Here is a 576716-nt window from a genome sequence, read left to right as displayed (position 1 = left end):
ACTCAAAATGTTTTACATCATTCTGCTGTGCTCTTTAGTCTTGAGTCACAACATAAATCTGGCTAAAAGCCCCAACAGCAGCCATGCCACAACTTCAATATTAAACTGTCTTGAAATTTCTTCTGCAAGATTAATTAGTCTGATGCCCATAATCTTCAGTCTCAGGCAAAGTCTCTGGACATGAGCAAAATGCAGAAAAACTTTCTGCCAAGGCGTAACACAAATTATCTGGAGTCCAGCAGCCAATGTAGTCCTTCTTCCCACCAGAAACCTCCTGAGTCTGGTCTTTCCAGCTTTCCGGTCTTCTGAGCTCAGACCAGAAACTTTCATACAGAAAATAGAGTAAGATGTTCCAGCTCTGCTTCTTCCACCAGCATTTCTGAACCTTTCCTAACTCTTCCTCTTTCCACAAGCCAGTTACAAAGGGTTCTTGAAGAACATGGTCAGGCAAAGTTACAGCAATGACCCCACTTTTCTGGTACTGGTTTTTGTGCTCGTTTCTTCTTTCATTGTTGAAACAAAATACTCATACTCAACACCCAGTGTTGAAAGGGAAAGGTATACTTAGCTCACAGTTTGCAGAGGTTTCAGTCCATGGTTGGCTGGCTCCAAGGCAAATTGGCACATGACAGAGGGGCAACGGGTCATGGCTGGAGATCACAGCAAAGGCAACAAGAGACCCTAACAAAGTCTTCCTGTCCATTTTGTTATTCAGACTACTCAGGGTGGGTAGTACTCAAGTCCTTAATTTTTGTACCCTCAGGCCTAGTCTCAGCATGAGTCAATCACACACTCCAGATTCAGCCACCACTGAGGAAGTATGAGTCTTTGGGGGAACATCTAAACACAAGCCATAACAAATGCCAACTGATTTGTAATTGTCATTTTTTAAAATGCCACATACCTGAAGGTGCAATATTAAGTTAGGCAACAGGTGGTGAAACAGAGCTCAGCTTGAAATTGAAACAAAAAATGGATATAATCATTATTACTAAATTATAAACATAGAATGATAATTAAAAGTAACCATTGAGGCAAATCTTAATGCCATATGCTAGCATATTTGTTTGTGAACGTCCCAATACCCGACAGCATATCCTATTGTAGCTAAGTGAAGTTTTAGTCATTAAGTGTTCCAACTGTATCTTTCTTTGATAATTTTGCTGCTTTTTTCCAGAAAAAAAGTGACTATAGAACTTAAACTAACACATTGTTTGAGATTTTATGCTAAAATAAATCTCCCCTGACATGGATTTATAGTTTGGACTATGGTATATTTTAATCTCATAATTTGGATATGTTTTGCTATTTTTATTTTATTATATTTTTATCAGTACTTGTTTTCAGTACATGTAGTTTACAGTCATCTTGGGGAGTGGGTACATGTACATAATATACTTGTTCATTTATCAATCCCCTTCCCTTTTTGTTCTAAAAATTTAAAGTGTCAAATGACATAAATTTCAAATATCCCTTAAAGCCATTTCGGTGTTTTTCTTATTATTGATGATGAGTAAAAATCATCTTTGCAGCTAGCAGTATAAGGGCTTCACTGTCTCATTTACCCCGGATAAGAGTTTGTTTCATTTCTATATTTTATAGGCAATAATGCAGCTGTGCCAGGCATTTGCCAATTGTTACTCTCTTTTTTGTGCACATAGGAACTGATTATGATTTAACACACCAACACTCAGGCAATTTCTCTAACCCACAAATCCCCACAAAAAATCAACACTAGACATTTCTTAGCATTTGAATACAAGTTGATGCCTTTTCAAATATTCCAGGAGAATTTTTTATTTGCTTAACTGTATTCTGAGCTCATGATAGTGCAATAGAACCTGGAACAGAGACCTTTATTCTCTACATACTAAGGGACATACAGCATGATATTTGCATGCTAAACACACTAAAAATATCAAACAGTCTATGAATCGGAAACCTTGGTATTATTGCCCTCACTCTCTCTCTCTGTCCTTGTAACTCAAGGGAGAATTAACAAATGAAAATAAGTAAGAGTAAAGTTATTATAAAAACAATTCAACTCTACTTCTGTTTTAAAACTATGATTTATTATATTTTGCAAATATTATACTTGGAGACTATTATGCTGGTGAGAGGTCATGTTACAAACAGGCAGAGTTGCAAGTGTTGGGATTGGCTATCCAGGTCAAAACTACATTCAGCAGCAGACTAAGCAAGTACTTTGTAACATCAAAAAGGGGAGGAAATTTCCATGGCACCTTGGTTCCCACCAAGATGATGAACTAACTATTCTCCTGGGCTTGAAATTTCAACTGTGAAGAAACTATACAAAAGTCAGGGAAAGGTAAAGTCCAGAAAATGAGCTTTAAAATAAAAATAAATGAAAGCAAACCAAAGCACTTAACACATTTGGGAAGTTGAAAAGTTGTGTTGAACTAACTGATATGGATGACAAAAGGATTGGGGGAGAGTGGGGCCTGCAAGAGAGTAGATGGAGTGGAAAAACTATGATTGGTCAGAAAAAGGGTTTGTAACAGTTTTCATCCACCACTTGACCATGCCACTTGCATATTACCTTTAGAAAGTCTTTTTGTCTTAATTGCAGAAATCAGCTGTATCAGACTATATTTCTAGCACAGATACTTTTTAGGTAATGGCAAAATAAAAGCATGTAAGGAAACAAGCTAATGGAAATAGGTATGAAATAATTGGTTCTCCATGGGTGCTTATTCCTCTATAACTCCCCTCACCTTAGAAATGGAGCCAGCTGCCTCTTCCTATGAATCTGTTGTCAAGGGTTTAAAGATTTAAAATCTTTTCAGATTATTTTTCTCATGAGGTGATAACCAATAGTAGGGATCAAAATTGATTTTGTACTATACAGGGCTTTATGCCATATCCTTAAATTCAGCAAGACTAACACAAGTGGCCTGGTTGTGTGTGCTTCTTTGATGTACATAATCAAATAGAGCAGCAGCTGGGGATTTAGCTCAGTGGTTTTGCCACCTGCTGTGTAAGCGCAAGGACTACCTGAGTTCAATCCCCAGTACAAGAAAACAAAACACAAAACAAACAAACAAACAAAAAACAGAGCAACAGATCTACTCCTAGGGAAAAAAGAATTTTCCAGCTTAGAAACAACCTGGTTATTTGAGGTGTACCATCCATCAAAAGAAAGAAATGGGATAAAATGTACTTTTTAAACATAGAATTATTACAATAGACAGCAATAATTTAGAATACATATATCAAAATATTCAAAAAGAGATAAGAAAACATATGGACATTATGATAAATATAAGCTAAAAACATAAATAAAATAATCTTAGGTAATATTAGATATAACATATACTCCTTGAAATAAATAATGGGTATTTTAATTGAAATAAGGAATACATAGTATAAGTGTGCAGAGAAAGCCAGCTTAGATGAAAAATAACAAGTTTAAAGAATGGATTGAAGTGCTCTTCCAGGGACATTAGAAAAGAATGAGCGAATGGTTCTTTCTACACACACACACACGCACACACACACACACACACACACACGGTGCCATCCCTCTATCTATCTCTCTATCTCTATCATCTCTATCTATGGAAGATTATTGCCTTAAAGATATCAAAATCTGCAGATGCTCAAGTTCCTTATATAAAAAAGCATTATATTTTCATATAAGCTATGTACATCCTTCCATATTATGTAAATCAACTCTACATTACTTATTACATCTAACACAGGTAAATGTATATAGATAGTGGTGGTACTGTATTGCTTAGGAGAAAATGCAAGAGGAAACATCTGTACATTTTTAGCAGAGATGCATAGTGTTCCAAAATATTTCCAAACTCATTTAGTTGAATCCATGAATCCAAAACCTATGGATATATATGGTTGAATATATGTGTGTATGTGTGTATGTGCGTGCATGTGTATGCATGTGTGTAAATTGAGAGATAGCAAGGAAGACAAAATTATTATTTTATGCCATTATTTCATGAGGCATCATACAGAAAGAGAAAATTAAAATTGGATATCACGGATGAAAAAACAATGGATAAAAAGCCAGATAAAAAAGAACAGATTCAACAGTAAAAAGGAGAAAAGGGGGAAATCTTTACTTAGATATATAATGGGACATTTTTAAACATCAGAGAAATTAGGAGACTTGAAATGTTCTGAAAGAAATGGCAGGTTATCACTAAAGAACAAGTCTAAATGAATGAAAAAGTAATGGTAATAACAACATTAGGAGAAATGAACTTTAGATGGTGATGGAAATGTTTATGGCCTGAATGGTGTGATGGTTTTATGCTTAAATCCAAATTCATCAAGTTGTATACACTATGTATGTAGATTTTTTTGCATATCAATCTTATCTCAATAAAATAGCATCAAAAATAAAAGAATCAGAGTGAAATCAAAGTTTCTCATAGTGACCCTACAAGTTAAAAAGTGGAATTATTTTGGGTTGCAGAAAAATGACTTTTTAAGCAATTTTTATATCAAGTGTGAGACTACAATAAATATATTTTCATAATAAGACTAAATTTTCTGCATGAAGTAAAAAATTTATAGGAGAAAATGCCTGTGATATAGTAATTAGTGGTGTTCAAATATTTTGATGCATTTTAATGTTGTTCATAAAAAAGGTAAGAACAAAGTAAGAAAAATGAAAATAATACATATGATGAAAAATACATATGAAATAACATTAAATGCAAAAAACTTTTGGTAGCTGGGGATGGATGGAGAAAAGGGAGAACATAAAAAGACTATTTGTCTTGATAGGAGGGAGGATAGAAAATATTGCATTTAAGACAGTAGTTACAGAAAACAAATATGAATATTGATTCTTAATAGCAAATTCCTAAGACATAAAAATAAAATCACCAATATTTAAATCAAAATTTATCTTTCAATAGAAAAGAAGGAAAGTAAGACAATAAGAAGAAATACTAGGTTATAAATAGGGTATATAAAATGTGAATAAATCCCTATAATTTTAATAGCAAAAAGTACTAAATCACCTATTAAGGCAAATACATGTAGATATAATTTTTAATGTCTTCTTTTCTTTCTTCATTTTTCTTTTTCTTTTTGGTACTGGGAATGGAACTCAGGATATTGAGCTTTCCAGGCATGACACCACTGGGCTACATTCCCTGCCCTGTCTTGTTTTCTTTAGAGAAGTTTTATGCTCACAAACACAAAAAAATCCCTGAGCAAAACCACAGAGACTTTCTATACACCTACTGCCCCTACATACAACCTCTGCCTTATAAACCTCCTCTACCAGAATTGTTCATTTGTTAGAATACTCTGGTCCATAATGACAGATTGTTACCATCCAAAGTCAACAGTTTATTTTAGGGTTCACTCTTGGTGTCATACATTCCACACCTTTGGACAAATATCTGGTGTTAGGTATTCATTATGATCCAATTATCATTTTATTGTACTGAAAATCTTTTGTTCTTTTCCTATTCATCCCTTTCTCCATCCTAACACCTAACAATCACTTTCATTTTCATTTCTCCATGGTTTTTCCTTTTTCAGGAAATAATAGAAAACATATAGTCCATATACTTTTAGATTGGCCTTTGACTTAATATTAAGCATTTAATATTCTTCCGTGTATTTTTGTGCTTGATAGTTGTGAATTCTAATTGAGATATATCAACTTGACTGCAATAAGAAATGGCTAGAAGATAAGTAAAGTACAATTCTTAGTATGTCTGTGGATGTCTGACAGGCAGGCCAGTAAACTGAGTGAGACCCACCCTGTTTGTGGATAACACCAAACAATAGAATTGTAGCCTGGCTGATGTTTTAAAAATGTCCTAGTTTTTCATTTGGTTCATTGGCTGGAATATGAATTTAAAAATGCCCACTATAAATGAGCTGGAGATACATGATATTCTTTGGTTTACTGTTGATAAAAATATACAAAGGGTCACAGAAATGGTAATGCTGAAGTGAATTTGCCAAGTAAAACACTCCTCCCCATGAAGAAGGTCCTGATAATGCTGATTTCAGGAGATCTGATATATCATTGTGGACTTTCAATAAGAGTCAGGTATAAGGATGTAAGATGATCAATGAAATTTTAGTTAATATTTGATTCACAGCAGATACAGTAGGTTCATGAATCCCTCTTGTGGTCATTCTCTCAATTCCAGAAGGCATAATTGGAATAGATACACTTAGTACTTGGCAGAATCCTCATATTGGTTTACTAACCTGTAGTGTGAGGGCTACTATGGTGGAAAAGACCAAATAGATACCATTAAAGTAACCTATACCTGGAAAAATATAAATCAAATACAATATTGCATTCATGGAGGGATTATAGACATTAGTGCCACCATAAAGGACTTGAAAGATTCAGGGGTGGTGATTCCCACCAAATCCCAATTTAACTCTCCTATTTGGCCTGTGAAGATGGCTGGATCTTGGAGAACAATGGATTATGATAAGCTTAATCAAGTGCTTAATCCAATTGAAGCTGTTGTACCAGATGTGGTTTCCTTGCTTGAACAGATAAACACATCTCCAGATACCCTCTGTGTAATTACTAATCTGGAAAATGCCTTTTTCCCCATAATCCTATGCCCCTATCCATAATGCCCAACAGAAGTAATTTCCTCTCAGCTGGCAATGCCAGCCATAGACCTTTACTCTTCTACCTTAGCAGTATATCAGCTCCCCACTCCTGTGTCACAACTTAGTTCATAGGGAGCTTCATTATCTTTCCCTACCACAAGGCATCACACTGACTGATTGCATTGAGATTATACTGATTGACTCAAGTGAGCAAGAGATAGCAACCACTCTGGGCTTGTTGGCAAAGTGCTTGCAGAGGATGGGAAGAAAATCCAACTAAAACTTCAAGGGCCTATACCTCAGTGAAATCTCTAGGAACCCAGTGGTGTGAACCATGAAGAAATATCCCTTCTAAGGTGAAGGATAAAATGTTGTATTTTGCCCCTTCTAAACAAAGAAAGAGGTGCAATACCAAGTGGACCTATTTGATTTGGGGAGGCAACACATTCTTCACATGGGTGTGTTACTCAATGACTTAGGAAACTTCTAGTTTTGAGTGAAGCACCAAAAACAAGACACTGCAACAGGTCCAGGCAGCTGTATAGACTGCTCTGCCAACTGGGCCATATGATCCAATAGATATAATTGTTATTTATATCTCAGTGGCAAATAGGGATGCTGTTCAGAGCCTGTACCAGGTTTCCATAGATTAACAGCTGTTAAGGATTTTATGTAGATGTTACCAAAATAATATATATTAAGCCTAATGCCAAATTCATAGTTAATTAGTAAATAAAAAAGATAAAACCTGCATAATTGTTACTGCAAACATCCATGTTCAGGTTTTAGTGTACATGTCAGTTGTCAATTCCTTTAGAACAATACCAAAGAGCATTATTTCTGGATCACATAATAAGTTATTTTGTTTAAGAAAAACAAACTGCTAATTGTCTTGCAAAGTGGATGTACCAATTTGCATTCCCATGAGCAATGAGTAAGGATACATATTGCCCCACATCCTCACTGGCATTTGGCATGTCCAGCATTCTGAATTTTGATCATTCTACATGTCTACTCATATAATTTTAAAAATAAAAATGTAGCTTAAAAATAGTTTGAGCATTATGTAAAAATAAAACAGAAATACTAAAAGCAAGATGGACAATAAAATATCAAAGATATATTAAAGGAAGTTGGAGTGGCAATATTAATGACACAAATAGGTTTTTAATGTAAAATATTTCAAAAGATAAAAATGATATTTTATAAAGAAGGAGAAAGAAAAAACAAAAGTATATGTGTACTTTGATGACTAAAATCATAGACTCAAAATATATCAAACAACTGCTGGTGGAATTTCATAGAAAAAGGTGGCATTAGATAACATGTTTGGAGGGAATAAAATTGCAAGAATAAAATAAAGAGATATGATGAAAATAAAACATCTACAATTAATAGGTTTAGTTTAGTTATTACATTTCTCCAATTGTAGATTAGCTAAGAGAAAAACAAAAAGTAAATCTCTATTGAATTAAGAATGAAAAGAAATAGCATATATTAAGCCTAATGCTTGACTCAAAGTAATTAATTAGTAAATAAAAGCAAAGATAAAACTTGTGTAATAATTACTTAGAGTTGTTTGTGGGAGTTGCAATGACTAAAGAAGATTTCTAATAGTTTGTCCTTACACTAACAAGGTCATCCTTGAAACAGAGAGCCCAGGGGATGTTAAGAGTTTCCTTCACATCTCAGTAGCAGTTAATGGAGAAATGCCCTATATCTCTTCAGAAAAGTTATCTCTAATTTTGTCTATCTCATTTTTGTGATATCCCCCAACTACACTGAGCTATGATTGTAAAATATAAAATTGCATATATTTAAAGTATACAGTATGTTTTTCGGCATAAGTATATCTTATATAATGATTTCTACTAGCATATTCATCATGTCATCATTCCTTTTTTTCATTTTTTAACAGAAAATAGTAAAGTATCTTGTGTTACTGCTGAATTTCACTATTGCCAATAGAAACTAGAGACTATGGAGCAGTACAGTATTACTACAATTGCCAAACTGCCACTTAAATGACAACTCTTGAATCTCAGAGCACAGTGGGGCCAGTAGAGCAGCAGCACCAGCAGCACAATTGATCACCATAGACCTTCTATTTCAGAATCTGCTTGTAACAGGATTTCTCCGTGATCTACAGGTACCTTAGATTTCAAAAAGCAATTGTGATCTGCTGAGTTTCTGACCTCAGGAAGCAGATATTCAAGGCTGTGGAAGTAACCCAGGAGGGGAAAGATTGTTCTGAACTAGCAGAGTGATGGTGGGGATGGGAAGAGGCAAAAGAATCTGAAAATATTTTGAACTTACATTTCATGGGGCTTGATAAATGGTTAGAGTTAGAGTTAGGAGAACAATGAATAGGAACTAACAAATAAATTTTAAAAAATCTGTCTTCTAACAACATTTCAATTTTCTTTTTGCCCTCCCCAAAGAGAATGTTAGCTATTAAACTTCAGAGTAGAGGATAATGTGAGGTCATGGTTCATCAAATAAATTTTTTTTTTTCATGATGAGCAAACAAGTCAAAAGATGAGCTTCCATATAACATCAAGCTCCCCCCCCCGTCACTTTACTCCTTTTGCAATCATTTTTATTCATGGAGATAGGTAGACAATGCACTTCAGGTGGCCTACCTTTCAGCCTTCTACCCACAGAAAGGCCTAATTTGGATTACAATCACTATGTTCTCTAGAAGTTGAAACTTTTTTTCTCCCCATTCAATTCTATTAGGTCTATCTTCACTTGCGTCTTCTTGTCCCTAAGAAGATAAAATATTAATGATCAGAATGATCATTAGATCTGGGATTAGATGGAAAAAAGAGCATTGATCTCTTAATTGCATATCTGTTCTCAAGCAGTAAACTCTGACTACCTCTAGGCAAAATGACTTCTCAACAACTAGCGATTCTAAGAAAAGTTTACTGCCTAGCTGTCTGTTAATAGCAATCAGGGTGATATTTCTCCCCTATAGGTCATTATTTTCTCTATATATCTTCCTCTATACTCTGTGTTAAAAGAGGTGCTTTCTGCATCTGGCCATGACTGTCTAGCTGGCTTTGTACCATCCTCCCACTATAAACAAAAGAACATGCCCATGGCAGGAACAATAGCTTTTAGATTGTGAACAATAGACAGTTCTTAAGCATGAAGAGAAAAGAAAAAAAAAAGTAACAAGATAAGCCCTTTGATAAGTAACAGGATAATCCCAATAGTGCATATGTTTCTTAATTTATAGTGGGACTACATTCTGATAAATAGATAACAAATTGAAATCATTATGAGTCAAAAATGCATTTTAAGGGTTGGAAGTGTGGCTGAAAGTCAATATGCTTGCCTAGCATTCATGAGGTCCTTGGTTCAGTGCCCAGAACCCCCCACCCCATACACATATACACATGAAGAAAATAGATTTGATATAACTAACCTATTAAGCAATAATTTAGCAACACTACAGAACTTTGCCTTTCAAACATCTGACTTACTGGGAACTGCAGTTGGCTGCCACTTGACACAGTATTTTACTGTATATAGCCCAAGAAAAAATCAAAATTCAAAGTATAATTTCACTGAATGCATATCACTTTTGTTGCCTTTCAAACATCTGACTTACTGGGAACTGCAGTTGGCTGCCACTTGACACAGTATTTTACTGAATATAGCCCAAGAAAAAAATCAAAATTCAAAGTATAATTTCACTGAATGCATATCACTTTCGTATCATCAATGGATCAAAACATTTGAAAAAAAATTCTAAGTTGCACCATTGTAAGTTGAAGACTGTCTATATTACTACTAGAAGCACTTTTTACTCTAAGTACAAATAAATGGAATTCAAACAGTATATAATAGTCTTACAATAAAATTTCATACCTACAATATCATCCTTATTCAAAGAAGACTAACCACTTTCCCAGTGAGACTTAGTTGTGGCACGCATATTCACTGTTAAGACTTCATTCAATATTTTACTAAAAGTCTTAGCCAGGGCAACCATACATATGGATGGGAAATGAGAAAGTAGAACTGTCCTTGTTTTCCAATAATATTTAAAAAATAGAAATTCTACTTTACAGAGAAAATACTAAAATTCTACAAAAAAATACACCAAAATTAATAAGTGAATTGATAAGTAAATGATATGATCCCAGGATTCAAAGTCAATATAAAGTTTCAATTGAATTTAAATACACTTGCAAGAGATAATTGAAATTTCAACCTAAAATGTATCAACAACAGCATTAAAAATCATGATGAGTTGGGCATGGTAAAATCTTTACACTAAAATCTACAAAACACTGTTGAGAGAAATTTAAAATGACAAGAATAAATAGAGATATGTGCTACAATCGAAGACTGGGAAACTTAAAAACTCCAAATTAGACAATAGATTCATACAAATTTCATTAAACCAATTTTAGAAATTGACAAGCTGATACTAAAATTTATATGGACATGCAGAAAACAAAGAACAGGGAAAATTACTTTGAAAAAGAGAAAAATTGTTAAAGGATTAACATTATCTCTATGCAATTACATTAATAATGCTATACCATAAATTGATGAAACTGTGATAGTTGATTGAGTGTGTCAATTTGAGTAAGAAACACCCAACTAAGTTGGTTCAGCATGGTTTTGGGTGTGGAAGACCCACCCTAATGAGTATTGTCGCCAAAATGGTACAAAAGGAAAATGAAGAAAGAAGGTCTGCTTCTGTTTCTTTGGAGTAGCTTATCTTTGCCTTGACCTTGGATGTTGTCTCCTGGCTGCTAGAGCAGACTCTTAAGCCTTCCTGCTCAGACTCTTCAGCCTCCACCACAGACCTTTCGGCCTCTTTAAATGGACTTGCACTGGACACTATGTGCTCAGCTGGCCTTCAACTGCATCTTTTGATCCCCAGTGAGCAGACAGACTTTCTGCACTCTTCTACACCTGACTCTGTGGGAGGCCACTGTAAGCCAATCTTGTAAATTCTTCTATATTTATATATGTTGTATTAAATTTGTTTCTCTAGTAAGCACTGACTGATACAGACTTTTCTTTTTCTGAGTTGTTCAGTAATAAATTCATCATACGGCTCTCCTGAACTTCTATTTTATGTTATTTCTAAGATTCTTTAATATACTAAAGAGAACTATAAAGTTAATAGAAATTTTAAAAAAGGTTTTCAGAGGAGGTAAGATGAAGTCATTGGTTTAGAAAGAAAAGTGTGTGTTTAAAGCTTCTGAAGAGTGTAGGAAGAGTTTGGTATACATATGCCAAGGAGGTAAAAATTCAAAAGAGAAATGCTAGGAAGGAGGAAAGTAGAGATCAATATATTTGGAATTAAAAACAAAATCAAAAAGGCAATTTAAAATGGACTTCAAGGTAAATAGGAGTAAAGTAACTTATATAAACTAATGTTAATGTGTATTTCTTCTTAGTTCCATGAAAAGGCAAATATATAATACTGCACTTAATACATCCCACATGTAAGACAAAATAAAAACAGAGACATAGTCTTTCTACAGAGATAACTTCCATAAAACTTCCAGAACATTAATACTCCTCTCTTTGATGTAATGGCCTTCCTTTATTTTTTTTTTCCAGTTTGTGCATAAGTAGTGGGCCAAGCCTCTCTTACTTGTAAGTAATTGCAAATCATTTAGTTTTGCCTGAGATTTCAAACTCAAGCACAAAGCAAGTGTCCATTTTCCTGATGGTGACATTGAATTTGCCTTTAATTGCCCTAAGGTATTGCCAAACACTGGGTGATCTATTAGGAGAAAATTCCAATTTAATTTGATTTTGTTCTTATTCTCAAAAATAAATCATCAAATGTACAGTAAAGTGAAATTTATTTATTTTGTCTTTGACATTTGATGCACACACTATTACTGGTATGAAAAAAATGTTCTCAACTTCCAAAATTATCAAATAATTTGAAAACTGATAGAACTAAGGGCAAAGACATGAATGATTCAGATTTTTACTTAAGAAATAGAACTAATAGTCTTTGATTGCTAAAAAATAAAATGTTTAAGAGGGGTTAGTTCAGTCTCAATCTACTTAGAAGCCAAAATAAAAGAGATATCATAATATCTAAGTGTAAAATAAAAGCCCCACCATACCTATACATTCCAGTGAATTAAAAGCCAAACTGTTCTATAATTCTTAAAATTCTTCTTCAATACTATTAATGTAAAATAAAAAGAGATTTGATTAATACTATTAATGTACAATACTATTAATGTAAAATAAGGGATTTAATTAATACTATTAATGTAAATTGAAAGAGGGATGCTTTATAAAGAGATTTTTTTCAAGGACATTGGTTGTTGTACTTGGAAACCCACACCTTCACTCATTTGCCTCTGCCACAGTCTTAGGGAAAGGTGGAAGGATTGGCTAAGCCCTTGGAAGTTAAAGGCAGGAGATTTCTCTGATGTGCTAGTTCTGCTCTTTGAGATGCCTCAGAGTTTCTCAAGAACAAGCCACAGGCCAAACTACATTTCCCATGATTTCTAAGCAATTATCTTCCCAATTTGTATGAACAATAAGAACTGAGGAAAAATTTTAGAATAGAACACATAAATTCAGGCACCAGTCTCTACTTACCCACCTCACCTGCTTCAATTGAGGCTTCATAGGCATGATACCTACACGGTTACAAAGAGCCTCATGTGTAGAAGGCTCCATGGTTGCAGAACGCTTTGATGTTACTACCTTGAAATTTATAGTAATTTTACCTTTGAACTTGTATTCTCAAGGTGAAGTCCAGTGAGACACAGAAGGGTGCATGTAAACAGAAGAGATAAACACATCCTTTGCCTCCATGTTCCCATAGTGTTTGCCTTGTCTTAGCATCACAGAAGTCAAGTGGGTTTGATGTATAGGAGGCCAACAAAAATCAAAGTGAGTACAATAAAAGTATATTATGGAAGCCACTGGCTTCCACAGTGTGTTGATGTAATGTATACTTAAGGAAGAAGAGAAATAAAAGCAATTGAGTTAGTTTTGCCAGTGTTTTCACTGTTCTAGTAAGATCAAAATACATATGTATTTATTAAATATAAAACACAAATTATTTATCTTTGTTGACTCCACATTTATTCACATTTGTATTTTAAGATATTGCACAGTATTGTAAAGAATGATAAACCTCATGGTAATAATTTCACCTTTCAATTTTTCTTAATTTAGAATTACAAATGAAAAGCTGTAACAACTTGAGAGACTGTGGAAGAAAAACACTTTATAACTGATATCTGAATGAAAGTTTTTTCTGAATTTTGAAAAAGAGGTTCAGTATTTTCACTTCGCCCCAGAGATCACATATCTAGCTCTATTCAGATATTTCTCAATTATTGGCTATATCTGTTCTGTCATTTGTATTTGTACAATAAAGCCCTCTCTTTGCAGATCCTTCAAGGAGGCCCAGTTCCAAAATGTTCCTTGGTGGACCTACAGAAGACCCTTTTGGCGACTTCTGGAGTGTCTCTCCTGTAGGACTCCAGCCTCTGTTCAGACCAGGATCACAGATCTGGTAACACTGTAATTAACGAGTACTTGTCCTTGGAATTGAAAGCCAATCACAACTAAACCCAATGACGAGTTCAAAATGGAAAAGTATGAATGAGTTGGCTTTGTGTTAAAAGATGAGTAATTTTCGCCGCCTGCTGCGCAAGCTCAAGGACCCGAGTTAGATCCCCGGTACCAAAAACAAAACAAAAAAAAGATGAGTAATTTTATGTTGAGTTGCAAAACAGCCACACCTCTTAGACCATGATATTAATGCTACCAGCAAAAAATTATCAATTTCCCTTTCAAAAAGGGAAAGACTGTCAAAAATGTAAGACTAGTCTCAGAAATTGTCTGAAAGAGATATATAACACAGAAGCCATGTCCTATAAGTGAGAGCATTGCTGCTGGAGGATGGGTAGAAAAAAGTCCATAAAGAAGCTGGAGTCATACTAGTAAGAGATTTTAGTGTGAAACTAACACTGTGCAATGATTGTATTTTATATTTCACATTTATTATTCCTCAGAGAGATCTCCTTGAAAGATAAGAGTGTAGAAAATAAGGTGATTCATATCTTCATGTCTTAAATTGTTTCTTTCTAAATTCAGATTAATTTCTGGCAGAGAACATCCAGGGCTACATGCAGTGGATTAACAGCAACTATGACCATGAAAAAGCAATGTGAGAGGAATCCTGCACCAATGAATCCAAGGGTCAATTCTCCAGTACCTTTTTAGTAATTAGCTAATACACTTTGAAGTAGCTGGTGGTCACTTTGAGGGAAATCATTTCCAGGAATTAAGCCAATGGCAATCATTGACACTGGAGTCAGAGCCACAAAAACCTCCACACTCCAGCGCAGGATAGAAGCTAATTTAAAGTTGATAATCTATTTGTTTCTGAAATAGTGATTGTGCTATTTTCTTAAGGCTTAGGAATTGATAGAGGTGAATGTACAGACAGTGATATCTTATATTTCAATTTCAAAAAAAATATTCTTAGAGAAATACACTACCTTTTGCATTCATAATAGCAATATTTTTGAATAATTTAATTCTTTCAATATTTGAAAATGTTTTCACATTCAATGGCTTATATATTATTTATAATTAAATTAGGTAGAATTAAAGTTGATGTGATACTGTGAAATTTTTACTATTCACTTTCTGGGAAATATTTAGATAAAGTATTTTCAGACCATGTATATATGTCTTTATAATTCACACTTGGAAAACTATTTCAGAAACAATAAAAACATTTATAAATAATCAGGAATTTAAGAACCATTATTCACAAAGTACAAACAGTTCCAAAAGCAAATCAAGAACTGATGATCAAAACATTTATTATTATTCCACTAATTTCTTTACTAGGCTTAAACCAAAAATGGAAAAATTATAAAAATGTCATTAATAGAAATCATTAATGTGAAGTGTTAACATAAAACAAATTTATATCTTTATATATTTCCTAATTCAAACATCATAGACATAGAATCTCAACTCTATTTTTCTTTTAAAAAATACTAAAAGCAATATGAGATGGACTTAATAAAATAAAGTGGATAAGTAGAAAAAGCAGTGCAAATTTTATTTAAACAGATGAGAAAAATTGTAAAGATTAAAATTACATTACTGAAAACGAGACTTTCATTTATTCATGTACTACAACAAATAATCATTCACAATCAGCAGCATTGTCAGGCATTTCTGTAGACTTGTGAATACAAGTTTCACAAAATAGACAAAAATCCCTGTTCTCATAGAATTTATATTCATTTGTGGGACAAAAACAAAATATAAATAATTAAAATATAAAATATGCTACATGCTACAAAAGCACAAAAGGTGAAGTTATGGAGTGCAGTGAGAAAAAGATATACAAAGTAACAAAAAATATGTGATGCTTTACTGGATAGTTACAGAAGATTTGACAGCAAGTCATGCAGCTCTGTGAAGAGAAAGCTTACAAGTATAAGAAAGGACAGGAGAGACTGATGTGGGGCCATGCTCAGCAGAGTCAGTGAGCAGCAGAGGAGCTGATGAGCCTCAGCTGAGGGTGCAGAGGAAACAGGATGGCAGCCTGTGGAGAGTGAGGCAATAAAGGACATTATGCAGAGTTTGTCTTCTGCTCAAAATCAGCAAAGAGCTATTAGAGAGTTTCAAACAAGGAACTAGTAATATCTGACCTACATTTTAATGTGATTGCTCTGACTGTGGATTTTAAGGATAGTATTAAAATCGTAAGACCAACTGGTTAGAAGTTTCCAGCAAAAATGTAGTCAAGAGAATGTACCAGCTCCCCCCGAGAAATGTAAACATTATGTACTACACACGCATACTAGTAAAGAAAATGACCTGAAAAAGAAAAACAGGAGCAAATAGAGTAGAGTGGAATCACAGTAAGAAATGTTAAGTCATCCCTCCCGCTGCTCCTGGCCCAGAGGTAGGGGCTTCTGAGCCGCTGTCCCACTGCTCCTGGTCCAGAGGAAGGGGCTTGTGGGCCACCATCCCTACCCCCGCTCCCGGCCACTGCCTCACCTCTCCCAGCACAGAGGAGGTGATCCATGTGGGCACAAATAGCACCCCCCACACACCCCCAGGCGAAATTAGAAAACACGTAAATAAGTCTCAAAACCAGACTTCCAGATCACCTACAGCAACCCCAAAGGGAAATGAGATGGAACCCTCTGATACTCAACCACCAGGACCCCCTCAACTGGCAACAAAAGAGGATCTGGAAAAAATGACATCAGAAATAATTTCTCAGATAACAGATATTGTGCTCCTAGTGCAAGACATGATTAATAAATCTAGAGAGGAGCTGAGGAACATGATGGAATCCCAACATAAGAAACAAATGGAATCCATAAAACAGATGCAAATAAATTTCCAGGAGATAAAAATCTCCATTGAAAGTCTACACTGCAGAATGAGCCAATGTGAGGACAGAATTTCAGATATAGAAGATAAGATTGCAATTAATGACCAGGGAAAGAAAAATTGCTTCAAAATTATAAGGGAACATAAGAAATCAATCCAGCAGCTGCTAGATGATGCAAAGAAGAATAACATAAGACTGATTGGAGTCAATGAAGAAACAGGACAGTGCAGATGAGATAAAAAAACTGTTCACAGAAGTAATGGCAGAAAACTTCCCAAGCAGGGGAAAAGAACTTGACATACAGATAAGTGAGGCATATAGGACTTCAATTAGGCTTGATCAAAAAAATCTACACATAGGCATATAACTGTTAAGATTCCAGAAACTCAACAGAAGAAGAAAGTTCTACAAACAGTTAGAGTAAAGAAACAAATCACGTGCAAAGGAAAGCCCATCAGAATCACAGCAGACTTCTCAACACAAATCATCAGGCAAGAAGAGCTTGGAGTGACATATTCCAAGCTCTAAAAGAAAACAGCCTCCAACCAAGATTGATGTAACCTGCAAAACTATCCTTCAAAATTGATGGAGATATAAGATACTTTCATGATGAAGAGCACCTTAGGAACTTCGTGAATAGCAAACCAGCACTCCAAAGAATTTTACACAATATCCTAGGAAAAGACATTGAGGATCAGAACCCCAGGAAGAAAAGCAGAATGAACCCATCTGGCATGACAAGAAATTAAATGGAAAGGGGGAGAACCCAACAAAAAGAAAAAGTCATGGCAATGACAAGTCAATATGTTTCAGTTATGACCATCAACATTAATGGTCTCAATTCACCAATCAAAAGAAATAGACAAGCAGAGTGGGTCAGGAAGCAAAATCCAACAATATGCTGCATACAAAAAACACACTTAGTTCAAAATGAAACTCATAGACTGAAAGTTAAAGGGTGGAAAACAATACTCCATGTGACAGGAACCCAAGAAAAAGCAGGAGTAGCTATCCTCTTTGCAGATCAAGTAGATTTCAAACTAACACTGATTAAGAGAGATGAAGGACACTACATCCACGTAAAGGGAAGAATTCAAGAGGAAGAGATGACAATCATAAATGTCTATGCACCAAACACTAGTGCACCCAACTATATAAAACAAATACTAATGGACATGAAAAGTCATATATGCACTAATACAATTGTAGTGGGGGACCTCAAGACCCCACTGTCACAAAGGGATAGATCAACTAGTCTAAAAATAAGTAATGAAATACTAGAACTCAATTGAACTATTGAACAAATGAACTTAACAGATGTTTACAGAGTCTTCCACTCAACAAAATCAGAATACACATTCTTCTCAGCTGCACATGGGTCATTCTTCAAAAGCACACACTCACACATAGAACATGTTTAAGTAAGTGCAAAGGATTTGACCTTATCCCCTGTATATTATCAGACTATAGGGAATGAAATTGGAGATCCATAGCAAAAGAAACTTGAAAAATTTCATAAATACGTGGAAATTGAACAATACACTTCTGAATAGCCAATGGGTCACAGAGCAAATTAAAGAAGAAATCAGACAGTTCCTTCAATTAAATACCAATGACAATACAACATATCGGAATCTATGGGACAGAATGAAAGCAGTCTTAAGAGGGAAATTCATAGCAGTGAATACACATATTTGGAAAACAGAACGAGCACAATTAAACAACCTGATGCTGAACCTCAAGCTTCTAGAAAAAGAAGAGCAGGACAAACCCAAAGCTCATACAAGGGAGGAAATTATAAAGATCCGAGGAGAAATCAATGCAATGGAGACTAAGAGAACAATACAAAAAATCAATGAAGCCAAGAGTTGGTTCTTCAAAAGAATCAACAAAATTGACAAACACTTAGCCAACCTTATCAGAAAAAGGAAAGAAAAGGCCCAAATTCATGCCATTAGGAATGAAAAGGGTGAAATTACAATAGATCCAGCAGAAATCCAGATGATCATAAATACCTACTTCCAGAACCTATATGCCAATAAGATGGAAAACACAGAAGAAATGGACCGATTCCTAGATACATATGAATTACCAAAGTTGAACAAAGAAGACCTAAAAATTCTAAACAACCTAATATCCACCAATGAAATTGAAAACATAATTAAAAACTTATCAACTAAGAAAAGCCCAGGTCCTGTTGGCTTCACTGCTGAATTCTACAAGACATTTAGAGAGGAACTACTGCCACTACTGTTTAAAATCTTCAATGAAATTGAAAGGGAAGCAGTACTCCCAAATTCATTCCTGGAAGCAAGCATCAGCTTGATCCCCAAAGCAGAGACAGACCCAACCGAAAAGGAGAACCATAGGCCAATTTTACTAATGAACAATAGATGCAAAAATCCTTAATAAGATACTGGCAAATAGAATGCAGAAGATCATCAAGAAGATCATACACCCTGATCAAGTGGGATTCATCTCAGGGATGCAGGGATGGTTGAACATACACAAATCAATCAATGTAATACACTATATCAATAGAGCCAAGGACAAAAACCATATGATTGTCTCCATAGATACAGAAAATACATTAGATAAAATCCAACATCCATTTATGATAAAAACCCTACAAAAAATTGGAATAGATGGTCTCTACCTAATCTGATAAAAGCCATCTATGAAAAACCAACAGCCAATATCATACTAAATGGTCAAAAACTGAAATCCTTCACACTAAAATCAGGAACAAGACAAGGATGTCCACTATCACCACTCTTGTTCAATATAGTTCTGGAATCATTAGCCACAGCAATTAGACAAGAGAAAGAAATAAAAGGAATAAAGATAGGAAATGTAGCACTCAAATTGTCATTATTTGCAGATGACATGATACTGTATATAGACGACCCCCAAAACTCCATCAAAAGTCTTGTAGACTTAATAACCAAATTCAGCCAAGTAGCTGGTTACAAGGTCAACACACAAAAATCAATAGCTCTCCTCTACATGAATGACAGACTCACTGAGAGAGAAATAGGGCAAATAATTCCTTTCACAATAGCAACCAAAAAGCTGAAATATCTAGGAATCAACCTAACGAAAGAAATCAAAGAGCTCTTCACTGAAAGCTATAGCACTCTGAAAAGACAGATTGAAGATATATCAGAAAATGGACAGACATCCCCTGCTCCTGGGAAGGAAGGATTAATATAGTGAAAATGGCCATACTTCCAAAACTTCTATATAGATTCAATGCAATTCCAATTGAGATCCCAGCAGCATACTTCATGGACCTTGAGAAAGCAATCCAAAAATTCATTTGGAACAAGAAGAGACCCAGAATAGCAAAAGCAATTCTAGGTAACAGAGACATGGCAGGAAATATCACAATCCCCAACTTGCAACTATACTACAAAGTACTGTGATAAAAACAGCATGGTACTGGCAAAGAAACAGACCTGAGGACCAGTGGAACAGAGTAGAAGATGCAGAAACAACACCAGACAAACTCAGCTATCTTATCTTTGATAAAGGAGCCAAACACCCTCACTGGAGAAAAGATAGCCTCTTTAATAAATGGTTTTGGAAAAACTGGGTTTCAACTTGCCAAAGATTAAAACTAGACCTATATCTCTGGCCATGCACTAAACTAAAATTGAAATGGATTAAAGATCTAAATATTAAAATAGAAACTCTGAACCAGTTGGAAAGAGGTTAGGTAGAACTCTTGAAGACATCGGTATAGGAAAAGATTTTATGAACAAAACCTCAGCTGCCAGTGAACTAGCACAATCAAGAAGTGGGATCTTTTCTTATTAAAAAGCTTCTGCACAGCAAGAGAAACCACCAGAAGTGTGAAGAGACAACCCACAGTGTGGGAAATAATCTTCACCTGCTTTTCCTCAGAAAAAGGTCTACTATTTAGAATTTATAAAGAACTTAAAAAGATCAGACCTCCCAAATTTAAAGACCCAATCTGAAAATGGGCATCTGATATGAACAGACATTTCTCAGACAAAGAAGTAGAAATACCAAATAAATACACGAAAAAATGTTCAACATCATTGGTCATTCGAGAGATGCAAATGAAAACAATGCTGAGATTCCACCTCACTCCAGAAATAATGGCTGCTGTCATGAAATCAACCAATAACAAATGCTGGCAGGGCTGTGGGGAAAGAGGAACCCTCCTCCACTGCCGGTGGCAGTGTAGTCTGGTGCAACCACTGTGGAAATCAGCATGGAGATACCTCAAAGAACTAGGAGTGGAAGTTCCATTTGACCCTGCTATTCCACTGCTGGGGATCTTCCCCAAACAATTAAAAGAATCACACCACAGTGATATATGTGCACCCATGTTCATAGCAGCACATTTTGTGATAGCTAAAACTTGGAAACAGCACAAATGCACATCAACTGGAGACTGGATAAAGAAAATGCGGGTTTTTTTTAATAAAATAGAGTACTACTCAGCCATAAAAAATGAGAAATTATAGACATTTATAGCTAAGTGGATGCACATTGAGGGGATATTCTTAAGTGAAATAAATAGGACACACATGTGTAAATACCGAATAGTTTCTCTGGTGTGAGAAACTGAAAGTGTAAATAAGGGCTAAAATATATAATAGGTAATGTGAAATAGGAAGAAAAGGGGCAAAGGGGAAGGAAGTGGGAGGGATAGGATAAAGGATAGAAGGGAATGGGATTAATATGAGAAAATGGAAAAATCAGAACAAAATCTTTATAAATAGGGAGGAATGGAGTGGTTGAAGGGAGGGCTGGGCAAGGGTGAAAAATAAGAACCAAGAGAGATTATGTAAAGGTGCAAATTTCCAATGATGAATGTCATCATATTGTATACCTAAAATGTACCAATAATTAGAATGAATAATCGATAATGCAAAATAGGAAGAAAAAGTCCAAAGGGGTAGGGGTAGTGAGAGGCGCAGGGGAAAAGAAAGAAGGGAAAGGAAAAATGATAAGAAATGGAAATAAAGTTTTTGTATCTAGGGAAGGGTGGAGGGGGTGAAGGGAGGGCTAGGAATGGGGAAAAAATAAGAACCAAGATGCATTATGTAAAGGTACAATTCCCAATGAGAAATGTAATTGTGTTGTATACCTACAATGTACCAATAAAAGAATTTAACAACAACAACAAAAAAGAAATGTTAAGTAAGTAATGAATAGAAGCCTAATATAGTTTTTTGTTTTGTTTTGTTTTGTTTTGTTTTGGTACCGGGGATTGAACTCGGGTCCTTCTGCTTGTGAGGCAGGTGGTGGAACCACTGAGCTAAATCCCGGCCCGATATAGTTTTTAAAGACACATTGCCAAAATTTTCTGATTGTTAGGGCAATCGTGATGTGTCATGTGGTCAGAGATGGGGCACTGAATGGTGCTTGCATTATGGGGTGCTATACTCCTCAGTGGATTAACTCACTGATAAATTTATAGCTAAATGTATTGTTGGGAGGATCGGCATGATTGGGGGAGTGGGTCACTGGAGGCTAGCCTGGAGGTATTCCCTCTGCCTCTGCCTCTGCCTCTCTCCCTCCTCTGGCTCCTTTCTACCATACAGTTTCTGCTTTGGAGCCAGCCAACCATGAAAACTGTAAGTGAAATAAATCACTCTACTTTAAGTTTTGAGTATAGCATATTTTGTCCCAGAGATGAGAAAGTAACTAATACACCAATGTTGTCTAAAGTATGATAAAAAGACAAGAGTTAAAAAAAGTCTCCTGTTCTTTGTTTGTGTCCCTGGAGTATTAGAATTGCTACTGATTGACATTTAAGATAGGGTGAGAAAGTTTTCTAGGTTGACAAGAACATCGGTTCAGTTTGGGACATATTATATTTGAAATGTATATTATGAATTCAAATAGAATTACCAAGTAGGAAATGAAGTATTTTAATCTAGAATTTAAGGGACATTTAACAGTTTCCCACAATGAATTATTTATTGTGCAAAAAATAAAATATATGAAACAAAATTTTCTTCACCAATGTTCACTCCAGTGAATTCCATTAAGTTTTCCTTTTTGGTCATCTATAAAAGTTAATGCTCTAATCTGCACATTAATCCTGAGATACCATTTCTGAAAGAAGCTATGGCATTATAATCTAAGAATATTGCTTTTCTTAATACAACTGTTTGAAAATTTAGAAAAAAAGCACAGTGTGAGCAGGATTAATTCACATCAAAAATTTGTACAAACTTTGTAACAATTTGGTTATTAGGTTAAAAAAAAGAAAATGTGACTAGTAGTAGGGTAGAATGGCTCTAAACTACTTTATCCTCTTACAGTAACTTGAATTAGGAAGTTTATTTTTCCAATATGTGAAAATTAAGTTTTATTTATATATAGAAAGATATGCAAACTATATTGCTGATTAAAACAGATTATACAATGTCTTGGAGTGAAATATTTTGATAAAAATACAGGTATGTATGCACATGTGTGTACATAAGAGGAAGTTGAATATTTCTTTGTTATTATCTTACAATTATGTTAATTCTGAAAATCATCTCAAAGCCCACATAGATTTATTTAACTGACCTTTTCAAAGACAACACTAAAGTTACCAGATTCATCTCAGCACTGTTAGCTATAAGGCTGCAGAATGTGGTCTGTATCACCACCCCACTACATTTATTTTCTGTATAAACATAAAGTTAGAAATTTGGATATAATCACAAATTTCTAATGAACTACATTAAGGAAACCTCAAAAGAAAATACAGAACCTTGCCAAGAAGAGTAACCGGAAGTTTATTACCAGGGTAAAATCTGCTTTTAGCTTTGAATTTACTGATCTATCCTCAGAAAGAGCAAAGCAGCAAGCAGCCTGACCTACAGAATCGGAGTCTATATGACAGAGAGGCTTGGTGCCACTTGAGCTGGCATGACACTATAGCCTGGACATTGGGTTCTGTTGAACTTATAAGACATCACAGACCATCAATAACATACAAGACTGTTACGTAACGGTGACAGATCAAGATAACAGCAGAACCACTTTGTAATCATGTCTGAATATAAATCAAACAGCATCATCACTGAAGATGAACAAATATTTCCTATATTCATAAATATGAGACCCAGAGGGACCATCATCAAAGCCACACAAATGACTAAATATCACCTACTTTCACTAATATGCTACACTTATTTACCAAATGAAGCTTTTTCTATGCCCTAGTTTTTTTCCTCCTAGATAAAATTTAAGATACAATTCCTCATGGAATACATTCTCCTTCGCTTCATTGAACAATAAATCCAGTTATTTCAGTTATAGTTGTATATCTGATGATCTTTGGCCTGAAAGCAATGATATTTTTAGTCCCACTTGAGTAAAAACAAAGAAATCTGGAGACAAAAGCAAGTAGTGGGAAGCATCAAGGTATATTTCTCTTCCCTCATTTGGCAAATATGCTTTAGTTTTCTAGAGAAAATGTAAAGTCAGTCTGATTATTTGTACTAACATTTTAATACTCTACCCAAAGAGGGAAAATTGTGAGGTCAAAGGAACTGAGGAGTGGGCAAGAGTACACTCTTAATAACAGAAAATGGTTATGAGGAGTCAGTGCAGCACATGTTTTATAGGGATCTTGGAGGGTGTCTCAAAAAGGAAATAAAAGCCTCATGGTAAGCCAACATCTATATGTCTAGAGACACAGAAGGAACCAAATGTAAAGGGGGAAATGTAGAAAGAGCAAGTAGAAGATTTTCCTATTTCCCTCTATATCTTTTTTTCAGTCCATGCCACTCAAAAGCAAAATGGAGATTATAAGATACAGAAGAGAGAAGTATAAATAAAATGACTAGACCTACCACCTACTCCAGTACAGGTTCCTTGCATTACAGTCCTAACAAATTCATAAGACAAGAAAACCATTTATATTGTGTGATGTTTTGGATCTTAAATGCCCTCTCAAATGTCTGTATACTAAATGCTTGATCACCAACCAGTGGTGCTAATGGGAGTTAGTGGGGTCTTTTGAAGGTGGGGCATAGTCAGAGGAAGCAACTATGTATCCACTTAAAGTGAATGTTGAGACCTCAGTCTCTCTCTCTCTCCCTCTCTCTGCTTCATGGTTACCATGAAGTGAACAGTTTCCTCCATCACATACTCCCTACCATGATGTACCGACTTGGAAGAGGCCCAAAAGTAACAGTCAAATTACCAGAGACTGAAACCTTTGAAATCATGAATGAAAATAAATCTTTCATCTTTATAAGCTGAATTTTTGGGGCACTGTGACATAGTGACAGAAAGTTAACAAATAGTTATGAAAGTGAGATCTAAAAATTTACTATACTACAATAAATTTCTTTTAGATGACAAAAAAGGAGAAAAACCTGCCCAAAATATTACTAAATCTTGGACAATTATATTAAAATAGCATAATTCAAGGCAATGATGGAATAAAAACAATTATGCTTCTAATTTATTCAGTTCAGATTGCTTGATGTATTCATTCTGCTAAATAAAAAATTATCTTTCGCTTTGTATAATGAAGGGTCAAATGCTTTCAAATCTCTTTTTCTTTTGGTCTACCTATAGTTTTTTTCAATAATAACATACTTTTTAATAAATAATAAACTTTATGGTGAAGATTTCTAGCAAAATATTATATATGTAACATTTTAAGAAGTTTCCCATTTTAAGAATGATGGTCACTACCAGACGCTGAAAAGTGAAACAGAATAGACAGTGAGCTCTGCTTTCTGAGGGCTCAAACCCATACTCTGTTACTTAGTAGTTCTAAGACTTTGGGAAAAGTACTTGAAATCTGTATGTTTCAGTTTCCTTTTATGTAAAAGATATGTGGTTATAATAGTACTTTAATGAAGTATTAACATGAGGATTATGTGAATAATGAATTTCTATGTTCAGGATAGTGTTTTATTAGAGAGTATTCCATACTTTTTTCAGAAACACTGGTAGAGTAGATAATGCTGTAAAATTATAGTGCAACTAACTCTAAACAGGTTTATATCCAGGTAGCTGTTGAGAAGTCTCCTACTGACCTAGGATATGGGATAATATTTAAAGTTTTTGTAGCACCAGGAATCAAACTTAGGACTTTACACTTGTGACACAGGTGCGTGCCACTAAGCTAAATCCCAGCCCACAAAGCAATTGATTCTATTGGTTTTCAAAGAATTTTTATAATTTATATCATTTAAAGAGATTAGCAAATAATTAAGGAGCTGAAAAAGTAACCCACCCAATAAAAATTAGTTTCTCTGCAGAAGACAATGTCAATAGAAGAATAAGACAAGTCATAGACTCAGAGAAAACTATTTTCAAAAGATAGATCTGATGAAATACTGTTACACAAAACATACAAGACCTCCTCACACTCATGAGTAAGAAAGTCAACTCATAAGGATAATAGGCAAATGACAGGAAAAACATCTTAGCAATAAATATATATATATATATTTACAAATATATGTATATACATATATATATATACATAAATGTTGAAAGCATATGAAAAGATTCTTCATTACAGAATGTCATTAAGGAAATGAAAATTAAACCAAGACATCCTATTATACATCAATTAAAATGTCCAAAATCCAGAATACTGACAACCCTAAGTGCTGACACGGAAACTGTGCAGCACAAATCGTCATCCTTTGTTAATGAGAATGGAAAATTGGACAGACATTTTGGAAGACAGTTAATAGCTCCTTAAGTAGCTTAACATATTTTCTCATATGATTAAACAGTCATGATTAATAGTATTTATCCAAGAAATCTGAAAATTCAGATTCACCCAAAATGTAAACATGGATTTTTGTAAGAACTTTATGGATAATTGTCCAAACTTGGAAGCGACCAACATATATTCACTGGATATAGATTTTAAGTTGGTAATATTTTCTTTCAGAGTGTTGTTGTTTTCTGAGTTATATTATCTAAGTTTATAAGTCAGCTATGTCTTTTGCACTGAAATTGTCTTTCTCTTTTACTGCTTTTACAATGTTTATAATTATCTTTGGATTTCAATAGTTTTGCCCATGTGGATTTTTCCTCTTTAGAATTTGCTAAAAATATTGAGTAAGTGTTAATACCTTTCATCAGTTTTAGAAAGTTTCAGATACTATTTCTTTGGAAGTTACTTCTATCATATTGCTTTTGTGCTACTGGGACCCTAACTATAGATATATATCACCACTTTCAAGTATAATATACTCTTAAACTCATCTATTTGAGTTTTCATATTTCTATGCTACTGCTTCATTACACTTAAGGATTTTAAGTGACTAATTCTCTCTTCTGGTTTGTCCAATGTGCGACTAATACTATCCCCTGAATTCTGAATTTTAAGTATTGTAAATTTTTGCACTTTTATAAATTTTTCATAGATTCTTCATGAATTGTCTAGTATAATTCCCATCATTCCGTCCATTTTCTCCCTTTCTCCATTTTACTATGTCATATCGAATCTTAGTTATTTTTAACTCTTATCTTCTCACTGTTCTAGTTGAATAATCAAAGTTTCTATTGTTTTTTATTGTTATATGAAATGTCATATACTCTTGCACCAACATATAATCAACAGATTTCTTCTACTTTTCACTATGAATGTTTCAATGCACTAGTAAGTAGTTATTTGTATTGATGGTTACATGGATCTCAGAAGGAATGAGTTAGGTCGAGATGAAATTGTAATTTTTTTTTTAATATTTTAGAATTTTACCAAGGCCTTAACACTAAGTTATATCCCTAGCCCTTTTTTTTGAAATTTTAAGACAGAGTCCCCCTAAGACCATAAATTCCTCAGGCTGGGCTCAAATTTGCAATCTTCCTGACTCAGCCTCCGAGTATTGGGATTATAGACATGTACCACCATGCCGATTTGAATTACAGTTTTTTAAATCATCTTTAATGTCTCTCTTTTTGCTCCTTTCCTAGGATATAAACCTCCATAACTTGCACTGACATATCTGTGATTCATTGCTTCCTTATCCTAACAGACTAGAAAATGTATAGTATCACTCTTGAGGGTTATTTTTTTTCCACTTTAAGCTTAGCTCCTTAAACTCTACCCTATAAAAGTTCAAAAGTTAAAAATCTACTGAAAGAGAAACTGTTATAATTTTGAGGCTGTTCAAGTTTATTAATTTAATTATTCTTATATTTATAAATTATTATTTTATACCTTCCAACAGTATTTTCAAAGCAATAGCACCTACATAAAAAAAATATTACCTGCCTGCCATATCTATGTTCATCAAGGTTCTGCAGAGATAGAGAACCAAAAAGGATACATACATACACACACATTGGAGTCAGAGGAACAATCTTGACTTTGGCCCACAATTTGAATCTCATAAATCCATTTCCTATGCATCTCTCTTAATGCAGCAAAGCATAAAGTAGTAAAAAGTTGGAGGGCATTCTGTACATGACTATGGACTCTGGGTTGGAAAAATGACATATATTTTCATTCCTATACCCAGAAATAAATAATTATTACTGTTATTTCACACAATATATAATTGTGATGCATGTAATAGACAGAGATATTTCAAAAGGTATCATGTCAAGTGGCAACATGTTGATCTGAGAATCAAATAAAACTGGCAGTGAAAATAGGAAGAAAATGAATATCTTGAGTCAGTATATAAAATATTTTCACTTGACATATAGTCTTTACATGAAGTATTTTGAAACTCAGAAATAAATTATGTATAGTTTACTATTTGACAAGTTAACCAACCTTTAAAATGGAGACCTGATGCTAAAAGATATAATTTCTACTGTCTAAAACTCTGCCTTGTCAAAAGATGAACAAAAAGAGGGAGGGAATTAAGTTGCATCTTGAATTTATTAGGCCCAAATATTTCTTTAATAACTAATGGGTAATAAAAGGAAGAGCAGATATTAACTGCCCTTTTGTGTCTTTCATCAGAGCTGAATTTTTAAAAAAATGAAAATATTCTTCATCTTTTTCTATCCATAGTAAAATAAAATCAGCTATTTGACAGCACATTAAGTTGAGTAACAACCATGAATTCTCTAAGATTCTGAAGTAAAATGAAAATCATTAAGATTTGAAATTAGAAGAAAACAATGCTACCTGTGCCTAGGCTAGGAATGTCACCAATACGTAGGCCATAGCCAAACATTTGACCTTTGAACTTTCAATTAGTCAAAATGAAAATGACCATATGCATGACTTTAAAAAGGAACTACCATGATCCCATATTCCAGCATACAGATTCTAAGTAATTTATACTATTCAGTATTCACAATAACACATACAATGATAGGAACTGCCAGGGGCATGATATTTAGCAAAATTCTGAGGCCGTGTTTGGTCCATTTCAGAAAACAGTACCACAGTTATTCCATCATTCCTGTGTTGGAAGGAAATAAAATTCATGCCAGATAATTCAAATGAAATTAATGCTAACACTATTTTAGAGGGCTGTGACAGTGTTAAAGCAATGTGTAAAAGGAGTGGAGGCAACCAGTGACAAACAGAAATTCTGAGTCTAGACATATAGGAATGAAATAGTATTACCTTGTCTTCTGTAAGAGCTGAGTCTACAGAGGTGGGATTGTTGATAGAACCAACAGAGAAGGACTGAGGAGATATTTTTGAGGCATTGAAGCAAGAAAGGATCTAAGAAGAAGCACCTTTCTTTCTTCCTGCAGGTACATAGCATTAACCTAGAATTAGCAAGCCAATGAAATGTTATAGAAATGACTTTTCAAAGCAAACAAAAACCCCCACAAAATCTTAATTTTTGATTTTTCCAAATCATATGACAGAATCACTCCCACTTTGGCTGATTCCAGTGAAATAATGCGATACCACTGAATGGTAGTTAGAATGGGATACACATGATTACCTCTCCCAAGATGAGTTGGATCCAGTACACCACTAAATTAAACCCAAACAAAAGTCAGTTATAGAGTATAGAGGACACGGTCTACAGAAGATGTACAGCAAAGCGAAGACCAGTGAGCGGAGAATGGATTCAGGAGTGGAGGGAGGAAAGGAGGGAGTCAAATAAAAAGCAACCACTTAATTCACAAAGTGTATATCTTGGGAAAAATTTCCTTATATTTAAGCAACCCATATTTAAGCAAGGACTCAAGTATAAGTCTGATACAACATAGAACATTCTTCCCTACATTTCTCTACTCTAGAGTAATAATGCCTGGGTAAGGAAATATTACCATACAGGCAACCACCAATTTCATAAGAAAAACTTTAGCCCAAGCCCAAATTGAAGCAAATATTCAGATGAACATTGGAAAACTGGACATTTACATTTACATTTACTTGGGAGGACAGTTTCTAGATAGGCTTGCAAAGACAAAATGCATATTAGTTTTAGAAAGTGAGACTATTAATCATTGACTTTTTCTGAATGGAATTGGTAGTTGAGATAGGTTTCAGTAATGTTCAGTAGCAGAATAGTGAAGAAGGGATTTATTTTTCTATTTTCAGAAAGGTTATTCAGAGACCAAAAAGGAAAACTTAATCCTTCATAAATCATCTCCTGGACAATATTTTTAAAGATGAATTCGAACATTCAAATGGACCAAATTGCAATTAGACACATTTTTTTCCTTAGATTCTTTTATTGGTATATTTTAGGTATACAATACATTTATCATTGAGTACTTGTACCTTTACATGATGTATCTTGATTCTTATTTTTTCCCCATTTCCTGTCCTCTCTTCACCCCATCCACCTTTCCCTATTTACAAAGACTTTGTTTCCATTTTCTTCTTTTCTCATAATTTTTCCTTTCCCTTCTTTCCTTTCTCCTACCCCTCCCAATTCCCCTAACACCTTTGGATCTTTTCCTCCTATTTCCCATTATCAATTATTCATTTTAATCATTATTTACACTTTCAGTTTCTCACACCAGAGAAACTATTTGATATTTACATATCTGTGTCCTATTTATTTCACATAAGAGTATGGCCTCAATATGCATCCATTTAGCTATAAAAGTCTCTAGTTTCTCATTCTTTATGGCTGAGTAGTACTTAATTTGTAAAAAAAAAAAAAAAAAAAATCTTCTTTATTCAGTTTCCAGGTAATGGGCACTTTGGCTGTTTCTAAGGTTTCGGTATTACAAACTGTGCCGTTATAAACATAGGTGCACATTGTTTTAATTCTTTTGGGAAGATACTCAGCAGGGGAGTAGCTGGGTCAAATGGGACTTCTAGTCCTAGTTCTTTGCATTATCTCCACACTGCTTTCCATAGTGGTTGCCCCAGTCAGCACTCCCACCAACAATGGAGGTTCCTTTCTCCCCACATCCCCACCAGCATTTGTTATTGGTTGATTTCTTGATAGCAGCCGTTCTTTCTGGGGTGAGGTGGAATCCTGTTGTTGTTTTCATCTGCATCTCTGGAATGACCAGTAATGTTGAACATTTTTTCATGTGTTTATTTGCTTCCTTTACTTCTTTGTCTGAGAAATGTCTGTTCCTTTCAGAAGCCCATTATTAAATTGGGTCTTTAAATTTCGGGGGTCTTATTTTTTTCAGTTCTTTCATAATTTATTTATTTTTATTTTTTTGGTACCAGGGATTGAACTCAGGTCTTTGCACTTTCTAGGCATGCTGCAGAACCACTGAGCTAAATCCCTGGCCCTTTTTCAGTTCTTTGTATATTCTAGATAGTAGTCCTTTTTCTGAGGTACTGCTGCTAAATTTTTTTCCCACATTGTAGGTTGTCTCATAGCTTTGTTGGTGGTTTCTCTTGCAGTACAGAAGCTTTTTAATAAGATGAGATCCCAGTTATTGATTCTTTGTGCTAGCTCCCATGCTACTGAGGATTTGTTCATAAAGTCTTTTCCTATGCCAATGTCTTCAAGAGTTGTATCTAATTTATCTTCCAGCAAGTTTAGTATTTCTGTTTTAATATTTGGATCTTTAATCCACCTCGATCTTAATTTAGTGCGTTGTGATAGATATGGGTCTAGTTTTAATCTTTGGCAGGTTGAAATCCAGTTTTTCCAACACCATTTATTAAAGAGGCTATCTTTCTTCCAGTGCAGATGGTTGGCTCCTTTATCAAAGATGAGGTGGCTGAGTATGTCTGGAGTTGTTTCTGCATTTTTTTTTTTGTACGGGGAATCAAACTCAGGTCCTTGTGTTTGCGCAGCAGGTGGCAAAACCACTGAGCCAAATCCCCGGCCCATGTTTCTGCATTTTTAATTCCACTGATCCCCGGGTCTGTTTCTTTGCCAGTACCGTGCTGTTTTTATCACAATAGCTTTGTAGTATAGTTTCAAGTTGGGGATTGTGATACTCCCTGCCATGTGTCTGTTGCCTAGTATTGCTTTTGCTATTCTAGGTCTCTTATGGTTCCAAATGAATTTTTGGATTGTTTTCTCTAGTTCTGTGAAATATATTGTTGGAATTTCAATCAGGATTGCATTGAATCTGTGTTACAGTTTTGGAAGTATGGCCTTTTTCACTATATTGGTTCTTCCTACCCAGAAGCAAGGGATATCTTTCCATTTTCTTATGTCCTTTTTCTTATATCTCTTTTTTCAGAGTGTTGTAGTTTTCAGTAGATACATTTTTTATTATCCTTGAAAAATTAAGACTTGGTAGTCTTGAATATCATAGCTCCTAAATATATTTTTTGTATGAAATTTTCATCAAAAATTAAAGAATTCTATTCACTGAAAGTGCATTACAAGTCAGGTGCTTTTTATAATTAATATATTCTAGAAAGTTAATATGGGTATTTTTCTATCTCAGATTTGAATAGAGATACCAAATGCTATAAAGAAACCAATCTGTGACATGTACTCCCAAATTCTAAAGTGAGGATTTACAAGATTTATCTTTGAAACCTATCTTAAATTGGTTTTAGAATTGTTTTCTAATACCTAATCAGGAATACAAATAAGTTGAGTTTGAAGAGGTTGGAGCAGTAGATTACTTTAGTAAGTATTATTATAAATTTCTTTCTCCTTGGCACAAAAGATTCCCCTCTCCCCTGAAATTGGGATGAAGAGATTTTCAGAAATTATACCAAGAGTTTTCTGTGAATTACTTGGCTTTTAGGGGTGGAGGGATGTGGCAATGATGTTAATCAAGAAAGTCTCTTCAGAAATATAAAATTGAGAACACTGTTCTATTAGTCTGAGGCATGAAAGAAGAAAGAAAATGGCAATAGGAGAAAGCTATGTTTTCCACCAACAGTAGGAGAAAATAATGCATGAATATTTCTCATGGGTGAGAGTAATGGCCAAATTGGTTGGAAACTCTTAGATACTGCCTAAGCAGAGATGTAAGGCAATGTAATCTCAATGGAGAAGATGGACTGCTAGATGCCCAGGGAGTGAGAGAAGAATGTAAGCAACCAGATAGAAAAAAGAAAACAAAACATCACCTGCACCTTCAAAAGGACAGTCCAAGGCCACTAAGACCCCAATAAAACATGATCGGCATTGAACCTCCACAAACTTCAGAAATCTTGATACTAAACCAGGATAAAACCTGGCAAGTGAGATAACTTGTTTCTTAATTATCCTTACTATACTCCAACTTTAGTACACTCAAACAACAGAGAGGCCAGAAAACAAGGCTAGTGTCGAGTTAACTTGCAATAAGGAAAAAATACACAAATATAATAAAATTCACAAAGACCCTTTCCAACTGTGTTCTTTATAAATAAAATAGCAAAATCAAAGATTTTAGGTAAAAAGAAGAAGGGAGATAAATCTTCTTAAATGGGAAGGGGATCAAGAGATGGAGGAGGGCTGAGAGAAAAGGATGAAAAAGGAATTAAGATGTTTTATATACATGTTGGAACTGCATTCAAGGAATGTAAACATTATGTATTGCAAATATATAGTAATAAAAAATTTAAAATCTCAGTGTTAAAAACAAAAAAAAATAGAGAAAACAGAATGGGAGAGAAATTTTGAAGATTGTCCTGTTACTTTTGGGGGGAAAAATCCAAACATATTCATCTCTAAGGGTGCAAGTTGAGCACCTTCAATTCAGAATTTTGAAATTCAAAATACTTCAAAATTCAAATCTTTTTAAATTAAATGCTCCAGAAACTCCAAATTTTGAAAACTTTCTGGTTCTAATCACTTCTAATAAAGAAAAATCAACTGACATTTCATGGATAAAACTGACTATAAGTCTCAAAATGACTTTAGCATCAAAATAATAAAAAAGACGCAAAGCACAAATCAGAAAATAAGATAGATATGTGACTTCATTAGTATTAAGAAGGCAACAATACAAACAGGCATCACCTAATGATGGGATTACATTCTGAGAAAAGCATCATCAGGCAATTTTTATAGACATCCAAACATCACAGCATGTCCACAAACTGAGATACAGTTTCACCACTCTACGTGGTATCTTGATGCAATCAGAAAGTGTGGTAAACACAAGGTGTACAAGGCTGCTGCTGGGAAAATATAGTATATTATTTTACAGTAGTTTTTTCTTAATAAGCCAGAAGAAAATATTCAAAAATAATAAAATCTATAATAAATATATAAACCAGATACATCACCATTTATTCTGAAGTATTATATAATACACATAATTATATACACTGTACTTTTATACTATTGAGAGTATAGCAGGTTTTTTTACTCCCACACATTTTGACATACACATGAGTAATATATTGCACTTAATGTTTTGACAGCTAAAATATCATTAGGCAACAGGGATTTTTCAACTCCATTATATCCTTAAAGGACCACTCTCATATATATGATTTTCCATTGACTAAAACTTCGTTATGCAACATGTGACTGTTATGATATTTGTTACTTACATTATCTCTTAAAATAAAAATAACTTCTATAAATTGAAAGAAAAAAGAATCCACCAAATCCAAAAAATGCAAAAGTGATATGAACAGGTACTTAAAAGAAAAAGAAATATGAGAGCATCATATTTTTAAAATTTTCAATCTTCCAGTAAGCTGGAAAATAAAAATTAAAACCTTTGGAATTGGATATGCAGTAGAAAAGCCTGAAAAAATACTAGTAAGAAACTAAGCAAAATAATCACATACATATAATACTGCTGATGGGATGTATATTAGTACAACTCTGCAAATCTATTTAAAATTATGTAGCATTTTTATAGTGCTATTTCGATTTCAGCCATCTGGAAATGTGAATCTCTGAATTTGTATGCTTTATGTTTAGATTTACCATTTGCATGTCATTTGGTCTATGAGGAGCAGACTCAATGATGCCAGTAGGTTTGTTTGTCCTCTTTGCTTCTCATTCAGTCCAGCTCTCCTCTCTTAGCCCTGCCCAATGTTTTTCTTCAAAGTCAAGGAGGCAGCATCTATGAAAACTGAACATACTTCTTGTGACATTTTGATATAAAAAAAATATATTTGGTTCCTGCCTTTGGTTCCTAACACACCTCTTTTTGGAAATTTTTGGAATCTCCAAGGTAGTAAGGATGCCTTTGTATGAAAGAAATAGTGACTAGGAGCTCTTGAATAGCCTCCAGATGGAGGGTAGTTGCTGAGGTGAAAATTTTAGAATGTTGAAACTTTTAGTTCTATCCTCTCAAACTCTGGAGAGAAAGGAAGGGCTGAAGACTTAGTTGATCACCAATGGCTAATGAGTCTGTCAACTATGCCTACATAATGAAGCCTACATTCAAAGAGAAGTGGTTTTGAGTTTGAGTATGGTGAACTGTGGAGTTCTTGGATTGTTGTGCACCTAGAGAAAGCATGGAAGCTCAGGGTCCCTAGTAGGTTGCCCTGTGTGTCTCTTCCTTCTGACTTCTTTAAATGCCCTTTAAAATAAACTTGAAAATGTAAGTAGAGCAAGTTCTTTACATCACTCTAACAAATTAATCAAAATGAAAGAGAAGTTCTTGACTTTCCATTTTTACCCCACACCAGTTGAAGGATAGAATAGCTTGGCTAGTAGCTTTTATGCCCCACCCTTCTCACTTCCCTTTGCTACCCCACAATGGAATGTGATAACTTGCTTCCATGTCCCCCTGGATATTTAGCCTCCATTCTTCTCCAGTCTGCTCCAGCACTAATACAGCTCTACTGTCAGTGCTGTGTCCCTCTCTTCCTTCTGCCATGTTAGAAACTGTTTTTTCCTTTTATAGAAGGGGGAGGGGCACCCTAGCATGGTTAAGATAAGGGATGGAAAGATCTGGGTCCCTTGTAAATATCCTCAATTCCCACAACTAGCCTGCTAGAAGATTCCTTGGTTTCAGCCCTGTGCCCTCATTGGATTGCTGCCATGATAGCTGAGACTGTCCTTGAGTCCTGCACCAATCAGGGGTCTGTACTTGGACCAGTCACAGGCCTGTAGCTACTATATAAATAGCACTCCCCAGACACTTTTTGTGTTAGTCTAGAAGGGCTTCCTCCAGTGTACCGATCCTGCTGTGCTGTATCATAAATCTTTTTAAAATAATGACTTGTTTGGGAGGTTCTCTAAACCTGTTCATGATTTATTGGTCCAGTAAGTCTACTCAGGATTCTTATCCTGAGTAATGGGGACAGAGCATAAACACTAGAGCTGTTAGTACTGAAGAGCTCCGGAGACCAGCAGCCAAGGAAGATTAACAGCAGAAGCCAGAACCCTGCAGGGTTGACCTACAGTGTCCTGCACAAGCCAGCACCAGCCAGCACCAGCCAGCAGTGGCAGTGACCAGCAGCTAGGTGTACCAGCTGTTGACATCTAGCATTATCTGGTGTCATCTAGTGACATCAGGAGTACTAACGTAGCTGCAGTTTGCTGACTCATAGTTTCTGTTTGAATGAAGTAAAAGAACCCCAGGTTGACTGGCAACAAAACCAGGACAGGAGATCATAAGAATCCCAACTTAGAGCAGGTTGAAAAGAAACAGAGGTAAAACAATCTGGAGATTGAAGTTGCTGTCTGAAATGGTGACAGTCTTGTGGAACTGAGCTCTTAACCTGTGAGGCCTGATGCTATCTCCAGGTAGATAGTGTGAAAATTGTGCTAAATTGTAGGACATTCAGCTTGTGTCCACTGGAAATTCAATCACTTGGTGTTTGGGGAAAGAAATGCTACACATTTCTGACACTTCTGGTGTCAGAAGTGTAAATTATAACACAATGAGTAAAACATTTTGGTTTCTTCCCTATTTTTAATAGCTCCATAGACTTCTACACTAAAACCCCTTTGCAATTCTACTACAAAAGATGAACATGCCTGGCTTCTCTCAATTTTCAACTTTTTCAGCCATATGATGAGTAATTTTTCTCTGATCTTTTCTTTTTATTAATTTCTCTAGCATTTCCCATAATATTTAAGATAAACTCCTATAATAAACTTCATATTCCATAATACTTCTAGTTTTGCGACCCTGATTAAACACAAAATAACATAAATTAAATGGATTTGCTGAATCAGAAATTGAGTACATATTCTGTAGTATTTCTTGTCAAGAAACTCCTTCAAATTTTTGTGTGTTTTTAAATTTTATTTGGCATATTTTAATAAGGCTTAATTCGAAAGGGGCAAAGGGGAAGGGGAAGTGGGAGGGGTAGGGGAAAAAAAGAAGAGAATGGAATTAATATGAGAAAATGAAAAAATGGAAACAAAGTCTTTGTAAATAGGGAGGAACGGAGGGGTTGAAGGGAGGGCAGGGGAAGGGGGAAAAAATAAGAACCAAGAGAGGATGTAAAGGTGCATATCTCCAATGATGAAAGTCATTATATTGCACACCTAAAATGTACCAATAAAAGGATACACAAAAATAAAAATTAAAAAAAGACTTAATTCAGGCCCCCAAATTAATCAAATATAAAATAGATAAATAACGATATAACATTTTTACAGCCTCCACATCAAAAGAGTCCAATTTTAGGAACCATGATATTGACATTAAAATTCATCAAAGTATAATGGTTCAGTGTAGAAAAGACAAATTATCTTTCCAATTTAAACAATATTTTAATCTGGGGAAACATATGTACATATTCATTAATGTGATAAGGAAAAACAGAATGGTCATCACTAAATTCAAGACAGTAGTTAACTCTGGAGAAGAAAGAGTAGAATAAAAACAATAAAAAACTGGCAAGTAGGTATTAGGAGTTGAATTGTATCTCCTGACATTTCATTGAAATTCTAAGTGCCAGTACCTCAGAATAAGATCTTGGAGATAGAGTCTTTATAGAGGCAGTAAAGTCAAAGTGAGTTATTAGGATGGATCCTAATACCAAAAGACTGACTTCCTTATAAAAGATGAAAATTTGTACAAAAGTGACACACACATAGAGTGAAAAAAAAAAGTGAAGATGACGAGAACACGACCATTTATAAGCTAAAGAGAAAGGCCTGGAAAACATTCTTCCCTCACAGCTTAAGCAAAGAACCAACCCTGCCAACACTGAGATCTGAGATGGCTAGCCTCTGAAACTGTAAGATAAGAAATTTCTATTATATAAGCCACAGTTTGTGGTGCAGTGTTATGGCAACTCTTCCAAACCGATGCAGGACCCAAATGGTGTTCATTTTATTATTATTTCCTGAATTTTACTCTCATATAGTCATATAATTATAAATAGTGCATACATAATAAATACTGAACAGAAATAAACACTGAATAGAATGTTGAGAAATATGATGATTAATTTTGTGCATCATTTTGACTGGAGATGCCCAGGTATTTGTTTAATCATTATTCTGGGTGTTTCTGGATAGAATTCACATGTGAATCAGTAGACTGAGTAAAGCAGACTTTCCACCCCAATCCTCCATATCCAATCTCATGAAGGCCTGCATAGAATAAAAAGGATTAGCACAAGAATTCGCTCTCTCTGTCTGTATTTGAGCTACTACCTCAGTCATTTCCTGCCTTTGGTCTCAGACTTAGGATGGAAATATACCATCCTCTATCTTCGAACTCTAGCTTGCTAACTAAAAATTTTGAAACTTAGTGTCCATAACTGCATAAATTTAAAAAATCTGATTATTCGGAGAACCCAGACTAATAATGTATTTATGGTAATATTGTATGTTTGACAAATCATTTCCAAAGCTAAACTGAACTCATTAAGCAAGTACACAAATACATTTTTTTAAAATTTCTATTTCTACTTTTTTCCTTTGTAAGATCTCTCTCCCATCCCATCTAGCACTGAGGAACTCTCTGGCCAAAGACAGAAGTCAAGAATTTGGCTAGCAGTTATTTCAAATCTTGGCTAATCATCAAAAGCATCTACAAAGTATTTTTAAAAATAGGGATGAGGGCTTCCTAAGTTTGCAAAATGTTGTTAGACAAACCTGGAAATTCTGCTCATGTTTTAGAACTATCCTCACCTTGACAAATTTCCTAACACCTTTTCTGAGATTCTATAAGATTTAAGAGATGTGATAAAAAAATATGATGAATGTTTAATTTTTAAAATTTATTACATTAAAAGATACATTGCAATTATTGCCTCTCAAAGCACTCCTCACACATCCAAGCCACTTATCCCATCATTCTTGCCACTTTTCTAAGCAGTTCTGCAAGTCTTTTCTCATGAGTGTCTTCAGTTGCCCTGTTCTGACTGCCTCAGTGTCCTCATTTGACTCAGAAGTTTACCTTTCATGGTGATTTTGACTTTGGGAAAGAGCTACAGGTCACACGGTGCCAGTAAATAAGGTAGACAATACACAGGCTAATATTTTTATATGTGCCTTCCTGTTGGCTAGCATTTGGCAGCAGCATTCATTATGCTTTGTATCAAATCTCATAGACACTCTCAAAGCAGAACCTGCAAAATTGCTTCAGAAAGTGGCAAGAATGATGGGAGAAGTGTGAAGCGAGAGGGAGTATTTTGAGAGGGGATTACTGGCAATGTGTCTTTTCATAAAATTTTTAAATTTAAACATTCACTGCATTCACCAAATATTTTCACTACACTTTGTATTACTCAATTTCCTACATATAAAATTCTGTTATCATAGTTATCTATTTAATGCTTCTGTCAGATAATAGGTTAATATTTCTTGATATCAGAATTCATATCTGGGTAAAACATTTCCCCAAATAATAAACACAATACTTTGCATAGACTGTTTATGAAAATAAATTCATTGGATTTATAGATCAGAAAACAAAATACTGGTAAATTTTTTAATAATAGTACCAAATAAATCTTACAATGTGAATATGGAGAGAAAAAAATGCAGGCTAAAAATATGTTCCTAAAATGTGTTTAGTATGTACTAAATATCAAGAATTTGTACAACCCTGTAGAATCTTAACCAGTGTATACTGATTTTAAAATGTTGAATAAGTAAATTTATACCTCCCTGTAAATCACTGATTATCATCGAAGAGGAATACTACCTATAATTTTTGTTGTGTACTCTGGGTGCCCCAGACCTTGCTCTAGGTACCTATATTCTCTTAATTTTATCTAATTCTCACAACTCTGAAAGACAGGACTTTTAATTTATTATACCTTATAGATGCAGAAACTAAGGGCGAGAAAATATTTAATCCTACAGAACTGTGTGTGGTCTTTGGTACAATCATGCAAGAACCACTGTGACAGGTGAAGATATAGATTTATTTTGCCTAGCCTAAATCCAAAGTATGTCCAGGGACCTGTATTAGTCACTAAAAGGTCAGTAGATTAGCCTTCAATTAGATACCCATTTGGAGCTCAATTCATTATTTGAAAATTTCATTCACCATAAAGATAGTTTGGGATTGCCTTCTGTGTATGTAATACTGTGCTAACCATTCTGTGGAAAGAGCTATTATGCATATATTAGCATTAACTACTTTTATGCATTCATTATTTGAAAAGATTGCCTTTATCATCTTATACATTCATCTGTGAAATGGAAAACATTATTTTAACTCACCATATATGATCATTGTGATAAATAGCTTTAAAGCAATTTAAAAGCACTTAAAAACATGAAGTCCTAGAAGAAAGAAATATAAACCCTCTTAAATAATACCTGTAGTGCTGGCTCCAAATTAGAATAGGCATATCTGCTTAAAAGGCATTTTTTTAAAATTATAATTGTCTTTTAATTTAAAATGAACTTGTTAGCTTACAGCTGGCATGAAAACCGTTTCACATCAAAATGAATGAGTATTTTTCCCCAAAGAATGCTTGATAAAATCTATTTAATTATGCAATCTTTACTTTCCATTATTGGGTAACTGAAATTACTAATGATAGGGTTTAAATAAGCAAGTTCAATTACTACTAACATACACAACTCATTATTCCAAATGTAATCAACATGGTCATTAAACAACCATAAACAGAATACTTATCAATGTGAATTATGATATACATGATAAGCAGTCCATCAGATAGGCTTTTAGTGAAATTTATATTTTGCATTTTATGTATTTATGTACTTCATTTGCTACATATTTATATGAAAATATACCATTTATGCACATTCACCTTTGTCACTTTTGTTTTCAAATTTATAAACAAAAGCTAAAAGGACGTTACAGTTTTAAATTAGAAATATCAACAATAACTACATTTATTTTGCACTGGAACCTGTTGACTAAATATAGTTGGCAGTGCTTTTTATGTCTGATTTGACATTATTTCTATCATTATTATTACTTTACTTTTTAAAAGAGGTATGATATTAGCATTATCATTCAGATGAATAGAGATGTCTTTAAATGAATTATACACTAAATTCTATAGATCAGTAGATCTATAGTCATTCTATAGATCCTTAATCTGCCAGTTTCATAGAAGATAGTAGTATTGGCAGTGGTTTATATGGATAGTAAGGTGGGATGGAGAGGGAAAGTAAAAGTTGAAACAATGGTAACACTCATCTAACACAGGGATCCTCAAGTCAAACCCAGAGAACTACACAGCATTACACACATGGGTTTAAAGACATTGGGATAAACAATCAACCAATGAATTTGAAATTGCAACCATTTTAATTTCTAATTTATGGAGAATGAAACTGATTCTATAAATTATTTAAATATAATTTTTCTCAAAGCTATCTACTTTGTCTAGATAATAAATATTCAAAGGTTTACTTGGTGCTACATTGACTATAAGGATAAGGAAAGACAAGCGCATCAAAATGCTGAACAGACATTATGGATACAAATGATGTGGAAAAAGTTTTCAGAAAGTGAGAGGCTGAGTAAGAGATTCTAGACCACAGTTATCTCTTTATGAAGTCTTGATGATTGCTTATTAATTTTGTCCAACATTTTTCTATTTCCCCATGGCTGCAATCTTCCTTTTACATGTGTAAAATTACTTTAGTAAACAGTGATAAAGCAGAACTATATTCTGGAATAGATCTTTGACGTAATGAAAAGTCAAACTGCAAAGCAATGAAATTTGTCATCATCATGGGTAGAGTGTAAAGATGCTTTTCAACATATTACAATTTTTTTAAGTACCTCCATTGCCACTACTACCTAGAAGTTAAGTCTTGAACTATAGGGAGAAAAGATGAGGCTTAGTCCATTGGACAAATAAGCTTATAGACTGGTTCCTGAAACATACTTAGAAACCAGCTGTAATGAGAAAAATATCCCAGGAACAAATCCATATGAAGGACATTGGACTGGATGAATTATCCCAGTTTAAAGTTTCCCATTTCAATTCCCTTCAGTTTGCCAAGTTTTCAAGTAAATTCAGTTAGAAATAGAAAGCTAAGCCCAATATCAGAAAGAAGTCTAAGGAAAATATAGAACAGCCCCCACATCTTGCAATTCATAAAGCAATACAACAGACAGAACTTTTCTAAAGTTTATGGTGAGCAAAAGAAAACTCACAGGAAAAAAATAAGACAATGGTCAAAGCCTTACTAGTTAATTCAAGTAGCAACTTACCAGAATGAACTTGCAAAATATGTAAGCATTCCGCATAGAATCCTAGAGAGATCTGGAGAAGAAACTAAAATTGAGATGTTTTTGTAACCAAGCATGTGACTTGCACCTTAGTGACTCATTGTGTAGCATTCTGAAATCAACAGTGGGGAATAATTGTTACATCCAAGCTTGTGATCTAACATAACCATGTAGCACATGGTACAATTTCAAAGATTCCTTGTCATGAACTACAAATCATATCAGTGTTGCCAAGGTTACAATTCGACGTAATCATTACTGGAGTTTAATTTTCCAAATATGAGCTAATAGATGTCATGGCTCTTGTCAATGGATGTCCTAAGACTGACATGATAATCACCTTTTAAGTGTAATAACTTAGAAAGGAGGCCAACTTCTTTGGTCAGCCAAGCATGGAATCTAAGTTTGTTTTGAGATTATCAAAATTTAAGAAATAGAGAAATAGATAGCATATACTGCTAATTTTATCAAACTTGCTTTTTGGTCCTTTAATATTCAAAATATTTTAAATTTTAGTACTCAATAATTTGAACTGTATTAGATTTTGACTGTAGCAGCTGAGACTCCATACCTCTATTAAAATTTCATTTATTTTTAATCAAAACTTTAGTAAAAGAAAATAATCAAATAAAACCAACATGGCACACTCCCGTATTAGATTGAAATCTGCTAAGTAAGGGGTCGTCATCTGGTCCTACTTATGAGAAATAAGGATTAAGTAGATCTCTGAGACTCTCCAGTTTCTATTTGTTATCATTACAAATTAACTGCTGGAATATCATTAAGGCTGAAATTGTAATTACACAGAGAGGATACCAGGATTTAGGTTAACCTCAACTTCTTTTGTTACTTCAGCTCAAAGCAGCTCATAGGAATTCAAAATGGCTTGACAGCTGGGTTAATTTCCTCTTATGCTTATAACTACTTTGAATAGCAAGGCAGGCTGTGACAGAGATCAACAAAAATTAGTGAAGAGAACCTCAATTTTACATATGTGGGTTGCATTTTCTTCTCAAGGATACAAAATGAAAATTGCCAGATACACATGATGAAGTAAAAGTATGAAATAATTTGGAAAGGAAAAAAAATCTTTAGAGATATTATCTAATAATTCTCTTTAGTGGTATTTTCTCTGTTGTATAAGTGGAAAATCCAGATACTGAAGAAATTTGACTAACATTACTTACATATTAAACAAGAAAATGCAGTTTAAACCTAGGGCTCTTTACTTTAGAACCCATTCATTTCTACTGACCCACAGTGCTTTATGTTTTAGAGTGTGTATCTCTTCCAAATATTTTCCCGGCCCTTATCCTTTGAACCAACCCTTTGCTATATACTTTTGTTTTATTGAGTTTTTTGTTTTGTTTTATGAATTTGAGCAAAAATGGAATTTAATTTTATAACCTTGTTATGTTCAGTTTAGTTCACACTTAAAAAGAGAATTCTACATAAACAAGCACATTGTTTTCATAAATTGAAATAATTAGCATTAATGAGATTTAGTTACAGGACTCACTCAGCTGATTAACTCAACTAAGATAACCTAAAAAGAAGGGATGGTGGGGAGGAAGCTAATTTTACTTTATAATACTCCTGGCTTCATGCTTCATCTAAAAGAAAAATAAGAAAAAACAAAAAAGAAAGAAAAGCATAGCTATGAAGCCAAAGCAGAAATTCTGGATTCTGGATTTTTCTTCAAGAGAGGCAATTATGGTAATTACATTAAATTCCCTGTTCTATCCCTCCTCTTTGTTTTTCACCAGGACTGAAAAAAATAGATTCATCTGCCCTAAAGGTAGACATTATTAGTTGCTCACTTGCATCAAGGAAAGTCTGCCTCATTAACAGAAGCCTCCCCCATGCTGTGGCTAGTCATGGTTATTCATTAAGCAGAAAACTTCATTAAATCAGCATTTCAACCTTTTCTTTTTACCTTTACATTCAAAATTTATGAAATGAGCTTGTGTAACTCCTTCACCTTTGAAGAATTTGCGCAATTGGTTAGTTCATTAAATGCTATCCAATCTAGGTATGTACAGTATCTTTTCATCAACTCCATGGCAAGGATCATTCACTTAAAATTATATTACCACACATTTATCTTGGGTTTGAAAGCAGTACATTGATTATCACAGGTATTTTAAAAGTAAAGAGGATAACTTCTGATTAGTTTTAAGTTTCTAAAGACATATTTCTTTCTTAGAATCAATGGATGCCTAAATATGCTTAGCTTTACTTTACTTTTTATTTTGTTTCCTAAGAAATATTACCTAAAACAAAAAAGATAAAATGGCCTTGGGAATGTCTTAGAAATAGCTCAAGAACAGAATTTCCTGAATTTTGAAGTAAATATTTGAATTGGAATCTGGTTTCCAAAGTCTTTCAAAGAATGATTTAATGGGGCATTTAAAGTAAATTATTTAAATACTATATGAGTTATACTTAAGAGAACCACATCTCAACCTTTCATTGGCTGATTTTGTTTCAATAAAAAAAACAAAGATTCTGGAAATAATTTCAAGAATTTACTAAGTAATATAAACCATCAAGTTAACCTTTCATCACATATTTTTGCTTAGTGTTAGTAATTTACTTTTTTCATTTTGAAATTTTTGTGTGTGGGAAAAACTAGATAGAAGCAATTATATAGATATGGAACCTTTTAGAGATATACCATAATATGATATGCTTATGAAAACAATTCAGAGGAAAGACCAGAGGTAATAAAATTGTTCATACTATGTCAGAATTGTACAATAGTTCCTGCTGTGTTTCTTGATGGCTGTAGTAACTTGGCCTACTTAATTGTACACTCTAGATTTCACTACTCTTCTCACTATAAAAATATAATTCACAATTAGAAGCTTAAATAAAGTAAATTATATAATATTTGTGCAAAGTATAAAATGTATGTATGTAAATAGTAGCTACCTTGGTTGCTATAAACACATATTCAGTTTACCTCTAAATATCTGTTCTCTAACTTTTCTTAAAAAGTATCTTGTTGTAAGGAACAGTGGCACACTCCCATAGTCTGTGCTACCAGGGAGGCTACACCTTAGCGAGACCCTATTTCCAAATAAAAGGGCTTGAGCTGTAGCTCAGTAATAGCACATTTGCTGAGTGTGTATATGATCCTGGATTCAAACTCCAGAACCACAGAGGAAAGTAAAAGCCTCTTGTCTACTCTCAAGTTCTGTTTTCCCTTTGCCTGACACATTCACAAGCCTTAGCATGCCTGTTCAAAACACGAGCTTCCCTTTACTCATCATTATTTTTTTCCCCTCAGATTCTTTTATTGGTACATTTTAGGTATACAGTACATTTACATTTATCATTGGGTACTTGTACCTGTACATGATGTACCTTTTTTCTTATTTTTTTCCTATTTCCTGTCCTCCCTTCACCCCCTCCACCCTTCCCTATTTACAGAGACTTTGTTTCCATTTTTTCCTTTTCTCATAATTTTTCATTTCCCTTCTTTCTTTTCTCCTACCCCTCCCACTTCCCCTACCCCTTTGGACCTTTTCTTCCTATTTCCCATTACCAATTATTCATTTTAATCATTATTTACACTTTCAGTTTCTCACACCAGAGAAACTATTTGGTATTTACACATGTGTATCCTATTTATTTCACTTAAGAATATGTCCTCAATATGCATCCACTTAGCTATAAATGTCTCTAGTTTCTCATTCTTTATGGCTGAGTAGTACTCCATTTTATAAAAAAAAAATCTTTACCCATTATTTTGGAATAGATTTTCATTTTTTATCAAGAATTGTTTTTTCTAATAAATATTTTAACATTCCCCAAAGTTAAATTTCTCTTTACTCCTTCCCAAAAGACCACCTTGGCTAAGATACACTTGTAAAGCAATTCATGTTTCCATTGGAATCATGATCATTTCCTTGGCAATAGAAAGAAACCAGAATCTTTGTAATATGTGAGTCAGTATACAGTAGGTGGGAACAAGTTATGTGCATGTGCATAAAACTATTACAATTTATTAAGAAAATGGAGACAGAAGATGATTTATTTTAAAAGCAGGTCAGCAACAGTGTAAACTGTGACAACAGAGTCTGAAATACATTTATCTTGCTGGAGATCAACAAACTAATGGTAACAGTGTGCTACCATATACCTAGTTAAACTGCTCTGCTTTTGGAAAAAATCAAATGATCTTGGAAAGTTATGAAATTTCTACTAAAAACAAGGGCCAAGAGGAGGCCTACTTAGCTTGTTTCCCTCTTTTTTCCTATACTTGTGAACATAAGAAAAAAAATGTCATTGCTTGAAAAAAAGTTGTCAGGCATCACTCTTTTCAGTAATAGGTGTTGTCTTTTTTAAATGTGTGCTTGGAAGAACTGACAGAATGATTTTCCTGATATTGTTGTGCACATGACGTCCTGGCCTTGTCTAAAACAGACTTGGTTCTATTTCCTCAGTTAAAATTCATAGGATCAGAAAATGAAGAAAATTTAAAAAGGAGTGTTATAAAAACAATCAAACAGTTCCTGGAATACCCTGGTATTTCTATGGCCTGATAAAAATGAAGAAAGACTTTATATAAAAAATTGTCAATGAAGGACCCTAGTTAGCAAGACAGACTCCATATTGTTGCTTGACCCACCTGCCTGCCCTTTAGATGAACTCAGAAGGAGGAAGCTTAAAAACCTCCTCCCCCTAGAAAGTCTCTTTAGAAATAACAATCAACTATTGTTTTACAAATGTTTTAACAGCAGGACGTTCTGCTTCTGTACCTTTTGCTTGCTTTACTAGTTCTATCCCATAGGGGGGCCTAGAAACTGTTGGCCTCAAAGGTGTATAAAACATGTTTGTCAACCCCCAGTCGAGGCTCGAGTCCGATGCTCGGCTCAGGTCCCGGCCGGTAATCAATTCCTGTGTGGATTTAATATCGGTCTCTGGTTGGTTCTCTCTCACTGGGTGCAACAGTCAACAGTTATGAAACATAAAAGCTCTGTTGAGGTGCAATTGATAGACAAAGAACTGCACATACATGGATTGTGCAATCTGATGAGTTTGGATATGTGCATATATCCTCAGTACCATCATCACAATCAAAGTAACAGACATATCCAGCACCTCCCAGGGTTTCCTTTTTCTCCTCAACCTGTTCCACTCTTCTGAACCCTAGAATCATTCATCCAACTGCACATTCACGAACTCCCCTTAGATTTCTAACAAGCATCTGTCTGATTAGCACATGTACAGACTGGACTTCTGATCGCCTCAGCCCCTCGATTCATTACTGCCTCTAACCCTTTACCCTTTCCATCAAATAAAAAGCTTACTGTAATCATCTCTTTGTTATTCCAAAAACACTGCAATTTTTCTTTCATATACCACACATAATTTATCCATCCATCTTACGGTTTTCATTTTCAAAGTATATCCAAAATTCAAAAGTTACTGTATCTACTGTTCTCACCCTGATCCTACTCATCTGATATATTTCAGCATTTTTCTCACTGATCACAGGTGCCCCTTCACGTATTCTTAATACAGTAACCAGAATAATCTTACTAAAATGAAACTGATATCACATTACTCTCTGTACTCATTATTCTGAAGCCTTCTCATATTGCTTGAATAAAAGTTGAAGCCCTTTCAGGCCCCCTACATAAGCTGACCCTAAACCTTCTTGTCCTCATCTTTTACCCTTCATTTCTTTACTCCATTCCAGCTACACTGTTCCAAATACTGCAGCCGTATTTCTGCCCCAGGTCTCTCATTTTGCTTTTCCTGCTGCCTTGATACCTCCTTATCACACACACACACACACACACACACACACACACACACACATACACACAACACATAAGCTTGGTTTGTTTCTCACCTGTTTCTAGTCTTTACTTAGATATTCCTTTCACATTAAGGGCTTCACTGACTATGCTATTAAATACAAAGCCTCCAAGTAAGATCATCATTCTGTAGCGTTTAACACACTTTAACTTACAAGGTATTTTATTTATTACTGATCTACTATTACTAAAGTTGTTTTCTTTGTACTAGAATATAAATTTAATGAAAACAAGGCTGTTATTGTTTTATTTCTTGAGTAACAGACTTTAATCTAGACTTTCACTTGACTTGAAAGAAATCTAATTTTAAGAGTGTGTACAGAAAATTCAGAAAGAATTTTCTAATAAGAGTTTCTTCATATGACCCTTGCTACACCAAATTTTTAAAAATATGGTAAAGGAAAGGTATTTAAGTAACAAAGTAATATGAGGTCATGGTTTAGAGGATTTTCTTATAAGGGTGAGAAGAGGATAGAAACTAGACAAGAATAAGACTAGAGAGAGAAAAACAAATGGATATCTTGTCACTTGCAATCGAAATAGCATCTCATTCAGATTTCTCCTCTAAATACTTGAGACCCATAAATTTCCCAGTTTCTACTGAGTTACAAAGGAAAGAATTTAATTTCTTTTCCCTGAGTGGTTATATATCATATGACTTTATGTAGGATCCCAAATGTCAGAAAAATAGGGTATATATACAGTTTATGAGTTCTACCTATTTCACATAAAGAATTCAGTCCTAATCAATCTGGAAAGAGAAAACTCCCAAAGGGATAATTTATCACTTAGTAAAACTTACATTTTCTAGCATTTTTGCCACATGGTGTTACATCCTTTCTCAGAGGTTTCACATCTTTTAAATGAAAATAAATGACAATCTTTAATTCAAATTTGTTACCAATGTCAGTTTTTAAAATGAGTATTTTAAAAATATATTCACTATTTCCTTTAAGAAAAGTGTTTATAAGGGCTTTTGACTAAGTGTACAGAGATTCAAAAAATGGCAAAGTATTTTCCTTTCTGATTATCTGAGTTTATGTCATGAAAATCCCAGAATGAAATTACTTTAGAAAATGATATCCATAGATACACAAGTGTTAGTTATCAATTTAGATTTCTTATTCTTGCAAAAGTCTGATTTATCTTCCATATGACCTTCATTCCTGCTGCAAAGCTATTGCCTCTCTGATGATGTAGGGCAATATTTAGTATCTGAATATCTATGGAAATTTTTAAAAAATTGCTCCAAATCCAATCTGTAAAAAGTATTAAACATTTATGCTATTTACTATCCACTTTCTATGGGGGATCTTTCCTTTTATGGGATTAATTTTATAAATTAAAGATTTATTATATTTTGTTTTATTTATGTGAAGCCACTTATTTAAGTATTTTCATTTAAGGCATTTATCTTTCCCTTGCATCCATTTTAATAGCAGCAAAAAATATTATTTAGAGGTAAGTGAACATATGGTCGACAGAATAATATATGTTATGATTTTGTGGTGAGGACTGCTGGAGTTCTGAAAAGTTTAGAAGATGTTAATAAGTTATTAGTTTTAAAGCACTTAACATAGATGCTAGTGAACAGAAAACATTCTAAGTGTTCACGCTACTGAAGTAACTATTAAATTCTGGCAATATAGGACAGGGCCAATGTGTTTTACTACTTCTAGGGGATTTCCAGATAAAAAATATAAAGGTAATTTCAAATTGTTTCCCACATTTGAGAACATTTCTCATGTGGTGAGAATATGCACACTTCAGCTCAGATGTTCTAAGTTAATTTTGTCTGCGATCTATGAAATTAGAATTAAAGACAGCAAAAGAAGCTAGCTCCCAAACATTGCTGAAGAAATATTTGATAAAATTGATGTGGTTCTTAACAATTTAGGTAATAAAAACATTCCTATTTGATGTATTTTAATTACTAAACCACTGGTTACAATGTGCTACTTTCTTTTAAATTTTCATAATGGATACCCTCAACACACACATACACATATATGGGTTTAAATCTCAGCCTTAAGACTTCACTCCAAACTAGTTCAGGCATTAAAATAAAGTATAAATTAAAAAAAGTATAAATGTCAAGAATGGCTTTACATGATTAAAGAATTTGTTCTATTATTTCTGAGCTCTTAATAGCAACTAAAAGTAACTCATGAGATTCTACATCCAGGAATTACAGTAATAGGCCCAGATCTTCCATAATGTAGCTGTCTCCTAGATGGTTGTCAGTATCCTCATCCACAAATTGAGAAATACTGAGTAGAATAGTTGAGGTAGTCAACAGATATTTAATGGCTGTTGTGTGTCAGATATTGTGCCAGTTGCTGAGGATAGAAAAAGATAATAGTATTAAGAGTCTACTCCAAACACAGATATGTCAACAAAATCATTTAATTCAGAAAGATGATGGCTATAAGGCAAGTCAAAAGATCTATAGGAACAATGGATACATGCTAAGCAACAGATTTTGGTTTTATTGGGAATGAATTATTTGCCAAACAAGCAGAAAAATTAGTGGAAAGAAAAAAAACAGGAGAAAAAAATGAAAAAAAAAAAAAGAAAGAAGGAAAGCAGGGAGATAGAATAGAAAGGATTACAGTTTTTAGAGAGAAGATGATGTATAAAATATATTGGAGGCATGAGAAGTTCATTTTATTTGGGATGTTTCTAGGGATAAAAAATGAATTTTGAGGAACGCAGAAAGCAATTCTGTGCAAGAAAAGAAAGACACAGGAACCAATATGTTTTCTATTCCTGTATGTAGAAGTTTTTGAAGAAAATGAAAAAATCAGACCATGAAGTGATATTTGCAAATTCTAGGATTTTTAATGATAGAAATATACTAATAATAGAGGTTGATGAAATAGAAAATTTGGAGAAATGAGAGAGAAGACTATTAAAGAGGTCCAAATGATAGGATTATTTAGTAAGAACTAATTAGTAAAAACATAATATTTTTCGGTCTTACTAGTCACTATTTTGAATGTGTCAAAATAACTAATTTATTCAATACAAAAAAACCTACAGAGGTCTTCATTATTATTGTCATTTCCATTTTACAGATTAACAAACTGAGGTAGGTAGGTTAATACAAGGGCCTAGGATATACATTGAGCCACTTTGGCTGCTAAATCTGTAGTCTGAACCACTATACTTAACTCTGCTAAATACAATACTATAATGATACAAAACAATGTAAAAGAAGGTGAAAGAAGAAAGTAAAAGTGGTTATCTACTAGGTATTCTCTAGGAATACATTCAAAAGATTATGGAGTTTGACATCAGATTTCTGACTTGAGGTGGTACCACTGAAAAAGACAAAATAGAAGCCATACTTAGTAGAAGATAGTGAGATAAGGTCTGACTATCTACAGATATATCTGTAAATATCTATAGATATATATTCAATATATGTAATTTATTTATATTAGAGATATATAGGCAAACAAACAGCTGTCAGGTTCAGGAAAGTCAACTAATTTTGTCTAGGTCTAAGTGTGAAATAAAAGCTAAATTGTCAAGGGGCCAATCGCAGCCTATTCCACCTGCTAGATTCTGTTTAAAATTCTCTTCTGGAAATTGACTGCACTATTTTTACTAATTTCACAAACTCGTTATTCTGATAAATCTCACCAAGACCATGAGTTTCATCATATGGCTTTGGGGGTCGGGTTTACTATTTCTTACCTTTACTTTTGATCCATTAAGTCCACAAGCTTGTTAAAGGCTCAAATGTAACACTTATATTGTTTCTATCTAAACCAACAATAAAATATGTAGTGTGATAAAACAATAGGATTAATATTAAATTAGAAAAAAAATTATTTCAGTAAAAAAATTTCCATTAATTCTTAAAATATTCCCCTTAATTTTTAACACATTTATCCTACTGTTCTTGTCACTTTCTGAAGCAAATTTGAAAATCCTCTTTTGTGATTGTCTTTAGTTGAGCTACTGGCTGCCTCAAGTTCTGAATTAATTAAAAATGTTTAACATCCCAGCTAGACATTGTGGCACACATCTGTAATCCCAGCACTCTAGGAGCCTGAAGTAGGAGGATCTCAAGTTTGAGCCCAGCACAAACCATTCAACAACTAGGGAGACACAAACTTAAAATTAAAGCAAACAAACAAAAAATTGCCAATTTTTGTGGGGGTTTTTGGTTTGTTTTGTTTTGTTTGTTTTTTAAGACAAGGTCTCGTGAAGTTGTCCAGGCTGGATTACATTTTGCGGTTCTGATTTAGCCTTCCCAGAGTGTTGGGATTACAGGATTACAGATGTGTAACGCCTTGCCTAGCTTTGCTAGTGCTTGAATTTTTAAAGGGATTTATATTTTGAATATTTAGTACATAAGACTTACTGCTTTAACAAAGCTTTTGTCCTTGCTTCTGATTTCCCATACATGTTTCCAATTTGGGTTTCTGCTTCAATCTAGGAATAGAACCTACCACGATTTTACCAATTTCAGGGCTACATATTGACATCTATGCCTGAAAAGCACTGTGATTAGAGCCATAGTATCTATTAGACCACACCATCATATTATCTATATACTGGGTTACCCATCATTGTAGAATACAGGAGAATTTCATTCTAAACTTGCAAATGATTATACTTTGTCTGGACAATAACTAGAGAACAATGTAACACAGACACACTGTGCTTGTCAGCTACACTAAGCAAATACCACTCTCTGCTCAGATAGTAGGTCAGCACCCATAACTACTTTTCCAACTATTAAGTGCATTTTATTTAGGTGCTGGTTTTGATCTTTCTTTCTTTGCTGCATTTATATCTTATGGAATCCCTAGGTGTGACAGGTGTAAGTGATGGTTTTCATGGGAAGGGACAAAATACAGTACTTTTTAAAATCAATTCAGTATTTTTTCAATAATAGTGGAGAAATGTGGTTATTAGGAAGAATAGACTTTGCAGAGGTTTATGTTATTTCTCTATAAACACTGATATTATAAAGGTGCATTAAAAATCAGACTGAAGGAATATAGTGTTGTTACTTTTTCTAATCTTTCACACTGGGAAATTATGTGTGAAGAAGAACATTGAGGAAAACAAGCTTCCACATCAAACTTCTCAGATTTAAAAGATCAGCTTTCCTTCATTTTTGTCATTCATTTGGACCTTCTGAGATGAACTCATATAGAGCTTGCCCTTCTTTGCACAAGGTTACCAACAGGATAAGACATTTTCACTGTATTACTTTCCTCATTCTATCCAATATAATGCTTTCAATTTAACTACTCCCTGTTTTTCCAGCATTCATGCTTCCTCCTTGCCTAGTGCAAATATCTATGGCTCTTCTTTGAAAAAGGCTCCAGGAAGTAGACTTGTAAAGGTCTAATAGACTCAACAGATACGGTACTCAATGTTAAATGCCACACTGACATTAAAAAATTCATCTTGGATTCCATATAGAAAAGAAATTCATGCCACTTAGAGTTCAGAAAAGCATATCAACCTGCTCTAAGAGGATGCGAAATCTGTCTACTTCCCAGTAGCATTTTGAAATTTCAAAGAATAAAGAATACAGCATATTCTGTGATCAATTATGTTGAATGTTCTTGTTTTGAACAAAAAACAGTTTTCAACTCTCTCTGCATATGTCCATAATTTAGTTTACAGATATATTTAATGCCCCAAATCTCTGTTTTTATAGATATTTATCAAATAATATTGAATTAGAGCACAAAGAAGAAACCTTGAAGTAACAATGTACCCATCCAGTTGTGGGATTACAAAATATAGACTTGGTATTCTAATTGTCATTTTACTCTGCCATACTCTATCTGATTTTAGAAAAGGAGCTGATATACTAAATAATTCTCTTTTTCATATGACAATTACTCCCAAGAAAATGAGACTGCTTTTAAAAAGCTTATGTCATATTCACCTTTTTAAGAATACAAAGGAGAAATAACATATCTTTGTCATTGACTTTAGGTATACTCGACAAATATTTGTTGAAAAATCAACTAAAATGATATTAAACAGTCCAAATTTGCAGATTTCTTCACTGCTTTAAATACTATGTTGAAATCCTTTCCTCTTTTATTTTTTCTCTCGTCAGTTTATCCTACAAAGCCATACTCTTTGAAGGTTGTTGTGATTTTCATTGCACTTGTTTCTTTTAGTTTAGTCTTAAGTTCTTTTTGAGTGTTCACAAGCATAGACAATATTTCTTTAGGAAGACCTTGACCAGGGAAAAGAGGTTCAAGTGTGTTGTTCAAGTTAGACACAATGAAGAGGTAAAACCAAAATGCTTCATATAGAAGAAATTTATTAAAAACTTGCATTTTCCAGAGCAGCCAGGAGTGTTGACAGGAGGCTGATGAGAATTCTGGCGCCAGCAAGGCACTCCAACACTGAGTGCATAGCAAGAGAGGGAGGACCTGTGGGGCTCCTTTACTAAGGTTCACAGGCCTTACCCCTAGGCTTCCCTACAGTGGTTGTGTTCTGGCTGCTTTAAAGAAAACATGCACATGTGGAAGGAAACTTACTCACTTGACCTGGTGTGGCCTATTTGATTCATTATGATCAACAGCTGAGGTGTGAGTGAGGTTGGAATCATGGGGTGATGATCAAGTGAATCGATTTTATCATAAGTATATAGGGAGGGGAAGCTTGAACCAAGTCAAAGATAATGAGAAATACTGACCTCAGGACTAATAATGGATGTCAAGTAAACACTACTTTAAACAAATTCATGGCAAAGATGTTTATATTTTAATGCAGCTTGTGACAAGCTAGAGGCATACAAACATTCTTTGACTCAGTAAGATTCATTGAGTCTCTACTCTATGACAGGTGGACGGTGCTTAAACACAGTACTGAAAGGCTGTTACCTGAGTTCAAGATACAGATTTCTCATGCTCTATTTTTCATAGCATATAATTCTGTTGTATAAGCTAATATATAATCTAAGTCAGTTATATGTTATGCACCCATGTGCACCCTATCCCATGCATCATGGCAAAAATACAGTGGAAAAACTGCACTATACTATAGGATGATCCCAATAAATATATTTGACTTATTGATCTGTTATTTTATCTATCTATGTACAGATATCTATACATAAGACAGTAACTTCTATTTTAGTAAGTTCCACATTCTTAATATACACCACACATGTTTTTATATGAATAATCCAAATTCATATCATTTACTCTCTGAACTTTATAGTGACTAACAGGGAAAGCCACAATCCCCATTGGATTTTAGGATACTTATGCTGGGCCAAGTTAGAGCCAAACACATCCCTGGAGATGTCTTTTTCTTTCACAGTTCAACTCATAAAGTCTATAAATGCTATTGTGGCTGTAACCCTACCTTGAATGGGAAGCAGGCTTTATTTGAAAGATTTACTCTTGGCATATATGATGGTTTTATAGCCATGCACACCATTTACTGACCTGACATTGAAGTTGTAATTTTTCTTTGGAAAAAAAATTAAAACCTGCTTTGGTGATTTGATGAATGAAACAGATGCTTATATACAGCAGCATGACTTGTTACAGGGATAATTAGAAAGATTTCTGAAAGGAAAACCCCAACAGGATAGCCCTTGCCCATGGGTCTGCTTTCTTGATTCTTTTACTCCTGAATATTCTTTTAGGGCTCCTGATCTCCATGATGACACCTTTTAAAAAAACCTATTATCAAAAACACTTGAAGTAAAGCCATGCTTCTCCTACAGGAGATTACTTTTTTACAGAAGTCAAAATCTCAAGCTAAAGGCATCAACTGCCTAGGTAGGATTTCAAGCATGTCAAATGTACCAATTAGCCTCTTAAAGAAATTTTGTGAAAGAAACCTTTTCCTTTACTTACATCGTGGAAGAAAGTGAGAATAGAAATAATACGACTAAGGCTTCGAGTTTCTTGAAGGCTAAGACCTTTTAATGTAATACCCCCTGGCATAGATTGACCTCAGCTATTAAAAGCAATAGTGCAGAAATGGACAGTGCAAATTGGTGCTTCCAGATAGCTTTTTTGTACAATGTTTCTTTTGTTCTACCTAGAGATTCTTTGTCTGTTCTGCTAATTCTTTAACAGCACCCTCAATCAGGGTTTGGCATGCGCTTGAGGTGGATGAACTCTAATCCAGCCATTGGTTCAAAGATTCTTTGTCTTTATTGATCCTTTATCTCACATCTTTCTATGTTTCTACTAACTTTTCACTTATTCCAGGAAACATAATTCAGGAGAAGAAATAAAAGTTATTCATGTTAAAAATTTTAAGTTCATCATTAGGGCTACAAAAGCTATTTTTTTCTAAAAGTCTAACAACACAACTGAAGAAATTAAAACCTGAAGAACTATTATTTGGTGAAAGTCAAAGGACTCCTTATTGAATAATTAGCTAGTTATTTTACTCAATTATTTACATAAGACAATTCCAGTTGGGGTTTCACCTCTTTTCCTGTTGAAGTGATCCACTATTGTCCAAGCCAAGTCAATAATTCATCCATTTCCTAGTAGAAAGTCTCAACACACTGGTTGGTTATTATTACTTGTGAAATGAAGAAAACTATAGTTAATACATCCTGCAGAAAGCTAAGCCACATGTTATTTCCATGGGACCAACATATATGAAAACATAGTGAAATAGCATGAAGTTTAGAAACTACAAAACTGAATACATTTTCACCTCCTACAGTACTTAGAATAGTATTTTTTCTTCTCAGTACTGGGGATTGCACTCAGGATCTTGTGCTTGCCAGGAAGGTGCCGTGTCACTGAACAACATTCCCGGCCCTAGAATACTACTAATACCAAACAAAATGGTAGACAAAATTAGAAGTGATTTGAGAGTAAAGAGTTATTAGACAGTACCAATCCCAGAAATATATAAACCCTACCTTGATCCAGTTATCTTTTTCTTTATATTTCATTTAAGAAATAAATACATAAGAAACATTACCAAATGGGATTTTTTTAAACCTAGAATGATACCCAAGCTTTTTATGTAATTTTCAAAATTAGGAAATTACCTAGTCCATTGGAATTCCCTTTTGTCTCAATTATAAATCTAAATTTAGGGATGTGGCCATCCACAGATTGGCCCAGTAGAAGAGAGAAGAAGGGAATGCCAGATGGCTGGCTGGATCAGCTTACATACGTACAAGAGCCATACTCTTACTCCTCTCAGTGAGAAAGAAATCAAAAGACAGAGTTTCTCATTGTGCAAATCAAAGGCTTAACCATGATAGGAGGAGGAGGAGGAGGAGGAGGAGGAGAAAAAGAGGAAGAAGAGGAGGAAAAAGCATATATGTAGTAATATTATCATGCAGTATCTCTGCGCAATAGTTTAACACAGGTACATAAGGTTCGTGAACTTCAATCAAAACCTACTTCTCTGTGATACATAGGGAAGTGTGATGCAACCATGCAGATGGTTCAGGAGGAACTAATACCCTTCCAAATGCCTGTGAGCAATTTCTTTCTTTCAAGACTAAAATTCACATTTTTCTTCCTATAAATTTATTAGAAAATCACATGTACTCAAATCATGTACTTATTTCTTAAAGACATGAATCATAGTCTCAATTTTCAACCTCTTGATTTAATGGAAAGACTTAAGAATCACCTAGAAATACTTAAATGAGTGATTCAATATAAAATACATGTTCTGGTGCAAACTTCATTTGAAAAAGAAAAATTCATTCTATATAAAATGTTCTTGTCATGGAGAAATGCATAGTGGACGTAGTTAGTATATGGGTTTAGTTTACATTTATAGGTCTGTCTCTACACTATGCACACTAGAACTAGAAATTCATTCTCCCAGGTCTAACCTCTGCTCCCAGAAGAATAGTTTGCAGGCAACAAAATGAGGTGAATCTGTCTGTATAGTTTTTATTTTTAGTATAGGTCAAACAGTGACCCCAAAGATCCTATAATGCCAAAAATATTATGAAAGAGTTCAGGGTCTAATTATTTACATTTCAACAAGAAATATGTTTCACTTTGATATATTGCCATTGGTTCGGTGCAAATGATCTGCTTTCAGACAACGACATTTCAAAAGGCTGGAGAGCAATTAGCTTGAAAACTTGGAACATTTATCTCCAGGTTTCATGCTTCTGCTACATGAAGTCTTGCTTTCGTAGAATTTTGTCCACTTGTTTCTATTGAATTACAAAGTCCATAAAGGCTTAAGAAACAAGAACACAGATTGTGAGGTATAGCTTTTGCTTTAAATAGAAGTCAGTTTATTTTTAGTCTATTCTATAGGATTAGATTTGGGATGAAATATTCATATTTCTACATTGCCCTCATTAAATCATTTTAATCAGCAAACAATACATTTTGAAAATCACTTTCTATTCAAATACCACACTGCAAGAGAGACAGCATATTAATATGAAATCAACATGGAAACCAAGCATGTAATGTTTATTAAACTTTTAAAATTTTGAGTCTTATTATTATTTTCCCTCAACTATTCTGAATATCAGATTAACCTCAAAATGTATTATAAACCTTCCCATGTAAGTTTTCTAAATCAGGCAAGTATGTCTACATAAAGTATTAATAATCTGTTAAATACCATATGCTAGCTTCAAATTCTGCAAGTTGAATCCTGACTCCCACCTCTACCTACATATGTAATCATGGAAAATTATCTTAATTTTTTGTGCTTTAGTTTGCTCATTTGAAGAAAAACTAGACAAAAATATAATGCCTACCTCAAACAACTGTTACAAATTGTATTTAGGTTTATGTATGTAAAAGGCTTAGAATTTTTATGATATGAAATAAACTAATTTTCACAGTTAAAATATATCCTATACATTATGAAGAAGGGATTCTTTTCATATTTTTTTTATCTTATGAAGTATATGTGACTTAGCTTATAGGATATTATTTCAGAATGTGCAAGTTAGTATCTCATCAAAAGTCAAAGTGAGTCATGCAGAACATAATCTGTTTTTAGAGAAACAGAGGTTACTGTAGACAGACATCTCAGCCTCATTTTTTAATTCAGCAATTGAGTCCTTTCAGAAAAAATTTGTCTCAGTTTTCCAAAAGTTTATTATTTTTAAATTGAGTGCAATTATATGAATCTTTCTTATGGTTTTAATCTAACCAAAAGTGTCTTCATTTGAAAAGTTACATTGCAAGTTTATATGACTGTCTTTTACGACCTGATAGACAATGTGGAATTAAACAACCTTTAGGAACAAGAAAAGGAACTGAAGAATTTTCTCCGGTATGAAATGCATACATCAGAGCATCAGTATTTATTTTCACTATTAAATATCAATATTATATTTTGAGAATTCAAATATCAATATTCTGATAAAATTTAGCTTAAATGTTCTGTAAGCTTTGATATCATTTTGATATGTATAAATCTATGTAACTTTTCATTAAATGTATAACAAATAAATTAGGTTTTGTAATTACAACGCAGATATTTTGTCCAAAAATTAAAATATATTATGTAAAAACTCTGAATTAGATTTAGATTACATTGTAATAAAGATGCACACATAGCTAATGAGACAATATGACATTTATATTTTCATTTGGCATTATAAGGGTTTTTTGCAAGCCTTACACAATTATCAAGTTCTGTGTAGAATTTTACAACTTAAATGAATGTATTTTGTAAAGACATGACTTATGCCAAGCTTGATGTTTAGGTAGACCTTTTAGCTTACTTATGTTTATCCCAACTTCTCTGTTATTGAATTTAGATGACACACGATGAGCTACATGAAGATATTCCTGAAATCAAATTACTTTTGCTCATCTTTGCAAATTTGCCTCACATCTATGATTAAGGTGGTAAGGGTCTTTTTCTAACTTTCTGTGTTCACCAAAAAGGGAAAAGCTTATTGTTTCCCTTCTCGGTCATGAACAAAACTATTGCACACAGAATACATTTCCTAAAGGAAAGAAAGCAGTTCCCATAGGAATAAAACATAGTAAAATCAGCTACCAATGAGAATAAACCTTAGTGACACATCCCAATTATACTGTAGGAAGTCACTTTCACTTTGCTGAGGGCAAATGGTGTTCCTTTCAATAGACTAGAATACCATTCTTTTTTTTTTTTTTTTTTTTTTTTTTTTTAGAATACCATTCTTAACAGTAATATCTGTTAGTCATTCACCTTATAATTTCAATTTGGTTCTTGCATTGAATGCAACTTTATTTCATCCCCACTTCCCATTTATGAAATCCTTCTGGCAAATAGGATTAGCTCTTATATTTCATCTTAAACAAGTAACTTTCCTCCTGTATGTTTAGATCCTGTAATTCTTACTTTCAGTCCAACATACCCTTGTTCATCAGTCCAGGCTTCAACTATTACTGAGCTCTTTGTATTTAGGGTATATTAAAGTTAGGCAAAGCTGTCAGCTGAAACCTGATGGAGATGTCTAGAAAATAGGCCATAGAATAACAATATAAATTAGAAATGAAAAGCAAAATTGAAAGACACATCTCTTTGTCAAGTGTAGATTTCAGTATTTCCCCTAGAATCAGCATGAAAACAGAATATGATGAAATGTTTAAAAGCATAGACTGTTGATAGATCAATCCATCTAAATGAATACTAAGTGACTGTCAACATTCCAAATTTTCTACAGTATAAGCATTTTACAGATTTAGAAACCATAATAAGAATGTATTTAATGATAATTCGTAACTAACACAAGCTATCTAAAACAAAATTAAATAGAAATTGAAGAAGGAATTGTGTTCTTGATGGGACTAAGACAAAGTGCCCGAAAACAACTTTGGCAACATAAGTATTTCCAATTTCCTCTCTCCCACCATAAACCCTTTATCTTTACTCACCCACTTTCAACTCTTGTTAACCTATATAAAATAGTTACTGTTTCCACCTTGAATACAATACTGCATCTAACATCTGACTTACAGTCAAGGGAGAAAACAGGAACTAACTTGAATCATTTATATTTTTAAAAATAAAATAAGTAAAATTCATGCAAATAGAAATTCACAAATACTAATTTTAATTTTATTAATATTAGTTTGTAAAATTTGATGAGATTTGATAACGTGAACTCTTTATACAACTTGTCTCATAATATTCTATTAAATTCTAAATATTTTACACTTTGATTATGTTTTTATTTGATAATGTCTACTCTTTGCACAACTCATTTGTCTCATAATATTCTATTAAATTCTGAACATTTTAAGACTTGATTATAATGTTTTTAAGGAATTTATTTTTTGTATGTTGCCTGCTTTTATGTATGAAGTATGCTTTTTAAAAATGCCATTTGTCTTGAAAATAAAGTTAGAGTGAGAGAGATCAATTTGGTGAGGAAGTTTCCCTATATATAAATTAAAAATTGAGAAAAAAGACTCTATACAAATAGTCCTAAATAGAAGTGGTGTACAACTATAAATCTAAGTTATTCAAAGTGTTAGGAAGTAATCAAAATATGTTTTCCCTGGTAAATATCTGCTAGGCAATAAATTATCAAAGGGATAAATTATCAAATGGGAGATTAAAATATAGGACTAAATGATTTTGGGGGATGACTTCAACCCTAAAAGAGTTTGAACTAGCAATTGAGAAGACAATTAAGAAAAAAAAGTATTTATTAGAAGTTATTCTATATATACTTTCTCTGAGTTTAATTTGAAGAGAACGAATAAAAATTTCACATAGATGTCTCTCATATCACTGAATGAATTATTGGAACAACACTGAGCTCTTTTTCCTTTGATCCTGTACTTAAAGACACTTGTCTAAACAATACAGATTGTTGGAAATACATTCACTCTCTGTTTTTTGCCAGTGGTACAATGGGAATAGAACCACCTCCAAACAGCTTCAGAGTCTGACATAAACGTCCCATTTATTTATTTATTTATTGCCCTTATCACATAGATAAACAAACAATTAGGGTATAAGTTAGATCCTTTTCAAAATGGTGAAAACAGACAGTATAGTGTCAAGTAAACATCCATAGTGTTTACTGCTGTGGCAGCCTGTCACTGTTCTTACAAGATGCCTTGGAAAGAAGGCAGAAGCTGCATGCACGGGAACCTCCTACTCACTATGCTGGAGATGCTCTATTGCTCAAGTGCAGGGACTGAAAAAAATTTAAGTAGTCATTTGTTATCTCATATTATGGGACTAACACAAAATAAAAGCATTATTTTCTTAGACAAAATGCTAATAAGATTGTCTGCTAATGAAGTTTTACTCCCACTAATGGAAACAGAGGCCAACATAATGTAAAATCACTATGAATCAAAATTGCTAATGTGGCTGCTCTTATAATGTGGCAAAGATATTGAATACAAAACAAAGATATCTAAAGTATGTTTGTGTGTGTGTGTATGTGTGTGTGTGCAAAAGAGATAGAAAAAAGAGAGTTGATGGAGGAAATCTTGATTTGTTATTTCAATTCCACCAAAAATAGAGAATCCAAAGTAATTAAAAAAGAAAGATGATCTTGCTAAATATACAGAAGAATGAAAAGCAGATTCAGTGGAAAAGAATCTCTTCATATCATTATCATAGAATTTATTATAGTAAAAATTAATTTTTATTTTTTTAAAGGTTCCAGAAAAGATGTAAAATAAAAAAATACATAAAAGATTTGATAAAAAAAAGCATACAGGCTGTCCCTGTTAATAAGAACTAAAAGTATTATGCATAGAAAGAAATTCTTATGAGATGATATATTATGTCTTTGAACATATCAGTTTTTTTTGTCATGATGAAACCTGAATTCATTCATCTTCTTATTAATATATTTACATCAATTTATTATTGAGAAAATCTGATAACTGGAAAGTCCTATAATGGGATTTATTAATTTTGTACTCTGTTTTGATCCACTACTTATTTAACAACATGACCTATCAAGAAAAAATAATTACTTTGCACCTGTCAATATAGTGTTATAAATTATGTGGGAAAATCATCTATTCAAAAAGTACTTAGGGACTACTGACTGATAACATAATCACTTCAAGAGGTAGGTATTCATTCTGAAAAATAAAACCTAATTACTCGCCATCATGATAAAAATAGGCCATTAAAATTTGCTTTTGATGAATCTGAGTCTGTTGATTTATTAAGAAGAGGCTGCAGAGATCAACTGGCCGGCACAGTACTGAACCCGCAGGATGAAACCTCTACACATGTCTTCACAGCATCAGATGATGACCCCATTCTTGCTTTTTGTGTAATTTCTGGGGGGTTTTTTGTTTTGTTTTGTTTGTTTTGTTTTGGTACCGAGGCTCGAACTCAGGTCCTTGCGCTTGTTTTGATGGGCTCCATCGCTAGTATTTTTTAAAAGAAAAGATGTAAGAACAGATCAATTGTGACTCTTCAAATGTTTAAAAACATTTTTATACTTCCAATTCAATTTCCAGCTTCAGTAGGCAAAGAATACAGTATTAGTACATGACTGATCATCTCACCGAGTCCCCAGCATTGGAAGGCTGAGACAGGAAGATCACTACAAATTTCAGGGCAGTCTGATGTACACACAGTGAGACACTGTTTCAAAAAAATCATCTCAGAATTTCAAAATTTTAAGTTATTCTTTACTTGCTCCTATTATTATAGATAATTCTGTGATATATTGATTTCTTTTTTATGACTGCTTTTTTCTTGAATTTTTTTCTTGATTTATCTTCAGTGCTTAAAATTCTACACTGATGGACCTTAGTGAGAAATGCATGTGTATATAGACACACACATGTGAAACAACACACATATCACAATATATATGTACATAATTATTTATTTTTTTCCAAATTAAATGAGCCCGCATGATTCTCTGACTAAACCTAAGATTCTGGTCCTTCAGTCTGAAAAACATTCTTGCATTTGTTGCCAATTTTACCCCTTCTGTTTCATCTGTTGTCTTATTGTGTAACTATTAGTAATTACATATTGATGCATGAATATTAATGCTCCATTTTATTATCTCTCTCATCAACTTTGTATTTTTATCTACTATCTAAGAATTTCCTTCACATAAATATGGTATCATGCTTCACCTTCATCTCCTACAGTAAACAGTCCCTTCAGGAATGAAGCTCCTGTATTTATCTGGATGAATCATTTTTCTTTACATTCATCTTCCACTTCATCACCATGACTGCTATAGATTGCAATTGCTTTGACTTTCCCGTTAATCACTTTTCTTTCAATATCAAGCTTTGAAATGTTTCTAGAAATCTCTTTCCCCTCTGTAGTTTTCTTTGACTTTATAGGTTTGTATCTCTGCTGCCATTTCAGTGGTGTTGCAGGAGAGAACTAAATTTTAAAGAATACATGAGAATTTGACAAAGTAAGAAAGGAAAAGATGGTATCTTAAAGAAGGAAAGAAGTTTAGAAAAATTAGAAAACTGGGGGCTGGGGGAAAACCCATCAGAATGTCGGTGATACCAATCATTAATCTTGTGGATTGGACAGAATGAAAAAGGAAAGAAGGAAGTGTTTCCCTTTTATTAAAAGTGCTCCAGCCTTCACCATAACCTGTGGACAGTGGTCTCCAGTCTCTTCAGTCTTCTAGGACAGAGTCGCACTGGTGACCCTACAATGAATTTCTGGACCCTCCACCTTTGACTGCTATAGGATCCTCTTACATTCCAGTGCACAGATTGCCATGTTGGATATTTCTGCCTTGATCCAGTAACCCTATGTAATCAATCCCTTTGTATAAACATGCATATATTTTATATCAATTCTGTTCCTCTGGAGAGCCCTAATAAAACACCTTTACAAACATATCAAACAAATATTGAATAACAGGAATAAATCATATCAAAATTATTGGGCAATCCAATCTTTCCTCCTACTATTCCAACTATTAGGAGTTTGTGTGTGCATATTTCTTAGATGATTGTAATGTAACAGGAGCTAGGATTCCAGAAAGACAAAAGAAATTCATGTAAGGGTCCATTCACACTCACTTGCTTCTTACATATATGCTTGTAGTTTTCTCCAGTTGGAAACAGAATTGTAGACATCAACACGTGGGAAAAAATGAGTGTCCACACTGCTCTCTGGAGGACTTCACAGCAAGCCAGAGGATATTAAAAGGCTTGCATACATCATGATTTCTTTTAGCCAATTTTTTCTTGTTTTATGCATTGTGAACATAAATGCATATGAATTAATACAGAATAATTTACTGTACCAAAAATTACACTTGACATTTCAGTATATGTAATATCTGTAAAATTATTTCCTAGGTAGTCTATTGTAACAGACAACTAATTCTATCAGACAATTAATGCTCAGAGTTTTAAATTACTGTCTAATTTTAAAGTGAAAAGATGAACTTCATTTCCTGCTGCTGACATTTCAACACATTCAAGAAATCCAGGCAGGTATGAAGTAAATATCTACAGCTATCATAACCTTAAGATTTAAAATTCTGTAACACTGGATAAAAGACAAAAACCAAAGTTGAAACAAGATATCAATAAACACTAAGTACAGATTTTATTACACTCTTTCTATTTCACTTTGACAACTCATCTCTGTAACAGAAATAACTACTGATAATTGATCCATCTAATCAGATCCCAAAATGATTCTAATATTGGATAGATCTCCTATACTCAGCTTATAGATGAAAAAGTATCATAATAAGAATGTTAAATATAGCTCTGTGGTAGAGTGCTGGGCTAGCTTGCACAGGGTCCTACTGAGAAGCCCCAGTACCAAAATCATAAAACAAAAACACAGAAGAAGGAGAAGAGAAAGAGGAAGAAGAAAAGGAAGAGAAAGAAAAAGAAGAAGGAGGAGGAGGAGACTACAACAAAGAATGCTACCAATTCCTGACTTTAGAATTACAGTACTTTATGTAATGTCACATTGCTTCCCAAATTTTTAAAACCCTCTAGCTAAGGTCTTTGAGTGTTTTTGTAGGTACTTTGATTTATATAATAAATGAGATATGAATGATTGACCAATACATGTAATAATCATACTCTTTAATAGCTACAAATGTACAAATAGAGGCAAAATAAACCCTTCTAGATTCTATATTCATGAAAAATTTTCAATTTTGAATACATATTTCTCTAGACAAACAAAAATATATGTTTCTCTGTGATTTCCATTTTCCATTTGCTTACTCTAGTCTTATTTCTATATTTCCCTACAACCAAACCCAATATTTCTTGAAGCCCAGTTCAAATACCTTATAATGCTTTCTGCTAATCTACCCAGGTTTTAAAATTATCTATTATTTATCCCTTCTACAGTGTCCTATAGCATTTTACTTCTACCTCTTTTACGTAAAAGATTAATTTCTATATGGTAGATAATGCTTCAGTTTCAGGGTTCTTAGACTTTTAACCTACATACCACTATCTCTCCATTTCTTTTAATCACAGGAAAATCCAGAGTATAACATTTTGGTGAACAGTTTGTATTTGCTAAATCTTGGAAACAGCCCAAATGCCCATCAACTGGTGACTGGATAAAGAAGATGTGGTTTTGTTTTTTTTTATAAAATAGAGTACTACTCACCCATAAAGAATGATAACCTAGAGACATTTATAGTTAAATGGATGGACATTTTCTTAAGTGAAATAAATAGGACACATATGGGTAAACAGTGAAACGTTTCTCTGGTGTGAGAAACTGAAAGAGTAAATTAGGACCAAAAAGTATAATAGATAATCTGAAACAGGAAGAAAAAGCTCAATGGAGAAGGGGAAGTAGGGATGGGTAAAGTGGCAGATGGGAAAGAAAAAAATATGAGAAAAGAAGGAAAAACAAGAAACAAAGCTTTTGTAAACAGGGAGGGATGGAGGGGTGGAAGGGAGGGAAGGGGAATGGAAAAGAAACAAGAACCAAGATATGTCACAGACAGGTATAAATTCCCAATGATGGGGAATGAGATCATAATGTATACCTAAAATGTACCAATAAACTTAATAAAAAACAAAAGAAAAAATATTTTGCTGAAAAACAATAATGGAAAAAATATGCTTGAAGATTCCTAAAACATAAGATTTCTCCACTGCATGTGATTTTGGCAGACAACAGCAACAAATGTGTCAGTTAATTTTTATCAGCCCTCCTGGTGGGATAGTGAAAAGAAAAACCGATAGCATAAGAAGTAACAAAACAGATGAAGGAAGCTCTAGAAAATTCAAAACAGAAATAATTTCCCAGATAACTACAGAGATGGTGAGCAGAGTGAAAGACAAGATGAGAGGCTCTAGAACAGAAACAGATAAAAAACAGATGAGTCAGAAACATGTTGAAAGCCATGAATGCCAGCATTAAGAAAGAAATGGAAACCATAATCTCCCAATATAAGAAAGAAATGGAATACATGAAATAGATTCAAACAGATATCCAGGAGATTAAAAATTCCATTGAAAGTATCCACAGCAGATTAAAGGAATCTGAAGATAGAATATCAGATATAGAAGACAGGATTATGGTTAATGACCATGAAAACAGAGATTTCTTAAAAACAGTAAGGGACCACGAGAAATCAACCCAGCAGCTGCTAGATGATGCAAAGAAGAATAACATAAGACTCATAGGAGTCCATGATAAAAACAGGAGAAAGTACAAAACTGACATAAAAAAACTGTTCACAGAAGTAATAGTAGAAAACTTCCCAGACAGAGGTAGAGAAGTGGACATACAGATAAGTGAGGCATATAGAACTCCAACTAGCCATGATCAAAAAAAAATCTACATCTAGACATATAATAGTCAAGATCCCAGAAACCCAACAGAAGAAAAAAAGCCTACAAACAGTTGGAGAAAAGAAACAAATCACCTATAAAGGAAAGCCCATCAGAATCACAGCAGACTTCTCAACACAAACCCTCAAATCAAGGAGAGCCTGGAGTGAAGTATTTCAAGCCCTAAAAGAAAATAACTTTCAGCCTAGACTGTTGTATCCTGCAAAATTATATTTCAAAATCGATGAAGAAATTATATACTCCCACGACAAAGAACACCTGAGAAATTTCCTGAACACCAAACCAGCACTCTGAACAATTCTAAACAATATCCTAGAAAAAGTCACAACTCCATGAGGCCCAACAGAGGGAAGCAACCAGGCAAGGCAATAAACTAAAGGGAAAGGGGAAAAAAAATTTTTAAAGAGCCAACAACAGTAAAACATCATGACAAGAATGAGTCAATATCTATCAATTATAACCATCAATGTTAATGTCCTCAATTTACCAATCAAAAGAAATAGACTGGCAGAATGGATTAAGCAGCAAAATCCATCATTATGCTGTATACAAGAAACACATCTTAACTGAAAAATAAATTCCTAGACTGAAAGTAAAAGGATGGAAAACAGTTCTCCATGTGACAAGAACCCAGAAAACAGCAGGGGTAGCAAACTTATTTGCAGACAAAGTAGATTTGAAACCAAAACTAATTAAGAGAGACAAAGATGGTCACTACATCCTTGTGAAGGAAACAATCCAAGAGGAAGAGATGACAATCATAAATATATATGTACCAAAAACAAATGTGCCCAACTATACAAAACAAATATTAATGGGCATGAAAAACCAAATAAGCACTAATGCAAATGTAGTGGGGGACCTGAATACCCCACTATCACAAGTAGACAGATCATCCAGACAAAAAGTCAATAATGAAATTCTAGAAGTGGACCAAGCTATTGAACAAATGGACTTAATAGATGTTTCCAGAGTGTTCCACCTCTCAAAATCAGAATATACATTCTTTTCAGCTGCATATGGATCATTCTCCAAAATAGACCATATGCTAGCTCATAGCACATATTTAAGTAAATGTGAAAGAATTGAAGTTACTCCCTGTATATTATCATACCATAGTGCAATAAAATTGGAGATAAATAGCATAACAAACAGCAGAACTCCCACAAACACATAGAAATTGAGTAATACTCTCCTGAACAACCACTGGGTCACAGAGGAAATTAAAGAAGAAATGAGAGAGTTTTTACAAGTAAATGATAATACCAGTAAGACATACAGGAATCTATGGGACACAATGAAAGCAGTTATACGAGGGAAATTCATAGCAGAAAAGGCCCATATTAAGAAAACAGAGAGAACTTGATAAGTTAATACTGAACCTCAAGCTCCTAGAAAAAGAAGAGTATGACAAACCCAAAGTTCATACAAGAGAGGAAATTATAAAGATCAGAGCAAAAATCCATGCAATGGAAATGAAGAGAATGATACAAATATCAATGAATCAAAATGTTGTTTTTTTTTAAAGAATAAATAAAATTGATAACCCTTAGCCAACCTTATCAAGAAAAAGGAAAGGAAAGGCTCAATTCCATGCAATTAAGAAAGAAAAAGGTGAAGTCAAAACAGATCCAGCAGAAATCCAGAGGATCATCAATACCTACTTTGAGAACCTGTACTCTAATAAAATGGAAAACACAGAAGAAATCCACAGATTCCTAGATACATACAAATTGCCAGTTAATTGAAGAAGATATAGAAATTCTAAATACCCTTACAATGAGTGAAATTGAAAATGTAATAAAATATTTACCAACAAAGAAAAGCCCCAGTCCTGAGGGCTTCACTGCTGAGTTCTACAAGACATTTAAAGAACTATCACCATTACTCTTTAAACTCATCAATGAAATTGAAAGGGAAGCAATGCTTCCAAATTCATTCCTGGAAGCAAGTGTGACTTTGATTCCAAAACCAGGGAAAGACCCAACCAAAAAAGAGAATTACTGGTCAATCTCCCTAATGAACATAGATGCAAAAATCCTCAATAAGATACTGGCAAACAGAATAGAGAGGATCATCAAGAAGATCATACACCCTGACCAAATCGGATTTATCCCAGGGATGCAGGGATGGTTCAACATCCATAAATCAATAAATGTAATACACTATTTTAATACAACCAAGGACAAATCCATATGATCATTTCCATAGATGCAGAAAAGGCATTCAACAAAATCCAACACCCATTCATGATACAAACCCTACAGAAAATTGGTATAGAAGGTCTTTATCTTAACCTGATTAAGGCTATTTATGAAAAACCAACAGCCAACATCATACTAAATGGTCAAAAACTGAAAACCTTCATGGTAAAATCAGGAACAAGACAAGGATGCCCACTATCACCATTCCTTTTCAATATAGTTCTGGAAACATTAGCCACAGCAATTAGAAAAGAGAAAGAAATAAAAGGAATAAAGACAGGAAAGGAAGAAGTTAAACTGTCATTATTTGCTGATGATATGATACTTTACATAAAAGAAAAAAAAACTCAGCCAAAAGACTACTAGACTTAACTGACAGATTCAGTAGAGTAACTGGATACAAGTTCAACACTCAAAAAACAATAGCCTTCTTATACACAAATAGCAGACTCATTGAGAGGGACATTAGGGAAACAATTCCTTTTACAATAACATCCAAAAAAATGAAATATCTAGGTATTAATCTAACAAAGGAAGTAAAAGACCTCTACACTGAAAACCACAGCACTCTGAAAAAAGAGATCAAAGAGGATATAAGAAAATGGAAAGACATCCCTTGTTCCTGGGTAGGAAGAACCCATATAGTGAACATGGCCATACTTCCAAAACTGCTATATAGATTTAAAGCAATGTCAATTGAAATCCCAACAATATATTTCACAGAACTGGAGAAAACAATCCAAAAATTCATTTGGAAACAGAAGAGACTTAGGATAGCAAAAGCAATTCTAGGCAAGAGACATGGCAGTGAGTATCACAATCCCTAACTTGAAACTATATTACAAATCTACTGTGATAAAAACAGCATGGCACTGCCAAAGAAACAGACCCAAGGATCAGTGGAATAGATTAGAAGATGCAGAAACAATTCCAGACATACTCAGCCGCCTCATCTTTGACAAAGGAGCCAACCACCCTCATTGGAGGAAAGATAGCCTCTTTAGTAAATGGTGTTGGAAAAACTGGATTTCAATTTGCCAAAGATTAAAACTAGTCCCCTATCTTTCACCATGCACTAAACTAAGATTGAAGTGGATTAAAGATCTAAATATTAAAACAGAAACCAAACTTGCTTGAAGATAAGTTAGGGAGAACTCTTGAAGATATTGGCATAGGAAGACTATGAACAAATCATCAGTAGCATGGGAACTAGCAGAGAGAATCAACCACTGGGATCTTATCTTATTAATAAGCTTCTGTACTACAAGAGAAACCACCATCAGAGCTAAGAGACAACCTACAATGTGGGAAAAAATTTTAACAGCTCTTCCTCAGACAAAGGACTACTATCTAGAATATATAAAGAACTCAAAAAAAATCAGACCCCCCACAAAGACCCAGTTCAAAGATGGGCACTTGAAATGAATAGACATTTCTCAGACAAATAAGTAAAAGCAGCAAATAAACATAAGAAAAAATGTTCAACATCACTGATCATTCGAGAGATGCAGAAGAAAACCACACTGAGATTCCACCTTATCCCAGAAAGAATGGCTGCTATCAAGAAATCAACCAATAATAAATGCTGGAGGGGTTGTGGGGAGAAAGGAACCCTTCTCCATTGTTGGTGGGAGTGCAGACTGGTGCAATCACTGTGGAAATCAGTATGGAGATACCTCAAAGGACTAGGACTAGAGATCCCATTTGACCCAGCTATTCCCCTGCTGGGCATCTTCCCAAAAGAATTAAAAGAATCATACCACAGAAATATATGTGTTCCCATGTTTATGGCGGCACCAGTGTATAATAGCTAAAGCTTGGAAACAGCCCAAGTGCCCATCAACTGGAAATTGAATAAGGAAGATGTGGGGTTTTTTATAAAATGGAGTATTACTCAGCCATAAGAATGAGAAACTAGAGACATTTATAGCTAAATGGATGCATATTGAGGCCATATTCTTCAGTGAAATAAATAGGACACACATGTGTAAATACCAAATAGTTTCTGTAGTGTGAGAAATTGAAAGTGTAAGTAAGAATTAAAATGATTAAAATGAATAATTGATAATTTGAAAAAGGAAGAAATGATCCAAAAGGGTAGGGGAAATGGGAGGGGAAGGGGAAAGGAATGAAGGGAAAGGAAAAATTATGAGAAAAGGAAAAAAGGGAAACAAAGTCTATGTAAATAGGGAAGGGTGGAGGGAGTGAAGTGTGCACAGGTAATGGGGAAAAAATAAGAACCAAGATACATCATGTACAGGTACAAGCACCCAATGATAAATGTAAATGTATTGTATACCTAAAATGTACCAATAAAATAATTTTAAGCAAAAAAAAAAAAAAGAAGAAGAAGCTGGGAGGAAGGGAAAGAGTAGGAGATGTAACTAGAATTAAGATTCATTATGTACATATACCAACTCCCCACAATAGATGTAATCATTATGCACTGCAAACACATAGTAATAAAAATGAAAATTAACAAACAGAGATTTTGACCTGTGGAAGTATAGAGACTGCATGGACATTTTTTAAGCTCCTGAGAGAAGTCCGACTGGAACTTGTAGAATAGGTGGACTCTCCAAAAACAACTTTCTCTGGCTTTCTAAATTACTTTAAAAACAAACTAAGGCCAAAGCATTTGAGATGAATCTATGAATCTGAAGGATATTTATTGTTATACATTTCCCTGTGCACAACTGATTATAATTGTTTGCTTTCAGTTACAACACCTGCGTAAGTTCTGCCACAAAATGATTGCTCTCTTAACTATTCTTGAATGAGCATGAAAACCTAGAAGAAGTTTTATATTTTATTATCATCTTTATTGTTATTTCATTTTAAAGGATTGGTTGTAAAATATCTGACACAATCCCTCTCCTCTAGAAAGACTTTGTTTTTTATTAAGGAACTGCCAGAATGATGATTAGTTTTTCAGTCATTTCTCAAAATTGCAAAGATTAAGAAAAAGAAGGAGAGGATCTATAAGTCTAAGCTAAAAACATCTCAAGAAACCCAAGTTAAATTGTGCAAAATAGATCTCTACACTTATCAGGAGTTTTATTATGCTGATATTCACTGTGAATCTTCAAGAGTAGGATTTAAGTGCATTTCTCAAAGATATTTAACCTTCAAACTTTTCTTTGTCAAGAACTATCTTGGGGCAATTATTCTAAACATCCTATGAAAGACTGTCTTCTACCATTAATTACCTTAAATGTTCATTAACATGGAACAGAACCCACAGATGTTTCAAAATTGAGATTCTAATATTGCAAATATAATGTAAATATGTGGAATTTTATGTTAACCACCACATGGAGCTTTCACATCTACTTTTTCTTTTTGTTGCTGTTTACTCTGTTAGCTGTCCTTTTTTCTCACAGGGATTCTCTGCCATTTGTTCTTATGGTGACAAAACAAGGCAATGGCTGCCTATTTCTCCAGTATTCACTAGAAAAAGGTGATGCTCAGATTCTTCTACTTTTGAATTTTCAGCTTTAAAATTGGGTCAAGTTAAATGGAAGGGGCAAGAAAGAAATTGAAATTGACTAAGTATGTTCAATTCATGTACCAACTTCCCATACTAAGCCCCATCATATTGTAATACTAACATGCACTAATAAAATATAATTTGAAAAACAAAGAATCTGATGTTCAGGAATAAACATAGCTAAGGTTCTAATCCACTTTGAAGTTGTCTTGTTGAATAAGTTATTCAGTTTCTTAAACTATCTTTTTTTATATCTGCAAAAGAAGCATTATATTATCTACTTTGAGAAGGTGATATTAATTTCTGATGGAAAGATTTATTTCTAAAAGAGTATCAGGGATATAGTAAATATACTATGCATTTAAGTTAATTTCCCTTCAGGCTACCAGTAAAATTTACGCATAAAAATATTTTTGGTTTTTCGTGGGGATGTAATGGTTAAGGTTTGGCTTGTATTTACAAGCTACAAAACCAATATATTGACTCTGTATTCAAAAGAACAACTGGGTTCAGCATCAAATATATATAACTTAGAAGTTGTCATGCATGCTACAAGGAAAAGCTGAACAGACTAAAAATTGATGAATTTTTTTAAATTCCTCAAAAAATGAAAGTCACAAAACACACTGTCACTCCAGAACCTGGAGAGACATCCAAACACAGAGAATCACTGTTGAGAACAGATTACCAGGAGGAAAAAATGCTAGAACAATAAATTAGCAGAAACACAAATGTAACTTTGATTTAATAGTTAGAGATGAAATAAGGATTGGCAGAATGAGCAATTCCTGGAGGATGAAGTCTTTTTGTGGTAGGGAAGTATGCTTTCATTAGTTTTACATCCAGTGATTTCACCAGATTCTCAGGGTGACTAGAGAGCTAGGTAAAAGTTCTGTTTCTGTGAAGGAGACAGAAACAGTAAACCTTTTCAATGAGTATCCAGAGTTCTCACCATACAGAAAGCCAACTCAGCATGGGAAGCAGAGCCATTATCTGACCTGGGAGAGGGGAATGCCCAACTCAAGGGGCTTCTAGTCTTCCTAAATCAGCAGAACAAGGAAGAAAGTAGAGAAACACATGCTAAGGTTACAGACTAGAGACACAAGTAACCAAAAGACTGTTTTAATCACAAGATCATAAACTCTTTCGCACTGTATCGCCCCTTATCATAATATCAAAGAGCTCCAGTAAAGTAACATTAGATTATAGCAGAAAGACTTAGAGGAGTCAGAATGCACTTAAGGAAGAGTTTGTAGAGAAATTCAATGATATCATGGGAAACAAACAAAAATACTTTAGTACCTACAACTACAGCAAACATTAAGCAGACCATCTACTAATCAGTTCATAAAACCATACAGATAGGTTATATACCTCAATTCTTATAAAATACATCATATAGAGAGGAGGTCAAAAGACAAAAAAAACTGAGCACAATGGACAAAACTAGTAACAAAACAACACTCACATATCTCACAGTTATATTTTTAACTACCAGACAGGGAATTAAAAGTTATCATGATTTGTACATTACAGGATTTAACGGGAAGATACGACATACAACGAACCAAGAGTTCTATATAGTATCCTATGAAAAAAAAATAAATGCTATAAATCAAAGGGAAGAAAGGCTTTGATGGACTATCAACAAACTGCAGTCATTAAATGAAAGATTCTGTAAACTTCAAGGTGCATCAAGAGAAATATCTTGAAGTATGAAAAGTGTAATAGAATAACCAAGAATAGTGAGACAGTTACAAAAGATGAAACATGGGCATAATCAAAAGGTCAAAAGAGGTAAGAGAAAATAGAATAAAAGAAGTATTTTAAGAAATAATGTTTCAAGTTTTTTTAGAAAGAGTTTCCCAGACCATAAACCTATGAACTGAAGGTACATCAATTAAGAAAAATACCCCAAAGCAAGGAGGAATATAACATTTAAATTACAGAAAAACAAAGACAATGAGAAAATTATGACAGCAGCTATAGAAAAAAATGCATATACATAAACAGGTATAAAATTTACATTAAATTTTTTGTCAGAAACAATACAGGTATAAAAAGAAAGGAGTAAAAAATTAAAGCGTTGAAAGTAAAAAATAAAACTACAAACATTGAGCCTTATGTCTAATAAAACTATCTTGCAAAGTGAAACAGTAATTAAATTTCCTCAGATTAAAAGAAACTGTGAATTCATTGCTAGGAGACCTCTTCTAAACGATGTAAAACTAGACTTTTTCAGGAAAAAGGAAAAGCTGCAGGTCAGAAAATTAGACCTATATAAAAAAGAAAGGATGTCATAGAAGAAATAAATGGAGACCAAATAATATTTATATGTTTTATTCTTATTTTATCTCATATTGAACTGTTTAAAGCCATAATAATAAAAATGCACTAGATGCTTATATAATTCAGATAAGTCAAATGAATAAAAGCAATGTTCTATTGGACAGGAGGAAGTAATTGATAATGCTTTGTAATCTGTACCTGTACTTCCTGTAAAATGTTACACTATTATTCAAAAATTTACTCAAGTAGTAAATGTATATTGCAAATGCTACATGAAACACTAATTTTAAAGTACTATACTTCATATGTTATGAAGAGAAATAAATAAAAATGCAGGTAACAAATAGACAAAAATGTTACTTATACAGTATACACAAGTCCCAATAATAATCTTTTTAGATAAGAGGAAATAAGGACATAGATTTTTTTGTAAAATGAAAGAGAAACAAGAGATGAAGGGAGGTAGGAGAGATGAGAGGTGAAAGGGATGAAAAAATATATAAGATGTGTTATGTACACACACTAACTCCCCATGAAGAGTTTAATCATTAGTATAATCATTGGCAAATAAGCACCAATAAAAATAAAAACTTTAAAAAATAATCACTTTAAATGTGAAAGATATTAAAGCACCAATTAAAATACAGAGGCTCAGAATGCAAACAAAACAAGACCTCATTGTATGTCATCTAAAAGGAACTCATTTTTTAAAGCCACAGGTAGGTTAAAACTAAAAGGATAGGGCAAGTGCAGTGATATATATCTGTAATCCCACCTAGTAAAGGGATTCAGACAGGAAGATTGCAAATCCAAGGGCAGCCTGGGAAACAGAAGGAGACCTTGCCTACAATAAAACAAAACAAGATAAAAAACTTAATAGATGGGCAATGATATATCATGCTAAAAGTAATACAAAGTTGACATGCCTATATTAATCAAACAAATATAACCTCAGAACAAAGGAAAATAGTAGGGATAAGGGATATAAGATAATGCTCATGGGATCAATTCTTCAAATAGAGGAAAAAATTTTGAACTTGTACACATCTCGCATAAATCTACTAAAATATGTGAGGGGAAGATAGGTAAAGGTATTGCTAGAGTTGGAAATTTCTTCTCCTGTCTTTTAGCTATTGACCATTCAAGGAAACAGAACATCATAAAGGATATCATTGGTTGGACAGCACCATCAATCAACTTACTCAAATTGATAGTTAGAAAAATACTGGATCCAGCAAGAGCATAATATAAATTCTTCTCAAGTTCGCACAGCACACTTACCAAAACAGACATTCCATGTCATAACACAAATCTGATTAACTTTAAAAGGAATCATGCAAAGTATGCACTCAAATCATAATATAATTGGAATAGAAAAAATAACAGAAAGAATCAGAAATATCCACAAGAATTTTGGTTATTAAGTGATATATTTCTAAAAATCATGAGTAAAAGCTCTCAACAGAAAACATGTACTAGTGTTCGTATTTAACCAAATGAAGATGTAATTTGAAATCTGTAGAATGCAGTCAAAACTGCTTCAGACACTATCATGGCATTTAAAACATGTATTAGAGAACAGAAATCTAAAATAAATAATTTAAACTTTAAGAAACTATAAAAAAAGAATAACTTAAAACTAAGGTCAGTAGAATAAAATATTTTAAAACTAAAGCATAAGTCAGTGAAACTGAAAATAGGAAACTAAAAGCTGATTCTTAAAGAAGTTAGACATTGTCAGCATTTAGCTATGTTAATCACAGAAGACATAAAAGAGAAAGTATCAACATCAAAAGGGAAAAATGAGTCATTATTACTGGTACCATCCATATTAAAATGACAACATAGGGGCCAGGGATTTAGCTCAGTGGTTCTTCCACCTGCCTCGCAAGCGCAAGGTCCCAAGTTCAATCCCTGGTACAAAAAATGGGCCATATTCTAGAAACTGACCTTGCAACTTTCCACAAAATTAAACTTGTTCAAAACACTAACCATAAAGTCAATTATACAAAATTTCTAAAACAAAGCAAAGGAGAATATGTAATCAAACTTATATTTATTTCTTTTTATTTTTTTGGCAGCGGGGATTGAACTCGGGTCCTTGCGTTTGTGCAGCAGGTGGCAAAACCACTGAGCTAAAGCCCTGGCCCTCAAACTTATATTTATCAATGAGTTTTTACATAAAATACCAAAATCATAATCAATGTAAGCAAAATGGATACATTAGACTTGTATTAAAAGTAAATCATCTTCTCTAGTAAAGACACTATTGAGAAAATGAAGACTGAAGAAAATATTTACAAACTATAGAGTTGATAAAATGCTTGGATCTAAACATGCAAAAACACTTAAAATAAGTAAACATAAAGTCACTCAAGAAATGGTCAAAAGATCTGAACAGACACATCACCAAAGAGTATGAACAGATGGTGGAAAGTATAAGTAATACAAATATGCTCAGTGAGCATCATCGGTCACAAAGGAACTGCAAATTTAAACAACACTGCATACTTGTATGCATCCATTAAAATGGCTAATTTCTAACAGGCTGACATGAAATTATTGTTCATAATACAGAGGAACAGAAATACTCAATTTTTTGCTGGTGGGACTGCAAAATGGTATAACCATTATGAATATGGTTTGACAGTTTTTTACAAAGTTAAACACAGTCTTACCATATAACTTAGCAATTGCTCTCCTAAATTTTTACCCAAATTACTTCAAAATGTGTCCATACAAGAATTGTGTACAGATGTTTGTTATAACATTTTCACAGCAGCTAAAAGTGGAAGTCACTGAGTTGTCCTTCAACATATAAATGGTTGAAAAACATGAGGTGCATTCATATAATGGAATAATAATCAGCAATAAAATGAATGAGCTGGCAAGCCAGGAAAATGCAGGGATAAATATTAAATTAATACTAGTAAGCAAAATAATCCAGTCAAAAGGCTGTATATTTTGGAAATGAATAGTCTTTAAGGTTAAGGCAAAACCATCTGTGCATAAACATTACAATGTAGTTGATAAAGTTTTCCATAAGGCACTACTGGTTACCTCTTCTGATACTGTTCTGCAAGTATACTGGAATTGAGCAATTAAATAAATGCCAGCTTCTTACTGTTAGAGAGGAAATGCACAGCAAAGCAAATCCAAGTGATAGTGAATTAGAGGTATATATATAATCCCACATTGGTTAGTAATGATAGTCTCATATATAAATATTTATATACAGTTATCACACACAAACACACACACAGTTTTCTGTATTTTGTCAGCCAAGAGCACGTAAAGTAAATGATTTATTATTTGTAAAAAATATATATAGTACTAGAAAATCTGAATGTTTAATAGCAATCTTCAGTCAATGAAACGAGGCTCTTCAGAAAAAAGTTTGATGCTCATACTGGGATAGATTATATATAAGATGACCTTGGGATAACCCATAGTAACACAAAGCAAGAAATTGTGAAAGGGAAAAAACAACTTAGGGGAGAGAGGAAGGGAAAGAGGAAAAAGAGAGAGAGACAGAGGAAAGGAGAAGATGAGAGGAAGATATATGAGGAGGGAGGGAAGAGGAAGAGAAAAGAAAACATAGATATGAGCTTCTAGTAAGAAAAGCTGAAATAATTTGGAAAACAGAATAAAGAATTACTAGATTTTTAATGCACAATATAAAATAAACATTCATGAATCCATATTGAAATAAATGACTGAATTCCTTAATAAACAGATGAGAAGAAACATTCTAGAAAGAATTCCAAATAAATTAGAGAGAAACTTCACTCTCAAAAAAGTTAGCATAATTATACACTCCTTAGGTGTGTGTTGAGCAAAGTAGCTCTTTCCAAAGAATAAGACATGGAAAGAAAAGATGCCTAGCAAACACTATCTTAGGTAGGTGATCAAGGCCAACATCAAAAGTCATAAACTAGGCGTGGGGATTTAGCACAGTGGTTTCGTTGCCTGCTGCGCAAATGCAAAGACCCAAGTTCTTTCCTGGTACAAAGAAAAAAATAAGTCATAAACCATTCCTATATTCTTCCTTTGTACAATGTCACTAAAATAGCATTTTATCTCTGTTGCTTTCCTCTCAATAGGCAGTAATTCCAATCCTATCTTCCTATAAAATATCAGTAGTAATCTAACTCTCAAAGGGATCGAAAAAGGAAAGTCTGAAAAACTGCCACAGCCAAAAGGAGTCTAATGAGATACAAAACCCAAAATTAATATGACATCCCCATGGGATCCTGGAGCACTAATAGAAAAAGACATCAGGTAAAAACAAAGGAAACTTGAAAAAAACAATAGTAATGCATCTATACTGGTTTATTATTTACAAGTATTCATGTAAAATGTAAATAGGGGAAACTAGGTGAAATGTGTTAAGCTTAAAGATTGTTCCAACAATTTTTAATTGTTCTAATAATTTATTTATAAAGCAGTAAAGAAGACTTTATATAGACTATTGCATTAGGAATACTGCAATAAAGGAATCAGGCTCAACTCCAAACAAAACTAGTATTAAGTGAGGATACATAGCCAAAGAACAAAATTAAGGAGATCACTAGGTGAAAAATTAATAATGAGAGACATCAACGATAGAGAAATCCCTGCTACATCCACTTAACAGATTCTTGCTGAAAGCAGGTTGATTAGCTATCAAAGAGTGGGGGATTCTCTCCCAACTGACTGAGCTGGACTGTGTAAAACTGGATTCAACAAGGATGGCCACAGATGGCTGGGGAAAGATGGACATAGAAAGACAAGGTCAAGGCTTAATCTAGGAAAGAGTTCAGAGACATCTGACTAAACTTTGGCCAAGGACAAAGTTTTTGTCAGGAATTTATGAGAACATTTGTTACACTTTTCCCATTTTCTTTTTTTTTTGTTTTTGGAAATCTAAAACTATTCTAAAAATTTAAGTCTATTGGGAAAAAAACATTAAAGGAAAAAATAAAAATAGCTATCCAAAGATGGAATGGAAAACTTGTAAGAATGGGATTTATTTTATGAACTTCTTAATTAGAGATTAGATGGCATAATAGGATTATCCAGAGATTAGCACAGATGACCACCCACAACAAATGGTAAGAGAATTTAAGCTTTCTTATGATAACTGATCCCATCTGACCCAAAGTTTCTTAGACTGAACATTGTCTCATTTTGAAATATTCAGAAAGAGGAAATTGTTTCTAGTTCATGCTATAGGTTTTCCAAAAATAATTATGATGGTAATCATATGAATATTCATTTCTATAAAGTTTTTTTTGCACACATTAGATTCAATTTATCTTCAAGAGCTGGAATAGTTGCCATTTTAGTGAATATCATCAGTATAATTCAGGCTCAAAGTATGTAAGTATGATATTCTATAATTATCCAGAGAATATGATATTTATAACTTTGTTTACAAATAAATTTTCACTTTTAAATTTTAAATGGTCACCTTATAAGCAATCAAATTTATAAATTGGAAACAGTTACCATAATATTTGTCATGGACACCTGATAAAAATTACCACAGAAGAAAATGGGACACAGGAATTTTCCTATTAATCACAATACTACCAAAAATTTATTGATAAACCTGAGATAAAGAACCACAGGTTTTATCTTAACCACAGGGTAGTGTTTGCAATTAATCAAGCAGCCATTAGAATCTCCACAGGGAATGATTCGAAATTAGGAAAACAAATTTGGTCAATTGTGTTGATTTTTAAGGGACTGTTGTCGTTGAAATATAAAATATTTCCAACAGAATATTGATTTTTGTACTCAAAATTATTACAAACTTTTAAAAACTAGTAATTCTTAAGTTGAAAGCAATGCTTACATGAATACTTATTAGTAGTTAGATAAGAAAAATAACAGAATAATATTAGCCCTTCTTGGCCAGACCAGGACCACTTGAAAGAAGGCATCAAAGTCATGGCATGCTATTTGTGCCCAAAATCCTCTTATAAAGACAAATATGTTGAATTTGGGCCTATTCTAATAACATTATTTTAATTTTATTTCTTCTTTAAGAACCATGTTTTCAATTATGATTACATTCTAAAATACTGAGGGTTAGGAGGTTTAGGACTCCATATAAAGTTTTGGGGAGTTACACTTTAGGCCATGGTATTTTATCACTTATTTTTATGTTAAGTATGAGTCTATAACATGTCCACATTCCTAACTAGAATAAAGCCTCTGTGACACATTCCTAACTAGAATAAAGCCTCTGTGACAGTATGCTTCCATATTTTCATCACTGAGGTATCTCAATTACTGAGACTACTACCCAACACTTAATAGGTACATAAATATTTCCATATGTTGAATAACATTTTAGTGGTATCAAATATTTATTGAATACTTAGAGCATACAAAGTTTTTAACATGAACTATATAAAAAATTGCATTTTATAGGCACTATTATTAAAATCTCCATTACAAAATTCCAGAAATTTAAGCTTAGTGAACCGAGACATTTGTCCAATATACCATACATCACAAGATTTAAAGTTGAAAAATTAATCTGTGTGGTTACATGATTATTACAGTTAGCCTCCATAATGTGATGTTTTTCATTAAATAAAGTAGTGCTCTTTGATTCACAATAAAGTAAAACGATAGAGAAAAATATATGTTCATTTAAAAAGCACTTATTATATGTCTATCTTAAATGCTACCATCATTAAAACAAAAATGGGTTGGGATAGACAGAATAGCGACCCTACAAATATATCCATCCATGGAATTAGCAACTGTTTATAGTGTATTATCTTACATGGCAAAAGGGACACTGCAGATATGAATAAGAATATGGAATTTAGATGAGGAGAACACCCTGTGTTATGTAGGTGGGCCCAGTTAACCAGATCAGCTCTTTAAAGTGGAAAAAAAAGAGGTAGAAAGGTGGGTCTTCACAGGCATGAAAGATAAGGACTTAACTTGTTGGGTTTCTCAAAATGGAGAAGGAGAGCAATACAAGGCCAGAAGTGCAGTCAGGCTCTAGAAATCTGAAACAGTGGAAAACAGCATTCTCCCCCAGGTTCTCTGGAAAAGAGTTACCAACATCTTAATTAGTCCAATGAGACCTGTATCTTTCCATCTAAGGAATTATAAAATAATAAATGTTAATATTTTATTTTTCCATTGTTTATTTGTATATTTTAGGTATAAAATACAGTTACATTGATCATTGGGATCTTGTACCTTTACATGATGCATCTTGGTTCTTATTTATTCCCCTTCCCCTGCCCTCTCTTCACCCCTTCCACACATCCCTATTTCCAAAGACTTTGTTTCCATTTTTTTCTCATATTTTTTCTTTTCCCTTCTTTCCTTTCCCCTACTCCTCCCACTCCCCCTACTCCTTTAGTTTTTCTTCCTATTACACAATATCAATTATACATTGTTTTAATTACAATATCAAAATTTAGAGGACATTACTACAGATTTTACAGAATTTAATAAGATATAGGAAGCATATTACAAAAATCTTTTTTGAAATAAAATTGACAACTTCTAAGAAGTACCTTGGAAGACAAATTAATGAAACTGACTCTGGAGAAAATAAAAAATTTGAATACCACCTATTAAAGAAAGTACATTCCGAGCTTGAAAACTTACCTACATGACAACAACAGGCTGATATACATTTTAACTGATGAATTATATCAAACATTTCAAGCAGAAAAATGAAGGAACACTTCTCCCCTCACTTTAGGAAATCAACATTGTGCTAATACTAAAACTTGATAAAGATAATAGAAGAAAAAAGTATGAACATAGATAGAAATTTGTTTATGAAAACAAACTATTAAAAGGCAGATCTGGTAGTAGGTAAAAAGTGGTTTTATTATAGGGATGGCAGTGTTGGTTCAGCATTGGATGATGCACCTCCATAAGTCAACATTTTAACAGAGGAAAGGAAGAAGCCATATGATCCTGTCACTAGTTGTAGAAAAAGTATTGGACTAAATTCTACAGCTGTTCATGGTAAAAGCTATCAGGAGACTAGAAGAACAGAACCTTCTCAACAGATAAGACATGTACTCCATACTTCCATCAAAAATGCCTTATATGAATGGAAAAGATACTATGCTTTCTCCCTAAGGTGGGGAACAAGGGCAGATAGGCCTACTCTTCATCTGTCTGTTAAACTTTGAAACATAAGCCCAAATCAAAATAGTATGGCAATAAAAAGAAACAATTAGCATAGGATTGGCAAGGTAGAAGTAAAATCTTTATATGTAAGATGAAATGATCATCTACAGAGAAAATACTAATAAATCTCTAGAGACCCTAGAACTTGTATCTGAATTTAGCAGGATTAGGAAACAAGTTATATATAAAATTCAGGTCTATGTATACTTGCTATAAATAAAGAATTGGATATTGAAATTTGAAAGTTATGTAGAAGTACAAAGGACCCAGAAAAGTAAAAAGAAAAAAAAAAACAGTGTTGGAAGACATTTAGCACCTAATTTTAAGACTTCCTCTAAAGCTACAGTAATCAAGGCAGTGTTAGCAAAAGGAAAGCCATATAGATCATTGGAATAAAACAGAGAATCTAGAAACAGAACCACACATATATGGTCCACTGAGTTTTGAAAGATTATTTAACATTAACATTTTATAGAACATAAACTCAACTCAAGGGGAGAGGAAAAGACAGTGTTTTCAGGAAAAGGTACTGAATACCTGTTATCCATATGTAAAAAATTAATCTCAACCCTTTATTTCCATACGTAAAAATAACTTGAAAGGAGCTATGAACCTAAATATGAAAGGCTAAAAGTACAAAACTTTAAGAAGAAATTATAAGGGAAAATGTTCATGAATTTAGGGTAGGCAAGAATTTCCTAGGATACAAAAAACATGATGTAAAAAAGAAAGAAATTGATAAATGAGATTCCATCATAATTTAGAACTTTAAATGACATCATTAAGAAAATGAAAAGTAGTCCTTAAACAGACCATATTTATAACACATATAACCTATGACCAGAATATATAAAGAATGCTTACAGATCATTAATAGATAACCCAATTAAAAAGACACAAGAAGATGATAAATAGCTCGTACTGCACAAGGAAAGGTGTCCAACTCTAGAATCAGAAAAATACTAATCAGTACAATGACAATATAGTATTATACACTCATTAGGGAAACGAAGTTAAAAGTTTTAAAAGAACAAATGTCAGCCTAGGTGTGAACTAGTTAGAACTTCCTTTTTTTTTTGTATTAAATTATTTTATTGGTACATTGTAGGTATACAACACAATTACATTTCTCATTGGGAATTGTACCTTTACATAATGCATCTTGGTTCTTATTTTTTCCCCATTCCTAGCCCTCCCTTCACGTCCTCCACCCTTCCCTATTTACAAAGACTTTATTTACATTTTTTCCTTTTCTCATCATTTTTCCTTTCCCTTCTTCCCTTTCCCCTGACCCTCCCACTACCCCTACCCCTTTGGACCTTTTCTTCCTATTTTACATTATCAATTATTCATTCTAATCATTGGTACATTTTAGGTATACAATATAATGACATACATCATTGGAAATTTGCAACTTTACATAGTCTCTCTTGGTTCTTATTTTTCACCCTTGCCCAGCCCTCCCTTCAACTCCTCCATTCCTCCCTATTTACAAAGATTTTGTTCCTATTTTTCCATTTTCTCATATTAATCCCATTTCCTTCTATCCTTTCCCCTAGCCCTCCCACTTCCTTCCCCTTTGCCCCTTTTCTTCCTATTTCACATTAACTATTATACATTTAGTCCTTATTTACACTTTCAGTTTCTCACACCAGAGAAACTATTCGGTATTTACACATCTGTGTCCTATTTATTTCACTTAAGAGATACTTCAAAGAACTAGGACTGGAAGTCCCATTTGACCCTGCTATTCCACTGCTGGGGATCTTCCCCAAAGAATTAAAAGAATCATACAACAGTGATATATGTGCACCCATGTTCATAGCGGCACATTTTGTGATAGCTAAAACTTGGAAACAGCCAAAATGTCCATCAACTGGAGACTGGATAAAGAAAATGTTTTTTTTATAAAATGAAGAACTACTCAGCCATAAAATATGAGAAATTAGAGACATTTATAGCTAAGTGTATGCACATTGAGGCGATACTCTTAGAACTTTCTAATACTGCTAATGTGAATGTAAAATGATAAAATCAATTTGGAAAACAATATAGAAATTTCTTGTATTACTGTTAAAACCAACAGTTCTGCTCTTAAGTTTTTACTTAAGAGGAATGAAAACACATGTTCACAATAGATTTCTACATACAAGTTGACTATCCCTGATCTGAAATTCTTGGGATCAAAAGAGTTTCAGATTTTGGTTTGAAATCCAATTGATCTGTAAAGAGGACATACTCCTGCTTTTCGAGGGGTTCCTGTCACATGGAGTATTGTTTTCTACCCTTTCATTTTCAGTCTATGAGTTTCTTTTTGAATTAAGTGTGTCTCTTGTATGCAGTGTATTGTTGGATCTTGCTTCTTGACCCATTCTGCGAGTCTATTTCTTTTGATTGGTGAATTCAGACCATTAACATTGATGGTTTTAACTGATATGTATTGACTTATCATTGTCATGACTTTTTCTTTTTGTTGGATTCTCCCCTACTTGGATTTAATTTTTTGTCGTGCCCAATGGATTCATTCTGCTGGACTTTCTGGGGTTGTGATCCTTGTTGTCTTTTCCTAGGATATTGCCTAAAATTTTTTGGAGTCCTGGTTTGGTATTCATGAAGTTCCAAAGGTGCTCTTTGTCATGAAAGTATCTTATTTCTCCATCAATTTTGAAAGATAGTTTTGCAGGGTACATCAATCTGGGTTGGGGACTATTTTCCTTTAGGGCTTTAAATGCATCACTCCAAGTTCTTCTTCCTTGAAGGTTTGCATTGAGAAATCTGCTGTGATTCTTATGGACTTTCCTTTGTATGTGATTTGTTTCTTTTCTCTAACTGCTTGTAGAACTTTGTTCTTCTGTTGGGTTTCTAGAATCTTAACAATTATATGCCTATGTGTAGATTTTTTTTTTGTTCAAGGCTAGTTGGTGTCCTATATGCCTCACTTATCTGTATGTCAAGTTCTTTTCCACTGCTTGGGAAGTCTTCTGTCATCACTTCTGTGTACAGTATTTTATGTCATCTTCACTCTCTCCTATTTCTTCATTGACTCTGATCAGTCTTATGTTATTCTTCTCTGCACCATTTAGCACCTGCTGGATTGATTTCTCATGGTTCCATACTATTTTAGTAACATTTTTCTTTTCCTGGTCACTAATTGCAATCTTATCTTCTGTATCTGAAATTCTGTCCTCATGTTGGCTTATTCTCCTGCGTAAACTTTCAATGGAGTTTATAATATCCTGGAAATCTGTTTGCATCTGTTTTATGGATTCCATTTGTTTCCTATGTTGAGATTCCATCATGTTCCTCAGCTCATCCATTTTTTTAATCTGTGTTCTCTCTAGATTTATTAATCATGTCTTGCACTATGGGCACAATCTCTGCTGTTATCTGAGAAATTATTTCTGATTTCATTTTTTTCTAGATACTGTTTGTTGCCAGTTCAGGGAGTCCAGGTTGTTGAGTATCAGGTTGTTTTATCTCATTTCCCTTTGAGGTTGCTTTAGGTGATCTAGAAGTCTGGTTTTGAGACTTGTTTACATGTCTTCTCATTTCAATGGCAGGGGGATTGTGTGCTCCTGGTCCCAGTGTGGCTCATCTCCTAGATGCTGGGAGGGCTGTACTCCTCCACACTGGGGGGTAGAGGGGTTATGGTGGCCCAAAAGGCTCAACTCCTCAGTGCTGGGGGTGGTGGTAAGGTGGCCCGAAAGGCTCAGCTCCTTGGCCCTGGGGCCCTCTGCTCCTTATATCTAGGATAGGAGGATTTTTATCCTGAATAGGTTTTGAATTTCCTGAGTTGGTTTTTTATCATCTATTGAGATGATCACATAGTTTTTATTTCTAACTCTAATATTATTTTTTACTTGTATATTTATTTATACAATTGCAATGGGAAAATTTTGCAGAAATATACTCTATGAGAAATGAGATTTCAGACTATCTTATTTATTTATAAATAAGATTTCTATACCTTATTTCTTATTATTTTGTTAAAATTTGTGTTTCAAATGCTTAGTTTTTGAAAGCATATTTATTTTCTGAAACATGAGCACAGAGAACAATATTACTGTAGTAAAAATTTGAGGAGATGAAACAAACTTCATGAAGGAAATAAATTTTAAGAATGAAACAGAATCATTAAAAACAGACATTTTCATTTGGTAAAAATAGCTATTGATTGTTATTTCCAAATCACTTTGCTAAGTAATTTATAGGGATTTAATTTTATTTAACATTTTCTGGAAGTCTTTGAGAGAGGTAATACTAAACATATTGTACAGATAAGAAAACCAAGGCTCAAATTCTTCTGTAAAATATACCTTGTAAGTTTTTTAATCAAGATTTGATCTTTGACAGGCCATGTACAGCATTAGGATGAATTCAAAGAAGGAAGGAAGGAAGGAAGAAAGGAAGGAAGGAAGGAGAGAGAAAGGGTGGGGGAAGGAATGTAAAAGAAAGGAGAGGAGAAGCATTTAAGGGAGGAATGGAATGAAATAAAGGCAAAATTTACATGCAACCAGTGGTGACAATAAGCTAAATTAGTGAATTCAATTTGGTACTAAATACTCATTTAATTTAGTACTGAATATCATGTATCCAGTATCCAGTTGATATAAGACTCTTCAAACTCATGAGAACTAGGGTAAACATGAGGGAAACAGGTTTGGAATTTATGTGTACTTCAGAAATTTGAGCCTTTCTATTTGTATTTCAATACCAAATATGAATATTCCCTACAAATATATACAGATTCATCATAAAATATTTCCAAATTTGTACTTGAAAAGATATGTACTTTTTGGAAATTTCATAGATCTGTCTTCATTTCCCCTTCATATATATATATATATATATATATATATATATATATATATCCATATATATATATCCATATATATATCCATATATATCCATATATAGAGAGAGATATATATATCCATATATATTCATATATATGGATAGTGATTGTAACCATAGAGATATTTTAAGTTGGAATTTAAATGAATTTAAAATATCTTGTATGTATACCACATACATAACCTTTTCCCAATTATTGAACAAACATTTATCAATTTCCAGGTGATATAAATGCCCTACTTTTAAAAGCTAATTGACATTTCCATATTTTGAATGATGTTAGGCAAATCATGTTGACAGTGTTTACTCTTTTTCTAGTAACTAAAATAATGTGTTTGTATATGTCTGTGTATATATATTTCAAACTAGGCATTCAATTAATCAGTCCTTTCTGCTGAACTTTTCTAACAAAACTTTCACTGTAGCAAATGACACATACATCTTTCTTTGATACCATTTCCAAACGGATACCAGTGACATTCACTCTTAAGCTGGCTCTCTTTATTTTTGCTACTGAAGCCTTATAGTTTTTGAAACATTTTTATCTCATCAGATCATGGTTGTAGTATCCCATTTAACTAAGGGATTGCCAACTTGAAGACTAAAAATAGCTCCTGGGAATAGTTACAGTATTCATTCATCAGTGGACCAAGATAATTAAGTCATCCATCAATGCTGATCCTCACTTGGATGTGTGATGTTTCCTTGTTGTGCTGACCTTGGTGTGTCTGGTGGTCAGAAAAAGTCTGTGATGGATATGTGAGCAGTCATAACTACCTTGAGGCTTGAACAGCCTGTGCTCAAACTGAGGAGAACAGTATATTTATCCATCTGTTTTCAATGATTTTGACTTTTTGCCACGATATGCCACTTCAGTCCCTATATTCAAACTGAATTAGTTGTTTTCTCCTGGTTTTACAATACTTCTTTCCAATTACCCCTCTATGGTCCTTAGTATCATGTAGTACAAATGTTTCACCTACACTACTGTGATTCTTCAGTGTAATTATAATTTAGTTTTGTTTTTCCTGCACCAACCCTACTGACTGCCACATAAAAATAAATTTTAAAAAACTAGATTTTAAAAAACTAAAATAATTTATTTCAACATCATTTGGTACTGGTATTACTAGGATAATATTATCCAAAAGCAAATAAAAAAATAAATTTATTGAGTACCAACCATGTGTCATAAAATATCTCTGAAAAAGTGTTATCTCACCATATGTATATGCTGTAAACTTGTATATATTTAGACTATGGCTTTTTAAAGAAGATCATTTTGGGAAAATATTTCAATTTTTGTCAGTTTAATCGCTAAAAAGTAAAAGGTTTCACAGGGTTGCTCTGAAAATAAACTGAAGAAAATATTTTAAAATATCTGTGTTGTGTCAACGGTTATATATTCATAAAGATTATTTTTTGACCAAATTTTAATTCTCAATCTTCTAGTCCTCTCTGTGAATTTCCTGGTAAAATTCTGTTTTAGTAAGAATCCTACCAAGTCAGTTTAGCAAGAATTATATATAAGTAATCAGGTATTCATCCACTACCATCTCCCTTCCTCTCTTGATGGCTGATTCACTCTGACCTGTCTTCAGGGTTGGTAAAGTGAAAAGGCCCCTATACCTCTGATGATTCCTCTCAGTGATTTTCTGTGACCTGAACCTCACTCTACTCCTTGGCTGTAATTTCTGAGTTGTCCATGTTGTATACAAAACTAAGCGCAGTTTTATACTGAGGGTTCTTTTCCCCATTGTAATAGCTTTGAATAATATCCAGCCTTTTTGTTTGATACTACAACAAAATGAAGCTATTTTTATCATGACTTTCACTATTTTTAATACTGTCAGATTAAAATTTTTCTCTTGATTGATTTATATACACTTGATAGAGCTGACCACTTACTCCTCCGTAAAACACTTGGTTTGGTTTTCTCCATACGCCATCTGGCCCCTCTTTTTAAAGTTAATTTTCCTGTATCTCCTCACATCCCTGACCTCCTAAAACTTGTGATAGTTTTTACCTCAACTCTCCTTTCTAACTGTACTTATTATTGAGAGGATGCCATTCAATTTTATGCCTAAAAATTTCATCTGAAGCTAAAAATTCCTAAACCATTATTTCTAGCTCAGTCCTCTTCTCTAAATACAGATTCATATATCTATCTACTCAGCATAGACATTTGGGTATATAAAAAGAATAACAAACTTAGTATGTCCAAAACTAAACTCTTATCTCTCCCTAACCCACCCTGTTCTTTCTACCTACAAACTTCTCAGCCTTAATTAATGACAACTATATTTTTCCAGGTAAATTATACAATTTCCAAACTATCTCTTCTCTCACACCCACGTGAAATTCATTAGAATATCATATTGACTCTGTGATCAAAACACATAATTTATCTGATGCCTTCCATTGCCATCTGTGATCCCTCCATTGCCATATCCTCGTCCAAACTACAATCATCTTTTGCATCAATTATAAAACAGCTTTATCACTGCCTTTTCTGCTTCAATCATTTCCCTAACAATTTCCTGCTTGAAGGTATTTTTATCTTATAAATTTAAAAAGTGGAAAATCTTTACAACAATCTTCAAGCCCTATGTGATCTACACCTCCCATATCATTACCACTGTGATCTCGTTGACCTCATCTTCTACTCCATCCCAGTGTCCTCCTCCACTTCTTTCCTATGACTTCTCAATCACATCATCCATATTTCTGCCTTTGAACCTTTCCATTTTCTGTTCCCTCTTCTTGAATACTCTGTCCCCATCTTTCCACAAGGCTCATTTTCTTACCTGAACACATCTTTATGTAAATGCCAACTTTTTGATAATACTTCTCTTTATTATTTAAAATGGAAATTCTCAACATCCCATGAGCCTTCTGTACTTTCTTGTTCCCTAAACCACTTATCACATACTAAAATTCTATTTATTCATTTATTAATCAACTCTATCACCAAAACATAAGCTCTATACAAGGAAGTGTATAGCCCTGCTTTATTAGTGATTCCTTCCTAGTGGATAGTATAGTGCCTGACATGTAAAAGACACTTAAGTAATACATCAAATAAACAACCTATAAATATAAATATACTGTGCAAGTAAATACTAATCACCTGTTTTTTTGGCAAGGTATTTGTCTCATACCTTTTTGGTAGATGAAAATATTTGAGATCTGTCTATGTGAGTCTCTGTTGAATAATGTTAAACTATAAACATATTTTGTTGAATTATTTGAAATAATTTATATAATGCTATGTTTTGTAAAATTATTATAAGACAAAAAACAAATATTAGTTACAAGTATTAACTATCATGAAAGGAATAAGCAACATTAGTGGGCACAATCCCCCTAAAGTTATTATAATAATTTATCAAATAACTGAATTGAGGAATTCAACCTGAATAGATAGATAAAATTTATAACTGTGGTAATATATCATAATAATTTCATCATGATTTTTTGTTTGAAAATTAGTTGACTAAGGTAGTTAGCATATGTAATAGCTAAGTTTGTATGATTTGTGTTGAGCTCATCCAAATTGTATGTTTCATTTTTTTCACTAAGTTCTCTAGTATCTATAAATGGTACTAATAATTACACTTTCTTTGATAAAAATTATAACCCTTTTTAAGCATTTAATTTTGTTTACATTTATTGAAAAACCATAAGAATCTTCCCATATATCCAAATCCAGCTACCTTCTTAGAATTGTACTTTTGTCACAATAATGAACAAATGTTGATAAATTTATTATTAACAGAAAATCTTAATTTTATCTAGATTTCCAGGTTTTTTTTCTGGAGTAATTTTTCATTTCCAGTATCCCATTCAGGATGCAACATACTATTTAGTACTTAATATTCCCTTAGTCTCTTCTTGGCCATGACAGTTTCTCACACTTTCCTTGTTTTTGAATACCTTGGCAGTTTTGATTAATATTAAGAGTTTTAAAATATATTCTTCAATTTCTCCTAGTTTTCTTAAATAACAAATAATAATTGGACATATTATTGTGCTATAATTTAATATTTCAATATAAGTACATAATTCATGCTGATCAAATAATCATAATTATAATTTCTATTTCCTTATCATTTTTAATGTTTGGATTCTGTATTAGGTTTCATGTTACTTGGACACAACATTCACCATCCATAACTTAAAAGAGGATAGGTATAATTTAATTCACTTTTTCAAGACATCCCATACATGGTCAATATGGGTATATATACCCAGAATGGTATAAATACATCGCATGTTTTTGAAGAATTTACATACTGTTCTTCATAGTGATTATAATAATTTACATTTCTGCCAGCATTTTCAGTTTTTTTTTTACTCTTGGCAGTATGTTTATTTAATGTATTTTGATAGTAACTATTGATAGATGGAATTAGACCTCATTGTTATTTTGATTTGCATTTTCTGATGGCTAGTAATGTTAAGTGGTTTCTCACTGATTCATTGGTCAATTCTGTTCTTATATAATCTATATTAAAAGCATTTAATTGATATTTTGTTTTATTGTTATTGTTTCTTTGGTTTGTCAAATATTCTGGATGACAATCTTTTGCCATATGAATAGTTTTGAAAATTTTTCCTACTCTAACTTTTCTTCAGTCAATTTTTTTAATTAATTAAAGTTTTTACATGTGCAGAAACTTCTTAGTTGGACATAATTTCACGTCTGTTTTTGTTTTTGTTATCTGTGGTTTTGGTGAATTATCCTAAAAATCATTACCGGTGTTGTTGCTGTCTTGAAGTGTTTTGGGTATATTTTCTTCCAGCATTTTCATAATTTCATGTGGTCTTTGATCCACAATGAGTTGATCATTTTGCATAGGGAAAGATGAGCCAATTTACATTTTTTACATGTAAATATCCAGTTTCCCCAATAATGCTTATCAGAAAGGTGTCATTTTTGGTACCTTTGTTGGGAATCAGAAAACTAAAGATTCAGTGATTCATTTCTGGAATCTCCATTCTAGTCATCTAAGTGTTAGTTTAAAGCCAAAACTATACATAGTTATCATAGCCCTACAGTACTTCATGAGATCATGTTTTGTTATGCCTCTAATTTTATTCTTCTTGCTTAAGATTACTTTATTTGGGGTCTTTTGTACTTCCATTTGAATTTTAGGATTGTTTTTTCTGCATCTGTTAAAAATGCCAGGGCTGGGGATTTAGCTCAGTGGTTCTGCTGCCTGCCTCGCAAGCTCAAGGACCCAAGTTCGATCCCCAGCACCAAAAAAAAAAAAAAAAAAAAAGAATGCCACTGGTATTTTGATGGTGATTGCATTGAATCTGTAAGTCACTTGAGTATATTTTAATATTTTAAACTAATGAACATGAGAGGTGTTTCCATTTTCTGCATCTGTCTTTTGTTATTTCTTTCATTAGTGTCTTGTAATTTTCATTATAGAAGTTATCTATTTCCTTGGATAAATTTAGTCCTAAGCAGTTTATTTTTGGGAGATATTGTGAATCAAATTTCTGAAAGATTTCTTTTTTTAGCAAGGTCATTATTGATCTATAAAAATACTCATTTTTGTATGTTATTTTTTAATGCTGCAACTCTACCAAGTTCATTTGTCAATTCTAATGGTCTTTTGATGGACCCTTGCTTTTTACACATAAAATTATGTTAGAAATTCATGAAATAATTTGACATCCTTCCTATTTGCATGATTTTTTTTTACTTTTTCTTGTTCAATTGCTTAGGCTCAGACTTCTAATCATATGTTAAGAATGGGGAAAGTGAATAGCCTTGTCTTATTTCAGTTCTTAAAGAAAATATTTTTAACTTTTACTAATTCAGTACAATGTTGCCTGAGGGTTTGTCACATATAAACATTATTATTTTAATGTCAGTTCTCCCTTTGAGTCCAATTCATTCAGAATCTATATATGAAATGATACTGAATCTATTCCAGTATTCGTATGATTTTTGCCTCTGTTTGCATCTATATTTATTAGGAATGTTGGTCTGTGGTTTTCTTGTTCCTGTGTCCTTGTCTAGTGCCATAATGTTGACATTTAAAAAATGAGTTTAGAAGAGTTATTTCCCTTTTAATTTTTGGAGTGGTTTGAGAAGATTTGGTGTTAGTTCTTTAAAAATTTTATACAATTTGCCACTGAGGCCAACCATTCCTGGGCTTTTCATTCTTGGCAAATTTTATATTAATAATTAATATTGCTATTCATTATTTGTCTACTCAAGTTTCCTGTGTGTTCACGGTTCAACTTTGGTAGGTTATGTGTCTGGAAATGTATTTGTCCCTATTGAACCCTAATTCTAGAATCTATTTTTACAGAATCTATATGTAGTTTTTTGAAATTTTGGTTGAGACTACATTGAATTTATGTATCAAATTTGAAAGATTTGATCTCTTTATAACATTTCGTCTTCTTATACATGAGTATGAGATATCTCTCCCTTTGTTTCAATCTTGAATTTATTTGATCAATGACTTACAGTTTTCTGAACACAGATTCTGCACATACAGATTTATAAGATTTATATGGAACTCCTTTTAGAACAAATTATCTGACTTTATAAATTCACTTTATAAATATAAATTTACAGGAAATGTTCACATATTCATTTTTATTTTGATATTTATTAGAAACCACCTCTATCTTATTTATCCTTATTATTATATTTTAACACACATTTATATGTAAATTAACTGCAGAAAAGTAAAGTCTTTACAGAAATACATAGCAGTAAGTATTTCTAACTGGAGTTTAAGAAACATTAGAATAGTAGTGAAGAGACTTGAAGACTTGGGGAGAGGTAGAGAGAAGCCACAGTTATTGCTTACCCACTTAGTAGAGGGACACCTAACCTAATTATTTCTCAGGTTATGATGATGATTGTATGAGATCTATGAAAGCACTTTTTCAATCTTAACCTTTCATTATACACAAAGAATAAATAAGCAACTCAGTAATCAAACTAGAAACAATTTTAGTATTTGAAAAACTTACTTATTTAATGGAAAATGTGGTAAGTGTAAATTTTAGGGAAAACCAAACATTACATATTAAGATGAAGACCACACCCAGACTACCTCATTGTGCTGTAAACAACTTCCAAAATTATCTCCTTAGTTTTTACCAGACATAATAATGAGTTTGAATACTAACTAAAAATATGCACTTATAAGCAGTTAGTGTGAAGAACAGCTGGTGTAGCCTTAAAATAGTATATTATATGCATTAGTCCTCATAAATATTTTAAAACTCTCATTAAAAGGGAAAAAGGATGACTTGATCCCACAATTCTATTTTAATAATTGCAGCATATCTGTGGCAGTATATTTCATAAATATATAATAAAATTCTGTACAACAAATAGGAAATTGAACCATAGTACATTTTTCACTTTAGAGTTATCGTGATCAACAATGATCCATAGCCAATTACTGTCACAATTGGTAATAAATCATTTACTCTCATATCGTAAGAACTTACGAAAGAGTTGGGTCCACAGTGGCAAGGCTTTTATTTCACCTTATGCTTTTATCATCTACAATATGTAAGCCTGTGAGCCTCTCATATACTTAATACATATTTCAATGCATGACTGCACCTAAAATCTATTGCCAGAAGCTCAAAACTTCAATAAAATTATCTTTACTCAAAAAATATTGAAATGACCAAAACAAAACCATCAAATACAATATATTATTTTCAACACCAGATAACTTTCACTTTTAATCACCTAAAGAGAAGCAAATTCTAGAAAGCAGACATTACTGTTTATTTTTATTTACATGCATCGGGTTGAGTGACCTCTGAATCTCATTACTCACATAAGCAGACATTCCTCCTTGGCAAGGAGAGGCTAGAAATCAGGAAATTTGTCTTCTATTTATCAGCAAACACATTAGATATCCTCTCATGGAGTTTTATATTATAAGCCTTATTATACTCTCAAATATGTAAATTGAATTGAATCTAAAGATATATTCTCTCTTTGGAAAAGAAAATGTAAGATAAAATATTGGAGAGAGATTAAGGGAATTTACAATTTTGTAAGGCCAGGTTGAAGAGTGGATTAAAAATAGAACTCTAAAAAATATAAACACAAACTTTACATGAATAGAAAAAAGTTAAACTATAGAAAACTTTGATCATGGTTATAGTACAGTACTGTCATTTTACAGTTCTACTGCATATCATTAAAATTCAGAAATACTGGACTACCTACCACTCACGCCTCTTAAAGAAATATTCAGGCCATATGAGATGGCAATGTTTTATGTTTCTCCATATGATCAATACATGCAATACAAAAATGTTAAGAGTTTAAACACAAAGTAATTTTGGAATAGATTATGGAAGATATTCTGAACTTTGAAATTCACTTTTTACCTTTATTATGTTTAATATTGCCATTAATAGCTAACATGTGTGGAGTATTTACCATGTCAGGCACTATGCTAACTAGTATGTGTGAATGAATTCATTTAACACTAACAAAGACATTACTGAGGTTGATGAACTTATTTTCACCAATTCATACTTAGGGAAAACATATTTAAAGAGATTAAGGAACTTGGTCAAAGACTTACATTTTGTATATTTGAACCCATGACTGGGACACAGGTCAGACCAAATTAACCCATTTGTTTAACCATTATTCTTATTTTTATTAAAAGTCAACATTTTTACATTTTACAATTTTCAGGTACTGAAGTAGGTGATTGAGAAATAAGAATTAATAAGTTAGTCTCCTTTACTTGAGTTTATAACCTAGAAAAGAATCTCCAAAGCAGTACAAGATGCCATAATTCATTACTTATGATGATAAAGTTGTGAACTCCTTAAAATAGGAAAACACACTACATAGTTAAACAATATTAAGACAGTAACTTCAAGGATTATAAGTATTATTTTTAGAGGGAGAAAGGGCCAACAAGAAATCCTGAAAATTTTGAATACAACCCAGATGTACAAAAAGAGAAAGGTTTTTAAACTTTCTTTTCCACTTTATAGCAGGAGGATTAATAGGAAAGAAAGCCTGCTCTATTTGTGAAAGTTGGCAGAGATTTTATATGTTGGTTGCCATAAAAGGGTATAAAAATAGGAACATGATGAAAGATGTAAGGCAGATGTTCCACTAAAATTAAATAAGCACGTTCAGTTTTCAAAATGATATGGCATGGCTTAAGGGTAAACAATTTTGGAGAAGTACATTCTCCTGTTTCACTTTTAAGAAGCATAGGTGGTTTGGACTCAAGATTTGTGTTTCTCTGACAGGCAAAAGTAGCAGAAAACAACTAGGTATATAAGAACAAAAATCCTCACTTAGGAATAAATCCTCACTTATGCATAGATACCATATCTGCTGACTATAATATTGTCTATTGATGCTTCTGTGTACTCAAATGAGGCTTTTTAGGCAACTTCTTAAGTTACATGTTTATGATTCCTGTGATATCTATGATATTATTTTGACCACAGCATGGAGGACTTGACCAAATCAAGCCTCTTTAATACCAGCAATTGCAGTAGCACTGAAGCAAAAGGCTACACTCCTGTAGTCCTTCTGAATGACCAATTTATCTAAGTTAATCACAGAGGTGCTATTTCTTCTCTAAGTTTAACCTTGTTAATATTAGTAGGATATTTGTCTATCTTCCTATTTGTGCTGCAAGCTTTATAACACTGTCTGATGTCCTTTTGACTCAAGTATTACAAGATAAACAGAGTCATCACAGGGCTTTTTTCAGCTATTGGATACAAGAGTGGAGCATGGGTATGCCTGGTAATGGTAAAATGTTTAGGACTTACTTTTTCTGGTATTCTTTAAATATTTGTGAGAAAGATGAAGGCATTTCAGTGAAATCTTGAGACATAATTGTCCAGATGTATTGTTGACTGTCTCATATATATTGTCTACCATGGTACACAAGGTGTATAAAGAAGGCTGAGCTAAATCAACCATAGTGAAACATACAGCATCAGGTGGCAAGGCAGAATAGCACTAGTGTATGAAATGATGGGGAAATGCAGGATAACAACTTACATCATGACCTAGAGATACTGAACAAAGCAATATCTTTGGCTATTAAGTGTTATTAGCAAGGAAAACATAAGAAATAAACAATTGATCTCTGTACATTAGGTAAAAACAGGGTAGGTCACAGGTTGGCAAATTTTCTATAAAGGGCAACCAAAACATAAGAAATAAACAATTGATCTCTGTAAATTAGGTAAAACAGGCTAGGTCACAGGTTGACAAAATTTCTATAAAGGCCGAATTGAAAATATTTTGTGTTTGCAGGTTTTAAAGTCTGTTGCAGCTACTCGACTTTGCCATTGTAGTCTGAAAGTAGCCACAGACAATATTTAAGAAAATAGGCATAGTTATACCCTAAAGAAACTTCATAAACAGGCATTTGGCTGGTTATAGACTGGTCCATAGTTTACCCATTTCTGCTTCTCTGTGAATGACTTCTTGAGCTTTTGAGCTGTAACTCATTTTAAAATATTATTCCCATTTTAGAGATACGAAAAGTCTGATAGTTAATCTAATTTCTCCAGTTTCAAATAAATGGATTATTATAGCCAGGATTTTAACTTAGGTTTTCTGTGTTTTTAATCAGTTTTCTCTATTTTTTCCTTAAGAAAAATATAGCTGTGAAATCGTAGCTAAAAGAAGTTTATGGGTCTACCTCTTTCTTGTGGCACTGAAAAGGATAGTCCCATAAGAAGATAGCAATCAATTTTACTCTATTCAATACACACTTAAAGAATAGCAACTGTATGACACACTCTGAATATACAGAAGCATTGACATGACCCCTCTGGTAGTCTAGAAACAAATAGAAAAGTTAGAGGAAACACAAATACAACAGTAAATGCCACAAGAACAAATAATATGTTCTGATACTTTCAGTGTGGGAAAAGTAAAACATCTTGCCTATTGCTACATCAGTGTGCTATTATTCAATGCAATATTAAACTGCAGTTACCTATGACATATGAATGCTAGAAATTTTGCTAGTTTATCCCTGTATATATGATGTGAGAGAGTTGATTTAAATTTTCATAAAATATTTTTCCATATTTGCTATGTGACTTCTGGTTCTAAACCATGACTGTATGATTCAAAAACAGTATGTACAACTTACAAATCTGATGAAAAATTATCAAAAATAATAAATTATAAATATGTTTTACTCATCAAAGTTATATCAGACCAAAGTCCACTTTCATGGTTAGCTTTCAAAGCAATATTTATCTATTATCAATAAAAAGTTCCCAATTAGATTAAAATAACATACTTAATGCCCTATATTTTCTGATTTTATGTTTAACATAAAGAAATCAATCATGTCATCCCTATCTAGAGACAAACCATAATGTAATTTAGCATTAAAATGTTAATCTTTGTAGTTAGTACATGGGCTATAAACTATTATATTATAATTCATTTTGTGTTAAATAGAAAATAGCTCTGTGAGGAAAAATTAAAGTTAACCAAATGACACCTAAAATTGAAATTCATCAGAATACTAATAAATGAGGTTATCCATACATTTGAAACAGTAAATTTGAGTAAACAGTAAATGTACTTGATATTATAATTTACCAATATTAATAATATGTATAGCTTACAAACCCAATGGAAAATTATTAAAAACTAATAAATTATTAACATGGCTTACCTCATCAAAGATATATCAGACCAAAATACACAATCATGGCTAGTTTTCAAAGCACCATCTATAAATTACTAATAATCTATTATTACAATATAACAATGAAAAAACCTAGCAATTACATTGTACATGGTTAGGACAATATGCTGTTAATAGAAAACTTAATTAAATAAAAATTTTTGAGGAAGAAACCATGAGAGGAGACAAGCAGAGAAAAACTGATAGAGAACCAAATAGTCACCTGGGTGGGAGACAAGGCTATTTCTAATCTGATCAGTTTCTTTTTTTAAAAGACTTTTGAAACCTTGACTAGTTCTTCAGAATTATGCAGTGTTTCAGAGAAGTTATAGACTTCCTAAATTCCACTTATGTCCCCAAGTGAAAAAGGTAGGTTACAAAAGCTGAAAATTCCTAGAGTCTCCTTAGTTGAAGATGCTTAAAATCCCACTCCACTTCTCAGTACAGGAAGAAAATTGGGTTTCTGGACATCTGACAATGATTTGTGGTTCTCAATATAAACACTACAGAATGTTGTCCTTTCTGGGCTGGCACCAGAATTTTTTTAATTTGCCTCTTATTTTGCTATGCATTGCATGCATACATGAACACTGAATCATTAAAACAAACAATAAAAATATACCAGATTTATTACTTACCAATACTACTCATATATGGATTATTTTAGACAATATAACATGCAAGTTATTTATATTTTCATTAAGAATGTTCATTAAAATTTTAAAAAACAATATTCTGAATATTATGTACCTCAATGAAACTTCTGAAATTTATAGCATAGAAGATTTGTTATTATTCTGCTTGTAGTTTTGTTTGTTTGCCATGGAAAGAGCTTTATATCTCTAAAGAACATTTTTGTGAATTCATACTTAAATTTTAGAATTCTTAAATACTTAATTAAAGAGGATATGTAATTAATCCACAAGTTATTGATATTGTTCAATCTTTTCCTCATTAATGAAAATACATTTTTCAATGTATGGAATAATGTATAGAAATATGCTACCACATTATTGTAGATGACATCTCCCTAATTCAAATTGGATTTAGGATTATATAGATAATATTTATAATATGCTGCATAGATATATTATCTGTATATTATTTAACAATGAAAATATTACATTGGTAATTTGATATCAATTTATATATGTAAATTATATAATCAATGTGTAGTGCACATGTATATTGTAAAATCAATATGTATTAATTATATATTCAATATGTGAAATCAACATAGAATTAATATCACTACTTCTACCATATCATAATACATAGCATACTTACATGCATGACTGATGTAGACATATGCATATTGAATACTTGTAAATCAAAGAAGAGTAATACTATTTATGGAATTACTCTTATAAAAAGGTAATCACCACATATTGATTAAGGGAATGATTCAGCAGCAAGAGTTAACAATAATAAACTTACATAGACCAAATACTGGCATGCTCATCTTCATAAAAGAAACACTAATTACATGAGAAATACAATAAACACCAATACCCCACTGTCACAAATGGGCAGATTAACTAGACTAAAAAATTCAGAGTTGAACTAAATGTTCAAACAAATGGAGTTAATAAATATCTACATAGTGTTCCACCCAATAACAGAATGTGCAGCCTTAAAAGCAGCACACGAGACTTTCCACAAAATAAGCTACATACTAGGTTACAAAGCATGCTTAAGTAAATGCAAAAAATTTGAAATTATCCCATGCATATTATCAGATCATATTGCAATGAAACTAGAAATCAGTTGTAACTGAGAAAGCAGAAACTGTGCAAACACATGGAAATTAAACAATAAGCTCTTTAATAATCAATAAGTCACAGATGAAACTAAGTAAGAAAGGAGACAGTGCCTACAATCAAAAGTTAACACCAGTACTACATACTGGAATTGATGGGACACAATGAAAGCAGTCATAAGTTGGAATTTTATAGTTATGAATCCCCACATCAGAAAAATAGAGTAAGCTCAAATAAACATATGATCCACCTCAAGGTCCTAGAATTGAGATGGCAAACCTTTTAGAGACCAATTGCACAAACCGCAACCCAAAACCCACTTATTTATAACAAAATGCCGACACTGCAATTAAAGTTAAATATTTGATACTCAGCTGCAAGGTCAACTTGGCTCATATGCCAACAGAGAGAGCTCTGCATGCCTGATGTGGCACGTGTGCCATAGGTTCGACACCACTCCCCTAGAAAAACAAGAACAATCCAAATTCAAAACTAGTATGAGGAAGGAAGTTCTAAAAATTAGAACAGAAATTACTGAAATTGAGACTCAAAAGTTAATATAAAATAATCAATGAATTAAAGACTTATTTTTTGAAAAAAAAAAGCAAAAAGACAGCAATCCATTCAATTAGAAATGAAAATGTGATATAACAAAAGATTTTTCTAAAATCCAGAAAATCATTGTTAACTACTTTAAGGACCTATGCTCTAAAAAAATAGAAGATTAAGAAGAAATGGACATATTCCGAGACACATATGAACTACAAAAGCTGAACCAAGGGGATATAAAAATTCTGAATAATCCAATATCAGTCAATGAAAATTGAAGAATTTAAAAAACCTTACCCAATAAGAAAAGCCCAGATTCACTGCCAAATTCCATAAGAACTTTAGGGAAGATCTAATGCCAATACTCCTCAAACTTTTTATGTAACTGAAAGAAAAAAGTGCTCCCAAAGTCATTCCTGATAGCAAGCATTATCCTGATTTCAAAACCAGAGAAGAATCCACCTAAAAAAAAAACAAAAAAACTAAAAGCCAATCTCTTTAATGAACATAAATGAAAAAATCTTCAATAAGGATCTGTTAAAGAGAATGCCACAAATCACAAAGGAGATCATACATCATCTCCAAGTAGGTTTTAGTGCTAAGCAAAGTAAATCATACACACAAGCTTACATGCCACCTTCTCTTTTATGAGAAACATAATATATGAATAAAGTGCAAAATAAGATAGATACTAGGAAAAAAGTTATTGCAATCCTCCATGGCCAATGTATCTGAAATTTTACCTTTATCTAGTATAATTGTCTTATGTGTCTTGTAAGTTTTATGTCTGTTAGTTTGGCTGTTAATCTTTGTTTATGGTAATTACCTTGGTGAAGACATAAAAAATGAATAAATCTGATGCTTGGAAAAAAGAAAAAAGGGAGAAGAGGAAGAGAAGGGGAAAATAAGAAGTAAGATGTGTTATATATATGTACCAATTCTCCAGAAGGAATATAATCATTTTGTACTGCAAAAATGTACTGATACAAATAAACAAATAAATAAACTTTAAAAAAAGTAACCAGAATGAACTGTGAATTTATTCATTTGGTCAGTCTGCCATAATGAATATAACTTAAATAAACATTTATTATTCCAAAATATACTGTAATATTCATCATTTCTCACATGAAATGCTACATAGCCCCTATTATCAGATCTATCTAAATCATTCTGACAAGATTAAGAACATTGTTAATTTATAGGATCAAGTCTTTAGGATGAAGCTCAAAATCCATAGATTAACAACAAAAAGTAGTTCTCATATCATATTTGCTTTCCTCATTTTATATTAATACCCACTATTTGCATTTTCATATCTGTACTATCCTATGTGTTTTTTCTGCCTAGAATTCTCTATCTTACTTTTGAACTAAGTGCATATATTGTTAAAGTTTGGATTCCATGTCAAGGACCAAGTTCATCTTTGTAATTGCTTTTTTGTCAGAGCTCACCAGAACATGTTTTGAATAAACTAATGAATGAACTTTGCCATAATCTCCCCCCCAAAAATTTCTTCACTGAATTAATGCCTATGTCTTGTGCCAGCATCTTGAGTGTACATTTACCATAACTATGACATTGTACTTTCATGTTTTTCTGTGTTGATGACTAAATTTTGAGACTACTAAGTAGGGTGTGCTCATGAAAATTCATATAAAGAAAGAATGAAGAAGGAAGATAACCAGGATTTACTTTTACAGTGGGTTTAGTAAAGAAGACACAGAAACACTGTATGTATTTGCCAATGTTATTACTGTTTAAATGTTGACTCTCTAAAATTTTAACTGTTTGATCTACACTTACAAACCTTCTGAGGCTTATCTCTTCACAAGAAAAGTCCTTTGCTTATAATTCAGTCTTCAAATGCTGCACAGAATGAGTCCCTAAGGGCTTGATAGTGATTCTTACACATTGTGTTTTAATTTATCAGAAAAAAGGCCAGTCATCAGTTATTTTCTAAGATCTACCCCAATTGATTTTACTGTATACCAAACCTTGATAACCACTGAGTTGGAAGAAAGGATGAAGGCAAAATTGCAACCAAAAATGTCACATCAAGATATCCACATTCTCTTCTCAAATGTTGTAATTTCATGTGTTCTTAGCTAGCAAAGAAACAAAATTTTCATCTCATGCCTGATGGATCAGATTACTAAAACTGTTGAGAAATTTACAAATATGAACTCACTTAATACTTAAAACAATGTAATTGATTATGAATTATCATTCAAATAATGCAGCAGAGAAAAATGACTCTCAGTAAAGGTTAAGCAACTTTTCCTTGTGGTATTGTTTCATTCCTGGAGTAAAAGAAGTCAAGGTCGTATTTTTTTCTGTTTAAAGGCCAGATATGCTAAAAAAAAAAAAAAAAAAAAAAAAAAAAGATACTGCTTTCTTCACTATAAGACTCAGTAATATCTAGACAGTCAGTAATGGATGATGTGGCGCTCCTAATTCCAAGTTTCTGCATTAACACATAAATACGGGGTTTCCCAGACCTCTCACTTCCTATCTGAGGTCCCACCTCCTGCAGAGATGAACTTGGACAAATATCAAAGATTAATATTCTCTCTACTTTCTTCAGCTCTTTCTTTTCCTTTGCTCATATAATAGGGGCTAATTTTCAAGATGAGTTTTGGCATTGTTAAGGCCTTCTTTTTTTACATATTATTAATTTTATTGGTACAATTTTTAGGTATACAGTATAATGACACTCATCACTGGAAATTTGCACCTTTACATACTCTACCTTGGTTCTTATTATTTTCCCCATTCCCCTGCCCTCCCTTCAACCCCTCCACCCCTCCCTATTTGCAGAGAATTTGTTTCCATTTTTTTCATTTTCTCATATTAATTCCATTTCCTTCTTTCCTTTCCCCTACCCCTCCCACGTTCCCTTTGCCCCCTTTCTTGCTATTTCACATTATCTATTTTACCTTTTAGTCCTTATTTACACTTTCAGTTTCTCACACCAGAGAAACTATTCAGTATTTACACATATGTTTCCTGTAATGGGCATCTGAAAAGAGACATTTCTCAGACAAAGAAGTAGAAATACCAAATAAACATATGAAAACATGTTCAACATCACTGGTCATTCGAGAGATGCAAATGAAAACAATGCTGAGATTTCACCTCACCCCAGAAAGAATGGCTGCTATCATTAAATCAACCAATAACAAATGCTGGTGGGGCTGTGGAGAAAGAGGAACACTGCTCCACTGCTGGTGGGAGTGTAGACTGGTGCAACCACTGTGAAAATCAGTATGGAGATACCTCAAAGAACTAAGATCGGAAGTCCCATTTGACCCAGCTATTCCCCTGCTGGGTATCTTTCCAAAAGAATTAAAAGATTCATACTACATGGTTTTGAAATTGACAGCATATCTGAAATAAGGAAACTAATGGGGAGAGTCCAATTGGAAGTTCAACGGAAGAGTCCAATTTGAGAGTCCAATTATTTAATTTCTCTTTCTGAAAATTATGTGCCTAGTTTTTTTTTTATATGTATCAAACATTCTTAACAGCAGAGAACATGTTGTTTAAATTCAAAACTATTGCCTTCATATTACTCATCTTGATTATAGGAATGTTTTTGGTAAGTGTTTGGGTATATTGGAAAATTTCTTGACTTGCTCATTTAGTATGCTCATATCAAATGAAACTAGCATCTAATTCATTTCTGGTTAGTCTTTAAAAATGTCAGAAATGTTGACTGTTCTGAATGGCTACATTCCATTGAGGACTTGGATAACAACAATCTACATTTATTAATTGGTCAAATGGTATGAGGTACATCTTTCATAACTGCAAAAGTTTTAAGCAAGCAGCTAAAAAAAATCAGCATGTTTTAGAAGAGCTCAATGATTAAAGTGCAAGGCAATCAAACTGATTTTGTGAGCACTAAGTTCTAAGAAGCCTTAATGTATCACCAGTAATTTCAAATTGCTACGAGAAGAAGGCACTATACAAAAAGTAAGTAATATTTATGACTAGAAAGCAAATTTCAGTAGGAAATTAAGGTAGGATATTAGGCCTTTAAATAAGCTGCTAACAAAATAATTTGCCTCAACTAAATTCCAGCGTAGAAAAATATGTTCTTTTGACATGGAATGTTTTTAATTTTCTAGAATTGCGGAGAGGAATTTAAGTGCAATCAACAAAAGAAACTCCATCCTCTATTCTTTATATTGTTTCCATCAGTTCCTTTAATAAACATTGAATAGATATTTGATGATTATGTATTTGAAGAGGTAAGGGAGACAAGGACAAATAATTAGACTGCTTAGGACATCTATAGGTTTCTGTCACACCAGAAATCATGGAATGCCAACAATATGAAAATGCCTGGTCTTCTCTTGGTAGAGAGTAAGGAAATTATATCTATTTACAACGTCCCTCAAGTAAAATATCTCACCAATTAGGAATAAGAGCACATCATCTATTTTCTCATCTCTCCCTAGTTACATCTGTTGAGTATTTCTATTTTTGTAGGTACTTTTCCCAAAATATATGACCATTTTCATCTAATTCCTGAGAGATTATTAAAAATGTGATGAGGAAGAAAAGGACATTTGAACTGCTGTCACCTTAGATCAAATCACACCATTGATTGCCATAATCTTCAGAATGTATTTCTGCTTCTGTTTCACATGAGACCCTCATCTCCATGCAGTGGTCAAAGTGATCTCAATCAAAACCTTGCCATTTTTCTTTGAAAAACAAAACAGAAACATCTATTTCTCTCCATCATCTTTAAATACAATCACAGTCTTTAAAATATCATGCATTGCTTGGTTAATGCTAACAGTTCTAGGTCGCTTTCAAAACTCCTTACACAATAAGCAGACACCAGTCTATGTACTTAGAGATGTCCTACATTGTATGTTCTAGTGTGTTTCCAAAATATGGGAAGCTCTTCCAAGAATGCTCATTGAATTCCAGTGTATTCCTACACTTCAGCAAACATCAACTCAAAGTATGTATGTTCAATCTCACCCTGAAAAGCACTCCTAATTTCTACAAGCTACACTATTTGCTCAAGAGATAAGGACACAAAAGGAAGAACTCTCTCACCATGCTTTCCAGCCACTCCTCTTATTTTTGGTTAAGCTAAAAGAATAGCTTGTCCATTTCCTCATAAAGGGCCATCAATCAGCTCTGCTAGAATATGGAAATACTAACTGCCTTTTGTTTTATACTTTAGGTTATAAATCAATAGGAAACTTCCTTAACATTTTTCAACAGTAATGGGTTACCTAAATTTTTTCATCCAGCACAATCTTGTAGTTGGTCAGGAAAAGCAACATATCAAGTGATATATTAATCACCCCAAATAAAAATAATTTTCTTTATATCATAATTCATTTTGCCTCACAAAGCAAGATTTGAATCCAAATTCTGACTATTCCATTTACAGATTGTATGATTTGGGGCAAGTTTTGTTTATCAATACTGACTGATAAAGATGCAAACTGTAAATTGGAGATTTAACTTAAATTCTAAGGAATATTGTGGAGATGAAATAGTATCAGTCTTTTAAAGTTTCTAGCCCTTCAATGCTAATAATAATAGCAAAAATGTTCTAATTATTGAATGTTTATTATGTATAGTACACAGGATTTTATATGTTAATGCATAAATTAGAAATTTACTGTCATTTAAACTTTCTTTTACATTTGCACATATGTGGTTAATTGAAGAGTAGAGGGAATTTGTTTTCAAAACCACACAGGAAGATTTTCTGTACCCTCTGGTTGGGGATACTTTTCTACCTGACAGGTAAGAATTATCTTTTCAAAATGAGGACCCTTGGAAAAATAATTTAAGAAAAATACTCTCCAGTAATTATTAAATGTCACTATAAATAATTTTATGAAAAAAGTTCTATTATCCTCATTGTACAGGTTATATAAGCTTTAAGCTCAGAGTAAGTCTTTTGAATGATTATAGATACCAGATGAAAGACACAAGTCATAAGCTTGTGTTTTTTATTTCTAAATCCTTATCAGTTTTGAATATTTTTTGTGAAACCTGGACACTAGTGTAGATTGTCTCGTCTCTACAAAATTATATATTTTAGAAATGAATTATGGTTGAGCTATCAAAAAAGTAAGATATGTGGCTTCTCATTATAGTAATCTGCTCATTGATCATTGTCCAGAGTCAAGGAAACTGTGATTTCTAACTCAGACCATATTTTTTTTCTTACCAGAAGCACAGGGCTGCCACCTATCAGTAACAAAAGAATTTACAGGTTTCCTAATTGCAACAACATTGTAGAAAAAGAAATGCTTTTCACTGTTTGCTTTCGGACTAAATTTCTACAAATACTTTGAAATGTTGAAACTTTCAACATACATCCAAAGTGTAGAATCTCTAAGAATCAGATGTAGAGGACATCTAACTAAACCAAACCCTAGAGAAAATATTTTGGAAGCAAGAAAGTTTGTAGTATATTGTGCAATGGGAAATAGTTCGATGTTTAAGAATCCTGTAGTGTACAGAACAAATTCTGGCATGGTGAATGCTAGGACAGGATACAAGATTATGAAGTGCTAATATATTTGAAAATAAATTTGTTGGAGGCCACAAGGAATTCAACCAAAGTCTCATGTTCTAATGTTTCTTAGCTTTATGAAGATTTAGAAAATACTTTTCCTCTTAACTTTATGTTGTAATCTATCTTTTCAGAAAACATATATTGAAAAAATACTCAGGGAATAATATAAAGATAGATTAAGATGTGCAATATTTGACTACTGTCCTAAAGGAATTTAGTGATAACCTAAGAAAACATAGACTAAAAGGAATGAAAAGTACAATAAAAGAAATTGTAGTTTACAAATAAATGTGAAATCAGAAACAAAAGCAAATAAAGTTTGCATCCTATGATTTTGAAATCTCACCTCTTCTAGCATCATTTCATGAAAATTATCTGTATAATTATATGGTGAGATCCATGAGGCATTGAGAAATCTGAAACATTTGGGAGAGCTAATTAAGTCTACACATTAGATTCTCATTCTTATGTCACTTGGACTTGACTTTTTGAGACATTCCAAAGTTCAGTCATTCAGTATTAATTACTATGACCTGCTCACATCATGTTCTGAGAAAGTAATTTACATAGGAACATTTTTCATTTTAGAAAAATGATTTTAAAGGCAACAATATGTCAAACATTTTCACATCTCTTCCTTCCAATCAGTTGCTTTATGTGCCATCTAATGTTGATGGATTCCTAGTCCCCCTGCTTTTGCCCTCTGAAGAATATAATTTGTAGGCTCCCTCCTCCTTATTACCTTCCTACTATCATTTTTTTAAAGCTCTAAATTGTCTCAGATATTTTACTTGAATCTGTTATATTTCTTTCTTTCCAAATGGATACTCAGATCTACTCTTATGTTTTCTAGTTCTTTTATCCCCCATTTTTCCTTTTCTTAGGCCCTCCTTCATTTTCCATTAGTACAAGAGTAAAATTACTCTTTATATTTTCTACTATAACCTTTTATAAAAAGACAGCAGCCTTGGAGAATGACTAAATTTTTATGTGAAATCCTCAGCAAAAAAAGACTGAGGAAAAACTGGTGTGGTAATCTAGTTTCAAGAGACCCATGGGCCCTAAAGAGACAGAAACTCCATAGTAAGATCAATGAACATGAAGAGTCAGAAGGCCAGTGAATATTCTGAAGCCATTAGTGGCAAACAAGTCAGAGTTTCATTGTCAGCTAAACTAGTAATGATGATCTGGCCCAAGAACTGGATCCAGGGAAAGGCTAGATAATGCATTATTACTAAAGTATATTTGGAAAACTTACAAATTAAACTATATCCATTGTGTATACTGCCTTTTGCTTTAATGCACATTATGATTCTGCTCTGAGATGTGTCATACGGGTGACTACATACATTAATTGTTTTTATTACTATAGATTTAATAAAAAATATAAAAATTTGCCCTTGTAATTCAAGAAAGTTACATTAAAATGATTTTATGCAATTTTCTTTCAAAATATGAGATCAGATAATGTATGTGTCATCATAATAAAGTCATGAAGGCTTATTATATTCATGAAATTTTAGAATATCTGAACCAAGTTTTAAATAAAAGTATACATACTTACTTATGTGCACATGTTTCAAGGGCAAATATGTGGCGCTTATACACACTTGAGAAACTTGCTGAAGCTAGGTAGTTCGTTATATTATTTCGGTTTTCTTACAGTTTTGATCTTTCAGTAAAAGTAGGAAGACAGAAAGAAGGAAAGAAGGAGCAAAGGAGACAATGTCTTTTGCCTCTACATTACTTCAGTCTCAAAGGCCCATCAGGTGAGTCGACTTGGCAAATATCAAGCATTGATCTGAATACCTGCCCCAGGAAGGAGCTAACAGACAGCCTTCAAACTAGAACACATGGTCAAGAAGTTAATCAACCAGGAAACCAGTGAAGAGATTAGCAAAATATGAACAGTGAAGATGTATATACCACTCACTGTAGCTGAAAGAAGATAATGGTAGCATGATAAAAATTTTCACTGTAATGAAAATTAGGAAAACTTCATTTTCCAACACAAGTGTAGAGATCTTTGTTTTTCACAATTACAAGATGAAAGAAACATAAGTCTTATTGCAATTTCTACAAAACTTACAATAAAAGCCATTATATTCCTTTTGTTAATTTATTTACAGAATTTGTAATCTTCAGATAACTGGAGTAAATAGTGGATAATGGAAAACTATTACTATGTCATCACTACAGGAGATATAATCAAAGATTTAATTAATAATGGACTAACTACTACATATATAATGTGCTTCGTATTCACAAAGACTAAAGAAAAAATAGTGAAGTAGAATGACTTTGGTTTTTAATACCATTACTCATTCTTAGCTCTGCTTATTCTCAGAAGATGCATGTTGAAATACTTAGAGGTGTCTGAAACTTATTGCAAACAAGAATAACAAAGAAACAAATATTTTAAAATTCTCTATCATTTCTGAAAATTTTGTGAGGCTTTTGTTCTAAAATATCTATTCAAGGGTGCTTGTATAATGAATAGCTTTCAAAGCCAGTGGTTATACAGTATTTTCTTCTAGAGGACAGAGTAGGAGGATTTGCTTGTTTCTAGTGGTATTTTAAAATATTTGTATTTCTAAATTTAAAATGTATTATTGTATTTTAAATGTAGAAGTTTAAACCAAAATTTATAATTTTAGGTATTTAATACTGTACTTAAATCTAATTGATGGACGTGAACATGTTCATTGTACTATTCCTTTATGTTCCATTTATGTTTTAAAATACTATGTTAAGACTTCATGGAAATAAAAGTAATGTTTTCAAGGGATTAACTTGGTATTTATATATAAATTAATATTAAAAATTGAATGAGATTAAGTTCTAGTTCAATCCATCTATATTTTGTTTTCTTGTTTTATTTTCTTGTGCGCTTTTCAAATGACTTATATGTACCCAAATCACTTTAAATTATGCTTATGATCTCTGATTTGTCAAGAGCTGAAGTATTTTTGTTTCTTTCTATACTATTTTTCTGTTCCCCAATGGTGCTTAAAGGCAGCTCTTCTTAAAATGCTCCCCCCACTGCTATTTAAACTACTTTTTATGTTACTCCAAATTAAATCTGTTATTTCTAGTCTATCAGTTTTCCACCTTGAATCACCTTTCTACCCTTAAGACTCCCATCTGCTATTTATTCTAAACCCAGTATTTAAATTTGCCTTTTTGTTCTATCATGGCCTCCTCAGGTGCCTTAGAAGCTCCATTCATAAACATTTCAGTATTGATCTCTGCCTACCAGAGAAATCTTGGCTATTCTGCGCAGAATCCAGAGCTAAGCATCCTTCCTCCCCACAGATTTGCTATAAATCATATAAGGACTAGAATTTTAAAGAGCTTCCCAGGCATTAGTAAAAGTTAATTCCCAAATAACACATGAAAAGTCTCTAAGATGTACATAAAATGGAGAGTAGATGAGAGTATTAATTTAAAAAATCCTTGGGTTGGGAACCAACAGAACTGGAAGCAGTCTATCTGTGGCCCTAAGATACAATGCATCTTGATCAAAATATTACTTTACTCAACTATAAAATGAGAAAACTGTACTGAATAGAATCTATGGTCAACTTCAGCTTAATTTGAAAATAACTTTTGTTTTATGTTTATTCTCTACCCTCTAACTATTCAGAATATAGAAACTAAACCTAGAATAAAATAAATGTTACTCAATAGAACTTCACTCAGAATTATCTACTTTTACATTATTAGTGTATAGTATTCTAATTTGTGTTTTGTGTGAGTATAAGCAGGTATAAACAGATTTATTATCAAATTTGGCTCATAAAGTACAATGATATATTGACATAATAATCAATGGTCATTTTTCTGTTTTTAAATATTACATAACATGTATGATATTACATAATGTAGATGTGATAATGCATGTTTATCAAATTTGATGATATATATTTTTAGATTTTAAATAACATTCTAAAGAAATATCTTCATAAGTATACAATACTACCTCTTCCTTCATGGACTAGAGATTTTATCTAAGCAAAGTCATCCCAAATTCAACTCAAATAAAGGTTTTCTTATTTTGTATAGCAAAACATAATACAAGTTTCCTTTGGAAGTATCTTTCCTTTAAGAAACAGTACACTGGTAATTCCACTTATTCTTGGAAAGCAGATAAAATTTTATGTGATTTGAAATAGCATTTTCTCTTTAAATTTTTAAACTAATTATCATATAATTTTTATAATATCATATATTCTTTTCAGTAGAGCCACTTTTTAATTTTCTTTCAGGAAACATTTCTCTACTGTTTCTGAAAATTTTGTGAGGCTTTTTTCTAGAACATCTATTCAAGGCTACTTGTATAATGAACAGTCTTCAAAGACTGGTTTTATCTTCCTCCAGAGCAGAGAGGAGTAGTTTTTTGCTTGTTTCTAGTGGTTTTTTTTTTCCTATGAAGTATAAAAAAGAAAATGTTTGTCTCAAGGGTAATGTTTAGCATATTTACTTTTAAACCATATTATAAAACACTTGGCTTCCACCCTTGACATTCTCCAGCTGTGATTCAGCATCTACCTGGACTTGGGAGACAGGAAGATGGTTGATTGTGTGTCCTGAGTAATAAAGTACTTTTTCCTTGATCAAAATGTTTACTCTCTTTTCTGTCAGGATCCAAAAAACAGTATAGAGTAAATCCTCAGAGCCTTCACGGTCTTAACTGCTGTCATACAATAAATAAATAAATAAATAAATAAATACATACATACATACATACATACATACATACATACAAACAAACTGATGGGCTTGGGGTACAGCTCATTTGGAGAATAAATAGCATGATAGCATACCTGAGATCCTGGGTTCAGTGGAAAGAATGAAAGAAGAAGAGAGAGAAAGAGCCAGGCAAAGAAAGGAGGAGAGGAGAAAGAGCAAGGAAGAGGAATGGAAGGAAGGGAGGGAGGGAGGGGAGGAGGGAGGAATAAAAAAAAGGAAGGAAAGAAAAGGGAGGCCAGGAAAGAAGAAAAAGGAAGCAAGAAGAGAGAGAGAGAGAGAGAGAGAGAGAGAGAGAGAGAGAGAGAGAGAGAGAGAGACAAGAAAAATAAAGAGTAAAGGGAAAAAACAGTAGGAAATAATAGAATGAATAGTAATGTTTTTGAAGAAAAATTATTAAGTGTAATTTTTAAAATTGTAAGGAACAAATTATTAGCCTTGGAAAAATATCCATTTGTATTGATTTATAACATCATGTTCTTGTTGACAACCAGAAAAATAGTTCTCGTTGATAATAAATTTCCCAGGAATAGCCATATAATCATTGTGGATGCCAAAAATACTTTCCTATATGTTTTATGAGTTATTATATAGGTTCTGTAAGGTTAAAAATAAAAGCTAATGTAGGTAGAAAACTCTCAATTAACTTTCAACAAATAATCAACAAGTTTAAATTCAAAGAAACAATTAAATATTTTTAGCTACACATAATTCCTTCAACATATTATAGAGATGACTTTTGTTTTTAGTACAGAGGAATAAACCTTTCCTTGAAAGACTATTTCTCCTACATTAAACTATTATCACCCTTCTTAGGAAGGTGATTCTGAATATAAAGAACTTGATGTAATTCCTCCTCTTCTTCCTCCTTCTCTTCCCCTTCCCTCTCTCCTCTTCCTCTTTCTTCCCCTCTCTTCCTCCTCTTTCTTCCTTCTCTCCCTCTCTTCTTTCTTCCCCCTCTCTGTGTCTCTGTCTCTCTCTGTCTCTGTCCTATCATGCAATATCTATCTATCTATCTATCTATCTATCTATCTATCTATCTATCTATAGCCATCCATCTGGTTTTAACTTCAAATACACAAAAATCTGAAATGCTACAAAATCTGAAATGTTTTGAATGCTCATATCATATAATTAGAAAATCCACACATAACCTTAAGGGACAGGATGCAGTCAAAACATAAGTAGTGTAAAAATATATAATAAGATATACTTTAAGTTTATATGTTTAAGGTCCACAAAAGATACATAAGCTTTGTGTTTAGATTTGGATCCAATTCCCAAAACATCTTATTATATATGCAAAAATATCCCCCAAAATTTAAAAATTCTAAACATTTCAGGTCTCAAACATTTATATCCATAGGCTGCTCATTCCCCCGTCATTTACAGTATTCCAATTTTTCAGAGTAAATCATATAAAATGTATAAATTGCTACATTGCCAGTTTACTTGGAATTAGATTCCTCTTTCTCATTAATCTAAACTCTGTCCTGTATAATTTAAAGCCTCACAATCACACTGTCTATGAAATATTTTCCTTGGAATTAAGCATGTGTAAGATGCTTATGAAGGTGACCTCTTCATCCTGGGCCAGAGCATTGATATCCAACAAGCAAAAATTGTGGGTTCACTTTTTGTAGCAACCTATGTATGGCTTGATTGAACTTTAAAGACCATCTGTTTTAGTCTTTCAGTGAAAGCTAATTAAGCTCAATCTTTTGAGCTTAAGTGATTTGTAAAATTCACAAATGGACTATTTTAGTATTATCTCCACTATTCAATACAACAGTTGATGGAAAAGTAATACTCCAATAATCAAGCAAATTCTTGGAAAAATTCAAGGAATGTCAGTTCCATGAAAACTATAAAGAAGTAACAAGCAGCAACTGGCATGATCATCAAATTTGAAAAATAACTTTATGTTAATAATGTATAGAGCCTTTATGAAGTAAAAGAAATCCAAATGACCAGTAAAATGTCATAAAACACAATATGTGAAAACTATGACAATCTCAACACATACAGTTTAGTATTTTGTTAGGAAATATAATAAATTTTAAATGATTTAAGAAACACAAACATAATAAATGGGAAAATTAAAACCAGTTACTTTCCTACTATCTAAGAATAACTATTGTTATTTTTAGTATATATTATCATTTTAATTTGTTTATATGTATTGCTTTATTTATATTTTTGTTTAAATTTTTATAATATATAGATGCACATGTTCTTACATGTCTGTCTGTATGTATATGTATGTATGGTATATGGTGTATTGTATTTGGGCCTTTTTTCCCTTTGCAATCAAAAACACTATTTGGTGTAATCAAAGATTATTTTACTCAAAACATGTAAAAGCATAGAGAGGAAATTTGCCAATGACGTTCTCCACAGGAAAAAAATCTTAAAATTTGTATGGAACCACAAAAGACCTTGAAGAGTTGAAGCAATAGTGAGCAAAAAGACAAAGCTTGATGCATCACATGACCTAATTTCAAAATATACTGCAAAGCTATAGCAACTAAAAGAGCATGGTACTGGCATAAAAACAGACATATCAACAAAGGAACAGAATACAGAGCCCATAAATAAGTCTACTAATTTACAGCTAACTGATTTTTGGCAAAGTTGTCAATAGCATAGAATGGGGAAATAACAGTGTCTTTTTCAAATGGTGTGTAGAAAACTTCATGTCCATAAGTAGAAGAATACCCCTCAGACCTTTGTATCTCAGCATATACAAAAATCAATGCAAAATAATGACAAATGTAAGAGTCCTAATTATGGAATTTCTAGATGAAAACATATGAACAATTTCATAGTCAATATAAGGTAGTGTAAAATGATCTGAGTAGACATTTCTCAAAAGGAAACATGCAAATGGCCAACAGGTACATAGAAAAGGTTTAATATCATTAATCATCACGTAAATGTAAACCAAAATCAAATGAGATACCATTTCACTATAGTTAGAATGGTTATTATCAAGAAGACAAAAGATAGTATGTGTTTGGAAGACTGGAGGAAAAGGAACTCTTTTACACTGTTGGTTTAGTGTACATTAGTATACCCATTATAAAAACACTGTGGAGGGTCTTCAAAAGATTAAAAATAGAACTGCTGTATAGTTGAGCGATCCCAAACTGAAGAAGAATTGAGCATGTGAAACCGACATCTGCAGTACCATATTTATTGCAGCACTTCTCACATTAGCTAAGAAATGGAAACAATCTAAGTGTCTATCACCAGACTATCAAAGAAAATGTGATACATACACACATAGGAGTACTATTCAGCCTTAAAAATATCAATGAAATCCTGCCATCTGTGACAATATCAATGATCCTAGAGGAAATAAGCCAGCTGCAGAAAGACAAATACCATATGATTTTACTTATATGGGGATTTTTTAAAAAGTTGATTAGAAGTAGTGAATAGGATGGTGGTTATCAGAAACTGTGGTGGTTAGTAGGGAGAAAAAGATAGGAACCTATTGGTCAGAGGATACACAATTACAGTTTGATAAGAGTATCAAGAGATCTACTGTTCAGCAATACTATAGTTGGAGATGCTATACTGTTTTTGAAAATTGTGATTAGATTATATATGCTATCACAATAAAATTATATCCATTTGATGTATTTACCTAGATTTAAACATATATATATATATATATATATATATACACATACACATATACAGTACACATACATTAGGAACAGTTTAAGTAATGAAGAGAAGCAATTGATTAAGCAAAGGAGAATATTAAGAGAAATGTGTTTGATTTTCATGGATGATATTGCTTCCTTGGATTTTATTGTAAGATACACTATACATAATTCTCCTTAATGATATTTTATACTTGATAGTTCTGTTTTTACATTTGTGTGATGGAATTAACTAAACTCAATTTCTAAATTTTGGCTTATTTATCAGTATTCCTGAAAATTATTTTTAATAATATTTTGTGTGTAATTTAGTTCAAACTTCTCCTTTTTCTAACTTAGGTAGGGCTATATGTGACTCCAAAAATTGAGGGCACTGGAAATCTTTGTGCATATTTCTCTATTCCCTTTTTAGTAACCAGCTCCTAGTGCATTGGGGAAGAGGAAAAGGCAAGCAGGAAAAAAAATTCTGCTTGTCAGGTTTAGATGGAAGTCTGTCCCTCATTGAGCAGTTCTTTGCTTAAGGACTCCTATTTATTATTCATCAACAGCTTCTCTAGGTCAACAAAGAGCATCAAAAGGCAGCTACAATTGGTCACTTGTCTAGTTTCTACAAAACATGCCAACTCAGCTACTTTCACATATTCCCTCTGGATTAGCTTCACTATGCTATCAACCACAAGTCATTTAGTCAGATTCCACTAAGATTTGTGGCAGCAAACACCACAAAGTAGTAGAAAAACTGTCTTGGCATCACAGTATATAGATTCAAAAGTTCACATGGTTAATCAGTAGTGGAGAAATTCACTTTGAAAACTCTGCGCCTCAGTTTTCTCAACTATGAAAAAGAAATAATAGCAATGTTTTTCAGTATTAGACAGGGTTATCTAAACTGCCTTATTAAATACACCTTTGAGTAAGGGCTCAAATTCAATAAACATTCATTTTAATTTAATACAGTAGCCCAGGGAAGGATTCAAGGCTGTGGACCATGTTTCTCACTCTGAAGATCAGGAAATTTGTCCTCTCTAACCTGTAGTCGTGATGATGCTCTGACCCATACTTTAGGGCCCGCCTTTGATATACTAACTGTCAAAGGCAAAAATGACTGAGGAGAATCCACATTAAGTTCTTTAAGGCTTTACCCTAGAAGAAGCACATATCCTTTCGTCCAACATTCTGTTGGCTAGAACTTGTAACAAGGCCACACCATCTTTTTTTTTTTTAATTTCTTTAGTAGACAATTTATTTTGATAAACTTGCTCAATAACTAAAATACAAGTGAAGAAAATTATGTTCATTTTATACAGTTGTATTAACAATTTGTTTTGAAATTATTAATTGAAAAATGTTATAACCAATTAGAAAACAATTCTTAATATAGCTGGGATAATACACAGACCTTGATCACAAACTTTAAAATTTCATGAGAAGATACAACTAAAAGTTCTGTGTAGAAAGTTTTCCCTACACAGGCCACTTTTTTCCTTCATATATTTTTATCCTTCAAAATTTTTCTGAATGACAGCTGTTTTGAATTGTGAATGTAAAATTAATTTTTAAAAGAAGATCAAAGTGGGTTGATAAAAGTTACTACAATCAGAGTAACTTCGGCCACACCATCTTTAAGGATGCCTGGGAAATGGCACACATAAATTGTTTAAAGTATTAAGTAAGATATACACATATATTTGTTACCAGTAGAGCATGGAACAGGTAAGTACTCAATAAAAATAGATGTTGTTATTCCCTGTGACTTAGTTATTCATCTTAAACACTCTCTGTCTTAGTAGTGCACACAAGATGTCAGTCTAAAATTGCAACAGCGGGAATGATACTAAATAGAGAAGATAAAATCATGGGCCTTTGCTTTATGAATTCCAAAAATAATTTTAAAAAACCAGTGGAATTTGATATTCATATATTCATTCTCTAAAAGTAATTTCAGCATCTTTTAAAATAAAGTCTTGCTGGTAATTGAGAGAACTTATGGAAGTTATTCATATCCTTAAAGCAGTGAAACTTCCCACTTGTAACCCATGCAGCAACATGCGGTCTTACATTTAAGATCCTTGCTTTTGATAGTTGCATTTGGCGACTCTTTCCTGAATGTGCAAGATTAATTGACACTGATCACTTTCCCTTAATAGTGAATTAAAGGGGTTTGGGAATAACCCTGCTGGGGTTTCCACCCTTTTTCTATGACCTTCAACAGAGTTGAAGCCAACTGGTTTCAAACTCTTTCATTAATGAGCTGATGTTTCCATTTTGCATGTATTGTTGCAAACTCATCATGAAACTTCTTCCTGACAATTTTCAAGTTAATGGACTTCAAATTACTATTCAGCAAGGTGTATACATTTACAAATCACCAGGTAGCCAACATTATCACTTATATTTGATTAATAAATTCATATTCCCAAATAAAATATGTAAGCACACTAATTACATTACTTGTTAGCTGGAGCTAGTAATTGTCTCCCCACTGAGCAGCTCCCTTCTTTTAATAATTCTTTTTCTTGACAGAAAACAATTCTTCAAAAATTATCCAGCACTATGTAACAGTTACAAAGTTATGCTGAAAGAATCTGCTTCACCAGCTTCTATGACTCTAAATTTTTCAGAATAAGACTTTTTCTGAGTTCTTGGTTTTCATATCATGAATTTTTGGAAGTGCTTATGATAGACATGCTATTTTCCAAGAGCCATACAGCAGATATCAAGTTAGAAGTTTATATTCTCTCACTGAATATATTTTCACTTCTTTTCTTTCATCCAACAGCTTTCTTCACTTGTTAATAATTTAACATATGTTTGAGTTACCTGAAAAGTTTGATTTTCCAATGATACATTATTTTCTCTCTTCCTAAGTGGTATGAAATTATTCAAATTGTAGCAAAAGAATATTATAGAAACTTGAAAACTCAGAAGATGAATCATTATCACCTTCATTCAGAAAACTTAATCAGATACTTACTATTAGACATTCAGACACTCTGCTTGATGCAGAAAAGCTAAAAAAAAGAGAGTAGCAAGGATGTTCCACATAGAAGAAATCTTCTGTTATAAATGATACTGTGACCCAAAGATTGTGTTGTCTCAGTTTTTGAAAGATCTTTGTACATATTTAGAGAGAGACAGAGAGAGAAAGAGAGGGAGAGGGTCAGGAAGATTCAGAAGGGAGCTGGTGAGGCCAGCTCGGGTGGCCATGGCCAAGCAGGACAACTGCTGTTCTGGCTGCTGCTCATCAGGGACTCAGGAGTAGACAAGACCTTCCTGCTGTTCTGCCTCACCCACAAGTTCCACCCCTTGTACATCTCTACCATAGGTGTTGACTTTAAGATGAAGACCATAGAGGTAGATGGCATCAAAGTGCAGATACAAATTTGGGACACAGCGACCAGGAAAGATACAGTATCAGACTGTAGCAGTACCACAGATGGGCCCAGAGAATATTTTAGTCTACAACATTAGAAGTGAGCACTCTTGCAAGCACCCCAGTGATGTGGATGAGTATGTGTCAGGTGTCAAGAAGATCTTTAAATTGTAAAGTGCTACGACCCATGTGGCTGAAGGGTTCATGGATTTAAAAATGACAGTGAGAGATTAAGAAAGAAAGACAAAGAGATTTAATAAGGTATAGATGGGGCAAGGTGGGGCTCTTAACTCCTGATGGGAGGAAAAGACCACCAAGCAAATGGCCACATGTTTATTTATAGCGGTAGAAATCAAGGTATCTAAAAGGGGCTGGTCTATAATCAGAGCCAGGAGAGTAGCTAAGGTCTGCAGGACATCATGCTTGGTTTTCTGGCACATGTGTGGGAAGGAAGACAGTCCTCTTCTCTGGCAGGCCTTGCTCCACCATGCCCTCTTGTTGCCTGTTCTCCTGCCACAGGGCCATGCCTGATGAAGAGCAGAAAGGGTAGTGGGAAGTGAGCAAGGTCAGCAGTTGGCTAAGGAGTACAGCATGGTTTTCTATGAATCAAGTACCTGTGCCAACCTCAATATTAAATGTCTTTCATGTGTTTGGTGGAGCTGGTGCCCAAAAGAAGGAACTGAATGTTCTCCTGACTTGTGCCTGCAATGAGTTGGCCTTGGCAGAGGAGGAGGAAGAGGAGAAGGGCAAACTGAAAGCCCAGTGAACATGGGAAATCTACTGCTGCTGAAGGTCCTGAGAAGGGCACCCCTCACAATTCCCCTTCCCTCAGGAATCCAGTGAGCAGACTGGTGAATCTTTGTCCTCTGCTATCCTCTCCTCTGATGACCTGTTGAAAATCAGTATCTGTTCCTCTCCCCTGCTTGGCTCTGAGAGCAGCTACACTGTCATCTCAGAACCACCTCTGTCCTCAGACCTTATACCCAGCAGTGACATCTTTCATCCTGTTTCCCCACAGGCCTGCTGTGACCCCACAATTTTCTGCTATCAAAGTGGAGATTGCTAAAAGGTTCCTTCTTTCTCAGTGAAAAAAGGGGGAGGATGAAGAGAAAGATGGGGAAGGAGAGGGAGAATGAAAGACAGGAAAAGAGAGAGAAAGAGAGAGGGAAGGGAGACTACTTGTCTTTCTAGAACAGAACTCTCAAAAGGTAAAGAGAACTATGTCTTGAGAAAGTTTTCCCCAAACAGATCCCTGTGGAAAAGCAACTGTTGACCAAGGTCATCATACTCTGTGACACGTTCCTGTCCATCTCCCTGTAGAAGAGGAAGAAGGAGAGGAAGAAGGGGAGGGGGAGGGGGGAGGGGAGGAAGCAGAAGAAAGAAGAAGAGAAAGAAGAAAAAGCAGAAGAAGGAGGAGGAGGAGAAGAGGAGGAAGTTTCTCTTCTCTGTATATAAATGCCCTTCTATCCCTATAGATTTATTATAAAATTTAAATGTGAAATAAGATTATATGTAATAATATGGTTCAAGCTGTGTTCAATACCATGGGGATTTAATATTATTAAAATATTTCACAAAGATAAAGATTTTATGAATTCAGGAGAGAAAGTAGCAGTAAATCAAAAAACTTGCATATCTTGAAAAACTGGAGAATGAAAAATAGCTAATCCCGCTTCATGTAATTCCTCTTAATATAAGACTGGAAGTGGTCATTTCATATTTCTGACTTATTATTCCCTTTACTTTAGAGTTTATTACAACAGTCTCCATAGCTAGTATTAATTGAATAAGTTTTAAGTAAAACTATTATGTAAATATACATAAAATAATTACAAAAATTGGCAAAACTCTTAAGAATTTAGCTAGATGAACACTCAAATTAAAAGGAAAACAAGCAAAGAAATAAAAGCCATATAACCAACCCTCAGATAAAAAATTTAGTGACTTAGACATCCATTTAGTGTTAACCTTGAAGGTAGACATAACCTCTCTTTCAAGAAAACCAGTTACCTGATTTCTGACAGTGTAAGCTACTTCTGCCCTTTTGAGTTTTATGTACATGGAAACATATATATATATATATGTGTGTGTGTGTGTGTGTGTGTGTGTGTGTGTGAATATTCTATATTTTATATGTACTTTCTATTTTGAAGGACATTTATATTGTTCTAGCTTAGAGATAATTCAACTAGTGCAGTTACTGAAATTCTTATACACAGTATATACTTTGGTAATCACTTGTCCTATCATTTTTTGCTTTTAGAGTATACAATGCCAGATTTGCTGGATTATTGTGCATACATATGTCTATGTTTAGTGGATACCAGCAAAACTTGCACCTAAATGATGTTCTTTCCTATCAATAGCACATGAGAATTTCTCTTCCTGTAAATCTTGCCAATATGCGATAATGTCAGTCTTCTATTTTCAACTGTTCTGGTGGGCTTGAAGTAGAGTCACTTTGTGGTTTTAACTTGCATTTCCTTGATGACAAAGGATGTAGAGTAAAGCTAATGTAAGTGTTGCCTTGTGAGCAGCCAAATGTATGTTACCTGAGAGCCTGTTAGAAATGAAGATTCTCAAGTCTCATCTTAGATTTACCAAACCACCAGGTTTGCTTTTAAAAAATTCCTCCTTGATTCACACACATTAATGTTTGAGGGGCAGTGAAGTACTGCACCTCCTGATTACACTTGCCAATGAGTTAAAAGCATGTTTAATAAATATTATTAAGCCCAGTTTCTTTATGGAGACCTAGAAAGATGCGAGGAGGGTTACTTCAAATTTTACAGCAAGAAAAAGCCATTCAAAATCCCACTTTACAACTTTTTTGAATTAAAGAATTAAATAATTGAAGACTAACCAGATACCCAAAATGTGGAGAAAGAAAGGTGCCTATAGGATATGAGCACTTGTTTTTCTGAGGCAGGCAAAACCAGACAGTGGTAAAAAGAATTCAGATAAAATATTAATAAATTTCTGAGGCCTAGTCTTCATTGGCAAGAGACTGCAATGCCTGTGGTAACTATTATGGCATCTGCTAGGAACTAAAGCACAATACTGAATAGAAATTCACCATAAATATGTTTGCTGTTGGAATATTGTATACACTCTATATCAGACTGAGGAAGTTCTCTTTTGTTCCTAATTTGTTAATTTGTTCTTGTTTTCATATTAATAATGGTTGATTCTTATGTATAATTGATTTATGTCTGAAATACTATACATAATTGTTATACAGTCAGTTATAGCATTTTCAAAAGTTAAATGATGATTATTTTTGGGTTACAACCATAAAACACTGTTATCATTTTTATATATTATTACATCTGTTAGTGAGAAATATTTCTTTATAATTTTCTTTACTAATGATAACATTGTCCAGGTTTATTATGGTTATGAAAGCCTCAAAAAACAAGGTGGGAGTGTCATTTGCTTTTCTCTCGAGAATTTTTATATTCCATAATTTTTTGTAAGAGTTTATCATTTCAGCCAATTCCCATCAAAGATCTCTTTTGAAAAGGCTTTGAAAATAAATTTAATAAATGTAAAATATTCAGATTTTTTTTCTTTGTTTTGTCATTACTGAGAAGTCATGTTTCAATGAGGTTTTTCTCTATTTCAAAAAGTCATCAAGACCATTTGTTTAAAGTTATTAATAATATTCTCTTATCTATGTAATGTCTGTGCTTTCTGTTGAACATTTCCTTTTTTATTCCTGATGGTGGAAATTTTTGTGTTATACTATTTTATGTCTCTTTTGGCTTTACTGAGTATCGATCAATTTTGTTAATCTTCCTAAAGTATCATTGGGGTCCTTTTAGGTTCTGTCTATTTATCTTCTGTTTCCTTCAGTTCAGTTCCTAATTTTCTTATTTTATACTTTAGAAACTTTAATTTACTATTGTTTTACTACTTTTAGGAGATGAAATTTCACATGATTGATTTAAGTTTTTCTCGTTTTATCTCTTATACATTCAAAATACCACATTTTTTTAGTGGTTTCAGCAGCCCCTAGTTTTGATGTATGAAATCTTAATTATCCATCATTTCAAATTGTTCTCTCATTTTCATTTTTATTCATTTCACCACCTGGAAGAATTCAAAGCATATTGTTTCATTTCAAAGAAGTTAAGGACTTTCTGATTACTTATATGTTCTTGATTCTTCCCTAATTCCATTATTAGTAGGAGAAAAAATTATGAATTTTTTGAGAATTATTTCCATAATTTAGCATATGATCAATTTTGGTAAATGTTTTGCTGCTTACTTAAAAATAAATTAAAATTTATTATTTTATATTATATATACACAAAATGATGTATATGTATATGTCACTTATGTGGAGTTTATTTTTTTCAGCTCTGTGAGGATGGATATATTTTATATATGTGTAAATACAGCCAGGAGTTACATGTTGCTACTTAAGACTTGAAATGTGACTAATTAAACTGAAGAAGTATAATTTTATTTTAAAATATGTGAATTAAATATAGTTGTAGTCAATATAAATACAAATACATGTATGTTAATAAGTATATTTATAAAGTAAATAAAGCATAATTACCAGCTGCTTTTAGTATTTTGATGTTTTACTTTATCCTTTTACTTTCAAATTTTCTGTGTCTTTATATTCTTGGACTTACTAATCAAAATTATTTAATCCTCTTGACACCTAATCTTAGTATACGGATACCTATATATCTATTTCCATCACTCTTTAAAATTTTTTCTCTCTACTTTTCACTTATATCAAATTTTCTCTTGGCATGGCTTATAATTTTTTTATTAATTTTAAATCATGGTAGAGAAAATTAGCTAAAGATGAGATTATGTTATCATCTATGAAAGAAGATTTATATAATTTTTTATAATTCTTGCAGACTGAAGAGTTCTTCCCCTTAATTCAATAAAGAACTGAGCTGAAGAAAGTTTCACATCAAATGTTTTTAAAGATTAATCTAACTCTGTCTCATCTCCGTTCCCAAAGCTAGCTAGACCTTCAGGATTTTTAAGTGAAAGACTTGTGCCTTTACCATGACTTCATCCTCTCACAAAAGAAAACTAATTGTGCCCTTCATGTGTTTTTCTCTTATTTTCCAGCCTCCTTCACATATGCATAGATTGTGATTTCAGCACAAGGCTTGAGTAAAATACAAAACACATGTATGAGAGAATGGATGTCTCAAATTCTTACCCTCTGCTGTTGCAGAACATCAGAAACTTGCCTGAACTCTCCTGAAGGCAGTGGGCCTCTCCTTGGGATGAAGAGTAGTTTCAACTTCTTAGTAACACTTAAAAGTGTGAAACATTTTCAAGTAAAAAGTCAAAACTTTGAGACTCCCTTGTCAAAAATTCTGAGCCTAATTCTAAATGATTCTTAGCTCTCTGCTGAAATTCATCTCATGGATTTTTCATTTAATCAGTGCCTTCCAGTAGTTCTCTGCAGGAACCTTGAGATTCCAAAACTCTTTATCCTATACATAAATGAACATAGTCTTTGTTATCTCTCTTCCTAGATGATTATTTGCCTACAATGTGAGGGGGTAAAGTAAAATCATCTTGTTGCCTTAAATTTATTCCAAAATATCTGTATCCTGTCTAATTACTACAAATACAAATCCTTACCAAAATATTTTATATTCAAGGTGATAAAAGAGAAAATTAAGCTAAAGCATAAAAACTGCTTAACGTAATAATTGTTAATATTTTACCTAGTTATTCATTTATACTAGCAGATCAAAACTAATAGTATCTATTATAAAGATGGACTATTTGGTGATTTGCTACGTGTAAATGGCAAATCACAATTAGCATCATCAAAGGAAAAAATAACACTAGTTGACCAGTCAACCCAAAATATTTTAATGACTTTCCCAAACGTAGTTTGTTCTTGAATATTTTCTCTCTCTACTTATTATACCAGAGAAACTATTCAGTATTTACACATGTGTCCTATTTATTTCACTTAAGAGTATTGCCTTAATGTGCATCCATTTAGCTATAAATGTCTCTAGTTTCTCATTTTTTATGGCTGAGTAATACTCCATTTTATTTAAAAAACCACATTTTCTTTATCCAGTCTCCAGTCGATGAGCAATTGGGTTGCTTCCAAGTTTTAGCTATCATGAATTGTGCTGCTATGAACATGGGTGCACATATATCTCTGTGGTATGATTCTTTTAATTCTTGGGGAAGATGCTCAGCAGGGGAATAGCTGGGTCAAATGGGACTTCCAGTCCTAGTTCTTTGAGGTAACTCCATACTGATTTCCACAGTGGTTGCACCAGTCTACACTCCCACCAGCAGTGGAGCAGGGTTCCTCTTTCCCCACAGCCCCACAGGCATTTGTTATTGGTTGACTTCTTGATAGCAGCCATTCTTTCTGGGGTGAGGTGAATCTTGTTGTTTTCATTTGCATCTCTCGATTGACCAGTAATGTTGAACATGTTTTCATATGTTTATTTGCTATTTCTACTTCTTTGTCTGAGAAATATCTGTACATTTCAGATGCCCATTTTTGGATTGGGTCTTTAAATTTAGGAGGTTTGATTTTTCAAGCTCTTTATAGATTCTAGAAAGTAGGCCTTTGTCTGAGGAACAGCAGGTGAAAAATTTTCCGACATGGTGGGTTGTCTCTTCACTCTGTTGGTGGTTTTTCTTGCTGTGCAGAAGCTTTTTAATAAGAAGAGATCCCACTTGTTGATTGTACTGCTTCACAGGCAACTGAGATTCATAAAAATCTTTTCCTATACCAATGTCTTCAAGAGTTCTTCCTAACTTCACTTCCAGCCAGTTTAGTATTTCTGTTTTGTTGGGTTTTTTTTTTGTACCGGGGATCGAACTCGGGTCCTTGCGCTTGCACAGCAGGTGGCAAAACCACTCAGCTAAATCCCCAGGCCTAGTGATTCTGTTCTAATATTTAGATCTTTAATCCATTTTGACTTTAGTGCATGTTGAGAGATATAGGTCTAGTTTTAATCTTTGACAAGTTGAAACCCAATTTTTCCATCACCATTTATTAAAGAGGCTATCTTTCCTCCAGTGAGAGTGTTTGGCTTCTTTGTCAAAGATGAGGTGGCTGAATGTGTCTGTAGTTGTTCCTGCATTTTCTAATCTGTTCCAAAGTTCCTCAGGTCTGTTTCTTTGCCAGTAAAATTCTGTTTTTGTCCCAATAGCTTTGTAGTATAGTTTCAAGTTAGGGATTGTGATACCCCCTGTCATGTCTCTGTTGCCTAGAATTACTTTTGGTATTCTGGGTCTCTTCTTGTTCCAAATGAATTTTTGGATTGTTTTCTCAAGGTCTGCGAAATATGCTGCTAGTATTTCAATCGGGATTGCATTGAATCTACATAGCGGTTTTGGAAGTATGGCCATTTTCACCATATTCATTCTTCCTACCCAGAATCAAGAAATGTCTTTCCATTTTCTGATATCCTCTTCAATCTCTTTTTTCAGAGTGCTATAGTTTTCAGAGAAGAGGTCTTTCATTTCTTTTGTTAGATTGATTCCTAGGTATTTCTTTTTTTTTTTTTTTTGGATACTATTGTGAAAGGAATTGATTGGCCCATTCCTCTCTCAGTGAGTCTATTTTTCTTCGACAGAAAAACTATTGATTTTTGTGTGTTGACCTTTTAACCAGCTACTTTTCTGAAGTTGGTTATTAAGTCTAGAACATTTTTGGTGGAGTTCTCGGGGTCTTCTATATAGAGTATCATGTCATCTGCAAATAATGACAATTTGACTTCTTCATTTCCTATCTTTATTCCTTTTATTTCTTTCTCCTGTCTAATTGCTGTGGATAATGTTTCCAAAACTATATTGAACAGGAGTGGTGATAGTGGACATCCTTGTCTTTTTCCTGATTTTATGGTGAAGGTTTTCAGTTTTTGACCATTTAGTATCATGTTGGCTGTTGGTTTTTCATAGATGGCTTTTATCAGATTGAGGTAGGGAGTGTGTATTCCAATTTTTTGGAGAGCTTTTATCATAAATACATGTTGGCTTTTGTCCAGTGCTTTTTCTGGATCTGTTGAGATGATCAAATGATTTGTTGTCCTTGGTTCTATTAATATAGTGTATTACATTTATTGATTTGCATACGGTGAACCATCCCTGCAGGCCTGTGATGAATCCCACTTGGTCAGGTTGTATGGTCTTCTTAATGATCTTCTGCATTCTATTTGACAGTATCTTGTTAAGGATTTTTGCATCTATGTTCATTGGTGAGATTGGCCTATAGTTATCTTTTTTGGTTCAGTCTTTTTCTGCTTTGGGGATCAAGGTGATGCTTGCTTCCAGCAATGAATTCAGGAGTATTGCTTCCCTTTCAATTTCATTGGAGAATTTAAACAGTAATGGCAGTAGTTCCTCTCTAAATGTCTTGTAGAATTCAGCAGTGAAGCCATTAGGACCCAGGATTTTCTTAGTTGGTAAGTTTTAAATTTTGTTTTCAATTTCATTGATTCATATTGGGTCAGTTAGAATATTTAGATCTTCTTCGTTCAACTTTGGTAATTCATATGTATCTAGGAATCTGTCCATTTCTTCTATGTTGTCTATCTTATTGGCGTATAGGTTCTGGAAGTAAGTATTGATGATCCTCTGGATTTCTGCTGGGTCTGTTGTAATTTCACCCTTTTCATTCTTAGTTGCATGGATTTGGGCCTTTTCTTTCCTTTTTTGATTAGGTTGGCTAATGGTTTGTCAATTTTGTTTATTCTTTTGAAAAAAAACAACTCTGCTTCACTGATTTTTTTTATCGTTCTCTTAGTCTCCATTACATTGATTTCTGCTCTGATCTTTATAATTTCCTCCCTTGTATGAGCTCTGGGTTTGCCCTGCTCTCCTTTTACTAGAAGCTTGAGGTTCAGCATCAGGTTATTTAATTGGGCCCACTCTGTTTTCCTAATAGGAATATTCACTGCTATCAATTTCCCTCATAAGACTGCTTTCCTTGTGTCACATAGATTCTGATATGTTGTATTGGCATTTTCATTTAATTGTAAGAACTCTTATTTCTCCTTTAATTTTCTCTGTGACCCACTGGTTATTCTGAAGTGTGTTTTTCAGTTTCCATGTGTTTATGAAATGTTTGTGGTTTCTTTTGCTATTGATCTCTAATTTCATTGCACTACGGTCTGATAATATACAGGGGATAACTTCAATTACTTTGCACTTACTTAAATATGTTCTATGAGTGAGTGTATATTCTATTTTAGAGAATTACCCATGTACAGCTGGAAAGAGTGTGTATTCTGATTTTGTGGGGTAGAACACTGTAAACATCTGTTAAGTTCATTTGTTCAAGAGTTTGATTGAGTTCTACTATTTTGCTGCTCATTTTTTGTCTAGTTGATCTATCCATTTGTGACAGTGGGATACTGTGGTCCCCCACTACTATTGTATTAGTGCTTATTTGCTTTTTCATGTCCATTAATATTTGTTTTATATAGTTGGGCACACTAATGTTTGGTGCATGTGTATTTATGGTTGTCATCTCTTCCTTTTGGATTGTTCCCTTTACAAGGATATAGTGTTCTTCTTTGTCTCTCTTAATCAGTGCTGGTTTGAAATCCACTTGATCTGCAAAGAGGATAGCTACTCCTGCTTCTTTTCAGGTTCTTGTTGCATGGAGTATTGTTTTCTACCCTTTAACTTTCAGTCTATGAGGCTTTTTTTGAATTAAGTGTGTTTCCTGTATGAAGCATATTGTTGGATCTTGCTTCTTGACCCATTCTGCCAGTCTATTTCTTTTTCATTGGTGAATTGAGACAATTAACATTGATGGCTATAAATGATGTATGACTTTCTCTTTTTGTTGGATTCTCCCTCTTTGTGTTTAATTTCTTGTCGTGCCTGATGGATTCATTCTGGTGGGCTTCCTGGGGTTGTGATCCTCATTGTCTTTTCCTAGGACATTGTTTAAAAATTTTGGGGGTGTTGGTTTGGTATTCATGAAGTTCCTAAGGTGATCTTTGTCATGAAAGTATCTTAATTCTCCATCAATTTTGAAAGATAGTTTTGCAGGTAGATCAATTTGAGTTGGAAGATTTTTTCCTTTAGGGATTCAAATATGTCACTCCATGGTCTCCTTGCCTTGTGGGTTTGTATAGAGAAGTCTGGTGTGATTTTGATGGGCTTTTCTTTGTATGTCTGATTTGTTTCTTTTCTCTAACTGCTTATAGAATTTTGTTCTTCTCTCTAGTTTCTGGAATCTTAACAATTATATGCCTATGTATAGATTTGGTTTTTTTGATCAAGGCTAGTTGGAGTCCTATATGCCTCACTTATCTGTATGTCAAGTTCTTTTCCCCTGCTTGAGAAGTTTTCTGCCATCACTTCTATGAACATTTTTTTATGTTGTCTGCACTCTCTCCTGTTTCTTCATTGACTGATCAGACTGATGTTATTCTTTTTTGCATCATCTAGAAGCTGCTGGATTTATTTCTCCTTTCCCTTACATTTTTAAAGAAATTTTTCTTTTCCTAATTGCAATTCTTTCTTCTATATCTGAAATTCTGTCCTCGCATTGGCTCATTCTGCTGCAAAAACTTTCAATGGAGTTTTTAATCTCCGGGAAATCTGTTTGTGTCTGTTTTATTGATTCCATCTGTTTCCTATGTTGGGATTCCATCATGTTACCCAGCTCCTCTATTTTTTTATCTGTGTCCACTTCAGATTTATTAATCATGTCTTGTACTATGGGCACAATCTCTGGTATTATACGAGAAATTATTTCTGATTTTTTTTTCCAGGTCCTCTTTTGTTGCCAGTTCAGGTCATCCAGGTGGTTGAGTATCAGATTGTTCCATCTTGTTGCCCTTTGGGTTTCCTTAGGTGATCTGGAAGTCTGGTTTTTACACTTATTTACACGTCTTCTCATTTGAACAGTTGCAGCCTGCTGTGCTTTTGTTGAGGAGACTTTTTGCTCACCCAGTGGTCTTCAATTCTCAGCAAGCCAGGAGCAGCCTTTACTCTGGTGCTCACCAATTTCTGGGTTCAGAGTGGTGGCCTTCAGGACCCCTGAGCTGACCTGTTGTCTGGGCGAGCTTTTGGCTGAGGGATTTGCACACTTGGGATGGTATCTAGGTCTGCTTCTTGCTGGGGGCCCTATGTAGCTATTGTTTGAGAGGACCTTTGGCTGGGAGCTGTGCACACCAGTTCCTGTTGTCTGTGCAGGCTTCTGACTAGGGTCTCCATGCACTTATCCATGGTATTGTGGCAAGCCTCTGGCTGTTGCTTGTGTGCCTGTGTAGCTGTTTTTGAGGTGGGTCCTTGGCTGTGGATGATGGTATGGTAGGCCTCTGGCTGAAGCTTGTGGGCCTGTGAAGCTCTTTTCTGGGGGGGGCCTTTGGCTTGGGCAGGTGTACCCAAACCTCTGGGGTCAGGAAGGGGCCCTGGCTGGGTAAAACACTAACAGCAGTTGAACCTGTATTAAAGAGTGCTCTTTGTACTATTCTTAAATATTTCCTTTAAGGTTGAAATGCTTTTATAACCGAAACAGCAATTATTAACATTACTGAGTACTTGGTGTATGACAAAGTAATTAGTCATTATAATAACTTTCTTAGGCCCTCATTTTACCTTCTTTTTACCCATAAAGACATCAAGTTTGGGGAGTTATTGAGTAAAAAATGACTTGTAAATATTAAAATCATGGTAGACTAGAATTTGTTAAATTTCAACATTATTACTTACAATTTTTTTTATTGAATTATATAACTCAATTGCTTTAAAGTATTTGTTTCAAGAGCACACAAACATGCATGCACAAGCAAACACACACATACAATTCTCTTATGCATTCTTATTCAATTGGTATGAGAAAATCTGCAGTTTAAATAAAAAGACCCTGAGATACCAAATGCTTCAACTAGTCTGTCATCTATTTATTGTCTTTTCTTTCACCTGCTTCACTATGAATTCTCTATTTCATCACCAAAGTCAGTAAGCCAAGAATTTCTCTTGTTCTAAATTTCACTTCACTGGTATTTTAGTGAGTCCTTGTGAGGAAGCAGTCATGAAGAGTCCCCACAAAAACATGAATAGAAAGAAAACTCTTCACATGACTTAAGATCATTCTTGTTCAGTTCAACAGTGTTCTCCCATCTATTTTAGAATAAAATGTAATTGAAAAATACCGTCTTTCTGCTTTGTATCTCTGTGACTTTGACAGAAATCAATGTTTGTGTTAAGGTGAAATATTTTAGGAGAAAGAAAAGTTAGGAAATAATTTCTTTTTTGAAATTCAAAGAAACCATTTTTTAGAAATGTATAAAGCACAAGAAAAATATATTAACCTCATAATGCTAATCTGTAAGCAAGTAATAAATCCAAAACCAAACTTAAAATAATTTTCAATGTCTTTCCTAACTACAATGAGAAATTACCTTGAAGAAATTGCTATTTGGATATGTTGAACATCATGTCACAATATTCTGATATTAGTCATCTAACTCTCAGATATTTTCCATGTCTCAATAATTAATTCAAATTCATTTCTCCCTATTGAAACCCTCATACATATGAATAAATAATAACCTATCACTACTTCCTCTAAATATAACACAAAGTAACAATGATTCAATAAGTCTTTAGTATAATATGATTTTAAAAATAAGGCCTAGAGCCTAGTCTCCAGAATCAGGACTTTGGGAAACATGCTGGACTACAATGTTACATTACCTCTTTCAAGCACTGATAAAAATTTATGTTTTAGACCTTTTCTTTCTATTTCACAGCATCAATTATACATGTTGATCCTTATTTACACTTTCAGTTTCTCACACTAGAGAAACTATTCAGTATTTACACATGTATGTCCTATTTATTTCACTTAAAAGTATCACCTCAATGTTCATCCACTTAGCTATAAATGTCTCTAGTTTCTCATTCTTTATGTCTGAGTAGTACTCTATTTTATAAAGAAACCACATCTTCTTTATCCGGTCTCCAGTTGATGGGCAATTGGGCTGTTTCCAAGTTTTAGCTATTACAAACTGTGCCTCTACAAACATGGGTGAGTATATATCACTGTGGTATGATTCTTTTAATTCTTTTGGAAAGATACCCACTAGAGTAATAGCTGGGTCAAGTGGAACCTCTAGTCCTAGCTGTTTGAGGTATCTCCATATGGATTTCCACAGTGGTTGCACCAGTCTGCACTGCCACCAACAATGAAGAAGTGTTCCTTTATCCCCACAACTCCACCAGCATTTGTTATTGGTTGATTTCTTGATAACAGCCATTCTTCGTGGAGTGAGGTGGAATCTCAGTGTGGTTTTCATTTGCATCTCTTGAATGACCAGTGATGTTGAACATTTTTTCATACGTTTATTTGCTGCTTTTTCTTCTTTGTCTGAGAAATGTCCATTCATTTCAGATGGAGGAGTAAGGGAAAGGAAAGAAGGGAAAAGAAAAAAGAAGAAGGGAAAAGAGAAAAGGAAAAAAATGAAAACAAAGTATTTGTAAATAGGGAAGGGTGGAGGGGGTAAAGGGAGGACAGGGGAATGGGGAAAAAATAAGAACCAAGATGCAACTTGTAAAGGTACAAGATCCCAATGATGAATGTAACTGTATTGTATACCTAAAATGTTTCAATAAACTTAATGGAAAAAAGAAAGAAAGATTTATGTTTTACTTTCTGCATTATTTTTTCAGCTTTATACTCAAGGCAAATAGCTCTAAATGCCTTATGTGATTATGAAGTTTTATGATTTCAAATGTTTTTCTTTTAATTGACATTTGCTTTATATTTTTTATGCGCTTGCATTTTCATGGGGTTTTTTTCTGTGTTTTCTGTGATACAACTTACTGGCTATTTAAATATACATAATGAGTTTCTTTTTATTAGAAAATGTATCTTATTATGTATAATTAGTATTATAATCATTTGTCCTCTATATTTTATATTGTCCACTTATTGCAATCTACTTTTTAATTCCTCCTTATTCTTCAAGGATTCACAATATGATAATTAAGTAAATCAAATAATTTCCAAAAATGCATATAAGTACACTATGTATAGCTTCATTTTTAGCCCAGTATGTGCACATTACAAAGTCTAATAAACAGCAATCTAACTCCAGAGGTCTTGATAAACACAGTGGCTCTTTGCAGCTGGTTTCTTTAAAAGAGCCTCACTGCAGATTCACGATGAATCCACTCAGACAAGTTCATAAATTCCGCTTCAGGAACTTCTCTCTCTTTCATAAGTATGCCATGCACAGGAACAGCTACAAATTCTCGCATTCTTTCTCTCTTTGCCTCCACAGGCTGTATCACACTCTCAGTACACAAATTCATCCATACCACATGACAAGTACCTTTGATTCACATTGTTTATATGCTTCCTTTCTCCTTCCCACTGGACTACTCAAACACGTTGCACTTCTAACATGTGCTGACAGACATTTGTGCTCTCTCCCATTTTCCTGAGAAGCCTAGTTCCTGGTGGAAGACTGAGCTGCTTCTAAATATTTACTGCTCTCCTGAATGGAGGAATATATTTTTTGACCAGCTGAGCACAGGTTTGGTTGTGTGCTTTTCCAAGCCAATGAAATATCTACAAATGTGATATATTTCATTTTGGGGCAGAAGTTTTAAGAGCCACTGTGAAAAGTGGTTTGCTATTTCTTCTTTAACCACCACAGGTAGTGTTTTCATGATAAGCACTTAGCATCAGTGGGAAATAAACCTTCCAATTATAGGATATTAAAATTTTGGGGTTAGCAGTTTATGGAACGTAAGCAAGAACTGCTTTATCAATATATTCATCTTCTTCTCTGAATAATGATGAAGAAAGTACCAGTTTTTCCAGATATTGGGAGAGTTAACTGTGTTTCAAAGTTTAAGACTAATATGAAGAAAATAATAGGAGATATATGATCCTGATAGAGAAAATTCAGAAAGCTTCATGGAGGTTGTGCTTAAGTCAAGTAAGCTAATAGAGAACACTGAGCATGAAGTAAATGGAAAAACTTTCCACATTTGGCAAAATAATGACAGGGATAATTAGCATTTTAGGATTTGACGTTTGAAATAATGAAAATTAACCTTATGATACACTGCTGGGTATGTTTTGTAAACATTTTTTGTTGCATTACATTTTAAAGAAGAAAATTTCAAAAGATAGAAAGGAATGTGTTAGTTTTCTGTTACTGCTATAAACTTTGTCACAGATTTAGTGGCTTAAAACACAGCAAAAGTATTGTCTTATAATTCTGTAGATCAGAAATTCAAGAAGGATCTGAATAGGCTTAAATCAAGTTATTATGAAGGGATACAGCCCTTTCTAGGGGATTCAGAAGATTTATTTTCTTACATTTTCTAGGTTATGGAAATCTTCTACATCCTAGGACTCATGGTCTCTTCCTCAGTATTCAAAGTTAACCATTTTTGGCTGAATTCTTTGCACTCTGCCATCTTACTGACTTTCTCTGATTGCTTTTCCATTTCTAAGGACCTATTTGATTACACAGGGCCACTTGACTAATACAAGATTATGTCCCAATTGAAGGTCAGCCAACTGACTATAATCATTCCATTTGTAACCTTAATTCCTCTTTGTAATATAAATTCACATATTAAAAGAGTCCAGAAATAAGGCTGTGATTGTGGAGGGTGTTATTCTGACTACTAAAGGAGGTACTGCTTTCTAGTAAATTCTGAGGTTATAGTGTAAGCAGCCCTCAGGAGACATGAGCATGATGGATCTTCTCAGGAAGATCCATTGCTCTAGGAGGTGGGCTCTTTAATTCCATAGAAGGCACAGCACAAACTATGCTTTATTACTTACATATATTTAGAGTAAAATGAATTTCTTTTTTTTTTTTTTTTTTGGTACCGGGGATCGAACTCGGTTCCTTGTGTTTGCGAGGCAGGCGGTGGAACCACTGAGCTAAATCCCCAGCCCCTAGTAAAATGAATTTCTGATAATGGTTTTAGCAGAATCTTTGCCCATGTCACAGTCAATGACTATCAATGCTTTGTTATTTATAGATTTTTACCTTCAAAGCATCTACATGTCTAAGAGCCATGTCTCCACAGGCATGATTACTTCATGCAGGAAGATTGTACAGTACATGGTTACCAGTACTCTTAGACTCCTCTAGCCAACTGAAATACAAAATCTTCCTTTTAACTTCTACCTCACCTTTGGAAGAGATATGTAGGTCTAGAAAATGAAGAATGAAAGAAATCAGAGGATGAAAAAATTAAAAATGTGTCCAGAACTATTAAATATTGTTACTGTTGGCCATTTCTGAAAATACTTGTAACACTAAAATATTATTGGCCAGCATTAATTACAGTTTTCAGAATTAATCCAGAAACATGGAAGTGAGTTAACATGCAAATGACTTTGTTGTATTTGCATTAGGAAAGTAGTTTAACAAACTCAAGACAAAACACTGTGCCTTGATTCTATTCCAGAGGGTTTTACTTCACTATCAACTTGTTTTATTAGAAGTAGAGGTGCTCAGTTTTACAACACACACAAAACACCACAAACGTTATTCTCATAAGGTATGTTTTGATGGGAGTTTTATTAAAATGGGCAGATTACAGAATGACTTACAAGAACATAAGATGAATCATAGAGCAAGATGGACACATACACAGCAAAAACCAGCTAAAAGTCTATGATGCAAATAAAGACTCTTAAAAATTCTTGGTGGGAGGTTCCAGATTAGCTGTTTTTTAATCAGTCACATGAAAAAGAAAAGAGTAAAATTAGAAAACTATCTGTCAAATGTTTAGAAACAAGCTACATCTAGATCAGTGGAACAAGGCAACTGGACTGATTTCAATTAATTCCTAAATAAAACTGAAATATGTCCTGTGCATTAGCGCAGAGGTCTCCCTTGACCATTGTAAATACTCCCACTTTATTCACACAGACAACTTTAGGATCCTGTCGATCTATCTTCTATTACACCTTTACAGACAGTTACATCTTTCTTCAGATATCGTGTGCAATATAATTTATAGCACTCCAGACCAAATCTAACTGCTTCATATACAATGCAACCATCTGTTTGATTTATACTGTTTTTCTCTAGGATCCTGCTGGCCACTTTCAATAGAGCTATAGTAGATTTCAAGCCATGGGGAACTTTTTTATAGTAACTCCCAAATTTATTTACATCTTTTGATGTTTGCTGCAGAATATTCATATATTTACTATTAGAATTTTACAGAAGTTATTTTTGTTCAAGCTAAATTTTTGTTGCATCTAAGCGAGTACATTAAAGGATTTCTTTTTCTCAATCTTGCCTTTATTACACATTAAATCTTCTATCCAAAATCAACTTCAAGTCACAGTTGCACGCATTGAGGAGAAATTAGTGAAAGGTTCTAGGTATATTTGTTCTCTATGATTAAAAAAAAAGGTGGAAAATTAATTGAAGAAGAGCTTTTGATTTAAAAAATTTAAAGAAAATAAAAGTTAAAAATATCTGAAAGGACAACAAGAATAGCATGTATTTTATTCATTCTTCTTTTGCCACTATTCCAAAATTTCAGAAAATAATGTTTCATTACTTTTTTTATTACTTAAATTATTTTATTGGTACATTTTAGTTATACAACACATTTACATTTTTCATTGGGAACTTGTGTCTTTACATGATGCATCTTGGTTCTTATTTTTGCCCCATTCCTAGCCCTCCCTTCACCTCATTCACCCTTCTCTATTTACAAAGACTGTTTCCATTTTCTCCATTTCTCATAATTTTTCCTTTCTCTTCTTTCCTTTCCCCTGCCCCTCCCACTACCCCTATCCCTTTGGACATTTTCTTCCTATTTTGTAGTATCATTCTAAACATTGGTACATTTTAGGTGTGCAATATAATGACATTCATCATTGGAAATTTGCACCTTTACATAATCTCCCTTGATTCTTATTTTTCCCCCTTTCCCTGCCCACCCTTCAACCTCCTCCATCCCTCCCTATTTACAAAGACTTTGTTTTCATTTTTCCATTTTCTCATATTAATTCCATTCCCTTCTTTATTTTCCTCTACCCCTCCCACTTCCCCTTCCCCTTTGCTGCTTTTCTTCCTATTTCAAATAATATACATTTTAGTCCTTATTTCGGCTTTCAGTTTCTCACACTAGAGAAACTATTCAGTATTTATACATGTGTGTCCTATTTATTTCACTTGAGTATAGCCTCAATGTGCATCCATTTAGATATAACTGTCTCTAATTTCTCATATTTTATGGCTGAGTAGTTCTCCATTTTATTAAAAAAAATGCATTTTCTTTATCCAGTCTCGTTGATAGGCAATTGGGCTGTTTCCAAGTTTTAGCTATTACAAATTGTGCTGCTATGAACATGGGTGCACATATATCACTGTGGTATGATTCTTTTAATTCTTTGGGGAAGATACCCAGAAGGGGAATAGCAGGGGCAAATGGGACTTCCAGTCCTAGTTCTTTGAGGTAACTCCATACTGATTTCCACAGTGGTTCCACCAGTCTACACTCCCAAGAGTAGTGGAGCAGGGTTCCTCTTTCCCCACAGCCCCAGCAGCATTTGTTCTTGGTTGATTTCATGATAGCACCCATTCTTTCTGGAGTGAGGTGGAATCTCAGCTTTGTTTTCAATGCATCTCTCCGTGCTTGCTTCGGCAGCACATATACTAAAATTGCATCTCTCCAATGACCAGTGAGTTTGAATATTTTTCTCATGTATCTATTTGCTCTTCTTACTTCTTTGTCTGAGAAAAGTCTGTACATTTCAGATGCCCATTTTTGGATTGGGTCTTTAAATTTGGGAGGTCTGATGTTTTTAAGTTCTTTATAGATTCGAAATAAAAAACTTTTGTCTGAGGAACAGCAGGTGAAAATTTTTCCCACATTATGGGTTGTCTCTTCACACTGTTCATGGTTTCTCTTGCTGTGCTGAAGCTTTTTAATAAGAAGAGATCCCACTTGTTGATTGTTTGTGCTAGTTCACAGGCAACTTAGGTTTTGTTCATAAAATCTTTTCCTACACCAATGTCTTTAAGAGTTCTACCTAACCTCTGTTCTAGGTGGTTCAGCGTTTCTATTTTAAGATATAGATCTTTCATCCATTTCAATTTTAGTTTAGTGCATGGCAAGAGATATAGGTCTAGTTTTAATCTTTGGCAAGTTGAAACCCAATTTTTCCATAACCATTTATTAAAGAGGCTATCTTTCCTCCAGTGAGGATGTTTGGCTCCTTTATCAAAGATGAGATGGCTGAGTGTGTCTGGCATTCTTTCTCTTTCTTCTAATCTGTTCCACTGGTCCTCAGGTCTATTTTTTTGCCAGTAAAATGCTGTTTTTATCACTTTAGCTTTGTAGTATAGTTGCAAGTTGGGGATTGTGGTACCCCCTGCCATGAATCTGTTACCTAGAATTGCTTTTGCTATTCTGGGTCTCTTCTTGTTCCAAATGAATTTTTGGATTGTTTTCTCAAGGTCCATGAAGTATGCTGCTGGGATCTCATTTGGAATTACATTAAATCTATATAGCAGTTTTGGAAGTATGGCTATTTTCACTATATTGATCCTTCCTACCCCAGATCAGGGGATGTCTGTCCATTTTCTGATATCATCTTCAATCTCTCTTTTCAGAGTGCCATAGTTTTCAGAGAAGAGGTCTTTGATTTCTTTCATTAGGTTGATTCCTAGGTATTTCAGTTTTTTGGATGCTATTGTGAAAGGAATTATTTGCCGTATTTCTCTCTCATTGAGTCTGTTATTTGTGTAGAGGAAAGCTATTGATTTTTGTGTGTTGACCTTGTATCCAGCTACATTACTGAGTTTGGTTATTAAATCTAGAAGATTTAATGGAGTTCTTGGGGTCTTCTATATAGAGTATCATGTCATCTGCAAATAATGACAATTTGACTTCTTCATTTCCTATCTTTATTCCTTTTATTTCTTTCTCTTGTCTAATTGCCATGGCTAATATTTCCAAAACTATATCAAACAAGAGTGGTGATAGTGGACATCCTTGTCTTGTTCCTGATTTTAGTGTAAAGGATTTCAATTTTTGAGCATTTAGTATGATACTGGCTGTTGGTTTTTCATAGGTGACTTTTATCAGTTTGAGATAGAGACCATCTATTCCAATTTTTTGTAGGGTTTTTATCATAAATGCATGTTGGATTTTGTCAAATGCTTTTTCTGCATCTATGGAGATAATCCTATGGTTTTCTTGTCCTTGGCTTTATTAATATGGTTTATTAAATTGATAGATTTGAGTATGTTGAACCTTCCCTGCACCCCTGGGATGAATCCCACTTGATCAGGGTGTATGATCTTCTTAATTATCTTCTGCATTCTATCTGCCAGTATTTTATTAAGGATTTTTTCATCTATGTTCATTAGTGAGATTGGCCTATAGTTCTCCTTTTCAGCTGGGTCTTTCTCTGCCTTGAGGATCAAGGTGATGCTTGCTTCCAGGAATGAATTTGGGAGTATTGTTTCCCTTTCTATTTCATTGAAGAGTTTAAAGAGTAGTGGCAGTAGTTCCTCTCTAAATGTCTTGTAGAATTCAGCAGTGAAGCCATCAGGACCCGGGCTTTTCTTAGTTGGTAAGTGTTTAATTACATTTTCAATTTCATTGGTTGATATTGGGTTGTTTAGAATTTTTAAGTCTTCTTCGTTCAACTTTGGTAATTCATATGTATCTAGGAATCTGTCCATTTCTTCTGTGTTTTCCATCTTATTGGCGTATAGGTTCTGAAAATAGGTATTGATGATCCTCTGGATTTCTGTTGGGTCTATTGTAATTTCACCCTTTTCATGCCTAATTGCATGGATTTTGGCCTTTTTTTTTTCCTTTTTCTGATCAGGTTGGCTAAGGGTTTGTCAATTTTGTTGATTCTTTCAAAGAACCAACTCTTGGCTTCATTAATTTTTTGCATCATTCTCTTAGTCTCAGTTGCACTGATTTCTCCTCTGATCTTTGTAATTTCCTCCCTTGTATGAGCTTTGGGTTTGTCCTGCTCTTCTTTTTCTAGAAGCTTGAGGTTCAGCATCAGGTTATTTAATTGGCTCATTCTGTTTTCCTAATATGCATATTCACTGCTATGAATTTCCCTCGTAAGACTGCTTTCATTGTGTTCCATAGATTTTGATATGTTGCATTGTCATTGTCATTTAGTTGAAGGAACTGTCTGATTTCTTCTTTAATTTCTCTGTGACCGGTTGTTTATTTAGAAGTGTGTTGTTCAATTTCCACATGTTTATGAAATTTTTCCAGTTTCTTTTGCTGTGGATCTCCAATTTCATCACACTATGGTCTGATAATATACAGGGAAAACTTCAATTTCTTTGCACTTATTTCAACAGATTCTATGTGTGAGTATGTGGTCTATTTTGGAGAATAACCCATGTGTAGCTGAGAAGAATGTGTATTCTGATTTTGTTGGGTGGAACACTCTGTAAACATCTGTTAAATTCATTTGTTCAAGAATTCAATTGAGTTTTAGTATTTCATTACTTATTTTTTGTATAGTTGATCTATTTGTGACAGTGAGGTGTTGAGGTCCCCCACTACAATTGTATTAGTGCATAAATGACTTTTCATGTCTGTTAGTATTTGTTTTATATAGTTGGGCACACTAGTGTTTGGTGCATAGATATTTATGATTGTCGTCTCTTCCTCTTGGATTGTTCCCTTTACAAGGATGTAGTGTCCTTCTTCATCTCAATCAGTGTTGGTTTGAAATCTACTTGATCTTCAAAGAGGATAGCTATTCCTGCTTTTTGGGGGGTTCCCGTGGCATGGAGTATTGTTTTCCACCCTTTAACTTTCAGTCTATGAGTTTCCTTTTGAATTAAGTGTGTTTCTTGTATGCAGCATATTGTTGGATTTTGCTTCTTGACCCATTCTTCCAGTCTATTTCTTTTGATTGGTGAATTGCAACCATTAACATTGATGGTTATAACTGAAACGTCTTGACTTATCATTGTCATGACTTTTTCTTTTTGTTGGGTGTTGTGCCAAGCAAGCCAAACGCTGGGACCAATGACAAAGTCAAACTGAAAGGAGTTTATTCACCTGCATGGACTCCACTCCCTAAGTGAAGTAAAAGCCCTGAGTCCAGGAAGAGCACAGTTTATATAGGGTGTTTTAGCAGCATAACTTTTATAGGTGTTATTTTAAGAAGAGAAGTTCAAGGGTAGGTTAACATGTTTTTGACTAGTTGCAAAAGTATTTTTCACAACTCAGTTATCTTGCTATCTTGTTAGGTTGGGGCCATTTGCAGTAAAGGGAGGCACCAGGTACTACCTCTTTCTGTGAAGTGGTGAAGCAAGTTTACAGAAGCAGAACAAGCAGTTACAAAAACATCTATTTTATAAGGGGAGGGGCATGAGGGGAGTTCATCTACAGGCCAAGATGGCATTTCTTGGGTTTATCCTGGTCTCACAATCCCCATTGGTTTTTGTACAGAATCAAACCTTTGATTCATCATCTCATCTCTACATCTCATTTTTATATAATCTCCTTTTTTTTTTTCCTTGAAGCAATGGTTCATACACCTGGATTAACAACATGATTTTTACATTGTCTGTTTGTTTGGACACATACCTGGTTATAACCTTTAGTATGCAGAAACACAATAACAAACACACAACCAAAATTATGACTAAACAAAACTCATGCAGATTAAGTGATTGTGTCAGCTGAATCTAAACATTACCAACAAAGTCTAATTGTCTTTGGGGTAATATTACCAATGTTTTAGAAAATAATGACTTAAAAATAATAATCATAACAAATGTTGAATTACGGGTCAATATAGCAAACATCATTTGCCCCTTTTTAGTCTTACTTTTTTGTCACCTGGTTGACTGATGATCTTTTATTTGTCCTCTGGTGTGTCTTCAGGAGCCGCTTTAATGGCGCCAGAGCCTTAGATGAATGTCTCTTTACCAGTACCAGATCTCTAGGCTGAAATTTATGATGAATAACCTCAGGTTGAGGGGCTGGCCTGGCCTCCCGAACTCGATTCTGCAGCTCCTGTTGAATTACGGGGAGGGCTTTTAAAGAATTCAACAAAGTATGATTTTTACATTCTGATACATTTTCCAAATTTACCCTCAGCAGTAAGGGAGATGGTCTCCCAAACATGATTTCATAAGGAGTTAACTTTTTATATAAGGAGTGCACCTAGCCCACAAGAGGACTAACGGGAGGAGGTCTGGCCAGCTTCCTCCAGTTTCCAAAATAAACTTAGTTAAAGTTTTTTTTTAAGGTACAGTTCATCCTTTCCACTTGCCCTGAACTTTGTGGCTGATAGGCACAATGAAGTTTCCAGTCAATGTTGAGGGCCTTGGCCACCAATTGGGATACCTTGGCCTGGAAGGCTGGGCCACTGTTGGACCCCAGAGCATGGAGAAGGTCAAATCAGGGGATGAGCTCCTGTAATAACTTTTTACTAACAATTGTAGCTCTCTCTCCTTTAGTTGGGAAAGCTTTTACCCATCCAGAGTAAGTATTTACCCAAACCAACAGGTACTTATATCCGTGGCTGGGCTTGACTTCAGTAAAATCCAATTCCCAAATTTCCCCAGGATGCTCACCTTGGCATCAGGTTCCCTCGTCTCTGAGCATTGTCTTGGCATTTACCTGGGTGCATGTCTGGCATCGGGCACAAACATCCTGGACCATGGCAGCCAGCTTAGTGGTTAAGAACCTGGAACTTATCAATTGTCTGAGTTTCTTTTTTTCTAGGTGAGTAAACTGGTGTATCTGTTGAATTAGCTGTTGGCCAAGAGCTTGAGGCAAGCAGACTCAGCCATCAGGACGGCTGCACCATCCATTTTTATCTTGTATAGCTCCCACCTGGTCATTTTTTTTTTTTCTGATGAATAATGTGGCTTAGCGGGCAGCTCAGGAAAAGTTTTAAGAGGCAGGGTAGGGGCCATCCCCACTGGTTTTCTGGCAGCCAGTTTAGAAGCTAGATCAGCCTTTTGATTTTTTTTATGGCCTCCAGTGTGTCAGGCCTCTGATGACCCTTGCAGTGTATTATAGCCACTGATTTAGGCTTCCATACTGCTTCTAGCAGAGCTAAAATCTCATGTTTGTTTTTAATGTCTTTCCCTCCTGATGTAAGCAGGCCCTGTTGTTTATATATCTCTCCATGAACATGTACAGTTGTAAAGGCATACCAACTATCCATGTAGATGTTGACAACCTTCCCTTCACCCAGGTTTAAGGCCTGAGTAAGAGCCATCAGCTCTGCTAGTTGGGGTGAAGTTCCAGATCCCAGAGCAGCAGCCCATCTTGTCACTCATTGGCCATCCACCACTGCCTCGCCCGCATACCTGACTCCTTGCTCGATGAAACTGCTTCCATCTGTGAAGAATGTCTCCTCAGGGTCTTTTAGGGCCACATCCTGCAAATCAGGTCTGGTCGAGGTTATGTCCTGGAGGGTCTCTTGGCATTCATGTAGTGGGGTCATCAGGTCTGAGGCAGGCAGCAGGGTTGTGGAGTTTAAGGTAGTGGCCTCTGTAAACTTGATCTGGGGCTGGTAAATCAGGAGCACCTGGTACTGAGTCAGTCTGGCATTTGATATCCATTGCTCAGAGCCTCCTCGAAACATGGAGGAGGCTGCATGTGGTGTGCTGATCATGAGCAACTGACCCAAGCTTAGCTTGTCTGCCTCCTTTACAAGGAGGTCTGTTGCCGCAATGGCTCTGAGGCAGGGTGTCCAGCCAGCAGTCACAGGATCAAGTCTGTTGGATAAGTATGTCACAGGTCTTTTCCAGGGTCCTAAGGTTTGAGTAAGGACCCCTTTTTTCACTTTATTTTTCTCAGCCACAAACAATTGGAAAGATTTTTCAATATCTGGGAGGGTCAAAGCTGGTGCCTGAACAGGGGCTTGTTTCAGGGTCTCAAATGCCCTCTGCTCAGTCTCTGTCCACACTAAGGGTGTGTTTCCTCCAGCTGTGGCTGCATACAGGGCCTTTGTGATCTCTGAAAACCCTATAATCCAGAGTTGGCAGTAACCAGCAGTTCCCAAAAACTCTCACACCTGTCTCTTTGTGGTGGGTGTTGGGATCTGTAATATAGCTTGTTTCCATCTCTGAGACAGTCATCAGGTGCCCCTGTCAATCTCATACCCCAGGTAAGTGACCCAGGAGGCACAGATCTGGGCCTTTTTGGCTGACAATCGATATCCCAATTTTTGTAACAATCTCAACAAGTCCTTAGTACCTGCCATACAGGTGTCCTGATCATCAGCCACTACTAGGTCATCTGCATACTGGAGAAGGGTCACTTCAGGATGAGATGCTCTGAACAGAGCCAAGTCCTTATTTAGAGCCTCATCAAACAGGGTGGGAGCATTTTTAAACCCTTGTGGCAATCTCATCCAGGTCAGCTGTCCTGAGTACCTTCCTTTGGGATCCACCCATTTGAAGGCAAAAAGGGGCTGACTCACCTCGGCCAATGGCAGACTGAAGAAGCCATCTTTGAGGTCCAGTACAGTGTAGACTTGTTCCAGGGGCAGGAGGCTCAGAAGGGTGTAGGGATCTGGCACAGTGGGGTGTACAGTCTCAATTCTTTTGTTTACCTCTCTGAGGTCTTGGACAGGCCTGTAGTCAGAAGTACCAGGCTTTTGGACAGGCAGAAGTGGGGTGTTCCAAGGCGATTGACACGGCTTTAAGATTCCAGCATCTAGGAATTTGGTTGATGTGTGTCCAAATCTTTTCTCTTGCTGCCTTTCTGATGGGATACTGTCGGACAGAAACAGGCTGGGCATTGGACTTTAGATTTACCACAATAGGAACTTGGCCAGCTAACCCAAGGGGATTAGTCTTACCCCACAAAAGAGGAAACTCCATTTGTAGGTCACCAATCAGCCCAGCTGACTTGTCCTCTGGCTCTGAGAGCATCAGGTATTTGGAGGCCAATGGGCAAGTCACCATAACTTTGACAGTCCCCTATGGGATGCCTAGTTTCAGGTCTTCCTTTTCCTCTGTAAAGGTAATTGTTGCACCCAATTTCCTTAGCAGGTCCCTACCAAGCAAGGGGTTTGGACATTCTGGAATCACCAGAAAGGAGTGGGTCACTTGCCTGTGACCCAAGTCTACCATTCAACCAGTTGTCCATTTATAACCTTGAGCGCCCCTGCTGGTAGCCCCTTGTACCAAAGTCTCTTGTGTTGTCAATTTTCCCAAAGGTTTAGTCAGTACCAAATGGGCCACTCCAGTATCTACCAGGAAATTAGTCAGTGTGTCCCCGATTTTTAATTTTACCATGGGCTTGTGGGGGCTCAGTTTGAATGAGCCCTGATTTTCCTATTTCATATCTTTGAAGGTCAGGACTTCCTGTGTCTTTTTCTGGTCCTGTCCCTCTTTATTCTTCTTGAGGGGGCACTCATTTTTCTAATGTCCAGTCTGTTTGCAATAGGCACATTGGTCTCTTCCAAGCTTAGGCCGTGGGGGTCTTTCCGGCTTAGGTCTCCCTGTCTGTTTACTTGTCTCAGTTTTTGAGAGTGGAAATAGTAACTTTTTTAGCCGCTTGGCAATTGTCTCTTCTGGGGAGTCCCAGTTATCAAAAACCTTTTGAGCTATATTCAGGAGATTGGACCTGTTTTGTCCCTCAAATCTTTTCAATCTCTGAAGTATTTTGTCTAATATATGGGGCTGACTGTGACACAAAGGCCAGATTTATTGCAGCTGTGTTTTCTGGAGCATCAGGATTAATTGGTGTATAGACCTGATAGGCCTCTAGGAGACGCTACAGGAAAGCTGCGAGAGACTCCCTCTTATCCTGTTTTACCTCACTCACCTTAGTCAGATTTGTCAGCTTCCTAGCCACTTGGCGGAGTCCTGGCAAAAGGTGCTGGCGGTAACTGGCCAGATCTCTCCTACCTACATCATCCATTTTGGGGACCCAGTCCAGTTGGTGGGTCAGCACCTCACCCTCTGTTCTCTGCAGATAAGCCAGAGTGCTGGGACCGAGGTCTGGGTTTAGTTTTAGGGCCACCTTAACAGCCTCTTGGAAAATCCAGTCCTGCTCCTCCGTAGTGAAGAGGGTGTGGAGCAGCTGTTGGCAGTCATCCTATAAGGGCTGATGAGTATGGAAAACAGACTCTAGAAGATGAATTAAAGCCTGGAGTTTTTCTGAAAAAGGAGCAACTTGGTTTTTTTTCAATTATAAAGGTCACTAGTAGTGAAAGGAACATAGATGAATCCCCCACCTGGTTTAACTTGTTTCAAAGGAAGGACAGTGGACGTTACCTGGCTGGTTGTCCCTTGTGACTCATAAGTTTGTCCCGATCAAGTATGAGGGGGAGACGGGGGTCAGATGGTGCAGGTGAGGCAGAGGGATTAGAAGGGGCAGAAGCAGAAGGGGAGTCAGGATCTTTTTCAGATTTTTCATCCTGGGCCCGATATGGGGCCAGATGTGGTTGGAAGTCATCCTCATCCCACAAAGCCTGGAAAACCTTAGGTTTTGAAAGGGACTTAGTGTCAAAAAAACATCCCTCAAGTCTCGGGAAGTCTGCCATCAGAGGAAATGATGATGGACCTTATCTTTACTAAACCTATATGATCTAATTCCCAGACAGGCAAGGAAAGGGGAGTCTTTTACCAGGTCCATTTACATATTAATATAAGGGAACTGATCAGGGTGACAGGGCCCTCCCTTTTCTGTAACCCGATTCCAAACCTGTTGGGTAGTCTGAATGTTAAAATTTCCCCCACTTGGCCATCCCACCCCGAACGATGGCCACTCTAATTGGCACAGGGTCTGGAGTTTTTCTTTTGAGAACTTGATGCCAAATTTATCTGCTTTCTGCGAAGTATAAATTTGACACAATTGGGGGAGGGGTGATGGGGTAGATTGTCCGGATCCCATGGCTTGCTGTAGAACAAAACTGAAAGCAAAAGGCACACAGAGCAAGCTGACAGACAACAGACAACAGATACACAGAAATTTAGACAAACTATACCCACAAATATTTAGACAAACCAGATCCCAGGATAAACTGACCAGAAGGCTTCCCATCTTCATGATGAAGCCCTGGGCAGGGGAATTACTGTCATGTTTGACTTCTCTTTCGCCCTCTTTTAGATCCACTGACTGATGACTAAGAATCATAAGATTCTTACCTGACCTCCAGAGGTTTTCCAGATAAACTCCCCTCAGTATGGCTGAAATAACCCAAATCCTCCACTTGAGACCCGAGCCACCAGGACCCTGATCAAATGATCAGGGTGGCCTTCCTGGGCCTCTCTTGGGCTGTGGTGGTCTGAAACAGGGACCCGTCTGCCGGGCAGAAGTCACTGAGTGATGGTGATCTCACTGTGGCCTCCAAGAATGTTGTGCCAAGAGAGCCGATAAATCACCAAACACTGGGACCAACAACAAAGTCAAACTGAAAGGAGTTTATTCACCTGCATGGACTCCACTCCCTAAGCAAAGTGAAGCCCTGAGTCCAGGAACAGCACAGTTTATATAGGGTGTTATAGCAGCATAGCTTTTATAGGTGTTATTTTAAGAAGAGAAGTTCAAGGTAGGTTAACATGTTTTTGACTAGTTGCAAAGGTATTTTTCACAACACAGCTATCTTGCTGTCTTGTCAGATTGGGGCAATTTACAGTAAGGGGAGGCACCAGGCACTATCTCTTTCCGAGAAGCAATGAAGCAAGTTTACAGAAGCAGAACAAGCAGTTACAAAAACATCTATTTTATGAGGGGAGTTCATCTACAGGTCAAGATGGCTTTTCTTGAGTTTATCCTGGTCTCACAGTGGGTTCTCCCCCTTTACATTTAATTTCTTGTCACACCCGGTGGGTTCATTCTGCTTTGCTTCCTGGGGTTGTGGTCCTCATTGTCTGTTCCTAGGATATTGTGTAAAATTTTTTGGAGTGCTGGTTTGGTATTCATGAAGTTCCTAAGGTGCTCTTTGTCATGAAAGTATCTTATTTCTTCATCAATTTTGAAAGATAGTTTTGCAATGTACATCAATCTGGGTTGGAGGCTGTTTTCTTTTAGGGCTTGGAATACATCACTCCAAGCTCTTCTTGCCTTGAAGGTTTGTGTTGAGAAGTATGCTGTGATTCTGATGGGCTTTTCTTTGTATGCGATTTGTTTCTTTTCTCTAACAGCTTGTAGAACTTTGTTCTTCTGTTGAGTTTCTGGAATCTTAGCAATTATATGCCTATGTGTAGATTTTTTTTTTGATCAAGGCTATTTGGAGTTCTATATGCCTCCCTTATCTGTATGTCAAGTTCTTTTCCCCCATTTGGGAAGTTTTCTGCCATCTCTTTTGTGAAGAGTTTTTTTTTTATGTCATCTGCACTTTCTCCTGTTTCTTCTTTGACTCCAATCAGTCTTATGTTATTCTTCTTTGCATCGTCTAGCAGCTGCTGGATTGATTTCTCATGGTCCCTTACAATTTTGAAGCAATTTTTCTTTTCCTGATTACTAATTGCAATCTTATGTTCTATATCTGAAATTCTGTCCTCACATTGGCTCATTCTGTTGCATAGACTTTCAGTGGAGTTTTTGATCTCCTGGAAATCTATTTGCATCTGTTTTATGGATTCCATTTGTTTCCTATGTAGGGATTCCATCATGTTTCTGAGCTCCTCTCTAGATTTATTAATCATGTCTTGCACTATGAGCACAATCTCTGCTGTTATGTGAGAAATTATTTCTGATTTCATTTTTTCCAGATCCTCTTTGTTGCCAGTGCAAGGTGTCCAGGTGGTTGAATATCAGAGTGTTCTATCTCATTTCCCTTTGGGGTTGTTGTAGGTGATCTGGAAGTCTGGTTTTAAGACTTATTTTTGTTTGTTCTCATTTCAATCCAGGGATTGTGGTGCTGTTGGCGCCTGTGTGGTTCACCTCCTCTGATCTGGGAGTGGTGGGACAGCAGCTCAGAAGCCCCTTCCTCTGGGTGGGGAGCAGTGGGATGGTGGCTCAGAAGCCCCTACCTCTTGGCCCAGAGCAGCAGGATGGATGGGTGCCAGGAAGACCCTTGCTCTGGCATTTCATTGCTTTCCCAGATCATTGTGTTTCTAATACTTGCCTTTTTTGGCCTCAGAATTCATTTAAGCCAAAAGGGAGAAAAGTAATGATTGAATAACAAAGAAAAGTATATTTTAATTAGATAGGTATAGTTACTATACATTTTGGATTATACATATAAACAATAAACTAACAATTTGAAGACCACAAAAATAATCAAAAGGAAGAAAATTATAGACATATATCTTCTATAGAAAGGAAGCTGCTGTTTCCTCCCTTATTTTTTCTCAATAGTGCTCAGTTGATTATGGAAATAAAATTGCTGCTTTCTTTTAGGAAAAGGAAGTAACAGGAGGCCTTAAAAAGGGAGAGATCAGTGGAACACAGATTTGAAAAGGTCACATACACAGAAACAGAGGCAGCTTTTTTAGACTTTCCAATTCCACATCAGTAAATATTGTCTCTTCATGGGCAGAGAGCCAATATCATCTTGAATCTTTGAGATATTTGAATACAGACTACACACCACTTAGGAAGAGTTTATGAGTTGTCTTTCTTGGTTTTGTCCTTTGAATATCTCCTGTGGAAATCAATATATCACTATTTAGTTTACCCAAAAGACTGCAGCCTACTTGTGACATGAAACTTTACTTGGCCCTGACAAAATTTTACCCCTGGAAACAATTATTTGTAGATTAATAAGTTCTCTTAGGAAAAGATTAGACACATGAGTACCTAATACTTTGCTCATGTAGAACTGAACAGAATCTGTTTGAGATATACTCCAGATTTTCACAGTTGTGAAAATATAACATGGAACATAAATCAATATTTTTGAGCTGCTAATAAAATATTCAAGGTATTATATAGGAAGCCCTATTCTGTAAATAAGGAATGAACTGCTAACATAGACCTGAGGCAGGAAGTTATTCTTTCTAAAAGAAGGGAATAAAATGTTCCATCAGTCATAACACCATTATGCTAAATGTGAAAACAAACAAAAATTGCTCAGATTAGGAAAATATCCTTATGTTTGAAAGTATCACCATATCAGTGTATCAGGGATAAAATGAGCAATCATTCATTAATAGAAATAATCAATCTCATTGAATTTTTTTTCATTATAAAGTCTTATACCAACCCTTTTACATATTATATCCAAAGTTATTAATACTAGTTTAAGTTAGAATCCTAACAAATATATTGAGATGTGAGTAGGAAAACCATGTTAATAATCATCAGAGGAGAGATGTAACTGGCATGATGTTTACAACCACAGACTCATCAATCTCCTGGTTAGAAATCCACTTCTGTCATATTCACTGCTCCTATGTCAATGGAAATTACAGCATTAAGAAAAGCTCCCAGCATTATTATGTACCAGACTTTGCACTGGTTACTTTTAAAATATTATGTACAATCCACAAAAATGCTTTGCTCATGTGGCTTTCTTCACATATTATGCCTTCCACACTTCCTTTTATTCATATATCACATTATCTAAATTTCAAAGGCAAACTAAATACCATAACAACTGGAATTTAGTAGCTCTGCTCACTGTGACACATTCTAGACTGAGGCATAATTAATTGATCTATCCTTCTAACATGCTACCATAATACACTTTACATAATCCTTTTTTTGTGTATTCATATACCCATAACATAAAGGAAATACAAACTTTTCATCTGTGTCTTGCACAGATTTCTGTCTTATGGTTCATTCTCCTATTTTTCTAGAATTTCAATATGCCCTGAAAATCTTTAGCTGATTGAAGATAAGACTACAGATGGAAAATTCCATATAAAATATACCTGAGAAATGCTAATTGTGGAACTATATATGGTTCACAATTGTTCCAAGTTTAAAAGAAAAAAATAAACATATTTCTCAATAAATGCCCTGGAGATAGCAATGCTTATAAGTGGAACACCAGCAGCAGAAAGAATTGGATACTGTTTTTCAGATAGGGAAGAGCTGCTTTATCATTGAAATAATTAGTTATTTAGCAAATGAATGTTTGCAAATTCCCTGAAACTAAAATATGAAAGCATGAAAGCCAAGAAAAAAACTTATAAACTGATTCAAGCACCTGTGAACAAAAAGAGATCAGCAAGTCTCTGCTAATCAGAGTGGGATTGGAAAATGAAAATGAGAATAAGAACTTTTCATGTAATGCCAGGTTACTCAAATGCTTTAGAAAATAACTTGTTGGTTATAATCACTGCTTTTTTCTTAAATCTTGTTTGTCTATATTCCAACAGAAACAACACTTCAAGTGTTTACCAAAATAGAAATAGACAGTTCTACTTAAGATTGGTCAGTGCTGGGAAAATTGATCTATTTATCCTTTTTTTTTCCCAACTTTTTTTTTGTTCTGCTTTGAGTCAAACACAATTTTTAGGTTCTGGAGATATAGCAGCTATTAAAACAAAGTCTTGTCCATGCAGAATTTTTAGTGTAATGGAAGGGAATAGACAAGGGAGATTTTATATAGATATATAGATATATAGATATATAGATATATATATATATATCTGAAATGGAGCAGGTAGGGGCATCAAGAGGGTGCTGTTTTTTTATAAGGTAATTATAGGTGTCCATACTCATGGAGTGATATTTGAGAAATGATCGAAAGTGGGAGGGCATAAGCCATGCAGAGGCTGTCAGAAATTTGTACAGTCACAAGTTCTAAAGCCAAGCAGTCTGACTCCAGAAAGAATGCTCCTGGTCAGTCCCATAAACTCCTTTGTACAACCTTCAGAAGGCTAAATGAGATAATACACAAAGGGCATTTATCATAGGGCTTTCAAAAATGTTTAATTATTACTGGAAAAACTATCAATACTTACATAGATATAAAACTTTTACTTTTCAAAAAGTGAATAGTGGCACGCTTCATTCAGCTTTGGAAACACAGAAGAACAGCAAAATTGTGATTTACTACTAACCCCCCAAAATACTATGACAAAATTTAACAGCATTTGGGAAGAATATACTGGCAACATAAAAAGAATTTTTCTATGAACTTAAAGATCAAAAGAAAAGCCCAAGAACAGAAGCACTAATATAATTTCCTAAGCAGTCATTAATGAATATTTTTGTAGGTTTACTGCTAAAGGAATTTATCCAACTGTATTTTACCATAAAACTTTTGGAAAAATGTAAATAAATTCTCTATCTCATAAAATTTCCCCTTAATTGTTGAATCTACACATTTTGGAATGACACATGCCCATCAATGTCCTCAATACATTCTCAGAGCCAAGTGGCAGATGTATCATGCTGATTAGAATGCCGCTGTGGCTGTCTGACTGCACTTCATGACCATATTTGCAACACCCCATCAGTTACAAAATGCTCTATTGGCTTGGCCTCTTCTGGCAGTGGTCAAGTGGTTGCTCCTGAATTCACACTTATAAAGTAGCCAGGCAGCAATTCTGACTATGATGCCATAACTCATAGCCAAGCTCAGATGAGATCAGAGGTACTATATTTTCAGGAACATAACAGACTAGTTCAAGTAAGTGTTCATTTTGTTATTGCATAGAGGAAATTATGCATTGTGATGGTGACTATCTTCTAGAAATTGACTCTGTGTCAACATATTCAGGTAGATGGCTCTCAGCAGCTTGTGACCATCGAACATACAGTCACCATGAATTATTCAGTATCCCTTCTCCATATACTTAAGCAATACCTTTAGTTTCCCTAGAGCAATTTCCCTTCTGGCCAACTCAAAAGAGTCCATAGTATGAGTGTGTTAGTCCTGATTTGCAATATTTTCTTTTTCCATTATACTATTTTAAGACCCGTATCAACCTCTCTCAAGGTTTCTCATTCTCTACACTTCAGAGAAAGTTAGAGATTTCAGAAATTTTCCCAAGTTACAGTCTCTATCCTTTGTTCTGAAAACCTAAATATTCACCTTGCCTACATTATTCCTCAGTGAATTCTCTAACAATAGAAGTATAAATGAATATAAGTTGTCACATTTAATCCACATGTGCACAAAACAGCACTGCACAATAAACTACTGTTATTTCCTTTTAATATGAGACTGAAGGTCATAAAGGTTAAGATAATTAACTGATTTAAAAACTTTTATTCATTATTCTAGGCCCACAGTTCTTCCTTATTGATACATCAGAACATTAAGAAATCAATAATGATTAAAAGCATTCAATAGTCTTACCTTATGCTAAGGCTGCTCTAGGTGCAAGTCAGAAGTGATTTCACTTTTTGTCAGTATGGCCAAGATTTTTATTTTTCCATAACCTGCTTCAAATGGTCTGGGATTTTCTTTCTCTCATGTGTTCATAGGCATTTTTGGGATAGACATAATTACCAACAATGTAAACTATCCCACTTTCAATTATTGTATGCTGCTGCTTATAAAATACCACATCAACTATTGTTACAATTTGATTCTGGGAGCATAGAAAAGGGAATTAAAGCAATGCTGAATCTTGATTCTTAATCATTTGAATTAATTTGAGGTCCAGTTGCTCAAAATGATGGTCAGCAGAGCCATTGTGTACAAAATGATTCTGAAGTTGCAAAATATTATCACTAGCAATTTTGTACTTCATAGAGTAATAATATTTATATTTTAGTAAATATCTGAAAATGTCCTGACTGATATGCTCTGCAGATAAAATGTACCAAAATAAAAATAGTCATATTTATGTTTGTGTTAAAATGGCTCTCAGAATTTAAAACTTAGTTTCCTTTTCATAAAAATATTTTGAAAACCTCCTTTCTTGCTTGAAATAAAATGTACTGCTAATATAAAATACCTCTATAAAAACAAATGCAGTGCATTCTGTAACACATTATGTGTTCTACTAGTTCCAGTGTTCTAGAAGCAGAATCTGGGGACAGTGACTCAGGCATATAAAATATATTGAGGGAAGGGCTGGGGATACATCTCAGTAGTTTCACCGCCTGCAGTGCAAGTGCAAGGACCCAAGTTCGATCCCCAGTACCAAAAACCAAAAACCAAAGCAAAACAAAATCAAACAAACAAACAAACAAACTGTATATATATATATACACACACACACACACACACACACACACACACACACACATATTGAGGGACTGCTTTCAGGGAAAACAGAGAGAGGGATTCAGGTCAGGGCAGCAACAGGAGCTAAATGAGAATATGCTCTTCTCTCTGGAGTCCAACTTCAAGCCTACATTATAAGAATAGATATAGAAAATATAGAATATACACAAAATGGAGTACTACTCTGCCACAAAGGATACTCTTGAGGCATTTGTAGGTAAAGAGATGTACTTCAAAACAATAATATGAAGTGAAGTAAATCAGTCGCCCAAGTTTAAACATAGCATTATTTTTCTTATATAAGAAATCCAAAATATAGACAAAGGGCAAAATAAAGGAAAGATAATAAAAAGCAGGGAGATCTTTTTCACATGGGAAGGGGAGCAAGAGATGGAGAGGCTGAGGGAAGGAAGGAAAAAGGGATTTTTTTAAAAAAGAAAAAGTCAAAGGAAAAATAGAAATAAAGAGTTTTCAAACAGGAAGGGAATCAAGAAATGGAGAATGGATATAGGGATGGGAGGGAAAGGCAACAAAAAAAGAGTTAATATGTGCTATGTACATGTACAATCTTGCCACTATAAATGTAAGCATTATGTATTACAAACATGAACTAATAAAAACAACACATCATAATAAAATAGAATGTGATCATCAGTATTCTTAATTTTAAAATACACCTTTGAGTTTTAAGGGGTACAATAAAAATAATACAAAGTGTATTAATAGTCATTCTAGTTCCAGTTACATATTAAAACAATACATATTAAAAGAATACCTAGGATTATGCCTCCAACACTTTCCCAAATACTTCAACACTTCTCCTTTTCCACTTTTCCAACACTTTTCCAAATGCATCCAAAATAATGCTTATTTATTTCCTTTTTGAGGCAAAGGAAAGCACTATTTTGGATGCACTGGATAAATAAAATATATTACTAAAATCCATTTTATCTATTTCTTTTTACATTTTTCCATATGATTTTTGTTAGACAACAGTGCTCTGGAACAATGTTCTTCAATAGAGCATTTATGTAATGATGGAAATACGCAACACCTACACTGGCCACTGCAGTAGCCACTTCCACACATAACCAGTGAGGCCATGAAAAGAAGCTAATGAGATAGGAAAACAGAAATTTTTATTTTAATTTATTTAAATATAAATTTAAACAGCTACATGTAGGTAGTGGCTACCATAAAGGACAGTGCAATCAGTCATAACTCTGCAGGACTGATCACAACTCAAGGTCAAGAGAATTTGGATTTTTTGACCCTCCATAGCAGCCCATCATTGGCTGAGGACTTTTATAACTTGACAGACATTTGAGGTTTTATTCATGAAATCTTTTCCTACATCAATGTCTTTGAATTTTAATTTTAATTTTGAATTTTGAATTTCAGCCAAAGCCAATTCTCTGATGGAACATAATGAATTAGCATTCAACTTGTATAGCCACGTGGGCGTGAGGATAAAAGCCTGGTAAAGGGAAAATAGGCAGCATGGCATTCATTTAGGAAGAAACTCATAATAAAATAATACATACTTCAGTAGATAAATTCTTATGTATAACACCACTAGAAAATATAGAATATTTAGACATCAGCATGTATTCACTGAATTATTATAAATGTAACAGGTACTGATGTAGGAAGACAAAGGTGAATTATTGTGTGGGAGTTCAAATAAAGCAAATGTGGTGCTTTAAGTAACATGATTTTCTAAAACAGCCAAATCTTGCTGAAATACTGAACTTAATAAAAGATACTCTTTAAATAAGATAATAATTAGATTTTTAAAAATTTAGTCTATAAAAATGTTTTTTGAATAAAACAGGTTCTAGGATTAGATAATTATAAATACAGCTTTCACCTTCAGAATATTCAAAAAGGTATTTGAAAACTGTGAAGAATATTAATGCTTTCATCATATTGGGATTGTCTCTCCACATTGATGATTAGCAATCTCAGCTCACTCACCAATGCCAGTATCCCCCCTCTCACAGCCATTAGGATGGACAAAATTCCCCCACTAGAAATTTCCAATCTTTTCTGAAATTTTTGAAATGTTCCCAAGGTACAGTACAATTCCGTTGTGAATATTGGTATAGGCAAAATAATCTTAGGTAAGTGAATTGAATGAAATGTTTCACAAACTCCACTTAAATGTCAAGGACTCTCTAGAAAACCTGGCTAGTCCATGCACTTATACACACAAACACACATACATAACACACACACACACACACACACACACACATTGAAGAGGTTGGTGAGGTGTAGGAAAAGTACAGAACTAATGTAAAAATAAAAAAGCTCCAAAAATGCTACATAGCAGAATAAGTAGATGTATATTGTTTTATCACTGTAAATAAAATATGAAATCCTATTTATTGTTCTGTTATACTTTCATGTCTGTATAACACAATTGTATAATTCATGGCTGTGAAAATTCCATATATTATTAAAAAAGAGTGCCAATTAGAACATAATGATATTCTAATGTTAAGGTCAGAACTACAGAAAAAGACAAAATTAAGAGAATGATAAAAACGAAAATAAATTTCAACAGAGAAATGCCTCTCCTTTTCTTATTACCCTGTTGGCATTTAGATTGGCCCTTCATTTAAGATTATAATAAAAAAATCCTTCTTATATTCAATGTTCATGCTAGTTTTAAAAAATACTGTACATGAAAGCTCTCAGGTCTTAGAGTAAAAAATAACCTGGTTTTTCTCTTTATATGTTATAAAGAATAAAATTTGATCAACTCTCATATTCTCTACTCGAGTATTCCTGAAAGAAAACAGTGAGCAAATAGGACAGCCATGGAATGAAAACAAGATTGTCATCTCATTAGGCAGATGAATGAAGAAAAATGTAATGGAATATGTACATCATACCTAACAGCTTTCAAAGACTACTTATCCTTGCCCTAAAACCTGAACATGCTGAAAAGGGCTTTAGCTACTGTATAAATTATTTTTCTTTCTTAAGATGCAATAAGGATGCAGAGGCATCTCAGCAAGCAGAAGTATCCAGAGAAAGCTAAACTTATGGAGAAATAATTGCTACTGATAAGTATAATAACTACAACCCTGAGAAAAAGATAACCACCATTAAAATTACCTCCTTTTCTTATACTCTGAACTTCATCTTTCCCTGCATCTTCCTAGCATACACTTCTAAAATTTTACGCATTCTGTCACAACCATTTAAGTTTTCCTCTGCCTCTTCTTTCAATTTTTCCTACATATCTTTCCATTTGGATCCTAGAAATACTGAAGGGTGTTTCTTTAGTTACTACAGAGAGAAAAACTAAAAAATATGCATCATACCAAATGTAAATTATATAAATTGTCTGGATGGTGACAAAAGTCCTTCAAAGTTTGCTGTGCCCTGAAGTGCCTTCTTCTCACTATTCCACTCAACTTTGTGTGTTCAATGTTTCCAAATTCATAAAAAGACAACTGCAAGTACAGTGCAGGAGTATTCTAGATCCTCTTTTAGTTATGAAGTTACTGTTAAATTGACTTACTATTTTGTTCCCAAATTACAGTGATACCATGTCATTTTATTATTCTTTGTTTTTTAAACATAGCAAACTGGAATAGCCTGATTTGTCAGTTGTCTTCAAGAGTCTTCACTTTTCCTCACTGCTGTGGAGGCGGATCAATATAGCTTACTTATTCAAATGAAATACTGATGCTCAATTGGGGCATAAGCAGGAAATTACGTGGACTTTTCAGGAGAACTCCAGAAAGTTTGGAATAGAACGGCCTATACCAGATGTCAGCCTAAAGCATGGGATCCTAAGCATCACTTCTCAGGACCCATGTGTAGAAGTTCTCACGGGTTTTCTTCAAATTTGGATAACATTTAAGTGCCACAAAGAGCCCCATATCATGACTTTCTTCATGGTCGCCTTCCATGCTTTTACCAGGATGTCTTCTTATATTGCTTTTTTCCTTTTTACTCGGCCCAAGCTTGCTCTCCACAGCCAGTTTTTCCTTCACTCTTCACTTTTAGTTTCTTAAATAAACTTGGCCACTGATTTTTGTTCATTTTGTTCAATTCTTTTTGCAAGATGAGAATCTGGAATCTAACTCCAGAGAGGCAAACAACCCAGAATCTGGTAATATTTAATTGGCAAGACATTTTTAGAAGGTGCTACCTGCTAAAATAGAAGACAGCTGTTCAAGAGGAGGGTATATTCTAAGACCAACATTTAAAATTTAGAGGCAAATATTATAAATATACGTCTTAATTCACCTGTTTTATTCCCCAAAATGATTTCTATAATTCTGAAGTAATGTAGGCTATTAAAATGTTATAATATAGTAAGTTTAGGAAAATACTGTTTAAGCTTGCCTTAGAATAGTTTTAACTTACTTGTAGACAAATTTTAATCATACTATGTTACTTTGGAGTTAGTCTAAAGACGTCATCCTCCCCAGTTCTCATAGTGTCTGAAAAATTTCATAAAAATCTCCTAAACTTCCTAAACAAGAGTAGGCTCTTATTTTCCTTAGTTTCACCAGGACTCCCAAGAGACTCTGTTACTGTAAGTGTAATCTTAGAACCTGTTGTCAATTCCACATTCACTAAATCTTAGTGTGTTTATCTATGCTGTTTTTCTTTACCTGGAATAGCCTTGGGACTCCTAAATACCAAACAAAACCCTAAAAGTTAATTTGAAGATCAAACCAATCTTGCTTTTTCTTTATGGTTAATACCAAATAAGGGAAATAATTTCATTTTAATAATTGGAAACCAACAAAAGTAATAATTTTTGTTTTGTTTTGTTTACCTCATGCATACCTAGTTTCAAAATATGAAGAGCAAAATCCCTGAAAGATTCAAAAATCAAAGTTTAAATATGAAGCTATACCTTCTCTGCTTTTCTTTGTAAAATTCTCTGCTTTCTTTTCTTTTTTGAGAATATACAAGTCATGGTGTTTGTAAAACAGTTCAGCTGGTGTTTGTCTGTGGTTCCTAAACAATAATTCCTAAATCCTTGGAACTTTTCAAATGACAACTATCTTTGTTATTCTGGTTTAGTTCTTTACCGTACCCTTATCTTTGCTAAGGAAGTGACTCAGGATATGGACCCATGGACTGGTCATGCCAAGAAGATAAACTATTTGCTTAGAGGATGGCCCTTTAGAACCACTCGATATCAAGTCACTTTTCTTACCTACATAATGATTCCCAAGTCAAAACCTTAGAGAAAGCTCAGAGGAACTTCCTGGTTAGTGAACAGCAAGTACTATGTGTGTGGTTCCATAGGGAAAGCTCTTCATTCTGAACATTCCCACACTTTTTGTCTTATGTGACTACATTTGGCTAGTCCTAATTTGTATACTTCATAATAAAACTGTCATTATAAGTTAGTGGTTTTTTGAGTCCTATGAGTCATTCCAGTGAATTATTAAACCCAAGAGGATCATTCATGAGAGACTGAATTTGTAGCCAGTTAGTGGTTTTGGAAATGGAGACCTGATTCCTTAACTCATCTGGGGGAAACACCTGGTGGTTAGGGCAAGCAGTGAAGTGCTAGACAATGAGTAGTGCGAAAATACTCATCCTTCTCCACAAATCTGATTTTTCTACCTTTATATTGCTTCTTGACTCTCTCATAATTGTGGTTTGCATGACACTTTGACTGGAGAGACTCATTTGTAGTATTATACACTCCTTTTTTTTTGAGCCAAAAAGTTCCAGAACTCACATTCTATCCTTTGTTATCAGAAACAAACTTCAGGGATTACTGTCAAATTTTTGATAAATTTTGACTAGAAATAGACTAAGAGCATGTAAGGAGTTATTCATATACATTTCAGTGGTGAAAGATTTGTCCTGTACTCCACCCCACAAAGTTCAAGCTCCAAAACCTGTACCTGCACTTTTAGTCATTCAATTTTTATTCCCAGTATTTTGTAAATAAAAGCAAATTTCCTGTTTTTCCAAGTGAAAATGAATTTATTCAGCCTATCAAAAACCCACCATGTAATCTAAAATTGCTACTGTTTGCAGACAGTCAAGCATTTTCTACATCAGTAAATTTTTAATACTCTTGGCTCTAAATTTAAACCTTCTTCCTTTGGGAGATAGAGTTATGCACAAATGTGCCTTCTGGGATGAGCCACCTATTTCCGTGTGCTCAACTGAGTCAAAGTAGAATACTTCTCTTATCAATGGAAAAAGTGGGAAATCAAAACTTGTGATTTAACAAAACACAAAGGAATAACACCTTAGTCCATTCTATATGTCCCAAAATTTAATTCAAAGAGTTTTGTGAGTGTTTGAATGTCCAAATAGATCCTAAGACAAAGTCCAATTGAAATGCGAATATATAGGTGCTTTGGTCAAGTAGCTAGAAAAAGACAAACATGTACTTCTGATCTAACATGTACTTCAACACACATGACTTTTGAGATTTGTTTCTCATAATTAAATGCTTCCATCTCTCAGTATTCTTGGGTTAGAATTGAGAGGGAGGGGGGAGAGAAAGAAAGAGAGACAGAGGCAGAAGAGGGAGAGAAATGTAATTGACCTAGCTTGGGTCACAAGAACATTCTGGATTCAATGAAAAGTGAACAAGCAGATGGCTTACTTGATACCTATATGGCACCTTCTCATTACCAGAGACTTTAATGTGGGAACTCAACATGATACAAGCTAGCAGGCAAAAATTATGAATGCTACTGCACAAAGACTTACATCATAATGCATTTATTATTGTTATAATTTACTAATTTTTTATAAGAAAATTGGAAATGTTTATGATTTAATTGAGAATGTTTTACACTCCTGGACACAGTGAAGGACCCATGACAGATGATTAATAAATCACCAATGATGCCTGGTGCAGTGCCTCATGGCTATGATCCCAGAACTCAGGAAGACTAAAACAGGATGATTCCAAGCTGAAACCCAGCCTGTGCAACTTATCAAATTAGCAAGATTCTGTATAATTTTTTTTAAAAGTCTGGGAAAGCACCTCAGTACTAAGACCATGGGTTCAATTCCCAGAATTGCAAAAAGTAAAATAAATAATTTATGCTAGATCATTATTAAAATGAGATAATATTTAAATCTTTGCTCATGGTGCAGGCTTTGGTGATGATTATGAAAGAAAAAAAGAATCTGGAAAATAAAGAAAATTAGTAACACAACATTTGCAGTGCAAAACATATACTAAGAACAGTTGTGATTTAATGGAAAAGGACCCCAGCAACAAGGCAAGAGACTGAAATTCAATTCCTGGGCCAGTCTTAAATACAGGATTTTCATATCTATCAAGTTGTTCTGTGAACTTCAGTTCTTTATTGTAAATGAATGAGATAAGAAAAGAGATTTCAAATTATACTTACTGAATTAAATCCTGATAGAACACAATTTGTGTTGTCTGTGTATGATAATTTCAGTAATTTAATAATAACAGTGTTTAAGGAACATGGAAATCGAAGACATTTGTAAGGAATAATTTTTATGTTACATATATCTTGTACTTCAAAAAGCATTTTTAGTCATATTTTATATTATTCTCATACACATTCCATCAAAACTTATTTAAGCATTCAAGTGAATATATTAGTTTATGCAACTGAGTAGTCCTTCAGACATAGCTTAGATGCAGGTAGGTATAATAAAACAGTATTGATAAGTTAATTCTCTTCAGAGTGACATGATCACTATAGCTGATCCTGCCTACCACCCTGAAGGCTCATAACATGATAAAAAAAATTGTTAAAACCAACCTTCCAGGGTATGAGTCTAAATGAGGTCTCGCCCATGAACTAGCCACAGCTGCCTAAAAGAATACATTGATTTTAAACCATTCTACTTGCTACTTCTCTAATACTCCAAAAATACATAAAAGAGACTCAGAAACTTCAGAAAATTCCAGGTATCAATTACAGAATTCAACTTAATGGAAAGGCTTATTCATTCGACAAATGTTTAATGACCACTGACATGGGCTAGACACTAATAGCCACTGGGCCTACAGCACAAAATAATCAACAATGTCTTTAGCTTTCATACAGATCAGGTTGCTTGGGTGGGGAGATAGATAATTTAATGTGAGAACAGTTTTTTATTTCTATTCTTCAGGATTTTAGAGAGAGCACAAATGCATTGAGGTTGAGTTTCACATTCTATGTCGCATTTCCTACATTTCAAATTCACAGGCTATGCTAAATGTGATACTAAATATATGTAGTACTGAAACGTAGATCAACTTCAAAATGGAGAATGAGGCTAAATACAGTTAAAATACTTATATTTCTACTTATATTTCTAGCTGTATTAAGAAGTTATTAAAATGATAGTTGATTGAAAGCACTTTAAATATCTACATAGACACTATAATGTACTTTAAACTGTTAAGTGTATAATCTAAATTATTTTTCTTATTATATTTAATACTATTTATTCTGCATAATTTTATGTTTGGGCTTTTTTGCCATATACAACTATATATCTTATAGACAACAGTGCAATGATTTTATAATTAAAGTATCATCTTTAATATGTTTTATCTTGTCCAGGGAATTCTTAAGCAGGAAAACAAAAAAGACAAATAAGGTTGTTGTTTATATCAGGAACTTCCTAGGAAACAATTCAATGAATATGAAATTGCTCAACTTTTAAATAGACAATATAGAAAAAGTGTTTATATTCTGGCCTAATGTCCAAGACTACTTAAACTCCCACAACATCCATCTTCCTCTGTCCATTGATCCTTGATTATGACACAAACCATATGCAAATCAAGACCTGAAAGGTCTACCTAAACTGGACTCCACACCTTTATAACTGCTCTGACTTTGACCTTCCTACTTAGAGATGTTAATGGAGTTGTATCCTGCCTTAGAGAAGGATAAACTTGAGACATTTGTCGGAAAATGGTTGTGCCTTGAGACCATAATGTTAAGTGAAATAAATCAGATATACTAGTTTAAATATTACATGGTTTCTCTCATATGAGAAATCTAAAATATAAATAAAGAGAAAAATTACAGTTAGATAATAGGAAGTAGGGAGATAGATCTTTTGCTAAAGGGAAGGGGACCAAGAGATAGAGGGAGAAAGGAGGGGGGAGAAGGGGATGAAAAAAGAAGAATTAAGATGTGTTATGTACACGTACCAACTCCCCAAGAGGAATATAATCATTATGTATTGCACAAATGCACTAATGAAAATTTTAAAAGATAGTGATCTCCCTTACCACTTTTTCTTCACAAAGTGGTTTAGGTGGTATGTTTTTGGAACTGGAATTCAACAGTTTGACTACTGTGGTTTTAACATGGAAAATCTACAGGCAACTGTTGAATGAATGGATGAATGATTTACAGATTCTTTCAAATTCCAAATAGGTCACATTACGTAATATTGTACTTCAACTACAAAAATTCTGTAGCAAATTATTAAGAATCATCTCAATAAAGGTCTTCAGGTTATATATCATTTTCAAATGATTTCTACTGCCTTCTTAGAGAATATTTTAAATAATTCTGAAGATGGAAGTACATTTAGTATAGAAAAAAAGGCAAATAATTTGCCAAAAAAGAATGGAAATAAACATGACCAATTCAACTATCCATTGATACTTGATGAGAAACACTATATCTAAGACTACAGATTTAGATTCTTTATCAAGTGTTTTCTGATTAAGTGTATAAAGTCAATTTTCAAAAACGCTCAAAATCTTCTATGCGTTTTCATACATCATCAACTGTGAGTACAAAAACCTTTGTAGAAATTTATGCAAAATAAAGAAGTATCAGAAACTCAACCTAATATCCAAGGAATATTTACTTTAAATGGTTTGTCCTATTTAAATAAATACAAGTAATGGCTTGTCTTACTACCTCCTTACAGGAATTGTCTTCCTAAAATGCAAGCTAATGTGTGTGTTTAAATTCTAATTTCCCATGATTACATCTATCAAATTCAAGGATTGGAACTCAAGATTTAGAGTTTCAGTCTAGGGTTTGTTTGCCATGAACAGAATAATAGCATTGGTTACTCTGTCTTACAGAGAGAAATAATGTAAATAGATAATGCCTTAGGGTCACAAACATTATATATTTGATTTGTCAGAGTCCTGATATCCCATGAGTCTCATGTGTAAAGAAAAGATGAAATCAGTGAATGGCTGACAAAATCAGTGGCAATCTTTCAATTCCAGCTCCAGTCTTTGCTTTTAAGAGAAAAAGGCCTTTTCCTTACACACAAAGAGGGGAAACCCACAATTGCATCCTAAGGCAAAATATTCATACAGACAAGAATAGTTCAGTTGGAAATTAAGGACAAATGGTAGTTTGGTGATTTGGGGCTTGCTCCTACTGGCCATTTAGACAAAATAGATTGTGAAGTTCTTTGCAGACAACAAAGCCCTATAAAACTGCCAGCCCATTAATCATGGGTGATTTTAATTACTGTGATATTGATTAGTATAGCAACTATGCAAAATCTAAACAAGACAGTGTGCTTTCCTGAGCTTGCTTTTTTTTTTTGCTCCTCTCAGTTTCATGAACAGCTGGCTCAACCAAAGCCTACTTTAAGATAAAAAAGAAAAAGAGTAAACATGAATAAAGTAAAGTTGAAGGTTGTGTAGGGCTAGAATGAGAAGTTATTGAAGACAATGGAATTTTGATTTCTTTTACAAAAGTTGGAATCCTCAAAGAATATTCTGCTAAATATTATGCCTCCAGGAAATTATTCTGTCAGTTTCTTATAGAAAATGCATGATTGTTTAGTCCCCAGGTTAAATACTATATTTATAGTAATTTTAAAAGGTATATATTATTTATGCTTTTGAAGTACCTATATAATCATGTACTGTAGGGCCTATCCTCTCTTCTTTGGTGGAAATACTATCTTCCTATACCTGATTTAAATTCATGCAAATGACAGAAAAAATAGTTCCGTGACCTACAGGGAAATAATTTGTATGATAAAATCTTATCAGACTCACAGTTTTAGGTATGCTACAACTGAGGTGTGCAGAAAACCATAGCTTCTTTTCTATAATTGATTCTACAGTCTCCACAAGCCCTTATCTTGCTATATAGTAATAAAAAAATTAAATTTAAACTTGAACAATTCAAACTTCTCATTTATGACCTTAATTTCACTACAATATTCTCTTAGTTTATTTGAGATTTAGGGTAAATGCTAAGAATTTCAAATTTAATTCCCTTACCTACATGGCCCCCCAAGATGACCACTTCATGCCTAGGGTGAGAATCTTAATAGTTCTCCTAGAGGGTAAGAGAGGCCGATGACAGTTCTGGCAAGATGATTAGATAGATGTTCTTACTGGTGAGTTTCCACTCTCTTCCCAAGCAGAAAGTTTAAGCTGCCAGGGCTCAATATTTTGGCCCCTTAATTAATGCATTTTTAGAATGATGCTTCAAGCCCTAATTAGTATTAAACTGGTACTAGATGATGAATTTTCTACTTTTATTCTTTTGATCATGAAACTTATGTACATCATAACCTCCTCATCTTGAACCAAGGCTAAAGTCTATCTATCACTCTGCTGAGTATCTGTGGTGCTCCACAGTAACATAAAAAAGTCTCTGTGAGCTATGAGAAGCCAAGGCCCTGTCTCAGGCTCTCAGACCAGGTTTTTTTCCTTCATAATTACAAACCAGTCCAGTTTCTTCTCCATGATCAAGTGTCCCTTCTCACAGAGATGGTGCCTCGCAGAGGCTTTACTATAGACAAAGTTTCTCATGACTGTAGTGAGATAGGATTGGGAAATAGGAGCACTGATAAGATTTTCCTCCACCTTTCTTCATCCTCCTCTTCTCTCTGAAGGATTATACATTCCAAACAAACTTAGCACTATACTCAAATGCATGTGAAAAGTTTAAAAATAGTCCCTCATCTTTCTTGCTAACATTTTTATGCCAAACCACGTTAAAGTATCTCATTTAATTCTCCTAGCAAAATTATATATATCAATAGTTTATCCATGAGTGGTTTCAAAGGCTTGGGAAGGTTAAATCATTTCTGCAATGCCACCTAGCTAGGTGATTACTACTATGTAGTGAAGCAGTTATTCAAATCTAAGGATATCTGACTCCAGATCCTTAAATGCCAGGACCAAATGGAAGAGGACAAAGAAATGACTCACTAATGTGTATATCCCCATGAATACACACACACACACACACACACACACACACACACACACCACATCTTATAGTCAGGAAAATAAAACAAATTCAAGGTAAGGAAAACAATAAAATTGAAATTTAAAGAGTCCATGATTGGTGCTACAACAATTATCTGTGGTTGGAATTTATAATGTATGTATTGAGACAATAACAGAAGATCTATAAGCAAGTACTGGAAATTAATGCTGTTAAAGTTTCTAAGTAAACGATTCTCACATGTAGGCATAAATAAATCTCTAAATCTTGAATTAAAAATCAATATGTCACTGTGTACTTGAAACATCTAGTGTGACTTTTGTTGCTTATAATAAATTGTAATTACTAAATTATAAAGTACTGGAAGTAGTTCCAGGGAAAGCCCTTTAACATGGATTTCTAGGATTGACTGTGTAAACTGATTTGAAGGGAGTGATTACTTCAACACCAAGGGAAAATGGATTACAGTGGCCCATGAAGAATGGTCATTCACAGCATGCACTTTCTTATCACAGAGTGGGATTGAGTGTTCAAGTGGCTACTGCAAATGAACACCAGGATGGCTCGCAGGAATGCCAGAGACTGTGTGGTGAGCTGGCTGATTGTGATTAACCTGGATTGCACATAGAAAGAAAAATAGCTCAAGGCCTTAAATACCTAGCTGTACCACCTTATTTCTTTCTATATTCTGCTTCTTCAACTTGCCACCACCAATAGATGTAATGTTTTTTGAGTTCTTTAAAAGAGTATTCTATCTCTTATAACCACTGACTGAAATAAAAAATCAGACACAGAAACTAACTCAAGAAGTTACAGAATTAAGGAAAGAAGGGAAAGGAAAAATTATGAGAAAAGAGAAAAATAGAAACAAAGTCTGTGTAAATTGGGAAGGGTGGAGGGGGTGAAGGGCACATAGGTAATGGGGAAAAAATAAGAACCAAGATACATCATGTACAGGTACAAGCACCCAATGAGAAATGTAAATGTAAACATATTGTATACCTAAAATATACCAACAAAAGAATATAAGCAAAAAAAAAAGTAATCTGAATTCATGACCTTGCCACATCTCTTCTTGTATGGAAGTCAGGGCTCTGATGGAGAAAGAGTGAGACTCTTAGAATTTTAATGGGAATTTTTGGGGTGATCTGGAATTGATATGTATTAATCCCCCCAATCTTACTGATGTTATAAAATGGAGATAATAATTATGTTGTCTTTATGTTATTATTACAAATATTAAATTAATTTACAGACATTTGCATGAGTATCTGAAATAGTATTATAAAAGTGTTAGCAAATTAAAAGGACTCAGACGCTGGAAGAAACAAATTGTATGTTTATGTGAAACTTGGACTCAATGGCATTCTGAATTAAATAAAATATTGAAATTACTTCTATAATAGAAGAACTCTAACCACTTAGGAAGACAAGAATGTTGAAGTATGCTTTTCTTCTGTAATCAATTTATCCAACTCCATCTATATCACCCTGGGGAAGGGAGACACTAAATAAATACCTATTTTATGCTCCCTCAAAAGGATTCAAAGTTACTTACCAAGACTGGTATTCATTTTACATTAAGGAAAGAGAACAATCTTGACTTTTCAAGGATTACTTACACAGTGGCTTCCAGCTAACAATAACACCTGAGGGCTCTATGTTACTGAGGTTCACCAAACAGAATAAGAGTGTATATGGGGCAGGTGACAGTTTGGCTGAAACTCAGTTTTCACAGCAGGTCTGTAAAACAGTGCTCTATTTATTTCTATCACTCTTGATTATACAATTTAAACAGAGATACTTGGCATCCAACAGAATTTCTGTAGCAGTTCTTTCACTTGTACAATGAGCACAATATTGCTAGTAAGACCTAGGACCTAGGCAAAAACTCTAATTCGATATTTTATCCATGAAGAACCAAAATTATTAGTGTCAACAAGAGTCTTAATGGATGCTAAGGGTCCATCTGGTCTCCATTTCAGTAAAAGAAGATAGATTGGTATTGAGAAGATGAGAGATAGATCTCTGAGAATGAGAATAAATTATTTTAAACTTCATCAGGTTGTAAATACAGTTGTGGTTGTTGCTCCCTTTATATCTTTCTTCCAGCTTGTATGCATTCTACTGAAAAGTGTTAATCAGTTTTCAATGGGCAAACAATTTTTTTTTAATTCTCTATCTTAATAAGTAGATGCAGTTTACTTTCACATCAGAAAATATTGCTTTTCACCTGCATATACTGGCTTTAATACTCTCAATCAACTCATTATACTACAAATGGAATGTTTGTCTATTGTACTGATAACATTGTGTTGATTGAATCTGGATAGATAGATGTATGGAGGGAGGGAGAAAAGGAGGGAGGCTAAACCTCACCAAAGCTTAGATTGTAATGTTGGATAATGATCTGCGAATGTTGAGGTAACTTTCCAAATTAAAAAAAAAAAACTATATTATTTTGCACAAGTAATACTATCTCCTTCCTAACTTCACAAATATAGAGTGGCAGGCTTATTGACAATGTTGGGAGTTGGCATTATGTGAATTTGAAACCAAGTTTAATGACATCCCTTGTGCTTCTTATCCTGCCAACAATTGTGTGGTCATCTACACCTTATACTAAATTTCTTTCCACTAAAAAATATAAAAGTGCTTTCTATTACTAAATTGAACCATAATAGATACTAAATTAGCTTCATATCACTGCTGTAACAAACTACTAAGTAAATCAAAACAAAACTTATTATTATAGTACAGCTCTGGAGGACAGAGATTTGAAATGGACTTCATTGGACCAAAATCAAGAAATCCACTTCAACATCAAGACATTCCTGTCTAAAGACCCTAGAGGAAACTGCTTCTTGACTTTTTACCTCCTAGAGACTTCCTACATTCCTTGGTTAATATTCCCTTTTCATCATCAAGGTTAGCAGGGAACATTCCAGATTATATCACTCAGACGATAACTATATCACTCAGACATAACTCTCCTGCTTCTCTCTTTCACTTATAAGAATACTGGAATTATATTAGAACTACCCAAATAAGACAAGAAAATCTTTCCAGTTAAGTGTCAGTTGATAAGCAAACATAATTCCATTTGCAACCTTAATTCCCCTTGGCCAATAGAACATATTCACAGGCTACAAAGATGAGAACATAACATGTTTTAAGAACTATATTTTATAGGCTAGAGATATCTTTTGTTTCCTCTTGTCCTCCTGTTTCCATGAAGAAATTCCACTCAGTAATCTTCTTGCCCTCTCCCTGACTCTTCAGATTCCTAACAGTAACTTTTATTGAACACAGAATGTTTTAGTGAGCATATGGGGCTCTACTCATATTCATTTAGACATCTCTAGAGTACAGAGAATATGCATGGCATTGCTTCTACAAGATGGTACCTGTCAGGGCAGAAAGCTGTCTCTTACTCTTGAAGTGGATAGACCAATACCAAATATTAACTGAATTTTTTGCAACATCTCTAACATACCTGGACCAACAGCCTTTATCAGTAATTATTATATCTTCAATTGTCTGACTCCAGTGGCTACATCTCTATCTGTTCTCACTTCTGGAAAGAAAATGAGGGTGAAGTAGATTAATTTCATAATGTAATAAAAGAAAATAATACTTGTCACATAGGTTTTATGTATACATTCTATGAAATACTTAACTTTTCAATGCCTCTTTATCCACCTTTTTAAAGTGTAGATTAATTTTTAAAGTATTTAGAGACAACTTCAAGGTAATTCCATAGGAAAAAAGAATGCTATTCCACCAAATAAATTTTGGATAGTCTTTCACTGTAAATTTTTTTCCTTCTCATTGAAAACTATTTTCTGCATTAATTTCTTTAAGTGAGCCTTGATCACAGTCAACATCAAAACAATTTCTGATGTTCACAACTTTGTTTTCATTTTTCTTTTTTCATCTTTATGCTTCTTCTAACAATCCATATGCAGGCTATTTATCCTGTCCTCCTAAGAATTCCTCCTAATATTACTTCCTACTGCTCTCCAGGCTAAGTCAGAATCTCCCTGAAGTCTTCTATCATTCTCAGAGTAAAAGAAAAATCTTGTGGTCTCTTTCTCAGGTAATGAAGTGTCTTGTGGGCTGGGATTTTTGTGATCTTTTTCCTCAGTAACTATTTCCTCTTCCAAAACACTGTTTTGGAAAAATCTCTCTGTTTCAATTACATAGATCTCTCATCTTACATCTTACTGTCACAATCAAAAAGGAGCATGTGAACCCAATAGGCTGCTTCACTTCACTCACCAGAGTGGCAGAGTGGTGAGTTTCCTAGGGTTTTCAAACTCTACTAGTCTTCAAGTCAGGGAGTATCTTCTTCCTTTTAACTTTTCCTTTGTAGTGTAGAATATTTCTTTCAAATTAATAGCAATGTTATGCATTGCTTTAGATACCTCAGGTATGTACTTAGTAACCTGCTTTTATCAAATTTCTCTTTCCTTTATTTTGGTTTATCATATCACTTCATTTCATAAGTGGAAAGTTCACACACCCTTAATCATAATGCATAATATTTTAAATTTCTTATCCCCACTGATCCTTTGTTGTAACTGATGTACAAAATACTCTGTACAATATTTAGGACTTTTTCCTGAAGCAAGCTCTTCTTTCTCACCAATTTTCTTATCATTTACCTTTCCTGTACCTCTTCATCATCAAATTCTAGAAATCAAAATCTCTTCTGGAATCTGTCATCAGTGACAAAGAATAATTGTAAATCTAGGAACTTCTGTCCACCTGTGGCTCAATCTGAGGCTTCATCTGAACCCATTACGGTTATCTTTAGAATCAAATTCTTCATCCTTACTGTTACCCAACACCTTCCTAAATGTGCTACCCACAGACTCTCAGTAGTTCTTCTGACTGCCTTTGCTCCCAAGTGGATTTTGCCTCTGCTTCATTTTCACTGCAGGACTTAACATCATGGGTATTGGCATGTTCTCAGAATCCCTATCCACATTTTTTAGATCATTATGAATCAGCATCTTCTGCCCTTCTTTTGCTTTCTGGCATGCTTTAAGGGAGCCAAACACTTCTGATTGTCTTCAGCCCACTTGTGTTTAGCATTCACAGCTAATAGATCACTACCAGAAAGTGTGAGATCAATTTTCACACTTTTTGAGTGTCTTCCGTGGACAAGACCATTGGCAGTTTCTCAAGAGATGTGAGGCTCTTGAATCAGACTTCTCTTTCTCTGAAGTTTCTCCTATCTTTGTGACGCTATAGAAACTGCCTTTGTTTAAGCCAGTCTTGTGAGTATTTGCATTGTGACTTCAGGATTTCTTACATTTTAGTGGCAACAGATTAGAAATAGGCTTTTTACTTTTCTACTCTGAACTGATAGGGAAAATCACCTCGTTACTGTGTCTTTCAGAAGTGGACTGACTTTCTTGAAGCTGAATGTGGTTTGGACAGTTACATTCTTTCCATGATGGCATGGAGTCAGCTTCTTTGATGAGGATTAGCATATAAAGCCAGGTTTTCCATGAAAATGCTACTAGAATCTTCACATTTCAAGGAATTCTGATCTTTATTAAAATTATTATAGGCAGCACTCTCAAAGATTTTTTTTCACTTATTCCTTTCCAGAGAAACATTTTACTTCCTGAAAAGCCTGGAAATTCAGCTTTAAATTGTTTTGTTTGTTTCTGTTTACCAATGGTATTCTCCTTCTAAAAGAGAAGCCCACATCTCCCCAAAATGAAGTATGTGATTTTGAATACACCATTATGTAGAGGTTATGGGAAGACTTGAGGCTCCTAGAAATTCTGTCATACCTGCTACAGCTCGTGGTCTCTAGTATAATTTTGTTTTGTTTTGTTTTGTTTGGAACTTCCAGATCACTGCTGTGTCAAGTGAGCTAAAATGAGAACCACATGAAGATAAGATAGATTTTTATCATGCTGCTACACTTTTTCAGATTTTATGCCTTCCCTGATGCTGGAATCAGAAATTTACAACTAATCAGCTTTATTCCACGACTGAGGGATAAAGGTATGGCTTTTTTAACTCTAATACAGTGATCAGAAAATTCATCAAAAGCAAGGGAAAGCCTGTCTTAATTTTTGATAGTTTTCTTGTACATAGATTTTTGCATTTGTGAAAATTCTTTACTATTTTGATCTTACAATTTGCTTTACAATGATTTTATCTGTATCTCTTGAATTTACTCACAATCATTTCTCTTAGTACTATGATCACTAGCATGGCAAGAGATTTTTTTATAACTAAACCTGTTAAAGAATAAGTTTTATAACAACTAATTTGAGACCACCCCTTTCAACTTCAAAGAGATCACTTTCAGATTCTATAATCCAGGACACCTTCATTCTTTGTAAGTTTTCCTCTTTTGCAATCATTACTTAATTCATCTTGAGAATCAATATCATCACAGTACATGTGGTTATTTCTTGGCAGTTTCTAATCCAGAAATCAGGAAAAGCACACTTTTTAAGTTTCTGAGTATAAGAACTAGGCATAGGGGGTAATTTAGAAGGATAATGAAATAATGAGGTGTTTCTTGTACAGTTTGATGATATGTTAAGTGCAGACTCCTTAATACCTTGGACTCGGTCAGAAACCCAGCAGAATCCTCATTCTTCTGAACATTTATTCAAGGGAGGGTCATGAAATTCGGAAAACTCTTATTCTTTCTTACTTATAAGGTCATTTGCTTATGCCAATTCTTAAGCAAGACCGGTTATAGAAATGATATTTGCATACTTCTCTTCCCATCTTCTTGAGGTTGTGGCAGTATTCTGATAGATATATTTATGGTATCTGCATCTATGTTGCTTTTTAAGGAGAAGAACAAAAAAACTCTTCCAAATTTACAACCCAACCCTTGTGTCCTGGTATTTTTGTCTCTAGCAGGCACAGATTTCATATAAAAATCAACTTCTTTATCTTTTCCAACAAGTTGATGTTGCCTCTTACTGGCTTTTTTTCCCCATTGCTTTTACTTCTTCTCTTTTTTGTAATAATCTGTGCAAAAAAATTCTTTGCTCACCAAATTTTTAGGGTTCCACATTTTCTTGTTGTTTTATTTAAAAATAGACATGTATTTATTTCAAATCTCCTGTCCTCTGACATTGACATGTGCTAAGACTGTCAGTGAGTTTCCAATGTCATTTTTCTGAGAAGTTATCCCATCAGAAATATCTCCAAATCTGCTGAACTGATTATATAACTCTGTCATGGAAATGGCCTTGCCAATGCCACTCCCAAAACGATGCTTTATTTTTTTTTATTGGCATTCATAAAGACTACGAATAAACTCAGTGTATTCTAATGAAAAACAGTAATTTTGCATTGTTATGGTTTATATCTAGATGTCCCCCTAAAGTTTTATTAGGATATGATACTTATCAGTGGATTAGACCACTGATGAATTTTTAGCTAAATGCAATTTGGAAGGTGATGCCTGGCTGAAGGAGCTGGGTCACTCAGGGAATGGCCTGGAAGGATATATCTCGCTCACTCCTCCCTTGACCCCTCTCTCTGCTTCCTTTCTGCCATGCCATGAACTGTTTCTCCTCTGCCATGCCCCTGTGCTATGCTGCTCTACCTTGGAAACAGTGGACTAAGTTCTGAAACCTCGACAAGCTGTAAATCACAATGACCTTCCCTCCTTATAATTGTGGGTATCAGGTATTGTGTCTCAGTGATTATAAAATAATTAAAGATACATGTCAACTCCTAGAGCTAGTTCCACACACCATAATTTCTCCGGTCACTAAATTTTAAAGTAAGAAATTCATATTTAGTACCTTATATTCAGTAAACATCTCCTTTCGGGTTTTCTCGCTGACAAATACCTTATAATCTTTTAATGTGTAATAATGAAGAATCCCATGAGATTAGCCAGTGTTCAAGATTTTCCAAATACAGATACACACATTTAAATTCACATGCTAGTCTCATATTAGATCACTTTAATTTAAATTGATCTGGTAAATATTAAATTAATTTAAACATATGGAAATTTCTCCATCAACAAATTCTGCACACTGATCACCAAAATGTTTAGAATCATAAATTCAAAGGTTAGATAGACATTAAGGTTCCCTAAGGTAACAAGCATTATTTTATTAAATGTCCATGAAAAGAAGTTGGCATACATTTATTTTGTAAAACTATTGCATAGTTTTATTGATGAACACCTATAGATACTGCTTCTGAAATACAGTGTAAGCCCCGGGATCTAGGGGCAGAATTTATGACAATTACTTATATTAGTTTTCTATTAATATATAAAATATGATCACAAATTTAGTAGCTTGAATGAACAAATATTTATGATCTGACAGTTTATGTGGGTCCTAAGTCAAGTGCTCTCTGGGTTTTCTGCTTAAGATCTAGCCAGGTTAAAACAAAGGTACTAGCCAAGGCTGCACTTTCATTTGAGACTCACATCTCTTTTCAGAGCTGATCTAGCTTATCCCAGGATTCAATTCCGTATGGTTGGAGAATAGAGGTGTCATTCTTTTGCAGGCTGACAATCTCTCTCAGCTTCTAGAGACCAACCTTAGGTCTTTCCATAAAGCCCTTTCACACCAAGATAGCTTACTGCTTCAAAACCAACAGATTAATACACTCAAGTCTATCAAGCTAGAAACTCATATGTCATAACATAATTAGAGTTTACATTCTAGAGGGAGGACTGCACAGGATACACACACACACACACACACACACACACAACAAGTGAGAGGAATGCTTGAGATCATATTAGAACGCTGCTTATCACTATAGCCTAAAGTTACCTATTTTATCTTTTAAAGTAGCCTTGCTCTTCAAAATACTGCTTGTGGATAAACACTGTGGATGGGCTGAGGTTTCTATGGTGCAGAAACAATTTAGCTCTATTTAGAGGAAATCTGCCCATTTTTCCAGAGAATTTTTCCCCCCTCTAAAAAAGTACTGCTATTTAATTTGTCTCCTAACAATGGCAGGAATTTCTTTTTTTACAGAAACAATCTGTGAAATGTCATTTAGGATTACTTTAAACTACCAAAATGAAGCTATTTCAATGATGATTTAGAGTCCTAGAACATAAATTTTAAGTCAATGGATTGTGTAGAATTTGTTATATTTTTCTGGCTACCTTCCAAATACTAGGATTCAAGGAGTCTTTTAGATGAAAATATGCTACCAAATTTTTTGTTTGTTTTTCTGATTTCAGAATTGCAAAATATTTTAGGTGAAGAAGATCCTATTAATTCTTCATATATTTTCTGATCTTAAATATATTCAGCCAAAAAAATTAAGAATGGAACTTTACAACCTTAAATAATATGAAAACCTGTCCAAATCAATTTCTGTATGTATCTTTTATAGACTTCTTTTATTCCAAACATATACTCTGATGTCTGAAACACATAGATATAGTATTTAGAGAATTATGTTCGGATTGGAGAAAAATTAATGCTAACCCACCAAGACACAATGAACCATGACAAAATAATCTCTTCTTTTTTTATTAAACTAGGTGGCTTCTTTCCATAGGAATAAAATCATTAACAAAAGGGATTTGAGTACTTTTTGAAATATATAATATATTGTAAAATATATTATTAGTTCAGAATTTATTTTGTATTTTGTGAAGTAGAGAAATATGATTTATGTCATCTATTATGGATAAAAGAACTTTCACCCTATTCCTGGGAGGAAAGCAAACAGTCATTGTTATGAAGTTAAAATAATACAAAGCAGCATAGAACAGGTCTTATGTGTGAGATATTTGGTAAGTTGAATCAGAATCAGAATTTCTTTTTCTTTACTTAGGTATGTAACCATGTAAAATATTTTCATTTAAGAAGACTGATATATATGTTAATACTGGAGACTTGGATACAATCTAGTGTGGGTAGAATAGAAATGAAATGGGAGAGGAAAACTTGGACATCAATAGATTTGTGATTCATTTGGCAGGTAGAGAGCAAACAAAGTAAGTAGGGCCATAAAATAGATTATTTAATTTAATTACAAGTGTTTCTCTGCATTACAGTATCAAGACCATACACTTACACATCTCTAAATAAAGGCTTAATTCTTTATTCCTAAATTAGAAATTAAGGATATATTTAATTCTGAATTTATAAATGAGGAAGTTCATTCTATAACTTGAGCGCTTCCTAGATCAGATGGATTCACATACTATTGCACTGTTATTCTTCTTTGCCTCCCTTGCCACAAATTTCAATAGGATTCATGTCTTTATAAGAAGAGTCACCAGAATGGATGTTCACAAAGAAAATACTACATGAGGACACAACAAGAAAATAATTATTTGCAAGTCAAGCAAAGAGGACTGAGGAGAAACAAAACTTGGTGCTCCTCAACTTTTACTATCAGCCATAAGAACTGTGAGAAAATAAATTTATGTTATTTTAGTCATTCAGTTATTTTTTATGACAGCCCAAGTAGTCACATATCTTGTTAAAATTATTTACCTAGTGCATTTAACAAAGCCTTCATTCTTGAAAGGCCTGTGCCATTAGCATCCTTGCTACCATTGAGTTTCATAGTTTTCTATTGACTTTAATGATCACAGAACATGATAGTACTTGGAGACACTTTAAGGAATCTCTTGTATTCCACACATACTTTCTGACCCCATTATATGGTAGCAGCCAAATGTTCCTTTAGTAATAAGGATCCATCACCCCAGCCATTATAGTAACTATACTTTTAATCTGTTCACTCAGAAGAATGAATGTTCAAAGTAACCTATGGCAGTGCTAACTTGTAGTTGAAAGGAATAAGTGCTATGTCCTCTTGTTGATACACTCTTATTTGCAGACCTCTACACAAGAATAGAATGTCATGAGGGTGAGAAGCTAAATATTGCTAGTGGCTCATTTTTGGTAATGATGAGAAATACTACTCCCACATGAATTAAGATTCCTGGACCTGTGAAATCTGGCTATAAAGAAGTAATAGCATATGCTTGATGCATACAAAGAGAATATAAAACCTTTTACAGGACACTTCACTAGTCCTGCAAGGTATTGCTACCTAGGTAGTGCTGTAACTGTGTCTTTGAAAAGCCATTCCTTATTCAGTCAAGCCAGCTATTTTGGAACATAATAAGACATATTAATTTCATGAATTGGGCCCATTGTTACATTTCATTTGCTGACACATTAGCTTCTTTATTGGGAGCAATGCTCTTACAGTGTCAAGAATTAATACATTCTGTAAGTCTGCAAATAGTAGTTTTGGCAGAAGTATTGTTTGAAGAGAAATAAAATCAATATTCAAGGTAAATATCTATACCAACTAGAACAAATCACTGCCCCTTCCATGATGGAAGCAATCCAATAAACTCAGCTTGCTGTGGGGTAGCTGGCTAATCATACCAAGGAACTGCCCCATACTGGGGATTCAATGTTGTCCCTTCTACTGACAGAAAGACACTTAACAGTGGAAAGGTATTTCTTGGTAAATAAAAGTCTACCTTGTTGCAGCTCAGTATAAACTTCATCTCTGCTACCATGAATTATTTTTCATGAGTCCACTGATCATGGAGAGCCTGGCTCAGAAAGGAGAATTACTGGTATCCTCAGAATGTGTCAACTTCTCTACTTAATTATCCAAGTTTCTGATCATTCAGAAACCATTACCCACACTCCACTGATTCATTCTTCTATCTCTAGCCAGCCCTCTTTTCAAGCAAAATGAGTATCAAGATAGCTGCTCAAAATTCTACCAATTCTGAGGATTTCCTTTAACCAGTAACCTCTAGAGATGTCCCATTTCTGCAGCCAAATCCCATTTTCATATGGTTCTTGCATATTATGTCCCCATAAGACCATAGGTATGGGCTGAGAGAGCATAGGTAATGAAGCAGAGTAGGGGCTACAGGCATTTATATCCATTTATATCCTTTTATATAATTTCTTTATGTAGGCTATTTGTGCCTTCAGGGGATAATCAAGCCTAAGTTTATTTATACTACTTTTATTTCATAATGGTATACTGTTGTGTATGCCCAAAACCATGTTTTATGGCTCCTCAGGTCAGACAATTGTTGCTTCAGCAGGGGCACTTCAAGTCACATGATAACTTAGTGGTTAATTCTTAAGCATTTACCCTCTATCACTGTGTGTGTGTGTGTGTGTGTGTGTGTGTGTGTGTCATCTGTCAGTTCATCCATCTTATTGTATTCATTTTCTAGAAAGTTTTGACTCATGCAATCAAGTAAATTCCATATACCTTTATTATGACTTGTCTAACTAGTGGACCCCATTGACTCTTCGGGTGTCCTCAAATTAGTGTCACTTCAGAGTCAATGACTTAGGCTTAATTATCTGCACTGATTGCATTCAGAGATGTCAGTTCCATGGCAACAGATTTATTTTAATTTCTGATCTGAGAAAAGTAGGCGTAGTTATTCAATAATGCTTAGGCTTTCTCCATACATTTGTTTCTCAGTATCATGATAAACATGAGCACTCTGGATGCTCTCAGCTTGGGTGAATAGATATTAACATGATTAGATAGACACTAAGCTTTTAATCTCCCTAAGCCTTTTACTACCTTTATTTATAGTAAACCAAGACAGTTATGGCATGTAGTAGAGACAACTTTTATGGCTATATTTAATTCAGTCAACCAAATAGTTAAAGTACATTCTTACCCATCAAACTGAAACACTGATCCAGAATCTCTAAAAAGTAGATCTATATCAATAAATCTAGTCTTATTCACTTTTATACCTCCCCATCATGAAACCACACCCTTTACATCTATCACCACTTATATCCTCCAGGTTTCTGTCATTATAGATTGGAAATACATGTGGTCCTTTTCGGGCATAACAAACTTGATAACTCATTTTTTGGGGTAGGGGCTGCTAGGATTTGTGTTGTAATTATTTGTGCAAAGAGGTGGCAGTAGGATCAGCAGTGCCTTAAAAGACATCTGCAAGAGATGAGGCTGTAAAACATCCACCAAGTTAAGAAGGGCTAGCCATCTCAGACAGGGGTAGTAGGGACATTTCTACATGCCAAGAAGACTTAGCAGAATTTAAGGCTTTGACTTATCTCTTTTCATTAGGATCCCTCATACATCATCATCCCAATAACTAGTATTTGATTCCTTTCCAATAAATGCCCTCACCTTTTACACCTTGCAGGATTCAACATATGTTATGATTCAACCACTCACAAGAGAAAACTCTAGGTTTTGTTTTCAGATATCTCATCCCTCCAGCAACAAGAAATAAAGATCTGTTTAGGATATAGGGTAAAAATGCTTCTGGGCTATTTATGCAGAGTTTGTGCTAAGAATTTGAAGCCCTGTGCTCTTTCTTTTTCTATCTTTCTCCAGAACATTTCGAAGCAATCAGTCATTTCTATAGTACTTAGTACAACTAAAATGTTCTATACTGTGAAGTCAGGTCACTTAGAACCCTGATTCTTATAATTATTTCATTAAGAATATCCAACTAAGCTAGTAGTGCATGCGTACAATCCCAGCACTCTGAGAGGCCGAGGCAGAATGATCACAAGTTTGAGCACAATCTGAGCAACTTACTGACTTAGTGAGATCTTGTTTTAAAATAAAAAATAAAAAAAGACCTTAGGATATAGCTCAGTGCAAAGAGCCTAAGTTCAATCCTCAATACCAGAAAAAAAAAAAAAACTATTGGTGGTATTTTGTATATTTCTGTTGTTACATTAAGCCATGGACTGCCAGTTGTGTCTTCACTAATGGAAAAGGAGTCACTAGTGTTCTCAATTTTGAGAATCAATTCTTGAAAAATCAAACCAATTCAGAAAATTTACCTTTAAGATCTAGACCACAATTTTGTACCAAAATTGCTTTAGGTTCTACAGTAAAACAGAACTAATAGGATATATATGTGTGTGTGTGTATGTGTGTATGTATATGTGTGTATATATATATATATATATATATATATTAGATAAGATAGCTACGCAGATATATATGTGAGATAAAGGTATGCAAAGAGAGTAAAAGGAGATTTAGTTCAAGGAATTTCTTACATCACTATGGGATCTAGCTAGGCAAGTCCAGAACCCATTGGGAATCCCATGAGAAAGTTCAAGCTCAAAATACTCAAGCAGTCCCTGAAGATCCAGGCTTTGGGTAGAATTTAATCCATCTCAGCAAAACATCAGTTCTGTTTTAAGGATTTTCAATTTATGCATCCGGCCCATCGAGATGAATGAGGCCCAGTCTTAGTCAACTGTAAATATTAACCATATCTATGAAATACTCTACCACATCACTTAGATTAGTGTTCAGTTGAATAACTGGCATTATGGTTTAGATTTTAAATGTTCCCCAAAGGCTCATTTACTAAAGGCTTGGTAACCAGCCTGTGGGACTATTGGGAGATGAGAGAATATTTTGGAGGTGGGACCTATCTAGTAGACAGAAATCTGGCCATTGGTGGTGTGCCATGGAAGAGGATGCTGAGATCTCATCCCTTCCTTCTCTATGCTTCTAGACTGTGGGAGATAAGCAGTTTCCTCCATTGTGTGCTCACCACCATGATGCACTGCTTTATCATAGGACTAAAGGTAACAGCAATCATGGGGGTGAAGCCTCTAGAAACATGAGCCAAATAAGTCTTTTCTCCTTATAAATTTATTGTTTCAGGTATTTTGTCCCAGTGGCAGAAAGCTAACATGACTGGAGACCATAATCTAGCTGAGTTGACTCAGAACTGACCATCAGAGTGTCAAATGTATGCTAACTACTATGATATATACAATGAGAATCACTGCAAGAACAGAGCTGTATTCATCAAAAAATGTACTCTCCCAAATGGGGATTTCTATTATGGGCAACATTTCTATTTTAGAAATTGAGTTTATAAAGAAAACCAATTTGACAGAGTGAGGAAAATGTCCTCACATAACTTATGACCTTAAGATCTCTTAAGACTTTCTTCAGGTGACCTTCTCTGATACTTACTTGACTATAGAATTTATATGAGTACTGGTTTTTCTAGTCAATCAAAAGTATTGTTATCACATTTAACTACTCTATGTATATTATATTTTTATTCACTATCCAGTAGCTAAGGTCCTTAAATGGAGAAAATATAAGTGTTTAGGCTCTAACCCCAGGTCCTATCATGGTTGAGAGATAGGATAGGCTGATTGCTATGAAGTAAGAGGCTTGATCTGTACTAATTCAAGACATGTTTTTAACATTTAAAATTACAGGAAACTCATAAGTAGCAGACATGAATTATGTTAGTCTGAAAAGAGGAATTAAAACACACTTCACTCTGTTCCTATCCCGTAACTTCTTTGACCTTTTAGTATAAACCATTTTCTCTGAGAATGGGCTAACATATACCACTGCCTATTAAGGGCTATAGAGAGACTTCTAAACTCCACTTCTAGTGCCTCTTGCTAAAAATGTCATTACTAATCCAAAGAGCTCAACTAACGGAGTTTAAAATGACAAAGTCTTTTATAGAGTAATAAAATCTTTTAAGATGTACTTCAGGGGCTTCTAATTCTCCCAGTGACATAGTAGATATAATGAACAGAAAAATTACCTTTGCAGCTGTTGATGTGTCAGGAACAATAATGAACTCTCAGCACTGCAGAGCACCAAAATAGCATCTGGTATTTTGATTCACCCAATTTAATCACATGGAGTTTGAACACTTAACATTATACAGTTTTTGTTTATTGTTGCACATGATTTTATAAGATTATGTGAAATCCTATCAAACATACCCTTAGCGTGGGCCCATTCTCCTCAGTACAGGAGCTCTCACATTTAAAATACAAGGGGGGGGCTCTCATTTATAGCCTCAGTGAGATGCTTAGCTTTATACAAAGGACTGTAAAAGAAAGATATCAGACAGTGGTTTTTCAAAATGTTTGAGGGTATGGTGTTTTCTATCATAATACATTGAATAAAATTAATCATTTTCTTGCTCCTGACTTTCACACCTGTAGATGTTATCTTGATAATATCTCCAGGAATTTATTGATAGAGCATGATGCTTTTTCTCAACACAATAGATTTTAAATCAGAATCTAAGAATCCTTTTTAGTAAATAAATCACAGTCTTTTCAATTTTTTTTTAACAGAGACAATAAAAATCAATTTATAAAATGTATATTCCAATAGAAATTTTCTGGAAATAATGAAAATCCATTTTGTTTTCTGGTTTCCTCATTTTAATATTTCTGTGTCTTGCTTCCACAACACCAAGAACTGTGTAACAGAGCTGGCTTTGAAATCATGAATTTCAGTAAGGTCTATTAGTCATTATTTAATATCAAATAACTCTCATTACATTCTTATGTTTAATGTACAGAAAATAATCACAGGTTAAAGTAAATGCTTATTATTTGAATTGCCATTTATTATATTGAAAATATTAAAGGTATTTTTGTTTTCTATGCTAGCACTGCACTAAGTATAGAGGATGAAAACCAACATTGTTCCTGATCTAAAAGATTATGATGCCTTTGAGTAAAGGGAATGAGTAAAAGGATGGAAATCTTTCTTTACCAACACATCTTCCAAAAAGGAATCCTCATTTGCTTAAGATTATCAAGCACAGACAGTTTTCATAGAAGATACTTTCAAAAAGATCACAAAATTTCATTTTAAATACAAAAGGTATCTTTATGAAGACAAATATAAGTGAAATAAATAGGACACACATGTGTAAATACCAAATAGTTTCTCTGGTGTGAAAAACTGAAAGTCTAAATAAAAATCAAAATGTATAATTGATACTGTGAAATAGGAAGAAAATGTCTAAAGGAGTAGGGGAAATGGGAGGGGTAGGGGAAAGGAAAGAAGGGAAAAGAAAAAAATACAAGAAAAGGAAAAACATAGAAACAAAGTATTTGTAAACAGGGAAGGGTGGAGGGAGTGAAGGAAGGGGAGGGGAATGGGGAAAAAAAGAACCAAGATACATAGTGCAAAGGTACAAGATCCCAATGATGAATGTAACTGTATTGTATACCTAAAATATACCAATAAACTAAATGGAAAAAATGTAATTGTTAATAAATGATTTAAGAATAGATATAAAATGTTACTAAATTTTTAAAAAATAATCTGCCTTCTTCTTACTATTATGCTCAATGTCCACCTATGCCACAATAAAAGCTAAAGCCAGAATATGTTTGTCTCTTGCAGTTCATTGTTTTTCCCTAATCTCCTGGTTCTGAAGATAATGTTCTATAGTGATTTGCTGGTATTTTTGTGTGTCCACTGCTCTCTTGGTAGTGCTCATGGTACATGCCCAAAGGTAAAGGTTTATTTTTAAATGTATCTGTCCTTAAGATGTAGCTGCTGTGCCATTTGCTGCTTCTTGTCAAGATTTACTGATCTGGAATAATTTTGTTAAGGAGAAATAGAATAATTTGATACCTAAATAAGGTAGTTTCTGGGCCGCCAGAGGATATCTTAAATATCTATTCTTTTCATATTTAGGGGAAAGATTATTTTCTCTGGATAAAAAGGAGCTCAAAATGATCAAAAATACTTTCAGTTGTTTGTAGGGCAGAAGGAACAACAGTTAACTAAAAAAGGATGTGACCTTCCTGTGGTCATGACAAGAGGAAATAGGCTTCAAAATACAACAGGAGAGATTCAGGTTTCCACATGAAGGGAAATTTACTAACAAAGATAAGAGACTGCTCTTCCTGACTCTCTATCACCCCTGAATAATTACTTTTTAATCTTTCTCAGTGGATTACAAATGAATATGAACATAATATATAGGATATTTTAAAACTTCATATAGATTAGTATAAATCCCTCACCCCCACACAAACTAAGGAATTGATGTACTTTATTTTGAGGTAAGAGAGCATCTGGTTAACATGCCATCTCAAAACACATACCCAGCAAAGTAATAACTTTAAGAGAAATATATGCAATGATCAACATGCATAGCCATTTCTTTCAGAACTCAGTAAGTTTTATAAGAAAGACTCAAGCTGCTTTCCTGACTTAATGTAGAAAAAAATAGAACTTTAATAAAATACTTTTTGCCTATGGCTAGAAATCCAAGAATACTGATCATCTGATCACCATAAATTTTGCAGAACTGCAAAGTCAAAATCATTTGTCTCATTGTAGCACTACAACATGCAAAAACTAGAAGGCATAAAATAGAATAAAAATTGGAATCAAGGATGCCCAGAGAAATGGGTCTGACCTGCCAGGCGTCTCTCAAATACTTTACTGCTTCACAACAGAAGTAATTTGCTCCATCATTTAGGATGCAGCCTGTTAGAAGGGGCTGATTTGTAATGCTACATCATCTTAGACTAGAGGACTAGGTAGAGCCTGAGGCCTAGCATTAAAAGATAGAAGCTCTAAGAGCCATACAATATTAGTGTGCACTTTCTCTGTAAGATATCTGGCTTGGTTCCTAGACCAAGTTCTGACAACAAATTCAACTAGCCAGCTAATAACCATGGTAAATCCTAGAAAAAGTGATAAAATCCTTAATTTCTCTGAAAAGATGTCTTTCCCTAGATTTCCATAATTGTACCAATAGGAACTGTCCAATTCATGTGATAAATTTAAAAGATATATCTCTACACTCATTGAGACAAGACCACGGAGGACAAAAGAAAGTGTGTATTCTCCTACCAGTCAGGACTTGGCCAAAGCAGAGAAAGAATAAGGACTATTTCTACTTGTGAAGAAATTAGTCATTATTTTTGTCAAGCAAAATTTCAAATATTCTCTACAATGGTGCCATTTTATTATAGACAATCTCCAAAACTGTTCACCAATGGACCACTTCTCCTAATGTTCATGGTCTTGGGAAGTCCCTTTTGTATTTAATCTGAGTTGTTCCTGTGACTGCTTTAGCTAAGATCATGCACTGGAATTGATGAGTGACAGCATGGAGCCTATCCCTTAGGAAGAACTCTCCAGAAAGCCCTGAACCACCAAATGACACAGCTATCTAGACCACTGTGAGAATATGTGTGAAGAGACCCTGTAAACAGTGAGAGGATCTGCTGCAAGAAAAGTGAGAAAGCCAGCTATTCTAGCACACCAGAACAGTGTCCAGAGGCTGCTGGCCCCTGCTCTTGCACTACAACAACAAGAAGGAAAACACGTGACAGGCACAGAGTCATAAAAGAACAAAGTGGTTGTTGTAAGCTGTTACTGTTGAGTTGTTTTGTAAGCAGCAACAGATAACTGAAATAAAAGTTCTCACTGTTGTTTGTTTTTACACTTCTTACTCAATGTTGTTATTGTGGTTAGTCCATTTTTCTTCCCATTAAATATGGAAAGTCTTAGAATTAGTTTAAGTTAATTCACTAGGCATAGACTATGGACTATGTGAAGCCACATTTAGAAGAGATTGATTATCGCTTCTTGGCCTTTTGGCTAAGATCAAGTGTAGAAGAGATTGATTACAATGCTCATCACCCATTAGTATGGGATCCAGAGGTGAGTGCAGGATTTACACATGAGCTGGGTTATAAAGCAAAGCATTGGTGGAATTAAGTGGAGCAGTTGTCACATGCTAGAAACAACTTGTGGAGAGAAGTCATAGTAGAGAAGAGAGAAATGAAAGCTGGATAGTAAGACTTCCTTGTGAAGTAAAAGAAGATAAATCACCAGAATGGGATCAGAGAAGGCAGGGGTTCTACCCGAAGGAGTCTTGCTGGAGAGGTATCTGTTGATCACCGGAGGATTTGTGTTTGTGTGTGTGTATCTGTAGCTATAACGTGGTCACAAGATAGTCACAAGAAGAGGGATCTTAACTTTGACTTTACTTTTTAAATACTATAAGTATTTTCCAAAATGTGCTCCATGACACCTTAGTCTCACATCCTGGCCCATACTGTACATAATAAGATTGAGAAACAATACAGAGTATTAAGATTGGGAAACAAAGCATAGTATATGCATTTCTTAGAAATCCCCAACAAACATCACAACATTAAAAAATAAGAAACTCTGCAGTAAATGAGCCCATTTAACATGTGTTAGTCTAAGATTATTCAATTTGTTCAGCAGATATTAACATCCCAGAAGATCAGTTTATTAACATGCTGAGAGGAGATTGTTCTATTGAATAGTTCCCATGAAATTGTTGTGCTCTTTACTACAACATCAAAGTTCTATATTTGACTCCAATTACTTTTACACATTTTTCACTTACTCTAAGCCTACAAAAAATGTAGTGGCTAGTGGCCCAATCACACTGGTTCATTCTCATACCTTTTTATGTTACCATGCTCTTCTTGTGGCCAATAACAGTCTTTCTTTATAAATCCTTTAATTGAGTTCAAAATTCTACTTCCTCAGTAATAACTCTTCCTTTCCCTATTCAGAATGTGATGTTTTTGTCTCTACATTTCTGTAAGATTGTTTGTCTCTTTTTAGCACTACTTTAACATTGATATTATTTTTTTTAACATACAAAACCTTTGTAGGCAGTATTAAAATTTATCTTCTTACATTATGGTGCTTAGCAGAGGAAGTCAAAAATAGATTAAATGAATCATAGAAAGTTATATTTAGGAATTTGCTAAATAGGAGCAGTGCACAAATATGGTGTAAGAAAGAAATCTTATATGGTGAAGATATAATGATATGCAGCTATATCCAAGTATGGAAGCTTTCAATGGTTTCATATGAGATTTTTAAAAATTCAATGGCATGGGCTCCTCAAGGTTAATCAACATGTTCACTGCTACTCCTTTGATATGATTCAGAATCACCTCTTCATATTGCACTTTTCAAAAAAGAAAAGTTGGGAATGACATTTTGTATGTTTTTAAATGTCAGAAATTTTTCTTTGCCACCTTTACCTCTCATACTCTTTATTTCATAATCTCTTTTAAAAAATAATGAGGCAGCTGGGCTTCCTATGTAACTCATCCCTTCCTACAAATATAATGAAAAAATTTCCCCTCAAAACTAATGGGGAATCTCACATTGATTTGCATGCAAAAGTGAAATGGTAATTTTTAAGCCTGCGGGCATAGTTGTAGCAGGATGATACGGAAAAAAAAGTCTTTGTAAGTAGTCTTGGACCAAATTCATAAAGCCACGCACCACTTACCAGCATTAGCATAGGTATATTTCTCCCTAAACCTACTTTCCTATTCAAGATTGAGAATAATAATACATATTTGGTTATATGTATTAAATTATACATATATAAAGAGCTTTACATATAGTGTACCTTATGGCAGATATTTTTGAAGTATGAAAGCTTATAGTCTCAATACTTTATGACATAAACCCACCACAAATGGAGCCTAGGTTTACGTGGAAGAATCAGATATTTGTTTCCTTATTAAATAATCATTTCTTAATAACATGTCTACAGTGTGCCAGAGTCCTACTATGAATGAGAAATGAATACATATATTTTTGTATTCTAAAGACATAGACAGATCAGATACTTATCAAATTATCAAAATAGCCAGATGCATGTAATAATAGAGTTAGAGTAATATTAGAATACAAAACCCTGGTAGCTCTTGGGGTCCTAGAGTACTGCATTTCTCTACTTATTTTCTGAATTAATTGAGAAATATGATGAAGAATAAAATAAAGGCAAATGGAGAACCTATTTTCTGATACTGACTAAATGTGTGGTTGTTGCATTTAGTTCAATATAAAGACAAAATCAACTTATGGACTCCTACATTTAGAACAAATTTAGTCAGTTATGAAAGCTGCGAGACATCATAATACTATGCTCTTGAATCTGTTCAGAGCAGTGAGGATTGCAAGCTCTCAGCTGACAGACCAAGAAACAGAGAAGGAAAGAAAACATGGAACTTGCAAACCAAGGTTACTGTTTCAAAATTTATCAGGGACAAAAATCTTTCACATTCCTGGGGTACAATGAGTAAACAAAAAAAGAAATAAGAACAATTTACTAGACGCTATGATTTATATCTAGATGCCCCCCCCCAAACCTCATATGATCATAGGTAAGGCTTTTGGGAAGTGATTGAATCATGGAGGTGTGATATTTATCAGTGGATTAGTCCACTGATGAGTTTATAGCTAAGTGTGATTTGAGAAATGCAGCCTGGTTGGGGGCATTCAGTCACTGGAGGTATGGCTTGGAAGGATCTATCTCCTTTCCTCCTCTCTTGATTCTGCTCTCTGCTTCCTGACTGCCATACCATAAGCAAGCCTCCTATACCATAACCCTCTGCCATGCCTCCCTGCCTTGGAGGCAGCCAACTATGGACTGAAAGCTCTACAAACTCTAAGCCAAAATAAACCTTTCCTCTTTATGGGGAAAGCTGTGATTATCAGGCATTGTATTCCAGCAATGAAAAAGTAACTAAAAGATTTTGCTACCAGCGAAGTGTGGTCATTGTTGTGACACAACCTGACCACATGGTTCAGAAGCCTTTGGAACTGGTTTATGGGAGGAGTTTGGAAAGGTTTGGAGATGCTGTTTGGAGGAGTCCTGGAATGCTATACGCTGAGCTTGATGGGAGATTGCAGTCAGAACTCAGAAGACTAGAAGGTGGACAGAAATGCAGCTGGTAAAGATCAGACTCAAGAGGTTTTTGTTGGGAAGAAGCTCTACGGTGGCAATTGGATTCCAAGCCAATTGTGTTATGCTTTGACAGAAAATGTGTCTGCATTTTGCTTATGTCCTGAAACTTTGCAGGAGACTGAGATTAAGGATGAAAGACTAATTAACCTTGCAGAGGAAATTTTAGGGAAGCACTAATATTGAAGCTGTGGCATGGGTATTATTGGGAGCTATTTGTCAGATCTATGTTGAGAATAAAGAGCATATGGCATGGCTAAATGATTTTTAAAGTTTTGAGCTTGACCCAAAAGGAAACCCCAGTAAAGTTGAGGCCTGTAAATATGAAGAAGCAGAGTTTGGTTGCTGAAAAGATTAATACTAGAAAGAAGCCAAGTACTTTGGACTAGAACAATAGGAAAGAATGCCTTGAGACAATGTGAGGAAACAAGCCTCCTCCTTTTGCCAGATCATACTGCAAAGGTGAAAGACTTTGCTTTGAGAAGAGACTCCCAGGGTACCATGCTCTAGAATGGCAGCAGCCTAGGGAATGGGAATTGATACCCTAGGATTCAGTTCTCCATACTCAATCATCCAGACCCTCAGAGTTCTCTACAACCACCAGTAGATGAAAAAAGGCTCAGCTACTGCTCCAGCTAGCACAAGGCCTTGGCATCCTTCATGTTGAGCTGGTTTGAGGTCTGTGCAGAATGCAAAATGGTGGGGTCAGGGAGGCTTCCACCTATATTTCAAAAGAAGGCTTAGGAAGGTAGGCAGTGTAGTCTTGAGAGGGCAGTGGGTGAAGCTGTGAAGGTGAAGCCAAAGTGCAGTAGAGACCCCAGGATGGTGGAAAATTTAGGAAGGTGGAACATCTGAGGAAAGCTCTGAGGAATGACCAAAGCCAGCCACAGAGAGGGCATGAAGGCTGCAACCACCACTGGCAATGATAAAGGGACAGGGCTGCCCAAGCCCTTTAGAGTTCACATCTTGCCACAGATTATCCCAGGTGCTGGACATAAAACAGTGGGTTTTAATGTTTGCTCTGCTGAATTTTAGCCTTGCTTTAATCTCATTCTTTTCTCTTCCCTGATTTTTACCTTTTGGGATGGAAATGTTTATGTTATCTTATTGTATGTTGGAAGGCTGAAGAGTCAACCCTAGAAGGCTGAAAGCCTGGAGACAGATGTCCAAAGATGATGGCAAAGACTGGGGCTCCTTCAAAGAAGCAAAGTAAGACTTCCTTTCTCTTTCTTTTTTTTTACTCCATCCAACCTACAAGCCGATTAGTTGATGCCTCCCACACCAAGGATGGGTCTTCCTTCTTCAGTAAGTCTACCCTCTGCACACACCCAGAATTGTGCTAAACCAATCAGCTAGACTTTTGTTATTTAAGCTGAATACTAGAGTTAACTGTCACATTAGACTTTATATTAGAATGAGAAGAATGTTCTCCTTAGAAGTAATTAATTTACTAGGATAACCATGCATCTGTGTTTGCCAGCATTTTTCTTATTTATAACTGTTTTCCCAGTGCAATTATGAAATTTGTACCTTTTCATTCTCAGAATAATTCAAGTTTCCATGACAAATTAAGTGGTAGTCGTAACATTGAAGAATAAGGCAGATTTTCCTGGAAGAAGAAGTTGGAGCATGATCTTTTCGAATTAATAAGAATTATTGAGACTAAGCAAGAAGTAATGGGGTCCAGGAGATGGTGAAGCAATAAAAGAGGGAGAAAGTAGAAGCCTCAATAAAATACAGTAATATCTTGGTTCACAAATGCTTCTGTTTTTGAACAATTAAATTCTAGAACAGAAGCATTAGGCAAAATTTTGCTTCTACTCATGAGTTCTGCATTGGGTGATAAACCAGACTGGAGCCATCTATCCCACACAAACATGAATGTGGATATCTTCCTCAGAATTGTGGAACGAATTAAATTTGTGAACCAAGGTACGGCTGTACAGAGAAATGACTGGATTAAAGGAGGGGAAGGGGAGAAGAAAGAAGGGAAAGGAAAAATTATGAGAAAAGAAAAAAATGGAAACAAAGTCTATGTAAATAGGGAAGGGTGGAGGGGACAAAGGGCGCACAGGTAATGGGGAAAAAAATAAGAACCAAGATGCATCATGTACAGGTACAAGCACCCAATAATAAATGTAAACGTATTGTATACCTAAAATGTACCAATAAAAGAATTTAAGTAAAAAGAAAAGGAGAAATTGTTGTGCATAAATTACAAAGATGCATAAGCTGCTAGGATACTAACTATAAAACACATTGTTAATGAAGAGATTGAATTCAAGTTCCTACTGAGAAGGGAAGGGAAGGTGGTTTCTGTGGCTAGTTACATTTTTTAATGACATATATTAAAATATCATTTATTTTCTTTGCAGAATTTCACTCTCTGTTTTATAAGGAACTCTAAAAATTATAGTTAAATATGTCCATATCACCATCATTTTCTCCTACAATTTTACAAATATATCTAATTTTACTAATATATTTATTTTTGCTATTTCATACTTCTAGAATACATATATAGTGTATATATATTTTTTCCCTGGGGGTAGAAATAAGTAGGATATCTATAATATATATATATATATATATGTATGTATCTTGTTTCCCAGGTATACTGAAGGAATTTTTTAAGATTCTTAAACCATACAGTCATATACACAGTCATATATTTAACATTGTTTGAAGGATTTCTATTTCTTTGAGAATAATTTTAAAGCTCATAGTGAATTTAAACATGATATACTCAATTGAACAGCTTATTAAATCTTATATAAGATCTTCTCATAGAAAGAATACAAATACTTGAGGAAATGTGTTCACATTTTAAAACAAAATGTCATGTTTATATAACTTGCAATATTTATTTTTGGAATATTTAGGAGTGATCATAAAATTTGGTGAGATTTTTCTATATTTGACTCTTACAGAATTTTCCATGAAAATCAAAAAACAAGACAAAATGTAATCCTTATTACCAGGAGAATTATGTTTTTCAATAAAATATAATATTTATTTACCAAGTGGCACTATTTCCTACTGTAATTATATTTAATAAAAACAGAACTGAGAGATCACTTCTGATTATTATAGCTTCTGCACTATCTCAGTTAATGTCCTTTGAGCCCTGTTGATCTCCCAGGTGTTCAACATATGCTATCATTTTATTACCCATATGTCTCTGTGAGATACATCTTAAATTTAGGCATGAGAAATTTAATACTTAGAAATGAATAATATGTATCTAAAACCATACCAGCAATAATTAATAGTGCTTGATTTAAAATCCAAATCTGTTTGCTGTGAAATCCAATGGTCTTTTTACTACATCACTTTACCTCATTGGTATTATGGTTTTATTAGACCCATACAGGAAATAATTATAGTATTTATTATAACAACTATCTAAATTTTAGTTGTTTTCAAATTAATTTATAAGATAGTCATATTTGGCAGGAGGCTTCAAGTGATGACTTCATGAAAACTACATTATAATCAGTTTTGCACCTGATTTTCATAACTTTTTGTTCTCAAAATCTTACTCCCTCACTGTAAATTTGAGGTTGAGGAAAGAAGTAAAAGAAAGATTAATTTCCACTGTTTCTTCTCTATTGCCCTATAGAATTGTTCTTCATGTATTCCAGTGTCTCCATAGTTGTTTTCATTAGTAAATCACATTTATTTAAAATATTGTGAAATTGTTCATTTTCATCTCATTTCAGCAAATTGATCATTTCACTGAAAGTTTAAAGAAAAAGCACTTCAGATTTAATTGTCTAGTAGCACTTCTGAAACTACTCCAAAGTTCATATTAACCTATTTATACTTTGTGACTAACTTTGTAGAAGTTTCTAGTCCATTTCTATATGAAAATCTTTATGAAAAGTTCTTGAGTCAAAATATTTCTGCATATTTTGACACAGACATCTATGTAATTCAGAGCACAATAACAATTTAGATAACATGCATTGATTCCAAGATCAGACTCAGACAATAACAAATATAAGAGGCTATAATTCTTGAACTAGAGAGAAAGAATCGTAGAGAGAGGATGGAAAACAAATTTGCAGGACTGGGAATAGTAGATCAGTATTATTTTATTTATTCATGGACAGAGTCCCTGGAATTCCAGAGAAGTAAACTGTTAGCAAGAGAATTTTTGTTATCTATCTATTTATTTATTTATTTTTGGTATCAGGGATCGAACTTGGGACCTTGAGCTTGCAAGGCAGGCGACAGAACCACTGAGCTAAAGCCCCGGCCCTACTATCTCCTATTTTAAACAAAATGTCTTTATGTTTAACCTAGATTTCTCCTGGTATATATTAATCTAGACTTTTGTTTCTTTCCAGTTTTCTTCATAATATTTTAGAAAATGCAATCAATAATTGATTATTCTGAAGATTTTTTCCTTTATTCTTTCACAGTCAAATCATTTTAGCCATTTGGGGGGGAAGTGGATTGAGATAGGGTCTTGCTGTGCAGTTCAGTCTGGCCTTGAACTCACTATGCAGCCCAGGCTGGCCTTAAACTCATGGCAATCCTCCTGCCTCAGCCTCTGTAGTGCAGGGATTACACGTGTGCACCACCATGCCCAGCTTGTTCTAGCATTTTGTAGAGGGACTATTTTACAAATTCTAATGATCTTGAGGTTCCATTCTGAACTATAATTATCCCTACCAGTTACATGACGAGAAGCTGTACTTGGGATGAAATTAGAATCCCACTGAAAACTAAAAGATTAACTCCTAGTTCTAACATAGTTAACTTCAGCATAATCCATAAAAATGAAACAAATTTTTTGTTATGGTCATAATGACAGTCAAATCCAAAACATGGACAATGGCTAATGGCCTTTGCCTAAAATTTTCTCTGAGAGCTCTAAGTAAAAAGAATCAAAGTCATCACACTTTTAAAAATCTATTTTATATTATTTATGTATTTGTATTGTTCCTTGTATTTCTTGCTCTTCAGTTAGCCATGAAATTAAATACCCATGAGTGCAAAGTAGAATAAAAATGTGTAGAATAATGGATAGAAATTAACAGGGAGCACTGCCAAACATCAGAAAATATTTCCTTGTTGGAGAATGTGTTGGAGGATATGTGAGACCTGGAAGGAAATAAGAGATCATTGATATGACTGTGGCTGAAAAAGTACTTAGAGTCCCAATGCCATAGTTCCCCCTCCTGCAGTACCTATTCAGGAAAAGGTACTTGGGGCTTCTAATTTTATGGAACATAGAATTCCTCCAGAAACTTTTTGAAAAACTTCTAATTTTGGAATGCAAAATAAATTTTGCAAAATTTTCTTATACTCAACCATGTTGAGAGGAAGATTTTGGCAGCTCCAAGTTCAGTAAAACAACTGCCAAATGGATTTTGAATATTTTCTTTCTTCTCATTTCTCTTACCAATATTTGTTATCTTCTTTTCTTCTTGCACCTTTGAAATCCATCTGCTCTATTTCTTCCATTTAAAGAACTTTCCCAAACTAACAATATTAGTGTCAACTGATTTTGATAAGGCAATAATTATGTGAGCAACCAAAATATATTAAAAGGAAATTAGACAGATGTTCTAAATATATTGGAATATATCAAAGTAGACGGGGTTTTTTCTGTAAAAAACAGAAACTTTTGGTTTATTCTGTTTTAAAAAATGCTTGTGTATGTAAGTCTTTTTCTTTTCTATGTGCTTTAAAAGATGGGATTATCTGAGAAGTAACTATATTGACAGATTAAGAATTTTTTCCTTTCTGCTTCTGAAACTACTGAACTGACAATGCTTCCATTTGCTTGTGTGGATGTTTTAAATTTTAATGCTTTGAGTGAAATATCATTTGTAACATTACTGTACTTGACAAACTTCTCCCAACTGAGATTATTCCAATCATTATACTTTTAAGTTTCAGTCTCTAATAAAGCAATACATGTTGCTTTCTCATGAATTAGCAAAGGTGCCATTAATAATAGTGTTCAATTAATCCTAAAATATTCAATTTGTCTCATATCCAAAATCTTAATAGTTCATTCTTAAATATGAATAACATTAGGTAGCATTGTAATAATTACCATATAAACTCAAAGTGGGATGCTAGCTTATATTAGTTTAAATTATAACACTAAAGAAACTCAGAGGTTTTTCTACACATCTGAAAAGAAAATATAAAACTCATTAAAAGGAATAACAATAAGAGCTTAGTTAGTGTTAGAGGGTAGATGGTTAATTGGGTTAATAAGGAAAGTTCCTATGTGCCAATTTATACAACTTCAGGGGAAACTATTTACATTGCAATCTATGTGAATAGCCTCAGAAGTTCCACCTTCATTCTTTTCATTGAAAAGTATATCATATTCACTATCTTTTTTTCTTCCACTTCTATTCATTTGACTTTGAGCTAAGCTTCAAGAATACAGTTATGAAAAAGACACAATTTCTCTGCTGTCCTCTACTGTCCTGTAAATTATCAACTATTATAAAGGGAATCTTATGTTATTACTAAGAACATGGTAGTTAGTAATTAGGTTCTCCCAACATTTAATGTGGGAGTTGAGTTCTTTATCCTAATGATGCCTTGTAACATTACTTGGCTGCCAACTACCAAGTTCAAAGTTTTGATAGAATGTGTCAGACAGACATGATCTGCCAGCATGCTTCATTCCTCCCTACTGATTAATCTCAAAGATAAAATGAACAGTTAAAGCCACAGGATTCCCCAAGTCCAAAAGTGAACAAACCTCCAAAGGTAAAACAGCTTTCAAATGTGTTTCAAAATCCACTTTCAGCTGTCCCTTAAAAGTTATGAGACATGACTCTCATTGCCTAAACTTTGAGAATTCATCATTGCTTTAGTGACATTTATTTTTTACTTTCAATTTTGTTACCCTCTGTCTCCTTTCTATTTGTCCCTTGTTTCCAAATAATAGCTTTCTTCAAACTCAGATAGGTACCTGAGGTGTGGTGAGCAGCAACAGAGTCCTGGTAGAGGTTCCTCTTGTCTAAGGATAAATGCGCATAGAGGGCACAAAATAGCTCTGCACATCAGTACTCTCAACAGCTAATCTGGAGCTCATTTCTTTGAAACTGTCCCCTTGACATCAAATAACAATAATTTTCACCACTGATGATTTATCCTAGGGATATAATAAATCTCTTATTCTCTAAGTTTAGAACCTGCTAAGAGTAACAAGCAGAAGGGCAGCTATCAATAACATGTGCTTGAGTAGTAGCCTAGTTATAAATTCATCTAAATCTCTACTGAGGCATTATTCAAAAGGGACCTATAGGTGAGATAACTCAAAGGCAAAGCATTTGACTGAAAAATGGATCTGTAGAGCTTTATGAAATCAGAGTCAGATAGTCCTCTGTGTCTCATACTATACCTTCTTGGTTTAATGAAAGATAAATATGAGTATTTCCATGTCATCCTGGAGAGATCAACTTTCCTACTCCCCTTTAATGTCTAGGGCTGCCAACAACTCTATTCCTTTGAAACCATCAACAATGACTATATTATGCCTTTATTCCTATTTTCAAAAGTTATCTTTTTAAAGTCACCTTTAAAAATGATATCCATATTCTAACCCTATATAAACAGTTATGTTACCCTTTTTAAACATATATCCCATCCCTCTCCACCTCAAAAAATATTCCTACCATATTTTAGAGAATCCACTATCATTTGCCACTCCCCCCCAAAAATCCTCTATAGATTGAGCATTTTCTCCCAATGTTTTCATTGCCTTTGTTCTGTAATAGAAACCTGGTTCTCTCAGAAGACTTTTCCTCCTTGTCAGCATTCGGAAATGAAGAATGTCCACACTTCTATCATGTAGAAACCAGGCAGGTATACTTCATAGTCTACCTTGACTTGCAGACCATTCTTCTTCCATCCTCTCCAAAAACCACAAACTTTGAATCTTATGTCATAAGACCATGATGCTCACTACTCCTTTTTATTGTATTTATCTATAAACTTCAGTTGTCACTTCTTGTGTTTAGATGATTTTTAGATTCTAACACATTAACAATTTCTATAATGCTACTTCTGTCATACTTTTGATGCCTACTGTATTAAAATGTATCTAGGCACTTGTTTTACTCAGTTATATTAAAGTCAACAGAACTGCAGATGACAGTCAAACAATGAGAGTCGGTTACTTCCAGTTCCTAACAGAGAAAGGACATACCGCTTTATGCAGGGCCACATGGAAAACATACCAAGGTCAGTTAGGAAGACGTAAAGAACAAGATGAATACATATTATCAGAGTCTTTATTGGAATTTTCATGGGAAGGAATGGTCAACGCAAGGTAGGTAGACTTGGTCAGTTTAAGATTGAATAGCTTGAACATTTCAGTGGAAATATTTCAGAGATTAATTTCAGATTGGACTTTCAAGGTGATCCTATAGCCCCTGCATGGCCAGTGCTTTGCCATACGGTGATCTAGGACAGGGGAAATATTGGCTTTTTGTATGATTGTTTGAGAAAGGAGGTGCTTTGAGGTTTGCAATCTGTATTGGATATTTTGTACATGCTGTCAGGGAAGTTTGCTATCTTTAAAAATTAACCCTGGAAGGCCCAGTGTCTCCCTGAATATGCAAACCTCCAGGATGTCAAAGCATCATAAAATACTGTATAGAAAATCAAGCATGATTAATACACTAACAATACCTACTTTTCAGATCCTTCCAACAGTCTGGCATCTTGGGTCTTTTGTGTACCAGAGAATGGTTTTGCTTACTGAGTTTAGGTTTCTACCTCAATCTAGCTACTCTGTAGAGCATATCTCCTAACCTCTCATAGGTAGGTGGACACAAGTGACTAAATTCAGCCCATTGAACTTTAACTGAATACGTTTGCCACTCCAGGTCTGACTTCAAAATTTTTTAAACTGTACACCATTGTTTCTTACCCAGTCAGAGGTAATATTCAGATGGTCCTTTGGAAAACTCAGAGGTCAATATTTGAATGGAACTTGGGATCCTGAGTCACAATCCCCCTTTTGTTTTCTGGCACAGTGCTAAATTAGAAAGAAACTTTACTTGACAAATCCACTCAGGTAACTTCATTTGATTTTGTTCTAGTATATAGTACATCTACTACACTGATATACTTGGCCTCCTCTAATCTACAGATTTTACTCTTTATGGAGCCAAAGATCATAAACTAAGCCTAGACATTTTATTGTGAAAGGTCACAATTTCCCCCATAATCCCAAATCCAAGTAGCCCATTCTCTTGCTACCATCTCCTATATTATAGCTCAGCCCTTTTAATATAGGAACCATCTAGATGTTGATACTTATAGATCTTGATATCTTTATACTGTCTATTTGTAAGCCACATCCTACATTCATTTTGCTTCCTAAGCTGCTTAAATTTCACCATTGACCATTAAAATCACTTTCTTGCACATACTAATTCTACTGTCTTTCATTTACTCCTTTTAGTTGCTTAACAAAATCCCTCCTGCAGATGCATGTATCAATCCACACTAGACAACTGTGCTGTTTTACTTGAATACAGTCTGTAGAAAACATACCTACATGCAAATATCACTTTAAATTCACAATTATATATTTTAAAACATTATTCTATACTGTGATATAACTGTGTTATGTTTGTCTAATCTCCTCTTTTGGCTTCTAAGCAAGTACTTCACACTTTTTCTTTCAATCTCCAAAATTTCTCCCCACAGTCACTCTCAGCTGATAATTTTGTTTCTAGTTTTGTTTCCATACATTCTTAATATCACATCTACCTCATTTTTCCTTCATCTGTATCCAAGTACTCTGCCTTCCCCAAGGGTATTTTAGATGATCCAGATCATAGGTAAGGTCAGTACTTCCAGCTGAAATTCTATCTCATCCTTGCTCAGCTGTTTAAAGCCATCACTCCCACAAATTTTCCTCATTATACCTAATCAGACTCTAATGGATCACTTTCAGCATCAAACAGTATAATTTCTACTCCTCTCTCCCTTCAAAATCAATCTTCTGATTATATTTCTTCTTCATTCAACTCTGCATTTTTAGGGTTTCATATCACAAAGGCTGTGAAAAAATTTATCTATACTTAATTTCTTCTAAATAGGTACTTGTTTTCAAAATCCATCTAATTTAGACTTTTCCTCCTAACACTGTACTAGAACTTTTATTGTTCAAGGTAGGCAATAATCGCTGATTGGCTTTATTCAATGATTTTTGAATGATTTTTTCAATGATTTGTTACCATTTATCACTCCTTCACAAAACTTTCTTTACTTTCTTTCCTAAACTTCATACTTCCTCCTTTTTGTTTGTTTTTCCTATTGGCTGCCTCTGTCATATCAGCTTGTTTCTTCTTGTTCTGCAAATTTTAATATCATTATGCTCCAGGTCTCAGCACCTGAACAATTTGGCTTCTATTTTTATGTCAATTTTCTTATTGATCTTACCCAATATTATGGTTGGAATATCACCAGATGTGGCTTGTGTTTAGATGTCCCCCAAAGCCTCATGTGGGCTGTGGTGGGGCCTTCTTTTCCAGAGGTAGCCAAATCTGGAATGGGTGATGCTGGGATTAAGAGCATGTGATTTACTAAACCACTACATGTGAGTGATTGATTTGGCACCGGCCTAATCCCGTAGACTACATGGGGCAAAGGGGGCAGAAAGATACAATTAATATTTTCCCTTTGGTTTTGCTGTCTTCTGCTGCCATGAATTGTTGCCACTCTGCTACTCTGCCTTGGAGCCAGCCCACTGTGGACTGAACCTCTACAAACTGTAATCCAAATAAACTTTTCCCTCTTTAACTTTGGGTGTCGGGTATTTCGTCTCAGCAATAGAGAAAAGTAACTAACACATCACCTAAGAATTATATTCAGGTCAGAGTTCTCCTTAATCTTCAGTTTATATGTATAAAGGGTAAAAATAAAAATAGCTTTGTCATCTCCATCTGGAGAACTAATAGGCTTCTCTAACTTAACATGTTCAAAATTATATTTTTTATCTCCCTCCTAAAACATCCTTATACTGTGAGTTCTCCCTTTAAGTAACTGGTAACACCATAATTTCAGTTATTATATTTAAAAGTCAATAAAAGTCTTTGTAAATAGGGATGGGTGGCAGGGTTGGGGGGAGGGCAGGGGAAGGGGCAAAAAAATAAGAACCAATATATATCATGTAAAGGTACAGATTCCCAATGACAAATGTCATCATATTGTGTACCTAAAATGTACCAATAAAATTAAGGAAAAAATTAATAAAATCAAGAGAACACAAAGAAGTTTTTTTTTTACTTTCCACATCCAAAATTTCATCAATATCTTTATTCCAAATTCATCTAGGATGTGATCACAGATCTACTATTATCTCTCAGCAGAATCAATGTAACAACCTCCTAAATTATCTGCCTGTTCCTGTTCTTGTGTGCCACAATCTATGTCTAACACAAAGCCATAACTTCCCATGTCACTCAATAAAACAAATTCCTTACAGAAGCATACAAAATCCCAGGAAAGTTTGTGTCCCTTCTTTTAGTTCTCTTAGCTCCTTGCTTACTGCTCTCCTTATTGTTCAAACTCCTCTATCTACACTATCCATGCTGTTCCTCTTGTCTGCCAGCCCACTCCAGAAATTAACTTTGTATATACTGTTCTCTACAAATAAAGGGCTTTGTTCCTAGATATCGATGTGACTCATGTTTTTTCTTATTCTTGGTCATTGTTTAAATATCCCCTTTCAGGGAAGCTACTGCAAATGCCATATTTTAAATTGCAGGCCCATCTCAATCATTACTCCATCTTTTCCTGCCCCTATTTTTCTCTATAGTGCTTTAACCATATGGCTTATCTTATACATTATCAATATAGTTGACTTGTTTTATATTTCACTGAGTTTCGCTGATTTCCCCTCCCTAAAGTCTCCACCAGAATATAAGCACTTTGAGGACAGAGCCTTTAATATGTCATTCTCTGTCATATCTCCAGGGCCTGGTATATTATCTGATACTATGTGTTGAATGTTATTTGTTCCCATTGAAAGCTTTAGTGGAATTCAATGCCATTGTAATGGTATTGAGTGTTGGGGATTTTAAGAAGCAATTATATAAATAATGAGAAACTAGAGACATTTATATCTAAATGGATGCATATTGAGGCGATACTCTTAAGTGAAATAAAGAAGATACACATGCGTAAATACTGAATAGTTTCTCTAGTGTGAGAAATTGAAAGTGTAAATAAAGATGAAAATGATTAAAATGAATAAATGATAATTTGAAATAAGAAAAGGTCCAAGGGTTTGGGGATGGTGGAAGGGGAAGGGGAAAGGGAAGAAGGGAAAGGAAAAATTATGAGAAAAAAAATGGAATCAATCTCTGAGTAAATAGGGAAGAGTGGAGGAGGTAAAGGGTGCACAAGTAATGGGAGAAAAAATAAGAACTAAGATACATCATGTTCTGGTACAAACACCCAATGATAAATGTAAATGTATTTTATATCTAAAATATACCCATAAATATATATATATATATATATATATATAAAAGAAGCAATTATATTATAAGGGTTCCACCTTCGTGGATGGCTTAATGCTGTTATCACAAGAATGGTTTAGTTTTCTCAAAAGAGAAACAAGCCTGCCTCAGCCCCATTTCCTCTCTAACTGCCTTGTTGCCTCCCACAAAGGAGTGTAAGAAACCACCAAATGCCTATTAAATGGTGGCACCTTCCTCTTGAACTTCCTAGACACCAAAACTATGAAAAATAATTTTTTTCTTTATAAGTTACTCAGTCTTGAGTATCCTTTTAGAATAGCAAAGTATAGATTAAGATCCCTGGTATGCAGTAGATACTAAATTAATATATACTGAATAGGTCCTGAGTCACACAGAACATGCCGAATCAGCCTGCTGCACAAAGGAAGGTCTGTGTACACCCTACTGAGGTCCTGAGTTGCACGGAAGATACTGAATCACCCCGCTGCAGACAGGCAGCCACCTGGTTCCACACTACAAAGACGTAGAGGACACCAGACCACCAGACCAAGGTACTGAGTCCTGCTGTTCCCGCCCCAGAGGTAGGGGCTTCTGAGCCATCCTCCCAGTGCTCCTAGTCCAGAGGACTGGGCTACCCGGTCACCATCCGTCCCGCTGCTCCCAGCCCAGAGGAAAGGGCTTTTGGGCCACCTTCTGTCCTGCTGCTCCTGGCCCAGAGGAAGGGGCTTCCCGGCCACCATCCCTCCTGCTGCTCCCAGCCCACAGGAAAGGGCTTTTGGGTCACCATCCATACGGCTGCTCGAGGCCCCTGGCCCACCTCACCCAGCTCAGAGGAGGTAATCTGTGCAGGCGCTAACAGCCCCCTGACCCAGTTGAAATGAGAAAACACGTAAATAAGTCTCAAAACCAGACTTCCAGATCACCTACAGCAACCACAAAGGGAAATGAGATGGAACACTCTGATACTCAACCACCTGGACCCAATGAACTGGCAACAAAAGGGGATCTGAAAAAAAGGAAATCAGAAATAATTTCTCAGATAACAGGAGAAATTGTGCCCCTAGTGCAAGACATGATTAATAAATCTAGAGAGGAGCTCAGGAACATGATGGAATCCCAACATAAGAAACAAATGGAATCCATAAAACAGATGCAAATAGATTTCCAGGACATGAAAAACTCCACTGAAAGTCTGCACAGCAGAATGAACCAATGTGAGGACAGAATTTCAGATATAGAAGATAAGATTGCAATTAGTGACCAGGAAAAGAAAACTTGCTTCAAAATTCTAAGGGAACATGAGAAATCAATCCAGCAGCTGCTAGATGATGCAAAGAAGAATAACATAAGACTGATTGGGCTCAAGGAAGAAACAGGAGAGAGTGGAGATGACATAAAAAATCTCTTCACAGAAATAATGGCAGAAAACTTCCCAAGCAGGGGAAAAGAGCTTGACATACAGATAAGTCAGGCATATAGGACTCCAAATAGCCTTGATCAAAAACAATCTACACATAGGCATATAATTGTTAAGATTCCAGAAACAAAACAGAAGAACAAAGTTCTACAAGCAGTCAGAGAAAAGAAACAAATCACAAACAAAGGAAAGCCCATCAGAATCACAGCAGACTTCTCAACACAAACCATCAAGGCAAGAAGAGCTTGGAGTGACATATTCCAACCCCTAAAAGAAAACAGCCTCCAACCCAGATTGATGTATCCTGCAAAACTATCTTTCAAAATGGATGGAGAAATAAGATACTGTCATGACAGAGAGCACCTTAGGAACTTCGTGAATACCAAATCAGCACTCCAAAGAATTTTACACAATATCCTAGGAAAAGACAATGAGGATCACAACCCCAGGAAACAAAGCAGAATGAACCCATCTGGCCTGACAAGAAATTAAATGTAAACAGGGAGAATGCAACAAAAAGAAAAAGTCATGGCAATGGCAAGTCAATACGTTTCAGTTATAACCATCTCAACTCACCAATCAAAAGAAATAGACTGGCAGAATGGGTCAAGAAGCAAAATCCAACAATATTCTGCATACAAGAAACACACTTAATTCAAAAGGAAACTCATAGACTGAAAGTTAAAGGGTGGAAAACAATACTCCATGCGACAGGAATCCAAAAAAAAGCAGGAGTAGCTATCCTCTTTGCAGATCAAGTGGATTTCAAACCAACACTGATTAAGAGAGATGAAGAAGGACACTACATCCTTGTAAAGGGAAGAATCCAAGAGGAAGAGATGACAATCATAAATATCTATACACCAAACACTAGTGCACCCAACTATATAAAACAAATACTAATGGACAAGAAAAGTCATATATGCACTAATACAATTGTAGTGGGGGACCTCAACACCCCACTGTCACAAATAGATAGATCAACTAGACTAAAAATAAGTAATGAAATACTAGAACTCAATCAAACTCTTGCACAAATGAACTTAACAGATGTTTACAGAGTCTTCCACCCCACAAAATCAAAATACACATTATTCTCAGCTTCACATGGGTCATTCTCCAAAATAGACCACATATTCACACATAGAACATGTTTAAGCAAGTGCAAAGGAATTGAAGTTATCCCCTGTACATTATCAGACCATAGTGCAATGAAATTGGAGATCCATAGCAAAAGAAACTGGAAAAATTTCATAAACACATGGAAATTGAACAACACACTTCTGAATAACCAATGTGTCACAGAGGAAAGTAAAGAAAAAATCAGACAGTTCTTTCAATTAAATGACAATGACAATACAACATATCGGAAACTATGGGTCACAATGAAAGCTGTCTTACGAGGGAAATTCATAGCAGTGAATATGCATATTAGGAAAACAGAATGAGCCCAATTAAACAACCTGATGCTGAACCTCAAGCTTCTAGAAAACGAAGAGCAGGACAACCCCAAAGCTCATACAAGGGAGGAAATTATAAAGATCAGAGGAAAAATCAATGCAATGGAGGCTAAGAGAACGATAGAAAAAAATCAATGAAGCCAAGAGTTGTTTCTTTGAAAGAATCAAAAAAATTGACAAACCTTTAGCCAACTTTGTCAGAAAAAGAAAAGAAAAGGCCCAAATCCATGCAATTAGAAATGAAAAGGGTGAAATTACAACAGACCCAGCAAAAATCCAGAGGATCATCAATACCTACTTCCAGAACCTATATGCCAATAAGTTGGACAACACAGAAGCAATGGACAGATTCTGAGATACATATGAATTACCAAAGTTGAACGAAAAAGACCTAAAAATTCTGAACAACCCAATATCAACCAATGAAATTGAAAAGGTAATTAAAAACTTATCAACTAAGATAGCCCAGGCCCTGATGGCTTCACTGCTGAATTCTACAAGACATTTAGAGAGGAACTGCTACCACTACTGTTTAAACTCTTCAATGGAAATGAAATGGAAGCAATACTCCCAAATTCATTCCTGGAAGCAAGCATCCCCTTGATCCCCAAGGTAGAGAAAGACCCAACTGAGAAAGAGAACTATAGGCCAATCTCACTAATGAACATAGATGCAAAAATCCTTAATAAGATCATGGCAAACAGAATGCAGAAGATCATCAAGAAGATCATACACCCTAATCAAGTGAGATTCATCCCAGGGATGCAGGGATGGTTCAATATATGCAAATCAATCAATGTAATACACTATATCAATAGAGCCAAGGACAAAAACCATATGATTATCTCCATAGATGCAGAAAAAGCATTTGACAAAATCCAATATGTATTTATGATAAAAACCCTACAAAAAATTGGAATAGATGGTCTCTACCTCAAACCGATAGAAGCCATCTATGAAAAACCAACAGCCAATATCATACTAAATAGTCAAAAACTGAATCCTTCACACTCAAATCAGGAACAAGACAAGGATGTCCACTATCACCACTCTTGTTCAATATAGTTCTGGAAACATTAGCCATGGCAATTAAACAAGAGAAAGAAATAAAAGGAATAAAGATAGGTAATGAAGAAGTCAAATTGTCATTATTTGTAGATGACATGATACTCTATATAGAAGACCCCAAGAACTCCACCCAAAGTCTTCTAGACTTAATAACCAAATTCAGTCAAGTAGCTGGTTACAAGGTCAACACACAAAAATCATTAGCTTTCCTCTACACCAATGACAGACTCACTGAGAAAGAAATAGGGCAAATAATTCCTTTCACAATAGCATCCAAAAAATTGAAATACCTAGGAATCATCATAAGGAAAGAAATCAAAGACCTCTTCTCTGAAAACTATGGCACTCTGAAAAGAGAGATTGAAGATCATATCAGAAAATGGACAGACATCCCCTGCTCCTGGGTAGGAAAGATTAATATAGTGATAACAGCCATACTTCCAAAACTGCTATATAGATTTAATGCAATTCCAATTGAGATCCCAGCAGCATACTTCTTAGACCTCGAGAAAACAATTCAAAAATTCATTTGGAACAAGAAGAGACCCAGAATAGCAAAAGCAATTCTAGGTAACAGAGACATGGCAGGGGGTATCACAATTCCCAACCTGCAACTATACTACAAAACTACTGTGATAAAAACAGCATGGTACTGGCAAAGAAACAGACTTGAGGACCAGTGGGACAGATTAGAAGATGCAGAAACAACGCTAGACACACTCAGCCATTTCATCTTTGACAAAGGAGCCAAACACCCTCACTGGAGGAACGATAGCCTCTTTAATAAATGGTGCTGGAAAAATTGGGCTTCAACTTGCCAAAGATTAAAACTAGACCTGTATCTCTCACCATGCACTAAACTAAAATCAAAAGGGATTAAAGATCTAAATATTAAAATAGAAACGCTGAACCAGTTGGAACAGGGGTTAGGTAGAACCCTTGAAGACATCAGTGTAGGAAAAGATTTTATGAACAAAACCTCAGTTGCCTGTGAACTAGCACAAACAATCAACAAGTGGGATCTCTTCTTATTAAAAGTCTTCTGCACAGCAAGAGAAACCACCAGCAGTGTGAAGAGACAACCCACAATGTGGGAAAATATCTTCACCTGCTCTTCTTCAGACAAACTTCTACTATCTCGAATCTATAAAGAACTTAAAAAGATCAGACCTACCAAATTTAAAGACCCAATCAAAAAATGGGCAGCTGAAATGAACAGACATTTCTCAGATAAAGAAGTAGAAATAGCAAATAAATACATGAAAAAATGTTCAACATCACTGGTCATTTGAGAGATACAAATGAAAACAATGCTGAGATTCCACTTCACTCCAGAAAGAATGGCTGCTATCATGAAATCAACCAATAACAAATGCTGGCGGGGCTGTGGGGAAAGAGGAGCCCTGCTCCACTGCTGGTGGGAGTGTAGACTGGTGCAAGCACTGTGGAAATCAGTATGGAGATACTTCAAAGAACTAGGACTGGAAGTCCCATTTGACCCCACTATTCCACTGCTGGGGATCTTCCCCAAAGAATTAAAAGAATCATACCACAGTGATATATGTGTATCCTTGTTCATAGCAGCACAGTTTGTAATAGCTAAAACTTGGAAACAGCCCAAATGCCCATCAACTGGAGACTGGATAAAGAAAATGTGTTTTTTTAATAAAATGGAGTACTACTCAGCCATGAAAAATGAGAAATTAGAGACATTTATAGCTAAGTGGATACACATGAAGGTGATACTCTTAAGTGAAATAAATAGGACACACATGTGTAAATACCAAATAGTTTCTCTGGTGTGAGAAACTGAAAGTGTAAACAAAGGCTAAATGTATAATAGGTAATGTGAAATAGGAAGAAAAGGGGCAAAGGGGAAGGAAGTGGGAGGGCTAGGGGAAAGGATAGAAGGGAATGGGATTAATATGAGAAAATGAAAAAATGGAAACAAAATCTTTGTAAATAGGGAGGACTGGAGGGGTTGAAGGGAGGGCTGGGCAAGGTGAAAAATAAGAACCAAGAGAGACTATGTAAAGGTGCAAATTTCCAATGATGAATGTCATTATATTGTATACCTAAAATATACCAATAATTAGAATGAATAATCAATAATATAAAATAGAAAGAAAAGGTCCAAAGGGGTAGGGGTAGTGGGAGGGTCAGGGGAAAGGAAAGAAGGGAAAGGAAAAATGATGAGAAATGGAAAAAATGGAAACAAAGTCTTTGTAAATAGGGAAGGGTGGAGGGGGTGAAGGGAGGGCTAGGAATGGGGAAAGAATAAGAACCAAGATGCATTATGTAAAGGTACAATTCTCAATGAGAAATGTAATTGTGTTGTATACCTACAATGTACCAATAAAAGAATTTAATACAAAAAATATATATATATGGAATAAATATATGTAAGTTAGAAGTATAAAAGAATCAAGCACTTTTCCCTCTTTCAGACATCCAGAGGTCTTTTATCTTTCTTTTCTGCATCTTATAATTAATTATTATATGAAACATCTTATATTAATAATTAACATCTCATTAGGAATTGTAATCAACTTCTGTTGCCATGACATTTTTCTCTCCAATGCTCAGTGGCACCTGTAAACTTCAAAAATGTACCTCCTTAAACTGATGTCAGGTGATGCAAGAATGTTAATGTCTTCCCAGCCCCTCTTTCAATCATCTCTTCTGCCTCTCCCCATGCACTTGCTAACATTTGTATCCTGTACAGTATAACTGAAAGAAAAATGGAAAGGTGCATTATATTTAAACCCAGTTATACACACATAGTTTTCCCATTGCTGGATAAGACTGTCCAGGCTTACAGCTCTAGCTATTATCCACTTGGCTGATTTAGTCTTCTCTTTCAGCCACATAAAAATGCCACTTGCTATTCACTTAATTGAAGATGGAGTGATGTCAGCATCTAGTAAATAAGACAGAAAAATAACACAGCATTTGTGATTCATGTGATTATATTAATGCTCATTCTCTCTTGTAACCTCTCTAAGTCTCTCTCAGCACGATCTGTTTAACAACAGACTATAGTTGCCCAAATACTGAGCCCATTATATTATTGCATTTCTGCTTTCATTCTAGACTATTTGTTCTGAAAATGTCTATCTATTCAATTGACTCTTCTACAAAAATATTATTGATATCAAAGCCACATCAGAAATTTTCAGTGAGGTGCAGCATAATCTCCCAACAGTCTAGAGAAAAGATATATAATGTCATAGTAGAATATCATTCAAGTACTTTGGCCCATTAAGTTGCAATTGATGCTTAATTAATGTGCTTTTTCTTGAAGTGCGTCTCTTCACAGCACTGGATGGCAATATGCCAAGGAGATGGAGATATGATGGGTGAGAGTTCAACTTGCAATTACTAATAGGAGAAAGGCTAACTGGAGTTCAAAAGGAATTTTATATTGTATACAGTCATATCTCAAGCGATAGATATTCATTAATCGGCTTTGAAGTTTCTTATCTACTTACACCCAATCTTATATTCTCATTGCTATTTTTAACTAACTTAAAGAAACAGAAAATAATAGTATTTGGATTTATAAAAATGTAAATCATCTACCCAGAATAGAAAAAGATCAACACATACTATTCACATTTAAAAATGAGAAAGAAGAGAGAAAAAAGCACTCGTAGTGCTGGCTTATTTTGGTGTATCAGTGTCTTCAGGTTTCAATGGTTGCACTATTGATGGGCCTAGTTGTGATTACAAATCTTCTTCAATTTCTTTTAAATGGGAAACTCGATTTCTACGAACTGTTTGGAAGATATTCCCACAATGACGTTTACACAATAGTGCAGACTCAGCACCTAAAAAGTTTCCGTTCTTCAGGTTCTGTGTCCCTCTTTTTTTCAGGGAGCATAGAGGATTCAGGTATGAGACTATTGGATTTGAGTTCCAATTTTGACCTAACCAGATCATTTATTCTGGGAAAGTTTTTTAACTGGGTCCTTATTTTTTCTTCTGAAAAATGAGATTAGCAATGGTATGTCTCAGAGGATGGTTGTAGGTCAACAACATGGCTCAGAGCTTAAGCACTGAGTTCATAGTAAATGGCAGATTATTATTATCTGTCTTATTATTTCTATTTCCTTGTTTTCTATCTTGATTAATAACAATGATCATCTTTCAAATTACTCAAGTTAACCATTGCAGGGTCGTACTTAATTCCTCTCCCCTGAAAAGAATTTAATTACAAAGCACTATTTCAACCACAATAAGGACTCTCTTATTGGCCTTTCCCTTTTTATTCCCTCTGTCTTTATAGCAGCACCTACCTAAATGATATATTTTCTAGATTACTGAAGTAGACTCAACTGTTTTACCTCTATCTGTCATACTGTCTTCTAACTTACCTTGCTAAAAGTCAATAAAGATCAAATCTTTTTCATTTCCTAAAATGTTAAATATTTCCTATTTTCTATAGAAAAGTTCCATACTTTTAGAGTGATACTCCAGTTTTCCCAACTTAGTAGTAAGCTACTCTTCCAAGCTTTATGATCTGGTATGAACTCTCTGTCTTCAGAGTGGGATTCAATATAAACTTTTTTACACAGATGCTTCTTTATCTACCAAAATCTTCCAAATTCTTTAAGTCATATCCCAAATTTTCTTTAGGAAACACCTTTTAATCCAAACTAATTACTTTGTTCTTTCTTTTCTCCTTCCACAAATCCCCATTATGAAACCATGTACCCATTGTGCTTCTCATACATTAGTTTGCATTTCTGACTCTACATTCAAGTATAAGCTTTTTAAGAACAAAAGGTGTATCCTATTCAGGTTTTATCTTTAGCAATTTTCATAGTACTTATTATGAAGATACTCAGTGTTTGTTGAATGAAACAACTAAATCAAACCCCAGAAATATTAAGAGTATCTATTTGTTAATCATTCTGCTAAAGAATAAAACACAAGCCTGAAAATAAGATTTCCCTTTCTTTCTTTCTTTCCTTCCTTCCTTCCTTCCTTTCTTTTTGTATGTGTGTGTGTGGTACTGGGGATTGAACTCAGGACCTTGCGCTTGTGAGGCAGGCTTGTTGCCACTGAGATAAATCCCCAGCCCAAGATTTCTCTTTCTTAAAGACCTTATTGCAAATTAAACTCAATATAGGAATTCTCTGAAAAGCAATCCAGTTATGTTAGATTCTTGCATTCTGAGATTATACCATCCAAATATGCCTGGGAGTTGAAAAAATTTCAGGGAAAATCATGAGGAGGAAAATGAGTCTATATAAAATCTAGCAGAGAAAGAAATCCAGTTGTGTGAAGAATTGGCTTGTATGTTTTTCAATTTCAGACCTTGAGGACTCTGAGAATCCACCAACAGTCTTCAAGTGCCCTACATCCAAGTTCTAGAAGGAATTGGAAAACCTGTAGAGAATCTCAATCAGAAAACACTTTCCAGATTTAAACCAAGATTTTCAGAGGAAAGTCACTGTCTTAGTTACTTTTGATGTTGCAAAGACAAAATACCTAACACCCAAAGTTAAAGGAGGAAAGTGTATCCAGATCACAGTTTGTAGAGGTTTCAGTCCATAATTGGCTGGCTCCAAAGGAGGGTTGCATGGAGTGGTATCACAGAGGAGAAAAACCAGTTGATGGTGTGAAAGACAGAAGGCAGGAGGCAGCAGAATCAGCAAGCAACAATGATATGAGCCCTTTTTCTGTGCTTTTCTATCTAGGCTACACAGTATTAAATCAGGTAGCACCCACACCCAGGGTGGACCTTCTGATTAACCACACCTAGAATTATGCCAAACCAATTAGTGGACCAACTCAGTAATCACATTCCCTTCATCCCAGCATCACACACTCTGGATCCAGCCCATCTGTAAAGCCCCACCTAGGACTCCATGCAGTTTTGGGGGGACATCTAGACACAAGCCATAATAGCCACCTAAACATTTATCCAGTTTTCATGGCACTTCTATCACATTTGTTTATTTGTTTGTTTAACCATTGGAAAGGACAAAAAACATGTGGTATTTATTCATTATGCCATTGCATAATTAATTTTGAAAATGCAATGAGCTGAGTGTGGTAGCAAATACCTGTAATCCTAGCACTTGGGAAATTGAAGTCAGAGGATTGCCATGAGTATGAGGCCAGCCTGGGCTACATAGTGAGCTCAAGGCCAGCCTGAACTACATCCTGACAAGCTGTCTTTAAAAATGCAATAAAAATGAAATAAGGCTAATTCTTATTCATTTTTGCTAATGGAAATAAGCTATAGAAAAAGTATATCACCAAAAAATCATTTGCGTTTGCTTTGAAGTTAATCATACTTTTCTACAGCTAATTTACCTTCCTAATGACATATTTCTTAGGCTATTACTAAAATGAGATTGTGTCCTAAAATAACTTCCTTTTGAATTGCTCATAATATAAAAACTCATGGGCAAATTCACTCTTACTATGTATACTAAAACAATACGTGTAATTTTCAGCATATAATCCCTAACATGGTATATCTTGTGGGAAAATGAGAGATTTAGAGCCCACTTTCCAAGAGAGTTAAATACTTTCCTGCTATATGTATATTAATAAGATGTCTCTCCCCTTCAAAACCAAGTACCACACATTAACTTTATCACACAGAGGTACTTAATTATTTCTGATCTTAGACCTGCTAATTACTAGAAAATACCCTTGGGGCATTCAGCTTCTTTGTAAAATGGAATGATAAGGGCTTGGGCTTTCCCTTGTGATGTATGTGTAATTCTTGAAGTCTTTCCATAGAGCTCCATGTCTTGAGAATACAGCAAGAAAATTAGACTAGGCAACCTCCAAGGTCCATTTCTGAAGCCAACAATACTAAATTCCATGACATACTGCCTTAAATGAACATTCAATTTTGTTGTGTGCTTGTCTGTTTTTTCATAATGAGTTCCTTGAGATAACCTTCAGAGGCTGAATTTAGAGTTTCTGATCCCATATTAAATCTCCAAAAACCTTTTTTATAGCAAAAAGTATCACACACCTACAACATTCAAAATACACCTGAAAGATGGGATCAAAATCTTATGTGCCTTGGAGACACCTGGTTTGTTATTATGGGAGGTGTCCTCTCGTCTCTAGTACTCCCTTTTAAGAAAGTCATTGCTTCATTTTGTAGGCTACGTGTGCATGAGTTTTCCTGTAGCTAATGAAAGATTTTTTACTTTCCTGCCTCTGGTTGTATTCAGAATAACTTTACTTTAGCTACTGAACCTCTTAGGTTACATTCATTTATGTAAGATGGCAGGTTTATTCTATTCACACTGACCAAGCTATACACTTCCATGGCACAATGGACATGGGTACCTGTTCCTGCTCTGAAATTTGATGGCCATTTAAAGCAGAGTAAATGTTATAAAAATTGAAAACAGAGGCTTAGGCAGAAAAGCTTTTTCTGTGGAATATTAGGTAGGACACAGACAGGCAGAGGGAGAGAGATAGTTCCAAGAGAGTGAATTAGGAAAGTTAATTACATGAAATAAACATGGAAAATTGTTTTTTGAAGGAATATTGTATTGAATACTTTGTCAAATTGATTGTATATTTTAGTTTTTTAAAATGTTTCTGTTCTGTGCTGTGTGTACATGTATGTATGAGTGTGAGAGAATGTTTTAACAAGTTGATTGGCCTAGATTTTATTTTCTTAGGTTGGAACAGCTTATATCATTGTTGGAACACGATCCATGGGCAGATGTATTGTGAATTTTTCAGAAGGTACTTATATAAAACTGAATTTTGAAAAAATTATTTGTTCTATTCATCCTCTTTCCCTTTCCACACAGAAGCTTGTATCTCTCCAGTGTGATATCACTCTATAAAATGTTTAATTTACAAGGAGTCAAGTTGGAAGCATGAAAGCACACTATCCCCTTATTTTGTGTGCATAGGTACATATATGTGCTTGTATGTTTGAGTGTGTGTCTGTTACTATCTGCTTGCAGCAATTTACCACCCATACTTTGAGCTTCATAAGCTAATAAGAAAGTGGTATATGTAAGTACATTTGTAGTCTCACTAAATATTAATTGTATGTTACAGTCCACTTCTTTTGGATCCCCAATGTTCTATTTTGTTACTTTAATTCCTGACCAAGGGAGTACATGGGTAGTTCAATAAAATCAAAGAAATTAGCTTCAAAATGACAAAAATCAGTCAAGGACTTTCCATCCTACATGAAATTTCACTAAAAAATTCCTTCAATGTATTTCAAATACTACATTATACTAATCTATCTATTCCATGGTTTTTCAGGAAAATATGAAAGTAGACATAATATTTTATAGAATATTTAGCTAAGACAGCATACACAGTCTCAGGAAATGATGAGTGCTATATTTTCCATATGGTTTACATGGTCCTTTAAAATTCCATATGTTGGAAGCTTGATCTTCATGGTGGCAATATTAAAAATTGGTGGGAGCTTTAAGAGGAAGGATCTAGTGGAATGTCACTTGGTCATTAGGTGTAATGACCTTGCAAGGGCTACAGGTAGTACTCAGGGCACCCTGGTTATTTCCCAAGAGAAGACTGTTACAAAAGAGAGAGTTTATCCTTTCCCCACTTTTTGTTTCCTGCCTCACACGTATATTCTTTTACCACCCTGATGCCATCCACCATAAGGTGGAAGTCACACTAACAGGCTTACCGGATCTTGAACATTTAACTTCCAAACTCTGAGCCAAATAAATTGTTTTTCTTTATACATTACACAGCTTCAGATATGTTTTCATAGTAATGCAAAGCGGACTAATACAAAATGACAGACAAAAAATCAGGACATGTAATATTTTCTTTAGCTTTATCTGATGTATCTGAGTTCCTGGTAATCTCACCCAATGTTTAAATTCTAGATCAAAACAGTAGATGACACATTTATTTATTTACCTAGCCATCTGCTTTAAAAATTGAGTTCTTACTGTAACCTAATTAATTTTTAAAACTTAGAGCCCTAGCAAAAAACACAACAAAAGAAGTATTTCTATCAACAATAACAACAAACAAACTGATACATGAGTGCATAATAACAGAGTAAAAATATTATTGGACATTACTAGTGGCCCTTTGATCAGTCAAAAGGAGTTTGGGCTTTGCACTATCCGTTTCTAACCTTTGCTAACAATATTTTTGCAATTAGGCTTCAATTTATTCATCTTTAAGCTTGGCATTATAATATTTATTTCAGAGTGTTATTGTGAAGTTAATAAACCAGTGTATGTAAATCTTCTATCATATTGCTAGGAACAGGGCAGCTTCCAAATAATCAACTTATATAAATATCATTACTATTTTATTAGTAGTAGTATTATTTTCTTATTAGCATAATTTAGACTTTTTCCTATTTCTTTGACAGTAATGAATCAGCCTTCTCCTTCTGTCATTAGCCTTCCTGACTCAGTGGTCAGCATTTTCCATTAGGAAATTCTTCATTCTATAAATGAAGCCATTTATCAAAACTCACCAAATTTCTTCCTCGTACATAAGAAGAGGCCATGTTTGAATAGTCTCTGTCCATTGAAATGTGCACTCATGCGGTGACAAAGAAATCAGTACAACAAGAACTAATGATCTAGTTCCATTAACAATTTCTCATTTGGGTGGTAAGTGACCTGAGACGAAGAAAGTGCAATTTTGCCTGCCAATACAGTAAAAAATGGTTCCCATTACAGTTCTATAGAGATTATAATCAATGCTACCTTTTATTGGCTCAATTGAACTACACTGTGGCCAATTAAGTCCTTGTTTTGATGACATAATGTAAAATGAAAGAGTCTAGTATGTTTCTTCACTTGTGCAAAACCAGTTTGTGTACAACGACTTTAATTTTAATACCTTTTTGTGGCAGGAGGTTATCTTCTTCACCTGACTAATAGACCTACTTAACCAAAACATTTTGATCTCTCCATTAAAATAATGTTTAAAAGTTTTAAATCTTTACAAAAGAAAATGACTATCCTTCTGCCAATGCCTAAGAAAAGATTTTGCTTATTACTTTTTACAAATGTATGTTAGAATTTTGTTTTTATGGAAATTGATAACTTAGAGATTTCATTCGTAACATATTTTATTACGGATTATTGAGAGCTTCAAAAACTGTCACATCCCTTTATTATCCAGCAAGTTGAATCATTAATCATCTATGCAATGTTTGGTCTGATATTGTTATTTGAATCTAATTATGAAAAAGCATGATTTTCCTTTTGGAAGAATAATCATCTATACATTATATAAGTGTGTAGGCTACAACTTTTGATTTAAGATCATTTTCACAAACATTTGAGCTTTCTCTTATGATTACCATGTTTTCAAATTGAAGCACAATTTTACTTTTGAAAGATATGCACTGTTGGATGCTCTAAACATAGTTAATTTGATGTAATTTAAATTGGTGATGTTTTGTAAACTTCTATATCATCAGAAAGCTGACATAGTGTTGAAAGGGGGATATGTCACTAAATTATTCAGATAAGTCCATTTTTTATCCTGAACTTACTCAGAAGCTGGAATAAGAGTCCCATTTCTCTTAGGCCCCTTTCCAATTATTTAAATTTATTTTGTTAGAAACATTACTGAACACTTAGTTTGTAACAGACAACATATTCAAAGCTAGATACATGTTGATTAATAAGACATAATAATTTCTTTGAAATTTTTCACAGTCCAACCTTATTATACAAAATTAAGGCATTTTTTTCCTTTTGCTGGAGATAGCTGAAGGGCAGGGGTAGGTATGTAATTGGATAAGAAGTGCTTTGACTCACTTGAATAACTGTAAAGTTTCCATCATTAATGTGCACAATGTGGCAATTTTTTCCAGCAAAATTTTTGTCTGCTTTGCAGGATCATAGCCAAACCCTTCTATAAGAAGCTCTGTTAGGTAATTGATTGCCAGAATCCTATTTAATTGCAGACAAGGGAAATTTTTTTGGTCTAGGGAAGAAACTGAGAAATTGATGAAGTAAGAATAAAAATACTTTCAAAAACTATTTTGCCTCATAAAGAGATTTGTGAATTTAAATACCTTTTATTACTTGTTTAAAACTGTAAAGAGTAGTAAAAACACATGTTATTTTTGGTAGTATAAGTTGGTGCTTCATTTGATTACTTTAAATAATTATAAGGAACTCTCTAGTTGTAAAGAGATTCTAGATAAAATTATATTGAAAAAAAACAGAAGTGAACAAGATGCCAACCCAAATAAAAGTGAAAAGGTCCTTGATTGTTTTTTTTTTTTGTTTTTTTTTTTTTTTTTTTTTACAATACTCTAGATCAGAAAGTCTAAAGTTTTATTTCTAGCCCAAAGAAAAAAGTTTTCAAAGTGGAAAGGGTAGAATAAGCTGCCTTTGGTCAGGACAAATTAAATACAAGATGGGTGAAAATAGTTTAGGGAGGCTTCTAGATTTAATAAGTGAATTCAAACCTCCTGGCCCATTCTATATTCTTGTCAGTGCCACTAAGATTCATCAGAGCAAGAGTTACAGCATGTGTGACTGCTCATTAAAAAATAACCTTCGGCTAGAAAGACACCCCACTCAGCAAAATTAACCAGATTGCCCTTGAGAATGATCATATATTTCTGTCTTTTGGTACATTAACTAGGATTCCTGGCAGAGATATAGGGGTCAGAGAGAACTTGGTAAGTATGAGAAGAAAGATTTAAGCAACTTGAACCTGGTATCGGTAGAATTTCCTTTGATAAAAAAATAAATTGTTCATTTTGTTTTGTATTAAAAGTTGGCAATTTTACACTTTACCCGAACAAATAAATCTGTCACTTTATTTCCAATTCAGAGGTCAATATGAAGTGCTTTCAAAACTTTCTAAGTAGAAATACAGCATAATGATGAAGTGTGAAATGTCTGGAACCAGTACAGGAGTTCAAAATCTAACTCCTCCTTTTTCTATGTTACCCGAGGGAGTTAAAAAACAGTTTCTTCAAGTGGGAAAATTGATTCAATTACGATAATTTCCAAGATCTATGAAAATCTAAGAGTTTTGCTTTCAAGTTGATAAATTAAAGTTCCACATTTTCCTTAGGTGCTCTCAGAAGACATAAGACTCCTGAATCAGTGAGAAAGGACTCTATTGTTCACTGCCCAGCAGGTATCATGAGGTGTTTGTTCCCACAGTTATCCTCACCCTCCAAGTGCTTTCAGTGAAATGTAGTGATAGGTTCCAAGAATTTCTGTGTACATAAGCGACTGTGTCAAAGCTGAGGAACTCTAAACTTTAGAAAGTCCTCAACTTAGTAAAGTACATCCTAGCAAACCCAACAGATATTTGCCTAAATAGAGAAATTTTCTTCATTTCCTGAACAACAAACAAATTTTCCATTTCCTGTAGGAAAGATAATACCTCCACCTCCTAATGATATTTTATATACAAACATGCATGGAAATATAATCTGAAACAAGTGTTAAAAGACATGCAGAAATTAGAGAGAATAAGAACAAACTATCTTCCAACAACAATAATCCAGTGGCAGCTATTTCCATAAACTTAGTCAAAAGATTAAACTAGTTGGCTATGAAACATCTAGAAGAGTACGTGACAGAGATAATTACTTGTAAATAACACTAGTATAACAAAGGCCAAATTTGTCTTCATATCCCTTCGAGACACTGGGAAATATAGAATACTATTAAACATTTCCAAAATTGCATATACTATTGGATTTCTGATAAATAGATTGTTACTACAATATCATTTCTTGTATTTCTTCTCCTCAGAGCTCAACTACTTTACACAATCTTTCAAACTGACCGTGACTATACAACAGTGACTTTAATAATAAAAACAATGGAAAGATATATACAGTTCTAGGCCTCATTTGAAGAATTTTACATACATTAATATATTTCATAGTCTTAACAGTTTGAGATAAGTATGGGATTATTCTCACTTTCCAAATGATGAAACTGAATCATAACGAAGATCAGTGACTTCACTTCAGTCATACTATTGTTGATGTTAACTAGAATATTTTTCAGATATATCCAATATAAGTTTATTGGTTTAATATTTTTTCTCTCCATTTCCACATTGCATTCTTTGGAAGAAAATCACAATGTATATCCCATACCTAACAAGTGTAGGGTTATTCTCCACTTCCTTAGATGTTACTTATATAAATTATTTAGAATCTTTCATATGGACATCATCTATTCTCCCTCATTTATTTATTTATTCAAAAATTTACATCAGTCCGTTGTCATAGATACACTTTGCACTTTGATTTGTAATCCAGCATCACTTTATTTATTGTGTTTCTCAGATTGTTCCAGTTCTGGTGTGTAGGAGTTCTTTCCATTAATTCCTCTATCACTTTGCTACACTCTTATCAATGTGTTGGGTTTTAAAAGCACTTTCTTACTTTACATAACTACAAAATATCCCAGCCTTATCTTCAGCGTTTCTTTCCCAATCATATAATCAGCCAAAGAGTACATGTTTCCTTTCTTGGAAAATGCTGTTATAAACCTGGATTTGGGTGTTAGGTGTGCTTGTTAATGTGTTATGGCTTTCCAGGCTTTTCTTAGTTTACAGAAAAAGAAGATCATACATATCTCTTTTTTTTATTAATTTTATTGGTACATTTAAGATATAACATATAATGACATCATTGGAAATTTGCAGGTGTGCCTCTCGCTGGGGCCCCTATGTGGCTGTTGTCTGGGAGAGCCTTTGGTTGGGGACTATGCACCCCAGTTCTTGTTGTCTGCACAGGCTCTGTCTAGGGTCTCCACGCACTTACCAGTGGTATCAGGCAAGCCTCTCGTATTGCTTGTGTGCCTGTACGGCTCTCCAGGCGGGTCCCTGGCTGTGGCCAATGGTATGGCAGGTCTCTGGCTGAAACCTGTGGGCCCGTGCAGTTCCTCTCTGCACGGACCCTAGGACTGCGTGGGTGTGCCAGAGCCTCTGGGATCGGGGTGGACCCAGACTGGGATCTGCCTGCAGCTTCAACGGTATAGGACACACAGCTGCTCCCCAGAATCTGCACACACTCACCAATGGAATGGCGGACCTCTCGATCATATATATTTCTGATAGTTATCTGTACTTATAATTACCAAAGTATGAATTCATACTGATTCAATGCTAATAAATTATTCTTCAATGGTAATAATTATTACATGGGTCACCGTAGCCTCACTTGACTTGTCTGTAACCTCTCACTCCAAAGGTCAGCAACCTGGCTGCTATAGTCTAACACCAATTCACTTAAAAGGATATATATTATTAAATATTTAGTACATAAATGGTGGTTTAATAATCATCAAAACCTTTAACCCTTGGGAAATTATCAGCTAGAGGACAGAACTTATGTCTTCTAAAATGCATTTGCCTTTGTTCTTACAGATTCCATAAATTTCCAAAGTTTCTCAACTAGTTTTGAGGTTTATCATGGATTTGTAATATATTTAAATTCATCATACTCTGTCTTCCATTTTGAAAACCACTCATCTTCTTAGACATGGTAATAGTATGCTGTAATCCCAGTATTCAGGAAGCTGAGGCAGGAGTATATTGAGTTCAAGGCCACTTAGACTTGTTTTTGTAAAAAACAAAAGGAGATTCATCTGTATCATTACATCAATTTAGCTTACTTCTCTTAATGGCTAATGGTTGAAAAATATTTCAGTGGGTAGATACAATTCAGTTTGTTCATTCTTGCATTCATTCACAATCTAAAGGCAAAAGTATTCAGTCTTTCACCATTAAATATTATATCAGATGAAGAGTTTTCAAAGTACTAGTTGAAGGTTTTTTGGGTACATTATTCCAAGTTTCCTGAAACTGTTCATCAAATATGAACAATGAATTTTGTCAAATGTTTTTTCTCTATTAATTTGATCAAATACTTTTTTGTCTATTAATATGGTGAATTATGTTGATTGATATTTAATATATTTACAAGCTAGAATCTTTGTAATAAACTCACCTTGATCAGGACATACACACACACACACAGTGGGATTAAATTAGCTAAACATTTCATAAAATTGTTGTATATATTGTCAAGAGAGATACAACTCTGTACTTTTATATTCTTATACTATTTTTATCTGGTTGGATTATCAGAGTAATATTGATCTTAGATTAAGAAGTATTTCAGTCCTGTAAATTTTCTGGATGACTTCTTTTGAAAACTGATGGTAGAGACATTTTGATCTGTCTTGTAACAGAAGTGAAGAGAAGAAAATCTTATACTACAATAAAGTTTCCATAATAGGCAACAAATGCTTTACCTGTTTTATCTTGAATGAGCCTTGGTATTTTGAATCTTTTAAAGAATTTTTCCATTTTAAGTAAGTTGTCAAATTTTTCATCACATTTCCCTATTATCTATTTAATATATATGTATATTAAATATCACCACCCTCTTTCTTCATATTAAAAATTTATATCTTATATCTTTTTTCTCTGATCAGTCTGGGTAAAATTTATAAATTTATTTGGTCTTCCAAAAGAGTCAGTTCTTAGTTTATACTTATTGTGGATTTAATTTGTGCTTTTTTGTGTTCTTAAGACTGATATATGAGTTTGGAGACTTTTTCTTTCCAAATATCAACAGTGTATGCTGCAAGTTTTCCTCTAAGTACAACTTCAGTGGCATCCCACTATTTGTATCCAGACATTTCATTTACACTTAATATGAAATGCAAGCTATTTGTCTGAGTTCTTCTATGACAAATGTATTTTTTAGCAATATTACTTAATTTTAAAGTATTTAGGAATTGTCAGCACCGTTCTCATCCATATATATCTTGATTTCCCTTCCCATGTGAAAAAGTTCTATCTTCCTACTTTCTAATTTTGCTCTTTATTTATGGATTGGATTTCTCAGATAAGAGAAATTATGCAATATTTAACCTTGTGTATCTGATTTATTTTAATTAATATTTTGGTTTCAGGGTGCATCTTATTTTCTTACAAATAACTCAAGTTTATCCTTCTTTATGGCAGAATAGTAACACATTTTCTTTATCAATTCATCTGTTGATGGACATATAGGCCTTTTCCAAGATTTAGCTATTATGAATTGAGCTGCTAAGAGCATGGGTATGAATGTATCACTGTAATATGATGTCTTTAACTCTATTGGGAAAATACCTAGAAAGCGAATAGTTGGGTCAAGTGGAATTTCTAAGTGAATTCTTAACTACAGACTTAGTCAATAAGTTGATACAGGTATCTTCTTATGTTGCTTACATCTCTAGGTAATATGCTATTTACTATATCTTAATGAAATGTGGAATGGAATTCTAACCATTAAAATGTCCTTTACTACTGTCCCATCATCATTATTAGTGGATAGGCTGCAATTGATTGATAGTGATATTATGATATATTTTCTTTTTTCCATTGCTTTGTGTGCTTAGTAATTTTTTATTGGTTGTGAGAATTTTTGAATGTCAGCTTGTTAAAGGTTTAGTATTTTTGTAATTGTGAAAGTATCCTTAAACTTTATTTTACAACATACTTAAATTACCTGTAAACAGTTTGCAGTTTTGGGGTCTTGCTTTTAATCTTTTTTATTTGGACTAAGGAAATGTTTATTTTAGGACAATATTTTTCTATAACCTGACTAAGCCAGAACTTTAATGTAATACTCCAAATGAAGAATTTTTTATTTTTATGTGTTTGTGATGCACAACAATTATATTTATATTGAGAAATTGGTGTATATACATATTACATCTTACACACTTTTACTTCTACTTCCCCCATTCATTCCATACCTAAATCCCACTGCCATCTCTACAAAGCCTACCTCCCCTTTTCTTTATTTTTATTAATTTTATTAGTACAGTTTAGGTATACAATATAATGATATTCATCATTGAAAATTTGCACCTTTACATAATCTCTTTTGGTTCTTAATTTTTCCCCATTCCCCTGCCTTCCCTTCAATCCTTCCACCCCTTCCTATTTACAAAGACTTTGTTTTCATTTTCTCATATTAATTCCATTCCCTTCTTTTCTTTCCCCTAACCCTCTCATTTCCCCTTCCCCTTTGCCCCTTTTCTTCCTATTTCACATTATCTATTATATCTTTTAGTGCTTATTTACACTTTCAGTTTCTCACACTAGAGAAACTATTCAGTATTTACACATGTCCTATTTATTTCACTTAGGAGTATCACCTCAATGTCCATCCATTTAGCAATAAATGTCTCTAATTTCTCATTTTTTCCTTAAATTCTTTTATTGGTACATTTTAGGTAAACAACACATTTACATTTATCATTGGGTGCTTGTACCTGTACATGATGTATCTTGGTTCTCATTTTTTCCCCATTACCTGTGCACCCTTCACCCCCTCCACCCTTCCCTATTTACATAGACTTTGTTTCCATTTTTTTTCTTTTCTCATAATTTTTCCTTTCCCTCCTTTCCTTTCCCCTTCCCCTCCCATCATCCCTATCCCTTTGGACCTTTTCTTCCTATTTCAAATTATCAATTATTCATTTTAATCATTTTAATTCTTATTTACACTTTAGGTTTCTCACACTAGAGAAAGTATTTGGTATTTACACATGTGTGTTCTATTTATTTAACTTATGAGTATGGCCTCAATATGCATCAATTTAGCTATAAATGTCATTCTTTATGGCTGAGTAGTACTCCATTTTATTTTTTAAAAAAACACATTTTCTTTATCCAGTCTCCAGTTGATGGGCAATTGGGCTGCTTCCAAGTTTTAGCTATTACAAATTGTGCTGCTATGAACATGGGTACACATATATCACTGTGGTATGATTCTTTTGATTCTTTGGGGAAGATAGCTCTTTGAGCTATCTCCATACTGATTTCCACAATGGTTGCACTGCTACCTCCCTTTTTCCTAACTAAAGTATGTGCAGTATGTGGTTTCTCATTCTAGGTGGTAGAAAGAGAACTATTTCTAGCGCAACTTTGAGTGGTTTCCTCACATGCATAACTGATAAATTCTCAATTTAAAACCTAAGGGTGACCTTCTGCACATATCTCGAGGTCCCCCCCCCACTGCCCCGTTTACACTCCCCATTTTTTTTGCTTGTTTGTTATGTTCTTTTTTCTTTTTTTCTTTTTTGTACCAGGGATCAGACTCAGGACCTTGTGCTTGCAAGGCAGGTGGCAGAACCACTGAGCTAAATCCCTGGCACAGCACTCCCCATCTTGAACCTCTGCTTTAAATATTCTAGTAACTTTGACCTTCCTAGTCTCTTAGTTTCATCTTCTTGACCAGACTTAGCCTGATTTCCTCTGCTGTGGCCATGGCTTTCTCTTCAAGTGGTAAGTAGGAAAATGTTTAGCCTGTTAGTTTCTCATCTACCTCTTAAGGTTTATTGCCCTTTACTGACTGATTCCTGGTATCTTTATATTTGTCATTATACATGTTTTGGAGTTTTAGTTGTTCTTAGTGGGAAAGTATATTTAGACCATAATGGCTAGAAGTATAAGTAATAAATATTTTTAAATATTTCATAATGAAATGTTTCTTTGAAATCTGCAAATTCTACAAAACATTGTTTTCTCAAGTTTCAAAACAGCCCACTTGCTTTTTATGCAATAAAATATGAAATATTAGTTCATCTATAGTCACATTTAGACTCAAAGAAAAAGATTTACAAAATTATCTGAAAAAACTTAAAATGCTCCTGTCCTCTCCCACAATAAATATATATATATATATATGAACATATTTTATCTGGATACTTCAATTTAAAATAATATATTGCCATATATTGGATATTCGGTAGGGTAATCTAGCTAGTATAGTTTAGAAGTTGGTAAAAGCAAAAAATAATGACACTTTTTGGAACTGTTATTTGGAAAATAGTTAATTTTCTCAAAAAATATGTTATTTAAGTTAACATATAAGGGATTTTGTACTATTTTCATAAATTAATATATATGTAACATTTTAGAATCTTGCAGTTTTGGTCTTTATTAGACTGAATATCACTAGCTATAACCTGCAAAAACAAAAGCTCTTTAAAAATCTTTAATTGTTTTTAAGAGTGTTCAGGGTTCTGAGATCTCAAAGTTTAAGAATTCACTATTAGACAAGTGAAAACTGTTTTTGAGTTCTTTTCCTTAAAGCTATTAAAAGTAAAGTAGGCAGTTTAGCTTTAATTGGCCTTTTTCCTCTCAAGAATGTTATAGCAATAGACATGTGTATGCACTAGACTGGGTTACAGAATTCAGTCATCTAAATATTCAATTACATACAATAATATATGACTAAAAAAGGCAAAATTCAGTAATACTACACATAAAAGAGGTTTAGCCAAGGTATTTTATATGTTATCTTTGCTTTACATTATATATTTAGAGTTAAATATAATCTCTATGTGAACTCTGACTATAATATTATTACTTTTTGTTCCCTAATTCTAAGAGGGGAAAAAATATAACAATGTTCAGGAAGTGAAAATTTATGAAATAAATTCATATTAACTTGCAGTTTACCATTCTACCCTGGAACAATGTTGGACTATCAGCAAGACCTATAAAACTATACTCCATTGATTCAGGAAGTATTTACTTAGTATCATGTATGGTGATAAAAATAGGAAGGCAGAGTTCTTGCATTTATGGAATTTTAAATCTCATGGACTTTCCAAAAAGATATATTGGAAATAACATAATGTAGTATAGTACATGGAATTAAGAATAGACAAGAAGAAAGTTTGAAATTTAGATAAATATTTAAAATCTAACAAGAATAAACTCTCATTTAATCAGTCTTTAGGAATCAGTACTATAAAAAGAAGTTATGTCTTTTATGACTTTAAAGTGTTACACACAATAAAATTTGTAAAATTGGCCAACTGGGATTTGACCTCTTTTAGTTTATAAGAAGTGTAAAACCTAGGAAACATTCCCATCTCATCTTTTAAATTTAAATAATTGTTCTCTGCTTCTATAAACATTCCCTGCAATATTTATTGAAAGTTAGAATTGATATTTAAACCACATCTTAAATATTTAAGAAAAAGAAAATTAAAAATGTAAGAAGCAAAATGGTTATTTTCACTATAGATCACAGCTCAGGTCAGTGTATTTATTATACCAGTTAGCTAATCAGGAAGAAAAGTAAGTGCTCTTGTCAGCAAAGGCAAGAGAATGAGTTCTACATTTTATTGTTTTGTCAGTTTCTCTGGATTTAAAATAGAGAAGATGCCATTGTCCTCATAGGGCTATCTTTAGCTCACTCAAATGATTTATTCCTTTCCTCCTTAGGAAACAGAATACATCAGGTAATCCCCTTGGGGAATTTAAAGAAACGAGACGGTGTATATTTAATTTTATTTTTCATCTCTGTACCCTGAAAGTTAAGAATTAGTTCCATCTCACCTTCTAGACTAATAGGCTCGTGAATGACACTCACTTTTTGTTAATGACACTTATGTATTTTAATGGCATAAGGAAGAGATTTTTTTTTTAAATTAGCCAACCATTTTTTATATTATACAGAGCCTATTTATTTCATTTCCTTGGATATATCTTTCATTTTAATGATAACGTAGTTTGGATGCTAAGTATTTCAGCCTCTAATTATCTAATATTTCTTATGAAATTAATATCACTCTTTCACATTGGTATTAGTTCCAATGTTCTCATTTTTTTTTGTATTTTATGCCAAGTCCCTGTCACTTAATAGTTTTATTGTGAAATGATAGCTAATGTACACAATCTAATCAAACACAACGCATGTATTTGTTGATTTTACTGAATTATTAGACACTATATTTGTTTGTTTATAAATTTTTTAATACACAAATGTGGGTCTTGAAAATTAAATTATCCCAGAAATTTATTCCATATGAAAGGTATCTTTATTTTATATTGAAAGTAATTTCATAGTATGAAACAAGGAAAATACTCTAAGACTGTGAGAAGATGAAGTTAGATGAGCGGATTTATAGAGGGTGACTAGATTGAAATTTTTTCATCATAGAATTATAAAAAATTCTAACTGAGGAAAATGTTTTAGAGAATATAGATTTATTTCAACTTCCATGTTCTGCAAATAAGGTAATTAAGATTCAGAAAAATTAAATGACTTGCTCACTAACATATAGCTAGTCTTTCACAGGCTTAATATTAGAATCTAGTTTCTATGAAAATTTTAGCTTTTTAGTAAATTGATTGCCTAATTCAAATGAAGAAATTTTTTCATTTCATTTAATTAAAAATTTAGAGATGTGGATAACATTTAGAGAATTTTTTAAACAAATTTGTTAATTAGGTATGAATGTACAGTATAAAACTAGATCATAAAATTAAGGTATGGCCTGATGATAAGAAGTTGTCCAAATTGAAGAGAATACCACTGCTAAAGACAAATAAAAATATCACATTGTCAATTGAATATATTGAAATTGGAATTTTTCATCTTATTGGCAAGTACATGTAATCAAAATGACTAAAGCATCATTTATTTACAGAAAATACTAACGTTTAACATGCTAGAGAATCTTAGACTTAATGGACATCAGCAAGCTATTTAGCTACATGCCACTACTAAGATGTGTGCAACAAATTTTACATATTAATCAACTTATTAACTAAATGCTATCCATGAAATAAAGTCATGGAAAGTGTGACTGCAGAGTCCATGATCTCAATGATATAATACACTGAAATATCACCACTTGTAGGGAGGCAAGTGGCACTCAATCACTTGATGTCTCTTTGGAATGAGAGGTTTTTAAATTAGGAAATAAGAATTAAATGTACTGTAAATGAAAAATAATGCTTATAGTCACTGAATGAAAGTCATTCTCTCAGTGGGTTTTAAAGATTATCAATAAGTAGTGCATTCCAGAATGAGGATTAGTGTTAGGGAAAAAAAGAGAACTTCCCTTATCATTCCTAGGGATCTTTTTCCTCCCTAGGGATTGAGAGTAGTCACCCCACCCCCAGGTGAAGGGGAGGGCTTAGAAAACAAATTTTTAAAGAAATACTGCAACTAAAAATGCCTTCCAGAAAGAAGACATGTCTCTCATCATATCTTTTTTGTGTTAAATGCTATTTATAACCTGTAGATTCCCAAAGTACTGTCTCATCCCAAAACTTTTCCCTAAGGAGTAAATTCAACTGCAAATTCAGCCTCTGCAACTGGATTGCAAACATAACAAGCTCAAAACTGAAGCCTTATTTCCTTATACTCAGACACCCCTCTCACAGCCTTTTCCCATTACAGTAAATACAATTACCTTTCTTCCAGTTTCTCCAGTTAATATAATCACAATCATGCTTTACTTTTTCTCACATTTCACATCAAATCTGTTAGAAAATTTTTATAATTTTTCTCTAAAAATTCAGTCAGAATCTACTTCTTCCCATCTCTTGTGCAACTCTTACTTCCCACTCTCAGCCTTTATCAAATCTTATCAAAATGATAGCAGTGCTCCTCATTCTACATTGTCATTGCACTCACCCCTGCCCAGTCTTTCTTTGATTTATCTGCAGCAACTAAAATAAAATTTTAAAAAACGTATGCATACCACTTCTTTCCTCAAAACTCTATAGACTTACACTCTTACTAAGTGTAAAATTTAAAAACCTTACAATAGCTTAATGCTCTGGCTTGTTTTGCAGCCATCTCTGACCCAGGACATTAGCCCAATCTGCTTTGGACCTCTCTGCCCCATTTTTCTTTTTCTTACTTCTTTCCTGTTTGTTGTCTCTTGTATATGCCTCTCATGCTGCCATTGCACTTCCCTTGTGTCTGCTTCTTCTGATACCTGGATAATCTATCTCTTTACCTTACTTTCTTTTAATCTACTCCCAAGTCTTTCTCTTTTTGGTCCAGGGACCATTTTAAACCTATATAAAATTGCAGTGTTTTCATCCCATTGCATGTTATATCCTTTTCATCCTTTTTTATTTTTTCTAGATCCTTTATTAATGTATAATATATTATTTTAAAATATTTTATTCATTGCTTTGTTTTGCCAATTAAGACATATTCTCCAGGAAGACAGACTGTGTCTGCATTATCTATTCCTGTAACTAAGATTGACAGATAAAATATAGAACATTCAAATAAGCCTTAATTTGTGATGAAAATGGATAGTTTCATTGTAATAGTCTTGGAAATATTATACACTTCTGCCAATAAACTATTTATATTTAAATGACATTCAAGTTTAGTCATTTATATTTTTAATTGCTAAATCTGGCATCTCTACACCATAATGTTTCCAAGTAATGAGAACAAACAGTAATTGTCATAGTGTTAGTGATCAATAAATATTTACTGAGTGATTTAAGAAAGGAATATGCAGCCAGCAGAGATAGAACACCATTATTGTTCTTGGCAGTAACAAACACATTGTTAGGAGTTTAGAGGAGTACATGAATCAAAACAATGAACCCTACCTCTATCCCAGAGAAGTCTAAAGACAATGTTTGGTTGAAGTAACTAGAAACTGTGTGCAGAATAGTCAAGAATAGTCAAATAGATGCACTCCGTTTCCTCTATCTTCCAGGGCAAGCAAGAAATTCTTAGGGGAAGCTAATGTGGCTTGAATCATCTAGAAGGTACCAAGGATGGGAGGGTTGTCTGCTACAATAAGAGAATCACAGTAATAAAACTATATGGATGGCCCACTGTAGAAGGGGTATGAGAAGAAATTCATAGCAATATATTTACCAGACAGCATATCACCAAGGTAGAAAATTGGAAAATCTCATGTTCTCCTTGACAGAGCCAGTATCTGAAGGCCTGCCATGACAGTGGATATGTCTAATAGTATAACACTATGGATCATTCCTATATTGTCTCTCTTTCTCTAAGCTTTTTGACCTTATGTCAAACCTAAAGGACAGGAAACAAAACAGGAAGGAACTCAAGGAAGTTTAAAGAACTCATAGCTCCATTTCCATGTTACAAATTCCTTGGTTACAAATCAAAGTAAAGATAAAATAAGAGAAAACACTACAAGATGAATGTAACCCCAAAATTTTAAATATAACTGGATTACTACACTTGTGAAATTGAGTGACAGTTTAAAAAAAGAAATAAGATCACGATTATATATTATTCCTAAATGAGATTGTTATAATGGAGTGTCTAGAAACATGAAAATAGCCCAATATTTTGTTATATGAATCAATAAGCAAGAATATGGCTGTAGGAAGATATAATTTTCTGCATGCCATTAGATTTCATGTATTTGTATTAGTTAATAACTTTAGGAATAATGAATGTGGAAAAGAGAGATGTTAAAGACAAAGTAGCAAAGAATTTTAAAAAAGGAAAAATTTTAAAAAGAACATATCTGTATAAGAAAATTAAATTTAAATTCAAATACTGTATCTTACTACTATCAGAGAATAAGTTTTACAAAACATCATATTGGCATTTATGAGGTCTAAAAATAATTATAATTCAGACTAACTGATCTCACAAAATTGTTATAATAGCAGAATAAGGTAATTATATTTTAAGAAAAAATAGAAGAGACATCATAAAGATATACACAGTTAATTGTTAGAAGACCTGTATAAGGGGCTGGGGACATAGCTCAGCAGTGCAGCACCTACCTCCTGGCAAGCAAGAGGCCCTGAGTTCGATTCCCAGTACCAAAAAAAAAAAGAAGACATGTACAGAGGATGAATATTTTTCAAAAAAAAAATAAGAAACTTACCCAAGGTAAATAAGACATATTATGAAGATGTGAGATTTTAAATGTATAATTAGTAATAAAAATGATCTTAATAGGTAATGTAGAAAGGAATAACATCTCAAGTGAAAGTAAAAGCATAAAGCAGATGTTATTAAAAGTCTAAAAAGTATCAGTTTTCAGAAAATGAACAAATGGTAAATATATCATAATTAAACTATGAGGAAAAGAAGAAAAATCACCAAGAAGCAAATATTTACCCAATGTGAATTTAAATCATAGTGTTAAATGAGTTTTAAAGGTGGTCCTGGAGGAAAAATACACTGCCAGGAAAAAAAATTTGAGAGACTAACAAAAGCATAAAGTATTCATTTAAGGTCCATAAGCATGCATAAGATCGTGGGTTAAATCTGAGATGGTTACATAATTTAATCAAACATATTGTATATGAGTTGCATAAGTTAATCATGAAATAGAAATACTTCCTTGATTAAATTTGAATTTAAAGGACTGTGATCTATAGCTGTTTCTTGGGCAGTAGGAAAGTTTGTTCTCAATAATTTTAGACTGCCAAAGCTTAAAAAAAGAATGCACATACTGTTTTTTCAACATCAGATTCATCTTGATTGTCTGTACATATGGTCAGTTTTCCTGAATAAGCTGAAGTGACCGGCTAGTGGATAATGGGTATAAAATAACTAAATAAGTAAAAAATCATTAAAATAAGAAGCATTAAATGGTTAAATCATAAATATGAGGAACCTGAGGCAGAAAGTATGTTTGATGGTGAAATAATCATTGAGTTCAAAACCTTCTCAAACAATGACAGAGTTTTTCAGACCGTACAGCACAGAACCAGCTTTCTCATTGCCAGAAAGCTAGGAGTTTAGAAAACCCTGCTGTCACTGTAGTATATTCCTCAAAGGCCATTGAACAGAAAGAGGCATAAGGAGTGAATAAAAAGTTCTACAGCAAAGTTGTAGATATGAATAGAGTACATAGACAAGTCAAAAGGAATGCACTGGCTCAGAAAGATGTTCCTAAGCTCTTAGAAGCTGTAGATGATTTTGTATGATCATTATTAAATTATATTCAATAAAATCAGGTGTAAATGGGAGCATATATAAAATAAATTAATATTTTGTACTTAATCTAAAGATTGAAGAGTTTCAAGAACATATATATAGTAATGCTCTCACAAAATGGTTGAAAAAGTGGATGAGATCATTTTCCTGGAAGAAATATCCTGGAGTCTGAATCTAGCCAGGAGGTTCTACTTTGAAAATTGTGGGTAGAATATTGAAGGAAGAAAAAGAGATGAAATTTTCAAAAGAAAAATAATTAAACATATCCCAGAGAGAATCAAGTTTGGAACTGAATAAATGCTAAACTATGTGTAAGTACATACAGAAAGTATGGTGCCAGGGGGTCAATAAGGGAGACTGAAAACACCCAACATAGCATAATGTGAGTCATAGTATGTAGGGAGTGATGGGGAGCCAGGCATTTCAAAATGTGAGAATTTTTAAGGAATACTGGGGATTTCCTTTTATCGGGACACTGGTCAGGTCAAAATTTCCACAGCCAACATAGACTTCAAAAGTAACCATAAAAATAGAATGTGATTGCTTTACAATTTTCTTTTTTTAATTAGTACATGTTTGCAGTACATAAAGATTACATTTATCATGAGAGAGTTGGTACATGTTTATAACACATCTTAATTCTTTTTTCATCCCCTTCTTCTCCCATTCCTGCCTGGTCCCTCCTAGTCTTGCTCCCCTTCTCATTTGCAAAAGCTCTCTCTCCATTTTGTCTTCAATTCTCTTTATTCTGCCACTAAGAAGGATAAATTTGAGGCCTTTGAAGGCAAATGGATGCATCTCAAGATTATAATAAGTTAAATAAATTAGGCACAAATTTAAAAATCACAGTCTTTCTTATATAAAAAACTCCAAATATAAGTAAAAAGCAAAACGAAAGATAACAGGAAGTAAAGAGATTTCTTTTTCAAAATGAGAAGGGGATCAAGACATGGAGGAAAGAGAGAGAGGGGGAAGGGAAAAGGGATGAAAAATTACACAAAATATAATTTTCTGCAATTAGTGTCATATATCCTAATATGAGGAAGTAATACTACAGTTTAAACTCAATAAAGGTGAGAATTCAATAGACAGAATGAAAACATACCCAAAAAATGTGCAGAACCTAGAGCATAAGAAAGCAAATTAAAAAGTAGACTACATGTATCTTTTCATTATTTATATTGGTTTTCTCCAATTCTTCTGAAAGGAGGTATCGCTTACCTCTTCAAGAAACTTTTTTTATATACGTAAGTTAATGTATCCAGAACTAGCATTTCTTTCTGAGCACAAAATGTATTTTAGTCAAATAAAAATGCTTACGTTCAGTCTTTAAGAAGTTCCAAATTAAATACTTTGAATATTTTTGTAGTTGTTGTATGAACAACATTCAACTAATACATCTGGGCTCCTCCTGTGTGATAAGCGAACTTCAAAGTTTTGGGAATAAGCCAATGAGCAAAACAGATAAAAATTACTTTTCTTTATACAGCTTATATTATAATAAAAAAGAATTAATAAGTAAAATATTCCTTACAATTGATGGGGAGAAGTGAAGTGAAGAAAATTAAAGCAAGAAAGAGGATAAGAGAGAGGGTAAAATTTAAATAGAAAGTCAAGAAAGTCCTCAAAGACATATGAGGCACTGGCAAAAAGACTGCTGAATGTGGAGGAATTAACCAAGATAATTATTGGGGAAAGAGTTTCTGGTGAAAATAGCAAGAACAAAGACCCCAAGGTAGGAATCTACCTGGTACATAATGAGGACAGAAAGGAAGCCAGGGTAGCTGGAGCACATGATGTGGGCCTTGTAAACAAAAAAAGAATTTTGTACAGAGTGCTGACATTATTCACAGTGGAAGAATATTTGATCTTCTGACAAAGTACAACTAAGCTAGACTTCTTTCTCACCTCTTTTGGTGTTTTTGAGAAAAACTTATATGTTTTCTGTTTTTATTTTATTTTTTATTTTTATTAAATTATTTTATTGGTACATTGTAGGTATACAACACAATTACATTTCTCATTGGGAATTGTAACTTTACATAATGCATCTTGGTTCTTATTTTTTCCCCATTCCTAGCCCTCCCTTCATGCCCTTCACCCTTCCCTATTTACAAAGACTTTATTTCCATTTTTTCCATTTCTCATCATTTTTCCTTTCCCTTCTTTCCTTTCCCCCGACCCTCCCACTACCCCTACCCCTTTGGACCTTTTCTTCCTATTTTACTTTATCCATTATTCATTCTAATCATTGGTACATTTTAGGTATACAATATAATGACATTCATCATTGGAAATTTGCACCTTTACATAGTCTCTCTTGGTTCTTAGTTTTCACCCTTGCCCAGCCCTCCCTTCAACCACTCCATTCCTCCCCATTTACAAAGATTTTGTTCCTATTTTTCCATTTTCTCATATTAATCCCATTCCCTTCTATCCTTTCCCCTAGCCCTCCCACTTCCTTCCCCTTTGCCCCTTTTCTTCCTAGTTCACATTATTTATTATACATTTAGTCCTTATTTACACTTTCAGTTTCTCACACCAGAGAAACTATTCGGTATTTATTCATGTGTGTCCTATTTATTTCACTTAAGAGTATCACCTCAATGTGCATCCACTTAGCTATAAATGTCTCCAATTTCTCATTTTTTATGGCTGAGTAGTACTCCATTTTATTAAAAAAACCACATTTTCTTTATCTAGTCTCCAGTTGATGGGCATTTGGGCTGTTTCCAAGTTTTAGCTATTACAAACTGTGCTGCTATGAACATGGGCACACATATATCACTATGGTATGATTCTTTTAATTCTTTGGGGAAGACCCCCAGCAGTGGAATAGTGGGGTCAAATGGGACTTCCAGTCCTAGCTCTTTGAGGTATCTCCATACTGATTTCCACAGTGGTTGCACCAGTCTACACTCCCACCAGCAGTGGAGCAGGGTTCCTCTTTCCCCACAGCCCTGCCAGCATTTATTATAAGATGGACAACACAGAAGAAATGGACAGATTCCTAGATACATATGAATTACCAAAGTTGAACGAAGAAGACCTAAAAATTCTGAATAACCCAATATCAACCAATGAAATTGAAAAGGTAATTAAAAACTTATCAACTAAGAAAAGCCCGGGCCCTGATGGCTTCACTGCTGAATTCTACAAGACATTTAGAGAGGAACTGCTGCCACTACTGTTTAAACTCTTCAATGAAATTGAAAGGGAAACAATACTCCCAAATTCATTCCTGGAAGCAAGCATCACCTTGATCCTCAAAGCAGAGAAAGACCCAACTGAAAAAGAGAACTATAGGCCAATCTCACTAATGAACATAGATGCAAAAATCCTTAATAAGATAATGGCAAACAGAATGCAGAAGATCATCAAGAAGATCATACACCCTGATCAAGTGGGATTCTGTTTTTAAATGGAGCATTATACATAACAAAAATAGAGGGAACGAGCACAAAACTTGGAATTTCTTACATTTTTTCTCATCCAAGAAATAAAATAGGTATATGAAAACTTCAAAACAAAGAGATTTATGTTTCAAATAATATAATAAAAATCCAAGAAATGTTCAGAAAATATGACCACTAGAAAGTATAGTCACTCTCCTATTTAACATTCGTTGTATTCATGTTAAAGATCAGAAGAAAACATATCCCTCAGTTCAATTCTCCACATATTTGATAATATTTTGTCCTATTTTACATCAAACTATACTTCATTTGAGACATCACTGCCAATTTTAACAAATTTAAATTTTTCCTCAAATTAATCAGTTTATAAAATTTCTATTACTCATTTGGAGAATTTTTGAGAGACATTCTAATAATTTTCATTACAGAATATATTCATTTACATTAGATACAAATATTCATGGGGGGATGATTATGTCTATGGCTACTCTATTTTCCCCAAATCAATACAGGATCAGCCTTCCAAAAAGTTAGAAATTAATCTCAAAATATAGTAAAGTGATTACTAATACAAAACTTACAACTTATATTTGCTTCCCCTCTACCAACTGTCCCCATAATTCACAATATGCTTATAAACTGGATAAAGCTTGTTTCAGATTCTTTCTAGGATTTCCATAAAATAGTCTAATTCTCATTCCCCACACAAGTCTAATTCTCCCTTTTCTAGAGAATGTAAGACAAGTTATACATTGACCAGATGTATAGCAATTGGCTTTTAAGCATTTGACCAAAGAGCACAAATTTAACAATAGCAAATATCTCTGGTTACTTTAAATCATTAAAAAAAATTCCTTCATTTAAATGGTTTCAAAAGAAATCTAGTGCTAAAGGTAGTTTGTTGATTATGCTTATTCAAAAAGAAGTAAAAAAAGATTAATGCAATTTGTTAAATTGCCAATTTATTTTTGCAACACTCTGAGACTGCATAGAGAGAGGGAGAGAAGGTGTAGTAGTGTTCACTAACTCATAAGTAACTTTCTCACCCTCCGTAAGTGAGCATTTGCAGTGGAATGAGGAGACCAAGTCTTAGTTTAAAAACTAGGAATGCTTCATTTATGACATTATTTTACAACTTTTTTGATCTTTATTTTTTGTTGGTACTTGTTTTTAAAAAATAAAATGAAAGTAAACTGTTGGAGTCTAATCAGGCTGTCAGCATTAGCCTCCACAGTTTGTTAATACACTTGCTTTTGATTTTTCAAAACATCCTGAAATTTCGGTGGACTAACTTGGGCTTACATAGAGTGTATCTAGCATGTTAAGCTAAAATTTCAAAATAATATTTTCCTTTGTCCAGAAATAAAATTGACAAAGTGTTTTTTAAAAAGATATTTTTTGTAGAGGAGTCACTTACTCAAAGGTATCCACATCTGGGTGTCTGTAATCACAGCACTCTGAGAAGTTGAGGCAGGAAGAAAACCGTAAGCCCTGCCTTGGAAACCTAGTGAATTAGCAAGACCTTGTCTCAAAATAAAAAAATTAAAAAGGATGGGAATGTAGTTCTGTATGAGAGCTCTGAATTCAATCTCTAATACAGAAAAAAAAAAAGTACCCAGAATATCCAACCTGTGGTTGGTACCTGAAAACCTGAAAAATCTCTGGGTAAAATAACTCACATGGATGACTTTACAGAAAAAGTGGAATTGAAGGAATAAGATCACAGGAACTACTGTAAAAGTCCCACAAATATTTATCACTTTCATCAGAATAAAGAAACCATCATAAAGAAAACATTTATGGAATACATGTCTTATATAGTAGTGACTGGCAGTTGTGTAAGTTTTCTATTGCTGTGAAAAATTACTGATATAGGAGAAATATAACTCCCAACCTTCTAGATTTAGATATGCCAAATTCATGTCCCCTGAAATTGAAGAATGAAATCCAAAGGACAAAGAAGGTTAAGAGTAGGAAAAGGTTTATTGAGAGATAGCTCCTGAGAGATAGGAGGGGTCCCAGAAGTGAGTTACTCTTTGTCAGGGTAATTTATATAGCAAAATCACAATGTGGGTACAACATGGGACAAATTCTAATAAACCAATAGGCTTGCAAGTATACCTGCTTAGCTAATATTGGTCCAATGGGAAAGTAGGTCATGTAGCAAGGGTACATGGAAAGAACAAAGACATTTTAGGGAAGGGATGTGTCCAGATGTTCTGGTCACCCACCTGGGCAGCTGATACCTATTTGGACTTCCTGGACCAGGTGGTGAAAATTACAGAATAATTCCAAATTACTGCTTATCCCTAATGGAGGCATGTGGACCTGGCACTGCATCTTTATGTTAAGGCCTGGTCTTCTTTAGATGTGACTCCAGCCACAATTCTGATGTCTCTATTTTTATGCTGACTTACTTGAGAGCCCAGTTCCTCTCTGACTGTATATTAATTTCTGTCTAACTTAGCTGTCTGTAATATTGCCTGAGATAATCAACTTGTAGGAGAAAATATTTATTTTGTTTCACAGTTTCAGAAATTTCAGTCCAGGGTCACTTTGCTCCATTGCTTCTCGGCCTGTCATAAGGCAAAACATCATGGTGGATTGCATGGTGGAGCAAAGTGTCTCACTTATTGGTGGACAGGAGGCAGAGAGAGGGCCATTGAGAAGGGGGTTAGTGATAAAATATACCCTTCAGGGCATGCACCCAGTGACTGACTAATTCCAACTAGGCCCCAGCTCCTAAAACAACATTCAGCGAGAACTCATCAATTTAAAGTTAAGGTCTTTCATGATCTAATCACTTCTCAAAGCTCCACCTCTGGACATTGCTGCATTGGGAATTAAGATTTCAACATATGAACTTTTAGGGACATTTTAGATTCAAACCATAACAGTGATGTTCAGTCAACTTTTATTTATCATCTCTTAAGTTTATTTTAAGAAAGATTAAAATGATTTGTGAATTGGTTTTACCCTATTTTAGTTAATATGATTATGAGTCTAAAACTAATGTGTCACTTGATAGTCAATTGACAGCGTAGATATCCTATAAATATGGATTAAATGAATGAAACTAATTAATCCACCTCCATTTCAACACACAATGCTCTTCTGAATTTACAACTGGAAGGTTCTAACTGCTTCCAGAAAAAAACATGTTGAAACAAAGCACAAACCATTGGATCACTTGACAAGATTCAGCTTCCTCACTCCTAACAGACACAGAGTATAATTCTACAAGGCATTGTGACTTCCCTTCAGCTTCCTGTGTCTCTTCATGGGTGTCATTTCCAAAACCTTTATTCACACTTTACCTTTTCCTTTATCTCTCTTCTTTAATCACAGTTTACCATTTCCTTCTTTTTCTAATGTATCCCAGCACTATGACTCAATACTAATCTCTGCTATATTCAAACTATCAACATTGTAAAAAAAATCATAAAGATGTGAAAAGACATATAATCAATTAAAATTCTACCTGCAAGCTAATCATGATCAGAGAGGATGTAATGTTGACTACTCTACAGGAATTAAAATCTTTATATATTTTCTAAAGAAACTTTGAACATTAAGTCTATCTTCCATATCCCAACTGCCTCATTTGGGCCATATCTTTTAACAGGTGTGATCTCAGGGAACACAAACTAATTGCAATTTGGCCAGAAATAATTAAAATGACAATTACTCCCCACTTATCCTCCAATATATAATGTATTTTTAATTGATTTTGGATTATCCATAGCACTGATTTTCCCTTGAGTAGATAATGGGGAGGTAGGCTTTTGTGGCAACATAGAAAAGAAAGTAGTTTATATTTAGATACAGGCTGAATTATCTGCAGAAAGTTAAATTTTCTCTTTTGTCTGTTCATCATGACATAGATTTGTCCTTTGTCCCCTCAAGTAAGCAACTCCTAATTCCTACATAAAGACAGCAATTTGATTTTTTTTTAACTTGCAAAGATTTAGGCACAGATAAATTATAGAATTTTATTTGAGTTACCACAACTATCCTGCTATCCATCCTAGGATCTTTCTTTCTCTCCTCTTGGACTTTATCCTGCCTTTTTACATCATACTAAAGTGAGGAGTACAGATATACATTCCTGCCAATAAGGAGATGGCACTTGCTCTGTATCTGATCTCATTGTGTTTCTCCATTCCAAGAGAAGAAATTCAGGCAAATCTTTAACTCTACAATTCTTTATGGTACAGAGGATTGAACAAAAGTCCTTCCTACTCACCTCTACCCCAGCTCTTTTCATTTTTAATTTGAGACAAAGTTCATGAGTTGCTAACTGCCAAATTTTGATCCTCCTACCTCAGCCTCCCAGAGTGCTAGGATTGCAGTTTATTTTTTATAATTTCTTTGCTCTTAAATTCCTCCCTATAATACACTTTTAAATCCCTTATTTTCATCAAAATAAATATACATGAAATTCTGCTGTTTATCAACTATCATAGTCCCAAACCCATTTTAAATATATTAAGAAAGTCATTCTTAGCTTTATTCATAGTATAGAAAACAAAACAAAACAAAACAAAAAACAGCCAGAAAGAAACAAGAACAACTCTGGATGACAGGAAAATCTTTTCTGTTCAATCTAATAAATTCCTATATTCTTTTAGACAAGGACCTTGGGTCATTATATTTTCTTGTTCAGAGAGCTGTATTAGTGCAGCCTTGAAGAGGGGAAATAAATCAGTTAACCAAACAGATATTTAATCTCTTTCTAGGTTCAGAGGAAGAAAATAGGGAGGAGATTAGGATTCATGGTTATTTCACTGAAAAGATTTGGCGAGATAACTGTAATTTCCTAGGGATGGTACCATTTAAGTATTTTTTGATGAAAATAGTTAAGTTTATTAATGAAAGGTGGATAAAAATACCTTCTAATTTTAGAGGCAAATTAGTGTCTTCATTAAATCTCTGATTTTAGGTATTCGTCTAGCAAAAATTACATTAGAAAAAATAATATTCTTTTCAGTTTATAATTTTTTCTTATTAATTTACTACCCTTCTACCTCCCCACAAGGGGAGAGCTGATGTTGTATCTTTCATTGTGTCATTGGAATTTGCACTTATGTTGGAGTCCATGAAAACACTTTAAAGCAATGGGAGAATTTTGGTTCTTCTAGGAGGAATGTCTACATTTATGTCGTACATACCCTGGTAATTAGGGTAAAAGCAGTGTGGCAAACTCACAAAGAAGCTCAGAGCAGTAACAGCCTGAAAGGAGGAGAGGGAGGCCTGTAAGAGACTGCTTTTTCTAGGCCTCTTTTTCAGATGTTAAACTGACGGATGTGGAACATGTGGTCATTTTCACAGCAGGCCACACTTGCCAGTTATTCCCCTGTTACTGACTCCATGAATCAAATTAATGAGAGGAAGTAGAGTTTAGAATTTCATTAAATGTCACTGAACAGTACTTCTGAGTGTGCCTTATTACACATTTAAACTGTGCTGAGAGCCACTTCCTTTTCCTTCACTAAAGAAAGAATACCACCTCCTTTTTGTTCCATTTAATCCTCCTGCTATTTACTCTTTTACTAATATGTCATTTTAAAGTCTGTAATCTTTTTCAATGCTTCACTCATCCCCTATTGAATTTATTACTCAAAAATCAATGGAGAAATTTACAAAGTTGAAGAATTTTGGCACTTTGTATATGTGAAAATTTTTTTGATAGCATTGACATTTGACAGAAAAAATTATACATTTCCTTATTAGTAAACCAGCAATGTTTTAACCTACTTTCCATCACTAATACTGCTTTGCTTTTGAGAAATGCTGCCATCCAATGAAATTTAAGCAAGCCAGCCTGTCTTTTAAGATTTTTTTTCCTTTCACTCATGAAATGATAATACTAAAGCTGATTGCCTAGTTGACTTCATTATTAGATAACCCCAAAATGTCAAACAGTACTATTTAAATTGGGTTAGCAAAGCAGAATTATTTGTCCCACACAGGAAAATTGTGAACTACTATAAAATCAATGAAAAGAAGAAAAGAAGCTTATAGGAATTTAGCAGCTTGAAATTAATAATCAGGTTTTAGCTCTTGTTTTTATCTTTTTTCTTTTTTTTCCCCACTTAATTTCCATTTGTGAACTGCAAACCAATACATTCAAAAAGAGCAATTAAACTCTCTGGACACCGTGAACTTTCCTGAGTTGGGGTATAACACTGTGGGCAATTAGGTGGGTCGATGTAGGTTATTCGAAATATAGTCAGCTTCCTTCTATTTTTTTCCAAGACATAGTCAGTGCACAAAGCTAATTACTAATGTTGCTTGGCTGGGTATTTGCTCATTTATTTGTAGTTGTTTTTAAATTCACTTAAGGTACATTTATATCCTTACTAGCTTCACTTGAAAAATTGAATTTGGTCCCTTTTCAGCCTATTCACATATAGGTAAGGCAAATTTCATGTAAACAGACTTTAAACTAGAATCTTATCATTGCTGCTATACTACTACTAAAGTTATGAGACTTTTCAAAAGAAAAAAATTAATAAAAAAACAGTGCTCATTAAAGAGTAAAGTTTTATCAGACATATTCTATTTCAAGTGAGTCTAAAAATGCCCACACTGTAACTGACTCAGCTAATAATATAAAGTAAATCAGGGAAACCTCAGTTTAGTGCGTGTGCAATAAGTAAGTGCAATTCTGCACCAATATCATCTTCATACAATAGAAATTGCTAAGGTCGCAAAGAAGTTGGCAAGAGAAAAAGCCTTAAAAATGTGGCTTCACAGTAACCATAAATTTTCCAAGGGAGCTTTTTTATAGTTATTTTTCTTTTGCCATAGCTCCCAAATGCTGAACATTCTTTTATAATCACAAAATTAAGGAAAATTGCAATGTGAATTTTAGCATTTTAAGTTCTTTAGGATGTGAAGTAACTAATTTTCCAAAGATATTCAATGATTTTGGTGGGGTAGATAAGGGAGTAGACTTCAATTCAAATGTTACTCTCCTGTGCAAGTCAGTTTCTCTCTTCTCTGGGCTTTAATACTTTTCTCAAAACTTTTTAAAAGTGTTTGTACTATAGAATTGTTATGAATTTGTCTTCACCACAAGATAGCTGCTCAGATCTTTAAGTCATCAGTATTAATTTTTTTAATTTCCAGAGCCTGATTCCATGTGTAGTACTTATTTAAACATAGTGCAATCTATATAAATCTATATTATATATATATATGTGTGTGTATAAAATATATATACACACATATATATATATTATTATGAATTCATAACCCAACAGAAATTCCCAGAAAATGCTTTATTTTTTCCAATTATACACACACACATAAATATGGGTTACATAGGATTATAAGGTAAGGATTATTTTTTAAATTAATCTCTAAGGTAGTTAAATTTATCAAAAGATGAATTCATGTAGTAATTCATGTAGTAATACAGTGATTCAACAAAGCCAACATAAAAACATCAAGGTAACTGTCCATAATCAGGGTAAATTTTTCTTTCTCATATCTAAAGTGTTCATCCTTCTGAAACAAAAAATATTCAAAATGTTAACTATTATCCTTTATATCAATGTTAAAAATATATCAAAATTTATTTCTACGTATATGAAAGATAATTCACAATAGAGACTTTTGAGTTTTGGTTCATAAAAATAAGGGTTGTGAACTAGGCTTTTACAGAATAAATCATACATTTACTTTTCAAACATGTTGAAGGTACAAATTATTGCAAATAATTCCAAGTACATATAATAGTTTTGAAAATTGTAAAGTACCACAGCACTGAGTGCTCAAAAATATGACAGAAAGCTTAAGTTTTAAGTTTTTTTAAGTTTTAAGTCCTGGCCCTGGAAATGAACAAATAAAGTTCCATATACCAAATCCCAAGGAATAATTCAGTGATGAGTTGATCTATAACTTCAACTCACTTCACATGCATTACTATAGATCTTTCACTGAAAATGTAGCATATAAACCTGAGTTACTACAGTTGTGAGGTCTTTTTTCATGAAAGTAATGGCTTAGAGTCTAGAATCCATTGTAACATCTCTGGGGAAATCATACAAGACTCCAGCTATAAGGAAAAGTAATCTATACATAATGTAAAGAAAAGTAAACATTGTTAATGATGGGTCAGGTAAAGGTAGTGTTAGGGATCATAATAGATAAGGGAACCATGATATTGTGTAATTATAAATGAAAAATGGGTCTACAATATTTTATCAATCAATGATGTATTAATCAATAGAAGTCCTCTACTTGTGTATTAATTTGGAGTCTGGTATAAGGCTTTAAAAGAACAAGAATATGTTGAGACTTATTTTTGTTGTCAATTTTTTAAGGACTTAAGCAGGAATAGAAATTATCTAATGAAATTTTTAAGTACATATATCCAAAATTACTAATTTTCAAAAATTAAAAGTCCTGTAAAAATGTGAAATAAAAATGTAACAGAGTGGCTTTCTGAGAGGTTTATGTTTCAGCTTGAAAATATCTTCATATGCAACAGTGAATAAATTTTAACTTGTCCTTAATTTTTTTTGAGAATTAAAACTTCTGGAAGAAAAATATAGCCCTTTCTTTGTTTGGAATAACTTGCTTGTGATCACATAAAAATAATCCAAAATACAAAGTGTGCCATGAGTCCAATAACAAAGGCACCTCTCCTGTACCTCAGAATAGGGAAAAGATAAGAAATTACACACTCTAGCTTTTTTGATGCAAGAGGTTTATGACATTAAAGACAAAGAGACATTATAAATATTAGTCACTTGACAAACTTGAATAAAATATTTTAAAAGACTGTAGGATAGGTCTAGATTTTTCAGGTAAATATGAGCCCTTATCAATAAAAATGTTTATGTTCATATTTTAAAGTAAAGCTAAAATGGTGGAAATTTTTGAGTGTTTAACTTGATGGTCATATTAAGATTATTTTCCTATATAGATATCATATATTCCTTTCTGCTTATATATGCTTTTATATACTTTATGATTATATTCTTAAACTTCATGTACATAGTTATTTTTATTTATGTATTTTGTACATTTTACATTTGGATACATGAATATACAGATAAAAAATTATTTCTTCTTACAATACGTCTTACAATTATGACTCTTCAGTGTTAATTCTTCATAGTTCTACTTCTTTTCCTCCCATTCTCTCTCTCTCTCTTTTTTTTTTTTTTTTGTACCAGGGTTCAAACTCTGGACCTTGCACTTGCGAGGCAGGCAGCAGAACCACTGAGCTAAATCCTTGGCCCTACTATCATTCTCTTTTTACACCCATTCCAACGAAGTGTTGACTCTGTTATTTCACTAAATATGCTATCTGCAAGATCACTCTACACTGTTGTATTTGAGACACTGGTTATCCCTTGTTAAAATGCTTCTTTTATTTTCCATCAAGAGACCGCATACTTTTTCTTTTCTCCTGCCCCAATGACCTTTTTAGTATCCTTTTTACAAAACTCAATCCTTTCCCATTTGCATCCCCCAGAGCTTAGTCCTTGAACTCGAGCAGTTTTGTACCCATATTTTTGCTCCAGATAATCTCATCCAGTCCTGGCTTTTAATCTCATCTATAATTGGATGACTATCAAATATAAACTACTCCCCCAACCTCGCTCCTTAATTTCAGACTTTGCAGAAAAAAATATTTACACAGTATTTATATTTGATTTGTATTGGAATTTTATTAATTTGTATTATATTTGGTTTGTACTGGAACTTTAAACTCAACATGTTTAAACCTCAATTTTCTTTGTCCTATATTCCAAATTTCACTAAATGATGCTGTCATTTAGCAGTTCTTCTCTTTTCTCTTATTATTTACACTAAGTCCATTAGTATATTTTATTGACTCCAATAGCCCATATTTGACTACATGTCCCAAAAGACTTTCAGAGATCTTGATATCTAATTTTAAAACAAGGTATATTGATTTGGGGAATAATGTAGAATTACCATCTGAGGCATGTCCCTGTTCACAATAGCAGGGACCTGTTTCAAATCATAGCAGCACAGGATGATGACCTCTTGAAAAGGTGAGCTACTGGCAGTTACTAGCTTCTTTCTCCACTTTCCTCATGTGGCCAGCTTATCCCACTTGTCAAGGAAATAATAAATTAATGACACTAATATAATAAATGAATATAATAGGATTCCAAGATGCAAAATAACATACAAAAGTAATTTTTCTTATATATGAACTGTAACAAGTTGTAATTTGAAATTTTTCAAAAAGTCATTTACAATGGTACCTGAAAATATGAAGTACTTAATTATAAATATAACCACCTAGACACACAGTTTATATGCTAAAAGCTACAAAACTCTGATGAATCATATAAAAACCTAAATAACTGAAAAGAAATCTCATGATCATAGATTAGAAGACTCATATATGGTGCTGAAACAATCATCATTCACATGCAAAAGAATATTATAAAATAAACCTGAAAGTTTGCCTTTCTTAATAAAATTATCTCAAAAGTGGATGACAGTACTAACTGAAAAATGGAAAACTATAAAACTTCTAAAAAAAAGAGTAGGAAAAAAATGCGTGATTTTAGAATCATTGGTGAATTTTTTGATATAACACTAAATAAACAACATGTGAAAGACAAAATTGCTAAGTGAGATTTCATTACAATGAAGTTTTTCTCTTTGTAAATACATTGTAAAAAGAACCAAAAGTTAGTGACTAGAAGAAAAATTTGCAAAATAAACACTTGTGAAAGGACTTGTATCCAAAATGTACCATGAATTCTTAAAATTACACAATAAACATGAATTTAAGCAATAAAAAGATGTGAGGAAACATCTCACCAATGACAATAAGCATATGGAAAGATGACCAGCATAACTTGATATTACAAAGTTGCAAATTAAACATCTCTTGCATTGGCTAAAATCTAAAAATTCTGACAGAGGTGATTGCTTGTAAGAATGAGGAACAATAGGAATTATCATTTTTTGTTAGTGGGAATTCAAAATGTATCTATGAAAGACAGTTTGGCAATTTCCTACAAGGTTGATCCATTTTTATCATAATATTTAGCAATCACATTTCTTGGTATTCATCTAATTGATCTGAAAACTAATGTGAGCACAATCCTGTATATTTGAAACATTTTTCTAATATCCCAAAAATCAAACAACCAAAATGTCCTTTGATAGGTATATTTATAAATAAATATGGCAAATACATATAATGAAATTTTTCAAGGATTTTTAAAAAAATCAGAGCCACAAGTTTAAATAGCACGTGTTTTTTCTTATATGAGAAATCCAAAGAACATGTAATTTAAAAAGCATAATAAAATGCAGTAGAAATCAGGGATATACAGTAGATCTTTTGCAAATGGGAAGGGGCCCCAAAGATGGAGGGAGGGGAAAGAAAGGGACTGGAAGGGGAAGTAAAAATAATTGAGATGTGTTTAAATTTACCGACTCCTCATGATTAATGTAATCATTATATACTGCAAACATGCACTAATAACAATTCTTTAAAATTTTTAAATAAAAATAAATATGAAAATTCTTAAATGAGTGAAAAAAACCCTCCCCGAAAAACAAATGGATGAATTTTAGGTATACATGCCTAAACAGAGAAACCAATATGACAAGGTCATATATCATTAAATTTATAATTATATATTCTGTTAGAAATAAAACAATAGACAAAGGGAATAGAAGCCAGGAATAGTGGCGAAAGCCCAGGGTGGTAGTTTTGGCACACACCTATAATCTCATTACTGAGAGAGGCTGAGGCATGAAGATTTCAAATTTGAGTCAGCTAGGTTAAATCAGCCAGATCTTTTTTCAAAACAAAAATAAATAAGTAAAAAAGGGAGTCAAGGATGTAGCTCTGTGGTAGAGTGTCCTTGGGTTCAAATATCAGTACCACAAAAGTGGAGGAAGGCAGAAAGTTTCAAAAAGAGAGGAAAAAGTTCATAGAGGAATTTGGGGGAAGAAATAATATTTTGTATGATACTGTAATCACTAATGCATAATACTATGCACTCTTCAGAAACCACAAAATTTTGCAGCCCATAAATGAATAATGTATATAAATTAAAATATAGTTTCTGAAAACACAGAATCTATGGATAGAAAGCATACCATGAAAAAACAATCAAATTATATTACAAATGCATTAGTCTCACTGAAAGGGGTAAAGGATTACGTTGAACTAAGTAATATTGAAAAACTGGAGTTTGTAAGACTAAGTAAAGGCAAATTATCTAGTTGATAAAGTTATTGATAAAGTTATTTCACATGAGGGTTTGGGTAACAATCCTGATATTAATAAACAGTTAAGAAAATGTTGATGGATGTTAGGGACTAGAATTTCACATTTCTTTGAAAGGGAGGCTTCAGATAAGGACAGTCTCCAGTGATTCTTGTAGTACTGGATTAGAATTACAGCAATCAGATTAATTACATATGTGGCTAAATATAGGAACTGATGGTAACAGAGAAATATTTATAAATATATACATATACATGAGTTATTATACTTGTATATATATCTCCTTTCTCTGCTAGCTGAAAGGGGCTATAAGAAAAGGCACTAAGAAATATAACTATGCCTGCATATTGACTTTTAACATCATTCTCCAATAAAAGGAACCAGGACATAAATGGTTAATTCTAGGACCAGGATAGAACACATACAAGACAAGCCTGCATTTCTTGTTGTGTTGGAACCTAAGATCTGTCTCTCTGTTTCTGTCTCTCTCTCTCTCTCTCTCTCTCTCTCTCTCTCTCTCTCTCTCACACACACACACACACACACACACACACACACACAGAGTTGGGTGTATTGTTGCATACCTGTACTCACAGTTACTCATTAGGATGATGAGGAGGGTTGAGATTTCAAGCCCAGCCTGGACACCTTAGCAAGACCTTATCTCAAAATAAAATTAAAAAGACCTGGGGATGTACTTCAGTGGTAGAGTGCTTGCCTAGCATGCAAGAGACTATGGGTTCAAACTCCAGTCTCCAATACCTACACACACACATACATGCACACACACACACACACAAACATGATGGAGAATGTCATCATAAAGGAAATAATTTAAAGTGCTACCAATTGACAAAGCTGGGACAATGTGAGAAACACAATAAATGAAGTGTTATTGGATTATAAACTAAAGTATAAGATTTATTTCTACGAATTCATACTGATATCACTAAATGATTAATAAATAGCAAATGGAAGATAATAGACAAATCTTTCATTCTGAAGAATTCCAAATAATATGTGTAGATTCTCCATCTCACAAAGTTGAAGCATTCTTTTGTGTAACTATAATAGTGACATTTTTCCACAAAGCACAGAGGACAAGGGAAAAATATGATCTTGGTGGAGAAACCTGACAAACACCATCTTCATTATGCGATCAAATATAACATCAACAGGGTTAAATCAACAGGGTTAAATCAAGTTACCCTCAAAATGATTTGATGAAAATGGCAATTTAACTCTCTGTAAGCTTCTTCCAAAAAACACACAATTTAACTCAAGCACACAAACAGGTCTCAACTAATAGACATTCTACAAAATTTTTGACCAAACATACCATATGAATGTGCAATGTTAGTATTAGTGGAAACTGGAGAGTAGAACATATGGGAATTCTTTATGTTATCCTTGAAATAATCCTGTATTTAAAATGTATATTTTTGTAATTTAAGTTTTTTAAAATGTAAAGGTTATTTTAGCAAAAATGACTAATGTTAGAGATATGGACAATGTGTATTTAACCATAGAACATCTGCAGAATAACTCATAAATCATATAAATATAGATCAAACTAAACCGTCAGCGTTTACTCAGTAAATTGTTAAAACGTGGTCAAATTCTGCTTCAAGCTGGTTTTGCTTGGGATCTCCTGGGCTTTTGTATTTCCCAAACTATGTCTGCCACACAGTTGTCTAAAAAGGATTTAAAGTTGTGTGTGTGTGTGTGTTCATGTGTATGTGCCATTACCTATGATCTTCATCAAAAACTATAGACGATAAAGCTATGTTTTATTGTTCTACATGGAAAGGCATATCTGATTATGCTTGGTTAATAAAAAGAAAAAATAGCGATGACAATGAGCCATTTGTACTCAGTCTTCAGATTGTGTCTCCCTCATGAAACTGGATGCCCCGTGTTGGCTAACATTGACTTTGCTCTCTCTCAGAGAATACAAACTGGGGAATTAGGGGTTTTTTAAAATTCAAATCATCTCTGCTCCCAGACTGCATATTTTGTGTTCATTCTGAATTCTTTGAAAACATATGTTTTATTAGTGGTGTACTGAAAATATGCAAATCATATTTGTCAAGAAAAAAGAATAGTAAAATTAATCACATACTATGGACTATTAATAAAATCAAAACTTGCCAAAATTTTGGAGAACCATTGTGTTATTTGCCAATAGCATCCCTTCCCTCTTCATGGAAGAAACAGTTATCCTGAAAGTTTTGTCATTCACTTGATTGTTTTAAATTATACTGAGCTCTGTCTATCTATCTATCTATATCTGTCTGTCTTGATTCCTCATTTTGCAAATTATAAATTTTATTCTATTCTATTATTGTGCAAATAGCTTCATTTTATATGTGCAGCAGTCACTTACTTGTACTCCTGGTTCATATTTCATTGTATAATTCTATCACTATCTTTTTCAACATGTCTTGTGTCCATAGTATTGTTTTCTATGGTATTTTTCCCTTTAAATCCACGTTGAAGTTGCTCTTACATTTCTTGATGCATATGTGCAAAACTTCCTGTTAACCACATATTCATGAACGGAATTATCATGCCCTACCCCAGGCTCATTGTTAACTTTAATAGGATAATAGCAAATTGTGACCCATATTATGGTGTAGATATTTTTCTGAACATTATTAGTGTCAGACTCTTAATTTTTGCCAGTAAGGTAAGTGCAGTTTGTCTTATTGCAATTTTCCTAATTATGTTGCTAAAATATTCTTTTTTGTTTATTGGACATCAAACAAGAGAATGAGTTAATAATTTTGACCAGTTTTCATTGGAGTTATTCGTCATTATTCATCACTAGTAAAAAGTACCTAACTGTATATGTATGTGATTGAAATCTGTAGGCAAATTATATATATGTATCAAATTTTTATTTATAGTTTGTACTGCTTGAGTTTCATTAAAATATTTTCTTATCATGATATCAGAAAAAAATTGTCCTAGTAATTTATAAAATTTACATAGTCTTGACATTCATATGTGTTTCATCTTCCTGGAATTGATATCTTTTAATATGGTTCAATATAATCAATTTTCCTATAGTACCTTTTAAGGAAATAATTTCTTCACATTTATTACATCCAGATTAGGTTTATATTTCTGGATAAATATTTTGATTTATTTTCTTTTACATATATCCTTGTGCTACTATAATATCTTAGTTCATTCTTAAAAATAAGAGTAGCTATTTAGTAGGCTTCTAGTCTTTTAAATTTTTGTGAGATGAATCTTGAAAATTATTTTATTGTTCTGTTAAATTTCAAGAATTAATATGATCAAAATACTCCAAGAATAACTGAAATACAATACCAACCACTCTAAGGGTAAAAGTCAGCCATTGGTGGACATTTTATGCTTGACTTGGTTCTTCCTTTCTTATCTTTCTCCTCAGCAATGCTTTTAAGCACCAACAGACTGCAGTTCCTTATCTATGATATGTGCTATCTGATGACATCCCTTTATCTTAAACTATTTTTAGTCTTTTTTGTTATTAGAGAATATCCAGAGATCCCCTTCTTTTTTCTTATACCTGCCACTATCTTTCAGCCATCCAGCATTTTCATGTTGAATTATTAAATGCTGTGTCTGTGTTATGATGTGCAGGTATCAAGGAAGAAAATACATATGGACCTAAGCATATTTTTGGTGTCAGGGATTAAAGTACATAGAGCTAATATGAGTGTTTTCAGTTACTTATAGTTGAATAACATGTATCAATAATACATTAAAAGTCATCAAAAATAAAATATTATCTGGGATTTCTAAGCAAATATTATCTGGGATTTGAAGCAAAACAGCTTCAATCAAGGATGATAGACCCTTGGAAAGCTTGAACTTCAAACTCTTCAAGAAACTCACAAAAATGATTATATATATAGGTTGGTTTTAGGACAAGAGAGGGCTGAACTGCAAGAAATCTATCTGAAAGAAGTCTTAGGGATTTATCTATTTTTTTAAGCTGGATGTGAGGTGTTGCATCACATGGTCTCTAAAGGGCTAAAAATATCATGAAGTCTGTTAAGTTTTCTAAGATTTTTTTTCAGCCCAAATTTTCTCTAATATGTCATTCTTAGATCCCAGGTGGGCTACAATTGCCCACTAGAAGACTGCAGGAGAAAAACATAGGGGAGCAAAATAGTAGCAGTAGTCTAACAATGAGTGATATATTAAATATGTGTATAATTTATACACTCACAGGAAATAAATAGAAAGTGTTATTTTTCATGGCTCGAATTCAAAACTTTTTTGCATGTTAATATTACAAAGAAAGTTCAACTTGAAAATTAATGTTATCCATTTCAGAAACAAAGGTGAACAGAGAGTCAATACTGTTCTACCACTTGTGAAGTTTTAATGTGGAGGTTGTTTTGAACAGATGCTTGCTGGATTTTACTCCTCTTCTCAAATAATCATCATTTAGTACTTTTATCATTTTTATGTTTCTTTTCATTGTAATTCACTTTACTCTTTATTATTTTCTTTTTTATTTTGTGTTAAGTTTGCTCTTCGAGTTTCTTGAGAGGAATCTTTAGCTTATTTTATACACCATTTTTTGAAAAGTATGCAATATTGACATATATTCTACTTCTTGTACATTTTAGCTGCATTCTACAAGTCTTAATATATTTACTTTGGACATATTAAAACAAATTATTAATTTTAATTATCATTTCCTCATATATATATACACACATTTCTAAACATATGGGGATTTCAAAAATTTTATTTGTTATTGACTTCTAGGTTACATTCACTATGGTTCATGAATACAATCTTATAATTTAAATCATTTGTGTTTCATTGAGACTGCTTCCTAATCAAGGATAGAATCAATTTTTCAAAATTTCTATGTATACTTAAAGGTGTGAGTGGTTAATACTAGAAGAAGGTGCAAAATTACATAAAAGTCAAGTACAATATGTCAAGACTGTTCAATGTGATGGTTAAATTTTCTATATTGTGATAGCTTTAACATCTGTATTTTCTCAGTGAGTTTTTGAAAGAACTGGTTAAAATAACTCACAATGATTATTCGCTTTTCTGTTATACTTTTAGTTCTGTCAATTTTTACTTGAAAATTTTAGAGTATATATAATTAGATAAAACTTTACAGGCCACTCCCGGCCCAGAGGTAGGGGCTTCTAAGCCACCGTCCCACTGCTCCTGGCCCAGAGGAAAGGGTTTCCCAGCCACCATCCGTCCCCCTACTCCCAGCCAAGAGGAAAGGTCATTTGGGCCACTGTCCATCACATCGCTCCTGGCCCAGAGGAAGGGTCTTCTGAACCACTGTCCTACCTCTCCCAGCTCTGAGGAGGTGAGCCAAGTGGGCGCCAATAGCACCGTGCCCCCCTCCCCTGAGTCAAAATGAGAAGACATGGCAAAAAGTCTCAAAACCAGACTTCCAGATCACCTACAGCAACCCCAAAGGGAAAGGAGATGGAACACTGATACTCAACCACCTGGACCCACTAAACTGGCAACAAAAGAGGATCTGGAAAAAATGAAATCAGAAATAATTTCTCAGAGAACAGCAGAGATTGTGCTCATAGTGTAAGACATAATTAATAAATCTAGAGAGGAGCTGAGGAACATGATGGAATCCCAATGTAGGAAACAAATGGAATCGATAAAACAGATGCAAATAGATTTCCAGGAGATCAAAAACTCCATTGAAAGTCTATGCAGCAGAATGAGCCAATGTGAGGACAGAATTGCAGATATAGAAGATAAGATTGCAAACACTGACCAGGAAAAGAAAAATTGCTTCAAAACTGTAAGAGAACATGAGAAATCAATCCAGCAGCTGCTAGATGATGCAAAGAAGGATAACATAAGACTGATGGGAGTCAAAGAAGAAAAAGGAGAGAGTGCAGATGACATAAAAAAAACTCTTCACAGAAGTAATGGCAGAAAAAATCCCAAGCCAGGGAAAAGAACTTGACATACAGATAAGTGAGGCATATAGGATACCAACTAGCCTTGATCAAAAAAATCTACACATAGGCATGTAATTGTTAAGATTCCAAAAACTCAACAGAAGAACAAAGTTCAACAAGCAGTTAGAGAAAAGAAACAAATCACATACAAAGGAAAGCCCATCAGAATCACAGCAGACTTCTCAACCCAAGCCATCAGGGCAAGAAGAGCTTGGAGTGAGGTATTCGAAGTCCTAAAAGAAAACAGCCTCCAACCCAGATTGATGTATAATGCAAAACTATCTTTCAAAATTTATGGAGAAATAAGATACATTCATGACAAAGAGCACCTTAGGAACTTCATGAATGCCAAACCAGCACTCCAAAAAATTTTACACAATATCCTAGGAACAGACACTGAGGATCACAACCCCAGGTAGCAAAGCAGAATGAACCTATCTGGCATGACAAGAAATTAAATGTAAAGGGGGAGAACCCAACAAAAAGAAATTCATGACAATGGTAAGTCAATACATTTCAGTTATAACCATCAATATTAATGGTCTCAATTCACTAATCAAAATAAATAGACTGGCAGAATGGGTCAAGAAGCAAAATCCAACAATATGCTGCATACAAGAAACACACTTAATTCAAAAGGAAACTCATAGACTGAAAGTTAAAGGGTGGCAAACAACATTCTATGCCACGGTAACCTGATAAAAAGCAGGAACACCCATCCTCTTTGCAGATCAAGTAGGTTTCAAACCAACACTGATTAAGAGAGACAAAGAAGGACACTACATCCTTGTAAAGGGAAGAATCCAACAGGAAGGGATGACAATCATAAATATCTATGCACCAAACACTAGTGAGCCCAACTATATAAAACAAATGCTAAGGGACATGAAAAGTCATATATGCACTAATACAATTGTAGTGGGGGACCTCAACACCTCACTGTCAGAAACAGATCAACTATACAAAAAATAAGTAATGAAATACTAGAACTCAATCAAACTCTTGAACAAATGAACTTAAGAGATGTTTACAGAGTCTTCCACCCCACAAAATCAGAATACACATTCTTCTCAGCTGCACATGGGTCATTCTCCAAAATAGACCACATACTTGCGCATAGAACATATTTAAGTAAGTGCAAAGGAATAGAAGTTATCCCCTGTATATTATCAGCCCATACTGTGATGAAATTGGAGATCCATAACAAAAGAAACTTGAAAAATTTCATAAACACATGGAAATTGAACAACACACTTCTGAATAACCAATGGGTCACAGAGGAAATTAAAGAAGAAATCAGACAGTTCCTTCAATTAAATGACAATACAACATATCAGAATGTATGGGACACAATGAAAGCAGTCTTATGAGGGAAATTCATAGCAGTGAATACACATATTAGGAAAACAGAATGAGCCCAATTAAACAGCCTGCTGCTGAACCTCAAGCTTCTAGAAAAAGAAAAGTAGGACAACCCCAAAGCTCATACAAGGGAGGAAATTATAAAGATCAGAGGAGAAATCAATGTAATGAAGACTAAGAGAATGATACAAAAAATCAATGAAGCCAAGAGCTGGTTCTTCGAAAGAATCAACAAAATTGACAAACGCTTAGCCAACCTTATCAGAAAAAGGAAAGAAAAGGCCCAAATCCATGCAATTAGGAATGAAAAGGGTGAAATGACAACAGACCCAGTAGAAATCCAGAGGATCACCAATACCTACTTCCAGAACCTATACACCAATAAGGTAAAAAACACAGAAGAAATGGACAGATACCTAGACAAATATGAATTACCAAAGTTGAAAGAAGAAGACCTAAAAATTCTAAACAACCCAATATCAACCAATGAAATTGAAAAGTTAATTAAAAACTTATCAACTAAGAAAAGCCCGGGCCCTGATGGCTTCACTGCTGAATTCTACAAGACATTTAGAGAGGAACTGCTGCCACTACTGTTTAAACTCTTCAATGAAATTGAAAGGGAAGCAATACTCCCAAATTCATTCCTGGAAGCAAGTATCACCTTGATCCCCAAAGTAGAGAAAGACCCAACCAAAAAGGAGGACTATAGGCTAATCTCACAAGTGAACATAGATACAAAAATCTTTAATAAGATACTGGCAAATAGAATGCAGAAGATCATCAAGAAGATCATACACCCTGATCAAGTGGGATTCAGCCCAGGGATGCAGGGATGGTTCAATATATGCAAAACAATCAATATAATACACTATATCAATAGAGCCAAGGACAAAAACCATATGATTATCTCCATAGACACAGAGAAAGCATTTGACAAAATCCAACATGCATTTATGATAAAATCCCTTCATAAAATTGGAATAGATGGTCTCTACCTCAAACTGATAAAAGCCATCTATGAATAAACAACAGCCAGTATCATACTAAATGGTCAAAAACTGAAATCCTTTACACTAAAATCAAGAACAAGCAAGGATGTCCACTATCACCACTCTTATTCAATATAGTTTAGGAAACATTAGCCATGGCAATTAGACAAGAGAAAGAAATAAAAGAAATAAAGATAGGAAATGAAGAAGTCAAATTGTCATTATTTGCAGATGACATGATACTCTATATAGAAGACTCCAAGAACTCCACCAAAAGTCTTCTGGACTTAATAACCAAATTCAGTAAAGTATCTCGTTACAAGGTCAACACACAAAAATCAATAGCTTTCCTCTACATGAATAACAGACTCACTGAGAGAGAAATACGGCAACCAGTTCCCTTCACAGTAGCATCCAAAAAACTGAAATACCTAGGAATCAATCTAACAAAAAAAATCAAATATCTCTTCTCTGAAAACTATAGCACTCTGAAAAGAGAGATTGAAGATGGTATCAGAAAATGGACAGACATCCCCCGCTTCCGGGTAGGAAGGATTAATATAGTGAAAATGACCATACTTCCAAAAGTCCTATAGAGATTCAATGAAATTCCAATTGAGATCCCAGCAGCATACTTCACGGACCTTGAGAAAACAATCCAAAAATTCATTTGAAAGAAGAGACCCAAGATAGCAAAAGCAATTCTAGGTAACAGAGACATGGGAGGGGGTATCATAATCCCCAAATTGCAACTAAACTACAAAACTACTGTGATAAAAACAACATGGTATGGTCAAAGAAACAGACCTGAGGGCCAGTGGAACAGATTAGAAGGTGCAGAAACAACTCCAGACACACTCTGCCATCTCATCTTTGATAAAGGAGCCAAACACCCTCACTGGAGGAAAGATAGCCTCCTTAATAAATGGTCCTGGAAAAATTGGGTTTCAAGTTTCCAAAGATTAAAACTAGACCTATATTTCTCACCATGCACTAAACTAAAATCAAAATGAATTGAAGATCTAAATATTAAAATAGAAATGCTGAATGGCTGGAACAGAGGTTAGGTAGAACTCTTGAAGACATTGGTGTAGGAAAAGATTTTATGAACAAAACCTCAGTTGCCCGTGAACTAGCACAAATAATCAACAAGTGGTATCTCTTCTTATTAAAAACCTTCTGCACAACAAGAGAAACCACCAGTAGTGTGAACAGACAAGCCCCAATGTGGGAAAAAATCTTCACCTTCTTTTCCTCAGACAAAGGTCTACTATCTCGAATCTATAAAGAACTTAAAAAGATCAGACCTCCCAAATTTAAAGACCCAATCTAAAAATGGGCATCTGAAATGGACATTTCTCAGAAAAGGAAGTAGAAATAGTAAATAAACATATGAAAAAATGTTCAACATCACTGGTCATTGAAAAGATGCAAATGAAAACAAAGCTGAGATTCCACCTCATTCCAGAAAGAATGGCTGCTATCATGAAATCAACCAATAACAAATGCTGGCGGGGCTGTGGGGAAAGAGGAACCCTGCTCCACTGCTGGTGGGAGTGTAGACTGGTGCAACCACTGTGCAAATCAGTGTGGAGATACCTCAAAGAACTAGGACTGAAAGTCCCATTTGACCCAGCTCTTTCCCTGCTGGATATCTTCCCTGGAGAATTAAAAGAAACATACCACAGTGATATATGTGCACTCATGCTCATAGCAGCACAATTTGTAATAGCTAAAACTTGGAAACAGCCCAATTGCCCATCAACTGGAGACTGGATAAAGAAAATGCATTTTATTTTATAAAATTGAGTACTATTCAGCCAAAAAAATGAGAAATTAGAGACATTTATAGCTAAATGGATGCACATTGAGGTGATACTCTTAAGTGAAATAAATAGAACACACATGTATAAATACCGAATAGTTTCTCTGGTGTGAGAAACTGAAAGTGTAAATAAGGACTAAAAGTTATAATAGATAATGTGAAATAGGAAGAAAAGGGCCAAAGGGGAAGGGGAAGTGGGAGAAGTAGGGGAAAGGAGAGAAGGGAATGGAATTAATATAAGAAAATGGAAAAATGGAAACAAAAATCTTTGTAAATAGGGAGGGATGGAGGGGTTGAAGGGAGGGCTGGGCAAGGGTGAAAAATAAGAACCAAGAGAGATTGTGTAAAGGTGCAAATTTCCAGTGATCAATGTCATTAGGGGTAGTGGTAGTTTGAGGTGCAGGGGAAAGGAATGAAGGGAAAGAAAAAATGATAAGTAATGGAAAAAAATGGAAATAAAGATTTTGTAAATAGGGAAGGTCAGAGGCAGTGATGGGAGGGCTAGGAATGGGGAAAAATAAGAACCAAGATGCATCATGTAAAGGTACAAGTTCCCAATGAGATATGTAAATGTGTTGTATACCTAAAATGTACCAATAAAAGAATTTAAGTAATTAAAACAAACTTTACAAATCTATACCTTCCTACTAAACTTAATTTGTAATCATGAAGTGTTCCTCTTTATTTGGTTCTTAAAGTCTATATTTTTTTTCCTGATATTGATATAGTAACAGAAGTGGGTTTTTTGGACATATCTTTACATGCTATAATTCTTTCATCCTTATAATTCCAAACTTTACATTTTAGGTATCTCATAAATACAACATAAATGTATTTTTTTCAGTTAAGTTTTCAGAAAATTGATAGATACTATTTGAGTGAAATAAAATTTTCAATGTATATACTTCACTTATTAATAAAGTATTATTAAGGATTATGTACATACCATGCATTACTTTTCTAAAGTATAATGTAAAGTTTACTACCTTTGTTTTTGCAACTGGATTTTATTTATTCTTCAATCAATTTTTATTGCTAGGAAAACAAATTTGCCTCATTAGCTCACTTTACTACTTTGATACTTCTTAAATATGTGGCCTCTAATGATCTACAGAGAACATTAAATTCAGTTCTGAGTCTACATAGTATAGCAATTGGAGTGTTTTATAGAATTAATACAGCACAGATATTAAGAGAAACATTCTGGACTCAAATTCTTTTTCATTCTACTTATTGGTTGTTTTCAACTGGGCAAATTATTTGGTCTCCTTATCTTTGCTTTGTCATCCATAATGTGGGATGTTATAATGACATTTTTCTCATAGAATTGCAAGGATTAAACAAGATAATACATGAAATAAATACAGCATTACATTACATGAAATAAGTACTTGTAAGTATGGACATAAAGGAACAAAATGATAATATTATAATGAGTTATTAGCTAATAAATTTAGTTTCATAGGTCTTCAATAATAATTGAGAAGCTTTGGCCTCAACCTTTTTTCAAGTCCCTGTAACACTTATAGGAAACTTTAGGTCAATACATTTGCATGTGCTCTTCCCAAGTCATTACTACCCCATTCTATCTCTTGTATCTGAGAATCTCCTTTCAGCCTCCAAATCTCAAAATGCTATAAATTATCTAAAAATGCTTTCTATAAATTTCTGCTTGTAAATTGTCTGATCTGATACCCACTGTCTGCAGGTCCTTATTGGGCATTTGAATTGTACTTAATCTCCACTAAGATGCAGTGGGAGTATAAAATTCATCTCAGATGCAAAAACTTAATTTGAAAAAAGGGAAGAATGTAAACTATCTCGGTAATGATTTATATATTGTTTATATATTGAAATGATAATATTTTGGTGTATTGAGTTAAAATAAGATGTATGGTGGAATTTATGTTTATCTGCTTCTTTTTATTTCTTGACAGGACTACTAGAAAATTTAAAACTATATGTTGTTCAAATTAACATTCCATTAAACAATACAAAAATACAAACCCCTACATAAATTACTTCCTCCTTATTATGTGTTCTATAATTAAATTGTTCTATCATATACTTATTGAGTTGTAATTTTTCATACTGATTTTATCTCACTAGACATTAGCATTTCAAACAGTGTAAGTTATAAGGGCCTACACCTGATTCATTTTTAGAATTTTGGCATATCACTGATGTTCTGATTCATAGGTACTCAATATTTGTTGAATAAAACTGATAATATACATGTAATGAAATGATAATACATTGTATGAGTTTCAGTAAAAATTAGTAAACTAGATAAATTTGTCAGGAAAATCTGGCTGAAAATTCAGAACAATTATGCACAATAAGTGAGCCTGTATGTAAAAAATAGCTACCCAAATATAAGTGCATGCAGAAGTTAGGGTAGAACTCTTTGGGCCTTAAAGAGCCAAACAGTTATGATTGCCCAAAAATATATAGTTCATATAATCAAAGACCACAGAATGATAGTAAGTCCTTGGCCTTTCTGATAAAAACTATAAAAAGATCTCTATGAACAGTTGGTAATCATCTCATCCCAAGACCTCCCATTTGCCAACTTAGAATATAAATATCTTCATTGATTTTTAGACTCTTAGAATAGCATTTGATCTTTTGTTTAAGATAAACAATCTGAGTTCTTTAATCTTTTAAAGCATCCTCTTTCTCAATCTTTGTGATCATTATCAGTGTAATTCAATTTACCAACTTCTCATATCTATGAGACATTGAACTAAGCACTGTGGAGGAAACACAGTGAAGCCAGGCATCCGGCCTCAACAGACTTACAATGTATAATGTGAAATTGATACTCAAACTGACTGCATACCAAAGCAAAAAAAAAAAATCTTTGCAGGAAAACTCAAGAATTGTAAGAATACATAAGAAAAAATAAAGTCAGGAATGGGGCAGAAGCCTGATCCCCTACAATTTAAAGATTTCATGCAAAATCCACCTAGGTTTTAGGCAGATCACCGTCTGATTCTCTGCACAGTATGGAAAGCAACTCATCAAAAAGGATATGTCAGAAAATAAGTGGCATCTAGGCACACATGTGACTGTTTCATGCTGTGGATAGACTTCTATGTCTACTACATGTTATTTCATGTATTACACATTATATAACAGGAATTGCATGCCAGAGACAGAGCTGTGGAAACAAAACATGGACATCACTTCCAAAGACATGAATAAAGACCTAATGTGTATGAACCCATAAATGATGAAGTGTTATATAAGTATAAATCTAAAGATCTAATAGAAGGAGGACCACATAATAATATTGTATTATACATTGAAAATGTATTAAGAGAGTAGATTTTGGATTCTGTTACTCAAAACATATTAATTATAAAAAGTGATGGCTATGTTAGATTGATTAATTACAGTAATTTTGGTAATTCTAGAATAATGGGAAACATAAAACTGAGGACTTTCTTTCCCCACAGCACTTGTTTTGATCTTCAGAGTATATATTTTTATTGGCTTTGGTCACATCTCTACCTTTGTCCATTGTCACATATTCTAATTTCCTATGAAAAGTTTTTCATTGTTGTTTTGTTTTGCTTTTTTACTCAGCAGTCTTAGAAAGCAAAACCACTTCAAAACATGATTAAGTTCCACCAGGTTTCTATTCATTGCAAGACACTGTCTTTGAAAAAAGACTCTCACCTAAGCTCTTCTGAAAATGAGGTATACTTTCAAAAAATAACTAAAAAGGTTTTGAGTTTCTCAAAATGACAATTTTGAATTTAACCTCCCTGACCTTAGATCGAAGGTTTCCACCAACTTCAGTAACAAAGAGACACAGTCAAACATAAACTGCACACTGACAAGGAGTGATAGAAAACATTAGAACAGGATTCTCTGCCATGTTGGTCTAATTCAAATCTGAATGCCTTAGTGACCTTTTTACTTTAGCAATACTATATATAGGTACTGCACTTCTAAGTCTGCAAAGAGTAAGGATGCCTTCTATTAAAATGTTACCATGTGATTGCCTGATTTTTAAAGGGGGATTGCTATGGACAAGAAGTTTGTATTCTGCCAAAATTTATCATGTCAAATGATAGTATTAGGAAGTGGAGCCTTTAGAAAGCAATCAACTTTTAGATGACTTTGTGAAGTTAATTAATGATGAGCTGTTGCATTATAAGTAAGAGAGTGTTCTATCTTCCAGGTATATGTAAAGACCAAGAGAAGGCAGCTATCTACAAGCCAGGAAGTAAGGCCTCACCAGATATTTAATCTACTGGAAAACTGATTTTGAATTGCAAGAAATGTAAGAAATAAATATCAGTTGCAGACTCACACAGACTTGTACAGAATCCTGTACTTGTCCTATTCACATGAAATAGGGGAATTTGATGAACAAATTACCTGGCAGAACTCCATCATTTACTTCATTATGTCTCTTTTTCTTTTTTTGTAGCAGTGTACCTTTCTGATGGTGGTAGGAGCCTTACTGGTAATATATACCAGAGTCCTTTCAATACAGAATATATCAGTACTACAAACCTAAGAATTTAGTTTCTGATTTGCTTTGGCGAAATTCACCTGAACATTAATATAATTGTTTATTGTAACATCTGCTAACCATTGAACTTATAGAGGAGATATGGAGAGGCGGCTGGCTCTAACTGATATTACAACTCATCCCAAGCGCCTTTCCATAAAGCCAAGCACTTAGTAGGAGGCAAATAGGAGCTTCATTCATACTTGTTATGTATTTGGTTCAGTTTGACTATCATAAACAGGTAGCTGGGCACTGCCATCTCAAAGATGACAAAATGACTGCAACATTAATTAACCCTGAACAGAAAGTCTCAGGTTAAGAAAAAAATATTATAAATGAATATAAATGTCACAAAACAATATTTTTTTAAAAACCACAGGAATCAGAAAAGGACATGAGGCATGTTGTACATACTGCTTTGTTTTCCAATGACGGATAATCTGGCGCCTCCATGGTTACATAACACCTTCAAAAAGAGGCATCATGCTCATTTATGTATTACCTTAGTGAAGTTTTATCTAGCATCCACTTTGTTGTATGCTTGGTATGATGTAAACTATGTCCCTATAATCAGGAGGTACACCACCTAATAGAGAAGAGAGAAATGAGAAGTTTCTCATTTTGGTTTAGGGATTGAATATAGAGCAATCTTAACATATGGAGTTTATATTATGAGTCAATGCTATTCTAATAGGTTCACTGCAACCTGTGTAATGTTCACAACTTTTAAGCTAGCTAAAATTATTACTCTCATTTTATCAAAGAGAAACTTGAGCCACTGAAAATTTAAAACTGTTACCTAGTATCACAGAGCCAAAAAATAAAACAGTTGGAATTTTTTAAAAATACAGCTCAAAAATATACTTGTATCCATTTAAATATATTTATTTTTGTATAATATTAGTTAATATTAAACCTTAAATTTCTTGAGCTGCAGATTTATTATCTATAAAGTTATGATCAAATATATCTCTGATACAGATGTTATAAGGATTAGTTAAAATTGTGCATTTAAAGTTCATTGAACAATAGCTAGTAAATAAGGTGCATGAGAAAAGTGTTAATTATGAACAGTAAATGATTGCTGAATATATAAACTTATCTTGGAAACTCTTTTTAAAAAATTATCATCCTCCCAGAATTCTTTGTCTAAAACAGCTGTCTAAGAAGTTAAGTATATATACAGGTAAGATTTCATCCAACTCAAAGAGGCTTGCTGATTTGTGGGAATTTGGAGGGTCATACAATAACCCAGACCTGAGGACTCCATATGAATGTCCCATGGGCTTTATCCTGTGCAGATTAAATCAAGATTAAGTGTCATGTCTCTGCATCTAGAAAATATTATAGGTGCCCTACACATGATTTATAGCTGCAGAAAGTTGCCAATGTGATTGTCTATGATAAATATGTCAATTCCAATGCTGTGATTATGCAGGCACCTAGCGGAGAGGGTTGTGCAGTGTGTAATATTAGTGTCTCTAACCTCCCTTGGGGATACATTTAGAATAGTGAATTTTGTCACCTTGAAATACTTTTTCCACTCATCTCTATGCCATGTGCATGAATTTCAGATAGCTAACATTTTATTCAGAACCAGTGCCTATGGACAATAATCCTATTAGTCTTCAAGATGGAGGAAACAATAAAATTTTAAGTCAAAAATGTACCTTTTTAAAGAGTTTAATGGCTCAGGACAATTTGAACTCATTTTATGTAACCTTAGAAAAGATGGATTATCATGTTCAGATTACCTGCTTCTAACACAAAGGAAAAAGCATTACCTTTTCCCTAACCTATAGTATGATTTTTTTTTTTCGGTCCCCTATGACCTTCTTTCCAGTGGACATGTTTAACTTGTCAGAGATAAAACAGAAGGCACATTTCCTATAAATGGAACCAACATTAGCATTGGAAATAACTACAATAGTTGCAGAAAGAGATTGAGAGCCATGTAACTCCTATCTGGATGTCAAGATTAAGGCCGTGAAATGAAGGGTCTCATATGAACATTTGTTATCAGTAACATTTCACGTGATCTTTGCTGAAATCAAGAATGTAGCAATTGTCAGTATGTTTCAACATTCAGTTTAAAATAATCTTTACTATTGGTGTCAATCTGGAATATATTTATTTTATATCTGTAGCAAAAATTGTTTTGTGGAACATTAAAGTCACCTGAATCAGCTCTTCTAAATTTCTCATTATAGTGAAGAAAATGTATCTGTTAACAATCTGACTCTAAACCTCATTGTGGAATGGCGATAGAACTCAGATATCCTGACTCTTAGCCACTGCTGTTTCCAAAACTACATTGACTCTTTAATTTCTGAAATTTTTTAAAAAGTTCTTAGTCATGCAGAGAAAGATTAAAAAGTTCGTAAGATACACCCATGCTATATATCAGTGTTGTCTTGTAATATACCAATTAAATGCATAGAATTAGCACAAATGCTAATGACAAGAAAATATTTCAAGAAACTCATGTTCACATATTGAAAACAATACCAATTTTAAAAGATTGGCGAGGATATTATTCTTTTTAAATGATGAGAAGTTGTATACATTTAAATCCCTTCAGTCAAAATCAGTTGGATAACTGGCACGACAATATAAAGGATAAACAGAGAACAAAAGCATTTAAACAATGTGGCAAAAATAGCCAGATAGTAAACAGAAGCAAAATAACTAAACTATATGGAGTAGAACCATATATTTTGTGCTTGTCTAACTTAAGGGCTGAAAAGTGACAAATACTTAAAAAATTCATACAATTAATTAGTTATTATCCTTGATAGAAGAAAAAGAAGTGGTAGGTATAAATTGTGCTATAAAAGTATAAACTGAAATCAAATAATTTTTAGAAAGAAATCATCTCAGAACAAGCAATGAATACCAAGAAAAATAATTTCTATTTTCCTGTATACTGACATTATCTGCATAGCTGGTGCTCTGTGAGAGATGAGCACTATTATATACAGTATACCCCCACGAAGTTGCGGTTCAGAGTTCACAGCCTCAGTCGTTCGGGATTTTTCCTTAGAACCTAACTAATAATTGTTCTCAGAAAACCCCTCAGCTTCACAGAAACCGCCAATATCCTCTGTATTTGGGGGCAGATGGGCAGGAGGTTTACAAGTAGCCAATCCAAGAGCATAATGTATTCATTTCTCCTTGCTGCTGTAAATCATTCATTATTGGTGAGTACCTTAATTCTTTAAAGTGCAGTCGTTTTATTAAATTAAATTATTATAGTACTGTATACAGTATTTTATTAAATTAAATTACATATTACAACTACAACTGCAGGAGACATAATATATTTAGGGTTTAAACTATTAAAAAAGGCATTTATAGGCATTCTTGTAACCATGTCTGAAATTTGTGGTTTTTCACAAGTCACATATGCTCTAGGATTGTAATCCCCGCAAATTTCGGGGGTACACTGTAATGACACCCAGAAGCCAGTCCATATAATGTCCCATGCTATAACCTGGTATAAAACTGGTGGATGAAAAATTCAGTTATTACCCCAACATCTGGGAAATGTGTGGCATGTTCAAAGTTGTTTCTATTGAGAATAAAATAGGGACTATTTCAAATTTTGATTAATATTTATTACTCCAAACATACTTTCTTCTTTCCATCTTAAGTATCAAGTATATGAAGTCACAAAGTATTTGTAAGGGCACCAATAGCAAAAACGAAAACCCTAATAAATGTAAATGATGATTCCTAATATAGGAGAATATTTGGGAATACTGAATTGAAGCTCTCTATTGAGATAATATCTATAGATAATGTTTGGCTAGGAAATGAAGTAAATTTGTCCTAGGAAATACAAAATACTATATTAAGCTTTTCATTAGTATATATTAAAATTTTCAAATAACTGAGAATGATGGAGCAAAAAGAACACCTAATAAAATAATATAGGAAGATATCTAAAGGAATATGTATATGATTAATATGCTTTAAAGAGGTGATGTCTACCCTCATTCATGGTTCAAATTCCCATGGCCTTGGAGTGTCATTATGTTTAATATTTTGATTAAATATCATGCAAATATTGTAGAACAAAAAATGAACATCTGAGAAAAATATGATGAGGATTTATTGCCTTAAGTCAAACAATGCACAGAGGAGGAAGAGGTTATATTAACTGCCTCGAAATTTTCTCTGTCAACAATGAAAAACCATTTCCAGAGGGAAAAAAGCAGTATTCCAGTCAAATGCTTTGGAAATTTGCTAATATCTGACTGGTAGTGGACTAATAACATTTGCAGGCAGGAGAATAATTATTTGTGGAATTCTTTTAGAAGGATCCCCTGTTTGAGGATTTCTTAAAATAAAGAAATCTAAAATTCACAAAATTATGAGGTACAAATGCCAGGAAAATGTCATGAAAATTGTTTCATAATCTGAATATAAAGTAGAAAATTTCATAAAAGATTCTACATTTCTAAAAGATTTTACAGTGGTAGATGATATGCATACTTCCCTTAAAGAGCTATATTGTATGGCATGTTTGATGCAAGAACAAAGGGCCTAGGGAGCCAAGTGGTACGTATATACAAGACTTCTCCCTGCTTTGTTTATGGCATGTGATTGTTTCCTTGATACCAAGCAAGAGCTCAGATTCATGAATGTTACATAATAATTAGATCCTTTGTGTTAGGTCAAAATGAATGAAATTTGGACATTAATGTTATAAAATACTGGATGAAAAGATTATCATTCTGAAATGTAAAAAAAATTGATCCCTACTATAAAATTCTAGCCAAATTTCTGATACAATATTTTCAAAAATGTCTATTTTCTTAATAATATCTACCTAGTTACCTATCTTCTGTCAATTGTATCTATCTTTATCTATTGATTAAAAAATTATGAAGATAATTTTAGACAAGTCCCCAAACAGAAACCTAAAATATTAATTAAGAAGTCAGAGAATAATTTATAGAGTTTATAGAGTGGTTGCCTAGCAAGAGCAAGGTCCTAAGTTTGACCCCCCCCCAGCAAAACAAATGCACACACACAATCAGATAACATGTAAATACTGATTGTAAGTAATAAAGTAATAATTTAAAATAAAGTAATAATTTTAAAATTATCTTCTCACCTCAAGATGATTAACTGGAAGATACTGATTTGTGAAAATGGAAACATAAGAGCTAGGGGCTTGCAGATATGTGTAAGAGTAAAATATCCAGGATCACTGTGCTCTACTTTTTTTTTTTTTTTTTTTTTTGGTACCGGGGATCGAACTCCGGACCTTGCTCTTGCGAGGCAGGCGCCGGAACCACTGAACTAAATCCCCTGCCATTGTGCTCTACTTTTAGAGAAGAGGTTTGCTGATAGCAAATTATGCATTTAATCAATAAATATAATATTCAGCAGTGTCCTGTGTGTATGCATCAGCTCCTGTACTTGATTCTGGGGCAAACAAAGATCAATGAGGCAACTTACTCCTATTAAGGGGATACCATTATAATAGTACAGAAGCTGGGGATTTAGCTTAGTGATTCTGCTGCCTTCCACACAAGCTCAAGGTCCCGAATTTGATCCCCAGTACCAATAAATAAATAAATAAATAAATAAATAAATAAATAAATAAATTTTAAAAAATAGTACAGAATTTGGGTAAGTCATGTGTTAATACCTGCTATGGAAAATATACCTAGAGATAATAGTTATACACACAAGGAGAATCAAATATAGACTTGAGGTGGGTGAACGGTATGTTGTAGGCAGGTAGTGAAGAAAGGTTCTACAATTTGTGAGACAAGATCAGAAATAGAAGTGCCCTCACCATTCATATATAAAAACAGAGGTTTTTCCTTAAAAGAGAATCTGTCTAAATTTATATATAACAGTACAAAATGTAATGAAGGTACGTACTGGAGCCCACCACCTAGAAATTCTGTAACATTGACTCCTGAAAAAATTCTTTAGACATGAACAAGTTTATCCCTTGTTATCAAATATAAAAATCATATTAGTACTTTGAAAAATTAAAATTCAAAAATTATAACAAAATGTAGCACTTTGCTTTTTATCATCTCCCCTAATAAGTATAGAGCTTTTCTCTATCAGAATTCTCGTCAGGGAAGAAAATCTAACCTTGGAACGAAAGAGAATCTGATATTTTGATAAAACATATAAATATTTTAAAGAATAAAATAAAATGTCACCTAGTAAAATATAATCATAGTTGCCTAAGACTGAAATTCAGACTTTTCTCTCTTCAAAATATTTATTTCCTGATGTATCCTTCTTTTCTGATAATTCCTAATTTTACTGACATTGTACATAAACAGAATAGCAAGACAGGTGGTTCTAGACTTCAAATTTCTAACATCCATATGTATAAAATAATAATTTCCTGGATACTGCCTGTTCTACCACAATCTATTTCCTGGATCTCGGTACTTATCTATAAACAGCTCCAAGTAGAAGCCATAACTCTGTTTCCACTATAAACCACCAGATGCTTCATCCAACTCTGAAAAAACTGTTTGAGTAAGTTAAAAACAAAGTACTGATCTCTAACAAAAGCAGATTATTTGAAAGACTCTCTGGTTGACCAGCTCATTTGAATACAGAGATAGGAAGAATACAAGGGTGTGTCTGGGCTGCTGGATTAGCCCTTGGCTTAATTAAATTTTCTCTCTTTCATTATAGTTATTAACTCCTCGAAATAAAAGAGTTCATGAAAGAAGAAAAAAGCTATTAAGTATCTAATTGTGGCAAGCATCATACTACATACAAGTCATGTATTATGTCATTTAATAGTTTATAAACAAACTATGAAATTAATTATTTCTCATTTTATATAGAAAGAGATTAAAAGTTTGAGAAGTTATCTTCATTGTATAGTATCTGAAAATGGCAGTGAGATTTAAGGTTAGGCCCAAATCACACCTTATATGGGCAATAGCTGTCTCCCTAAAGATTTCTTATTGTTACATAAGGAGCTGACTGAAGACCATGAATACATTCACAAAAAAACATTTTTGATGCTGGAAAAAGATGATAGATAGATAGATAGATAGATAGATGATATTAAGGCTACTGTTAGACTTTCTACATGATCATATATAGATATATATCACTTTTATGCTTACTGAATATTTTAATTACATTCTAAATTTTTCCAATCTAAAAATAATTGCAGAAAAAGATTTCAATGATTTCTGATGATTGTGATGATGATAAACATTCTCAAGGGAAAATATAAATAATAATGAGACAAGTTATTACAAATAACATCAAATATCTTAAGTAAGATATAATATAAACTTTTTGAAATATAATTATTTTATGTAAATTTTTTCATAGTATGTTACATAAGTGCATCTTAAAGAAGTGGTTTTTGATACTCAAATACCAAAATTCTCACAAATTACCAAAGAACTTAGCTTGAGTAAAATAAAAAGTAAAAGAGTTTTCAAAAACGATTGTCAGAACATGGTATTTAAAAACTAAATATAGGAAGAAAATAAACACAAACACATATGAATCAGTTCCTTTTTCTACTTACACAAATCACCTCAATTTACTTTTCATGGATCTGCTGGTAGCAGTGCATCTTTAACACTTACTGAATTTGTGTTAATTAGGTAACCATGAAAGATACTCATGTTATTAAGATGGTTTGAGGATTTATAAAAAGAAGAGAAGATTATTTGTGTAAATTTAAGAATTTTTAATAAAAGAAAAGAAAACTTTGCCAAAATAAGTGCAAGGAGAAATAAGATATATCAGTACTCAATTAAACATACAATAGGAAAGAGACAAATCAGCATATACTAGTAATATGTGGCAAGAAAGAGGTCTAAAATGTAGTCCCTACCTACCCAGAAGCACAATTTAACTATCAAGATACCTAAGATAAACAAAAGGGCAACTATTTTTTCTAGCATTTGGCACATTCAAAAAATTGCATATAGTCAGCTTCTCTTTCTTCACCTCTCTTTATAGTTTGGTCAAGAGCCAGAACAAAATATGATCTTACAAGTTTATTGCAGTTCAACTTGAAATGAACATGAAAAATCTTTGAAAATTATACAGTGTTATAAAAACATAATGCATTATTATTAGTTTGTAGAGTGAAGATTTTTCAGAACTAATTAATATATAGTAGCATGTACACAAAGCAGGCCAGAGGGTTGAGTAATCCATTTAAGGAAATTCACATTTTAAAGAAGTTCCAGCCTCTCTCACTCATCAGATTAACTCAGTGAGGCTGTCCTTGTCAGCATGATGAGGGTATGCGAGTCCCTGTTCTATTTTCTCTCACTGCTCATTTAATAATTGGTTCTACATTGACAAATGCAGAGGGGAGTAAATGGGAAAGCTGCTTAGGTACTCTCATGTCTGATTTTGAATCTATACATACTCTGCTTCAGCCTAGCAAATGGAAGGTAAATGTTTCTTAATCCCCCAAAACCTAAAAACGAGCAAAGCCAAAAGAATAAATCTAAGAATTTTTTTTCAGCATTACCTTGTGAATTCCAATTCCAAGGCATCATCTTAACAGGTAAGTCTCCCTTGTAGTTCAATAATTACAAGAATGGTAGCATTAATGATGGTTTGCAAGAATGACATTTTGCAGTTGACTTTAAATGACACAATTTGTTGAAGCCATGATATCTTCTTACCCATCTTCAACCTCTGACCTAGAGCTCACACTGATTAGTATCATCTCTTTTCACTCTCCAAGTTCCTCCAAATGAATGATTACATGTGACTTCAACCTAATACAGGACAGGCAATAGATATCCAGGAAGATACAATAAGATAGGGATGGAATTTAGAAAGAGCAACACTGACATACATTTATATCCCTAGTACATGCCAAGCAGAATGATCATTATTTGACTGAAATTTTTCTTTTAATCATTGCAACAATCCTATGAGAATATATATATATTTTTTTTAATTACTTCAAAACTTTCAGATAAGGGGGGGGGTGGGGTGAAGGTGCTTAAGTAATCATTGTTGTAACCAAGAATTATATCCAATTCCGCAGCTCATGTTCATGTAATAAAACAGTACCTCCTAGACTTTGTGGAGGTTTCTGTGTTTGATTTCATGTTTGCTTTGTTGTGACTATGGTACTATAGGTGAACATTTCCATCAAACAAAATGTCAAACAACTGTAAGTGTGGTTACACTGGTTGAGAGGGAGGGATGAAGAAGGGGCCTGCTATGCCTGCCATGGTCCCTATGATATTTTTCCAAAACTTTGTCCCTCTTAGTCAGAAAATTACTCACCTCAACCATTTCATCTCTGCCACCTCTCTGAAAACTGCCTCGGTAGGTGCAGAGGGAGAAGTAGGGAATGCCATTAAATGAGACTACTCAAAGGCAGTGGATGCCACAGCAAGGAGACAGAAATCCACTACAACTCTAACTTCACAATCGAGCCTATGATCAGTCCTAAATATAACACGTTCAATATCATTTAAAATAATGACTTTAATGTAAATTTATTTTGATTAGCATTCTCTCAGATTATGAATAATATATTTTCCAAGCCACACCTTACATTAAAGAAACATCTGACTTATAACTACTTCGTTTGTCCTTTAGAAGATGAATAAATGCATTTTAAAGGCACCATTAATGAGTTAAGTAGCATTTTAGTTAGTCTTTAATTAAACAAAATAAATGTTTTTCACAAAGATCCTAAGTGATTTTTCCACCCTCTCTAGGAGAAAGAGCAGCAGCAATGTTTTAGCTAAGTAAGTTTTAATATTTTAATTGACAAAAATGTTGCATTCCTGAATCCATATCACAGATCATTCACAATGGGAAATAATAGCTCATAAGTGTAACATCTTTTACGAGCAAATTATAACAAACATTTTCTGAAGTAGAAATTTTTAAAAATAGGATTTATTTTAACTTCTGTCTTCAGAAAGAGGTGGGCACAGCCCAACAAAAAAAAAGGAGTAGCAGCAAAGGACCAGAGTAAACTGGGAACCAAAGGTGAGCATACTGAAGTCTGAGGTTTTTATTTCCCATCTTTTTTTTTCCTCCCATCCCAAAGAAGAAGGCCTTTGTCACCAGTTCTCATTTACATATCAACACACATCTTGAACAAATGTAGCTGAGGAATCCATGGAAGTGGGTGGAGAAATCTCTTTGAAGGAATAAACAAATAATTAGCAAATAACAGTTTCTTTAAAATGTACATACTTCGTTTCACTTCCTGTAAGTGGGGTCAGAACATGCACCATGTAGAACTTCTCTGAGATAGGAAAACTTATGTAGTCATTATATGTGGCCAGAACATATACTATATAGAATATTATAATAAGAAAGGAAAGGACATTTAGGTTGGTGTCCCTGCAACATTAAGAGATGACATATGTCTTTTTTATGTCATGTTTGAGGTTGTTCAAAGCAGTGCCCAATTTGCAAACATCAAGAAAACACAACAAAATGCTAATCAGTGATCTGCCAAGCCAATGCATTATGCTTGGCATTCTTTGCTTTTTATTTCATTCAATGAATCTTAAATTTTAAGATGCATGTTTCATTGAAGGATGCTAACTCGAAGTGCAGGACCCCAAGCTCCACATCCAAAGCTTCCATTTCTATGGACCTGAGACAGAACTTCAACAATTCTATTTATCTTATATGATTCCCAAACAAGCGGTCTGATAATTACAAAGCAACATGGAGCTAAAGGGTTTTCTTTTTCCTCAGTATATACTTTGTAGAAAATTGGAAAATATGAAATAAAAATTCTGAAAAGAAAACACTATCACCTATAGTTGCACTGCTCCAATATACAGTTCCTTAATCAATGTAATGACTTCTAAATATATTCATGATTATCCACAGTTTTCTTCATGCTTTATATATTTTCTTTTATATTGTGTATCTAATTCATTTTTATATGAACTTTCTTCAAGTCAATAGAACTATCTAGGAGTAAAATTCTGCACTGAGTAGCAGTAATGCCTCGGTTCAGGAACATTTTTGTTTGGGAACAATTCAGTTTGCAAACGGAAGTGTTTGGTAAAACTTTGCTTACATTCATGAATTCCACATCCGGTAATGAACAGGACTGCAGCCTGCTCGTCAGCAGGGACTTTTAGCGTGTTGATCAATGTGATTCTTTCTTATTGGTCCTGTGCGTACCCTCTTGTAATGTAATTTCTTTTCCAAAAACAAGGCTTTACCTGTCTTCCACATATATAATAATGTATACCTATAGTCCACATATATTGTAATATAAACATGTGGGTTATTAATAGGAAACATTATTAAAGACAACTCTTCCCTTAAAGAAAACACCATCCTATACTGAGCTGAGTGGGAGATCCAAAACCAAGCAGCTCCCAGTTATTTCAGGGAAATTTCCAGATGGCATTATAGACTGAATACTACAGGTGTACTTTGTATGATTATCCTCATTATCAGGGTCATTCAATTAGATAGTGTTCAGTGCCACTTGTCTGACTCTCATTGAGGTCATTAATGATATTATATCAGCTTTGGAGGCATAGCAGATGAGCGTCAATTCCTTGGCCTGAGAAAGGCTTATCATCATGGGTAGAGCTGAGTGATTTTCTGCCTCTCACTTGGGTCAATGAAATTGGCATTATAAAACAGTACATTGTAAGTCTTTAAAAGAAGGCCTCTTACCAGGGATTTAGCTCAGTGGTTCTGCTGCCTGCCTCACAAGTGCAAGGACCCGAGTTCGATCCCCAGTACAAAAAAAAAAAAAGGCCTCTTTGTTTTTCAAGTAGACTTCAATGGGCCATAGGCCATCTTTTTCTGGCTTGAGAATGGCTGGAACTCATTTCTACACTCATTCCTCCATAGAGTTTTGATCATCTTGCCTTAAATGATTTTGATCATGGCCTTAGCATTCTGTTGTCGCAGACTAATTACCAGCTACTTTCATGAATACCTCAAGTCTAATTCATTATGGAATAGGTTATGTTTCTTTCTTTGGCTCTGAAGGAATAAGGGTTGGAGTTGAGGAGTCCAATTCTAGACCAAAATCTTTTGTACAATCTTTTAGCTCTAGTTGTATATTTTTTCCTCAAAAAAACTTGCAAAATTATGCTGATTTCGAGGGAAAATCCAGGGATTAGCTCTAAATATATGTTATTTTATGAATGAGGGCATCTTTTAGGTCATTAGTTCCTCAAGTATGATACTATAAATCAAATTCATAAACATTTAAGTTCTCAGACAAGTTTTCCTCTGTTAATAATCTCTGCTATGAGGCTGAATGACTTCATCAACTACTGCATTTTTATCTCTGTGGCTCCTTGTCCTGTTTACTATACTTAAAGCACTTTTCCTCCATCTATATGATAAGAGTTGCTTTTGACTTCAGAAACGCTCTGAAACAGTTCTGTATCATGTAGAAAAATATGAGAAACTTCATGGATCTGGTCTCCAGAGAAACTGATTAAAATTGATTTAAAAACCACCTAAAGTCATTGGAAATAGTGAAACAAATGACAACAAATGAAGAAACATTTATTTGAGAAATCTGAAAAAAAAATTTATTAAGAGTTATGAGAATATTTATATTTGATTCAAGACTTGTATCTTCTCTCTCCCTCCCAAATCAGCAATATGGAAACTCCACTGTCTGCTAGAATCAAGAACCTGGGGCTTTCTCTTCCCTCATTTCTCAGAGCACTGGATTACCAGGTATGGTAGGATGTCAGTATTCCCTATCTTTGCACCAACTGCCTGTTGTAGAGCCTGTTCTAGGTAAATGGAGCCCAAAGGGAAATATGTGATATAAAGGTAATTTTGAGGTAACTGTTAGTTTAATTTGAGATACAGTTCTACAAGGTGATTGGTTTACCACAGAGAATGAAGGAAGAAGAGAACTGAGAAAACCTCTTGGGGTGAGAAAAAAAAATCTCAAAAATGTACCTCAAAGATCAATTCTCAAGAGACTAAAATGTATTAGACTTATCCATAGTCTAATTTATTCAGCAATATATTATTAAAAACAATACAACATTGCCAACCATTAGTGAAGCTTAACAGCTAAGTGTTACCTGGAAAAGAGAAAATTAAAGAGCCCTATCCAAACCACAGTGGACATACACAAAGCTATACTTCTTGCAAAACAATATCAGAGATAACCTATGGGTACAAAAATAGATTTCATTTAAAAAGTCCAATCAGTTAACAAACAGGTAGAAAGGAAAACTACAATAACAAGAAGAGAGCCTGAAAATGCAGAAATGCAGTGTTAGTTCCCAGAATGGATACAATATATGATCAGAATATTTAATTCCCAACAAAAAATGTGAGACCTGCAAAGAAACAGAAAGTGAGACCAATGCACAAGAGGTTAGGGATAGCAAGAGGCTGCAACAGAAATTGTCTTTTATAGCATGCAGAGGATGGATTTAATGGATAAAAAATAAAGCTATGATTAAATAAATAAAAGTAGTTACAACATTGCTGTGCTAAATAAAGAATTTTAGTAGAGACATAAATTATAAAAAAGAGTCAATGAAAATTCTGGAATTGAAAAATGAATAACTGAAATGAAAAATATACTACAGGTTTGAACTAGCAGAAGAAAGAATTAGCAAACAAAGATAAATCAGCAGACAATATGTAATCTGAAGAACACAGACAAAAGATGAAGAAAGATGAACAACATTTCAGATATATGTGATACAACACAAAGCACACCCAACTACTTCCTGGGACCACCAAAAGACAAAAAAGTATTTGAAACAATAATGGATAAAAAAATCCCTTGTCTATTGAAAACAACTTGTATATATAGAAATCTCAATAAATTCGTGGATAAAATATTAATCCATACACCTAGCAAACACAACAAATTCCTTCCATTTAATAGTAAAAATACTGAAAGCCAATAATCGAAGAAAATCTTGAATACAGTAAACGAACTACGACTCACCTCTTATAAGGAAAGGTCAGATTAATAGCTGAGTTCCATCCCAAATAATGTAGACTAACAGGCAGTGGATAAAAAGGGATCAAAAAAAACTGTCAAATAATTATTCTGTATCAAGTATAGCTGTCTTATAAAGACAAATAATAACATTTTTAGAGAATCAAAAACAAAGAATTTGCTGCCAGCCTACCCCATCTTATAATAAATGTCTAAGGTATGTTCCTCAAGTTGAAAGTGAGTAAACTCAGGCAGTAATTTAACAACAACAATACCACACACACGTACACATGCACAGAACAACAACAGGAATAGTACTTTTATTATTAAAATTACAGTGTGCTGCCTGTTTAATCTTTCTTCTATTAATTGATTTTTAAAAGCAACTGTTTAAAGCAATGTGCATATACTATAATGTTGTGTCTATAACAAAAATAAATTAAATATATGTGGCAATAACACACAAAGATGAGTGGTAGCAAAGATGCTAAGAAAGTGACTCCGAGTAATAATTAAATGCTTGGGGACAACTGACAAGACTCAGAAATAATAAGTAAGAGAGTTAATATAACAAACGCTTTTTATTTATGTTTGCCTTCTTTACCCAACATCCATCCCCTGTCAAGCCTGAGCTAATACCTGCTGTATACATCACTCCTTCTCACAGACATTAATTTTCCCTCTAATTCTAATCCCTACACTCATCACATTGTATTTAATGGTTCAGATTTTAGTTAAATAAGGAAAGCTCAAAAAGGGAAATATGTGGTTGGCAATTTTTGCTTTTAGGTTTTTTGGCACAAACTTTTTCATAGGGAATTGTTCACAAAATAACCTGGCAAGGAACATGAAAAAGGAAAATATGGGAAGGAACACATATTTCAACAAATTTTTCTAAATTCTCAATATTAAAAATTGTGTACTTTACAATATTTTTTTGCCTTTTACTTTCTATTTAATCAATCAATTTCTGAAATACGTGTATTAATATATAACATTCTGGTTGTTGTTGTGACAGTTTCTTTTTATACTGTTAGTTTATATAGTCCTATAATTTATCTAGAAGAATGACTCCTGCCTATATTTGTTTTCTATGCTATAATTGTTCAATCAATCTAATCCCTCTGTCTACTAATATCTTCTAAAACTTTAAAAAAATTGTCTGATATTTTAATGGTATTGTCTTGTTCCTGGGTTTGTTATAGAAAGAACAGATAGGCAAATAAAAATATATGCTGGATACAGATATGCTACTTTCTGTTACAGTGACTTTCTCTTGTTTTCAAATGACTTGGATGAGAAAGAAAGAAAATGTATGAATTTCAGTTTACAGAGAGTAAGTGATTCATCCATACTCACATAGATAATTAATACCAGAAAGACAACTAAGGCACTGGACTCTTACTTTCTAGTCAAGAGATCTTTTCCCTACAGCTTGTCTTAAAGATACACATTTTTTAAAATTTATAGCACATAAAAAATTAAATGAAAACATAATGGTTTTGAGAAAGCACTTCTAAATGACTTTCATAAGTAATGCTCAGAATTGAAATGTAGCAATTGTTATAGAAGCTCTCCACTTCTAAAACTAGAAACATCTCCCTCTTTAATAAAACCAATGCATTAGGAAGTCAATGTATACTCTATTGATGTGCTCATTAGGAGACAGAGTTACAAAGATCAATCATCAGCTATTCAATGTGGCATTTCAAGTGGACGTTGCTAGCCCAGCCTCAGCACAGCCAGCTGTGGGCGTTCCGCCTCTGAATCGTCCTCATTGCTCAGACCTTTATCTCTTTTTGAATTAGCTAACCTTTCTTCAGAATTTCACATTACTTTTAATCAAAAATTTCTCTTCTGTTTATCTCTAACCTGTTTTTTGACCCTGAGTTTATAGGCAGGACTCAGATATGACTGAAACTGAAAGCCGTGGGAGGCTGAAAAGTTGGATCATTTTTATTGAAGCGCTCGGAAGATTAACTACATGACCCTGTGATATATAATAGCAGTTATAAGCCAAGGAGTTTCATACAATTGGATAGATTTCACAAATACCTTCTACACCCGGACTCACAAAGGCTGCCTTTTTCTACTAATCATTTTTACTAGCATTGTAATTGTTAATGGACAAATAAAAATGACATTGAAATTAACACATCAGATTTTAACTCTAAATTTTTTATGTCCCACAAAATAAACTCACATTATAAAAATAGGCCCAGCTTCAAAGTAGAAGCAGGAGACACAGTGAATAAATTAAAAAGCAGACTCATTTTCCAAAGAATGATATAAAATGGGAGTAAAATTAAAATAAACTTGAGCTATTGGAAAATGTTCTATAAAGAATGGTGCATTTTAGAAAGCAAAAAGTGCCAATAGATCATTTTAGTAAATAAATAAGATAACTTAAAATCTAGGATACAATATTATGAGTCAGTTAAAAAGTGCCAATAAATCATTTTAGGAAATAAATAAAATAACTTATAATCTAGGATACAATATTACGAGTCAGTTAAGGCTCTCACATACTACTGACTTCTAAAACATAGAGAAAAGAAAATACTTTACAGTAATATTATAGCGGGTCCTATGTCTTCATGTCTGTTCACAAGACAATGAAGTCATAATAAGGCCAAAACTACACATACAAAGGATAAGAAACAAAAATACTGCATGCTGTTATTTTTATTTTCTTTTAAATATGAAACTAAGAAAAGATATATGGAAATATAGAATATCTATTGGTGCTTGTTACTATTCTTACTTAATATCAATTAATATCTAGCTTACATAAATATTGAGTTGATTTGTAAATTACATGTGACAAAAAAGTTAAAACCACTGTTGCAACCATTTTTTGCTCAGTTCCCATCCTTTGCCACTGTTCCCAGTTATATACATTCTGTAATGCAGGGAAGGCAAACTGTTTAAAACAAAGTGATAATATTACCAATGACAATGTCAAAGGAAGGTAGCATAGAATCATAGTACTACCTGGAGAGTACTGTCTCAATCAAGCACAGAAAGAACAACTGAGAAAAGAGGCTAAAGATATATGTCAGTAGTGGTGAGCAAATGAAACATAGCTGCCATATTTTTCTGGAGTGGAGAGGACCAAATGAAGGCTGCCTATGAAAATCAGACATAAAGCCTACAGCAGGACCAAATGCAAGAGACCAAGCAGGGCTAAGTAGAAAGATCTCTTCCCACATCTACTACCCATTACGTGAACAGATGCTCTTCTCTACCACCATATCTAAAGGAAAGATGAGAATAAGACTCATGAGTATAAAGGCTCAGAATGAAGGAGTGAAGGGAAAGGAAGTTCACAAAGTAGAGAGTCTGTACTCTGAGGCGTGAGTGAAATAATAACTATTTATACCATGCATCTTACTGACTACTCACCTAGAGAAAAAGAAACTTTAATAACCACTTTATTTTATTGATGATTATTGGGATGGATAAAGACTTAATCAAGAATAAGGGAAAAGGATTCTTGCTCTTGGCAAATTTGTGGATCCATAATTTGGGGGTCCATAAATTTGAAATGCAATTTTTAAAATAAAATGAGCTTTATTTGAACACAATTGCATTGAAAGCCACCAGGCAAACAGGATACTCATGGGTAAAGAAGAGTAGAGTTGATTAATCTAGAGGTTTGTACTTCACCTAAGCTGGGAGCATTGGAGACCTTACCCAGAAATGAAGATTTGGACTCAGGCTAAGGAATATCTATCCGATTGCCATGTCTGTTGCATTAGAAATTTGATTTGTTGCCACCATTTTTGCTTTGTAATACGGTATTTAATTGAGTTGGAAAGTTGAGTTGGCTACAGCTCCATCAGTCTTTACTGCCTGTGGGGATACAGAAATAGTCAACTCAGCCTGAGTTATATTTCCACTTCCATGACAGAAAGGAACACTCTACTATAGTTGAATGGTTGAAACTGAACTATTTGCAGTAGGAAAGAGGATAGTCTCACAAAAAACTAGATGATGAAAGAATAAAAATTGTATGTTACCTCTCAAGTAAAAAACAAGAGAAAAGAAATGAAAAAGAAACTTGATATGTAAAAATATCTAGAGTAAGAATTCTTACTAAACTTTGCAGTTCACATGCAGCAGATCTTTTGTCAAATATTCCGAAAATTCCTACTTTTCTATTTTTGCTAATGTTTTAAGAGATGGATTAGTAACTTCTCTCTGATATCAGATTCTCTGTCTAGAATGTTTTTCAGCTCCTCCAACAATTACATAATAAATATTTTAGTATACAACATTCATGGTGATTTTAATTTCCTATATGGTCCTCATTGACACAGTGAATTTCTGATGCCAGACACTACTGTTGGTATATATCTCCCCTCCAGTTTCATCCATTTAGAAGTAAATAAAGATAGTTGCAATTTTATCTAAATTTTTTAAAAGATTTTTAGAATAAAATTTACTATCATTTCACATAAAGACAAAACACATTTATATTCAGATACTAATTAACTTTTAGAGAATCTTTGTAACATACACTAGTAGTATAGTAAATAAAATGAGACCAAAGATAATTCTATTTATATGACAATGTCAAGACTTTGAGACTTTTCATTTCTATTTTTAAAATATTTTCCTGTGTGGTTAACACATATTAAACAAGTGTGATTAATATATTAACTAATATAGCTGATATCAGAAGAAAATTACTTTTTTATCTCTTCCTTTTTAATGTCTCACTACAGCAAATTATGTTCAAGAACATAAAGAACAAAATGTTTAAAAAATCACATATTAACCTTTAAAAAGATAAAATGTCAATTCACCACATCTATGCTCTCATTCCTATCACCACACTCATCCACAGTGCACAGATATACACTGCTGACTAGACTATGATTGTCTTGAAAGTATGGTTTCTTGAAAATATAAACTGCATCCTATCAATTTCAGTCATCCTAATGACCAGCACAGTACCTGACACTAAATATAACATATTTTGAACAAATGAATGAAAGAAACATTTGGCTACCATCTACATTTAATTGCATAAAAGATGACCAAATTTAGTTACAATGGCTGCATAACTAATTATTCTAAAACTTAGCAACTACAAACGAAAATCATTTAGTATTCTCCCACTGTTTCTGTAATTCAGAAATTAGTGCACAGCTCAGCTGTCCGGGCAGCACTGGGTTAGGATTTCTTGTCTTGTCACAATAACATAGTGGCTGAGGTTGTAGTCACCTCAAAAGTTTCCTCATTTCTTTCTCTGGTAGAATGTTGGGAATATTCAAAATACTCAAACAGCTGAGGCTAGAATACTTGCAGCTCCTTGAGCATATTATCTGTATATCTTCATAATATCTCCCTGTGGTCTTTCTAATATGGTGGCTTCACTTGTCACCAGACTTCATGATGGATCATGAAAGACACATTTCCTAAGACACATTTCCTTGAAACACTGGTGGATGCTTTATTATCTTCAGTAATCTACCTAAGAAGTCATATGTCACAGAGTTGTCTGTATTCTAAGCATTATTTTACAAACTTATTATATATAAATAAATAAAGCAAATAAATGTTTCTGTTCCTGTAACTCTACAATTAACATAAAAAGTAAACTCTGTAGGGAAAAGGGAATGGATAAAATATAAAACACAATAACATTACTTAGAGTGGGGGAGATAAGAAGGCAGAAAATACTAAAAGATTTGTTTTTAAAATTATTTTCTTCAAGTACAGAATTACTGTTAGGAAGAATATGGGGCATTATTGAAAAATGTGGTGAATGTTAAAATTTATTACAGTAAAAGGCACATTGCCATTAATACCCCTCATTTTTAACACATCCTATCATTCTTGCCACTTTCTGAAGTAATTATGGAAATCCTCTTTTGCAAGTATCTTTAGTTGTATTATTAAGGCTGCCTCAATGTCCTGAATCCATTGAAAAAGTGTATCTATCACAGTCATTTTGACTTAGGAAAAAACTAGAGTCACAGTATCAGATCCATTGAATAAGGTGGGTAAGGACAAACCTTAATGGTTTTATGGGCCTACCTTTTTGTTGGATGGCATTTGGACCACACCTCCTAAAGACATGAAGAATGGACTCCAGGACTTTGTCAGAAAGTGGCAAGAATGACTGGATAAGTATATTTGAAGGGAGGGGGAGTAATTGACAGGGATTAATAGCAAAGAGTCTTTTACTATAATTTTAAAAATTTTAAATGTTCATCATATATCTTGATCATCCCTTGTGTGTAAAATAGATCTACTGTACAACCTAGTGACTATAGGTAATGATAATTTGTTTATTCTTTTGAAAATGTTAAGAGAGTGGACATTAAGTGGTATCACCATAAAAATGATAACTATATGAGTTAATGCACATGCCAATTAGTAAAATCTAACTATTCCACAAAACATTACTTTGTTTACTATAAAGGCATACCATTTTATCCTTTTGTTTCATAATAAAAAAAAATAGAAAATATAAAAATTAGTCTGTAACTACAAAGACCTTCAAACAAGATAAATCCATTTTGCCTGCCAATTTTCAACACTATGAAATTAAGAGTTTTATTATGGGAATATACAACAACTTAATGAGGCATCTTTGGTTTGGTTATGCTGAGATTAGGTTTAACAAGCTCTGTGGGAAAGCCCAGCCTAGCCAAGATGATATATCTAGTGCTGAAAGGTAATGTGGGGCAAGATGTTTTATTGACTTTTTATACACTTTGATCACATTTAAGTTGGCCGGATCTCTCCCTACTTTTTCTGCTGAAAGCGATGAGGAAGGTTGCCTTTTTCTTTCTTGGTATATGTTATTATTGTGCAATGTTACTTACATGGACTGTCAGCAAATGATTTTAATTTTTGGATTTGACAATCTTAGAAGTATCTTCATAGGACTATTGGACTCAATAGGATCAGGGTTTAATATTGAAGGTGAGGGAAATCTTAGCTTCTTCTGGCCTATGAGCAAAGCAAACAATAAGGCCAGGCTCAAGCCAGGGGCTAATGGAAGCTGCAGTCCCTGGTATATAGTTCAAGCTAGACCTGCACTGGGTAATATGAAAACTACTAGCCACATACAAGCCAACATATTAGCTATCCCATGAATTCAGTGGAAAAAAATCAGCCAACAGTACTTAATACTAAGTACATAATCAACTAGATGACTGAGCATTTGAATTGTGGCAATGTTGGATTGAGATATTCTATAAAGGTAAAATCCACACTTGATTTTGCTGGATGTGAAAAAAATGAAAATTGTGTGATTAACAATTGTATATTTATCATATGCAGTATTGAAATGATAATATTTTAAAATATAGTATTAATATTATCAAAACTATTTTTTGTATATACTTCAAGACAAAAGTATTTCTAAAGTGAAAACTAATGTAAACTTCTGGGCTTTTTTTATTCCTGTAACATCTCTGATGTTCCTCAAGGCAATGTATTGTCTCTGCCTCCTAAAGACAAAAGTGTTTTGAAGAAATATAGAAAAGAAAGATACACCCATTAATATTTCAGCATCCTCTCTCACCATACCAATATTACAACCTAGGAATAACAGATACAAGGACTTTCTTATAAGTATTAAACTTCTCACTCATACTCACTGAAAGCTATTTTTTTATTCTTAAATAAGACTTTTCAAAGAAAGATAGGAAAACAATAACAATGTGCATAATTACCAATCCTCTAGAAATTATAAAATGCCTTGCTAATAGGATGATTAAATGTGCAAATGAACATAATCACTTGAAATTGCAATAATTCATTGTATAAGGCTATCAATATAACTAATAGTCTCCAAAAAAGATGTGAAATATTCCCTGAGCTGCTGTCATAAAAATCATTCTGAAAGAAGTCAAGTTAAATAAATGCACAGAAAAACCTTGAGCAATATAAAGAACAAAAGATAGATTTTTAATTTAACATTTTCTTTATGGATTATTATAGGCTATCATGCTATAGCAGAAAGATATATTGAAATAAAAAATTTCCCACAATCTCATACTCCACCATTTTCCTACACTGTTGTCTTTGTCTCAGATACATGGAGTAATAGGAAAACATAATGAACCTGAATTTAAACTAGTTGATGTATTTAAAATGTCGTTAGCCTTTAGACAAGATAAACAAAGCATGCGTGTTTGTTTGTATGTGTGTGTGTGCCTGTATGTTTGTATCTACAGGTCTATGTCTGTGAACAGGCAAAGAGATGAGAAAGAAAAGCTTTGGAGACAAAAGAGAATACTCCAGCCCAGAATGGGAAATCTGAGGGTGAGGTGAGAGAAACAAGGACCATATAGCACATATTTGACAATATGCTCATAAAGGTAGAGGAGTCCCAGCTGGATCCATATTTAAGGGGAAGAGTTTCAATGTTATCAAAGATTTTATGGCACCAATGTAGACTGTTTCAGAATATAAAACAAAGTTGGTTTAAAGTGTGAAAAAACTTATAAGATATAGTCAATGAAAATAAAATAGAATTCTGGGATAAAATTTCAGAATTATAAAATCAGTTAATGCTGTCTTGCTAATGCTGTCTTGCAGAACAATCAGTAACATCTTTTAGAATTACATTCTTTATAGAGTAGAAAAATTTGTATCTCTTTACAATAAAACATCTTCATTTTAACATTTATTAGTTTTTCTAAGATCTCTATTCATATAGAATTTGTAAAAGGTATTACTCAGTAGAAAACACTAAATTAAATAAATATGCCTCTTTGTAGGGGGTCTATAAATATGTGTGTATGTATATTTATGTGCAAGTTATATACTTGTGTATATGTTTATGTATGTATCTATTTTTATTTTTAATTTTTGATCTTTTATTTTTAATTTTTGATCTTTGATTTTTTTACAAGTAGACACTATAGATTATTAGCCAGACTAATGTAGGAACTACAGGTTATCATAAATTATGTGATTAAATAAAAATAAGTACATGGATGCACAGAAACCTGTGCACAATTCTAGGCACAATGGAAAAGGAAAACCCAAATGATTAATGTCAATTATTCCATCAGGAAGGCAGGGTGGGGATTTAGATATAGACTTAGTAAAATGTAGTAATAAATAATTGTGATACTTTGGTATAACCTAGTATAACATCTAAAATGTGGTCTGTATAACAAATAGCAAAATTAGGTCACGAGGTGCCAAAGACTCACAAGAAGAACTCAAAAAATAAGTATAAACCACCTGTTCTGACTCTCTTATAGTGGTTTTTTTGTGGTTGTTTTTTTGGGGGGGTTTTGGTACCGGGGATTGAACTCGGGTCCTTGTGCTTGCACAGCAGGTGGTGAAACCACTGAGCTAAATCCCCAGCCTCTGACTCTCTTATAAATGGTTGTACTTTCTATACATTTTAGTTATTATAGCATTAATGTAAGCCAAATGGGAATGAATTGTAGAAATTATCATGATGTTATAAATAGTGCCTAGCTATAAAAGATTACAAAACACTTCCTTCTTTGCTTTGGACTCTAGAAATCCTACAGTCTGACCCTATGATAGTGAAGGACATCAAGCTGTCATACATTTCCATATTTCCACTGACCTGTTCAGCTTGATGACCCTCTACCTAAGGCTGAAGTCAAGGTGGGGCAGTGAAGCTTGTCCACAAATAGTGTCTTGCCATGATAACAGAGCAAACTACTACTCTGTTCTCTTTTTCTATTTGTTCACATTGTGGTGCTGGGCAGTATCATAATGTGGCTCCCTCCTCTCTTGTTTATTCAGTTACACAAATTCAGGAAGATATTTATCTACCAAGGCCAGAGTTTTCCCATCTATAAAGCTAAGAGTCAAATTTCAGCCTCTTTCCAGCTCACAGTCTGTGCTTCACCCATCTTACAGGTAAGTTCTTTATTGGAGTACAGTTAAGAAGCATTTAAAACCTGAACTGCTGATGGACAACAGCCAAAACCCCGGGAAAAACTGTAAAGTACCAAGTTTTAAAACCAATCTCCTACTAAGATAAATTAGAACAATTTTAGCTGTACCAAGTAAAATTGAATTTAAGTGTTTAAAAGAATACCTTTAAAAAAACAAAAGGTAAATTACAAGAAGAAAATTGTACTGACAATCTCAAAAAACTCCATAGATTCAAGACAGAGAACGTAAAAGCCAAGCAAACAGACTTGCATATAAAAAATCTTATATAAAATCTCATTAAAGATAAATATATCAACTCGATAAATGAAAAGAAATATATAGAGCCATAGAAAGAGAAAGGACAAAAGGGAAGGTTGGAGGGAAAGAAGGCAGGAAAGAAAAAAGGAAGGAAGTAGAGAAGGAACAATTGGGTGTAACTCAGGAAATTCTAAAACACACAAACAGAGAAAGGGAGAAAGTAAAACTTTTCATCCAGTCTGATTTGAACTCTTCTTTAAACAAGCCCCTTGTGTTGTGCAGTTATAATGATGTTCTGGGTCCATATTTACAGGCACATACTCCTGCACAGAATGCTTATTTGTTTTCCCAATATTGTATTTGCAGTACGTACAAATTCTCTTCCCACTGGGGTTGGGAAGTGAGAGGTAAGAGAGCCTGGCCACCTTTGAAAATGCCTGAGTGCAAAGGGTCTTCTGTGAACCTCAAAAGAAAAGCCTTCACAATATCCAGCAAAAAATAAACAATGAAGCTAATACTTATTGTGCAACCCCCAAAGAGTCCCCAAGAACCTGGTGATCTCAGTCATCAAAGAAAGAGTAGGCTCATTGGCCAGGCCTCAAGAGTGCAGATCTTCTGCGATAGACTGTGAGATAAAATTTTCCACAGACAGAAGGGTTCCAAAAATCTTGCCAAGACCAAAATATAATAGTTCTTCAGGGTATATATTCAATGCAGCATTAAGCAATTTAGCTACCTGACTCTCATTAACATCAGTTAAATCTTAATATGCTACTCTTAACTTGGACCCTACAGCTTTCTTTTTTTTGGTTTCTATTTTCTTTTCTTTCAACCAGAATACATTTTGTTAGTATGAGGATGAGTTAGAATTAAAAGCATCATTTAATACTCAGCATCAGGCATCATTATGTTCAACTGACACTCTAAAATTTTTTATATTCCTGTTGCCTACAATAGTTTGTTAAGGCCTAACTATGTAAAAAAATAAAGAATATGAACAAATTTCCTAGGGCAATGAACAAAATCCTTATAGATTCTCTTAAAATTTTATAAATGTATGTTATATTTAACCTGCTAATTGTTCTGGCAGCATTTCATTAATATTCATTTCAGTACATTTTCTATTAATCCTATTAGGATTATTTGCTTCCTATGTGTCTACTAAGAGCCATAAATGCTTTTTTCACAAATCAGCACATATGTCCAAATTTGTTACCATAATTTTATAGAGTTTGCAGATTTCCTGAAATCTACTCATGTACAGAAAATTTAAGAATTCCCAGTATAACAGATACTCCTACACCTAAATATCCTAAACCTCACACTCCCTGTTTACACTGTAAGAAAAATAAATATAATTTGAGGAATTTGAGAGAATAGTGCTAATAAAGCTATTATATTTTCTATTTCTGATATATATATATATATATATATATATATATTTCTGTCTCAGTGTTACCGTGTCACTTGTCATACACACTGGTATATTTATATATAAGAAATACGGCCCCTATAACAAAACTAATTAGTCCACCTGTGCGTTCAGTAAAATCAACCAACAAAAAGGAGATTTAGAAACTATCCATTTTATTCAATTAGCCCACCAAGCCTATCAGCATATTTTTAATTTGAAGAAGTCAATTTATACTTTTTGCCAGATCACTGCCAAAATCATTCTTAGGATTTTAATTTCTCATGAAATGCTAAACTGGCCATGCTTACCTTCAGCATCACCGCTAACAAATCTCTTGCTGAAGTGACAGTACCAATAAATTACAAGCTTCCCGGATTGTATACTATATCTTATCAAAGACACAAATTGTGTCTGATTCACAATTGCCTTTTATTCAATTCCTATATGTTCTGGGAGTTAGAAGTGATCATAGAAAACTTGATTTCTGCTCTCTAGAGTCTTTAAAATCTGGTTAGTAGATGTGGGAGTCAGACAGAACGAGTAGGAATATAAATTCACATTTATATGTGTAGAAACAGTCATGTTCCAGTCTACTACCACTGAAGACTATATGGCAGGAAGGTTAAGGAACAAGGGATCTAAGAACAACAGGAAAAGGACACCATTCTGAACAAGAATCAAGAGCTTTGGAGGGTAGAAGAGAACTGATTTGGAGAGAAAAAATCTCAAAAGTATTTCACTTAAAATTTTTTCTGAAATTATTCAAAGTTATAAAATTTAAGTGTTTACACAACATGTATACTGGAATGGAATTGTAAACATACATGTGCAGATAATAGTAGAAATTGGGACATTTTAAATCTATGCATGAGAAAATATCATATTTGATTGGGAACAATTCTGTCCAGGTACCATCTTTGGGGTGCTATTTATTCTGTCCAGGCTGAGCACAAATATTGAGAGCAAATATTGACTAATTTTTGAAGTCAAAAACCCCTAATAGAATAAGAAGGAATTTTAACTTGAGATTAAATACCTAAATGATTAGTATATCAGAGCCTAGCTGACATTGATTAAATATGTGAATTCATTTTAATGAATTTGATTCAGTTTGTGACCAATTTGATTTGCAACCAGCTAATGGAAAGAATTAAATTCGTCAGCCAAGATATCCCTGTATGTTAATGGAAACACACATAGTTATATAGATGTAACTATAACATACTTTTGGTCATAGTTGTCAATGTACCTTCAGTGGTCTGTTAGTGACACCTTTAAATGTGGCTATGTACTGTTTTGTTTTTATTCTGATAAAAAAAAACAAATTTCAAACTCAAAGATGTCATGTTCTCAAATTGGACAGAATTTTATAAAAGTGCCTTACCTTCCTCCTTTTCCTGAACTTCCAGAATAATTTACTAACCACTCACTTTCCTTGTACGACTCAGAAGTGCTGCTTCTTGCTCTGAACACGTTACTTGCTTTGCCCTTCCACTCACCAAAAGACAGAGGGAAGCCTGTGCAAGGACCTGAGGTAGGGCCCCAGGGAAGACCTTTTGTACTATGGCTGTAAGCTTCCCATGAGGTACTTGTAATACTTTTTTATTCCCTATGTTAGCCAGGGCTGCATCCATGGTGCTTAATCATCACTCAATGAACAAAAGTACTTCTACCAAAGGGTTTGAAATCCAGGTATCTAGATGTCCTCATGAGAAGGATTTGAAGTAAGAAAATCATTTTTCATTACTAAATTGTCTGGTATCATGTTCTATGCTGGAAAGAATTAATTCTTAGACATAAAAAACACAATATCATTATAAATGATGACATCAAAGTTATGCATTAGTAAATTATTGCATTAAGCAAATTAGTAAAGAAAAATTCTAGTTAGGTAATTTTCTATGTGTTATCATGAAATACCCACAATGATTTCCCAGTGGTAATTGATTCATTTTTTTACTAATGGTCATAAAATATTTCATGCTACTTCAGATATATATTGTACAGGATGAAGCAGTATCTTTATTACTGAATAGGAAGCAATGTATGTACAGTTCTTTCCCTTTAGAAATTTATCCTGCTCTGGTCTTCATTCAACAGAAGTAAGTCATACAGGAATTTGACATACAAATTCATTCATCAGAATATAAATTGCCTCATAAATGCCCTCACTGATCTTTTGATTGACAGCTCTATCATTACAACGTTGGTAGAATTGGTGATCATCAAATGTCAGGAAATTGAATGATGTTTGATGAAGACTAGATTCTCTAATTTTGTTAAATTTCCGCAGGGCGGAGACCATATCTTATTCATCTTTTCAGAAACCTATCCCTGTGCTTTGGCCCCTTAAATATTTGTTTAAAATTTTTCTTCTCAAAGAAAAGTAAGGAGAACAACTATTCTTAGACTACATGTCCAAGGAAAGTAGTATTATTTCAGCCCAAGGAAGAAGCCAGCCACCCATTGTAATATAAATACAATCAAAGAATTTTTAAAGTGAATGCTCATAATGATAATAATGTTAAAACATCTGGCATGAAACTTAATATTTATTTTGCTACATAAAGTGCCAGAACAGTTTGAAATAAGAAAGAAAAAATACAATCAGTAATCTATTGATCATTAACAGGAACAAAATGGTAAATTTTAGCCTTGACCCAAATTTACTATTTATCATTTTTCCCACTGGAATTACAGGACTAAGTATTATTAAATCCTGATTTGATTTTTTTATCTTCTTCTAACCAATGTGTCCATACTTGTTTCTTGCTGGACTATTGCCTGAAACTAATTGACAAATATTTCAATGAAAGACAATCCTTTACAAACTATAGTATCCATAAAAATCAAGACTGTATGCTAATTTGTTCTCTGAGTGCAACTTCAGAGATTCTAATTGGCTTTCCAAGGTGGAGGCCAAGAAAAATTTTGAAGCAATTATCTTTAAATAGGTTTCCATATCAAACACACTGAGAAACATTACAAAGAACTGTAAACACTAGCTACATGTGAATCAAAAACTTAATGTAAATAAATCCAACAAGAACTTTTCAGGATTTCCTAGGCTTACGCTGTTCTCCAAAGCTCTATAAACTCCTGCATACTCTGAGAATAAAGGATTATAAAAGCAGTAAAAGATTCTTTATACAGTTGTTTTTATGTTCCTCTATGACAAAGTTTTGTTTTAAATTTGCCTTATTAAATGTAGTAGGTACACAAAAGATAGCAGTTTGTTTGATATTCAAAGCACCTTTCAAAAAAGCAGATGTAACTATATACAGCACAATGCTTTTAGGGAACTTACCATGATTCTGTCCCCCTCTCCCTCAGAAGAAAACATAATATAACTTGGAAAAGAAAGAAAGACACGGATTAAAGAAAATCCGAGGTAAAAATTTTCTCCTGTTGTCTACTACTCATGTTTTCTATGATAGATTATAAAAGGCACTTAAAGAAAAAGAAGTGTTCTATTTAAATTAGCATAAAAGAGAAGACAATAAGAGCCTTAAAAGTTCCAAAATGAAATAAAAAACAACCTAAACAAATGAGCAAGGAATGGAACCAATAAATAGTACTTTTATAGTAAACTTTATTGTATATAACCTTATTTGACTATCACATTTCTATGAAGTTAGAAATTCTTCTATGTTAAAGTATGAAAATTGAAGCTCACAGAGATTTGTATATAGCTAGTAAATTAAAATCTAATAGCTTAATGGAAGAACAAGGAATTGTATTCAGATTTCCAGACCTCCAATTTTAAGGTAAAAGCAAACTCAAGGTCTTGAAATTTGCAAAACTTCTAAATAAATACCATTGTACTTAAATTCAGTCATGTAACCCACCACTAATAAAGTGCTGCACAAATAATTTGTGAATAATTTGCTTCTTAAATAAAGTATATGAAATTCAGCGTTATTTCTATTATAATAATATCCCAAACCACATACCTGGTCATGTATTATGAGAAGAAAAAAGATAGTTATGCTGTTAGAGTGCAAGGGGTTGTAGATAACCCAGATAAATCTTATTCTAATGCATCTTTTACACCTATATTGCAATAAGGTATAGGATGTTTCTTCCAAAGTAGTTTCATATTGCTGCTAAATGTTATGACCTGAACACTTGCAAAATTACCACAAAATTTGCTGAATGGTGTACTTTTAATAGAAGAAGCAAATTATTAAAATAATAATAATTGATAAGGTTAAGGACTTCTCTCCTTGTAAGTTACTTCATGTCTTCAGAAACTTGAAAATAACCCTTCAAGCATTTTCTCTAAATTCCATCTGTCAGTTTTCCAGGAGATAAGTAAAAAACCTAAAAGAATGTTTGCACCTAATAAGTGTTAATAAATATGGGTTAAATTCTTTTGTGAAATGTACAGTTCTAGATAACTCAATTGTAAATATTTACATATATATGACATAATAAGTGAATAAAGCTCACTAGCATATTCATCACTTCAAATATTTAACATTTCTTTGTAGTGAGCACATTTAAAATCCTGTCCTCAAGCTTTTTAAGTATATAAATTACCTTATTATTATTAATTAGTATCACTGTACTGTGACTAAGAAATTATGACTTATGTAAACTGCAACATTTTAGTGTTTTTACCCTCTACTTTCCCTGTTCCACTCCTCTAGTCCTACTATGGTAACTACCATTCTAATTTTTATTTTTATGAATTCAACATTTTTAGATTCTATATACAAATGAAATAATACATTATTTGCTTCTCTGTGCTTGCATTTTTTTCACTTAACATAACTGCCTCTAGATTAATCTATGTTGTCACAAATGGCAGGATTTCCATTTTAAGGTTGAATAATATTTTACATTGTATGTATACCACATTTTAATGCATTCATGTGTTAGTAGACACTTGGCTTATTTTCATATCTTGGCTATTATGAATAATACTACAATGAACATGGGAGTGAAGACATCTCTTAGACATACTGATATCAATTTTTTGGTTACATACCTCATACTAGAATAACTAGATCATATGGTAATTTTATTCATTTATTTTGATTTTTTTAAGGACTTCTAGACTGTTTTGCAAAATAGTTGTACTGATTTACAATTCCAGTAACAATGTGCATGAATTCTCTTATCACATTCTTGACAACATTCTTTTGTCTTCCATCTTTTTCTTATAACAATGAATCTCACAGGTGTGAAGTGATATCTCATTATGGTTTCAGTATGCATTTTCTGAAGATTAAAGATATTTACCATTTTTCATGCATGTGTTAGCCATTTGTGTATCTTTTGAGAAATGTCTATTTAAGAATTTTATCCATTTTTAAATGTTTTAAATATTGATTAGTTGCAGTTCTTTGTGCATATTGGATATAAATCCAATGCAGAATTTTCTTTTTTTTCTTGCTTTAATTGTTTTATTGGTATATTCTAGGTATACAATAAATACATTTACATTTATCATTGGGTGCTTGTACCTGTACATAATGTATCTTGGTTCTTATTTTTTCCAAATTCCTTGTGCTCCCTTCCCTATTTACAAAGACTTTGTTTCCATTTCTTCCTTTTCTCTAATTTTTCTTTCCTTTCTTTCCTTTCCCTTCCCCTTCCATTTCCCCTACCCCTTTGACCTTTTCTTCCTATTTCAAATGATCGATTATTCATTTTAGTCATTTTAATCCTTATTTACACTTCCAGTTTCTCATAGTAGAGAAACTATTCGGTATTTACACATGTGTGTCCTATTTATTTCACTGAAGAGGATAGCCTCAATATGCATCCATTTAGCTATAAATGTCTCTAGTTTCTCATTCTTTATGGCTGAGTAGTACTCCATTTTATAAAAAAAAAAAAAAAAACCCACATCCTCTTTATCCAATTTCCAGTTGATGGGCACTTAGGCTGTTTTCAAGCTTTAGCTATTACAAACTGTGCCACTATAAACATGGGTGCACATATATCGCTGTGGTACGATTCTTTTAATTCTTTCTGAGAAGATACCCAGCAGGGGAACAGCTGGATCAAATGGGACCTCTAGTCCAAATTCTTGGAGGTATCTCCATACTGATTTCCACAGTTGTTGCACCAGTCTACACTCCCACCAATAATGGAGAAAGGTTCCTTTTTTCCCACACCCCAGCCAACATTTGTTATTGGTTGATTTCTTCCAATGTAGAATTTTCAACTATTTTCTCCCAGTCTACAGGTTGTCTCTTCACTCTATAGTTTCTTCTGCTGTGACTAAGGGTTTTATTTTGATGTGATCCCATTTGCCTAGTTTTTCTTTCACTGTCTGTTTTTGAGATCATATCTAAAATATCTGTCTATGAAGTTTCCCCCTATCTTTTTCTGGTAGTTTTATAGTTTTTCTTCTTATCTTTAAGTTTTCAATCAATTCTTTGTTGATTGTTGTATAAGGGATGAGATAAGATTAATTTTCATTCTTCTGTAGGTGGATATTCATTTTCCCAACACAATTTATTAAGAAGACTGCCCTTTGCTCCTTCTATGTTCACGATACCTTTATCAAAAGATAAATTGACTGCAGGACTTTTTATTCTATTATGTATTTAAATTTTGAGAAAAAGATTTCATCAATATCTTAAGGTACAGAAAGAACAGAACGAAGAGAAGATAGGTCCCCTTATTACTTTAAACTTACATTGATCTTGAGGCTCGAAGAAGGTAGGTGAGGTCACATAGCTCTAAAGATGAAGTAAGATTCAGAATCCAGGTGACCAAATGTCCAGATGCTAGAGTCTACTCTAAACTGCATCCACTACATCGCATCATTTTCTGATTCTTGACTCTTCTCTTTAAATTATTTAAACTGGCTCCCTGAAGAAAATATTGCGTGATAATTTTTAAAGTTTTCAAGTACTAAAGCCAAGTCAGAGAACTACAAAATGTTTTTAAAAATTCTGATATCATCTATTCTAGTCCCATTGACAACAATTTTGGAGCCACCATGCAAAAGAGCAAATATCCTCAGAGAAGTTAAGATTCTTCTTCAGTCTCCTTGAGAAAGTCAGTGGCTATACCTGGAGCTCAGAACTCAGGTCCCTGACAACTAGTCCAACTCTTAATCCTCAACTCTGCATGAGTCTTGACTTATTATATATTAGCAGCAACAGATCCAGTATGGCATCCCCAACATATCAATCAACCTAAAATTTTGAACCTAATTTTTACTTGTTCCTCATTGACTGTGGTGTTAGAGAACATGTTTATAACAGAATCGATGTAACAATCCAGATTGTGAGGGGTCTCTACATAACTTAATGTCAATTTCCCTACTTATAATAATCAAGAGGAGGCTCGATCCTACAAAGTACTCCTTTTACTTGAACAACCCGCTAGTAGATATATGTAGAGGCTCCAAAAATTGAATACACTACACATAGACAGTGATGAACATACAGGATCTTCATTTTTCACTAATTCTTTTATTTCCTCTTGGGATTTAAGCACAATGGAGTAAGAGGACACAGATGGAAAGATAAACTTTAAATTGCCAGAAAATAACATCTCAATCTCTTCAGGTTTAGACTTTATTCAGCCACTTTTTTAAGCCATTAGTAAATTATTAATCTTTTGATCCTCTTCCCATTACTCTATTCTTCTCTAAAACAGTATAAGATGGTATCTGGGACTATAAGATGATCTGTTTCACCAGAGGGGAGTAAGAGGCCATTTAGTCAATGTTGTGTTTTCTGAAACCTTGACAGGCTCAGTACAAAGTTGCTGGTGTTTTCTCACCTTTTGAGACTATGCCTTTGGCCTTCACTACCTTGAGGTGAAGAATCTGCAATACAATGCCCTTTTATCCTGACCCCAAACTGCACTGACCTGCAGATTCACCCCGCTCTCCTACAGGGCCTTACCAGGTTACAAAGAAACTTCTGAGTTCTTTCACTATTACCATAGGCCACACTGCAGAAGCAGAGCTCTTGCTCAAGGCTCATCCAACTGTAACTAACTAGCAATCACTTTCATTCCCCTGATGCTGTGTTCTCACTTGTGTACCTTGGAATCTTCATGTCCTTCGTGCTCTCCTAGAAGTCTCATATCTCTTCTAGATGATACTTGGGATGATGTCCTCAGCTTTCATTCTGAGAAGGAGCAAGCAGAGGGATTAATTTTTGACTCCTTCACTATATCTCCTTGTCCTTTTCTTACAACATTCAGACCAAACTAGTTGGGCTTCTAACCCTCTTTATGAGACAAATACATGTAAAACATATGCTTGGTTTTCTCTGCACCTGATTTATTGTAGAATTTTATGAATGAATTCACTAGAGGTAGTTTTTTATATATTCATAGAAATTAAATGAATTTTGAAAATTGTCTTTTCTCCTCAAAGCAACTGATTTTCATGAAGACGATCTTGAGGGCTCAAAATGTGACATTAGATGTTAAGAACTGAATATTGGCTTCATTTGCATACCTGAAAATACAATTCCATTTAGTCCTAGTTACACAGTTGCCTCCGGCTAAACAGAAGGAGATCAGGAACAAAGAAATAGTAAATGTACATTAGTATCTTTCAGAAATAATATTACTTTCACAGCAGTAAATGGGCATAAATTTCAGACTACGGTCAGTCAAAATGAAAAAGAAAGGCTCACTTTGAAATTCACACAGATTTCTCTGAAAAACTATGACCTGACTCAATAAGTTTTCTAGTGTTTGAGAAAGCATACATAAATCCAGAGACCAACTGGACATTTCCTTGCCTCCTGATAACATTTGCCTTTCCACTAAATGGGCTGGAATCCTTACCTTGAAGATTTGTTGAATTTACTTGATCTGAATCGCTTCTTGGCCTTTTGGCTAAGATCAAGTGTAGAATTTACTAGATCTGAAAGAGGCTTGTACACCTAGGTACCAGAAATTAATACCAATAATCTGTATATAACTATACAGATTATTATATAACCTGCATATTTATTACACTTCGAGTCTTCTGGTGAAATGTAATATTTCTAATCTAGTTCTACAAAAGATGAAGTTATTCAAGTCTTTTTATGAAAGATCTCTATTACCAAGCCTTTCTTTTCTATCCATTAGGAGTATCACATAGCCCAAGTACAGTTTACATGTCACATCACCAAAATTTTTCATTTGGTTAAAAATACTGCCATATTTTGTCTCATTATAAAATGAGAAGTCAGGAGGATTCACTTTATGTTTTATATTAAAAACAGCAATTTAAGGATTTCATTTGTTTTCTATTTTCAGGGAAATCATTACTTCAACCCCTTTCCTGAAATAAGTATAATTCAATTTTACAAAAACTTTAGGTAAAAAATTATCTATTAAATTTTTTTCTTGTGTTAAAAATTATTTTTTTATTAAAAAAGATACACTTATTTCCAGGTGTGGTAGCACATGCCTGTAATCACAGTACTTAGGGGTCTGAGGCAGGAGGATTGCCCTGAGTTTAAAGCTAGCCTGGGGCACCTCATGAGTTCAAGACCAGTCTGACCTACATAGTGAGACCCTGTCTCCAAAAAAAAGTTTAAAAAAAGATATACTTTTTAAAATTTGTATATTAAGTTGCCAAATATTTGAGCTCAAGTTTACAATTTCCTTTCATGAAGGCTCCCACAGGATCTCACATTTTAGAGATTTGGTACATGCACTCAACATTGAACTAAGTTAATATCAGGCAAATGTTAAGATAAACCCTCAATTTATAATAATCTATTTGTAACATTATTGTGTTTTTTGTTTAGGACAATAATATCTGCTTACTGTAAGAAATTCAGAAATTATAGAAAAACATACAAAAATAGACCAATTAAAATCATACTACTCTGTGATACAAGTTTTGGTATTTTAGTATACACCCTTCCAGATTTGTGTACTGTACAGTAGTACCTCGGTTCCCAATTTTGTTTGGGAACAATTTGGTTTGCAAACAGAAGCATTTGACAAGAGTTTTTGTTTGCAAACTCTGCATTGGGTGATGAACACGACCGTGGCTATCTTTCCTGCACAAACATGAATGTGGTCATCTTTTTCAGAATCCTGGAATGAATTAAGTTTGTGAACCGAGGTACCACTGTATAGGGTATGTTTTTATGTAGCATGAAATTGTATAAATTTACTCACTTTTGACCTTAGACCACTCCCCACCATGCATGACACCAAAACTGAGAGAAGTTTGTTTTTGTTAAACATCCCCAGTATTTTCTGTACTTTTATAACAAAACATAAAGGACATGAGTAGGGAGAGGAGTAGTGAGAGAAAACAAAGACAGGTGATTCGCTTCAGAAAAGGACCAAATGTAATTCTAAGACTGAAAGGACATGAGAAAACAACCAGCATCTAAGATCAGTGACCAGCCATTCAGCTAGTGATGCTGTCTATAGAAGAGGCTCTGAGGATCATTTTTGTGTACTGAGAATGTGTATTCTACATCACTCTTAAATATTTAGAATTAAATTTAAATTTTTATTGAATTTCTACACTTTCAACGAACAGGGCTCAAAATCAAATGAATTGGGGTCCTTCTATTCATATTATATAGCATTCTGAAATTTTATTTTCACCAGGTTCTTAACTGAAGACACCCATTGGTATTTTTCCTCTCCTTGCTCTCTCTTTTTTTAATTTTAATTTTTATTAGCACTGGTTGTAGTGCATAATGATTACATTCATCATAACATGATATACATAACACATCTTAATTTACATCTGCTTTCCCTCCCCTTCCTCCCGCTTACTAGTAAACATATCCCTTATTAGCTTTTTTATAGCTGAGTAGTACTCAACCATATATATATATATATATATATATATATATATACACACACACACATGTATATATAAGTATATATGTATAAATATGAACACATTTTAAATTGTTTTTCAATTTTCAAAAAGTTTACACTGTAAACAATTTCATACACAAAATCACATATTTTTCCAATGATTCTATCAAAGCTATTTCCTACAAGTAAAATTTAATGGACATTTTAGCACTTTTGATACCTGATAGCCAATCACCCTCCAGAAAGTTTACACATTCCTCTAGGATAGAAGTGAGAGGGTTGATTCCTATACCCACAGTATAGGATTATCCTCTCTTTTGCTTTTAATTTGCTTATAGGACTGGAAAACAACAGAAATGATAGATATTTTTAAATTCTATTGCTTGATAATAACACAAAACATCATAGGTTTATTGACTGAGAAATAACATTGACATTAGAATGCACTGTACAGCCCAATAATTCTCATTACAAATCCAAGAATTAACCTTACTATTTGCTTAAATTGTTTAAATAAAATCCTGGTTAAAATAACAGGGTTAAAAGAATGTACCACAGAGTATCATAAAATCTAATAGAATTTTAACTCTTCTAAATGAGTTGCTCTATTAAAAGTGTTGGTTTCTTATACATTGAATCAATTTTACCAAAATAATAAAAAATTCTTCAAATGAATATCTATAAAAAATAAATAGTATACTAATGAGTATCAAAATAAATTCTTTTGAAGTTCGAATGAGTGTATTTTGAAAAGAATCTGCATTTCTTATAGGGTCTCAAAAACGTTACCAATATATCCTTTTAGCAAACAGCTTTATTTTATACTTTTTAAAACACTACTGCTTTTAAGTATACCCATTACTAGAGTTAATAATTTTTACTAGTTTCACCTATAAAAACAATCCAATTTACTCTTTTCTAGAAGTTGCAAGCTTCACTCAACCCTCACAAGGTTGCAGATAGAAACTATGAAAATGCTATTTACATATAATGCTATATCCTTGAGGATATCATTATTTCAAGAACAGGAGAGAAAACATTATACTTCTGTTGTTCCAAAAGTATGTTTGTCTTATTCTGTCATGGTTAAAAGAAATGATAGAGGAAGCTCCCCTGCCTCCATCCCAGGCTCCTAGGGCAGTGAAGCTTAGCCGGTCCCAACACCCGGAAGGAAGCTCCCTCACTGCCATCCCAGGCTCCTAGGACCAAGAAGGTGAGCCGTTCCAGCAACTGGAAGTAAGCTCCCCCACCTCCATCCCAGGCTCCTAGAGCAGAGAAGCTCAGCCAGTCCCAGCACCTGGAAGGAAGCTCCCCACCTCCATCCCAGGCTCCTAGAACAGAGAAGCTCAGCTGGTCCCAGAACCCAGAAGGAAGCTCCCCCGATGCCACCCCAAGCTCCTAGGGCAGAGAAGGTGAGCAACGTGGGTGCCAGAAGCACCCCCCCCCCCGCCCCGGGGAACTGAGAAGACACATAAACAAGCCTCAAAAACAGACTTCCAGATCACCTACAGCAACCCCAAAGGGAAACGAGATGGAACACTCTGATATTCAACTACCTGGACTCTCTGAACTGGCAACAAAAGAGGATCTGGGAAAAATGAAATCAGGAATAATTACTCAGATAATAGCAAAGATTTTGCTCATGGTGCAAGACATGATTAATAAATCTAGAGAGGACACAGATTTAAAAAATAGAGGACCTGAGGAACATGATGGAATCCCAACATAGGAAACAAATGGAATCCATAAAACAGATACAAACAGATTTCCAAGAGATTAAAAACTCCATGGAAAGTCTGCACAGCAGAATGAACCAATGTGAGGATAAAATTTCAGATATAGATGATAAGATTGCAATTAGTGAGGAGGAAAAGAAAAATTGCTTTAAAATTGTAAGGGAATATGAGAAATCAATCCAGCAGCTGCTAGACAATGCAAAGAAGAATAACATAAGGCTGATTGGAGTCAATGAAGAAAGAGGAGGGAGTACAGACAACATAAAAAAACTCTTCACAGAAGTGATGGCAGAAAACTTCCCAAGCAGGGGAAAAGAACTTGACATACAGATAAGTGAGGCATATAGGACTCCAACTAGCCTTCAGCAAAAAAATGTCTACACAGGGGCCAGGGATTTAGCTCAGTGGTTTCACCGCCTGCTGAGCAAGCACAAGAACCTGAGTTCAATCCCCGATACCAAGAAAAAAAAAAAGTCTACACATAGGCATATAATAGTTAGGATTCCAGAAATCCAACAGAAGAATAAAATTCTACAAGCAGTGAGAGAAAAGAAACAAATCACATACAAAGGAAAGTCCATCAGAATCACAGCAGACTTCTCAATGCAAACCCTCAAGGCAAGAAGAGCTTGGAGTGATGTATTTCAAGCCCTAAAGGAAAACAACCTCCAACCCAGATTGATGTACATTGCAAAACTATCTTTCAAAATTGATGGAGAAATAAGATACTTTCATGATAAAGAGCACCTCAGGAACTTCGTGAATACCAAACCAGCACTCCACAAAATTTTAGACAATACCCTAGGAAAAGACAATGAGGATCACAACCCCAGGAAACCCAGCAGAATGAATCCATTGGGCGTGACAAATTAAAAGCAAAGGTGGAGAATCCAACAAAAAGAAAAAGTTATGATAAGACTTTTAAAACTTTTGACTTCATCCCCCTAATGAGTGTATAATTCAATCTTATTATTGTACTGATTAGTATTTTTCTGATTCTAGAATTGCACACCATTCTTTGTGCTATACTGGCTATTTATCATCTTCTTATATCTACATTTTAATTGGGTTGTCTATTAATGAGCTGTAAGAATTCTTTATATATTCTGGTCATAGGTTAAATGCATTGTAAATATGGTCTGTTTAAGGACTACCTTTCATTTTAATGATGCTATTTAAAGTTCTAAATTTTGATGGAATCTCATTTATCAATTTTTTTTCTTTTATACATCATGTTTTTTGTATCCTAGGTAGTTCTTGCCTGCCCTGAATTCATAAATATTTTCCCTTATAATTTCTTCTTAAAGTTTTATACTTTTAGGCTTTCTTATTTAGGTTCGTAGTTCCCTTCAAGTTATTTTCATGTATGGACAAAAAAGGTTGAGGTTAATTTTTTATATAGGGATAGCAGGTGTTCTAGTGCCATTTGCTGAAGACACTATCTCTTCCTCGGCTCTTGAATCGAGTTTATATTTTATAAAATGCTAATGTTAAATAATCTTTCAAAACTCAGTGGACCATATATGTGTGGTTCTATTTCTAGATTTTCTGTTTTATTCCAATGATCTATATGTCTTTCCTTACACCAACACTGCCCTGATTGCTGTAGCTTTAGAAGAATTATTAAAATTGGGTGCTAAATGTCTTCCAACACTGTTTTTGTTTTTGTTTTTGGCTTTTCTGGGTCCTTTGTACTCCTAAATAACATTTTTTTTGGTACTGGGCATCAAACTCGGGTCCTTGCACTTGCGCAGCAGGCGGCGAAAACACTGAGCTAAATCCCCAGCCCTACTCCTACATAACTTTTAAAATTCAATATCCAGTTCTTCATTTATAGCAAGCATACACAGACCTGAATTTTTATATATACCTTGTGTTTTCTAATCCTGCTAAATTCAAGTACAAGTTCTAGGGGTTCCTAGAGATTTCTTAGTATTTTCTCTGTAGATGATCATTTCATCTACATACAAAGATTTTGCTTCTGCCGTGCCAATCCTATCCTAGTTGTGTCATTTTATTGCCAGACTATTTTGGTTTAGACCTATGTTTCAAAGTCTAATGGACAGATGAAGAGTAGGCATATATGCCCTTGTTCCCCACTTTAAGGAGAAAGCATTGTATCGTCTCCATTCATAGAAGGAGTTTTTGTTGGAAGTATGGTCTTTGATCTGTTGAGAAGGTTCTGTTCTACTTCTAGTCTCCTGATAGCTTTTACCATGAACAGCTGTAGAATTTAGTCCAATATTCTTTCTCCAACTAGTGACAGGATCATATGGCTTTTTCCTTTCCTCTGTTAAAATGATTACTTTTTGAGGGTGGATCTTCCAATGCTGAACCAACACTGCCATCCCTATAATAAAACCACTTTCTACATCCTGCCAGATCTGACTTCTAAGAGTTTGTTTTGTTAAACAAATTTCTATCTATATTCATACATTTTTCTTCTATTATCTTTATCCAGTTTTAGGTTTAGCACAATGTTGAGTTCCTAAAATGAGGGGAGAAGTGTTCCTTCTTTTTTCTGCTTTAAATGTTTGATATAATTTATCAGTTAAAATGTTTATGAGCCTGCTGTTGTCATATAGGTAAGTTTTCAAGCTAGGAATATACTTTCTTTAATAAGTGCTATTCAAATTTTATATTTCCTCCAGAGTTAGTTTCATTAATTTGTCTTCTAAGTTACTTCTTAGAAGTTGTCAAATTTATTTCATGAAAGATTTTTGTAATATGCTTTCTATATCCTTTTAAATTCTGTAAAATCTGTGGTAATGTCTCCTAGATCTTAATATTGTAATTTAAAAAATGTATAACTGATATTGTGTAACAGGGAGAAAAGGTCTAAAAGAGCAGGGGAATTGGGAGGGGTAGGGGAAGGGAAAAAAGGGAAAGGAAAAAATATGAGAAGAGGAAAAAAATGGAAACAAGATCTTTGCAAATAGGGAAGGGTGGAGGGGGTGAAGGGAGGGCAAGGGAAGGGGTTAAAAAATAAGAACCAAGAGACTCATGTAATGGTACAAGATCCCAATGATGAATGTAACTGTATTTTATACCTAAAATGTACCAATAAACTTAATGGGGAAAATAAAAGAAATGATAGTCATACATTCCCATGGTTTAGTTCTAGAATATTCCCCCAAAGCTGCATGTGTTCAGAGGTTGAGTGTATCATGAAAGTACTATACGTATCAGTGAATTTAATCCACTGAAGAGTTCATAGCTGAATGGGCAGTTGGGATGTGGTCAGAAAAGGAGAGTAACCTGGAAGGAGTATGACCTGGAATGTTGTATCCCCTTCCCAGGCTTTTGCCTAGAGTTTCTGTTTCCAGGTTGCCACGACATGAGCATTTTCCATCCACCATGCCCCTCTGTATGCTCTTTTTCCCTGAGTCAGTGGACCATGGGCTGTAACAGTGAACCAAAATACCCCTTTCCTTCTATAAATTGTAGGTGTCAAGTATAGTGTCCCAGCAATGTGAAAGTGACTAAGACATACATGTAATATATAAATTTCTAGGAATTGCAATAGCATACACATTTTAGCAAAAAGCAGTTCTCTTTTAAGTGTCAAAGTTATCCACTTCTACTCTATTCCTCTGTTTCTGTCACTCTGCAGTAACTTTATTTAAATTGCACCTAGCACAAACTTGATATATCCAAAATGAATTTATAATCTCCTTATCACCCCTTCCATACACAAACACACAAACTTGCTCTTGTCCCATTATTGTTGTCATCCTAGACTTTCAAACTCCCAACATTGAACCAGACACCAAGTCCTATTGATTCTACTCCCTAAATATCCTCTTAACCCATTTTCCCACCAATCCCTTTGAAGAACCCTTAATTTAGATCTTGATTAGCAAAATGACATCCAAAGGTTTTCTCTGCTTCTAATCTTCTTATCTAAACTCTAAGCCTCCCCTAATCAATTCTCCTTCAAGCTATCAGTAGAATCATTCCAAAATTCAGATCTAAATATGTCATTAACCTCCTAAAAACCTAACCATATATTTTCAAAACTCCTTTGCTTCACACATGAGTCTCCATATATTCTGATGTCTGCCTACTCAGCAGCTTCATGGCCTCCCACTGTCACACACACACACACACACACACACACACACACACACACACGCCCTGTCAGCAGTTCAGGATGGCTTGCTGTGCCTTGAGTTTACCTCAGGATTTATTCCATCCATTTCTCTGAACACTTTATACCCTTCTTCCTACACTACTTTTCCTACCTTCTTGCTTAGACAATGCATAATCTTGAAGATAATACAAGTTCATATTTCACAAATGCCTTTTCTATAACATAAGTCCATGATTTCATAGAAAGTTATTTTATTTCATTTATTCAAGGAGGAGCTACTTGACAAAAAAGCCTCCTTCCATACATGTTTCTTCAGACCAATCACCCTGCCTGGTCAAAGTAAGCTGAAAAAAAATAACTTTGTAAGGTAAGAACCATTTAAGAAGGGTCTAACTTTCCCTTAGAAAAATGCCTTAGAAAATGCTCTATACAATGAAATTTGCCTAAAACAACTAAATTCTATTGGATATAAATCAATTAACAAACTTACTGCCAACCAGCTGCTTAGGTGTAGGGTCACATTGATTTCCTACCTGTAATGTCTATTAATTCCATTAGATCATCTTCAAGCAAATATAGATCAGAGGAAAATATTGTGCTCTATGGAAATATAACTATTGAAATATTCCATGAGTCTTTCATGTTTCCATGTTTTCATGTTTCATGTTTTTGTGAGGTGAGGCACTGATGATCTTTGCTCCAAATATCTGCAAAGCTGTTTGTGTAGTAAACATCCTTGGAAGACAAACACAGTATCTCCCTCTATAGCAAAGTTTGTCTACTGCCCTTTATAATAAAGATAATGTTTTCCTTCCAGATAGAGGGCAAGTTTGCTTGCAACCCATAATAAATACATATCTGAATTTCCTAATCTTGCATTTCCTCAGCTGTGATGAAAGCAAATATATGTATAGCAACTTTTTGACCCTTTCCAAACTCCTCATAGAATTGAGGGACAAAAGAAAATGACACATGTATCTCATGTAGCTTGCTATATAGTGGATTATAAAGCTCTATCTTGTTACTTCTTCTAGGGTCCATCCAACTATAGCATGCTTCCAAGTAGGATACATTCTCAGGTGCATCACAGTTACTTAGAGAAGCTTTAAGATAAACCATGTAGTGGCACATGCCTGTAATTCCAGCATTCTGGGAGGCTGGGGTGGGAGGATCACAAGTTCAAACCCAGTAGTATGTTTTGCCTTGACATCTTAAACATCCAAACAGAAAATAACCATGATCAAACAACTTATCGTTATAAAGAATAGTATCCTTGCTCTACTGCCTCTTTGTAAACCATAGCCATGCTTATTACCCTTGTGCTAGCCCACCCTTGCTCACATTTATCCTGAGTTAGTCAATTGCACAAAGACTTTCTTTGCTTTGTCTTCACCCCCAAATACTATGAAATCCAGAAGAAAACATGACAGAAAGAAGCACATGAAGTACATTTCAAAACTCTAGGGTGATTAGAGGACTAGAACCTATTCCCCTTGAGGCTGCTGCCTGGGAAAATGAACTTGGGAAAAATAATATTATCATTTGAATGGGACCAAGTCTACATAATCTACTACTATCTTAATAAATTTCATTGAAGCAACAACTGCCACAGATGGACTCCTCACCTAGAGACAATGCAAGCAATCATGCATAGTCTAGTGAAATATAACCTCATGTTACCATAGCTTCATTGTGCCAGTCATCTTTCTTTTCATGTAACCTGTGGAATTTCCCTCATATTCAGCACTTCCTTGCCTTTAAAAGCCTTGCACTCTGGAGTGAGAAACTGAAAGTGTAAATAAGGATCAAAATGTATAATAGATAATATGAAATAGGAAGAAAAGTTCTAAAGGGGAAGGAGAAATGGGAAAGGTGGGGAAAGGAAAGAAGGGAAAGGAAAAAATGGAAACAAAGTCTTTGTAAATAGGAAGGATTGGAGGGAGAGTGGGAGAATGGGGAAAAATAAGAACCAAGATGTATCATGTAAAGGTACAAATTCCCAATGATGAATGTCATTGTATTGTATACCTAAAATGTACCAATAAACTTATTGGAAAAAAAAAAAGCCTTGCACAAACTGGGTTTCTGTGGACCACTCATTCAGAGCCATGTAATTTTTTTTTCTAATTCCCAAGACTGCCATTGAAGTTCTCTCACTTTTACTGTTTCCAAATTTCAGTTGGTCAACAATACTTAAAAGTGACAACCTGTACTCTTAGAGGAGGATATTATGCCTTGTACCTAGATGTCCTCCCAAAGCTTCATGTACTCTTAGGTGGAGCTTTTCAGAGTTGGCTGGATTTAGGATGTGTGACAATGGGATTAAGGCTTTGTTGTACTGGATTGGTTTAGCATAATTCTGATTGTGGGCAATGGGAAGGGCCATCCTGGCTGTTGTATATAAAGGGAGGCTTGTGACTGCTGCTGCTGCTTCTACTTCCTGCCTGTCCTGCCATGGACAGTTTCTGCTCTGCCATGCCCCTCTGCTCCGGCACTGCCTCAGAGTCAGCTGACTATAGACTGAAACCTTGACAAATTGTCAGCTGAAATAGACCTTTCTTCTTGTAACTTGCGGGTGTTAGGTATTTTGTCTCAGCAACAAAAAAGTAACTAAGACAGAGGACAAATAGTTACTCATACAATTTTTCAATCATATTCAGCATTTGTTTTTTAGTCTTCAAAGTCTTACTTGATTAAATAATTTGAAAATGGCCTGTGGATTCACTGATTCCAAAAGAATGAATTGGCTACCTCTTTATTATAATAGATAACAAACAATGTTGTACCATTGAAAATATTATATAAATCTTTGTTTAAAATAACGAGCAAAATTAAGCCAAGAGAAATTTTACTTCACTTAGGAAAATAGAAGTACTTTTAGGTCAGAACTAAGTACTTGCAAACCATTTAGCTTCCAATGAAAACTGTGTACTTACTAATTTATTGATGAGCATTAATTGATGAGCAAGCAGGCCAACAGGGTGAATACCCAACCCAGTACACATCAGAATTACTTTGGATGCTGCACTTATTGAATTAGAATCCCTGGAATGCAGGGTAAAGTCATCTTTAGTTTAGGAAAGGTCCCTCAGCAGAATCTGAGAAATAATACAAATGTGGAACCGGCTGCAAAATTATTGTGACCATGAAACCTTTTGGTAATAAACATTCTGTTTTCAGTTAGCAGCTTTACTAAGCAAAGCAGGATATTTTGTGTAGCAATAACTAATTTACAAGGCAAAAAAATGAAATTTTAGAACATGAGTCTCATGAATAAATGTCCCTTTATAACATCAAAAACATTTGACTAAGTCTAACAGTTTTGATTTTCTCAGAGACTAATTTGAATGGTACTTACCAACCAAATTATTATTAATGCAGGAAGTTCTTTTAAAGTTTTCTTTCTGACTCAGTAGCATCTATGTACAGTGTAGATGTGAGAAAAGTATTTCTATGTTGGTATATGTGAAAGAAAAGGATAGCTATTCAATCTGCAAATCATACTTGTTCTGCCTAGAAATTCTCCGACTTCTTTTAGTATTTCTTCTGACTCTTTCCTAGGTACCTAAAGACACAACACCGAAGCGACTTTTACATGAGACATAGACCAATTGTAAAAACTGAATCTTTGCCAATTAAAAACGGACTAGGACATTAACTAAAACATCATTACATAGTAAAACACTTTTATTAATACAATACTAAAGTACTCAACCTTTAGTATAGTATATTTTTATTTGTCCTCATCACACTTCACTCAAATAAATATTATTTACCTCCATTTACTAATGTGAATACTGAAATATATTGAAGGCTAAGTGATTTTATTTTGGTTTTCTAATCAAATAGTTGGAAATTTCAAATTTCCTGACTGCTAGTTTCTCATAAGATACATGAGACAGTACTGCCACTGTAAGGCAGCTAAAGATATAGAGGGAGAAATCTTAGAGGCATAATTTACCCTTTCTTTCAGCCAAGGTTTCATAGGAGGCTGAACACTCTCTAAGGTACAAATTTCACTGCTGAATCATTCATTCCACCTATTCAAACACTTTAATTTAACTTCCTCCCCATAAATTAGAACTTGGACTTCTTATTCTAGAATGCCAAGACCTGTCTTCCAACACTCAGTTGTATGCTTTCTGAATCCCTCATGGTGACAGGTTACCAGTAAGACTGAGGGGAGTGAGTTAGGTGTGATATAGAAGAAAGAAGGTTAAGTCATCTTCTAAGAATACATTTGATAAAAGCTTATAGATTGAAATTGTCAAAAACTTGCAGGGATAGGAAATAAAAAACAAAATACATTTTTAGAACACACATTAGGGATGACCAAACTAAACCATCTACTTTGAGTTAAACTATATTTCTGCAAAACTCATTTGTTGAATATCTAAACCCTAGTTCCTCAAAATATGACAATACTTAGTGATAGGGCCTTTAGGGAGGTGATTAAACTAAAATGAAGTCAAAAGATGAACTCTAATTCACTTTGCTGGCATTTGTATACCAACAACTCCTTGCTGACAAGGATAACTCTCCCTACACTGTCTCCTAGGATCTCCAGTGGGATGAAGTTCCAATTTCTGCTTATTTCCCATTTCCATGCTAATTTTTTTTATTTCTATGCCCTGCACAAAAGCCTTCTCCAGTCTACCTTTATTCTGAAGTTCAGAAACCAAATCTGACCTTCTCATATCAAAATAGCTGGGGGATGCTGCTCCAGAGAGAACACAAAACAACTACAATTTCAATAATCTGCCATAATTTTCTAATAATTTGCATAGCTTTGAAGATTCACAGCAACCTGGGAGGTAGACATTGTTCTTATCTCCTTCACATATGACCACAGCTGATTGTATGAGAGAGACAGTGTGGCATAATGGCTCCAATCCCAGATTCTGGAATCAAACTGTTTGGGTTCAAACCCCAGTTCCATCTCTTTATTCAACCTCTTGGTGACTTGACTCCTCATCTATAAAATGGTAATAATGCTAGTTAGATTAGTCACTTTCCCATTACCGGGAAAAAATATCTGACACTCTCAACTTAAAAGAAGAGAGGTTTATTTAGCTCATAGTTTCAGTGATTTCAGTCCATGATTGCCTGGTTCCAAGGCAGAAACAGGATTGTACAAAGGCGTGGCAGAGGACAGCTACACACTCACAGCAGCCAAGAAACAGAGAGAAAAGGGAGGAGCTGGGCACAAAAATATACCCTTCTACGTCACACCCCAGTGATCTACCCCTCCTACTAGGCCCCACTTCCTAACAGCACATGAACTCATCAATGGATCAATCCCCTGATCAGTATAATATCCCCACTGTTCAACCACATTCTAAAAGCCCACCTGTGAACATAGTGAAGATTTGGGGGATATTTTAGATTTAAATCATAACACAATGTAACACAAAATTTAATTAGTAAAATGAGGATATTATCAAATTTACAATGTTAAGAGAACATTGTAAATGAGTTAATATGCATAAATATTGTAAACATTTCCTGGCTCTTAGTGACCTCGACGTAAGTGGTTGTTAAATAAATAAATGAACAAAAAGTACAAAGAACATGGAAAAGGAAAAAATGGAAACAAAGAAGTCTTTGCAAATAGAGAGGGGTAGAGGGGTTGAAGGGAGGACAGGGGAATGGGGAAAACATAAGAACCAAGATATATCATGTAAAGGTACAAATTCCCAATGATGAATGTTATCATATTGTATACCTAAAATGTACCAATAAACTAAAAAAAACAATAAGGCAAATAAAAAACAATCTAAGAAAACAAAAAAAAATACAAAAAAATGTATATATCTTCCAACTGTGTAATAGTTCTTGTATATAATCATTCTTAAATTATGTCTGTCCTGACATTCTTTGTTAATCTTTAACTCTTGGACTATAAATATGCTCATATGAGGCACCTTTAAAAAAATCTTTCCTTGACTCTGTGACCTTCTTTGGTTTCTGCTAAAGTCACTGAAAATGAAAATTCTTTGGCAAAAAGACGTAGTAAGCATCCTGCCATATCTAATGGTTTTCTTTGAATTCTTACTTAACAGAAGTTTTAACACAGTCGGTTTTTTTTCAGTCTTCATTATAGTTTAAGCTTTCCAACTTCTACTCTGATAACAGAAACTTAATTTTTTCTATTTCCTTCTCAAGACTCTAAGTTTTACTTTTTATATTTAGATTTTCTGCTAGTAAGAATTTATTTTTTGATTTTGCACAAAGGCTTTCAAATGTGTGAGAAATGATGACTTCTCTTCCATCCCAGCTTCCTGGCTCTTCAGTCATCTGACACTTCTACATTTCTAATCACTCACTCATGTCTCCCATATGCATTCTTGTTCTTCTGCCTACTCTAGGAAATACCTTATGGCCTGATATTTGACTCAGTTTTCCTTTTCAATCATATTCTCCTCTCAAGAAATCCATTTCTAGGCTTAATATTTATACATTTTTATGGATATATGCACTTGTTATTACATAGGCATCTTCAAATCAGCAAATCCAAATGAGACTTATTTTTCCCTTCCCACCAATGAAACTTATTTCTCAAGTATTCTAAAAACTACACTAGCATATACCATGTTATCTATGTAATAAATCCAATTACCAATAAAATAAATCTTGGCCTAAACTTCTCTCTTCATTCTTACCTCGAGTTACATTTCAAATTGATAACCAAATAAATTGATCACCAAGCACCATAAATAGATGTTGAATGTCCCTCAGAGGTCTGTATCTTAAAGCACTATCTCTTCTACTGGGATGTGGTGATTTATTCTGGCTAATGCACTTATAGTATTTTGCCTAAATCATTTAGATATCTTCTACTTTCAGAACAGTGCTACTCAAATATAGCTTGTCTGTGGCCCCTCACATGATGAAACAATGGTAGATGTTAATGCTGCCCTCCTAAATTTCTTCTTCCCTTCTGCACATAGAAAAATTCCTTCCATCTCAGACATCTTAGTTAAGTAAGACCCTGTGATTTCTTTGGACAGAGGTTTGTATGGGGAAGCAATTATTTCCAGATGGAGATGACAAAAAGTGTATATAAGAAGTTCCAGTGTGTACTCCCCTGCATCATCAGCCAAAAAGATGACACAGTCCTGCCTATCAAATGAATATTTAGGTTGAAAGCCATATTTCTTCCAGCCACAGCCAGAAAGTTTTGTGGGTTAATTTGTTTCTACAGCGCAACATCTTTCTAATAAAACATCTAAAATGAAATTTGATCATGCCATAAGATTCTACAGCAGGTGAAGGATTAAGATACTGAATGCTTGTTTGTGGGTTTTTGTCTTTTTTTACATAAGACATATACTTCATGCCTTCACACCTTTGTCCTAGTGTTATCCTACCTTGAGTTCTTCCCCTTCTGTTATTTAATTGGCTAACTTCTACTCAAACTTTAAGAACCACAAGTATCAACATCTCCAAGGAGGCTTTTTTTGAACTTTCAAGCTGATTTTAAACTTCTCCAGGGAATGTTTGAGATTTATCTTTTTTATCTCTAGCTTCTATCACTGACTAATACTTAAATGACACTCAATATGTGTTTCTTGAAATCTCCTTGTAAAGGGCTTCAAAAATAAATAACTACCAATGAAAGATTTAGCCATTTTAATCAAACTTGTTTTCTCTACAATGATACACACATCTTTACATCTAAATTGATTAAGTTGATTGATTTTTCAATAAAATAGTTAAAAACATCAACTTATTTTAGTAAATTATATTTTGTTTTTGTTATTTATTTTATTACTTTTTCATTCAATACACCCTTAAAAAAAAAAAAAAGAAAATCCCTATGCATTTAGGAAAATTCAATCCATTAATGCAAGCAAACATGACCAGTTCCTGCAGTACATTCTATATTCACCCCTGGTGTCTATATGTGACCTGTTTGTACTTTGTCTTCCAAACAGCAGTAGTTTTAAAATGTGTTTCTATCATGCCTCTTCAACTCAAAGCTATTCAATGACTTGAAATCTTAATAGAAGCAAATCCAATATCCTTATTATATTACATCATAACACACCTAATTTTAATGTCTAACTTCATCTTTTTCACTCTCCTATGCACTTTAACCCAGGAATCCTTTCATGAAATCCCTCAAACATACTAAGGGAGCTGATACTTTTATTTAAGCTGTTTGTTATTCACCCTGTGTAGAACAATATTACCCAAGACATCTGTGTGGTTCTATTTTGTGCCATTGTTCTCTGCTCAAATATTAACTTGTCACATGAATGTTTTTTGACAAATACTTATATAATTATAGCCCTGTCATTATTTATCTTCTTTAGCCTTTTAATTTTTTTTTACAATCTTTATTGCCACTTTTATATACTTACTTGTTTATTGTTAATTTTTTCCCAATAGAATATGTTTTTCGTTGAAAGGGGCTTTTTTTCTTTTTTTTTCCCATTCTATTTCCAAGGCTGAGGAAAATTTATTGTACATAATGGGAATTGTATGAATATATGGTTAACACAGAATATGTGAGTTAATTAACAGAGCTTTTTTATCAAACATATTTAACCTAATAAAGGGGATATATTTATAATTACTGTTAATAAACTTTATATATCTCTCATATTAATATAAGCAAAGTACAGTGATGAGAAAAAAATATCTAGTATATTTCCTAGTAATTACCACCCATCAATCTCAGAGATATAAATTAGGAGCATTTGCCTCTCACTTTTTCCTTTTCTTCTTTATGTTTTCTTTCTTGTAAGTGTTCTCACCTTCAGAATAATATCAAGGTGTATTACAGGTGTGGTTTTTATAATGTTATGATAATTGTATATTATTTAACAATGTTATGGTAATTTCATATTATTTAACTTTGAAAGATATTTCTACTATGCTTATAAGAACTGAAATAGGGACACTTTCACCATCTACAAAACTAAATTCAAAATGTATCAAAAATTCAAATTTAAGAGCTGAAATAATGAAACTACTAGAAAAAAAGGGAAATATTTTAAAATATTTGTGTGGGCAAGGATTTTATGGATAGACTGAAAAAACATAAACAACAAAAGCAAAACTTGAAAGATAAGATTTCATTATATCAAAAACTACTACACATCAAAGGGAACCATAAACAAAGGTAAGAAATAAACTCTATATTAAAAGAAAATATTTGCAAATTATTTACTCAACAAAGAATTAAATTCAGGATATTTCAATAACTCAAACTATTCAGCATTAGAAAATAAATAATAATTCAAATTTTAAAATGGGAAAAGGTATTCAAATGGTCCTCAGATACATGAAAAATGTTCAATATAAGTGATTATGAAAATCACAATCACTATGAGACATCATCTCAACCTAGTTAGAAATGCTATTATCAAAAAGAGAATAATGTCTAATCCTAACATTCAGAATGCAGAGAAAGAAGAGCACTCATATAATTGGTGAATTATTAAAGCCATTATGAAAACCATATGGAGGTTCCTCAAACCTAGAAACAGAATCAATCATATGATCCAGCAATTCCACTACTTAGTATATATTCAAAGAAAAGTAAATCAGTGTGTCAAGAAATCATCTACACTTGCATGTTTATTAGTGCTATTTACAATAACCAAAATATGGAGTTAATCTATGTTTGCTAACAGATGAATAGATAAAGAAAATGTGGTGTATGTACAAACACATAGTAGATTATTTGGCCCAAGAAAATAATGAAACTTTTTATTATTTATGGCACCATAGATAAAAAATATGTTGTCAAATGAAATTCTGGCACAAAAATACATGTGCTACATGTTCTCAGTTATATATGGAAGAAAAATAGTTGATATCACTATAGTAGAGTGGAATAGAGGTCAACAGAGGCTGGAAATGGTTGAAAGGGGGAGGTGCTTAATGAGTATAGAGGTACAGCTAGGGGTACAATGCTCTCTAACTCAATAGGGTAAGTATGGTTAATAATAATTATTTATTTCAAAATAGCAGATAGAATTCTGAATGTTCCTAACATTCAAACAATGAATATTTGATGTGATGGTTATATCAGTTACCCCGAGCTGATCAATACACATTGTATACATACATGAAAATGTCACACCTTGACCCCTAAGTATAACTATCATTACATGTCAGATAAAAGTTTAACAATATTTTACGGGAGAAAACATTTATCTTTGAAAATTTTTCATCTTATTCAATTTTAAGCTTCTAAATAAATATATGATCCATTAAACCATGCCATTTTAGACATAAAGGGATCTTTGATATCTTCTCATTTTATGCATCTGGAAATGTAGTCACATCAATGGGGACAAAAGTTAACACTGGAAAATTCTGTTTCTGTACAAAGTACCATAGTTAGGAGCTTGCAGATAAATATTTTATTAATCTTGACAGTCATATATATTACATATGGATCCTGCTACAAATATTTATGCTACCCCTTTGTGTCACTAGAAAAACATAAAAAGAGACAGGAACAACTTGCAAAATATATAAAATAAAAATTTTATTTAGAAATATCATTTTGCAGGAGTAGGTTCTTCAGAACTCCAGAATTTAGGCAACATTCAAATCTAATGCCACATTTACTTCCCCATCTCCTCGTCCTAGTTGAGTTTTTCCTTTAATTGTAACCATAGTTCCTAAAACCTACACATTTACTCTCCACATAGCCAAATATCCCACAACCCTATTGATATGTGAGACATGGAACTGGGTGCCATCTAGAAGAAACTGAATTCTAGGCAGTAGACTAGACTAGATAAAAACATCCCTACCTGGGGTATAGTGCAACTCATGTACCTTCCCACTCCTTCTAGAAGCAATGTGTGCAGTTTAATGCTGTTGTCTTTGTTTATCCTTTGGCTTTCTTATTAGCATTTTTGAACTACTATAGCCTCACTTTTTGGCTGTATATTTTTTTAAATATTATGTCATTATTCCCAATACATTACACTTATGGGAACAAACTGAGATCCTAAATAAATAGGTAACCCAAATCATCTAATTCTTTAAATATCAGAACTATCCCACTTTGTCTGACTTCACACTATTTTACTCTGCTCAAGATTAGAGATAGAATCTGAATTCTGAGTTTTCTTGAATACCAAATCTGGAAAAAAGGTTCATATACCCAAAAATGATTCACAACAAACCAAACAAGGACTTGTCTTCCCCTGGTCTAGCCTGCTACAGTTTAGCATTGATGTTCATGACTCAAAATAGAAGAAATAAATACTTTTCTTTTCTGATTTCATGAAAGGATTCTATTACAGATTCTTAATATTTCAGCTTGTACATCTGGCTCTAAAAATCAATCACAAAAGTCTGTGAATGTTGTAATATGAGAAGACAATTTTTGTAAAAAGCAAGCTAATGAAAATTTGATATTGTTACTTTATCCACATGTTTTCCCTGGATCATATTCCAAGAATATTGAGTGCCTATATTACAGGAGAATTTGAATAAGGTTTTTTATTAAAGTGATTTGATTCATTTATTTTCACCCTAATATTTAATTTATTACCAAGCTACATTGATATGACAATGTGTCATTCAGAACATCTTTTCAACTGCTCTGCCATCACCCCGAATTGAGTTGTTATCATCTCAACTGAGGGGTTGGGGGTAGTGTAGAACCTGAGCATTGCAGTGAGACTCAAGCACAGACCAAAGAATCAGAGATTATTGGAGCATATTTCACAACTGAAAAAATGACTTCTTTGAAGTAAGAAGTACACTTAATAGTACAAAATTACCTAAATCATTATTTAATTTACTGAATTCAATATTATGTATTTTCATGTGCTATCATAAAAAGATCAGTTCTAATCATATAGATGCTATAAACAATTTCTCAACATAGAAATTACATAATTTAAAAATTTGGAATGAAGATCATTATAGTTAGATCCAAAGTAAGTTCTTTACATTTCCCCATTCTAATTTCTAAATTTCTAAATCCAACTTTGAAATTGTTAAATAATTCAAAAGTTTATGCACTAAAGAATAAATTATTATACTGTAAAATAGAGTACTATTTAGCAATGTACAAAACTGATGAATGTTGCAAACAACGTTCAGTATCAGATTTAAGACACAAAAGAGTATTTCTTAAAGACTCTCTCAAATTTTGTATAGCAGCTACCTTGATTGAGAGGAAGGGATTATTCTAACTCTTGGGATGAATACTAGTCAACAAGGTATGTATATTTCAACAAGTTGTGTTTTTATGATCTATATAAACTTAGGTGTTTTAAGTTTCTTTAAAAGATTGCTAACAAAAATTACTAAGTCCCATAAGCTTTGATCGCTTTACTTTTTTTAAAGATAGACAAATTAATAAATCTTCCAAGTTAAGAAATATTTGAGATTAAATAAGGATGCTATTGATAATTATATCAATATCATTTCACACAAACCAGGATGTGATTATTGAATATCTGGAATTGCCTTTTCTTTAATCTCTCCACAATTATTTACAAACACCACTTGTCAAATTTTTCCCCCTACTAATTTCAATTTGTTGAGGCCTAGGGTAATATTATAGCTTCTTTAAATGTCCACAATAGCTAGAAGAGTAAAATGGATAGAATCAAATTTTGAAATTTAATGCAATAATCTTTGTTCCATTAAGATTATAGGAACTTTTAACACTTGAGAATATTCAATTTGAGTTATGAAAAAAACAATGTCAGTGAAAAGCACCTTGTAAGAAAGCAGAAGAACATGATTGGTGCCTATTGAGCAAGGAAAACTCATAACAAAAAGAAAGAGTGGTCTACTTTAAGAATATGAAGGTGCTTCTGAAGAAAAAATAAAACCATTTTTTTACTATATTTTCCAAAGGAATAAATGAAGTTTGGAAATGAAGAATCTTAGAGAAGATCATTAATTCTTAAGGGTGTATTAATATGAGAGTCTTTTTTCTTCAAGAATTGTGTTTTTATTATGGCTTACCTACTATGAACCTATAGGGAGCAGGCTATGCACTGTTAAGAGAATGATTTTTGTACCAATTTCTCAGTTACTAATTTCTCCAGCATTGCTATACAAAGTGAAAAGTGCCAGTTAAAAGAAAAATCCAAAGAATTAATTGTTAATTATCTAAGAGGTTAATAGTATAAAAATTAAGAACCAAAAAGTAGATTACCATGTGCATAGATTTCTATGATCTGGCTTATGCATACTTTTTGCATTACAGGATGAGAAGGAGGTATAAAGTCTTTAAAGACAGATGATGACATGCTATTTTATTATGATATACAAACAACTCTCATAGGTAGAAATCATTAGAAAAACATCTAGCTGGATCAGATTTTAAGCTCTTATTCTTCCTCATGGCAGTATTGTAGTTTACAAAGTGTCCCCTATAACATGGATCCCCAATCAGGATGTTCCATGAGAGTGCTTCTTTCTCTAGATTCCTGCCTTCCTCCTCCACAGACTTGTCCACCTCACCCTCACCTCTGAGACTCCTCAAACATATTTTAAAAAGTAATGGTCAATTGATCTCTCAGTAGTTCATAACCTCTTCTGAGGTACTCTAAATTATTCTGATGCGGAATTTTTTCTCAACACTGACCTTTCACAGGAATCACTTCACATTGATTTTCACTGGCTCTGATGTCAATGGAACTAGAATAAGTCCATCAGGAGCAAAAGTTCATCCACAGAGAGTAGTTTTTCAAATAGCTATTTACTGCTCACCTGTGCAAATGAGAGATTTGAATTTGATTAGGAAGAATCTAGAAAATCTCTTCAATTCTTCCCACTTCCCTAAAGTAATACAAAAACCCCTCAGGGAAACTTCTAAGGGTACTTATCTGTTCTCAAAAACTTTTATCTCTGTTGATCCAGGCTCAGTTACATCAGAATATTTTACTTCTGGAGACATCGCATATCAATTCCTTCCAGCATGAGAAGCATGTATTGAAGTGAGCACCTGAGTTATGCCTCCAGGCAATATTAAACATCCCCTTTCCTACTAAATGATTTTCTGTCAGCTAGTGTGTTGGTACCCTTGGGAAAGGCAGGGATTCATTTATAAGGAATTGCACTACACAGTCATAAATTTAATCCCCCAAATCAATAGCATTTAGATTTTTAAAGAAGATAACCAAGGTGCTATCAATAAGTTTTTAAAAAGCTCTATTCTTTACAGTCAGATCATTTTCACAAATCTAATTACTTGACCACTGGAAAACCACAGTGTTATAAGACCTATTTAATAAGAGACTTCCCAACAGGATGTGCAAAGACATGAACCTATAAAGCCTCAGAGAGTGTCAATCAGCAAACTTACAAGAATGATTCATCACTGCTTTTAAGTTATGACATTAAAGATAGTTTATCTCTATATATCAGACTCAAAGAAAGCAGAAGAATGGCTCTAAAATGGATGTAATGATGATCGGATAATATGGTACATTCACTCCTCTGTCATGAATCACAGAATTTTATACTATCCACTTAATATCCTGCTGCATTTTACAGCCTAAAGTAGGAATGTCAAACATTTTAAAACACCAAAGGACAAATAAATCATAAATGTTACAACACAGACACGGGTTTCACTGTTTATAGACATCACTGCAGTGGCAGAGACATGGCACCTTCAATTGAAACCAGGAATGAGTTTCTGACAGATGCAGTTTTTAACAGAGAACTCATGCATTTTTGTGCTTAGAATGAAAAATTTTGCAGCAACCTATTTTTAAGGGCTATTTCTTCATTCTCAAAGATTCTTTGACAGTTGGGTCCTCAATATTAGGACTATTGATTCCCATATGTTATGGCACATTGGGGTACAGTGAAACAGTAAGAAAATTCTTTATAGGAAGAGTGATAGTAGTGGGCTAGGTTCATAATTTACATCCTACATTTGGAGTCAGAAAGCTGTGAATTTCCTCCTTACTACACTGGGAATAATAGTAACATTTATTTTAAGATATAAATATTAGAATTAAATAAGAAAATGTTTAAATGTTGACTTAAAAAATAATCTAGCACACTTTTTCATACAAGAAATAGATGTGGCTAGCATAGCTATCAATATTAACCAGCTCAGCTACAAGTACCAAATACTTCACTTCTGTAACAGCTGGTGTTTGTTTTTCAAAATGTTATTTTAAGAGTACAAGTGCCAACAGCAAACATACAGCAGGACTGTGAAGAACTTCCATTTCCACTGAGATTGATATTTTGACAAACTATCACTTAAGTGGAATTTTAAAAACTTTACTTATGAAACATCCTAAGGGTCTGCCAAATACATGTGAAGAAATTGTTAAATAAAGTAAGCTCTAATCAAGTTCATATATTTTGAGAAACAGAAAGAGAAGTAGAACTTCTGCTTAGAGTTTGTGACTATGAACCCATATTTAATAAAAATCAACTAAACACTATTTGCCTTTTTACTATGAAAAGCAGTTTGTGAGAAATAAAGAGGATGAAATGGATAATTAAACACAAGTACAAAAAAAGCAGTTCATCAAGCAGAGAAAAAAGTGATTTGAGGTATTTGTATTGTATACGAAAGGGCAGGAGAAGAATTTTAAAACAGAAAGAGGCAAAATTGAGTGAAAAAAGAAGGGGTTAAATCCAACCAAAGCCTATGTAAAGCCATCAACAAGTAAGTATCTGAGAAAAGAGTATGGACAATAGCTGGAAGAGACTGAAATTTATCCAGCAATAGCATTCTCATTGTGTGGCTCAGCTTCACAGAAGACATAAAAATCTCTGTGACCAGGCAGCACAGAACACAACTGTATGTCTAATATTTATGTAAAGAAAGATGTGTAGTAATGAAAACATCTCAAGGAAAATCCAGTTTGAGAGCAAAGCTCACTAAACTAAGTGTTATCTAAGTTTCTGTCAACTACACAGATGTGGGTGCAGGCACATCTCCTAATCATCCCATGCACACACTGTCAATCTCACAACCAGCCCCACCAGCCAAACTATATCAGCACATTATGAAGCAGCATTGATTAAAGAAAATAAGTGAAACTGTAGTTATCACTGACAGTGTTACATAAAATGAATAACTATGAAGGGAATAAATGAATTTCTGTCCGAAGCATACAATTTTAGAAAGCTTCTGTCACAAAAATTTAAATTACTTCTCCTGATTTGAGCTCTAACATGCAAAGAGCTTAGGAGTCATTATACTCTGTTTTATTTCCTTTTCCATTTTACTAGAAATTTGTACTTTTACATAATCTCTCTTGGATCTTATTATTCCCCATTCCCCTGCCCTCCCTTCAACCCCTCCATCCCTCCCTATTTACAAAGACTTTATTTCCATTTTTTCATTTTCTCATATTAATTCCATTCCCTTCTTTCTTTTCCCTTACCCTTCCCACTTCCCCTTCCTCTCTGCCACTTTTCTTCCTATTTCACATAATACATTATACCTTTTAGTCCTTATTTACACTTTTAGTCCTTATTTACACTTTTAGTCTCTCACAGTAGAGAAACTATTCAGTATTTACACATCTGTCCTATTTATTTCACCTAAGAGTATAGCCTCAATGTCCATCCATTTAGCAAAAAATGTCTCTAATTTCTCATTCTTTATGGCTGTGTAATACTCCATTTTATATTTTAAAAAGCACATTTTCTTATCCAGTCTCCAGTTGATGGGCAATTGGGCTAATTCCAAGTTTTGGCTATTACAAATTGCGCTGCTATGAACATGGGTGCACATATATCACTGTGCATGACTCTTTTAATTCTTTGGGAAGATACCCAGCAGGGGAATAGCTGGGTCAAATGGGAATTCCAGTCCTAGTTCTTTGAGGTATCTCCATACTAATTTCCACAGTGGTGGCACAAGACTATACTCCCACCAGCAGTGGAGCAGGGTTCCTCTTTCCACACAGCCCTGCCAGCATTTGTTATTGGTTGATTTCATGATAGCAGCCATTCTTGCTGGTGTGAGGTGGAATCTCAGCATTGTTTTCATCTCTCAAATGACCAGTGATGTTGAACATTTTTTCATGTATTTATTTGCTATTTCTACTTCCTTGCCTGAGAAATGTCTGTTCCTTTCAGATGACTATTTTTGGATTGAGTCTTTAAATTTAGGAGGTCTGATTTTTGTAAGTTCTTTATAGATTCTAGATAGTAGACCCTTGTCTGAGGAACAGCAGGTGAAAATATTTTCCTACATGGTGGGTTGTCCCTTCACACTGTTGGTGGTTTCTCTTGCTGTGCAGAAGCTTTTTAATAAGAAGAGATTCCACTTGTTAATTGTTTGTGCTAGTTCACAGGCAACTGAGGTTTTGTTCATAAAATCTTTTCCTACACCAATGTCTTCAAGAGTTCTACCTAACCTCTGTTCCAGCTGGTTCAGAATTTCTATTTTAATGTTTAGATCTTTAATCCATTTCAATTTTAGTTTGGTGCATGGCAAGAGATATAGGTCTAGCTTTAATCTTTGGCAAGTTGAAACCCAATTTTTTCAGCACCATTTATGATAGAGGCTATCTTTCCTCCAGTGAGGGGGGGTTTGGCTCCTTTGTTGAAGATGAAATGGCTGAGTCTGTCTGGAGTTCTTTCTGCATCTTCTAGTCTGTTCCACTGGTTCTCAGATATGTTTCTTTACCACCACCATACTGTTTTTATCACAGTAGCTTTGTAGTATAGTTTCAAGTTGGGACTTGTGATACCCCCTGCCATATCTCTGTTACCTAGAATTGCTTTTGCTATTCTGGGTTGCTTCTTGTTCCAAATGAATTTTTGGATTGTTTTCTCAAGGTCCATGAAGAATGCTTCTGGGATTTCAATTGGGATTGCATTGGCTCTATATAGCAGTTTTGGAAGCATGAGCATTTTCACTATATTGACCCTTCCTACCCAGGAGCATGAGTTGTCTTTCCATTTTCTGATATCATCTTCAGTCTCTCTTTTCAGAGTACTAAAGTTTCCAGAGAAGAGTTCTTTGATTTTTTTTGTTAGGTTGATTCCTAGGTATTTCAGTTTTTTAGATGCTACTGTGAAGGGAATTGTATGCCCTATTTCTGTCCCAGTGAGTCTATTGTTCAGGTAAAGGAAAGCTGTTGATTTTTGTGTGTTGACCTTGTATCCAGCTACTCTACTGAATTTGGTTATTAAGTCTAGAAGACTTTTGGTGCATCTTCTATATAGAGTATCATGTCATCTACAAATAATGACAATTTGTGTTCTTCATTTCCTATCTTTATTAATTTTATTTCTTTCTATATATAAATGCCGTGGCTAATGTTTCCAAAACTATATTGAACAGGAGTGGTGATAGTGGACATCCTTGGCTTGTTCTGTATTTTAGTGTGAAAGATTTCAGTTTTTGACCATATAGTATAATATTGGCTTTTGGTTTTTCATAGATAGCTTTTATCAGATTGAGGTAGAGAACGTCTATTCCAATTTTTTAAGGGTTTTTATCATAAATACATGTTGGATTTTGCAAAATGCTTTTTCTGCATCGACTGAGATGCTCATATGGTTTTTGCACTTGGCTCTATTGAAATAAGGTATTAAATTTATTGATTTGTGTATGTTGAACCATCCCTGCATCCCTGGGGTGAATCCCACTTGGTCAGGGTGTATGATCTTAATGATCTTCTGCATTCTATTTGCCAGTATCTTATGAAGGATTTTTGCATCTATACTCATTACTGAGATTGGCCTATAGTTCTTTCTTTCTGTTGGGTTTTTCTCTGCTTTGGGGATCAAGGTGATGCTTGATTCCAGGAATAAATTTGTGAGTATTGCTACCCTTTCAATTTCATTGAAGAATTTAACCAGTAGTGGTAGTAGTTCCTCTCCAAATGTCTTATAGAATTCAGCAGTGAAGCCATCCGGACCTGGGCTTTTCTTAGTTGGTAAGTTTTTAATTACATTTTTAATTTCATTGATTGATATTGCATTAATTCGAATTTTTAGGTCTTCATTCAACTTTGGCTTTCATATACATCTAGGAATCTGTCCATTTCTTCTGTGTTTTCCATCCTATTGGCATATAGTTTCTTGAAGTAGGTATTGACGCTCCCCTGGATATCTGCCTGGTCCATTGTAATGTCACCCTTTTCATTCCTAATTGCATGGATTTGGGCCTTTTCTTTTCTTTTTCTGATAAGGTTGGGTAAGGGTTTGTCAATTTTGTTGATTCTTTCAAAGAACCAACTCTTGGCTTCACTGATTTTTTTTGTATAATTCTCTTAGTCTCCATTGCATTGATTTCTGCTCTGACCTTTACAATTTCCCCCTTTGTATGAGCTTTGGGTTTCTCCTGCTATTCCTTTTCCTAGAAGCTTGAGGTTCAGCATCAGGTTGTTTAATTGGGCTGACTCTGTTTTCCTAATATGAGTATTCACTGCTATGAATTTTCCTCATAATACTGCTCTCACTGTGTCCCATACATTCTGATATGTTGTATTGTCTTTGTCATTTAATTGTAGGAATTGTCTGTTTTCTTCTTTAATTTCCTCTGTGACCCATTGGTTATTCAGAAGTGTGTTGTTCAATTTCCATGTGTTTATGAAATTTTTGTGTATTCTTTTGCTATTGATCTCCAATTTCATTGCAGTGCAGTCTGATAATGTACAGGGGATAACTTCAATTCCTTTGCAATTACTTAAACATCTTTTATCTATTTTGGAGAATGACCCATATACAGCTGAAAAGAATGTGTATTCTGATTTTGTGGGGTGGAACACTCTGTAAACATCTGTTATGTTTATTTATTCATGAGTTTGATTGAGTTCTAGTATTTCATTATTAATTTTTTTCTTAGTTGATCTATTTGTGACAGTGGGGTATTGAAGTCCCCCTCTACTATTGTATTAGTGCTTATATGACTGTTCATGTCTGATAATATTTGTTTTATATAGTTGGGGCACTAGCGTTTGGTGCATATGTGTTTATGATTGTCATCTCTTCCTTTTGGATTATTCCTGTAACAAGGATGTAGTGTCCTTCTTTGTCTCTCTTAATCACTGTTGGTTTGAAATCCACCTGATCTTCAAAGAAGATAGCTACTCCTGCATTTTTTAAGGTTCCTGTCACATGGAGTATTGTTTTCCACCCTTTAACTTTCATTCTATGAGTTTCATTTGGAATTAAGTGTGTTTCTTGTATGCAGCATATTGTTGGATCTTGTTTCTTAACCCATTCTGCCAGTCTATTTCTTTTGATTGGTGAATTGAAACCATTAACAATGATGGTTATAACTGATACATATTGACTTATCATTGTCATGACTTTTTCTTTTTGTTGGATTCCACCTTTGTATTTAATTTCTTGTCACACCTGATGGATACATTCTCTTGTGCTTCCTGGGTTTATGATTCTCATAGTTTTTTCCTAGGATACTTTTTAAAATTTTTTGGAATGCTGGTTTGGTATTCATAAAGTTCCTAAGCTGCTCTTTGTCATGAAAGTATCTTATTTCTCCATCAATTTTGAAAGATAGTTTTGTAGGGTACATCAATCTGGGTTGGAGGCTGTTTTACTTTAGGGTTTGGAATACATCGCTTGAAGCTCTTCTTGACTTAAGGGTTTGCATGGAGAAGTCTGCTGTAATTCTGATGGACTTTCCTTTGTATGTGATTTGTTTCTTTCCTCTCACTGCTTGTAGAATTTGTTCTTCTGTTGGGTTTCTGGAATCTTAACAATTATGCCTATGTGTAGATTTTTTTTTGATCAAGGCTAATTGGAGTCCTATATGCCTCACTTATCTGTATGTCAAGTTCTTTTCCCCTGCTTGGGAAGTTTTCTGCCATTACTTCTGTGAAGGGTTTTTTTTTTTTTTTTATGTCATCTGCACTCTCTCCTGTTTGTTCATTGACTCCAATCAGTCTTATGTTATTTTTCTTTGCATCATCTAGCAACTGCTGGATTGATTTCTCATGATCCCTTATAATTTTAAAGCGATTTTTCTTTTCCTGGTCACTAATTGCAATCTTATCTTCTATATCTGAAGTTCTGTCCTCACATTGGCTCATTCTGCTGTGTAGATTTTCAATGGCTTTTTTAATCTCCTGGAAATCTGTTTACACCTGTTTTATGGATTCCATTTGTTTCCTACATTGGGATTCCATCATGTTCCTCAGCTTCTCTTTAGATTTATTAATCATGTCTTGCACTATGAGCACAATCTCTGCTGCTATATGAAAAATTATTTCTGATTTCATTTTTTCCAGATCTTCTTTTCTTGCCAGTTCAGGGAGTCCAGGTGGTTGAGTATCAGAGTGTTCCATCTCATTTCCCTTTGGGGTTGCTGTAGGTGATCTTGAAGTGTGGTTTTGAGACTTACTTGTCTTCTCTTTTCTATGGGGGGGAGCGGGTTTTGCTTCTTTCGCCAGTGCAGCTCACCTCCTCTGCACTGGGAGTGGTGTTATGGTGGCCCAGAAGCCTCCTCTTCTGTGCTCAGAGCAGTGGTATGGCATGTACCTTCAATCTTGAAGCAGAAGGAAACTCTGTAATCAAGAAACGAGTGCCTTCAGTTGAAAGGAAAGAAGTATTTAATAAGTAATTAGTAAATGGGAAAGGTTTTATTCATTTTTAAATTATATAAGCTTTTTGTTTAAAGTAATGAAGTATTGGGTAGTGTAACATAGATGACTGAAATATCTGACAGCAGTCTCACAGAAGAAAGAATTGTGAAATTGGTAATACTAATTGGTTTTAAGATAACTTCATTATACATGCTGTGGCATAGTGACATTTAAAGGTAGACATCGTGAAGTTAACAACATATTGTAAAATATATGCAAGCCATTAAAATGTAGAAAGAATAGGAATTGAAAGGGTAACAGAGTAGATAAAATGGAATTATGAAATACTGTAGTTTCCCTGATCCACAGTTTAAGACTTTCAATAGATGCTTGAAAAACCATAGGTAATTCCAAACTCTATGTATATTGTTATTTCTATAAGTACATGCCTATGATAAGTTTAATTTATAAAGAGGAACAGTAAGAGATTAACAATCTATAATAATAAAATAGAATAATTATACCAATGTACTGTAATAAAACAGGTGAATGGAGTCTCTCTCAAAATGACTAATATCCTCTTTATTTGATAATAAGAAATGATACAATGTCTATACAAGTGACTTGCAAGTGGAAGGTATTCTGCTACAGTGTTGAGGTTCTTATTGACCTTCTTACTTCAACACAAGCAAAACAATACTATGACAGCTGATTTTGTACCTGACAGTCTTAGTGACTAACAGACTGGTAGAGTGTGGCTGTGCTGAGACAAAGAGATAGTATATATCCCTAGCAAAATAGAATGGTATTATGTGAGATTTCATCATGCTACTCAGAATGGTACAAAATTTAAAACTTATAAATTGTTTATTTCTGGAATTTTTGATTTAATAATTTTTCAACTATGGTTGACTAAAGGTAACTAAACTACCAAAGCAAAAACATAGATCACGTGTATTGTACTCAATTTCTTTTTAATCATTAATTAAGTTTATTAAACCAAAAGTACCTGAACAAAAGACTTTAGTAATACTCTTCAGAATTGGCAGGATCTTGAAAAACAAGGAAAGTCTGTGAGTTTGTCAGAGTCTACTGGAAACTAAAGATATATGACAATTAATTATAAGTTGGTGGATATCTTTGATATGGATATATCTATAAAAAGAAAAAAATAACAATATTTACCATTATATTTAATAATAAAATATAATACAGTAAAACAACAATTAACGTTTAAATGAAATAGTAAAATTTTAAAGCCAAATAAGAGATGAAATTATCACTGGAAAATACAAGAAATTTAAATAAAATAAAATTATCATGAGGACTGAATTTCTAGATACAAATATGTATATAACACCTTTTCATATTACAGCAAGAATCAGAAAATATGTGAAATCATATTCATGTGAAAATATGTAGCATAATTGCCTTCAGAAATTATTTGATCTGTATAAGTACATGGACGGAGGGAAGAAATTTTCATAGAAAGTATATGTGCCAACTATTGCACTGAGCATTTTACCTACAATATATCCAAACTAATCCAGTAAAATAGGCATTACTATTTTACTTTTACTAATATGGAGAGTGATACCTAAGTAACTGACTTTGCATGAGGTCACAAAATCTGATAATACTGTATTTGAACAAGGATTCATATCCTGGACCAAGAAATTCAAAGCCCCATGTCACCTATTTGTGCTCTGAAAGCTAGTTTTCTCATAATATTTATGTTAAACTACATATCAAAACAAATAAGAAATCACTTGATGTTTTACTATATTCAGAGAAAATCAAGGCTTTATCCTTTTTTGAACATCTATATTATTTCATAAGAAAAGTAAAAACAAGATAAAATAGAGGAAATGTAAAAAGACAAAGGATTTGGAGAAAAAAATGAATGTTAGTTCTGATGCCAGTTTTGTAACATAGACATGTGTTTTAAGAAAAGTTGTATACTACCAAAATTTACTTTCCATGTCTATAAAATAAATCATAATCCCTGCTCTATAAAACATGTGGATTAAATAGGAAACCAGATATAACTGTTCCAGATATGTAACACATTGCCATGTCTGAATAATCAAACTTGCTTAAAAAAATAGAAAGACAGTTTGATCATGAGCTACTTTAAGCAAATAATTTTATATTGATAAATGTAAAATTTTCAGAGTATTGGCAAGAAATCTGTGAAAGAGTTTACATTAACACAATGTTGAAAACCTAGGCTTTATTTTAATGTTTAAGATCAGCTTTCATTTTGTTCTCTGAGATTTTGGTTGGTGTATGACCATATTTTATCCTCATATTTGAATTATTATATAAGCAAGTTTTAAAAGAATCTCTGCCTTTTTCATTTCTAGTTACTTTTTTCCCTATAAAATCTGAGTTCAAGTGTCCTTCACACCTCAAACATATACAGTAATGAATCAGATCCCATTGTCATTCTCACCAGTCTATAACCTATAGGAGCAAAACTTCTTTCATTCAAAACAACAGGAATACAAGCACACCAATCTCTGATGCCTGGTGCTGTCATTTTATAATGCTGCAAACTCAGTGCATTGTCATTTAATAGCAGAAACTAAATTGATCTCTACTTTTTCTAATACAAAAAAATTATACTAACAGAGTTTCAAGGCATGAAGAGTTATAGTTCATAATGATCAATTTTAACATATTTTATAATCCATCAAAATGGGAATATTACCTTAGGGTACAATTTATTTTTCTTTATCATTAAATTCTGCCATAGTTAGAGCAGTCATATAGACTAAAAAATGACTCTCTTGCAGAGTTACTAAAAGGAAACTCATTCAATCTTCCTTTTGATGTTTCATTCTGGTTTTTCTGACAGTCAGAGATAACAAAGCACAATAAAATGCCTTTAGCAGCATAATGAAAAATTTAAGTATTGAACAAATTTGTCCACGTGAAATAGCTGACAGTGGTGTAAACAGATTCAATTCAGCCTTTTATAAAATATAAAAATCTGATCTAAATTAATGTAGAATTACAAAGCATAAGAAGCATATACTATAAGACAAATCAAGGAAGTAAATTCCCGTGTTTTCCATTTATCCTTGTTCTTTACTCATTTCCTTTTAAAGAAAATAAAGGTAGAAAGCATGTTATGATTTCTAAAGAATGTTCTCAGTCCTTTTTCTCTGATACTGTTTACAACTATACAAACATTCTTCCTCTCTGGGCACAAATTTCATACTAAGAAGCAAGAGGCCAAAAGAGAAATGAAATGTGAAGACATAAATATTGATTAACTGAACCACTGTACTCAAGTCAGCCTGTCTTGAATAGGTGTTAGTACAATTCAATACAAATGCTTGTTTGTACAAAGGAAAATGTAAGTTCAATATAGGCATTTAAAAAAAATTCTTTTTTCCTAAATAGTAATTCTGCTATGTATATTAATATAAAAGTTTAGATTTAAAAATAAAACAGTTTCTAAACATCACACTTAATAAGTATGCTAATGAAATTCACACTTTAAGCTTGACTCAACAGGATGAAAGTCACACGAGTTTGGCCAGTGAGATTTTAGGGACAATGAATATACATAGAATTTTACTATATGGGCAGGATTATGTGTTGTGGATCAAAAAACCTAATTCCTCTGTCCAAAATTATACTCACTATAAAAGGAAAATAAATATCTTGGCCAAAATTGATAAAACACTATAAGTTATTCCTACTCATTTTAACAAAATAAAAATCACAAATATTGAAAATGATGTTTGAAAATATGTAAAAACACAAAATTAATAATTTAATTGTAACACAAAATAAAAATAAAATACATAGTTATTATCATATGTCACCATTGAGAAAATAGCAAATGGTACACAGGAAAGTGCAATCAGCTGTTTTCTAGCAACTACTCATCAGTCATACAGTTATTATCAGGTTTTCCTTATTGGAATTATATGCCAACCTCTAATATGTTTGAGAACTATGTAAACTTTCATTATTGCAATGTTTCTCAAGATTTTTTAGATCTTTTGTTCTAATATTTGTATGATTCATTTATATGTCAGTAACATCCCAATTAATATTATTTCATGGCCTATGAGTGAAACAGATGCTTTTGGTTGGTTTTATTTATTGGTTTTCCTGTTAGCTCTTTCTGAAATTTATTTAATAAAATAGAATATTGTAAATGCTTTCTTATCATTAGGCCCATGAGACTATTTTTTATTTTTTGGTACCAGGGTTCAAACTCAGGACCTTGAAATTCTGAGGCAGACGGCAGGACCACTGAGCTAAATCTCTGGCCCCCATGATGAGAATATTTTAAATAGATTTTTACTTCAGGGTTTTAGAATTTGTGTATAAAATATAATGTTTATAGAATGAGAAATCATTCTATAACAGCTAAAAATTGTATATGCATTGTAATTCGTTCAGCAATTTTTATTTTGTTTCCAATTTACAGCTGGTCAAACTTAGTGTCAGAAGGATTAACAAATTTTTCAAAAGTCACATATAAGAAAAGGTAGGAATCTGGTTAATAAGCCAGATAAACCTAGCTTTAAAGATTACATATCTAAAGTAAGTACTCTAATGTAAAGATTACTTCTACAAAATTATAAAAGCAGAACATTATAATTTCAAAAGTCATCACAGGGAGCCCACCCCATCCAGCCTGCCCCAGGCAGGGACATCCGCAGATGCCGCAGAGGGGTTCCCAGTCGCAGGGAGCCTGCCCCATTCAGCCTGCATGCCCTGTAGTGATCCACGTAGCCAAGCAGGCACCTGCAGGACACCCCGCTACACCCTCCACTCCTCTGGCCTCTTGGCTGTACTGCCACTAGTTCCACACTAAAAAGACACAGGGACACAGGACCACCAGACCACCATACTGGGTAAGTTGGAGGGATCATCACCTCCCATTGGAACCAGGACTATTTTCAGGGGAAGGGCAGCTGGAACTGCAGTACAACCCTGTAGAATCCAACCCTACAGAAGGACAGGGAGCTCAACTTGGGACTTGCAGCCAGAAATCTGCCTGAATCTCACAGGTATGTGACTGGCTTGGTGAGACTCATTGACTTATATCTGCACACTGCTACCTACATTATCTATTGTGAGAGCAGAGACATACCCAAAGGAGGCCCTTCATTTTCATTTTTATTTTTTATGTCCAAAATTAGTATTATTGGTTTGTTTGTTTTCTCCTCTTATCTTTAATTTTTTTTCCTACTCTTTGCAAATTTTTGTTTTTCTCTTCTTTTTTTTCTTCTTTTTTTTCTCTTTCCTTTCTCTCTATCTTACACTCACTCCCTTGCTGTCTCACATGGTTCACCTCCCTTTTTGTTTCTATTCTGGCCTTTATACAGATTTCTTCTTTATTTTTTCTATTATTCTCTTTTTCCTTCTCTCACCTGTGTCCTCTGGCCTTACTGCTAACCTTCCCTTATACTTCTACCTATCGATACCTCCCTCCCAAACTCCTTGTAACTCCCCATCCCAAAGGTTAAAGTTGTTATATTGAAGAGTTTATTCACTATAAACATATGTTGGGTTGGTCCTTGATTTTGATTTAATTCACACAGTTAAAGGTGATAGATTAATAACTACCACAAAATGTCATTTTCTAAGATGTACTTGATGCTATGGTGTTGCTAGTTGTATCATTTGGGCTAAGGTGTTGTTATTGATCTAGACAGTGGTCCTTCCTGGTATAATGAAAATGAGATAGCCTCAGAGGCAATAGAGACTCAAAACCTAACGACCAACTATATCTGGAAGACACCTCTGAGAATCAATCTTTCCATAATGGGTTGAATTACAAACAACAAAGATACAACAAAGCCAGCAATTTTGAAGTATCAACCCAAGAGTTAAACCAAGGACAGTACCAAAAACAAAAATGAGAAGACATTTGACCAAGGCACAAACTCAGACTTCAACCCCACAAAAGACAAATTCTGGGGGAAACGAGGTGGAAAAGTCCTATAATCAACAGCTGGACACCATAAACTGATAGCACAGGAAGTAACAAAACAGATGAATGAGGTTCTAGAAAAATTCAAAGCAGAAATAATCTCCCAGATATCTACAGAGATCATGAGCAGAGTGAAAGACACGATTAGAGGTACTAGAACAGATACAGATAAAAAAAATAGATGGGCTGAGAAACACGCTGGAAGCCATGAATACTCAACATAAGAAAGAAATGGAAACCATGATTGACCAACATAAGAAAGAAATGGAATCCACGAAGCAGATTCAAACAGATATTCAGGAGATTAAAAACTCCATTGAAAGTATCCACAGCAGATTAAGGGAATCTGAAGATAGAATATCAGATATAGAAGTCAGGATCTCAGTTAATGACCATGAAAACAGAGATTTCTTAAAAATAGTAAGGGACCACAAAAAATCAATCCAGCAGCTGCTAGATGATGCAAAGAAGAATAACATAAAATTGACAGGAGTACATACAAAAAAAAGGAGACAGTACAATTGACATAAAAAAACTTTTCACAGAAGTAATAGTGGAAAACTTCCAAGTCAGAGGTAGAGAATTGGACAAAAAGATAAGTGAGGCATATAGAACTCCAACTAGCCATGATCAAAAAAAATCTACATCTAGACATGTAATAGTCAAGATGCCAGAAACCTAACAGAAGAACAAAATCCTACAAGCAGTTAGAGAAAAGAAACAAATCACCTACAAAGGAAACCCCATCAGAATCACAGCAGACTTCTCAACACAAACCCTCAAATCAAGGAGAGCCTGGAGTGAAGTATTTCAAGCCCTGAAAGAAAATAACTTCCAACCTAGATGGCTGTATCCCACAAAATTATTTCAAAATGGATGGGGAAATTAGATACTTCCACGACAAAGAACACCTGAGAAATTTCATGAACACCAAACCAGCAATACAAGCAATTCTAAACATTATCCTAGAAAAAAATGATGAAGTTCACAACTCCATGAGGCCCAACAGAGGGAAGCCACCAGGCAAGGTAAGAAACTAAGGGAAAGGCAGAAAAATAAATAAAAGAGCCAAGAAAAGTAAAACATCAAGACAAGGATGAATCAATATCTCTGAATTATAACCATCAAAGTTAATGGCCTCAAGTCACCAATCAACAGAAATAGACTGGCAGAATGCATAAAGAAGCAAAATCCAACAATATGCTGTATACAAGAAACACACCTAACTCAAAAATAAATTCATGGACTGAAAGTAAAAGGATAGAAAACAGTTCTCCTCACCCCAGAAACCCAGAAAAAAAGCAGGAGTAGCAATCTTATTTGCAGACAAAGTAAATTTCAAACCAAAACTAATAAAGAGAGACAAAGATGGTCACTACATCTTTGTGAAGGGAACAATCCAAGAGGAAGAGATGACAATCATAAATATATATGCATCAAATACAAATGCCCCCAACTATACAAAACAAATAGTAATGGACATGAAAAACCAAATAAGCACTAACACAATTGTAGTGGGGGACCTCAATACCCCACTATTACAAATAGACAGATCATCAAGACAAAAAATTAATAATGAAATTCTAGAACTGAACCTAGCTATTGAACAGATGGACTTAATAGATGTCAACAGAGTGTTCCACCCCACAAAATTGGAATACACATTCTTTTCGGCTGCACATGGGTCATTCTCCAGAATAGACCACATGCTAGCTCATAGAACATGTCTAAGTAAGTGTAAAAGAATTGAAGTTACCCCCTGTAAATTACCAGACCATAGTGCAATAAAATTGGAGATCAATAACATAAGAAACCACAAACCCCCAGAAACACATGGAAAATAAATAACACCCTCTTGAACAACCAATGGGTCACAGAGGAAAATAAAGAAGAAATTAAACAGTTTCTACAAGTAAATGAAAATGCCAGTACAACATACAGGAATCTATGGGACATGATGAAAACAGTTCTATGTGGGAAATTTATAGCAGTGAATGGCCATATTAGGAAAACAGAGAGAACTCAGATAAAAAACCTAATGCTGAACCTCAAGCTCCTAGAAAAAGAAGAGCATAACAAATCCAAAGCTTGTACAAGAGAGGAAATTATAAAGATGAGAGCAAATATCAATGCAATGGAGACTAAGAGAACCATATAAAAAAAACAATGAATCGCTTTTTGAAAGAATAAATAAAATTCATAAACCTTTAGCCAACCTTATCAAAAAAAGGAAAGAAAAGGCTCAAATTGATGCAATTAAGAATGAAAAAGGTGAAGTCACAACAGATCCAACAGAAATCCAGAGGCTCACCAATACCTACGTCAAGAACCTGTACTCTACTAAAATGGAAAACACAGAAGAAATGGACAGATTCCTAGATACACAGAAATTGCCAAAGTTAAAAGAAGAAGATATAGAAATTCTAAACACCCCAATTACAATGAGTGAAATAGAAAATGTAATAATTTACCAACAAAGAAAACCCCATGTCCTGATGGTTTCACTGTTGAATTCTACAAGACATTTAAAGAAGAACTATTACCATTATGCTTTAAATTCATCAAGGAAATTGAAAGGGAAGCAAGGCTTCCAATTTCATTATTGAAAGCAAGTGTCACTTTGATTCCAAAACCAGGGAAAGATCCAATCCAAAAAGAGAACTATAGGCCAATCTCACTAATGAACATAGATGCAAAAATCCTCAAAAAGATACTGGGAAATAGAATACAGAGGGTCATCAAGAAGATCATACACCCTGACTAAGTCAGATTTATCCCAGAGATGCAAGGATAGTTCAAAATTCATAAATCAATAAATGTAATACACCATATTAACAGAGACAAGGACAAAAACCATACAATCATCTCAATAGATGCAGAAAAGGCATTTGACAAAATCCAACACCCATTCATGATAAAAATGCTACAGAAAATTGGAATAGAAGGTCTTTATCTCAACCTGATTCAGGCTATCTATGAAAAACCAACAGCCAACATCATACTAAATGGTCAAAAACTTAAAACTTCCATGCTAATATCGGAAACAATTCATTTTACAATAGCATCCAAAAAAATGAAATATCTAGGAATCAACCTAACAAAGGAAGCAAAAGACCTCTACACTGAAAACTACAGCACTCTGGAAACAGAGATTGAAGAGGATACAAGAAAATGGAAAGACATCTCTTGCTTCTTGGTAGGAAAAACCAAGGTACTGAAAATGGTCATACTTCCAAAACTACTATATAGATTTAATGAAATGCTGATTGAAATTCCAACAATATACTTCACAGAACTTGAGAAAACAATCCAGATATTCATTTGGAACCAGAAGAGACCTAGAATAGCAAAAGCAATTCTAAGCAACAGTGACACGGCAAGGGGTATCACAATACCCAACTTGAAACTATACTACAAAGCTACTGTGATAAAAACAGCATGATACTGGCAAAGAAACAGACCTGAGGATCAGTGGAATAGATTAGTAGATGAAGAAGCAACTCCAGACATACTCAGCCACCTCAACTTTGACAAAGGAGCCAACCACCCTCATTGGAGGAAAGACAGCCTATTTAATAAATGGTGTTGTTATAAAAACTGGATTTCACCTTGCCAAAGATTAAAACTAGACCCATACCTATCACCATGCACTAAACTAAGATCAAAGTGGATTAAAGATCTAAATATTAAAACAAACACTACACTTGCTGAAGATAAGTTAGGTAGAACTCTTGAAGATATTGGCATAGGAAAAGACTTTATGAACAAACATCTGTAGCACAGGAACTAACAAATAATCAACAACTGGGATTTCATCTCATTAAAAAGCTCCTGCACTGCAAGAGAAACCACCAACAGAGCTAAGAAACAACCTACGATGTGGGAAAAAAATTTTAGCAGCTGTTCCTCAAACAAAGGACTACTATCTAGAATATATAAAGAATTGAAAAAAATCAGACCCCTCAAATTCAAAGACCCAATTCAAAAATGGACATCTGAAATGAACAGACATTTCTCAGACCAAGAAGTAAAAGCAGCAAATAAATATATGAAAAAATGTTCAACATCACTGGTCATTGGAGAGATGCAGATGAAAACAACCCTGAGATTCCACCTTGCCCCAGAAAGAATGGCTGCTATCAATAAATCAACCAATAACAAATGCTGGCAGGGCTGTGGGGAGAAAGGAACACTTCTCCATTGCTGGTGGGAGCATAGGTTGGTGCAACCACTGTGGAAATCAGTATGGAGATACCTCAAAGAACTAGGGCCAGAGGTCTCATTTGACCCAGCTATTCCCCTGCTGGGTACCTTCCCAAAAGAATTAAAAGGATCATACCACAGAGATATATGTCTACCCATGTTTATAGCAGCACAGTTTGTAATAGCTAAAGCTTGGAAACAGCCTAAGTGCCCATCAACTGGAAACTGGAAAAAGAAGATGTGGGTTTTTTTATAAAATGGAGTACTACTCAGCCATAAAGAATGAGAAACTATAGTCATTTATAGCTAAATGGATGCATATTGAGGCCATATTCTTAAGTGAAATAAATAGGACACACATGTGTAAATACCAAATAGCTTCTCTAGTGTGAGAAAATGAAAGTGTAAATAAGGGTTAAAATGATTAAAATGAAAAATTGATAATTTGAAATAGGAAAAAAGGGTCCAAAGATGTATGGGTGAAGGGAGGAGAATAGGAAAGGAAAGAAGGGAAAGGAAAAATTATGAGAAAAGAAAAAAAAATGGAAATGATGTCTATGTAAATAGGGAAGGGTGGAGGGGGTGAAGGTCACACAAGTAATGGGGAAAAAATAAGAATCAAGGTACATCATGTACAAGTACATACAGCCAATGATAAATGTAAACATATTGTATACCTAAAATATACCAATAAAAGAACTTAAAAAATAATAATAATTTCAAAAGTCCAGGCTAGGGATTTAGCTCAGTGGTGCTGTCACCTGACTTGCAAAAAAAAAAAAAAAAAGTCCAAAAATAATTGTAAAAATAAATAACTATTTGTGATTCTTAAATAGAACTATTAAAAATAGAAATATATATAAATTTCTATATTCTATTAAGTAAATTTATCATTATCCGGGTGAAGATTTAGCTCAGTGGTAACACACCTACCTCACAAATGCAAAGTCCTGAGTTCAATCTCTGATACTGAAAAAAAGAAAAAGGATGGACCAATTTATGATTATCCTATGGCAAACATAGAATGGTAAAGACTCTCTTTTGAAAAGTTAGATAAGGATGTCTTCTATCACCATTTCTATTAAACTTTCCTCATAAGATATTAACCAGAGCAGTAGAAAAATAAAAACAAGTCATTGATACAAAATGGAATAGGAAGAATCAAAACTATAATTGATTTTATATACTATAATTGCATGCAGAGAATAAAAGAACCTATAGACAAATTATTCAAGTAAAACATGTCATACAGTCTAGAATCCCCCCAAATCAATATTTCTATGCATTAATAAAAAATAAAATATTATGTTTAAATGTATCATTTACTTAAATGATATAAATATACATATATAAATTACCTAAGAAAATTGATTTAATTATATTCCATACCTTATGGAAAAAAATCATAGCAGTTTTCTGAAATATATCAGAAAGAACTAAATGAATAGAGAAATGTATCGTAAACATGAATTTTAAAATCTAACTTCATAAATGTGCCAATTCTCCCCAAATTAATCAATACCATTCCTATGAAAATCCAATCAGATTCTGATGGAACTATTTATTGGGTTTTCAAATCCATAGGGAGAAGTAATGAATCAAGAATAACTAGACGACTTTGAGAAGAAGCAAAATGGAGTGAGGGAGGAGTTAGCCTAGGACATATTAAACACTATTTGAAAACTAAAACATTTCAAACAATTTGCCATCACAAATTGAGACGATTGGGGCAGGGGTGAGCAAAACACAGCCAGGGGACAGACTCTGTCCTGTCATCTATTTTTGTAAGTAAATGGTTTTTGGAACACAGTGACACTAATTTGTATACATATTTTCTATGACTGCTTTCCCACTTTCAGTGTCAGAAATAGCTACAAGGGGAACTGTGGGGCCACAAAAGCCTAGAGTATTTACTATCTGTCCTGTGAAAGAATATTTTTACTGAATCATAGACAAGAGTCCATGTATATATACCCATGTATATGTTAACATCTGGTATATGATAAACAGGATAAATGGCATTGCAGGAAAATTGGTGAAAATAGATTTTTCAGTATTTTGTAGACCATTGTTCTTATAAAGAAAAATATGAAATTAACCAAGTATACCATTAAAAACAATTCCAAAACATACCTACAGTGTTTAGTCAGAGTATTTTCATGAAGCCAGAATAGAAAGAATTGCAAACAAGACTTTAAAAGCTCAAACCATAAGGGAAAGATTTTATTACTGAATTTTGGTTCTGTTAATATAAGCAGTAAAGAAAATCAGAATGAGCCTTGACTCACGATGCACTGGCAACCTGGAATTACCTTCTCTCATATACTAACTGCCCAATATTTCATTACAACAAGTTCCCTCTGAAGCAAATATAAAAATTTTAGAATAAGTAGTGAATTTGAAACATGATCACAAGAAGCACAAGTAGATGAGCTCCTTGGACAGGACAACAAAAGAAAGCAATACAGGTGCAAAAACAAGTGGGTCACTGCTATTGAAGACTGGGGTGGAAGCCCTTTGGGGAGCTCTGATAAACTATGTGGAACAAGCTGGGACATCATCCTTGACTCTTACCCAATGTTCCCTGAAGTCTACTTCTGGGTACGGTGTCTCCTTAGCACTTCTGGTGTGACACACAGGCATAACATATTCCTGAGGCCAGAGAATGCAATCTCAGTTACACTAAGAAGCTGTCAAATAGATGTAAATGAAAGAACCCTGGGTTTCTGCCCCAGTATCAGTTCATCAAAATGACTTTACTTAGCTCATTTAAAACAGAATCCCAGTTCCATAATCACTATCTTCTTTCTTTGATTTTTTATTATACATTTCTTTCTTTACCCCTCCTCCAAGTATAGTACACATTTCACAGGGTCAAAGGTGCTTCATAAATTGTTGTATCTCCAGCACCCGGAATAATATTTGACACTTATGAACTGAATGTTTCTCTTCCCCCAAAACTCATATATTGAAACTGATTCTTAATGTAATGGCATTTGAAGATGGAGCCTTTTGGAGGCAATTAGATTTAGATGAAGTCATCAGGGTGAAGTTTTTATAGTGGTATTAATATACTTAAAGGAGGAAGAGAGACTAGATCTCTCTCTCTCTCTCTCTCTCTCTCTCTCTCTCTCTCTCTCTCTCTCTCTCTTTCTCTGCCTCTCTCTCTGCCTGAGTATGTCTGTCTCTGTCTCTGTCTCCCTGCCTTCCTCCCTCCCTCCATTTCTTCTCCTCTTCACTCTCTCTCACTCCATACATACACCAATGCACCAAGGGAAAACTAGTTAGGACATAACCAAGAAGAGGGCCCTCACTAAGAACCCAGCAATGCTAGCACCTTGATCTCTGATCACCTCCAGAAAAATTAGAAATGCTTATTGTTTAAGCCACCCAGCCTATAGTTATTTGCTACAGCAGCCCAAAGTGACTAAACAGTAGATTTTCAATTGATTTTTATTAAATTCACAAATGAAATATTACTTCATACATGTGAGAATGGCAAAAAGTGAAATCTGAAAATATCAAGTATTTTGAAGAAGTTAGGGAAAGGAAATTATTATGTATTTGGTAGAAATGTAAATTAATGTAAGGATTTTAAAAAGTAATTTGGCAATGTCAACTATAATGGGAAGTACACTGTTCCTAAGACTGTTACACTACAACATAGCAAAATTACATTTTTGTTTTACAATTTCAAGTAATTTTCATCATTGTGCAGAAAACATATACAAGATCGTTTGTAGTAGAGAAACATAAGTTTTTGTTTTGTTTTGCTTTTGAGTTGCCAGGGACCAAACTGAGGTTCTTGTAAATGCTAAGCAAGCACTCTACCAGGGAGCAACTCTCATAGATGCATCATTATCATTTTTTGAAAGTTCTTTTATAAGAACTCTGATACTGTCTCAAATTTACAGATTATTCTTCTTGTTCTAATTAATAGAAATAAATATTTCAAAAACTACTTAAATATGTAAATTACTTCAGAGTTTGCAACATACTATTTCATTTGTCAGGATGGATGACAGTAAGACAAAATAGTAGACAAGACCTAGTCGAAGTTATCTCTCAGTTTATTCTACAACAGGTGAATAATCTAGGAAAGATACTGGAATTCCATTTTGTAGGTGAGAAATGAGAGCTCAAAAAGATTAAGTGCTTTGTCCAATGATAGGACTAGTAGATAGCCTCGTCAGAATTTAAATATACTTTCTCTCACACTAAATTTATGCTCTTCTAATTTTGGTAGACTAGTAATATTTTTAGCAACAACAAAATGAATTCTTAGAGTAATAAAAATGCTAAAAGTAATGAAAAATAACTTTTAATAAGCTGTAGTTCCTTATAGCTATTTCCACCAGAAACAGAAATGTATCTTTATAGTTTATGAAAAATTAAGGACTAGAAATCTGAATTTTCTTATAAAATTAAGAATATACATGCAAGCATTCTCCAAAATATTCAAGGTTTTCACTTGTAATATTTATGCAATATACATCTGTTTTTATTTAGGTGATTATGTTCAAATCATAACCAAATTTTTTAAAGGTTAAAGTTAAAAATAATTACTGCTTTGAAGAAAATACATGTAACCATAGCTTTTTAAAGATCTGTTTGTTTAATTCAAAATATGAGAGAAAGTAGAATTATTTTGTTATAAAGGTCATTTGAGGATTAGAGGCTTATGTTGAAATTCAAAGATTTCTTGCAAGACCAACTCTAAGATTTTAATTACTTCTTTCTGAAAGGATTGGATAAGGGCTTTCCTAAAATAGTCCAAGATACCACAGCTGGAGCTATTGCCTTGCATTTAATGGTACATAATATAGTTGCTTTATAATTACTCTTTGAGAAAGATCAGTTGGCACATCTAGCAGGTTTTTAATCTTATGGTTCTCTAAACACGAAATGCACTAAGTTGAAGGGACATTGTAGTGGAGAAGCCAGGGATGAGAAGTAGAAAAAAGTAAAAGCATTCTGTGTGTCTCAAAAAATTCATATCTTGATCCATAATCTTTTTCCAACTAGTTCCGTGTATTTGGTCCAGTTTATTTAAATTTGATGAATTCTATTTCTTATATGTAAAATTAAAATGACAGTATCTATCTTATCTATGAGAAAGATTTTCTAATGAGATCAAGTGAGCATATATATTATAATATATATTCATTTAAAATTAATATAGAGCTTCTGATATGAGTTCAAAATGTTATAATAATATTGAAGGCTTATTTCAAATAACTTTTTATTAGTACATGTTTGCAGTACATACAATTTATAATCATCTGGAGAGTGGATATGTGTACATAATACAACTTGTTTCTTTTTTTTTTTTTTTCAGTCTCCTTCCCTTCTCCCTACCCCATCTTCTAATTCCACTTTTCCCATTTTCATTCTTATTTATATGATTAATATTAGCTCATGTTTATATCATATATTTACATCCATTCGAGTTATTGGGTTCCTGTATGTGGCATATCTTTATTCTATTTATTTTCGATCTCCTTCCCCTCATTCTTGGCCTTTGGTTTCTTCACATTTACAAGATATCCATCCCCTTGTCTCTTTCTGTCCACCCTTTATTTTTCTTTGTTTGTACATTGCCGCTCTCAAATAAGAAATGACACATGGTATTTAAGATTGTGCATCTAGCTTATTTCATTCAGCATGATATTTTCTATGTGCATCCATTTTCTTACAAATGTCTCAAACGTGTCCTTCTTTATAGCTGAGTAGTATTCTAATATGTATAGATAGCACATTTTCTTTATCTAATCAATTGTTGATGGGTATACAGGCTGCTTCTAGGATTTAGCTATCATGAATTTTGCTGCCATAATTGGTATGTATGTATTATTGTAGTATGATGTCTTAAGTTCTTTGGAGAAGATACCTAGAAGCCATAGCTGGGTCATATGGTGTTCATAATTTGAATTATTTGAGAAATTCTCATACTTATTTCCATAAGTATATATTAGTTGTGTTAGATTACATTCCCACCAACACTGTAGGAAGATTTCTTTTTCACCACAGCTTCACCAGGACTTGTTTTTATTTTTTATTTCTTGACGATTGCCATTCTTTCTGGTATAAGATGGAATCTCAGCATCGTTTAAATTTGCATTTCTTTAATGGACAGAGATGTTGAACATTTTTTCACATTTTTATTGACCATTACTATTTCTTCCCTGTGAATTGTCTGTTCATTTCACGTGCTTATTTTTTCACTGGGTCTTTTATTTAGGTGGTCTATTTCTTTTTACTTCTTTATATATTCTAGATATCAATCCTCTAACAGATACCTGGCAAAATTTTTTCCCATTTTTACATTGTCTCTTCACTCTACTACTTGATTATTTTGCTGTACAGAAGCTTTGTAATTTGAGGTAGTCCCATTTGTTGATTCTTGCTGTAGTTTCTTGTGCAATTGTGGTTCTGTTTAGAAAATTCTATGCTATATCTATGACTTCAAGTGCTTTACCTATTTTATCCTCTACAAGGTTCAGTGTTTCTTTTTTAAAAAATTTTAATTTATTGGTACATTTTACGTATACAATATAATGACCTTCATCATTGGAAATTTGCTACATTGCATAATCTCTTTTTGGTTCTTATTTTTCCCCCTTCTCCTCCCCTCCCTTCAGCCCCTCCATCCCTCCCATTTTACAAAAACTTTGTTTCCATTTTCTCATTTTCTCATATTGATTCCATTCCTTTCTTTCCTTTCTGCTACCCACCCCACTTCACCTTGCCCTTTGCCCCTTTTCTTCCTATTTCACATTATCTATTATACCTTTTATTCCTTATTTACAAATTCAGTTGCTCACACTAGAGAAACTATTCCATATTTAAACGTGTGTCCTATTTATTTCACTTAATATTATTGCCTCAATATGCATCCATTTAGCTATAAATGTCTCTAATTTGTTATTTTTTATGGCTGAGTCGTACTCAATTTTATTAAAAAACTACATATTCTTTATCCAGTCTGTAGTTGATGGGCAATTGGGCTGCTTCCAAATTTTAGCTATTATACATTGTGCTGTGATGAACATGGGTGCACATATATTACTATGGAATGATCCTTTTAATTATTTGGGAAGATACCCAGCAGGGGAATAGCAGGGTCAGATGGGAATTCCAGTCCTAGTTCTTTGAGGTATCTCCATACTAATATCCACAGTGGTTGCACCAGTTTACACTCCCACCAGCAGTGGAGCAGGGTTCCTCTTTCCCACAGCCCCATCAGCATTTGTTATTGGTTGATTTCATTATATTGGCCATTCTTCCTGGGGTGAGATGGAATCTCAGTATTGTTTTCATTTGCATCTCTCAAATGACCAGTGCAGTTGAACATTTTATCATGTGTTTATTTGCTATTTTTACTTCTTTGTTTGAGAAATGTCTGTTGATTGCAGATGCCCATTTTTGGATTGGGTCTTTAAATTTGGGAGGTCTGATTTTTTTAAGTTCTTTATAGACTTGAGATAGTAGACCTTTGTCTGGGGAACAGCAGGTGAAAATTTTTCCTACATTGTGGGTTGTCTCTTCACATTGTGGTAGTTTCTCTTGCTGTGCAAAAGCTTTTTAATAAGAAGAGATCCTACTTGTTGATTGTTTGTGCTAGTTCATGGGCAACTAAGGTTTTGTTCATAAAATCTTTTCCTACACCAATGTCTTCAAGAGTTCTACCTAACCCCTGTTCCAGCTGGTTCAGCATTTCTATTTTAAAATTGAGATCTTTAATTCATTTTGATTTTAGTTTAGTGCATGGTGAGAGATATAAATCTAGTGTTACTCTTTGGCAAGTTGAAACTCAACTTTTCCAGCACCATTTATTAAACAGGTTATCTTTCCTCCAGTGAGGGTGTTTGGCTCCTTTATTGAAGATGAGATGGCTGAGTCTGTCTGGAGTTGTATCTAGATCTTCTAATATGTTCCACTGGTCCTCAGGTCTGTTTCTTTGCCAGTTCCATGCTGTTTTTATCACAGTAGCTTTGTAGTATAGTTTCAAGTTGGGACTTGTGATACCCCCTGCCATGTCTCTGTTCCCTAGAATTGCTTTTGCTATTCTGGGTCTTTTCTGGTTCTAAATGAACTTTTGGATTGTTTTCTCGAGGTCCATGAAGAATGCTACAGGGATTTCAATTGGGATTGCATTGAATCTATATAGCAGTTTTGGAAGTATGGCCATTTTCACTATGTTGATCCTTCCTACCTAGAAGCATGGGATGTCTTTCCATTTTCTGACATCATCTTCAATCTCTCTTTTCAGAGTGCTATAGTTTTCAGAGAAGAGGTCTTTGATTTCTTTTGTTAGGTTGATTCCTAGGTATTTCAGTTTTTGGATGCTATTGTGAAAGGAATTCTTTGCCCTATTTCTCTCTCAGTGAGTCTGTTGTTCCTGTAGAGAAAATCTATTCATTTCTTTGTGTTGATCTTGTAGCCAGCTACATTACTGAATTTGGTAATTAAGTCTAGAAGATTTTTAGTGGAGTTCTTGGGTTCTTCTATATAGAGGATCATGTTTTCTGCAAATAATGACAATTTGATTTCTTCATTTCCTGTCTTTATTCCTTTTATTTCTTTCTCTTGTCTAATTGAGATGGCTAATGTTTCCATAACTATATTGAGCAGGAGAGGTGATAGTGGGCATCCTGGTCTTGTTCCTGATTTTAGTGTGAAGGAATTCCATTTGTGACCATTTAGTATGATGTTGGCTGTTGGTTTTTCAAAGATGGCTTTTATCTGATTGAGGTACAGACAATCTATTCCAATAATTTGTAGGGTTTTTATCATAAATATGTTTCGGATTTTGTCAAATGTTTTTTCTGTATCAATTGAGGTGATCATATGGTTTTTGCCTTGGCTATACTGATATAGTGTATTACATTGATTGATTTGCATATGTTGAACCATCTCTGCATCCCTGGAATGAATTCCATTTGGTCAGGGTGTAGGACCTTGATGATCTTCTGTACTCTATTAGCCAGTATCTTATGAAGAATTTTTGCATCTATACTCATTACTGAGATTGGCCTGCAGTTCTTTTTTTCTGTTGGGTCTTTCTCTGCTTTGGGGATCAAAGTGATGCTTGCTTCCAGGAATGAGTTTGGGAGTATTGCTTGCCTTTCAATTTCATTGAAGATTTTAAACAGTAGTGGCAGTAATTCCTCTCTAAATGTCTTGTAGAATTCAGCAGTGAAGCCATCAGGACCTGAGCTTTTCTTAGTTGATAAGTTTTAATTACGTTTTCAATTTCATTGATTGATATTGGATTGTTTAGAATGTTTAGGTCTTCTTCGCTCAACTTTGGTAATTCATATGAATCTAGGAATCTGTCCATTTCTTCTGTATTTTCCATTTTATTGCCGTATAGGTTCTCAAAGTAGATATTAATGATCCTCTGGATTTCTCCTTGGTCTGTTGTACTTTCATGCTTTTCATTCCTAATTGCATGGATTTGGGCCTTTCTTTCCTTTATCTGATAAGGTTGGCTAAGGGTTTGTCAACTTTGTTCATTCTTTCGAAGAACCAACTCTTGGTTTCATTGATTTTTTGTATCATTTTCTTAGTCTCCATTGAATTGTCTCTGCCCTTATCTTTACACTTTCCTCCCTTGTACGAGCTTTGGATTTGTCCTGCTCTTCTTTTTCTAGAAGCTTGAGGTTCAGCATCAGGTTGTTTAATTGGGCTAACTCTGTTTTCCTAATATGAGTATTCTCTGCTATGAATTTCCCTCAGAAGGCTGCTTTCTTTGTGTCCCATACATTCTGATATGTTGTATTGTCATTTAATTGAAGGGTCTGATTTCTTCTTTAATTTCCTCTGTGACCCATTGGTTATTCAGAAGTGTGTTCAATTTCCACGTGTTTATGAAATTTTTGTGGTTTCTTTTGCTATTGATCTCCAATTTCATCACACTATGGTCTGATAATATACAGGGAATAACTTCAATTCCTTTGCACTTACTTAAACATGTTCTATGAGCGAGTATATGGTCTATTTTGGAGAACGACCCATGTGCAGCTGAAAAGAATGTGTATTCTGATTTTGTGGGGTGGAACAATTTGTAAACATCTGTTAAGTTCACTTGTTCAAGAGTTTGATCTAGTTCTAGTATTTCATTACCTATTTTTTGTCTAGTTGATCTATCTATTTGTGACAGTGCGGTATTGAGGTCCCTTATACAATTGTTGTATTAGTGCATATATGACTTTTCAAGTCCGATAGTATTTGTTTTATATAGTTGGGTGCATTAGCATTTGGTGCATATGTATTTATGATCGTCATCTCTTCTTTTTGGATTGTTCACTTTACAAGGATGCCGTGTCCTTCTTTGTCTCTCTTAATCAATGTTGGTTTGAAATCCACTTGATCTTCAAAGAGGATAGCTACTCCTGCTTTTTTTCAGGTTCCTGTCACATGGAGTATTGTTTTCTACCCTTTAACTTTCAGTCTATGAGTTTCTTTTTGAAATAAGTGTGTTTCTTGTATGCAGCATATTGTTGGATCTTGCTTTCTTGACAAATTCTGCCAGTCTATTTCTTTTGATTGGTGAATTGAGACCATTAACATTGATGCTTATAACTGATACATATTGACTTACCATTGTCATGACATTTTGTTTTTGTTGGATTTCCCCCTTTGCATTTAATTTGTTGTCGCATCAGATGGATACATTCTCCTGTGCTTCCTGGTGTTGTGATTCTCATTGTTTTTTCCTAGGATATTGTCTAAAATTTTTTGGAGTGCTGGTTTGGTATTCATGAAATTCGTAAGGTGCTCTTTCTCATGAAATTATCTTATTTCTCCGTCAGTTTTGTAGGGTACATCAATCTGGGTTGGAGGCTGTTTTCCTTTAGGGCTTGGAATACATCACTCCAAGCTCTTCTTGACTTAAGGGTTTGCATGGAGAAGTCTTCTGTGACTTCTGATGGGCTTTCCTTTGTATGTGATTTGTTTCTTTTCTCTAACTGCTTGTAGAACTTTGTGCTTCTGTTGGGTTTCTGGAATCAACAATTATATGCCTATGTGTAGATTTTTTTGATCAAGGCTAATTGGAGTCCCATATGACTCACTTATCTGTATGTCAAGTTCTTTTCCCCTGCTTGGGAAGTTTTCTGCCATTACTTAAGGGCGTTTTTTTTTTTTTTTTTTTATGTCATCTACACTCTCTCCTGTCTGTTCATTGACTCCAATCAGTCTCATGTTATTCTTCTTTGCATCATCTAGCAGCTGCTGGATTGATTTCTCATGATCCCTTACAATTTTAAAGCAATTTTTCTTTTCCTGGTCAGTGATTGCAATCTTATCTTCTATATCTGCAATTCTGTCCTCACATTGCCTCATTCTGCTGCATAGACTTTCAATAGAGTTTTTGATCTCCTGGAAATCTGTTTGCATCTGTTTAATGGATTCCATTTTTTTCCTATGTTGGGATTCCCTCAAGTTCCTCAGCTCCTCTCTAGATTTATTAATCATGTCTTGCACTATGAGCACAATCTCTGCTGTGTCTGAGAAATTATTTCTGATTTCATTTTTTCCAGATCCTCTTTTGTTGCCAGTTCAGGGAGTCCAGGTATTTAAGTATCAGAGTGTTTCATGTCATTTCCCTTTTGGATTTGTGTAGGTGATCTTGAAGTCTGGTTTTGAGACTTCTTTATGTGTCTTCCCATTTCGGGGGGGGGGTGCAGTTGGTGCCTGCACAGCTCACTTCCTCTGCCCTGGGAGTGGTGGAACAGTGGCCTGGAATCCCCTTCCTCTGCATTCTGAGTGGTGATCCAGTGGCCCAGTAGCCCCTATCTCTGCATTGGGAGTGGTGGTAAGGCAGTCAGGAAGCCCCTTCCTCTGCACTGGGAGGGGTGGAATGCCAGTGTTTCTTTTTTAATGCTTAGATCTTTCATCCATTTTGATTTTAACTTAGTAAATATTGATAGATATGAGTCCAGTTTCAATCTTCTACAAAGTGTTTATCCAGTTTTCACAGCACCATTTGCTAAATAGGTTATTTTTTGTCCAACATATGCTTTTGGCTCCTTTGAAATATGTTGATGTATGTGAAATGCTATTTATTCCTGAATGTATTCAATCAACAAATGTTACTGAAGGGCCAGGGATTTAGCTCAGTGATTCTGGCACCTGCCTCACAAGTGCAAGGTCCCAAGTTCAATTCCTGGTACCAAAAAAAAAAAAAAGAAAAGAAAAAGAAAAGAAAAGAAAAACAAATGTTACTGAGAACCTGCAGTATGTATGTCAGACCCTAGGCTAGATATTGAAAACATATGCATCAGGAAACCATGATTTCTTGAACTAGCATGGGCGAGAGATTAGCAAGTAGATTATATTAAAAATAATTTGGTAAGTGGACTGCTTGCTCTAGTGGCATTTAATGTAATTGAGAGACTTCAGAAAGCAGATATGAGTGAATTGAATCTTAAAAGAAATTTATGCAGGTGAAGAAATATTGAAAGGCCAATTCAGTAGTGGTAATAAAAAATGTCAAGAGAGATGTTGTCTCTTCTAAGGAAGCAATGTGAGGTTTAGGGGAGCAAAAGTTATCTGTTGGAAAGAAAATAAATAAATAAGCAGAAGTTAGTTTGTAATTCATCTGGCTTGTCAAAAATTATTTTAAATTGTACCTTGAAATGATGTGTTAATACTGACTAATTTTAAAGAAATGAAACAATTTATATGTCACAGGAGTAGGGAGAAACTGGAAGTTTTAAAAACAAACAGTTAAAAGACAGCTATAATAACAACAGCTTTAATAAAGACAGTTATAAAAATGAAACATTTTGGAGATCTAAACCAATGTATTAGCATCGAGAGTGGAGAGAAGTAAGATTATAGAAAAATCAGGAAGAAAAATCAACAGAGACAAATTGGATTGAGGATAGAGAAAATTCAAAAGAGTGACATTAAATCAACAATATAAATGATAAATTAGTATGATTGAATCCTTCTTGACAGAATGAACTGTTTAATTTTCTGATAACCTAAAACTTGAATATGGCTAAATATACAGATGTTTTGTTTCAGTGATAACTTCCACCTTTTCACAACACACTAGTTTATTCAGATTCACAAAAATTTATTCTGCCTGATCTTATTAGATTTATTACAATTGTTGATTTCATGTCATTTTCCCCTTCATTTCTTAATCACTTTGTTCCATTATGTAAGCTCCATGCTTTCTTGAATTAGAACAAAGATCAAGAGATTTTCTTACAACTATTTTCATTTCTATGAAACATATCCAAATGAAAGGTTATAATAGTGACTTGCTTTCCTGCAAAACAAATAGTTCTGAAAAATATCAGCTTGAAAAATGGCTCCTCTGTTGTCCATGTAATCAGATTGTTTTCTGTACAGTACTCTATGCTCAATAGGTACAGTACCTTAGAGAAAAGTTTCTTTTGTGCCTTGACTTTCGATGAAGAAATTCAAATTTCAGTATGACTTTCAAAGTCTCTGTCATTGCACCAACATCTTAAGGATCAAGACTAAGCCAACAATGTGACTTCAAATATTCTCCCTAGCTTTAACCTCTTAGATTTTTAAGACTTAACAAGCTTTAACTATAAGTCAAAGTAGCAGTGTTATTTATATTATTTCACTAAGGGTAGTTTCTGACACAGAAGCACTATTAAATAGTTAACATCACTAAGTATATTTAAATTAGTATTTTGGTACTTTTTAATCCAGCTTGATAAAATGACTGCACATAAGTTCATCATAGATATGTATGAACTAAACTAATTAAGAAATATCAATATTGTAAAATAATTGGTTATTTTTATTCTGATAACTTAGCCTATGTGCACATAGCAACATGCAGACATAGTTTAAAAATATGTGTGGCATTTATCAGACATAGTTTTTGCTTATGCATAATCAAATCCAACTCTGTCCTAAGGAGTCTTCACAGAATCAAAAATAGGTTTGGCAAAGGAGAAGGCACTATGTCAGTTGTAGGGACAGCCAACAGGAGAAGCACCCTGTCATGCTATATAACTCTTGCACTATATACCATTATTACTGCTAGACACACAGCCACTACCACTGGATAACACAGTAGTACCTGATGCTGCTATCAGGAACTACCTTCAAACTTTGTCCATTCCATTCTCTTTGTATCCATCACTAGAATTAGCAGGGTGGAGGAAGAGGGAGAGTTCTCTAGGGAAGACGTGACTGTCCAAACATAGGTTACAGACCCTACTTAACAGAGTTTCTCCTCTCAGGTAATCTGGTGTGTGTGGGAGGCAGTATATCCCACCAGAGCCACAACAGAAATGAGTCAAGAAGTGGAAGGAAGACAATATTTTACAGTACAATGAGATTATGTCTGAAGAGATAGTATTTATAGGTTCCCTGTGCATGTACAGGCAGAGTTGCAGTAAATCCACAATACATTGACAATATCGTAACCCATCATTACAGTTTATTCTTATACCATCTGTTAGTGATATCAACATATGTATCTATCTCCTCATCCTCAGATCAAGTAAGATGCGACAATTTGTATTAATTAATACTTGTTAATTTTATCAACTAATCATATTAATATTTGTTAATATTATCAATTGGTCCTCTTTTTGTATTTCATATATAGTACATATTCCATTCAAATAATAATTCTATAATATGATATTTTAAGATGTTCTTTGGATATTTCCTCTTTAATTATTTTTTAAGATTCCACAATGATAATTTTTAGTCCAAAGAGTTTAAGAAAGTCAAACAAGGGTTTTACTTTACTCCCTCCAAATAATTTACATCCTAAAATGTCTTTGGGTAATAAAATTTCAGAAATTCCCAACATGCCAAACATATGTTGTAACTTTATCCAATAATATTTGAATCTTAACACTAGAAACTGATTTGAGACTGCTATGCCTATGATGTCCAGGCTTGTCTTTATTAAAATATCTTTTATTGTCATTGTTGTTATTAATAGAAAAATTTTGGCCTCTCTGGTAATCTTCTTTATAAATTGTCTGAGGTTTTGTATTTGTGGTCTGTTTGAAAAGGAATGCTAGGACTCAAATATATATAAAATCTCAAAGTTCACCCAAATATTCAATTATGTTAATGAGAAAAAATGCCATAAAGAAAGTTAATCACTTTGGTGTTCCCTAAATCAGGAGTGGAGTAGGATAAGATTGTAAATAGGGAGAGGAGGAGCTTTTCTGGAGCAGTAAGAGGCACTTATTTCTTTTTTACCTTCAGTCTTGTAGTAGAAAAGACTCATCATATCATACTTTCCTCTTCAATTTGTGACAACCACTTGAATCTCAAATGGGAAGTGAACTTTTCACTCCCAGGAGACTGTGCTTCACAAAGGGACCTGCTGCTTTTCTCAGGGTTGGGATCTATATCTGTGAACAAACAGGACAAGGCAGAAAGGCAAACAATGTACCCTCTGGAGGGAGATTACGAGACAGGAAACTGGATGATGCCTTAGTTTTGTCGCACAAGCTGGAGGGATATTTCTATGAATGAATACTTTCAGTTAAAAGATTCTTGAGAAGCTGGTTTGGGGAAGAACTTAAGAGATAACTTTTTTTTTTTTTTGGTACCAGAGATTGAACTTGGAAACTTGCGCTTTCGAGGCAGGCACCATAACCACTGAGGTAAATCTCCGGCCCGCTAACTTCTTAATTTTGCTTTCTTTTAACACTGATTTCAATGAATTCTATGAGTTTCTGTAAATGTGCCTCCAGAAATGGGAACAAAATATACTGGTTGAGGAGATCTCGCCACCTTATCTTAGCCAGTACAGAATTTACTGTATCTGTTAAATATATCATTTTCCCACTGAACTGAGAAATTATTTCCTGTGCCAAAATACTGTTTTTTAAATCACTGCCCTAGTTCAAGTGAAACTTCTTTCTACAGTTGAAGGAAGAGAGACCAGAAGGTTAAGGTAGTAGATAAATGTCAGACAGCTGGCATTAATAGAACTGAGACTAAAACTCTATGCTCCTTTCCCAGATTATGGGGTTATCACTAGGTCTATTATTCAATTCAATGAGTTCCAGAAAGGCTATCTTAATAGCCAAACAAAATATCCCTGCACACAAATATCATAAAGAATTTTAACTCATTGGTTTGAATAAGCAAAGAAAATAATGAGAATTGATAATTGCATAATGAGTAATTTGCCAAAGACATAGGATAAATATGAAACTGTTGTTAAAATGTATCCAATTATACTCTAATTATCTTGGTTATACTGTAGGGAAAGCTCTATAAAGAATGTAATATTACAAGATATAATGAAGAATAGATTGGCAAGCATGGTGACATACACCTGTAACCCCATCATTTGGGGAGACTTGGGGAGGATGATAAAAAGTTGGAGTACTGTTTGGGCAATTTAGTGATAAGCTATTTCAAAAAAATTAAAAAGCTAGGGATTATAGCTCAGTGCAAGGACCCTGAATTCAAGACCCAGGAACATTTTTTAATTTTTTTCCCATTAAGTTTATTGGTACATTTTAGGTATAAAATACAGTTACATTCATCATTGGGATCTTATGCCATTACATGAGTATCTTGGTTATTTTTTCCCCTTCCCCTGCACTCCCATCACCCCCTCCACTCTTCCCTATTTGCAAAGACTTTGTTTCCATTTTTTTCCTTTTCTCATATTTTTTCCTTTCGTTTTCTCCTTTCTCCTACCCCTCCCACTTCCCCTGCTCCTTTAGAACTTTTCTTCCTATTACACAATATAAATTATACATTTTTACACTAAAATATGAAGATCTAGGAGACATTACCACAGATTTTACAGAATTTAAAAGGATATAGAAAGCATATTACAAAAATCTTCTTTGAAATAAATTTGACAACTTCTAAGAAGTACCTTGGAAGACAAATTAATGAAACTAATTCTGAAGGAAATATAAAACTTGAATAGCATGTATTAAAAAAAGTATATTCCTAGCTTTAAAAACTACCTATGTGACAACAGCAAGCTCATATACATTTTAACTGATAAATTATATCAAACAAAGCAGAAAAAAGAAGGAATATTTCTCCCCTCATTTTAGGAAATCAACATTGTGCTAATCCTAAAATTGGGTAAAGGTAATAGAAGGAAAAAATATGAACATAGATAGAAATTTGTTTAACAAAACCAACTATTAGAAGTCAGATCTGGCAGGATGTAGAAAGTGGTTTTGTTACAGGGATGGCAGTGTTGGTTCAGCATTGGAAGATCCACCACCAAAAGTCATCATTTTAACAGAGAAAAGGAAAAAGCCATATGATCCTTTCACTAGTTGGAGAAAAAGTATTGGACTAAATTCGACAGCTGTTCATGGTCAAAGCTATCGGGAGACTAGAAGTAGAACAGAACCTTCTCAACACATTAAAGACATGTACTCCATACTTCCAGTGAGAATGCCTTACATGAATAGAGAAGATACAATGCTTTCTCCTTAAGGTGGGAAACAAGGGCAAATATGCTTACTCTTTATCTGTCCATTTAACTTTGAAACCTAGGCCCCACCAAAATAATCTGGCAATAAAATGACACAATTAGGATAGGATTGGCAAGATAGAAGTAAAATCGTTATATGTAGATGAAATGATCATCTACAGAGAAAATACTAAGAAATCTCTAGGAGCCCCTAGAACTTGTATTTGAATTTAGCAGGATTAGAAAACACAAGGTATATATAAAAATTCAGGTTTGTGTATACTTGTTATAAATGAGAAATTGGATATTGAAATTTAAAAGTTATGTAGGAGTACAAAGGACCTAGAAAAGTTAAAAAAAAAAAGTGCTGGAAGACGTTTAGTACCTAATTTTAAGACTTCTTCTAAAGCTACAACAATCAAGGCAGTGTTGGTGTAAGGAAAGACATATAGATCATTTGAATAAAACAGAGAATCTAGAAATAGAACCACGCATATATGGTCCACTGAGTTTTGAAAGATTATTTAACATTAGCATTTTATAGAATATAAACTCAATTCAAGAGCCAAGGAAAAGACAGTGTTTTCAGCAAATGGCACTAAAACACCTGGTATCCACATGTAAAAAATTAACCTCAATCCTTTATTTCCATACATGAAAATAACTTGAAGGGATCTATGAACTTAAATATGAAAGCCTGAAAATATAAAACTTTAAGAAGAAATTATAAGGGAAAATGTTTATGAATTTAGGGTAGTCAAGAACTACCTAGGATACAAAAAGCATGATATATAAAAGAAAAAAATTGATAAATGAGATTCCATCAAAATTTAGAACTTTAAATGACCTCATTAAAATGAAAAATAGTCCTTTAACAGACCATATTTACAATGCACATAACCTATGACCAGAATATATAAAGATCTCTTACAGCTCATTAATGGACAACCCAATTAAAAAGTAGACATAAGAAGATGATAAATAGCCATCACAAGGAAAGGTGTGCAACTCTAGAATCAGAAAAATACTAATCAGTACAATAACAAGATTGAATTATACACTCATTAGGGAGATGAAGTTAAAAGTTTTAAAAGCCTTGTCATGACTTTTTCTTTTTGTTGGATTCTCCCCCTTTGCATTTAATTTGTCACGCCCAATGGATTCATTCTGCTGGGTTTCCTGGGGTTGTGATCCTCATTGTCTTTTCCTAGGGTATTGTCTAAAATTTTTTGGAGTGACAGTTTGATATTCATGACTTTCCTGAGGTGCTCTTTATCATGAAAGTATCTTATTTCTCCATCAATTTTGAAAGATAGTTTTACAAGGTACATCAATCTGGGTTGGAGGCTGTTTTCCTTTAGGGCTTGAAATACATCACTCCAAGCTCTTCTTGCCTTGAGGGTTTGCATTGAGAAGTCTGCTGTGATTCTGATGGGCTTTCCTTTGTATGTGATTTGTTTCTTTTCTCTGACTGCTTGTAGAATTTTGTTCTGCTGTTGGATTTCTGGAATCCTAACAATTATATGCCTATGTGTAGATTTTTTTTGATCAAGGCTAGCTGGAGTCCTATATGCCTCACTTATCTGTACATCAAGTTCTTTTCCCCTCCTTGGGAAGTTTTCTGCCATCACTTCTGTGAACATATTTTTATGTCATCTGCACTCTCCCCTCTTTCTTCATTGACTCCAATCAGTCTTATGTTATTCTTCTTTGCATTGTCTAGCAGCTGCTGGATTGATTTCTCATGTTGCCTTACAATTTTAAAGCATTTTTTCTTTTCCTGGTTACTAATTGCAATGTTATCACCTATATCTGAAATTCTATCCTCACATTGGTTCATTCTGCTGTGCAGACTTTCGATAGAGTTTTTTTTTTTTTTTTTTTTTTTGGTACCAGGGATCAAACTCGGATCCTTGTGCTTGGGAGGCAGGCACCGAAACCACTGAGCTAAATCCCCGACCCCTTTGATGGAGTTTTTTATCTCCTGGAAATCTGTTTGCATCTGTTTTATGTATCCCATTTGTTTCCTATGTTGGGATCCCATCATGTTCCTCAGATCCTCTATTTTTTGTCTGTGTCCTCTCTAGATTTATTAATCATGGCTTGCACTATGAGCACAATCTTTGCTGTTATCTGAGTAATTATTTCTGATTTAATTTTTCCCAGATCTTCTTTTGTTGCCAGTTCAGAGAGTCCAGGTGGTTGAGTAACAGATTGTTCCATCTTGTTTCCCTTTGAGGTTGCTGTAGGTGATCCGGAAGTCTGTGTTTGAGGCTTGTTTACCTGTCTGCTCATTTCCACGGGGTGGGGGGTGCTTCTGGTGCCCATGAAGCTCAGCTTCTGTGCCCTAGGAACATGGGATGGCAGTGGGGGAGCTTCCTTCTGGGTGCTGGGTCTGGCTCACCTTCTCTGCCCAGAAACATTTTTTTTTAAAGGTAATGATAAACAGATGAAAAGCATTCCATACAGAAGAAAGAGCACATTAGAGATAGGTAGCATATTACCTTCACTGAAATATATATAAATGAGAAATAGATTATATTTAATAACTAAACAAAATAAGCATGTTCAGGTGATATCAACAGACACTATACAAAACATAAGACATAATTCATGTTAGGTAATACTATAAGAAGGCTGACATAGAAGGAAATGGCAAATTCTGATAATGCTTTTTTGTCTACAGGTTAATGTGCCTCGTCTTGCAGTATAGGACAGTGGTGGTAAACTTATGGCACGTGTGCCACAGTGGGCTGCTTGTATTATCAAAAGCTCTAAAAGGTTTGCCATCACTGCTATAGGAAAAGCTTAAATAAGATTTTGGAAACTCTATTTTATTTTCTTACTATACCTACAAGGGCTTCAAACTACTTATTACCTGAAAAAATGTTTTACGCCTTTGCCCTCTCCAAATGCCTTTCCTATTTTACTACAACCTCCTGCCAGTTTTTTGGTCTCAATAACTCATGTACCTCTGAGCCCAAAAAACCATGCCACCCAATTTATTCAGATTCCATTCCTCATTCTGTTTTCAGGTCACATTTGCTTTATATAAAGCAGCTGTTTTGAATCAGCTGAAATGCAAACTATTCAATGGAAGCCTTAAGCATGTGACTAGAGCTTCACATAAGTATCTCTCACTGTAAGCTTTAATATAAAGCAACACACATACACACACATTTAATCAGCAAGCAGTTCATAAGCACTGCTCAAATAGATAACAGTTCCCTGTGTTGTAAATTAACACTGCACTTCATTTGGAATAAAGACAAGCCTTAAAAAAAAAAGTTTTATCACAGATCTTCCACTCTTTAGGTAAGTGATAATAAGCTAAGTAAATAGTCTTGGTAATACAGGATTTGAAAATAAGAAACAAAACTTTGGGATTCTTTCACATGTGCTTCATTATAAATATGCTAAATTGAATAATGAATAATCTAAAAATAACGGGTAATGAGCAGAAAAAAACTAATGGCCTATGAAAATATTCTAATATTTATATAGCAATTGCTTAATCTAGTCCATGTGCTTATTCTGAGACCATATGTTGAAACTGAAAAATATTATTGTAATATAGAAAAATTTTTAAAAGCAACATAGAAGTTCTACATGATACTTTAGCAAAGCTGTTAGGATTATGAGACCTCTGATACCATGCTGTGTATCACGTAATTGGTATTAGCATCATGATAGTGGCAGGGACAAAAAGCAAGCTCTCATAGAGTAAAGGTGGATGCAGAGAACTAGACTAATGGAGAACTAATTTAGTAGAAGTCAGGAGCAAGAAAAGCATCTAGGACAGCGATAAATTTGATATATGTCTAAAAGGCAGAGATAAGAGGGGACTTTGTGGTCTTTGCACTTTGTTATTGATCTGCTTGCTGGGCTATTTAATGTGTCTGGTAATAATACATTATTTCCCCAGCTTCAGACTTAAAATGGGATAGTAAAAATTAATAGAGTAAAGACTATTTTTCTCCTTCTTTGTGCATTTTTACTATACTACATTTGCCATGGGAATAGTAAGAATTTATACACATTAAATAGCTCTCTTACAAGCTATGATGATTAGTGGTTTGAGCATCAGCAAAAGGGTATGGATAATCCTGAGAATTAATTGGAGACCTTAGGCCATTCTTATAAATTCTAAGCATTTTGACTCCTGAATTTGTGGCGTGGACTTTGGATTCAGACAGACCAAGCTTATCCAAGTTATTTAACCTCACTGAACTCACTGTAGATTGGGAATAATAAGATATGATTTATAGGACTATTGGGAGTATTATAACAATAGAGTATTGCAAAGAAAGTATTAAACAAGTACATAACATGAAATAACTGTCATTATTTCTTAATGAAGTAGACCTTAAAAAAATAAATACATATAAATCAATGTTCCAAATCCTGGCTGTACACTCACCTGCAGAACTGTTTTTCAATATAGATGCCAAATTCTATCCTTAAAGAAATATTTATTTAGTAGACACAACATAGTCATTTCTATTTTTTCAAAGAACTCCACAGGTGATCTCTATGTCTGGTGAGGACTGACAGTCAATTTTATAAAAGTACATTCCACAGTGAAAGAAAAACTCAACAAGGTAAAAGCAAAGTGGACTTTAACAGAATTAGCAAGCCTTCTGCCTTTGTTCCTTATTACCATCCACTTTTCTACACACCACATAGAAAAGGGTATCTACAGATTTATGTTTATGATAATTTTTAAATTGACATATAATTGCACAAGGGAAAGGAGATATTTATAAGCAGAAGATTAATATTTGAACATAGTAAAAGCCAGATAAGCATGTTCATCTCTCTGTGACTCTGAGTATTGTAAGCTGTTTAAACTGCAGTCAAAGATATAAAACAGAAGTCTGAACTCAAACCATCTGGCCTGTGCTTCTGAGTTGGATTCAAGACTTGTAAAATATGATAGGTGCAAATTATTCATGTACTCCCAACACACGCTGCCTCTCTCCACCAGCCCAACCCTCCCATTGTGTTTTGGAATGGCATCTGGAGTCTGATCAAGATCATAACTATGATTCTAGTAAAGAGAAGCCAAAATTGAAAGCAATCCAACTGTGAATGAATATATTGCTAAACACTGCCATGTCTTTCAGACTACAACAATGTACCTCATAAGAAACAAGGACACAGTGGTTTATAATGCAGAAGAGAATTCAGAAACACTGAGATCAACACTATTATCTAAACCTGAATAAAGAGATATTCAAACAGATTAGGTAACATTTAGGTTTTTCTTCTGTGTATTATTTTCCACATGAAATGAAGGAAACATTTCAATTCATTAAATATTACCCTCTTTGGATGCTATTATGAACAACATTTGATTAAACCATTACCATAAACATGTCAAAACAAACCTGTCAGAGCCTTATGAATGTTCTCTATTCAATCATTAATAAAAAGAAAAATAGCAGCAATCACTTACATAAATCTTAGTATTGCCAGATGCTGTTCTAAGTGTATTCACATATTAACTCATTTAATGTTAACATCTACCTTATGAAATAAGCAATTTCCTTACCCCTATATGAAATACCACATAGATTCTTAAGGAAAGAAGGACATATTCCCACAGCTGTTAAGAAGTTAAGGCTGCTGGAAGATGACCCTCAGCTTCCAGATGGATGGATCAGTCAATCCTTTTCCATATTTTGGCACCAAACTGGGAAAACTCTGCAAGGCTATCCAGGATCCAGATCTCTCCAGGGAGATCTTTGAAGACTTCTTTGTAATTCTATCCCAGATCAACTTCTCCATGCATCCAATCCTCTTTCCTCCTTTGTTAATCCCAAGAGCACGTCATAATAAGTGTTTTGCACCCTTATCTCTGTCTCAGTCTGATTTCCATGGAGTGCAATCTCTGTCAAGCCACTTAAATGATTTGATCATCTTGACAAGCTTTCCGAAATAGGTGTCAGATACTACAACAACAATGACATATGCTGTTGATGCCACTGCACATCACTGAGCAGTTTCTCTTGTCTCATCTCTCTCTTCTTAGCACTTAAATCTAAGCATATTACTTCATCTTCTACTATCGCCATTTCTACTGGTCTCACAATCAGAACTACTATGATAGGGTTGGTTACTTAGTTATCATCCAACAAGGTTTTTGCTTCTATAAAAGAGGTTATATCTAAATGAATCTGAATTTCCAATATAGTGTCTGCCAATAAAGAATTATTGATATCTAGAATCCATATTTCTTAATTGAGTAAGCTGTGGCCAGTTTAACAAGAACAGAGCAACTGCAAATTTATGCCTATGTAATTGCCACTAGCTTGTCAGCTCAAGAAAGATTATGGGTAACAGGCATCTATATTTTCATGGTTCAGTAACCTTCTAATTAGATAGTGTTAAGACTGTAATAAGTCCTTTTCATTTCATTCCACCTGCTATAGTTTGGATGAATCTTCCCTAAAAGTCTATATGTTAAATGTTTGGTCCCAAAGGTAATATTACTGGGAGGTGGTAGAACCTTTAGGGGGTGGGACAAAGTGGGGGTGGGTCTTAGGTTGTCTAGGGTGTGTCCTCAAAGGGGCTTGTGGGACCTTGGTATCTTCCTCTTCTATCTCTCTCTTTGCTTCCTGGCTCAGAAGTGGTTTGTTCTTTTCCCACAACTATGTACTGCCCTTGTCAGAAGCCTAAGTGATGTGACCACTAGATCTTGAACTGAAACCTCCAGAACCATGAGCCAAAATATAGCTTTTCTCTTAATGAATTAATATACTTAGGTATTTTGTTATTAGGTTATTTATATTAGGTTATTTTGTTATTAGGTATCTTTTATTAGGTTATTTGTAACATGAAGCTCACCAATACACCACCATTCTTACAAATTCCATGTTTTAAAATATGAAATTCTGCTTATTATCTTATTACTGAGTCCTATTGTTTCTCTGTCCATTATCCTGCCTTCTGCTGAATCTTCTTTTGAAACAAGTTCTCAGACATGCCAATCATGTGATACTGATTGGGACATCACCTGTTTGTATTACCTCATCTGCCTGCTATAGATGATGATTCAGGGATGAATGTTTGATCTGTATGAGGCCAATAAGATTTCTTTCCAGAAGTTTCCCTAACTGGAGCTGAAAAAGAATATAAGCTTGAAGATATAGACATCAGCCACCAAATCTTCCAACTCATGGAGCTTTCTGGTCTATTATATGAGAGAATTAAGCCTATAAAAATGACAGAAACTATCTAAAATGATGACTACCCTAAGTCCAGTGGTTCCAAAAGGCCAACTATGGCTCTCTCTTTCACAAAATATATTTACTTAAACTTGCTTTCTTTAATTTTTCCATTACCTGTAGATTTAGTTCCAAGATTGCCTAACCTAGTAATCTAACTTAATCCTTTGCACCTATTTGTTATTCATCCTTCCATACAATAGGCCCGTATATCACAATACCTGAATGTAAGTCAGAATACAGTACTGCCTTAGTTCATGTCATGCTACTATCATAAAATATTTTAGACTTGGTGATTTATAAGGATTTGAGATTTAATTCTTAGAGTTCTTAAACATAGAAAAACTGAGAAGCTCATATCTGGTAAGAACATTTATGCTATGTCATCCCATGGCAGAACAGAAAGGTAAAAGAGTAAAACGGAACCCACACTAAGCCTTTTATCACAAAGACACTGCTGTGATAAGACCCTACATCCATTTCAGAGGAAAGATCCCTCATTACCTCTAAAAGGCCCTCATGGCCATGTCACCTCCAACTTCATAACACTGTTACTTTGAGGATTACATTTCAAACACATGCTTTTGGGGGAACATATTCAAATCATAGTATTCTGGCACTGGACCCCAAAATTCAGATATTTCAAATACAAAAAATATTCATTCTATCACAATAGCCCCCAGTGTGTTAGGTCCTTCCTTTATTAATTTAAAAAGTCCAAAGTTTCTTCTAAATCAGATATGAGTTATATTCAAGGTACAATTCACCATGTGGCAAATTGCTCTCTATCTGTGTACCTATGAAATCAAAACCGGTTGTCTACTTCCAAAATAAAGTGGTGAGACAGTTATAGGATAAAAGGGAGAATTAGGCAAGGAAAAAAGGGATAACTTCTCTGGAGTAAGTCTAAAATCCAAAAGGTCGCACAATATCAAATATTAAAATTAGGACTATCATCCTTGATTTTTTGTTTCACCTTCTGGATACAATGAATTGGGGTTTGACTCCCATGACCTCAGGAGCTGGAATCTTCTGCCTGCAGCTGTTCCATCTTGAGGCTATATACTGGTGACTGTATAGAACTCAGGTCTCCTTGGCATCCTGACCCCACAATTCCACCAAGCACTACCTCATTTGGAGCTCTCTGGGATGGCTGCATTCCTCGGCTAAGAAACAGAGGTTGTTGTTGACGTCCTTTAAAATATGTGGATTTGTGCCTCTATAGCTCTTCCACTCTGTGAGCCTGCAAACTATGTGGGTGCTGCTAAGGTTTACCACTTGTGGTCTCTGCAGTGATGACCTAAGCTACATGTAACCCATTAGCTTTAATTGTATCAACTTAATTGGTTTTGGTATCTGCCCAGAGGATTGGTGGATCACACTTCTCTGTGTCTGGGTGGGTTATGGAGATATGACCTTGGATACTACAGTTGATCTCTAGCCCCTTCCTTGCTGATGGTGCTCCCCTGTTCTGCTTCCTGGCCACCATGAGCTAAGCATCTGTGCTCTTCCATGCCTTTCTGCAGTGTTAGCCTTGGCTCCAGTGGACTATGCATTGAATTCTCTGAGATCATGAACCAAGTTAAACCTCTTCTCCTTTAAGTTGTGGTTATCAGGTGTTGTATTTCAGCTAGGGGAAATCTGACTAATACAAAAAATTGGTACCAGAGAAGTGGGGTCCTTGCTATAACCATACCTGAATATATGGCTCATAATCATTTAGAACTGGTTTGCAGGAAGTGTTTGGAAAATTTTGGAGCTATGGTCTAGAGAAGACTTAGGATGCTATAGGCAGAGCATGATGGGTGATTCTAGTCAAAGCTCAGAAGACAAGAATGATGATAGAAAAGTCCAGGCTCTTCCAGTTGAAAATGAAGTCTCCATTGGCATTTGGACCAGAGGGTATGTGTTTTATGCTGTTGCAGAAAATTTGTCTACATTTTGCCTATGTCCTAAGACTCTGCAGGAAATTGAGACTCAGGGTGGTGGAATAATTGATCTAGTGAATGAAATTTCAAAGGAGCCCAATATTAATGACGTGGTGTAGAGACTAGTGGCTGCTTTTAGCAAGGCTTATAATGAGAATTGTGGGCAAAAGGCAGAATACAAAATTTTGAAAAAATTAAATTTTAGTTCAAAGGAACCATGTGTAAAAAAGGCTTTGTTGCTAAAGAGATTGGTGCCATTAAAAAGAAAGCAAATACTTTGTCTAGTGACAAGAAGAAAGATGACTTGAGGGCTTCTCAGAAATTATAAGACTCCACCTATCACAGGCTCAATGGTGCAAAACTGTAAACATTTCATTTGAGAATACCTGGGACACCTACTTGAGAAGTGAATCCTAGGGAATCAGTTCCCCAGGATTCATTTCCCAGGGCTCAGCCATCCAAGAACTCAGAGGCTGCTGCAACCATGGTTCAATGGGCCAGCAAGTCAACACAACCTGGCAGCAGACTTTGACATACTTCAGGTATGATAGCTTACCAGTATGCAGAATGCAAGAACTGTGAGGTCAGAAAGGCTTCAGATTTCAAAAGAAGCCTTGCAAGGCCAGGCAAAGAGACCCTGAGAAAGGAGTACATGAAGACATGAGAATGAAGCCAAAGGCACAGTGGAGATCACAGGAAGTTGGAGATCCCAGGAATGTGGAATGCCTGCCAAGGAAAGCTGCAGTGTGAGGGTGGAATTCAGTGCAATACAGAGACTGTATGGGCTTCAACCAGCAAGGCCATAGGGTAAAGATGCCCAAGGTCTTTAGATCTCATATCTCACCACCATGTCCACTGGAGGCCAGATATGGAGCTCCTAGACTTAATGTCTGCCCTGAGGCTCATGGGTCTTGCTTTGATAGATTCTTTTCTATCTCTTATTGTTTTATTGATTTATTTTTTAATTAAAATGTTTACCCTGTGCCAGTGCATCTTGGGATTATGTAACTTGTTTCTTATTTCTACAGGAACTCACAAATAAATATTTGTCTTGCATCTCGGAGGAGACTTTGTCCTGGACTTTTTTTTTGTCCTGGACTTTTTAGCAATGCTGGAATTGTTGAGAATTTGGAGAAGCAATTATATTTCTGATTGTATGCCAGATAATTATACTATGTTAGGTCGAATTATAAACTTGCTATTGTTTTTGTTTGGAAATAAAGTATTGGTTTAAGGAAGTATGTTTGGTGTTGTGTTGGGTAGAAGTGGGATGTGATGGTTAACCTTATTTGTGTCTATTTGACTGGGTTTGGGACCTGCCTGGGTGGAATTAGTGGAGTACAATTCTGAAAGTATGTCTGAAATTGTCCTAGAACCATGACCTTGAGGACTATGTTTATTCCCTTGCCCTTTCCTCTCTGGTAGTGTTCCCCTTTTCTGCTTCCTGGCTAACATGAACTAAGCAGCTTTGCTCCACCACATCCTTTCACTATGATTTTTTTTTAATTCTTTTATTGGTACATTTTAGGTATATAATACATATACATTTCTCTTTGGGAATTTGTACCTTTACATGATGCATCTTGGTTCTTATTTTTTCCCCATTCCTAGCCCCCCTTTCACCCCCTCTACCCTTCCCTGTTTACACAGACTTTGCTTTCATTTTTTTCATTTCTCATAATTTTTCCTTTCCCTTCTTTCCTTTTCCCTGCCCCTCCCACTTCCCCTACCCCTTTGGACCTTTTCTTCCTATTTGAGATGCAAATGAAAACAATGCTGAGATTCCACCTCACTCCAGAAAGAATGGCTGCTATCATGAAATTAACCAAGAAGAAATGCTGATGGGGCTGTGGGGAAAGAGGAACCCTGCTCCACTGATGGTGGGAGTGTGGACTGGTGCAACCACTGTGGAAATCAGTATGGAGATACCTCAAAGAAATAAGACTGAAAGTCCCATTTGACCCAGCTATTCCCCTGCTAGGTATCTTCCCCAAAGAATTAAAGGAATCATACCACAGTGATGTAGGTGCACCCATGTTTGCAGCAGCACAATTTGTAATAGCTAAAATGTGGAAACAACCCAAATGCCTATCAACTGGAGAATAGATAAAGAAAATGTGGGGTTTTTATTAAATGTAGTACTATTCAGCCATAAAAAATGAGAAATTAGAGACATTTATGGATGCACACTGAGATGATACTCTTAACTGAAATTAATAGGACACACATGTATAAATCTCAAATAGTTTTTCTAGTGTGAGAAACTGAAAGTGTAAATAAGAACTAAAAGGTATAATAGACAGTGTGAAATAGGAAGAAAAGGGGCAAAGGGGAAGGGGAAGTGGGAAGTTTGGGGAAAGGAAAGAAGGGAATGGAATTAATATGAGAAAATGGAAAAATGGAAACAAAGTCTTTGTAAATACAGAGGGATGGAGGGGTTGAAGGGAGGTCAGGGGAAGGGGGAAAAATAAGAACCGAGAGATTATGTAAAGGTGCAAATTTCCAATGAAGAATGTCATTATATTGTATACCAAAAAGGTACCAATGATTAGAATGAATAATTGATAATCCACTATTATGTTTATGCCTTGAAGTCCTCTGAACATGGACTGAACCCCCTTAAAATATGAGGCATATCAAACCTCCTCTTTTCTAAATTAGGGGTGTCAGGTATTCTGTCCAAAGCAATGGGAAAGCAGACTAATACACCACATGGGGCTGTCTTGAGCCATGACTAGGGCAGACAAGGAGCATTGCAGACAGAATGCAGGGAGCAGACACTTGAGGTGCAAGAAAACAATAAATTTTTAGTACCCTGAAATGCCACTCTGAGAGAATCTGGCTTGCCTATAGAATGGTGATTTATCTATGATGTAAAAAGTCATTTTCCTTGGTGATATTTCCCCAATGCAAAAATAATTGTGAAACATTTGAAATTATTAAAACTATAACCAAGCAGTGCAACCTAATAAGGATTCCATGCATTGCAAATTACATAACAAATTGCTAATGCATTAGCTTGAAGCTTATGTTTAGAAAAACTACTAGATAATCATTGTCTGACTACAATTATAATTCTTCAAAGAGGCTCTTCTAACATTAAATCATCATATATAAACTGACTTTTAGAAAATAAGCATATTACATGTTAATAGTTTTTTTTTTTTTGACAGTGAAAATCTACCTGTATTTTTTCCCCCCATTAACTATACTGGTACATTTTAGGTATAAAATACAGTTACATTCATCATTGGGATCTTGTACCATTACATGAGTCTCTTGGTTCTTATATTTTTCCCCTTCCCTTGCCCTCCCTTCACCCCATCCACCTTTCCCTGTTTGCAAAGACCTTGTTTCCACTTTTTTCCTCTTCTCATATCTTTTCCTTTCCATTTTTTCCCTTTCCCACCCCACCCAATTCCCCTGCTCTGTTAGGCCTTTTCTTCCTGTTACACAATATCAGTTATACATTTTTTAAATTACAATATTAAGATCTAGGAGACATTACCACAGATTTTACAGAATTTAAAAGGATATAGAAAGCATATTACAAAAATCTTTTTTGAAATAAATTTGACAACTTCTAAGAAGTAACTTAAAAGACAAATTAATGAAACTAACTCTGGAAGAAATATAAAATTTGAATAGCACCTATTAAAGAAAGTATACTCCTAGCTTGAAAACCTACCTATATGACAACAGCAGGCTCATAAACATTTTAACTGATAAATTATATCAAACAATTAAAGCAGAAAAAAGAAGAAACATTTCTCCCCTCATTTTAGGAACTCGACATTGTGCTAAACCTAAAACTGGATAAAGATAATAGAAGAAAAAAGTATGAACATAGATAGAAATTTGTTTAACAAAACAAACTATTAGAAGTCAGATTTGGCAGTATGTAGAAAGTAGTTTTGTTATAGGGATGGCAGTGTTGGTTCAGCATTGGAAGATCCACACCCCAAAAGTCATCATTTTAACAGAGGAAAGGAAAAAGCCCTATGATCCTGTCACTAGTTGGAGAAAAAGTATTGGACTAAATTCTACAGCTGTTCATGGTAAAAGCTATCAGGAGACTAGAAGTAGAACAGAACCTTCTCAACACATTAAAGACATGTACTCCATACTTCCAGGGAGAATGCCTTATATGAATGGAGAAGATCCAATGCTTTCTCCTTAAAGTGGGGAACAAGGGCAGATATGCCTACTCTTTATCTGTCAATTAAATTTGAAACCTAGGCCCCACCAAAATAGTCTGGCAATAAAATGACACAACTAGGATAGGATTAGCATGGCAGAAGCAAAATCTTTATATGTAGATGAAATGATCATCTACAGAGAAAATACTAAGAAATCTCTAGAAGCCCCTAGAACTTGTACTTGAATTTAGCAGGATTAGAAAACACAAGGTATATATGAAAATTCAGGTCTGTGTATACTTGCTATAAATGAAAAATTGGATATTGAAATTTAAAAGTTATGTGGGAGTACAAAGGACCTAGAAAAGTTAAAAACAAAAACAAAAACAATGTTGGAAGACGTTTAGTACCTAATTTTAAGACTTCTTCTAAAGCTACAGTAATCAAGGCAATGTTGGTGTAAGGAAAGACATGTAGATCATTTGAATAAAACAGAGAATCTAGAAATAGAACCACACATATATGGTCCACTGAGTTTTGAAAGATTATTTAACATTAGCATTTTATAGAATATAAATTCAATTCAAGAGCCGAGCAAGAGATAGTATCTTCAGCAAATGGCACTGGAACACTTGGTATCCGTATATAAAAAATTAACCTCAACCCTTTTTTTCCATACATGAAAATAACTTGAAGGGATCTATGAACCTAAATAAGAAAGACTAAAAGTATAAAAATTTAAGAAGAAATTATAAGGGAAAATATTTATGAATTCAGGGCAGGCAAGAACTACCTAGGATACAAAAAACATGATGTATAAAAGAAAAAAATTGATAAATGAGATTCCATCAAAATTTAGAACTTTAAATGACATCATTAAAATGAAAAATAGTCCTTAAACAGACCATATTTACAATGCATATAACCTATGACCAGAATATATAAAGAATTCTTAGAGCTCATTAATAGACAACCCAATTAAATTGTAGACATAAGAAGATGATAAATAGCCAGTATAGCACAAGGAATGGTGTGCAATTCTAGAATCAGAAAAATACTAATCAGTACAATAATAAGATTGAATTATACACTCATTAGGGAGATGAAGTCAAAAGTTTTAAAAACCTTGTCATGACTATTTCTTTTTGTTGGATTCTCCCCCTTTGCGTTTAATTTGTCACGCCCAATGGATTCATTCTGCTGGGTTTCCTGGGGTTGTGATCCTCATTGCCTTTTACTAGGGTATTGTCCAAAATTTTGTGGAGTGCTAGTTTGCTATTCATGAAGTTCCTGAGGTGCTCTTTATCATGAAAGTATCTTATTTCTCCATCAATTTTGAAAGATAGTTTTGCAGGGTACATCAATCTGGGTTAGGGGCTGTTTTCCTTTAGGGCTTGAAATACATCACTCCAAGCTCTTCTTGCCTTGAGGGTTTGCATTAAGAAGTCTGCTGTGATTCTGATGGGCTTTCCTTTGTATGTGATTTGTTTCTTTTCTCTCACTGCTTGTAGAATTGTGTTATTCTATTGGATTTCTGGAATCCTAACTATTATATGCCTATGTGTAGACTTTTTTTTGATGAAGGCTAGTTGGAGTCCTATATGCCTCACTTATCTGTATGTCAAATTCTTTTCCCCTCCTTGGGAAGTTTTCTTCCATCACTTCTGTGAAGATTTTTTTTATGTCATCTGTGCTCTCCCCTCTTTCTTCATTGAAAAGAAAAAATCAGTCTTATGTTATGTTATTCTTCTTTGCATCATCTAGCAGCTGCTGGGTTGATTTCTCATGTTCCTTTACAATTTTAAAGCAATTTTTCTTTTCCTCCTCACTATTTGCAATCTTTTCTTCTATATCTGAAATTCTACCTTCAAATTGGTTCATTCTGCTGCACAGACTTCCAATGGAGTTTTTAATCTCTTGGAAATGTTTGTATCTGTTTTATGGATTCCATTTGTTTCCTGTGTTGGGATTCCATCATGTTCCTCAGATCCTCTATTTTTTTAATCTGTGTCCTCTCTAGATTTATTAATCATGTCTTGCACCATGAACAAAGTCTTTGCTGTTATCTGAGTAATTACTTCTGATTTCGTTTTTCCCAGATCCTCTTTTGTTGCCAGTTCAGAGAATCCAGGTTGTTGAGTATCAGATTGTTCCATCTTATTGCCCTTTGGGGTTGCTGTAGGTGATCTGGAAGTCTGTTTTTGAGTCTTGTTTATGTGTCTTCTCATTTCCATGGGGTTGGGTGCTGCTGGTGCCCAGGCGGCTCACCTTCTCTGCCCTAGGAGCTGCGATGGCAACAGGGGAGCTTCCTTCCAGATGCTGGGACTGGCTGAGCTTCTCTGCCTTAGGAGTCTGGGATGGAGGTGGGGAGCTTCCTTCTGGGTGCTGGGACTGGCTCACCTTCTCTGCCCTAGGAGCCTGGGATGGAGCTGGGGAGCTTCCTTCTGGGCGCTGGGACAGGCTGAACTTCTCTGCCCTAGGAGCCTGGGATGGAGGCGGGGAGCTTCCTTCTGGGTGCTGGGACCAGGTGAGCTTCTCTGCCCTAGGACCCTGGGATGGACGTGGGGAGCTTCCTTCCACGTGCTGGGACTGGCTCACCTTCTCTGCCCTAGGAGCCTGGGATGGCATTGGGGGAGTTTCCTTCTGAGTTCTGAGATGGGCTCAGCTTCTCTGCCCTAGGAACTTGGGATGGCAGCGGGGGAGCTTCCTTCCAGGTGCTGGTACCAGGTGAGCTTCTCTGCCCTAGGAGCCTGGGATGGCAGTAGGGGAGCTTCCTTCCATGTGCTGGGACCGGCTGAGTTTCTCTGCCCTAGGAACCTGGGATGGAGGTGGGGAGCTTCCTTCTGGGTGCTGGGACCTGCTGAGCTTCTGTGCCCTAGGAGCCTGGGATGGAGGCGGGGAGATTCCTTCCAGGTGCTGGGACCAGCTGTGCTTCTCTGCCCTAGGTGCCTGGGATGGCATTGGGGGAGCTTCCTTCCAGGTGCTGGGACTCACTCACCTTCTCTGCCCCAGGACTCTGGGATGGAGACGGGGAGCTTCCTTCTGGGTTCTGGGACTGGCTGAGCTCCTCTGACCTAGGAGCCTGGGATGACATATTAATAGTTTCAAAAGGTACCAGATACAAAAGTCTCAAATATGTAAAATTAAATAAATTCATATATGTCACAGAAATGTATATTATGTGGATTTATGTCTTGTAAACAGTTGAAGGTACCTAATTTTTCTTTTTTTTTAATTAATTGTAATGGTGCATTGTAGATATACAATATAAAGACATTCTTCACTGGAAATTTGCACCTTTACATAATCTCTGTTGGTTCTTATTTTTCCCCTTGCCCTGCCCTCCTTTCAACCCCTCAATCCCCCCTTATTTACAAAGACTTTGTTTCCATTTTTTCATTTTCTCATATTAATTCCATTCTCTTCTCTTTTCCCCCTACCATTTCCACTTCCCTTTCCCCTTTGCACCTTTTCTTCCTATTTCCTATTACCCATTATGCCTTTTAGTCCTTATTTACACTTTCAGTTTCTCACACTAGAGAAACTATTCGGTATTTACCCATGTGTGTCCTATTTATTTAAAAGTGTCACCTCAATGTGCACCCATTTGCCTATAAATGCCACTAAGCTTCTCATTCTTTATGGCTGAATAATACTCCATTTTATATTTTAAAATATTTTATTATACAGTCTCCAGTTGATGGGTAATTGGCCTGCTTGCAAGTTATAGCTATCACAAATTGTGCTGCTATGAACATGGGTGCACATATATCACTATTGTATGATTGTTTAATTCATTGGGGAAGATACTCATCAGAGGAATAGCTGGGTCAAAAGGTATTTCCAGTCCTAGATTGATGAGGTATTTCCATACTGATTTCCACAGTGGTTGCACCAGTCTACACTTCCACCAGCAGTGGAACAGATTCCTCTTTCCCCACAGCCTAGCCAGAATTTGTTATTGGTTGATTTTATGATAGCAGCCATTCTTTCTGGGGTGAGGTGGAATCTGAGTGTTGTTTTCATTTGCATCTTTCCAATGATCATTGATGTTGAACATTTTTTCATATGTTTATTTTCTACTTTTACTTTTTTGAGAAATGTCTCTTCATTTCAGATGCCCATTTTTGGATTGGGTCTTTAAAATTTTGTAGGACTGATTTTTTTAAGTTCTTTATAGATTCTAGATAGTAGACCTTTGTCTGAGGAAAAACAGGTGAAAAATTTTCCCCACATTGTGGGTTGTGTCTCCATACTGTTGGTGGTTTCTCTTGCTGTGCAGGAGCTTCTTAATAAGAAGAAATCCCACTTGTTGATTTTTTTGGGCTAGTTCACAGGCAACTGAGGTTTTGTTCAAAAAATCTTGTCCTACACCAATGTCTTCAAGAGTTCTACCTAAGCTCTCTTCCAGCTGCCTTAGCATTTCTGTTTTAATATTTAGATCTTTAATCCATTTTTGTTTTAGTTTAGTACATGGTGAGAGATATAGGTGTAGTTTTAATCTTTGGCAAGTTGAAACCCAGTTTTTCCAGCACCATTTATTAAAGAGGCTATCTTTCCTCCAGTGGGGGTATTTGGCTCTTTTGTAGAAGATGAGGTGGCTGAGTGTGTCTGGAGTTGTTTCTGCATCTTCTAATCCATTCCACTGGTCCTCAGGTCTATTTCTTTGCCAGTACCATGCTGTTTTTGTCACAATAGCTTTATAGTATAGTTTCAAGTTGAGGGTTGTGAAAACCCCTGCCATGTCTCTGTTGCCTAGAATTGCTTTTGCTATTCTGGGTCTTTTCTGGTTCTAACTGAACTTTTGGATTGTTTTCTCAAGGTCCATGAAGTATGCTGCTGGAATTTCCATTGGGATTGCATTGAATCTATATAGAGATTTTGGAAGTATGACCATTTTCACTTTTTGATTCTTCCTGCCCAGGAGCAAGGGATATCTATCCATTTTCTGAAATCATTTTCAATCTCTCTTTTCAGAGGGCTATAGTTTTCAGAGAAGAGGCCTTTGATTTCTTTTGTTAGGTTTATTCCTAGGTATTTCAGTTTTTGGATGCTATTGTGAAAGGAATTCTTTGCCCTATTTCTCTCTCAGTGAGTCTGTTGTTAGTGTAGAGAAAATCTATTGATTTCTGTGTGTTGACCTTGTATTCAGATACTTTACTGAATTTGGTTTTTAAGTCTAGAAGACTTTTGAAGGAGTTCTTAGGCCTTCTATATAAAGTATTATGTCATCTGCAAATAATGACAATTTGTCTTCTTCATTTCCTATCTTTATTCATTTTAATTCTCTCATCTAATTGCCATGGCTGTTTCCATAACTATACTGAACAGGAGTGGTGATAGTGGACATCCTTGTCTTGATTCTCATTTTATTGTGAAGTACTTTGGTTTGTGACAATGTAGTATGATCTTGGCTGTTGGTTTTTCATACATAGCTTTTACCAGATTGAGGCAGAGACTGTCCATTCCAATTTTTTTAGGATTTTTATCATAAATGCATGTTAGATTTTGTCAAATGGTTTTTAGGCATGGATTGAGATGATCACATGGTTTTTGCCCTTGGTTCTATTGATATAGTGTATTAAATTTATTGACTTGCATGTGTTGAACCATCCCTTCATCCCTGGGATGAATCTCACTTGATCAGGATGTATGATCTTCTTGATGATCTTTTGAATTGTACTTGCCAGTATCTTATGAAGGATTTTTGCATCTAGGGTCATTACTGAGATTGGCCTATAGTTCTCTTTTTTGGTTGGGTCTTTCTCTACTTTGTGGATCAAGGTTATGCTTGCTTCCAGGAAGGAATACAGGAGTATTGCTACCCTTTCAAGTTCACTGAAGCATTTAAATGGTAGCAGGAGTAGTTCCTCTCTAAATGTCATATAAAATTCAGCAGTGAAGCCATCAGGACTTGGGCTTTTCTTAGTTGTTAAGTTTTTAATTATGTTTTCAATTTCATTGGTTGATTTTGGGGTGTTCAGAATTTTTAGGTCTTCTTTGTTCAACTTTGGTAATTCATATGTATCTAGGAATCTGTCCATTTCATCTGTGTTGTCCATCTTACTGGCGTATAGTTTCTGGAAGTAGGCATTGATGATCCTCTGGATTTCTGTTGGGTCTGTTGTAATTTCACCCTTTTCGTTTCTAATTGCATGGATTTGGGCCTTTTCTTTCCTTTTTCTGACAAGGTCGGCTAAAGGTTTGTCAATTTTTTTGATTCTTTCGAAGAAACAACTCTTGGCTTCATTGATTTTTTGTATCATTCTCTTAGTCTCCATTGCATTGATTTCTGCTCTGATCTTTATAACTCCCCCCTTGTATGAGCTTTGGGTTTGTCCTGCTCTTCTTTGTCTAGAAGTTTGAGGTTCAGCATCAGGTTGTTTAATTGGGTTCGCTCTGTTTTCCTAGTATGAGTATTTACTGCTATGAATTTTCCTCATAAGACTGCTTTCCTTGTGTCCCACAGATTGCAATATGTTGTATTGTCATTGTCATTTAATTGTAGGAACTGTCTGATTTCTTCTTTAATTTCCTGTGTGACCAATTTGTTATTCAGAAGTGTGTTGTTCAATTTCCATTGTTTATGAAATTTTTATGGTTTCTTTTGCTATTGATCTCCAATTTCATCACACTATGGTCTGATAATATAAAGGGGATAACTTCAGTTCCCTTGAATTTACTTATACATGTTCTATGAGCGAGTATATGGTCTATTTTGGAGAATGACACATGTGCAACTGAACAGAATGTGTATTCTGATTTTGTGGGGTTGAACAATCTGTAAATATCTGTTAAGTTCATTTGTTCAAGACTTTGATTGAGTTCTAGTATTTTCTTGGGGTTTTTTTTTGTTGTTGATCTATTTATAACAGTGGGGTATTAAGATCCCCCACTACTATTGTGTTAGTGCTTACATGATTTTTCATGTCTGTTAGCATTTGTTTTATATAGTTGAGTATACTAGTGTTTGGTGTACATATATATATATATATATATATATATATATATATGTTAATGATTGTCATCTCTTCTACTTGGATTATTCCTTTTATAAGGAGGTAGTGTCCTTTTTTGTCTCTCTTAATCAGTGTTGGTTTGAAATCTACTTGATCTGCAAAGAGGATAGCTACTCCTGCTTTTTTTCAGGTTCCTGCCACAAGGTATATTGTTTTCCACCCTTTAACTTTCAGTCTGAGTTTCTTTTTGAATTAAGTGTGTTTCTTGTATGCAGCATGTTGGATCTTGCTTCTTGACCCATTCTGCCAGTCTATTTCTTTTGATTGGTGAATTGAGACCATTAATATTGATGATTGTAACTGATATGTATTAACTTATCCTTTTCATGACCTTTTCTTTTTGTTGGATTCCCCCTTTTCATTTAATTTCTTGTCATGCCTGATGGATTCATTCTGCAGTGCTTCATGGCGTTATGATCCTCATTGTTTTTTCCTAGGATATTTTCTAAAATTTTTTGGAGTGCTGGTTTGGTATTCATGAAGTTCCTAAGGTGCTCTTTGTCATGAAAGTATCTTTTTTGTCCATTGATTTTGAAAGAATTTTGCAGGGTACATCAATCTGTGTTGGAGCTTGTTTTCCTTTAGGGCTTGAAATACGTCACTGCATGCTCTTCTTACCTTGTGGGTTTGTGTAGAGAAGTCTGCTGTGATCCTGATGGGCTTTCCTTTGTATGTGATTTGTTTCTTTTCTCTAACAGCTTATAGAATTTTGTTCTTCTGTTGGGTTTCTGGAATCTTAACTATTATATGCCTATTTGTAGATTTTTTTAATCACAGCTAGTTGGAGTCTTATATGCCTCACTTATCTGTATGTAAAGTTCTTTTCCCCTGCTTGGGAAGTTTTCTGCCATCACTTCTGTGAATAGGTTTTTTATGTTGTCTGTGCTGTCTCCTGTTTCTTCATTGACTCCAATCAGTCTGATGTTATTCTTCTTTTCATAGTCAAGCAGCTGCTGGATTGATTTATCATGGTCCGTTACTATTTTAAAGAAAATTTTCTTTTTTTAATTGCAATTCTATCTTCTCCATCTGAAATTCTGTCCTTGTGTTGGCTCATTCTGCTGCGTAAACTTTCAATGGAGTTTTTAATCTCCTGGAAATCTGTTTACATCTGTTTTATGGATTCCATTTGTTTCCCATGTTGGGATTCTTTCATGTTCCTCAGCTCCTCTATTTCTTAATCTGTGTCCACTCTAGATTTATTAAACATGTCTTGTACCATGGGTACAATCTCTGCTGTTATCTGAAAAATTGTATCTGATTTCATTTTTTCCAGATCCTCTTTCTTTGCCAGTTCAGGGAGTCAGGGTAGTTGAGTATCAGATTGTTCTATCTCGTTGCCCTTTGGGGTTTCCTTAGGTGATCTGGAAGTCTTGTTTTGAGACTTATTTATGTGTCTTCTCATTTCAACAGATGCAGCCAGCTGTGCCTTTGTTGAGGTGACTTTTTGCTCACCCATTTTTCTTCAATTCTCAGCAATCCACCAAACAGCCTTTGCTCTGCTGCTTACCAGTACACTAATTTCTGTGTCCAGAGTGATGGCCTTCTGGATCCCTGAGGTGACCTGCTGTGTGGGCAGGCTTCTGTTTGGGGCCTGTGCACATTTGGAATGGTATCTAGGTGTGCCTCTTGCCAGGCCTCTATTTAGCTATTTTCTGGGAGGGCCTTTAGCCAGGGGCTGTGCACCCCAGTTCCTGTTTTATGCACAGGATTTGGCTAGGGTCTCCACACACTTATCCATGGTATCATGGCAAGCCTCTGGGTATTGCTTGTGCACCTGTGTAGTTCTTTTTCAGGTGGGCCCTTAGCTGTGGCCAGTGGTATGGTGGGCCTCTGGCTGAAGCCTATAGGCCTGTGCAGCTCTTTTCTGGCCAGGCCTTTGGCTTGGGTAGGTGTGCCTGAGCCTCTGGGGTCATGGTGGAGCCCTAGCTGGGATCTACCTGCAGCTATGCCTCTCTAGTCCACACAGCTGCTCCTGGAGATCTGTGCACACTTACTGGTGGGTGAGGGGCCTCTGGCTCTGTACCTGTTTTCTGTACATGAAAATGTGGTTAGTGTACTCATTACAAAGGTAAGAAAACTACTCTTGTTTTTTAAGTGGATCTGAATAAAATACTTTATGAAAAAATCTGCAATGTATTTGAAATCTTTCTTTCATCATCCTGATGAATAGTTCCTGGCTGTTTTATTTTGATTTATCTCTTTAGCAAGCTATCACTCAATTTTATCCTTAGAGTTCTTTCTGGAATACACTTTTGATCTGTATTTGGACCAGCTGATAGTTTTCCAAATCTTTCCATTCTGCTTTCCTTTCAGTTATGTCTTGTCTTTAACTCATTTTGTCCTCTCAAATTTTATTGTTTGTGGTTAAAAGAAGTCAGGTATCACTCTGAATATTCTTCTGCTTCATTTATTTCTTCTACTATATATTCTAATTTATTGCTCTTAATTTTTGTTTTTAAGAAAACCCTTAGGCTTGGAAATAATTTAGCAAAGTTCTTTGTTATTTTGAAAAAAGAGTTTAATAAGAAATCAAACTACCACAGAAATAATAAGATATTTCTCATTTACACTTGAGACCTCATTAGAATGGCCTTAATTGTCCATATTTCTACTAACATTCTGGTCAGGACCACTTAAATAATCTCTAAAAAGTTCTAAAGTTTCCCTCAGTCTTTTCTTCTGAGCCCTCACCAAAATCATCCTGACCTCCTATCATGGCAATATATGATTTTTCTTTTTTTTCCCCTTAAATTCTTTTATTGGTACATTTTAGGTATACAATACATTTACACTTATCATTGAGTGCTTGTACCTGTACATGATGTATCTTGGTTCTTATTTGTTCCCCATTAACTGTGTGCCCTTCATCCCCTCCACCTTCCCTATTTACATAGATTTCATTTCCATTTTTTTTTTCTGAAAATTTTTCCTTTCCCTTCTGGAAACTGGTTAAAGAAGATGTGGTTTTTTTATAAAATGGAGTACTACTCAGCCACAAAGAATGAGAAACTAGAGACATTTATAGCTAAATTGATGCATATTGAGGCCATACTCTTAAGTGAAATAGGACACATATGTGTAAATACCAAATAGTTTCTCTAGTGTGAGAAACTGAAAGTGTAATTAAGGATTAAAATGATTAAAATTAATAATTGATAATTTGAAATAGGAAGAAAAGGTCCAAAGGGGTAGGGGTGGTGGGAGGAGAAAGGGAAAGGGATATATGATTTTTCTAATGCTTGTTTTTCTAAAGTATTCTAGCCTCTACCCTTATCCAGTTCCAAAGCTAGTTCCTTCTTTTCATGCATTTTCTATAGCACTGTTGGTACCAATTTTATGCTTTAATCTATTTTATGCTGCTATAACAGAATACCTGAGACAGGAGAATTGATAAAGAACAGATATTTTATACTTACACTTCTCAAGTCTGAAGAGACTACAATCAATAAGCTAGCAGTTGGTGAGGAACTTTGTGATTTTCCATACTATAATGGAAAGCAGAATGGCAAAAGAGGAAAAGGGAAACAGCCTTTTATAAGGAACCCACTCCTGTGATAACAAATCCATTTTCATGATATAGCTTTAATAAATTAATCACCTCTTAAAGGTCCCATGTGTTAATATATTTCAGTAGGGACAAAGTTTCTAATATACACTTTTTGAGGGTCACATTTACATCACAGCAAGGTTGAGCTACTTCCTCTAAAAAACACTTCCCAATTTCTCCTGTCAGAATTAGTCATTAATTCCTCATGTTCTGATGGCCCTATTATAATTCATTCGTGAATCTATGCCCATTATTGTCTGTGTAAGTCATAGTAATTGAGATGTGAAGATAATCTTGAATCAGAATAGAAGAAAAAGCACACAGAAATGATGCCTTGTATATACAACTGCATACATTCTGTTTGAAAAAAGTACACAGAGAAAGGGGATTTTGACTTCATTTAAGGTACCAAGAATAGAAAAATTCTTGCATAAACAGTAAAGTAAGACTTCATATTGTTCAAACATTTTGGCAACAACATATTAGCATTTCACATCTACCAGGAAACCTCAAGCCTTCATCAGGGCAGTCACCTGAAACAACTGCTTATTGATACAATTCTTTCCCTCAGTTATTCATTTAGTTTTATCTGTTTTCTGTAGGTTTAATTTACACTTCTTTCTCTTGTTTTTTATGGTAGAAGGTTAGGTTATTAGTTTTAGATCTTTCTTCTAATATATGTGCTTGAAATTAAATATTTCTGTAAGCAATTTCTCAGTAGTGCAGAAATTTTATTTTCATTTTCTTTTATTTCTAAATTTTAACTGAGACTTATTTGTCATTTGTTAGAGAATTTTTTAACCTTTAAGAATTTGCATTTTTTGAGATCTTCTGTTTTTGATTTTCAGTATATTTTCATTGTGGACTGAGTTAATTTCTTTTATGACAAACTTATTCAGTTGTATTTATGGTGCAGAATATGGTCAATGTTGGTAAATGTACTAGCAGGCTTCAGAAATAAGTATACTCTACTATAACTGGATAGGGTATCCTATAATTATAAATTACAGCAAGTTGGTTGACAATGACAATGATATTTGTGTCATCTCTATGCTTCTTGATTTTTGTCCTCCTGGATATATCATTTATTGACAAAAGGGAGTGAAAATCTTCAGGTATAATAGTAGGTTTGTATTTTAGTTCTATCAATTTGCAACTCATTTATTTTGATGCTGTGTTAACATGTGCAAATAAATTTAGGATTATTATCTCTTCTTGGAAAACTGACTCATATTCTTATAATATGCCTCTTCTGCCTATATAATCTTTCTTGTTCTGAAGTAGGTTCTGTCTGAAATTAATATAACTACTCTAGCTTTCTTTTTTTCCCCAGTACTGGGATCAAACTCAGGACCTTGTGCTTGCATCATTTTTCTTTTTTTAAAGGACTTATTTAATATATTTTTTAGATTATGTCTGTTTTATGTCTAAAAGGTCTTCTTTTGGAATTTATCCTGTTTAGTGTTGTCTGAGATTGCAGGATCTCTAGTTTGATGTTTGCCAGTCTGGAAGTTATTGGGCATTATTAATTCAAACATTTCATGTACTGCATCCTCTATTTCTTTTCCTTCTAGTATTCTAATTACACATATATCATATCTTTGAGTATTGTCCAATAGTTCTTGATATTCTGCTCCTTATTAAAATTCTCTTTCTATTACAGTTTGGAATATTTCTGTTAACCTGTCTTCAAGTTCATTGATTTTCCTCTTAATCATTGTACTGTCCACAAATGATTTAATAAAAAGTATTCCTCATTTTTATTAATGTTTTTAGTTTATAATATTTCCCTTTAATTCTCAGTTTTCACCACCATTTAGCATTACCAATCTATGCTGCCATAAAGAAGGATAAACAAGTCATTTGTAGGAAAATTAATGCACCTTGAGACCATAATGTTAAGTGAAATAAATCAGAACCAAAAGTTTAAATGTTGTATGATTTATATTATAAATACAAAATATAATGAGTGAAATAGAAAATAGATAATAAGAAATAGGGAGGTAGGTCCTTTGCAAATAGAAAGGTCACTAAGAGTTAAAGAGTGGGGTGGGATAGGAGGAGAAGGGAATGAGGAAAGCCTTAAGATGTGTTATGTATGTTTACCAACTCCCCAGAAAGAATGTAATCATTATCTACTGCAAACATGTACTAGTAAAAAATTCATGACATATTAAGCATTATTTTTAACTACTTCTTGTCCAATATCTGTGCCATATCTATGTCTGGTTCTGTTGATGATTTTGTCTCTTCAGAATGTGTTTTTAATAGTCTTGACATGACTTGTAATTTTTTGTGGTTCAAAGCCACCTATGTTGAATTGAGTAATAGAAATTATAAATTTATCTCTAGTATAAAGGATTATGTTAATCTGAGTAAGAATGGGAATATGTTTAATGGTTTTTGTACCTGTATTTGCTAAAGTTTTCAAATTCTTCTAGTGTATTTGTTTTTATTCTTCTCTTGAATTTGTGTTTAACTATTTCTGCTTTGGGAGAGTCTTATTTTTGAGCCATTTCAAATGTTATGAACTGTTATTCTAGAATATTATTAATGTGGTGTCCATTTTATAATCTTATAAGTAAACGTAAATCATTTTGTGAATTTATTTCTTGGGTCTGTGACCTTCATATTTTTTCTCCACTATATAGGTACCACCACAACCACATTTCTATCTCTGGAACAATGAATGTTGTTGCTGAATGCCATCTAATAGAAAGGCAAGCTTCTAAAAACATTATGATTTTAGGAAATTTCTTGTGTCCGTAACTCCTGTTGACTGAGTTTTCTTCTTCTTTTTCTTTTTTTTTTTTATTTTTATCTATTTTCTTTATTAGTACATGTTTCCAGTACATAATGTTTACATTCTTTGTGGGGAGTTGATAAACATACATAGCACGTCTTAATTCCTTTTTTATCCTCTTTTCTTCTCTCACTCCTTCCTCCATCTTCTGATCCCCTTCCCATTAGAAGAAGCAGGAATAGGAGTAATTCCCTTTTCAAAGCACATACACAAGTATTGATCTAAATATTTGATCAATGTTTATATTTTCATAAAATTATTATAATAAAAGACACATTTCCTTTAATCCCACTCAAAATAGTCCCCCTCATTTCAAATATATCACCTCATTTTTTTCACTTCTTGAAACAAGTAAGATCTAAAGTCCTCTTTTGTGAATGATTTTATTAGATATGATCAAAATACTGTGCATCCTGTTGCTGAGTTCCATCTAATGGAAAAGCAATCTTCTAAAACATTATGACCTTTCTTCAGTCACCAGATCTGGCACAGTGCAACTTCTGGCTCTTCCTCAAAGTCAAAATAAGCATGAAAGGTATATTAGGGTTCTCTAGTGGAACAGCATAAATAGAAAATATATGTATAATTATGCAAGGGGATTTACTAGGTAAATTTACAGGATAAGAGGCCAAGTGTTCACAGTGACATCAGCCTGGCCATCAATAGCCATCTGAAGAAGGATCCAATAACTGCTCAAACACAGAAAATGAAAGCAACAGAACAAGAGGAATAAAGTTCACTATAGAGTCACCGATAGGTGTCTGCCTTGGAAGGCACAAGGAAGTGCAGACTGAAATCTAAAAGTGATGGCTGAAGATTGAAGCTCTTTAAAAATTGACACACTTACTTTATTCTCTTTTTTATTATATCCACATTATTGGTTGATGCCACCTTGTCAGGAGTAAGTCTCCTTCCACCCTCAGTTTCCTGCCCTACAAGTCAATCATCCATAGGAATGCACAGAACTGTGCTTTACTAATTTACTAAACATTTCTTAATCCATTCAAGTTGAAGTATCATGATTAATATTCATAAATGGTAGGTGGTTTGAATCAATTCAAGAACACTCATGAAAGAGGACTTGCAGAACTGCTTTAGAGAAAGTGGCAAGAAAAATGGATCAAGTGTATTTGAAGTTAGGGGGAGTGTTTTGAGGAGTATTGAAGTCAATATGTCCTTTATGGTAATAAATTTTCTTTTATTTAAATATTCACTGTATTTTCAATCATACATTGTAAGTCTCTGATAAAGTCAGTTTCTTGGGAGACTTGATCTTTGTCAGTGAGAAGGCTCTGAGTAAATTTTACAAAAATTATTCTAACCATCTTCCTCTTAGAGCTAAGATCCTTTTCCATCTTCATCCTTGAGCCTAGTGTGGTTCCTGGAGGTAGAGCTCATGAAAATATAGGGGCTATTTTTTATGAAATAGAATTAATAATAATTTGCTAGAAAAATAAATCTGTGTAAAAACAGTGAAATTTATTTTGTAGGTGCTGAATAAATTTCTAAAGGGACTCTTCATTCCAAAAGAAAGTTCAAAGAATTTTAAAGTAAATTTTTCTTTTAAATTATATGTGGTAAGATATTCAAAGCTTTAACTTTGTTTTAATTCATATTGCATCCTAAATCATAAAATTTACTAAAACATCATTTTGCTATCAATGTTTGTACTTCTTATCTAACATAAAAATAAGTTTTATTATATCACACACAAAAATCTTTTTTTTTTTTTTTTTAGTTTTTAAGGTTTTAAAAACCTTGGAGACCATATCTTACTTATTTGTAATAAAATATCACCATCTGGTGGTTTAAATTTCACACTGCAGGCAAAAGATCCTATAGGGTTTTGCATTTCACTACTTCCTGTATGACTTCTCCTTTCCCTCTTAAACATATTATGCAAGGAACCATTACCAATTTTAAAAAGAATAAAATTTCCACCTGCTAAATAATTTAGACTTTAAAATGAGATGTATAAAACTGTTACAGTCTGATAAATGTTGTACCAAAATTTTATAGTAAATCTGTCCATTAACTGGCTCAATTGACATTTATTAATGCCCACAGTGGATCCGCCATTGTTCTAGATACTGGAAATGTCTAATTAAATAAACAAGCAAAAGCTCTAACTTTATGGAGTTTATATTCTACTGAAATAAAAAATAGAAAGTGAAAAAACCATGACAGTATATTGTGTCAGGAAAGAAAAATGAATTAGCAAAGGCTATCATACAAATGCTCAAAATAACTGAAAAATTAAGTAGACTAATCACAGAAGAATATGCTGATATTTTTGCCCTTATCCAAGTAAAGATCTGAAAGATATAAGTGAATTTTATACTCACTGGGAGAAAATTATTTCAGACAGAGCAAAAAGTAGAAAGCCTTGAGAAAGGATATTCCCCTGTCATGTTTCAAGCACATAAAAACCCACTTTTCTGGGATGTAATGAACAATAGAGAAAAAATAAAAGATAGAAAATAGCAAGTAGAGAGGTAGATTTTTTTTCAAAAGGGAAGGGATTTGTAGATGAAGGGAGGGGGTCAGAAGGAAGGGGAGGGAATGAGAAAGGATGAAAAAAGAATTAAGATGAGTTATATACATATACCAACTCCCCACAAGGAATGTAATCATTACGTACTGAAAATATGCACTAATAAGAAATTTTTAAAAAGAAATTCAGAGAAGTAACAGGGTAGAGAATATATACATAAAGATTGATCTCCACTTAAGGGATATATTTTACTTAAAGTAAAAAGTAAGGCCATTGAAAAATCTTTATATTATCTACTTTATTTTTGCTATAGTAATCATTTCAATATTTTTATCACAGCACCATATTTTACCTTTAAATATGCACAGTAAAAAAAAAGAGTATATGAAGATATTGATCCACAAGAATGGAAAGAGAATGGCTAAGAAATTCTGTATTGTTGTCATCCATAACAAAGAGTTAATTTAAAGTAACTGATCATGAATTGCAAGCAGAATAATCATTGTGGTTGACTATATGGGAAGAGAAAGTGGGTAGGCACAAATATTTATTTAATCAGGGCTGATGTTAAGAATGTACAATAAAGGGCTGGGGATTTAACTCAGTGGTTCCATCACCTACCTCACAGGCACAAGGTCCCGAGTTTGACCCCCGTACCAATAAAAAAAAAAAAAAAAGAATGTACAATAAATTAAGAAGGAGCATATTAGTAGAATGTGATGCAATATACTGAGTATGGTGATGGACTATAGAATTTGAGTAAAAAATGAAAAATGGACACAATAGATAGAGTATATAAAAATTCATTGGTTGTTATACATTAGGCTATATGCACTTTTCTCACTGTGTGTTATACTACTTTAAAACACAAAAATTTGGGCTGGGGATTTAGTTCAGTGGTTCTGGTGCCTGCTTCTCAAGAGCAAGTACCCGCGTTCGATCCCTGGTACCAAAAAACAAACAAACAAAAAAAACCGTAAAAATTTTCCCAAATCCAAAAACAAATAAATAAAAAAGAAGAGGACTCCAGGAGGATAAAATATGACTACAAAGAAAACACTGAATAGAAAAAGACTACCCAGGTTATTAAAAACAGACCACATAAAAGGATACAGAAGCAATAAGATCGGGGAATATATTCTTAGAACCTCAAAACATAAAGCTAGAAGATTGGTCAATGAAATTTAACAGAGAATATCTCAGTTCATTCTAGGAATTGTATACATGACACCTTCAGCAAATGTATTCACATTACTATTCATATCAGTTATTTTTAACTAGTAAAATGGAAATTGATGATGTATTACAGAATTCATAATAATCATAGTAAGATAACTAAGAATAAGAATTCAAAATAATCATAGTGAAGTATAATCAAAATAATCATATGAATAATTACAGTGAAGTGGAAATAAATTGCAAAGCAAAGCAAATTGAATTAAGCTGAGCACACTTGGGGAGAATAAAACAAGTGCACAAATGATGGAGAAATTGTTATTGAACATAAAGTAAAAATATTTCTTGGGCCCAAAGTAGGTGAAAACTGAGTCTTATTTCACATGTAAGATGTCCTTATACTGAGGCATAAATCTAAGAAAACTGATATTGAACTCAAAAGTAAATGTGCCCCACTTGTTTGAATGGTGTCTGGGAATCAGTGTCCAGTGGTTGAAGGGGAAAGGGAAGTTATGGGTAAGTTATGTCAGTAAGACATGCAACACTTCACCAACCAAGATAAGGGCCTAGGCTGTGTATTTGGTATCTAACAATATGGAGAAAACCTTAAAGGATTTAAGTTGACTATGTAAGTGTAAGTTAAAAGTCATAACCAAGTATGAGTCATAAAAAAAGTAGAGAAGCAAATCTTTCGGTATATTAAAAATATTGTTACTGTTGATCATTAAATACAGGACAGGCTCTAAACCTGTATATGTTTCTTTGTTTATTTGCCCTTTCTAGATATTTAAAAGAAGTAAAGTGAACTTTCATTTTCAAAATTAAGTACAGCTACCAGAATAGGGTGAGAAGATAGCAGCCACATTCTGATAGAGCAAGAGATGCCTCTTCCTGTTTCTCTCTATGTTAGCTTATAACAGGTACAGTTTCCTATGACTAGAAATGGAAATTTCTTGAGTGAGACTATTGTGTCACCAGCAAGCCAGAAAGTAGTTCCTCCCACATGAGCCAAATGCACTTTCTGAAACAATGGCCACAGCTGCTACTCATCAGGAGTTTTATTATGTGGGGCCTCATTTCCTTTCCTGCCAGGCAATGCTGAGCTTCTCCTGCCAGCAGTCTTCCTGTTGTTGTTTCTCTGCTTTGGGCACCATTACTTTACTTCATTCTGTGTTTCTGCAAGAATTTAGAACTTTTCTTCTTCCTGTTTCCTCTGTCTTGCTGGGTCCTCACACATATCCTCAGATAGTTAAGATATAAAGAACACCAACAAGGATTGTGATGATGCTGTGAAGAGAGATCTATAGTCCAGCACTTGCAGCGTGTAAAACTTCATCCTGCCTAGAGCCATGAAGAATACCATGAATTTGTAAATCTGCCTTAGGATTAGTCAAATAAAGGAAATATAAAAACTTTTTTGAAGAAGAAGACATAAAAACTTATCTTGAAAACTACAATTCATATTTTAAATTATAAATTATGACTCCTGGACTCCTTTTATTTATAAGTTATAAATCATATTAAGAAGGCATTTATTCCACTTTAATTTACTTTCTGTATTTTCTAGGTTAAGTCCTTCTGTGCCTTTGTTCATTGAATTGTTTGCTTCAGATCCACTTCTCTTCTTATCTAACAGTCTACTTGACAGACAAAAAAGGAGAATCTATGGACTTATATCAATAAATTCCTAAGCACCAATGTGTATCAAATCTAAATTCAAGTAGTTCTAGAAAGGAATATTTATTTTTCAGAGTTTTCACCTTTCTCCATCCCTGCAACCATTCCTCTATTCCATTCCTTGGAACATATTAAATAGGTTAAATTTTAAAAACATTTGTAAGTGAATGTTGTTTATCCTACTCCATGCTAGCATTCCTTCATGATTATGTGATTTTATAGATAAAACAAATGTATGAAAATAGCACATACCATTATAATCATGCCCTTTCAAGTAAAAACAAAACAAGTCTTTATAATGGTTAAATAATTTTTCCCAATATTCCACTGATGCCAGACCCTAGGCCTATTCACAGAGCCATTCTCCTGGCCTATGAATTTACCTAAATACCCAATGAATGTATTTAATTTGTATGTATCATCTCTTGATATAGTAAGCTCTTACTGTGTTTTATTTTTTTAAACCCTCTTAGCATAATTATTTTAAAACTTTTCTCATTTTATATAATGTTCTCAAAGTCACAAATTGGCATTATAGATCTCAAAGTCATAGGAAACTAATTTTTTTTTTGCCTTCTATATTCAGACCTGGGAAATGGAAATTCTGCAATGAATAATTCTCTTTAGAACAGAGAAAATTGTGTTTAGCACAATATTCATTAAAAGGAAAGTCATTTTACTAGTGACATGAAAAAGTCAGAAGCTAGTCAATCCAAAATAGTTTACACAATTTTAACTTAATACAATTTTAATTGAATTTTAATTTGAAATTTAATCATTTCACAGTTTGGCCTATACTATCTCTAAATATTTAAGGGATATTTTAATGATTAAATGATTCAATAAAATTATTTTATCCCATTTTGTATACAAGAAACCAAAAGTATCAAAATTAACAGAAAATAATACATTTTTAAAAAGTCATTATTTATTTGGATGCTACAATAACACAGAGACAGACCATTCCTTAGACATATGCATAAGGTTATGGTGACTACAAAATTGTTTGTCCCTTTGTTGTTCAAAATATTCATCATTTTTTAAATGTATCATTCTATTTTTGATGTTATAATAGAAGACTACTGACTGTGTGATTTATAATGAACAGAAATGTATTGGCTCATGGTTCTAGAGCCTGGAAAGCCCAATATTAGGGGTAACATTTGCTGGGGGTAACATTTGATGAGGGCCCTCTTGGTACATCCTCTATGTCAGAAGAGGAAAAGAGGGGTGAGCAAGAGAGTCAAGATGGGTCAACCCACTCCTGAGATTAATGATATTAGTCCATTCAGAAGGGCAGAGTCTTCATGTCCTAAGTACCTCTTAAAAGTTCCATCAGCCTCCGCCCATGGCAGGGTGAGGACCCCAGTGCGGCTTGAAGGCCTCACTCCGTCCCTGCATTCCGCTTAGCCACGCAGGCACCTGCAGGACCCGGTCCCACCACCCCCCTGCCCAATTCGTCCTCGTTGTGTCACCCCCACCCCCCACCCCCAGCCTACTGGCTCCTCTGCTACCTGGTTCCACACTACAGAGGCTCAAGGGATCATAAAGGCCCTTTTCCTGAGCTCCACAAGAAGAGAAGAAGTGAAAAACAGAAAGAGGGCCTTTCTCAGGCTCCACAATGAAAACTGAGGCTCAGTAGAAAAGTGAAGAGAATCTCTGCAATAAAGCCACACAAGACCACCGTATTTGATAAGTTGGAGGGATCATCACCTCCCGTCAGAACCTGCACTATCTTCAGGGGAAGGGCAACTGGAACCTGCAGTAGAACCTTGCAGAGTTCAACCCTCCAGGAGGACAGGGAACTCAACTTGGGACTAGCGGCCAGAAATCTGCCTGAATCTCACAGCTCTGCTACTGGCTTGCTGAGACTCATTGACTTGTGTCTGCACACGGCTGCCCACATTGTCTACTGTGACACCAGACACATACCCTGAAGGAGGCCCTTCATTTTTATATTTTTTATCTTTTGTTATTCCAAAAAAAAAAAAATTCTCTTATTTTAAAGTTTTATTTTTTTCTTCTCTATTCAAATTTTTATTTTTCTCTTCTTTTTTCTTTCTTCTCTCTCTCTCTCTCTCTCTCTCTCTCTCTCTCTCTCTCTCTCTCTCTCTCTCTCTCTCTCTCTCTCTCACTCTTTCACTGTCCCATATTGCTCTTCATCTCCCTTTTTGTTCCTTTCTGGACCAAATTCAGATTTCTCCTTTATTTTTCTTTTCTTTTCTTTTTTCTTCTCTCAATTATCATTAGTTTTAAAGGAAAGTAAATATACTTTCTAGCCTCCATATTGCTGTTAGGTGGTTCTGGTCACATCTTTGTTCTTTCATTCTGCATTTTCCTCTTGCCTTCAACAGTTTCTGAGAGTTTGTGTGATTTTCCTGTGTCTTCTGGCCTCACCACTAATCCTTAATGATCCTTCTATCTGTCCCTCCCTTCCCAACTCCTCCTACCACCCCATCCTGAAGGGTAAAGTTACTATATTGAAGAGTTTATTCACTATAAACATATGTTGGGTTGGTCCTTGATTTTGATTTAATTCTCACAGTTAAATGTGACAGATTAATAACTACCACAAATTGTAATGTTATAAGCTGTGCTTGATGCTATGGTGTTGCTGATTGTATCATTTGGGCTAAGATGCTGTGAATGCCTTCCTGGTATAATGAAAATGAGATAGTCTCAGAGTCATTAGAGTCTCAAAACATAAAGACAAGCTATATCTGGAAGACACCACTGAAAAGCAATCATTCCACAAGGGTACTAAACACAAGCAACAAAGATAGCTACAATAAGCAATTTTGAAATATCAACCCAGGAATTGAACCAAGGACAGTACCAAAAACAAAAATGAGAAGGGCCGGGGATTTAGCTCAGTGGTTTCTCTGCCTGCTGTGCAAGTGCAAGGACCGAGTTCGATCCCTGGAACCAAAAAAAAGAGAAAACATTTAAGCAAGTCACAAATTCAGACTTCCACCCCACACAAAACAAATCCTGAGGGAAATGAGGTGGAAAAATCTGATAATCAACCACCTGGACAACCTGAAATGATACCAAAGGAAGTAAGAAAACAGATGAATTAGGCTCTAGAAAAATTCAAACTAGAAATAATCTCGCAGATGTCTACAGAGATGGTAAGCAGAATGAAAGACATGATTACAGGCTCTAGAACAGAAACAGATAAAAGAAATAGATGAGATCAGAAACACTCTGGAAGCCATGAATGCCCAGCATAAGAAAGAAATGGAAACCATGATTGCCCAACATAAGAAAGAAGTGGTATCCATGAAGCAGATTCAAACAGATATTCAGGAGATCAAAAACTCGATTGAAAGTATCCACAGCAGATTAAGGGAATCTGAAGATAGAATATCAGAAATAGAAGACAGGATTGTGGTTAATGACCATGAAAACAGAGATTTCTTAAAAATACTAAGGGATCATGAGAAATCAATCCAGCAGCTACTATATGATACAAAGAAGAAAAACTTAAGACTGATTGGAGTCCAGGAAAAAACAAGAAAAACCACAATTGACATAAAAAACTGTTCACAGAAATAATAGTACAAAACTTCCCAGATGGAGGTGGAGAATTGGACATACAGAAAAGTGAGGAATATAGAACTCCAACTAGCCATGATCAAAATTCTACACCTAGACATATAATAGTCAAGATCCCAGAAACCCAACAGAAGAACAAAATTCTACAGGCAGTTAGAGAAAAGAAACAAATCACCTACAAAGGAAAGCCCATCACAATCACAGCAGACTTCTCAACACAAACCCTCAAGTCAAGGAGAGCCAGGAGTGAAGTATTTCAAGCCCTAAAAGAAAATAATTTCCAATTTAGACTGTTGTATCCTGCAAAATTATCTTTCAAAATGGATGGGGAAATTAGATACTTCCATGACAACACCTGAGAAATTTCATAAACACCAAACTAGCACTCCAAAAAAGTCTAAGCAATATCCTAGAAAAAGACGATGAAGGTCACAATTCCATGAGGCCCAACAGAGGGAAGCCACCAGGCAAGGTGAGAAACTATAGGGAAAAGGGAAAAAAATAAAAAATAAAAGAGCCAAAAACAGTAAAACATCATGACAAGGATGAGTCAATAGCTATCAATTATAACCATCAATGTTAATGGATTTAATTCACCAATCAAAAGAAATAAACAATATGGATTAAGAAGCAGAATCCAGCAACATGCTGTATACAAGAAATACATCTTACTAAAAAAGAAAATCATAGACTGAAAGTAAAAGGATGAAAAAGAGTTCTCCATGTGACAGGAACCCAGAAGAAAGCAGGGATAGCAATACTATTTACAGACCAAGTAGATTTCAAACCAAAATTAATTAAGAGAGACAAAGATGGTCACTACATCCTTGTGAAGGGAACAATCCAAGAGGAAGAGATGACAATCATAAATATATATGCACCAAATAAGAATGCCCCCAACTATACAAAACAAATATTAATGGACATGAAAAACCAAATAATCACTAATACAACTGTAGTGGGGGGCCTCAATACCCCACTATCACAAATAGGCAGATCTTCTAGGCAAAAAATTAACAATGAAATTCTACAACTGAACCTAGCTATTGAACAAATGGACTTAATAGATGTTTACAAAGTTCTCCACCCTACAAAATCAGAATACACATTCTTTTCAGCTGCATATGGGTCATTCTCCAAAATAGAACATGTTAGCTCATAGGACATGTCTAAGTTAATGTAAAAGAATTGAAATTATCCCCTGTATATTATCAGACCATAGTGCAATAAAATTGGAGATGAATAACATAAGAAACTGCAAAACTCCCACAAACAACATGGAAATTGAAAAACACCCTCCTGAATAACCAACAGGTCACAGAGGAAAATAAAGAAGAAATTAAATATTTTCTACAAGTACATGACATAGACAGTACAACATACAGGAATCTATGGGACCCAATGAAAGCAGTTGTATGCGGGCAATTCATAGCAATGAATAAAAATATTAGAAAAATATTGAGAACTCAGATAAATAACCTAATGCAGAACCTCAAGCTCCTAGGTAAAGAAGAGCATAACAAACCCAAAGGTCTTACAAGACAGGAAATTATAAAGATCAGAGCAGAAATCAATGCAATAGAGACTAAGAGAATGATACAAAAAAATCAATCAATCAGAGTTCGTTTTTCAAGAGAATAAATAAAATTGATAAACCTTTACCCAGCCTTATCAAAAAAGGAAAGAAAAGGCTCAAATTGATGCAATTAAGAATGAAAAAGGTGAAGTCACAACAGATCCAACAGAAATCCAGAGGATCATCAATACCTACTTTGAGAAGCTGTACTCTACTAAAATGGAAAACATATCAGAAATGGACAGATTCCTAGATACATACAAATTGCCAAAGTTAAATGAGGAAGATATAGAAAGTCTAAACATCTCAATTGCAATGGCTGATATTGAAAATGTAATAAAAAATTTACCAACAAAGAAAAACCCAGGTCCTGATGCCTTCACTGCTGAAAGTTAGAAGACATTTAAATAAAAACTATCTCCATTACTCTTTAAACTCATCAAGGACATTGAAAGAGAAGCTATACTTCCAAATTCATTCCTGGAAGCAAATGTTACTTTGATTCCAAAACCATGGAAAGACCCAACCCAAAAAGAGAACTACAGACCAATCTGCCTAATGAACATAGATGCAAAAATCCTCAAGAAGGTACTGGCAAACAGAATTCAGAGCATCTTCAAGAAGATGATAAACCCTGATCAAGTAGGATTTATCCCAGGGATGCAAGGATGGTTCAATATATGTAAAACAATAAATGTAATACACTATATTAAGAGAGCCAAGGACAAAAACCATACGATCACCTCAACAGATGCAGAAAAATCATTTCACAAAATCCAATGCCCATTCATGATAAAAATGCTAGAGAAAATAGGAATAAAAGATCTTTATCTCAACCTGATTAAGGCTATTTATGAAAAACCAACAGCCAACATCATACTAAATGATCAAAAACTGAAAACTCATGGTAAAATCAGGAACAAAACAAGGATTTCCAGTGTCACCACTCCTGTTCAGTATAGTTCTGGAAACATTAGCCATAGAGAAAGACATAAAAGAAATAAAGATAGGAAAGGAAGAAGTTAAACTGTAATTATTTGCTGATGATATGATACTTTACAAGAAGACCCAAAGAAACTTCACCAAAACACTTCCAGACCTAATTGACAGATTCAGTAGAGTAGATGGATACAAGGTCAATACTCAAAAAACAATAACAGACTCACTGAGAGAGAAATTAGGGAAACAATTCCTTTTACAATAGCATCCAAAAAAATGAAATATCTAGGTATCAATCTAACAAAGGAAGCAAAAGACCACTACACTGAAAACTACAGCACTCTGAAAAAAGAGATCAAGAGGATATCAGAAAATGGAAAGACATCCCTTGCTCCTGGGTAGGAAGAACCAATATAGTGAAAATGGCCATACTTCTAAAACTGCTACATAGATTTAATGTAATGTCAATTGAAATTCCAACAGTATACTTCACAGAACTAGAGAAAACAAGCCAAAACTTCATTTGAAACTAGAAGAGACCTAGAATAGCAAAAGCAATTCTGGGCAATGGAGATATGGCTGGGGGTATCAAAATCCCAACTTGAAACTATACTACAAAGCTACTGTGATAAAAACAGCATGGTACTGCCAAAGAAACAGACCCAAGGATCAGATTAGATAAGAAAATGCAGAAACAACTCCAGATATACTCAGCTGCCTCATCTTTGACCCCAAAAAAGCCAACCACCCTCATTGGAGAAAAGATAGCCTATTTAATAAATGGTGTTGGAAAAACTGGATCTCAACCTGCCAGAGATTAAAACTAGACCCCTATCTGTCATCATGCACTAAACTAATATTGAAGTGGATTAAAGATCTTATATTAAGACAGAAACACTAAACTTGATGAAGATAAGTTAGGTAGAACTTTTGAAAACCTTGGCATAGGAAAAGACTTTATGAACAAAACTACAGTAACACAGAGCTAGCACAAAGAATCAGCAAGTGAGATCTCACCTTATTAAAAACCTTCTGCACTGCAAGAGAAACCACCAACAGAGCTAAGAGACAACCTACAATGTGGGAAAAAATTTTTAGCAGCTGTATCTCAGACAAAGGTCTACTATCTAGAATATATAAAGATGTGAAAAAAGTCAGACCCCCCCCCAAATTCAAAGGCCCAATTCAAAAATGGGCATCCAAAATGAACAGACATTTCTCAGACCAAGAAGTAAAAGCAGCAAATAAATATATGAAAAAATGTTCAGAATCACTGGTCATTGGAGAGATGCAGATGAAAACAGCACTGAGATACCACCTCACCCCAGAAAGAATGGCTGCTATCAAGAAATCAACCAGTAACAAATGCTGGCAGGGGTGTGGAGAGAAAGGAACCCTTCTCCATTGTTGGTGGGAGTGCAGACTGGTGCAACCACTGTGGAAATCAGTATGGAGATACCTCAAAGAACTAGGGCTAAAGGTCCCATTTGTCCCAGCTATTCTCCTACTGGGTATCTTCCCCAAAGAATTAAAAGAATCATACCACAGTGATATATGTGCACCCATGTTTATAGCTTAGTGAGGCAGACAGAGAGGTCTCTGGATGCCTGGATCCCCACTCTGTCCATCCTGTGCCATGCCGACCAGTGACCAGCTAGATGGTGAGGACCCCTTGTTATGCCCATAACAACTGGCTTAGCCATGAAGCACCTGCAGCTCACCCCCAACTCTGGCCTCCTGGCTGTGCTGCTACCTGGTTCCACACTACAAATGCACAGGGGGGCATAAAAGCCATTGTCCTGAGCTCCAGAATATAGAGCAGGAGTGAACAACAGATAGAAGGCCTCTCTCAGGCTCCTTGATGAAAACTGAAACCCACCGAAAAAGTGAAGAGAATCTCTGCAATAAAGGCACACCAGACCACCATACTTGGTACATTGGAGGGATCATCACCTCCTATTGGAACCTGGACCATCTTCAGGGGAAGGGCAGCTGAAAGCTCCAGGATAGACTTGCAGAATTCAACCCTGCAGGAGGACAGGGAGCTCAACTTGGGACTTGCAGCCAGAAATCTACCTGAATCTCACAGGTATGCAAATGGCTTCCTGAGACTCATTGACTTATATCTGCACACTGCTGCCCATGTTGTCTATTGTGACAGCACAGAAATACACTGAAGGAGGCCCTTTATTTTTATTTTTCATTCATTTTGAAAATTATTATTTTTTTGCTATTATTTTTAATTATTTTCTTTTTCTACTATTTTCAAATTTTTATTTTTCTCTTTTTTCTTTCTTTTCTCTTTTCTTTTTCTCTCACTCGCTCTCTTGTTGTCCCCCATTGTTCTTCATCTCCCTTTTTGTTCCTGTGTGGGCCCTAATTAATATTTCTTCTTTACTTTTCTTTCTTCTCTTTTTCCTTCTCTTTCCTGTGTCCTCTGGCCTCACTAATAATCTTCCCCTATCCTTCTACCTATCTATCCCTCTTTCCCCAACTTCTTCTAACTCCTCATCCCAAAGGATAAAGTTGCTATATTAAAGAATTTATTCAATAAAAACATATGTTCAGTTGGCCTTTGATTTTGATTTTATTAACACAGTTAAAGGTGATAGATTAATAACTACCACAAATTGTCACTTTCTAAGATGTACTTGATGCTATGGTGTTGCTGAATGTATCACTTGGGTTAAAGTGTTGTGATTGATCTAATCAATGGTCCTTCCTGGTATAATGAAAATGAGATAGCCTCAGAATCATTGGAGACTCAAAACTAAAGACAAGCAATATCTGGAAGACAGCTCTGAGAACCAATCATTCCATAAGGATTTTAAATACAAGCAACAAAGAAACTTACAATACACAATTTCAAAACACCAACTCAGGAATTAAACCAAGGACAGTACCAAAAGCAAAAATGAGAAGACATTTAAGCAAGGCACAAACTCAGACTTCCACCCTAAAAAACAAAAATTCTGGGTGAAACGAGGTGGAAAAGTCTCATAATCAACCACCTGGACACCCAGAACATATAGGACAGGAAGTAACAAAATAGATGAATGAGTCTCTAGGAAAATTCAAAGAAGAAATAATATCCCGGATCACTACAGAGGTGGTGAGCAGAGTGAAAGACATGATTAGAGGCTCTAGAACATAAACAGATTAAAAAAAAATAGATGAGCTCAGAAACATGCTGGAAGCCATGAATGCCCAGCATAAGGAAGAAATGGAAACCATGAAACAGATTCAAACAGATATCCAGGAGATTAAAAACTTGATTGAAAGTATGCACAGCAGATTAAGGGAATCTGAAGAAAGAATATCAGATATAGAAGACAGGATTGTGGTTAATGACCATGAAAACAGAGATTTCTTAAAAAGGGAAAGGGACCATGAGGAATCAATCCAGCAGCTGCTAGACAATGCAAAGAAGGTAACAGAAGACTGATTGGAGTCAAAGAAGAAACAGGAGAGAGAGCAGATGACTTAAAAATTTCTTCACAGAAGTAATGGCAGAAAACCTCCCAAGCTGGGGAAAAAAACTTGACATACAGATAAGTGAGGCATATAGGACTCCAAACAACCTTGATCAAAAAAAAATCTAAACATAGGCATGTAATTGTTAAGATTAGAGAAACCACACAGAAGAACAAAGTTCTACAAGCAGTTAGAGAAAAGAAATGAATCACCTACAAAGGAAAGCCCATCACAATCACAGAAGATTTCTCAACACAAACCCTCAAGTCAAAGAGAGCCTGGAGTGAAGTATTTCAAGCCCTGAAAGAAAATAATCTCCAGCCTAGACTGTTGTATCCTGCAAAATTTTCTTTCAAAATATATGGGGAAATTAGATACTTCCATGACAAAGAACACCTGACAAATTTCATAAACACGAAACTAGCACTCCAAAAAAGTCTAAACAATATCCTAGAAAAAAACAATGAAGGTCACAGCTCCATGAGGCCCAACAGAGGGAAGCCACCAGGTAAGGCAAGAGACTAAAGGGAAAGGGGGGAAAATAAGAAATAAAAGAGCCAACAACAGAAAAGCATCATGACAAGGATGAGTCCACATCTATCAATTATAACCATCAATATTGATGACCTCCATTCACCAATCAAAAGAAATAGAATGGCAAAATGGATTAAGAAGTAAAATCCAACAATATGCTATACACAAGAAAGACACCTAACTCAAAAAGAAATTCATAGACTGAAAATAAAAAGATGAAAAACAGTTCTCCAGGCAACAGGAACCCAGAAAAAAGCAGGGATAGTAATCTTTTTTGCAGACAAAGTAGATTTCAAACCAAAACTAATTAAGAAAAACAAAGATGGTCATTACATCCTTGTGAAGGAAACAATCCAAGAGGAAGAGATGACAATCTTAAATATATATGCACCAAATAAGAATGCCCCCAACTATACAAAACAATTGTAGTGGGGGACCTCAATACCCCACTATCACAAATACACAGATGATCCAGACAAAAAATTATTAATTAAATTTTAGAACTGAACCTAGCTATTGAACAAATGGACTTAATAGATGTCTACAGAGTGTTCCACCCCACAAAATCAGAATACACATTCTATTTGGCTGCACACAGGTCATTCTCCAAAATAGATCACATGCTAGCTCATAGGATATGTCTAAGTAAATATAAAAAAACTGGAGCTACCCCCTGTAAATTACCAGACCATAGTGCAATAAAATTGGAGATCAATGACATAAGAAACCGCAAAACTCCCACAAACACATGGAAATTGAATACCACCCTCCTGAACAACCAACAGGTCACAGAGGAAATTAAAGAAGAAATCAGACAGTTTCTACAAGTAAATAATAATGACAGTACAACATACATGAATCTATAGGACACAATGAAAGCAGTTCTACTTAGGAAATTCATAGCAGTGAATGTCCATATTAGGAAAACAGAGAGAACTCAGATAAATAACCTAATGCAGAACCTCAAGCTCCTAGAAAAAGAAGGGCACAAAAACCCAAAGTTCATACAAGAGAGGAAATTATAAAGATCAAAGCAGAAATCATTGCCATGGATACTAAGCAAATGATACCAAAAAATCAATGAATCAAAGAGTTGTTTTTTTTGAAAGAATAAGTAAAATTGAAAAAGATTTAGCCAACCTTATCAAAAAAAGGAAAGGAATGGCTCAAATCTATGTGATTAAGAATAAAAATGGTGAAGTCACAACAGACACAGCAGAAATAGAGAGGATCATTGAAATCTACTTTGAGAACCTGTATTCTAATAAAATGAAAAACACAGAAGAAATGGACAGATTCCTAATTACATACAAATTGCCAAAGTTAAATGAAGAAGTTATAGAAATTCTAAACATCCTAATTACAATGAATGAAATTGAAAATGTAATAAAAAAATTTACCAACAAAGAAAAGCTCAGGTCTCAATGTCTTCACTACTGAATTCTACAAGACATTTAAAGAAGAACTATTGCTGGGCTGGTGATTTAGCTTAGTGGTTTTGCCACTTGCTTCGCAAGCGCAAAGACCCAAGTTTGATTCCCTGTACCAAAAAAAAAAAAGAACTATTGCCATTACTCTTTAAACTCATCAAGGAAATTGAAAGGGAAGCAAGGCTTCCAAATTCCTTTCTGGAAGCAAGTATTACTTTGATTCTAAAACCAGGGAAAGACCCAACCCAAAAAGAGAACTACAGGCCAAACTCCCTAATAAACATAGATAAAAAATCCTCAACAAGATACTGGTAAACAGAATACACAGGGTCCTGAAGAATATCATACACCCTGACAAAGTTGGATTTATACCAGGGGTGCAAGGATGGTTCAACTTCCGTAAATCAATAAATGTAATACACTATATTAACAGAGCCAAGGACAAAAACCATATGATCATCTCAATCGATGCAGAAAAAGCATTTGACAAAATCCAACTCCCATTCATGATTTTAAAAAACCCTACAGAAAATAGGAATAGAATATCTTTATCTCAACCTGATTAAGGCTATTTATGAAAAACCAACAGCCAACATCATACTAAATGGTTAAAAACTGAAAACTTTCATGCTAAAATCAGGAACAAGACAAGGATGCCCACTATCACCACTCCTATTCAGTAGTTCTGGAAACAGACACAGAAATTAGAAAAGAGAAAGAAATAAAAGGAATAAAGGTAGGAAAGGAAGAAGTTAAACTGTCATTATTTGCTAATGATATGATACTTTACATAGAAGACCCAAAAAACTCATCCAAAAGACTCCTAGACTTAATTGACAGGTTCAGTAGAGTATCTGGATCCAAGATCAACACTCAACATACAATAGACTTCTTATGCACAAATAACAGACTCACTGAGACAGAAATTAGGGAAACAATTCCTTTTTCAATAAATGAAATATCTAAGAAACAATCTAATAAAGGAAGCAAAAGACCTCTACAATGAAAACTACAGCACTCTGAAAAAAGAGATTGGAGAAGATATAAGAAAATGGAAAGACATCCCTTGCTCCTGGGTAGGCAGAACCAATATAGTGAAAATGGCCATACTTCCAAAAGTGCTATATAGATTTAATGCAATGCTGATTGAAATTCCAACAATATACTTCACAGAACTAGAGAAACAATCCAAACATTCATTTGGAACCAGAAGAGACCTAGGATATCAAAAGCATTCTAGGCAACAGAGACATGGCAGTTGGTATCACAATCTCCAACTTGCAACTATACTACAAAGCTACTGTGATAAAAATGTCATAGTACTGGCAAAGAAACAGACCCATGGATCAGTGGAATAGATTAGAAGATGCGGAAACAACTCCAGACATACTCAGCCACCTCATCGTTGACAAAAAAGCCAACCATCCTCATTGGAGGGAAGATAGCCTATTTAATAAATGGTGTTGGAAAAACTGGATTTCAACCTGACACAGATTAAAACTAGACCAATACCTATCACCATTCACTAAACTAAGATGGAAGTGGATTAAAAATCTAAATATTAAAACAGAAACACTAAACTTGCTGGAAGATAAGTTACGTAGAACTCTTGAAGACATTGGCATAGGAAAAGACTTTATGTTCAAAACCTCAGTAGCACAGGAACTAGCACAAAGAATTAACAACTGGGATCTCATCTCATTAAAAATCTTCTTCACAGCAAGAAAAACCACCAACAGTGCTGAGACAACCTACAATGTGGGAAAAATGTTTTAGCAGCTGTAACTCAGACAAGGGACTGCTATTTAGAATATATAAAGAACTGAAAAAAATCAGACCCCCAAATTCAAAGACCCTATTCAAAAATGGGCATCTGAAATGAACAGACATTTCTCAGACAGAGAACTAAAGGCATCAAATAAACATAAGAAAAAATGTTCAACATCATTGGTCTTTCAAGAGATGCACATGAAAACAACACTGAGATTCTACCTCACCCCAGAAAGAATGGCTGCCATCATGAAGCCAACTCATAACAAATGTTGGCAGGGTTGTGGGAGAACCATTCTCCATTGTTGGGAGGAATCTATCCTGGTGCAGCCACTGTGGAAATCAGTATGGAGATACCTCAAAGAACTAGGATTGGAAGCCCCATTTGACCCAGCTATTTCCCTGGTGGGTATCTGCCCCAAAGAATTAAAAGAATCATACCACAGTGATATATGTGCACCCATGCAAAGTTTGTAATAGCTGAAGCTTGAAAACAGCCCAAGTGCCCATCAACTGGAAACTAGGTAAAGAAGATGTAGTTTTTTTATAAAATGGAGTGCTACTCAGCCATAACAAATGAGAAACTAGAGATATTTATTGCTAAATGGATGCATATTGAGGCCATACACTTAAGTGAAATAAATAGAACCCACGTGTAAATACCGAATATTTTCTCTAGTTTTTGAACCTGAAAGTGTAAATAAGGATTAAAATGATTAAAATTAATGATTGATAATTTGAAATAGGAAGAAAAAGTTGAAAGTGGTAGGGGAAGTGGGAGAGGAATGGGAATGGAAAGAAGGGAAAGGAAAATTTATGAGAAAAGGAAAAAATGGAAACAAAATCTTTGTAAATAGGGAAGGGTTGAGGAAGTGAAGGGAGCACAGGAAATGGGGAAAAAATAAGAACCAAGATACATTATGTAGAGGTACAAGCACCCAATGATAAATGTAAATGTATTCTATACCTAAAATATACTAATAAAAGAATTTAAGCATAAGAAAAGAAGTTACCTAATGCAACACCTAATTTTTATTCAGTGCAAGTCTACCATTTACTTGTACAATTATGAATTTAATCAACTAATATTCACTAAACAACCAATATCTGACAAATTCTTGCATAGGCATCAGAGTTATTATAATGGTAAATTAAAAAGCAGAGCTGTATTTTCAATAAATTTTAAGTTAGTGAGGATATACCCATTGCAAAATTAATAATATAATTAATTTTATTTTAAATTGTGATTTTTTTTTTTTTACAATGGAACAGGTAGTGCACAATAAGAACAGATATTGTAGGAATCCAAGAAAGTTTCCCTACAGAAGTGATAGAAGAAAAAATGACTGGAAATATTCAAGAAAATAGTGGAGTGAGGATGGAGATTAGAACCCAGGACAAGAGGAAAACCAGATTCACAGGAATAAAAAACTGAAGACTTTGCCTGAAGAGCCTAACCACCTAAAGGGCTTAGTAAACAATAAAAACAGAAAGAGTTTAATGTGTCTGAAATCCTGTGAGTAAAAGGTAATGTAGGGTAAGATAGGATAAAGATATAGACAGTGATTCATGTGACCAGAGTTAGAAATTTCATCATTATCCTAAGTATTCTGGGCAACACATTGAATGATTATTAACAGTGTAATGACAGGGTCCAGTATATCTCTTTTTAAAGAACAATTTTCTTACAATCTTAAACAGACAAGAGATTTTGAAGATTCTAAAATTTATGAGTGAAGACCAGTTATCAAAATCCAAATTTTGAGGAACAGTGCAAGAATTGAAGACAGAAGTGATAGTGGCTTTCAGCATGACTCTGAGAATGGATTTAGGAAAGTAGACTGGTGACAATTTAGAGAACTATTTGAGATTTAGAATACATGTTTCCTTCGAGAAGTATTTAGGATTTAGGCTAAGTATTGCTTGATTTTTAGAGTGTAAGAAATATAAATGTGACAAAACTTGCTTGCACAACTAGAAAGACAGAAGTTTCACTTATTGGAGGTACGTAAAATTTCAGATATTTTGTTTGGAGCATGATAAACATGAGCTTCCTTTGAGATATATGCACAGAAATATCAGCTTATTATATGGAAATGTCATGCAAATATGATATCTGAACTGGAAGTACATATTTGGTATATGGTCAACATTTCAACCATGCAAGTTGAAGAAATTTCTGAAGAAAGCAAATGTAGATAATAGTAAGCCCTGAGAAAGTCCAAAGTTTAATGTTCAACAGAAGGAAATGGAGTTAAAAGGGTGTCTAAAAATGATCAATTAAAGAAATAGAAGAGTGTAGTATCATGAAAGTCAGGGGGAAAAGGGATGTTTAAAATGTTTCAACAGGGAAGCCATGGAGAAATATAACTAACAGTCTGAGCTATTCAAATGAGACAAGAAAATTAGCATCTTTATCCAAGAGGATTGCCGTGGTGTGAGAAAAGCAGTCAGATTGCAATGGACTAAAAAATTAATGGGAGAAAGTTACAAGAACTGCAGAGAAAATTCATTGCCATAGAAACATGGGAGTAGGACAGCAACCACAGGAGACTATAGTAGATCATATAGACCTATCTAACGTGAGAAATTTTAGAACATCTGAAGTACTTTTCCTGACTTTCTTACATTATTCAAAATCAAATCAACATCATTATGGGTTTTGTTTTGCCAGAATCTCTGGTTTCTCCTTGCTCTTGTGATTAAATATTGCACCATATTTCCCACTACTAAAAATTGGATCCCAGTTTTTTATAGTATCATGCCAGTACCCCATTTCATTAGATACTATTTTTAGTAATGCACTCTCCATTGAAAATGAAAAATACCAATCTGTTAAAAAATATTTAAAGAGATGATAACATGCTTATCCAACCCTACATTGTCAAAACTGCCTTCCTCATCTGCCATCTCTCTTCAAATCCCTAGAGCCTAAGTGAGGCCAAGAGATCTTTTTATTAAACCTCCAGGATCCTAGAAACACATTTTTGAAACTACTGTCTGACTTCACAAGATTGAGGCATTAATTCAAGTGGGTCGGCAGACAGAAATAAATTAGTGATTAACAGAACTGGGAAACAACATCTATAACTTTCATGATGAAATTATTAAGGCTTTTATTTTATTTATATTTAATGAAAAGAAAAATGAAACAACTAATACTTTATGTTAGTTGTTTCTTTTTTATAATTTAAGCAAAAAAAGAAGTGAAGTGATAACTTAGAGGAAAAGAGGCCATTATTAATTCAGAAGTTTTAACAGTGGCATCACCAGAAGTTTGTTCATTTTTATTATATGTAAGAATTTCTATTTTCCTCTTTTAATTTCAGAAGCATGGAAGAAGCAAAAAAGAAATGGGATCAATCTGTCCGATTTAAAAACACTTCTTCAATATATTTATTTGGAAATTTTTTAAACATAAAAATGTACATAAATCATATGTGTACAGCTATATGAATTTTTCCAGTGGAAATCAAGATCATGGAATATAACTAACAGCTCCAGAGAAATCTCCTTCCCAAATGCTACCTACATTTTCCACCTAGCTTATTACACTGTAAATTAGTTTTCTGGTCTTCAAAATTTACATTAGTAAAATAAAATGTACTCTTTCAATGCTTCTTTTGCTAATGTTTATCACTAGTATATAACAATCTGAACAGCAAGAGTATATCGCTTAGTGGTACAAAATTGTATGAATATAGCACTCCCAGAGACCCCTGCAGTTAGGTTCCAGCATCCTGCCCAGTACGCGACTCAGGCCTGAGGAAAAAAAAACACTGAGACAGAACTAAGAGAGAGAGAGTAGGGTGCCAGGATGACCAATGCTGGTGCAACTGACAAAGGCCCTGGCCAGTCTCAGGCACTGACTTTTATTGGCAATCGACTAGGGTAGAGGTGAGCTATGTGCAATTTCTATGGAAATTAATGTAAACAAGACTCATAAAGGACAAGACAAAGCATTCTCAAATTAGGAACAGAATAGACAAAATATATTGTTGTAATTAGAGCATTGTCCTTTTAGTCAGAAGATCTTAGTTGTGGGAACAGTATTTGGGTATGAGTTATTCTGCCCATAGGCTTTGGCCAGACTTGCTTCTCAAAACAAGCCAATTGTAGGGTTAACACTTTACAATCTGCTTTGGGCATAATATTACAGTCCTTTTCAAGGCAGTATTCATTTATCCTACAGTTGATGAAAATTTGATTGTGTCTAGGTTTAACTATTATGAATTATATTTCTATGAAATTCTTGTATCTTTTCTAGTGCAGAGGAACCCGCATTTCTATTTAGTATAAAGATTAAAAGAGGCAACATACTAGGTTACTAATTATGCATGTGTTCAGTAAAAATTCCAAGGAAATTCCCCAATAATTGCACCAAATCACTAACCATCAACAATGATAATTCTACTTCTTTGTCAGAATATTTCATTTTGACAATATTGAAAGTCAAGGTATCCTATTGTGTTTTTAAATTTTAATTTCCCAGGTGACTAAAAATATTGAGCAAATTTTTATATACTTACAAAAATATACATATAAACAGTTAAGGAAATTTCTAGTTTAAACATTACCTGGATTAAACTAACTCATAATGTGACATTGAAAATAGTTCATGGAGTTGCACCAAGAACTGAAAGTATTTATACATCACAAAAAAACCCCACAAAAATTACAAAGTACATGCAAGCTTTTAAATAGCTACATTCGAAAAAACAATTTCATCACATCTGACAAAAGGCTTGCAAAGACAACTAAATTGGAATGACTATTTTTAATAATGAACTCCTACTTTAATGTGTATTGTACTATTTTAATTTTAACCAAATCTTATAAGTCACAGGCATAAACAATATGCATATGGAATATGTATGTGTGTTTTGGATTTTACTACTGAGGGTATATATTCAAAACATATTTAAAGACCTATAGACTATGGCCCTATTGTACACCACAGAAAATAGCTGAAACTGTCAGTTATCAAATTCCTCAGATGTTGATTACAATGTTGTCTGATTCGACTTTGTTCTTCAATGTGACATTTATCATTTAATGTTTTCCTCTCTTGTTAGCCATCTCTACCACCAATCCTCTTCAAGTGTACTAATCAGGCTCTCTAGGACTACTCTCCAGATACTACGTTCCACTGGTATGACACAATTTGTCCCAAACCTGCCTATGTATATACCCTCAACATCTACACTTCTCAAATGCACATGCCAAATTTTCCAGGTTTCTGTTCTCATAATCCATTCTATCAAGCTAAATTCCTCATTTTCTGGTTCCAAATCCTGATAAAGTAGATGATATCTACAAATTATAGTCAAAATTTGAAGAATGGGTTTAAATTTGGGAAGAAGATAAAGTTCTAGAGATGGATGATGGTGATAGCTGCAAATAATATGAATGTACTTAATGCCACTAAAGTATACACTTAAAATGGTTAAAATGGTACCCTTTATGCATGTAAAACACAGTACAAAATTTTGAATAAACAATGTAAGCCAAAGACCATGTTGTTTCTCATACACCTATCTTTAACCACCTAACTTTTCTCATCTATTTTCTTTTATCATTTCTTAGACTCTTCAGTATTCTTTCAGTATGTATTTTTTGAAAATACATACAAGTCAAGTCAAATGTATGGTTTTATTTTTTCCACCCTTTCCAGCTTATTACATAATTTTTCTCTTTGACAGTGTATCCTGAATCTTTTCCAAACTAACAGAGTACATCTTCATTCCTTTTTTAATATAATTGCATAACATTCCATTGTGTAGATGTTAGAGTATATTTTGCTGGTCCACTTTTATTTAACATTTGAGTTGTCCCAAATATTTTACTGTTTCTCCACTGAGATTTTCATTTGAGTGGTTGTTTTTCATTTCTAGGACTTTCCTTTTTTCCAACTGCATTTATGCTGTTATTATTTTCCATTTATTATCTTTATTATTTTCATACTCTGCCTAAAAATTTCACTGAAAGTTTCTAGGAGTCTCATCATCCTCTAAATGTATATAACAAAAATTGGCATGACTATGAAGCAAAAGTAGCACCATTGTTGATATTTAGCTTCACAAAAGAAAGTGCTAAAATGAGAGGCTGAATTATCCTTTTATTGTTTCCTCTTTTCAGTTGACTGATTACATTTTTCACCTTATCAATTGTTATAGCTCAAACCATTGACTTTTAAATGGGTCAGACCAAAATGCATATTTTAAAATTCAGAACACACTTGTCTAATTTTTATGTGCTTGCTAAATAGTCTACATTTTTGGAGTATTGTTCAATTTCAAATATCCTGTGTGAAGTTCTATAATAACAATATACTTTCATGTTTTTTAAAACTCTAGTATTTTTTACCACTTTATTATTCTGCCTTTTCCTTTAGTGACAACAAACAATTCCATTTTGAAATCTACTAAATAATCGATGTTTGATCTTGTTTTTTAATTTAACTTCAGTTGAAGTACTTGCAAAAACAACTCAGAGTTAATTTTCACTTTTCAATAATAATCAAATTTGAAATTAGCATACAGTCAGCATATTATAGATAGGTAAGTTAATTAGATATCTTGTTGGCAGGTAGACAGGGCCTCCTTTAAGGTGCCAGCCCTCCAGGAGCCAACACAGCAAGGAATCAATCTGGAGAACAATTGAGGCACATTCACTGGTTAGCATTATAAACAAGAAAAGAAGCACTACTTCCCCTAGAGATAGATAGCAGTGATTGATATTCTAAATGGGAAATTCCTTTTATGTGACTTGTCTTCCCATTTGATCCCCATTTAATCAAAATTACCTGGGTGACTGTACTTGTAATCTTATTGGTTGGTCATGGTTTTGTCCCACCTCATGCCCACCTTGTAAATTTCCATTGGGTCTTAGAGTTTTGTCCCACTTTGTACCTGCCTCACCACATGGCTTTGCTGTATAAAACACCTTTGAAAATTGGGGTGCGTGGGGAATCCATTTTTCAGTCCCCCTTCTGTCTCTCTTAGGCAGAAGCTTTCTTTCTTCCAATAAATTTTTCCTACTCTTAACCTCTGTTGTTCCTAAAATTAATTATTTAATTCTTTAATTCTTTGGAGAACACAAACTCATGTTTTGGATATCTAGTAGGTTTCGGAGTCACATCTCTTTCCCCTACATCAAGCAGAGGGGACATCCTCTGCATTTTTTCACTGAACTACACAAAAATAAAATATGACCTAAATGTGGTAATTTAGTGCTGAGTATAATAATTTTTCAGTTTAATGTGATGGGACATGTAAATACAGTTTGTAACATAATTGTGACAAAATCAGATGTTTCCAAAACCACTGTTTCCTTAAAATAATTCTGGCTGTGATGGGGAAATACTACAACTAATTCTACACTATTCAGTCTTGAACTTTCAGGAAAACTTTTTTCTTTTAGCAAAAAGAAAACATTAAAAAGTTTTGCTGAATTTTCTTTGTAAATAAGAAAAGAACAAGATATTTTCCTTTATAAATATCAGTTGCGATTCAGTAAATATATTTACTATCTTCTATCACATACTAAAAAGCACATAAATGCACTCTCTTCAGTCCATTATCCCTAAGACAGGATTGTTGAATTATGTTTCTTTTTTCAGCCATAAACTATTAGTTTTTAATTTGGGGAACAATTAGGATTATTATAAAAGATTTTATCATCTTTTTACCCCAATCTCAGAGCCAAGTACTCTGCTACATGTATATACAGCAAAGTATTTAAGTATTAGCCATCTTCCTTGTCATTTGTGTTTGCTCAAATTAGCCACAATAAATTGTGGCTGCGTTCACAGAGTATTTATTTTCATTTTCAATAATGTACCTATAAGTAGAGAAACTGAATTGCTTAACTGGGTGTCAGTATGAGGGTGGAATATTATTCTTAAGGAAGGGTAGTTTCTGATTCTGAGGTCAAAGGTGTTCAAGGTCAGGCTAGAGTGGATCAAGTTTCTTTGAGGCAAAAACTGAAGACATAGAGTGAAAGTTGCTGAGTCAGATTTCAGATAATCTTAAATGGCAATGATAAATGATTATCAAAGCACTTGAGGTTACTGAAGTTGCCCCATATTTGCAGCCTGAGGGAGCATTTGTTATGTAATTAGGTAATGACTTCAATTATGCATCTCTTTCAATTACCCAGGCTTGAAATATCTTACCTAGACTTGAGGAACCAGCAGTTGAAACAGAAAGGAAGGATGTATATCAGAAATTATGTTAAGGAATTAATTTGGCAATTGATTCCACTGGAAACCATGGTCAAATGTTGCCCCAGTTGGAGAGGTAGAACCTGAAATATTATGTCATAAATAAAAGGGGAACAAAGAAGGGAAAGGGATTTAGGGAAGAACATGGACATTTTGCTTTGAAAGTATTAAATTTAGGTTGAGTGAAGATGTAGAAATAGGAATAACCATTAGACACTCAAGGACTCTGGAAAGGACAACAATAGTAACAGCGGAGGTTCTCCATGTTGGTTCCTTGAAGTGTTGGCTCCTGGAGGACAGGTTCTGTCTAACCACACACAAGATATCTAATTAACTTACCTATCTGCAATACCGCTACTATTTAAGAGGATGATGGGGACTAAAGTGATTCATGTTTATGAACAATTGCACCCAGCATGGAAGAGTGAGAAGAAACATCAGAAGTAGTTGAAGGACCAAGAAGTGGGTACTCCAAGGATGAAGTGACATTCTGTTGGGTGGCTTTTTACATTTGCTCTGGAGTCATTTGCCTCATTAACAACAATTTGTGTCTTGGAAGCTTTTATTGAGTGCTATAAACTGACATGACTGTTCTTTGGGAATTACTGTTGTTCTAGTTCCTCTATACGTCCATCAAACATTTTCACCATGACAGCTATAGGCTGTTTATTTCTGCAGTGCTCATAGTGTTTCCTTTCCCAGCCCTATCACCATGATCACCTGAGTCATTTCCTCAGGCAGAATCACATAGGCTCACACCTATGATCCAGCGCTCTGGGAGTCTGGCAGGAAGCCTGCAAGTTTGAGGCCAGCCTGGGAATCTTAGTGACTTAGCAGAATTCTGCCTCAAAAGAAAAGCAATAAAAGAGCTAAAGATGTAGCTCAGTATAACAACCCTGGATTCAATTCCCCATACCACACAAAAATGTATTTCCTCCATATTACCATTTATCACTGAATGAAAACTGGAGTCTCATTAGCAATGTTAAAATTTCTCCAATATCCTCTTCTTCAATGAATTTGTGATCAATAGGCCTTTAAAAATCGAATGCTTTTTAAAAAATTGAATTGTCTTTTCTTAAATTTCTGCAACCAGCTATTAATATTCACATTCCATTTTCAGTTCACCATGATAGATCCTAGTTTGAGATCAGCCTATTATTAAGTGGTATGTGTTCACTACACATAACACAGACAGACAGAGGTACTCTTTAATATATGAACATGACCTTTGCTTAGCCTTATATAGTGTTTTTCTATATAATATTTTTCTCTTGTTAACTTCTCTTTATGAATTTTAGCATAGAAACTTCAAGAATTTATCCTTCTGTTTTATCAAATCATATATGGTGATAATTCTAACACCATGTAGTCTTCTGTAATACGTTTCACATTTCAATTGTCTAGTTCCTTCAACACTTTGATTTTCTGTGCTATAGATAAATCTAAGTTCATATTTGTTATAACTGTTATTCATAAAGATATTTTCAGGACTTTTTAATATTTTCAACAATACCTTTATAAAGCAAAAAAAGAGTTGGCAAAAAATTATAATAAATATAACACACTGGTCTTGATCCCACGTAGGGCATTGTGGGGATCCTGCCTTTGGTATGTCCAGACTGCACATGTGCTATTTTATTACCCTGATTTTGTGGGGAAACCTGAGTGTATGCAGAAAAGATATGTTGTAGCTGAGTGGGGCTTGGTGATCCCTCCCTTGAGAATGCTGAATGTGTGGCTGCATTTTAACTGGAATCTGTCACATGAGATCAGGTGTGGGATTTTCCACTCGTGGCATTATATCCCACTCAAAAAGTTTCAGATTTTGGAGCATTTCAATTTTAGATTTTTTTCATCAGGAATGGTCAACCTGAATAATCACATTTTCCACATTTTTTACTCTGTTGAGTTAAATTAATGTACTTCTGACTGCTATTTCTTTTTCCACATTATCCTTGCCATAAATTGATATAGGGTGTTTAGGTTATGCACTGCTACTTTGAGGACTTTGTAAACACTACTGTAATGGTTTGTAGTGCTAAATGCTGCTAGGACAGATTAGAAACCCAGAATATTGTCATTACCCTTATAGATGACTTTATCTTTTTGCCATGATTTCTGAAAGATTTTTTTTCCAATAGGAGACTTTGTTTCCATTTTTTCCTTTTCTTATAATTTTTCCTTTCCCTTCTTTCCTTTCCCCTTCCCCTCCCACTTCCCCTACTCCTTTGGACCTTTTCTTCCTATTCAAATTATCAATTATTTGTTTTAATCATTTTAATTCTTATTTGCACATTCAGTTTCTCACACCAAAGAAACTATGCGGTATTTACATGTGTGTCCTATTTATTTCACTGAAGAGTATCGCCTCAATATGCATAAAATTAGCTATAAATGTCTCTAGATTGTCATTATTTATGGCTGAGTAGTACTCCATTGCATTCAAAAAAACACATTTTCTTTTTTTGTAAATAGGAAAGGGTGGAGTGGGTGAAGGGACAACAGGGAATGAGGAAGAAATAAGAACCAAGATACATCATGTACAGGTACAAGCACCCAATGATAAATGTAAATGTATTGTATGCCTAAAATGTATCAATAAAAGAATTTAAGCAAAAAAAGTAAAAAAAAAATAATAATAATAACAGCTGAGAAAATTTCCTTTTTCATCTTGTCTTTCAATACAAAAAGAACAAAACTATAAGGTAAGAAAATGTGTTTGTGCAAGGCTCTTTCCTTTTTCAAGGCTTTCAGTGAGTGTTTGAATTAAGTATGGTATTCTCCATGTACTCTTCAATTTGAAAAACATTTATTGATTACACAGTCTATAACATGAATGATAACAGTAAAGAAGACATTTACATGAGATATATTTAAAAGGTAGAATCAAGTTTTTACATAATTTTTACATAATTGACCATAAGAAATGCCATCCACAAATTTCAGGCATCTTGATACACAAATAAAAATAAATTTATGAGGCAATGGAAAAAAATACATAGAGAAATTAGCATTTGAGTCCTAGTACAGACTTTGCAGCACTATCTTTTCCAATATTATGATACCCTGAGTGGAGCTACTACCCGTGGAAGTTCCATGATTATCCTGGTGACTCTATGGAATTTCATTATATGAAAACAACTCCCCTCCAAAGCACTGATTTTCTTATTCAACAAATACTTATTCCAAGCCCAATAAGCACCAGGTATTGTGTTAGATACTAAGTGTAGTGTTTTGGATGAACAGATGCAATGTCTTCTAGTGGTATTTACAGTATGATATTTTCATGTACAATATATGAAACTACTCTCAATTGTTCCCCCAAACCAAGCTAGTCACTGCACAACACCTATAATTGCAAGACTATCTATATTCATCCCCATTACCTCAACCATTATTTGGATATTTACAAGAATTTCAGCATCCTCTTAATGAATAATTATTTAAGCTCTCTTTAGGCTAGGAATTCAAAATATACACATAAAATTCTTGAGATAGATGACTAAACTGTTTAGTGAGTTTAACAGAAATATGAAAGCATCATAGACTTTTACACTATTAATTTTTTCTTATATTTTTTGCCCACTAGCAAAATTACAAAGGTTATATAAGCTGAAATTTTTTTACTCAAGCAGATTTAATTCTGATTTTCAAAGTTTCAAGTAGGTAAGGACATTGCAAAACATAGTTTCATTATAGGAAGCTATGTTTTCTTACCAAATTTGCTAAGAATAGGTATTCAAATGTTAGAATAAAATAATCTTATAAGATTTTTTTTCTTTCTAAAAATTCATTTCTATATCAGAACTAATTGAAGTACCCAGTGACATTTTGAGCAAAAACTTCCTGATTTGTTTTTAGATTTTATCTAAAAATAACTAAACAAACACAGTAAAATAAGCTTTGTACATGTATAGGCAAAAGATCAAAAAAGATAAAAAAGATCATCCTGCTCAGGAGAAAAGACCACTGAGTAAATGGCTTTATGTTTTAATTGATTAAATTCCCAACTGGTTTGATGTGGATACCCTTTACAAAGGTTAGAACTTCCATCTGTCTATCTTTTCATTTGAGACTCAGAGAAGTCTCCACTGCAGATGTGGCAGTCCCAGAGCTAGGTGAGGTTAAACTACAGCTACTTCTTTTCCAGAAAAATGACAGCATTTTCTTTTTTAAAAAAACATTTTTTTTCAGCCAGTACTTTACAAACAGCTCTTGGGTTCCATAAATAAAGAGCAACATTTTCTATAAACTGGGCTTTTTTGTATCTGACCTTGTAGGAACATTGCAAAATAGTCCATTTTCTGATTTCTGTATCTGAGACGAATTAAGATGTCCTTCTTTTCCTTCCATTTATTTTTTTTTTAAAAAGTAAATGAGAAACAATGCTTACATGACATTCATACCAACTATTTTACAGCTTCATTCTGAAACCTTAGAAATTGACTTGTTTGGTCCCCAACTCCAAAATTATCGAAAGTATGAATTCTAATTTCCAACAAAAGAAAAATGATCCTTGCATTAACACCATGAAATGACTAAGGCAAACCACATGGCCTCAGATATGATTTAGATGTTTTCTTTCCTGAAGAGGAGAAAAATGAGATAGGATTGATATGGATATGCTATTGAGTAGAGTTAATCATAATTTCAAGTAAAGAAAGAAAACATATTGAAATATTATTTTAAAAATCTATCAGTTATAAAAGCCTTGACATGAGAGATTCTATATATTTAGATCCCTCAGTGGCTCATACAAAGTAGTGATCCCATAGTAGTGGCTTAAAAGAATGTGAGTGAAAGAGCAAAAGGAAATAAGAGAGTATTATAAAAACACTGTGGCCTGGTGTAAATAAAGGAGGACAGATACTATGCAATGATGACTGTAAAGAGGGGATATCTCTAACAAGATCCAATATCACAAGAAGCCAGTGCTCTGACAATGTTCTAGCAATATTCTAGCACTGATCTACAGTGAAAAGAGAGGCAGTTGAAGTGAGAAGGAATAATTACTGAAATCAATAACTGGCTATTAGCAGTATAGAATGTATGGGTAGAATGTATGAAGAAGTAAGAAGCATAGAAGTCATCATAAAAAGAAGGCAATAGATCCTAAAGGTTGACTGATTCTGGAGACTGAGGAATGTGTGTACAGACATTGTTAGTGCCAGCTTTTACTAAAGATGTACACATCATGCCTGGCTTTGTGCTATACTTCTAGCAGATAATTGCTCATTTTGTTATAATAATGACTGTATTATTAAGATAGTCTAAATCTTAAGTATGAATAAACGAAAGTTCACAGGCTAAACTAAAGTTCTTCAGGCTATTTAGCTAGTAAGCCACATTTTCTCTTAAATCTGTCTAAATATAGAGCCAAAATTCTTTATCACTGAGCTTTGTTCCACCCTCTTTGGCCCTGATTGTAAGCTTCTAATCATGAAGGGGTGGAGAATGTCAGCAATGATAACAATTCTGTATAATGGTGAAGTCAAAAGTGTTTTAAGGGGCATCAACATAAATGGTAAAGGTTAATGGCTGGGAAAGGAAAAGCAAAGTGAAAAGAGAATGGGGAAAGAAGCAAGAAATTATGAAAAAATAGATATCTTAGGCAGGAAAATTATGTTGAAAGGTAATAAGTAAGTAACATGGCAGAACAATATGCCAAAAGCAGACTCAGAGAACAAGAATGATGGATTCCAGAAGAAATAGGGAAAGTGATCTTCACTGGAGAAGTAGATGGAATAGAAGGGAAATGGAGAACTTGGAGATTTCAAAGAGCCTGTTCAGCACAAAAGAGGGGTTCACAGACATAATTAATTAAGCAGCAGTGGAGTGCAGGCATGAGTGCTAAGGAGAGGGGCCAGGCTGAGTAGGACAATGGTGAAATTGTGAGGTCAGACTCAGACATGCAGAGCTCACTACATTACTTACCTATGCTCTGATCTTGTGCCAATTACTGAACCTTTCTTTGTTTTTGTTTCCTTATAGGAAAGATGATAATAAACAATAGTACAATCCCACAAAATCATTGTTAAAGCCCTAATTCTGATCTTGCAGCTTTTAAGACTCTGTTAGTACCACATTCTGAGCAAGATGGATTATACAGTATCAGAACCTATACTCTCAGCCTTTTGATTATTTTCCATTATTCAAATTATAGTCCTCTTGGATCCTTTCTCAGGAAAACAATGGTACATTTTATCATATGTCTGTCTCTACTTTAGTATATGGATGAAATTTTCCACAGTAAAAAGTTTAAAAATGTACAATTAAGATGTCCCATGTGCATGTATCAACTGCCCACAATGAATATATTCATTATGTACCACTAAAATATGCTTAATAAAAATGTATACAATTATCTAGAATTTCATAAATCAGAATATTCTCTAGAAAAAGCTCTCTGCTACAGATTTATTCCAACATAAAAAGCCTAGTTTTTATTTTTTAGTTTTTCAGGAAAGTGGTTTTATAAGTGCCCTTGTTAATCTGTTTGTTCTCAATAGATGCCATTGCATGAATTATAGTAGAAAAAATGCTAGAGATACAAAAAATCTGAAAGCAACTGTCCACTGCTGAGATGCTAAGTAGGCAAAATTGCTCATTTATTGTGCTGCCTTTGTCTCTGTAGAGGTCACCACAACAGGACAATCTGGAATGAGGTGATACCTACAAGTGAGTAGTGATTATTCAGTGTCATAGTCAGTGCAAAGGAACACACACCATGTGAACATGAGCCAAAAGGTGCTGATCATAGGATGGTATAAAAATAAACTGGGTCAGAACCAAAAATATCTCTGCAACCTAAAGAATAAGCTATGCTTCACTTTGATGGTGTGGCCTCTTAATCCTTTCACAAGGAAAATGTTCTTTTATTTATTCATTCAATGATTCAGTTGCACAATCACCAATAGAGTGACTTGACACCATTCTAAGCGCTGTACTGAACTACATTAACATGATGTCAGATATCAAAGAAAGTAATTTATATTTCAGACATAAAGACAAATACTAAACAATGTGCTACTGAGATTTGAAGGGGCCAACTTATAATAATGCTTTTCCCAACCTTAGTTAAAAAAACATTAAAAGAGATAAGGAGAGAGCCAGATAGATGTCAAAATATCAGCTCTATACCTGATGTCTCTGGTACATGGGAACAGATGACATCCTAATAATACTGCATCTCAGAATTAGACGTGAATTTACCTTGACAGAGGCACAGCAGAGAAGGGTCACAGTCTTCTCTAGATGTCCTCCCTAGATGGCTTACCCCTGAAAAATTTAGGGGATGTAGCAACAGAACATAATCCTAGAGTTTAATATATAAGGCAACATTAATTGTCAAAATGATTGTATCAATTATATTAATGCCAGGAGGGTGGGGGAGCTTCCACTATAATTCATCCTCCCACACATTGACTCTGGTGTTATGATTACAAACATAGTACAGTTCAGCACCTTTCCTTATATCCATCTGACTGTGCAACTGTGAATACCCAAAATCTGTTTCTTTATTCCTAGAATGCGGACTGCAGTTTAAGTTTATATTGACTAAAGGAATATGGCAGAAGTGATACTGTGCCCTTTCCAACCCTATATTTCAGGAGGCTTTGAATGTTTTCCCTCTTGTCTCTCTTTTTTTAAGAAACCATGACACTGCATGAGAATAAATTCAAGCTAGCCTACACAAGGATGAAAGATACTTTAGAGCAGAGAAGAATTTGCCCTGATGAAACCATCCTGATGCAACAAGTTCCAGCCAGTGAATGAACTGATGGCTGATGGATGATGGAAGATGAATGGTGAAACTAGAAGAGATTAGCTGAGCCTGGACTTGAAGCCATGAGGGCTGCATCCAGCAATTCCATAGGGTCAGGGATATCTAATCTCTTTGGAGCTCATATCTCCCCACAACTTGACCTGGGTTTTAGGCATTGAATTATGGGATGTAATGTTTGTCCTCACAGGTTTTGGTCTTGCTTTGACCTCCTATTTCTCCCTTTTGAAATGGAATATTTACCCTGTGCTATTATTTAACTTGCTTTTTGATTGTTGCAGTGACACACAACTAAGAGCTTGCTTTGAGTCTCAAAGGAGACTTTGGACTTGGATATTTTAGCAATGCTAGAAATTTAAAACTTTGATGACTCTCATAGATGGACTAAATGCATCTTACATAAAAGGATAGACATGAATGTTTGGGAGGGCCAGGGGTGAAATGTTATAGTTTACACATAGAATGTTCCTCAGATATCTCAATGCTCAGAGACGGGGCTTATAGAAAGTAGTTGGATCATAGAGGGTGCTATGGCAGACTTGCTGTTAGAAGATGGGGCCTGGTTAGAAGCAGGTCACTGGGAATGTAACTTGAAAGGGTACCTCTTCCTCTCTCTGGCTTTGCCTTTCTTGCTTTGCTATTTGGCTGCCATGATGTGAGCTGCTTTCTTTTGCAGCAATCCTTTCCAACATTACATTTCTGCACTTGGACCTACCAACTATAGACTGAAACTTCTAAAACTGTGAGTCAAAATTAACTGCTCTTCCTTTAAGTTATTGGTGTGGGATACTGAGTCAAGATAATGAGGAAAGTGACTAAGACACTTAATGTTTTATAATAGGAATGGAATATATACATATATACATATATATATATATACATGTATACATATATACATACACACACACATATATATACATATATATATATTCCATTCCATATATATATTCCACCAAAAATGTATACATCAGGAAAAGAAAAACTCGTATAAATATTTCAATACTAAATTTATTGAGACATCATGAGATTAGTACAAGTTACCTTTGGCCTCTACAATTATAAGAGCTGTCCAAAATGGTGGCCATTAGCTTCCAGACATTTGTTTGTATGATGAACTGTTAAAGTATATACACTTTTTTGTATATATGAAAGTAAATAATTTCTCAAAGTCTTTTTTAGATCCCCTTTGTAATACACTTGAGTGAGTTGGTTGCATTCCACTCATTACACCTATGGATAGTTTTTCTATAGTATATACCAAACTATAAGCTTTGAGGACAAGAATATTATCTATATTGCTCATAGTTCACTTTCTAATGCTTAGTACATTGTTTGCACATAGTTGATAATCATTACACACATATTTAATATAATGGGATTGAAATAACCAACTCATTGTAAAACCTATTTTACTCATAAAATCTCTATACTCATTAAATTTTACAAAAATGATTCAGTCTCATACAAGTAATAGAATTTTAAACACAAATTGAATGTCTTAAAGAACATTTTGTGATCTTAAAAGGTACTCATAGAGTAAACTCAAATTTGGGTTTCTATAAAAATTATTCCTAGAAATTGCCTGAACTTTGGAGATAGAGAAGAATACTTAGGTGTAGGTCTTAGAAATTTATTAGTTGGTAAAATTATACCACTATTCTATATTTTTTTCAAAAAGTTACACAAGCAAATAAATTAAAATATAAACTTTATTCTGACAAATCTATGTCTGTGCATGCATTTGGTTTACTGAGTGACATAAATTGCTTGGTGATAATTTATACTTGGATCATTTGAACTTGGACATCACAAAATCAATTTATCATAAAATTATGCAATTGGTCACAGAGGGGCTTAAACCAAAAATAGACTTCTACTTGGAAGCAACTGATAATTGGTGCATATATTTTTTAACTGTATCATTTGAATACCTTAATAATTTTAAGTATAGGAGCAGATACTGTAGTATATGTAAAAGCAGATATCCATGTTGCTTGCCTCTCAGATTGGTTTATTGCAGATGTGGAGTTTGGCATTATATAGTTCCTGCGATGACTATAGAGATTTGTCTCACTGAACACCAGCTTAAAGCCTAGTGTCTTTAGAGTTGTGAATTCCACTATCGGCCTTAGGAGAACATTCTATGGTACCTTTATTCCCTGTTCCAAATGTTATCTCAGTTACTTGGTTGGTGCTTCTGTCTTGGTTCTCAGGCCTTGGTTTTGATTCATTGCATTTCCCATTAGCTCAGTTCCTAAATGACTAGTCCTGGACTTCAGGCCACTGATGGAAATCCTAACCCCTGCCTAAGTTAATTCATGCTTTTCTCTAAAGCTTAGTCTTTTCTTCTATCTTAGGGACCCTGTACTGGAACTCATAAGTATAAACAGACACCTATCTTTCCTTCTACAAACTGGTGGTTGAATATTTACTCAGTTTTACATTGAACCTTTTCAGTAAAACAATGCTTAGTTCAGTTCACTATTAGCTATCTCTAGCTTTATTTCAAAGTTTGGAATATGCCTCAGGATATATGGTGCCATATTTTGGCTTGAGTTCTACCCTTTGGAATTACACTGTCTTCTATTCCTGAACTTGAAGAGATTTAGATTAAGACCAGTTACTCAACTCATATGATCTGTAGAAACACTAGTTATCATTATTTTTCATTGTCAGCTTCTCAATAGTCATAAAATACAGTGAGTAGAATTATGCATACCTAGAGGTTGATTCAAAGGGTAGATGCAGTGTTTAATTTGGAAGAAATTGCTAAATTATTCTTCATATATCTGCATAAGTTAATTCTTTCACCAGAAATACATATGTCACCTACTATTTTTTATATTACCTGTGAATCTGAACATCTTTTCATCTGTTTAAAATGAAATTTATTTATAGTAACTATTAAATCCCATCCCAATATATATATTGGCTGAAGCTTTTATTTTGTTTGAATAGAATAATCTTACAATGTACTAGATAATGCCATTTTGTCTATAATACTAAGTGAAAATGTTTTCTCAGACTTTCCTTTTTCTGAAATAATGAGGAATTATTGTAATTTTTCAATAATTTCATTTCCCTATCTTTTCTTTCCATAGATATTCATCACAAATTTTGTCAGCTATATGAATATTAAAAATAATTTATAATTCCTTATAATAATTTGAAAATTATTATATATTTAAATGTTAGATCTTATACCTTATTTGTTTTAAAGGGAGAATTCGGAATCTAATAATATTTTGTTCATATGACAATTATTATATTATCCATTATTTCTTGTATGGTGGTAAAATTCTGTAAATTTCCATATCCATTGAGATATTTTTCTTGATTTTAAAGTTCAACAACAGTAATCAATGAGTTTGTCTCTACCTATGCCAGTATAAATGTTTTTATTATATCTTTGTAAAATAATTTCTTACCTAAAATGCAGGTTTGCCCAAATAATTTCTTCTTTTTTAAAGTTTTTTATTCAATATGAATATCAGAATTGCCTTACTTAATTCAAGAAAAAGAAATCTTGATAGTTAAGTGTAATTATACTAAATGTATAGAATCATAATAGTGGCTTAAAAGAATGCATACTTTTACAATACTAAGGATTTTCATCAGCCAAAACAAGTCACTCTGCTAGGTCATGTATGATTTTATGCTCTTCAAGAGCATTTTTACCTACATAGAGCTTCAAGCACATTTTTCAGCTATTTAATACATTGCTCATTACTTACTGATGAGAATTTTTCTATTGTTCTAAAATAAATACTGCTAGTTTAGTTGTTGTGAATATTTCACAAAATATATGTATAGCAAATCATCAAGTTATATACACTTTAAATATATTCAATGTTAATAATTGCTAAATTCATTTTTATATATTAATTTGATATCTGACATGTTTCACAGATTTCCATTAATTCTAATATTTTACTTTAAAAAAATAATTTTATACTACACAGAGAGTTGTTTGTATATCATTCTTTTCAATTATTGTGGTTTATTGTTTCTGTTTTATGACTCCATACATTGACCATGATTTTAAAACAATAGAAAAAAATAATGGTCATGGAGATATTATTCTTTGTTTAGGTTCAAGGAAAATGTCTTTAGAGATTCAACATAAACTATTAAATATGGAAATATGAACATTATTACATTATAGTAATACTCATTTATTACTAGAATGCCAACTTTCATTTGGGACAATGTTCAAGAGTTTTGTTTTGTTATTTTTGGTTGTAATAAGGATATTTTTTCTTTTATTTACATTGGTATTATCAAAATAAGGAAAGTGAAAGCCTTTTAAAAGATTTTATGTTGATTTGGCTTATAATTATGAAGATTTTAATCACATGCACATCAAGTATTGGAATTCAGTAATTATTCAATAATATTCATCAAGACAGTTATTCTTTCATATAGCTCCATAGTACCCATATTTTTTCCCATCCTTATTGCTTGTAAGTACTTAAATTAATATTATCAAAAGTCATGGCAACTGACACATTTGCTGGCTTCATGTATTTTTTAATTTGAAAATTCTTACCTATTAAACTATAAGTCTGTAAATGAAAGTATAGTGGTGAGACTAAATAGACAGTTTCTGAAAATGGGAAGCCTGGGTTCTAAATCTTGGTTTTCACAATTAAGAAGTGTTTAATATTTCATCAATTATGGGATATACTTTTAATTTACATTTTAACATCTATGGAGTTGTTTCACCTCTTGAAATATATAGCATAAGAATAATTTAGCTACAGTATTTTTTTCTTGAAGTACTAAAATAAAATAATGATGTATCATATAATAAATGAGGTAAGAGTCAATAAATTAAAATACTGACCTCAGGTATGTTAAGAACCACTATTCAAATGTAATTAATCCATAGGTTTGTAGACTTACATTAAAATAAATTTAAAGGCATTACTACATGTAACATTTATAACAGTACAAGACATTTAGTCATGACTCAGAAAATATCATTCATTACTGCTCTGAAAATTAAGATCCCTTGAAATGCCTAGTACTATACTTAAGAAACTCTATTGTCAAGCAAGAATGAGTTTGACACTTCTATATTTCTCACATTTAATCCACACAAAACGAATGTGAGACCTGTATTATTATCTTTACGCATTTAATTGCAGATTTTTTCCATATCCAATAGTTATACCCTTTAACATCTTAAAAATATTTCTGTACTACATTTTCTTTATCTGCTCATTAGTTGATGGATGCTTAGTGTTTATGTTTCTTGCCTATCATAAAGAGTGCATAAATATAGGAGTGCAAATGTCTCTTAGGCATACTAGTTTAACTTATTTTGGATAAACATGTCATAGTGAGGTAATTGAATAATATAGTAATTCAATTTTTAATTTGTTGACAAAACTCCATGCTGTTTTCCTATATAATTTGTTCTAATTTACATTCATACCAACAGTGTATGAGACTCCCCTTTCTCCATATCTTTAACAAAATTCATTATTTATGCCTTTATATTTAATAGCTATTTTAACTGGGAAGAGACGATATCTTATTGTGGTTTGGTTTGGATTTTCCTGATGATTAGAGAATGTGAACATTTTTTTCATATACCTGTTGGCTATTTGTATGCAATATTTTGAGAAATGTTTTTAAGTACTTTGCCATTTTTCAATGGACAAATAAGATGTTTTAGTTAAGGTGTAATAAAAGACCACACTACATGTTTAATTTTTAAAACTTTATCACACTAAAAGACATACTGCCAGTAATCTATCTCAAGATACCCTAATTTCAAACACATTTATACCATCCTACTTGCTACTTTCTGATGCAGATCTGAAATTCTTTTTCATGTCCTTAGTTGTGCTCTCATGACCGCTAGGAGGTCCTGAATCAACTCACTATGTTTTCCTCTTGTGGACATTTTGACTTTGAGGAAGAGCCAGAAATCCCACTGTGCCAAATCCAATGAGCAAGGTGGATGAAGACACACAATGTTTTTTTTTTATCAGAAATTGCCATAAATGTTTTAAATCAATTCAGGATATCAATGTGAAAAGACAGGTACTCATGAAGGAGAATTTCCAGAACTGTTTCAGAGTGGCAAAAACAATGAAAGAACTGTTTGAAGCAAAAGTAAGTATTTTGAGGGAGTATTAATGGCAATGTGTCTTCTTAATTTTTTTAAATGTTCATTATATTTTTTATCATACCTCATATATACATAATGGAAACCACTCAATAATAAAAAAGAATTAACTTTCATTTGCAGCAACATGGATTAACTATGTCAAGTGTAATAAGCTAAGAACAGGAAGAAAAATACTGTATGATTTCAATCTTTTGTGAAATCTAAAATATCTGACCTCATAGAAATACAAAGTAGAATAGTTAACCAGAGGGTGGAAAGTAAAGGAGAGAAAGGTTGATAAGATAGATTAGTCAATAGGTACAAAATCACAGTTAGGTAGAATAAATTCTCATGTTCTACAGTCGGTAGAGTGACTATAGTTAACAATGTTATTGTTGATATTTTAAAATAGCAATGAGAAAATTCTGAATGTTTTCACTCTAAAGGTAATGATAAATGTTTGAAGAGATACATGCCAAATATTACATGATCATTACATATGCGTACATGCATCAAAACATCACAATGCACCCTGAAAATATAGTTATTAATATCAATTAAAATATAAGATGTGAAAATTTTGGAGGCACCATTCTACTTCATGGCAAGGCTTACAGTAAAGCAACAGTAATCAAGACATTGTTTTTTATCAAATCACAGACTAGTAGATCAACACAATAAAATAGATTACAGAAAAAGAAAAAACTCTAAAAATATACAATGACTATAATAAAATTCATTAGTATGTGTCATAATGATGTTCAGGCTAATTGGAACTAGAAAATATGAATACCTGGAAGTTATGTACACCACAAACATTTCCATGCCATCTTGCTCTGATATCATATTCACAGCTAAATGATTAATCCATTTAACATAATCTATGAAAAGTTCCTAGTTAAATCACAATAATTTCACTTAAAAAGCTTTACAATTTTAAAAAGATTTTTAAACCTTAAAAATATTTCAAATTATATGTGTACATCAAAGTCCAGTAAATAACTGAATAACAAACTCCAAGCAACATTTTTAAGGTAAATTCCCTTTGATTTTGACATAATCAGTTTAGCAAATCACAGAAAAAAATCAACTGATTGCCCTTAATATATGTCTTGATTAAAAAAAAAACAACATGGTGCTCTATTTAATGTACCAAGTTTACCTAAATACATTTATCTATTGACACATTCTGAAAAAGATTGCTGGAATCAATAACTGCTGAGAAGCTGAGTTCCTAAAAGTTTTGAAATATTCATCATCATTTATGAATCAGTCATTTAATAAACAAACTTTTATCCTATGATGCCCAAGCTAAGTATATAATTCACAGAGTAATGAGATGTCAAGGAGAAATGCAGACGAGTTGTTTATTTAAATATACTATTTTCCTGAAAAGAGAATCTTTACACTTGTTTGTAAAATTCTAATTGCAACTGTCCTAATCTTCTAACTACATCTGTATAGCCTTCTATTTGTCTTCCAAAAATTTATCTTCTAATAAATGGCTCTTCAAGAGCCCTAACATCTAATTACATACTTAAATTTATTTGTTATATCAACTTATAATGAAGATTAATCCTATTAGAGCAAGCAGTTCATTGAGAGTTCATACACTGAGCATCCATAATTTAGGAATTCAGTAAGGAGAACTGATGCTCCAAATGTGATGAAAGGCAATGCAAGTTCATGTCAGTGCAAGGCATCCTAATGGCAGCTTTTTACTCTCCCATTCAAGCACCAAATTCTGAGTCAGGGTTTCAGATCTTTTTAATTTCTGTTTTAACCCTCTTCAGCTAACAGGAATTCATTATCTACCCACTAAGTAAGAGCAAATAATTGTATGAAATAAACAGGGATATAATTAATTAGTATAATAAACACTAAGTGATTGCTTTAACATACTGAAATAACAAGGGAAGCCAGTCTGTGCTCTTTTTGTTTTTTCTTCCTAAAGCAGAAAAGAAAAGTACTTGCACTGACATAGCCCAGATGGGTATAGCTGAACTGAAACTGGACCTCACAGCTGGGACTGCTGACACAACCAGCTAGTTTTCCACACTGTGAAGTAATTATAAGTGATTGTATTTTGCTTCTACTCTTACTTTCCCCCCCATAAATAACTGGATGGAAATATTCTACATCTGAGATAGAACACGGGAGACGTGGGTTTTAATGGTACAATCTTGGGTACCTTAAAAATGACCCTAACACAATCTAATTTTCACTATTTTTTTCTGTGAATCAAGTGACTGGAATTAAGAACTTGCAGTGTCTTTTGACATTAAGAAGCAAAGTTTAAAATTCTAGTCTGGCTTATAAAAAAAAATGGCTGAAATTTTAAAAAATCAATACGGAAAGAACTTCAGAGATTAAATTTGGATAAATACTGACCACAACATGGAGGGGGCCTGCAATTTGCATTTGTGACATTTTCAAAAGGGCTAAAAAGCAAAAGAAATATGCAGGACTCAAGAAGTAGCATTGCTTTCAAAGACAAACTATGCTGAATCTGTTGAAAAGGAAAAGCCAAAAATGCTGGTGCATTACATTTTTATACTCCAGACAAAGAGCAACATAACTCATAGGTATGTTATCAAAATCAAGCTCCTACTGTTAGGGTGGATTATTCTCTTATATCTTAATAATTTACTTAAATAATCCTTTAGATCAACAACAAAATCTTTAATTTTGTTTTACATCCATATATAATTAATGTTAATATAATCTTGATACCTACACATAGTTTTATAATCATATTATCTCAAACAGACATATTTTCTCGACAGTAGATTGCAGATAAAAAAGAATTCTGCCACAATAAGTGAGTAATTCAGACTATAACATGCAGGATTCCAGTTCAAGAAAATCACCACATTCAAATGATTGTATAGGAAAATAATTAACTATATATTTAAAATGACATGAAAACAACAATTGGTGAAAAGGGCCCAAAGAAACTGTCAAAAATCAATAAAAAATCGGGGAAATCTATGGGTTTGAGAAAATTTTCATTCTCTGTTTTTTGAAAAAAATATGTGCCAAATACTTTGGGAATAAGAAGGATAATTATACCAGGAATAAATGCTCTTTTGCTACTCTCTGAAGTCTCTAAAAGGATTTGATAAAAGGTTAACTTGTATCTGTGGCAGTAATAGGACAAACATTGAACAACAAAAGTGAGAATGTGACAAATATGACACAAATGTACAATCACAGTGACATTTACAATAAAGTATCAGACATAAAGAAAGACATTTTGACAAGAATATAAAATACAGTCACTTTCATTTCAAAAGAGACAACAAAATACAATTACTGTACAGGAAGAAATTTTTTTAAAGAAGGGGAAAAAACAGAAAGATCTTAGAACAAAATGTCAATATTTCAAAATAAATTTAACAGAAAACAAGACTCATACACCTTTAGCTGAAACAATGACAGTGACATAATTGACACACTCTGGGAAAAAGTAAAATAATTGGTTTCATCAAGTACAGAAGAAAAAATGTTATCTAGCAAGCAGTGACAAAAATGACAGAAGATGCTCCTCCAGGGAGAGCCAGGAGCTGCTCCGGTGATATGAGGGCCAGCCATGTGATCACATGCTCCTTGGAGCAGAGGACATACAACAAAGCCAAAGAGCATAATTACAAACATGTTCAGTCTTTTCTAGTTTAGAAATTGGGTTTACAGAAGTTGCTTTATTTTTATAAGATACAGATCGGCTCTTGGAGTTGTTTTCAATCAAAACTCATCTCTTGACAGAGGTGATGATGCAAAGCACTGTTGAAGGCCAATCTATATAGCAGTAAGAAAATTAGTTTTAGGAAAAATGCAGTTCTTAGTTCTTTATATGAAGAAAGCCATAAATATAGGTATTGTATTTATGAGACTAAATATATTCATTCAATTATATAAGATTGCTTAAATTTGAATCTACTGCTGGACTCACATGTATTACATTCCCTCCTATTTATCAGTCAGCTTTCCTGTTGCTGTATAAATTACCAGACAACTGAAACTTAAAGGAAAAGAAGTTTATTTTGTTTCACATTTTCAGAGGATTCAGTCAATGGTCAACTGGCTCCAAGGCAGGACCATCACGGTGAAAAGGCATGGTCAAGCAAAGCTGCCAGAGGAGCGAAGCAGAATACAGAAAGGAAGGGTCAGGGAACCACATATAGTCACTAAGGTTATGCCTCTATGACACAACCAGAGACACCTAGAAGGTTAGTTTACTAATCTCTCAAGCAATGCAAACTGATAAGCAAGATCAACTATCATACCTCCACGAACACAGAAATTGTGAGCTCTAATTTGTCTCATGTCTATATATTAGTGCAGAAAAGTGGAAGTAAGAGGGAGAATTGAGGGAGCCTATGAAGTAAGTTTACAATCTTATTGGACTGATAATTATATAACTAATGGTTCATATCAATATTAAAACAAACAATAATTTTTATGGTTATTTAGAATGTCATTGAAAATATTTTCCTGTTGTAAAATACTATGTTTCATATTCAGTTACTTTTCAGTTATCAAATCTGGGCCCGCATTCTATTATAGCTAAACTAGTTTTGATCTGGAAGTAAAATGGAGAAAATTAAAAGGCAGTGATCTAGCCAAGTGTCAGTGAGATCATAATAGAATAAAATTGAAAACATATAGTCTCTAAAAATCCAAGCAGAGAATATTTTCACTTACAAGATAATCATAATCACTACTAAAAATGCAATCAAAATAAGTGGGACCTGTGTTTCTCCTCAACTCTATTCTATTTAGATTCAATTCAATAAGTACATTGACTCTCCCTCCTCTACACCATAACTGTCCTATCTTTTGGTTCTAGATTAGTTAAGAAACTTCGATCCATTATCAGAATGAATTCTATTTTCCTTAGAGGTACCAAAAATCTTGAAATAAAGAGAAGGATAAAAAGGCTTGTTTATTCTTCCCTGATTATTTTCCTTTCTAATTATGACTCCCCTAGGGTGCCAGCTTCATCTTACTGTTGCCCCTTGTACTTCATCTGGAAAATCCCATTTCACTTATGTCCTCATATTTCTTAGACTATCTACAGAACAAGTAGACTTTTCTCTGTACAAGACCCTTTTGATGTCTTATTATTCATTAAATCACTTGGGGTAAGATTTGAAAGAGACAAAGGAGTGAGGTGGGCAGATGCTCATGTTCACTCATCTACCTCTCAGCCATACAGAATCATGATTAATATCTGAAAGCAGCCATTCTAGGTATAAATCCACTCAAGCTCAGATTTTCATTATTTGTGTGACTGTTATGTTTGTTTGTAATTTCCTTGGACTCAATTTTCTTATCTATAAAATGAAGATAGTAATGTCTTCCATTTCAATGACATTAAATGTTAAATTACATTCAAAATGCCAATTATCATGCCCAGCACAAACACTCTGATAAGAATTATTATAATAGGGGGTCACAAGTGGCTTTTTCTTATTGTATTAGAGTTTAAATTAATGCTTAAAAGGTCAAGATTACCATGGATGCTCAATAAACCATATCCTAAAATAAGTAAAGATGGTGTCAGGATGTTCAAGTGAATTCCGGGTGGGGGGGGGGAGAGGGAGAGAGGAGAAAAATGATGGCCTACTGATCCTAAAGAGCAGAGCTTCAGGGAAATAGCTAGAGTTTTGTAGGTGCCTTGAGGTTAAGAGAAAATCTGGTCATTCACAATTTGTACCTGACTTATGACTGAAGAAGCCTCAAAGGTAAGAGTTTGGTTGGAGTTGGCAGAAAAAAGAAATGGCTCCATGGAAGAATAAAGTGTCTGCTAAATGATGGTCAAACCTAAGTGTCAAATGTGGACCTAACAGAGGGTAAACAACAGTGAATATCATAACCTTTACACCAACAAGAGAACTCCCTGGTTGCAATGAACTGACATCTAGTAGGAAGAAGCTGGAAATGAAATGCAAAATGCAGATACTAAGCCAGAAGCCACGGCAATCAGTCATGAGAGACATCATCTGCACCAGAGACTTTAAAGATTGGTTCCTGAGTAGGAAGGGCTGCTCAGAGCAGGCTTCAAAGATACTCTATGCAAGAGAAGTGCAGCAAGTGTGCCTCTTCTACACTGAACACTTTAGTGCCAAATTATAACTGTACCCACTGAGTGAAATACCGTCTATATGTCTCGTTCCTCCAACTACTTTTGGGCTTAAATTAAGACAGAATGTATTCTGTCCTGTGGTCTAAGACCAGGGCATTCTAAGCCTGTTAGATAGGTATAATTATTACTAAACACACTCCCTTTTTCAACTGTGTCCTGGTTGAGACTGTATGCTATGCAGTCACCTTTCTATGCAAGAGGTGGGAACAGTTTAGTGAGCAAGGGCTGAGGCCAAAGAATAATGTGGCAGAATTGTGAGACATTAACAAGGCCTTAAAAGACTCCAGTATGACTCTTTCATTGCATGAAAACCTAGAGTTGCAATGTAAAATCAGTCTGAGTTTTTGTCCATGAAAGCAAGTGGAATAAGTAGCTTTCATACCTGATAGATATTTCATATGGGAAAAAAGTTCATTGTCTTAGTTTAGCAGGATGAGTACTGATTTTCTGCTTATAACACTGCACCAAATGCCTTCAATAAATACTTTATATGGTATGTATATATATATTTTTTGCTTAAATTCTTGTATTGGTACATTTTAAGGTATACAATACATTTACATTTATCATTGGGTGCTTGTACCTGTACATGAGGTATCTTGGTTCTTATTTTTCCCCATTACCTGTGGGCTCTTCACCCCCTCCACCCTTCCCTATTTACATAGACTTTGTTTCCAATTTTTCCGTTTCTCATAATTTTTCCTTTTATTTCTTTCCTTTCCCCTTCCCCTCCCACATCCCCTAACTTCTTGGACCTTTTCTTCCTATTTTAATTAGCAATTATTCGTTTTAATCATTTTAATCCTTATTTACACTCTCAGTTTCTCACACTAGAGAAACTATTTGGTATTTACAGATGTGTGCCTTATTTATTTCACTTAAAAGTATGGCATCGATATGCATGCATTTAGCTATAAATGACTCTAGTTTCTTGTTCTTTATGGCTAAGTAGTACTCCATTTTACACAAAAACCACATTTTCTTTATCCAGTTTCCAGTTGAAGGGCACTTGGGCTGCTTCCAAGCTTTAGGTATTACAAACTGTGCTGCTATGAACATGGGTGCACATATATCAGTGTGGCATGATTCTTTTAAATCTTTTGGGAAGATACCCAGCAGGGGAATAGCTGGGTCAAATGGGACCTCTAGTCCTAGTTCTTTGAGGTATCTCCATACTGACATCCACAGTGATTGCACCAGTCTGCACTCCCACCAACAATGGAGAAGGGTTCCTTTCTCCCCACAACCACACCAGCATTTGTTATTGGTTGATTTCTTGATAGCAGCCATTCTTTATGGGGTGAGGTGGAAACTCAGTGTTGTCATCTGCATCTCTCCAATGATGAGTGATGTTGAACATTTTTTCATATATTTGTTTGCTGCTTTTACTTCTTTGTCTGAGAAATGTCTGTTCATTTCAGATGCCATGTTTGAATTGGGTCTTTGAATTTGAGGGGGTCTGATTTTTTTCACATCTTTATATATTCTAGATAGTAGTCCTTTGTCTGAAGTACAGCTGGTAAAAATTTATCCCCATATTGTAGGTTGTCTGTTAGCTCTGTTGGTGGTTTATCTTGCAGTGCAGAAGCTTTTTAATAAGATAAGATCCCAGTTGTTGATTCTTTGTGCTAGTTAGTTCCCATGCTGCTGAGGTTTTATTCATAAAGTCACAAGATTTCTACCTAACTTATCTTCCAGCAAGTTTAGTATTTCTGTATTAATATTAAGATCTTTAAGCCAAATTAATCTCTGCTTAGTGCATGATGACAGATAGGGGTCTAGTTTTAATCTTTGGCAGTTTTAGATCCAATTTTTCTAACACCATTTATTAAATAGGCTATCTTTCCTCCAATGAGGGTGGTTGGCTCCTTTGTCAAAGATGAGGTGGCTGAGTATATCTGGAGTTGTTTCTGCATTTTCTAATATAATCTGATCCTCAGGTCTGTTTCTTTGCCAGTACAGTGCTGTTTTTATCACAGTAGCTTTGTAGTATAGTTTCAAGTTGGGGATTGTGATAGCCCCAGCCTTGTCTCTGTTGCTTAGAATGGCTTTTATTATTCTGGGTCACTTCTAGTTCCAAATGAAGTTTTGGATTGTTTTCTCTAGTTCTGTGAAGTATGCTGTTGGAATTTCAATCAGCATTACATTGAATCTATATAGCAGTTCTAGAAGTATGGCCATTTTCACTATATTGGTTCTTCCTACCCAGGACCAAGGGATGTCTTTCCATTTTCTGATATCCTCTTTGATCTCTTTTTTCAGAGTGCTATAGTTTTCAGTGTGGAGGTCTTTTGCTTCCTTTGTTAGATTGATACCTAGATATTTCATTTTTTTGGATGCTATTGTAAAAGGAATTCTTTCTCTAATTTCACTGTCAGTGAGCCTGTTATTTGTGTATAAGAAGGCTATTGTTTTTTGAGTGTTGATCTTGTGTCCAGCTACTCTACTGAATCTGTCAATTAAGTCTGGAAGTGTTTTGACAGAGTTTTTTTGGGTCTTCTATGTAAAGTATCATATCATTAGCAAATAATGACAGTTTAACTTCTTCCTTTCCTATCTTTATTCCTTTTATCTCTTTCTCTTTTCTAATTACTGTGGCTAATGTTTCCAGAACTATATTGAACAGGAGTGGTGATAGTGGGCATCCTTGTCTTGTTCCTGATTTTAACGTGAAAGTTTTCAGTTTTTGATCATTTAGTCTGAAGTTGACTGTTGGTTTTTCATAAATAGCCTTAATCAGGTTGAGATACAGACCTTCTGTTCCAATTTTCTGTACCATTTTTATCATGAATGGATGCTGGGTTTCAGGAAATGCTTTTTCTGCAACTATTGAGATGATCATATGGTTTTTGTCCTTGGCTCTGTTAATATAGTGTGTTACATTTACTGATTTACATATGTTGAATCATCCTTTTATCCTTGGGATAAATCCAACTTGGTCAGGGTGTATGGTCTTGATGACACTCTGTATTCTGTTTGCCAGTACCATCTCGAGGATTTTTGCACGTATGTTCATTAGGGAGATTGGCCTGTAGTTCTCTTTTTGGGTTGGGTCTTTCCCTGGTTTTGGAATCAAAGTAACACTTGATTCCAGGAATGAATTTGGAAGTATTATGTCACTTTCAATTTGCTTGATGAGTTTAAAGAGTAATGGCAATAGTTCTTATTTAAATGTCTTGTAGAATTCAGCAGTAAAGCCATCAGGACCTGGGCTTTTCCTTCTTGGTAAATTTTTTATTACATTTTCAATTTTACTCATTGTAATTTGGATGTTTATAATTTCTATATCTTCCTCATTTAACTTTGGCAATTTGTATATATCTAGGAATCTGTCCATTTCTTCTGTGTTTTCCATTTTATTAGAGTACAGGTTCTGGAACTGGGTATTGATGATCCTCTGGATTTCTGCTGGGTCTGCTGTGACTTCACATTTTTCATTCTTAATTGCATAGATTTGAGCCTTTTCTTTCCTTTTTTTGATAAGGTTGGCTAACAGTTTATCAATTTTATCTATTCTCTTGAAAAACCAACTCTTTGATTCATTGATTTTTTTTGTATCATTCTCTTATTCTCCATTGCATTGATTTCTGCTCAGATCTTTATAATTTCCTCTCTTGTCCAAGCTTTGGGTTTGTTATGCTCTTCTTTTTCTAGGAGCTTGAGGTTCTGAACTGGGTTATTAATTTGAGTTCTGTTTTCCTAATATGGGCACTCGGTGCTATGAATTTCCTGCATAGAACTGCTTTCATTGTCTCCCATAGATTCCTGTAAGGTTTACTGGCATTATCATTACTTGTACAAACTGTCTTATTTCTTATTTAATTTCCTCTGTGACACAATGGTTGTTAATTAGGGTATTATTCAATTTCCATATGTTTGTGGGAGTTTTAGGGTTTCGTATATTATTGATCTCCAATTTTATTGCACCATGGTCTGATAATTTACAGGGGGTAACAAAGTCTTTTACATTTGCTTAGACATGTCCAATGAGCTAGCATGTGGTCTATTTTGAAGAATGACCTGTGTGAAGCTGAAAAGAATGTATATTCTGATTTTGTGGGGTGGAACAATCTGTAGACATCTATTAAGTCCATTTGTTCAATAGCTTGGTTCAGTTCTAGAATTTCATTATTAATTTTTTGTCTGGATCATCTGTCTATTTGTGATAGTGGGGTATTGAGGTCCCCCACTACAATTGTATTAGTCCTGATTTAGTTTTTCATGTCCATTAATATTTGTTTTGTATAGTTGAGGGCATTCATATTTGGTGCATATAAATTTATGATTGTCATCTCTTCCTCTTGGATTGTTCCCTTCACAAGGATGTAGTGACCATCTTTGTCTCTTTTAATTAGTTTTGGTTGGAAATCTTCTTTATCTGCCAATAAGATTGCTACCCCTGCTTTTTTCTGGGTTCCTGTTGTGTGGAGAACTGTTTTCCATCCTTTTACTTTCAGTCTATGAATTTCTTTTTGAGTTAGGTGTGTTTCTTCTATTGTTGGATTTTGCTGCTTAATTCATTCTGCCATTCTATTTCTTTTGATTGGTGAATTGAGGCCATTAGCTTGATGGTTATAATTGATAGATATTGACTCATCCTCGTCATAATGTTTTACTGTTGTTGGCTCTTTTATTTCTTATTTTTCCCCCTTTCCCTTTAGTTTCTTACCTTGCCTGGTGGCTTCCCTCTGTTGACCCTCATGGAGTGGTGACCTTCATTTTCTTTTTCTAGGATATTGCTTAGACTTGTTTGGAGTGCTGATTTGGTGTTTATGAAATTTCTGAGGTGTTCTTTGTTGGGGAAGTATCTAATTTCCCCATTGATTTTGAAAGATAATTTTGCAGGACACAACAGTCTAGGTTGGAGGTTATTTTCTTTTAGGGCTTGAAATACTTCACTCCAAGCTCTCCTTGAGTTGAGGGTTTGTGTTGAGAAGTCTGCATGATTCTGATGGGCTTTCCTTTGTAGGTGATTTGTTTCTTTACTCTAACTGCTTGTAGGATTTTGTTCTTCTGTTGGGTTTCTGGGATCTTGACAATTGTATGTCTAGGTGTAGAGGGTTTTTTTGATCATGGCTATTTGGAGTTCTATATGCTTCACTTTTCTGTATGTCCAATTCCTCACTTCTGTCTGGGAAGTTTTCTACTTTTACTTTTGTGAACAGTTTTTATGTCAATTGTACTTTCTCCAGTTTTATCATGGACTGCAATCAGTCTTATGTTATTCTTTGCATCATCTAGCAGCTGCTGGATTGATTTTTCATGATCCCTCACTACTTTTAAGAAACCATTGTTTTCCTGGTCATTAACCACAATCCTGTCTTGTATATCTGACATTCTATCATCACATTCCTTTAATCTGCTGTGCATACCTTCAATCAAGTTTTTAATCTCCTGAGTATCTGTTTGAATCTGCTTCATGGTTTCCGTTTCTTTCTTATGCCAGGTATTCGTGGCTTCCAACATGTTTGTGAGCTCATCTATTTTTTTCTATTTCTGTTGTAGAGCCTCTAATCATGTCCTTCACTCTGCTCACCATCTCAGTAGTTATCTGAGAGATTATTTCTGCTTTGAATTTTCTAGAGCCTCATTCATTTCTTTGTTACTTCCTGTGCTATCAGTTCAGGGTGTCCACATGGTTTGTTATCAGACTTTTCCACCTCTATTCCCTGAGAATTTGTCTTTTGTGGGGTGGAAGTCTGAGTTTATGCCTTGCTTAAATGTCTTCTCATTTTCATTTTTGGTACCATACTTGGTTTAACTCCTGGGTTGATATTTTGAAATTGCTTGTTGTAAGTATCATTGTTGCTTGTATTTAGAACTCTTATGGAATGATTGCTTCTCAGAGGCGTCTTCCAGATATAGCTGGTCTTTAGATTTTGAATCTCCAATGGCTCTGAGCCTATCTCATTTTTGTTATGCCTGAAAGGAACACTGTTTAGATCAATCACAACACCTTAGCCCAAATGATACAATCAACAGCACCATAGCATCAAGTACATCTTAGAAAATGACATTTTTTGGTAGTTATTAATCTATCACCTTCAACTGTGTGAACTAAGTCAAAATCAAGAGAGGAAGGGATTTACAGGACGCCATCCATCCCACTGCTCCCAGGCCAGAGGAAGGGGCTTCCAGGCTGCCATCCATCCCGCCACTCCCAGCCAAGTGGAAGGGGCTTCTGAGCTGCTATCCCACCACTCCCAGCTCAGAAGAGGTGAGCCGCACAGGTGCCAACAGCACCCATCCCTCATGTCAAAATGAGAAGACACATAAACAAGTCTCAAAACCAGACTTCCAGATGACCTACAGCAACCCCAAAGGGAAACCAGATGAAACACTCTGATACTCAAGCACCTGGGACCCCTGAACTGGCAAAAAAAAAAAAAAAAAAAAAAGAGGATCTGCAAAAAATGAAATCAGAAATAATTTCTCAGATAACAGCAGAGATTGTGCTTGTAGTACAAGACATGATTAAGAAAATCTAGAGAGGAGCTGAGGAACATGATGGAATCCCAACATAGGAAACAAATGGAATCCATAAAACAGATGCAAATCAATTTCCAGGAGATATTGAAAGTCTATGCAGCAGAATGAGCCAATGTGAGGACAGAATTTCAGATATAGAGATAAGATTGCATTAGTGACCAGGAAAAGAAATATTGCTTCAAAATTGTAAGGGATGATGAGAAATCAATCCAGCAGCTTCTAGATGATGCAAAGAAGAATAACATAAGACTGATTGGAGTCAAAGAAGACACAGGAGAGAGTGCAGGTGACATAAAAAAAAAACTCTTCACATAAGAAATGGCAAAAAACTTCCCAAGCAGGGGAAAAGAACTTGACATACAGATAAGTGAGGCATATAGGACTCCAAAAACCCTTGATCAAAAAAATCTACACATAGGCATATAATTGTTGATTCCAGAAACTCAACAGAAGAACAAAGTTCTACAAGCAGTTAGAGAAAAGAAACAAATCACATACAAAGGAAAGCTCATCACAATCATGGCAGACTTCTCAACACAAATCATCTAGGCAAGAAGAGCTTGGAATGATGTATTCCAAGCCCTAAAGTAAAACAGCCTCCAACCCAGATTGATGTACCCTGCAAAATTATCTTTCAAAATTGATGGAGAAATAAGATACACAAAGGGCACCTTAGGAACTTCATGATTACCAAACCAGCACTCCAAAAAATTTTAGACAATATCCTAGGAAAAGATAATGAGAATCACTACCCCAGGAAGCACAGCAGAATTTGCCCATCAGGTGTGACAAGAAATAAAATGTAAATTTGAAGAATCCAACAAAAAGAAAAAGTCATGAAAATGATAAGTCAAGACGTTTCAGTTATAACCATCAATGTTAATGGTTACAATTCACCAATCAAAAGAAATAGACTGGCAGAATGGGTCAAGAAGCAAAATCCAACAATATGATGTACACAAGAAACATACTTAATTCAAAAGGAAACTCATAGACTGAAAGTTAAAGGGTGGAAAACAATACTCCATGCGACAGGAACCCCAAAAAAGCAGGAGTAGCTATCCTCTTTGCAGATCAAGTAGATTTCAAACCAACACTGATTAAGAGAGACAAAGAAGGACACTACATCCTTGTAAAGGGAACAATCCAACAGGAAGAGATGATTATCATAAATATTTACACACCAAACTCTAGTGCACCCAACTACATAAAACAAATACTAACAGACATGAAAAGTCATATATGCACTAATACAATTGTAGTGGGGGACCTCAACACTCCACTGTCACAAATAGAACAACTAGACAAAAAATAAGTAATGAAATAGTAGAACTCAATCGAACTCTTGAACAAATGAATAGATGTTTACAGAGTCTTCCACCCCACAAAATCAGAATACACATTCTTCTCAGCTGCACATGGGTCATTCTCCAAAATAGACCACATACTCACACATAGAACATGTTTAAGTAAGTGCAAAGGAATTGAAGTTATCGCCTGTATATTATCAGCCCATACTGTGATGAAATTGGAGATCCATAACAAAAGAAACTTGAAAAATTTCATAAACATGTGGAAACTGAATGACACACTTCTGAATAACCAATGGGTCATAGAGAAAATTAAAGAAGAAATCAGACAGTTCCTTCAATTAAATGACAATGACAATACAACATATTGAAATCTATGGGACACAATGAAAGCAGTCTTACGAGGGAAATTCATAGCAGTGAATACGTATATTGGGAAAACAGAACGAGTCCAATTAAACAACCTGATGCTGAACCTCAAGCTTCTAGAGGAAGAAGAGCAGGACAAACCCAAAGCTCATACAAGGGAGGAAATTATAAACATTAGAGGAGAAATCAATGCAATGGAGACTAAGAGGACGATACAAAAAATCAATGAAGTCATGAATTGGTTCTTTGAAAGAATCAACAAAAGTGACAAACCCTTGGCCAACCTTATCAGAAAAAGGAAAGAAAAGGCCCAAATCCATGCAATTAGGAATGAAAAGGGTGAAACTACAACAGACCCAGAAGAAATCCAGAGGATCATCAATACCTACTTCCAGAACCTATACGCCAATAAGATGGACAACACAGAAGAAATGGACAGATTCCTAGATACATATGAATTACCAAAGTTGAGCGAAGAAGACCTAAAAATTCTGAACAACCTAATATCAACCAATGAAATTGAGAATGTAATTAAAAACTTACCAACTAAGAAAAGCCTGGGCCCTGATGGCTTCACTGCTGAATTCTACAAGACATTTAGAGAGGAACTGCTGCCACTACTGTTTAAACTCTTCAATAAAATTGAAAGGGAAGCAATACTCCCAAATTCATTCCTGGGAACAAGCATCACCTTGATCCCGAAAGCAGAGAAAGACCGAACCGAAAAGGAGAACTATAGGCCAATCTCACTTACAAATATAGATGGAAAAATCCTTAAGATACTGGCAAATAGAATGCAGAAGATCATCAAGAAGATCATACACCCTAATCAAGTGGGATTCATCCCAGGGATGCAGGGATGATTCAACATACACAAATCAATCAATGTAATACACTATATCAATAGAGCCAAGGACAAAAAACATACAATTATCTCCATAGAAGCAGAAAAAGAATTTGACAAAATCCAACATGCATTTATGATAAAATCCCTACAAAAAATTGGAATAGATGGTCCCTACCTCAAACTGATAAAACCCATCTATGAAAAACCAATAGCCAATATCATACTAAATGTTCAAAAACTGAAATCCTTCACACTAAAATCAGGAACAAGACAAGGATGTTCACTATCACCACTCTTGTTCAATATAGTTTTGTAAACACTAGCCATGGCAATTAGACAAGAGAAAGAAATAAAAGAAATAAAGATAGGAAATGAAGAAGTCAAATTGTCATTATTTGCAGATGACATGGTACTGTATATAGAAGACCCCAAGAACTCCACCAAAAGTCTTCTAGACTTAATAACCAAATTCAGTCAAGTAGCTGGTTACAAGGTCAACACACAAAAATCAACAGCTTTCCTCTACATGAATGACAGACTCACTGAGAGAGAAATAGGGCAAAGAATTCATTTCACAATAGCATCCAAAAAACTGACATACCTAGGAATCAACCTAACGAAAGAAATCAAGGACCTCTTCTCTGAAAACTATAGCACTCTGAAAAGAGAAATTGAAGATGATATCAGAAAATGGACAGACATCCCCTGCTCCTGGGTAGGAAAGATTAATATAGTGAAAATGGCCATACTTCCAAAACTGCTATGTAGATTCAATGCAATTCCAGTTGAGATCCCAGGAGCATACTTCATGGACCTTGAGAAAACAGTCCAAAAATTCATTTGGAACAAGAAGAGACCCAGACTAGCAAAAAGCAACTCTAGGTAACAGAGACATGGCAGGGGGTATCACAAACCCCAACCTGCAATTATACTACAAAATTACTGTGATAAAACAGCATGATACTGGCAAAGAAACAGACCTGAGGACCAGTGGAACAGATTAGAAGATGCAGAAACAATGCCAGACACACTCAGCCAGCTTATCTTCGATAAAGGAGCCAAACACCCTCACTGGAGGAACGATAGCCTCTTTAATAAATGGTGCTGGAAAAATTGGGTTTCAACTTGCCAAAGAGTAAAACTAGACCTATATCTCTCGCCATGCACTAAACTAAAATAGAAATGGATTAAAGATCTAAATATTAAAATAGAAACTCTGAACCAGTTGGATCAGACGTTAGACAGAACTCTTGAAGACATCGGTGCAGGAAAAGATTTTATGAACAAATCCTCAGTTGCCCATGAACTAGAAGAAATAATCAACAAGTGGGATCTCTTCTTATTAAAAGGCTTCTGCACAGCAAGAGAAATCACCAACAGTGTGAAAAGACAATCCACAATGTGTGAAAAAATCTTCACCTGCTTTTCCTCAGACAAAGGTCTACTATTTTGAATCTATAAAGAACTTAAGAAGATCAGACCTCACAAATTTAAAGACCTGATCTGAAAATGGGCATCTGAAATGAACAGATATTTCTCAGACAAGGAAGTAGAAATAGCAAATAAATACATGAAAAAATGTTCAACATCACTGGTCATTTGAGAAGTCCAAATGAAAACAATGCTGAAATTCTACCTCACACCGAAAGAATGGCTGCTATCATGAAATCAACCAATAACAAATGCTGGAGGGGCTGTGGGGAAAGAGAAACACTGCTCCACTGCTGGTGGGAGTGTAGACTGGTGCAACCACTGTGGAAATCAGTATGGAGATACCTCAAAGAACTAGGACTGGAAGTCCCATTTGACCCTGCTATTTCACTGCTGGGGATCTTCCCCAAAGAATTAAAAGAATCATAGCACAGTGATATATGTGCACCTATGTTCATAGCAGCACAGTTTGTGATAGCTAAAACTTGGAAACAGCCCAAATGCCCACCAACTGGAGACTGGATAGAGAAAAAATGTGGTTTTTTAATAAAATGGATTACTACTCAGCCATAAAAAATGAGAAATTAGAGACATTTAGAGCTAAATGGATGCACATTGAGGTGATACTCTTAAGTGAAATAAATAGGACACACATGTGGAAATATCTAATAGTTTCTCTAGTGTGAGAAACTGAATGTGTAAATAAGGACTAAAAGTTATAATAGATAATGTGAAATAGGAAGAAAAGGGGCAAAGTGGAAGGGAAGTGGGCAGGGTAGGGGAAAGGAAAGAAGGGAATGGAATTAATATGAGAAAATGGAAATATGGAAACAAAGTCTTTGTAAATAGGGAGGGATGGAGGGATTGAAGAGCGGGCAAGGAAAGTGTGAAAAATAAGAACCAAGACAGATTATGAATAATTGATAATAAAAATAGGAAGAAAAGGTCCAAAAGGGTAGGGGTAGTGGGAGGGGCAGGGGAAAGGAAAGAAGTGCAAGGAACAATTTTGAAAAATGGAAAAAATGGAAACAAAGTCATTGTAAATAGGGAAGGGTGGAGGGGGTGAAGGGAGGGCTAGGAATGGGGAAAAAATGAGAACCAAGATGCATCATGTAAAGGTACAAGTTCTCAATGAAAAATGTAAATGTGTTGTATACCTAAAATGTACCAATAAAAGAATTTTAAAAAAATAAATCAAAATCAAGGACCAACCCAACATATATTTATAATGAATAAACTCATCAATATAGCAACTCTACCCTTCAGAATTGGGAGTTAGAACGAGTTGGGGAGGAAGTGCTAGGTAGGTAGAAGGATAGAGGAAGTTTAACAGTGAAGCCAGAGGACACAGGTGAGAGAAGGAAAAACAGAAGAAAAGAAAAATAAAGAAGAAAACAATTTAGGGCCAGAACAGTAACAAAAAGGGAGATGAAGAACAATGGGGAACAGCAAGGTAGGGAGGGAGGGAGAGAAGGGAGAGGGAGGGAGGGAGAGAGAGAGGAGAAAAGAGAGAAATGAGAAAAATAAAAATTTGAAAATAGTAGAAAAAGAAAAAAATGAAAAATAAGAGCAAAAAAATAGTAATAATTTTGAAAATAACAAAGAAAAGATAAAAATGAAGGGCCTCCTTCAGGGTATATCTCTCTTGTCAGAATAGACAACATGGGCAGCCATGTGCAGATATGTCAATAAGTCTCAGCAAGCCAGTAGCAGACCCATAAGATTTAGGCAGATTTCTGGCTGCAAGTCCCAAGTTGAGCTCCCAGTCTTCCTATAGGGTTGAAATCTCCAAGGCTCTGCTGCAGGTTCCAGCTGCCTTTCCCCTGAAGATACTCCACCCTCCAACTTACCAATTACGGTGGTCTCGTGTGCCTTTATTGCAGAGATTCTCTTCACTTTTCCAGTGGGCATCAGTTTTCATCAAGGAGTCTGAGAGAGGCCCTCTTATCTGCTGTTCACTTCTGCAGCTCAGGTCAATGGCCTTTATGCTCCCCTGTGCCTTTGTAGTGTGGAACCAGGTAGCAGCACAGCCAGGAGGCCAGAGGCAGGGGAATGGGTTTGGGGGGGCGGGGGGGGCGGGGTAGAAGTTGCAGTCGGCCATGCGCCTAAGCTGGTGGTTGGTGGGCATACCGAGGGGTCCTCACTGTCTAGCTGGTCACAGGTGGGAGTGGCAAGCTGGACGGAGCAGGGCTCCAGCTGCCCAGGGACTTCTCAGCCTGCGCTGCTACACTGGTGGTCTCTGAATCCATAGGGCACCTGTGACTGTATGGCCATCTGTGTCTGTATGGCCATCTGTGTGGATGACTGTGTCATTCAGAGACTGCCTGCCAGGCCTCTGTGTTGCAGTACAGCCAGGCAGCTGCCCTGAGAACCGAGTGAGCTGCCTCAGCCCAGTTCAGCACCTGTGTAGCCATGACTATGACTGCCCACAAGGGAAGCAGTGTTGCCTAGGTGACCGTGGCCAGAACTGCCGAAATCTTGCCAGAGGTACAACTCCTAGGGTGCAGGGGTGCCTCTCTGTATATTGTTTTGTACTCAACAAATGTTACTGAGCTACAACTTCGTATCACTCTTTGGAAATATAGCTGAGAATGAAAGAAACAAAGTCCTGGCACTTATGGACCTTGTATGAAGTGACAGAAAATAAATTAATGAAAATATAAACAAGTATATGTAGAAATAATTGTATGTACATGTACCAACTCAACACAAGAAATGTAAACACTATGTAATACAAATAAGTAATAATGAAAAATTTCAAAAATTTCAAAAAATAATCACTGATTCTTATTTTACATGGGAAGCCAGGGAACATTTCTTCAAAAAAGCTGTATTTACTTGAGGCCTTGAAAGTAAAAGGAAGCAGGTTGTGGTGAGACAATCTAAGATGTAAACCCAATAGTTGGAGCACATAGACAGCAAGTGAGTTTCACTCTTACTTGAGAAAAGTTTGTACTTTAGAGAACCCAGAACAAAGAAAGATGTTTGAATTATTATAATCCTCAGAAAATTAAGACAGCATTTATGAAGCAAGAACAGACTGCTATAAAACACATGGACAGAATTAGAAATAAGATATGGTTTGAAAAATTAAAAATTCAAGAGAAGGGCTACAGGACAGAGTTAAGGATATATCTTGGAAAGTAGGACAAAAAAATGAAAAAGTAAAACAGAAAAGATAAAATTTAGAGATTCTTCTCAGAAATAATAGGAATTTCCCATAAGAAAACAGACAAAATGTCCAAAATAAATAATTCCCAAAAATTTTCTCCCAAAGAATTTTAAAAGGTAAAACTTCTTAAAAGACTAATGTAGGCTACATACTACTGTAAGTTCTGGTTTTAAAGAAATTTGTTAAATATTTGTAAAAATCTTGTGTGATAGGTTCTATTATTATCATCTTTATTTCCATTCTAGGGATCAGGTATCAAAATGTAACTTATGGAAAATGGGTGACAACAAAGAAGTTTACAAAAAACTAAAGGAAACATGAGTCTTATAATGTTTTACATATAAGAAGAGAAGAAAAGCATTTCAGACAGGCGAGATCTTGAAAAATTTAACTCCTAGTGCCCCGTTCTTTACAGACAGTAGAAGTTATTGTACAACAAAATGAAAAAAATAAATTCAGAAAAAGTAATTCATTGGATACAGGGAATACAGGGTTTAGCAGAATAAAGATAAAAAAGAAGCTCAGAGAGTCTGGTTCCTATAGCAACCACCACACCAGATGCTGTTCAGCCAGAGGATTAGAAAGCTTCAGAAGGGTATCTTCAAAAACTGGTAAACTGCCAAATTCTCAAATCATCTGATTGTATTGAGGAAATACTTAGAAAATGGACAGAGGTATGGGAGTAAAGTTAATAATAAGTAAATAAAAATTATTTTATATAAAGGAGGACAACTAATAACTTATAAGAAAAAAAAGATAGGCAGGATAGAGAAAATAATCCTAGAAAATATCATAGCTGGCTGTTGGTCAACTTATAGAGTCAATATACCACACACATTGAATTTATCTGATCATATTTCAGCATATGTACACTGGGAGAAAGGGAGTGGAGAGGACTCTCCTATGTATAATAAGGATTGGTGAATGAGAACAATAAAAGAAACAGACTCCAGAATCTTCTCCAATGGAAAATAAAAAATAACATAATTGAAAACTCAAGACGACAATATAACCATGGTATTTAGGGATATAAAAATAAAAACCAAAACACTAAACAAAAGAAGTGAGAGATCGAGTGTAGGTAGAGGGAGGACCATATGTTGGGGCTGAGTGCACAGTGTACGAAAGCTCCATGTGGCAGTAGAGAGCTTGTGATGAATACATATATATATATATATATAATATATATATATTTTATATATATTTATATATAGACATATAATTTATATTTATATATAGACATATAATTTAAATATATATTTATATATATATAATTTAAAGCCTTGAACTTTATTATAGAGTCCCTGTGTCAAGCTAATCTAAGCCCAACTGACATGAGTGACACCATGATTGACTCTAAATATCACTTATCACAACCCTTACCCTTATTGATATACACCTCTGAATGGTCAACAACCACACCCAGACTATGCCTAAAGTATACACATATAAATCATCAAGAGCCTAATGAAGATCCAGCTCAAAAACTGATAATGGCCTATACAGCCGCTTCTGGCCATCAAGTGTCTGTCTAGACACATACTCATGGTGCTGCTGACTAAAGGGATGCCCGTGATCATCCAGGCCCTTCGTTGTAGAAGTCCTCCTGCTTGACCCACCACATTTGAGTGCTGTTGGCCAGGGGATACCACTGTGTCTAGGCTACCGGTTGCAACACCTTGTGTGTGACTGGGTTCCTCCGCAAACAGAAGGCCAGAGCAGGTCTCCTCTTTTCCTAGAGGACCTACTTCCTACAGGACAAGGCAACTGGCTGTCTGCAGTTTCACCAGTCCAGAAGACCCTCGTATTGCTGCTTCCTGTTGAGCATTAAGCGAGACATCATAAACAATTGCATGGTTCTCTGTGAGTCCTCCTTTGCTTGCTATGAAACTAATTTTGTCAAATAAACTGTTTGATTCATAAATTCATAATTGGCTTCAGCTCCATCTAAGAGAAGAGGGACTCTTTACTCTAAACCTTGTAAAATGAATTGACATCTAAAAAGCCATGTGTGTAAACTTCAGTGAAATCATAAACTTAAAGAATATGATCAAGGAAATAAGGAGAAAAAAAGGGAAGGAAAGAAGAGGAACAAGATGTGGGGGAGACAGAGGTTCAAGGAGCTGTCTATTTGTGCTGTTAATTTTTCCAAAAAACAATAAAATACTTTGTCCAAAAAATACTCTGATAAATTCAGTGTCAAAATTATAAAACATCCCAAATTGTTCTTAATATCTAAAATCAATTTTTAAACATTTTTCTATTTTACTAAGGCTACTAAACATTCCCCAAATAAAAATCTTTGCTCAGCAAACATCATTCCTAAAAGCTAACTCTCTTTGCTCATTATTTCTCAACCTGTCTGCTCCATGTCAATTCTGTTTAATAGGACTCCTGCAACTAAAATCTCCCTCAGAATTCCCCCAGCAGGTGTTATCAGTGAAGATCATGGCTTCACCTCTGATACCACTGAATCCATGTCTCTCGGATATTGCATATCTTTGCAGCAGAGATTCCTTCTCCCAGTTGTTTCAATCCTAGAGTCCACCGAACTGAATAGCAAATGAGCATTAGCTAATGAAGCCATGGTACTTACATTCAAGAGGAAAGCAAACATTATCAAAAGTGACAGATACGGGCTGGGGATTTAGCTCAGTGGTTTCGCCGCCTGCTGCGCAAGCGCAAAGACAGGAGTTCGATCCCCGGTACCAAAAAAAAAAAAAAAAAAACCGCAAAAAAGTGACAAATACAACTAGTAGCTCCAAAACTTGCAAGTGGATATGTTAAAATCTGGAGGAAGAATGACAAATACCTGTTCTGATTATACAGCATAAAAAAGCAACAATGCCAATGAATGCTCTTCTCAAAGCAAGCAGTTCATATTATACCAATTATGTCTCCAAAAGCTATTTTCTAAGTTACAATTGTGAACTGTACAGAAACAGGCTGAAAATCTCAAGATCACCTGTAAATTGGGACTCAAATCCCAACTGTACTGGCATAAAAAATTAAGAGGGCACCAAAAAAAAAAAAAAAAAAAAGAGGGCAGCTGAGACGAAGAAACAAAGATAAATTTTCAAGAATTTTGCTTTATCTTCGGGGTATTTGGATCAAAACAGAGAAAGCCACAGACTGTAACACCATTTCTTTGCAGCCTAAACACCAATGTGGCTCAGTCCATCTGCCAGCTGTGAGGGGGAAAAAAAAGCCAAAGGAATTAAGTACGTTGTTAATCATGGCTTCAAGTGGCAGGTTCAAGCACCACAAGACTCATGATAGGTGAAGAAAGATATAGATAATGTGGGGTTTTTTCTTAAAGTAAAAAATGAGTGGCAGAATTTTGGATTATGTTTCAAATGTTTTATTCATTTATGGGATAGAATGGGTAGCTACTTAATTGAAGAATTCCTTACTAAATTTATCAGACAAAATTGTCTTCTACATTAATACACATACACACAGACATCATTAATAATTCTTTATATGCTTTACATATCACCATCTACATCTCACCACCCTCACGATGATAAAAAAACTTAGATGAAACATGTAAAGGGCAAAAACTTGAGAAAAATAACTCTTTCATTTTATGATGACCAACCCTCCATTGACAGGTGGGAGGTTCCCTGATTGTATCATAATATCACCACCTCCAAACCAGCTACCCTTCCGCTCACAGAAGAAATGCCCTGTGAGTAAAATACAATAATTATATCTTAATTTGTTACTATAAATAAAACATAAGCACTGTTTCTTATTATAATACAAAGGTCATGGAAAACATTAAACTTTAAGCCTTCTCAGTCACTAATGAAATGTTTATTTCATCATTTAACTGCTGACAGAGGAAAGTAAAGTCAGATGTGGAAATATGGAGCACTGAGGGAGATAGCTTGTGGAGGAATAAAAAGGACATGGAAAGGGACTACAAAGTACTGAACACAAAGACTCTTAACTAGTCCAAAGTCCTGTGTGATCTGGTACCTTCCTGCTTCCCCAGTTTTATCCCACACTACATCCCTGCTCAATGACAGCAATTTGGCCTTCTTTTTAGCTTCTCAAAGGTCCCAACACCTAATCACCATAGGCCCCATCAAATGTTGTTCTCTTATCTAAAATGATACCATGTATTTTCATCTCTTTCACCTAGCCAATTTCCATTATCCCCTCAGGCTTAAGTGTTGCTTTTTCGAGAAATACTTTTCTGATATTCTCAAAGTTAAATATCTTTATCATGCAATTATATAATTCCCTATACACCTCCTTCAGACCATTTTTGAAAACTATAATCAAATTATAATTAAAATAATAATTATTTTTTGTAGCAGTTAATTATAATCAAATAAGCAATTGCCTATATTTGGTTTAATACTATCCTCCAATGGGATAGCTATTTCTGTCAACTGAGGATGATTTTATTTTTTCCTTAATTCCAGTGGCTAGTGCAGTGCCAGGCATGTAGTGTGTGGTTAATGGATAGAACATCAGCTTCAGAGATTTTTAGAGTTCTAAGTTTTCAATCTTCTGAAATTCAGAGAAAACACATGCAAAAAATTAAAGCCCTAATCTAAAATTTGATGAGAGAGAAAAACAAACTCTGCACATGGCTGGGGGTATCACAATCCTCAACTTGAAACTATACTACAAAGCTACTGTGATTAAAAGAGCATGGTACTGGCAAAGAAACAGACCCAAGAATCAGTGGAATAGATTAGAAGATGCAGAAGCAACTCCAGACATACTCAGCCACCTCATCTTTGACAAAGGAGCCAACCACCCTCATTGGAGGAAAGATAGCCTATTTAATAAATGGTGTTGGAAAAATTGAATCTCAACCCGCCAAAGATTAAAACTAGACCCATATCTATCATGATGCACTAAACAAAGATTGAAGTGGATTAAAGATCTAAATATTAATACAGAAACACTAAAATTGCTGGAAGATAAGTTCGGTAGAACTCTTGAAGACATTGGCATAGGAAAAGACCTTATGAACTAAACTTCAGTAGCACGGAAGGTAGCACAAAGAATCAACAACTGGATCTCATCATATTAAAAAGCTTCTGCATTCCAAGATAAACCACCAACAGAGCTAAGAGACAACCTACAATGTGGGAAAAAAATGTTAGCAGCTGTACCTCAGACAAAGGTCTACTATCTAGAATATATAAAGAATTGAAAAAAATCAGAGCCCCCAAATTCAAAGACCCAATTTAAAAATGGGCATCTGAAATGAACAGACATTTCTCAAAGAAGTAAAAGCAGCAAATAAATATGTGAAAAAATGTTCAGCAACACTGGTCATTGGAGAGATGCAGATGAAAACAACACTGAGATTCCACCTCACCCCACAAAGAATGGCTGCTATCAAGAAATCAACCAATAACAAATGCTGGTGGGGTTGTGGAGAGAAAGGAACCCTTCTCCATTGTTGGTGGGAGTGTAGACTGGTGCAACCACTGTGGAAAACAGTATGGAAATACCTCTAAGAACTAGGACTAGAGGTCCCATTTGACCCAGCTATTCCCCTGCTGGGTATTTTCCCAAAAGAATTAAAAGAATCATACCACAGTAATATATGTGCACCTATGTTTATAGCAGCACAGTTTGTAATAGCTAAAGCTTGTAAACAGCCCAAGTGCCCATCAACTGGAAAAAGAAGATGTGGGGTTTTTTTTTATAAAATGGAGTACTACTCAGCCATAAAGAATGAGAAACTAGAGACCTTTATAGTTAAATGGATGCATATTGAGGCCATACTGTTAAGTGCAATAAATAGGACAAACATATGTAAATACTGAATAGTTTCTCTAGTGTGAGAAACTCAAAGTGTAAATAAGGATTAAAATGATTAAAATGAATAATTGATAATTTGAAATAGGAAAAGTTTCAAAGGTGTAGGGGTGGTGGGAGCGGAAGGGGAAAGGGAAGAAGGGAAAGGAAAAATTATGAGAAAAGAAAAAAAAGGGAAACAAAATCTATGTAAATAGAGAAGTGTGGTGGGGGTGAAGGGCACACAGGTAATCGGGAAAAAAATAAGAACTAAGATGCATCATGTACAGGTACAAGCACCCAATGATAAATGTAAATGTATCGTATACCTAAAATGTACCAATTAAAGAATTTAAAAAAGAAAAACAAACTCTGCTTAAATTCTAGCTAGCAAGTTAAGAAACAATGTGTTTTGAGGTTCTACTTTGTGGACAAAATACTTCAAGACATGGGACTGATCTGTTTAATCTTAACAGAATCTCAATTGCACCAGAAATAGCATCAAGAATCAGCAAATTGGATCATATCAAGTTAAAAACCTTTTGCACACAAAGGATACAAGAGTTAGCCTACAAAATAGGAAAAAAAAATTGTCAGCAATTCCTTAGACAGAGCACTAATATCTAGAATATAAGCAACACAAAAATAGACCTCCCCAAAATAAAAGACCTATTCGAAAAATGGGCAATTGAAATAGATATTTCTGAGAACAAGTACAAATGGGCAATAAATACATAAACATCTCTGTCTATTAAATATATGCAAATTAAAACAATGCCAAGATTCCATTTTAACCTACAAAGAATGTCTCTCATCAAGAAATCTAATAATATCATATTCTGGCAAGACCGGGGAGGCAGGTAGAAACCCATCTACATCCTTAGAGTGAATATAAACTAGTACAGCCACTATGGAAATCAGTATGGAGATTCCTCAAAAAAATAAAGTAAAATAAAAAGAAATAATCTGAGTCCTACTAGTGAAGTATGAATGGGCAAATATAACAAAGACATAAAGAGTCCCACCGAAAAAATGTACAGATATAAGTTACTGTGGGTATCTTACTGTTTGGTGATGAAAAGTACATTTCACTGAAACCAGATGCCTTGCCTCAGAATCCACTTCCAAAAAACTTGCCAATTACTTTAAAGATGTTGTATTAACTCTCTGTATCTCATTTTCACTATCTGTAAAATGACAAAAGAAAACCAACTCCTTTATAGAGTTTCATTCATTTTTAAAAAATATATGTGTCCAAAGTTCTTTATGGAGAGCCTGGAATAAAGTAAGCATTCAATGTCACAATGGAAGTGTGTGTGTGTGTGTGTGTGTGTGTGTGTGTGGTGTTTCAATCCTTTGGATCTCATACTTAGGGAATAATAGCTAAGAAAATACTAAAGGAAGAGCTTTGTCAGAATCTAGAAGAGTTTGTGACAGACAGTGATTGAGAAAGTGAATTTGGAAAAAAAATCTACAGGTAGATGAGGATACAACTGAGTTCTACATAAGAGTTCATTTTTAAAGGCAAAGGAGGGAGTGGAGGGGTGTATTAAGATCCTGGAACCTGAAACACAGTAGTAAGGTAAGTGTGTTTGGAGTAAAGGTTTATTTTGTCTGAATATGTGTACCATGGATCAAACCCAGTATGAGCAACAGGAGTTGAAGGCTTTGAGGCAGATGTTGAAGAGTTTGATTCTAGAGCTAACTAGTAGATACAATCATACAATGATTTACTAGGTAGGGAGCAGTCTGATTAAAATAATTTAGGGAAAGGAATGATTGTTGCTTTAATTAGGGTGGATTAGAAAGGAAGGAACCATCTAATTATGATTTGATCAATAGCAGGATTCATAAAGAGGCCTAAAAATTGAGAAGACATATTCCAGAGAAGAGATGGGAGTGTAGAGAATTAACAGAATTTTACTTACTATAAATTACAAATGTATAATAACAAAAAGGGTATAATCTAAGAAAATAATCAGAGTATTCTGTTAAGCTTGTTTATAATACAAACACATACCTTATTAGTAGTTAATACATTTTACAATATAATATTCTAATATTTTTGTTATGAGAACAAAAAACCATCAGAACAATGTTAGTTTATCACAAGACACCTTCCTCAATGCCTTTCAGACATATCCATTATTTTAAACAGATTACCCATAGGTTCTCAGCTGATTCACCAAATTCATTTTATATAGCTTACCAAACAACAATAAGGCTTCAATTGATTTTGTGTCACTTAAAAACCAAGAACTTAGAAGTTAAAAGAACCATATCATAGTGTTTACACCTGAATCTTATTCACCTTTGGTTCTATGACTGACACTATTAAAAGATTAGTAAGTACTTATTAAGTGACATTTTTACACCTCACAAACAGTGCATTTACTACTCATTTTAGTTTGTCATCAGTACATTTGGCCATTTTCAAGTATCAAGTGACCTATATCATAAAAGTACTTCACACATTTGAATATCTCTGTAAGATAGATAAGAATGGATTCTTTTGGTGATAAATTATATCTAACACCTCTAAGGCAAAAAGTGAGGGTAAAGTTAATTTTCTTGAGTTCCAGAATGTGCACAAGATGTTTTACATTTTATGTCATTTCATTCATTTTTTCCCCTGCAATTTTATGGGGTTTTAAAACAATTTTTGTAGTATATGTTTTCAGTACATGGAATCTAAGGAAGCAAAAACAACTATTATTTTTCTCTTGTGAAGAAAGCTGAGAAACAGGAAGCTGAAAAACATTGGCTAATGTTAGAATTAACATAGGATCTATTTTTGAGGTTTTGTTGTGGTTGTATATTTCTTCCTCTCTCCTACTTTTCTCATGTATTCTACTTTCTACATTCCTAGTCCCCACAGCATGTTCATATAGTCATAAAGCACAGCAACCACTACCCAATTACAACTGAGTGGTAAGCATAACCAGCCAAAGAGTCATCATCTAAGAAATTTTATTTAAAATGTATAATTGATATTGTGAAATAGGAAGAAAAGGTTCAAAGGGGAAGGGGAATTAGGGAGGTGGGGGAAAGAAAAGAAAAAAAATAAGAAAAGAAGGAAAAAACAGAAACAAAGCTTTTATAAGCAGGGAGCAGTTAAGGGGTGGAAGGGAGTGAAGGAGAATGGGAAAAATCAAGAACCAAGATATATCATGTATATGTACAAATTCCCAATGATGAAGGCAATAATAATTTACACCTCAAATGTATCAATAAACAATGAATAAAAAATAAAATATATCAAAGAGATAATGAAGCAAAAATGGCCCTCTTCATCTAGAGAGAAGTGGAGCTTACTTTTTGTATGACATGTTTGTAAAACACTATCCTAATTTTTGTGTAATATACAAAGATGACATAGTCCATATTTTAATATATGTGCTGCCAAAGCAAGCACCATATTCCATAATCTTAAAGACTTACACATCAATAGCTAAGAGAAATTTCTAAATAACGAACCCATGTACATATGAAAGAGAAATTACTATTTTATACATTTTAAAATGTTTTCTATAAAAGATCCCTTCATGGAAGAGTAAGATTTTATTAAAATAGCAATAGAGATATGGCTTTCTTCACAGGTAGAACAGAAGCAACTATGACAGAGGTACAAAAACATGGGGCTTATTTGGAAAGGAAGAGAAATCCAATGTAAATATACTGTAAACTCTGTGTGTGTTTGTGTGTTTGCGTGTGTATATGTGTTTTGGGTGTGTGTTATAATCTAGAAGTGACTAATTCCATGCTTTTTGACATGTGCTTTTGAGTTTTAGCTTTCTAAAATAAAGTCACTGAAAGATTTTATATAATATAGTGAAACAAGAACTATGTCATCATTATCATTATCAGTATTACTAATATTATTATCTATACAAAAATAATAATAACTATGACATATATTAAAAGATTTCAAGTACCAGGCATGTTTCTAGACATTTAATATGCATTTTGCATTTTTTTCATATATTACATTTATAAATTAGAAATAGTTTTTTTTCCAATAGAAAACAAGCTTCAAAGATATCATCGCTTGCTTAAGTTTTCACTGATAGTAAGAGGAAAGTTCCTAATAACACACACTTATCTTTTTCTAATAATTTTCTGAACTACTACTCTTGGTTTTTTCTACATTCTGTTGAAAAATGAGGTACATAAAATGGACAAGCTGGATCTCAGAGAAATCAGTCATTCATAAATTGGTAACACGTATTTTTATTTTGTTCCTGTTTTCACAAAAATTATTATAAAAGTAACTTGAGCTTTTGATACCCATCTTATAGCTTGATGTTCATTTTTTTTGTTTTCTGTGTACTGTAACTCTGAAAAATATGGACTTGTTAGAGAAGGAAGAGGATAACTGTGATCTTCAGTACTTTGAAATCCACCAGCACCTATAGATCTTGAAGCAACTGACCAGTATTACACTGTTCTTAATGCCCATGTCATTTCAGTGCCTAAACAAAAACAAGAGCCAAACAATAGCTTAAATAATGGAAATCAATAATACCATAGATTTTTAAATGGAAGAATAGCAAATTATAGTCAGAATTTGATTTGTTTGATAACAGATAGGAAAATATCTAGGTTAAAAACAGTAGAATAATATTGTGCTCAATTCCTAAAGATTAGTTTCTTATATTCCCAAAAGCTTTCTCTTTGGTCTACATTTTTTTCCTTGAAACTGGTATGATGAGAGAGAGTTTCAGGAGAATAGAAGTTACCACCCTATAATGATGTTCTTAAGAGTAAATGGGGAAAAAGTTCAGTTTTAACCACCTCTCTATCACATATTGGCTGTGTGACCTTGAGAAAGCCTTTACCTTTGCTAATTTTAACAGCACTGTGCTTAGTTCATAAGCATTAAATGAAGTTACAGAGGTCAATTATTTCAAAATTTCTTTATAGTTCCAGTGTACATTAAATCCATTATGCCATAAATTTCCATTCTGAAAAAATACCTAACAATCTCCTTTTGTCCATTTTTTCAAAATATGCATCCTAAATGTCAGTATTCCAAAATGCCTGTAAGGACAAGGCAGGTAACATAAATGAAAGTTTCGAGGTAGATAAAATATAATAGGAAATTCATGGTCCCCTTCAGATATTGGAGGTCATATTTTTTCAAAAGAACATAATATGAGACAAAGGACATCTGTAGGCTAAAACCTGTCAAGTTATTCCTATGCAAAGACATAAATATCCTTGACCATTCAACAGCCACTTTCACTATGCTTCCAGCTCACTTCATTATGCCTATCGTTTCATTTGTAGGCAAACATCTTGAAATTTTCATTTATCTCTCTAAATTAAACTTGGATGTGTCTTATTCCAGATGGCTTTTTAATCAGGAATATGTATTGCCTTCATTCATGCCTTTTCTTTAGTTCCTTCTGCTAAATTTAACACTCAAGATCACTCTTTCTTGAACCTCTACACTTTGGCTTCATAAAACTACCAACTCTGGCTGTCCTACTCTGACTTATTCTAGCTCTCTTTTGGGGGCTTCTAATTTTTTTTTTCTGATAAGCTGTTACATAATGGTATTTCCTCTGACTCTTGAATTATTTAGCTCAATAATATTCTCTTTATATATTCTCCTTGGAGATCTCAAGCGCTCCTAAATGGACTATATCTGCGTTGAAAGCCCTGAAATTGTTCAGGACGTTCTGCTTACAGGTTTATTGGTGATTTCCATTAATGTATTATAGGTGTCAGAATCCTAATGTCCAAAACTATATAGACCATCTTACTTGTGCCAATAACAATTTATTCATTTCTGCTCCAAATTCGCCCTTTTTCTTTATGATATTAGATGTGAGTGGGATAGTTATTTCTCTTTCACCAAGCAGCTAGTTGTTAAGAGTTTACTGATACAGGAAAATGGAGGAAAACTGTAAAGTCATCATACAAGGAAAAGACCTCTTCCTGATTTCTATCTAGTGTACTATCTTCATTCTTTTGCCAGCAGATTGGTGTTTGTGTGGCCAAGAGGCACTCTATGTAGTGACTGTTACAAAGTAAGAGCCTGCACTCTCCAGAAAATTTCTTCATCCACCCATTTGTATGTTTTTATATCCAAGCTCCAGCTAGCAACCTCTGGAAAATTGTTTTCAGCCATATAAAGGGTCACAGTTACTGATGACCTCTAGCCTCATACTCAAACAAATTTCTTTACCATCATTAGGTTGCACTTTTGTGTTTCAGCCACCCCTCCAAAAGGTATTAACCTCAGATTAAGAGAGATTTCCTATATTCTTAGTCTTTCTTTGTTCATTGTCTTTCAATCCTAATAGAAGTGGCTACCTTTTAAATTTTCTACTTCTATAATTCTTAGTTTTCCGATTTTTTTCAACTGAAATTTACTTGTTAATTTTTCTCATATTAAATTTTCTTTCTCCAAATTATTGGTCTCATTTGCCCTGATGTGACCTTGACTGATACACGTTTGGTATAAGAAGTAGTCACAGAAAATAGACACTCAAATATACATGTATAACTATTATATATATATATATATATTCCCTTCCTTAAAGCTAAATATAATGCCAAGCTAGTGTCGATGCAGTGTGTGTTGTTAATTCATGTCAGTCAGTACATCACAGTTAACCATGCTATCATGCATTGGATTGTGGTGAAATTCCAAGGACTTGGATGCCTAAGCAGAGGGTTCATATGTATCTGCAGTAATTACAACTGCAAAGTTATAGTGTAGACAGAATATACTAAATATAATTAGGTACTTCTAAGGAAACAGACAAAAATCTCCCAAATAAACAAAACAAAAACCAATAGGGATCTTCCATGGATTGATATTGCTTAAAAATCAAATACTAATAGAGTTATTTAGGTGATAATATTTTAAAAGCATCAATTAAATTCATATCTTTCCCCAAGTCTCACAAGTAAGCACTAGGATGTTGATTAAAAAACAATATGCTACTCAAACTCTGAATGAAGACATCTGGGTAGACTTAGATGAAAACAAACATCTCAGTACCTGAGGCAAGTTAAAACTCCCTTACTAGTGGAAGTAACTTGCACTCTTGTATCCAAGGAAACTAGCTTTCCTTTGCTTGAAAACTCTAATTATCTCACTGGGGCAGATTCCTTGCAAGAGTATTGCCCAGGTGTCAGTTACATACTTCCATTCAACTAGGACATATGTATAGGAGTTGATCGTATAACTGTTAAACCAGGAAGGGTGAAACATAACACCAGGTCAAGAAAACCATTTATATTAGAGAACTTACTAGGTAATCTGTCAATATATTATTAAGGGAAAGATCCTCATCCTTGAAAATAATGGTTCTACTTCATAGTTAAAAAGATATTATAATGAGGGATGTAACAAATGAGAGGGGCTCTTGATTTCAAGGAGAAATATAGAATTCCTAGAGAAGCAGAGACCAAGTGGAAAGAGCTTAATTGCCAAACATAAGATGAGCATATTTGCCATAAAAGGTGGCAGGGATTTACCAGTAATCAGAATATTTTTACCTTCAGGGATCCCTCACACTGACTGATTGACTACAATGTCCCCAGGAATGAAACAGATGCGAAACCTACAAGGAAACTATTTAAACCCCATCACAGAAAACACACTTAAATCTGGTGGCCTGGCTTAAATCACCACTATGCTAAGTCATGGCTTCTTGACACTCATTTGTTATATACCCAAGGCAGTTCAAAAATACAGATCCTTTAATTAAAATAAATATAGATCTTCTTGTGGAAGGACCCTGCAACAATACTATTAACATATGATCATTATTATTCCTCCCAACCTTTCCCAAAAGGATAATAACAATAATAACAGTATTGTGGAAAAGTTGAATACCTGGAATTTCTGGATATTACTAGGCCTCGGTGAACTGTCAGTAATCATTGGGACCCAAAATGCCACTGATGACCTATCAGTCAAAAGAGGTATTTATGATGGTCAGGTGATCAATGGTATCTCAGCTTAGATTTGAATGACTTATTGAATCTACATATATCCACTCTATGTATGTTTCACAATAGTCCCTGATTGCAGTTAAAACAGGCATACTCGAAAACTGGTAGAATACCTGAACTGACTTTTTGAGCTATGGAGTAATTTCCATGGTAGGAAGAACTAAATGGAAGCTCCTGGAACTTCAGACTTAGAAAACAGTAAATCAGATTTATTAACAATACATTCCTCAGGAAATTTCAGAGATTATTGTCAACATCAGAAACTTATATGATGCAAGAGTAATGATACTTACAACATTCCTATTTAAGTAACATGATTGTCATATTCACAAAGAAGTTGGTTGGATATGGGAGTTGACTGGATGATCACAAAATAATCAGAAAGTGAATCTAACTGCAGCTGTTATTCCACATATACATTTTACTTTAGGAAATCAACACATCTCTGATAATTCATATGAGGCTATTGATTTGGCTTATACTGTTCTCTCTACCAATGTGCAAAGAACACAAAAAACAATTTTACTTTTTCTGCAAAGACAAGCAATATACCTTCATAGTTTTATCTTAAAACTAAAACAAATCTTCTACCCTCTGCCATGATATAGTTTATGAGATGCTAGTCATCTTGACATTCTACATAATATTCTACTGGTCCACTATTTTGATGATTGGATCAGAAGAGCAGAAACTATAAAGTAGTTTGGATGTCTTAATAAAATATGCAAACCAGAAAAAGAAAAGAGTCTCTGAATGACAGCAGCAAAGGAAGCAGAAGTTCAAATAGTATATTCATTTGTCCACTTTTTTTCTAAGATACATCTGACTCACATACATTACCAATAGTTTAGATGCTCATAGACATAGACATAGAAAAAGGATTGGGAGATTAGTGACAGTCTTAGGTAGCTGGGCCTCTCACAATGGACACATAAAATATATATATTTTTGACCCGTGTAAATGTTCAACAAAGGAGGTTGTCAGCAGTCCAGTGGACAAAATCATACATGTTTCAGCCACTGTTTTACTTCAGCCATTTTATTACAAGCCCAATGGGCCTGTTTACAAAGAGCTCCTTGTGCCAAGGATGGAAGCTATCTTCAGTTCAAAACATGGAGTTTCTCTTACAAATATGACCTAATTATTTCTACTTCAGAGTGTCCAAGAAGAAATCAATCTTGCATAACTGATAAGACATCATTTCTAAGTGTGAGGTAGAGTCAAAAATTCGCAGGTTGATTGTACGGGACCTTTCCCATTATGAAGGGTCAGAGATCCATCTTCACAGAAATGGATGCATATATTTTGGGAATGGATTAACCTTACTTATATAATGCTTTTGTCAGAACCATTATTCACAAACATGTGAAGTGTGCTGTTTTATAGCATATCAGTTATGATTAAACTGTGATAGCACTTCAGACAGTGTTGCTTCTGACCAAGTCATATTGTGAAAGCAAAAATGTACATAAATGGGCTCATATTCATGGAATTACTATTTTTTGTATTTACTTGTTATTCATATAGATTTGTCCATAGTCTCTTTTCTCTCCCTCTTTCTCTTATTATTTTATGCACAAATTGCTGGAGATCAACTTTAAAATTTAATCTTTCAGACTGACAGTGATGAACTTAATGTTTCCCTCTGCTTTACTGTATTTTAAAGAGGCTTCTTCCTGACTCTCCATCTTCCTGACATTCATCTCCATTTTCTTAAGCTATGTACCATACAAAATGTGTAATTGTAAATCCTTTCTTTTCCCTTTTGGCACATAAATCTTTTTAAAAGCTTCTTTCCAGGTTTACAACTCAAAATGTGTTTCTAAAGGTCCTGGATGCCATCCTTTTGAAATGTAATCATCAAGGAAGATAAAACCCTTATCTCTCAGTTTCCACAGGAGTTTGGGAGCTAACTTATTTAACATTCATTTAAACTACTGCAGTGATCTCCTGCTCCTTTCCACTCTTTGAAATCCATCCTCCTCTCTTCCACCTAAATAGTCTACTGAAGGCAAATTCAACTCTCCTCTTTTACCTACATATTCTCCTTAAGGAAGAAGTATCACTGTTACTACCTCCCTAATCTGTTTAAAATTTTCTGAAAATCTAAAGGCCATACCTTTTATCACAGAGACAACTGTATGAAAAAAAGTTCAAACCATAATGGAGCATCTTTTAAGGTCATAATTTTACTCAAATATTTTTCGGAGTAATTTATACAGCAAATAATTTCCAAATTATCATCTTATTAGTAAGCAAGTATATAATGAGGTAGAATCCAAAATTCATATGAAATTTTAAGTTAAATGATTAAAAAATAGTGTTATAGTAGTCTCTGTTGTTAAAATATGTTCCTGAGAATGATTAAGAAGCATTGACGGACAGAATAAAGTCCAAGCTCTATAAGACACACACACACACACACACACACACACACACATGTATTTCACTCTGTGATTTGTCTTCTGGTTATAGCCAAACTTCAGCACCCATGACACTGTCCCTTCAAGCCTATCTTTTATATATTTAAGCCTACCTTTTATGTATTTATACATTTTTGCCTCTATAAGCACATTGAATCATATAGTTTTATGATCCTGATTCCTTCACTTAGATTGTTCTACCCTCATATATGAGTGAGGACTCTTACTGACTCGTTCTCTATTCATCCTTTAAGATGATACTTATCTGTCATCTCTGTTTCCTTGACTCAGAGGAAAACTAATCCAAGATTCCTGTTCTTTGCCCAGTATTACAACTGTCCTTGCCATATTATATTAAAATAATCTGCCTATGTTTTCTCACCTATTCATACTATATATTTCTATATGTAAGAATCAAACCCTATTAATATTATAGTCAACTAATTATTCTTAGCACCCACTAACATATCTGACCTTGGTTAATAATAAAAGACATTGCTTCATAAAATATACTATCAAGCCGTGTATAAGGTTTTTAATTTCACATCCTTGAACCTGAGCTTGATAATATTATCCCTACTTCATTAATTGAGAATCCAAAGCTCTTAACATTAATGACCTTGCCTTAAGACACACAACTTCCAATGGAGGTGATAGAACTTCCAAATGGATGAAAATTGGTTCCTGAAGACAAAAAGTATCTTAACAATTACAATAGTTTCCCTACCTGAAAAAAGGTGCAATCTATTGCTGAGTTTTCTTGGTTACCACACAAGCACCAGTGACACTGCAATTGTGAAATATGTCCAGAATCTACCAGGACATGAGAAAACTAATTTTCTTGTAGAGGAGTTTTATCATCTACATAACTATGGTGAGTAAATGGCTGTGATTAGTACTAATTTTATATGCAATCTGATACTTTATAATTTATATATGTAAATAAGTATATTAAAAGTTACTCAACAAATATAGTTATAAAGTTCACTTATATATTAAAAACTTTCTAATTTATAGATGACCTTTTATCTTAAAAAGGTTCTTATTCTTAACTTTGCATTGATATGCATTCACTATATAAACATACACATTACATTTGTCATTATTAAAATTTCTTAGAAAAAACAAAACATGTTTTGAAGGGCTTCTTAGTGGAACAATACTGAAAAGCATTGAGAAACATGACCTTAAATTACATAGGCAGCAAGTGCAGAAGCCAGAATTCAATTCTGTCTTGTAGGTGCAAATTCAATGTTTTAAAAAATTCATCCCAGCTGGCTCCTGGCAATCAGAAATCTGACAGGAAAGTCATTCTATGACAAGAGCATGTTGATTTTTCCACCTCTGCCTGAGGCCTCCAATGCCCTCTTAATGGCCTATGATTCTCTGCTCAGCAGAAAACCATTTTCTCCCCAGATAGCCTAGAAAATGCTTTTCTCAAGACAAACACACTGAAAATCACAACAGACCTAGAGTTTGACTTAGAATTCTGTAATGTGCTCCCCTGCCATCTGTACCAAATATGAGGTGATTTAAAAAGCAGCTCAAACAAAGTGAATCCATACTGAAAAGGAAATCACCTATAGGCGACCCAATGTACTCTTCTGGTTTAAATCTAATTCTGTCAGATTGCCCCACTATTCAGGCATCACAAAATAGTCAACACACAGGTGAACATGGCTGAATCCTTTCTTAAAAAGAGAAAGGACAAAAGGCAACGTTATCTCTTAGGTAGAAACCAGCAGTGCTCCCAAACATCTTTCCCACTTCCAAAAATCTTTGGCGTGTAATTAGGGATGCCTTTTCAAAGTGAAATCAACAATTCTTAGGCACTATTCATTCATTTTACCACAGCATATATAAAGCAATGGAATTTCAACATAGAACAATTATTTATTTGCTCATCGAAGTAAAAATTACTGAAAAATGACATGTCACCTAATTAACACAATGAGAAATACTCATAAAATAGGAAATTGTAGTCTGTAGGCATTCCAGAAATTTAAAAATTAACAACCAAGATCAAAAACCATTTGCTCCAGGCCAAAGGCTGGCACAGAGTATTTGACCACTCTGATCAAACATTATGAAGTTACCAGTATGTTCTATTTATAATTACCCTAGCAAGTAGAGATTTGTAATGAATCCTCTGAAGCAGAGCCCCCAGGAAACCACATTGTGAAGGTACATTGTTTTAAATTAAGCATGTTTATGTTTCCTGGAAGAAGGAAATAGACTTTGAAGAAGATAATTAAGAGTAGACTATATACAGCTTCTGCTATAGCAGGATTAATTAGGAAAATACCTTACTACAAAGTGGTTTCCACCCAATATTTTTCTTCACAAGAATATAGCAGTGGTGGAAATACTCATGTTTCAAGAACATTCACAGAATTCCTTAGTTTTAGTTTGTTTTAAATGTAATAGAAATTAGTTCCAGTTATTCTTTTGGGCACACAGGCTGTAGTGTATAAGAACTAGTTCCTGTGTCAGTGAAGCTCATAGCCAAATGGGATACAACTACATAAAGCCATAATTGCAATAAAACTTAATAATTGCTAAAAATACTGTATATGCAAAGTTCAGAACAAAACACAGCAAAGTACTATATATTTGACAAAGATTCAGAAATATTTAGTTACATTTGCAATTCATCTTGAAAAATGAATCCATAATTTTTCTAGATGAAGAAGGCTAGGAAGAATAATTCTGGTAGAGGTTTGATAACATAAAAGGAAACAAATGTGTGTGGAATAACCAGAAAATAGACCAGTTTGTCACACCCAAGATGTGACTGTAGATCACTTGCCAAGGTGGTGGAGATTTAACGTTCCTTAGGTTGAGGATGTGTACCATGACTTCTTCCAAAGAGTATGATGTATAAAAGATGAAAATATATTAACTTTAGAGGAGAGAAATCTGACAAAATCTACCCCAGCCAGGTGACCATGATCAATGTATACAGTGATAAGCTATGTTGATTGCATGTACTCTGAATACAATGCAATAAAAATGGAACTTTACTGCTCTGATTTTCTTCAAATTCCACAATCCCAGAATAATTATAAAACCACAAGGTAAATTTCACTTGAGGCATAGTTTTATAAAATATCTGATCAATACTTCTCAGAACTGTCAAGGTCATCAAAGAAAATAAAAGAATTTGTCACAGCCAAGAAAAGTCTAAGGAGATAAGGACAAATAAACATAATTAATAGTCTGTATCAGATCTTACAACAGAAAAAGTACCTAGAAAATCTCAATGCATATGAACTTTAATAGTAATATGTCAAAATTTTTTCATTAATTTAAACTAATATAGGATTCCAGACTCATTTGTTCAAAGTCCATGATAATAAATATATCCAATATGTTGGGGGATGAGTTCAAAACTAAATTTTTCTTCTATTGTCTTCATAAATCAAGAATTTTTAATTTTTTAAATATTGAAACTTCTAATTAATTTATTTCAGACTAGTGTTTTTGCCTAGAGGTAGTGTAAAATATTTTGGTAGATCATAGCTCTTATTTAAAAGAAGATATAAAAGAAAGTATTACTATTCTAGAATTGTACCCCAGAAATTTATTTAAATTTGGCACATTTTCCTTTAGGAAACAAAACAAATATTTTATATTGAAACAGCAAACATATAAAAGTATAGAAAATACAAATAATCATACCAGTAAACTATCATAATTATCAACATGAAACCACCTGCAGGGCCAAAAAGTTGCAAAAATCAGCAGCATCACAGGAACCTTCAGCACACATCTTTCCACTCACTAAAGTCTTCCTCTCCTCAAAAGCTACTATCCTGAGTTTTACGTTGGTAAAATGGCATTTTCTAATCCAAGTAGTTAGTTAAGCTTGTGTCTCTAAGATTAAGGATAAAATTTCCAGTACTTATTATGCTTGGGTTTTTTCTTACAATCTTTTAAAAATTATTATTAGGATTCATAAATACTATTGTGTACATTTGTAATGTAAATTTTCATAGTTATGTAAGTATTTCATTATTCTGATACCCCAGAATTTATTTAATAATTCTATTGTTATAGGACATATGGCCTATTTATAATTTGGAGGTTATTATGAATAATTCATCTATCATTATGCATGTTTTAGTGCGTATGTTCATGCATTTCTCTTGATTATATATCCAGAAATAGAATAACTGAGTTGCAGATATTCATAACATTTAATTTTAGTAGGTAATATCAAACTATTTCCTCAAATTGTTCTTTCTTATTTAAATGGCATCTGCCTTGTTCATCAAAATTCCCACTGTTTTCATCTTTGCCAACATTTATTATCAGTCTTTTTTCATTTTAGTTATTCTCATCCATGTCTACTGGTATTATATATGATTTTAATTTGTATTTCTCTATTATTGGAGGCTGAACACATTTTTAATCGACTATTTGGATATTCTCTTGTGAATTGACTTTTCATTCCTCTTTCTATATTCATACTATTAACCTTCTTCTCATTGATTTGTAGGAATTCTGGGTCAAGTCACAGTTGCATATATTCCAAATACTTCCCCACACTATGTACTTTGCGTTCTAACTCACTCAATGACATTTAGTAAACAGATGTATAATACAGTGAAATTTATCAATCTTCTTCATTACTAGTGCTTTGTTTTGTGTAACAAATCTGTTTTCTACTTTAAGGTCATGGAAATATGTTTCATTCATCACCTAAAAAGTTTGTTGTTTTGCCTTTAACCATTGAAATTGACTTTTATACAGACATGGAGATAGATTCTCTTTCAAGTGAATATCCAATTATCTCAGCATTTTTATTAAAAAGATAATCCCTTTGACACTGCTCTACATTCTAACTTTTGTCATAAATAAAATGTCCATACAAGCATGAATCCAATTCAAGGTATGTGTTGTGGGGGCCTCTCTTCAATTTATTTCTTCTCTCATTGTAAACATATCATGCTATCTTAATTTTTATACCTTTTCGTTGAAACTTGATGTCTATTAGAATGAGCCTCTGCCTTCTTTTTTTCTTTTTCACCATAGTTATGTATTTTATATGTAATTATATATAAATCTTTCACTCAAAATTTGAACAAGGAATTTGATCAATATGGTAATTTTAAGAAAATTACAATCATTTACAGACTTCCAATCTATTGAAAACATGAATTTCTTTTTAAGTTTTATTTGATTTTCTCGATAATGTTTAGAATTGCAAAGATAATGTCATAGCTAACTGATTGTGTCAATTTGTATACGAGTTGCTCGACTAAATAGGGTCAGCACAATTCTGGATGTGCCTGCAGGGATTTACTGAAACAGAAGACCTACCCTGGTGTGAGTGGCACCAACCAATAGGCTTATATGCCTGAATGGGATAAAAGAGAAACTAAGAAACATGGTCCCTTCTGTTTCTTTGGAGGAGCTCCAGTCTTCACTTTCATATTGGACATCTCTTGAATTCCAGTGCAGACCTTTCAGCCTTCCAGTGTGGATCCTCAGCCTCCTGATATGGACTCACAGGGGACATTACAGTGAACTCCAAGCCTTCCACTGGATTCTTCATATCTCCAGCACAGTGACATGCTTTTGCACTCTTCCACACCTGACACTGTGGGCACCTATTGTAAGCCTCTCTTATAAATCCTTATACATCTGTATAATCTGCATTAAATCTGTTTCTCTAGTAAGCATTAACTGATACAAATAGTAAAGGAAATAATCATAAATCATTCAAGCAGTAAAACAATTTAGCTATACAAAAGCTTTACATTTCTCTGGAAATACCCTGATTATCAAAAGAAAAAAGAGTATTCCAAGTTTTAAGGAAAACATTATGACAAAACAGTTTTTAACCTATGGAGTTGTTATGCATATGGGCTAAGAAGATATTCATGAATATTTAAATCACTAAAATGATTATTACTATTATATATTGCTTAAAAAAATGCTGGGCATGGTGGTGCATGCTTCTGATCCCAGCACTTGGGAGGCTTGAGGCAGGAAGATTGCTGGGAGTTCAAGGCTAGCCTGTACTACATAATGAGTTCAAGGCCAGCCTGAACTACATAGTAAGACTTTGTCTCAAAAAAGAAAGAAAGATGAATGAAGAGAGAGAGAGAGAAAGAAAGAAAGAAAGAAAGAAAGAAAGAAAGAAAGAAAGAAAGAAAGAAAGAAAGGAGAGAAAAGGAAAAAAGAAAATTTCCTATAGCTACATTCAAACTGATAGAAATTAAAATCAGGAACATGAGAAAAAAAAGTCAAAATACAAAAGATAATATTAAGCATTAAAACCAATTGAATATGTTGATTTAGGTATAAATAATTGTTAAAAATATGATTTAAAAAATAAAGGTAAAGTCCAGACAACAATTCTTGAAGTGTAAGATTCGTGTGGTAAATAATAATCATTTCAATAACAATCATACCTAACAACACCACTTCTAGGAGCTGGGTAGGTAAAGTAGAAAGGTATAGTGAAGAAAGGTTAGACAAATTTCTCCCTCTGAATACAAGTAAATTAATCAACATCTAGTTTTTACTATAATAATTAAGAAGCCAGAAACTTAAGAATGTTTTTTGAAAATTTAGCAAACAATGGTTTAACTAGTAGTAATTTTAGAAATAAACACTAAAAAAGAATCCCCTCCATGAGCCCAGTAGAAATTAATGATATGCTAATATGGCATAATTCCTCACTTTTAATAAAAATGTAGTCTAATAGTGAAAACAGATAATTACATGATATGCATAGTATGTAAACCACCCTGTAAATGGCATCCCTGGAATTGTGCCTTAACAACCATAAATAGCTACCTCACTTAGAATATTTCCTGGCATATAAAGTAGCTCTAAGCATTTAAAAGTATATATATGCTTTGTTTCATATGGATTAAAAAAACTACATTCTTGGATTATTTGTTGATTACTAATTTCTTCATTCCCTTCTTTAATACATGATGGATTTATTAGCTCTGACTCATCTTCTATATTTAATTATAAACCACTATCAACTCATGGTTGCTTATACTATATATACCATTCATAGGAAATTATAAATTTTAAATTTTATGGAGAATATGGAAAAAATTAGAAAGATAAATATCTAGGTAAGAAAGTAGAAAAGTTATATAAAAGTATTCCTTTATCTCTGAAAATGTCAGGCAAAATAATTTTCACTGCTCAATTCTCATTTTTTTAAATGAAGAAAATTATTTTCAATTAAATCCTATGCATGTCTTTTTAAAAATTCTTAATAAATGTAGCACAAATGTAAACTCATATCTATAAGTGTTTATGAAAAGATTTCAAATATTGGAAATTAAAATCTGAGGTCCATTTGTAAAACACTAAAACGTATGTGAAGTTAATTGCTGCTATGGTGGAGAAGTTCAGTATTAGAATATCTGTGTGTGCAATGACTATATTCAATAAACAATAGTGTGGGAAAAAGGCACATGTAAAATTATATAACAAATATCTCAATAAAAGATGACATTTTTAGATTAAGAATAAATACATAACTTATGTTTCAAAATATGTTCATATTTATAATATCAAATTAAACTTCAGTATTTTAATAGCAAAATCAAAGAATTCCTTTGAAATTTAAAGAGGAATAATAGCTGACAATGATTGAAAATTCTGAGATAATAAAAACATTTACAAAAAGATATGTATATCATTTAATTATCTGTTTTCACTATTAGGCTACATTTTTATTAAAAGTGAGGAATTATACCATATTAGCATATCATTAATTTCTACTGGGCTCATGGAGGGGATTTTTTTAGTGTTTATTTCTAAAATTACTACTAGTTAAACCGTTGTTTGCTAAATTTTCAAAAAACATTCTTAAGTTTCTAGTTTTACCAATGGAAAATTTCAGAAGTCTCTTTACCTAGGTTTACACTTTTGTTCATTTGAGATACTTTTACCTCATTATCCTCCATTTTATTCCTCCTCTCTTCCCAGGTCAATTACTATGTGATTCCATTAGGTTTATCTGAAAAAATGAGAATACTTTTGCTCTTTTACAGTTTTAAAATGGCTTAATTAGCAACATTAATTTCATCGTAACCTTAGTTCACCTTTCCCATGTAACCTAACATATTTGAATGTTCTAGGGATTAGAATACAGACATCTTTGAGCAGCTACTGTCTACCTATCAAAGTGGATAGTTGTGTTACGGAGTAAGGTTTGCTAGGATTTTTTTGAGGACTTTTGCATCTATATTTACAAGTGTTACTGGTCTGCGGTTTTCCAGTGATGTTATTTTCTGGTTTTTATAATTTATTAAGATTTAGATTTTTCTTTTTTAAATATATAGGGTTTTTTTGTTGTTTGGTTGGTTGTTTTCTTGTGGTTTTTTGGTACAGAGGATCGAACTCAGGACCTTATGCTTGTGAAACAGGGACCAGTGCCACTGACCTAAATCCCTCCAGCCCTAAATATATGTATTTTAATGCTATAAATTTGCCTCTTGGCCCTGTTTTAGCTACATCTCATAAATTGTGGTGTTGTGCTTTAATTTTCATTTATATCAACATATTTTCTAATTTTTCTTTTTTGTCCAATGTTATTTATTAGCCATACATTATTGAGTTTTCAAAATTTCACTGTTTTTTATTAGAGAATAAATTGTCTCTTATTGCAATCGTTTTACATTCATTGGAAGTCTTTATAACATTCTTTAAGAGGCTTTCAATTTGTTTCAACCATAGAATATGCAGTGCCACAACTTCTATCTCATTAATTTAAATAACAAATTAGCTCTTAACTTATTGAGAATCCTTTTGTTTGAGGAATCACTTGTCTCATTTCCAAGATTCTGTTTTTGCCTTGAATTGCTCATTATGTATCTAGGTTTGCATAGTTTCAAGTTTATCCTACCCAAAATTAATTTTTCATCAAATTTTAAAGATATTTACATTATTACTTCAAATAATCTAGACCTTTCTCTTGCTCACTACTAATTATGGAATTTCCAGTATGCATATTTTAATACTCTTGGTGGTATCCAACAGGTCTCTGGGGCTTTGTTCATTTTCCTTTGTTTTTCTTTTCTCTGTTCCTGCAGCTGCACATTTTCAATTGACCATCTATCAGTTCATTGATTCTTTCTTTTCCTATGTCAGGTCTGCTGGTAAGGACCTCTATGAATGTCTAATTTCAATTTTTTTGTACATCTCAACTCCATAATTTTTATGTACTTCTTTCTTGCAATTATCTCATTCTTGACATTATCTACTTGGTGATATTATCTATGTGGTGTTCTTATGTTTCTATCCTTTAGATATTATTTACTTCAGTGTTTTAAAACATATTTAAAATAGCTAAATTAAAGTCTTTGAAATGGCAAATTCACATTTGTTCTTTGCCAGTCACAATTTCCACAGAATTTTAGGAAAATTGACTTCTTTTTCCTCTCAATGGATATGACTTTGTTTCTTTCCAGAATGTTTGGTTGAAAAATAAATATTTTAAGAAATGTAATGTGACAATTGCACAAATAAATTTATCTTCCCAGGGTTTTTGCTGTTACTATTTGTTAGGGCAATTAATGATTTAACATAATTTTCCTTAAATGCCTCTAATCAATAGTTTCCAGCTTTTACTAAATACTTCTGTGTATCTGTTGGGGCATGTGCTCAACATTCAACCTGGCAGTTTAAAACTCTACCTTAACCTTTCCTTCCTGCTTGTGCAGAACCTCAAAGTAAGCCATAGGTGAGAAGTAGGGATCTTCTCAGGTCTTTCCTATGTATGAGTATAGCCCTGTACAAGAACATGACACTATGTGTGTGACGGGTGTTCAGGATTACAAGGACTATGTCAGAGATTTTCAGAGCAACTAGGGGCATTTTCAAGAAGCTTTGCCTTTCAGAATTTTTTTTTTTTTTTTTTTTTTTGGTCAGCCTGTCATTTGCCCCAACTTTCACCAGTGCCCCAGGCAATTGCCACAAATGGTTTTATTAACTATCCCTGAGCAAGAGTTTGCTCACAGTGGAAAAGCTCTGAGTCAGACCTTTTAAAAAACATGACAGCCCATGAGTGTGATGTTCTAGGAAACTGCCAGACAGATCAAATAATCACAGTTAGCTGTGAAATGGGTTTTGTAGGAAGTCCAACTTCATCTACATTCTCCAGTGACTACTAGACTCATGATTTTCAAAGAAATTATAAAGCCATTGGTTTTCAAGTCTATCAAGAGATGATAAGCGGTAGATAGGGATAGAGTAAGTTAAAATATCATAATGCTTGCAGGTTTTATTGAGATTAAATAACTTTTCTTGAAAAAATTGCTAACAAGGTTATTACAAGATATTTGTCCTGGAAATGTTGATTTTTATCAAATTTTTTTCAAACGTTTTCATTACTTTTTGAAAGAGAGAGTTTTTCAAAGTTCTTTCATGCCACCCTTCTTACTGATGATACTCAGTGGTATTAAATTTCACTGTTGATCTTTTAGGACTTGATGGCCCTGCCGAGGCACCAGTGACCAACGGGAGCACAGCCGCACTGCCGGCCCTGGGTGACGACCTGGACATCTTTGGCCAGATGATTTCTAACACTTTGCCTGCAGCTGTCATGCCCCCAGCTCCGGGAAAAGACCCCAGGACGTTGAACAAATTCTTAGAATGAACAGACATTAAATGTGAGGAAAAGGATCAGTTAGTGATGTAGTTGCTTTGGCATCTAACAATATGAAAATAAATACCAAGTAGGTAACCCTGAAAAAAAAGAATAAAATAAAATAAAATAAATAAATTTAATCATAAGATGTTAGACATTTTTTTGTGAAATCATGGTGGAGAGCATACAGAAGTGTGAATTAGATAATATCACAATTAGTCATTCATAGCTAAATAATATAATGAATAAATTGATTAATAAATTGGTTTATAACTGCAGGAGGTCTCAAGTGGGTTTTTGGTCTGATATAATTTAGCAGCTTCCAAACAATTTGGATAAATGCATAAAAGACTTTTTAATCAAATATTCAAGATAATTTTAGTTGAGAAATTTTATTTTTTAAATATTTCGTTTGGCTGAAACACTGAGTAAAACAGTTGTAACAAGACCCACTATAAAGTTCTATAACAGCCTTCTTAAAATTAATTGCATTTTGCATATTAGGTGAAGTAAATTTAATAGCAATTTACAGTAGATAATGAAGAAGAGAGGAGAAAATAGAGAAGAAAAGAAAACATATTTTTGTTAACCTCCAAAATGCTATGTCCTAATAATATGGCAAGTTTATCACTGAGGTCCATTCACAACTACTCTCAGAAACTTTAATTACTAATTAATTCAAAAGCTATTTATTGAATACATGATATAGTATATGAAATCTAGTCTGTTAGACAAAGTGGAAACAAAAATTTATGGAAAAATACAAGTTTTACGTGCAATGAGATCATCTAAACAGTCAAATGAAAACAAATTATAAGGATAAACTTGAGTCAAGGAAAATGGATGCACCTTCAAGCTATAATGTTAAGTCAAATAAATCAGACACAGCAGCTTCACTATTGTATGGCTTTTCTTATACAAGAAACCCATAATATAAATAAAGAGCAAAATAAAAGATAGATACTAGAAAAAAAGTGAGGAAGATCTTTATAAAAGAGAAGGGGAACCAAGAGATGCAGGGAGGGGGAGGGAGGAAAGGAAAAGGGGATCCAAAAAGAATTTAGGATATGTTGTGTACATGTACAAACTCCTCATGAAGAATGTAATCCTTGTGTACTGCAAACATGTACTAATAAAAATTGAAAATAAGAAATAAAAAAGAAAATGCAATAAATTTTGTATCACAAATAGGCACAAAGTGATAAGGAATCAAATAGCGTGTCTAATTCTGTTTCAAAGGAAAAGTTTCATAGGTAAGTACTCTTGTCAAACAAGAGTTTGAAAAACGATTTGGTATGTTTCAAGCATTTAGTATGTATTTATTCTTAGAATAAAAATAACAATTAAATAAATATTTCTTGCTTTTGGATATGAAAATCTTGTGAGAGTTTCCCCCCGCTACCTTCAAAAGAAGAATTCCTTAATATCTATCCAGTGAAAATTAACTGAAGGGTCTTAATTAGTTATTAAATTGGAAAAAACATCTTCCCAATGACCTCTCTCAGTTTGACATTTGTGAAAGATAAAAGTTCAATTCACACTGTGACAAATTCTGTGAAAATATACATATTATTCAATGACTTAGAGATGAGCCAAAGATTAGATGAGTCATGTGCAGCTACTCATAAAACCATAATATGAAGCCAGCAGTCATCAGACTTAATTAAAGCTTTCAAAGTAGTTCTACCTCTATAATGTGTGATTCCTCTGAACTTCTTATTGCACAAGCATTCTTTTTTCACTGAATTGCTACAGCCATTCTGAGCATTGAACAAGATTTATAATACCACAGATTGGATGACAGATAATGGTAGAAGCTAAAGATAATAAATAATTATTGGTACCATCTGGACCTTTTGAAAAACGTCCTTTTAAAGAGTGTATTTTAGAGTTATACAAAAATAGAATTTGTGCAAAGAAAATTAAAATATTCAATTTAAATTAGATGGGAGTAAAGGTACTAATTAAGAATTCACAAGGGAAATACAGATCTAATTTAGAAGCAATTGACACAAAACTATTCATAAAACAGGATAGCTTTTCAGATTAGTATCCATACTGATGAAGTAGAATATGTTCTCCATTAATATTTTCATGTCAAAAATAACAAATGCCACCTAGTATGAGCCATGGGGTCATTTCAGTAGTTTTTCCATTTTTTAACTGAGAAATCTGATTACTATTGGCATTGGCATATATTAAATTCAGTATAAACAAATACAGTAACTGTACATGAATACAGGCTATTTTTTCTATGGGGTTCTTCCTGCATCAATGGAAAATGATTTAATCATTTAAAAATGTTAGTGGATGTATTTGCAAAGATATTAAGTTTGGTGATATTTCTAATCCTATAATTGTACTGTATTCTTGGTGTCTGACTCTTTCCTGACAATGGAGAGAGGGAAGCACAGAATACTTACCTATATTTCTATCAGGGTTTCTCAAGATAGCAACTCACAGAAATTCCAATAAAAAGAACTTTAAAGGAGGGAGTTACAGAAAACATACAAATATAGTTGCCAAGTGCCTACCACACACACACACACACACAAACACACACATTTTACATGTAGCACTCACTGTACATATATTCTATTTTATTAGCTCACAAAAATCCTCAGAGAATGTTATTCTCATTTTTCAGATGAGGATTTGACTTTTCCCAATTCAAATCTGTCTATTGCCTTCCACAATACCAAGCAATGGGTAAAAAGCTTAGAGAAGTAGTTAAATAGATTCACTAAAACTGAAGGATATAGAACAGATTGGAAGTGTAGAGGTCCAAATCAACATAGAACATTGGGATATACTACCCTGTCTGAGTAAAGATAAGGTTCAAGGAGACTGTTTTTCTTTTGTGGTGCTTATCACCCTCAAAACAGCATGACTTTAAAGTGGGAAAACCATTAAACAGCTGCAGTGGCATGTGCTAATAAATTTCCCATATAATGAATCTATTTTCTTTCTCTGAAATATTTAATAAAGGTCTTCATTATAGTAGCTTGATTAGAAGATATCAACTCTTAAATAACCAGAACTATTTTCAACATAATGAAATGTTTTGCTGCTTTCCTAGCTGTTGATCAGATTATTGCTATGTGTTTAAAACCAACAATTTACTTCTCACTAATAATATCAATATATTTTTGGCTCCTCAGATCATAGAGCATGCACTGAAGCTTTGTTACCAATGTGAAAGGAGTAATGAAGAAATTCACAGAACTGTCTGAAGTTTGAAGGATAAGTGCATTTCACCTAAGGCATGGGTAAACTAAAACAATAAATAAATAAATAAATAAATAAACGTCTTGCTCTGATTTTCCGTAACATTCACATGCAGGTGAATCTCAAGAATGTGTATGTATTTGTGTGTGGCCAAATTCTCACCAGAAGTTTAAAGAACTGCATACTGAGCATTAAATTCATGTTCTATAAGAAGCACAACCTCAATACAATGCTGAATTTATTTCCTTCCTATGTAGCACAGCTGTAAACTCCTTATCCACATAGTCATTAACATCATTAAGAATACAGGAGGAAACTTACTGACTACATCTCTCCACTCCCTGTACTGTGCAACCTCAATCTCCTGTTCAATTTATGTAAATCTTTCATTTTAATCCCCAAATCTCCCTTGAGTTTATCTCCTCTCTGTTACTACCCTAGTAGGGCCATCATCATCTCTTGGGATCTTTTTTTAAATTAAATTCTTTTATTGGTACATTGTAGGTATACAACACAATTACATTTCTCATTGGGAATTGTACCCTTACATAATACATCTTGGTTCTTATTTTTTCCCCATTCCTAGCCCTCCCTTCACGCCCTCCACCCTTCCCTATTTACAAAGACTTTATTTCCATTTTTTCCATTTCTCTTCATTTTTCCTTTCCCTTCTTTCCTTTCCCCTGACCCTCCCACTACCCCTACCCCTTTGGACCTTTTCTTCCTATTTTGCATTATCGATTATTCATTCTAATCATTGGTACATTTTAGGTATACAATATAATGACATTCATCATTGGAAATTTGCACCTTTACATAGTCTATCTTGGTTCTTGTTTTTCACCCTTGCCCAGCCCTCCCTTCAACCACTCCATTCCTCCCTATTTACAAAGATTTTGTTCCTATTTTTCCATTTTCTCATATTAATCCTGTTCCCTTCTGTCTTTTCCTCTAACCCTCCCACTTCCCCTTCCCCTTTGCCCCTTTTCTTCCTATTTCACATTACCTATTATACATTTAGTCCTTATTTACGCTTTCAGTTTCTCACACCAGAGAAATTATTCAGAATTTATTCAAGTGTGTCCTATTTATTTCACTTAAGAGTATCACCTCAATGTGCATCCACTTAGCTATAAATGTCTCTAATTTCTCATTTTTTATGGCTGAGTAGTACTCCATTTTATTAAAAAACCATATTTTCTTTATCCAGTCTCCAGTTGATGGGCATTTGGGCTGTTTCCAAGTTTTAGCTATTACAAACTGTGCTGCTATGAACATGGCTGCACATATATCACTGTGGTAGGATTCTTTTAATTTTGGGGGGAAGATCCCCAGCAGTGAAATAGTGGGGTCAAATGGGACTTCCAGTCCTAGTTCTTTGAGGTATCTCCATACTGATTTCCACAGTGCTTGCACCAGCCTACACTCCCACCAGCAGTGGAGCAGGGTTCCTCTTTCCCCACAGCCCTGCCAGCATTTGTTATTGGTTGATTTCATGATAGCAGCCATTCTTTCTGGAGTGAAGTGGAATCTCAGTATTGTTTTCATTTGCATCTCTCAAATGACCAGTGATGTTGAACATTTTTTCATGTATTTATTTGCTACTTCTACTTCTTTGTCTGAGAAATATCTGTTCATTTCAGATGCCCATTTTTGGATTGGGTCTTTAAATTTGGGATGTCTGATCTTTTTAAGTTCTTTATAGATTCGAGATAGTAGACCTTTGTCTGAGGAACAGCAGGTGAAGATTTTTTTCCCACATTGTGGGTTGTCTCTTCACCCTTCTGGTGGTTTCTCTTGCTGTGCAGAAGCCTTTTAATAAGAAGAGATCCTACTTGTTGATTGTTTGTGCTAGTTCACGGGCAACTGAGGTTTTGTTATTAAAATCTTTTCCTACACCAATGTCTTCAAGGGTTCTACCTAACCTCTGTTCCAACTGGTTCAGAGTTTCTATTTTAATATTTAGATCTTTAATCCATTTTGATTTTAGTTTAGTTCATGGTGAGAGATACAGGTCTAGTTTTAATCTTTGGCAAGGTGAAGCCCAATTTTTCCAGCACCATTTATTAAAGAGGCTATCTTTTAAACTATATCCTAACAACTCTTCCTACTTGATATGATATTTTAAAATATTTAATGTGATTATAGTGTTGTCATGCTTAACTACCTTCTATAGCTGATAGTAATAACACAAAGAAAAAAAAATCTTCCTAACATTTTACCTCAGCTCTCACAAATCACTTTCAGAAACTCCAGCATTTCTAACCACAAGCATTTTCTTGTCACAAGCTCCTTCTGGCCCTAGCTGGCACTCATTTGTCCATTCTACTTAATAATCCTACTCTCAATTTACTTAGGTCACCACTCCTTCAGGTCTCAATCCAGACATTACTTTCTTCTAAAGGGTTTTCTCAACCTACATCCTCTTCTCACCATTATCAGATTTTCTCAGCTATTTCTTAAAAAAAAAAAAAATCAAGTCTTCGCTTTTCTTAGCAATGATCACATCATTGTATATTGAATTCTTTGATTATCGCTTCTGCTATACAGGGCAATTTCCAAAAGGACAAGGATAATGACTGGATAAGTCCATAATCTACACCTTTATATAAAAACAATGCCTGACATTCCGTTATTGTTCAATTTATATTTGCTAAATAACTCAATGAATTGGTATTACTTGGCAAGAGAGGCATAAAAGAATCTGATCACATCAGACCCTTTTGATATTTGGCTATGCCTCCCTAAAGAATTAACTTTAAACTCTAGCACAAATACAAAGACCCTTTTACTGTGATCCCAGCATTTGAATGTCATCTCCTACAATTCATTCTAGTTATGTAGCCTCTACCACTTGTTCAGAGTTCCCAGAACAATTCCTCTTAGTTTCATATTTTTCTTCATATTATCTCTAGTACTGAGATATCCTTTCTTGACATTACTCTTCTAAGTCTGTTCAGTTCTTAATGTGTAATTCAATTGCCATTGTTTGAGGTTTTTATACAGTCTGTCTCTACTCTTAATATATCTCATAAAGATATCTGAAAAAAGCTTGTCTCATCCTCCCTGTTATTACCTGTTTGTTTATGGATCTTATTTACTAGACACTGAGGGAAAAAATTCCTCTCTGATATGACCCTGCCCTCATTGCCCTCAGAAAATGACAGATAATTAATTAGTGTTAAAGAAGAATTTCCTCACAATCCTATACTGTGTTTAACTTGCACTTTGACTTTCAGCTCCAAAATATAGTATTATAACTGTACATGTACTGTAAATCAAAGATTACCTAAAGGCTGATTCCAGTTATCATGTGCATGTTAAGTAATTATCAATTCAACATTTGAAGCCTAATTTTAAAAACTTACTCTAAACAATATTAAAATGTATCTTACTCATCTGTGCACACATTATTTTAAACTTAGTTTTAGAATTTCTCATTACTAGTTTAGTGCCTAATACCAGGTTTAATATAGAATCGACTGCCAATTGTGTGAAAATTTAAAACTTGTCTTGGTGTGGCTCTTTTGTAGATTGGCAGGATAGACTTTTGCCCTGCTGTATTACTTTGCCAAGATTCAAGTAAATTAATATTTTCTTCATTATTCTCACATTTTCTAATCATTGTGAAATAATAATTACCAAAGAAGCGATAATTGCGGTGGGAAACACACTTTTGAAATGTGTCTGTCAAGTAAGCAGATTTGCGATTTTATTTACATTTTTAAATCTTTTCCTGTATATATGTGGACATATATTTATTTATTTATATATGTATAGATGTGTATATATGTGTTTATAAATATATAAGTACATATATGTATATGTTAAATAAGATATTATATTGTTTCTTTAATATACTCCCAACTATCTTCTGAACTTCCAGTTCTAGCGATGTCAGAGAAACTGGTCCTATATTTACTTCATGCTACAAGCAACTGTGAAACTAGTAAAAATACACAAAGCAAATTTTCAAACGTTGGACAGCAGATAACTTAGGACTGTGATACTTTAAAGAGGGAACACACATATGGATATCACACCATGTCCATATTCCTTCTGTTTTGTGCCATTATAGGACTTCTATGCAAAGCACAACAGTCTCACTCTGTGGTGGCAGAGATACAAATTTGGATCTATTGATATTGCGTGTATGTGACTCAGGACTACAAAGTGGAAAAAGTCTGAAGGGGTAGCAGAGCCATATGTGAGATTTCACCATAGTCCTTGACCAAGAGCTGAACTTCGCATGCATGTAGGAAGACTCTGAGGCTAAGAGTGATTGCCACAAAGCTGAGAACTATACAGAAATTCTGAAAATCCCATAGCATAAAATTCCAGCCAAAGTGACAGGTCTTGTCTGAGCCAGGCATTTGGTTGAAAAGTCATGATTTAGGACTACAGATTATTCCCTACAGTTTTTCATCTCAAAATGTGGTTGGTTCACAGTCACTAAAGGGTTAATAGACAGTCACAGGAAGTCCACACAAAGCCAAAACTGTTTTCACAATAATATCAAATGTTACTGCTTTTTCCCTTGTGTTGACATTTACACTAAGGAGGAAAACTATAGGTAAGTAAAACTTCTCACATCTTAATGTCACAACACAAAAGTCTATTAATGGCATTGTATTCCACACTGCCATGTGCTAAAAGAGTAAGATTATTATTGCTATATACATAGATTTTTTTCAGCTCAACCTAAGAATGTCCTTGATGAAGCAATATACTTTCATAATTTTATTAAATTTTGATGCTGCATTATATATTAATAGTCTTTGTATATGCATGAAGCATCTCTGATGCATACCAAAATACAACAGATGTCTCAAAAAATTCATACAATAATTGGAGTTCCAAGTTGACCTTAATGTGTTTTCATAGAACACCATTTTCCTTGAGAAAAATGTTGACCAAAAAAGATAATTATCAGTTTTGGATATTTTGTTGGCATTTGATCAAGACATAATAATATAGTGAGCTGTATCTTCAAGAAAACAACTGATGCTATTTGTAACAATAAGAAAATTTGAACTTTCAAGTAAAAAGTTGTATTAGTTATTCCCAATATTGAATGTTTATTTGATGATATAGATGAATACAAATTTCTTACATTGTATAAGAAAAATATGTCAAAACTTGGAAAATACCATAAATCATGAGCCATTTTTTAAAAAAATTTCAATACTCGGTGTTATGAAATCCTGTATAAGGAAAATCTTCACTCAAACTGCAAAACTGATCAATGGATTTCAATATATAAAAAGAGCAAAAGATGGTTAATATGGTTTCATATTTCTCAGTACAACTAATTTAAGAATTACCACCTTTGAACTTAGTATCAAAGATAAATACCTGCATTTGCATGAAAAAAGTTTTTAAATTCTGATTACTTTGAAGCTGCTTATCATGTAGGTCTGGAATTTCTTCAGTGATAACCAATGCAACAAAATGAATGCAGTTAGATATGGAAATCTGCTGTTTTCTATTAAGACATATATTCAATTAGTTTTCAAAAAAATAAATCTATGTCATTCTTCTCACTAATATTTTGTTTTCGAAATATGTTAATTTTTTAAAAGTTATGTTAAAACAAAATGCATGCTTACATTTATTAAAAAAACTTCAAAATTTCTTAGTTTTAATTTCCAATGTAGTATTTACTGTTAATGACAACACAGAGTTTTTTTTAAAAAATCTCTTTTGAGTACTCAATTTTTTAAGAGGGTAAGGGGATCCTGAAACTAAAATGTTTGAAAAATGTTGCTTTACAACAAAGGCCAAAATATAAAATTATAGAGAAAGCTGAAATATATATTGCCTAATGAAGAATAAAACACAGTTTCTTGAGATTAAAATCAACTTGCCAATAATTATAACTATCTTTCAGAACAAAACTTAGCAACTTTAACAGGAAAATAACATAAAATATACACATTTACATCTTTTCAACTATAATGGCCAGCATATTATCAAAAATATTAGAAAATCTAAGAAGCACAAAAAACAGTCAATAACCAAAAAAAAGTAGCAGCAACAGAACTAGACCTTAGGAGGACCAGGATTTTGGAACTGGAAGATAAACACTAAAACATATTTAGACTAAGATGAGATAGACCTAACGAGTAAAGAGCAGGATGTAGTTGAATAATGGAAGCTTTAAAAAAAAAAAAAACCTAATGAAATATTTCTAGTGGAAAATAATATCTGAAATAAAAAATGGATGACTGATTCAATAGAGTAGCTGGATATAAGGTCAACACTCAAAAAACAATACCCTTCTTATACACAAATAACAGACTCACTGAGAGAGAAATTAGGGAAATAATTCCTTTCACAATAGCATCCAAAAAAAATGAAATATCTAGGATTCAATCCAACAAAGGAAGCAAAAGCCTTCTACACTGACAACTACAGAACTCTGGAAAAGGAGATCAAGGAGGATAAAAGAAAATGGACAGACAGCCCTTGTTCCTGAGTAGGAAGAACCAATATAGTGAAAATGGCCATAATTCCAAAACTACTACATAGATTTAATACAAAGCCAATTGAAATTTAAAAAAAATATTTCACAAAACTAGAGAAAACAATCCAAATATTCATTTGGAACCAGAAGAGACCTAGAATAGCTAAAGCAATTCCAGGCCACAGAGACATAGCTGGGTATATCACAATCCCCAACTTGTAACTATACTACAAAGCTACTGTAATAAAAACAGCATGGTACTGGCAAAGGAACAGACCCAAGGATCAGTGGAATAGATTAGAAGGTGCAGAAACAATTCCAGACATACTCAGAAACCTCATCCTTGACAAAGGAGCCAATCACGCTCATTGGAGGAAAGATAGCCTATTTAATAAATGGTGTTGGAAAACCTGGATCTCAACCTGCCAAAGATTAAAACTAGACCCATACCTACCACCATGCACTAAACTAAGATGGAAGTGGATTAAAGATCTAAATATTAAAACAGAAACATTAAACTTGCTGGAAGATAAGTTAGGTAGAACTCTTGAAGACATTGGCATAGGAAAAGACTTTATAAACAAAATCTCAGTAACACAGGAAATAGCACAAAGAATCAACAACTGGGATCTCACCTTATTAAAAAGCTTCTCCACTGCAAGAGAAACCACCAACAGAGCTAAGAGACAACCTACAATGTGGGAAAAAAATTTTAGCAGCTGTACCTCAGACAAAGGACTACTATCTAGAATATATAAAGAATTGAAAAAAAATCAGACACCCCAAATTCAAATACTCAATTCAAAAATGTGCATCTGAAATGAACAAACATTTCTCAGACAAAGAAGTAAAAGCAGCAAAAAAGTACATGAAAAAATATTCAACATCACTGGTCATTTGAGAGATGCAGATGAAAACAACACTGAAATTCCACCTCGCCCCAGAAAGAAGGCAAGCTATCAAGAAATCAACCAATAACAAATGCTGGCAAGGGTTGTGGAGAAAGGAACCCTTCTCCATTGTTGGTGGGAGTACAGACTGATGCAACCACTATGGAAATCAGTATGGAGATACCTCAAAGAACTAGGGCTAGAGGTCCCTTTTTACCCAGTTATTCCCCTACTGGGTATCTTCCCAAAAGAATTAAAAGAATCATACCACAGCAATATATGTGCACCCATGTTTATAGCAGCACAGTTTGTAATAGCTAAAGCTTGGAAACAGCCCAAGTGCCCATCAATTGGAAACTGGATAAAGAATATGTGGTTTTTAAAATAAAATGGAGTATTATTCAGCCATAAAGAATGAGAAACTAGAGTCATTTATAGCTAAATGGATGCATATTGAGGCCATACTCTTAAGTGAAATAAATAGGACACATGTGTAAATACCAAATAGTTTCTCTAGTGTGAGAAACTGAAAGTGTAAATATGGATTGAAAGGATCAATAATGAATAATCGATACTTTGAAATAGGAAAAGTTTCCAAGGGATAGAGGTGGTGGGAGGGGAAGGGGAAAGGAAAGAAGCGAAAGGAAAAATCATGAGAAAAGAAAAAAAATAGAAATGAAGCCTATGTAAATAGGGAAGGGTGGAATGGGTGAAGGGCACACAGGTAATAGGGAAAAAAATAAAAACCAAGATAGATCATGTACAGGTAAAAGCACTCAATGATAAATGTAAACATATTGTATACCTAAAATATACCAATAGAAGAATTTAAGGGAAAAAAATGGATGATCTTAATACTAGATTGGAAATGGCAGAAGTGACAGTCAATAAGAAGCATTCAGGCAGATGAGTAGAAATTATCTTCCCCAAAGATCAGAAACTTAAAAAACAGAAAAGAAACAAAGAACAAAACAGAACTTTGGGAAGTATAGACCATACAAAGTGGTTTAGTGACCTGTAATTGGAAAAAGAAAAACAGAGAAGGGGGTGGGGGGGAGAGACTGAGAGAGACTAGAACAGAAAAGGAAAAATATAAATGCTCTAATAATCTAAATTTTCTGAATTTGGTCAAAAGGCAATATATGGCTCTTCAGCAAACATTTATACTTACACATACTACATATAACTTGCTGAAAATCAAAGATAAAGAACAGAACAAAACAGAACAGCAGCCAGGGTAAGAAAAAGTACACGTTATAATTAAAAGAGCAGCAAGAACGATCAATGTAATTTTCCATGGGGAGGGAGAATAAAATTAATGATGTCTTTAAAGTAACAAAAGCAAACCAAAGGAAGAAAGAAAAAAAGTTGAACCTTAAATTATATTGAAACAATCCTTCATAAATTACCATGAAATAAAATATGAAGGTAAATTAAAATGGAGAAACTTTTTCATCAGATCTTCTAAAAGAAGGTCTTCACACTGAGGGAAAAAGAACTGGACTCAGAACTACAGGAAAGAAAATAGCACCAAAATTATATAGATGCTGTTGATTGAAAGACAAAGTTTTTTCTTTTCTTAATTTATCTAAAAATCAATTGCTCATTTAAAGTAAGGATAAAATTGTTCTGCAGGGTTTATGTCGAGAAAAAATTACTATAAATATGTTGTAAAGACTCAGGTTAGGATAAAGCATATATACTACTTTCATAATATTTAATATTTAGGATATTTAGTACTATAATCCTAGTCCCTTTTAAAAAATAATTAATTAATTAATTAAATTTATTTATTTATTTATTTATTTTTAGAGACAGTCTTGCTTAGTTAAAATGTTGATCAGGCTAGGCTTGCAAATCTCTTGCTTCAGCCTCCCAGAGTGCTGAGATTTCAGGAATGTGCGAACACACCCAACTTCAGTGTTCTTATATTTAAAGAGAAGAGGTAGAATATTAACTCTAAGTAGATTTTGCTAAGAAAATGTTTGTATTATAATATTTATATAATCACTGAACAGGTAATGTTAAAAAGTTTAGGTTGCAAACTAAAACACAAATGAGATCTTGAAATAGAAAATTAAATTTATTGTGGTTCTTATTTTTCACCCTTGTCCAGCCCTCCCTTCAACCCCTCCATTCCTCTCTATTAACAAGGATTTTGTTCCTATTTTTCCATTTTCTCTATTAATCCCATTCCCTTCTATCCTTTCCCCTAGCCCTCCCACTTCCTTCCCCTTTGCCCCTGTTCTTCCTATTTAACTTTACCTATTATACATTTTAGTTCTTATTTACACTTTCAGTTTCTCACACCAAAGAAACTATTTGGTATTTATACATGTGTGTCCTATTTATTTCACTTAAGAGTATCACCTCAATGTGCATCCACTTAGCTATAAAATGTCTCTAATTTCTCATTTTTTATGGCTGAGTAGTACTCCATTTTATCAAAAAACCACATTTTCTCTATCCAGTCTCCAGTTGATGGGCATTTGGGCTGTTTCCAAGTTTTAGCTATCACAAACTGTGCTGCTATGAACATGGGTGCACATATATCTCTGTGGTATGATTCTTTTAATTCTTTGGGGAAGGTCCCCAGCAGTGGAATAGCAGGGTCAAATGGGACTTCCAGTCCTAGTTCTTTGAGGTATCTCCATACTGATTTCCACAGTGGTTGCACCAGTCTACACTCCCACCAGTAGTGGAGCAGGGTTCCTCTTTCCCCATAGCCCCTCTAGCATTTGTTATTGGTTGATTTCATGATAGCAGTAAAGGTGCAAATTTCCAATGATGAATGTCATTATATTGTATACCTAAAATGTACCAATGATTAGAATGAATAATCGATAATGCAAAATAGGAAGAAAAGGTCCAAAGGGGTAGGGGTAATGGGAGGGGCAGGGGAAAGGAAAGAAGGGAAAGGAAAAATGAAGAGAAGTGGAAAAAATGGAAATAAAGTCTTTGTAAATAGGGAAGGGTGGAGGGGATGAAGAGAGGGCTAGGAAAGGGAAAAAATAAGAACCAAGATGTATTATGTAAAGGTACAATTCCCAATAAGAAATGTAATTGTGTTGTATACCTACAATGTACCAATAAAAGAATTTAATAAAGTGCAAAAAAAGGTAAAAAAAAAAAAGAAAATTAAATTTATTCAATTAAAGAAGGCTAAAAAAAGAAGAAAAAAGCACAAATACAGAAAACAAATACAGTGATGACAAATTAAACATTATCAGTAATCATTTTAAATGTAAATGAGCTAAATACAAACTAAAAGACAGAGATAAGCAGACTATGTAAAATAATTAAGACCTAACTATATGTTGTCTAAAATTTTTCCCTTAAATATAAACAGAAGATAAAATGATGGAAAAAGTTATTTTATGCAATTCTTAGAAAACTAGTAAGCATGTCTTAAAATTAGAAAAGCAAAGCAATTCAGGGAAGAAGCATGTTCAGTAATTACACAAAAAGTGTAATAAAAATGAGTCAATTCACCAGTAAGATGTAACAATAACAATCCCAAATGTGAAAGGAAGAAATAAAACAGCTGTAGAAATCTTAAAGTATATTTAACTAAAATAATGAAATAAATCACTAAAATTACAAGAAAAAATACGGTATATATGCAGAGTGATTATTCAGCCATAAAGAAAAGTTAAATAATGTCATTTGTAGAGACATGGATGGAAATAGAGATGATCATGTTAAGCAAAACAAGTCAGACTCAGAAAAGCAAATACTTCATGTTTTTTTCTCGTACATGGAATCCAGAGAAAAATAATGATATGAAATTTGAAACAAAACTATTAAAAAAGAGGAAGGGGATAGGAAAAAGGGAAAGGTAAAGGAAGGTAAGGGATATAATCAAAGCATGTTATATGCATGTATAAAAATGTCACAATTAAATTCATCATTCTGCATAACTAACAAGTGCTAATAAAAAATGAAAAACTATTCTCTGACCCCACAGAATTAAAGTAAAAATAAATAATAAAAAGATATGTAGACAGTTTCAAGTATCTGCTATTAAATGACACAATGCTAAATAATTAGTTACAGAATAACAAAGAAAATTAGAAAAATATATTTGCTGACATCTTGAACATAAAATGTATCAAATGTCATATATGCCTAGAGAAGGGCTTAGAGGAAAATTTTATATTTGATTCCCCATTTAAAAATGTATTTTTCCACATTATGATATATGAAATGAACAAATCAAACAAAAGGAGGTAGAAGAAAGTAATAGAGATAAGACCTAAAAGCAGTGAAGTAGAAAGAGCCAATGAAGCAACCAAATATTGGTTCCTTAGAAATATTAATGTAAATTGATACATCAGCAAAACTGATTTAAAAAGAAAGAAAAGAAAACACAAATATAAAATGAGAATTTGGAGAAGAAATATCCTTTAAAATGGAAAAATAAAGAAAATTATGTATAATCTTCTATGAAACAGAAAACATGGATTTATTTATAGAAAAATTCAAAGATAAAAAAGTTTGAATAGCTCTACATATTAACAAAATTGCATTTATAAAGGAAAGTGCCTCTGGAAATACACCAAATCCTAGAAATTGTATTCTTCAGTCCAGTTATTCAAGGGAAAAATATACTGACTTTTAAAAAGCCTTTGAAGAAAATAAAGAATGATAAATTTGGTCAGTGCAACACTATGGAACAACAGACCTAAATATACCAGTTTAATTCTATAGATCCTTAGAGATATCCAAAGACATTTTTACCAACATTCGGAGTTAATATGTCTTTTTGACATGAGGTAGAGATTTCTGAGAGATGATCCAACAGCATAAACCACTTATAAGTCATCTAAAATTTCTGCTTAACAAAATGCACCATTTAGAAAATAAAAATGCCTGAGCTTGGTGGCACACACCTGTAATCTCAGCTACTAAAGAGGCTGAGGAATCAGGTCAAGACCAAACTGGACAATTTAGAGAGACATTGTCTCAGAATTTAAAAATTTTTAAAAACAGGCTGGGGATGTAGTTCGGCACTGCTTGAGTTTAATTTCCAGTTTGAAAAAAAAAGTTAAAACTTAAGCTTTATAGGAGGAGAAAACATTGGAATACATAAATGTGGAAAACTGGAAATTTCTTTAAATCAATAAAAAAACACAACCCATTTCTTAAATGGACAAAAACATCTGAATAGACATTTGACAAAAGAAGATATCCAAATTGCTAATAAGAACATTAGCAGTCTTGAAACAAATCAACAGGAAAACACAAATTAAACCATAATGATAGCACTTCACACCCCTACCCAGGCTAAAATCAAAAGGGGCCACAATACTGAATGTTGGTAAGAACATGAAGCAAATGGAGACTTTCATTACCAATGCAGAATAGCATTACTTTGAAAAAGTGGGTAGCACTGTCTTATACAATTGAATATACATCTTCCCTATATACAAAACATCTAACTTATGTACTAAAAATTGGAAATATCTCAGATGTTCATCTGCAGGAATACAAATAGGCATATGAAATAATAAGAATGTAAAATTGCCAATCATTTGATCAAAAAAGCTAAATAGAAAAGTTTGCATACAATATAATTTTGTTGTATAGCTTACCAGCAGGCAAAATTAATCTACACTGATAGAAATCAGAATAGTTGCTTCCTATGGAACACTGGAAATTTCTAGGGTAATGTAAATGCTTCTCCAAGACTGAAAAGCTTAATATAAAATTGCATGCAATTTTCAAATTCAACATATTAAATATGCAACATTTCAATTTATCTTGTACAAAGATTGGAATTGTATTTTAATTTTACTTCAATGATAATAAAATTATCTGTCTCCTTTAATTGAACTAAAGCAATTCTAAATAGAGAACTCACAAATATTAGTCACTAGTTCATTTGGCAGTTCTGTTGAACCTAAAATTCTGCTTCTCCATAGTTAATATACACAATGTATTTAATTTTTAAAATATAATATTTTAATTTTTCAAAATATAATATATTTATCCTTTATGAAATATACTTTTTCTTTGCTCCCTCTTCTGATTCTAAGAAATAGTTCCAAAAAAAATCATACTTTAACACTGGCATCATGTCCTGGAGATACTTGATCAAATTATATATCTCAGAGTATAAATCTGCTTGCCTGCCAAAGATCATCATAGATAATGACTTTTACTTGGATCTGGGATGTCCCACAAAAGTCTTTGTGTTAGAGGCTTGGTCCTCAATGGCTCAGTCACCTTTCCTTTGCTGAGACAAAATACCTGACAAACACAACTTAAAGGAGGAAATGTTTATTTGGGCTCATAGTTTTAGAGAGTTCAGTCCATGGCTGGCTGGTTCCATTGCTGTAGGCCTGAGGACAGAAGGTTGTGGTGGGGCAAAGCCACTCACTTCATGGCATCCAGGAAACAGAGAAGGAAAGAGCCACAGAAAAGTTACACCCTTCAGAGTCGTGCCCCAGTGCCCTACCTCCTCCAAGGAGGCCCTACCTACTAAGAGCTCATTCCATTTTGAATGAGTGGGTTAATCCTTTGATGGGCTAGTATACACACAATTCAATCTCAGTGGATGTCTTTACCAGATCAAGTTGACAAAGAAGATTAGCCATCATACTTAGTTGGTGCTTTGGAAGGCAGTAGATGTCTATAAGATGTGGGGTCTACTAGATGGGGTCTACTAGATGGTTTTAGGTCTTCGGAGGCATGTCCTTGAAAGGGAGTGTGGGATCTTGGTCTAATTCTCTCTCTTTCTCTTCCCAACCACAGTGCTGTGAGCAGCTTTGCTCTTCATGCCATGATTTGCTGTCTCAGGTCCAAAAGCATAAGTCCAGCTGATCTTGGACCAGAACCTCCGAAAAGTCTAACAGTTCTGTTAATTACATAAAATTGAGGGTCATCATAACTTATAATATGATCTCAGTTTAATTTCAATTTTTATGCCCAGGATAGCATAAATAAGTCTCTTTATACAATTGACTTGAGTCTATATCATATACTGCAGAAAGAAAGAAAATTTGAGAGGATAGTAAGTTATTTTATGTTTAAAAACAATATTGAAAAGAATTGCAATGTTTTAAAAGATGTTTTTGCCCCTCAGAATATCTTGCTTGCTCTTTTTCCATTGAACTTTATTAACTGTATGCCTAGACTCTTACAAGCATAAATTCTTGATGTATAAAAATTAGGGAGGGGAAAAAGAATAGTTTTGCATCATTCTAAATTGGAAACTATTTCAGGACATTGGTAATGCCCTTTACAAATAAGTTTTTAATAAAAATTCTTTCTTAGCACTTTGCATATTCTGATTGTTAGAAAATTCTGTCTTCAGCTATCCAGTAAGAATGGAGGAATATTTTTAAATGCTTCAAGGCTCTAAATTCTGCTATCTCCTTCTTATTCCCATCCTATTTCTAAAGAAAACTATTTTGTCCTTTTCAGCTATTCAAGATTTTCTATGAATTCCCTGTGAAAACAAAATTTTAAACTACAATTATTATCTTGAGACATATGATACAAAAATGAAAATGATAAATGCAAAAATATAATTAACATAATTTTCATTAAAATGCAAGGGAAAAAGTTTTCATTCCTCAGAAATATATATCATGAATCTCTATCCCATTACCCTGCCATATATTTCTTCTCTGTACTTATGTTTTTATTGTTTATCGTCCGGTTCCCATAGCAGAATGTTATTTTATTTTTGTAATTGAGCTGGTATACAGAAATGCAATCAACTTTTGAATATTAGCTCTATAAGCACAGAAATGCATATGTTCATTAATTAATTATAATAGATTATATGTAGATTTTCAAATATATATATGTATTTATATGGTATCTATGGATGATGAGCTTTATTTTTTGCATTCCAGTTCATAGAACTTTACATTATAACTTTTCCTTGCCTTATTGCACTACCCTCAATCTTCTTATAAAATGTTGAGTGGAAGTTTGTATTGCTATACTTGTTTCATTTTTCATTCTGATCCTCAGAAAAAATATTTCATTATTTTACCTTTACTAAGATACCCTTTATCATATTAAGCATAGAAAAGTCTGTGATATCCTAAGCTTAACCAAGATGACTTTCCATAAGAGTTGTCATACCTGATCTACCTTTAAAAACAAGCTACAAAACATTTGCCTAATTTTTTTCAAACATGGGGTAAATTTCTGAAAACTAGAAATCATATTTTTCTATATTGTTGAGTATGGTTCAATATATTAGAGACATCAGTTTAATCTCTAAATCAATGCTATTCAAAGTTCTTGCCTAAAAATATCAGGAGAAATTTGCCTTGAATTGTAAGCCATCAGAGTACAGATAATCACTCTTTGTTTCTGTTAGAATATGACTTAGCTTTTCTCCAGAGTAGTACAGCACTAAATAATTATAGTGACATTTTGTAAAATGGCCAAATACCACACAGACAATAAAATGTATATAGTTGAAAAAGTTTGTACTTTACTAAGGACATAATATGATTAATACATAATATGCCCTCTACAGTCATATTTTTTTGAGCAAACAGTGTAACAGTAGGATCATTTTTCCAACTTTTATGCCCTACCACTGCCAATGTCCTATCAGCTTTTATCTTTCTCATTACTGGATATAAATGAAACAAACCAGGTGATCAATGTAATTTTGTTCACTTCAGTTCTCAGAGTAATTCATAATGGGCCCAAAAGACAAATCATAATGACATAATATATTCGTTCTTCACAATTTTTATTTAAAGCTATCACATGGAAATTTGGCCTATAATAGTCCATGAAAAACATAATTACTTTCTCCAGGACTCTGTCAATTTAACATTCAAATATGGATTTTTATTAATGTTCATTAAAATTTCAAATAAGCATGAGGAAACTAACATTTTATTGCAATTTTCAAGAGAGAAAAAGTAAGACACTATATCTTATATAAAAAGATCTACATGGTACTATGAGGAAGGGGAAAGCTTTTTCTAAAGCTCTGCACTTCTCCAGTTTCCATATCCATGCCCTCAGAAGCACAAAGTCTCAATAAATGCTAACTAGTATGATGATATTAAGTGTCCAAGAACAGTCACTGAATTAAACATACATACATGAAACTGGGTGAATGTAGCTTGTACAAGAATATTTTATTGGATATGTGCCCCACATAGGCAGGTCAGGTCTTATCTAAGAGGAAAAGTTTATTTTATTTTTTACTAATGTAGTTCCTTTGAAAAAAACCTATATCAAAAATAATCTCACATGATTGAATATGCTTATAGTCAGAATAAAATTTCAAAGAAAACCAAAAAGAAAAATTGCCATGAAAAACAAATATTTTCACTAAACTTTGAATTTAAAATGTTCTAATTTTCTGAAAGAAAATGGCTTATTGAGAAAACATTTGCAAGTATGGGCCTGGTCAGCTGGTAAGTGATGATATTGGTTCTAAAAGCTAATTTTTGAACCCCAGTTCATAATAAAACACCCAGCCTTTCTGAAAAGCCTGACTTCTTAAAAACACAATAAAATCAGTCTACTTTAAAAAAAGATAAAGCGCCAGGGATTTAGCTCAGTGGTTCCAGTGCCTGCCTCACAAGCGCAAGGTCCCAAGTTCAATCCCCGGTACCAAAAAAAAAGGAAACCAAAAAAAGATAAAACATTGATATCTGTATAATCACTATTTTAATCCGCTCCTCCTGGTCCACTCCTAAGTTTAGGGGGTAAAAGTAAATGCCAGTTTCAGGGACTTTTTTATTTATAGTGATAGTAAACAAAGACACAGCTTTTGACTGTGTATTTTGTTCATGGCACTTAATACAATGTCAGAATTTCAACAAAATAGTTGGTATGATCACACTATTTCCATGACTTTAAGACAAAATCTGGAAAATCGTATATGTATGAAAACAAAAACCAACTTTATTTATGGACACTCAAATTTGATTTTCATACAATTTTCATGAATTGAACATTATTCTTTTAAGAAAATTTTCCCAAGGTTAAAGTAAATGGAAAATTCAGTTTTGCTCTAGGACAGTGATGGCGAAACTTTTAGAGCTTCCAATTATACAAACAGCCCACAGTGTCGTAGGTTCGCCAATATGGCTCTAAGACATGCAAAAACAAGTGGCTATCAGGCTTCAATTAACTTGATAAGCTCTTCTCTAGTAAATGGATTTAAGGTAAGAAGCCCTTTAAAAGAACATTCACAGAAGATTGCATAACAGATTATCGTCACTTAAATCAATGTTCTGTGTTAGGAATAAAGAGGAGTATAAGATATATTTCAGGTACAACTTAGTGATTTATCGACTATACCACATTTGTGTTTCTTTGTTTCTATTAAAGATGATTCACATTTAAAAAGAAGATAAAATTTTGGGGGAAACTGAAAAATGTTCTTTGAACTTTCTGTTTCTTTTGCTTCATTTTCTTTGCAGAGTACCCATGATACCTCTGAGCTTAAAACTAAAACCAAGTTTCTTTTTTTCCCATACTTTGCAGCCTAATTTATTAGAGATATGACAGGTTTCCAGGAAATTAACATAATTATAAGAGAATTAAACATACAGATATTGTTTAAATTTTTAAATGAGTTTTAGAAACTAAACTGATAAGTGGTATCAGCATTAATGAAACGCTCCCCCAAGAGCCTCCTATTTGCACAGAATAATTATTCAGAGCTGCTTTAGTTTTTAAAACTTAATCTTCATTCTGTTAAAGTTATTAATTTTAAAAATTTGTTTTAAGCCTCTAGGTACAATTTACATATATTAATACTCTTTATAGATGGAGCAAATTTTAGGGCCATCTACTTGTGAAACATATAGGGTTAAGATAAGGTATTTACTTGCCAGAGAAACATAAGAAAATAGTTTGCAATTATTGAAAAACATCTAATAAGATATGTGGAGTTATGAGAATTTGCTGAGTTGAAGAATTTTCAAATAGTGCTGCAAGGGGAAGAACCATAAAAGCATGAGATATAAAAGACAATATTAGACTTGATTATAGAGTACTCTTTTTTAAAGCCATGCCAAAGAGTTCATACACTTCTGTTAGTTTAAGTCAAGTTTAAAGTATAAAAATACACTCAATATGAATGAGGAGAGAAAAAGACTTCTTTCCCTAAATATCTGCTCTGGTGAGCAAAAAAATCATAAAGCTCATAGCCTGCCTGAAGGCAATAATAAAATGGAACAAAAATACCACTAAAACCTCATTATAGCCACTCTAGCAGTTAGAATCTTATTTCATGGAACTAAAATGCAGCATTAAAGCCTCACCAGGACAATTTAGAATACAGCTCTTTTTAATTTCATTTAATGGTTTTCTAACTAGTATTTCAAAAATTGAACTAACTGATTGATTTATGATACCAATTGTCATAATTTGTAATGTCAACACATTGGTTCTACTTAATACATCCCACCACCCAAAGCCTCATAAATAAATCTACTGTAATTAAAATACATTATGTTTCCTAATACAAAGGAGAAATCTGTATTCCTATTTTTTTCTATATTTTGCCTTAATGTTCTAAATATTTCAGCAGCACTTTAAATGAATGTGCCCAGGATATGTTTTATACTTCCACACAAATATATTTTTGTCCTTCCTCCTATATATGTATTAATAGCACCAAAATTCATGCAAGATAGAACACTTGCAGTTATTCTACACTTTTCTTCATATATATTACTGAATTCTATGGATTTTACTGCTAAGTATGCTTCAAAGTTTCCTTTTATGCATGTTCCTATTACCTCTGGTCTGCTTCAGATCCTCATCCTATAAAGAAATGCAGTAGCCTTCTAGATATTTATTTCCCTTTTCATTCCTGCTTCACTCCAATAATTTCTGCAGAAATGAACATTTTGAAACACAAATCATAGCATGCCATTCCTTAGCTTACAGCCCTTAAACTTTTGGTTCACTTAAAAATGAAATTACAAGAAGGGACAGAAAGTGGTGCCTTTTTAAAAAAAATTGATGAGAAATTGTTGTCAATGATTTCATACTACAAGGAGAAGAGGATTCCCACCAGCCGCCCACAGAGCCACAGGGGCAGAGCTGCGCAAGCAGAGCACCCTGGGCTGACTGAGCCCAGCTCTGTCTGGCAGGCCATGCCCACTTGTGACCAGATGCCAGTGAGGACCCCCGGGCATGCCCACCAGCCACCTGCCCAGCCGAGTGAGCATCTGCAACAACAGAGTCACCTCCTCCCCACCTCTGACCCCTTGGCTGTGCAGCTACCTGGATCCACACTGCAGAGGCACAGGGGGACATAAAGGCCATTGTCCTGAGCTGCAGAAGTGAACAACAGAGAGAGGGCCTCTCTCAGGCTCTCTCATGAAAACTGAAGCCCAATGGCAAAGTGAAGAGAATCTCTGCAATAAAGGCACACTGGAACACCATACTTGGAGGGATCACCTCCCATCAGAACCTGGACTACCTTCAGAGGAAAGGCAGCTGGAACTTGCAATAGAACTTGCACAGTTCAACCCTACAGGAGGACATGAACCTCAACTTGGGACTTGCAGCCAGAAATCTGCCTGAATCTCATGTGTCTGTGACTAGCTTACTGAGACTCATTGACTTATAACTGCACACTGCTGCCTACGTTTTCTAATGTGACAGCAGAGACATAGCTTGTAGGAAGCCCTTCATTTTTAAAGGTGATAGGTTAATAACTACCACAAATTGTCATTCTATAAGATGTATTTGATGCGATGGTGTTGCTGATTGTATCACTTGGGCTAAGGTGTTGTGATTGATCTAATCAGTTGTCCTTCCTGGTACAATGAAAATGAGATAGTCTCAGAGCCATTAGAGAATAAAAAGCTAAAGACCAGCTACATCTAGAAGACACCTCTGAGAAGCAATCATTCCATAAGGGTTCTAAATACGTCAACAAAGATACTTACAATAAGTAACATCAAAATATCAACCCAGGAGTTAAACTAAGGACAGTACCAAAAACAAAAGTGAGAATACATTTAAGCAAGTCACAAACTCAGACTTCCACCCCCCAAAAGGCAAATTATTGGGGAAATAAGGTGGAAAAGTCTGATAATCAACCACCTGGACACCCTGAACTGACAGCACAGGAAGTAACCAAACAGATGCATAAGGCTCTAGAAAAATTCAAAGCAGAAATAATCTCCCAGATAATTACAGACATGGTGAACAGAGGGAAAGACATGATAAGAGGCTCCAGAACAGAAACTGATAAAAATATAGATGAGCTCAGAATCATGCTGCAAGCCAGGAATGCCCAGCATAAGAAAGAAATAGAAACCACGATCTCCCAACATAAGAAAAAAATGGAATCCATGAAACAGATTCAAATAGATATTTGGGAGATTAAAAACTCCACTGAAAGCATGCAGAGCAGATTAAGAGAATCTGAAGTTAGAATATAAGATATAGAAGACAGGATTTCAGTGAAGGACCATGAAAACAGAGATTTCTTAAAAATAGTAAGGGACCATGAGAAATCAATTCAGAAGCTGCTAGATGATGCAAAGAAAAATAATATAAGACTGATAGGAGTCCAAGAAAAAACCGAAGAAAGTACAATTGACATAAAAACAAACTGCTCACAGAAGTAATAGTAGAAAACTTCCCAGACAGAGGTAGAGAATGGGACATACAGAAAAGTGAGGCATATAGAACTCCAACTAGCCATGATCAAAAATAATCTACACCTGGACATATAATAGTCAAGATCCCAGAAACCCAACAGAAGAACAATATCCTACAGGCAGTTAGAGAAAAGAAACAAATCACCTACAAAGGAAAGCCCATCAGAATCATGGCAGACTTCTCAACACAAGCCCTCAACTCAAGAAGAGACTGGAGTGAAGTACTTCAAGCCCTAAAAGAAAATAACTTCCAACTGAGACTGTTGTATCCTGCAAAATTACCTTTCAAGATCAATGGGGAAATTAGATACTTCCATGACAAACACCTGAGAAATTTCATGAACACCAAAGCAACACTCCAAACAATTGTAAGCAATATCCTAGAAAAAGGCAATGAAGGTCACAACTCCATGAGGCTCAACAGAGGGAAGCCAGAGGCAAGGTAAGAAACTAAAGGGAAAAGGGGAAAAAGAAATAAGAGCCAACAACAGTAAAACATCACGACAAGGATGACTAAGTATCTATCAATTATAACTATCAATGTTAATGGGCTCAATTCACCAATCAAAAGAAGTAGACTGACAGAATGGATTAGAAAGCAAAATCAAGCATATGCTGTATACAAGAAATATCTATCTCAAACAGAAATTCACACACTGAAAGTAAAAGGATGGAAAATGGCTCTCCACATGACAGGAACCCAGAAAAAAGCAGGGGTTGCAATCTTATTTGCAGACAAAGTAGATTTCAAACCAAAACTAATTAAGAGAGACAAAGATGGTCACTGCATCCTGGTGAAGGGAACAATCCAAGAGAAAGAGATGATAATCCTAAATATATATGCACCAAATATGAATGCTCCCAACTATACAAAAGAAATATTAATGGACATGAAAAACCAAATCAGCACTAATACAAGTGTAGAGGAGGACCTCAATACCTGACTATCACAAATAGACAGATCATCTAGACAAAAAATTAACAAGGAAAATCTAGAACTGAACCAAGCTATTGAACAAATGGGCTTAATAGATATTTACAGAGTGTTCCACCCCACAAATCAGAACACACATTCTTTTCAGCTGCACACGGGTCATTCTCCAAAATAGACCACATGCTAGTTCACAGGACATGTCTAACTCAATGGAAAAGAAGTGAAATTATCCCCTGTATATTATCAGACCATAGTGCAAAAAAATTGGTGATCAATAACATGAGAAACTGCAAAACTCCCACAAACACATGGAAATTGAATAACACCCTCCTGAACAACAAATGAGTCACAGAGGAAATTAAACAAGGTATTAAACAGTTTCTGCAAGTAAATGATAATGCCAGTACAACATATAGAAATCTATGGGACACAATGAAAGCAGTTCTTCGTGGGAGATTCAAAGCAGTGAATGCCCATATTAGGAAAACAGAGAGAACACAGATAAATAACCTAATGTGAAACCTCAAACTCCTAGAAAAAGAAGAGAATAACAAACTCAAACCTTGCACAAGGGAGGAAATTATATAGATCAGAGCAGAAATAAATACAATGGAGACTAAGAGAATGATACAAAACAATTAATGAATCGGAGTTGGTTTTTCAAAGGAATAAATAAAATAGATGAACCATTAGCCAAACCTTATCAAAAAAATGCAAGAAAATGCTCAAATCCATGCAATTAAGAACAAAAAAGGAGAAGTCACAACAGACCCAGCACAAATCCAGAAGATAATCAATACCTATTTCGAGAACCTTTACTCTAATAAAATGGAAATCACAGAAGAAATGGAGAGATTCCTAGATACATATGAATTGCCAAAGTTAATTGAAGAAGATATAGAAATTCTAAACACCCCATTTACAATGAGTGAAATAGAAAATGTAATAAAATATTTACCAACAAAGAAAAGCCCATATCCTGATGGTTTCACTGCTGAATTCTACAAGATCTTTAAAGAAGAACTAATGCCATTACTCTTTAAATTCATCAAGGAAATTGAAAGGAAAGCAAGGCTTCCAAATTCATTCCTGGAAACAAGGGTTACTTTGATTCCAAAACCAGGGAAAGACCCAACTCAAAAAGGTAGCTACAGGCCAACCTCCCTAATGAACATAGATGCAAAAATCCTCAACAAGATACTGGCTAATAGAATAGAGAGTGCCATCAAGAAGATCATACACCCTGACCAAGTCAGATTTATCACATGGATGCAAAGATGGTTCAACATTCGAAAATCAATAAATGTAATACACTATATTAACAGAGTCAAGGACAAAAACCATATGATCATCTCAATAGATGCAGAAAAGGCATTTGACAAAATCCAACACCCATTCATGATAAAAAACACTACAGAAAATTGGAATAGGAGGTCTTTATCTCAACCTGATTAAGGCTATGAAAAACCAACAGCCAACATCATACCCAATGGTCGAAAACTGAAAACTTTCATGTTAAAATCGGGGACAAGACAAGGATTCTCACTATCACCACTCCTGTTCAATAAAATTCTAGAAGCATTAGCCACACCAATTAGAAAAGAGAAACAAACAAAAGGAATAAGGAAAGGAAGAAGTAACTGTCATTGTTTGCTGATATGATACTTTACATAGAAGACCGAAAAAGCTCTACCAAAAGACTTCTAGACTTAAGTGACAGATTCAGTAGAGTAGCTGGATATGAGGTCAACACACAAAAAGCAATAGCCTTCTTATACACAAATAGCAGACTACTGAGGGAGAAATTAGGGAAACAATTCCTTTTATAATAGGACCCAAAAAAATGAAATATCTAGGAATCAATCTAATAAAGGAAGCAAAAGACCTCTACTCTGAAAACTACAGCACCCTGAAAAAGGAGATCGAGGAGGATATAAGAAAATGGAAAGACATCCCTTGATCCTCGGTAGAAAGAACCAATATAGTGAAGGCCATACTTCCAAAACTACTATATAGATTTAATGCAATGCTGATTGAAATTCCAACAATATACTTCACAGAACTTGAGAAAACAAATCAAAAATTCATTTGAAACCAGAAGAGACCTAGAATAGCTAAAGCAATTCTGGGCAACAGAGACATGGCTGGGGGTATCACAATACCCAACTTGAAACTATACCTCAAAGCTACTGTGATAAAAACAACATGGTACTGGCAAAGAAACAGACCCAAGGATCAGTGGAATGGATTAGAAGACACAGAAACAACTTCAGACATACTCAGTTACCTCATCTTTGATAAAGGAGCCAACCACCCTCATTGGAGGAAAGATAGCCTATTTAATGAATGGTGTTAGAAAAACTGGATTTCAACCTGCCAGAGATTAAAACTAGACCCATATCTATCACTATGCACTAAACTGAGATTGAATTGGATTAAATATCTAAATATTAAGACAGAAACACTAAACTTTCTGGAAGATAAGTTAGGTAGAACTCTTGAAGATATTGGCATAAGAAAAGACTTTATGAACAAAACCTCAATAGTTCAGAAACTAGCAGAAAGAATCAACAACTGGGATTTCATCTTATTAAAAAGCTTCTGCCCTGCATGAGAAATCACCAACAGAGCTATGAGACAACCTACGATGTGGGAAAAATATTTTAGCAGCTGTAACTCAAAGGGCTGCTATGTAGAATATATAAAGAACTGAAAAAAATCAGACCCCCCAAATTCAAAGACCCAATTCAAAAATGGGCATCTGAAATGAACAGACATTTCTCAGACAAAGAAGTAAAAGCAACAAGGAAACATATGAAAAAATGTTCAACATCACTGGTCATTTGAGAGCTGCAGATGAAAACAACACTGATATTCCACCTCATCCAAGAAAGAGTGGCTGCTATCAAGAAATCAACCAATAACAAATGCCAGTGGGGGTGTGGAGAGAAAGGAACCCTTCTCCAAAGTTGTTGGGAGTGCAGGCTGGTGGGACAACTATGGAAATCAGTATGGAGTAACCTCAAAGAACTAGGGCTGGAGGTCCCATTTGACCCAGCTATTCCCCTGCTGGGTATTTTCTCAAAGAATTAAAAGAATCATACCACAGCGATATATGTGCACCCATGTCTATAGCGGCACAGTTTGTAATAGCTAAAGCTTGGAGACAGCCCAAGTGTCCATCAACTGGAAACTGGATAAAGAAAATGTGGATTTTTTATAAAATGGAGTACTACTCAGCCATAAAGAATGTGAAACTAGAGTCATTTATAGCTAAATGGATGCATATTGAGGCCATATTCTTTAAGTGAAATAAATAGGACACACATGTGTAAATACCAAATAGTTTCTCTAGTGTGAGAAACTGAGAATGTAAATAAGGATTAAAAGGTGTAATAACTAATAATTGATAGTTTGAAATAGGTAAAGTTCCAAAGTGCTAGGGGTGGTGGGAGCAGACGGGGAAAGGAAAGAATGGAAAGGAAAAATTATGAGAAAAAAAAATGGAAACAAAGTCTATGTAAATAGGGAAGGGTGGAGGGGTGAAGGGCGCGCAGGTAATGGGGAAAAAATATGAACTAAGATACATCATGTACAGGAACAAGCAACCAATGATAAATGTAAATGAATTGTATATCTAAAATGTACTAATAAAAGAATTTAAGAAAAAAAAAAAAAGAAATAAGAAAAGGTCCAAAGGGGTAGGGGTGGTGGGAGGAGATGGGGAATGTAAAGAATGGAAAGGAAAAATTATGAGAAAAGAAAAAAAAAATGGAAACAAAGTCCATGTAAACAGGGAAGGGTGGAGGGGTGAAGTGCACACAGGTAATAGGGAAAAAATAAGAACCAAGATACATGATGTACAGTTACAAACACTCAATGATAAATGTAAACATATTTTATACCTAAAATGTACCAATAAAAGAATTTAAGAAAAAAAAAACAAAAAAATGGAATATAAAAACAGCCAATATCACACTAAATGTTCAAAAACTAAAATCCTTTATGCTAAAATAAGGAACAAGACAAGGATATCCATCATCACCACTCCTGTTCAATATAGTTTTGGAAACACTAGCCATAGCAGTTAGACAAGAGGAAGAAATAAAAGGAATAAAGATAGGAAATGAAGAAATCAAATTGTCAATATTTGCAAATGACATGATACTCTATACAGGAGACCCCAAGAATTCAAACAACAGTCTTCTAGACTCAATAACCAAATTCACTTGAGTAGCTGGATATAAGGTCAACACACAAAAATCAATAGCCTTCCTGTACTTGAACATCAGACTCACTGAGAGAAGAACTGGAAAAACAACTCCTTTCACAATAGCATCCAAAAAAATGAAATATCTAGGAATCAATCTAACAAAAGAAATCAAAGACCTCTTCTCTGAAAAGTACAGCACTCTGAAAAAAGTGATTGAAGGTGATATCAGTAAATGGACAGATCCCCTGCTCCTAGGTAGGAAGAGTCCACCTAGTGAAAATGGCCATACTTCCAAAACTGCTATATAGATTCAGTGCAATCCCAATAGAAATACCAGCAGCATACTTCACAGACCTGGAGAAAACAATCCAAAAATTCATTTGGAACAAGAAGAAATCTAGAATAGCAAAAGCAATTCTAGGCAACAAAGACATGGCACGGGGTATCACAACCCCCAACTCGAAACGGTACTACAAAGCTACTGTGACAAATGCAGCATGGTACTGGCAAAGAAACAGACCTGAGGACCAGTGGAACAGATTAGAAGATGCCAAAACAACTCCAGACACACTCAGCCGCCTCCTCTTTGACAAAAGTGCAAAACACCCTCACTGGAAGAAAAATAGCCTCTTTAATAAACAATGCTGGAAAAATTGGGTTTCAACTTGCCAAAGATTAAAACTAGACCTGTATCTCTCATTATGCACTAAACTAAAACTAAAATGGATTAAAGATCTAAATATTTAAACTGAAACATGAAACCGGCTGGAAGAGAGGTTAGGTAGAACTCTTTAAAGACATTGGCATAGGAAAAGATTTTATGAAGAAAACCTCAGTTGCACATGAACTAGCACAAACAACATGTGGGATCTCTTCTTAGTAAAAAGCTTCTGTACAGCAAGAGAAACCGCCAACAGTGTGAAGACCACAATGTGGTGAAAAAAGTGTCACCAGATGTTCCTCAGACAAAGGTCTGCTCTCTAGAATATATAAAGAACTTTAAAAAGTCAGACATCCCAAATTTAAAGACCAAATCCAAAAATGGGCATCTGAAATGAACAGATATTTCTCAGACAAAAGTAGAAATAGCAAAGAAACATATGAAAAAAATGTTCAGCATCACTGGTCATTTGAGAGATGCAAATGAAAACAACACTAGGATTCCACCTCACTCCAGAAAGAATGGCTGCTGTCAAGAAATCAACCAATAACAAATGCTGGTGAGGCTGTGGGGGAAAAGGAACCCTTCTTCCCTGCTGGTAGGAGTGTAGACCGGTGCAACCACTGTGGAAATCAGTATGGAGATACCTCACAGAACTAGGATTGGAAGTCTCATTTGATCTAGCTATTCCCCTGCTGGGTATCTTCCCAAAAGAATTAAAAGAATCATACCACAGCAATACATGTGCCCCCATGTTCATAGTAGCACAGTTTGTAATAGCTAAAACTTGGAAACAGCCCAATTTCCCATCAACCAGAGACTGGATAAAAATGTGGGGTTTCTTTTTTATAAAAAGGAATACTACTCAGCCATAAATAATGATAAATTAGAGATATTTATAGCTAAATGGTTGCAGTTAAGGTGATACTCTTAAGTGAAATAAATAGGATACACATATATAAATACCAAATAGTTTCTCTAGTGTGAGAAACTGAAAGTGTAAACAAGGACTAAAAGGTATAATAGACAATGTGAAATAGGAAGAAAAAGTGCAAAGGGGAAGGGGAAGTGGGAAGGGTAGGGGAAAGGAAAGAAGGAAATGGAATTAACATGAGAAAATGGAAAAATGGAAACAAAGTCTTTGTACATAGGGAGGGGTGTAGGGGTTGAAGGGAGGGCATGCGAATGGGGAAAAAATAAGAACCAAGATAGATTATGTAAAAGTGCAAATTTTCAATGATGAATGTCATTGTATTGTATACCTAAAATGTACCAATAAAATTAATTTTAAAAACAGAGATTCACTTGCTCATAGGCAGCAAATTATCTGTATAGAAGGAATGTTGTGGTTTTAAGATGGTTTGTCCCTCCAAAATAGATGTTAGAATTTAATCCCCATTGTGAGGCATTAAAAGAATAGAAACTTAAATTGTTGGTGGTATTTACAGGTGAGGCCTTTGGGGAGTAATTAGAAATAGATAAAATTATCATGATGGGATCCCCATGGCTGAATCCATGCAGCTTTACAAGAAGGTACTATATGTAGACTAGAGGTCACTCACCTCTTTCTCATCACTTACACCCTGAGCCACCTCAGGACTCTGCCAGCAAGAAGGTCATGCCAGATGGCTTCTTTAACTTGAACCCCCAGAACTATGCGACAAAATAAACTGGCTTTCTTTATACCTTATGCAGTCTGTGGTACTATGTTATTAGCAACATAAATCAGACTGATTCAAGGAGTCACACTCAGAGATTTAGGAAATATGAGAGTTGTGAGCCAATCCATTGAGTAGAGCTGTGCATATGGTCTACTCACAATGCTTCAATACTGAACAGAAAGCATTCATCTGGGACTCCTGTTATCCTTGTGGCAGTTTCTGCTCAGAATACTTGGGTATACAAGATTTTAGGCTGATACATTTGCTACCAGAAATCCTCTTCAAAAGTACACACACTTTTCCTTAAAAAACAGCTAGTAACCAACAAAGAAAGAGTTGGCTTTGAACTTCCAGATGCCTGTGCTATGGATAAGAATTCTAACCATGCCACAAGTGAGTACAGAGCATATAAATTATTTTCAAAATAATAAAAATTTAAGCATATAAAGGACAACATTGGGCATAAAATTAAATAATCGTGGAAATGATTAAAAGTAGAATTATCTAAGAGAATAGCATGTGCCCTAAACAGAGAACTATGGTCAGGATAATATATATAATACTGACCTTTTTAATAAATTTCTGGACAATAAGCTTCCACAGTTTCCTTTTTGAACTTTCTATGTTAACTCATTCAAGATTAACAGATATTTTTTTTATTTAAACTAGCAATGCATCTCTCTCTCTCTCTCTCTCTCTCTCTCTCTCTCTCCCCCACTCTCTCTCTCTGTCTCTGTCTCTCTCTCCACACACACACGTGCATGCCAATTTAACATTTAGGTGGGATGTCTAAGGGCTAAAACCAAAAACAAAATTTTATCTTATTATAAACTTAGATGAATATAGTGTAACTTCAAATTACAAAGAAGCATTATCAATCTCATTATCGATATATTTCAGAGGGAATAATCAGTGATGGTGCAAAGAAGTCAGAGCAATTGGGAGGGACAGAAGGAAACATGAGTACAGCTCTAAATATGAAAATATTTCTGGGCAAGGTGGGATATGTCTATAATCCCAGCACTCTAAGAGGCTGAGGCAGAAGTATTTCAAGTTTGATCCCAACACGGGCAACTTAGCAACTTAGCAAGACACTTTCTTAAAATAAAACAAAATTAGGGCCGGGGATTTAGCTCAGTAGTTTTGCCGCCTGCTGCGCCAGCGCAAGGACCCGAGTTTGATCCCAGCACCAAAAATAAATAAATAAATAAAATTTTAAAAATAAAACAAAATTAAAACTTGAATAGTGATCTAGCTTGGTTCAAAGACCCTAGGTTAAATTTCTAGTAACACACACACACACACACACACACACACACAGACACACAATTGATGGATAGATAGATATATACCTACATAGATATATAGATAAGCACCTAATTTTGATGATTTTTCTAACAAATGAATAAAAATTATTTTATGGTTATTGAATGATATATATCCCAAAAATGGCCCTTGCATGAAGTGTAAGTGTCCCAAGTCATAGACTCAGCTAGAGGGACAAATAGAACTGCAAGTGGTCATGCAGATCTTGTGTTCTATTTTATCCTATATACACAACTAAAAATATAGAAATACTATTGCTCAGTGTTACTAGTCACAATGTCATTTTTCTTTTCACCTGGAGAAAACCAGAGATTGAATTTAACAGTGATTTTACACAGTCTTTCCAAATCTGTGTTATATTTTACCTTCTATAATCACTTCTTCCACAGGTATCCATTACTTTTTACTTATATGTTTTTTTTTATTTCAACAGCTATTTGAATTCAACAAAAAAACTGACATGTGTTTCTGATAGCCACACTGTAAATTAACTAAGGCTAGCAAAATCATCATGATTTATTATTTACCTATAAAATGACTACTTTCTGATTTAAATTGACTTTCAGCTTTCTATTGCTTTAGGTACAAAATTACATTGGAAACCAAAGCAAATCTTCATTAAGTCTGATGTGAAGCCATCCTACTCTACAAGCTACTTCAGCACTGACTGTGTTTTCTGCTGTATTAGATGCATCACCATCAGTGTTCAATACAGTCTTCACTGAGGTACTACCTAAACTTGGCAAATAGTGCAGTAACAAATGAGGAAATGAAATAGTGTGTAGAATGGAAAACAAATCCTATCCATAAAACAAAATATAACCAATATGCTATTATTATAGCAATATGAGAAAATTCTTATCGATATGCCCTGTCTTGTTTCCAAAGCCATTCTTTTTCTTGTCTACTAACATTTAAAAATTAGATGTGCTGTGATTGAGAAGGTGAAATGAATAGAATAGGAGTTGCACAGCTGTTTATAGTTCTGGTTAATAGCTCTGGGACATACCATTCTGGAGACATTCTGTTCCAGTTCATTTTAACAGTAATTAGAAGTACCCTCATAATGAGAAGCTTGCTGTTGGAAACAACTTCATTAGTTTGGGTGATTTTATTGGTTTCCTTTAGGGTGGAAAACTAGCACTAATAGTTGTAATTTAATAGGAAAATTACTGTAGCAAAAAAATATTTCACTAAATCTTAAATGAGGCATTAGACAGAAGTTTCCTTTCCAAATAATGAAATATAAAAGAATTGCCTTTAACTAAAAAATGCTTACATGAATGAAGATAAATTATCATGAAAGGGACATTTTGGTTAAATGCTTAAATATTGCTTAAATAAAACATTAAGTGCCCATATAGAAAAACACAGGTAAAACTGACATAAATTAAAAACAAATGTGCCTATGTAAGACATTTTCCTTCACACTTTATTTAAAATGAGGCAGAGTGAGCAGAGCTGGCCTTTGGAAAATCTGTCATCCAGTTGATAAAGAAGTTAATTCACTTTCTAAGCCTGCTCTTTTTCCTATCTCCATTCTATTGGGCCCCCTGTTTTTACCCCTCACACATCATCTCCCTAAATAGCAACATTTTTTTTTGTCATGAGAATTAATGGGGCAATGTTACCTCCTCTGGTACAAACAGGATTCTCTCTCCACAAAACATTTTAGAATCATTTCTAAATATTTCCTCCCACTTCCAATGCAATGTGACTCAGCATTACTTTCAGTGCCTTAGAGCTAACAAAATGGATCCAGAGAGAAATTTACCTGAGATTTTAAAGTAAATGTGCAGCAGATTAGTAATCTGAAATGTAATGTTCTGTTCTCTATTAGGGACTATATCATGACATCTTCATCATTAGGAAATGATGATCTTTTAATTATGAAAGAGGGACAGTTTATGATTTCAAGATATGTGCAATTCCTTATGCCTGGATTCTATAATAGAAAAGCAAATACAGTAGAAAATCTGTATTTTGACTTTAAACTGATCAAGGTACAAAATGATAGTATTTTTTCATGTTTTGGCAAACATCTGTCTCAACATCTGAGTTGTAAATCCAGGAACTATATCTATTATGCTGATATTTATAGTCCAAGTATATAATGAAAAGCTTCATCATGCACTTCTACAAGGAAGAGTTCCAGAAATACTGGTTAAATAATCTTTAAGCTAAAATAAAGGAAAGTAAATCTCCCACCAAAGGTAGAACACTCCCATAATCTGAACTACTTGGGAGGCTGAGACAGGAGAATCATAAGATTGAAGTTAGTCTGGGCAACACAGTGAGCTCCCATATCAAAAAACTCAGTCAATTAGTCAAATAAACAACAAAGAATTTTAACAACTAGGATTTCTCTTGCGTTTCTGAAAAGTTTGATGTCTATGAAGTATGATTCTTCCACCTGTGCTTGTCCATTTTACATTCCAGATCACTCCTCTGCACACAACTCATTTGCATCTTCTCCAGCCCAATGAACCTTCCTGGCATAAGGAAAATGAGATAGCCTTAGAGTCATTAGAGACTCAAAACTTAAAGACCAGCTATATCTGGAAGACACCTCTGAGAAGCAATCATTCCATAAGGGTTCTAATTACAAGCAACAAAGATACCTACAATAAGCAATTTCAAACTATCAACCTAGGAGTTAAACCACGGACAGTACCAAAAGCAAAAAAGAGAAGACATTTAAGCAAGGCACAAACTCAGACTTACACCCCACCAAGGGTAAATCCTGGGGGAAATGAGATGGAAAAGTCCCATAACTAACCCCCTGGATACCCTGAACTGATAGCACAGGAATTAACAAAAAAAAAATGAAGGAGGCTCTAGAAAAACTCAAAGCAGAAATAAGCACCCAGATATCCACAGAGATGGTGAGCAGAGTGAAAGACATGATTAGAGGATCTAGAACAGAAACAGATAAAAAAAAAAAAAAAGGAGCTCAGAAACATGCTGGAAGCCATGAATAAACAGCATGAGAAAGAAAGGAAACTATGATCGCTCAACATAAGAAAGAAATGGAATCCATGAAATAGATTCAAACAGATATTCAGGAGATCAAAAACTCCATTGAAAGTATCCACAGCAGATTAAGGGAATCTGAAGATAGAACATCAGATATAGAAGACAGGATCACGGTTAGAGACCATGAAAATAGAGATTTCTTAAAAATAGTAAGGGACCACGAGAAATCAATCCAACAACTGCTAGGCAATGCAAAGAATAACATAAGACTGATAGGACTCCATGAAAAAACAGGAGAAAGCACAATATACATAAAAAACCTGTTCACAGAAGTAATAGTAGAAAACTTCCTAGACAGAGGTAGAGAATTGGACATACAGATAAGTGAGGCATATAGAACTCCAACTAGCCATGATCAAAAAAAACTACATCTAGACATATAATAGTCAAGATCCCAGAAACCCAACAGAAAAACAAAATCCTGCAAGCAGTTAGAGAAAAAAAACAAATCACCTACAAAGGAAAGCCCATCAGAATCATAGCAGACTTCTCAACACAAACCTTCAAATCAAGGAGAGCCTGGAGTCAAGTATTTCAAGCCCTAAAAGAAAATAACTTCCAACCTAGACAGTTGTATCCTGCAAAATTATCTTTCAAAATCAATGGGGAAATTAGATACTTCCACAACAAGGAACACAGGAGAAATTTCATGAATGCCAAACCAGCACTACAAGCAATTCTAAACAATACCCTACAAAAGAGCAATGAAGGTCACAACTCCATGAGGGGCAACAGAGGGAAGCCACCAGGCAAGGTAAGACACTAAAGGGAAAGAGGGAAAAGATAAGAAATAAAAGAGCCAACAAAAGTAAAACATCATGACAAGGATAAATCAATATCTATCAATTATAACCATCAATGTTAATGGCCTCAATTCACCAATCAAAAGAAATACACTGACAGAATGGATTAAAAAGTAAAATGCAGCAATATGCTGTATACAAGAAACACACCTAACTCAAAAAGAAACTCATAAACTAAAAGTAAAAGGATGGAAAACAGTTCTCCATGCCACAGGAACACAGAAGAAAGCAGGGGTAGCAATCTTATTTGCAGACAAAGTAGATTTCAAACCAAAACTAATTAGGAGAGACGAAAATGCTCACTACATCCTTGTGAAGGGAACAATCCAAGAGGAAGAGATGACAATCCTAAATATATATGCACCAAATACAAATGCCCCCAACTATACAAAACAATTATTAATAGACATGAAAAACCAAATAAACACTAACACAATTGTAGTGGGGGACCTCAATACCCCACTATCACAAATAGACAGATCATCTAGACAAAAAGTTAACAAGGAAATTCTAGAACTGAACCAAGCTATTGAATAAATGGACTTAATAGATGTTTATAGAGTGTTCCACCCCACAAAATCAGAATACACATTCTTTTCGGCTGCACAAGGGTCATTCTCCAGAATAGACCACATGCTAGCTCATTGGACATATCTAAGTAAATGTAAAAGAATTGAAGTTGCCTCCTGTATATTATCACTCCATAGTGCAATAAAATTGGAGATCAATAACATAAGAAACAGCAAAACCCCAACAAAAACATGGAAACTGAATAAACACCCTCTTGAACAACCAATGGGTCACAGAAGTAATTAAAGAAGAAATTAAACAGTTTCTACAAGTAAATGAAAATGCCAGTACAACATACAGGAATCTATGGGACACAATGAAAGCAGTTCTACACGGGAAATTCATAGCAGTGAAAGCCTATATTAGGAAAACAGAGAAACATCAGATAAATAACCTAATGTAGAACCTCAAGCTCCTAGAAAAAGAAGAGCATAATGAATCCAAAGCTCATACAAGAGAGGAAATTATAAAGACTAGGGCAGAAATCAATGCAATGGAGACTAAGAGAATAATACAAAAAAATCAATGAATCAAACAGTTGGTTTTTTGAAAGAATAAATAAAATCGATAAACCTTTAGCTAACCTTATCAAAAAAAGGAAAGAAAAGGCACAAATACATGCAATCAAGAATGAAAAAGGTGAAGTCACAACAGATCCAACAGAAATCCAGAGGATCATCAATACCTACTGTGAGACCCTCTACTCCAATAAAATGGAAAACACAGAAGAAATGGGCAGTTTCCTAGATACATATGAACTGCCAAAATTAAATGAAGAAGATATAGAAATTCTAAACACCCCAATTACAATGAGTGAAATTGAAAATGTAATAAAATATTTACCAACAAAGAAAAGCCCAGGTCCGGATGGCTTCACTGCTGAATTCTAAAAGACATTTAAAGAAGAACTAATGCCATTACTCTTTAAACTCATCAAGGAAATTGAAAGGGAAGCAAGGCTTCCAAACTCATTCCTGGAAGCAAGTGTGACTTTGATTCCAAAACCAGGGAAAGACCCAACCCAAAAATAAAACTGCAGCCCAATCTCCCTAATGAACATAGATGCAAAAATCCTCAACAAGTTACTGGCAAACAGAATACAGAGGGTCATCAAGAAGATCATACACCCTGACCAGGTCAGATTTATCCCAGGGATGCAAGGATGGTTCAACATCCATAAATCAATAAATGTAATACCCCATATTAACAGAGTTAAGGACAAAAACCATATGATCATCTCAATAGATGCAGAAAAAGCATTTGACAAAATCCAACACCCATTCATGATAAAAACCCTACAGAAAATTGGAATAGAAGGTCTTTATCTTAACCTGATTAAGGCTATCTATGAAAAACCAACAGCCAACATCATACTAAATGGTCGAAAACTAAAAACTTTCACGTTAAATTCAGGAACAAGACAAGGATGCCCACTATCACCACTCCTCTTCAATATAGTTCTGGAAACATTAGCCACAGCAATTAGAAAAAAGAAAGAAAGAAAAGGAATAAAGATAGGAAAAGAAGAAGTTAAACTGTCATTATTTGCTGACAATATGATACTTTGAACAGAAGACCCAAAAAACTCCACCAAAAGGCTTCTAGACTTAATTGACAGATTCAGTAGAGTAGCTGGATACAAGGTCAACAATCAAAAAACAATAGCCTTCTTTAACACAAATAACAGATTCACTAAGAGAGAAATTAGGGAAACAATTCCTTTCACAATAGCATCCAAAAAAATGAAATATCTAGGAATTAATCTAACAAAGGAAGCAAAAGACCTCTACACTGAAAACTACAGCACTCTGAAGAAGGAGATCAAAGAGGATACAAGAAAATGGAAAGACATCCCTTGTTCCTGGGTAGGAAGAACCAATATAGTGAAAATGGCCATACTTCCAAAACTATTATATAGATTCAATGCAATGCCAATTGAAATTCCAACAATATACTTCACAGAACTAGAGAAAACAATCCAAACATTCATTTGAAACCAGAAGAGACCTAGAATAACTAAAGCTATTCTAAGCAACAGAGACATGGCTGAGGGTATCACAATCCTCAACTTGAAAATATACCTCAAAGCTACTGTGATAAAATCAGCATGGTACTGGCAAAGGAATAGACCTGAGGATCAGTGGAATAGATTAGAAGATGCAGAAACAACTTCAGTCACACTCAGCCACCTTATATTTGACAAAGGAGCCAACCACCATCATTGGAGGAAAGATAGCCTATTTAATAAATGGTGTTGGAAAAACTGGATCTCAACCTGTCAGAGATTAAAACTAGACCCATACCTTTCACCATGCACTGAACTAAGATCGAAGTGGATTAAAGATCTAAATATTAAGACAGAAACACTAAACTTGCTGGAAGATAAGTTAGGGAGAACTCTTGAAGATATTGGCATAGGAAAAGACTTCATGAACAAACTCTCACTAGCATGGGAACTAGCAGAAAGAATCAACAACTGGGATCTCATCATATTAAAAAGCTTCTGCACTGCAAAAGAAACAACCAACAGAGCTAACAGATAACCTACAATATTGGAAAATAATTTTAGCAGCTGTAACTCAGACAAAGGACTACTATCTAGAATATATAAAGATGTGAAAAAAATCAGACCCCACAAATTCAAAGACCCAATTCAAAAATGGGCATCTGAAATGAACAGACTTTTCTCAGACAAAGAAGTAAAACCAGCAAACAAATATATGAAAAAATGTTCAACATCACTCGTCATTCGAGAGCTATAGATAAAAACAACACTGAGATTCCACCTCACCCCAGAAAGAATGGCTGCTAACAAGAAATCAACCAATAACAAATGCTGGTGAGGCTGTGGGGGAAAAGGAACCCTTCTTCCCTGCTGGTAGGAGTGTAGACCGGTGCAACCACTGTGGAAATCAGTATGGAGATACCTCAAAGAACTAGGACTAGAGGTCCCATTTGACCCAGCTATTCCCCTACTGGGAATCTTCCCCAAAGAATTAAAAGAATCATACCACAGTGATATATGTGCACCTATGTTTATAGTGGCACAGTTCATAGTAGCTAAAGCTTGGAAGCAGCCCAAGTACCCATCAACTGGAAATTGGATAAAGAAAATGTGGTTTTTTAATAAAATGGAGTACTACTCAGCCATAAAGAATGAAAAACTAGGGACATTTATAGCTAAATGGATGCATATCGAGGCCATAATCTTAAATGAAATAAATAGGACACACATGTGTAAATACCAAATAGTTTCACTTGTGTGAGAAACTGATAGTGTAAACAACAGTTAAAATTATTAAAATGAATAATTGATATTTTGAAATAGGAAAAAACGTCCAAAGACAAAGGAGTGAAGGGAGGGGAAGGGGAAAGGAAAAGAGGGAAAGGAAAAACTGTGAGAAAAGAAAAAAAAATGGAAATGAAAACTATGTAAATAGGTAAGGGTGGAGGGGGTGAAGAGAGGGCTAGGAAAGGGAAAAAATAAGAACCAAGATGTATCATCTATAGCTACAAACACCCAATGATAAATGTAAACGAATTGTATACCTAAAGTGTACCAATAAAATATACCAATAAAATTAATTTTTTTAAAAAGGTGCAAATTTCCAATGATGAATGTCACTATATAATATACCTAAAATGTACCAATGATTACAATGATTAATTGATAATGCAAAATAGGAAGAAAAGGTCCAAAGGAGCAGGGGTAGTGTGAGGGGCAGGGGAAAGGAAAGAAGAGCAAGGAAAAATTTCAAGAAATGGAAAAAATGGAAACAAAGTCTTTGTAAATAGGGAAGGGTGGAGGGGGTGAAGGCAGGGCTAGGAATGGGGAAAAAATAAGAACAAAGATGCATCATGTAAGGGTACAAGTGCCCAGTGAGAAATGTAGATGTGTTGCATACCTAAAATGTACCAATAAAAGAATTTAAGAAAAAGGAAAAAAAAGAAAGCTGCTTTTCCAGGTTGAAATTACAACAGACCCAGAAGAAATCCAGAGGATCATCAATACCTACTTTGAGAATCTATATGCCAATAAGATGTAAAATACAGAAGAAATGGACCAATTCCTACATATGTGTGAATTACCAAAGTTGAATGAAGATGACCTAAAAATTCTCAACAACCCAATATCAATCAATGAAATTGAAAATGTAATTAAAATCTTACCAACTAAGAAAAGCTCAGGTCCTGATGAATTCACTGCTGAATTCTACAAGACATTTAGAGAGGAACTACTGCCACTACTGTTTAAACTCTTCAATGAAATTGAAAGGGAATCAATACTCCTGAATTCATTCTTGGAAGCAAGCATCAGCTTGATCCCCAAAGCAAAGAAAGACCCAAAATGAAAAAGAGAACTATAGGCCAATCTCACTAATGAACACAGATGCAAAAATCCTTCATAAGATACTGGCAAATGAATGCAGAAGATCATCAAGAAGTGGGATTGATCCCAGTGATGCAGGGATGGTTCAACATAGGCAGATGAATAAGTGTAGTACAATATATTAATTGAACCAAGGACAAAAACCATATGATCATCTCAATAGATGCAGAAAAAGCATTTGACAAAATCCAACATGCATTTATGATAAAAAAAAACCCTACAAAAAATTGGAATAGATGGACTCTACCTCAATCTGATAAAAGCCATCTATGAAAAACCAACAGTCAATATCATACTAAATGGTCAAAAACTGAAATCCGCTGGGCATGGTGGTGCACATATGTAATCCTATTACTCAGGAGGCAGAGGCAGGTGGTTCTCCATGAGTTTGAGGCCAGCCTGGGTTACAAAGTGACTTCAGGGCCAGCCTGAACATAAAGCGAGACATTGTCTCAAAACAAAAAACAACAACAAAAAACTGAAATCTTTCACACTAAAATCAGGAACAAGACAAGGATGTCCACTATTACCACTCTTGTTCAATATAGTTTTGGAAACATTAGCCCTAGCAATGAGACAAGAGAAAGAAATAAAAGGAATAAAGATAGGAAATGAAGAAATCAAATTGTCATTATTTGCAGAAGACATGATACTCTATATAGATAACCCAAAGAACTCCACCAAAAGTCTTCTAGACTTAATAACTAAATTCAGTAATGTAGCTGGATACAAGGTCAACACACAAAACTCAATAGCTTTCCTCTACACAAACAACAGACTCACTCAGAGAGAAATGGGGCAAACAATTCCTTTCACAATAGCATCCAAAAATATGAAATACCTAACAAAAGAAAGAATCAACCTAACAAAAGAAATCAAAGACCTCCTCTCTGAAAACTATAGCACTCTGAAAAAAGAGATTGAAGATGATATCAGAAAATGGACAGACATCCCCTGCTCCTGGGTAGGAAGAATCAACATAGTGGAAATGGCCATACTTCCAAAACTGCTATATAGATTCAATGCAATCCCAATTGAAATACTAGCAGCATACTTCACAGACCTGGAGAAAAGAATCCAAAAATTCATTTGGAACAAGAAGAGACCTAGAATAGCAAAAGCAATTCTAGGCAACAAAGACATGACAGGGGGTATCACAACCCTCAATTTGCAACTATACTACAAAGCTACTGTGATAAAAAGAAAAAAAAACCAGCATGGTACTGGCAAAGAAACAGATCTGAGGACCAGTGGAACAGATTAGAAGATGCAGAAACAACTCCAGACACACTCACCCACCTCATCTTTGACAAAAGAGCAAAACACCCTCACTGGAGGAAAGATAGCCTATTTAAGAAATGGTGCTGGAAAAAATGGGTTTCAATTTGCCAAAGATCAAAACTAGACCTATATCTCACACCAGGCACTAAACTGAAATAGAAATTGATTAAAGATCTAAATATTAAAACAGAAACATGAAAGCGGCTGGAAGATAGGTTAGGAAGAACTCGTAAAGACATTGGTGTATGAAAAGATTTTATGAACAAAACCTCAGTTGCCTGTGAACTAGCACAAACAATCAACAAGTGGAATCTCTTCTTACTAAAAAGCTTCTGCACAGAAAGAGAAACCACCCACAGTGTGAAGAGACAACCCACAATGTGGAAAAAAATTTTCACCTGCTGTTTCTCAGACAAAGGTCTACTATCTAACATATATAAAGAACTTTAAAAAGTCAGGCCTCCCAAATTTAAAGACCCAATCCAAAAATGGGCATCTGAAATGAACAGACATTTATCAGACAAAGAAGTAGAAATAGCAAATAAACATATGAAAAAATATTCAACGTCACTGGTCATTCAAGAGATGTAAATGAAAACAATGCTGAGATTTCATCTCACCCCAGAAAGAATGGCTGTCATCATGAAATCAACCAATAACAAATGTTGGTTGTGCTGTGGGAAAGAGGAATCCTGCTCCATTGTGGGGAAAGAGGAATCCCGCTCCACTGCTAGTGCGAGTGTAGACTGGTGCAACCACTGTGGAAATCAGTATGGAGATACCTCAAAGAACTAGGATTGGAAGTCCCATTTGACCCAGCTATTTCCCTGCTGGGTATCTTTGCCAAAGAATTAAGAGAATCATACCACAGTGATATATGTGCACTCATGTTCACAGCACAATTCACAATAGCTGAAAGTTGGAAACAACCCAATTGCCCATTAACTAGAGACAGGATAAGAAAATGTTGGGTTTTTTTATAAAATGGAGTACTACTCAGCCATAAAGAACGAGAAACTGGACAAAATTATAGCTAATGGTTTTGCTTTTTTTTTTTTTTTTTGGTACTGGGAATCAAACTTGGGTCCTTGAGCTTGCACAGCAGGCGGCGAAACCAATGAGCTAAATCCCGGCCAATTTATAGCTAATTGGATGCACATTGAGGCAATACTCTTAAGTGAAATAAATTGGACACACGTGTAAATACCAAATAGTTCTCTAGTGTGAGAAACTGAAAGTATAAATAAGGACTAAAAGGTATACTAGATAATGTGAAATAGGAAGAAAAGGTGCAAAGGGTAAGGGGAAATGGGAGAGGTAGGGGAAAAGAAGGAAGGGAATGGAATTAATATGAGAAAAATAAAAAATGGAAACAAAGTCTTTGTAGATAGGGAGGGGTGGAGGGATTGAAGGGAGGGCAAGGGAATGGGGAAAAAGTATGAACCAAGAGAGATTATGTAAAGGTGCAAATTTCCATTGATGAATGTCATTATATTGCATTACCTTAAATGTACCAATATAATTAATTAAAAAAAGAAAGCTACTTTTCTGTATTTTTAAGTTTCACTTGACTCTCTATGTTGCAATTGTATGTTCTGACTACAGACTGATTTCATTTCTGCTGCTAATGAGGATAGTCATTAGCAATTCTTAGTTTTTATTCCTAAAACATCAACAAAAGAAAATAAAGGATTTGTTGTAATTATTATTGGTCTGTTTCACTACCCACATTATGTACCACTCACCATTGCCACATGCATAATATATTATGACTGGTCAATCTATGGATCCATGCTTGATGGAGGAAATAGTATATGAACTGATAATCTCATTATACTCACGGAATTAAATAAGTCAGATTCTGTGGAAGAAAAATGTTGAGATACATAAATGAATGCTTCCTGCCATATTTCACTTTAAATTGCCAAGTATTTATGTATATTCCTTCTCATAAAACATAGGATATACTTGTTGAGACTAAACTATTACACTGTGAGACAAAAACAGCAACTAAAGGGTGAGTAATAAGACAATTGTTCACCCTGCACTGCATCCCTTTAAAGTTCTAGTATCATTTATGAATGCTTTTGCTTTTTCCTCTCTAGAGACTGGAATCAGTTGTGAGAGTCAGGATTCTGACAGACAGACATCAAAAATAAACATTACACCTATTTTAAATAGAATTGAAAAGTGTGGCTGAAGCCGTGAGCCAAAAGGACAAGCTATTACTTCTTCTCTGACTTAAGCAGAATCCACAGAATCCAGAGAGAGTGAGGCAACAACAGGTTTTCTCTGATAGGTAGAGGGCCTGTATTTCTCAGCTTAACCCATGCCCAAGACAGTTCTACAAAGAGAAGGGAAGAGGTTGAGCAGTACACTCTCAGTTTTTTTCAGCCAATCTCATTTTAATAAGTTGTTTTTCTGCCCACAGAAGAATGATTGAGGAGATAGAGGGAATCAATGTGTTCTTGTCTAGTGATAGTTTTTCTACATGGAAATATAGAAATGAGAAAAAAAACATTTTCCACTCTTAACATTGAAGAACAGGTTTTTCTTTTCCAAGAGCATGAACCCATGATTAAATGATATCTGTCAAGCAAAAAAAAAGGAAAATTATAAAAGAGCATGTGACAGCTGAAGTAAGTAATAAATAACCTGAAAAAATTTAAAAGGCTTACAATGCTTTAGGTTTAGTCTTTTCGCCCTCTACTTCTCCATCAATGGTCAGTTGAACGATAACTATGCTCCCTGTCTTTACCAGTGATAAAGAGTCCTAAGGACTATCTTAAGTATTAAATTTTCAGAGGCTCTTGTTTTACTAATTTAGGATTTTTCCATATGATAATTCTATAAGCATGACAGGCCTTCAGTTCATTTAAATTCTGGCCATCTTATTTGCTAATAATTAAAGCCATAAATGTTAGAGGATCCTGCCCTTAGCAAGAAGCCATGAATGTCTTCTCATAGCCCAGGGCTTCAGGCTTTTTCTCTCTTGACCTTGCACAAAAAGCTCCTATGACAAGGCACAGGCTAGCAGCTCCTTTGCTACAGATTGCATCTTAGTGGACAGGGCTCTGCCATGAGAATTATAAATTCTGGGACATGATGAGTACACAAAAGAAGATATATGAAGAACCCTGCATAGAAGATTCTTCCCTTTCTTTGGCTTTTTTGGATCCCATTCTCATTTCCTACTGTAGTTTCTAACCCCCTCTATTTGCTTATACCAACTTCAGAGTAAGAGAGAGTATTTGAATTTTGCAAATCCTTTCAAGTTTGTGCTAATCTGCCTCTCAGAATACTGAGATCACCGGCCGTGTACAGAAAGACTTTTCTTTATAGAAATGAATTTTTTTTCATTCTTCTTTCAACTGGTTCAATTGTTAAAATTCTTTGCCAACACATACTACATCTTAAAGTTTTTGTAACATATATTCAAAGCTATGGTCTCCATAAATCTAATTTCCAAAATATGAGAGGCAACTTTGGTCAGAGATAGGGTTTAATTTGTTACTTATTTTGTTTGTACAAAAGAGGCAAAGAAGCTTCCCATACAGGGATAGCAAGATCTTCACTGTCTATAACCCAAGTTAAATTCAGTCAGTTCTGTATTTCAGATTCTATTACTTGTAACACTTTTATTTGCCAATTTATAATTTGGTAATAAGAGAAAGATACATGTTCCACGATGTAATTAAGTAATGGTTTATGTAGTTAAAAATTCAGGCTATAGTTTTAGGCAAGATTAAGTCTAATTGCTCAGTATTCTTACTCAAGTATGTATGAGTGTATTTGTGTGTGTATTGCTCTCCCTCTCTATCCTGTTCCATCATTTGCTTGTTAGTTCATTCTGTATGCAGAAGGGCTTCCTCCATGAAGTTTTGGAAAGCCCCATGAGTCCTTCCAAGTTTTCAGTGATCACCTTAGTAACCCCAGCAAAAGGAGCTTCTTATAGCCAGCAAAATGTACATCAACTCTTAGAAATGATGGTCATTACCTTATAGTGGCAGCAGACTAATTAATGTTCCCCATCTCAAAGATGTCTCAATCTCCTGAAAAACATGTTATCTTTTATTGCAAAGGAGGCATTGCAGATATAACTAAAGGTAAGGCCTGTGATATTGGGAGATTGTCCTGAACTGTATGAATGGTCTTAGTATAAATCACCTGAACTCTTAAAAGTGGAAGAGGGGTATTGAGATTTAGCTCAGTGGTAGAGCACTTGCCTAGCTTGTGCAAAGCACTGAGTTCAATCTCCAGCACCAAAAAAGTGGGAGATAAAAAGGTGGAAAGGTAGGTCAGAGATATGGCAAAGTAAGGAAAATTTTATCTTCCTTTGCTTGTTTTAAGATATAGTGGGCTATGTGCAAGGATTAGTACAGTGATACAAATATAGCATGAGATCAGCAAACACAAAAGATAAAGATAATGGTTAAAATCAAAACAGTCGTGTCTGTCATATTGTCCCTTAACTGTAGCTGCATTTCAAATTCTAAGTAACATTAAGACTTGCCTCACTGGAAAAATATATAGTCATGGATTTCCAACTGGAGAACTTCAAAAGAATTATCATCACTAGTGCAGAACTTTTTCATGTTGTCATAAAGTTAAAAGAAGTCAATTAGGTCTAGTACTCCATTAATGGTTTCACAAATCACATTTATAGCCAACCCCATATCCAGTGTGTTACTACAAAATGCCAGTTAGAGAGACAAGTTTTGACATTCTCATATGGCATTGCAGAAGCTGCGGGGGTAATTAATTTTTACTTGTACTGTGATGAATCCAAGCAAAACTCTAAAAGCCATTTGGCCAATTACTAACTCTTTAGGGCAATGAAGGCTTTGCAGAAAGCCTGAGTTTATGTTACTAGTATGATCAAAGCTCTAATGAAATTGCTGCATGGCAGAAATTACTGAACTATTAAGAGAAAACTACAGAAATAAATGACTGCCTAGCTCTGAATCTACAAAAAAAATGAGAGCCTTCTGGTTTTCTTTGATTACCTATTAATTTCTCATGATAGAGTCCCATGTGGCATTGCTTTGGCAAACTTCACTGAAGCATGTTTTCGCTTCTGCAAATTAGTAAAGCAACGTTCTGCATGTTATCTTCTTAATGGGACTTTTCATCCTACTGTTCTTTATGATTATTTTAAGAGGACTAGGTGTTTTCTCATTCTCAGGAGTAATGACTGGACTAGTTGGAGTTCTTTATGAGTGTGACAGTATATAACCGAATAGGTGTCAGGAAGAATTCATGCTGTGTTGCAGCCCCACAAGTATTCATTCACCACTAATACTTGTATTGCAATGTTATAAAGCTCATAGGGAAATCTAAATGGTACAGTAAACCAAGAATTTAGTGAAAGACTTGACTTTCTATTCTTCCTGAAAAACCAACTTTGTCGTATAACTCCTTAACACAGACATTTTTAATGGCTCACTTATAAGTTCAGTTCAATCAGTCATTTCCTTTCATATAACTTTCTGTTGAACTGAAATAAATTTGGCCAAAATCAGCCCCTGTACCAGACTGATAACTTTGGCACAAACTAGTGAACTGTACTGTGTAAATAAATTATAATCTAACATAAAAGTACACTCTTGGAACTAAGAAATTAAGTTTCAGTCAGTTACAGTAGTTTATGCGTCTACAAATCACTGGCTGCCAACTGATTAGCCATGCTCATATAAAGCAAGTGTCAACTGCAACCAATCAGATTGTTTCTGTATGCCATTTCTTTTTCTCTTGCTATAAATATAACTTGTGCATGTGGATATGGGAGCATTTTGAACCGTTTTCAGTCTGGAATGTTACCCAGTTCTAAGGCCTTGTTCTTTCTCAAGTAAAGTTGGTTAAACTGAACTGATCTCCAATTTGCTTTTAACATTTCTTTGAGAAATATAGTGTAAGTAGTGAATGAAAACACAAAACACAGCAAAAGAGAACATGAGCTCATTAACTTGAATTTGATCATTAATATTCTAGGATTCATTTGGCTGTATTTTCAAAAAAGATCCAGAATATCCTAGCCTTCACTACCTGTCCAGATACATCCCAGGTGTGAGCCACCATCAATTATTTGAATATTTCAACAGCCTCTTAACTAATAATATATTTCCACCCTGCTACTCAATTTCCTCCAATACTCTATTCTCAATAGAGTAACCAGAATGATGATATTAAAATTTGAATAAAATCACATTTCTCTTTGCCTAAACCATATGATATTAAACCATTTCATTAGAATGAAAACCCAGCATTCTGACAATGGCCTGTGGGTCCTATGTAATCAGCCTGCCTCGCTCCTCTGACCATGCCTCTTTGCACTCTCTTAGTCCACTCCACTCAAATAGGCTTCTGATATTTTCCAAATCAGGAATGCTTCTGCCTCGTGCTTCAGCATTTGCTTTTCCCTATACCTAGAAGTTTTATCTAGGAATGTGGCTCATTTCCTCTTTTAAAGCTGGGGTTTTGACCAAATATCATTTTCCAATAAGAAAGTATTCTTATATATTTAATCAAAAATTTTAACTGCTTCGTTTCTCTATCTCACTGTGGTTTTCAGTGTAGCACTTACCATCAGCATCTTCCATACTACGTATTTTATTTCTTATTTTTATTATTATCTACCTCTGCACTGCCCCACTAGTATGTAAGTTCCACAAAGAAAAAAAAAATGTCTCTTTTGTTGATGATGGATCCACAGTGAATGAGTGTAGCCAGCAATATGAAATCTTTAACAATTGGTTCTACATCTCTTCACAGTGAATTTGTCTATATACAAGACAAAAGCAGCCCAAAGGAAAACTCAATGCTCAACCTAAGTAGTTGTTAATGCCATAGCAACCTAGGTATACAATGATAAGAAGAATAAAGTAGCCTATGATTCATTCCCTGCCTTGCTTAACAAATGCAAGGTATTCGAAATGGGGTAGGAAAAGTTATTACATTATTAATATTCATTTGTAATTGAGAAAGATACAAAAGAGTAATATAAGTTTTCTCCTCCTACACAGAAAAAGCCAAGGCTTTCTCCTTCAGAGATGATTGCCCACTTTTGGATTGCATAGCTAGACTGAGTAAGGAGAAAACCTAATTATATGAGTCGGGAAAGAAACAGGTATCTAATCCTGAGGAAAAGGAAACTTTCAGGTTTCCATAAATAGTAGCGACATTCCTTTTTTATATTTAGTCACTAGCTCTAGGCAGTAGATAGTAGTTGTAGAAAGTACTTAAGCAATAAAGTTTGAGAGTCATAGCCCAATCTTGAAGTAGCACAGAGGACCATTTTAAAGAGTAACTGATTCCAACCAGGGATCAGTGCCCAGGTGATAGCAAAAGATCAATTTCAATAGGAACACAAAGAAGGTGCTCACTTCAGCAGCACATATACTAAAATAGGAACATAAAGAAGCAGCTGTAGCAGGATACCAGTTAAATACCACCAAGAACTAAGAGGTCATCCTTTTTGATTTTATAAATACTCTACTAGCTATTTCCAAATCCAATTGTTATGAAACCTACATTATGAGAAAGCATTTCCAAAGTCGAATTGAGATTTAATTTTGTTTTCACCATCTTATCAAATGGAGCTTCAGGACCAAATTTTAGTTATTTTAGGAAAAAAATAAACTAGTATTTCTTCTCTAGTTCTCAAACACTATAGAAAAATTTATGCATGCTTCCCATCAATAACTCACTCAAGATTACTAAAAATATTCTTCCATATTACGGCATCATTATATATGCCGTAGCTTATTCGTTTTTAAACCATAACCAAGAGTCTGTTGAAAAAGATAAATCAGAGAGAGGAAAAAGGTTAATAATCACTTTTAACTTTAAGAATACCATCAATAGTAAAAATTAAAACAGTGGGTCATCTTAAGACTTAAAAAGAAATTTTGCAAATGTTTACAAACATCTGTAGCATATATGAATTAAGTGGCAGAAAGGTCAAACAGGAAGAGGAAGTAAACATATCACAGCAGGTTATTTTAGGGTACTTTTGTCAGGCTTTCAAATTCTAAGAAAGAACACACTTTCCATAAGAGGGTATAATAGTTGTTAGCACAATTCATGGATAAGATAACATTGTAATATCCTCAGCTAAATGGAAACTCAAATAACGTCTAATATTTTAAGACAATATGTTGTAAAAGTATTTTAAGCCCTCAACACAATTAATTTCTAGGTAAAGGAGGTATTTTCTAGGAATGGAAAAACAGTTTGCTAAGAAAGAAAGAAAAGAATGAAATGAAAAGAGAGAGAGGGGAGAGAAAGAATGAAAGAAAGAAAATAGAAAAGGAAGGAAGAAAAAAATTAAAACCTTGGAGAAGGCTTATTTCTTAGTTGCTATAGTGACATTCTTTAGGGGCGAGTTTGAGATAGCCTTTCATTGTGTGGTTCAGGTTGACCTTGAACTCACTAGGTAGCCCAAGCTGGCCTTGAACTCATGGCAATCCTCTTGCCTCAGCCTCCCAAGTGCTGAGATTACAGGAGTGCACATAGTGAAACTCTTACCCACTACTAAGCAGCTTCTGCCTTTAAAAAACAAAAGATCACATTGGGGGCCCTGTTCCCAGAGTATTACAACTCTCAGAGTACATGGCTCAATTACGTGAGCACTTTGCATCCAGCTTTTACCATGTTGAAAACCAGAAATTAATCACCTTTTGAGCAACCTTCCAAATGAAAGTGAAAATGAAAGTGTGTCTGCATTTCACTGAAGCTGAAAATGAATTCAGAAATCTCTGACCACAAAATACTAAGAATATTTTGGCAAAAGAAATAAGGAATGTGTATTTGGGAGAAATAGCTCAGGCTCAGATTCTGCCAGCTGCAACAGATGGCAACTGAGCAAGGCAGAGGAGAGATATAGCTATCTGAATGTCCTTCTGTAGGTTCTCTAGGAGCTCACTACAAAAGCAAAGCAAAACTGGGAACCCTGACAAGTAAGACTGTCCTTAGTCTGCTATCAATATTGTTCCTGGAAAATACATACCCTATATAGGTGGAGGGTAGAACAGGGTAGGAAGGAAAGCCAGTAGTGACAAGGCTTGCACTGCCACTGGAACTGCTATTGGAACTCTCCAATGAAAGTACCAGGGTATATTAGTCAGCTTTCCCATTCCTGAGACAAATTACCAGAAACTCACAATTTAAAGGAGCAGAGGTTTAATTGGCTCCTAGTTTCAGAGGATTCAGTCCATATTCTGCTGAAACATCATGAAGGAAGGGTGTTGTAAATCAGAGAAACAGTGTCAAATAGTAAGGCATGAGAGAACAGACATAAACCCAAAGGCCATGACCTACTCAGACACACCCAAAAATGTGTTTTATTAATGCAAAGGGCTGCTCCCAAGCCAATCTAGTTCACCAATAAATTTAAACCTCAAAATCCCCTCTTTGTTAACTTGATGCCCACATATATTCTCTCAAACTAAATCTCTAAACACAATCATAAATTAATAATTCCAATAACACACTGCAAATATCTTGAATACAAATGAAAATGCAATAATACCTCCCCAAATTCTCTGCAGTTCCAGCATCAAGTATCTACTCTGAGATTCAAGGAAAACCTTCAGCTGTGAACCATCATAAAATTCAAAAAGCAAGTTGCTTAATCCCATAATATAGCTGCTCAGGGTAAACTTTCCATTCCAAAAGGGAGAAACAAAATAGAAAAGAATCAGACGAAAGAAATACCAAAACTCAGCAGAGGAAAATTAAGCCCTGTAGCTCAGTGTCTAGCATCAGGGTATCTGATAAGTTCCAGAGGGCTTCAGTGGCCCCATTCCTATGGCCTTGGTGGTTGCAGCCCAAATGACCTCTCTTTTGGGCTTGCTACCCTTGCTGCCTACAGTTTTCTCCTACAGACATTCCGTATTCTTATCATCTCCATTGTACCGTCAGCTTCATTTCCATGGCTTCAAGCACCCACCTCTCAGAAGCATACTGCCCACCCTCCCAAGCCTTCGTTTGAAATCTTGATAGAAGCCTCTGACCCCATAACTTTTACATTCTGCAAGTTTAAACAACCAAGATCGTATAAACAACAAAAAATTCTGTCACCACCATGAGCAGTAGTTAGCCCTCTTGAAAAGCATGGCTGCCACTGCTTCTAAGTGCCTGAATGACTGAGCATGGTGAGAGGAGTTCCTGGGAACAAATTCCCTAGGCAGCTCTTCTCAAGCAGGGGGCCTGAGGACTCTCTTCTTAAATGAAAGGTGGACACTTTTGTACCTTTGTGCTAATGGAGCATCTTGCTGATTCTTGAGATGCCTTCAAGTCATCCTTTTTTTGGGGGGGGGGGCCCAGTTTAAAGTGCTTGGTTTCTTTGTAACAGCATTAATCTTTTAGCAACCAAAGATACTCTGAGCCTCAACTTTATGCATGGTACCTTTCTGGCTAAAACTTAAGTTTTTCAAATACTTCTGACTTGCTTTTTGCTCCTGATTCTCACTATATATTTGGCTAAAAGTAGACAGCAGTCCCTGTGCCATGGCTTGAACATTAAGCTGCCTTGAAATTTCCTCTGATACATCAGCTATTCCATCATTCATAAATTTAGCCTCCCACACCGTATCAGGGAATGGGGAAAATGCAAACGTATTTTTTTGTCAGAGTGGAACACGTGTGGTCTTTAGTCTGTTTTCCAATAGAATTCTTGCCTTTATTGTCTGCATTCCTACCAGCATTCTTGTCTTTTATGTCTAATTAGAATGAGCCATCAGGATCTGCTTCCAGCCTTCTAGGGCTTCTCTAGCCTGTATATCCAAACATTGCCAGTCTTCTTTCAATCCAGGTCCAAAGGCTTCTGAACCACATGGCCAGATATAGTTGCAGTAGCAATCCTGATTCTGTGCACCAATTTTTTGTTTTAGTCAACTTTCCCACTTCTGGGACAAATCTCCACACTCTCACAACTTAAAGGAAGGATTTAATTTGATTCACTGTTTCAGAGGATTTGGTTGGCTGGTTCCGTGGAAGAAATATCATCCCAGAAGGGCATGACAGACCAAAGCTCCTTACTTCATGATGGCCAGAAAGCAGATCAGGGAAATAGCACCAAAGCAGAAGGGGCCAGAGACCAGATATACGTGTCCTGAGCAAGTCTATCCCAGTAACATAGACCAGACACATTTGTGTCTTTGCATAATGTCAGATTTTATTGAATGACAATAAATTCATTAGCTACATCAATTTTTTTTGTTAACCTCATCAGGCCAAGGAATCAAGGGTCAGTCAGTGGCCACCAGTAAGCTTGAAAATCATAGGTTATTTTATTCCAATCTAAATTACTAATTCTAGAATACTCAAGTCACACATTGCACTTCACACAATAAAATACATAGGTTACAGAATGCCTAAGACAAGGTTAACAGTGGCTACAGGATTTTAAACAAGTAAAATCAAAGCAGAGTGTCTACAGAGATGTAAAAAGATATCACAAGTGGATACACAAGATTACAGATCAGGCAAAGCTTTTCAGGGACACAAGGATTGTTAGTAGCATAGAATTGGTTCAAAGCCTGAACCAAGAGTCAGCAGGCTGTTTAAGAAGACAGTACCAAGCAGAAATCAAACTGGGCTGAAGCTGGGAGTCAAAAAGCCTGAGTTCACAACCTGTAGACTTTGTGACACATTCACTAATGAGATGATAGGTTATTGTGGCACTGCCACACCTCAGGGTTGGGTGTCCCTCCTTTGATATGATCCAGGTGAGAGGATTGTATTTTATTTTTGTCTGTGTCTGATAAGCTCATGGGCCTGTCTTTCTCTGATATAACTTAGATATATCATGAGTTCATGTGTCCTTGATTTAATATGTCAAATTTATAGGTGGCAGTTTTTTTATTAGCAAGACTGATTTATCAGTTTTCCTTTATGATTGTGTAGTGCAGATGGAAATTGTTTTCCAACAAGTTTGGTGTGTCCAACATTTGATAGTTATCTGGTCATGTACACAACTTACAAAGTCATTCTGCCTTACCATCTGTACTCAAAGTGGATGAAACTACTGTTTTATAAAATGAAGGTCATGCTTCCATGACCCACCTGGATACACCCAGAATCCTCTAGGTGGCTCCCAAGCCAATCAATTTGGCAATGAAACATAACCATCACACAGGAGCACCACCCTGGAGGCTGGTAGATAAAGTGAATGCTGGGAACAGAAGAGTTTTATAACACACCAGTAAGTTTTTGTTTGGAGTACTGTACATTGTATGAACTCTTTCTGTAGCATGTCTTCATGTTCTGTACAAACAATCTGATGCTGAAAACATTAATAGGGGACATGAAAACCAGTTTTCCTCAAACTGTTCCAAAGAAACAGCTTGCCATTTACTCCTAAAACTGCTTTCCCCATAATTTAGCATACCAATACAGTTGACAAATTGCTTTTTAGGGACTGTTCTACATGGAATACTATCTTCTAGCAGAATATACCTTGATTGTGAAGCCATCTTATCACTTTACAGTGGTTTACTCCAGATTAATATTCATATGGCATGGACTTTGTCAAGATGGTACATTTAAGTTTGCAGTTTACATTCCTAATAACTGCCCAGATGGTCACCGTCCATAATTGGTGCTTGATTCCTATCTCTCACTGCTAGCTGTGTACTACTGATAAACTACAGAGAGATAAGGGAAAAGACCTAACCTGATCCCTCAAGAAATTAAATTTTCTGGCACAATCTCCCTTGCAATTGGAGCCAAGGTACAGCTATAATCCAATATGCAGAAAAGAAAGAGGTCAAAAAGCAAATGATTTTTTTTTTTTTGTACTGGGGATCGAACTTGGGACTTTCCACTTGCAAGGCAGGTGGCAAAACCACTGAACTAAATCCCCGGCCCTGTAAATGAATTTTTAAAAAAATATCAACTTGGAATAAAAGCTGGTAATGGCAAAGTTCTTTCCCTCAAAACCGAAATAGTGGATTACAAGACAGTAAGAAACCAGGCATTTGTGCATTTCAGGCATTCATATTTCAGTACATCTTCAGAAAATAGATTACATTTAATTCAGATTAAAGAAAGAAGTAATGTTTCTGTTCCTGAGTTTTGAGGAATGAATTTCATCCTTGACAACATTGTTGGGCACTCACATTTTAAGTAACAGTTGAATTTATTTTCTATTTTTAAAATCATTTTAGTCACCATCATAGTAATCTAATAGAAGAATAATCTTTCTTGACTTCATATATTCTTTTGTTCAACAATGCATTTGAGCAACTCCTGTATGCCAGACACTGTGCCCTGTACCAGGGATAACTGAGCAAACTGTCATTTGCCCTCATGCCACTCCTATTCTTTGTAATTGCTCATCCACATGAAAACTTCATAGTTTAAATTTCTCAGATATATCCATGCAAGTTTTCTTCACTTGCATTCCCTAACTGGTCAAGCTGAATGCTTCCAGCAATGCATTTCAGTACCTAAATCCTACTAATGATTAAAAACAAAAGCAATAGCAAACATTTCTCCACTCTACCAATATTCAAAAAGACATACAAAGAATCTATTTTGTCAGGCGCTGTTTAGAGACAGAATGTAGACGGTGAATAATACAAAATTACTTTCCTTCATGGTACTCACATTATAGTGGGGTATTTGTGTTAATTTAAAACAAATAATTAAAAGAATATTAGATACTGGTAACTACCAGTGAGAATATAGCCAGGGGCTGACATTTGAAAGAGGCTAGGGAAAACTTTGGCAGATGATATTTGAACAATAATATGAAAAACTGAGACATGGTATCTGCCAAATATGTGTTATGCACATTAGTAAGTACTACCCATATTTTAATCTTAAAATTTTATCACTTCCCCCTACACATACTATTTTTAAAATAAAATAATTCATTTATTTAACACATATTTACCAAGACTGTAATGTGTTCCACATATTACTCTAAGCACCAAGATATCTTGTATCAGCAAGGAAAAAAGTGTTGTTTTTTTTTACCTGAGTAGAGCTAACTTTATAAAGTTGAGAAATGCAATTACCTTGATCAAAGTCACACAATAAATGGCAGAGTCAGATTCAAACTAGAGGATTCATCATTCTTCAACTCCTCTTTCCTCTGTACAAATATACTTCTGTCATTCTGGATGATCTGGAAAAGAATTATAATATTTTGAGACATGAAAAATCCTTGCAAATATTGTTATAATATTTTTCTTTCAAAATGAAATTTATTAGGTAATTCATTAAACACTTGGTAAATAGTTAATCAAAGTTGATGTTATGGAAAAGAAAAATCATAAAAGAACCATTAGTAGCAATGCTATGTTAAGGTGGATTTTATACTTAAGCAAAAATAGCACTTGGCTACTTTTCTTTATTCTGTAAGTCATTTCTGGGAGACTCACATACTTTAAAATGAAGCATTTTGTAATCCATAAAAATTGATGTACCATAAAGGAATTTATAGGACTGAATGCGCTTTAGTTAAGAACTCACAACTGTGTTTGTCCTCTCTGCTCCATTTTTTATTCTTTTTTCTGGTCAAGGTTTGTTTCAGTCATTTTGACAGACATGATATTCACCTATATGAATATATTTTGTACAGCTAGAGACATGACTCAATGATAGTTTATCTAGCATGTACAGGAACCCAAATTCAATCCCTAGAACTAAAAATATAGACGTGTGTATGAATGTGTGTATATATACATGTACTTTATAACTAGGCCATAAGAGACAAATTCTAGACTCTAATTTGGAACTAAGTACAGAAAATCTACAATTGAAATTGAGTCAAAAGTTTTCTATTGTAGCAATAAAATTAAACTTTGTATAATGAACCAGTTATTCACTCGTTCATTTCCCACAGATGCTGAGGCCTCTGGAGTTGTGTTCCTTCCTTAACTGGCAACTCAAATCTCACTGTGATTTCAGCTCCTACACTGAGATACAAACATCTGTCTTCAGTACTACAGTAAGAATTTGGAATTTTGTTTTGTTTTGTTTGTTGTTGTTGTTGTTGTTGTTATTGTTGTTATTTTACAATAAGGGTTTGATTTTGACTGATTAGTCATTTGATTTGGTTTTGTTGTCAGCTTTTGTCTAATATGGGTAAAGTAGGACTTTCAATCCTTTCAAAAGCCAATTATAAAATCAAAATTAGCTTCATTTGAATAAGGACAAGTTAGGACTCCAATGTTTGTGGTACCTGGGATATGCTAAATTTGTCCATCTATGAGATTCTCTTAAATCTCAAGGCTATAAGAATTGTCGGGTTTTTTTGATTGGCAAAAGCAAGCTTAAAATGAGAAAACGTCTCTGTGCAGTCCCTTAAAGATGATCTTACCACCAATCCATTCCTTGGCTCTTCTTTCATCAATAACACAGCCTCACAACACTTTCCTCACCAATAACCCACCATGTGTACCACGTTAGGCCTTTCTCCTTACTCATCCATACTCTGGGAATTCTGTTTTTTATATTCAACCCATACTTCCTTTATTCCTTCTTGACTCCACTAAACCTCACTGTTCCCTAACTTCTTTTCCTAACCTATTAGCCCTGGAGTTCAAAGACAGGAGTATCCACCTGAAAAAGTCCTCCTTAAGCCTCCATCACAGTCAGCTTCACATACTATTCATAAGGGCTTTCTGAGTACCTGTAGGAATGAAGAATTTGGTAATCAAATCAATGGGGATATTATTCTCCTAGACTCCTGAATGTATAAAAACATGAAAATGCTAAATAGCCCAACATATCCCTATATGGTTTTTAAAAAGCCAAATTGACCACTTTTCAAAAGGACCTTCAAAAAAATCAGAACACCCTCCACACTTACATGTTGACTAAAACTTTAGGGGGAAAACTTAAAATCCATTCCTATTGTCCTTTTCATACAATTGACTGGTCAAATATACAAAATTGCACATAATAAAGTATGAGTCTGTTTCTAACCAAAGGCATAGATTAGAAAATGTTGGCAAGGACTGCTCCAGTCACACTTTCAATGACCAAATCATTTCTGCTTTGGTCATTAACTTCACAAAGAGTTTATGATCAGAAATTAGAGATATTTTACAAAAATATAATGTAAATGCTATTTTCTCTGAAATACATATGCAACTTCAACACCATATGATTCTATTGGAGAAAACTGTCAATTAACACAAGGCAAATTAATAACATTATGATTTAAATAGTAAGAAGGAAACAAACCAAGGAAATTGTCTACCTTGAAAACCTCAACAAATAGGGACATTTGTGGATATGGCAAACAGAAAGAGACATTGAACTTAGGATGACTTGACCTTAAAATATAAAAATGACCAAGAGTCCAAAACTCAATCCTCCCAATGACTTTTTTTCCTCTGAGTGTGCCTCACTCTAGGGGACACAACTAACTCCCAATGTGCAAGGGAAAATAATCATTGCCAATAATGTACATCGAACCATCCTTCCAGCACACAAAGAAGCAACATATCCCATCATTAACACTTTTTATTTTACTTGTACAGCACCTAATCTAGCAAATCACTTGATTTTGTCAAGCTTTTTTCTGCTTTATGGCCAGTAAAGCCTTTTTCTTAGTTGCACTAACCCATTAAATCTTTCTGAGAAGACATTTACATTCCAACTAGAATAGTAACATTCCTTGATCTCCCTCACTTTTGAGGTCCCTAATTTTGTACCTACTCACCTTTGCCCTTTAATGACTAATATTAACCATATGACTTTCCTTATTCTTGGCAGAACTCTAAATATCACATTAAATCTTTATTACAAACCATATTAGGACATCTGGCTTCTTTCAGACTGTAATTTCTACTAGCAATCTAAATCTGGAAACCTAAACTTCTCAAAGACAAACATTCTTCCATGTCACTTGCAAATTACTACTATAGAGTCTCAACCAAAAGTTTCACAAAGTTTCCAACTATAATTCAAGGTCAATGGATCCTATATCCAGTACCGTAATACCTTTATCCCCCCAGAAAGAAAAAGATGCAAATGATACCAGCTAGCCAAAGATTTTAGTGCAATAGTCTTTCCATATTTGCTCTAATTTCTAATCCTAACACCATTCTTGCAGAAGTCAACCTAACACCATTCACTTTATGGTCAATTTCTGTTCTGATCCCCACTGGTATACCTTTTCACCCCAATAAACAATATGTTTTTCCTTCTATATGAAAATCAGAAATACGTTATATCTCAGGAGTGTACTGAGGCCCTTATTAATTTCCCTGGAACCATAAATGCAAATCTGAGAAATATAACCTTATCCTAAAACTCTTATCTAATCTATGGATGACCTTCTCTGCTCATCTAATTTTGGCAGCTTGCTTTTGTATATCCAGTATTTAGTACAAGCTCTTGCCCATAAGGAATGTAAATTCTCCATGGAGAAATATAATTACATAGCTCTCAAGTGCATTATCTAGGCTGTGATATCTCCCATTCAGGGAATAATCTATTAACTAAATAAATTAATACCATCATCAATTTCCCTGAACCTGAGACCAAAACATATCTCCAAAGTTTTATACAATTAGTTCAATAGTATTGGAACTGGCTTCCTAAATTTTCCATTATTGCCTCCTTTTTCTAGGCTATGACTAAAGAGTCCATCTTCAAACCTTTAATTGTGATTCTCCTTCTCTGTCTGCATTCCAAAACCTCCAATCCTTAGTATCATCTTCCCATGCTCTTAGACTCTGATTACTCATTTTCTTTTTTCATTTTTATGCAAAAATGGAAAGGACGTGCTTTGGGTATCCTCATTCAAAAATACAATGGAAGCCAAAATCTTTTAGTTCACTAAAGAAAAAGTTTTATGCTTTTATCTGATTATTGTTTTCTTTGTAAGAGAGAATCTTTTTTGTCTATGACTTATACTCTAACATTTTGGCCATGCTTTTAGCATTATTATACACACTGTACTAACTATTGTTATTTTCTAGTTACTTTATTATGAAATTTTGTTTTATTTCACAGAAACAAGAATGCTTTTTATATTTTCTTTATTAATATCTACTTTTACTACATTAAAATTTTTGTAAAAAGCCAAATTCTATTGGACATTTTGTCCTCACTTTAGGCCCTATGACTCAGACATTTCCATTTGCTTTTGATACTGTTATAGTCAAATTGGTTAGACCACTGATAACTTAGTTCTCAGTTATTCATTCAACCTGAGACCCAATGTAATTCAAATACTACTAACGAAGGATATCCAACACGTTTTTCACGTTCACACTCATTTCCTATTAAACCTAACAACTTTCTCTCTGTTATATTACATTTCATCTGTCTAAACATCCTTTGTCTGTTATTTTTCCTCTTCCATCTGAAAATCTCATGACTGCATCACTATCACACAGTATATACTTTCTCTTCACCCAAACCTCACCCACAAACACTTCTCTCAAATATCCAGATGTCACCTTCTTCATAAATGGTTCACACATATCCCAGTGATACAAACAAGAAATCTCAAGCTAGACACATTGTTGCAGATTTTCAACAAACTACTGAATTCAAATCCCCACCTTAGGTTAAATCAGTGGAGCTGAACTCACAGACTTCACCAGTATGTCATCCTAACAGAAGATAATAGAGGTAACATATACACAGTTAGCATATATGCTTTGGGAGTTGGACAAAATTTTAATACAGTAAGAAAACACAAAGGGTTCCTGACAGCACCAAACATATCAAAAATGGGGCTCAAATAGCTAAACTATCAGAAGCCTTACTATTCAATAGAAATTAGCCATTCACAAAACTGAAGCTTAAATTAGCAGCTAGAGTCCTCATGCTAAAGTAAACCTTTTGACATACAGATGCTAAGATGGTTATTTTGCAAGAGAACTCTTCCTCAACCCCTGGAAAATTCTCACTTGTCAACCTCCTCTAAAGTCAGGAACTGCACTTACAGAATTTGTAGGGTACCTGTAATGATCTGGGGCTGACAAATCTAACCAAAAATAAGCTGAGTGCTTTATACATTCAGATGGACTTTGAAAATATTCAAATGGCTTCTTTACTCCCCTTAGTCAGTCACTGAAATTTAATCCATAAACTCAGCAAAGCTTGCAGCAAAGAATATCTTTTAAATCTCCTCCACAAATATTGATGGTAAAATTTCAGGTTGTACTGTCAGAAATTAAAACTAGACCCATACCTATCACCGCCCACTAAACTAAGATTGAAGTGGATTAAAGATCTAAATATTAAGTCAGAAACACTAAACTTGCTGGAAGATAAGTTAGGTAGAACTCTTGATGACATTGGCATAGGAAAAGACTTTATGAACAAATCTTCAGTAGCACGGGAACTAGCACAAAGAATCAACAACTGGGATCTCATCGTATTAAAAAGCTTCTGCACTGCAAGAGAAACTACCAACAGAGCTAAGAGACAACCTACAATGTGGGAAGAAATATTTAGCAGCTGTAGCTCAGACAAAGGTCTACTATCAAGAACATATGAAGAACTGAAAAAAACAGACCTCCCAAATTCAAAGACCCAATTCAAAAATGGGCATCTGAAATGAACAGACATTTCTCAGACAAAGAAGTAAAAACAGCAAGTAAATATATGAAAAAATGTTCAACATCACTGGTCATTTGAGAGATTCAAATGTAAACAATGCTGAGATTCCACCTCACTACAGAAAGAATGGCTGCTATCAAGAAATCAACCAATAACAAATGCTGGCGGGGGTGTGGAGAGAAAGGAACCCTTCTCCATTGTTGGTGGGAATGTAGTTTGGTACAACCACTGTGGAAATCAGTATGGAGATATCTCAAAGAACTAGGACTACAGGTCCCATTTGACCCAGCTATTCCCCTACTGGGAATCTTCCCCAAAGAATTAAAAGAATCATACCACAGCAATATATGTGCACCTATGTTTATAGTGGCACAATTTGTAATAGCTTATGCTTGGAAACAGCCCAAATGCCCATCAACTAGAAACTGGATAAAGAAGATGTGGGGTTTTTTTATAAAATGGAGTACTACTCAACCATAAAGAATGAGAAACTAGAGACATTTATAGCTAAATGGATGCATATTGAGGCCATACTCTTAAGTGAAATAAATAGGGCACACGTGTAAATACCAAATAGTTTCTCTAGTGTGAGAAATTGAAAGTGTAAATAAGGATGAAAATGATTAAAATGAATAATTGATAATTTGAGATAAGAAAAGGTCCAAGGGTTTGGGGATGGTGGAAGTGAAAGGGGAAAGGGAAGAAGGGAAAGAAAAAAAATTATAAGAAAAAAAGTGGAATCAAACTCTGTATAGATAGGGAAGGGTGGAGGGGGTGAAGGGTACACAGGTAATGGGAGAAAAAATAAAAAGTAAGATGCATCATGTTCCAGTACAAACACCCAATGATAAATGTAAATGTATTTTATACCTAAAATGTACGAATAAATATATATATTTTTAAAATAAAAAATAAAAAAAATATTTCAGGTTGTATATTGCACAAGTAAATTTAGCTTGGACTATTTGCCAGAAAAACAATCCTGGTAAAAATATAAAGCTAAGGCAAAGTTGAGACACAGTTCTTTCTGGTCCTGTCTTCTTTGGCAAATGTAATTTTTTCAACTGTAAAAGCCTCATGAGTATAAATACATTCTACCACACTCTGCATGTTTCCTGTATGGTTAAGAGCTTTTCATGCAAACAGGCCACTGACATAACTGTGCCTAAGTTGCTACTAGAATTTCTCCCACCTTAGAAATTCTTTTATGTTTGTCTGCCAATAGCAAAAGTCCCTTCACTGATGAAGTTAAGATGTTCAAAGAGGACTTCTACTGCACTACTCTTACTACCATCAAACCTCTGGGAAATAGAATGGGCAATTTTTTTCTGTTAAATGCCTAGTAACAAAGTCTCCAAGGAGATTGACATATCTTTAACCTGACTTGCGTACATCTAATGGTCTTTTGATCCTCTCATCTATCTCCTATCATCATTTTCAATATCTTCATGAAATAACTACCAGAGAGTCAATCAATGAGGATTTCTTATTCCTCCTAAGTATTAGAAGGCTCTAATCTGATACAATTTAATGTCCTATGTAACAGCAAGGTTCTTTTTACTTCTTCTCCATTTTTTGGTTTTATTGGTTATAAATATTAACAAATTTCATTTTGTTAGATTTGCATATGCATATAGCATACTTAATTTTTCCCCACACCCTATGCACCCCCCAACCCTTATCACCAATGAGTCAAGTTGCTTTTGTGCAAGCATGTCACCAGATCCTTGATGTCATTTTTATGCTGGTGATGTAGTCTTTTTGAATAGTATTGACAGACCAGCCTTAAACAAGGCAAAAATATCATGCTTCCTTCCTAATCATCAATATCACCATAAAACTGGAAGTATAGGGGCCGAGATTTAGCTCAGTGGTTCTGCTGCCTGCCTCCCAGGAGCAAGGACCTGAGTTCGATCCCCAGTACCAAAAAAAAAAAAGTAAGTATAATCTTAGATTCAAGATTCATAACTTTCCAAATACAAGCTTTATTACAAATGGAAATACACACCAAGAAAATTCTTTGAATTAAGATCTTACAAAATACCCTAGAAGAAAATGACAGTGTGAGATATAATGTTTTTCTAAGAACCTGAGAAAAAAGAGATCACATCACAAAGTGGTCAACATCTACAAAGCCACTGAAACAAATCTCATGGGGGTCTTCTATTTAATTTCTTGCATATTCCTCTTTTGCATTCTTTTCATCGGCCTCCTTTTTTCTTATTAAGATAAAATTCACCATGATATTCACATTTTAAGGCCTATATTTCAGTGATTTTTAATATAGTCATAAGACTGTACAACCATCACAAGAATCTAATCCCAGAATATTCTGATCGTCTTTATAAAAACCTCATTGTTATGACCAACAATTACATAAATACATGGAAATTAAACAATACACTCTTGAATAATCAAAGGGTCACAGATAAAATCAAGGAAGAAATTTTAAATTTCCTAGAAACAAATGGCAATGGCAGCACAGCATACCAAAACCTATAGGACACAATGAAAGCAATCCTAAGAGAGCAGTTTATCCCTGTGAATACCCACATTGGAAAAATAGAGTGACCCCAAATAAATAACCTAATAAAGCACCTCAAAATTCTAGAGAAACAAGAGCAATCCAAACTCATAACTTGTAAAAAGAATGGAATTATAAGGATCAGAATAGAAGTTAGGGAAACTGAGCCAAAAATACAATGCAAAGAATCAATAAATCTAAGAGTTGGTTCTTTGAAAGGATAAACAAAATTGACCAAACTTAGCCAAACTTAACAAAAGGAGAAAATAAATGACCCAAATAAATGCAAGTAGAAATGAAAACTCATGCTGTGGTCTACTACTTTATTGTAATATGGTACTATTAAGGTACAATATTTAGATGGTACTAAGTCAGAAATCTAGGAATACTGGAACTCTACCCTGAGCATCTCATTCATTTTCTCTCTAAAATCTTCAATTAAAATATACTCTCCAATAACATTAAGCAAATCAAAGCAAGGAAATACATGTTTAATTATGGGAATATTTAACACTCTATTTTTACAATTTAACATGCAACTGACAATATAGTGATTGCTTTTCCATAATATATGTACCACCAAACTAAAGCAGGCCCTGAGATTGTTGTGTTTGGGCTTTGCTGCCTAAACCATACTCTCAGAAATTGGCATTCCAGTAGGACACCCAAACATAAGTGAAAGAGAGACAGTCATTATATCATAAAATCACGCATAACTCTTAAGTTTGAAAACCTTCTTAAAAATTTTGGCACAGCACTTGTCTTGGAATTCAACTAAATCCATATCAATATTTACCTTCATAAGGTAGGAAGAAAAGAGGAAGACATATAAAATCTTCATTTTCCTCATGCTCAAATGAGCAGTAGACAGAAATGACTTCTAGAGATGAAATCACAATGACTTTTACTACAGAGTTTTTATTGCCTCTAAATGTGAGTTCATTAAAGTTAGCAGGCCACTAGGAAATTAAATCTTGTTATAATATAGTGGAGAATTTTAAAGAATAAAAATAAGCTATAGGCAGAGGAGCCTTCCGGGTTGTGATGCCACAGCTCCCAGCACAGAGGAGGCTTCTGGGTTAATGTGCCACAGCTCCCAGTGCAGAGTAGGAGGCATCCAGGCCAACCTACCACTGCTCCCAGCACAGAGGAGGTGAGCTGGCAGGTGCCAGCAGCACCGCCCCACACATACACACACACCCATCAAAATGAGAAGACACATAAACAAGTCTCAGAACCAGACTTCCAGAACACTTACAGCAACCCCAAAGGGAAACGAGATGGAACAATCTGATATTCAACCACCTGGACTCCCTGAACTAGCAACAAAAGAAGATCTGGAAAAAATGAAATCAGAAAGAATTTCTCACATAACAGCAGAGATTGTGCCCATAGTGAAAGACATGATTAATAAATCTAGAGAGGACACAGATAAAAAAATAGCAGAGCTGAGGAACATGATGGAATCCCAATAGGAAACAAATGGAACCAATAAAACAGATGCAAACAGATTTCCAGGAGATTAAAAACTCCATTGAAAGTCTATCCAGCAGAATGAGCCAATGTGAGGACAGAATTTCAGATATAGAAGATAAGATTCCAATTAGTGACCAGGAAAAGAAAAATTGTTTTAAAATTGTAAGGGACCATGAGAAATCAATTCAGCAGCTGCTAGACGATCCAAAGAAGAATAACATAAGACTGATCAGAGTCAATGAAGAAACAGGAGAGAGTGCAGATAACATAAAAAAAAAAACTGTTCACAGAAGTGATGGTAGAAAACTTCCCAAGCAGGGGGAAAGAACTTGACATACAGATAAGTGAGGCATATAGGATTCCAACTAGCCTTGATCAAAAAAAAATCTACACATAGGCATATAATTGTTTAGATTCCAGAAACCCAACAGAAGAACAAAGTTCTACAAGCAGTGAGAGAAAAGAAACAAATCACATACAATAAATATAAGCTATATTGTTTTGCTTAGGAATTACTATTACTATCTTATTTCTTATTATATATCTAATCAGTTGCAGGAGGAATTGATTTGACTAAACTGTCATCCTTGGTTATATACACATATATTAAAGAAAATCAAATGTTTCATTCTAATATCAATGATCTAAAAACAGAAGTATATCTGAGGTGACTAAATAAAAATACAAAAAATTTCAGTATATTCTGGAAGTAAAAAAGGTGGGAGATTATTCTAATTTATGTTTTCTTGATTTTGACTAAATATGTTTATCCATTATAATATTACTTATAGGAAAAAAAACTACTTGCTTTCTTTGTTCAGTTTTTAAGTAATAGTTATGATTTTAGTTCTGAATTACTAAAGAACCAAATATTAAAATTATTTCAATCTTGGGACCAAATTTGGAAAAGGAAAAGGAAGTTGCTCTACATTTCCCTGTGGCTCAGGAGCTATATGGGAGAAAGTCTCTACTTACGGAGTAGTTTGCAGCAGGAGGCTCATGAGGGCTGTTTCTAATTTAAACAGCAATAAAACACATTTAAAATCCAATGCAAGACTTTAAGTGTGATGTGACAATAAAGAATAATAAGGGATTTAAATAGATAAAAAAAGGTAATTGAGCTCCCAAGGCAGTAAGAAATATTTCTTTGCAGATTAAAGAGCATGCCTTAAAAATAAATCTATCACTTTTAAAGTACTAGTCATAAAACAAAAGAAAAACACCCAAAAGTAAAAACAAAAATATGATCTTTGTGCAAGTAGAAAGATCATTCTTAAAAAGTCTGAGCTCCATTCACATAAAAATGGGGGAAACCACACTCTAAAATTTTACCTTAAAACTATGCTATACCAGAATATTTGGGGTACTATCATTTTACTATGTCATCTTTATATATATGCCTACCTTCCATCTCTCCATAAAGAAGGGAAGCATCACCTAACCAGGGAAAGTGTGCCATTAGTCCCTTCATAATTTTAGGAACACTCTAAGCCAACCCTTACCCAGCTGATTACCAAAGCACAGATAACGTTTTTATGGACTATACCTATTATCTGTATACCAGATTCTTGCCAGAAAAATATGATACTGAGTTGCCTGCTATTTAATTTTAATCAAAAACAAGATTACATGTATAACACCTATGGGTGGTGGTCTGAAAAAGTGGGCAGTCTACTCATCTATTCCAAATTTGTATTTAACTTCAAGACCTCAGAAAGTACACAACATTTTTCTGGCCACTTAAAGAACTGCTATTAGAATTGCCTTCTTCATATCTTAAGACAATTTAAATAAGCAACTCACTCATAGATAATCCTGCGTATATTGGGGACGAGGTAAATGATTCTTCTTTAATCAACTGGCTGGTTTTAATTGTGGCTATTCTAAACTTAATAAACAATTTTATTCATCTTGTGTTTTGCCTGTTAAATCTTAGAGCCAAATTTGCAACTGCACAGGAGTATATTTTGATTTATGCTTATCTGAATCCAGAGTTCAATTTTTCCGATCCATTTGTTTTCCTCTGATCCTCTGCCTCTCAATTACTTATAAGTTGTAATCAGCTCTTAAAATCAGAATTATTACTTTTATTGATATATTCTCAATTGAAGAACAGCAAATAAGTTCCCCAAAACATAATCACACTTCACAGAAATACTCAGGAATACTAATGATAAATTATCACTCACATCTTTTTTTCAACTTTACCCTTTAATGAGTCAAGCATTCAGATAATGCGGATTATATTAGATTGTTTTAGGGTCCATGTTTCTGTCCAACTTACATTTCAACACATTGAAAAAAATTTCATTTTCAAGAGCACAAAAAACATTGTTTTCCTGTGTGACATAACTAATGAGCCACAAAAAACATGTCTACAACCAAGAAGAATATTAAATAATGACTGACAAAGTCATAGGATAAATTGCTATATTTTGACACCTAAAGGATTATTTTCAATTATTTTTCTTGGACAATTAAACTTATTCAAATTCCATAATGGGTTATGTCAGTCATCATCACATATAAAGTACTTTAATGGTGAACAGTAAGATTTTTCTCCATAAAAATATCTACAGATCTGTAATTACACCTCATTAAACCTTGCCACCACAATTTGGAAATCTCATTCATAAAATTTAGCCTAAAATTGTACTAAATAAATAACATGAATTATCTCCAAAGCATTCATAATCTTTTGATATACAGAATACTTGAAAAATTTGCATACACTGTGTAGTATTTAAAGCATTATTAGAAACTGATAAAAGAAATGATGAAAACTTTGTTCTGATTTTTACCAGAGAAAAATGTGTGATTGTTTAATGCCTATGTTTTCATGCATTTTATAATCTGCATAGGTCAGGAGGATTTTTGTTGGGGTTTTTTTTTGGGGGGGGGGTTGGTAGTGGGGATCAAACTCAGGACCTTGTGCTTGCAAGGCAGGCAGCAGAACCACTGAGCCAAATCCCTGGCCCCTGGTCAGTTTTTAATATGGTACTTTATACACATTTATTCTCAAAGTAAACTTAAAAATAATCTTATTGATAATAATTCATTAATATTTTGCTCAATGACAAATATAATTGAATTTATGAAATTCAAGTAAGTATGAATATGCTAAAAGCCTAGAAGGTGCCTGAGATTTTACTGTACTGTCAAACTAATGAGAGAGCATGAGAAAAGTTCACTGATGCCAGCCTCTTCAGTTAGACAATGGACTTTGGTACTGACAGGATGAGCAGTTGCCAAAAATCAGCATTTCCAAGTTCCCTGAACCCATTCACATAGGTTGACATAGAGACAGATGTTCCTGTACATGCATTGAGTTTCACTATAGAAGAAGAACTCAGCTTAGGGAATCTAAATTTGTCATAATGGCTGGTAAGCCTGCTTGATCTCTGCTCCAGAGAAAAATACTGTTATTATAATAGCCTTCATAGAAAATTACATTTTGCCCCAATGAAAGACACCATGTCTATCTTCAAAAGCTGTTTGCCATAAAAATATGCTTGAAAAGATAGTCCACAGTGAGGGCAGCCTATATAATATTTCTGCCTGAAAGAAAAACAAGAATGTGAAAGACTTGTGATGAATGTCTCCTAACATACAGAATATCAAAAGTTCTAGTAACAGGCTCTGCAATAGACTACTAGGACTTATTCCTCCTGTCTAAATGAAACTTTGCACTCTTGATGAGGAGTCCCTCTTTTCTGATCCATCTCCCTCACATTGTGCCTCATAAATATATAGAATTATTATCAATTAAAAATACAATGAAAAATAAAAGCTTTTAAACTTTCAGTAACAGTCTTTTATAGACATTGTCTTCAAAATCTACAACAATGAGCATATTTTTAATTGGAAGCTTTCACCAAAACTTTTGGATTTCTCTGAGAAATGGAAGATAGCAAGAAGAAAAGAAAGGATGAAAAAAGGGAAGGAAAAAAGGAAAGGAGGAAGGAAAAGATGTATCTGAATATTTTTCATACCTGCTTAGGAATACCAAATTCTTCTGCAGCTTCTTTTAGCTACCATGCAATTTGACTAGTCACTCAGTATAACTAAAATTTTATTTATCCTCAGTAATTCACCATATAATGACAGAACTTGTAAAGATATATTTTTCTTAGAGATGTTAATGTATAGATCTGTAATGAGACATGAGAGTCTATATTCTGAAATGTTTTCAAGGCTTATAAACACATGAAAAGACACTCAATTTCATTAATTATCAGGGAACACTAATTCCAACCAAAATGCAATAGCATTATATGACCACCAGCAAGAACAGAGAAAGAAAGAAAGAAAGAAAGAAAGAAAGAAAGAAAGAAAGAAAGAAAGAAAGAAAGAAAGAAAGAAAGAAAATGTTGGAAGGGAAGAAGGAAAAAAGGAGAGGAAAGAGAAAAACAAAGACAACAAAATATAACAACCTACTACATAGTTGTTACAAAAGTAAAATAAAGAACCAATTCAGAAAACTGATTGGTAGGATCCTCTATCACAGTGATAGTGAACCTTTGGCACATTGTTATTTGTTTCTCTTTAAGACAAAAGATGTTAATGTGTGAGTTGTTTTCTCTAAACTCAGTAATTAGGTTTAGCAAATCTCAGTAATCGGGTTTAATTGCAGTGTTGGCACTTCACAAAAAATAAGTGGATTTTGGATTGCAGTTGGGCACTCCTCTCTAAAAGACTCACTGTCACCACTCTACTGACACTAAGAATGACATAGCAATGTTACTTTTAGGTATATAACCAAGGAAATGTGAACTACAAAAGATATGTACAAGAATATTAATAGAACCACTCTATGTATGTAATAGATAAAAACTAAAAACAATGGAAATGTCTATCAACAGCTAAATAGGAGGATAAATTTTAATACAATAATGCAGTAAAAATGTGTATGGCAATAAAAATCAATAAACTACAACTAAACACAAGAGCATAAATGGATCTCTCAAACATAAAATTGAGTGAAAAATAATACAACAGAAGACTACTGTATGATTGATATCACAGTTAAAAATACTTGCAGAAAATATGATCAAAAAAATAACTATAATGCACAGACTTGATACCCATCAGGAAAATTCAAATATCTTAATATAAAAAGCACATACACATGGATAATATGCTCATGAAAACACATTCAACTTACATTAAAAAATTCAATAAACATCTGAGAGTTCATTTGGTCATTTAGATAGCTGATAAAACCTAGAATTGCTTAGGTCAAATGGGTGCTGTCCATTAAAACTGGTAAATATCTGCATTACTATATGTCCAGAAGATAGTTTAAGACTATATATCATATTTAGCTCAGTGGTTCCACTGCCTGCCTCACAACTGCTACTTCAATACAATGGGAAGTTAATAAAATATTTTAGATGATGAGGTTCCTGTAGTTTATTAACATACAAAATAGTTAATGAGAATGTATTGAGTCAGCAGGTTAAAACATTATATGTAACATAATATTTCATGTAAAATTACCTGTAAATATTTATGCATATTTGTGTACAAAGAGATATATCTTGTTGCCAAAACATAACAGTGATGTTTTCTGAATTATATAGTTTAGGGACATTTTTACTTTCTTCTTTACTTTTTTTAATTGAATGAGTTGATTTATTATCATCACACATAATATTAAAGAAATTTCAAACATCAAACTCTAATTCTATTAAAATATATACTTACAGGCACTTTTCAAATAACTTCACATTACCATTAGCTGTTCATATTAACAAACATTTTATGAGTGTAGAAATTCAAACAGCCTTAATAAAGACAATGCCTAATATTAACATCTATGTATTTTATTTTAGTGCTTAATTTGCCATGTTACATTCAAACTCGTCATCTCTTTCCAATTCAGTATATGCTGTTATAACCAAAAATCCAAATTTATATAAAATATATCATAAGTGAAAGTCTAAACATAAAATACATTTCCTCAAGCTAAATGAAATCACACACAGATTTCTTGAATTCACACCTGCTTCCTGCTTTGTCTTCATTTGTGAATAACAAAATAAAGTATTTTCTACTTTAATACAAGCAAGAGGTCATCAGGAAAAGAAGCTGCTGAGGAAATGATTTGTGCCCAAGACAACCCACATACTTCTAAAAAATGTCTCTGTGACACCGAAATGTATATTGAAAAAGTTAGTATGTTTTTATTGCAAACAGAAAAGATATCATGTGTCTGATCAATGACAAACCTGGTGGTAATATTGTGTGTGTGTGTGCAAGTGCACTACACATGCAGATGCACACCCACATCTCCGCTAAAAAGAGTGGAATAATATGACTGTTTGGAAACACCCAAGCAAAACATAAAATGTATAAAAAGCCTAAATAATAATTTAGAACTGACACAGACCAAAGCAAGCACAATTTTATTAATGAAGCCCCATTCCTTATCCACTAAATCCACACTAAACAAAAAATAAAATTTATTACTCATTACTCCCAGAGTGAATATCCAAAATTCCATCAAGAATATGCTATAAAAATATGTATTCTTTTTAAAAGATTGTTGTAATAAAATTTCTATTTAACTTTTAAAATGCCTACTTTAAGAATGGTTCTTTAGAGACAGGCAGGTCTGCACATGCCCTACTGAGGTTGCGAGTCACCTGGAACACGCAGAATCAGCCCACTGCAGACAGCCACCTGGTTTCACACTACAAAGATGCAGAGGACATTGAACCACCAGACCATGGTACTGAGTCCCGCCACTCCCAGCCCAGAGGTAGGGGCTTTTGAGCCACCCTCCCTCTGCTCCTGGTCCAGAGGAAGGGGCTTGCTGGCCACCATCACTCCCGCTGCTCCCAGCCCAGAGGAAAGGGCTTTTGGGCCACCTTCTGTCCCACCACTCCTGGCCCAGAGGAAGGGGCTTCTGGGCCACCATCCCTCCTGCCCCTCCCGGCCCAGAGATAGGGGCTTCTGAGCCACCTTCTGACTGCTCCTGGTCCAGAGGAAGGGGCTTCCTGGCCACCATCCCTCCCACTGCTCCCAGCCCAGAGGAAAGGGCTTTTGGGCCACCATCTCTACTGCCATTCCCGGCCCATGGCCCACCTCTCCCAGCTCAGAGGAGGTAATCCGTGCAGGAGCCAACAGCCTCCCCACCTCAGTCAAAATGAGAAAACACATAAATAAGTCTCAAAACCAGACTTCCAGATCACCTACAGCAACCCCAAAGGGAAATTAAATGGAACACTCTGATACTAACCACCTAGACCCAATGAACTGGCATCAAAAGGGGATCTGGAAAAAATAAAATCAGAAATAATTTCTCAGATAACAGGAGAAATTGTACTCCTAGTGCAAGACATGATTAATAAATCTAGAGAGGAGCTCAGGAACATGATGGAATCCCAACATAGGAAACAAATGGAATCCATAAAACAGATGCAAATAGATTTCCAGGACATGAAAAACTCAATTGAAAGTCTACACAGCAGAATGAGCCAATGTGAGGACAGAATTTCAGATGTAGAAGATAAGATTGCAATTAATGACCAGAAAAACAAAAATAGCTTCCAAATTATAAGGGAACATGAGAAATCAATCCAGCAGCTGATAGATAATGCAAAGAAGAACAACATAAGACTGATTAGAGTCAATGAAGAAACAGGAGAGAGTGCAGATGACATAAAAAATCTCTTCACAGAAATAATGGCAGAAAACTTTCCAAGCAAGGGAAAAGAGCTTGACATACAGATAAGTGAGGCATATAGGACTAAAAATATCCTTGATTCAAAAAAATCTACACATAGGCATATAATTGTTAAGATTCCAGAAACTCAACAGAACAAAGTTCTATAAGCAGTGAGAGAAAAGAAACAAATCACATACAAAGGAAAGCCCATCAGAATCACAGCAGACTTCTCAACACAAACCATCAAGGCAAGAAGAGCTTAGAGGGATATATTCCAAGCCCTAAAAGAAAACAGCCTCCAACCCACATTGATGTACCCTGAAAAACTATCTTTCAAAATGGATGGAGAAATAAGATACTTTCATGACAAAGAGCACCTTAGGAACTTTGTGAATACCAAACCAGCGCTCCAAAGGATTTTACACAATATCCTAGGAAAAGATAATGAGAATCACAACCCCAGGAAGCAAAGCAGAATGAACCCATCTGGCATGACACGAAATTAAATGTAAATTTGAAGAATCCAACAAAAAGAAAAAGTCATGAAAATGATAAGTCAAGATGTTTCAGTTATAATCATCAATGTTAATGGTTACAATTCACCAATCAAAAGAAATAGACTGGCAGAATGGGTCAAGAAGCAAAATCCAACAATATGATGTACACAAGAAACATACTTAATTCAAAAGGAAACTCATAGATTGAAAGTTAAAGAGTGGAAAACAATACTCCATGCAACGGGAACAAGAAAAAAAGCAGGAGTAGCTATCCTCTTTGCAACTCAAGTAAATTCCAACACTGATGAACAGAGACAAAGAGGGACACTACATCCTTGTAAAGGGAACAACCAAACAGGAAGAGATGACAATCATAAATATCTATGCACCAAACACTAGTGCACCCAACCATATAAAACAAATACTGACAGACATGAAAAGTCACATATGCACTAATACAGTTGTAGTGGGGGACCTCAACACGCCACTGTCACAAATAGATGTCTTCAATTAAATGACAATGACAATACAACATATTGGAATGTATGGGAAACAATGAAAGCAGTGTTAAGAGGGAAATTCATAGCAGTGAATACACATATTAGGAAAACAGAACAAGCTCAATTCAAGAACATGATGCTCCACCTCAGGCTTCTAGAGAAAGAAAAGCAGGACAACCCCAGAGCTCATATGAGAGGAAATTATAAAGATCAGAGGAGAAATCAATGCAATGGAGACTAAGAGAATGATACAAAAAATCAATGAAGCCAAGAGTTGGTTCTTTGAAAGAATCAACAAAATTGACAAACCCTCAGCCAACCTTATCAGAAAAAGGAAAGAAAAGGCCCAAATCCATGCAATTAGGAAAGAAAAGGGTCAAATTACAACAGACCCAGCAGAAATCCAGAGGATCATCAATACCTACTTCCAGAACATATATGCCAATAAGATGGACAACACAGAAGAAATGGAGAGATTCTGAGATACATATGAATTGCCAAAGTTGAACGAAGAAGACCTAAAAATTCTGAATAACCCAATATCAACCAATGAAATTGAATACGTAATTAAAAACTTATCAACTAAGAAAAGCCTGGGCCCTGATGGCTTCACTGTTGAATTCTACAGGGCATTTAGAGAGGAACTGCTGCCACTACTGTTTAAACTCTTCAATGAAATTGAAAGGGAAGCAATACTCCCAAATTCATTCCTGGAAGCAAGCATCACCTTGATCCCCAAAGCAGAGAAAAACTCAACTGAAAAGGAGAACTATAGGTCAATCTCACTAATGAACATAGATGCAAAAATCCTTCCTAAGATACTGACAAACAGAATGAAGAAGATCATCAAGAAGATCATACACCGTGATCGAGTGGGATTCATCCCAGGAATCCAGGAATGGTTCAATATATGCAAATCAATAATGTAATACAGTATATCAATAGAGCCAAGGACAAAAACCATATGATTATCTCCATAGATGCAGAAAAAGCATTTGACAAAATCCAACATGCATTTGTGATAAAAACCCTACAAAAAATTGGAATAGATGGTCTCTACCTCAAACTGATAGAAGCCATCTATGAAAAACCAATAGCCAATATCATACTATATGGTCAAAAACTGAAATCCTTCACATTAAAATCAGGAACAAGACAAGGATGTCCACTATCACCACTCTTGTTCAATATAGTTCTGGAAACATTAGCCATGGCAATTAGACAAGAGAAAGAAATAAAGGGAATAAAGATAGGAAATGAAGAAGTCAAATTGTCATTATTTGCAGATGAAATGATACTCTATATAGAAGACCCCAAGAACTCCACCAAAAGTCTTCTAGATTTAATAACCAAATTCAGTCAAGTAGCTGGTTACAAGGTCAACACACAAAAATCAATAGCTTTCCTCTACACCAATGACAGACTCACTGAGAGACAAATAGGGCAAATAATTCCTTTCACAATAGCATCTAAAAAACTGAAATACCTAGGAATCATCCAAATGAAAGAAATCAAAGACTTCTTCTCTGAAAACTATGGCACTCTGAAAAGAGAGATTGAAGATGATATCAGAAAATGGACAGACATCCCCTGCTCCTGGGTAGGAAGGATTAAATAGTGAAAATGGCCATACTTCCAAAACTGCTATATAGAGTCAATGCAATTCCAATTGAGATCCCAGGAGCATACTTCATAGACCTTGAGAAAACAATCCAAAAAATCATTTGGAACAAGAAGAGACCCAGAATAGCAAAAGCAATTCTAGGTAACAGAGACATGGCAGGGGGTATCACAATCTGCAACCTGCAACTATACTACAAAGCTACTGTGATAAAAACAGCATGTACTGGCAAAGAAATAGACATGAGTACCAGTGGAACAGATTAGAAGATGCAGAGACAACGCCAGACACACTCAGCCATCTCATCTTTGACAAAGGAGCCAAACCCCCTCACTGGAGGAAAGATAGCCTCTTTAATAAATGGTGCTGGAAAAATTGGGCTTCAACTTGCCAAAGATTAAAACTAGACCTATATCTCTCACCATGAACTAAACTAAAATCAAATGGATTAAAGATCTAAATATTAAAATAGAAACTCTGAACCATTTGGAACAGAGGTCAGGTAGAATTCTTGAAGACATCGGTGTAGGAAATGGTTTTATGAACAAAACCTCTGTTGCCATGAACTAGCAGAAACAAACAAGTGGGATCTCTTCTTATTAAAAAGCTTCTGCACAGCAAGAGAAACCACCAGCAGTGCTAAGAGACAACCCACAATGTGGGAAAATAATCTTCACCTGCTGTTCCTCAGACAAAGGTCTACTATCTCAAATCTATAAAGAACTTAAAAAGATCAGACCTCCCAAATTTAAAGACCCAATCCAAAAATGGGCATCTGAAATAAACAGACATTTCTCAGACAAAGAAGTAGAAATAGCAAATAAATACATGAAGAAATGTTCAACATCATTTGTCATTTGAGAGTTTCAAATGTAAACAATGCTGAGATTCCACCTCACTACAGAAAGAATGGCTGCTATCATGAAATCAACCAATAACAAATGCTGGCAGGGCTGTGAGGAAAGAGGAACCCTGCTCCACTGCTGGTGGGAGTGTAGACTGGTGCAACCACTGTGGAAATCAGTATGGAGATACCTCAAAGAGCTAGGACTGGAAGTCCCATTTGACCCTGCTATTCCACTGCTGGAGATCTTCCCCAAAGAATTAAAAGAATCATAACACAAGCATATATGTGCATCCATGTTCATAGCAGCACAGTTGGTGATAGCTAAAACTTGGAAACAGCCCAAATTCCCATCAACTGGAGACTGGATAAAGAAAATGTGGGGTTTTTTTTATAAAATGGAGTACTACTCAGCCATGAAAAATGAGAAATTAGAGACATTTATAGCTGAATGGATGCACATTGAGGTGATACTCTTAATTGAAATAAATAGGACACACATGTATAAATACCAAATAGTTTCTCTGGTGTGAGAAACTGAAAGTGTAAATAAGGACTAAAATGTACAATAGGTAATGTGAAATAGGAAGAAAAGGGGCAAAGGTGAAGGAAGTGGGAGGGCTAGGGGAAAGGATAGAAGGGAATGGGATTAATATGAGAAAATGGAAAAATAGGAACAAAATCTTTGTAAATAGGGAGGACTGGAGGGGTTCAAGGGAGGGCTGGGCAAGGGTGAAAAATAAGAACCAAGAGAGATTATGTAAAGGTGCAAATTTCCAGTGATGAACGTCATTATATTATATACCTAAAATATTCCAGTGATTAGAATGAAAAATCGATTATGCAAAATAGGAAGAAAAGGTCCAAAGGGGTAGGGGTAGTGGGAGGGGCAGGGGAAAGGAAAGAAGGGAAAGGAAAAATGATGAGAAATGGAAAAAGTGGAAATAAAGACTTTGTAAATAGGGAAGGGTGGAGGGGGGTGAAGGGAGGACTAGGAATGGGGAAAAAATTAAGAACCAAGATGCATTATGTAAAGGTACAAGTTCCCAATGAGAAATGTAATTTTGTTGTATACCTAAAATGTACCAATAAAAGAATTTAACAAAAAAAAAATTCCAGCATGTTCATTTCCTTCTTTTTCTTTAAATTCCCTTCCCTTCCCTCCCACTGGATACCTCCTTCTCATGTTCCCCTATCCCATTTTTCATTTGTGTTAAAATCATTTGTCTTAACTCATGCTATGGGATGTAATTTTTGCATTAATTGGGGTTACTAGATTCCTATAAATGGCATGTCTTTATTCTTCTTATTTCCCCTTCCCCTTCTCTAAACCCTCATTCTTGTTCCCTTGGTCCATTTCTCTACTGGATGAATTCCATCCGTTTGTCCCTGTCTATCCATCCTTTATCATTTTATTTATTTGTACTGTGTCTCATTCAAATGAGAGGTACTGTATGGTATTTAAGCTTATGTATCTGATTTATTTCACTCAACATTATATTTTCTACATACATCCATTTTCCTATAAATGTCTCAAATTTGTCATTATTTACAGTTTAGTAGTATTCCATTATATATATAGATACCACTTTTTTTGTTCATTTGTCTGCTGATGGGTATACAGGCTGGTTTAAGGATTTAGCTATTACAAATTATGCTGCTATAAACACTGGTGTGCATGTACTGCTATAGTATGATGACTTAAGCAAGCTATCTGAGGAAGACAACTATCAGAAGGATAGCTGGGACATATGGAATTTCTATTTTCAATTCTCAGAAATCTCTGTTCTGATTTCCATAATATTTGCACTAGATGCATTCACACCAACAATGAAAGAAAGAAGTCTCCTTTTTTTTTAACCACAGCTACACCAACATTTGTCATTGTTTGATTGCTTGGAAAAATGGTTGCCATTTTTCCCACAGTAAGATGGAACCTTAGTGATGTTTTAATTTGCATTTCTCTAATGGCAAGAGACGTTGAATATTTTTTCATATATTTGTTCACCATTTGTTTTTGTTTTGTTTTGTTTTCTTAAATTCTTTTATTGGTACATTTTAGGTATACAATACATTTAGATTTATCTTTGGGTGCTTGTATCTGTACATAATGTATCTTTGTTATTTTTCCCCATTACCTGTGCGCCCTTCACCCCTAAACCCTTCCCTATTTACATACTTCGTTTCCATTTTTTTTCTTTTCTCATAATTTTTCCTTTCCATTCTTTCCTTTCCCCTTCCCCTTCCACCAGCCCTATCCCTTTGGACATTTTCCTATTTCAAAGTATCAATTATTAGTTATTAAGTCTTTTAGTCCTTATTTACACTCTCATTTTCACACACTAGAGAAACTATCTGGTATTTACACGTGTGTCTTATTTATGTTCACCATTTGTATTTCTTCCTCTGTGAAGTGTCTGTTCACTTTGCTTGCCATTTCTTGAAGGGGTCCTTAATTTTAGATGGTTTAAATTTTTTCAATTCTTTTTATATTCTAGATATTATTCCTCTGTCTGAGGAGAAGCTGAAAAATTCTTTTCCATTCTGTAGATTGTCTCTTTGATATGAGAATGATATTAGACCTCTGAATGATATAGGGAAGTATTAGAACTCTCAACCTGTTAGATGTCTCATATGCCGAGTTCATGTTCTCTGAAATTGAACAATGAATTCTAGGAACAATGGAGGTTAAAAGTAGGAAATATTTATTAAGGCATAGACACCTCCTCCCTGAGAGGGAAAAGAGGGGGCACAGGTTGCTCAGGACCCCATTTCACTGGACAAGTTTTATAAAGCACAACCATGTGGGTACAAGGCGGGTTAAAGTTGTGATCAACCAATAAGGTTACAAGTATAGTCACTTAGGTAATAGTGATCCAATGGAGAAGCAAGTCACATACAAGTGTATGTAGAAAGAATAAAGAACTTTTCTAGGAAATGAAGAATCCAGTAGTTCTTGTTCACCCACCGGGGTGACTAATGTCTATCTAAACTTCAGTAGGCTAGGTGTTACACTTATCTTATCTCTTGGGGAAGTATGTAGGCCTGGTCATTTTGTATTTATCTTGGGGCCTGGCCTCTTACTGATGCACCTCCAGTCACAGTTGTAATGCGTTCTCATCTTTTGTCCTCTTTTGAGGGCCCAGCCCTATCTGACTGCTTATAATATTTCTACCTAACTTAGCTATCTATAATATCTTCACTTTACTGATTCTTTTTCTGTACAGAAGCTTTTTAGTCTGATATAATCCCATTTGTTTATTCTTCTGCTATTTCTTGTGCAACTGAGGTTCTGTTGAGAAAAATCCTTTCTTATACCTATGTCTTCAAGTGTTTTACCTGTTTTATCATCCAGTATGTTTAATGCTTCTGGTTTAATGTTTATATCTTTGATGCATTTTGATTTTTAACTTGGTATATGATGAGAGATAAGGGTCCAGTTTCAATATTCTGAAAACAGATAACTAGTTTTCCCAACATGACTGGTTGAATAGGCTATCTTTCCTCCAACATATGCTTTTGGCCCCTTTGTCAAAGATCAAATGATTGAATATGTCTGAGGATATTTCAGTATCCCTGATTCTGTTCTATTGATCCATGTATCTGTTTTTGTTCCAGTGCCACGCCATTTTTGTCACTATTGCTTTGTAGTATTGCTTGAAGTCAGTTATTGCTGAGTCTTGCTTTGCTTTTTTTGCCCAAAGTTGTTTTTACTACTTTGAGTCTCTTCTGATTCCATATGAATTTTTGGATTGTTTTCCTAAAGTGTGTTTTTGGTATTTTTATTGGAACTGTATTGAATCCATAATAGTGGTTTTGGAAGTATGACCACTTTGCCAATGCTGGTTCTATTGAGAAGCAGGAGACATTTTCCATTTTCCAATGTCCTCTTCAATCTCCTTCTTCAGAGTACTGTACATTTTTTTTAGCTGTCTTTCACTTCTTTGCTTAGGTTAATTCCTAAGTATTTCATTTTTCTTAAAGTGACTATGAATGGTACTGTTTTCATAATTTCCTTATCATCCCATTCATTGTTGGTGTACACAAATGTTAATGATTTTTGTATGTTGCTCTTGTATCTCTCTTCATTGCTGAAGTTGGTTATTAATTCTAAGAATTTTTTGTAGAGTGCTTTGGGTCTTCTACATAGAATATCATGTCATCTTCAAATAATGATAATTTGAGTTCTTCCTTTCCTACATGTATCACTTTTCTCTCTTTCTCTTGCCTAATTGCTCTGGCTAGTGTTTCAAAGTACTATGTTTAATAGAAGAGGTGACAGTGGACATTCTTGACTTGTTTCTGATTTCAGGGGGAATGCTTTTAGGATTTCCTCATTTAGTATGATGGCGGCCAGTGTTTTGTCATAAATAGCCTTAATCACATTGAGATATGGTCCTTTTGTACCTGGTTTCCTCAGGAATTTTATAAAAAAGTGGTGTTGGATTTTGTTGAAAGCCCTTTCTGTGTCTATTGATATGATCATATGGTTTTTGATCTTGCTCCTGTTTATATGATACATTATATTTATTTACATATATTGAACCATCCTTGCATCTCTGAGAAGAAACCTACTTGATCATACTGTAGCATCTTTTTGATAGTGTGCTGCATTCTATTTTTTAATATATTGTTGAGGATTTTTGCATCTATGTTCATTAACGCAGTTCTCATATTTAGTTGGGTCTTTATCTGGTTTGGGAATCAAGGTGATACTTGCTTCCATAAATAAATTTGGGAGCACTCAATCCCTATTAATTTCTTCAAAGAACATGAGGAGCATTGTTGATATAACATCCATAAAAGATTTGTAGAATTGAACAGTGAATCCAGTAGGTCCTTGGATTTTGTTAGTTAGTAGATTATTACATCAATTTTCCTACTTGTTGCAGGCTGCCATGCCACCACTTCCAGGGCAGAGGAGGTGAGCCAATCCCAGCACCCAGGAGGCCCCTGGGCTACCATTCCACCACTCCCAGGGCAGAGGAGGTGAGCCAATCTCAGTGCCCAGGAGGAGGCTCCATGGTTGCCATTCAACAGCTCCCAGGACAGAGGAGGTGAGCCAATCCCAGCACCCAGGAGGAGGCTCCATGGCCACCATTCCATCACACCCAGGGCAGAGGAGGTGAGCCAATCCCAGTGCCCAGGAGGAGGCTGCCAGGCTGCCATGCCACCATTCCACAGCTCCCAGGGCAGAGGAGGTGAGCCACGCAGGTGCCAGCAGCACTCCCACCCCTGTGGAAATGAGAAGACATGTAAACAGGCCAGAAAAACAGACTTCCAGATCACCTGCAGCAAGCCCTAAGGGAAACAAGATGGAACAAGCTGATACTCAACCACCTGTACTCTCTGAACTGGCAACAAAGGAGGATCTGCAAAAAATGAAATCAGAAAGAATTTCTCACATAACAGCAGAGATTGTGCCCATAGTGAAAGACATGATTAATAAATCTAGAGAGGACACAGATAAAAAAAATAGCAGAGCTGAGGAACATGATGGAATCCCAACATAGGAAACAAATGGAACCCATAAAACAGATACAAACAGATTTCCAGGAGATTAAAAACTCCATTGAAAGTCTATGCACCAGAATGAGCCAATGTGAGGAAAGAATTTCAGATATAGAAGATAAGATTCCAATTAGTGACCAGGAAAAGAAAAATTGCTTTAAAATTGTAAGAGACCATGAGAAATCAATCCAGCAGCTGCTAGACAATGCAAAGAAGAATAACATAAGACTGATTGGAGTCAATGAAGAAACAGGAGAGAGCACAGATGACATTAAAAAAAACAAAACTGTTCACAGAAGTGATGGTAGAAAACTTCCCAAGCAGGGGAAAAGAACTTGACATACAGATATGTGAGGCATATGGGACTCCAAATAGCCTTGATCAAAAAAAATCTACACATAGGCATATAATACTTAAGATTCCAGATACCCAACAGAAGAACAAAATTCTACAAGCAGTGAGAGAAAAGAAACAAATCACATACAAAGGAAAGCCCATCAGAATCATAGCAGACTTCTCCATTCAAACCCTCAAGGCAAGAAGAGCTTGGAGTTGGAGTGACGTATTTCAGGCCCTAAAGGAAAACAGCCTCCAACCCAGATTGATGTACCCTGCAAAGCTGTCTTTCAAAATTGATGGAGATATAAGATATTTTCATGAAAAAGAGCACCTTAGGAACTTCATGAATACCAAACCAGCACTCCACAAAATTTTAGACAATATCCTAGGAAAAGACAATGAGGATCACAACCCCAGGAAGCCCAGCAGAATGAATCTGTTGGGCATGATAAATTAAATGCAAAGGGGGAGAATCCAACAAAAAGAAAAAGTCATGACAAGGCTTTTAAAACTTTTAACTTCATCTCCCTAATGAGTGTATAATTCAATCTTGTTACTGTACTGATTAGTATTTTTCTGATTCTAGTGTTGCACACCTTTCCTTGGGCTGTACTGGCTATTCATCATCTTCTTGTTTCTACTTTTTAATTGAGTTGTCTATTAATGAGCTGTAAGAGTTCTTTATATATACTGGTCATAGGTTATACGCATTGTCAATATGGTCTATTTAAGGACAACTTTTCATTTTAACGATGTCATCTAAAGTTCTAAATTTTGATGGAATCTCATTTATCAAGTTTTTTCTTTTATACGTCATGTTTTTTGTATCCTAGGAAGTTCTTGCCTACACTAAATTCATAAACATTTTCCCTTATAATTTCTTCTTAAAGTATTATAGTTATAATCTTTCATATTTAGGTTCATAGATCCTTTCAAGTTATTTTTATGTATGGAAATAAAGGATTGAAGTTATTTTTTTATGTATGGATACCAGGTGTTCTAGTGCCATTTGCTGAAAACACTCTTTTCCTCTGCTCTTGAATTGTGTTTATATTCTATAAAATGTTAATGTTAAATAATATTTCACAACTCAGTGGACCATATATGTATGTGTGGTTCTATTTCTAGATTCTCTGTTTTATTCCAATGCTCTGTATGTCTTTCCTTACACCTACACTACCTTGACTACTGTAGCTTTAGAGGAAGTCTTAAAATTAGGTACTAAACGTCTCCCAACACTGTTTTCTTTTTCTTTTTCTTTTTACTTTTCTAGGTCCTTTGTACTCCTACATAACTTTTAAATTTCAATATCCAATTCTTCATTTATAGCAAGTATACACAGACCTGAATATTTATATATAAATTGTGTTTTCTAATCCTGCTAAATTCAAATACAAGTTCTAGGAGCTCCTAGAGATTTCTTAGTATTTTCTCTGTAGATGATCATTTCATCTACATATAAAGATTTTGCTTCTACCTTGCCAATCCTATCCTAATTGTGTCATTTTATTGCCAGACTATTTTGGTGGAGCCTAGGTTTCAAAGTTTAATGGACAGATGAAGGGTAGTCATATCTGCCCTTGTTCCCCACCTTAGGGAGAAAGCATTGTATCTTCTCCATTCATATAAGGCATTTTTGCTGGAAGTATGGAGTACATGTCTTTTATCTGTTGAGAAGGTTCTGTTCTACTTCTAGTCTCCTAATAGTTTTTACCATGAACAGCTGTAGAATTTAGTCCAATATTTTTTTCGGCAACTAATTACAGAATCATATGGCTTTTTCCTTTCCTCTGTTAAAACGATGACTTTTGGGGGTTGATCTTCCAATGCTGAACCAACACTGCCATCCCTATAATAAAACCACACTCTACATACTGCCATATCTGCCTTCTAGTACTTTGTTTTGTTAAACAAATTTCTATCTATGTTCATACTTTTTTCTTCGATTATCTTTATCCAGTTTTAGGATTAGCACAATGTTGAGTTCCTAAAATGAGGGGAGAAATGTTCCTTCTTTTTTCTGCTTTACATGTTTGATATAATTTATCAGTTAAAATGTATATGAGCCTGTTGTTTTCATATAGGTAGGTGTTCAAGCTAGGAATATACTTTCTTTAATAGGCACTATTCAAATTTTATATTTCTTCCAGAGTTAATTTCATTAATTTGTCTTCCAAGGTACTTCTTAGAAGTTGTCAAATTTATTTCAAAAAAGATTTTTGTCATATGCTTTCTATGTCCTTTTAAATTCTGTAAAATCTGTGGTAATGCCTCCTAGATCTTGATATTGTAATTTTAAAAATGTATAATTGATATTGTGTAACAGGAAGAAAAGGTCTAAAGGAGCAGGGGAAGTGGGAGAGGTAGGGGAAAGAAAGAAGGGAAAAGAAAAAAATATAAGAAAAGGAAAAAATGGAAATAAAGTCTTTGCAAATAGGGAAGGGTGGAGGGTGTGTAGGGACGGCAGGGGAAGGGAAACAAAGTGAGAAGCAAGATACTCATGTAAAGGTACAAGATCCCAGTGATGAATGTAACTGTATTTTATACCTAAAATGTACCAATAAACTTAATGGGAAAAAATTTTTTTCATTGCTTGTTATTGTGTTGTTAACCATATTTATGTCTTCTTGGGTTATTTTTGATAGTTTGTATGTGTCTAAGAATTTGTCCATTACTTCAAAATTTGCTGCTTTGTTCCAATATAATTTTTTGAAGTAGTTACCCACTATCATATGGATTTCAACAATGTCTGTTGTGATTTCCCCTTTTTCCTTTCTAATTGCATGGATGTGAGTCTTTTCTCTCTCTTGGTGAATCTTGTAAGGGCTTCTCTGTTTTTTTGTTTTTTTTTTAAGAGCAGCTCTTTGATTCACTGAATTTTTTAACAGTGTTTTCATTGATTTCTGATCTCATCTTTATAATTTCCCATCTTAGTTTTGGTTTGGGGCTGGTTTTGTATTTCTGGTATTTTGTTTTATATTTACTAGAGCTGGTTTTGTGGACTAGTATGTGATCTATTTTGGAAAAAGTACCATGTGCTGCTGAAAAACTGTACATTGTATTGTAGAAGGGACAAAATACTCTATATAAATCTATTAAGTACATATGTTCAAGGGTGTGGTTCAGCTCTGATATTTCTTTATTGGGTTCTTTTGTTTAATTTATCTATCTCTTTGCAAAAGTGGGGTGTAAAAGTCTCTTACTATGATTGTGTTAGTCTTTATTTGATCTTTTAGTTTCAATAGTTTTTGTTTAATGAAGATAGGTGCTCCAGTGTTCAGTGCATACATGTTTATCTATGTTATCTCTTCTTGTGGATTATTCCTTAACTAGTATGTAGTGACATTCTTTGTCATTTATAATCAGTTTTAGCTTGAAGTTTACCATGTCTAACATTAGAATTGCTACTCTGGCTTGTTTTCAGGATCCTGGTGTATGGTATGTTGTTTTCTATCCTTTAATTTTTAATCTATAAATACCTTTTTTTCTTTAGATGAGTTTCTTGAACACAATAGACTGTTGGATTCTGTTTTTCAATCCAGTTTGTCAATCTGTCTTTTAATTGGAGAGTTGTGACTCTTGACATTGATAGCTATTACTGCAATGTGTTGGTTATTTACAATCATTTTCTTCTTTATATGTTGGTGAATCCTTTGTTTTTCTTTTCTTGAAGTTTTTGTTGCTCTTTATCCATTGATTTTACTAATTTCCTCTGTGTTCTTAGGTGTTTCCATTTTGTGATTTCTGTCGAGATATTTGTAAGTATTTTCTCAAGAACTGGTTTAGTATTCATATCTTTTAAGCTCATCTCCTTCATGGAAATATTTTATTTCTCCATATATTTTGAAGGCTACCTTTGTTGAGTAAGTTAATCTTGGTTGAAGTTATTTTCTCTTAGTGCTTGAAATACTTCACTCTGAGCTTTTCTGAACTTCAGAGTTTGTGCTAAGAGGTCTGAGGCGATTCTACTTGGTTAACCTTTACATGTGAATTTTTGTTTTTCTCTGGCTGCCTTTAAAATTCTGGGTTTTTTGCTGGGTATCTGAGAATTTAATCAGGATATGCCTTGGTCAGATTCTCCATTCATCGTAATTATTTGGTATTCTATAAGTGTCACTTACATTGTATTTTAAACTCTTTTCTTACATTTGGGAAATTTTCTTCCATGATTTCTGTAAGCATATTAGTGAATCTATCTGTGCTATCTTCTAGTTTTCTTTAACTCCAATTAGCCTTAGATTGGTCTTGTTGTCACCTAGTAGCTGCTTCATAGTCGACTCTTGTTCTCTTATTTTCTTTACAGCTTCTTCGAGGTTTTTGTAATAATTCACTATTTTATTCTCAATATCAGACAATATCTTCACATTGGTCACTTCTGCAACCCATGAGTTCTACAGTTTTTTATTTAGGGTTTTTCTGTCTGATATCATTTCAAGGATTCCATATGCTTGTTGAATCTATCATTCAAATTTTGAACTGTTTTGCTTAGCTTGTCCAGCTTTGTAACTATTTCTCCAAAATTCACCATAGGTGTATTGAGTGAAATTGCTGTAGACTTTTGGCTCATATTCTCTTAAAACTCATCTATTTTTTTCATGCCATCTATGAACTTTGCATAGAGTTCTGCTACCTGGTATTTGTTTTCTTATTTCTTTGTGAGCCCTAACTCTGTTTCAGGGATCTTCTGTTGCCTTGCTTCCCCATGCATGCATATATATATATATATATATATATATATATATATATATATATCCTTTTGGGGGGAGGGGGAGAGATACTGCAGGTTGAGGGCTAGTTAGTTTGTGGTTTATATGGAGATTTTTAATACGATGTTTCCTCTCCATAAATAATTTTTAGCTTTGTATGTCCAGTACAAGTATTTACTCCTTTTGTTATTTACTTTAAGTGATTTGGACTCTGCCATGATGTTTTGCTGGAAGAATTACTTCTAGTTATAAGAGCATCAACGGATTTAATCATACAACACTTCTATGTGATAGTCCTTGCAGGTACACTTTCCCCCTTTGTATATCTTCTATGCATACAATGACCTTTTATTATTTGTGATTTCTCTGCAATGGGGTAGGTGAAATGGAGGAAGAAGAATGAAAGGTGATTGGGTGAGGAGTATAAAACATTAAGGGGGAGGTTTTCAGGGGTCAATATTGAAAGATGAAAAGTTTGATGTGGGGTCTGATTCTTTTGGATTACTTTTAGTTGAGCTGAAAGGTTAGTACTGAGATTTTTCAGAGGATATTTCTGCAAGCAAGTGTGAGATATTGAGGAAGGAGGTTTCTTTTGTGACTAAGGAAAGCTATGTGGTTGTCAGAACTTGCTGGTAGAGAGAACAATAGGCTAGGGAAGATATGGGAGACTCAAAGCATTAGGATGGGGATAATTGAGAGTAATGCTAGAGAAGATAGGAGTGACTGTTGGGGAATTAAGTACAAGTAATTAAAAACTTAGGATAAGGAATTTATGTATTTGGAAAAGGAATAAAGAAATATGGTAATAGTATTGCTTTGGAGGTTTGAGGTGAAGAGGCTAGATAGGGAACTGAGATAAGGGAGAGTACCTAGATACCTATTAAATCAGAAAAATATAAGAAAAAACACAGAAAAATGAAAACATAATAAACAAAAAAACATAAAATAACATAACCCCACACTACTAAATAAATCAAGAAAGAAGCAAAAAACTGAAACCTATAAGATATCCAATAGGAGCATATATTAAATATTCCAATGAGACAGTGTATATGTAATTGACATGTAGATTGTTTGCCAGAGATTTTAAGTGCCCACACCCCAATAACTCCTCTGAACCTTCCACTGGAGTACTGAAACTAACTCACACTCAGGGCTTCTTTCTACCAGGTTGCAGAGATTCTTGCATAATCTGACCCAGTCCAAATTCTTGGTTTAGGAACTCCTGCTGTCCCTCTCCCTGGGTGTGATGGTGGAATCAGAAGACTAATTCACTGGCATGAAATTGTCCACTGAGTCAGGAGTATTCCTATGTGATCAAAACAACTACAGCAGTAACAAGCTAATCAGTAACTATAGTATCTATCTGGGCAAGTTAAGAACATGTCATGAGACCCACTTTTGCATCTCCCTTTGTTTTTTTGGGGGGTTTTGCTTAAATTCTTTTATTGGTACATTTTAGGAATACATTTACATTTATCTTTGGGTGCTTGTACCTGTACATGATGTATCTTGGTTCTTATTTTTTCCCCATTACCTGTGCGTCCTTCACCCCTCCACCCTTCCCTATTTACATACTTTGTTTCCATTTTTTTAATTTTCCCATAATTTTTCCTTTCCACTCTTTCCTTTCTCCATCTCCTCCCACCACCCCTACCCCTTTGGACCTTTTCCTATTTCAAAGTATCAATTATTAGTTATTAATCCTTTTAGTCCTTATTTACACTCTCATTTTCTCACACCAGCCCCAAACCAAAACTAAGATGGGAAATTATAAAGATGAGATCAGAAATCAAAGAAAACACTGTTAAAAAAATTCAGTGAATCAAAGATCTGCTCTTAAAAAAAAACAAAAAAAAAACAGAGAAGCCCTTAACAAGATTCACCAAGAGAAAGAGAGAAAAGACTCACATCAATGCAATTAGAAAGGAAAAAGGGGAAATCACAACAGACATTGTTGAAATCCATATGATAGTGGGTAACTACTTCAAAAAATTATATTGGAACAAAGCAGCAAATTTTGGAAGTAATGGACAAATTCTTAGACACATACAAACTATCAAAAATAACCCAAGAAGACATAAATATGGTTAACAACACAATAACAAGCAATGAAAAAAATTTTTTCCCATTAAGTTTATTGGTACATTTTAGGTATAAAATACAGTTACATTCATCACTGGGATCTTGTACCTTTACATGAGTATCTTGCTTCTCACTTTGTTTCCCTTCCCCTGCCGTCCCTACACACCCTCCACCCTTCCCTATTTGCAAAGACTTTATTTCCATTTTTTCCTTTTCTTATATTTTTTTCTTTTCCCTTCTTTCTTTCCCCTACCTCTCCCACTTCCCCTGCTCCTTTAGACCTTTTCTTCCTGTTACACAATATCAATTATACATTTTTAAAATTACAATATCAAGATCTAGGAGGCATTACCACAGATTTTACAGAATTTAAAAGGACATAGAAAGCATATGACAAAAATCTTTTTTGAAATAAATTTGACAACTTCTAAGAAGTACCTTGGAAGACAAATTAATGAAATTAACTCTGGAGAAACATTAATTTTTTTTTTTTTTAGTACCAGAGATCAAACTCAGGACCTTGCACTTCTGAGGCAGGCGCTGGAACCACTGAGCTAAATCCCCGGCCCAAGAAATATAAAATTTGAATAGTACCTATTAAAGAAAGTATATTCCTAGTTTGAAAACCTACCTATATGACAACAACAGGCTCATATACATTTTAACTGATAAATTATATCAAACATTTAAAGCAGAATAAAGAAGGAACACTTCTCCCCTCATTTTAGGAAATCAACATTGTCTGCTACAATAGGAATAATAATGATCACACAACTGTGAGGTTGTCTGGGTATTTCTCACTTCACTGGAGAGCTTAACAAAAAATAAATTCAGTGATTTAAATATCTTAAACTACAAAATAAATTTTAAAATCTCTTATTTTTCATAGATCCTGGACAAATATGGCTGAATATAAAGCCACAAATAAAACTATGCAGGTTACAAAATGGCATGATTTGAATTCACACTCTCGCTAAGTATCATATTAAAATTGTCTTCAGTCTAGATTTCATTTGCTAAAAAACAACTTAAAAGCTTTGTTCAAGGTAATTTTCTCACAAAGAAATCCTCAAGATTCACCTCATCAGCCTTCATCTATTGCAGTCTTAAAACTATAATCAAATTTTAATATGCCTCAGGATAAATGCAGAGTTTAAACTAGAAAGGTACAGCATAAGCTTCTGTTTTGTTATTTCCTGTGCTATCAGTTCAGGGTGTCCAGGTGGTTAATTATCAAACTTTTCCACCTCATTTCCCCCCAGGTTTACCCTTGGTGGGGTAGAAGTCTGAGTTTGTGCCTTGCTTAAATGTCTTCTCATTTTTGTTTTTGGTACTGTCCTTGGTGTAACTCCTGGGTTGATGCTTCGAAATTGCTTATTGTAAGTATCTTTGTTGCTTGTAATTAGAACCCTTATGGAATGACTGCTTCTCAGAGGTGTCTTCTAGATATAGCTGGTCTTTTAGTTTTGAGTCTCTAATGACTCTGAGGCTATCTCATTTTCATTATACAAGAAAGGACCACTGACTACATCAATAACAACACCTTAGCTCAAGTTATACAATCAGCAAAACCATAGCATCAAGTACACCTTAGAAAATGACATTTTGTGGTAGTTATTAATCTATCATCTTTAACTGTGTGAATTAAATCAAAATCGAGGACCAACCCAACATATGTTTATAGTGAATAAACTCTTCAATATAACAATTTTACCCTTTGGGATGGAGAGTTAGATGGAATTGGGGAGGGTGCGATAGATAGGTAGAAGTATAGGGGAAGGTTAGCAGTGAGGCCAGAAGACACAGGTGAGAGAAAGAAAAAGAGAATAATAGAAAAATAAAGAAGAAATCCAAATGAGGGCCAGAACAGGAACAAAAAGAGAGATGAACAATGTGGGACAGCAAGAGAGTTGAGTATAAAAGAGAGAAAAATGAAAGAGAAAAGAAAGAAGAAAAAAAGGAGAGAAAAACAAAAATTTGCAAAGAGGAGGAAAAAAAATTGAAGATAAGAGGAGAAAAAAACAAACCAATAATACTAATTTTGGAAATAAAAGTAAAAATAAAAATGAAAATGAAGGGCCTCCTTCAGGGTATGTCTCTGCTGTCACAATAGACAACGTGGGTAGCAGTGTGCAGATATAAGTCAATGAGTCTCAGCAAGCCAGTCACATACCCGTGAGATTCAGGCAGATTTCTGGCTGCAAGTCCCAAGTTGAGCTCCCTGATCTCCGGTAGCGTTGAACTCTGCAGGGTTGTACTGCAGGTTCCAGCTGTCCTTCCCCTGAAGATAGTGCCGGTTCGGATGGGAGGTGATGATCCCTCCAACTTACCCAGTACGGTGGTCTAGTGGTCTGGTGTTCCCTGTGTCTTTGTAGTGTGGAACCAGGTGGCAGTACAGCCAAGAGGCCAGAGGAGCACGGGGGGCAGGGGGCCGGTTCCTGCAGGTGCTCGCACAGCTAAGTGGATCGCTGCTGAGGGTGCAGGCTGGATGAGGCGGGTTCCCTGAGACCGAGGACCCCTCTGCCACAGCATATGCTTCTAAACTTTGAAAAATCTTTTAAATTTTTCAATAGAAATATTTTATAAATATTGTATATATGTATAGTTGAATCCTAAGAACACCGAACAAAGGAGAATGTAGTATAACAAAGAGCAGACCACAAAGATACTAGATTCAATGTATTATTCTGACAAGGTGGGGAGTGTCTGTGATAGTTTACTTGATTAATTGATGAAAATAATTCACTCAAGAGTGAGCTATATTCAATAAAGTTGAGATCCTACTTCCTGATTTTATGGAAAAGAAGAAACAAAATATTTTAAAAGATGACAATCTCAGAACAAACATCATTCACAACCTGAAAATCCACTCCTTACTATGTCCCACATAGAGGGAACTCCTTAATAAGGCACTGAGAAATTGAGAAATGCCATAGTGAGGCAAGTGAAGTACTGAATCCACTGGAAAGCTCTGTGGTGGCTTTTCTCTGTGTATCAAAATAATAATGGGAGATGTTGCAATTGTAACTAGTTTCCTGACTAAAATGAGAAGAGTAGGATCAGAATGGTAGAAATACAGTATCAATACCTAGCTCCAGAGGCAGAGTAGGCACAATTAGGAAACAGAGTAGCAACCTAAAGTAGACCAATGGTTTTGATGTTTACTAATGGTTCATTAGTCACATTATCCCTGAAAAGAAAAATAAATGAATCTTTTTAAACTATTACTTGATCTATAGAATCTAATAAATTCCAGTTCACATGTGCACTATAACGGAGACTCACAGCTTCTTGCTCATTGAGATCCTCTTGAGGAAGAATACAATAATTCTAATCAATAATGTAACATAAATATAAAAAAGATTTAAAACTTTTGTTCAGGGTGACTATATAAAAGAAAATAATCTTTCAGATATAATCTGGTACCAACTCTGGGTTGCTTTTAATTCATAAATAGTAAAAATTATTTTTGCCCAAGTCTACAAATTCACAATTTGTAAAACAATAATTTCATAAGACCACTGTGTATCATTTCTCCAGTTCCTGAATGTATGATTTCAACAGACATATTTGGCTATTGGCCAAATTAAGTACAGTGAGAACCATTATTTTAAAAAGGGCCAAGTAAAAAATTCCAGAACTTTCCCCCATATGGAAAGCCAAAGGCAAAGTCTCATCTCTGGAGAAATTTCTGCAATTAATACAACCATCAAACACTTGAAAATGCAAGAGAAATGATTTTTAACATCAACCCACATTGTTTGTCTATTTGGCTAATCCATAAAATACAGTCATAAATACCTTTAAAAGGGGGATACATTCTGAGAAATACATCATTAGGCAATTTCATTATTTCACAATTTTCAAAGTGTCCTTATACAAACCTATGTGATATAGCTTACTACACACATTCTCCATATGTTATAATCTATTGCTACCAGGTAACAAACCAATAATGCAGGTTATTGTACTAATATAGGCAGTTGTAACATAATGTAAGTATTTGTGTATCTAAACATATCTAAACATAGAAACACTAGGCAATGGGAATTTTCAACTCCTTTATAATCTTTTGGAATCACCATCATGTATACTATTATTTATCAAAAAATTATGTGCTGCATGACCATAGTTTTAACTAGTAGAATATTGTTAGGTCATTTTGATTTTAATCAAGTGCTAACTTCAAATTCAGCTGATATTCCAATATGTTCCTTGAGACAAAAATCCGAACAACATAGCCCCAGGCTTCTGATAGACTCACCCACTAATATAAAACAAAATGCATCTTTTTCATTATATCAGTTTCCTAAGACAAATGACAAAAGTTCATATTTATCTGGTAGAGATGCCAGTATACATTCACTATATTACTATATTGTCCCTGCCACAGAAAAAATTGGATTGAATAGAGTTTAAAAAGAAAAGGATGACTTTCTTCAAGACTATTGCAAAATGATAGAAAAAGTGTACTCAAGTCCACTGAAACAGAAGGCAAGGGTGGGAGTCAAATACTGGGGTAAGCTAATGGGAAAGTTCATCACTGTGATGAAGCCACCTGTGTTTGCTGACTGGTGCTATTCAAAGCAAGGCTCCAACCCTCTCACAGCCATTGCGAGGGCCTAATTTTCTTGATTAAATTTTGAAGAGCTTCCAAAACTTCAGGAGGTTTACATACTGAAGTGGCAGAGAAGAAATGTACAGTTCTAAGCATTCTAAAGGAAATATTGACAGAAAATTAAACATAATATGATTTCTTTAATATAAGAATCCCAAAATATAAATAAAGGAGAGATAGTAGGAAACAGTGAGATCGACTTTTTGTAGATGGAAAAGGGGAACAGCAGCAGGTAGGGGGGAAATGGGATCAAAATTTATCAAGCTATGTTATATGTACCAATTCTTCCAAACAAATATTATGTATCACAAAAACATGTCAGTAAAAAAATAAATTTTTAATTTTTTTTAAAAGTAAATGCAAACATATACAATAAAAAATAAAATAAAAATTTAAATTCTTTTTTAAAAAAGTAATTGCTACAAGAAGACACTATCTAAACATTTCAAGCTGGGGAGCACATAGGTTGTCTTAGTCACCTCAGGGCTATATTTTACTTTTCTCCTATACAATCTGCAGAGCAATCTATATAATCTATAAGCAGGGCCAGGACTTAGCTCAGTGGTTCTGCTGCCTGCCTCGCAAGCCCAAGGTCTGGAGTTCGATCCCCGGTACCAAAAAAGAAAAAAAATTAAATATAATCTATAAGAACTTTTACGGTTTTGTGTTGTTTCTTTTTCAACCAGGGATCAAACTCCAGATCTTGGGCTTCTGAGGCAGGCTGCATAACCACTGAGTTAAATCCCCAGCCAAATTTTTATGGTCTTGACATCCCATAGATTATCATGATGATCCATCCAATTACAGTCATTGTTATTTGACCTGGTAAATAGAAAATTAAAATGATGCATTAGCAAAACACAAATGTTCCAAAGCATGGGAGATAAACTCCAAGATAACGCAGAGATCCTTTCTTGGAATCTAGTTGGCTCACTTTCTTGGAATCTAGTTGTTTGGGAATAGTATAAATATATTCTCAAAATTTTAAAAAAAGAATAAAATATGTAGAATCTAGGAGAGTCTAAAGGATCCCTAATATTTCAAAGTCAACAAGTAAAAGATAACGGCACAATAGATCACCCTCCTGAAGGCAGAGCTGCAAAGGAGGAACCATTTGGCAGTGAAGTTTCAATTCATCGTATTAGGGAAAGAACTTTGATCTTAGATTTATTTGTCATGAGGGCTGAGGGACAAGGAAATAAAATAGTTTGTAGAAAAATCTGACCAATTACATAAATAAAAATGAGCATATTTAGTTATTCTTGATTGTATTAGGTATTTCCTTTGTTTGCAATATAAAAATCACTGATACTCAATAATTTAATATGTTAGTCTTTAGTTTGCAGAATATTTAGTTGAGAATTTAACTGTATTAGGAGAGGAATTAATATAGGTCAAATATTGATAGTTTGTTGAAACATTCATCTTTAAGAAAAAAATAACATCTTTACTTTTAAAAAATAGTTGCAGCTTATTAAATGGAAGCATGAAGCTGTAATGATTATTATATGTAATTAAAATATAGATAGAAATTGTGAGTAGAAACCTGAAATGTAGTAAACTGTCCTAATTATTTGTATATCATTTTCAGTTAACAACATTCTTAACCTGTTTTATTATTCTGGGCCTGGGAATCTTTAATCTACATTCCCAGATTCCCTGGCCTGAACATTTATCCTCAGGTTCCACCAGTGAGTGGCTCTGGAAATATTCTGGAAGGAAGGAGAAGATAATAAACTCTCTTCCGGCTTCCAGTTTCTACCACACATTGGAACAGCATGTGATAACTAAAGCTTCTGTGCCTTTCAGTACTCTCAGAGAAGGTTCATGTCATGACCTCTGTCAACCTAACACCACCAAAGTGGTGCTCTTAAATGTCCTAGTACCATCCTGGCACCAGATATCAGTATCTCCCACATGGGCCCAGTCACTGAAGGTGTGGTCCTTGATCCATTGTATCAGATCCTGAGACAATTTGTGCTTTTGAGGAAGCAGCTTCTCCTTTCTTCTGAATTGTGACATTTCCTCCCTGTGGTTTTTCTACACTTTCAGATAATAGTAGCTTCCTGCAGTTACTAACCTCTTACTTTTCACTTTGCTAGCTTTCCAACAATGCATAGCTGGTTTTCTGACTAGTCGTCTAGTTTTTGAAAGACCTTACATAGTTCCTTGGAAAAATTTCCTTTTCTCTGGTTAAATCTAACTAAAACAATTCCCAGAGTCACAGAGTAATTCCATGGTTTATAATCAACAATTTATGCTTTAATTATTTAATGTATTTCACTAGTTGATGGGTGCAAATCAAGTACCAAAGTATAAATAAATTAAAGAGCAAAGCAAAAGACAGATAACAGGAAACAGGGAGACAGAACTTTTGCAAAAGGGAAGGGGACTAAGAAATGAAGAGAGGGAAAGGGAAGAGAAAGGGATTAAAAAAGAATTAAGATGTGCTATGTATATGTAGCAACTCTCCACAATGAATGTAATTATTATGTACTGCATACATACACTTAAAATGGTAATAAAAGTGCACTGCGTATCAAATTCTACAAATTTCAAAGTAGTTGAGTACTGAGGTATGACTATACAATGAACAGGTATTCCCTTTCAACATAGGGTGTTCCCTTTGCAACATAGGGAGTTTTTGTAACATAGACAAAGAAGCAGTTTTTACCTTTGACTAATCCAAGACAATTTCATGAGTAGAAGAATTCTAAGAAACTTGTGAAGCAAACAGTAAGCCTGAGGAGGACCAGCCAAGCTCAGAGGTCAAAGCTGCTCTCATTCTGACATTTTGAGCCTTTGTTCCTTATACCATTCAAGACTAACCTCTGTATGTATATATAGTTATCAGTCTACACAATGGGCTATTTGGTCCACAAGCTATTATTAAGAGACACTATTGTGTTCTGAAGTGGATCTGAATATATTGTGAAAAAGGTATTGGTAGCTGAACTAGAATGCCATGGGCCAGAGTACTTCTCACGTAGCACAGGATGACATCTCAGCGAGACAGAATAACTTAGCAAAAGTATATCTGATCATTTAAAAAGTATCAAATGAATGCATTAATAAGTAAAAATTTCAAGAAATATTCTCTTTAATTCATGAATCAAATTAACTATTAATATCAAGTACATACAGGAAGAGTACAGATTCCAGTTAAAATGCATTCTGTGCAGAATTCATTGTGCTGTTGATTCATCCTATAGTCTATTCCAATCACAAGGCCCCTGACCTCTCTGGCAGTGCAAACCGCCCTGAGCCATCTCTCCACTGATCAGACACTGCTCAAAAAAAAGGATTTCACTACTTCAGTGTTACTATCCTCTTCTGCTTCATTGGTAGACAGAAGGAGGCAAAAGGAAATCTGACAGAGGACAGAAGCCAACCTAGAGGACAATCTAGGCTTCTAGAGTCATTAGAATGTAAGGACCCTGCTGTACTCAAGGGAGTGAGTACCTTCCAGGGAAAAAAATTGTGGTGCATATACCTTGTCAAGTACATGCAAGGGATTATATGTCCCTTGAATTACAAAGGAGAAATTTCTGCAAAGAGCTGGAAATTTAGTCCTGCACTCAGCCGATTTGTTTAATTATAGGAAATCTAAAGTATCCCATTAGTCCAGGCTCTATTGTATTATTAAGGGTCAGTTTTTAGGGATGGAAATGTCTCTGAAATAAGAGAAAGCTTTCTTGATGCCATAGGCGAACTTATCTCCGAGTCCTCATCTTCCCAGCTCAGCTTTAACTTTTGGAGTAATGTTACCCCAGACACAACAGTTATTTAATCTCATTTCATTTTTCAATGTCAGGGCACATCAATATTTTATAAGTAGAAACAAAGCCCATTACTAATTTTTTCACATGAACTAATGCACAGATGTATTTAAAGTGACATGATTACTTTTGAAATTATATTTTAAGGTTCATTTTAGGGATGTAACTGTGTAAATCTGAGGTTTGCCTTTTCCTCTCTCCACTTTATCATTCTCCAGTCACATCTGTTATATGGAAACCAACTATGTTCTCAGTTCATTAGACAAGGAAAACTGATAGTGTTGCAAAGACATTTAACTAAAAAGACAGTAAGAAAAAGAAAGCATGTCTATCAAAAAAAATTTTATAGCTATAGCTGAAAATTAAGAGAAAATTCATATTGTAACAATACTTTATTTATTTATATGTAATTTAATTTAAAATGCTGATATTTATGTGAATTTTGAATGTGAAACATTAATAAATAATTTTAAGGGATTATTAGTATAACTTTAAAGAATTTTATGCATATGAACCAAATCTAAATATTTTTCACTCCGTGTGGTAGACAACTTGAAGTATTTTGACTAAAAACATCTCTTACAAGAACAAATACATCTCTCTTCCATTACTACTTTATAGGTCCAGCATCTGAGGAGGCACAGCCACTATGAGTCAACAACACCACAATGCAGATTACATACAGCATAGTTTCATTTCACTGGACTCAGAATTCTGAGATTTTTCTCCCACTCTTCATGTAGAAATTTTTTGTTAATCACTTTTATCACTGAGTCCCTCTCCTTTAACTCTCACCAAGAATTGTCCCCTATAAATCTGTACAACTAAAACAAATATAAATCTTTTAAAAGTTTATACTACCCCCAAAATAATGAATAAAATACTGCCTACAAAGTAAAAATAATTATCAGTACTTCTATCTGCAACAAACATAACACCTATTTATGTAAATGCTTTTTAACATGCTTTTAGATATGTACTACTATTCCTTCTCCTTTGCTGATGAAAAAGAACATATTAATATCCCCAAGTTGCTTCTCTAAGACCTAGATTTCCATCAAAGGCTTTAGTACTCACTGAAATGGGAGTTCCTTGAGGCTAGAATACTAGGAGTCTAGATTCTTTATTTCTGATTCAATTTGATTCATTATTCTCTTTACTTTGATGCTCATCATTACACATCATCGAAGAGGAGAAAAAAAGTTTCTGCTTTTTACAAGTTTATTTCTTCAGTATGGAGCTCAATGTTATATACCATTTAAGAGGAAAAATTCGTACTTCTATAAGTTTAAAAATCTTTTATTCTCATCCTAATTATATTTCATTAAGGACATTTTTCTTTTTCTAATATCTTCATTCAAGAATATCTACATGTTTTATCTGTCAAATAAGAGAACAAAAACAGATGAGTATAAATGTCTATCAATCATTTATTGCCTATTAATTATCATTCTTTTATTTTTCCAGTACCAGGGATCAAACTCAGGACCTTGTGCTTACAAGGCAGGTGTGGTGTCATTGAGCTAAATCCTGTCCTTATTATTGTCTTTTCTTAAGTAAATTGCAGATTTCAGGAGGACCAGAAACATCTCCCATTTCATTATATTTGGAGAACTAAACGGAAAGTATGCAGTGAAAACTAATTACCCACATCTTTATACATCAATTTTAAAATCAATTTTTAATTCATAAATGTTGTTTATTTGGGATATGTATGTTCAACCTAGGACTTTGAGTGTTATCTACTTATTGAGCAATTTAAAGTACTTTTTTAACAGTATTGTGAGATTGGACTGTGTTTTATGCACTGTGAGTGAAAATCAATGGTCAGTCTATGCCTATCACAGCATGTCACATCTCTGATTGAATCTTTTTAACATACTTATGAGACATACAGCACAGATACATTTATCTTGATATACTTTACATAGGTCACCAAAAATAGCCTGAGGATCACTACTACCTAGTGAACTAAGAATCTCTGATAAATGATTAGACTATATTTGACAGTAAAAACATACACCCCATTCTTTAAAATCCAAAAGTACAATATTACTAAGGAGAATCTGGTACCATAGAAGTTCTTTCTAAAATAGCACCCATGATATTTTCACACCAGCTAAATGAAATGTCTTCAGATTTTACTCCCAATTTATTCACACGTTTCTACGAAGAATACATAAAGGTCATTTGAATCATAGCATGGTATGTTTAATAATTTTGCTATTCTTCCAAAATTTCTGCTTTTAAAAGAATATCTGCCTCAAATGTGGTAGAAAGTAACTTATCTATTTCAAATCTATAAAGAGCAATTTTTCTGGGCTGGGAATTTAGCTCAGTGGTTCCGTTGCCTGCCTCACAAGCGCAAGGTCCCGAGTTTGATCCCCAGTACCAAAAAAAAAAGAGTAATTTTTCTGAAAACAAAACAGAACAAAACAGTTTTGTAGCCCTGGTCTGAGATTAAGAAAGGTAAATGGTTTGCTCTGTTAAATTACTCAAATAAGAATCAATTACAAAATGAACATTTGCAACTCAAAATGACTATGGAAATGAAACAGTTAAGGTGGATCATTTTTTCAAAACACACATAAAACAAAATTCTTTTCACATTTCAGGTATGACATTAGCTTAATTTGAAAAAAATTTTTGTGATGATATTGATGTACATTATCATATTATATTAACCCTGAAAACTTGTCTATTCTCTTATATTCAAGCATAATATAAGAATAGTGGGAAAAGAACCGAACTTAGGTACATAGGATCCTATGTGGCATATGTGAAGGTGAAGTTATTGGCTCACCATTGCTAGCCTATATGTGTGAGCTGTTACTCTGTGAAGAGAAACTAATTTGAGATGATCTGTAGAGCTTTCTTGTGTGGTTCTCTTATAATCAAAATCATATGCCTGCAGGTCAGGTGGCCGAAGTGCATAAGGTTACTTTTGCCTCGAGCTTACAGATATAAATGAAGCAAACTAGTTCATACAGAAAATTATTACTTTAGATTCTTCAGAATGATGTTTTCACCAAACGTGCCATCCAGCTTTATCTCTAATTATCCAGAAAAAAACATTAAAATTATTATCAAGGTATAGAAGCCATGCGTTGGATTGATAACTTTGTGCTTCTCACTTCAACCACTTCCTTATTTATCTAACAAATATTTGTAGAGGTCAGTACTAAGCTAGCATTGTACTAGTTATAGTGGGCACAAAAATAAGCAGTAATAATTTGTCACTCAAGGAGTCTCCAGTTTACTGAGAGAAAGGACAGGTGATAAATAACAGCAGTCAAAATAATAAAGTAAATTCTGTCCAAATAGCTAAAGGAGCTTTAGCAATATTGGAGGAAATGGTGAAGTTCTTAAAATAGAAACTGAGCTTTGACAGACACTTAGAAATTGTCCAGGTAGGGAAGGTGTTGAAAATGCCAAGTATTCAGCTATCTGTTTAGCTGTTGAGCCTATCATCAACATTCAAGCTCCATTTTAGCCCCCAGTATTTGCTTCCATGATATTTCAATGCTAGTGACAACTACAATTGTAATTTCCTCCTTTTTTATTTCCACACATCATTATACATTGTAGCTTCTCTTTATTTGCTTTCAAATTTTAGTAGTCTATAAACTACATAAAAAGAAAGGTGCTTGTCATTTTAATAGCGTAATAATCTCCAATATCTTGAACTACCATGGCATAGAACAAGAGCTAAGTAAATCATTGTTGAATCAAATTTGAGGCAAAGAACAATTAGTGCAAAAGCATAAATATGTGAAATAGCATGACAGGGAGTTGATATAGAATACACAGTGAGGCACAGAATAGTGATGTTCTAATTCTAATCTCTTTACAGTATAAAATAATGATTGACTTACAATTCTGAAGTGAAATTCTTTAGATTGTATACTAATTGTAACTTTTTTTTTTGTACCAGGGATCAAACTCAGGACCTTGCATTTGCAAGGCAGGCGGCAGAACCACTGAGCTAAATCCCCGGTCCTAACTGTAACATGTACTAACTATGATGGAAGTGTAGTTCAATGGTAGGACACTTGCCTAGCATGCACAAAGCTTTGTGACTGACACCCAGAAGAGCAAAAATAAAACACATTTACTAACAAATTTATCTGAGAGATATTTGACCTAAGACTCATTTCCTTCATCTGTAATTTTCCTTTATGAGGATTTTGTCTTGTTAAAATTAAGCTATATATATTTAGAATAGTACCCTTCACAAGGTTAAAACTCAGTATACAATACCTAGCATTTCCAGATAAAAAATTTGCCTCTTTTCCTAAAAACTAAGAGGAGATGGACAAATTTTAAACAGTTGTATGGTATGACCATCTTGGACTCTGTACCAGTCAGGATTCACTGCAGGAAACAGAAGTTTTTGCTTACCAATCTGGTTGATCATTGCTTAAACAATTTTATCTCAAAGGTATAGACACATTTTATTTATCTGTGTTTCTGTTCCTTCAATAGCTTCTGGAACATGACAGATCCTCTATAATGTTTAATTAATGAATAAATATTTTGGAAGGATAAAAATTTTAATCTAAACCTTTTTATTCTACTAAAGTCTTTCTAAGGCCATTCATCTGAGAACGAGCTAGTATCATGCTGTGCCCTCTTATGTGTCAAATAATAAATGTCATGGAAAAAAATGTCTCTTTTGGGAGAAAATTATAATTCAGACACAAATGCATGCAGAGTTGGAAAAAAACTAGAAATATAATTTGGAATAGTGCCATGGTCTATAAGCCATATCCCTTTGGCCAATGAATTTACAAAAAAAGAAGAAACACTACAGATTCATCCAAAACCAGTCTACTCATCAGCCTCCACTCCAGCAGATCACCATCCATGCTTTCAGTCTTTTGGTTCCAGGTGTGTAATTATAAACTTGTTTATTTATTCAAGACACACACCTGCCAAAAGCTTTTCCTATAATAACGAAAACTGTTTCTTTCTGTGATGTGTTGCTACATGTGCTAAGTCTCTCAGGATAACAAACCAACCATAGAGCAGCCATACATAAATATCTCATTGCCAATCATAAGTAATATTCATACCATGGAAAGTCTGAGTTTATCACTCTGTAGCCATAATCTTGGAAGCTGCCTATGACTTTATCTCTCATTCATTCTATATATTCTTGCTGCACTATATTCTTACAGGTGAGAATATTTCAGAAGGATATGCCTTCAATCCTTTGACTACTGAACCTTATGATGTTGAATATAGGAAGATCTTAATTCAACTTCAGAGAAATTTAACAATGTTTCTCTGTATTAAAATCTGCTTCAAGAGAAATGTCTGAAAGGGAAGGGAGCAATTAGAACAGGTTTGAAAAAGAAGATAATTGAACAAACATGGTAGAGATAAATCCTCTTAAATACCCACTGAAGAAAACATTATGTCATAGTCCAAGCCAGCTGTCACATGCCTGTATAAGCTACAAGGTGCCCTGTTCATATTCCTTGAAAAGAGTCTGCTGTAGGGAACAGAGTTGACAGGCTTCAGCTGCCACAACTTTACATCTCTAACTATACTTACACCAGTGCATCCTTCCCCCCAGGTAGTTCTAAAACAATGACTGAGCACAATGAGGGGTTATAGTAGGCCACTATTGCCCAACGCAGGATAAAATTTCAGCTCAGAAATTTCTCATAAGTCTGTCTGAAATGTTCTTAGAACTGAATATCAGTCTATGCCTCTTCTTGTACTATTAGTGTATTCCTCTCTATCCCTTTTCAGTTTCCAGATCTATTCTTGCCTACTCTTATCGCCAACCCTATCTTGCACAGGCATTTCTTCTGATAAATCTCTTGCGTTTTTAATCTCATTTTTCATGCCTCCTCCTTAGAAGATTCAAATTATTAAAGTGTAAAAACTTAGGCATAGTACTTGCTCATATGGCTTGTAGCTTAGTATATTCATTAACTTATGTCCGATTATTGCTAGTAATATTTGAATCTCTTCTGTAATAGTCATTGGAGATTCTAAATATCAAAGCATTCACTCTAGAGAAGATGGTCCATTTTCTCCTCCTTCATTCTTCTTTATAGGAAGAATGTGTTGACTTTGTTTTCAATTCCTTCTCACACACAACTTCCATTGCTGTGAAGAGATTTTATGATCAGAAAACACAAACTGGTCAATATGTATTTGGAAACATTCAGGGGTGTCAGATCCATAAAAAGAATTGGGATATCCTGGCATTTCTGAAGACTAACCACACCACAGGCATCAATTAGATCAGCTTCCCACAAGCTTTTTTACCCAGGGCCATGGCAAAGACATCCTGATAGAATGAATGAAAGATCTGGTTGCTTCTTTGGTGCCACTACTATGAAAATATTTTGCAGACCTTTAGGACAAAACAGTATCATTGTTACCATATCTAACAAGAATAGTAAAAATTATTTTCCACTAGTAAATATTCTTTTATTAGTGTGGACATTCAGACTATTGATTTGCAGCCATTAATTTATAATAAAGAGATTATACTGTTTTCATTTTTCTTTTGCCTCTGTGATTATTACAACTTTTCCTGGAGACACATTCCCTACCTTAATATTTATAGATAACAGCAAAATTTTTCTATCACATGAAAGCACATTTATAATGCACACATTTGTAGAAACTTTTTGCTTGCTTTCTTCTGTGTTTCTATTTCAGCATATCTTCTTGGGTCTTGATGTTTCTCCTAATTCTTTTACTTCTTAGTCTTAAAATATCCTGAATTCCAATCTATCACATAACTTTTTATAAGCTATTTTTCATATGCTTAATCCTATGTCAGTCACTTCCAAAACAAAATTCAAAGGCATAGACCTTGGTCTATAAAATAACATAAAATAATATTGAAGATATATCTTCTGAGTGTGTGAGACATGAGTGTATGAAGCTTATGTCACATTTCCAAACCACCCAAAAGAGAAATTTTCTCCTTTGTCTGAACTCCAGAATTATCATATCATTCATTTGGCTCAAAGGCCATGATTTCTTGAATGTTTAACTACAGAAGATTATTATACCCTATTTCTCAATTAAATTGCATATCGTTTTCAGAAATATCATTTGTATACTACTGTATACCCTTCACGGTATCTTATACATATTAGGCATTTAATAATGTAAGAGAAAGTTGTCACCAGTAGCATACCTATGTAGATATAAGCCTCATCATATCTTGATATGTATCCCCACTATCTCTTCAAAATAAACTGACCTGGTTGGTCTGACTGGGTAGCTGGCCAAAGACACTTTCTGCCAGGGGCTGGATCCCTTAGAGCCAATCTGAAGGCAAGAAAAACCTAAAAAGGATAGCAAAAAGAAATTAACTCAAAAATGCCTTCATTCATTCTCAACTACCACATATTTTGCTTTTTAACCCTCTGCTCTCATAGTGTAGATTACACTTGTCTTTCTCTACATGTTTCTGCATGTGCTATTTAGAGATGTAGTATGTTTGTAAAGTCTCTGATTAGAATTGTCTTCCTTGATGCCCCAATTACCAATGTTCTGATAGTTCCTCTTAAATATGACAGATTTGCTCTTGCATTAAAGCTTCCAAAGAACCTAACCTATGCTCATTAAGTTGAGAATGTACACAATTGAGCACAGTTATGCTCAGAACTGATCAAATAATCATGCATAGCAGTTAATTTTCAAACTGGAATCTCTGCAGTCTAGGGCTTCTGAAAATTCTCTGTCAGATTATATTTTTTGTTATTTTGGTAATAACTTTTTTAAAAATCCAAATATACTCTAGATATGCACTAATTGATATGGCAGCCACTAATCATGTATGATTATTTAAATGCAAATGTTAATTAAGTTTTTAAAAATTAAAAATTCAGTTTTTCAGTTACACTAGTCACCTCAAATGCTCATTAGCTACATAAAACCAGTAGCTCCATATCAAAGCGCATGTCATGTCAGGTGTGGTGGCATACTCCTGTAATCCCAGCACATGAAAGTTTGAGGCAGGAGGATCACTGTGAGTTCGAGGCCATCCTGGGCTGCATAGTGAATTCACAGTCAACCTGGACTACATCGAAAGAGCCTGTCTCAAAAAAAAATTGGCACATGTCAGGACATTTCCATTGTTAGAAAATACTACCAGAGAATACTGTTATAGAACATCTAAATGACAATTTAATAACCAACCACAACCACACAATTTTGGTCAATTTTGGTAACTGCAATTGCATTTATTGGTATCATATAGTGCTACTATAATTTTTACCATCTAGTGGAAAAAATAACTGAAGAAAATTAATGAATGAAACATAAATTCATAGGAGGTAAAGAACAAATAACATTGAAAACTTCATACAAATGTTGTTTTAGTCAGGTGCTAGCAAGAAAACACTCATATACAGAAATCAGAAGAAACTTCTCCAGAACACAAACTTATATATATATAGAAACTTCCTCAGAAAAGTTATAAATATATATATACATTTATATAAATATATATACATTATATATACAGGATTTGACAACAAATTCAACTATGTTGAAGTGCCTCAACAATAACTGACTTATAAAATCATAGATGGCCTTGGACAACAGAGAAATTAACAAAATTTTCAAACTATATTTTCTGCTCTATATTTCTGTATATCTTTATATAAACTGCTTAGATATCTAGGTAGTTTTAAATATTTCTTTAATACATTATC

The 576716-nt window shown here is 34.2% G+C and overlaps 1 long non-coding RNA gene and 1 pseudogene across 1 annotated transcript; one reads left to right on the top strand and one right to left on the bottom strand.

Annotated features, from left to right (window-relative positions):
• Nucleotides 1-289589: 289589 nt before the first annotated feature.
• LOC147827890 (uncharacterized) lies at nt 289590-576426 on the bottom strand. The gene is made up of 4 exons (XR_015451552.1): nt 575910-576426; nt 575258-575342; nt 526334-526443; nt 289590-297657 (listed from the first exon to the last, which is right to left on the bottom strand). It is a non-coding gene; the product is annotated as an uncharacterized LOC147827890 (long non-coding RNA).
• Nucleotides 298359-298524, top strand: LOC147827891 (U2 spliceosomal RNA; annotated as a pseudogene).
• Nucleotides 576427-576716: the final 290 nt, after the last annotated feature.

The sequence above is a fragment of the Heterocephalus glaber genome, unplaced genomic scaffold (assembly GCF_053883595.1).
Source record: "Heterocephalus glaber isolate CG9 unplaced genomic scaffold, H.glaber_assembly_v1.0 deba00001429, whole genome shotgun sequence".
NCBI classification, from domain to species: domain Eukaryota; kingdom Metazoa; phylum Chordata; class Mammalia; order Rodentia; family Bathyergidae; genus Heterocephalus; species Heterocephalus glaber.
The sequence above is the reverse complement of the archived record's forward strand: the minus strand, read 5'-3'. Positions and strand labels throughout refer to the sequence as shown.